This window comes from Eschrichtius robustus, chromosome 2 (genome assembly GCF_028021215.1).
Source record: "Eschrichtius robustus isolate mEscRob2 chromosome 2, mEscRob2.pri, whole genome shotgun sequence".
NCBI classification, from domain to species: domain Eukaryota; kingdom Metazoa; phylum Chordata; class Mammalia; order Artiodactyla; family Eschrichtiidae; genus Eschrichtius; species Eschrichtius robustus.
In genome coordinates, this window is record NC_090825.1 from 109,389,705 (window position 1) to 109,851,280 (window position 461,576).

The 461,576-nt window shown below is 40.8% G+C and overlaps 4 protein-coding genes and 1 non-coding gene across 12 annotated transcripts; 2 read left to right on the top strand and 3 right to left on the bottom strand.

The window, feature by feature from the left end:
• Window positions 1-3,595: 3,595 nt before the first annotated feature.
• Window positions 3,596-130,697, bottom strand: FNIP1 (folliculin interacting protein 1). 2 transcript variants are annotated; one of them, XM_068535824.1, is made up of 18 exons: window positions 130,535-130,697; window positions 81,340-81,466; window positions 71,121-71,255; window positions 67,626-67,726; window positions 67,288-67,362; window positions 66,084-66,175; window positions 60,256-60,339; window positions 58,973-59,044; window positions 55,750-55,885; window positions 52,924-53,125; window positions 49,154-49,239; window positions 31,180-31,326; window positions 30,125-30,294; window positions 25,882-27,295; window positions 24,903-25,071; window positions 19,901-20,098; window positions 9,127-9,242; window positions 3,596-6,375 (listed from the first exon to the last, which is right to left on the bottom strand). In XM_068535824.1, the coding sequence occupies exons 1-18, from the start codon at window positions 130,624-130,626 to the stop codon at window positions 6,297-6,299; spliced, it is 3,495 nt and encodes a 1,164-aa protein (XP_068391925.1). In that variant the 5' UTR covers window positions 130,627-130,697; the 3' UTR covers window positions 3,596-6,296. The 2 variants fall into 2 exon arrangements, with proteins under 2 accessions (XP_068391925.1, XP_068391924.1); XM_068535823.1 differs by lacking the exon at window positions 60,256-60,339.
• Window positions 37,299-37,405, top strand: LOC137760303 (U6 spliceosomal RNA). Its single transcript, XR_011073267.1, has one exon. It is a non-coding gene; the product is annotated as a U6 spliceosomal RNA (small nuclear RNA).
• A 22,586-nt stretch (window positions 130,698-153,283) lies between the features above and the next one.
• MEIKIN (meiotic kinetochore factor) lies at window positions 153,284-280,155 on the bottom strand. Its single transcript, XM_068534869.1, has 14 exons — window positions 280,037-280,155; window positions 279,803-279,883; window positions 279,314-279,401; window positions 277,240-277,300; window positions 269,274-269,411; window positions 262,935-263,054; window positions 246,873-246,912; window positions 239,111-239,175; window positions 230,471-230,541; window positions 216,688-216,768; window positions 206,303-206,422; window positions 189,455-189,462; window positions 188,433-188,607; window positions 153,284-153,328 (listed from the first exon to the last, which is right to left on the bottom strand). The coding sequence occupies exons 1-14, from the start codon at window positions 280,153-280,155 to the stop codon at window positions 153,284-153,286; spliced, it is 1,212 nt and encodes a 403-aa protein (XP_068390970.1).
• Window positions 280,156-287,021: 6,866 nt separating this feature from the next.
• ACSL6 (acyl-CoA synthetase long chain family member 6) lies at window positions 287,022-333,083 on the bottom strand. Of its 7 annotated transcripts, none has more exons than XM_068535827.1 (20): window positions 332,853-333,083; window positions 329,347-329,461; window positions 328,588-328,652; window positions 328,216-328,317; window positions 327,614-327,713; window positions 326,850-327,028; window positions 325,794-325,826; window positions 324,394-324,445; window positions 312,088-312,161; window positions 310,299-310,376; window positions 308,839-308,973; window positions 308,304-308,438; window positions 307,135-307,230; window positions 304,530-304,602; window positions 302,588-302,676; window positions 301,742-301,858; window positions 298,642-298,785; window positions 297,511-297,612; window positions 296,507-296,578; window positions 287,022-287,400 (listed from the first exon to the last, which is right to left on the bottom strand). In XM_068535827.1, exons 1-20 carry the CDS (start codon window positions 333,045-333,047, stop codon window positions 287,263-287,265), a joined length of 2,094 nt encoding a protein of 697 aa, XP_068391928.1. In that variant the 5' UTR covers window positions 333,048-333,083; the 3' UTR covers window positions 287,022-287,262. The 7 variants fall into 7 exon arrangements, with proteins under 7 accessions (XP_068391928.1, XP_068391926.1, XP_068391932.1 ...); XM_068535825.1 differs by lacking the exon at window positions 310,299-310,376 and adding an exon at window positions 310,434-310,511 and having other exon boundaries at window positions 332,853-333,073; XM_068535831.1 differs by having other exon boundaries at window positions 332,958-333,065.
• An 89,031-nt stretch (window positions 333,084-422,114) lies between these two features.
• On the top strand, window positions 422,115-424,170 carry CSF2 (colony stimulating factor 2). The gene is made up of 4 exons (XM_068534401.1): window positions 422,115-422,273; window positions 422,374-422,415; window positions 423,151-423,276; window positions 424,063-424,170. Exons 1-4 carry the CDS (start codon window positions 422,115-422,117, stop codon window positions 424,168-424,170), a joined length of 435 nt encoding a protein of 144 aa, XP_068390502.1.
• The last annotated feature ends 37,406 nt before the right edge of the window (window positions 424,171-461,576 follow it).

The window sequence follows — 461,576 nt, forward strand, 5'->3', positions numbered from 1 at the left end:
CCTGTATTGTACTTTGGTATGCTGAAAAAAGTGAGGAGACAGTGAGAGCTCTAATAGCTATTTTCAGAGAAAAGCCAACCTCTACGATAGGAGTCACCAACATTAACATATATCTGAAACAAAAAAGTAATGGTTCTGAATGCAAGTAATTTACTAAATTATAGGAAAATAAAAAGATGGTTAAGTCTTTAAAAAAAAAGCTTAACTACTTACCCTACCTTAATTTTTGTCATTATACTTACTATAACCTGACAGCATAATATCTTTGTCTATCTCCTCCACCAGCAGGAAATATGTAAACTTCATGAGAAAGTCTGTGTTATTTACTGACTTATCCCTGGCACCCAGACACATGCCCAGCACATAACAGGTGCTCAGTCAATATTTGCTAAATGAACAAATTGATCTATCTAAGGACTAAGTGATTAAGAGGGGATTTTGCTGTTAAAAAGATAAGACACTTGATTGCTTTCCAATGGCAAAGAAAGGTATCTGGCTAGACAACTATTCTATTATGCAAAACTGAATACTCATTAGGCACACACAATCATATGGCCATCTTTGCAGAACAACAGCAAACCATCAAAAGACTGAAGTTAAGAGCACTGGTTTTAATAGCACCTGGAATGGAGTAAGGAATTCAGATTTCGGGTATGCTGGGAAACTGAGTCACTACTAGTTGAAAACTAAGAGCACTTGCTGGCCCAAATCCAGAAGGTTTCTATCACTGAATAAGAATCTTTGAGGGTGGGGTCTAGGAATTAATACTTTCCAAACACTATCTAGGTGTTCCTAATATGCAACCAGGTTTGAAAACTACTTTCAACTAACTCAGGTTTTGGACTAGTCTGACCCATCTTAATTCCAACACAGTGAAGGGTATTGACTTGTGAGTGATGAACCAAATGTATGACACAAAAGTGGCATCACAAGTTTCTTGAGGAAATAGTATCTTCTTTATATTTACATAACACTTCAACAATGTTATTCCCTTTGAGACAATTTAGGTAACACTGCTTTTATCAATAATTTTACTTTGAGTGTTGAGGTGAATATAAAGACATGTTTTGGGACTGTCCTTGTTACAATGGTCACTTGGAAAGGAAGGAGTCTCCAGCCTCTTCAACTTAATACTCTCCTTAAATACAGTTATACCTAGGGGAGGTCTAATCAGATAGTGCTAACCTGGGCAGAGAGCTGTCTGCAACCTGATGAAGGGATAGGTCTAGGCTCATACTTTTATGAAAAGGAGAGTCCCTTTTAAAGGAAACGTTATAAGGGGACCAAATCCTGGGGTGTTGGCAAGAAAGAAGCCCCTGACCTGAGCATATGCTTTAAGACCAGAGTTCTCCTGAAAAAATAATGGATGGAAATTTCATCCATTTAAAAATCTCTTTCTAAAAATTTCTTTTAAAAAATTTAAAAGAAAATTCTTTAAAACTCTCTTTTGGATTGCCTGTATTTTCTTTTCTTTAGGGAAGTTTCAAATCTTAAATCTACAGCAAACATGGCCAAGTCTACAGTCTGCACTATAAAGCAACGACAGGAAGCATTACAGTCTCCAACTTCCCCCTTTTCTATCTGCCTAAGTCCTTCTCACTCAGAGTTACAATTCCCCAGCCCCCAGTGCACCTTCAGCTCATGTTTGGTCCAACTTGCCATCCCACCCCTACACCTCCTACAATGGCAAAGACAAACAAAGAAATCTCAGGTATCTTTACAACACATCTGTCATCACATCCTAGTTGGAAACATTCTGTTCTGAGACAGGAAAGACTATATGACCTCAGATTAAATTCTCTGTATTTCAGTTTCTCATTAGCAGAATCTATGCTTCTCAGAAATGTTGCAAGATTTCTTTAACTTTTTATCAGAGAACAGCACATATAAACACATGTATTATAAACCTCTAAACTATCTGATAAATGCTTCCCAAATACTTGATACTTCCTTTGTGCTTTAAAACAGTGCACTTAGTCTCTTCAGTCAAATGTAAGAGTAATAAATGTAAAATAATATGAAAACAGGCACTGCAAAAAGCCCCTGGCCTAATCCTACCTCCTGGCGTACCTCTGCCCAAATCAACCCAACCTGAGTAAGGCAGCTTCCCAACAGCCTACTCAGGGTTGAATCACTGCTGCAGAGCAGGTGCTAAGGACTGATGGAAGAGGTGACTTCCCTACAATGCAGATGAAGACGACAGACTTGCTCAGAGGGACATGCAAATCCGTGAACAGAACAGGATTAGAACCCAAACCAACAGGCCAATTTTTTGTTTAATTTTAAAGTCAGGGGCTTCCCTAGTGGTGCAGTGGTTAAGAATCTGCCTGCCAATGCAAGGGGCACGGGTTCAAGTCCTGGTCTGGGAAGATCCCACATGCCGCGGAGCAACTAAGCCCGTGAGCCACAACTACTGAGCCTGCGCTCTAGAGCCTACGAGCTACAACTACTGAGCCCACGTGCTACAACTACTGAAGCCTGCACGCCTAGAGCCCATGCTCCGCACAAGAGAAGCCACTTCTCATTGCCTTCTCAAGGCAATGAGAAGCCCACGCACCTCAACGAAGAGTAGCCCCTACTTGCTGCAACTACAGATAGCCCATGCGCATCAACAAAGACCCAATGCAGCCAGAAATAAATAAATAAATAAGTCAGTAGTAATTTTAATTAGGTACAGTGTTCTTGACAAGTTTACATGGCTTCTTCTAGTTTTAAATGATTGATATTCAGTATGTTTTCACAAAAGCATTTAAAGAAAATTTCAATTTGTCATTGTGAAGATTAGGTCAAATGTAAGAATATACCATATTTTTTGGTTACTACATTTTAACTCAAAAGAATATATAATATTAGGACTTCCCTGGTGGCGCAATGGTTAAGAATCCGCCTGTCAATGCAGGGGACACGGGTTTGAGCCCTGGTCCGGGAAGATCCCACATGCTGCGGAGCAACTAAGCCCGTGCGCCGCAACTACTGAGCCTGCACTCTAGAGCCTGCAAGGCACAACTACTGAGCCCACGTGCTGCAACTACTGAAGCCCGCGCACTCTAGGGCCTGCGTGCCACAACTACTGAGCCCGCGTGCTGCAACTACTGAAGCCCGCTCCTAGAACCCATGCTCCACAACAGGAGAAGCCACCGCAATGAGAAGCCCGTGCACCGCAACGAAGAGTAGCCCCCCTCGCCGCAACCAGAGAAAGCCCGCGTGCAGCAATGAAGACCCAACGCAGCCAAAACTAAAAAAAATAAAGAATAAATGTTAAATTTCCCCCAAAATAAAATAGATAGGAGCTGTACAGCAAAGGCTGGACAGACTACCTAGCAACCATAGCACCCCAAAATTATTGAGCATTTGGAGTGTGCCAAGCATTGAGATAAATTCTTGACATTCATTATTTCACTTGACTCTCACAACAACCTCATAAAGTAGATTCTACTAAATTACCAATACAGAAATTTAGTATTAGAGAAGGACATTATGAACAAGGTCACATGCCTAGAAGTGTCACATTTGGGAAAACAATCCAGGTAGGCCGGCACCAGAATCCATGTTACATATACCTTATTAAATGTGAAAGAAAGACCAACATCATCCATCAAATTGACATGTGTATTTATTGCACAAATATCCCCTAGAACTGGGAGGTTATTATAATACAGGCGTACATTTGAGAAATGTATACAGAACAAGGAACAAGTATTTACATTTTACATCTCCCACCATCTAAATAACTTAAAGCATAACAATCTCATAAGACATCTACCAGAAGTAGGCATTGTGTAAAATCTGTTTTTTTTTTAAAGTGATCATCCCCAGTGTATGCCAACTGCAACAAAATGAAATCTGTGCTAGTATGATTATTGCACTTAACATTTTCAAACTCAAAATTAAGACATATTAATAAAAGTCAGGAATATTTAAAATCAAACCAATTAGTTTATATACAGGAAAAATTAGTTTTAAATCTATAATGTAAAAGATCCCTTTTTCATCTCCTGTTGCAACAAACAGGTTTTTAAAATGTGTAACATATATCTGTCTGTACCATAAGAAGTTGAAAAAAATTATCTGGAACAAGCCAAAAATTCCTTTCACATTCATCATAATGATCACACTTTAAAGAAGTAGCAGCTCATTCCTTGGGCTTTGTGTAATGCAAGAATGACTATGACGAAGGAGCAGAAATTACAGAAGGATTGCAAATTATAAAGCTCAGGAATCCTATAAGGATTGATGATTCTATAAGAAACTATAGGCCTTTTCCTTTCAAGCAAAGCTTAGTTTTAAGAATTACAGTAGCATGAGCCATCCATTTATTGAAGAGTAGATTTCCTAAATGGTAATTTATTAGAGATTTCAAATAGAAAGGACTGTGAATAGTTCAATGATTAATTTAAACAATAACACACACAAAAAAGACACTGTCTACCTGCTACATATCCTGAACTACAATTAAAAAAAAAAATGTACAGTGGCCACAGATGATCTTTTCTATATTCTGAATTCTGCTAAAGAGATTGATTCATAAAATTCCAAACAACAGATGAGAGAAGAACTTCATTAATGAATAGACTAAAAAAATTAAGCTAACGAAAATATATCCATAAACACTCTTTGACAGCAAGTCATCCATGGACGACTCTGGTACTAACTGGGACCAGCTGATAGGACACAGGGGCCAAAGTGATTGCAAGCACACCAGTTTCAGGTTTACATTCCATTAAAATAACCAATTCTTCTTAGTCTAGCTGGAGATTAGAGTAAGACAAAATGTGACCCAATGCTATAAATTCAAGGTCAAAGACTAAATAAACCACAGAAATCTTCCTTAATTATTGAAAACTTTAATAGCAAGAACAGATGCATTATAGACAAAATGTACCTAGAAACAGAATGAGCAAGTGGTTTTCTGTTTTAAGCTAATCAACTAATTATGATGAAAATAGTTCATGAAAGCAGAAGCCAGCTTCACTTCTAGCATTAAAAGCATCTTAGACCAGATATGTAAAGGATAAACTATAATGTAGTATTTCAAGTAAACTGAGGTAGTAGAGCATAATGAAAACTTTATCTACCCATCTTTCTATTTACATTACTTACAACAGTTTGGTTCCATATTAGCCTTTCTCACAAGCAACACTCTACGATATATACAAAAACAGTTGACAACTGAAAAGTTGAAATCTTTGAAAAAAAATTAGCTTTTGGAAGAGAGGAGTTATTAGAGAAAAAAAATAATCTTAAGAGTTAATGAGTTCTTTTAGTGTAAATTGAATATTATGAAGCAGTGAAACAAATATTCAGTTCCTATGGGTTCAAGAAGGGCTGATACCGAAACCAAGGGCCTCGGCTACCTGAGCACTTTTAAAGAAAATAGTATTATTTCTGCCAATACTTTGGTGCAATTTTTAATCCTAATTTTAATTTATTAAATTAAATGCAAATACGTAAATATTAACATTTATAAGAATTAGCTTATACTTATAAACAAAACAAATGGTATAAAGTACTATTCTTATTTTGGGAATCTATATTCCTCAGCCTTAAAAAAAGATTGGCTTTACTTATATTTTAGGGTGTGTAAAACAGAAAAATCACCAGAAAGTAATATTTCAACATTATATACAATTAATCCTAGTTGAAAATATATTTTTTAAAAAGACATGTTTACCAATCTTGTATTTCTACCTCTGCTTTTTTAAAAAATAGATACATATGTACACTTGGGTGGATAACATAACACAGATTTATACGCTTTATTCTGTTTATTCTAATTAACAAGCTGTTTAAAATACTTTGAGAAATACCCAGAAATTAGCTATTTTGAATTGAAAAACAAAAAAACACAAATAAAGTTCCATAGATCTTTGTACCTTAGAAATAAAGAATTAAAACTAATGAAACGACTCTTTCTGAGCCATTTAATCATGAAATATCCATTCCTCCTACTTATGGGTTGTGGCAAGACTGTAGTGATCATAATGAAATTCCTCGATGTTATTCATTTTGTAGAAACGTCGAAGTTACACTTTGGCTTCTTCAAATGCTTTCCCCCCAAATGCCGTTTTTAGTTTCACCTGGTTAAAAATCTGCCACCATCCAGAAGTCCAATCAAAATGAAAAAGCCATCCAGTGATGACACAGTATGCACTGCAATGCAGAATACCCACCCAGGTGACTGACTCATTCAGATGAAGGTCTGACAGAGAAAAAAAATTGCCATAAATGCATGTTGTGACTGCTTCCTTTGTTTCTACTTAACTTTCCACCAAAGTTAATTTCCAACAGCCTTTCTGTTAAAGTAGTATCTGAGCAACATATGGAGAGTGAGTGCTTGCTACAGCAGCCAGAAGAGGAAGATCACTGGATTCAATCCTGAAATTAAAAAAAAAAAAAAAATCTCAGTTCAGGTTTACTCCTACAAGGAATGACTGCTATCTATAAAGTCACTATACATCTCCACACAAGGAGCTTGGCCACCCTGGCCAAAAGGAAAAGGGTAAGAGAACTGAAGACAATGAAAATTAGAAATTTTTCAGTAAGTAAAAACCGTAACTAAAGATTTTTAAAAAAGAATGTCTCTGAAACCCAACAGTAACAAAGTCACGAATGCAGGAAACCATCTCACTGATCTGCTGATGGACCATGCATCAGGGCAAGGGATAATGTCTAAGAAATACTATATAGAGACTTCACTGGTGGCACAGTGGTTAAGAAGCCACCTGCCAATGCAGGGGACACAGGTTCGAGCCGTGGTCCGGGAAGATCCCACATACTGCAGAGCAACTAAGCCTGTGCGCCACAACTACTGAGCCCACGTGCCACAACTGCTGAAGCCTGCGTGCCTAGAGCCCGTGCTCCACAACAAAGAGAAGCCACCGTACTGAGAAGCCCGCTCACCACAATGAAGAGTACCCCCGCTTGCTGAAACTAGAGAAAGCCCGTGCCCAGCAACGAAGACCCAATGCAGCCAAAAATAAAATAAATTTATTTTTAAAAAAAGAAATATTATATAGTATAATAACAGAATAATAGTGTGCAGCCATGTTGTTTTGGATACAAATGTTTCTATAATAAGATTTACTGGGAAGACATAATGGAAGCCTCTTAAAAATACAACCTACCACAAATAACTTATAGGAAAAGAAAAATGGCCAATAAATATCAAAATAAGTTATGTAGACACACTCCTGGTTAGAGAATAAATCTGAATAAAATCAGATTTCATTTTTCAGCTAGTAGCTTGGCAAAGATTAAAAAGTTTGGTAATAAATAGCAGTAAGAAGAGTGTGCTTCCCACTGTTTGTGAAAATTTATTCTGGTACTTTCTGGATAGCATTTACTATTACCTGTCAAAATATCAACAATTTAATCACATATGCCCTTTAATTCAAAAACTCTACATCAAAGAATTTATCCTATAAACCTCAAAGGTTTATATTTATTCCAGCATTGATTTGTAACAGCAAAAAACTGAAAATAAATTCCACCATATAATGGAATGCAATACAGCCATTAAAAATGATATAGGGCTTCCCTGGTGGCGCAGTGGTTGAGAATCTGCCTGCTAATGCAGGGGACACGGGTTTGAGCCCTGGTCTGGGAAGATCCCACATGCCACGGAGCAACTAGGTCCGTGAGCCACAACTACTGAGCCTGTGCGTCTGGAGCCTGTGCTCCGCAACGGGAGAGGCCACGACAGTGAGAGGCCCGCGCACCACGATGAAGAGCGGCCCCCACTCGCCGCAACTGGAGAAAGCCCTCGCACAGAAACGAAGACCCAACACAGCCAAAAATAAATAAATAAATAAATTTATGAAAAAAAAAAAATGATATAGATCAGTATGTGTGGTATGTGCTTAAATGAACAAACATTCAAGATACATTAAAAGGCAAGCTGCACAAAGATATATAGAGTACAAACTAATTTATATTTTTAACCCTACACATTTAAAAATTCTGTAAGAAGAAACAATCCATTAACTGTGTTTGACTGAGGACTGGAAGTTGAGGAAAAGACGATACAACTTACTTTTCACTTTATGCCAAAATGCACTGAAACTTTCATTATACGACATTACTTTAAAAATTAGTTTAAATTTTCTAAAAATAAAGGCATTACATGCAGAGAATCATCTATTTCCAATCTGGATAATAAGCAATAATATTAATGAAAGAATTTAATTTGGTTTCAGACATACAGTAGCAACTCGATGTTGGCTCTTGCTCCCTTCATAAAAGCTGAAATTAGACATAAGTTCTAGCTTGTTTTAATTTATTCAACCAGCATTTCAAGAAATAATTTTCACACACACACACACACAAAGTGGACATAGAACATAGGGAAAGTGACCACAGAACATAATGAAAGGGGCTATACTATGCCTCTCACCAATTTCCTGTTTGTCCTTCAGTTAGCATTTTAGATAACTAGCTTCTTCACAGGAATAACTTCAGAGTATAAAGACATAATATATAGATAATGGGGAAGGAGTAATAATATGTAGATAATATACCATCATCCATAGAGTGCCATTACTTCAATCAGATCATTTGGATGGCCGGGCAGATGCTGGGAATGATGAGTTTACAACATATTTAATAAATAAAAATGAATACTTACTTATTTTTTTCTAATGCAAAAATTTAGACTTTAATTCATTTTTATTCAACTATATTCTCAACCTACTGTAACTGCACAAGGGACAGTGCATTTCAGATCAGTGTAGGACAGGGTTCTGCTTTTATATTGTATACAACAGGGGTCCCCAACCCCCGGGCTGTGGACTGGTACTAGTCTGTGGCCTGTCAGGAACCAGGCCGCAGAGCAGGAGGTGAGCGGCAGGCAAGCGAGCAAAGCTTCATGAGCCGCTCCCCATCACTTGCATTACTGCCTAAGTCATTCCCCACACCCCGTTGGTGGAAAAATTGTCTTCCACGAAACCGGTCCCTGGTGCCAAAAAGGTTGGGGACCGCTGGTATAGAACAACCCAGATGATAACAGTATACAGCTTCTAACAAGACAAAAAACTGAAAAAGAAAAAAGGCAATTCTGAGCAATATTCCTTGCCTAAATAAACACAGTGCAACAAGAGAGCAAAGCTGGAAAAGGAATCAGGAACATACCCTAAAACCACGCCCAGCTCCTTGACATGAACACGCATCTGCCCCCTCAGGTACTCAGACAGCATTTTGCTCTTGAAGTATAATTCCTGTAACCGGTCTTCAAGATGCATTACACACTGCAGTTAGGAGGGAAACAAGAATCAAGTCAGAAAATGCACAACTCTTAAGTAATGCAAATTCCAAAGCATCATGTTTTAACAATTCTATTTAGGTATTCCAACATAAATTAAAACTTGGAGCACATTTTTATTTTTATTTTTTGAATTTTATTTATTTTTTATACAGCAGGTTCTTAGTAGTTATCCATATTATACATATTAGTGTATATATGTCAGTCCCAGTCTCCCAGTTCAGCCCACCCCCCCACCCACCGCCCCGCCACGCCGCTGAATCAATTTACACTCCCACCAACACTGCCAGAGGGCTACCTTTTCTCCACACCCTCTCCAGCATTTGTTTGTAGATTTTCTGATGATGCCCATTCTAACTGCTGTGAGGTGATACCTCATTGCAGTGTTAATTTGCATTTCTCTAATAATTAGTGATGTTGAGCAGCTTTTCATGTGCTTCTTGGCCTTCTTTGGAGAAACGTCTATTTAGGTCTTCTGCCCATTTTTGGATTGGGTTGTTTGTTTCTTTAACGTTGAGCTGCATGAGCAGTTTATATATTTTGGAGATTAATCCTTTGTCCGTTGATTTGTCTGCAAATATTTTCTCCCATTCTGAGGGTTGTCTTTTCATCGTTTGTAGTTTCCTTTGCTGTGGAAAACCTTTTAAGCTTAATTAAGTCCCATTTGTTTATTTTTGTTTTCATTTCTTACTCTAGGAGGTGGGTCAAAAAATATCTTGCTGTGGTTTATGTCAAAGAGTGTTCTTCCTATGTTTTACTCTTAAGAGTTTTATAGTGTCCGGTCTTACATTTAGGTCTCAAATCCATTTTGAGTTTATTTTTGTGTATGGTGTTAGGGAGTGTTCTAATTTCACTCTTTTACATGTAGCTGTCCAGTTCTCCCAGCACCACTTACTGAAGAGACTGTCTTTTCTCCGTTGTATGTCCTTGCCTCCTTTGTCATAGATTAGTTGACCATAGGTGCGTGGGTTTATCTCTGGACTTTCTATCCTGTTCCTTGGATCTATATTTCTTTTCTTGTGCCAGTACCATATTGTCTTGATTACTGTAGCTTTGTAGTATAGTCTGAAGTCTGGAAGCCTGATTCCTCCAGCTGCATATTTTTCCCTCAAGACTGCTTCGGCTATTCAGGGTCTTTTGTGTCTCCATACAAATTTTAAGATTTAGTGTTCTAGTTCTATAAAAAACTGCCATTGCTAATTTGATAGGGATTGCACTGAATCTGTAGATTGTTTTGGGTAGTACAGTCATTTTCACAATATTGATTCTTCCAGTCAAAGAACATGGTATATATCTCCATCTGTTTGTATCATCTTTAATTTCTCTCATCAGTGTCTTATAGTTTTCTGCATACAAGTCATTTGTCTCCCTAGGTAGGTTTATTCCTAGGTATTTTATTCTTTTTGTTGCAACGGTAAATGGGAGTGTTTTCTTAACTTCTCTTTCAGATTTTTCATCACTAGCGTATAGGAATGCAAGAGATTTCTGTGCATTAATTTTGTATCCTGCAACTTTACCAAATTCATTGATTAGCTCTAGTAGTTTTCTGGTGTCATCTTTAGGATTCTTTATGTATAGTATCATGTCATCTGCAGTGACAGTTTCACTTCTTCTTTTCCAATTTGTATTCCTTTTATTTCTTTTGCTTCTCTGATTGCCGTGGCTAGGACTTCCAGAACTATGTTGAATAATGGTGGTGAGAGTGGACTTCCTTGTCTTGTTCCTGATCTTAGAGGAAATGCTTTGAGTTTTTCACCATTGAGAATGATGTTGTCTGTGGGTTTGTCGTATATGGCCTTTATTATGTTGAGGTAGGTTCCCTCTATGCTCTTTCTGGAGAGTTTTCGTCATAAATGGGTGTTGAATTTTGTCAAAAGCTTTTTCTGCATCTATTGAGATGATCATACGGTTTGATCATATTCAATTTGTTAATATGGTATATCACATTGACTGATTTGCGTATATTGGAGAATCATTACATTCCTGGGATAAATTCCACTTCCTCATGGTATATGATCCTTTTAAGTTTTGTCTTTTTTTAAAAAAAAAATTTGTTTATTTATTTTTGGCTGTGTTGGGTCTTCGTTTCTGTGCGACGGCTTTCTCTAGTTGCGGCAAGCAGGGGCCACTCTTCATCACAGTGCGTGGGCCTCTCACTATCGTGGCCTCTCTTGTTGTGGAGCACAGGCTCCTAACGCGCAGGCTCAGTAGTTGTGGCTCACAGGCCTAGTTGCTCCACGGCATGTGGGATCTTCCCAGACCAGGGCTCGAACCGCTGTCCCCTGCATTAGCAAGCAGATTCTCAACCACTGTGCCACCAGGGAAGCCCTATATGATACTTCTAATGTGTTGTTGGATTCTGTTTGCTAGTATTTTGTTGAGGATTTTTGCATCTATATTCATCAGTGATATTGGTCTGTAATTTTTTTTTGTAGTATCTTTGTCTGGTTTTGGTGCCAGGGTGATGGTGGCCCCATAGAAAGAGTTTGGGAGTGTTCCTTCCTCTGCAATTTTTTGGAAGAGTTTGAGAAGGATGGGTGTTAGCTCTTCTCCAAATGTTTGATAGAATTCACCTGTGAAGCCATCTGGTACTGGACTTTTGTTTGTTAGAAGATTTTTAATCACAGTTTCAATTTCATTACTTGTGATTGGTCTGTTCATATTTTCTATTTCTTCCTGGTTCAATCTTGGGATGTTATACTTTTCTAAGAATTTGTCCATTTCTTCCAGGTTGTCCATTTTATTGGCATAGAGTTGCTTGTAGTAGTCTCTTAGGATGCTTTGTATTTCTGCAGTGTCTGTTGTAACTTCTCCTTTTTCATTTCTAATTTTATTGATTTCAGTCCTCTCCCTCTTTTTCTTGACGAGTCTGGCTAATGGTTTATCAATTTTGTTTATCTTCTCAAAGAACCAGCTTTTAGTTTTATTGATCTTTGCTATTGTTTTCTTTGTTTCATTTTCATTTATTTCTGCTCTGATCTTTATGATTTCTTTCCTTCTACTAACTTTGGGTTTTGTTTGTTCTTCTTTCTCTAGTTCTTTTAGGTGTAAGTTTAGATTGTTTATTTGAGATTTTTCTTGTTTCTTGAGGTAGGCTTGTATAGCTATAAACTTCCCTCTTAGAACTGCTTCTGCTGCATCCCATAGGTTTTGGATTGTCGTGTTTTCATTGTCATTTGTCTCTAGGTATTCGATTTCCTCTTTGATTTCTTCAGTGATCTCTTGGTTATTTAGTAACGTATTGTTTAGCCTTCCAATGTTTGTGTTTTTTACGTTTTTTTCCCTGTAACTGATTTCTAATCTCATAGCATTGTGGTCAGAAAAGATGCTTGATATGATTTCAATTTTCTTAAATTTACTAAGGCTTGATTTGTGACCCAAGATGTGATCTATCCTGGAGAATGTTCCGTGCGCACTTGAGAAGAAAGTGTGTTCTGTTGTTTTTGGATGGAATGTCCTATAAATATCAATTAAATCTATCTGGTCTACTGTGTCATTTAAAGCTCGTGTTTCCTTATTTTCTGTTTGGATGATCGGTCCATTGGTGTAAGTGAGGTGTTAAAGTCCCCCATTATTACTGTGTTACTGTCGATTACCTCTTTTATAGCTGTTAGCAGTTGCCTTATGTATTGAGGTGCTCCTATGTTGGGTGCATATATATTTATAATTGTTGTATCTTCTTCTTGGATTGATCCCTTGATCATTATGTAGTGTCCTTCCCTGTCTCTTGTAACATTCTTTATTTTAAAGTCTATTTTGTCTCATACAAGTATTGCAACTCAAGCTTTCTTTTGATTTCCATTTGCATGGAATATCTTTTTCCATCCCCTCACTTTCAGCCTGTATGTGTCCCTAGGTCTGAAGTGGGTCCCTTGTAGACAGCACATATATGGGTCTTGTTTTTGTATCCATTCAGCGAGCCTGCATCTTTTGGTTGGAGCATTTAATCCATTCACGTTTAAGGTAATTATTGATATGTATGTTCCTACTACCATTTTCTTAATTGTTTTGGGTTTGTTTTTGTAGGTCCTTTTCTTCTCTTGTGTTTCCCACTTAGAGAAGTTCCTTTAGCATTTGTTGTACAGCTGGTTTGGTGGTGCTGAATTCTCTTAGCTTTTGCTTGTCTGTGAAGCTTTTGATTTCTCCATTAAATCTGAATGAGATCCTTGCCGGGTAGAGTAATCTTGGTTGTAGGTTCTTCCCTTTCATCACTTTAAACATGTCATGTCATGCCACTCCCTTCTGGCTTGTAGAGTTTCTGCTGAGAAATCAGCTCTTAACCTTATGGAAGATCCCTTGTATGTTATTTGTCATTTTTCCCTTGCTGCTTTTAATAAGTTTTCTTTGTCTTTAATTTTTCCCAATTTCATTACTATGTGTCTCAGCGTGTTTCTCCTTGGGTTTATCCTGTGTGGAACTCTCTGTGCTTCCTGGACTTGGGTGGCTCTTTCCTTTCCCATGTTAGGGAAGTTTTCGACTATAATCTCTTCAAATATTTTCTCGGGTCCTTTCTCTCTCTCTTCTCCTTCTGGGACCCCTATAATGCGAATGTTGTTGTGTCTAATGTTGTCCCAGAGGTCTCTTAGGTTGTCTTCATTTCTTTTCATTCTTTTTTCTTTATTCTGTTCTGCAGCAGTGAATTCCACCATTCTGTCTTCCAGGTCACTTATCCGTTCTTCTGCCTCAGTTATTCTGCTATTAATTCCTTCTAGGGTATTTTTCATTTCAGTTACTGTATTGTTCATCTCTGTTTGTTTGTTCAATTCTTCTAGGTCTTTGTTAAACACTTCTTGCATCTTCTAGATCTTTGCCTCCATTCTTTTTCCGAGGTCCTGGATCATCTTCACTATCATTATTCTGAATTCTTTTTCTGGAAGGTGGTCTATCTCCACTTCATTTAGTTGTTTTTCTGGGGTTTTATCTTGTTCCTTCATCTGGTACATAGCCCTCTGACTTTTCATCTTGTCTATCTTTCTGTGAATGTGGCGTTTGTTCCACAGGCTGCAGGACTGTAGTTCTTCTTGCTTCTGCTGTCTGCCCTCTGGAGCACATTTTTAAAGCATGCAATTTTAGCTAAAGGAGTGTAAACCTTCTCTAGCTCATATCAAAGATTTAGATTCTCCAGTTAGTTTTTAATGTGGTAAATTACACATAGCATATAATTTACTATTTTACATATAAAAGTTACCATTTTAAACACTTAAGTGTTCAACTGAGAGGCATTAAGTACATTCAAAATGTTGTGCAAGTATCACCACTACCCATATCCAGAACTTTAAAAAATAAGTTTTTATTCCAAATTTGATAAATAAAACACTCAAATTAATACATCACAAATGTATTTAAATTAGAAAGGCTGCACATTCATGTGCAGAGCAAAAGAAAAAAACTTTGCAACAGCTCACAGAGAGTGCTCTATAGGCCTCACTAGAAATGTTTCTAAGTTGGAATATTAAAAACGAAAACATATACATTTTGTTTATTGTCAATTAACTTGCTCAATTCACTAAAATAGGTGATTTTTCATGTGAATGGATGATATATATGTATGAAGAAAAAGCAAGAGGTGCAGGTTGTAAAACACTACATTCTTGCACAGTATTTCTTCCCAATGAAAACCAGCTGCTGTTAAAGCTTCTAAAAAAAACACATTTTCTTTTTCTTCAGAAAAAATAATTGAATGTTTTTCTTGGCATACATTGTTTGTGGTGCATATTTTGCGGTATAATGCTCACATAGGCTGAAAATACCTTAAGTGAAAAAAATCCTATGAAACATGCTTATAATAAAATTCATCCATATATATATACACACACACACATACACACACACAAAATTTACCACACTACCCATTTTTAGGTATACAATTCAATGGCGTTTAAGTACATTCGTAATGCTGTGCACCATCATCACTATCCACGTCCAGAACTTTTTTTCATTATCACAAGTAGAAACTCTGTACCCAGTATACAGTAACCCTTCATGCCCTCCTTCCCACCACCCCTGGTAACCTCTATCTACTTTCTGTTTCTATGAATGTGCCTATTCTAGATACCTAATGTAAGTGGGACCACACAATATCTGTCCTTTTGTATTCTGCTTATTTCACTTACTGTAACGTTCCATCCATGTTGTATCATGTATCAGAATATCATTCCTCTAGGTCGTCACAAAGCACCGAGCTGATCTCCCTGTGCTATGCAGCAGCTTCCCACTAGCCATCCATTTTACATTTGGTAGTGTATATATGTCAGTGCTACTCTCTCACTTCATCCCAGCTTCCCCTTCCCCCATGCCCCCGTGCCCTCAAGTCCATTCTCTATATCTGTGTCTTTATTCCTGCCCTGCCACTAGCTTCATTGGTACCGCTTTTTAAAATTCCATATATATGCATTAGCATACGGTATTTGTTTTTCTCTTTCTGACGGGATATGGGGATATACGTATACATATAGCTGATTCACTTTGTTGTACAACAGAAACTAACACAACATTGTAAAGCATTTATACTCCAATAAAGATGTGAAGAAAAATAAAATAAAACTAAGACCCACCAGGGACAGGCCTGGTAATATGTATATTAAAAAAAAAAAAAAAAGAATTTCATTCCTCTTTATGGCTGAAGTATTCCATTCTATGTATTACACGTCATTTGTTGATGGACATGAGTTGTTTCCAATTTTGTCTACTGCAAGTTAATACTGCTGTGAACATTACCATACAATTGTCCCAGTCGCTGCTTTCAGTTATTTTGATTATAAACCTAGAAGAAGACTTGTTGGACCACATGACAATGCAATGTTAAACTTTTTGAGGAACTGCCAAACTGTTTTCCACAGCAGCTGCAGCATTTTAGATTCCCATCAGCAACGCACAGGGTTCCAATTTCTCCGCATCCAATACTTGTTATTTTCAGGGTTTGTTTGATCAAATCCATCCTTATCGGTGTGAAGTGGTACCTCACTGTGGTTTTGATTTGCATTTTCCTAATGACTAATGGATGTTGAACACTCTCTCATGTGCTTATTGACTATTCGTATACCTTCTTTAGAGAAATGTCTACTCAAGTCCTCTGCCTATTTTTTGAGTTGTTTCTTTTTAACATCTTTATTGGAGTATAATTGCTTTACAATGGTGTGTTAGTTTCTGCTTTATAACAAAGTGAATCAGCTATACATATACATATATCCCCGTATCTCCTCCCTCTTGCGTCTCCCTCCCACCCTCCCTATCCCACCCCTCTAGGTGGTTACAAACCACTGAGCTGATCTCCCTGTGCTATGCAGCTGCTTCCCACTAGCTATCTATTTTACGTTTGGTAGTGTATATGTGTCCATGCCACTCTCTCACTTTGTCACAGCTTCCCCTTCCCCCTCCCCATATCCTCAAGTCCATTCTCGAGTAGGTCTGTGTCTTTATTCCCGTCTTACCCCTAGGTTCTTCATGACCTTTTTTTTTTTTTTTCTCTTAGATTCCATATATATGTGTTAGCATATGGTATTTGTTTTTCTCTTTCTGACTTACTTCACTCTGTAGGACAGACTCTAGGTCCACCCACCTCACCACAAATAACTCAATTTCGTTTCTTTTTATGGCTGAGTAATATTCCATTGTATATATGTGCCACATCTTCTTTATCCATTCATCTGTTGATGGACACTTAGGTTGCTTCCATGTCCTGCCTATTGTAAATAGAGTTGCAATGAACACTGTGGTACATGACTCTTTTTGAATTATGGTTTTCTCAGGGTATATGCCCAGTAATGGGATTGCTGGGTCGTATGGTAGTTCTATTTGTAGTTTTATAAGGAACCTCCACAGTGGCTGTATCAATTTACATTCCCACCAACAGTGCAAGAGTGTTCCCTTTTCTCCACACCCTCTCCAGCATTTATTGTTTGTAGATTTTTTGATGGTGGCCATTCTGACCAGTGTGAGATGGTATCTCGTAGTTTTGATTTGCATTTCTCTGATGATTACTGATGTTGAGCATTCTTTCATGTGTTTGTTGGCAATCTGTATATCTTCTTTGGAGAAATGTCTACTTAGGTCTTCTGCCCATTTTTGGATTGGGTTGTTTGTTTCTTTGATATTGAGCTGCATGAGCCGCTTGTAAATTTTGGAGATTAATCCTTTGTCAGTTGCTTCATTTGCAAATATTTTCTCCCATTCTGAGGGTTGTCTTTTTGTCTTGTTTATGGTTTCCTTTGCTGTGCAAAAAGCTTTTAGGTTTCATTAGGTCCCATTTGTTTATTTTTGTTTTTATTTCCATTTCTCTAGGAGGTGGGTCAAAAAGGATCTTGCTGTGATGTATGTCATAGTGTTCTGCTTATGTTTTTCTCTAAGAGTTTTATAGTGTCTGGCCTTACATTCTGAGTTTAATCCATTTTGAGTTTATTTTTGTGTATGGTGTTAAGGAGTGTTCTAATTTCATTCTTTTACATGTAGCTATCCAGTTTTCCCAGCACCACTTATTGAAGAGGCTGTCTTTTCTCCATTGTATATTCTTGCCTCCTTTATCAAAGATAAGGTGACCATATGTGCGTGGGTTTATCTCTGGGCTTTCTATCCTGTTCCATTGATCTATATTTCTGTTTTTGTGCCAGTACCATACTGTCTTGATTACTGTAGCTTTGTAGCATAGTCTGAAGTCAGGGAGCCTGATTCCTCCAGCTCCGTTTTTCTTTCTCAAGACTGCTTTGGCTATTGTTGAGTTGTTTCTTCGCTGTTGTTGAATTGTAGGAGCTCTCTATGTATTCTGGATATCAATCTCTTTTCAGATATATGATTAGCAAATATTTTCTCCTGTTCTGTCAATTGTCTTTTCACTCTGTTGATAGTGTCCTTTGATACACAGAAGTTTTTAAGTTTGATGAAGTCCCAATTTATCTATTTTTCCCTTTATTGCCTGTGTTTTTGATGCCACTTCCAAGGAATCACTGCTAAATCCAATATCATGAAAATTATCCCCTATGTTTTCTTTAAAGAGTTTTATAGTTTTAGTACTTAAGCTTAGGTTTAAGTTTAGATTTAAGCTTGAGTTCATTTTTGTATATGGCATAAAGTAAGGGTCCAACTTCATTCTTTTGTATGTATATATCCAGTTTTCTCAGCATGATTTGTTGAAAAGACTCCTTTCCCCTTTGAAAAGTCTTGGCTTCCTTATCAAAAACCAATTGACCATATATGTGAGGGTTTATTTTGGGGATACTATATTCTATTCGTCTTTATGTCTGTCCTTATGCTAGTACCACACTGTTTTGATTACTGTCACTTTGTAGTAAGTTTTAAAATTAGGAGGTGTGAGTCCTCCAACTTCATCTCAGTACTATCATCTTAATAATACTAAGTCTCCCAAACCGTGACTATGAGATGTCTTTCATTTACTTGTGTCTTTAATTTCTTTCAGAGATGTTTTGTAGTTTTCAGTGTACAAGGCTTTTGCCTCCTTGGTTAAATTTATTCCTAAGTAATTTATTCTTTTAATGCTATTGTTAGTGCTTTCTTAATTTCCTCTTCAAGATTGTTCATTCCTAGCTTATGGGAATGCAACTATCTTTGCATGCTGATTTATCTTGCATCTTTGCTGAATTCATCTATTAGCTCTATCAGGGTTTTTCTGGTGGAATCTTTAAGTTTTCTACATATAAGATCATATTTGCAAGCAGAGATAATTTCACTTCTTCCTTTCCAATTTGGATGCCTTTTGTTTCTTTTTCTTGCCTAACAGCTCTTGCTACGACTTTCCAATACTATGTTGAATAAAAGTGGTGAAGGTGAGCATCCATGTCTTGTCCCTGTTCTTAGGGGTAAAACTTTTAGTCTTTTACCACTGAGTATAATGTCAGCTGTGGGTTTGTCATATATGGCCTTTGTCATGTTGATCTACAAAGGTTTTTAACTATGCTATATTATAGTTCTCCTAACAAGAAAAGGAAAGAATCTTGAAAGTTGGAAATGGTGTCTTCAGTAAGAGGTTACCAGTGTTATAAAGAGCGATCATCCAAAGTCCTAACACAACAATGAGGATATAGAATTCACTGGCATTCTGCACAGAGCTTAGGGATGTTGCATGGCCATACCTCACATGATACTAAGTAAGGCACTAAATTCTGGCTGCTGAAATCACAGACTATATACACACGTACACATCCGTTTCTGTCTTAGTCAGCTTGGGCTGCAACAACAAAGTACCAGAGACTCAGTGGCTTAAATAACAGAAAATTATTTTCTCACAGTTCTGGAGACTGGAAGTCTGAGATCAGATCAGGGTGCCAGCATGGCTGAGTGTCAGTGAGAACTCTCTTCCTGGCTGGTAGATGGCTGCCTTCTTCCTGCATCCTCACATGGTAGAGAGAGCACAATCTTTCTCTTCCTCTTCTTTTAAGGCCACTAATCCCATCATGAAGGCCCCACTCTAATGATCTAATCTAACCCTAATTAACTCCCAAAGGCCATCACACTGGGGAGTTATTGCTTCAACATATGGATTTTAGGGGAACACAAACATTCAGTCCATAACACCTTCTTTCAGGAAAACAATGATGAAGCTAACAGTAGTATTCAATGTAGGCACATACATAACAATAGGGTTAAGCTAGCTATCACAGTGCTCACAGTAATTCAAGCCTTACAGATACTTACAAAATTTGGAGACAAGTTATGCTTATAAAGCTGAAGAGTGGAATGAAGCAGATTGGAAACAAGACTGGAAACCAACACTTCCTTTCCCAATTTATTATCTGTCATTCGTCTCTGGCTACTGGCCACTTGAACAGTCCATTTATCCATATCTGCTATAATACAGACAGCTTCTGCTATTGGTTCATCCAATACTGGATGCTGGGGAAAAAAAGAAGACATCATCTTATGATAAATAAAGTTTTCAAAGATAATGTTAATGGGATGGGCAAGGAAAAGATACTAGACAAAAACAGAATAAAAGAATATGAAATTCTGAGAGCTACTGCCAAAGAATTCTTGATAGTGAAGAGTGAAATAGTAAAGTAACTCAATAACAAATACCCTGAGAAATCTTTCAGAAGTCATCATAGATAGAAATTCATTACCAGAACTTTGTATTCTTTAATCCAGAACTTGAATGTCACCAGTATTTTGATCATTCATTCATTCAACAAATTTACTGAGTGCCAACTATGTGCCAGGCAACTGAAAGAAAATGTTTTTACCTTGGAAGAGCTAAATATTTTAAAAATCGGTAGGAAATAAATTCACATGAAGAAGTCAATGATAACGTTCTGTGCTAACTACCCCATCCAGTCAGGCATTAATTTCCTTGAGCACCTCAGAGGCTATCCCTTGATTATCCCTTCCTGGCTACGTATGCCAGGTTTTTTCTGTTTTATAGATGTATATCCAGAGTATGGATATAACAGTTAAAAAGGAGACAAATCAACAGGTACTAACATGTCTTTCCAGGATACATGCTTAAATGGAAAAAAAAAAAAAAAAAAAGTCACTACATACACACACATACACATTATACCCCAATTATGTTTTTAAAAATACAGGGGACTTCCCTAGTGGTCCAGTGGGTAAGACTCTGCGCTCCCAAAGCAGGGGACCTGGGTTTGATCCCTGGTCGGGGAACTAGATGTCGCATGCATGGTGCAGCTAAGAGTCCAAATGCCACAACTAAGACCCACCACAGCCAAAATAAAAAAATAAATATATTTTTAAAAATAATTTAAAAAAAAATTCAGATCTATATCTAAATGCATATGTATAGAAAAAAGAACGAAAATACTCAAATCAAACTATCATAAAGATCTTTGTGAAGAAGTATGGAATATTAAGAGTATGAAGAAGGATTTTTACTTTTTGCTTTGTATATATTGTTTAAATTTCTATCAGAAGCATTCACCTAAAGGATACTTTTCTAATTAGAAAATTTAACACATAGTGAAAAAAAATTTTTTTAACTCACATATACAGATAAAAGGACCACAGGCATATGGCTGTGCCCTTGGTTTCCCACGGTTTACACACAAAGACCAAAAATGACAATTAAGTACACAGCACCACCATAAGAAAGAGATGCTCAATACTTTAATTTTTTTTGTATTTGGAAAGGTAAGGATTTCTTCACCACTGGACAAATGAATTAACAGCAATAAGACTGAAATATAAACTACAATCTTGAACCCAATGGCCTTTTTCCTTTATAACTTTTATTGTTACTAAAATTTCATAGCAAGAATGTTAAGTTTACTCCTGTATAAACCCAAGTTTGGCACCCCCAAAGGATATCCCTTTGCCCAGTTAATAACCACTTTGAATAAAGCTTTTTGCTCAATGCTAAGGAAACAAAGAGAAGGGAGCTCACAGTCTTATGAGGGCGATAAAAAGAAATACATGTGGCTATGAAAATACTTGTGTAATAGACAAAATAGTAACCAAGTGCTGCGGTACCAGAGGAGGGCAAAAGTGGGTTCTGTGTGACTGGGAGTTACACAGTGGAAGGGACATAGGGATATGACACTGAATAGGATGAATAGGATTCCTAGCAAAAAATGGGAGAGGAATATGGATAATTCTGTAAGAGGGAATATCATGAGAAGACTCGAAGATAGAAGTAGATGGATGTAACCAAATTTGTGAAAAATGATACTGAGAAGTGGGGAAGAAGAGAATGGCAAGTAAGAAGCGTGGAAAGATACATTGTGAAGACTTTCCATGGAACTCTAAACTTTATATTTGTTTTTATAAAATCGTACTTAAATATTTCTTATTCAACTCTTAGCAAGGATATAACATTTTTCTATTCATCAACTTCATTACTGAAACATAATTTTGGAAATGGTATATACACCTAAAGATGTAAGGTATATCTTACTTTTTTAAGAAACAATAGTGAATATATATTTAACATAACTACCTCTGTGGTTATAAAAGAAAAATAATACAGGAGATATGATCAAATAATTAAAGTGGGAAACAAACTGTTAAAGGAAGATACTACTTTCAAAAGCAGTGGGCATCTTTAGGAGATGAGAATTATGATGGGTGTTCATCTACTATCCTCACAAGGAAATGTCTAAACCGATAATGGGGAAACTGCTATGAAATATACCTTTTATTTTCAAGGGTTAAAAACCACTTTAGAAATTAACTTTATAGCTCCTCAATCAAAAGTCACGTGGCTAAGATTTTAAAAGCTATTTTTTTGGTAAGAAAAAGGAAAATGAGCCCACATCAGTAGTTTCCCAAGAAAGAAGGGTCTAAATCCCAAGTTTGAGATTAGAAATAATCCAAATCAAACTCATTTTAGGAGTTGTTAAAGAAAAAAGGGGGCAGTGCCAGTCATTCATTCTGAAATTGCTTGTTTTCACACAGTGGGTTATTATAAGCAATGTCCTAACTGGATAAAATTTCAATTTAACGAATTTCAGTCCTTTCGCTTCATCATCAACTTCTGGAAGAAACAGCCTACACCCCATGGGGGCATATTCTCAACTGACATATTATAGTAGTCTCCTCCACAATACTAAGTTTGTATCCAGCCTCAAATACTTCCGAGTCACAAAATAGGAAGTATATGAATGGGAATTCATATGAATCTAAAGTATGTGGATGGGAATTCATATGAATCTAAATTCAGTGAATCTAAAGCTTAATTTTTTTTAAACCTTTTTCTCTGAGTTCCATAACTTCTACAATACGAATGTATCCACAATCCTACCAGCCCTTTTTCTCTGCCAGGCATTTCCAGAATCTCAATACATAAACTCCCAAATCTTTAAGTATCTCCTCTCTAGCAGATACTCCTAGATCTCCACCACATTACAAAACCTGATTTTTTCAGTTGCCTTCTAGGCATTCAAACATGGCCTTGCAGAATGCACTTTTAAACTCAAAATGTACCAAATCAACTTCAGTGTACCTTCCTCAAAACTAGCCAGTCTTCTTCAGTGATCTTCTTTTTAAAAGAAGAGAGCGAACCCCAATGTTGTAAAGGGAACAGGTTTTAGGGACATTACAAACTGCTGTTCAAACTAGTATTGTCTTTTGGAGAAGAAACTACAAAACATGCAACAAGAACATGAAAATACTTCTAAGCTTAAAAACTGGCCAGTAACTTCATTTCTGGGAATCTAGCCTAAAGAAATCATCTTAAATTCATAAAACACAGCAAGAGTATCAGTGTTATTTATAACAATAAAACGAAGAAAAGTTGTTTTAAAAGTTGAGCAACAGAGAATAGAGAACACAGAAGTAAACCCATGTATATATGCTCAATTAACTTATGACAAAGGACCCAAGAATATACAATGGAGGAAGGACAGTTTCTTCAATAAATGGTGCTTAAAAAACTGAACAGCGACTTCCCTTGTGGCACAGTGGTTAAGAAGCTGCCTGCCAATGCAGGGGACACGGGTTTGAGCCCTGGTCTGGGAAGATCCCACATGCCGTGGAGCACCTAAGCCCTTGCACTACAACTACTGAGCCTGCACTCTAGAGCCTGTGAGCCACAACTACTGAGCCTGTGTGCTGCAGCTACTGAAGCCTGCGCGCCTAGAGCCCGTGCTCCGCAACAAGAGAAGCCACTGCAATGAGGAGCCCGTGCACTGCAACAAAGAGTAGCCCCTGCTCGCCACAACTAGAGAAAGCCCGCGCCCAGCAACGAAGATCCAACACAGCCAAAAATAAATAAATTAATTAATAAATTTAAAAAAAAACAAAACTGAACAGCCACATTGCAAAAGAATGAAACTGGACCACTATCTTACACCATACACAGAAGTCAACTCATATGCTATATGAGTACTATATACCATGACCAAGTGGGTTTTTCCCCCCTAGGACTACAAGGATTGGATTAACATCTAAAAATCGATCAATGTAATCTATCACATTAACAGTTTAAAGAAGAAAAACTCACATGATCATTTCAATAGACACAGGAAAAGTATTTGACAAAACCCCACACTCATTCATGATTTAAGGGCGTGGGGGACAGAAAACTCAAAATACTAGGAATAGAAGGGAACTTTATCCACCTGATAAAGAGCATCTTATAAGAATCTAACAGCTAACATCATGCTTAATAATTAAAGGCTCAATGTTTTCCCCCTAAGAAAAGGAACAAGACAAGGATGGCCACTATCAGCACTTCAATGCAACATTGTACTGAAGGTTCTAGCCTGTACGATCAGGCAAGAAAAAGAAAAAGAGGCACCCAGACTGGAAAGGAAGATAACATGAGCCTGTATGTAGAAAATCTTAAAGAATCCACACAAAAAAACTATGAGAACTAATAAAAGAGCTCATCAAAGTGGCAGGATACAACAGCAATATACAAAAATCAACTGTACTATATACCAGCAATGAAAATTAATTCCATTCACATTTAAGCATTTGCAATATTTTGATATTATAAATAACCTAGTGATGAACATCTATGAATACACACAGAATTTTCTGATTTCCAATTTGATGGATTCCTGGAACTCTCTACTTGCTTTCACAATGATAGGTACAAACATGCAGGTTATTACATATAAAGGATTTAGAGAACAACAATTGTATTACACACTGAAGTGTGACCAAAAATAAGGCAATTTTGGGTTTTACTGGTTAACAGAGTTCGTCCTAAATAAATTTAAGAGCAGTGAAGGTCACTTACCTGTACAGCATGAGACAAATCTGACACTAAACACTGACGGAGCCTCTCATCATTCCCAATTCCTTGAAGAACAAAGTCAGGCACATAAGAAGAGCAGTAGCCACCCAGCAAGGACCTCCCAAAGTTGGCAATATTGGGCTGAACAGCACTCACTTCAATTAACTTTGACCTGCAAGAAAAGTTCCAAAAGAAGGCATACCTAATCAGTAATAAATATATTTTACCAACACACACACAAAAAATTGGACTCTACTAGTCCACATTTCCAGTACCACCATTCTTTACAAAATATACTAATAGTAAAATCATCCTTAAATAAAAACTGGCTTAAGGGCTCAATGAGACCACAAAATACTCCTTCCTATCCAAAAAAGGGTCTGATGGACAACTCTGTAATGAGGTGAACATATATCTTTCATAACAGACTTTAGGAATGCTGTCCCTTGTGTATGTAACACATTCTTAATACAATCAAATTATGGAAACCACCATCCAAAACAAAGTATAAATAACTCACAAACCCGAAGCTTGGTATATAACATTTCTCACGTATGAATCTTTTCCTTGTATTCTTGACCAAGAGTATCCATTCTATACTTTCCTCTTATTTCCAAACTTATTTCTAACAGCTATTTCCTACCTTCTCTCAGTGATTACCTCTCCCTAGTTGCCAGGCTCAGCACAGGTCCTTTCTGGGCAGCATAACTCACTGCTAAATGAAAACTCCTAGGCAGTAAGCAATCTCCCACACACCAACATAACTTTTCTCTAATGCCTTCACAAAGCTTTTCTGGGGTACCTGTGGGGCTTAGCCTTTAATCCTTCTTATAAGTAGGAGCACGTGATAATAAAAGAGTATTTGTCCAGAACAATGGTCTCTTCTTTTATATTAGCTACTACCAACTTTCAGAGATGAGCTAAACAGAAGAATGGTACATATCTTTATAGGTTCTATAAAAGGCTAAAACTTCGTACTTACCCAGGAAAAGGTATCTCATCTTCTTCTGCCCAATCTTCTTGCTCTCCTCCATAATAACTGCTTACTTGTCTAGTCACATCATGACCTGTATCTTCACTTTCACTGTCCCCAAGGGCACTATCTGAACTTTCATTTCTTGGAATGTCCCATTCAGCTCCCACAGCAACTTTTTTCTCTGAACTCTCTTTATCCCCATGGGGGACAAGAATGGAGAGTGTATCTCTTTGGTCTTGCTGAGGAAAGCAGGTTTTACATGAATCTTGGTGAACTGTTCCTACACATTTACAAAATTCATTGTTCTGTTTGCTATTTTTTGCATAAAATCTTTTTGAAAACTCTAACATACAGCAGTGTTCTTTACTGTCTGTACTTGTTTTAACTGGAATATCATCAATAGTCCTGGTTTCAATTGAATCATCATTAAAATATTCATCAAATAAGCTCATGCTTTCGGGGTCTGAATGATTCCAGCAGGGAAGTTCACAGGGCTCTCCAGATACCATGTTCGGTACATCAGGCTCTCCAGATTCAGTTGTTTGTGCAGTTTCTTGATGCTGATCAACAGCCCCTCTTTCTTCCTTTGGTGATTTGGTGTGATGCCTGGTAATCTGATCCACTACTGCCTGACTCCGGAGTTCAGTATCTGAGTCGGGTGACATAGAATCCCCAATCAAGAAAGTAACCTTTGTCTGGGTTGCCTCACAAGAAAATGCAGCTGTCACAAGTTTATCTGGAGGTTTTTTTTCCACAACCATTCCTGTGGATCTGAACACTTTACCTGTGTGATTACCTGAATCTAGCAATTCCTCACTCTGCCATGATTCCTCTGCAGGCTCTAAGCTTGACTTTGACAATGCACATCTGTCCACTGGAGCAGATCCTGTGCAAACAACTGTTTCTAACTTGGTGTCAAGGCAAGTTCTTAATTTATCTCTGCACTGTTTAACATCAACAGCATTTTCTTCTTGGCAGTCAGAAGAAGAAATCATTCGGCACTCGTTTGAATTTCCTAGCAGCTCCTTAGAGCTGTTTTGAATACCTTCTCTCTCGTGTCGCAAAACATTCTCTATATTTTGCCCAAGGAGTGGACGACTGCAATATTTACAGTTACAGTTAGGAGTCCTTGTTTCTTCTGACTCTTTGAAGAGCAAACTGTTTTTGTTTCTATGCATTGTGATAAGCACATACTCAGATTCTTCGATTTCACCTTTCTCTAAAGTGGTAGTAATTACTGTGCCTGGCATAACAATGGCTTCATCGTCTCCATTTTCTAAAAGATGGGTTTCTTGAAGTTCAGAGCATCTTATGAAGTAAGTAAGAAAATAAAGCAGCCTCTGGACCATGTCTTGTCGTTTACCAACTACCACAGTCCTTGCTAACCGTACAGGAGAGCCAATAGCGCCATACAAGTCTCCTGAAATGGAAAAATCAGTTAATGGACACATCCTCTACTCATACTAAGCAGGCTATTTTCAATTATCAGAAACCTACTATTATTTTATGAGGGGTAGTTCAGATTTTACTCTTGGTTCCTTAATAGGTGAGTGATTATTCAGGACTAGGATGAGATGAATGGTCTTAACCAAAGAGAAAGGTGAATGGATGGGCTTTCTACCTTCCTCCTTAAGCAGATGCTAATAAGGTGCTGAAACCACAAGCAAACAGTCAGTTGTGAAAGTCACCAAGAACATGCTCTGTGCCAGTCCCCTTGCAGAGCACTTTATATGGGCGGAGAAGTACTGACTGAAGTATTATGTGCAAAAGCACATCTGCTGGGGACCAAGGAGAGGAAAGGAGTAGTAGTGAAATGGAACAGAGCTGAAGTAGTCACATCACACACTTAACCTTCCTTGATTTAAATCATATTCCTGAACTTCACCTGTTGCTGCCCTACCAAGGATCTCACATTAACTCCCGTGTTTTTAAAAACCCATTTTCCTTTCCATTCTATTCCCTAGAGGGTTGGGTACTCAGGATAGACCCAAAAGGGCAACACATTTAGCCTTGTGATTCATTTTCACTTCTGTTATCCATATTACACATGAACAGCCATTACATTTAAAAAAGGAGGAGGGGGATTTAATTCAAGTTTTGCAAGTTGTCAGTATACACATTTAAAGAATCTCTATTTTTACTTTATAAGAACCCCACACTTTTTAAAGGAACAAACATAAATAGGTCTCAAATAATATACTACAGACTGTACTATGATAAATTTTCTCCTCTGGCTAAGAAACTGGCTCTAGTACCATCATGCCACTGTTCAAAACTACTCCCAAGGTTTCCACTAACAACCAAATAAATTGAAACTGCTTTGGTATGGTAAATGAGTCTTTCATGACTGGTTCCACCTCACTTTTCCAGGTTATCTTCTGATAGTTTCCCTATTTCATCTTTATTCACCCAAAGTCCCACTTAATCTGGATCCGTGAATGTGCTCAGCACTTTTAACACCTAGACCCCTTTACTCATGCTATGTACTTTCCCTTCCCTCTGTATCTCTGCCAGTCCAAAGTTTCCCACCCAAGCATCCTCCCTTGGACAAAAGTAAACTTCCCTAAATTGAACTCCCACTGAACTTTTCATTTCTTATAGTTCCTATTTGAATTATCATTACTGTCCACATATACTTTACCTACAGTATAAGACTGTCACTTCTTAAAGGCAAGGACTAGATATCATTCATCTTTATACCCTCCAGGGTTCTTTGCACAGAGCCTTAGATATATTGTGCATTCAATAAATGACTGTAGAATTGAAAACAGATTTGAAATGTTCAAATTAAAAAAAAAAAACTACTGAATTACTCGGTTTGAAAAAAGGTAAGTTAATATTCATACAATGAAATACTACTTAGCATTAAAAAGGAATGAACTATTAATACATACAACATAGGTGAATCTCAAAATAATTATGTTGAATGAAAGAACTCAGACGAAACAAAAGCACTTAGTGTATGATTCCATCTATATATAGGTCTAGAATATGCAAACTAATCTACAGTGACAGAAAGCAGACCAGTGGCTACCTGAGTATAAGGAACAGTGAACAGGCAGAGTAGGGAGGAATAGGAGGGAGGGATTACAAAGGGCATGAGGAAACTTTTGTACTGATGAATATGTTCACCATCTTGATTTTGGTGATGGTTTCAGAGGCATATACATTTTGACATATATATCAAAATATATATGGAAAGCAAAAGGAGGGAGGAAAAGGAGGGAGGGAGAGAAGAAATAGAAAGAGTAGGAATGAGAGAGGGAGGTTGGTTGGTTATATGAATTAATAAGCCACATTACAATCTGCCTGGCAAGCTCACTCACCATAACCACCTAAGGGAAGTTTAAGTTTCTACCAGATCACCAAAATGTTCTCACCATACTCCTCTCCCCATCACCAAATAGCAATAGACTAAGAGTAGGAGTAACAGCAACTACATTTACCAGCCACTGTCCTAAGCACTGTTCTCACAGTATCTCATTTACTTTTCACATTATGAAGTATTTACTATTTATTTTATTTTATTTTTTGGCCACACTGCACGGCTTGTGGGATCTCAGTTCCCCAACCAGGGACTGAACCCGGGCCAAGGCAGTGAAAGCACCCAATGCTAACCACTAAACCACCAGGGAACTCCCTGTACTATTTACTATTATCCCCACTTTATAAATAGGGAAACTGTGATTCAAACATGGTCTGCCTGACTCCACAGCCTATGCTTAAATTTAAGCACCATGCTACACTGACTTCCTAATGACTGTCAGCTCATCAACTGACCCCTCTCTCCTGTTACCCATTTATTTAGTGGGGTACCAAGCACTAAGAGAAAGATTTTCAAAAATTACTCAACAAACAAAGGTGGAACAATGGAAACCTCAATGACTGCTTCTCAGTTAAACATTTATTCTAGCGATCATAGGTGACTTTGTTGATTCATTCTTTCTAGGCAAAGTACCTAACACAAAACACCCTGAAGACCCTGAAGTTACTAATAAACCAGCCATCATCCTGCTCCTTTTGTTCCAGCTGCAGGTCTCTACCTATAAGGAATGATAGTAAACATAAGATGGGGATAAGACAATTTAGCAGTTATGAAATGACAAGTAAGGAAGAAATGCTCTAGAAAGGAAGGGGGAAAAGAGAGCACTTAATTTTTCTCTATTTATTTTTGCCATAAAATAACTCCAGACAGTTACACAAAAGTCTAAGTATAATGCATAAATGTAAGGGTTTTCAGAATACATACCCAGTTGTGCCCAAAGTGGGTTATACGGATGAGTCTTTGCCAACATGTCCACACTCTGAGAGGAATGTTTTTCTAAAAATATTTTTATAGGTGGTTGTCCATTTGGCATGACTGTTGGAACCCAGGCAAGATGATTGGTCAGAACTGCAGTAATGAGTGCTGGCAAGAATCTGAAAACAAAATTCATCCTATCAGATTCTAATCTGCTTTCATAAAACTTCAAGCAAAATGCAGTGACAGAATAAAGCAGAGAGGGTACATGGCCAAACATCATAAAAAAGGAGAGGATGGAAGGAAGGATAGGTATATCACCAGGACGAAAACAAAAGTTAATAAATTTTTTTGGTTGGGTAGAAGTTAAAAGAAAAATCCTTAACCTAAAGACAGCATTCACAAGGAGCTATTTCTACTCATAATTAAAAAACAAAAATGCCATTTTACTTGAGAAACTCTGGATTCTTTTCAGTGTTTAAAATACACATATATTAATGAATCAACCAGGAAGTCTATACATATCCAAATTACTGAAAAGGAAAATGAAGGAAAGTATTACGAAAACTTTGTTTACCATCAAAGAGAATAAAAACACCCAAATTACTCATCTGGATTCTAAGAATTTGATGATTAGAAGAAAACAATATGATAAACTACCACACTAAAAATGTATTGTTGGAATCCTGGCACTTCCCTATATATTTTTAAACTTCTTTTCTATAGAATGAAACCGCATTCATGGATACAATTCACAAAAAATGGGAAGCCTCAGAGAGTTCTGTAAGATGTCAGGAATTTTAATTTAACACACAATTAAAGACATTTTTACTGTTTCTCATTCATAAGGTTCTTTGGTCTTCTTCCATACCCTGTCTTGTAATTATCTTAGTTATCTTTTATAATTCTGTCTTGCTCATTAATAATATGAAATAATTCCAAAGATAATGATTAATTCTTTCACCTTTGTACTTGAACTTGATCACAATCTAGATATCTAGTTATAGTAAACAATAGCTAAGATAGTTAAGGGAAAGAAGGGAGGGAGGGAGGGCAGGCCATACTGATTTTTGGAAGCATTTTCCATTAGAAAAGTGAACTCCTTCATGAAACGATGGCAAAGCTGGTTCTTTTCTGGAGTCCCCGACATCATTGTAAGCCAGACAGGCTCTCCAATTCGTGGCATTGTGTAAAGATTACAAATTGTTGTTCTAAAAAGAGGAAAACACATTATAAAATTCATAGTTCCCAGAATTACATACTCTTAATAATAATGTTGCTGGCTTGGGTCTCACATCTAGATTATTAAAGCTTTTGAGAAAGACAATGAATCAAGTCTTTCTTTGTCATTACCATAGTACCAAGGAAAAGGTTTTATACATGACCTCAAAATGTGTTGGTTCTGGTGCTGGCTCTGCCCTCAAAGGCTGTGTGCCTTTGGGTAAATTATCTCCCTACTTTAAGCATCAGCTTCCCTTACCTGTAAAATGAAAGGAAAGGACTAGGTAATTTCTAGACCCTTTCCAGTTCTACGTTTCCAAGGTTATAAGCTATACCTAAATATATTGCAAATAATCAACAACATAGAAAACAAAAATATTAAGTGGGGTAATAGCTTATGGATAATACCCACTCACAACAATAGTTTATCAGCATCATTTTATTGCCTATGCTGAGACTCCTTAGTAAAGTTCTGAAGAATGACGAGGACAATATATATGCATGCTATATGACTCTCTCTCAATTTTCTGAAGTTTTCCCTTGAATCAACACAAAAGAGGATTATTGCAGTTATCACAGTGCTTTTCTGGCTGTCTCCTGCATTTATTTAGATAATAGCTAGTCTTGTGACTTGCACTCTTTACTAACAGCTTTAGAGGATACCTTTAAGATGTCAATTCTTTTCCTTTTACATTAATATCTGTTCAGCAAAGTCCTATACACTCACCATACTAAGCAACTCCTGCAAAGTTGGGGCTTAAGAAACTAGTCGATCTCTTAGAAGCTACAGAATGGTGTCCTACTTTCTACTCTCTAGAATAGTGCTGTCTAACAGAACTTTTAGCAATGATAGGAATGTTCTGTATCTGTGCTGTCCAACATGGTAGCCACTAGCCATATGTGATTACTGAATACCTGAAATGTGGCCAGTGTGACTGGGGAAATGGATTTAAAATTTTATTTAGTTGTAATTAAATTAATTTAAATAAACACATGTGGCTAATGGCTACTGTATTAGAGAGTACAGCTCTAGAAAGTTCTCTGAGATCTCCACAAAGCTCTGATACCTACCTCAGTATAATTTTCTAATACCCAGAATTCAAAAAAGGAAAAGAATTCTGTTGCTTGTACAAGTTTTATTAAATCTCAACCCAATATGAACATGATACATTACCATAAATAAAAGTGACAAATACAGGTCACATTAATGAATTTTTAGTAGGGCATAAAATAACTGCTGAGAACTTATAAATGAATGGAAAAAAATTACAGGTATCTTACAGAGAAAAGTATGACGAATATAAACTAGCGGTATTGAAAAGGCTTATTTTTTAAAGACTATTAAGGATGTCCAGATAGGATGGAAAACTGAGCACATATGTTTATCCCCTTTCAGTTCTGATGCCCCAAATGAACACTACTTAATGATTTAAAAACAAATGAATCACTACAACAAATAGAACTGAAAAGGAACTTTAGTGAAAATTAAAATTACAGGTTTAATAAAATTCTAGAAGACAAAACACAGAGAAGAATGTTAACTGAAGTACTAGGGTAGAGGAAGATAATGGGTTATGGTGCTCATGGGGTGGTAATGTACAGAGAGGAGCTAATTTACCCCACTGAAGCAAGAAGAGTCTAAGGACTCAAAAGTGCCTGGTAAAAAGGAGGGCAGCAGTTAGACTATAAACTAAGAGACTAATTCAAGGGCCATAAATGGTTGGTGACCCCCTACCCTCCACCCCATCTTCCCACAGAATAACTAAAGATAGGAGAGCAGATGTAGCAACTGACCAGCCCAGAGAAATGACATGCCCAAACCCTCCCTGATATTTGAATCTTTCACAGTACACAAACAGATATACAGTAAATTTTGTGGTATTAAAATTCCATGGCAGAGGCAGCAATTATGGGGAAAAATGTTTAAATATGTTCCTTCAGGCAGTGAAAATGAAAAAAGTTGAGCAACACTGCTCTGAAGTGAGGTTCTCCAATCTGCACCCCAACCTGTATTTTGGTGCCTCACTCTTTTTTTTTTTTTTTAATGTATGTCTGTATTATTTTAAATATTTATTTATTTATTTATTTATTTTTGGCTGTGTTGGGTCTTCGTTTCTGTGCGAGGGCTTTCTCTAGTTGTGGCAAGCGGGGGCCACTCTTCATCGCGGTGCGTGGGCCTCTCACTATCGCGGCCTCTCGTTGCGGAGTACAGGCTCCAGTCGCGCAGGCTCAGTAGTTGTGGCTCACGGGCCTAGCTGCTCCGCGGCATGTGGGATCCTCCCAGAACACGGCTAGAACCCGTGTCCCCTGAATTGGCAGGCAGATTCTCAACCACTGCACCACCAAGGAAGCCCTCACTCTCACTCTTAATGGGCAACCAAAATATTGATATATAGAGAAAGCCTCCAAGGAAAGAGGGACACAAACAGAAAGATAGAAACACACACACACAAAATGACTCTAGAGGAAATAGAAAATAATAAAGTCAGAAAAAGAGAAGAAAAACATGAAAGAAAAGAGACATAGAAGATCAATCCAGGAGTGTCAGTTTCTAACAAAATATATTGGAGAGAAAATAGAGGAAAATAAATTATCAGAGAATACAGATAATTTACCAAAGTTGAAAGACAAGATAGTGCTAAAACTATACTGAAAGGCTAAAAGGACAAAGGATCAGGTATGAATTTATGGCAGGAGATAAATATGTTCTACAATTGATAAATCAAGAAATAGCTACACTAGGTATATTATTTAATAATATGGAGGTAAATAACAAAAGGAATATTTAAGAGTTAAAAGAGAATGTTCTTCAGCAGTAAGAATGGGGATGGGAGAGGTAGGACAGGGCTCATTTATTTTTCATTATTAGAACTGTCAGTATATATATTTTTTGCTTCTTAACCACGTGAATGTACTTTTGAATAAAATAAACTTTTTGATTAAATGAACAAGCTGATCAATTCATTTTCCATGAATTTCTTCAGCATAATATTGTCTACTGCAAGTCTATGTGTCATGGGCCAGAGTCATATTACTAACATTAGTATAATGGGCCACTGAGGACATTAGCTTTATAGTGTTTTGCTGTTTAAAAATATGTACCATGACCTTGGAGTGTATCAAGTGCACAGAAGGCAAAAAAACTAATTACACAATAGTGCTTCTCACTATATACAACTCTGTGTTGTCATTAACAACGTAGAAGTAATGATGCTTGCTCTCTTCCCCCTTTAATGGTTATTCCCTACCCATGAATGGTAAGAAGGGCAAGTATTTTCAGTCATCTGACCCTTTATTTTTCTTGGTCTGTCCCTACAGAATGGAAGACTCCTTCAGTTGGAAGGAAACTGTTGACATGATTTAGTTTTCACTGATATGCATGAAGTCTAAGTAAAAATCCAAGTACTTCACCTCTGCCAGGCAGCAATGCTAACTGAACATACTTCTTACTTCTCTAGGTTTCAGGACTTGTGTCTACATGTCCTTCCTCTTCTCAACTACCCAAAATTCATTAATCACCTGGTTTCAAATAATCACATACTTTAAAAATTACCTAACTGCTAGATATAAATAAACACTTAATTTAAAAATTAAGTATGATAGCCTCTCATCATTTGCAGTAATGTTCTATAAAGTCAACACGAACACTGAATTAGTGAACTGTGAATCACTGTTCCTGAGGGAAATACAGAGTTAGGTTCCTGTGAGTCTCTGGTCACAACATTTTTGTCAATCCATCAATACATAATCTTGTTTTATGTGAGTTTTTGTTTAAAGACACTTCATTTAATATTCTGTTAATTTGTTAATAATGAATTCACATCCAACAGCACTATGACTCATGCCTTAACAAAGCTCACCTAACACATGTATTTTTCTCTGTAAGGCACATCACAACCTTCTTGCACTTAGAAACATCAGACAGAATTTCAACACTATGCTTGTGCACAATTTTTTTTTAATTGAAGTATACTTGATTTACAATGTTGTGTTAGTTTCTAGTATACAGCAAAGTGATTCCATTTTAAATATATATATATTCTTTTCCATTCTGGCACACAATATTGAATACAGATTCCTGGGATATAACAGTAGGCCCTTGTTGTTTACCTATTTTTTATATAGTAGTGTGTATCTACTAATCCCAAACTCCTAATTTTATCCCTCCCCTCCCCCTTTCCCCTTTGGTAACCATAAGTTTGTTTTCTATGTCTGTGTGTTTCTGTTTTGTAAATAAATTCATCTGTGTCATATTTCAGACTCCACATATAAGTGATTATCACATGGTATTTGTCTTTCTCTTTCTGACTTACTTCACTTAGTATGATAATCTCTATTGCATCCATGTTGCTGCAAATGACATTATTTCATTCTTTTTTATGGCTGAGTAGTATTCCATTGTATATATGTACCACGTCTTCTTTATCCGTTCATCTGTCAATGGACATTTAGGTTGTTTCCATGTCTTGGCTATTGTGAATAGTGCAGCTATGAACATTGGGGTACATGTATCTTTTCAAAATTAGAGTTTTCTCTGGATATGTGCCCAGGATTGGGATTCCTGGATCATATGGCAATTCTATTTTGACTTTTTCAAAGAACCTTCATACTGTTTTCCACAGTGGGTGCACCAATTTACATTCCCACCAACAGTGTAGGAGGGTTCCCTTTTCTCCACATCCTCTCCAGCATTTGTTATTTGTAGACTTTTTAATGATGGCCATTCTGACCAGTGTGAGGTAGTACCTCAATGCCCTTTCGATTTGAATTTCTCTAATAATTAGTGGTGTTAAGCATCTTTTCATGTGCTTCTTGTCCATCTGTATGTCTTCACTGGAAAAATGTCTTCAAGGGCCAATTTTCATTGCAAAATCACTAACAAAAAGCAAAAAACACTTAAAAAAAAGTGTTACTACATAGATCATGAAAAGGACACTTGTTTACAGAATGAGAGCTGAAACAAAAATGCAGAGCACTGTCTTGTTTGACCTCATCTGGAAATGTGTGTCAGGGCATTCAAAATTTTCACTTCTCTGCATATGTCCACAAACGATCATAAAATCACTGTAAGTATATTTTAGGTTTATAAATAAATTTTAACAAGCAGGTGAATTCACATATACAGAATCTGTAAACAATGAGGATCAACTGTACATATTAAAGTACTTCTACAAATAGACTTCTTAAATAAAAACTATAAACGTTTATAAAGTACGTTTAAAATATTGCAAGGATGCCTAACTAACTTATATAGTTTTTCAGATTTGCACAGTGACTGAAGTAAAATAAACTAATACAAAAAGGAAGGTATACAATCAGAATATACTTTTACAATGTTTTTTGTTTTTTTTTTTTTTTGGCTGTGCGGCACAGCATGCGGGATCTTTTTACCCTGACCAGGGATCCAACCTGGGCCCTTGTCAGTGAGAGCACAGACTCCTAACCACTGGACCACCAGGGAATTCCCTACAATGATTTTATAACTCATACATGTTGTAAATTTCAGGCAATATTAAAATTTTAAGGCTAGGCCATTCATACTACCTTATATCATAGCAATTACCTCATAGGTATTTAACTCAAAAAATTCATAAATCAAAATGCTGGGTATACCTAAGAGCAAGATCAGTATTCTACCAGGAATGAGTCTCATGACAATGTTTACTATCCTGGTAACCTCAGCTGGATCTATGATGACAGAGTTTCCTCAGAGCTCAAATACAGACTCTTGGCCTTTTGCCACAAAGCTTGTGACCGCAAAAAAGAAACTAATCCAATAATGTATGACACAGCTCACAGTGCAAGGGCAAAGACTCAGTGCCTTGTAATACTGCAAAATGTGAAACTCAAAAAAATGTTGCAGGACTCTTTTAGGCAAATAAGCAAAAAGAATTGTTTGAAACATGTATTTATAATAATTCCAGCCCAAAGTCAACTGAACAACTTGAATTAAACCATGTTCATGCTCACTTCGGCAGCACATATAATAAAATTAGAATGATACAGAGAAGATTAGCATGGCCCCTGCTCAAGCATGACACGTAAATTCATGAAGCATTCCATATTTTAAAAAAAACAACAAAAAAAGCACATTCATACTATCCAAAGCAATCTACAGATTTAATGCAATCCCTAACAAAATTCCAATGGCATTTTTCACAAAAATAGAACAAACAATCCTAAAACTTGTATGGAACCACATAAAACCCTGAATGGTCAAAGCAATCTTGAGAAAGAAGAGGCATCATGCCTCCTGATTTCAAACTATATTACAAAGCTATAATAATCAAAACTGTATGGTATTGGAATAAAAACAGACACGTAAATCAATGGAACAGAATAGAGAGCCCAGAAATAAATGCATGAATACATATGGTCAATTAATTTATGACAGAGGAGCCAAAAACATACAATATAGATAGGATAGCCTCTTCAATAAATGGTTCTAGGAAAACTGGACAACCACATGTAAAAAATGACTGGACCCTTATCTTACACCACAAACAAAAATCAACTCAAAATGGATTAAAGACTTGAATGCAAGACCTGAAACCATAAAGCTCCTAAAACAAAACAAAGGGGCGAGCTCCTTGACATCCATCCTGACAATAATTGAAGGTAACAAACCTTAACACGTATGCACTTAAGAAGAGAGCAATGACATAACGTAAGGTGTCGGGGAGGAGACGGACTTGAATGAAGGCAGTCAAAAGGTACTACAAACTTCCAGTTACAAGATAAATAAGTACTGAAGATGTAACATACAAGACAAATATAATTAACACTGCTGTATGTTATACATTAAAGTGGTTAAGAGAGTAAGTCCTGGGTTCTCATCGCAAGAAAAATATTTTTTAAAATTTCTTTAATTTTGTTATCTACGAGAGATGTTGTTCACTAAACTTACTGTGATACTCATTTCATGATGTATATAAGTCAAATAATTATGCTGTACACCATAAACTTATACAGTGTGCTTTATGCCAATTGTATCTCAATAAAACTGGGAGAAAAAAATACTGACAGGCAAATACACTATTATATTTAGAAACTTCAGCATTCTCTATCAGAAAATGACATATCCAGCAGGAAGAAAATCACTAACATATAGTTGAGTTTTTTTCAGCTTTACTGAGATATAATTGACATTGATATGGTATTACTTTAAGATGTACAACACAATGACTTGATATATGTATACTTTGTGAAATGATTACCACAGTAAGTTTAGTTTTTACATTTAGCACTTCACAGAGTAACAAAAAAAATTTTTTCTCGTGATGAAAACTTTTAAGATCTACAATCTTAACAACTTTCAAATATACAATACAGGACCAGATGGTTTCACAGGCGAATTCTATCAAACATTTAGAGAAGAGGTAACACCTATCCTTCTGAAACTATTCCAAATAATCTCAGAGGAAGGAACACTCCCAAACTCATTCCATGAGGCCACCATCACCCTGATGCCATAAAACAGACAAAGGTAACACCAAGAAAGAAGATTACAGGCCAATATCACTAATGAACATAGACGGAAAAATCCTCAACAAAATACTAGCAAACGAAATCCAACAACACATTAAAAGGATCACACACTATGATCAAGTGGGATTTATCCCAAGGATGCAAGAATTTTTCAATATCCACAAATTAATCAGTGTGATACACCGCATCAACAAATTGAAGAATAAAAACGATATAATCATCTGAATAGATGCAGAAAAAGCTTTTGACAAAACTCAATACCCATTTATGATAAAAACTCTCCAGAAAGTGGGCACAGAGGGAGCATACCTCAACATAATAAAGGCCATATATGACAAACCTACAGCTAACATCATACTCAAGGGTGAAAAGCTGAAAGCATTTCCTCTAAGATCAGGAACAAGACAAGGATGCTGACTGTTGCCACTTTTATTCAACATAGTTTTGGAAGTCCTAGCCATGGCAATCAGAGAAGAAAAAGAAATAAAGGGAATCCAAACTAGAAAAGAAGAAGTAAAACTGTCACTGTCTGCAGATGACGTGATATTATACATAGAAAATCCTAAAGATGCTACCAGAAAACTACCGGAGCTCATCAATGAATTTAGCAAAGCTGCAGGATACAAAATTAATGCACAGAAATCTTTTGCATTCCTATACACTAACAACGAAAGATCAGAAAGAGAAATTAAGGAAACAATCCCATTTACCATTGCATCAAAAAGAATAAAATACCTAGGAATAAACCTACCGGAGAAGACAAAAGACCTGTACTGTGAAAACTATAAGACACTGATGAAAGAAATCGAAGATGACACAAACAGATGGGAAGGTATACCATGTTCTTGGATTGGAAGAATCAATATTTTCAAAATGACTATAGTATCCAAGGCAATCTACAGATTCAATGCAATCCCTATCAAATTACCAGTGACATTTTTCACATAATTAGAAAAAAAATCTTAAAATCTGTATGAAGACACGAAAGATGCTGAATAGGCCAAAGAAAATTTGAGAAAGAAAAACAGAGCTGCAGGAATCAGGCTCCCTGACTTCAGACTATACTACAAAGCTACAGTAATCAAAACAGTATGGTACTGGCACAAAAACAGAAATATAGATCAATGGAACAGAACAGAAAGCCCAGAAATAAACCCATGTACCTATGGTCAATTAATGTATGACAAAGGAGGCAAAACTGTACAATGGAGAAAAGACAGTCTCTTCAATAAATGGTGCCAGGAAAACTGGACAACTACATGTAAAAGAATGAAATTAGAACATTATTTAACACTATACACAAAAATAAACTCAAAATGGATGTAAGACCAGATACTATAAAACTCTTAGAGGAAAATATAGGCAGAACACTCTTTGACATAAATCACAGCGATAACTTTTACAATCTGTCTCCTACTAAGAGAAATAAAAACAAAAATAAACAAATGGAACCTAATCAAACTCAAAAGCTTTTACACAGCAAAGGAAGCCATAAACAAAACACAAAGACAACCCACAGAATGGGAGATAATATTTGCAAATGATGTGACTGACAAAGGATTAATCTCCAAAATTTACAAACAGATCATGCAGCTCAATATCACAAAAAACAAACAACCCAATAAAAAAATGGGCAGAAGGCTTGAACAGACATTTCTCCAAAGAAGACATACAGATGGCCAAGAGGCACATGAAAAGATGCTCAACATCGTTAATTATTAGAGAAATGCAAATCAAAACTACAATGAGGTATAACCTCACACCAGTCAGAATGGCCATCATCAAAAAGTCTACAAACAATAAATGCTGGAGAGGGTGTGGAGAAAAGGGAACCCTCCTACACTGTTGGTGCAAATGTAAATTGGTGCAGCTGCTATGGAGGTTCCTTAAGAAACTAAAAACAGAGCTATCATATGATCCAGCAACCCCACTCCTGGACATATATCTGGAGAAAAACATGGTTCGAAAGGTTACATGCATCCCAATGCCCATTACAGCACTATTTACGATAGTCAAGACATGGAAACAACTTAAATGTCCATCGACAGAGGAATGGATAAAGAAGATGAGGTATATATACACAGTGGAATATTACTCAGTCATAAAAAAGAATGAAATAATGCCATTTGCATCAACATGGATGGACCTGGAGATTATCATACTAAGTGAAGTAAGTCAGACAGAGAAAGACAAGTATCATATGATATCGCTTATATGCGGAATCTAAAAAAAAAATTATATATATATACATATATATATACACACGAGATACAAAACTTATTTACAAAACAGAAACAGACTCACAGACTTAGCGAATGAACTTGTTACCATGGGGTAAGGGTGTGGGGGAAGGACAGAGTGGAAGTTTGGGATTGACATGTACACAGTGCTATATTTAAAACAGATAACCAACAAGGACCTATTCTATAGCACAGGGAACTCTGCTCAACACTCTGTAATAGCCCAAATGGAAAAAGAACCTGAAAAAGAACAGATACATTTATATGTATAACTGAATCACTTTGCTGTTCACCTGAAACTAACACAACATTGTTAATCAACTCTACTCCAATATAAAATAGAAAGTAAAAAAGAAAAAGAGGAAAGATACATGGGAAAGCTCCAAATACTTGGAGATTTTAACAATATATTTCTGCATAACATAAGGGTCAAAGAAGAAATCTCAAGAGAAATTTTAAAATAATTTGAATTAAATTTTCATTCAACTTAACAAAATTTGTGGGATCCAGCAAAAGCAGTGCTTAGAGGGAAATTCATAGCACTGAATGCATCGATTAGGGAAAAAGAAAGATCTGAAAGCAATAATCTAAGCTTTAACTTTAGGAAACTAGAGAAAGATGAGTAACATAAAACTAAAGCAAGTAGGAGAAAAGAAATAAAAATTAAATAAAGAAATCATTGAAATTAAGGACAAAATCAATAGACAAAAAATAAATAAAACAAAATCTGGTTCTTTGAAAAGATCAAAGATTCTTTGAAAATTGATAAATTTCTATCCAAGATAACCAAGCAAAAAAGAGAAATGACAAAAATTACTAATATTAGAAATAAAAGAGGGATCCATCACCACTGATCTATGGACATTAAAAGGATAATTAAGAAGTAATATGAACAACTCTATGCTTGCAAATTTGATGACTTAGATGGACCAGACCAATTCCCTGAAAGACACAAACTACCAAAACTCACACAAGAAGAAATAGATAATCTGAATAGTCCTATACCTATTTTAAAAATTGAATCAATAATTAATAACTCTCAGCAAACCAGGAATAAAGAGGGAACTTCTTTAACTTGATAAAGTGTATCTATAAGAAACCTAACTTCATACTTAATGGTGAGAAACTTGAAGCTTTCTCACTCAGATCTGGTAAAAGGCAAGGATGAACCTTCTCACCATTGCTTTCCTACATCGTACTAGAAGCCCTTGCTAATGCAACAAGGCAGGAAAAAGAAATAAAAGGTATACAGATTAGGAAGGAAGACATAAATCTATCTCTATTCTCAGATGCCATGATTGCTTATGATTGCTTTATTCAGAAAATCTGAAAGAAGTGACCAAAAAACTCCTGGAATAAAGAGGCAGTTATATAAGGTTGCAGGACATAAGGTTAATATACAAAAGTCAATTGCATTCTTATATACCATCAATGAACAGTTCAAGTTTGAAATTATAAACACAGTATCATTAATATTAACCAAAAAAAAAAAAAAGAAAAACCTGAAATATTTAGGTATAAATCTTTTAAAAATGTACAAGATCTATAGGAGGAAAATTACAAAACTCTGATTAAAGAAATCAAAGAAGATATAAATAAACAGCAAGCTATTCCATGTTCATGGACAGGAAGTCTTGCTATTGCTAAGATGTCAATTTTTCCCAGTTTAATCTACAGATTCAATGCAATCTCAATCAAAATCCCATAAGTTATTTTGTGGATATCAACAAACTGATTTTAAAGTTTGGAGAGGCAAATGATCCAGAACAGTCAACACAACACTGAAGGAAAAGAAAAAACTTGGAGGACTCATATTATCTGACTTCAAGAATTATTATAAAGATGGGGGCTTCCCTGGTGGTGCAGTGGTTAAGAATCCGTCTGCCAATGCAGGGGACACAGGTTCGAGCCCTGGTCCAGGAAGATCCCACATTCCGTGGAACAACTAAGCCCGTGTGCCACAACTACCGAGCCTGCGCTCTAGAGCCCGCAAGCCACAACTACTGAGCCTGTGTGCCACAACTACTGAAGTCCATGCACCTAGAGCCTGTGCTCCGCAACAAGAGAAGCCACTGCAATGGGAAGCCTGTGCACTGCAATAAAGAGTAGCCCCCGCTCGCCACAACTAGAGAAAGCCCACGCACAGCAATGAAGACCCAGTGCAGACATAAATGAATAAATAAAATAAATAAATTTGTATAAAAAAAGAATTATTATAAAGATACAGTAATCAAGACAGTGTGGTACTGCTGAAAGAATAGACAAATAGACCAATGAAACAAAACAGAGAGTTCAAAAATAGAGCCCCAGAAATACACTCAACTGATATTTGATAAAGGAGCAAAAGCAATACATGGAGCAAAGATAGTCTTTTCAACAAATGATGCTGGAACAAGTGGACATTCATATGCAAAAATATGCACCTAGACAAAGACTTTACAGCTTTCACCAAAAAAAAAAAAAACAAAATGGATAATAGACCTAAATGTAAATGCAAAATCATAAAACTTCTAGAGCATAACATGCGAAAAACCTTAATGATCTTGTGTTTGGTAATGAGTTTTTAGATAAAACACCAAAGGCACTATTCAGGGAAAAAAAGAAAATTGTTAAGTTGGACTTCATTAAAATTTAAAACTCTGCTCTGTGAAAATATTACAAGAATGAAAAGACAAGCCACAGACTAGGAGAAAGTAATTGCAAAACACGTATCTGATAAAGGATTGATATCCAAAATATACAAAAAAAACTAAAAACTATAAACAATAAGAAAAGCAACAAACCAAGTTAAAAATGGACGAAAGATTGAACAGATATCTCACCCAAAAAGATATATAGATTACAAATAAGTATTTGAAAAGATGCTCAACCTCATATGTCATTAGGAAACTGCAAATTAAAACAATGAAATACTGTTACCCATCTATTAGTACGGCTAAAACAAAACAAAACAAAACCTGACAATATCAAATGCTGACAAGGATATGGAACAACAGTTAACTCTAACTGCTAGTGGGAATGCAAAATGATACAGTCACTTTAGAGACAGTTGGCAGTTTCTTACAAATCCAACACAGTCTTCTGTGAACATCTAGCAATTATGCTCCTAGGTATTGACTCAGTTGAACTGAAAACTTAAGTCCATACAAAACCCCGCACATGAATGTTTAGAGAAGCATTATTCATAATCACCAAAAACTAGCAATCAAGAAGATGTCCTTCAATTGAGGTGAATGGACAAACTGCGGTACATCCGCACAGTGGAATATTACACAGTGAATTTTTTTATATAAATGAGCCATGAGCCGCAAAAAAGACATAAAAGAATCTTAATTGCATATAGCTAAGTCAAAGAACCAGTCTAAAAGGGTTACATACTATATGATTCCCAGAATATAACATTCTGAAACAGGCAAAATTATAGACAGAGATCAGTAGCCAATGGGTTTGGTGGGAAGGGAGAAAGAATAGATAGGTGAAGCACAGGCGACTTTCAGAGTGGTGAAACTATTCTGTCTGATACAGTAATGGTGAAACATGACATTATGTATTTTTCAAAACCCATTCTACTGTACAATACAAAGAATGGAACTCAATGCAGACTATGGATTTTAGTTAATAATAATGTATCAATATTGGTTCATTAGCTGTAACAAATATACCACACTAATAAAATATGGTAATAATCAGTGAAACTATGGGCAGTGGAGAGAGAGCTATATGCAAAAACTTTCTGAACTGTTAGCTCAATTATTCTGTAACTCTGACACTGTTAGAATTAAATCTATTAATTAAATGTGTATATACACATATATATCTACATATGTATATGTACATACACATATATATGTGAAATTAAGCTATTTACACTCTTAATTAACAATACAGAGTGGCCAAGAAATAGAGGATATAACAGATAGCTACGTCTCCAAATCTACCATTTTGTTCATGGTTTGTTTTGTTGTTTTTCATTCCCGTTCCCAACACTCCAGAAGAGCGTTCATTATTCAGCCTGTATTGGGCTTGCTCCAAAGATACAAACATGGATAATTTCAGAAAATGGAAGAGAATCAGACTGAATTTACAGACTAAAAGAGAATTGGGTCTAGATTAGTGGATATAAATCACCAACCCCTAAAACAGAAGTTTAAATTTTAATAATGCTCAGTGGCCAGGAAGCTACAAAATTATACGATATATGGGTTAATACAACTGGCAGAGATAGAGCTTATGGCAAACTAGAGAGAGCTTGCCTGGCTTAAAGGCCTAAATGTTCAAATGTTTGTAAAAAACAAAAGAGGCCAAGTAAAATGTGTGCTGGCTGGAGTTCTCTCACCTACCTAATTAACTTGGTCTCAGTAACTTTATTCAACATAGATAAAATAGAAAAGCACTTATGTTGAGCCTAATGTGCCCCTCTTTTTCTTTAACTGTAGAACACTTACTGAAATATCAAATCTATTGATAGAAAATGTATCTAATGCAGCCTAAATCATTAACATTTGCTTTAAGCAACTCAGTATAATTTACCTCTTGAATCATACAAAAAGTATCTTAAAATTAATTTTTAAAAATACACCGGGCTTCCCTGGTGGTGCAGTGGTTGAGAGTCCGCCTGCCAATGCAGGGGACACGGTTTCGAGCCCTGGTCTGGGAAGATCCCACATGCCACAGAGCAACTGGGCCCGTGAGCCACAACTACTGAGCCTGCGCATCTGGAGCCTGTGCTCCGTAACAAGAGAGGCCGCGATAGTGAGAGGCCCGTGCACGGCAATGAAGAGTGGCCCCTGCTTGCCGCAACTAGAGAAAGCCCTCGCACAGAAACGAAGACCCAACACAGCCAAAAGCAAATAAATAAATTTAAAAATACACCTTGGGACGTCCCTGGCGGTCCAGTGATTAAGACTCCATGCTTCCAATGCAGGGGGCGCGGGTTCGATTCCTGGTCGGGGAACTAAGATCCCACATGCGCAGGGTGCGGCCAAAAAACAAAACACCTCAAAGAAATTCTCATTTTAAGCAAATATCCTGACATAAAATTATTTATATAACCGTATGTTCATAAAATGATCAAATTTTGAGCTTTCACATGAAAGCTTTTAGAAACATACAAAGAGGTCTGTATGAATTGAGAAGTTATGAAGATAATATAGACAGCCAAGTAAAGTCAGCTCATTAAATATGTTTGAAATTCCCTCTAGAAATATTGAGGGAATGTACTTCATTTCCTCTCTACTTCATCTATAAGAAACATTTATGTATATAAAACTTGATTTAATCATGAATGGTACCAGAAATTTAATAACCTGAATTCTTAAGGTATGAACAAATGAAATTATGAATAACTTCACACACAATTCATATATAAAGACTGAAGATGCTGATGAACTAAAGAAACAGACTGATTAAAAATACTGTATTACGAAACTAGTGTTTAGTGTTTATAGTTTTAATGTTGTTAAGATGAAAAAATTATAGAGATTTGTTACACAATGTGAATGTATTTAACACTGCTGAACTGTACACTTAAAAATGGTTAAATGTTAAATTTAATGTTGTTTTACTTTTACCACAATAAAAAAAGATTTTTAAATACTGTATTGTTTGTTAGCATGCTTCATTTGATAACTTAAGAAAGGCCTAAAATGAATATGTTAACAAAAATATATGGCAGAAAATGTTAGCTCTAACATAATTTTCACCAGTACAAATTATTTGCAAGACAAAAAAAGAAATAATAGAGGCTGAAATTTAATTCTCTAATGTGTTTTTCTGTACATTTCCTCTAACCACTGTGTTTACTGCACAAGATTTAAAAACTCACATTTAATGTCTTTTATCCTAAAAATTATGGTGAATAACAGATGACTAGAAAATCTTCTCCTTCTCAGTAACTGAATCCAGCCAATGAATATTATACAACAGTCATAAAGTAAACTTTTTCTTTTTTTTAAATTAAAAAAAAAACTTTTTGGCCATGTCGTGCGACTTGCAGGATCTTAGTTCCCCAACCAGGGATCAAACCCGCACCCTCGGCAGTGAAACCTTAGAGCCCTAACCACTGGACCATAAGGGAATTGCCAAGTAAACTTTTTCAATTGAAATAAATTAAAAACACGATGAAATATTCCATACTAATTTAGGTTATTTTTACCATACAATTTCTATTTAATGGTTACCTATAATTCCATCTCAAAAATCATACAGAACACTTCTATAAAACATACCTTTTATTTAGGAAAATAAGTTATTTTATCATAAATTCAAAGATTCTAGAATATGGCTGAGGCAATAAAATCTCTCCTTTTTTTTTTTTTTTTAAAATTTTAATAAAGGTAAGTTTATTAATTTTTATTTTTATCCAGTTAAAGGGAAAATATGGAAGGGGTAATAATACATCAACTTTCATGAGAGAAATACAAGTAAAGACTACTACTATGAAATGACATACACAAAATATCCTAGTAGGAGCATCCTGGCTAGGGAGATGAATAGATACTTGGAAATGCCCCTGACAGGCTGAGTCTCTGGTGCTTGTGTAAAATCTCTCCTTTTGAGAGAGGTTTAAAAAACCAGATTTACTTTCACTGTGGTTTAACACAAAAAGAGAAAAATGAAGAATAAAAAAGGATCAAAGTTGAAAACAAACATGAGTTCTCTTATTGTCAAATTTACTAAATACACAACTCCTTAGTCATTTCCATTAAAAAAAAAAAAGTATATACATGACATGCCTACAGTTTCACAGTAGCAATCCTGCAATATCACAGGCTAAAATAGGCTTTCACTTCAAAATGTAACAGTTCATATTTAAACAAACAATTCAGAAGACCCCTAACCCAATAAGGGGCCATACAACACGAGCCAATGAACAGAAGTGAGGTACATGGACTACTGGTGATAATAAACCTTAGGTGGTACACAGATACATATTTTAGATTTTAATTATTATGCATTCATTTTTACAGCTTGCTTATTACAGCAAAGAAGGTTGATTCCCCATTTAGGGTAATGATGCACACATTCTGAAATACACTTATTTAGGTATAAAATAGGGTCAATTTAAAGAGAAAACATCAAATTAAAATGGCATAGATGATATGCAGATTTGGCAATACTCTTCGTGAAGGTGAGCTGTGAATGACTTTTAAGAAGCACTGCTGTAGGTTATATTTGTCATAGAAAACAGCGGTCGCATTAATGTTGGGCCTTCTGCTAATTACTTTACATACATTATCTCATTCTATCTTTACAACAATCTATTAGATTATTACTAAATTGAATTCACAGGTATTACATTAGAAAACTAAGGGTCAAAAATGCTAACAAATCTGCCCAAGGTCGTTAGGGGTAGTAAAAGGCAGAGCCAGGGTTAGCCCACAGGTCTGTCTGTCAGATACTAAAGTCTGAGTTCCTGTGCTAAGTGTTATACTATTTCTCCAGTCTAAAGGAGGAAAGACTGAGAGGATGAGAGGATGAAGTAAAACTGAAATGAATCTCTTTGAGACAGAAACACATCAGTCACTTAGCGTGATTCCCAACATAAGTTCATATGTAATATGTTTCCTTGCCATAATCAGAGTGCAGTTACAGCACTTGCTGGAGCTTCAGGCTCCAAGCTTTGTTGTGTCAGAAAATACTGCTAAAGAAAGGATTAAGCAACAGAGTTATATGGAACATCAAGTTCATATTCCCTATATCCATGTATCTTTGTATTCCACGTATCTAAGAACATGTGATTACCATCACTGGTTAAATAACACTTAACCAGTCCCTACATCTAGGAGCCCAACAAAAGACCAAGCACATTTCTGCTAAAACAAGGGTCTCTTCTGGTCATATCTGCTTGTCTAGTGGTCCAGTGCTAGAAACCATACCACTGATCCTCCCAAGTGTGCTTGAATTCCAAGCACTTTTATATTTAATAACAAAGGAGTCAATGGCCCACTGAATTACACCCTCATTTGATATATGGGACAGAGAAATTTAAAGAATTAAATTTTATTAGAATAAGTTAAAAAAAATAAATAAATTTTCCAGTGTACACTACGAAACAATTCTATATTATGAAAAGCTGGAGAATATGTACCTGAATTCATTTAGGGCATCAACTATTCGATTATATGCCAAACTCCTCTGACTGGCATCAGCTGATCTCCGGCTCATTTTCATAGCCTTGAAAGCAATCAAATAGTTAATTCTTATACTGATCATGGGCAAAATATGGGGGAAAAAAAAGTAAAAGACAAAGTCACATATTTCCACAACATTCTACCCATCATTCTTAACTAGATATACATAAAGAAGGCACACATATTTCTAGTGGCTTTCTTTTTTTTTTGCACCTTTGGTCATTTAATGAGTATAATAAAATTCAAATTTTTCCAATAGCAAGCCTCTTACTTAACTGTCAAACCACAGAATGTCAACACACAACGAGGACGATATTGACAGTTTCTGGGTTACATAAAACTTTTTTCTCCCAAACAGATCATAAAATGATAAGTCAGTAACAACAGCTCCTGGGTTTCACTAGTATTTCATAAATAATGGTTCTGTTAACTAAATCCTTTTTAAAATCTAAAATATAAAGATGCTACTGAAAGATGTATCAAGTTATTAGTAATATTTGCTTTCTTAAAAACGTATTTAGCCGAAGTTGAGAAGTCCTGCTTTAGGTAGACAAAAAGTGGATCAGGATTAGAATATGGATATCATAAAGAACTTTGAAATTTTTTAAACTTTTTCAAAAAGAATGTAATTATGCATTACTTATGTAATTACACATTATTTTTAAAATGTTTAAACATATATTTAAGAAAATGTTAGACTACTTCAGGCTAGAATCGTTCACGTTCATCCAAAAGCTTCAATAGGGTAAAAGTGACAGTTAACTTTGTTTTCACTAACTGCTGAGAGACTCCCAATTTATAAAGAAGTAAATAGTCTTTAGCTAGAATTGAGCAGTATTCTTCCTTAATTTTACTAACGATAAAAAATTTTACATTATAGATCTCAAAAGGTAGCGCAGACTTTGAAATAATTCCCACAGTGCTCAGAAACAGAATCCATAGATTTTCATTAAAAAAATAAGTGATAGTTTGAAAACTGGCCCTAGACCATAACTTATTTGGATGGTTCAGTGTTTACTACATTCTGTGATTACTTACCAACTACAGAACGTTCTAACTTAAGTTCTATTCATTTATATGAAAGTATTCACTCAGCTTTATCTTTCAGCTTTATTAAGAAATGAGATGTTAAACTTGAACAAATATCCACACAACGCTAAGTACTGCAATGTGCACTTTAGGTTGTAGAATGAACAAAACATTTAAAAAGTAATGTTTAATGAGTTCTATAGTGCCTGAATATTTCAAGTTTTATACAAAGTTTAAACACTTCTCCCAGTAACTGAAATGTCAGTTCAGCCACAGCTTAATATTCCACGTACTGACTTTGGCAACAACAGACTACAAAAAGAGACAGCAGCGAACTGTAGAAAATGTCACCAGTGCTGAACTTCTGAAAAAGTAAACGAAAATGGACTTTACTCATCTGCTCAGTAAAAAGGTACTGCTAATGATCTATTTGTCTTTTAACAGATTTAATGTAAATAACTAATATAGTGTCTTCTCTAGAGGCAGATGATCCTCAGACACTAATGAGTTACTGAAATGCATCCTCTGCTTTCTAGAACATTCTAATTGGTCTTGCATCTCTAGTCTCTTTTACTAGTCTCTTTTAAACATACTGCCAAAATAACGTTCCTAGAGTACAATTTGAAGACAGCCTAACAAAGTCAAAAATTCTGGCAAGCATTCTAGACTCTCTGTGATCTGGTCACCATTAACTCTGCCAGCCATACCACTCACTACTACTCTTTGTATCTTTTCCTTTCTGCATATTGTCACAGGGATTAAGAACTTTAGTTACACCCACTGACAGTTCAACTTATAGGAATCTCTTATAAAATATAACCTGGAAAATTCACCAAGATGTTAACTGCAGTGTAGCTATAACTGTGAAAAAGCAGAAATGACCTAATAAAAAAGTTACTTAAATGGAGGAAAGCCACTAAAATATATTCAAGAACCATTTAAAATGAGAAATGTGTATGTTAACAATGATGACTTTTTCCAAATGGGCACATAATTAAAACAGCATGAACACAGCACAGTCCCAATCAAGTAAAAGTACAATACGCACAGGAAAGGCCTGGGTAAGACTTTCAGCAAAATGTTAATGAGTTATCTTTGGGCAACAAGGATATCAATTTTTCTTGTTATTCTGCAATATCCATTATTCAAAACTTTATGTTTAAAAAATCCTACACATCCTTTAAGATGCAGTTCAAATGAAACATCTTCCTAGTAGGAAGTCATTTTTCTTCCCTATGAACTCCTAAAAAACTTTGATTTTCCTTCTTTTTTAGTTATCTTTATGTTCTATCGTATATTCACAATTTTCTTACTTTACATCAATTTATTACATGCACTATCAGCAGCATTTGACACAACTGATCACTCCTACCTTCTTAAACTACTTTCTTCACCTGGCTCACCCCAAAAAGCACTCTCTCTTATTTTTCCTCCTACTTGAATGGCCAATCCTCAGTCTCCCCTGCTGGTTCTCAACTCCTCATATTGTAACTACTGAAACGCTCTACAAATCAGGCCTAGGATCTCCTCTCCTCTCTTCTCTCCTCAATCAGTTTTTTGGCTTAAAATACTATCTATACACTGGTGACTGTCCAGCCTGGACCTTTCCCCTAAACTCTAGACTCACAACAACTTGGATGTCCAGGAGGCACTGCAAACAAACTGCTGATCTTCCTCCACCAAACCTGTTCCATTTGTAGTTTTCCCATTTTAGTACTGGCAAGTCCATCCTTCTTACTGCTCAAAAGAAAAATCCCCAGTCAATCTCTATTATTCTTTCTCTTAACCCCAATTTGGTCCATCAGCTAATCTCCTTAGCTCTATTTTCAAAAATATCCAGAATCCAACCACTTGTCACCAATTCCATCACGGAAGTGCTTTAAGTATCCACCATCTCTCACCTGAATTACTTCAACAGCCTTGTAACTGATCCCAAAGCATCCACCTTCGCCTCTAGAAATCTATTCTCCATCAGCAGTAAGAGTGATTCTCATGAATGTCATTTCCCTGCTCAAAACACTCCAATGGTTTCCCATCTTTCTTAAGAGTAAATGCCAATGCTCATAACATGGTATCCTATAAGGTCCTATATGATCTGGTCCTATTTCTAACTTAGCCACTTTGGCCTCCTTATTCCTCCTTACTGACGCTCAAGCATCAGGCTTACTCCTTTGCCCCTCCTGGAGCATTCTTCTCTCAGATGGTTATAGCTGACTTCCTCCGTATCTCTGGACCATATGTCATTTTATCAGGAGCTTTCTTGACTATCCTATAAAAATTTGTAATCCTTCCATCCAGCATTCCTTAAAAACCTTTCTGTTTTATTTTTCTCCATGGCACTTATTACCATCTAAAATCTTATATATTCATTTGTTTATTTTCTATGCCATGAGGTCAGGAGTGTTGCTTTTTTTCACATCTTATCCTCAGTTGCTAGAATAGTGCCTGCCACATTCTAGGCCCTCAAATACTTATTTATTGAATGGATAAATGACCTTACATCTTTTTTTTAGGTAGTAGGCTTCTTAAAAGGAGCTGAAGTCTACTTTGCATCTCTCAGATCACTTTGTAGGGTACCTGCACAGATTCTGTTAATTTTTCTGCCAAATGAATAAACACAATGCTTAAGCAAGAGAATAAGATTCAAAGGAAAATAAAATAAAAAATATAAACAAACCATAAACATGACTATGCTTACCTGTTCTATTGCACTCTTTAATTTGTTCATGTGGCTTTCAAACAGAGGAAAATGTGAAAAAAAGAATTCATTAAATTTGTTACTTTCATCTTCATCTTTGGATAATGAAAAGATTACCCCAATTGCAATCTTCTTTTTCCTCACAATCCCTGGGTTAGGGCCACAGCTCTCCTCTGACAGATTAAAGCTTTCTTCTATAGACCTTAAAAATAAATGGTTTTTCATTTTAAAAAAATATAAAAATAATTAAATTCACAATTCAATCTCCTTGCTAATTAAATGTAGGCAAGCTAAAGGTCTTCCAGTGTTTTATCAAGTAAATCTAAAAATTCATACCAATTGTGTATCTCTTTGAGAAATCTACTGGCTATTCCTTTATACTCATATTTTTGTAAGAAATTTTAATAGAGAGTCAGATTGGAAACATTTTTGTTCAATTAGAAGTCACTAAAAAAGCAGATAATCCCAATGTATAACCAACCTAAAAGAGCCTGAATTTTAAGGTTTATAGACAGAGTCTGATATAATCTCTTCACTGTTCTAGAATCTACTTATCTCCCCTTTAGATTCCAGGAATAAAATCAAAGGTGAAGGAATAAAGGGAGTGAATAAAAAAGGAAACAAGAAGCTTCATCATCTTTAGCTGTACTTAACACAGACTAAAAAAAAATCTTTCAAGAATGAATTAACTTGCCAAAATAGAAAGATGAAAAACTGAAATATCGAAACATGCAGCAGATGGATCAAAGACCAAAACAGAAGAGTTAAAACTATAAAACCCTTAGAAGAAAACATAGGGTAAAAGCCTCATGACAATGGATATGGCAATGATTTCTTGGATATGACACCAAAGGTAAAGGCAACAAAAGAAAAAAATAGATAAATTGGGCTACACAAAAATGAAAAACTGCTGTGTATCAAAAGAAACTATCAACAGAATAAATGGGCAACTAATCAAATGGGACAAAATATTTGCAAAGCATATATCTGATAAGGGATTCATATCCAGAAATATATAAAGAACTCCTACAATTCAACAACAACCACCAAAAAAAACACCTGATTAAAAAATGGGTAAAACACTTGAATAGACTATCTCCAAAGAAAACATACATATGGCCAATAGGAAAATAAAAACAGGGCTTCCCTGGTGGTGCACTGGTTGAGAATCCGCCTGCCAATGCAGGGGACATGGGTTCGAGCCCTGGTCTGGGAAGATCCCACATGCCGCGGAGCAACTGGGCCCGTCAGCCACAACTACTGAGCCTGCGCGTCTGGAGCCTGTGCTCCGCAACAAGAGAGGCCGCGATAGTGAGAGGCCCACGCACCGCAATGAAGCGTGGCCCCCACTTGCCGCAACTAGAGAAAGCCCTCGCACAGAAACGAAGACCCAACACAACCAAAATAATTAATTAATTAATTATTTTTTTAAAAAAAAATTGAAAAAAAAAAAAAACATGCTCAACATCACTAGCCATCAGGTAAGTGCAAATCAAAACTACAAGGAGATATCACTTCACACCCATAAGGATGGTTATTATTAAAAAAAAAAAGGAAATTAACTACTGGTGAGGATGTGGAGAAATTAGAACTCTTGTGCAGTTCTAGTGGGGGGAATTTCCTAGCGGTACAGTTGTTAGTACTCCACGCTTCCAGTGCAGGGGACACGTGTTCAATCCCTGGTCGGGGAACTAAGATATGCAGCGTGGCCAAAAAAAAAAAAAACACCCTGGCCATTTCTAGTGGGAATGAAAGTAAAATGGTACAGCCACTGTGGTGAAGAGTATGGCAGTTCCTCAAAAACTTCAACAGAGAATTATGATATGATCCAGAAATTCCACTTCTGGGCATATAACCAAAAGAATTGAAAGCGGAGACTTGAAAGGTATTTGTAGACTCACGTTCATATCAGCATATTCACCACAGCCAAAAGGTGGAAGCAATCCAAATGTCCAAGGACAGATGAGTGGATAAACAAAATGTATATACAATGGAATGTATATGTATATACAATGGAATACAATGGAATGTTAGTCATCAAAAAAAAATGAAATTCTGATACATGTTACAACATGGATGAACCCTGAAGGCATGCTAAGTGGAATAAGGCAGACATAAAAGGATAAATATTCTATGATTCCACTTATATGAGGTATGTAGAGCAGTCAAATTTACAGAGAAAAAAATAGCATAGTAGTTCCCAGGGGCTAAGGGGAGGGAGGAATGGGGAATTATTGCTTAATGTGTATAAAGGTTCAGTTTGTGGAGATAAAAAGGTTCTGGGGCTTCCCCTGTGGCGCAGTGGTTGAGAATCTGCCTGCTAATGCAGGGGACACGGGTTCGAGCCCTGGTCTGGGAAGATCCCACATGCCGCGGAGCAACTAGGCCCGTGAGCCACAACAACTACTGAGCCTGCACGTCTGGAGCTTGTGCTCCGCAACAAGAGAGGTCGCGATAGTGAGAGGCCCGCGCACCGCGATGAAGAGTGGCCCCCGCTTGCCACAACTAGAGAAAGCCCTCGCACAGAAACGAAGACCCAACACAGCCAAAAATAAATTAAAAAAAAAAAAAGTTCTAGACGTGAATGGCTATGGCTGCACAACAGTGTGAAGGTACTTAATGCCACTGAACTATACAGCTAATAATGGTTAAAATAGTAAACTGTATGTTATGCATAACTTACCACAATTTGTTAAAATGTAGTACACTTTAAAAGTTTCCAGTTCCAGACTTTAAAAATACAAAATACAAGTCCAGGCTCTTAACATACACAATTGTGTTTAAGGAACTATTCAATCTTGTGGTAAATTAAAAGTCCCAACGTACCATCTAGGAAACACCCCATTCTCCAAACTTGTTGTTTGGCTACGTCGCCAGCGTCGCTGGTAGCTGCTGGCACAACTTCGGGTAAGTGAGGAGTTTGGAGAGGGAAATGGTGTAATAAGCAAGCTGCTGAGAGATGCTGTCAAGTCAGAGTAAGAACAAGTATAATGTATAAGTTAATAATTACTAAAAACAAGAACAGATTTCTTTTTAACAAATTTAAGAGTGGTGACTCAAATTTTCCATTTTGCTGAATGAGGCTCTAAAATTTCCATTTAAAAAAATACATCATTGTTGGAGCAAGGTCCCAGAAAAAAATCACATATTAAAAGTGAGTTGGCAAGAGACCCTGATACAATCCCCTTTTGACATCCTTACCTTCCCCACCCCACCCCAGATGAAAATGCTACTTTGAAATAAAGCTTTATTCCTTTGGCCATGACACTGTCTCCTAGCTTAGCTGAATCCTTAGTCCTTAAATTAAATACGATGCAGTCCAATTTCAATGCAGCAGCTGGATTTTAAGAACAAAAGCTATATTTGAAAATAAGTGTTTGAATGCCATTTAAAACGTCATTTAAAAGTACTCATGGAGGGACTTCCGGGGCGGTCCAGTGGTTAAGACTCCACGATTCCAATGCAGGGGGCACAGGTTCGATCCCTGGTCGGGGAACTAAGATGCCACATGCTGCGTAGCGGCCAAAAAAAAAAAAAAAGAAGTACTCATGGATCACTTGTGCATAGGTAGCCACCTCTGAATGCTTGGGTACTTTTACCAAGAGTCATGACTATACCTATCAAGCTCCAAGAAAGAGTAAATCCTATAGATTGCTCTCTGGAACAGACACATCCCAATAGAGTCCATTCTGATTATAAGTGCGGCAATCCCCTAACTGTGGAAATTATTCTCTTCTGAAAACCCTTCTCTGCAACCCAAAAGCTCTGTTTCCTGCCTGGGGTATCAAAAGCTAAAATCCTTTCTTTTTTGGGGGGATTCTCTCCTTCTCCCCACTTAATCTAGAGACAAAAAGACCTCAAGGGCTTGCTTTTGTTTAGAAATATTTTAGATTCCCATTTTCATCATTATAAACACACACTGAAAATTTGTAAAGTAATCAAAAGGGAAGTATTATTATCATCTATAAAAAGATACATGCCAGATGAAATATTATTTTGGACACGGGGACTGAAAACTAAGAGATTATCATTATGAAAATATGTTCATTTGAATTCTCTTGACAAATTCAACGGTAAAGGGGAGAGCTCTACGTGCCATGCAAACATCTGGGCCGCCAATGAATTAATTCTGGACTACTTTCTTGAAAATACCACATTTTATCAATTAGTAGTATAAAACTTTGTAGTCTAAGATTAGGCATGTATAACTAATCTGGGTACGGCTTCTGTGAGAAATCAAATGTTACTCTAAATTTGGAAAAGCTTTGTTTTATCAAATTCTGGTATTAAAAGTAACCCAATCAGAAAAAGGAAGAAAATACACAATTAACTTAAACAGCATATATGAATTCAATGGCTTGAAGAAGCTTTACAGATCAGTCTTGCCAGGCCCTTCAATTTACAGATGAAGAAAATGAAGTACAGAGACATTAATTTATCACTTCTGAAATCTTGGATAAATAATGAAAATTAAATTCCTGCCACAGAAGAGAAAACTAAATCGCTAGATTACATAGATGCAAACAGTATTAAGAGAAATACACTCTAGATTAGTCCCTAAGAACAAAAATAACTCAATTAGAAAAGAAGGGTGAGATTATTTGAAAGATGAGACTTCTCCTGTTAGAGTAGTGGTTCTTAACTCTAGCTGTCCATCAGAATCAGTGGTTGAGTTTTTCATTTTTTGTTCCTCAAATACAGATGCTTAAGCATTTCTCTAGGGTAAATCAAGAATCTTCAAGAGTAGAGTCCAGGTATCTGAAAAATTTTCTTGAAATTTCTCACGCATAACTAGGGATTACGATATATGGGAAGTTTGGAGTCTCCATCTAGACTTAAAACTGACTTGTGAACAATTTAGATAGCAGAGCCGTGCAATGTGACAACACATACAGATAATCACAGTGGATAAAGTTTCTCATACCTAACGATAATTCAAACCTAAGAGTACTCCATCTTTCTCTTATGCTGATCTCTGAGCCCTGACACTTCTCCTTTTAACTGAAATATCCTTCTTTCGTGCCTTTGGCCAGATAACTCCTATTTAAGTATCAACACTCTGTAAAGCTTTACTCACACCCTGCCCCTTACCCAGACTAAGTTAGGTGCCGTTTTTCTGAACCTCTGTACAGGTCTATCACAGAACACCTCAAACAATAAACTATGACAGATGATTTTCCTGGCTATTCTCTCATTAGAAGCTGTGCTCTTTAAAGATAGAATCTGGGGGTTTTTTTGTTTTTTTCTTTTTAATCCTCACAATGTTTCAATAAAACTTTGTCGGGGCTTCCCTGGTGGTGCAGTGGTTGAGAATCTGCCTGCCAATGCAGGGGACACGGGTTCGAGCCCTGGTCTGGGAAGATCCCACATGCCACGGAGCAACTGGGCCCGTGAGCCACAATTACTGAGCCTGTGCGTCTGGAGCCCGTGCTCCGCAACAAGAGAGGCCGCGATGGTGAGAGGCCTGCGCACCGCGATGAAGAGTGGTCCCCACTTGCCGCAACTAGAGAGAGCCCTCGCACAGAGGCGAAGACTCAACACAGTCATAAATAAATAAATAAATAAATAAATAAAAGAACGTGAATTTCTAAAAAAAAAAAAAAAAACTTTGTCAAATTTTGGAAGAGTACGTACTTCAAAGAAATATGTATAACACTGGCTCAAAATGCCTAAGCTTCTCTGGGCAAGAGACAGTCTGACACTTTAAACCCTAGTTAGGAGAAAACAGATATAAGCAAATGTGTTTTTTCTACTATGCTATCTAAGCAGTCTCTTGAACAATATTATTTTTCTTATACTGGCTAAGCCTAAGCCAGCGTGTATTCATCCAGGCCATGCTCCACCAGGCACATTTACTATTAAACATGAAAAATTTTTAATTTAAAATATTTATCTCTGCTGTTTCTACCATCCTCCTGTAAGGCTCATATCAATACTAACAAACTGTGCACATAAAACTGGATGATAAAAGCAAAGATAAAAAAGGAAATCAATGTCAGCTAACAGTGATCTCATCAAAAATTGGATTAATACATGAACCTGTCATTACCAGAGCGTGCTATGCCACTGTCTCTGTCCTCATTCAGCTCTCTTCCAGGCATGTCCATTGGGTTGCTGTGAACTGCGAATCAAGACAAAACTGTGACTTATAAAATACAGTGCTGTTCAGGTTGATGTTCTTCCTTTTATGTAGCAAACTAAATCATGCTCATCTCATTGCATTCCTTTATTTTTTTCAACAGCATGGCACAAACCCAACACCAAGAGCTATTACTCAGTTGAACAAGCTTTGAGATCTCTCTGAAGATTTGACGTATAATATGAAATAATCTATGGTGTAATACCTAAAGAAGCAAGGGATGACTAAAATAAGTATTTTACAAGCATATTCAATGATATATGAATATATTCACAATATACTGCTAAATGAAAAAAAGGCAATCTACTGACCAGTAAGAATGATGGTTGCTGGGGCTAAGTGACTGGTATATGATGGTTGTCTGCTATTCTGCCTATAAAAATGTATGTTTAAAAATTCTCCATAATAAAAATTTTAAGAAAGCTGGACAGTATAACCCCAATTTTGTTTTAAAACAAACAAAAAAACTAAGAAGGTGATTTCCAGTTGACAAGATGACTAATATATTTTTTTGCCTATTTTTCATATTTTCCAAATTTTCTATAATATATATACATTGTTTGTATCTTACATTTGTAAGAAAAATAAATATTAATTAAAACAAGAAGTTGGATACAACTTCCTGGATACAGAAGCATGAACATACTCTATAATCATCTATTTAATGATGTAAACAAACATAGTCATATATGCCTTTTACAGAATATAATGGTGCTTGTTCATCTAAATTTTAGCTCCAAGAGAAATCATTCTTATGGAATAGTGTAGATCCGAAATTTTACAATAATAGTAAGATAGGATATTTTCTGCGATTGATGAACCATGATACAGAAGCTACTCAGCCATGGAAACAAGATAGTGTCACATTAGAAATTCCACTGGTATTATAAGAAATAATGTTCATACTATATTTTGGTTTAGGATTCTAAAGTTAAAATCATTATTATATAACAAAATAAGAAATGACAAACTGAAATTTCATGAAAATGTCAATTCCACTGATAACTTAGTTTCTGGAAACTTTAAGAACATATTCAGTAGAAAGATATTAAGTTCTTAAACTTCCTAAGCAATGTTTTCTCAACTACACCTTCCCCACCTGCATTTCTCTACTCTCTTGTTTCCACAGCTTAACTATGAATTCTAGACGCTGGGGCACACCAACTAGTCTACCCACACAGCACATGGCAAACCTGCAAAGAAAGAGGCGCTCCTGATCAGGCGGAGCGGACCCTGTTCAGAGAATGCCCGCCTGGGGCTGCAGAACTGTGAAAGACCTACATGGCAGAAATGTAAAATACATATGAAAGAGGGCTGTTAGAGAAGCCACAATGCGTCAGGAATAAAAGGTGAGCTAAGGAAGTACAAAAGCAGACCAACAGATATGGATGGAAACCTTTAAACAAGTAAGAATGATTCAAGCTGGCTTCCTATTTTTGAAACAGGATGGTTTCCCTCTGGTCATGGATTATGTCAACATAACAATTCACTAATAAGTCCACATATAATAATAAAAATAAAACATAAATAATAAAAATAAGCTTCCACTATACAAGGTAAAATGTTCAATCCTTTCTCATCTAAAACAATGTTTTTAAAGATTCAAAAAAGCACAGTAATGTTATCTATATAATTTGACATTTGCCAAATAAATTTATCTTTTAAAAAGTCAGTTTTAAGATTACAATATTGTGCAACTACAGTTAAGAAGAAAACCACCTAAGCACTTGGCTGAAAAAACAGAACAGAAAATAAAACAAAGAGCAAATAAAGAAAAGGGGTCTACTGACAAATAAGTATGAAATTGGTTTTTCTAAACTAGTGGTAAATTATAAAGTAACAGAAGAAACCAAAGTTCCTAGAGCAGGGGTCAGCCACTGTGGAAGCAGGAAAGCCAATGCAGCCTGTCAGGACCAGACTCCCAGCTGCCCAAGATAAGTTAGCTGCCACACACTTGACCAAGAGAAGATGAGTCTGAAGACCCAGAGAGGGTAACATTCCAGCCTGGAAGCAAGCAGCTGAGTTACTTGTTAGTTATGCTTCATCAAGATGGCCTAAATAGCCATCTAGGAGATTTATCTAGGCTAGAACTGGGGACTTTTCTGTTTTAAAAAGTGACAAATGTATTTTTCAAATTGCTAATAGGTATTTTTCTATAACAAGAGTTTCTATAATTATAGTGCATGTGCAGCAAACCTTCCATTTTCATTGTTCAGTTCTTTCTTCATTTTTTCCTAGTTACCTCAAAACTTACCTGCTCTCTTTAATCTCCTTCCCTACCACCTCTTCTTACTCTCAGCATATGACTTTGTCTCGTACAGTATGCATATGTATATGTGTGTACACATGAAGAATCACCATATGGGAACTCTCCTTCTCCTACCATGCTATCTCCAAACTTAATCTCCAAACTTAATCTCCAAACTTAATCTCCAAACTTAATCAACTTTCATCCTGCCTCCTTCCTGCCTGAGCAGTAATAACAGGTAACATTATTCAAGTCCCCTTTATGTGCAGGGACTATCTGTGAAAAATCCTGAGAGGTACCTCCCTCCCTCCCTTCCAAAGCTAATTCTTCTAAGTCAGCTAGGCCCTTCCACTTTACCAGTATCACCTCTATCTCCAACCTCATCCTCCTTATAACCTCCTTTTCCATCAACATTTAAATACAGTCAGAACTCTTCTACCTTCTCCCCATATATCTAATCCTATAGTTCAGTAGTTCTTAAAATGTGGTCCAAGGACCCCCTAAGGGGACCCTGCAACCCTTTCAAGGGGTTCTTGAGGACATTCCTTTTTCTAGCTACATATCTATGTGAAACTATATTTTCTTAACACACTTCAACCAAAACAACATATTACAAAAGACTGAATGCAGAAGAAGATATGAGAATCCAGCTGTTTCTATTAAGCCAGACAATAAAAAGTTTTGCAAAAATGTAAAACAATGCCACTCTAAGTTTTCTTGTCTTGGAAAGTATAGTTATTTCAAAACATATGTTATTTATATTAACATAAAAAGGGTTATTAGTGTTATTTTTAATGAGTTACTAAGTAAATATTTTTAAAATTTTCTGAATTTTAATTTCTAATACAGTATATATCAATAAATGTAACCTACACACACAAAAGCTCTCTGTGGTCCTCAATAATTTCTATGTGTGTAAAAGGGTCCTGAAACCAAGAAGTTTGAGGATGTCTGCTTACATCTTAGAAAAGAAGACTAACCTCTGAGTCTTTCCTCAACTTTGGCTTCTATTCTCCCCACTGAAACTACTCACATAGGCCACCACCAAAAGCCTTCCTGTTACTTAATGCACTCCATACTATCTTACACTACCTTACATCATATTTGATGCTGACTACATTACACTTTGAACTTTTTTCCCTCAGTTCTCATGATAACACACACTAAGTTTTTTTTTTCATAGTCTCCTTTATGTGATTCTCTTCCCCTACTCCATCTTTAAAGCCAGCATACCCAGGGTTCTATCCTCAACAATATTTCCTTCTCATTCATTCTTATGCTTTCAATTATCATTTATATGATAATAATTCTCAAATCCATGGTAGAAGCAGCTAACAATCTAAAAAAGGATTGTGTTCTCCCTTTCTTAACATCAAGTAGTCTGTGGGAAGCAGCTGGCCAGCTAGGGACCATATTTCTCAAACCTCCTTATATACAGGTGAAGTTGTATGATTAGTTACCACCAATGGAATGTGAGCAAAAGTGATGTATATCACTGTCAGGTTGAGGTGGTTTTGAAGGGAATGTGCCTTCTCCATACTCAATCTCTTTCCACTGGCTTTGTGTAGGTGAGCACAACCTTGGAGCCCATATTGTAAAGAAGGTAGAACTCCAAGAAGGAAGGAGACTGGACCTCTAAAACACTGCTTTGAGGAAAATTTTGAGAAAAAACCTCTATTGTTTTAAAATTATTATACGTTCATTCTCTTACAGCAGCTACCACCAGAATACATCTCTCTCTCTAACTAACTACAATGGATATCTTCGCTTGGATATCCTACCAATACTTCCAATTCGACATGCCTAAACCTAAAATCATCAACTCCCAATTTCTCATGTTCCTCCCAGTGAATGGAACCAATATCCATGCAATTACACAACCCGATAGCTCAGTGCCATCCCTGACTCCCCCTCTCCCCTCACCTCTTCTACCTAATTACCAAGTCCTGTCTACTCTATTTCTCCCAACAAAGTTCTCAACAACTCTTTATCCTTAAGGACACAATTTTACTCTACGTCCCCATTATCTGTCACTTGGACTATCATAAGCAGCCTTCTAATATGGGTGCTTTCTCAATCCCACTGGCTCATCTGAATCTATTCCTACAGCAATTAGAATATTCTTTTGCAGATACAAATCTGATCTGATCATGTTTCTATATTGTGAAAACTCTTCTGTTGTTGCCTTGAGAATGCACCACAAAACTCTCCAGCTATAAGAACTGCAATTGGCCAAGCACCCCAGCTGCTGTGTTCTTAAATTCACTGCCATGTTTGTGCAGGGCCACATATCCCACAGGCTGTGCCTAGCCAATGACTGAACACAGCAGCTATAGTAAGGCAGGCCCATGTTGGCAAGACATGGGTCACTTCTGACAATCAACTCTGACTCAAAGACTCATCCACAGCCTTATCAAACCTTCCTTGGACTATATGGCAGGCTGGAAGATGTCCACTCAAGCTTTTATTCTTCTCTTTCACTCAAGGTCAAACTTGCACCACAATCTGAGGGCTCTCTGAACCCTTCCCAGCTCCCTCTTCATTTCTCTCACCTAGTAATAATAAAATCCTTGCATGTTTAAACCTGTCTTGGCACCTGTTAAAAACCAGGAGGAAGACCCAAAGTAACACACCCTCACTGGTACCCAACTGCTTACCCAAAGCATAAGTCCAAATTCCTCAGTGTAACCCACAATGCCCTTCATGATCTGGCTCTTGCTCACTTCTTTATTTCCTTTCACTTCCTTTACTTATATCCACACTGTGCTCCACCCACATTGATTTGTTCACATTCTTTCCACACTCAATGATCTCTTGCACTTAGGTCTGTGCACATGCTACTGCTTTTTCCTAGAACATTTCTCTTCCCAACTGTCAGGCTAATTCTTCAAGTTTAGGCTCACTTCTTTAAGAAAGCCTTTTGTGATACTCCAAGACTGAACTGGGTGTTCCTCCTCATTTCTATCACATCATGCTCTTAGTCTTGCCCAAAAATTAACTACAGTATACTGTAATTGTATACTGTATTGTATTGCTTGTCTGACTTTCACTAACTAAAAATCTGTTGAGGCAGGAACTGTGTCTGGTTCACCACTGTATTCTCAGGGCCTAGCAGAGTGCCTGGCATGTAATAAGTGCTTGATAAGTACTTGTTGATTAATTGGAAATTTAAAGAAAATAAGAAATGGTGCTCAAATATCCTTGATTCACAATTAAGAATGTGCAAGAAAAAGCCATTCATAACAAAGTCTGTGCTTTGTTAAATGCATTAATTTCCTATTCCATGTTAAAACAGAGAAGTTGAGTATATCTAGCAACTATAGTGTACTTTATACATGATAATGGATTTGTATTATTAAAATAAACAGCTTTTAATAAGCCCCTTTAGCTCTGAAAAGTGTCAAATTATAAAGAAAAAAAGACTTATTTCTCTGTCACATTTTTACTTTATTAAAATGAATGAACTAATCAAGTTAAGAAAAAGTAGAACTTCTATTTTTCTATAAAATGCACGCTTTCTAAAACACATGTCTGACACTGCAACTAGCCCATAGTAGGTACTTAATAAATAGCTGCTATCTGAATGAACATGAATTATAAAAAATAATAGGATGCTATACTGTTAAAGGTGGGAGAAAAAACTGTTTTCTACTAGTATGTATAACTGATATTTATAAAAATTAATTACAAATAAAAATTTCCACTAAACAGGGAATGAGTGAAACATTCATCCTATTCTTTTTTTTTTTAACATCTTTATTGGAGTATAATTGCTTTACAATGGTGTGTTAGTTTCTGCTTTATAACAAAGTGAATCAGCTATACGTATACATATATCCCCATATCGCCTCCCTCTTGCGTCTCCCTCCCACCCTCCCTATCCCACCCCTCTAGGTGTTCACAAAGCACCGAGCTGATCTCCCTGTGCTATGTGGCTGCTTCCCACTAGCTATCTATTTTACATTTGGTGATGTATATATGTCCATGCCACTCTCTCACTTCATCCCAGTTTACCCATCCCCCTCCCCGCATCCTCAAGTCCATTCTCTACGTCTGCGTCTTTATTCCTGTCCTGCCCCTAGGTTCTTCAGAACCAAATTCCTTTTTTTTTTTTAAGATTCCATATATATGTGTTAGCATACATTCATCCTATTCTAACTGCTATCCACTCTCTAATACGCTACAGTTCGTTATGCACTGGAAATATGGTCAGCAGTAATTTATTTGATCTTTCTAAGAAAAAACAGAGGACCAGAAATTTTAGAAATAGTTTGTCACTTTAAAATGTTGAACTTAAATAACAAACAATAAACTAAACAAATTACTAAATACGCTGCTATTTTAATAAATCTCTTAAGAAACATCAAGTTTGAAAATCTGCTCATCTGAATTACAGGTCAAAAAAACAAGCACCATTTTAAAATTACTCTATGGTTAGGGAAAAGAAAAGGGAGAAAGTATAATACCTGTCTCCCTCAGCTGAAATATTCAAGAGAGCTAGTAAGGGCTTTTTACATCAACAAAAGTACTTTTCAAAGATGCATCGAAATTAAAACCAAAAAACAAATTAGGTATTTCTTCTCTTTTTTCAGGTACAAAATAAACATTATGTTCAAATATATGAAAACTACACTTTTCAAATATTACACATACTTGCAATTTAAATCCCTTTTCCACTTCTAGTATTCGAAATTCTTTGTTCTTCTAACATTATTAAGAACATTATTATCTACACTATTAAGAACATTTTTAAAACGTATAAAACCGTTTTACCTATATTTCCAAGTAGTCCATTAATAACTGTGTTATTATCAGCCTTTAATGTACTGTTGTCCTGATTGATGAATTCAAGACTGTCTTGCAGCCTAAGTGGGAGGAGAAAAAATAAATTCCAAATTCGTTTTATGCTCTTAATGGCAATTCTTTGTATACCTCAAATTTTAAGTGTAAAACATTATTTTTTTTTAAGTTTTAAGTTTCCCTATTAGTACTATAAACCAACTAATCATTTAAATCAGGGGTTGGCAAACTACACCCTGAGGGTTAAATTAAGCCTGCTGCCTGTTTCTCTAAATAAAGTTTTACTGGAATACAGCCACACCCAAGTGTCTGTCAACAGATGAATGGATAAAAAAAGACTGTCATGTATATATATAGACAGTGGATATTATTCAGCCATGAAAAGAAAAAAAGAGGAAGTCCTGCCATTTGCAACAACTTTGGTCCTTCAGGGCATTATTCTAAGTGAAATAAGTCAGACCGAGAAAGGCAAATGCTGTACGATATCACTTATATGTGGAATCTAAAAAAGCCAATTCCCTGGCGGTCCAGTGGTTAGGACTCTGTGCTTCCACTGCAGGGGGCACGGGTTCAATCCCTGATTGGCAAACTAAGATCCTGCAAGCCGCGAAGCACAGCCAAAAAATAAATAAATTAAAAAATTTTTTTAATTTAATTAAAAAAAAATTAAAAAGCCAAACTCAGAGATGCAGAGAGCAGAGTAATGGTTACCAGGGACTGGGAGTAGCGGAAATGGGGATAAAATGGTCAAAGGGTACAAACTTCTAGTTATAAGATTAACAAGTTCTGGGTGTCTAATATACAGCAAGCTAATTATAGCTAATAATACTGCATTATATCTCGAAAGTTGCTAACAGAGTAAATCTTAAATATTCTCACCACAAAAAAGAAATGGTAATTATGTGACAGGATGGTAGCAGCTAAGGCTATGATGGTAATCACTTTGCAATATATAAATGTATCAAATCAACACGCCATATACTTCAAACTTACATAATGATGTATGTCAATCATATCTCAACAAAGCTGGGGGAAAAAATCTGGCCTCCATAAACTTTCAAACTTAAGGGATGGAATAAAATCTGAATTTATGCTGCAATCCTGAAAGCAGCTTATTAGTTTTCATCCTTTGCAAATCTTAAAGAATTCATTTCTCCCTTCATCCATAACTACTTACGTATTGAGACTTCCACAGATGCTGCTGCCAGTCCGTGCAGTAAAAACTTTGCTGAGCATAAGCTGTGGAGGGGAACTAGGAAGAAAAAGAGAGGGATAGAGAGAGATCGAAACTGAAACACAAGGACCTTTCCAATTTATTACAAATAAAAATGTTTAAGTCACAGAGATGTCACTGCATAGTTACAACAGCCACGATGTAGCATTAAACCCATAAAACATCATAAACTTAGTATCTGACATGCTCAATCTGAGTGAAGACTATAAGAAATTCTCCCATCTTTAAAAAACTAAACATTCTAAAATGGATTCATTAAGAAAAATGAGAAAATCCCTCACCGGATCTGATGAATCTTTAAGGTGGAGCCTTTGTAGCTCATTGCTACTGAGCCAAACATCATCTCTCCAAGCATATTGGCATCAGAAGAGCATCGAGAACCCTAAACAGTAAGCATAACATTAATAAAATTGCAGAATTTAAAACCTATTTCAAAAACTGATTTTTATTAAAAATTCCTTTGCTGTATTCTACATAATGTTTTTTTAAATGATTTTACGTTGTATACACTGTTCTGCAGCTTGATTTTCTTCATTTCACAATGTCTTATAGATCTAAGCATACTGTTATACATAGATTCCTTTTAAGAGCTGCATAGTATTCTCCTATATGAAAATATCAGTTTATCAAGCCTGTTCCCCTTACAGACAGGCATTTAAGTTACTTCCTGTTTTTTGCTATTACAAATAACACTCAAATAAACATTCTTAGCCACATCTTATGCATATGCAATGCTTCTCCAGGACAGATAACAAGAAGTAGAATTCACTGAACATGCTGAACAGATTTTACCACTCCTATTGTGCAAAAAGAAGCATTCGCAAAAGGGGTAACTTGGACATATTTTGCATTTTTTTAAAAAAGACTTAAGCATTAGAATGTCTTGTTTGTAAAGAATTCTGATTTTAAAAGTTATTCTTTTCCATTATTCTTTAATTGTCCTCATAGGAGTCAAAAAAATCTAAAAGTTGATTCATCCATTTGGTTACTATTTATATACTGCGGCAAATATAACTAGTTAACCACCAAATATCTTATTCCTTATTTTTTGAAGTCTAATTTGTTTCAAGGAAGCAATGTGCCCAAATGAAAAAAACTGCATTTCAGAGCCTCCCTTGCAGATAGGGGATTTCGAGTTGGTCTCTATATTCAAAGAGTTAAACCAGTGGTTGGAGTGGTAGCTTTCAGAACTATCCATTTACATGCATTCAACACAGTCCTGGTCAATGGAATATAAATGGAAATCACTGAAGATGAAGACACCATAAGAGGATGACAAGGCAACAAGTATGTACACAGTAACTCTGGCTAAGTAGAAAGATAAGGAAGCCTTGGTCTCTGAAGCCATCTTGAAGCCCATACATTATCGTGCCTAGATGGCCTCTCTCCAGACTTGTCATGTGAAGAAACCAATCCCTAATTTGTTTAAGCCACTGTTTCATAGGATATCCCAATGCAATTCCTAACCAATACAATTAACATAATAAAACAACTGATGAGAAAGATGACCAAAAAACTATCTAAGATAGTAAATGAGGATTACGCAAATTTCACTATGCCATTCTACCATGGGAAATCAAGAATTAGGAGTTTTTAAAAATACTTAAAAGATTCTTCTGAAGATAACAATAAAGTGATGAGGACCCCCATTTTACAAGTGAAAGCCAGGGAATACATCTACATACTATTTTTCTTTTTATAATGTGATTCTCTTTTACTCCTTTGCTTGTTTACTATCTGCCTTTGGTTTAAAAAAATCTATATATTTACATTTTGTCACCTTCCTTAAAAACAACATCTTCAAATAGCAATCCATTTCATTATACATACTATATTCATATTAGTTTTTTAATACATTGACATATTGTTTTTTCGTTCTCAGTGCTATAGTCTTAATTTTGTTTTAATAAAGGCACAAAGTTATTTTTTAAGAAAAAATCACTTCTGATATACCTAGGTTACTACAAGAAGCAACTCATTTATTCTTGGGATTTGGTTAAGACAAAATTTTTATTTCCAGAAGTCTAGGTATTACAAACATTTTAGAAACAGAGTAGAATAATTTTCTAAATGATAAAGTAGTTTATTTTTCTTTTAAGATCAACAATACCAATCTTACTTGGCAACCTAAATTGCTTCTGGATAATGACAGAAATGAGAACCTTCTCTTACAAGCTCATTTTTGTTACAATGCATCTAACTCCATTCTTATTTTGACTAAAAATAATATTTCTTATATTAAACAAGCTACACAAATTTAAATATCAAGTCATTTAAACATTTTAATATTATAATTAGAAAAGAATTCTCAGAAGGCAAAATACAGTAAAAATAAATTGGTGTATAAATTTTATGAAACCACATACTTTGCTATTAAAGGTTCTCTCTGCCTGTTCTAATAAATACCAAATAGTTATCATGAATGTCATTGACATGTTATATATTTTAATGTGACATAATCTATAATGAAGAATATAATTAAGAAAATGCTATTGTCTTTAATGCTTTTTTAAAAAGGCTCTTATTTAAAAGTTCAATTCTTTGTAAGTACTCATTGCTGAAAGCAATAATCTGTAATACCCCGTAAATCAAAAATAATGTTCTAGTTACCTGAAATAACACTTTATCAAGTGTAGTGAACTATATACTGTAATAATTCAATGTCTTCTTGCTAAAAAAGCAGATTTCCAAGACCATAATGAACCTACTACCAGAATATCTAGACATATAACCTGGGAACCTGTACTTAAAAAAAACTCTAGGGATTTTTGATGCAAAATGAGAATTATAATCACTCACTGCTTCAGGGTTTCTACAGTCTGGATCCATTTGCTAATACTATTTAACTGCATAATGTTAGGAAGAAAGGCAAGTTTGTACAGTTGATCAAATTGGAAAACTTGTAAATTGGCATAAGTATAATGATCCTACATAGCACAGCACTATTAGGAACTTGTTAGGGTAACATGCTTAAGATTGAAGAGGAATAGACAAGGGCAGGCAGAACTATGTAGATATTAGGACTACATACTATGTAGGTAGTCCTAACATCTGGACTTTTATAACTTCGAAGCTCTTCCACATATACTGTCATGTTGATATGGTATAAGGGTTAGTTTCTATCCAAACACAATTACATAATTATAAATAATTTAAAGGGCCAGGATTCTATTTTGGTACTGCTAAATGTAAAATACCTGTGATTCATTCATGCAAGCTTGAATGACACAAATAAATTCACATTAGATGACATTTGCTTATTTGAAACCAAGTACTGATCCTATGTAAAATATAACAATGTAACAAGTTTATAGAGAAGTTCCTATATAGTCAAATGACTGGTTAATTCCGTATTTTAGAAGAACAGCCACATTAATTTTGAAAAATGAAAATGTACATTTCTGATAACATATACTTCAGCCATATTTTAATTTCATACTACAGCTGACCTGTATTATATTTATCTTCATATTTCAATAATTAAAAAGTATATAAAATAAGAAATTATTCTGGTAGCCTAAAAAATATGAAATGGAAATAAAAAGGAGAAAATGCCCCTGCTACCTGTGCCCAAAGCTCTCTATGCTTCCCCTATTCTAAGATTTATCAAAGTTCATAAACTTACCTATTTAATTATCTGTCTCCCCAGCTATACTGTAAGCTGCAGGAGGGTAAGCACTAGTCCCTGTTACATCCTCAGTCCCTAGGATGGTATACAACACACTGTAGGTACTCAAAAATACTTGTGAATGAATAAAAGACATCAGTGATCTTACCTGGTACTTGGGACACTGGTCTTTTACATCAGAAGATGAAGTCATGGAACTATCTAAAGAGGAAGAACTGTCTCCTCCAGGTTTCAGTTGGCAGCATTTCCCAAAGACTTTAACTTGAGCATCACTACAGAGCTTCTGAAATGGAGACATTATTCCCATTCATATTTTAACAGATTTTCCACCATATATAAATTATAGCATAAAAACCTTTGGAAAAACCAAGGATGAAATAATTCAAAATAACATAACCTTAATATAATGACTATCTGCATTTTACTTTATTTTCTCCAGTACTGTTTTCTATTCTTTGTCTCATAACTATAATAATATTTGTGGCATTTTTTAACTGTACTTTTCTCACCAAAATTATTAAATCATGGGAATTTTCCTATATTACAATGGTCTACACAATGTTCATTGTTGGGACTTAATTATATACTGCAGCAGTTTTCAAATTGTTTGATCTCAAAAACCTATTCATGCTCTTAAAAATTATTTAGGATCCCAAAGGCATTTTGTTTATGTGTGATATACGTATCAATATTTTCCCGTATTAGAAATTAAAATTGAGGAATTTTAAAATATTTATAAATTGATTTAAATATAACAATATACCCATTACAAGCTAATGTAACTAACATATTTTAATGGAAAAAAACGGGGGCTTCCCTGGTGGTGCAGTGGTTGAGAATCTGCCTGCTAATGCAGGAGACACGGGTTCGAGCCCTGGTCTGGGAAGATCCCACATGCCGCGGAGCAACTAGGCCCGTGAGCCACAACTACTGAGCCTGCGCGTCTGGAGCCTGTGCTCCGCAACAAGAGAGGCCACGATAGTGAGAGGCCCGCGCACCGCGATGAAGAGTGGCCCCCGCTTGCCACAACTAGAGAAAGCCCTCGCACAGATACGAAGACCCAACACAGCCAAAAATAAATAAATAAATAAATAAATAAAATTTAAAAAAAAAACGGGAGAGGCAGGAATCGGAAGAGAAATGCAAATGAGACATATTTCAATGTATGTTCATATATATGTAAGTTTAATCTTTTGAAATGAGAATGCATCCATGTATTGGACAGTTACATTTTTAATAATAGCTGAGCTTAGGACCAGAAGGCTGTATTGTCTAGCACGGAAGAAGAATGCATTTCAATTTTTTGCTTTAGAAATAGAGACACAGACAGAGAGAACAAATGTATGGATGTATGGATACCAAGGGGGAAAGGGGTGGGGTGGGAGGAATTGGGAGACTGGGATTGACACATATACACTATTGCACTATTGATACTATGTATAAAATAGACAGCTGATGGGAACATACTGTATAGCACAGGGAACTCTACTTAACGCACTGTGGTATCCTAAATGGGAGGGAAAACCAAAAGGGAGGGGATATATGTATATGCATGGCTGATTCATTTTGCTGTGCAGTAGAAGCTAACACAACATTGTAAAGCAACTATACGCCAATAAAAATTAATTAATAAAAAAAAATTTTTTTTGCTTTATTCCTCTTGTTCTCATCTCTCTCCCAAACAGGTTCTAGAGCTTTCACTGCTCACAACTACCAAAGTTGCAATCCACCAAGTTCTCTGATACTCCTAAAAACATTGCAATGCTTTACCACAGTTACCAGTATGTTCATTCTTTAAAACCCAGCTGGCCTGACTTATCTACTATTGCAAACCACCATTTATCAGTCAACAAAAGTAAATGAGTACTATGTGTACCAAGCACTAGGGAAAAGAAGTGAATAAAACAGTTCTTTTCCTCATGGAACTAACAATCTAACAGGAGAAGGAGATATTTAACAAATAGACAAATTAGTATAATTACATACATTATTTCAAATATGTCTAATAAAAGTAATAATGATAGCAACAGTTAACTCACATAGCACCTAGTATCTGGTCAGGTACTCTTCTGTTTTACATATATATACTCTTTTATTCCTCACAACAACTCTATGAAATAAGTACTATTATTATCCACATTTTACAGATGAAGAGATTAAGGAGCAATGATGTTTATGTGAACTGTCCAAGAAAGAACTTAACTTAGTCTAGGCAGATCAGAAATGATATTTAAACTGGGACTACAAAAAAGCATAGGAGTTAAGTTCACTGTAAGAAGAAGAATGGGAGGGCTAGAAAGACATTCCAGGCTGAGGTAACTATATATGTCCAACCTCTGAAACAAGAAGCAATTTGCTAGAGGGAAGAAAGGGACAAACATATATCAATTCCAGGACTGAAGCATAATTTCTGCTCCTAGAAGGCCAATGTTTACTGTGCCATGTCCCCTCACTAGATCATCTTCCAACAAAGGTGTTGCTGCTTGGTTTCAAAACAGCCGTAACTTAAGAATGGGAAAGAGAAACGACACTGTACAGAGAGAGAGGGGTGTGTGTGTGTGTGTGTGTGTGTGTGTGTGTGTGTGTGTGTGTGTGTGTGTGTGTGTGTGTGTGTGTGTGTGTGTGTGTGTGTGTGTGTGTGTGTGTGTGTGTGTGTGTGTGTGTGTGTGTGTGTGTGTGTGTGTGTGTGTGTGTGTGTTGTGTGTCTCACAGCTTTTATGTACACTTCTATGCACAATGTCTTATAGATCTAAAATCTCTACAACAGGACAATCAAACTAAGTCAGAATTGAAATGCACATAACATGCCTTTCCCAATGTTCAATGTGCATCTGCATTATACATTAACCAGATCCCCTCAAGGTAGGAGGATGTAATCAACTTTGAGAAAAACAGTCTCTTTCTTCTAATGCCAGCATTGTAATTTTTAAAATTAATATTCCATTCCCATCCTGTACAGGGGGTCACACTGACTAAAGGCTCATTCTGTATGTGCATACCTGACTAAAAAAACTCTGATGAACTTTATCTATAATTTTAACTTGTCAATATGATACATGATTCTTTCTCTCAAAAACGTACGCCTCTCTAACTCCTGACCAGTGGAATAATTCTCAGAGCTTCTGAAAATCTGTCTCCCACGTTACATTCCTCAATTTGGCTCAAATAAAAGTATCTTTATTTCTTCTTAGCTTAATTGTTAATTGAATTTTCTTTGACACAAAGAAATCTAGATCCCACTCTTTAACTACCCTTTTCCCCACTCCACACATTGCCAATAAGTAAAATCATTTTTATTGGTTTACTATTATCCTTCCAGTATTTCTGTTTTCAAATATAAGCATATTCCTTTTCCTTTTCTCTTACAGAAAAAGCGATTCAGTTCTGCCGTTGCTTTATTTTCCACTAATATCATAGAGAATCTTTCCATCTATCTTTAGAAATCTTCTTCATTCTTTTTTTAAAAAAAATACAGCTACACAGTATTCCAGTGTGTGAATATACTATAGCTTATTTAACCAGTCATCTGTTAATAACCCTGCCAGTAGAACTGCTGGATCAAAACATAAATACATATAATTTTGGTAGATGCTGCCAGACTACCCCTCCAAGGATGTCACTTCACTCACTCACTTTAACAGCAAAGTACTGTCATGCAACATTTGGGTTTTTGCCAATCTAAAAGGAAAGAACTAAAATCACAACATAGCTTTAATTTTCATTTCCTTATTATGAATGAGACGAAGAATCTTATTAAATGTGTAATGGCCATCTGTATGTGAACTCCCTGGTCTTATCCTTCACCTAATTTTCTACTGAATGGTTCTCCTGTCTTGATTTCTAGGAATTCTTTATATAGAAAGATTACCAGCTGGTTTTATATCCTATAAAAAGGTCTTCCCAGGGTATCATTTATCTTCTAATTTTCTTCATGGTAGTTTTTTTCTTTTTTGTTTGTTTGCTTTTGCTTTGTTTTGCTCACCATCCAAGTTATTTCCGTTTCCTTTTTTATTTGGTTGTCAAATGTGTAAGTCTTTTAACTTTATGGCTTCTGCATTTTGAGCAATAGCTAAAAGGTGTTTTCCACTCCACATATACATAGGAACTCATGTTATCTTTTTGTAATGTCATAGTTTTATTTTTTTTACATTTAAATGTTTGATATACTTGAGATATAAATCTAAGTTTATCTTTCTTATAATTGGCTAATTATCTCAATACCATTTATTAATCTTTACCCTACTGATTTAAGATGATGCCTTTATCATATATTAAATTCCTGTATGTATTTAGATCTACTTCTGATCCTCTATTTCATTCCATTAGTCTATTTATCTATTTATGTTCCAATAATATATTCTTTTAATTATTGAGACTTTAGAGTATATTTTTCAAATCTGGTAGAACTTACTCAACCTCACTACTCTTTCTTTTTCAGTTTTCCAACCTATTATTGCTAATTTCTTTCCATTTGAACTTTAGAATCTGCTATCTAATTCCAGATACCACCACCCACCAAAAATAATAATAATAATAATAATAATAATAACAACAACAATAAGGTTGGCATTTTTATGGAGATAGCATTATTTTACAAAGCAACTTAGAGAGAATGGACAACTTTATGACACTGAGTATTACCCAAAAATATATCTTGCCTTTTCATTTGCTCAAGTAAGCTTTTATGTACCTCAGGAGATTTTTAAAGTTCTAAACATATAGATTTTGTTAAGTTTATGAAAAGGCATTTTTTTTAATTGCTATTTTATTTATTTTTTTAAGGTGCTAAAAAATAAATTAATTTTATTGAGTTCCCAAATGCTTAAAGCACTTGTCCTTTTTTACTTAGAAGCCCCCATGCTTTTTTTTTTTTTTAACATCTTTATTGGAGTATAATTGCTTTACAATGGTGTGTTAGTTTCTGCTTTATAACATAGTGAATCAGCTATACATATACATATATCTCCATATCTCCTCCCTCTTGCGTCTCCCTCCCAACCTCCCTATCCCACAGAATTGCTATTTTAAATGGAGCCTTAGCTTCCTTCATACTTCCAATTGGAAGTTATTTGTATATACTGAGTTTACTGATTTCTGTAGATTAACTTTTATATAGATTCAATTACCTAACCAAATCCTATGTTCCAAATCTGATATCACAATTATGAGTCAACTACTGGCACTTGTACAATGCTTCTGAGTATACAAAACTCTAACACATTAAAATTTATATTCACCTTTCCAAAGTTATTTGAATCTGCTGATGTACAACTTTATTCTTGTATATAACCAATGAAGGCTGAAACATGTGAGTGATGATGTAACTTCACTGGGAACACACGCGCTGGATTATTGTTAATGGATTATTGTTAACACAGAAACAATGTCCAAGATAAAGATAGTATCATATGATCAAATCACACTTGATCCATTTGGCTATATCAGTGTTCAAAGAAACCACATCTCAATAATTTTTACATTTCAACTAGATGATGAATAAGCTCTGAGGATCAAAAGTAAAAAAATAAAAATAAACTTTTACAAAAGAGAGAAGTTTCTTGATTAAAATCACTGAATGTTCAAGAGTCATTTTTCACAGAGTATAACAGAGTTGGAAAATAAATGTTATGAGAAAGCTATACATTGATTAATATAATTTTATTTCAGCATTGTAAGACAATATTCAGGAAACTGCTAATGCCTAAACTATCTCATCATTATGTATGGACCCAAAATATTGTGTAGGAAGTTTAAAATGATCATTTACATCACACAGTCCCTCTTTGCCTATATAGAACTGACATGATTTGATGTTCCAAGGGTATAAGTACAGTAAAGTAGATGAAAAAAATCACTTAGTGATTCCAACAGCTCACAATTTGGGAAAAAACCATGTGTTCTGTAGTGTTCAAAAGGAACATACAAAATCTTCATTAAAGTATTTACAGGATTTTGATAATAAACTTCCTAACTTTTAATTAAAGCTGATAAAAATATGTCCTGAGCATTTACCATGTGTGAGGCAGTGTGCCGTTTAGGAAACAAAGGTGAATAACAGACAAATTTTTTACTTTTTTTTGCAATTTAATAACAAATAAACACACAAATACAGCTCCGATATAGAAGTCTATGAAAGACTATAAACAAAGGACTATGAGAAATACAGCTATGATATAGAAGGTCTATGAAAGACTATAAACAAAGGACTATGAGAATTCTGATGTAGCAGAAAAGAGGAATCAGAGAGGATTCATAAAGTTGTGATACAATAAACCTTGAAAGAAGATAAATCTTCATCTAGGAAGATAGCACATAATATGACGATATATAAAACAACTGAGACTGGAAATATTCAAGGCTGTTTGATTTCTAGTCACTGATGAGTCTAGAGGAAAGTTTGAAAAAGAAGAAGCAGGCTTACAGGAAAATTTCAGAAGACTGAGGAATGAGTGGATGGTATGAGCTTAGAGCTGGTAGACAGATTACTACTGAGAGACTAAGAGACACAGAGAAGAGACTAAGAGATACAAAGGAGAGATTGAGCTGAGACACTGAGGAGAGCTGGAGAGAGAGTGAGGCAGAGAGACTAAGAGACACCAACAAACACTGAGAAGGAAGACTGAGAAGGACAAAAAAGACAGAGACAGAAAAAGACAGAAGGGCATATAAATAAAGGAGAAAGTAAAAGGATAATTATTTTGTTGGTGTTGGGTAAAGAGGCTTTGTGAAGATTTGCAGGCAAAGAAAAAAAGCTAACAGAGGGAAGAAGGAGATATCAGATGGAGAGAAGACAAATGAGACTAATGAAGCATCATTTCAGAAAAGGTAGGCAGAAAGGGTTCAAGAAACAGCATGACACGAGACTCACAAGGCTGTTTAAGACAAAAGGGAAGAATGCTAAAGAAACACAATGAATAGCATCAAGAGAAATAGTAAAGGAGAAGTTATATGCTGCAATTCAATGGAACATCATCAAGCACACAAAAAAACTTCAATAAATATTTGCTAACGAAATAATCAAGAGAGTATTGATTGTCAACCTGTCAGTCTTAGCCAAGTTCTGCTGAGCTATTAGCAGTCTAAATACAAAAAAAACATGCTTATCACATTTGCAGCTAGCCTTAGATTTCAACTGTCTGCTTGACCATCTACAATTCTATGACTCTTAGGCATCTCACCACTCAGCTATTCAAACCAAAACATTGAATTCACCAAAAGCTTCCTTCTCCCTCATCCCCCCACATCCAACCATTCTCTAAGTAACAAGGTGATATTTTCACTATTTTTTAAAAATTGACATATAAGTGACAACAGCATTATATTCATTTCAGATATATGACATAATGATGCAGTATTTGTAATATATATTATGAAATGATCTCCATAATGTCTACTTAACATCCATCACTATGCATAGTTACAAAAAAACTTTTTCCTTGTTATGAGATCTTTTAAGATCTACTCTTTTAGCAGCTTTCAAATATACAATACAGTATTATTAATTATAGTGACCATATGTACATTACATTCCCATGACTTATTTATTTTATAACTGGCAACCTGTATGGAAACCTGTACTTTTTACCCCCTTCACCCATTTTCCCCACCCCCCACACCTGCCTCTGGCAACCACCTATCTGTTCTCTGTATCTATGAGTTCAGTTTTTTTTAGATTCCACGTATAAGTGAGATCATACAGTATTTGTCTTTCTGTGTCTGACTCATTTCACTTAGCATAATGCCCTCAAGGTCTATCCATGTTGTCAAAAACAGCAAGGTTTCCTTCTTTTTTATGGCTGAATTATATGTATTTTTTTTTTTATCCATTCATTCATCAATGGGCACTTAGGTTGCATCCATGTCTTGGCTATTATAAATAATGCTGCAGTGAACACTGGAGTTCATAGATCTTTTCAAGTTAGTGTTTTTATTTTCTCCGGATAAATACCCAGTAGTGGAGCTGCTGGATCATCTCACAATTCTATTTTCAATTTTTTGAGGACTCTCCATACTGTTCTCCATTGTGGCTACATCAATTACATTCCCACAGATAGTGCACAAGGGTTCTCTTTTCTCCACACCCTTACCAACATTCCTCATTTCTTGTCTTTTTGGTAATAGCCATTCTAACAACTGTAAGGTGATACATAATTGCAGTTCTTATTTGCATTTCCCTGATGAGTAGTGATGCTGAGCACCTCTTCATGTACCTGTTGGCCAACTGTATGTCTTCTTTGTAAACTGTCCATTCAGATCTTCTGCCCACTTTTCAATTAGATTGTTTGTTGTTTGCTATTGAGTTGTATGAGTTCTTCATATATTTCAGATATTAACCCCTTACCCAATACATGATTTACAAATATTCTCTCAACTTGGTAGGTTGCCTTTTCATTTTGTTGATGGTTTCCCTTGCTGTGCAGAACTGTTTTAGTTTGATGTAGTCTCACTTGTTAATTTTTTATTTTGTTGCCTTTGCTTCTAGTCTCACATCCAAGAAAATCATTGCAAAGACCAGTGTCAAGTAGTTTACTGCCTATGTTTTATTCTAGGAGTTTTATGGTTTCAGGTCTTATGTTCAAGTCTTTAATCCATTTTGAGTTAGTTTTTGTGTATGGTGTTAAAGAGTGGTCTAGTTTCATTCTTTTGCATGTGGCTGTCCAGTTTTTCCAACATAATTTATTGAAGAGACTGTCCTATCCCATTGCATATTCCTTGGTTCCTTTGTTGTGAGTTAACTGACCACGTATGTGTGAGTTTATTTCTGGACTCTCTACCCAAGTGATTTTTTGAAACATAAACCACATCCCTTCAATGGCTTCCCACTACATTTAGAATATAATCTACACTTCTAACCCAGAGACCTATGAGGCCCTGAATATTCTGGCTCCTGTTCCATCTCTCTCCAATTTCATCTCTAGCTACTTTACATACTACTTTACTATCCTTCCAGCCAAACTGGCCTTCTTTTAGATCCTTTAATTCACTAAGCTCCTAAGTCACCCTGTAGACTGCATTTGCTGGTCCTGCTTAAAGGAATACTCATCCCCTATACCATGCCTTCAATTTCTTGAGATCTCAGGTTGAATGTCACTTCCTCAGTGAGACTTTCCTAATACCCCTACAACCATACTGATAAAAAATGGGTTCCTTCCTGTGGAATCTCATAAGAATTCTGTGTGTTTCTTTCACGGTACCCAATCACAATTTGGAATTATTTATTTATTTATTTGTTTGTTCAATGTTCACCTCCCTAAGAATGTCTAATCGCAGGCACCAAGAGGGTAGAGACTGCTAAATCTCCAAAAGCCTAGTGCTCTGTAGATACTTAGTCATTTGCACAACCAAACAATACTTTAAGAAAATTTTGCAATTTTGTTTTCTTGTCAGATTGAAAAAAGTGTCCAGAGAATGGTTAAGAAATCTAAGCAAAGCACAATCTCCAGAAAATTAAAAAATGTGTTACTAATCAAAGAACATCATAAAACCTGACAATCAAAATAACTCAAAAATTAGGCAAGTACTTATTATATGCCACCTAAGTAGATGATGAGGATGCTATTATAAGTAAGACAACAGACCACATCCAATGTATCAAATTTTTCTAAGAACACAAAATCTCAAGTACAAACTCCCAAGTCCCGAAAAATAGTTTGTCTATTAAAAAATAACTTTTTGTCTATTAAAAGTCAATTCTAGTTGTTTACTGAAATGTTAGTGAAAATTGTCAGTTTAGGGAAGGAGAGAAAACACAATTCCAGGCTTCCATTTCCAGATTATAGATCCAGGCGATGGAGAGTCTTTACATCTGAGAGTTTAATAGAAGCAGCAGCAGCAAAACAACAGCAATCACTTGGGTTTTCTTGGATGACCAAGTGAATGGCCATTTGTTACTGCTAAACTAGTCATAAAATATTTCAAAATATGACGTTCAAAGTCAACAGAATAGATGTTCTTGCTACTGCTGTATAGTATGGGAAAATATGATGAACTAAGGGCTACAGATTTAACTTGCTTTGTACCTTCAGACAAATAATTTCACCTCTCTAGGTCACACTTTCCACAATCATAAGATGAGAGATTTGTACCAGATCCACTTTAACAATCCCTGTAGCTCTAGCCACATCTCATAATACAAGTATATAAGTAAATACATGTTAAACTAAAATTTTCTCTGGTACTAGACCAATGCAAATAAGGCAAATGTTTTTTCCTTTAAAAATTCTCAAAATCAGTGATTTAAATTTTAATAACATGGTAAAAATGTTTTGTACTGACAAATAAAAGTACCATAACTGAAATCTTACTCATTCCTTCTTGAATTAAAATATTTGACATTAAATTTGAACCAAATCAATAATGATGCTCACCGATACTGATATGTCCTCATTTTTTCTCTTAACACTGGAGTCAAACAAGACATTTCTCCCTCGTCTTTCACAGTCTTGATATACAATTAGTCGAATTTGGCTTGGATCAAACTCTGGCAAAGGCCAACTTTAAAGAAAAATAAAGATTCATTAGAATTACTTTAATAAATATTCCACATAAACTTCTAGAAATAAAACCTATATAATGAAACCCAAAGTTGTACTACTGCTCAAGATAACACAGAAGAACTTTATATAAAATACCACCATTTAGTTTCACCATTTAGTTTAGGGCTGAAAATTTACACAGCTATGACATTTTAGATTAAAAAGAAAGAATAAAATCTGTGGCAAGTATCACTTAGTGTATATGAAATATAGTCATCTCACATGAATCTAAAAATAGCTAACAATAAAAATATGTAAGTACATTTAATATAATGAAAATACATATTAATTTCCTGGCATGGACTCAGATGGCATAAGGCTAACCCAGATTTTTAAATACTTTTGTTACTTTAATATCAAAATGAAAAAACAGAAACAGTTTTTAGTTTAAATAACAGTAGCTAATTCCTTATAAAACAAAAACAAGTAAAGTGATGAACAACAAAATGGGGTAGAAATCCTCATATATAGTTGGTGTGAGTGAAAATGGTATAATCTCTTTAGAGAATAGTTTTTTAAATATGTACACTAATTAGACAAATTTAGTAAAAATGAAGCTGACCCAGCAATTCCATTCCAGAAAAGTATGCCATTATACAAGAATGTTCATAGCAGCACTGTTCATAATAGCTGAAAACTGGACACTATTCATATACCTACCAACCAAATGGGTAAATATTCATACTATGAAACACCACACAACGAACATAATGAATGAACTTCAGCTACAGGCAAAAACATAAATGGACTGTGAACAAAAGAAATTAGACAATGACACACAATGACACCCATAAACATAGTTACTGTATTTTGCCATTTATAGGAAGATTTAAATCAGGTAAAGTTTTATCAAGGGATGAATATTTAGTTTTTAAAACTATAAGCAAAACAAAGGAAATGATGGCTTCAAAAGTTTGGAGAGTGGCTATATCTGGGAGTTAGGTGAGGGTGGTGAGGGTTATACCAGGAGGACTGGGGCACTGCGGATGTTCTATTTTTTGACTTGATAATGTTTACACAGATACAGTACCCAGAGGAAAAAAAAAGAAAGTCCACTGCATTTGTTTTGTGTACATTATATTTCACAATTAAAAAGACTAATGGAGTGAGTGAGATGAGGAGGAGAGGGAAAGAGAGAAAACAATGAATTGTATGATGGAGATACTAATCTAGTGAACTGAAGGCACTACAACATGTAGGACAGTTGCCAAGAAAGAAGAGAACTGTCGTTCCAGGAGCTGTCTGTTGTTAGGCTGAATGGTCAATTCCTCACAATTCATCAGTCACAGCATTTGATTGCGTTCCTTCATTTCCTTAAGAGAACCTTAACCCTAACCCTATCGATGCATGTTAAAAAATCCATAACTGGCAACATAACACATCTTCATCCCAAATCTTGACAGCAAATACAATTTTAGTTTTCCTGTATTTAATCCTTAGCAAATGTCTATGAATTGATGAAAAACTTATCCTAGACATTCAAGCTAAACCAGAGATTCATCCTTAGACCACAATGATTTGCATTCCCCTGAACAGCTTTTACTAAACTGTGCTTTGATGTTATGCAAAGGAAACTATAAAAGGACAGACTGATATGGAATTAAAATCAGGAATCTGGTCTCAAAGAAACCAAGAAAGAGGAGGACTTTAGAGAGGAAGAAGAAATACCACAGTTGCTACTAAAAAGCATCCACTAGCTTTAGAAACAAAGAAGTCACTGGTGACCATGACAAGGACAGTTCTAAGGATAGAGTACAGGGGTCAAACTGCAGAGAATTGAGGACTAAATGAGAGTAAATAGTGAGTTTAAGACAAATGTCAAGGAAAGAGAAAAAGAAAAGGAATCATGAAGTAGAGTGACAGCTATTTTGTTATTAAAAAGGACACATCTGAACATGTTTACATATTCATGACAAAGAATGTGAAGTGGAAGGGAGATGGTGGCTGACAAAGTAAGGCGTCTAAGGAAGTGGATGAGGATAGGATACAGAGTACAGATGAAAGGGTTAACCTCAGAAGAAATGATAACCCCTTTGCTAGGACAGAAAGGAAGCAAAGATGGACATGGATACAGAAAGATTTATAAATATGAAGGTAAGGATGAGGGGACTCATGTCTAAGAGTCCTATATTCTTTGTAAAGTAGGTGAAGGAAAATAAAGGATAGGTTGTAAAATGTAGGGACAGTAGAGAGTAAAAAGTGAGCAGTCTCTGTGGCAAAATAAAATATGTTGACTAGGAAACGTAAGATTTCTTGGAAATTCTCCCCTTTCCCCACTGGTAACCACTAGTTTGTTCTCTGTATCTGTGAGTCTGTTTCTTTTTGTTATATTCACTAGTATGTTTTATTTACACATATAAGTGATATCATACAATATTTGTCCTTCTCTGTCTGACTTACTTCATAAGCATGTGGGGTGATGAAATGTTCTGGAATTAGATAGCAGTTATGGCTGCATAACTCTGTGACTATACTAAAAAACCACTGAACTGTATACTATACACAGGTGAATTTTACAGTATGTGAAATTTATCTCAACAATAATAAAAAAGTTAGAATGCTTTGCTCCTGAACTTATCTAAGCATTTGTAAAGTATTCTCTGTTAACTCAAAATAAGATTATATGTAAAAGCTTAAATTATAAAGCTTCTAGAAAGAAACACAGAGTATCTATACAATCAAGGAGTACAAAGAGTTCTTAAAAAAGACACAAAGGTTATTAAGCATAAAAGAAAAATTGATAAATTGGACTTCATTAAAATTTAAAACTTGCACATCAAAAGGCAAAATTTTTTTAAAAGGCAAGTCATAAACTGGAAGAAAATATTTGCAATGTATATAAATGACGAAGGACTTGTAAACAGCCTATACAAAGAACTCCTACAAAGCAATAAGACAAACCATTCGCCCAATTTTAAAATGGGTGAAAGGCTTGGGCATTTCACATAAGGAGATATATAAATGGTGAAGGAACAAAGCACATGGAGAAGATGCTAACAGTATTAATCATCAGATAAATGAAAATTAAAACCCTTCCACAAAAGACTAATAACATTAGTTGTTGGTAAGAATATGAAGCATGTGGAATCTTATACATCGTTGGTAGGAGTATAAAAGGGTACAACCATTTTAGAAAATTATTTGGCAGCTATGACCCAGCAATTCTTTTCATAGATACTTATCCAGTAGAAATGAAAATATATGTTCAAAGACTTTCATAAAAATGCTTCTTGCAGCTTTATTCCTAATAGCAAAAAACCGGGAACACCCAAATGACCATCAATGGGAGAATGGATAAACAAGCTATGATGCATTCTACATTGAAATACTATGCAGAAATAACAAGGAATGAACTACTAGTCATAACATAGGTGAATTCTGAAAGAATGTTGAGTGAAAAAAATCCAGACACAAAAGCATACATATTGGTAATTCCATTTATATGTAGTTCTAGACCAGGTAAAACTAATCTATGGTGATAGAAACCAAAGCAGTGCTTGGGCAGGGGCAGGGTATGAAGGGAATGGACTAGAAAGGTGTATGAAGGAACTTAATGGAGTGACTGAAATGTTCTATATATTTACTGGGGTTTTAGTTAAACAAATGTATACATTTTTCAAAATTAATCAAATTATACACTTAATAATGTGTGCTTTTTGGGCTTCCCTGGTGGCGCAGTGGTTAAGAATCTGCCTGCCAATGCAAGGGACACGAGTTCAAGCCCTGGTCCTGGAAGATCCCACATGCCACAGAGCAACTAAGCCCATGTGCCACAACTACTGAAGCCCGTGCACCTAGAGCCCATGCTCCGCAACAAGAGAAGCCACTGCAATGAGAAGCCCACACACCGCAACGAAGAGTAGCCCCCGCTCACCGCAACTAGAGAAAGCCCGTGCGCAGCAACGAATGCCCAACTCAGCCAAAAATAAAAACAATAATAAAAATAAATAAATAATAAATGGGCAGAAGACCTAAATAGACATTTCTTCAAGGAAGACATACATTGCAGCAACATGGATGGACCTAGAGTTTACCATACTAAGTGATCTAAGTCAGACAAAGAAAGACAAATAACATATGATATCACTCATATGTTGGAATCTGATTTTTAAAAATGATACAAGTGAACTTATTCACAAAATAGAAGCAAATTTACAGATATCAAAAACAAACTTATGGTTACCAAAGGGGAAACATGGGGGGGAGGGAAATATCAGGAGCTTGGGATTAACATACACACACTACTATATACAAGACAGATAAGCAACAAGAACCTACTGTATAGCACAGGGAACTCTACTCAATATTCTGTGATAACCTATATGAGAAAAGAATCTGAAAAATAATGAATACATGTATATGTATAACTGAATCACTTTGCTGTACACCTGAAACTAATATAACATTGTAAATCAACTATACTCCAATAAAATAAAAAAATAAAAATTAAATTAAATAAATTTACAGGGAAAATGTAAAAAAAGAAGACATACAGATGAAAAGATGCTCACCTTCGCTAATTATTAGAGAAATGTAAATCAAACAACAATGAGGTATCACCTCACACAGGTTAGAATGGCTATCATCAAAAAGCCTACAAAAAATAAACACTGGAGAGGGTGTGGAGAAAAGGGAACCTTCCTACCCTGTTGGTGGCAATGTCAACTGGTACAGCCACTATGGAAAACATTTATGGAGGTTCCTTAAAAACCTAAAAATAGAGCTACCATATAATCCAACAATCCCACTCTCCTGGGTATATATCTGGAAAAAACCCCAAAAAACTCTAATTCAAAAAGATACATGCACCCCAATATTCACAGCAGCACTATTTACAACAACTAAGACATGGAAAATCAAAGACTTTAGAATGATCCTTTATTAACTAGAAGCCAAACTCTGACATCTAATTCACCATATTTTCCACTTCATTGCATTTCCTCTTTTTAAAATTTATTTATTTATTTATTTATTTATTTATTTATTTATTTATTTATTTATTTATTTATTTATTTATTTTTGGCTGTGTTGGGTCTTCGTTTCTGTGCGAGGGCTTTCTCTAGTTGCGACAAGCGGGGGCCACTCTTCATCGTGGTGCGCGGGCCTCTCACTATCGCGGCCTCTCTTGTTGCGGAGCACAGGCTCCAGACGCGCAGGCTCAGTAGTTGTGGCTCACGGGCTCAGTTGCTCCGCGGTGTGTGGGATCTTCCCAGACCAGGGCTCGAACCCATGTCCCCTGCATTGGCAGGCAGATTCTCAACCACTGCACCACCAGGGAAGCCCACATTTCCTCTTTTTATCAGAATTTAACTGAAGACATAATTAAGCCTAATCATTAACAGTGGTAAGCACACTATAACCACTCACAAAAGCTGTCTATATACTACAGCAAAGCTATCCTCAGTATTAAGCTATTGTACTGAGCATAATATTAATTTAAACATTAGTAAGAAAACTGTTCAGTGATGAACCACAAATTATTTTAAGACTCTACATGGATGTTATTTATAATTTATGTCAGCTTATCTGCTCTGTATGTCTTTTATCTGACACCTTCAAAGAATGTTAATGAAAAATAAACATGCTGGAATAGACAACTCCCTTTACACAATGACAGAGCAACTCAGAAGACCATATGAATTTCTATAATACATGTTACTGGCTATGAAATTAAAGCTAAATCATGCATTCTCAATGAGAGCAAGATGGCTTCCAAAGAAGCAAATTTGGTTAATGGGGGGAGAAGGGGGAAAGAAGACCAAAACCAAACTTGGGTGTTACAATGGGTGTGGACCTCCAAAAGGCCATAATACGTAAGAAAATACACAATATATCTGTGGTATTAAAAGTTCAAGGGGGGAGGGTGGCAATTAAGGGAAATAATGTCTAAAAAATGCTCTCTAGCAGGATGATAATGTTAAAAAAAAAAAGACTGAGAAACACCAGACTAAACACTAGTTTGTATCTCAACACATTACCTAAATAAGACATTTTCACTTCAACTTGAATAATCTCTTACTAAACAGTATATTCAGCACACCTATGGATTTTAACTTCATTCATTCAATAATTATTTGTACAGTGCCTACTATGTACCTGGCACTATGTTAGTTGTTCTCTCCTGAGCCTTATCCATCACTGGTGTCTCACTGAAATGGAAACATGCAAGATGATGCAGAACAACTCTGAGAAAACATTAACAACCTGTCCTCTTGTGAGAAATGGAGAGAGCAGCCCAGTTTCAAAAGCTATGCATGTATTGATAGATTAATTGCCTCAGTACTGGAAAACATTTTGAATTTGATAAAGGATAAATTACTGAGGAAGGAAGGAAACAATGGTTGGAGGGAGATAGAGAAGGAAGAATGCTAAATTAGGCTACAAGTGACAAGCAAAAAGCTTTCCCAACCTAACACTGACATGCCAAGAACTGGTCACCATCAGAACCTCAAAGCACCAGAGCCAAAAGTACCAGAGCCAACTGGAGAAACATTTTCTGTACATGGGGAAAGTGATCTGAGTTTTTTAAAACCTGCAGACAGATTTTGCTTTAGAAAAATCTGCTGCTAACTAGCCAATGTTTAAATACATCTCCTGAAAGCAAAGTATAGAAGTCTTACAATGCTTTTTTACTTTAGATAACATTTTAATTTTTTGGTCCCATGATGGAGAAATAACATTCACTATTCCCTCTGTAAAACACACTGACCAGCAAAGGACTGGCAAACGAATGCATATTTACATGCTTTAAGCTGAAAATAAAATGTTACAATGTATACAATAAATTCCTCACTTCAACTGACTTTTCCACTAAACTCTAAGTCCCAACTGTATCAGATAAGAGAGCTTCTTATTTTCCTTTTGATATATTTACTGTGCATTTAAAAAAACAATCATTGTGAACATATGGTCTATATCAGCAATTCCCAATCATTCTAGTAAAAGGACACCTTGTTTTTTTTGAGACACACACACACTTTATTTCTTGTAAGGCAAAAACACATTAATCACTTCAGAGCATTTATGTAAAAAGATTTTGTTCTTGAGGACTAGCAAATTTAAATCTGAATGTCTTTGTGTATGAGTGTGTGAGTGAGTATGTGTGTGTGTGTGTGTGTGTGTGTGTATGTGCGCGTGAACAAATATGAATGGAAAGATAGAAGGGACATATAAAGAAAATCACCCAAGATTCTTTGCCCCTTACCTAAGTAGAATTAAAAACTATGTCAAATCACATACTTAAAAGCACAAAGAAAAATTGATTTGTGGTTTTATGGAAGTAGGTCATTTAGTGTGAAGGTTATATTTCACAGTCTCTTAACTATTCTACCTTATTCTCAATCCAGGTCTTTAAAAAGAAAAGAAAAGAAAAAAGCATAATGCTTATCAACACTTAGCTAGGTATGATAAGAGTCTAACAGACAGTAAGTGAACTACATTTTCTGACTCTGTCCAAAATTTGAGAGCTGGTGCAGTCTATCCATGGTGTTAAGGGGGCAATGTGAATATACTGATGGCTACTACTAATAAGTCTGTCATCATTGTGAAATTTTGTATTTGGAGGACATGAAAAAATGAGTCCATCAATGTTGAGCAAATAATATACTGTACATGGCTTCTCTGGATAATCAAGAAACATTAAACTTCAATAAAACTCATCTACTAAGGTAATATCTAATTCTCCTATTGCAAGGAGACTTGTGAACATGAGCAGGGGATTAGCACTGGTTTCATCATCATTTTTTCTATTCATCAATAAAAAACTTAATTTAAAAATTTTTTACTACATAAGAACACATGTTTATTACAGAAGAATTTGAAGATATAGGTAAGTGATAAGAACATAATTAAAAGCATCCATAACCTCCTACCCATTTTAGTAAGATATTCTTTCCTTTTATCTAAGCAAAATATGTATCTATATGTATAAACATAACCTTTAAAAATACAATAGCTATAAAATTAAATGAAAAATCCTCTGGGTAGCTAAACCACTCTGGGTTTTATGGTAACATACGTTGGAGGGTGCAGCCAAGAGCCCCCATGGGTCCTCTGAATCACAGGAGCATGCCCATGATATAGAGTAGATATGGTGACATTTATCAACAACAACGTCTATGTTTTCATGGATCCTAACAATATACATAATACGAAAAGGACATGTTTTTAATGTTAAAAAAATTTTAGCATCCAGTAACTGAGAAAATATGACTGAAAGCTACTACAAATTCAATATAGTATTAATAAAAGAACATATATACACCTGGATTACATATGCATCAGACAACTGCTTACTCAGTTTATAGACAGTACTCAATGTTTTTGTAGAGTTAAGTACTCAATATGATAATTCTACCCCAACTCAAGGGTTGAAAGACCTAATGTCAGAATATATACATAATTAGAGGAACCATATATAGAAAATTATAGGAACCATAAAATACATGTAAACGTTACATTATAGAAAGTTTTTAAAGAATGGAAAATATTGATCACTATTCAGAGTATTACTGCATTTCTACTAGGAATCACACAACTAAAGAAGTGCTTAAAATAATTAATTTTCTTAGGTAGATAGGATCACCAGTGACAAGGTGCTGTTATTGCACCAATTTTGTTTTCAATATAATTTAACTGATTTTGTAAACAGCGGAAATTCCCCCCAGATTAACAACTTGTAATCATTTTAGGTTATATTTTGTTTTGGCTTATCATGTTTCAATATCTTCCTGAATACAATAGTGAGAAGCTGAGAGAGAGAGCAATATAACAGAACTTCAATTAATTCACTGAACAAATGAGTGAATGAGTGACTATTTCAGGAGATACCATTTTAATGCTGGAAGCCTACATTATAGACTTTATGTAATTATTTCTCTATCTAAGGAATTATAATCCTCTAACCTGACTGAAAAATAACCCCATGATTTATTTGTTAATCTCAGTTCCAAAGAATTCAAGGATCAATTTAGGTCTTTTTCTTCTCAGAAAAATCATGATTTTCATATAGGCTGCTAACATCTAATGATTCTTCTCCAACTACATTTTAATAAACTAAATATTATAATAAAACTAGTTAATCTTTATTTTTTTAATTTGTATTTATTTATTTATTTAGGCTGCACTGGGTCTTCGTTGCAGTGCGCGGGCTTCTCTAGTTGTGGCATGCGGGCTTCTCTAGTTGTGGCACCCAGGCTCTAGAGCATGTGGGCTCAGCAGTTGTGGTGCGTGGGCTCTCTAGTTGTGGCATATGGGATTCTTAGTTCCCCAACCAGAGATCGAACCCAGGCCCCCTATATTGGGAACGTGGAGTCTTAACCACTGGACCACCAGGGAAGTCCCAAGACGAGTTAATCTTTAATATGTTTATTTTCAGTCATACTAAGTTCAATTATACCCAGAATATTAATGAAATCCTAATGACTGTCATTTACATTTCTATGACAAGTATAGTCAGCTACTTGGCTATAGGATTACTATCTTCATTTAATCAAATTAGGTAATACATGTGAAAAAATACCGTAAGATAAAAATATAAATTATTACCAGCATTAGGTAAAATCCCCAAATTCATTTATACTTATCCCATAATCTAACATGTATAAAATAATATGCACAAAGTAAAATTTACATAAAGTATTTCAGAGAAGAAAAAGTGACAATCTATAACATGAATTCTTTGTGAAATGGAACCTCAGCAACAGCAAATTTCCATACCATGAGAGGATACCATGTATCATATCTGCTATCATATTTTACTTAGTATTTTTCAGCAACACCTAGGCCCAACTGAAATACACCTGACCTATGTGGTTTTTAACTTTCTGACATTAATTCTACATACCTGAGAACTTAAACTGCAGTGAAACACTGGAAGAATGTTAAAACGAGCTAAAACAATTGAGAGAGCCAGTATCCATTTTGTTCAACTGGGTTACACATATTGAAAAAGTATTTTTAAATATTTTTAATCCTACTTTCATAGTAGGATTTATTTAAAATATAAAATCAATGTACCTTAGTCTAAATTCACTACTAATTCAAATCATTTAATTCTAGTCATAAATGTGTGGGGACACACAATTAAGATGTTTACAAGAGCATCAAAAATACTACCAGATAAATTCAGATCTATATCAGTAAAATTAAAGAATAACATCAACTATAAAATAACTGGATTATGATCAATAAGCTGACTAATACAATGTCAAGTTTTCAATTTAAATTTTATTTATAAATATGTGTATGAGATAAACAAAAGTACACTGCTCTTCAAATAGCTGTAGTGAGCGTTCCTACGTAAACATGAGAAAGAAGAGCAGTAAATGACAGAGAGTAAGACACACATAACGCCAAGGACTAAAATGTAGTATTTATAGAGACTTTAAGATAATGAGTACCACCTGCTCAAAACATTCTCAAGCCCTTCTAATTAGATTTATAACCATAATTTTAATCAATTATTCATAAAATAAGTCTACCTAAAATCGCAGCATTAAAATGGTTACATTACTAAATTTATAACTAGATTTGGGCTGATTTTGACATTAACAACATTTGAAAATAAAATCTTAAGCTGTATGTTAGTAGCATCTCTATTTCTCTTAAGCAATTCTGCTTTTCAAAATCCCTAAAAACTCCAGTTATGTACAAATGCCAACCCAGGTTAATAATAGCAATGAACCATATTCATCTGAAACCACAAGACTGTCAGGTGACATACCAAAAAGCCTGAATTTAACTCAAATAAAAGCCTCTCCATGCTGCAATGCAAAAAGGCTTAATCCTAGCAACAGGACCATGGGACACTGGGAGCTTTTAAGAAATCTACTGCCAATGACAAAATCTATTTTTTGCAAAAGGTCCATCTATCCAGTCCTACCATTTCATAAGTGACATCCTGTTCTTTTGTTTCACCGAAGAATCTGGGATTTTTACAGAAACAAATTATGACTGACTACTTTTCAATTCTTTTATCTCTTCTACTAAAAATATATGATTAAAGAAAATCAACCTGAGTATTCTATAAACCAAGTGCCGTCCTGGCCAGTGGTACAGACTAGGAATGCCAACTTGTTTTAAGGGTTCTTTAACTCCACAAGGGCAGGTCCTAGGCAGAGTACTCAGGCAACCATAGCTAGAACCCAACTCTTCAACAACCCCCATCTATGAGGAACTCAGGTTCATCTAATAAACAAGAAAACAGAATAGCGCCTTTCTCAACTTCCCTGTGTCCCAACTCTGTCATTTCAAACAAGTACACACACACACACATTCTTAAAAGCCACAAGCTTGTGTTCTACCCAGATGACACACAACTAAAAAGCAGGCCCTAATGATCACAGGACCCAGAAAGGTCAATATGAAAATTGGTTCACAAATCTGAACTCTACGTTGAATTCACATAGACAAGTCTAACACAAAATACTACCTTTGAATTTATAAACTTCAATACATCTATCAAGTTACATTACTTGGTTGGTTCATGAAATAGAAACATTTCAGCTTGCTTTAAAAACACTGTCTTTCTCTGGGTATTTGCATTTTAACATATATCAGCATATTCTTCCAGAAAAAACAGAGGGTGCATCTGTGTATTATGCTGATGTGACAAATGCAGTAAGTAACAGAATTGCCTTAATATAATGGGCTATTAAACCAAATCCTAACAGACAATATGCTAAAACCAAGAATCATTCTCCACACCCAACATGACATAAACAGAATGGGCTCTCAATCAGCCAAACTTGGATTTAAATCCCAACTCTGCCACATACTGACTGTGATCTTAGAAAAGTGTCTTAACTTCTCTAGTCCTCAGATTTCTCATCTATAAGACAGGACTATCTCTTTGATTAGTATAGGGAGAGTGTGTTATCTCAACACTTAAAACACTGTCACACAGATCAAGATTTCAATAAACATTTGGTGAATTACTGATACTGTTACTAGAAGTATCTCTTCCAAGTACAATGCTTTCTTGTCCTAGTTATAAAAACTATAACTTTATTTTAATTGTAATACTTTATAATTAATTCTAATAGTCCTGCTACTTGTTAAAGATATATAAAATCTGCCACAGTGGTTCTAGAGCTTCACCACAATTCATTAGGCAGAAACTTTTAAAATCCATCTTTCATGTGTGGGGAGCAGGGGATATATGGGAAATTTCTGTACCTTCCATTCAATTTTGCTGGGACCTAAAATTGCTCTAAAAACTTAAGTTTGTTTTTTTCAGTAATATTTATATATTTTTTCAAATTATTTTCCATTATAGGTTATTATAAGATATTGAATATAGCTCCCTGTGCTATACAGTAAATCCTTGTTGCTTATCTATTTTACAGTAGTGTGTATCTGTTAATTCCATACTCCTAATTTATCCTCCCCACCCTTCCCCTTTGGTAACCATAAGTTTGTTTTTCTATGTCTGTGAGTCTGTTTCTGTTTTGTGAATAGATTCATTTGTATTATTTTTTAGATTCCACCCAGAAATGATATCATACAGTATTTGCCTTTTTCTCTCTGACTTATTTCACTTAAAACGTAAGTCTATTTTTAAAAATCTTTTTTTTTAACATCTTTATTGGAGTATAATTGCTTTACAATGGTGTTAGTTTCTGCTTTATAACAAAGTGAATGAGCTATACATATACATATATCCCCATATCTCTTCCCTCTTGCGTCTCCCTCCCACCCTCCCTATCCCATCCCTCTAGGTGGTCACAAAGCACCAAGTTGATCTCCCTGTGCTATGTGGCTGCTTCCCACTAGCTATCTATTTCACATTTGGTAGTGTATATATGTCCATGCCACTCTCTCACTTCATCCCAGCTTATCCTTCCCCCTCCCTGTGTCCTCAAGTCCATTCTCTACATCTGCGTCTTTATTCCTGTCTTGCCCCTACGTTCTTCAGAACCAAAAAAATCCATCTTTGATTATTTAAGTTAGAAGCCTGCATAAAGACATAAAAGTAAATTGAATAAATTTACAGATCCAACATTTCAGGGCTCATTCATGACAGACTTGTGATACAAATCTGGGTTTAATATAATCAGATATAAGCATGTTTGCTGCAGCACTAAATGTATTAAGGGGAAAAAATAAAAACAACTAAAATGCCCATCAATAAGAGACTTGCAGGAATTGCAGTACCTTCATTCAGTGGAACACTGTGTAAGCCTTTAAAAGTGTAAGACAGAGCTGTATATAAAGATCTCCAAGGTACTTATTACATGAAGAAAACAAGGTTCAAAAGAACATGTACACCATCAGACTCTGCTCCAAGGAATACAAAATAACTTGATAACCTTCATAATCTTATGGCAGAACATGATGTGTTTTTTCACTGAAAAGTTTCAGGATAGAAAAGAACTAGCCAGAGAAAAGTCTGATGTCCACTAGCTCAAAAACTAGCAAAGTACCATAACACTAAGAAACAATGGAAGAAAAAGGACGTGTTCCAAAACAGGAAAAAAAAGAGGAAAGCCAATAGCTGAATTAATTAAAAGTTTACTTCTCTAACGTCAACCTACAAAAGTCTCCATTCACCTAGATACTCAACCAAAAATCCAGAGGTCACCAAGTCCTGTTTATTCTATCTCACTGCTTAAATTAGTCTCCCAGTCTCTCCTGCTTTCCTCCAATTTATTCTCCACAGTGTACCTAAAGTGGGAAAACCTTAACATGTCACTCATTTAACTTAAAAATTCCTGGTTAATACCTCATTGCTCTCTGGATAAAGATCTAACTTCTTAATAGATTTGGCTCTTACCTATTGTCTCCTCCTCCCACCTCCTGTCATATCCACTTCAATCAGTTCTTTAGATGCAACGTTTTCACTTCAAGCTTCTTCATTGTGCTTTTTCTTTGGTCTAGCACACTTTTTTCTGTCCTCCCCTATTAGCCTGGCTCATTTTTCAGGTCTCAGCTCATATGTTACTTCCCACAAGAAGCCTTCCTCGTCATTCCAATCCTCCACCCTACATCTGGAATAGGTTCCCTTCCCATGTGCCTCCATAGCATTCCTCTCTCTACCTCAATGGAGCTCTAAACTGACACTCTGTACATCCTCCATTCTGGCACTGAAGAGACTACTGTCGTAATTGCTTATTTATTGTCTCCATTTCTACTGGACCATAAGCTCTGTGAGGATGGGACCATACTTCTCTTGTGCATAGCTGTATTCTATGGTTGACATTTAGTAGCCTGTCAATAGATCAAAACTAAAAACTAATGTTTGAATGAACTCTCATGAATTTTTTTGTATCTTGAGATCAGTTTAATGTTAACAAAACATGAAATAGGATTTTAGTTTAGTTTTTTTTTTTTTTAATGAGAATGAAAAAATATCTCAGTACCTACTTGTCATTTCAGGGGGATAATGCATTCAGTATTCCCTCCCAACTCTTTATCCTTAAAAGCGAGAATAATTATTCTAAACATAATATAAACTGACTATACTATCCTCTTTTCCTTTTCCAAAATTGGGGGAGAGGGGTCCCAAACATAAATATTAGGGAGATTTTATGTGAAGCTAACAGAACGTTTAACTTTAAATGTCCCTTTTTTTCCTTTAATTTTCCCTTTCAGTGCTGATCAAATTTAAATTCATAAATATTTTTTTAAAGAGTTTTTAAAATATTTGGAACTCACATAACCTGGCCTCCAACTTTTACCAGCTTTGGACATCACTTAAGCTCCTTATTTAAGTTCCTATGTGCTTGTTCCTATGTGCTTGTTCCTTAAGTTCCTATGTACCCATAAATTGGTTAATAAAATTTTTTTCCTCTACTAACCTCAATCAAGAGTTGTGGGGAGAATCAAATAAGATAATATACAAGAAAGCAATTTATAAATTATTACTTCTGGCTTTGCCTACTTGGGGGCATGGCATTCATTCTACAAGAAACCTAGAAAACCAGCATGAATAAAGCCAGAGAAGAGCGTGCAGAAAGGAGTTAACATGGCAAGCCTAAGTCTGCGATCCTGAGAAAGGCCTGCTTGTAAGATTGGCCTTTAGCTGGCATCTGGGAACTTGACTGGTAAACAGTTTTCTACACTGATACGAAACTTCCTCTAAGTGATAAGTGTGGCTTACTATAACTAAACAACTGTACAAAATATGGTTTATGCTGAATACCTGCGTTTCTTCTGGGAGTCTGGATTTTGGTACATGCTGGTCAGAGATTTCTACATGACCAGTATCTAATAAAAACTTTGGGCACTATCTGATCAGTCCCCAATAAATAGCACATCATTGCTGAAGAATTTAAATGCATCCTGTGAGACTCCACTGGGAAGGGGTACTTGGAAGTTTGCACCCGATTCTCTCTGGACCCTGCTCCGTGTGCCTTTTCCTTTGCTGATGTGTATAAGCTTTGTATCCTTTCACTGTAATAAACTTTAGCTCTGAGTTTGACTATATGCTGAGTCCTGTGAGTTCTTCCAGTGAATCAGTGAACCTGGGGTGGTCTTGGGCACCCCCAACACAATAAAGAAAATGTATTCACAAAGTACAATGTCTATCCGTCTGGAATGGGGATACAGCCTGCAGTACAAAGACAGAAGTAGTCCTCTTTTGTCCAGTATCATTAAAAAACAAAAGCAAAAAGTGGGGAATGTAAATTGGTGCAGCCACTATGGAAAACAGTATGGCGGTTCCCAAAAAAACTTCAAAAAAAAAATTTTAAGAAAACTACCATATGATCCAGCAATCCCACTCCTGGGCATATATCCAAAGAAAATGAAAACACTAATTCAAAAAGATACATGTGTCCCAATGTTTATCCCAGAAACATTTACAATAGCCAAAATATGGAAGCAACCTAAGTGTCCGTCAAAAAAGATGAATGGATAAAGATGTGATAGACACACACACACACACACACACACACAAATATTATTCAGCCATAAAAAATAATGGATTTCTGCCATTTGCAACAATGTGGATAGTGAAATAAGTCAGACAGAGAAAGACAAATACTCTGTTACCACTAATATGTGGAACATAAAAAATAAAACAAACAATGAAAATAACAAAATAGAAACACACTCACAGATATAGAGAAAAAACTAGTGGTTACCAGTGGGGAGAGGGAAGGGATGAAGGGCAAGACAAGGATAAGGGATTAAGAGATACAAACTACTATGTATAAAATAAATAAGCAATAAGGATATATTGTACAGCACAGGGAAATATAGCCATTATTTTGTATTAACTTTAAATGCAGTATCATCTATAAAAAATACTGAATCACTGCTCTATACTAAAAACTAAAATATCATGAACCAACTATACTTCAATTAAAAAAAAGACACTGGGACTTCCCTGGTAGTGCAGTGGTTAAGAATCCGCCTGCACAGGCAGGGGACACAGGTTTGATCCCTGGTCCGGGAAGATCCCACATGCTGTGGAGCAACTAAGCCTGTGCACCACAACTACTGAGCCTGCGCTCTAGAGCCCACAAGCCACACTACTGAAGCCTGAGCTCCCTAGAGCCTGCGAGTCAAAACTACTGAGCGCGTGTGCCACAACTACTGAAGCCTGAGTGCCCTAGAGCCTGTGAGCCAAAACTACTGAGCCCTCACGCCACAACTACTGAAGCCTGAGCGCCCTAGAGCCTGCGAGCCAAAACTACTGAGCCTGCGAGCCACAACTACTGAAGCCTGAGCGCCCTAGAGCCTGCGAGCCAAAACTACTGAGCCTGCGAGCCACAACTACTGAAGCCTGCGCACCCTAGAGCCCACGCACCACAACTACTGAGCCCATGTGCTGCAACTACTGAAGCCTGCGCACCTAAAGCCTGTGCTCCACAACAAGAGAAGCCACCGCAATGAGAAGCCCGCACACCACAATGAAGAGTAGCCCCCACTTGCTGCAACTAGAGAAAGCCCGCGCGCAGCAATGAAGACCCAACGCAGCCAAAAAGAAATAAAACTTTTTTAAAAAGACACTAATTAATCCCCCCAAAAATCTTTCTGTTCAGTTGTAGAATAAATAACTGTTTCCATCCTACCCTGTCCCTCCAGTTACTCAAGCTCTCTAGTTCATTCATTCCAGTGCAGAAGACTTCTGGCTAAACCAGACTTTCTGCAGCCTGACACTTCAATGTTCCCTTTACTACCAGCTACATTTTCCTAGATCCCATACCTTCAAGACAACCTCCTGGCTGCGCTTTCCAATCTTGAATCCGTACTTCTACCATATCTCCCCATCATAATTTTGCTTTTTCAACTGAAAAGCCTTTGTATTGGAAAACTGAAACATCACAGAGTGGCCTAATGAACCACTGCTGTTGCCTGGCACACCTCTAATTTACCTCTTACTCATTATCTAGCGAATGCCCCACATTTAGCCCTATCATTGTTATTGGACACTATTAAGGTTTCACCATTATATCCTAAAATCTCTACAGTCATTCATATTGAAAACTTTGAAAACTAAGACTGTAGGTTAAGACTACCAACTGTTCCCTAGGGTTTTGTCCTCCTTTCCTTTTTTCTTTTTTTTAAATTTATTTATCTATTTATTTTTGGCTGTGTTGGGTCTACGTTTCTGTGCGAGGGCTTTCTCTACTTGCGGCGAGTGGGGGCCACTCTTCATCGCGGTGCGGGGGCCTCTCACTGTCGCGGCCTCTCATTGCGGAGCACAGGCTCCAGACGCGCAGGCTCAGTAGTTGTGGCTGATGGGCCCAGTTGCTCCGCGGCATGTGGGATCTTCCCAGACCAGGGCTCGAACCCGTGTCCCCTGCATTGGCAGGCAGATTCTCAACCACTGCGCCACCAGGGAAGCCCCTCTTTTCCTTTTAATAATAGAACTACTAGAGTTTTCAGAGGCACATGGTTACCTAGCTAGAGACTACATTTTCCAGCTTCCCTTGCATCTCAGCATGACCACATTACTAAATTCAAGTTAATGGACTACAAGAGGAACTAGCATGTGCAACTTCTAGGCCATCTCCCTAAATACAAACTGCTTTCCTTCTTCGCTCCTTGCCCCTTCCTGATAGCTGGGAAACAGCAACAATTAGTGCAGCCCCCTTGGACTCAGAAAGGGAAACCACATGATAAACATGGCAGAGCTGTCCTAGCACATCTACTAGTTTGGATCATTAAATGACTTCATGCAACTGCACTGTCTACAGGCCAAGAATTACCTACCTACTTCTTGTTTTTTTTTAATTAATATGTAAGAGAGAGAGATCATTTTATCTTACTTTACTGTACCTTGCAGTCTCTGTTATAAACCTTCGCTTACACCTCAATACACAGTTACATAGTCTGGGTTTGAGCCTCACTTCTTAGGCAAGTTGTTTTCCCTTTCTACGATCAGAATCCCTAGAAGACCACTTCCAATTTTGAAGTTATGATGGGTATACACTGCCCTCTAATTTTTGTGAATTCAGAGTTTTTATTAAGAGTGCAATGTACAGGACAGATCACTATGCTATATTTCAGGACTGTAAATTTACAGAGTAAGCTTCATATTTACGACCATGCACTTAAATATGAGAGTGTCTTAGGATGCCTAACATAAATTTAGAAATCTTAGAAACATAAATTCACATAAACACATTTTATGGGAAGGAGTATAGCAATTAAGTGGTTTTAAAACAGAAAGACCAAGGTACAAGTCCAAATTCAGTCATTTATTAGCTGTATCGTTAAATACTACAACTATTAATGTAAATAACAATACTTATTTCATGCAATTGTTGTAAGGATTTAGAGAAATTTAATATGTATGAAGCATACAGAACAATGCATGGCATATTATAAATATACAATACAAAGTGACTATTAACTGATTAATTAATTGCATTTTACTCATTGAACACACCTAAACTAGGGGCCTATTTTGTGCCAGGCACAACAGTAAGTTTAAGATATAAAAATACATATTTTTATTCTATGCTTCCAGAAATATTAGCATTGCAAGTATCTATCTTTATTATTATTATACATAAAAGCCAAAACTGGCTTTTGTAGAGGTAAAAATGGCCATCCCAGCCCTGGAAAAGCCTATAACCTAAGAAGATAGGGTATGTACTAAAATATTAATTGTTATATGATGAAGTATTACAATATATGATATATCCTAAATTCTTCAGAAATTTCTACACTTGAGGGGGTACTGTGATATGAGGAGGCAGGCACAGCACTGACTAGGCCTTGCAAGATAAGAGTAATATATATGCAGCAGGTTCACTGGCTTACTAAACCCAAAGGTTGTATACAGATTTGGAAAATAAGAATGGAGAGGTAAAATTCACCCAATGAAATTTTCACATACAAGAATTCTAAAACTTTCAGGTATGCGCAAAAAAACAAAACCCCCAAAACCATGAATATCACATATTCTTTAGCAAGGGAGTAACACAGTATAGGTGCTATTGAAAAATAACAGAGGACTTCCCTGGTGGCGCAGTGGTTAAGAATCCTCCTGCCAACGCAGGGGACACAGGTTCTGGCCCTGGTCCGGGAAGATCCCACATGCCGAGGAGCAACTAAGCCCGTGCGCCACAACTACTGAGCCTATGCTCTAGAGCCTATGAGCCACAACTACTGAGCCTGCGTGCTGAAACTACTGAAGCCCACGCTCCTAGAGCCTGTGCTCCGCAAAAAGAGAAGCCACGGCGATGAGAAGCCCGCGCACCGCAACAAAGAGTAGCCCCCGCTCGTCCCAACTACAGAAAGCCCTCGTGCAGCAACGAAGACCCAACGCAGACAAAAGTAAATTCATTGATTAATTAAAAAATAATAATAGTAACAGAGAGAACCAGCCTGAAATTACCAGGACTGGACCAAGGATGATGGTAAGGGCAATGGTCAAAAAAGGATTTGAGAGAGCAAAAATCAAAAACATTCAGTGAATAATTAAATGTGGTACTAAGACAGTGTTAACTATTCCTCAAATAAGTGGTAGAAATAAGAAGCCTAAACAATTTGATTTTGTAATTACCCTAAGGCACTGGCGGGATGTCAAAATGAAGATGTCCTAAAGGAAGCTAAAATGTGTGGCTTCATGTATCTCCGCTAGAAAGTCAGGGACAGAGATACGATTTTGAAAATCAGCAGCAGAGAACTAACAGCTTCTACTGTCAGTAAAAAACAGTAAAGTCTTTTTTTGTTTCTTTCTCTGTCATCCCCTCCACTTCTAAAATGATCTCCACACTAACAGGTTTTTATCTATTTTTAGGTTGAGAAAATCTCAGCATTTTTGAGGATATGAAGAACTGAACAAAATACACAGATAAACCTCGTACCATCCTTTTTTTAGCTAGTAGCTTGTCAGTAAGTTTAACTTCTAAGTTATAGAAGAAACAGAAGTGTTAAAAGCAGCCTGCTGGAATTTTATATATTTAATAATCAACCTGAAGGCCATTGTTCTGAATGGTCTTCTATTTCGCAAAATGCTTCTGGGCTTAGAAACAAGAGGTTATCTAAAAGAGAGCAAACATCACTCAATCATCATATTAAAGTATTATGAATTCTCAAAAAAGAAAAATTAAAAGTATTCATTTTTCCTTATCAGCCTAAAGTTAATCCTTGAAAATTGAGAGGTTGTCTAAAATACAGAAACAGGTCTTAGAGGAGTCACTGTGCTATGGATTATTCACAAATAAGAACTAAAACAAGTTAATTCAGAATCACAGTGGTGATTCTACAGGCACATATAATAAAAGCAAATGCTTGGAAAATTAAGCATCATCTCAATGACACCAATTCCATTAGGGCATTCAATCTTCCTTCAAATAATTTTTTAGCTAATAGTTTAAACTGCTAACAATTCTCAAAATACCCTCTAAACCACACACACAAAAAATTAAATATCTCTAGTATCTACACTTTCATTTCTCATGACAATCCTAGAAGTCCAAGCCCTCAAGATGTCATATGTAGATATAGCCATTTTTTTAACTGTAGGCTCTCCTGTTCCAACTCATTCCAGACTCACCTTCCAGGAGTATAATGATTCATCAGGTCATTCCATTACTACAAAAATATTAATGACTCTTTATTTCCTTTCATATCAATGGTCACAAATTTTCAAAAATAACCATTCCCCCATCATGGTAACAGAGCCCAATCCTATCACTTTCCCTTTTACCTTACTAGGAAAGACGTTCCTCTTCCTCTCCAAGTCTACAGAGTTGATTCCACCCCTTCTGGTCTCTTGTTCAATATTGCCTTTTTCTTATAACTCTAGTTTGTTTCTTCCACCCATTTATCTCTAAAAATCTCCATGTTATGTTACTGCCACATTTCCTTCCCTTCTAAACCAATGTTGAAAAAGTTACCTAAGCACAGCCTCTTTAATGCCCTATTCAACCTCTGAATGTGCACATTTGACACTGTCACCTCCTTGCACTCTATTCCTCGATACTCTCATCTCATCCAGTTTCCAACACATTACCATTTTCTAGCTATCTTTCTGAATTCAGATACAGTATTTGGAGCCCAGGTATACGTGTTTTTTAAAAACCTTCACACACATAGTGCAATACTACTCAGCAACGAAAACAAACCACTACTACATGCAATAACACAAATGAATCACAAGAGCACTTACATTAAGTGAAAGGACCTGATACAAAAGGCTACATAATATATGGTTTCATTTATATGACATTCTGAAAAGAACAAAACTACAGGGACAAAAATCAGATGAATGGCTGGTTGTCAGGAACTGGATGTGGAGATGGGGAGAATAACTACAAAAGGGGTACAAGGGAACTTTTTGATGTGACAGAAATGTTCTATATCTCAATTGTGGTGGTGATTATATGACTATACATTTGTCAAACCTAAAAAAAACTACAGGGGGCTTCCCTGGTGGCTCAGTGGTTGAGAATCTGCCTGCCAATGCAGGGGACACGGGTTCGAGCCCTGGTCTGGGAAGATCCCACATGCCGCGGAGCAACTGGGCCCGTCAGCCACAACTACTGAGCCTGCGCGTCTGAAGCCTGTGCTCCGCAACAAGAGAGGCCGCGACAGTGAGAGGCCCACGCACCGCGATGAAGAGTGGCCCCCGCTCGCCGCAACTAGAGAAAGCCCTCGCACAGAAACGAAGACCCAGCACAGCCATAAATAAATAAACTAAAAAAAAAAAAACTACAAACCTAAAAAACAGAATTTTAATACATGTAAATTGTATCTCAATAAAACAAACCTTAAAAAAAATTAACAGATGATTGTAATGCACTGATTTAAAGATTTCAAAATCTCTATCTCTAGCCCCAACTATCTGCCTGAGAAACCTCTACCTGAATCTCAAGGTAGCTCAACCTTATTAAGTACAGCTAAACTTCCTTATCTTCTCCACCATGCCTACTATTCCCTCTTGTATTCCTTACCTTGGTTAATGGCACTACCATCACCCATGTCCCAGTCTCCCAACAGAGTAGATTTAGCCACAACTTCTCCTTCACATTCCATATCCAAACACTGAATCCTTTTCTCCCAGATATATAGCATCTCCTTTCCCATCCTTCTGCTACTGTTATGACCTACCTTCTCTAACCTGTAACAAATAAAATAGTGCCTTTACTGGCACCTGCTTCCAGTCTCTCTCCATTCTGTCCCATCTGTCTGTCACAATGCCATCTGAGATTACATCCTAAAACACAAAGCTGATCACATTATACACACCACTAGTTCCCAGATGCCTAGTATACACAAAACTCTGCTTATAATGTGAGCTCCAGCATCATCCCAACTTCTCATTTCCTGCCATTCCCTTATACACATATCCCAAAACTCAATAATCACTAAATTTGCCATAGCCTTTCCTTAGGCTATGCCTATGAGCATGCCTCAACTATAAGCACCCCTCCCTTACTTCATTCAACCTGAAAATTCAGGGTATCCCAAATTTAGGATGCAGCTCAGTGCCACCTCCTCTAACAAAAACAGAGGCAATCGCTAAACAGAGGTAACGTTCCCTTATGCATGTTCAGAATTATTTACATAGCTCTATTAGAGCACATTATAGTCATCTGCTTAATTAACACTTACTTGTCATTGTGGGATTATGAAAATACAAAGATGGATGAGACAAAATCCCTGCTCAGATTTCAGCTTTAACTACCTATTCAAGTATCAGTTTCACAGCCTAAACTAAGAGCTCCTAAAGGAGGAGTCTTAAAGTCAAGTTTACTAACCTACAAGGGATCTGTGGTTTGGTGTGCAAAAGGAACTTGGATAGAGGAAAAAATGGCATATTTACTTTCACTAACTCTAACCACAATTTAGCATTTCCTTCCATTAAAACGTAGGCAACAAACCTCAACGGTATTAGTAGTTCCTATAACTTTGATCATCAAGAGGAATCATAGATAGTCCCAACACACTACAGTTGATGCAGATATCGTAGAAAAATTGTTTACCCTCATTATTTCAAAAGTACCATACTTACTAGATCCGATAATAGCTCTCAATATTTAATGAGTTAATATGCAGAATACGTTACTATCTCACAAACTTAACATTTTGACAACTACTTCAATATGAGTTTCCTTTATAATCCTATGTTTTTTGTTTTATGTGTTTATAAACATCTTTCTAAGGAGAGATCTATAAGCCTTCCCAAGCTGCCAAAGGGATACTTGGCAGGAAAAATGATTACGAATCCCTGCCCTAGAGAATCTCATTGTTTTCCATAGGCCCAGCACCATGTCTGGCATTTCAAAAAAAAAAAAGTGCACAAAATGTGCTTACCAGATGAATGAACCAATATATGTTTTTGGTTTTTATTTATTTATTTATTTATTTTTGGCTGTGTTGGGTCTTCGTTGCTGCACACGGGCTTTCTGTAGTTGTGGTGAGCGGGGGCTACTCTTCGTTGCGGTGTGCAGGCTTCTCATTGCGGTGGTTTCTCTTGTTGTGGAGCACAGGCTCTAGGCGCACGGGCTTCAGTAGTTGTGGCACGCAGGCTCAGTTGTTGTGGCTCGCGGGCTCTAGAGCGCAGGCTCAGTAGTTGTGGCGCATGGGCTTAGTTGCTCTGCGGCATGTGGGATCTTCCTGGACCAGGGCTCGAACCCGTGTCCCCTGCATTGGCAGGCGGATTCTTAACCACTGCGCCACCAGGGAAGCCCCAATATATGTTTGAAGTCAATTTTTTAGCTCCTTTGCATTTTTAAAACAAAGTCAAGATAGTCTTTATTTTACAAATAGTGTAAAGGCAGTGTATCAGAGACAACTCATGTTTCCTCTAAAAAAGTAACACTGAACACGTCTTGAGTGATAGATTTTTAAGAGCTCTAACTTCAATATCAACTTTGAAAGCCACGCACCTGATATCTTTTAATTTCACACTTTTCCATTGTTATGTAAAATTATGTTATATAAGAATTTTATGTAAAATTCATTCACACTCTTTTTTTACTGTGAAGGAGTAATGAAGACAACTAATAAACGTCACTCCCAGTATAAAATGAAAGCATCCCAAAGCATAGGTCTGCATGTTGAAGGAAGTAAGCAAAGTCAGATAACAAATACCAAGAAAAGAATAAATGAAAAATTAAAATTATCTAGTGATATGATTTTTAAACAGTTGCAAATTCTTAGAGCTCTAGAAAATTTAATATATACTTGAAAAATTTTAAGAATTACAGCCATCAGATTTGTGATTCCTCCCAACAAAAGCACTTTTTTTTTTTAAACATCTTTATTGGACTGTAATTGCTTTACAATGGTGTGTTAGTTTCTGCTGTATAACAAAGTGAATCAGCTATACATATACATATATCCCCATATCTCCTTCCCCTTGCATCTCCCTCCCACCCTCCCTATCCCACCCCTCTAGGTGTACACAAAGCACCGAGCTGATCTCCCTGTGCTATGTGGCTGCTTCCCACTAGCTATCTATTTTACATTTCGTAGTGTATATATCTCCATGTCATTCTATCACTTCGTCCCAGCTTACCCTTCCCCATCCCCGTGTCCTCAAGTCCATTCTCTATGTCTGCGTCTTTATTCCTGTCCTGCTCCTAGGTTCTTCAGAACCTTTTTTTTTTTTTTTTTTTTTAGATTCCATATATATGTGATAGCATACAGTATTTGTTTTTCTCTGACTTACTTCACTCTGTATGACAGAACCTAGGTCCATCTACCTCACTACAAATAACTCAATTTCATTTCTTCTTATGGCTGATTAATATCCATTGTATATATATGCCACATCTTCTTTAGCCATTTATCTGTCGATGGGGTTGCTTCCATGTCCTGGCTACTATAAATAGATCTGCAGCGAACACTGTGGTTCATGACTCTTTTTGAATTATGGTTTTCTCAGGGTATATGCCCAGTGGTGGGATTGCTGGGTCATATGGTAGTTCTAAGTTTTTTAAGGAACCTCCATACTGTTCTCCATAGTGGCTGTATCAATTTACATTCCCACCAACAGTGCAAGACGGTTCCCTTTTCTCCACACCCTCTCCAGCATTTATTGTTTGTAGATTTTTTGATGATGGCCATTCTGACTGGTGTGAGGTGATACCTCATTGCAGTTTTGATTTGCATTTCTCTAATGATTAGTGACGTTGAGCATCCTTTCATGTGTTTGTTGGCAATCTGTATATCTTCTTTGGAGAAATGTCTATTTAGGTCTTCCGCCCATTTTTTGGATTGGGTTGTTTGTTTTTTTGATATTGAGCTGCATGAGCTGCTTGTATATTTTGGAGATTAATCCTTTGTCAGTTGCCTTGTTTGCAAATATTTCCTCCCATTCTGAGGGGTGTCTCTGAGTCTTTTTTATGGTTTCCTTTGTTGTGCAAAATCTTTTAAGTTTCATTAGGTCCCATTTGTGTATTTTGTTTTTATTTCCATTCTCTAGGAGGTGGGTCAAAAAGGATCTTGCTGTGCTTTATGTCATGGAGTGTTCTGCCTATGTTTTCCTCTAAGCGTTTGATAGTTTCTGGCCTTACATTTAGGTCTTTAATCCATTTTGAGTTTATTTTTGTGTGTGGTGTTAGGGAGTGTTCTAATTTCATTCTTTTACATGTAGCTGTCCAGTTTTCCCAGCACCACTTATTGAAGAGGCTATCTTTTCTCCACTGTATATTCTTGCCTCTTTTATCAAAGATAAGGTGACCATATGTGCATGGGTTTTCTATCCTGTTCCATTGATCTATATTTCTGTTTTTGTGCCAGTACCATACTGTCTTGATTACTGTAGCTTTGTTGTATAGTCTGAAGTCTGGGAGCCTGATTCCTCCTGCTCCATTTTTCTTTCTCAAGATTGCTTTGGCTGTTCGGAATCTTTTGTGTTTCCATACAAATTGTGAAATTCTTTGTTCTAGTTCTGTGAAAAATGCCATTGGTAGTTTGATAGGGATTGCAATGAATCTGTAGATTGCTTTGGGTAGTATATTCATTTTCAGAATCCAACAAAAGCTCTTTTCTTGAGAGGAAGGAGGAGTCTGAGAAGCTTCTACAGCCAGACAAACAGTACTGATAAATGTTTCCTCATGATCTCTCTCAGTTAACTACTGAAGATCATTAAGTATCTTCTATTAATTCATAACTTATTCATAAAATTATAAAGCTTTTATAAATATCATCTAAACAAGTAAGTAAATTTAAATGTGCTACATATTGCTTCTGTATTAAGGTACATAGAAATGGACTGGATTCAAGCAAGTTGTCAGTTTCTCAGAAGTTCCTAGTTTCATAGAAGTATATGCACAAGTAAAAATAATTATGATCAAAGAAAGACTCTAATGCATAGTTAAGCTACAGTGGAACATTAGTGTTTGTTTAGTATTTAGTTCCAGCTCCGAACTACTATAAATACGACATGAGACACCAACCAAACCTACGTAATACCAACTGGTACTAGAAGACAACAGGGCTTTTTCCCCCTCCCCCGGCAAACAGTTATTTTATTGTGCATGCTATGTTTTCAGAAAGCTGAATAATCTTTCCTCTGAGCTTTTAAAATTAACACGTAAAACATATCAGTGTATATTTAACTGAAGATTTGATGGGAAGAAAACAAAATCCCAAGACATCTTTTGTACACAAACAAAACAAAACGGTAAGGATAAGAAACAGTTCACTAAAACAACACAAAAACCTATCTAATCTAATAATTTCATGTTGAATTTATAAAACATTTTAAGATAGCACTCTTTATAGTTAGCTCTGCTCTCTAGGTAACTGCAGAGTTTTATGCTAGTAATTTTTATTTATTCCTCATCATAATTAACAAGTTGGAAAAAGTGAATTTAGTAAACACATAAAAAGTATTTCTAATCTCCGGCTTCTAAAACATTGTCTCTAATTCTAAAAATTTAACTTTTCAGATATCCATTATATACTTAAGGAAAGCCAGACTACATAGTTGAGATATTACTTAGATTTCTTACTGCTATAAATCCACTATCAGTGGTCGCCAACAGTTAGAAGGGAGGGAGGGTCTGACTGCAGGGGAGCAGCACAAGGGAATTCTTTGGGGCACTGGAATTGTTCAGTATCAGTGGTGGTAGTTGCAATAATCTAGTCATGTGTTAGGAATGAAAATAAATACATGTACATGTTCTTACCAGCACTATTCACAATCGCCAAGCAGTGGAAAAAGCCTAAATGTCCATCAACAAGTGAATGGATAAACAAACTGTGGTATGTACATACAATGCAATATTATTCAGCCATAAAAAAGCAATGAAACATGCTATAGCATGGATGAACCTTGAATACATTATGCTAAGTGAAAGAAGCCAGGCATTAAGGGTCATATCATATGATTCTACTGATATGAAATATCCAACATAGATGAATCCACAGAGACAAACAACAGATTGGTGGTTGCCAGGGGTTAAGGGGGAAGGGAAGCAGAAACTGTTTAATGGATAAAGGGTTTGCTTTGGAGTCGTGGAAATGTTTGGAACTACTTAAAAGTAGACAGATAGAGGTGATGATTGCACAATACTATGAATGCACTAAATGCTACTGAATTGTTCACTTTAAAATGGTTAATTTTATGTTATATGAATTTCACCTCAGTAAACTATATACATATACACATATATGAAGCTTCATACAGAAGCAACATGATGACACTAATGATGGTGGTAATGAAAATGATGATGATGATACAGTGGTAGCGATATGTGCTTCCAAAAAACCTGGGAGGGCATAGTATCTGCCTTCAACATACTTAGCATTTACGGTATATGCAGAACACGTGGAACCATTAAACACAATCACTTAAAAAAAAAAAAAAAAAAAAAAAAGAGTTCCATCCCTCTGAAAATACAGTCACAGTAAAAAAGGAAAAACAGATTCTCATTTGACCAGAAAGTCTTGTTTAAATGACAAAGCTTAAAAACAATTTCAGTAAACCTTTGATATCACAGTTACTGACATTTGGCTTTGACAGTTGTCAGTTCATGAAACTCACCAAGAATGTGAAAATATGGTCTTGTCTGGAGACCATAAGCTGTTGGTGATGGTGGGGAGGGAGACCTTGTCATCAACATAGGAAAGAGCAACTCTGATGGGTAACTGCTTCCCAAATGCCAGAACTGAGCTATATGTCATCCAGATCACAGGACATTAGAGCAGAGGGCCAGAACTCATGCCTTCATTCACTCAGCAACTGGCATCTGCTGTGTGTCACTCACTGTGCCAACCAGTGGGTACACAAAAAAGAAGAAAACTCAGGCCCTAAACTTCAAAATATCATAGTTCAAATTTAAGCCTCATGAGAATGTGGAAAAATGGAATTCTCATACATGACTGGTAAAGTAAAAATTAGTACAACCACTTTGGAAAATAATGTGGCAAAATCTAACAAAGCTGAACATATACATACCTTATAACCTATAAATTCAATCCAACATACATATTCAACAAAAATGTGGATATATCTTCCCAAAAAAACCTGTACAAAAATGTTCATAGCAACATTATTCTTTACAGCTTCAAACTGGAAATGATCCAAATATCCATCAACACAGTAGCCTGGGTAAATAAATTGTGGCATACTCAAAGGAATACTGTACTTCAGTAGTTCTCAACCAGACTCTGCCCACCTCCCCAGAGAACATTCAGCAACATCTGGAGACATTTCAGGTTGTCATAACTGGGGGGCGTGCTACTGGCATCTTGTGGTTGGGGTCAGAGATGCTGGGAAACATCCTTAGATGCACAGAAAAGCCTCCCCCATAACAAAGAATGTCAACAGGGCCACATCTGAGAAATCCTGGCCTACAGCAATGAAAACAAACTAGACTACATACACTATATGGATAAACACAAACATAATGTTGAGCAAAAAAGAAGCCAGACAAAGAAAAGAGCATATGTATGGTTCCATTTATATAAAGCTCAACATCAGGCTAAATTAATCCCTGGTGTTTGAAGTCAGGAGAGTGGGGATTGAAAGGGTCATGAGGAGGACTTCAGAAACACAAGCAATGTTCTGTTTCTTGAACTGGGTACCAGTTACCTGGCAACATGTGTAAATTCATTGAGCTGAATGGTTAAAATGTGGACACTTTTTTCTTAAGTATGCTATTCTTCCATAAAAAGTTTGTTTTAAAAAGAATTCATAGGACTTTATACTACAAAAAGGGAACTATATAGTATGTAAATTTTAAAAACAAAAAAAAAATTTTAATGCTTTGCTACTACAAATCAGTTAAAATTCATTATCACATGGGTTAATATTTCTCTGAAAAATTTCTCCTTTGGAGTCTGAGAATTCCAAGTCCTAGCTATGCCACTTGCCAGTTGTATTGATGTTGACCAAGTTACATTTTTCACATTTATATCTTTTTAAAATTACAGAAGCAACACACCTTATTGCCAGGTGAATACAAACAACAAACAGGTATAAAATATGAAAAACCCATCCTACCAATCCTTCTCAGACCTAACCACTCTCAACACTTTTCTGTTTCCATCTAGACTTTTTCCTATAAGTATGCACAAATAGCCACGTTAATAGAATTCAATGTTTAACTCTCATGCATTTATAAAAGCAAGATCACACTGCATACTACCCAGCAACTTTTAAAAATTTAATATATGTGTAAATCTCTACCAGGGAATACAGAATTACCATATTCTATTACATAGCTACCCAGTGTTCCAATGTATATACCATAACTTATTTAATCAATCTCCTAATTATGGTCACAGTAACAACTTAAACTGGAAACAACTTCAAATAATGCTTTAATAAACATCAGAATATGCTTACATGATCACTTTTACACAACTGATGCTCTCCAAAATAGCTGTACCCATATATACTCCACAATCATAAAATAGGGCTTGCTTCACCACTCTTTTACCATAATAATGTATCATTCTTTTTAACCTTTGTTAGACTGACAGCTTAGTGAATTATAGACATGACATCTTGATTTGTATTTTTTAATTACTGAGGTTAGGCATCACTCAAAATGTTTAAAGGTCATTTTTTAAATGTCTTCTGTTAACTTTCTTGTTTATATCCCTTGTGGAGGAAGGTATATAACCACATTAAGCTTCATCTTCCTCATGTGCGAAACTGAGCTAACACTACTTGTCTCACAGGATGACTGAGAGGTCAAATGAGAAAATGGAGCATAATCAGGGATTGATAACTTGGGCTGTACATCAAAATCATGTTGAAGAGCTTCAAAACAATCACCTGCCCAAAATCCTAGAAGATTGAGGATTAATTCCAAGTAGGGCAACGTGAAGGCTTTTTAAAGAAATCCACAGGTGATTCTAAGGTACACATCAGCAAATTAGAAAATAAAGGTCATTCCTTTTCTGACATGTTACCAAATATGTGTTCTCTTTTTAGATATACACAGAATCTCTGCCACTGGATTCAACATTTCTTGGAGTTGGAAATTCTACTAAAAGCAGTCTTCTACTACTTTTCACTCCCTAGACTGCTTAGAAGAGCTGAATAAAAATATTTTCAGTTTTTATGTACAGCTAAGACTAAGGCCCAAAGTAAACATTCTTATTTACGAAGCACATTATGTAAAAGGGCATTGTGCTTTGGCTGATTATTACAATAAAATCTCTTTATTGTAATAATTTATTTATCTTTCTATATTTCAAAAACATGCATAATCTTATACTACACTATTTCAAGTATATGATAGATGGCATTTATTATTGCTTATTGGGAAATTTCTTCTGAACCAGAATGTATCAATACAAGAGAAAAACATGTTAACACATGGTAATTAAGCAAAAATCAAAAGAAAGCTTCTCCACAGATGGTGCTGGATAAGCTAGATACTCGTATGGAAAATACTGAGCTCACCCCATATGTAAAAATTAACTCTAAGTCATAGACCTAAACATAAAACCTCAAAAACTATAAAATTTATAAAAGAAAACAGGAGAAAATCTTCTTGACCTTAGAGTAGGGCAAAAATTGTTTAGAACACACACACAAAAACATATATATAAAATCTTTAAAATATAATAAACTAGAAACTTCACCAAATTTAAGGCTTCTGATCTTTGAAAGATACCACTAAAAAACAGATGCAAACCAGAGATTGGAGAAAATAAGCTAACAAAGAATTTTTATCCAGAATACATAAAAAAGTCTTACAACCCATAATAAGAAGTACTTCAATTTTTAAATGGACAAAATAATTGGACATTTTACAAAAGAATACATATGAACAGCCAATAAACACCAAAATATATGCTCAACATCACCAGGCATAAGGGAAAGGCAAATTAAACTACAGTGAGATGCCACTACACACCCACAAGTGCTGATGATAACTGGAATTATCATACACATTTTTAGTGAGACAGTAAACTGGTGCAAGCACTTTGGAAAACAGTTTGGTGATTTCTTATTAGGTTAAATATACACTTGCTTACAAACCAGCAATTCCACTCCTAGGTATCTACCCAAGAGAAAAAAAAACATGTTCATACAAAGACTTATACATGAATGTTCATAGCAGCTTTATACATAATAGACCCCACAAGCCAGAAGTAATCCAAATATTCATCAACTGGTACATGGATAAACAAATTTTAGTATATTGATATAATGGGATACTGGAGTACTATAATGGAATAAAAAGCAATGAGCTATTGAAATAAGCAGAAACATGGATGAATCTCAAAAACATTCTGCTCAGTGAAAGAAACCAGATACAAAAGAGTACATAGTGTAGGATTTCATTTACATGAAATTTTAGGATATGCAAAATTAATCTGTAGTGACAGAAAGCAGATCAGAAATTGTCTGGGGGCAGGGTGAGCAGGGATTGGTTACTGACTACAAAGGGGTACAAGGGAACTTTTGAGGGTTATACAAAGTTCTACATCTTGACTGTAGTGGCTGTTACACAGCTGTATACATTTGTCCAAACTCATAAAACTATACCGATTTTAAAATGAACCCAGGATTTGTTTTAATCAGGTATGGTAAGACACAGACATGGAAATAACTGCCATGAAGGAAGAAATTTATACTCACAATTCCCTGGAATTAGGAAGAATGCCAGACCACAACAGGCCACATGGGGAAGCACCAGGGTGCGTCAGGAGGCAGAAGGAATGGGAGGAAAATGGGGCAAGAACCTTTATTGTGGTTTTCACAGGAAAGAATGGCAAAGTAAACAAGCTAAGCAGGTTTAGGATTGGCTAGTTTGAATAATTTCAGTGGTCTCCATGGTACAGAAACTGCCCCTAGTTGGCTGGTACCTGGCCCTGGGGTGATTAGAGCAGGGAAGTAGTGGCCCAGGAGGGTAAGAGCTCAACATAGGAGGTAGTTGGAGGGTACAACCAAAGGAGGATTGGTTGGTTTGCACATGAAAGGCACACTTCTGGAGGAGTCCTTTGCTATCTCTAGGAATTAGCTAGCCCTAGAAGGGGCAGTTGAACATTCAACTCATTAAACTTTGAACCTTCCCTCTTATGTAAAAATTATAAATTTACTGTCAGTGAGGTTTTAGCTACTTCCCAAGTTTTGTAATATGGCATTTATTACAATTCACTTCTAATTATTTTAAAATTCCACTTAGGATTTCTTCTCCTTTGATTCATAAGTTGTTTCCATAACTGTTCTATAAATGTTAGAAAAGAATGTGTTACCTCCAACTTCCAATTGCAGATTTCTATATGCCCATTAAATCAAGTAAGTGTTGACTGTGTTTTTAAAATTTTTTATTCTTAATAATTTTTTTTCTACTTGGCCTTCAATAATTAGGACAGGTATGTTAAAACTCACCTACTATAGTAAGTGTATGCATTTCTCCTTGACAATTTCTGCTTTACATATTTTCAAAACATATCAAAACTTCTTGGTAAATTAACCTTTTATTACTGTATTTATCACTAATAATTTCTGTGTCTTAAACTCTATTTTATCTGGTATGACTGGAGCTACACCAGCTTTCTTTTGGTTTTCTAGATATCTTTTTCTATCTTTTTTATTTCAATCTTTCTGTATTGGTGTACTTGGGTATATATCTTAAACAGTAGCATACAGCTGAATTTAATTTTTTTCCAGCCTATCAAATCTTTGTCTTAACTGCATTATTTAGTCTGCCTTCACTTAATACGATCCTTATAATATGCTGGAATTTATTTCCACTAGTACGTTATTCTCTTTTTTTGCACTTGTTCTGTGACTTGTTTCTTTTCCTATCCTTTCATACACTTTTTTCTACGTTCCATTTCTTCTATTAATTTGGAAGTTACATACTTCAATTTACCATGTGACCTTGAAATTTTAACATGCATACTTTATACTTTAATATCTTCATCCTCAAAAGATAAAAGAACCATAGAATGTTTTTTTTTTTAATTAATTTATTTATTTTTGGCTGCGTTGGGTCTTTGTTGCTGCACGCGGGCCCTCTTCAGTTGAGGCGAGCGGGGGATACTCTTCGCCGCGGTGCACGGGCCTCTCATTGCGGTGGCTTGTCCTGCTGCAGAGCACGGGCTCCAGGCACGCGGGCTTCAGCAGCTGTGGCACACAGGCTCAGCAGTTGCGGCTCACAGGCTCCAAAGTGCAGGCTCAGCAGTTATGGCGCACAGGCCCAGGTGCTCAGCGGCATGTGGGATCTTCCCAGACCAGGGCTCAAACCCATGTTCCCTGCATTGGCAGGTGGATTCCTAACCCCTGTGCCACCAGGGAAGCCCCCTAGAACCACAAAATGTTTTAATTCTACTTCATTTTCTCCATCTCAACTACCCTCTCGCATAGTACTATTTTCCAATATTTAAGCTCTGTTTGACATGTCTGTTGTTTTTATACTACCAATATCTGTGTAGATTTACCCACGTGTCTCATTTTATACTGTCCATTTCTTTTTCCTTACCATTTATTTTTTTAATTCAAGTACAGTTGATTTACAATGTTGTGCCAATCTCTGCTGTACAGCAAAGTGACTCAGCTTTACACATATATACATTCTTTTTTTAATGTTCTTTTCCATTATGGTTTATCCCAGTAGGCTGGATATAGTTCCTTGTGCTATACAGTAGGACCTTGTTGTTTATCCTAGCCATTTATTCTTGCATTGCAAACATTTTTCTATTAGTGGTATTCCCTCACCTTTTGTTTGTCACATATAAATATATATGTTAGACTCTCAAACAAGTCTCACTAGATATCAATTCTAGGTTGATATTTTGTCTCAGCAGTACAAAGCTATGTCAGTGGATTCTTTGGAAAACAGAATGGCAGTTCTTCAAAATTTTACACATGGAGTTACCGTATGACCCAACAATTCCATTCCTAATACATGCCCAAGAGAAATGAAAACACGTTCACACGAAAACTTGTACACAGAAGTTCACAGCAGAATTATTCATAATAGCCAGCCAAAAAGTGGAAACAACCCATATGTCTATTAACTGATGAACGGACAAATACGATATACCCATACAGTGAGGTATTATTCATCAAATATAAAGGACTGAAGTACTGATACATGCTATAACATGAATGAACTTTAAAAACATATGCTAAGTAAAAGAACCCAGTCACAAAAGACCATATACTGTACACTTTCATTTATATGAAATGTCCAGAACAGGCAAATCTACAGAGACAGAAAGTAGATTAGTGGTTGTCTAAGGCTGGGGGAATGTGGGTGGTAGTGGGTAGGGTAATTGAGAATTACTGCTAATGGGTACAGGGTTTCTTTTCCAGTGATAAAAATGTTCTAATATTGGGAAGTCCCTGGCAGTCCAGTGGTTGGGACTCCGCTCTTCCACTACAGGAGGCCCGGGTTTGATCACTGGTCAGGGAACTAAGATCTCACAAGCCATGCAGCATAGCCAAAAAAAAAAAAATTCTAATATTGATTGTGGTGATGGTGGCATAACTTTGTGAATACACTAAAAACAACTGAATTACACACTTTAAGTTTGATCGCTGGTCGGGGAACTAAGATCCCACAAGCCATGCAGCACGGCCAAAAAAAAAATCTAATACTGATTGTGGTGATGGTGGCATAACTTTGTGAATAAACTAAAAACAACTGAATTACACACTTTAAGCGGGTCAATTATAAATTTATAATTTATATAAAGTGTAAATTATATCTAATGAAGCTGTTATATATTTTTTTAAAAATAGCAGACACATTTGCTAGATACAAGCACAAGAAATGAGTGATACAGCCTATATTAACTAGCTTTATTAGAAGCTTCTAAAACTGAAGGTCACAGCTACAGTTGTGGTACAAAGAATCACTTCAGCACTCAAACATCAACATCAGTCCTCAAATTTCCAAGGACCATCTATTGTTTACAAAAATTTCACTGGCTCTCCAAGAGATTCTGATGCATACTAAACTTTGAGAATCACTGAAATAATCTAATAATCAGCATAAATAGAAGCTAAATCCATTAGGTGAACAGTTGATGGGCAACTTTAAAATGGAGGAATCAGGCCACACCACCTGAACCTGATCAACCTTAGCACCACTTAAAGTGGGACAACCAGAGGTTATGTGGTTCCTGATAAAATGCAGTAAGAAGTACACAGCGCACCTACGAAGTAGTCTCAGGAAACAATACAAAACAAACAGGAAACAGAAACAAAACAAAACCTTGCACCTAAATCCAATCAAGTCTGAGATCTAACTCCCAATTTAAAGAAAATAAGGTGGAGAGAGGAACAAGGTAAAGGACACAGTGAAGATGAAATCAGATCCAAATCCAAATATGCAATATTCTACAGACAAATTAGAATCCAACTTCAAACTCTAAAAAGACATTTCTGAGACAATCAGGGGAAACTGAACACGGACTGAGTATTAAATATTAAGGAATCACTGTTCATTTTCAGGGATAACAGTAATCGTTTAGAGATTCATACTCAACTATTCATGAGTGAAATGACAGGATTTTTGGAGTTTACTTTAAAATATTCTAACAACAAATAATAGTATTAATATCTAAAATAAGTTGGGGGAAGAGAGAATGAAACAAACAAAAAGAAACAAAATGTTGATAACTGTTAAAGATGGGTACTGTTATAACATTCTCTTTACTTTTTGGTTTGAAATATTTCATAAGTTTAAAATTTTTTAGGAAATCCAGGTTAAGCACTGGTGCACTGATACATTCAAATCCCATTCAAATGACAGAAAATGAAGTGTGTGTGTGTGTGTGTGTGTGTATACATATATATACACACACGCACACAAATATATACATATATACTTAAGACAAAGAGAATATGAGAGGAAAAATTTCAAGCATAAAGAGACCTCAATAAACATTTGAAAGATGAAAAGTAGCAACTAACTTTTCAAAAACATAAGCAGCTACAACCTAAATGTCAATAAATGTCTAGGAGCAACCAAAGGATTCATCTCCTCAGAGCCCCTGAGAAGCAGAGGCCTTGGAAGCGTAAGGCCCTTTGGAAGGTAGAGGAGAGACAAAGGAACAAAAAGCATATCCTCCACAGGATGTCAAAATGGCCTTCATCCTCTCTCTTAACCCACCCCTTATACATAACAAATATTTATTTTCTTGGGAAACTTGTCAGAGTTGCACCAGCCTCAGGGCGTCTCCAGATTGAAAGTCCCATCAAGTATAAACCAATGAATTTTTTTAAAAAACAAAGGTACAGGTACATCACTGTGAAATTTCAGAACAAAGAGAAAACAGAAAATTCCAAAAGCTTCCTGGGGGCTGAGAGTTACAGCTCCAGCCTTTTCAGTAGCAATATTGGAAGACAGAAGACAAGGGAGCAATACCTTCAAATTTCTGAGTTAAAATGATTCTCAACATAGAATTCTGTATCTACTAGATTGCCAACCAAACATAAAAATAGAATGAACACTTTTTCACACGTGCTAAGTCTCAAAAAATTTACCTCAAGCAATCATTCTCAGGAAGCTCCAAGAGGGATAGGCAGCACCAAAACAAGGGAACAATCCAAAAATGAAGAAGTCATGGAAGCCAGTCTACAGGAGATCCTAACTTTTAAAGGTCAAAGGAATTTCCAGGAGGAAGGCAAAGGAAGGCTCATCACGTTGCTGTGGAGCAGACCTACAGGGCAAGCAGTCCAAACTAGAGCCAGAGGAGGGCAGATGGTTCCAAGATGGACATATCCAGGAGGAAAAAATATTAATTATCAATTATCTAGGGACTTCCCTTGCGGTCCAGTGGTTAAGACTGCACACTCCCAATGCAGGGGGCCCAGGTTCGCCCCGGTCAGGGAACTAGATCCCACATGCCGCAACTAAGAGTGCGCATGCCACAACTTAGGATCCTGCATGCCACAACTGAAGATCCCCAAAGACCCCACAGACCACAACTAAGACATGGCACAGTCAAATAAATAAATATTTAAAAAAAAAATCAATTATCGACTAGGTTTAGCTAAGAGAGACAAGTTGTTTTGAGAGGTATTTTATGGAGCTGTAATACTTAGCTAAAGATTTCAAAGAAAACAGGGCAAACCAAAAAAAGAAAAAGAAAAAAAGGCAATTAACTCCAAGAGATAAGTAAAAAAAAGAACAATAAAACATAAAATATATTTAGCTCAGCAGTAAACATTTATAATACAATAATATAGTTAACCTTGATTATCTAAACTAACCAAAAATTGTAATATTGGAAGAATGAAGAAGAAAGGGAAGGGTATGCATGAGTGTGTGTATATGTGTGCATGTTTACGACCTAAATCTTTACCAATACAAGAAATTGATGTCTAAGATGAATACATTTTTTATAAAACAGTCTATTCATATTATTTATAAATATAAAAGCAAATACTTAAACACCAAACAATTAAAAAAGCAGTTGCATCTAGGTTCAGGACTGGGTTGGAGGAACTTACTCTAAGTAAATTCCTGCCATAATGTTGTTGGGCTGGGGGCAAAAAATTCAACACATAAATTTAGAGTCAGATTCACAAGTAAAAAACTTGTCTAGCTAGCCAGTCAGAAGTTCCAAGGGTCCAGGAGCCACTTACGTCATAGAGGGTGCATTAACATGGGGTTTTACTGTCTAATGTTTAAACTATGTTCAGGTATTTCTTTGATTATTCACAAATAATATTTATTATATTTCTGCATTCTATAAATGTATAGTATATATGTTTTATATTCTAAAGTAATTAGGAATTTATAGAAATTAATATAAAACTTAATACAAAATCCCTATTTGTGGGAATCATATCACTACTCGATTTCATTCACCTTCTCATTAACGTCACAATCTGTAGTTTCTTGATATAAATGGAAAACTTTAAAAATTATATAAAAGACCACAACAGGGTGGGAAAGCAGGCCAAAAAGCTGCAAAGAGCCTGACAGCTGCATCCTACAAATGGGATCATAACAGTATAAACTGAAACCCACATGCCCTTGAAACCAACTCTGCCACTCTATTAGGATTACACTACAGTGTAATCTCTCTGGGGTGACTTGGGATAAAATGCCGTTGTGTCAAGGGATACTATATACTGGGCAATGTGAGTACAAGGAAGCAGATCCCTAGAGCTCTGGCTGTGTCCCCAAAGAGCCAGGTTAAATTGTTGCTCCATTTCCCCATAAGGTCTGCTTAACAATCAGAAGGTCTAAGGACCTAGTATGCTCAAATGGAAAAGAAATTCCATGGTACCTCAAAACCTCTTGTGTTCTTGAAATAAACTCCCACTACCAAAAAGAATACATTACTCAATGGATAAAAGAATGAGTTCATTTACTCATTCTTTTATCCATTCAGCATATACTGAGTATGTCAGAGAAGACTGTGTACACACACATACACAAACACATATTCTGAACGTGAAAAATGGTAGGAAGGGGAAGTATGAGGTGTTACAAGAGATATAAATAGAGAATCTAACCTATTTCTGGAAAATCAGACCATTCTCGCTATCTTAAAAAGATCAAAATAACAATGAAATTTTCCTTTAAATTGGTAAACATTAATGTCAAAGAAAAATGTGCTCCAAGTACAGAGAAATAACTACTTTAGACAAATAACCCAAAACAGAAACATCCTGGGTTAAAGGAATTAAAATTTTTTCAATCAGTGACTATTTTTATTCATTCACTCATTCATCAACTATTTACTGAATGCCTTCTGTGAGTCAAACACCAGGAATACAGCACTAAACAAGTTAGACCGTGGTTGTGCCCTATGGAACCTACAGTCTAGTGAAGTATATAGGTCCATAAAGAAGCAATTACAACCCAAGAAAATAACTGCCTTGATGGGAAAACATGGTTTCTATTGTAGCCTTAAGATGTGTTGTAGCCATGTAATTTCAAGCAGTGCACAAACATGAACCAGAATATTCTCAAGAAACATCAAGTAGTCTGATTCAGAGCCCACAGCTAGAGGAAAAATTAGAAGGAAGACTGGAAAGAATAAACTGAGGGATGAGGGAGTGTGGGAAGGAATTTTATCATTTGAGAGACTACCATGCCATTTAATCCTCAAAACAACTCTAAGATGGTAGGTACAATGGACAATCTCTTCAGCATCCACTCCTCCACTGTGACATGCATACACCACAGCAGCTTTAATGATGACATGATACTGCTTCCCAAGGTTATATATACAGGAACCACTGGGGCAGGGATCTGAACCCAGGTCCATTACAGTAAGCTACAACTCTAGAGGAGGCTGACATGACAAGCTGAGGAGTTTGGACTTTGCTTAAAAAAAGGCTCTGGAACTCAAATGTCTGAATTTATATCTTAACCATATCACTTACTAAATGTGTGACCTGGGACAAGGTCCTTAACTTCTCTGTGCCTCTATTCTCTCATCTATAAAATAGGGATAATCAGACCTACTTTATAATAAAGCTATTGTGAGAATTAAATGAATATGTGTAGAGCACTTAGAGCAGTGCTTGGCACAGAGCAATCCTCTATTAAGCAACAGGGAGTCAAAGGAGATTTCTGAGTGAATTGATCAGAATTATGGTTTAAGAAAGTCAATTTAGCAGGATAGTGTAGAGGGGAACACACACGAAGTGGGAAAGTTATGGCAAATTTTTATGAAAAGCATTAAAGGTCTAAATGAGATGATGGCAGTGGAAAATGAAAAAGAACTAAGATGTTGCAGAATTTGAATCAATAGGACTTAACAAATGACCAAATGAGGCAATTAGAGGAAAGAGTAAAAGATGATTCTCTGACTTTCAACTTGGTAGACTAAGAGAATGGTAGTGCCAGGAACAGAAATAAGATTGTGTAAGACTAGTTTAGGACTCCTTTTAATAAAGAAGATTCTACACAGGGAGGGGGAAGGATAAGCTGGGACAAAGTGAAAGAGTGGTAGTGTATATATGGACATATATACACTACCAAATGTAAAATGGCTAGCTAGTGGAAAGCAGTTGCATAGCATACATAGCACAGGGAGATCAGCTCGGTGCTTTGAGACCAGCTAGAAGGGTGGGATAGGGAGGGTGGGAGGGAGGGAGACGCAAGAGGGAAGAGATATGGGGATATATGTATATGTATAACTGATTCACTTTGTTATAAAGCAGAAACTAACACACCATTGTAAAGCAATTATACTCCAATAAAAATGTTAAAAAAATAAAAATAAAAATAAAAAATAAAAATTAAAAAATATAATAAAAAAAATAAAGAAGATACTGTTATGTTTTACATGGGGGAGTTTTTTTTTTAAACAAGTCTCTCCTAAAAGATAACTTAAACTCATCAAGATTTAAGACAATAGTTATTATATTAGTAAGAAATGAGGTCCAAGTTTTATAAGTTGAATATTAAAGCTGCATTTTTTACTAAGCTATTTTCTTTCAATAAACATGGTTCCAAAAAACAAATCTAATACCACTACTTAGAGATGGAAAAGCAAATCAAATTAACAATAAAAAGCTGGGACGAAGTGAGAGAGTGGCATGGACATACATACACTACCAAATGTAAAACAGATAGCTAGTGGGAAGCAGCCACATAGCACAGGGAGATCAGCTCAGTGCTTTGTGACCACCTAGAGGGGTGGGATAGGGAGGATGGGAGGGAGACGCAAGAGGGAGGAGATATGGGGATACACTTATATGTATAGCTGATTCACTCTGTTACAAAGCAGAAACTAACACACCATTGCAAAGCAATTATACTCCAATAAAGATGTTTTTAAAAAAACCAAAATATTTGCATTTCTTATTGCAAAATTAGACTCTTAGAACCAAATATTGATTTCATTAACATGAAATTAACTTAAAATTCTCAGCTTCTCACTTTAATAAGAAAGATACGCTCTCACAGGATTCTCTGTAAAGAATATTATAACTTCTATCTCTAATATAAGATTAAAAGGTACAATTTATGAAGGGGTTTTTTTTAATAAAAAAAAAAACTTGTGAATGAACAAATGTTTAAAAATCACATTAAAAAAAACTTCTTAAGTATGATTCTTACAAACATTGATAATATTGAGAAGCTAGCCTTTAAGAACTTCAGAAGCTCAAAATGTGACATAAAATCAGAATACTGAAAGTGAAAAGATAACGCAGCACTACAGATTGCTTCCCCTACAGAAACAGAAAGCTTTAGCAGTGAAGCCATTTCCTCCCTTTTCATTTAATACACATCTCACTCTTTCCCCCAAACATGCCCCCTCAAAAAAAAAAAAACAAAACAAAACCATTAAGATCACCAGTTATCTCCAACTTGACAACTCCAACTATACTTTTCTGTTTTTGATCTCATAAGACCTGTCAGCAACCAGCATACAAAACAATTTATCACTCCATCATTTTTTAAACACTTCCCTTTCTGAGCTTTCCTAACGCCACACACCACTGGCCTTCCCCCTAACTCTCTGGCCATTATTTCTTTGTAGACTTTCCTCCCCCACATCTGTACATTTTAGATTTCCTCGGGACAAAACCTGTTCTTTCCAATTCTCTACCTATATACACCCTTTTCCTAGATTATCTCACCCATTCCCTTAGTTTTAATATTGACCATTGACCATAAGCCCAAGTTCATTATCTCGAGGCCCAAGCTCTACTGTGAACTCCAGATTTACTTTATTAAACTGACAAATAAATATCTCATTAGCAATTAACACTAGACCAGATGTCCAAGACAGAACCTCTGACTCTTTCTGCTCTTAAAATTATTTAATATATTCATTCTACAAATATTTACTGAGCACAGGCTCAGGCACTGTGCTGTATACACTGACTCAACAATGTGAACTTGAGGGAGAGAGATGATAAGTTGTAAAAAGACCTATGAAGGATATAAACAGTGTGCTCTGACAGAGAATAGGGGAGACAGCTGCTACTTTTGATGAGGTGTTCAAGATAGGCCTCCACAGTATCATAGTCTCTCCTTCAAAAACAGCGTCTACCTAGCTGCTCCAGACGGAAACCTACGCATTTGTTCCCCACAAACAACCCATCATGTGGCTTACAAGGTTCTAACTCCAAAATACACCTTGAAGTTGAAGAGGGCTCTCAAGCAAGCAAAGAATAGAGGTGTGGACAAGTAATGACAGCTGTGATAGATGTCACAGAAGGAAATACAGAAACCTATGGAAGAAAATTACAGTGAAACCAAACTCAGGGAGATATCAGAAATGGCTTCCTGGAGAAAGAATAATTAGGATAAGCCCAGACGATTACTACAAAAAGCTGAACAAAAAGGTATATAAAACTATGCCAAAAACAAAGAACAGCACAGCATGGCACATCCCAAAACCTAAAACAAATCCAAGGTGATAAAATCATAGAAAAGGGAGGGGATTAGATTAAGACAAGGCCAGAAGAAAGCAACAAGTTATCAAAGATTAATGAGATCAGATCATGTCAAAGGGCACAGAAGTCAACTTGAAAAGTCTTCCACTGGCTAAATATGGGACAATTTGACTGTAATAGATTAAAACACATTAAAATCCAAGAGGTGATGGCAATACTAAAAAATGATAATTAAAATGAAAACCTTCACTGAACTCATCATAAATTATTCTGAAAAGTGATAAACTTGGATGCTGACTTTCCTGTAGCAAATAACCAAATAAGTAGTAAGAGAAAGTTCTTCCAGGAAATAAATGCAGAAAGAATTAAAGAATCAGAATATTACCATTTGCATCCCCTAACAAGATAATGGATTCAGGCAATAATCAACAAAAAACGCTAAAACCATTAGTGAAGGGTGAACTTTATAATGGAAGAATAAAGCTGATACCACCTGAAACCACTAATCAATCTTAGCAGCACTAAAAAATGGGACAACCAGACATTACGTATGGATACGAAGTATACTGCAAAATCTGTGGAATATTTTAATTAAAAAAAAAACTGAACCTGAATCTAGTAAAGTATCTAACCACCAGTTTTCAGGAAAGAGAGAATAAGTTATAGCAGTGGTTCTCAAACTTGAGCATTCAGAATCACCTGGAGGGTCTTGTTAAAACAGAGATTGCTGGGAACCAGTGAATTAAAGGAAACCATTAGAGAGCAAACAGGCAAATAGACAATGTGGGAAATTTCATAGGAAAAATGACCCAGTTTAAAAACAACAAATGCTATTTTTAAAAGGGAGCAGGAGAGGCCGTTGTAGAATAAAAATTACTTAAGACACATAACGGCAAATTCAATATGCAGACTGATTCAAACAAACCTACTGTAAAAAGACATCCTGAGACAACTGAGAAAATTTGAATATAGACTAGTAAATAATAGATATATTAACTAATTATATATATATATATATATATATATATTTTGGCTGCATTGGGTCTTCGTTGCTACACACAGGCTTTCTCTAGTTGCAGCAAGCAGGGGCTACTCTTTGTTGTGGTGCGCTGGCTTCTCATTGCAGTGGCTTCTCTTGTTGCAGAGCACAGGCTCCAGGCACGTGGGTTTCAGTAGTTGTGGTACGCGGGCTCAGTAGTTGTGACTCGCAGGCTCTAGAGCGCAGGCTCAGTAGTTGTGACTCGCGGGCTCTAGAGCACAGGCTCAGTAGTTGTGGCACACGGGCTTAGTTGCTCCGCGGCACGTGGGATCTTCCCGGACCAGGGATCGAACCCGTGTCCCCTGCATTGGCAGGCGGATTTTTAACCACTGTGCCACCAGGGAAGTCCCTAGATACATAATATTAATAGATAATATAAGAGATAATAATAGATTAATGGCTATGTTAAAAAATGACCTTATTAAAAAAAATTAAAAGGTCAAGACTAGAGACTTCACAGAAGCTACACCACCACAGGCTATGTTAAGGAGTTTGGTCCTAAACTGAATGGTTTTATACATAAGCATGAGATCATCACAGTAACAACAACTTCTGGTTGTGAAAGCCATGCACTATAAAGCACTGCATTAACTGCTCAACATGACTTATCTCTTTGAATCCTTAAAATACCTCTGCGTTGTGGAGATTTTAAATTCTATACCATTTTGCCTGCTGATCATGATCAGAATTAGCATTTTAAAAAAGGATTTTAAAATCATTTTAGAAAAAGGATGAAGTGTTGAGAATAGTTTGGAGAAAGGCAAGAGTGATGACAGAAAGACTAGTTAAGAGGTTGTTAACTGATACAAAAAGAGCAAACGTTCATGTATTAGGAATAAAATAAAAAGACAGAAATTGTTTTTTGAACAAAACATGAATTATGTCCTACAGACATATAACTCTAAAACAATCTTCTTCGTCAAATTAGGCTTCTTTCAAGAACTTTTTTTTTGAGACTTAGTTTATTTATTAACACAATGCAGTTTAGTGTTACCTTCACTAATATACCTCATGATAACCTTGCACAGTTGCCATTATTAACATCATTTTTAGATGAAGAGAATTTTATTTTTAAAGCAATCATTGTATATGCACTGCAGTTATTAGACTTACACTTAATTCTTACTTCCCCTGGAAAAGTGGCCTGATGGAGAAAACATAAAGCAGTATCTTCCCCGTCTTTCCCAAATTCTTTAAAAGATTAAAACAAATTACTGTTTTAGTTCTATATATGATTAAAATAATATTCTCCCTGTGATACCCTACACACTCACCTCCAGCTCAAGAAGCTTAGATAGTACAAAGCACCAGAAACCTATACGGTAAGGGACTTCAGACTGAATGGAAGGGGGTAATCCCTGACCATCTTTTTCAGTGGAGTAACCATGAAAAACAATATTGAAAAGCTCCTAAGGCTTCTCTATTTCAGGTCTTTCCTACCCAAGAGCCCTATTATGGCTTATGACTACTGGGCCTCGTATATTGTTTACTCTAGGAACTGACTCTTACAAGCTGAGCTATAGTTAGTTGCCAACGGCTGTGTCCAAGCCTTATTTAACAACTTACACTGACTAAAACAAAACAAAACCAAAAAAGTATTCTAGGAAGGAAACCATGGTATACTGGAATAAAAACTAAATTTTAGGGCTTCCCTGGTGGTGCAGTGGTCGAGAGTCTGCCTGCTAATGCGGGGGACGCGGGTTCGTGCCCTGGTCTGGGAGGATCCCACGTGCCGCGGAGCAACTGGGCCCGTGAGCCACAACTACTGAGCCTGCGCGTCTGGAGCCTGTGCTCCGCAACAAGAGAGGCCGCGACGGTGAGAGGCCCGCGCACCGCGATGAAGAGTGGCCCCCGCTTGCCGCAACTAGAGAAAGCCCTAGCACAGAAACGAAGACCCAACATAGCAATCAATCAATCAATAAATCTTTAAAAAAAAAAAAAAAAAATTGCTATACAGAACATCTTTAAAAAGAAAAAAAAAAAAAACTAAATTTTAGTCTACTCAAAAACATGAGTTACATAAAAAGATGCTAAACACCGTTTATTATTTGGGAAATGCAAATTAAAACCACACAAGATACCACTATACCCATTAGTATGGGAAAAGAATCTAAAAAAGAGTGGATATATGTATTAATATATGTATAACAGATTCACTTTGCTGTACACCTGAAACTAACACAACATTGTAAATCAACTATACTTCAATAAAAATTTTTTTAAATAAATAAATGAAGATAAAAATAAATTTTTAAAGAGACTCCAATATGGTTAACATAGTATATTTTATGTTAGGTGTTTTTTACAATACAAAAAAAAATTTTAATTTAAAAAATCAGACTAACAATATCTGGATTTGGAGAGAATCTGGAGCAACTGTAACTTCATACACTACTAGTGGGAATACAAATGGTACAACTACTTTAGAAAAGTTTGGCAATTTTTTTAAAAAGTTAAGCATACACTTAGCATATGACCCAGCAATCCCACTCCAAGAGAAATGAAAATGTATTTCCGCATAAAGATTTGCTCACAAATGTTCACAGCAGCATTGTTATTACAGCCCAAATCTGAAAACAACCCAAAAGTCTGCCAACCAGTGAATGGATAAACTGTGGTATACCCATACAATGGAACACTATTCAGCAAAAAAATGGAACGAACTACAGATAAATGTAACAACATGGATGAATCTCAAAATCATCACTCTGAGTTAAAATAGCCAGACACAAAAGACTATAAACAGTATGATTACATTTATATGAAATTCTAGAAAAGTCAAAGCTTCTGTCATTAGACAAAAGCAAATCAGTGATTGCCCTGGGTGAGAAGGCATTAAGAAATGATAGCAAAGGGGCATGAGGGAATTTTTTGGATGATGGAGTGTTCTAAAACTTCACTGGGGTGGTGGGTACACAACTGTATACATGTAACAAAATTCATATAACTATAGACTTCAAATGGCTCAATTTTATTGTATGTAAATTATAGCTCAATGAAGGTGTTAAAAAAAAAAGATTGGGTTGATTAAATTTGCAAGTTACTAAATGTGTGACATTACCCAGTTTTCATTTCCTCACATGTACACTTCTATGCATTTTTCCATATTGTACTGCAGTTATTGTGCTTACACATAATTCTTACACATAAAAAGAATCATGTAGTTATCTATACTGCTACTTGCCCTATCTCACAAGGTTGTTGTGAAACATCACATGAGATAACTGATGAGAAAGTATTTGGCAACTCTAAAGTAGTATTACACAAACATACAGTAGAGTTTACATTTTAAAAAAATAAACTTTTTTTCACAAGAATAACTTGAGATGCTTGGAAACTTGGGTACCCCAAAGTAAATCTTTACCCAGAAATAGAAAACCTATTCAAATGTCACCTTTTTAATATCCCTCCTGAACTTGCTTTCTACTAACCCTTGATTTACTGGATGGCTCAATGTAGTACTATCTAGACTGCACTTTCATTTTTCAAAAGAAAAACACTAAAGAAATCTTTAAAGTCATTAGATAAGCATGGCAAGACATTTATTTCCCAGTAGTAAAGACCAAAAGCTAGATAACTTTTACTAAGTACTGTTCCAAGATGTTCACCACTGAGAATTTTCTTCCTCTAAAAGTCAAATTTCTTTCCATTTAGTACTTCAATTCCACAAGTTACTGAATGTTTACTAATGGGACCTGCATTAGCGAGACAGAGTGAATAATTTTAAGATTATCAAAACCTTTTCAACCAGTGTGGTACACTCATTTCAGACTCTGGCTATTGCAAAATTTAACAGATACTCATCTCTTCCTACTACTACTGTACAACTGGGCTCTACGCTATCCTACCAGGTTTGAGTGATATTTGACATTTAGCCTAGTTACATTTACAAGTTTCCACACGGCAACAAGTATGAAGGCTGTTTGAAAGACATAATCCCTTCTTCAAATGCAGTTTCGAAACTAAATTTTACCTAGAATTCAGGTTTATATTCTATTGTCTTACAATTTTTAAGTTTTTCTATCAGCAACAGGTACTGTAACCAAAAATTAACAAAGCCTGTAATACCACAAAATATGTTGCTATCGTTCTCAATTTTTAAAAACTCGTTTTTAGTAACAGTTCCAAGGGGATGGTCAATTCTACGACCATGCTTCATTTGATTCAGCGCAGCTTCATTCTGGTCAGTAATAACCACAACCTCTTAGGTTTCACATTTCTCCTTCGGCAACATTAAGGCCACTGGGTCCGGTATCTGCACACCTCCAATTTAGGTTTACAAAAAACCTGAAAGAACAGCAGCTTGCCTACACGCTCCTCCAGCGTTCTCTACTCCGAAGGTTGGCCAAAACGTGCGGCTCTCTCCACAACAGCAACCAAGTTGGAATGGAGCACCCAGAGGACGACTGGCCGCGGGGAGGAGGGGAGAACTTTTCGGCCCGGAGGACGGCGGTAGAGGTCCAATCCAGCCCGCGCCCAACTCTACGCGTCGCCAGGAAGGCGTGTGGACCCTAAGCTCAGGCCGCGATGCTGGGTCCGGAGGGGCAGAGCAGCGCGTGGCTGCCGAGCAGGACGTAAACAAACAGACCCGGACTAGGGGGAAGGGGCAACTGTGGGAGATGGGGGTGGGCGAGAGAGGACCTCGCTCGAACCCTCCAGCGCAGGTCTGCAGCTGCCCGGCCCCTCCCGACCGCGGCCCTGATCCCTGTCCCGGGGCGACGCTGCTGCTCAAGCGTAAGCACCGAAAGCCCCAGCGCCTCTGGAAGCCGAAGCCCACTAGGCCATCGGCTCCGCGCCCCTCGCCGCTCGCCCCTACCCCTGCAGCGACCTACCTGAACGCGCAATCCGGGTCCCTCGCGTCCCGACCGGGCGCGCCCAGACCGCTCCTCTTGCTGAAGAGCTTCTGGAACAGCGTAGGGGCCATGATGGCCACGGCCAGGCCGGGGTCGCTCCACAGGGCACTCGCCAGGCCCCCGCTCCTAGAGCTGCCCCGCCACCCCCATAGGCGCCTCAGTCATATGACAGAAATTAGTCACTTCAAACGGCCACGGCGCGCGGGGCGGGGCGCGAGGCAAGGCCGGCGTCCATTGGCTGGCGGTGAGCCGCATCACGTGGCGGCGCGCGGAGCAGGGTGCAAGGCGGGGCCGTGGGGCGGAGCTGGCGCCCATAGGCTGGCCAGTGGATGTCCTCACGTGGCAGCTCACGGGGCGGGGCATGAGCGGAGGGGAGGGGCGGGAAACTGGGGTGGCTGGGGACCTGAAGGAGGAATGTGCTCCGGTCCCGGTCCTTCTCCGTGACGCTGTTAGTTGCTACCTGAGGTTACAGCAGGGTGCTGTGGGGACGACGCCAGGGACTTTGGAGTGTAGAAGCCTTCCGCTTCCCGCACCCACGACAAAGAGAGAAGTTCAGGGCCCCACTAGCAATCGCCCCTCCCCCGCCGTCCCCCCCTCAGTCTCTGCGGCTTCGCGCCCCCGTCCGCGCCTGGCGGAGTCCGGCGGCCCCCGGAGCAGACCAGGTGCGCGAGCATACCCGTGGGGCCGCGGCACGGGCTGGACTTTAAGCCCCGGACCACAGGCCCGCCCACGCTGGGCCGCGAGAGGTTTGGGCTCAGAGCTTGACTGAGCGGGGCTGGCTCACGGGTCTGGTGGAGGACCTACCAAGACACTCCCCGCAGCCATGCCTCCCGGCAGAGACGGCCTCGTCCAGGCACTGCGGGCAGTGGCCCTCGGTGTTTCCCACTTGCGCCTCGAACCCTGACACACCGGGAATTAGCCCCTTGGAAGAGCTAGCCATAGGAGGCTCAGGATTTACACTCAATGTCTAGGTATGGAGAGAGGAACTGTGGAATTGTGAACAAATGAGTTTAATAGGCGGAAAACCCTTTCCAAAGAAAAACATTGCTCATAAATGACCGTACAGTCTACTTAAACCCAGGGAACCAAAATTTATCAGGGTTTGGATCAAATTGGTCTTACAGATCTTCAGTTCCCCTACTCATTCACCTACTGCCCCTCCAGCAGGAGGAATTTTGTACCATGGGACGCAATTCTCTGACAGATATGAATGTCTGGAAATCACTGGTATGTGGTTTGGAAGGTTAGATGAAAATACTTTTTTGAGCATTTCACTTAATAAGGCATACAAATCAAATTGTCTCTAAGTGGCTACCAGCTCCCACTGATTTGCAGCTAGAGTTTACGCTATAAAATAAGTGGTCTTATATAGAAAAAAGAAAAGTAATAGGCAGAGTATATATCTCGGAGAATTTCAGTGGTCATGTAACAACGTGTTGTTGAGTTTCAATGTTACAAGAATTTTTAAAGCACTATTTATAGGTGATTAAGAATTTATTCCTTCCACAATGTTTAAGTGTCCCTGATCTAGGCACTGGGGATCCAAAACAAAAAAGGGCTAACTTTTTATATGAGGAAACAGTAAATATGTTTAAAAAAAGGTAATTTGAAACTACCAGTGTTGTGAATGAGAAACAATGAAATGAGTGGGGGAGGTCTCTCTGAGGAGGTGACATTTGAGGTGCTCAGGTTAAGTAAGTCATTCAGAGTTGCTCCGTACATTGCCCAAGCTCCAGAATTACTGAGCAATACAAGGTCAAAATAGCAAGACTGTATCCCCTATAAACTTAAGATAATTCTCTGGCGCCAAACGCTGAAAGATTTCTAATGAGGCAATATAGCTATGTATATTTTTCTCACAAAATATGAATGCAGAATGGAATTTTGTAAACAAAAAATGAAGTCTGAAATTTCTTAAAGTGAGAAAACGCACATCCTATAAGTCAATTAATGAAGCGACCATTTGGGGAAGTTTTGTTTTGACACTAGCAAGTACCACTAAATGAGTGCAAGTGGAAACGGGCTCAAGCCTGTCTATATTGGACCAAAGACACAAGGAGGAATCATGGCCGCTCCATGGCTGGCACAGAGAAGAGTAGTTCCAGGTCCCCTCAGAATGAAGTTTCTAAATACAGTAATCTTGAGTGCTTTCATCTTGGCAAAAAGTTACTTCATGGATAATTATAGATATTAATAGTAAGGGAAAGAACATTAGGACTTGCATAAGAGATACTTTGTATTAGTGTTCTCTAATCATGTAAAGGTTTCATTTCTGTGGTCTCATTTTATCTTATACTTGAAAGGTACACAAAAAAACAAAATGTACTTGCTATCATTCATCACATTTCCTTTATGTTGTTGTGTAATACTCAAATTATAGACTCAGCACTGAAATGATACAAGTTTGTCATAAAAGAGGACATATAACTATACCTAATTATGCAGATTAAAATGAAAGTATTTTCAAGTTCAATACAGTGTATATTATCTTTTTTTCCCCTTTTACTTAACACTACCTCTTCCCACAAAGAAGCTGAGGTGTCTTAAAGTAGCCTCTTTAAGTTTAGGAGCAAGGAGGAAATGTGAGAAAGAAAATAATTATTCATTAATGTTATATGAATGTGGAACTGTTGGGTTAGAAAATTAGACATAAGGCCTACACTTTCACTCAGGAGTAGAAGATTCAGCCTCCCCACAAACCCCAACAGCCTTTGGGGCTCTGTCCAACTGATTCCAATAACATAGAAGACAGAGGCACTTCTCACTACAGCCATTTTCCAGTTATCAAATATAGCAAAAGGTGGCAATAAAACTGGAATCTTGCTCCCTTAACCACCATGCTAGTAAGCACAACCTCAATTGTGCTAAATTTTCCTGAAACAAATTAAATTTTCATTGATAACATCTCAGAACAAGATAGTCAGAATCAAGATGATAAAGTAAAACTTCCTGAATGGCACTTAGATGGACTCATGACGGTACCTCAGTTTTAAAAACTCTTAAGCCAACCGATGATTTACCGCTATATAATAAGGGAATGGCAGTGGTTTGAGGCAACAGAAAATAAACAATCATTTATTCAACAAATATTTCTTGAGTCCCTCAAAGGTCTCAGACTCTGTTCTGGTAGTCTATTCCTACTCTCAGAAACTTAGTTCTTAGTGGGAAGAGGCAAAGTAAACAAGATGTTTGCAAGTAGTCCTAAAAGCTAGGAAAGAAAGAGTTAATAGTACAACTGGTGGGGCCAAATTTAGATAGAGTGGTCAGGAAAGTCCTCTCCAAAGATGCGGGATTTGAACTGAGGTCTAAAGAATGAAAAGGAACCCGTGACGGGAAGATGATGGTAAAGAACATTCTAGCAGAGAGAAGAAAAAGTACAAAGACTGAGGCAGGAATGGGTTTCTCCTGTTTGAAGAAGAAAAAGGAGGCCAAAACAGCTGAACACACTGTGGGAGGGGGAAGATGTTTGAGATGTGGCTAGAAAGGTACAAGGAGCCAGATTATGTAGAACCTTGTAAATCATGGGAAGGAGGTTACATTGTGATGGGAACTATTGTAGGAGTTTAAAACAGGAGAGGGACATGATAGAATTTATGATTTTAGAAGATCGGTTGCTCTGTGGAGAAGGGATTATAAAAGAAAAAGAATGGAAGGAGAGAAACCATATAGGAGTCTACCATGTATTTTAGGCAAGAGCTGATGTTGGCTAACTATTTTGAAGATAGAACTAACACGATTTGTAGTAGGAGTGAAAGAAAGGAAAACTAAGGATTGACTCCTACATTTTTGCCTTGAGCAACCAAATGGAAGTCATTTCCTGATGGAAAGACCAGGGAAAGCACAGGTTTGAAGAGGAAAATCAAGCATGTTAAGTTTGGATATATTAAGTTTGAATTGGCTATTAGATATCCACGTGGAGATTCTGAGTAGAATATATGAGGAGAAGCCAGGGTTGAAGAGAAATTCAGTAGGCATCAGCTAACACACAGAATTTAAAATAATAGAATGAGTGAGTTTACCTAGAAAGAATGTGTATGGGACTTCCCTGGAGGCGCAGTGGTTAAGAATCTGCCTGCCACTGCAGGGGACACGGGTTTGAGCCCTGGTCCGGGAAGATCCCACATGCCGCAGAGCAACTAAGCCCGTGCGCCACAACTACTGAGCCTGTGCTCTAGAGCCTGCAAGCCACAACTACTGAGCCCATGTGCCACAACTACTGAAGCCACTGTGCCTAGAGCCCATGCTCTGCAGCAAGAGAAGCCACTGCAATGAGAAGCCCACGCACCGCAACGAAGAGTAGCCCCCGCTCTCCGCAACTAGAGAAAGCCCGCGCACAGCAATGAAGACCCAACGCAGCCAAAAATAATTAATTTTTTAAAAAAATTTTTTAAATGAAAGAATGTGTATAATACAGAAGAGAGTCCAGCACTAATATTCAAAGAAGGCAACACTTACAAGTCTTGAAGAGAAGGATCCAGGAAAGAAGGATGAGCATGAGCAGTAGTAGCAAGACAAGAGAAGAAAATAACCCAAAAAGGAGGAAGGGGTCAACTGTGTTGAATGTTACTGAAAATCTAAGTGTCCATTAGATTTGTCAACATGGACATCTTGACAAGAACAGTTTCAATGGAAGGGTGAGCAAAAGCCTGAATGGAGTGGATTAAAAAAGAAAGAGTAGGGAGGGAGTGGTAAAGCAAGTATAGACAACTACTCCGTTTTGCTGAGATAAGGAGCAGAAAAATGAGGATTGAGAGGAGACGGGAGGAGGGAAAATTGTCCTCTCCCCCCCCTTTTTTTTTTTGAGATGGAAGATATTAGAGAATTTCATATGCTAAGAGAAATAATCTAATAGAGATGCTGAAATCAAATACCTGCTATGTTCCAGAATGCAATAACGTACAAGACAGGTACAGCCCTCGCCCTTAAGAAACCAACAAGTAAACAAGTTATTACAGATTGTGATAAGTGCTTTTAAAGAATCAAACTTTTATCTTCAGTATAAAATTGGCTTGAAATCCTCATCTTGAATTCTATTAGAAGTATGCAAGAATAATGGCACACTTCTATGACAAACATTCTTTCAACAAATATTTTTCAAACACTTAATATGTTTACTATGTGTCTGGGAACTGTGCTAGAACCTGGAAATACAATGATGGACAAGATGTAGTTCCTGCACTCAAGGACCTTACAGCCTAGAGAGAAAAAACAATTTGACAGGGAATTACATGGTGTTACATTATGATAAATGCTATGATGTGGCAAGTACAGGATGCCAGGGGAAAACAAGGAAAAGCAACTAACCTTTGGGGGAATTACGGGGAGTTTTCTGAAGGGTGAAATAAATAGGAATTAAAATGGGATATGCTAAAGAAAAGAGGATGTGGGCATAGAAAGTGTGTTTCAGGCAGATGGAGCAGCACATTCCATCTGCCTGATGGAGGCAAAAGAGAATATAAAAATTCAGTGACCTACAATATAATCTAATGGTAAAATTGAACTGGATTAAGAAAACTATGTAAGGGACTTCCCTGGTGGTCCAGTGGTAAAGAATCCGCCTTACAATGCAGGGGATGCGGGTTTGATCCCTGGTCAGGGAACTAAGATTCCACATGCTGTGGGGCAACCAAGCCTGCACACCACAACTACTGAGCTTGCGCGCCTCAACTAGAGAGCTTGCGTGCCTCAAACTACAGAGCCCACGCGCTCTGGAGCCTGCACACCACAACTACAGAGAGAAAACCCCCACGCCACAACTGGAGAGAAGCCTGTGCACCACAACGAAGAGCCCACATGCTGCAACTAAGACCCAATGCAGCCAAAAATAAATAAATAATAAAATAAATCTTTAAAAAAAAAAAGAAAACTGTAAAAATCACTTAAAAGATAAGACTTTATCCAGAGGATATGGGGAGCTATTGAGGGATTTTAAGCAGGAAACATGATCAGATGAGCATTTTAGAAAGCTCTCTGGATATATTGTGGAAAGCTGACTATAAGGTACAAGAATAATGATTGAGAAACTAGTGAAGAGGCTTTCATTCTAAGCCAGGCAAGAAAGTACTGACATGAACTCAGAGAATAGCCATGGGAATGGAGGGGTATGGAAAATACTGAGGGCTTTTAGGATTCAAAATCAACAGGACTTCATGACTGACTGACTGTGGGAAAGTAAGAGAAAGAGAGGAGTCATGGGTGACAGCAAATTTCTGGCTCAGGTAACTTGGCTAGATGAAGATATATAACACTGAAACAGATGATAGGAGAAAGAACTGCTTCAAGGGGGAGGTAAGTTGAGTCTGGGATATGTTGAATATGAGATACCATGAGAATCCCTGTAGTGATGACAAGTAAGCATTTGGCTACACAGACTTAGAACTCTAGAAAGGTCTTGTGTGAGTCCATCAATCAGGATGTTCTGTGTTGCACATGATAGAAAACCCAAATTAAACTAGCCTAAGCAAAAAAAAAAAAAAAAAAATTGATTGGCTCGCATAAGTGGAGCTCAAGTAGAGCGCAGTTCAGGTACAGCTGCATCCAGAGACTGCAACAATGATATCAAGAATCCAGTTTCTCTATCCCAGCTCTAATTTCTCTGTATGAACTCCATTCCCAGGCAGGGCCTCCATTTGTGGACACAAGATGGCTGCCAGAAGCTCTCCTTTCAGGTAAAATCCTTTCAGATAAAAATCCAAGAGGAAAAGTAAAATGTCTGTATCCCAGCATTCCCAGAAAAAGCTCTGAGATTTAATCCAATAGATTATTTTAGGCCTTGCACCCATTCCTGAACCAGTCACCATGCCTGAGTTAGGAGGGCCATGTTAATTGACTTAAACCATTAAAGGCCCACCCCTGGAACTAAGGGTGGGATCAATCCCACCTAAACCATGTAACCTGGAAACCCAAAATCCAATTACAATGGAGGTAGAGGGGAACAGAAATACAGTGATGAACAAGATGTAGTTCCTGCACTCAAGAAGCTTACAATCTAAGGGAGAAAAAGTAGAATTTGAAAGGCAATTACAGTACATTGTGATAAATGCTATGACGTGGGCAAGTACAGGATGCTGTGGGAATACAAGGAAAGACAGCAAACCTTCTGGGGGACAGATACAGGGCCAGTCACCACACATCTCCACTACCAATATCTATGGCAGTTACTGACAAAGATTTGGGGTCAACTGAACAGAGATGATAACTGATGGCAGTGGTAGATGACATCACCCAGGGAGACTGTGTAATATAAGAAGAAGCCCTAGAATAGAACCCAAAGAAACAACAAAATTTAAAGACTATACAGAGGAAAATGAGCCTTCAGGAGAAATGGAAGAGGAAGAGCTATAGATGAGATGAAAGACTGGAGAATAATGTTTCAGAGAGGTCATTCCTTACTGGATGCTTTCAAGAGGAGAGTAATAGTCTACAACATCATTAGCTGGGAAAGGTTGGGTAAGACAAGAACTGAAAAATACTCCTTAGATTAGCATCAAAGTAGTTGCTTGTAGCCTTGAAGGGACCAGTGTCAGTGAAGGATCAGAGCTGAAACCAGACTTTATGTGTGTTGGGGCAGGGGAAGGAAGAGGAGAAAGGGCTGAGTAGTGAGGGAGTCAGTGAGAAAGCAGAAAGCACTCTTTTTAGGAAGCGTGGATGTAAACAGGTAAAGAATTATTGGGTAGGTAGAAGAACATATGGAATCAAGGGAGTATTTAAGATATAAGATTATTCAACATTTTAAAATGCAGGTTAGAAAGCAACAGTAGAGCAGGAGAGGTTGAAGATAACATCTGTCTGGAAAGTCTGGGCACCACACCCTTCATATAAACACATATGCTGTATACACAATATGAGATAAAGAGGCTATTCATAACCGAACAAATCATGATGAATTACACCTGGGAAAAGTGAAAAAAAACTCCAGTTAAAATTTTTTAAATGGAAACGGCATCATGCCTGGCCTGTCGTGAATTTTTAACTGGATTTTCACACTTATGACCTGAGATTTTTTTTCACGAAGTGTAATTTGAAAATATAATTTTAAGTGCTTAAAAATGAAATGTAATTAGTTATATGCTAAAGTAAAGGGATCCAGTCCCATTAACTTTTTAAAAATCACAGACCACTTTGAAAATATGATGAAAACTATGGAGACCCTCTCCCCAGAAAGAGATGGTCCTTTCTGATGGTCTTCCAGGCAGGTTCACTGAAAGACGTCTGAGGCCTACCCACCAATGTAAAGTTAAGAGTATAACCTTCTTCTAGGATTTGCCAACAGGAATCCTCTTGGAACTTCTAACGTCCACCAGACAGCAAGCAGGCTTATTCTACTTTCCTTCCTCTTAATCATAATCGAAGTTATGTCCTCTACCACTAAGCCTTGAACTCCAGTTGCAACTCCTTCCTCCCTCCCACCTTTCCCTGTGCTCCAGCTGATAAAAATATGGGACTCACATAGTCCTACTTTCACATCCTGGCTCTCTCGCTTTCTAAATCACATCAGCCTGGCCAAGTATTTATCTTTCTAAGACAGCTATATTTTTCTTATAAGCAATATGGAACTATCAAATGTTATTTCCTCCAGCCCCACTAGGCCCAGTCTAAGAATCAGGTATCATTTTTTCTCACAAGAACCTACCACCTGTTTAGAAACTATCAAATACTTCGTTCTCATTCTCACTCCTCCCCCTTGGATTATAAACTCCTTGAAGGCAGGTAATAGGCCTTCTATTCCATTTCTTCTTCCCCCACTGCTTATCACACTTCTGCTTTAAAACTACCACAGGAGTTGCTGACTTAGCTGAGTACTGATTTAGAATTCAGGTCTAAATTTGGTTCTAACATCCATCATTAATGATCTCTTCTACATTTCCTAACAACTTTCCCATATTTCACCTCTAGATTAAAATGTGGAACTGAAATCACAAATAGTTTTGTTAGTGGCTTAAGACCTTGTCAAATCGTTTACAAGAATATTTTCATGGGTCTCCTATTTAAAAATGAGTACTATATGGGTTATGTAACCTCAGTTAATTCTTCAATTTTACAATTTTCTTTCATATTGAAGGAGCTTTGAAAATTTGCCTCATTTACTTTTATGTCTAATAACATTAGTAAAACCAACAGAGTTAAAATCTCACCGTTATACACTGTGTTCACTGACAACAGGATTGTTCCTTTTTAGGAAGGGCATTTCCAAGATGCCACAATAAGCTATATTACCCCCCCCCCAAAAAAAAATCCTACAGATAGGTAGTATTAGCTAAAGAAGGTTGTTTGGGGATGAGGTAATGTATTAAATACTTAGTGTGTGATTGAGTGTACGTATTATACATTCCCTGCTTCAGCAAACCTTAAGTATAGAGTTTCTTTCAGTCAGACCTGGAATTAGGTCTCTCACTCATGTGGTTTCAATTAAGTTCTGTTAAAAATAGCTCGTAATATAAGCAACAACAATTTTACTACCTTTAATCCATACAAAGGATAAACTTGGGAAAAAACCATCAAATGAAGTTACCTAGTATCCTGGTGTTGGGTCTTTATAAATAGCTGAAGTCATCTATTTAGTGTACAGTCTTCTAATATAAGCTATTTGTTATTTTATAATACAAATACATATATTTAAGAAGCAGGCAGAAGATTCTTTCTCAGCTCATTAAAAGTAGTTTATAAGACAACAGAATTTCGACATCAGGATATATCACAAATAATCAGAGAATTTTGATTTTTGAATTTCATGTAATTTTAGGCAGACATTCTGCTTCACAGACTTTGACTTCACATTCAAGTCTTCAAAGTAGTGAAAATTCAGCCACAGCTGCTACATCCTGCCACTTGTTTTTATTATAATATCTGGAGAAAAAAATAACAATAGATTATTTCATATGCATCACAAGCAGGTGTTCAATAGTTATTAATAACTAGTCCCTGGGGGAGAGAACGCTTGATGTCCAAGCAACTCTAGTTTCACTCCATCGAGCCTTAGGAAACAAATCCAGAGGTCACTAAAAAAAAAAAAAAAAAATGGAGTAGCTGGCTCACTCCTTCCTGGACATGCTGAAGACGCTTCTCTTCTCTTTGGAGACACAAAGAGACCTGCTCAATAACATTCCAATGGAAAGCCCAGCAAAGACAGCTGTTAGTGGCCATCACAGGTCGCTAACTCCAGCCTTGTAACCTGGTGGAATGGATCCAGTTGTGCTTCTCATCCCAGTCCTCCTCAGCCACCACCTAGTCAGAACCTCCTCACATTTTCCTACCCATCTCTTCTTTTCATTCTCTTATCCTTTGTTGTAGGTGAACCCAGGTTCTTTCCAATACAGGATTCTGGGGCCTTCCCCCCTCCCCCAATATCTTGTACCACAAGATCCAGAGTGGAGTCAGCTTTACCTATTCCCATTGCCACTTTCATACTACGATATACCTCACCCGCTAGCCTAATCAGCCTATATCAATAGGTTCTCAAACTCTGCTGCACCATAGAGTTATCCGAGCTTTTAAAAATCCTGATATCCAGGCTATACTCCATACCAATTAGAACAGAACCTCTGGACAAGGGACTCAAATATCCAGGAAAGTCTGATGTGCGGCTGTTGGAACACCAGAGACCTATATCTTTGGTATTCAAAGTGTGGTCCATGGACCAGTAACTTCAATGTCACCTAGGAATTGATTAGAAATGTAGAATCTTGGGCTCCATTCCAGACCTAATGAATCAAAATCTCCATTTTTAACAAGATCCTCAAGCAGTTCACAAGTAAATTAAAGTTTGGGAAGTTTTGGCTATTCTACCCTCTACTCCTCCTTATTGTTGTCTTCACTGACCTCAGATACTATCTGCTCATTTATTAAAGACTTTGGAAACTGGGCCACAGTCACCTTCTCCATACCAATTTTTGAGTAACTTTCCAAGTGGCAATCAACCCACCCAACTATGTAGTCTCCCCTATCCCTCCTCTGCCTTCATATATACATCCAGGGCCATGCCCTATATTTTCCCCTGACATCACCTAGAGAACATCATTTCTAAAACTTTACAATACTAGAGACCTAGGAGTCATCCTCTAACTGTCCTTCTCTCTCACTACCCTGTACCAGTACCTCAGCAGTCACTAAACCCTGGCAATTATACCAATAAACATTTTTAGGTTACACTGGTTCTCAATCCCCAGAAATCCTGAATCAGACTGCTGAAGCAATGACCCTGGAATTTGCATTATTTATAAATTCCCCATGTGGTATGAGCACCACACTTTATCATATTTCTCTGTGATACTTCTGCCTGCTATTATTATCTAAAAACTCAAACTCTCACTAAAGATATATATGTACCCAGGTAAAGGCTGTTATTCTACTAGCTTAAGATATGAATTTATAACACACCACTTATCATCTCTTCTGGAGATGAAAATAAAAATCTTACTATAAGGATAGCTACAGGTTTTGTCTGATTTTCCAGAATGTACTGTTAGCTTGGAAGTCTTCTCTGACACTTCAAAGTTAAAAGCATCCTCTCCTGGGCATCTAGAGTGCTTTGCTCCACTTCTAACTTATCACCTTATAGAGAAGACTGTGAGGTCTACCTCATCACTAATCTGTGAGCCCCAGAGAGCAAAGGCTATACTCCTATCCCTAGTTAATAATGCAGTGCCTAATGCATGCTTGTTGGCTGAATTAAAGTACCAATAAATTAGACATCCATTGCTGTAACTGTAAGAGGTACAGGAGCAATGATTGTCCAACCCTCTTCTTGGCAAAAAAAAAAAAAAAATTAAGTCTCTGTTTAAATAGAATATAGAAGTCCAATGTGTAAAGCAAAGAGAATCAAAACTGCTCTGTCTGGATGAGCTGAGAAACTCAGAGCCCTATCTACTCTACCCCACATTCCCTATTTGACAGCTACCCAGTCAAACTTAGAACCAGGAAAACTAAGTTCTAGTTCTGATTCTACCAGTAATTAGCTTTGTGAACTTGGGCAAGTCACTTATCAATATGGCCAGGTCATTTTTGTTATATGCAAAATGAGCAAAATAAACTAGATTATTATATGGTTCTCAAATTTTAGTGCTTACTGGGATCACTCTGAAAGCTCATCAAATTGTAGATTCTTGTGCCATATCTCTAGAGATTGTAATTTACCAGGTCTGCAGTGATTCTGGTACAGGTGGTCAGAGAACCACACAATGAGAAACCTTGGACTGGATGTTTTCTAAGGCCTCTTCTATCTGTCTGTCTGTCACCATTCTCAGATCTCTACTTACCCACATCACCTCCTCTACCACATCTCTTTTGGACTCCTCTAGTGGTTTACTTTCACCAATTTTTTTCTTTAATCAGCATAGTGCCAGTTTTTAATAAACAAGCAGCATACTGAACAGGGGTCCTAGACCATCAAAAGTGAGCTTCACTCTGTAGTCCTGATTAGATTACTGCCAAACTAGCTAAACTGTTAAATGCCAGGACTAAAAATAGCCTGCTACATGTTTAAAATAACATGCTCACAGTTAGCTTGGGGCTTTGCTATTTTTACTGAAGGAAAGACAGAGACAAGTGCCCAGAGGTTGAAAGGGAATTACTTAAATAAGGAGGCTGCTATACGAGGTGAGAGCCTAGGAAGAAGACAGGAGGTGGCACAACTAGTTCAACAGGCATCAGGGGGCTCTCTGTGAATTAAACTAAAAATTTTGATCTGATTTCTCCATAAGGGAAAAACGCGCTCATCGAAATTTTACCAGCAATGACAGAGATGAGAATAGGAAAAGTTAGGCAACATCTGGGATTTGATTTGGAAAGTGTCCAAGTCATTGTCAAAGGCCATCTGAGAGCCAGTGACCATACAGAGAGTCTCAGGAGACCTCATCTGAGAGCGTGAAGACCTCCTGTGAGGGGAGGAATTGTTACAATGCCAGCGTCTTTTTCCTCCCTTTTTTTTTTCCCCAGAATTGTGTAAAAATGCAAAGAAAATTGGGTGGTACTTGAGAATTGGGGGTGAGGATTACCGCAGATGAGAAACATACTTCTATATTTCAGTTCCACGCCACAAATCCACACAATGCCGTTTTTCAACTGTACCAAAGAATCTGCTTATGAATTTGACATGGTCTTAGTGGTAGCATGAAAGGCTGAATTTTTCACGTGTTAATATTTTTTCCACATTTATCCTTGAATCTGAAGAACTTCATACAGTACTGTAAATTTAACTTACATTAAGTTTGATGTCAGTTCTTGTGAAGAGCTTCTGCATGTAACAGACACACAGTTAAAGAACACAGCAGAGTACAACATTTGCAGGACCAATTTTGGAACCAACAGATGTCACCTCTCATTTGCCATCTTATGTATCAGTTTTACCAGCTCCTTCTAAATGTGTGTATTATTTGTAAGGAAAAGAAGGAAAACCCTAAGACTTGTCTAATAACTTAGTGGAGAATGTGTGTGTTGGGTTTAGGATGGATAGCAAAGTCTTTTTGAGCTGTGTTATCTAACTTGTATATAAAACTGTAATTAAAAGTTTGGATTCACCTGTTTCTCGCGGTTTACAATGATGAATCATTTGAAAACTCTGGAAATGTGACTAGGATATGATTTAAGACTGTAGACGTGAAGAAGCTCTTCAAGTGCTAAAACTAAAGACTTCTAGTTTTTGGCTCAAATTCAGTAAGTACTGTTTGTATGCCAGGATATGTGAGATGTAAATGTAATAGGTCACTTTTCACCCTTGTAGCTATAAAATAAAAATTCTGTAGAACAGAAATAGATTGTACTACTGAATTAACAAAAGTTATACTAAAGTATCATGTTTAAAAAAAAAAATATATATATATATATACACACACACACACACACAGAGTTAAGCTGTTGCTGTTACCCTGTCTGGATTTGAAAAGTGTGCTGATATATATATATATACACACACACACATCCACATATATATATGTGTATATATATGAAATACACACACACATATATATATTATATACCCGCACACATCTAAAATGGCCTAAAGCAGACATCCATGTAATTACAGCTGCAAAATGAAGACATTTTGGAGAGAACATTGTATCATAGTTCATTCATTTGCAGTGGATCTTTGTTCCTTTTTACTGTGGTAATTTTAGAAATGAGTGTCAAGTTTGAAATTAGATCTGCTAAGTTGGGGTTTTGCTGCTTGAACTCTGCACTGGGTCCTCAAATAAACTGATGTGAATGTAGTATTTTCCCCTGTGTGAAGAAGCAGCCACACCCCAACAGAATAGGAGGAAAAATCTAGAACTATTTCAAGTTTTATCTTTTTGTATATGAAAATAATATAATAATAATAATAATAATTTTGGTCTGAACACTCAAAAGAACTTCCTAGATACAACTTAGTTTTGATTTGTTGAATAATTAAACCCAGAATTGTGACATTACCTGCTGTCATAAATTAATATGATAGGCCAAAAAGGTCAAATTAAGAGAAGTTTATTTTTATTTTTATCATTTTACTGAAGTATAACATACACACAGAAAAGTACACATATGTGTACTATACAGCTTGTTGGGTCTTCAGAAACTTAACACACCCATGTAACCAGCATCCAGATAATAAAACCGAACACTACCAGTACCCTAGAATTCCCTCTTATAACGCTTTCCAGTTAATACCCGCTCCCCAACAAGGACATCCACTGTGGTGATTTCCATCATAGTTTAGTTTGCCTAGTTTTGTACTAAATACAGGTAATATTAAATGTACTCTATTGTGTTTGGCTTCTTATGTGGGACTCATCAATATTGTTGCAAGTAACTATATACTGTTGATTCTCACTGCTATATAGCACCCTAATGAATGAATATACCACAGTTTATTTGTCCATTCTACTACTGTTGATGGGCATATTTGGATAGTTTCCAGTTTGAAGCTATTACCAACAGTGCTGCTATGAACATGCTAGTATATATCTTATGATCAACATATGTACCCAATACAGTGGATATACTGTATATATGTATATACAGTGTCATATATATGTTAGCCACCCCTGTCATCACCCAATAAGCCAATGAACAAAGTGGCCATGATGGTAGGGATGGAGGTTATGCATGGTCTCAGCAAAACAGACTGGAAGTGGAATTGCTGGGTCTTTAGGGTCCAGGGAAATGGAATTGCTGGGTCTCTTTCCATCTCAGTGAAACTTCTAGGGTTCCAGTGGTATGAGAGATATGCCTTATAAGGTAAAGGATAAGTTGTTGCATCTGGCCCCTCTTACAACCAAAAAGGAGACAACATCTAGTGGGCCATTTTAGATTTTGGAGTCAACATATTTCCTCATTTGTGTGTACTACTCCAGCCCACTTACTAAGTGACCTAAAAAGTTGCTGGTTTTGAGGGAGTCTCAGAACAAAGAGAAGGCTCTGCAAAAGGTCCAGGCTACCGTGCCACTTGTACCATATAATCCAGCAGATCCAATGGTGCTTGAAATGTCAGTGGCAGAAAGAGATGCTGCTTGGAGCTTGTAGGTGAATAATCACAGTACAGGCCCTGAGGATTTTGGAGCAAAGCGCTGCCATCCTCTCTGGGTAATTACTCTCTTTTTGAGAAATAGCTTTTGCTCTGCTACTAGGTCTTAGTAGAGATTGAATATTTAACCATGGGCCACGAAGTTACAATGAGAGCTGAGATACCCATCGTGAATTGTGTGTTGTCTGATGCACCAAGCCATAAAGTTGGCTGTGAAGAGCAGCACTCTGTTACCAAATGGAAACAGTATATATGAGACTGAGCTCAAGCAGGCCCTGAAGGCACAAGTAAGTTATATGAGGAAGTGGCCCAAATGCCCGTGGGCCCCTACTCCCGGTACATTATCTTCTCTCTCCCTGCCTGCTTTAATGGCATCATGGGGAGTTCTCTATGGTCAGGTGACTGAGGAAAAGAAAGCTAAGGCTTCGTTTACAGATGGTTCTGCAAGATATGCAGACACCACCTGAAAGTGGACAGCTACAGCACCTACAGCTTCTTTCTGGGACATCCCTGAAGGAAACTGGTGAAGGGATATACTTCAAGTGGGCAGAACTTCAAGCAGTACATTTGGTTGTTCACTTTGCTGGAAGGAGAAATGGCCAGATGTGTGATTATATACTGATTCATGGGCTGTGACCAATAGTCTGGCTAGATGGTCAGGGACTCAGAAGGCACATGATTTGAAAACTGGTAACAAGAAAATATGGGAAGAGGCATGTGGATAGAACTCTCTGAATGTGCAAAAAACATGATGATATATGTGTCCCACATGAACGCTCACCAAAGGGTTATCTAAGCAGAGGAAAATTTTCATAATCAAGTGGATAAGATGACCTGTTATGTGGATACCAGTTAGCTTCTTTCCCCAGCCACCCCTGTCATCACCCAATAAGCCAATGAACAAAGTGGCCATAGTGGCAGGGATGGAGGTTATGCATGGTCTCAGCAAAACAGACTTCCACTCACCAAAGTCAACCTGGCTACAGCCACTGCTGAGTACCCAATATGTCAGCAGCAGAGACCAACATCTAGTTGTTCTCTGATATGGCACCATTCCCTGGAGTCGTCAGCCAGCTACCTGGTGGCAAGAGGTTGATTACACTGGTCCGCTTCCATCGTGATCAGGGCAGCATTTTATTCTTACTGAAATAGACAATTACTCTGGATATGGATTTGCCTTCCCTGCACATAATGCTTCTGCTAAAAATCACCAACCAAAGATTTATGGAATGCCCTATCCACCATCATGGTATCCCATAACATTGTTTCTGATTACGGAACTCACTTCACAGCAAAAGTAGTTTGGCAATAGACCCAAGCTCATGGAATTCACTGGTCTTACCATGTTCCCCACCATTCTGAAACAGCTGGCTTGACAGAATGGTGGAAAGGCCTTTGGAATACTCAGTTACAGCACCAATTAGGTGGCAATACTTTGCAGGGCTGAGGCAAGGTTCTGCAGAAGGTTGTGTATGCTCTGAATCAGCATCCAATACATGGTACTGTTTCTCCCATAGCCAGGATTCACAGGCCCAGGAGTCAAGCGGTAGAAATGGAAGTGAGACTATTCAATACTACCCCTGGTGACCCACTAGCAAAATTTTTGCCTCCTTTTGCCATGACTTTATGCTCTGCAGGTCTAGAGGTCTTAGTTCCAAAGGGAGTAATGCAGGAGTCACAACAATAATTCCATTGAACTAGAAATTAAGACAGCCACCTGGCCACTTTGAGCTTCTCATGCCTCTGAGTCAACAGGCAAAGAAGGAACTTACTGTGCTGGCTGGGGTGATTGACCCTGACTACCAAGGGGAAACTGGACTACTACTCCGTGATGGAGGTAAGGAAGAGTATGTCTGGAACACAGGAGATCATTTAGAGCATCTCTTAGTACTACCATGCCCCGTGATTAAGGTCAAAGGAAAACTACAATAACCCAATCTAAGCAGGACTACTAACAGCACAGGCCCTTCAGAAATGAGGGTTGTGTCACCTGACCAGTTAAAGAACCACAACCAGCTGAGGTGCTTACTGAGGGGAGAGGGAATATGGAATGGGTAGTGGAGGAAGGTAGTTATAAATACCCGTTATGATCACATGACTAGTCAAGCAAATATCTTTGTTTTCTTCCCTCTCTCATGCCCATATCATATAACACAAGTTGTATTAATATCAGTTAACTTTATATCATAGTATATAAGTTATATGATATTAAGGAGAAGAACAAACATCACCCATCCTCTTCTGGGGAAGGAGTTAGCACATTTTCAGTTTTATGTACAGCAGTTGTATTATGTTAGGCAGAAGTATGACTTTGTTATTGTCTTTATTTGGAGATTAAATATGGTTTAAGGAAATGTGTATGAATGCATAGTTGACATGGAGTGGACTGTGATGGTTAGTTGTATGCGTCAACTTGGCTAGGCAACATTACCCAATTAAATTAAATACTAATCTTGGTGTTGCTGTGAAGGTATTTTGTAGGTTCGGCTAACATATGTAATAACTAACTTTAAGTAAAGGAAATTATCCTTGATAATGTAGGTAGGCCTCATCCAATCAACTGAAAAACCTTAAGAGCAAAACTGAGGTTTCTCTGAAGAAGAAAAATTCCTCCTGAGGACTGACTGTATCATTAGCTCCTGCCCAAGAGTTTCCAGCCTGCCCTAGAGTTTTCAGCCAGACCCTCCAATTGCATAAGTCAATTCTCTGAAATAAATCTCTTTGTATACATATACATATATTGTGGCTATATATGTCCTACTAGTTCTGTTTCTTCAGTAGAATCCTGACTGATACAGCATCTACTATTCCCTACCACTATGCTAAAAAAGCTATCAGAGATAGACATAGAAAGAAGTCTAGTATGTGGTTTCTGTTCTTTAAAATTTCATAACCTAAAGAATATGAAAAGTCAGCATTGTAAATTATGTCAGGTAGTAGTATATTATCAAATGTCAAATGAGTGTCATTGAATTAAGTAGTCAAGGAACTTAGAGGAAAATAAAAAGATCTCTGTGGACTTCAGGAGTGCTCAGGGCACATTCTGTGGAGGAAATGGGGACAAGGATCAAGTTATACATAACCTATTAAGTTTCAATTGCTTCACTGCCTGCTTACCTTTCGAAGGTGCCCAAGCTCCATTGAGTAATTAGACATTCTGCCTGATATGCAGTGAGAGAAGTACAGAAAAACCTAAACTTGGCATTTAGAAGCCTTTAAAGATTGAATTCCTCTCCACCACTTGGAAGCAGTGTGATCTTAGACAAATTTCATACTATAATACTTTAAGCCTCAGATTCTTAATATATTAAATGAGGACAGAATATACATCCTGTCATCATAAAGTAATAGTGAGAAATAAAGAAGTTATAATAAGGTGCCTTTCACAGAGGAAGTGCTCAACCAATGTTAAGTGAATGCAAAAATATCTCCATTATCTTTAAAAATGAAATATCTACTAAATATGAAACCCAACAACACTAAATTTCAGATAGTTATAAGAGGAAGTATCCTAGATAAACACACTTTAAACCAATGGCATAACCTAATTTTTCAAGGGATGAAGTATCTGACTTTCAAAAAACTATTTTGCTCAGGTTCTGAAACCTGACCAAGTTTTTAATAATTTTACCATTTCCACTTTATGCCAGAACTCTCAGAGTACAATCTATAATTGAACTTCCTGTATACATAAGGAATTTACAATTAAAAAATGTTTGGTATCTTCCAAAAAGTAGGTTCTGCATTCATACTACAGTACCTTGAGGAGTATCTTTAGGAGGAGAATATTTCTTCTTCCTTACAATAACAGCTTTACTTTCCACTTGTCTAGTTCCTGGTGATGCTTTAATAATACAACATATTTCTGATGTATTTGAAGGAAACTGCAAAAGAAAACAGATATTGCATAATTTTTCCAGGTACTATATCTACAGATTGCTTTATTTTATTTCAAAGGCAAATAGTCTCAATATCCATATATTTCATAGATATTAACAATAGAAAGCATCTATGAAATGCTTATTTCACTCCAGACACTAGGTAATTGGTTTTAAAACATTTGCTTATTTAATATTCACAAGAACCAGCAAAGCAGATTATATTACTCCCATTTGTAAAACAAGGAAACTTATGTTCAGAGAGGTTGGATAACTTATTTAAAAACAGAGAGAAAGTAATGAGTTGAGATTCAAGCACTCCAAAGTGGGAGAGAAAGTTTACAGGATTTACTGAGTTAAAACATATATATAAATTTAAGTCAAACACTAGATTTCCTTGATTTCCCAACTCAGTTAATTTTTTTTGAAATTTTATGAGGAATATTTATTTCTTCTATAATTGACAGATTAAATCACCTTTTTATACCACTTTACATCCCTTCCCCCATAGCACTAACGTTTAGTCTTTCTAGTGGTTACCTTTCTAACTTTTTTTTACATTGAAGTATAGCTGATTTACAATATTGTGTTAGTTTCAGGTATACAGTGCAGTGATGATTCAATTATATATATCTTTTCAGATTCTTTTCCCTTATAGGTTATTATAAAACACTGAGTATAGTTCCCTGTACTATTCAGTAGGTCCTTGCTGGTTATCTATTTTATATATAGTAGTGTGCATATATTAATCCCAACCTCCTAATTTATCCCTCCCCCCACCCCACTTTACCCTTTGGTAACCATAAGTTTGTTTTCTACACCTGTGAGTCTCTTTCTGTTTTGTAAATAAGTTCATTTATATTGGTTTTTTTAGATTCCACATATAAGCGATATCATATATTTGTCTTCGGCTTACTTCACTTAGTATGATAATCTCTAGGTCCATCCATATTGCTGCAAATGGCATTATTTCATTCTTTTTTATGGCTGAGTAATATTCCATTGTATAAATATACCACATCTTCTTTATTCATCTGTCGATGGACATTTAAGTTGCTTCCATGTCTTGGCTACTGTAAATAGTGCTGCAATGAGCACTGGGGTGCATGTACATTTTCGAATTATAGTTTTCTCTAGATATATGCCCAGGAGTAGAATTGTAGCATCATATGGTAGCTCTATTTTTAGTTTTTAAAGGAAACTCCATAATGTTCTCCATAGTGGCTGTACCAATTTACATTCCCAGCAACAGTGTAGGAGGGTTCCATTGTAGTTTAGATTTGCATTTCTCTAATTAGCAATGTTGAGCATCTTTTCATGTGGTTTTTGGCCATCTGTATGTCTTCTTTGGAGAAATGTTTATTTAGGTATTCTGCCCATTTTTTGTTTGTTTGTTTTCTTTTGGTTTTTTTTGTTTTTTTTTTTTTGCCCTTTGTGACTGGCTTCTTTTATTTAGCATAATGTTTCCAAGTTCATTCATGTTGTTATATTTTGTTTTTACAGTCCGTTTCATATTCAGCACAGTAGTTGACACATAATAGGCTTTTTAAAATTTTTATTTTTATTTTTTAAAACTTTATTTATTTTTGGCCTCGTTGGGTCTTCGTTGCTGTGCATGGGCTTTCTCTAGTTGTGGCGAGCAGGGGCTACTCTTCGTTGCGGTGTGCGGGCTTCTCGTTGTGGTGACTTCTCTTGTTGTGGAGCACAGGCTCTAACACGTGGGCTCAGTAGTTGCAGCGCATGTCTGCCCATTTTTTGATTGGGTTGTTTGGTTTTTTGATACTAAGCTGCATGAGCTGTTTGTATATTTTGGAGATTAATCCCTTGTCAGTTGCATTGTTTGCAAATACTTTCTCCCATTCTGTAGGGTGTCTCTTCGTTTTGTTTATGGTTTCCTTTGCTGTGCAAAAGCTTTTAAGTTTAATTAGATACCATTTGTTTATTTTTGTTCTTATTTCCATTACTCTAGGAGATGGATCCAAAAAGATATTACTGCGACTACGTCAAAAAGTATCCTGCTTATGTTTTACTCTAGGAATTTTATACTATCTGGTCTTACATTTAGGTCTTTAATCCATTTTGAGTCTATTTTTGTGCATGGTGTTAGAGAATGTTCTAATTTCATTCTTTTACATGTAGCTGTGCAGTTTTCCCAGCACCACTGATAATACTTCTGAGCACCAACAAGGTCACAAGACCCAGCCTAGCCAATCAATGTATTCCATGCCAGTAGACACAGTGACTGGCTCAGAACAGGACACGTAAATGGGTCAACAGGAAGAAAGGAATGCTGAACCTGAGATTGTGACACAAAACCAGAATTGTTAATGGGGGCCAAAATGGTCCCAGGTTGATACTCAACCCTAGCTACACTTGTAGTAGAAACAGATACAAATCTTAGGAGGATGAGATCCCCAATTTAGGTCCATAGGATTCTCATCAAATAAGAGCAACAAAGTAAATGATCAGGGTCAAGGTCAGTGTCAGAGTTGTTCTTCAAGATTCAGCTCAGAATAGTTTTAAGCAGAAATGATGGACAAAATACATCTCACATCCTCATATAATTTCATTATAACAACAAGAAAGTAAGTACCAAAGGGGCTGTGAAAAACGCTATTGGTAATTTGATAGGGATTGTCAGTTAATTTAGACAATATCCCGGCAAGCAGACCGTCTCTAGAATAAAGAAATACCATATCTTTCAAACATGACATATCTTGTCACTTAGAACTCAGAAGTAGAGATACATATTTATGAAGGGCTCCTCCTATTTTAAATAAAGATTATATAGAAACCTCTTCAAATGTAAAATTCATATCATCCTCTGAAGTGGACATCTGCAATTTTCCTGCCCAGCATTCATTTTACATCCTTCTGATACTGAACAGTACCAGAGTTTTCTTGGGAGAATCTACTCATTCAGCCCTTTGGCTGGTTGGAGAACCACTGGGAGAGACAGAAAGGTTGAAGAAACCTGGACTTCACTCATGAGGAGTGCACAGGTACTGGCTTGCCCCCAGGCAGGGAAGACAGAGGTCTGCCCCAGCAGCTGCTGGGTTTCCAGCAACCACCTCACAGCACTCCCCAACATGAGTGAAGTGAACGCCCCGGCACAGCTCACTCCATGCCACAGCGTGGCACTGAATCTAGGGCAGCACCTCAGGGGAAAAGACTCGACCTTGGGATGCAGAGGTGACCTGGTTCTGGGGCAGAGCCAAGGTACAGCAGCCGTGGTGACTGCTGGTGTTTACTCAAGCAGTGCCCCAGAAGCAGCCCAGACTTCTGACAACAGCACAGCCACTGGGTTTCCCCGTGACCACCACGCTGTGTACCCCAGCCCAAGCTGAGTGTGGCTCACTCCATGCCACACCACAGGTCTATATCTGGAGCAGCCACGACCTGGGAAAAAATGTGACGAACACAGGCAGAGCATTGGACTTCTGTAGGCACACAAGCCCTCCTTTGGGGCAAAGGTCCTGGTGCAGGGAGAAGGAAAAACAATTAAAAACAGAGCCAGAATGAGCCCAACCCAAACCTCAGGGCTTCTACTCCAGCAGCTTGGGATCAGAACCCGCTGTGACTGGGTTGTGACAGCCATGCAGCAGAGAGGAAATCCTGCGTCACAGCCTGTGCAAGTTCTAGCCCCTCCATCTCCAGCCCCACCTCCTCCAAGGTGATAGCTGCCAGCAACACTGGAGAAAGGCGTGACTGGTGTCCACATCAAATCCATACCTCCCACCAAAGGCATTGAGCACATACAGTCTACAAAGGGAAACTCCCATGTAAGAACACCCCTTCAAGACCATAACAGGTAACTGTTTGATTTAAATTCAAAGAGGCAGAGAAAGTTAAGTAAAACAAAAAGGCAGAGAAACTGCCCTCAATTGAAAGAGCAAGGGAAAAAACCCTGAAAAACAAACAAACAAACAAAAATAAGCAATTTACCAGATAAAGAATTCAAATCATTGGTAATAAAAATGTTAACTGAACTAGGAAAAATAATTGATCTAAACACTGATCATTTTAACAAGGAAAGAGAAAATATAAAAAAGACCTCATCAGAAATGAAAAATTCAATAGTTGAAATAAAAAAACACACTAGAAGGAATGAATAGCAGACTAAGTGATACAGAAGAATGCATAAGTGACCTGGAAGATAAAATAATGTAAATCATCCAATCAGAACAGCAGAAAGAAACACAAATGAAAAAAAAAGCAATCTATGAGATCTTTAGGATAATATTAAGTGTGACAACATTCACATTATAGGGTTTCCAGAAGAAGAGAGAGAAAAGGGGACTGAAAATGTATTTGAAGAAATTAAGGCTGAAAACTTCGCAAATCTAGAGAAGGAAACATATATCCAGGTACAGGAAGCACAGAGGGTTCCAAACAAGATGAACCCAAACAGACCCATAGCAGGACACGTCATACTTAAAATGGCAAAAGTTAAAGATAAAGAGAGAATTCCAAAGGCAGCCAGAGAAAAACAAAGAGTCATATACAAGGGAATCCCCTTTTCGCTATCCCCTGATTTTTCTGCAGAAACTTTGCAGGCCAGAAGGGAGCAGCATTATATTTTCAAAGTCCTAAAAGGGAAAAACCTACAACCAAGGGTACTCTATGCAGTAAGATTATCATTTAGAATAGAAGGAGAGATAAAGAGCTTCTCAAACAAGGAAAAACTATAAGAATTCATCAATATTAAACCTACCCTAAAAGAAATGTTGAAAGGTCTCTAAATGGAAAAGAAGTAAGAATCTAGAGGAAAGAGAAAATTCCACTAGGAAAGGCAGGTATATAGTAAGGATTGAAGATTACTTAAGTAAACCACTGTGCAGATTAAAAGACAAAATATTGTAAGAGCAACTACAACTACAATTACCAGCAAAAGGATAAGCATGAAGATGTAAAATATGACATCAAAAACACAAAATGTTGGGTAGGGGAGTAAAAAATGGAGATCTTTTAGAATGTGTTTGAACTTAAATGAATACAAGTTTAAAACAAGTAGATATAATCATGGGTCAGTATTATTTCTATGGTAACCACAAATCAGAAACCTACAGTAGGTAAAGAAAAATCAAAAAGAAATGTACCCAAGTACACTACTAAAGAAAATCATCAAACCACAATGGTAGAAACAAAAAGAAGTAGAAATCAACAGAGAACAACTACAAAAAACAACTGGAAAAAAGTAATAAAATGGCATAAGTACATACCTACAATAATTACTTTATGTGTCAATGGACTAAAGGCTCCAACCAAAAGACATAGCATGGATGACTGGATTAAAAAAGACTCTTCAATATGCTGCCTACCTGAGGCTCACTTCAGGGCTAAAGACACACACAAACTGAAAGTGAGGGGATAGAAAATATATTTCATGTAAACAAAAACAACAAGAATGTGGGGGTAGCAATACTCATATCAAACAAAATAGATTTTAAAACAAAGGCTATAACAAAGATGAAGATTAATTATCATTCACAATGATAAAGGAATCAATACAAGAAGAGGATATTATACTCATTAACATATATGCACCCATACAGGAGCAACTACATATACAGAGCAAATATTAACAGACATAAAGAGAGAAATTAGCAATAATACAATAATAGTAGGGTACATTAACACCCCACTGGCATCAACGGACAGATCATCCAGACAGAAAATCAATAAAGAAACAGTCATCTTAAAGAACCCAATGGACTGGTTGTACTTAATACATATCTATAGGACATTAAATCCAAAAACAGCAGAATACACATTCTTTTCAAGTGCACATAGAAAGTGCTCCAGGATAAATCACATACTGGGCCACAAAACAAGCCTCAACAAATTTAAGGGGATAGGAATTATATCATGCATTTTTTTCCAACCACAATGGTATGTAAATAGAAATCAACTACAGAAGGAAAAATGGGAAAAGAACAAACGTGTGGAGACTAAACAACATGATACTAAAAAACCAATGGGTCTATGATGAAATCAAAGAGTAAACCAAAAAATACCTCAAGACAAATGAAATGGAAAAAAAAGTTCCCCAAATCTATGAGATGCAGCAAAAACATTTCTAAGAGGGAAGTTTACAGCAATACAGCCTTCTTCAAGAAACAAGAAAAATCTCAAATAAACAACCTAACATTCCACTGAAAAGAATTAGACAAAGAAGAACAAACAAAGCCCAAAGTCAGCAGAAGGAAGGATAAAGATTAGAGAGGAAATAAGTAAAATAGAGATAAAAAACAATAGAAAAGATCAATAAAACCAAGAACTGTTTTTTTAAAAAAGATTTAAAAAATTGATAGACTTTTAGCCAGGTTCATCAAGAAGAAAAAAGAGAGGACTCAAAGTAATTAATGAATGAAAAAAATAATAATAATAATAATTAATGAAAGAGGAGAAATAACAACTGACAACAAAGAAATACCCCCCCAAAATCATAAGATAATACTATGAACAGTTAGCATGCCCACAAATTGGACAACCTGGAAGAAACTGACAAATTTATAGAAGCATACAACCTGCCAAGACTGAACCAAAAAGCTACAAATAATTTAAACAGACCAATCACTAGAAGTGAAATAGAATCTGTAATTTAAAAAAAAACTCCCAGCAAACAAAAGTCCAGGACCAGAGAGCTTCACAAGGGAATTCTACCAAACATATAAAAAAGAATTAATACCTATCCTTCTCAAACTATTCCAAAAATTGAAGAGGAAAGAACACTCTCAATTCATTCTATAAGGCCACCATTGCCCTGATACCAAAAGCAGACAAAGACACTACAAAAAAAAGAAAATTACAGGCCAATATCTTTGATGAATATAGATGCAAAAATCCTCAACAAAATATCAGCAAGCCAAATCCAGCAATATATAAAAAGGTTCATATACATGATCAAGTTGGATTTATTCTAGGGTCACAAGGACAGTTCAACATTCGTAAATCAATCAGTGTGATACACCACACTAACAAAAGGAAAGATAAAAATCACATGATCATCTCAATAGACGCAGAAAAAGCATTTGACAAAATTCAACATCCATTCGTGATAAAACTTTCATCAAAGTGGGTACAGAGGGAACATATCTTAACTTAATAAAAGCCATTTACAACAAGCCCACAGCTAATATCATACTCAATGGTGAAAAGCTGAAAGTCTTTCCTCTAAAATCAGAAACGACATGAAGATGCCCACTCCCACCAATTCTATTTAACATAGTAATGGAAGGCCTAGCCACAGCAATAAGGTAAGAAAAACAAAGAAAATGTATCCAAATTGGAAGAGAAGAGGTAATACGATACTTTGTATAGAAAATCCTGAGGCCTCCACACCAAAATTATTAGCAATAATAAATGAATTTAGTAAAGTTGCATGACATGAGATTAATATACAGAAATCTGTTGCATTTCTATACACTAATAATGAAATAATGGAAAGAAAGTAAAAAAAAAAACAAAAACAATCCTGTTTAAGCACACATAGAAGAGAATAAAATAACTAGGAACAAAATTAACCAAGGAGGTGAAAGACCTATACTCTAAAAACTATAAAACACTGATGAAAGAAACTGAAGATGATACAAAGAAATAAAAAGATATCCTGTGCTCTTGGATTGGAAGAATTAATATTTTTAAAATGGCCATACTACCCAAATCAATCTACAGATTTAATGCAATTCCTATCAAAATAAGCATGACATTTTTCACATAACTAGAACAAATAGTCCTAAAAGTTATATGGAACAACAAAAAGACCCTGAGTTGCCAAAATAATCTTGAGAAAAAAGAACAAAGCTGGAGGTATAACCCTTCCAGACTTCAGACTATACTACAAAGTTACAGTAATCAAAAGAGCAGAGTAGTGGCACAAAAACAGACACATAGATCAATGGAACAGAATAAAAAGCCCAGAAATAAACCTACACAACTATGGTCAATTAATCTATGACAAAGGACACAAGAATATACAGTGGAGAAAAGACAATCTCTTCAACAAGTGGTTCTGGGAGAAAATGAACAGCTACAAGTAAAAGAATGAAATTAGAACATTTTCTAACACCGTTTACAAAAATACAAAATTACGAAATGGATTAAAGACCTAAATACAAGACCAGAAACCATAAAACTCCTAGAAGAAAACAAAGGTAGAACACTCTTTTACATAAATAGTGGCAATATTTTTTGAATCTGTCTCCTAAGGCAAAGAAATAGAAGCAAAAATAAACTAATGGGGCCTAAGTAAACTTAAAAGCTTTTGCATAGTAAAGGAAACCATAAACAAAATGAAAATACAACCTACAGAATGGGAGAAAATATTTGCAAATGATATGACCAACAAGGGGTTAATATCCAAAATATATAAACAGCTCATAAAACTCAATATCAATAAAAACAAACAACCCAATCAAAAAATGGCTAGAAGACCTAAATAGACATTTTTCCAAAGAAGACATACAGATGGCTAACATGCATATGAAAAGATGCTCATCCTCGCTAATTATTAAAGAAATGTAAATTGAAACAACAACGAGATATCACCTCACATCTGTCAGAATGGCTATCATCAAAAAGTCTACAAAAAACAAATGTTGGAGAGGATGTGGAGAAAAGGGAACCCTTGTGCACTGTTGGTGGGAATGTAAATTGGTGCGGCCATTATGGAAAACAGTATGGAGGTTCCTCAAAAAAAAAAATTAACTACCATTTGATCCAGCAATTCCATTCCTGGGTATATGTGCAGAAAAAATGAAAACACTAATTTGAAAAGATACATGCACCACAATGTTCACAGCAGCACTATTTACAATACCTAAGACATGTAAGCAACCCAAGTGTCCATCGACAGATAAATGGATAAAGAAGATGCAATATATATATATATATGTGTGTATATGTATATGTATATATATATATATGTGTATATGTATATGTATATATATATATACATATACATATACACATATATATATAAAATGAACCATTAGCCATAAAAAAGAATGAAATTCTGTCATTTGCAGCAATATGGATGGACCTAGAGAATATTATACTTCATGAAATACGTCAAAGACAAATACTTTATGACATCTCTTATATGTGGAATCTAAAAAAATAATAATGCAAATAAATATATATACAAAACAGAAATAGACTCACAGATATAGAAAACAAACTTGTGGTTATCAAAGTGGAGATGGCAGGGGAGAGGGACAAATTAGGGGGACTGGAGTAACAGATAAAAACTACTATGTATAAAATAGATTAGCAACAAGGATATATCGTAGAGCACAGGGATTATAGCCATTATTTTACAATAACTTATAATGGGGTACAGTCTGCAAAAATACTGAATCACTATCTATACAACTGAAAATAGTATAATATTTTAAATCAACTCTACTTCAATACAATTAATTACTTTTAAAAATTAAAATAAGATAAAATCAGCAAAAGGAAAAGGCACATAGGGTGGAGTCCAGAGGAAAAGGCATACAGAACTGAATTCAGGAGGATAAGCTTCCAGTTGTCCACTCCTAGTTGAAGTCACATGGAGAACACTTGTTTCTCCCATGTGCAAAGTACTGCCAACCAGGGAAGCTCAGTGAGCCTTGGCATCAGGGTTTCTATTTGGAGTCAGTCACATAAGCATGCAGTGCCTGCATGACTGACCTCAGCTACTCAGACCCCAGTCCCCCAGAGGTCAAACTGATACAAGGTGGCCCAAAGCCTCAGGCAACAAAAACAGGTGTTTACCATAAATAACTTGTTAGCATAAACTATCTGGCCTGGCTCAGAACATACAAAAACACTGTTATCAGGATACTCCAAGGGCTCAGAGGTCATCCCTCAGGAGCCTCACCACCGGATAGGCCTGAGGACCTTGGGAAAGTGCAGGCCTGATGATCTAACCCTTTCCTGCATACATATAATATACAAGGAAATGACAATTAGGCTAATAGAAGAGTCCCAACAGCAGTATGTAAGAGAGAAGACAGTGGAATGATAGCATCAAAGAGCAGAGAGAAAAATCGCTCTCAACACAGAAGTATGTACCCAATAGATGCAGAAAAAAATTTTAATAAAAATCATATTCACATCATAGCAAACTAGAAATAAGGGGAAGTTCTCAACCTAGTAAAGGATGTTGGTAGTCCTGAGTATTGTTTCTCAAAGACTTTTTATTTTTCATGGAAAAGATGCACCTCCTATTCCCCTTCTGATTCAGTAAGGACATGTGAGTATTTCTGGCCAATGAGTTTTGAGCAGAAGTAATGAATGTCATTTCCAGGCCAGAATATTTAATTGCCAATGTAAGAAGACATTCCAGAGTTTTCTTTTTTTTTTTACTGGCATAATTTCTAGCAATATTCAAGATGCAGGCTGCTCTATGAGCAAGGCCCTAAGTCAACCCAATGGACATATAGCATGATCAAGAAATGAATCTTTATTCTTTCAGCTGCTAAAATGTTTTTACTTGTTTCTTACCACAGGTTATCCAGCTTAGTACAAGTTATCTATAAAATAAGTTGCACAAGCTTTAAGCTTAACAGTGAAACTTTTTTTTTTTACATCTTTATTGGAGTATAATTGCTTTACAGTGTTGTGTTAGTTACTGCTGTATAACAAACTGATTCAGCTATATGCATACATATATCACCATATCCCCTCCCTCTTGTGTCTCCCTCCCACCCTCCTTATCCCACCCCTCTAGGTGGTTGCAGAGCACCGAGCTGATCTCCCTGTGCCATGAAGCTACTTCCCTAGCTATTTTACATTTGGTAGTGTATATATGTCAGTGCTACTCTCTCACTTCATCCCAGCTTAACTTATCTCCTCCTGTGTCCTCAAGTCAATTCACTATGTCTGTGTCTTTATTCCTGTCCTGCCCCTAGGTCCATCAGAACCATTTTTTTTTAAGATTCCATATATATGTCTTAGCATATGGTATTTGTTTTTCTCTTTCTGACTAACTTCACTCTGTATGACAGAACCTAGGTCCATCTACCTCACTACAAATAACTCAATTTCATTTCTTATTGTGGCTGAGTAATATTCCATTGTATATATGTGCCACATCTTCTTTATCCATTCATCTGTCGTTGGACACTTAGGTTGCTTCCATGTCCTGGCTATTGTAAATAGTGCTGCAATGAACATTGTGGCACATGACTCTTTCTGAATTATGGTTTCCTCAGGGTATATACCCAGTAGTGGGATTGGTGGGTTATATGGTAGTTCTATTTTTAGTTTTTTAAGGAACCTCCATACTGTTCTCCATAGTGGCTGTATCAATTTACATTCCCACCAACAGTGCAACAGGGTTCCCTTTTCTCCACACCCTCTCCAGCATTTATTGTTTGTAGATATTTTGATGATGGCCATTCTGACTGATGTGAGGTGATACCTCATTGTAGTTTTGATTTGCATTTCTCTAATGATTAGTGATGTTGAGCATCTTTTCATACCTTTGTTGGAAATCTGTATATCTGCTTTGGAGAAATGACTATTTAGGTCTTCGGCCCATTTTTGGATTGGGTTGTTTGTTTTTTTGATATTGAGCTGCATGAGCTGCTTGTATATTTTGGAAATTAATCCTTTGTCAGTTGCTTCGTTTGCAAATATTTTCTCCCATTCTGAGGGTTCCCTTTCATCTTGTTAATGGTTTCCTTTACTGTGCAAAAGCATTTAAGTTTCATTAGGTCCCATTTGTTTATTTTTCTTTTTATTTCCATTTCTCCAGGAGGTGGATCAAAAAGGATCTTGCTGTGCTTTATGTCATAGAGTGTTCTGCCTATGTTTTCCTCTAAGAGTTTGATAGTGTCTGGCCTTACATTTAGGTCTTTAATCCATTTTGAGTTTATTTTTGTGTATGGTGTTAGGAAGTGTTCTAATTTCATTCTTTTACATGTAGCTGTCCAGTTTTCCCAGCACCACTTATTGCAGAGGCTGTCTTTCTCCACTGTATACTCTTGCCTCCTTTATCAAAGATAAGGTGATCATACGTGCGTGGGTTTATCTCTGGACTTTCTATCCTGTTCCATTGATCTATATTTCTGTTTTTGTGCCAGTACCATACTGTCTTGATTACTGTAGCTTTGTAGTATAGTCTGAAGTCTGGGAGCCTGATTCGTCCAGCTCTGTTTTTCTTTCTCAAGATTGTTTTGGCTATTCGGGGTCTTTTGTGTTTCCATACAAATTGTGAAATTTTTTGCTCTAGTTCTGTGAAAAATGCCATTGGTGGTTTGATGGGGATTGCACTGAATCTGTATGCTTTGGGTAGTATAGTCATTTTCACAGTGTTGATTCTTCCAATCCAAGAACATAGTATATCTCTCCATCTGTTTGTATCATCTTTAATTTCTTTCCTCAGTGTCTTATAGTTTTTTGCATACAGGTCTTTTTTTCCTTAGGTAGGTTTATTCCCAGGTATTTTATTCTTTTTGTTGCAATGGTAAATGGGAGTGTTTCCTTAATTTCTCTTTCAGATTTTTCATCATTAGTGTATAGGAATGCAAGAGATTTCTGTGCATTAATTTTGCATCCTGCTACTTTACCAAATTGATTGATTAGCTCTAGCAGTTTTCTGGTAGCATCTTTAGGCTTCTCTATGTATAGTATCATGTCATCTGCAAACAGTGACAGTTTTACTTCTTCTTTTCCAATTCGGATTCCCTTTATTTCTTTTTCTTCTCTGATTGCTGTGGGTAAAACTTCCAAAACTCTGTTGAATAATAGTGGTGAGAGTGGGCAGCCTTGTCTTGTTCCTGATCTTCAAGGAAATGGTTTCAGTTTTTCACCACTGAGAACAAAGTCGACTGTGCGGTTGTCATATACGGCCTTTACTATGTTGAGGTAGGTTCCCTCTATGCCTACTTTCTGGAGAGTTTTTATCATAAATTGACGTTGAATTTTTTCAAAAGCTTTTTCTGCATCTATTGAGATGATCATATGGTTTTTATCCTTCTGTTTGTTAATATGGTGTATCACAATGATTGATTTGCGTATATTGAAGAATCTTTGCATTCCTGGGATAAATCCCACTTGATCATGGTGTATGATCCTTTTAATGTGCTGTTGGATTGTTTGCTAGTATTTTGTTGAGGATTTTTGCATCTATGTTCATCAGTGATACTGGCCTGTAGTTTTCTTTCTCTGTGACATCTTCGTCTGGTTTTGGTATCAGGGTGATGGTGGTCTCGTAGAATGAGTTTGGGATAAATTTTGGAAGAGTTTAAGAAGGATAGGTGTTAGGGTTCTCTAAATCTTTAATAGAATTTGCCTGTGAAGCCATCTGGTCCTAGGCTTTTGTTTGTTGGAATATTTTTAATCACAGTTTCAATTTCAGTGCTTGTGATTGATCTGCTTATATTTTCTATTTCCTCCTGGTTCAGTCTTGGAAGGTTGTGCTTTTCTAAGAATTTGGCCATTTCTTCCAGGTTGTCCATTTTATTGGCATATAGTTGCTGGTAGTATTCTCTCATGATCCTTTGTATTTCTGCAGTGTCAGTTGTTACTTCTACTTTTTCATTTCTAATTCTGTTGATTTGAGTCTTCCCCCTTTTTTTCTTGGTGAGTCTGGCTAATGGTTAATCAATTTCGTTTATCTTCTCAAAGACCCAGCTTTTAGTTTTATTGATCTTTGCTACTGTTACCTTCATTTCTTTTTCATTTATTTCTGATCTGATCTTTATGATTTCTTTCCTTCTACTAACTTTGGGGTTTTTTTGTTCTTCTTTCTCTAACTGCTTTAGGTGTAAGGTTAGGTTGTTTGAGATTTTTCTTGTTTCTTGAGGTAGGACTGTATTGCTATAAACTTTCCTCTTAGAATTGCTTTTGCTGCATCCCATAGGTTTTGGGTCGTCGTGTTTTCATTGTCATTTGTTTCTAGGTATTTTTTGATTTCTCCTTTGATTTCTTCAGTGATCTCTTGGTTACTTAGTAGTTTATTGTTTAGCTTCTGTGTGTTTGTATTTTTTACAGATTTTTTCCTGTAATAGATATGTAGTCTCATAGCATTGTGGTCGGAAAAGATACTTGATACAATTTCAGTTTTCTTCAATTTACCAAGGCTTGATTTGTGACCCAAGATATGATCTATCCTGAAGAATGTTCCATGAGCACTTGAGAAGAAAGTGTATTCTGTTGTGTTTGGATGGAATGTCCTATAAATATCAATTACATCCATCTTGTTTAATGTATCATTTAAAGCTTGTGTTTCCTTATTTATTTTCATTTTGGATAACCTGTCCATTGGTGAGAGTGGCGTGTTAAAGTCCCCTACTGATTGTGTTACTGTCGATTTCCCCTTTTATGGCTGTTAGCATCTGCCTTATGTATTGAGGTGTTCCTATGTTGGGTGCATAAATATTTACAATTGTTATATCTTCTTCTGGGATTGATCCCTTGATCACTATGTAGTGTCATTCTTTGTCTCTTGTAATAGTCTTTATTTTCAAGTGTATTCTGTCTGATATGAGTATCGCTACTCCAGCTTTCTTTTGATTTCTATGTGTATGGAATATCTTTTTCCATCCCCTCACTTTCAGTCTGTATGTGTCCCTAGGTCTGAAGTGGGTCTCTTGTAGACAGCATATGTACAGGTCTTGCTTTTGTATCCATTCAGCCAGTCTATGTCTTTTGGTTGGAGCATTTAATCCATTTACATGTAAGGTAATTATCGATACATATGTTCCTATTACCATTTTCTTAATTGTTTTTGGTTTGTTATTGTAGGTCTTTTCCTTCTCTTGTGTTTCCTGCCTAGAGAAGTTCCTTTAGCATTTGTTGTAAAGCTGGTTTGGTGGTGATGAATTCTCTTAGCTTTTGCTTATCTGTAAAGGTTTTAATTTCTCCCTCGACTCTGAATGAGATCCTTGCTGGGTAGAGTAATCTTGTTTGTAGGTTTTTCCCTTTCATCACTTTAAATATGTCCTGCCACTCCCTTCTGGCTTGCAGAGTTTCTGCTGAAAAATCAGCTGTTAACCTTATGGGGATTCCTTTGTATGTTATTTGTTCCTTTTCCCTTGTTGCTTTTAATATTTTTTCTTTGTATTTAATTTTGGATAGTTTGATTAATATGTGTCTTGGCATGTTTCTCTCTGGGTTTCTCCTGTATGGTACTCTCTGTGCTTCCTGGACTTGATTGACTATTTCCTTTCCCAGGTTAGGGACGTTTTCTACTATAATCTCTTCAAATATTTTCTCAGACCCTTCCTTTTTCCCTTCCTCTTCTGGGACCCTTATAATTCAAATGCTGGTGCGATTAATGTTGTCCCAGAGGTCTCTGAGACTGTCCTCAATTCTTTTCATTCTTTTTTCTTTATTTTGCTCCCTGGGAGTTATTTCTGCCATTTTATCTTCCAGCTCACTTATCAGTTCTTCTGCCTCAGTTATTCTGTTATTGATTCCTTCTAGAGTATTTTTAATTTCAGTAATTTTGTTGTTCATCACTGTTTGTTTGCTCTTTAGTTCTTCTAGATCCTTGTTAAATGTTCCTTGTATTTTCTTCATTCTGTTTCCGAGATTTTAGATCATCTTTACTATCATTACTCTGAATTCTTTTTCAGGTAGTTTGCCTATTTCGCCTTCATTTATTTGGTCTTGTAGGTTTTTACCTTGCTCCTTCGACTGTAACATAGTTTTTTGTTGTTTCAATTTTTTTTTTTAATGGGTGGTGCTGTATGCCTGTCTTACTGGTTGTTTGGCCTGTGACATCCAGCACTGGAGTTTGCAGGCAGTTAGACAGAGCTGGGTCTTGGTGCTGAGATGAGGACCTCCAGGAGGCCTCACTCCGACTGATATTCTGGAGTCTGAGGTTCCCTGTTAGTCCAGGAGTTTGGACTCAGAGCTCCCACCACAGGAGCTTGGGCCCAACCTCCGCCCTGGGAACCAAGATCCTGCAAGGTTCGTGGCACAGTAAAAAAAAAAAAAGAAGAAAGAAAGAAAAAATGGAGCAGTAAAATATCAAAGAATAAAAAACAAAATAAAATTAGAAAGATAAAGAATATATTAGGAAAAATAAAACTGTAATTGAAACAACTGCAACAAGGTAAAATAAAACCACAGCAAGAAAAAGAAAAAAAGGGGAGGGGGCAACAAACCAAAAGGAGAGATCACTAACAAAGTATAAAGATAAAATAAAATTAGAAAAATAAAAGATTTATTATGAAAAATAAAAATATAAAGAATCAACAACAATGAATCAACAAGGTAAAACAGGGCTTCCGTGGTGGCGCAGTGGTTAAGAATCCACCTGCCAATGCAGGAGACATGGGTTTGATCCCTGGTCCGGGAAGATCCCACATGCCGTGGAACAACTAAGCCCCTGCCCCACAACTACTGAGCCTGCGCTCTAGAGTCCATGAGCCACAACTACTGAGCCTGTGCACCGCAACGACTGAGGCCCACATACCTAGAGCCCACGCTCCACAACAAGAGAAGCCACCACAATGAGAAGCTCACACACCACAACAAAGAGTAGCCCCCACTCGCCGCAACTAGAGAAAGCCCACTCACAGCAACGAAGACCCAATGCAGCCATAAATAAATAAATAAATTTATTAAAAAAAAAAAAAAAGAGAAAACACCAAAATAGAACAAGGTAAAACAGCACCCCAAACAATAAAACAAGGTAAAAGAGCACCCCAAACTAAAAGAGGAAAAAAGAAAAGGAAAAAGAAAAAAGAGCCTTGGCTATGGGGGCAGAGTTTAGGCAGGGGGTGGAACTTAGGCAGGGGCGGGGTTTAGTGTGGGGCAGGACCTAGGTGGGTAGGGTGGTGACGTTTGAGCCTGGGGCGGGGCCTAGGCAGGTGATGTTCAAGTGTGCGGCGGTCCTCTGCTTAGGAGCTGTGCGGAAGGGGAGAGGCAGCATGTCCAAAGGAGGGCCTCTGGAGTGTGGCGTTCCGGAGTTTGGAGGTAGGGCTCTGGGTGGGGGTGTAGGGGTGGGGCTTGGGCTCTGCTCAGCAGGAGGGAGGCTCTGAGGGCAGAGGATTAGGCCTGGGAGTCCAACAGGCTTCTCAGACAGGGAAAGCACTGGCCCTGTTCCCTTCCGTTCCTTCGCACCCCTCTCCCACTGTCTCCCCAGGGTCTCCCCCATTGCTGCTGGACCCCAACAGTGGGTGGGTACTGCTGGGTGTAGGGACTCCTTCCCTCCCCCAGCCACCCCTCAGGGGTGCCATCCTGGAGGTCTGGCCTTTACTTTTGCTCTGCCTTCCCTCCCTCCCACTCCCTCAGGACCCCTGCAGCTGGAGGGGGCCTAGGTGGGCAGAGGATCAGGCCCAGGATCTCAGCAGGTTCTTGGGGGTCCACGTGGAACCATGGCCACGCTCCCTTTTGATCCTCTGCCCCCCCAGTGGTTCCCAAATTTCCCCCTTCGGGCATGGGATCCCTTCCCCTCCCCCAGCCACCCCTCAGGGATGCCAGTACTGCCCCACCTCCACTTCTCCTCCCCCTTCACTCCCCCCAGGCCCCACATCCTACCCGGTCACTGGGGTTTCCTCCTGTCCCTTTAGGTGTCTGTGGTCCCCCACGGGTGCCTGGTAGGTGCCCTAGTTGTGAGGAGATGCGAATTCCGCGTCCTCCTAGTATGCCATCTTGACTCCGCCCCAACAGTGAAACCTTTTAAACAATTTCCCTTAAGATCTCAAATAAGAAATACGTTGTACTGGAGGTCTTATCCAGGACAATAAGGGACAATTCTCATGGAAAAAACAAAACTGTTATTATTTACAGATGATATGATTGTCTACATAGAAATCCAAAAGAATCCATATACATATATTAGCATTAATAAGATTTAACAGGGTTCTGGCTCTGCTAAATATATACAAGTCATTTGTATTTCTATACTCTATAAACAAAAAGTTAAAAATGAAATTATAAAAAGACATAATTTACCACAACATCAAATAATATAATGTACATAGGAATATGTTTAACAAAAAAAATACAAGGTCATCCTGGTTAAAATAATAAAACTTTATTGAAAAATATTGAGGAACACTTAAATAAATCAGGAAATATATAACGCTCATGGAATGAAAGATTTAGTAAAGATGTTAGTAATAAAAATAAAAGTAGAGGAATGAATGGCACAAATCTCAGGACAGTCATTACTTATGGGAGAGGGTTAATGGAATCATAGTGAGACTCCTCGGGTTTCAGGGGGGGCAATATTTGTAATGTTCTATTTAATTGTCTGCATGGTAGGAGAGCACAGGGGTGTTCATCTATTTTTTTCATACACGGACTCTTTTATGAATGCTATATTTACATAAAGAGAAGGCAGTCGAATTCCCAGACCTACTCTCCTACTTCTTGTAACTGCTCTTCTCCAACTCAATCAAAAGACTGTAGGATTTGTCTATGAAAAAGGTATAACGGATGGTTTCCTCTCTAAGGAATTTCCAGAAGTTGAAGTGGGAGGTACTGTACTAAAATAAGAGGTGCTGGGCTTCCCTGGTGATGCAGTGGTTAAAAATCCACCTGCCAATGCACGGGACGTGGGTTCGAGCCCTGGTCCATGAAGATCCCACATGCTGCGGAGCAACTAACCCCATGTGCCACAACTACTGAGCCTGCGCTCTAGAGCCCATGAGCCACAACTACTGAGCCCGTGTGCCACAACACTGAAGCCCACGCACCTAGAGCCCATGCTCCACAAGAGAAGCCACTGCAATGAGAAGCCTGCGCACTGCAAAGAAGAGTAGCCCCTGCTTGCCACAACTAGAGAAAAGCCCACACACAGCAACAAAGACCCAACTCAGCCAAACATAAAAAAATATATAAAATAATGTATTTATTTATTTAAAAAAAAAGAAATTTGAGACAAGAAAGAAAGTAGATTACCAGCTTAATCTAATCTTTCAGATTGCTTCTATTTTTCTGTCTTTTTTCTTTGAATTTTATTTTATTTATTTTTTTAGACAGCAGGTTCTTATTAGTTATCCATTTTATACATATTAGTGTATATATGTCAATCCCAATCTCCCAATTCATCACAAAAGTGGTGCTGAGACTCCCAACCCTAAGAGGCTTTTATCCTCCAGGCAAGAGATTGAAAGACTTTGCTCTCTGCAGTCCAAAAGGAAAGAGCTAATGTTGCTGATACAAGTAAAAGGCTCAGCAAAATCACCCTACAATGAATTTCACAGTTGACAAGCTCCACCCAGGAACTAGGGTGTCCAATCAGCTTTTTAGATCCACAATCTTAAATATGAGTAGAGAGAGACAGAGAGAAAGAAAGAAAGAAAGAGAGAGAGAGAGAAAGAAGGATGGAAGGAAGAAGGGGAGGGAGGGGGGAAAGGAGGGAGAGAAGGAGGGAGGGAGAAGAGAAGAACAGAGGGGAGGGGAGGAAAGAAGAGGGGAAAAGAGGGAAAAAGAAGAAAATTAAAGAAAAGAAGGAAGGATACCTCTTGGAGGAAACAGAGACTACAGTAGTAAAAGAAAACATCAACATTAGCTAATTAACACTACAAGATATGGCAACCATGAAACAAGTATGATATTATAAAGTGACATCCAGAGAACAAAAAGGAGCTCTTGTACATTACAGATATTATAGTATTAATGCAAAATCTTCAATATAAGATGTGGAAGATAAAACTGAGGGAATCTCCCAGAAAGTAGAACAAAAGGATAAAGAGATTATTTTAAAGATAAGAAATTGAGAGGGAGGATTAACCAAGATGGCGGAGTAGAAGGACGTGCTCTCACTCCCTCTTGCGAGAGCACCAGAATCACAACTGGCTGCTGGACAATCATTGGCAGGAAGACCCTGGACTTCACCAAGGAGGATACCCCACGTCCAAGGACAGAGGAGAAGCCACAGTGAGACGGTAGGAGGGGCAAAATCAGAGTAAAATCTAATCCCATAACTGCTGGGTGGGTGACTCACAGACTGGCACACTTATACCACAGAAGTCCACCCACTGGAGTGAAGGTTCTGAGCCCCACATCAGGCTTCCCAACCTGGGGGTCTGGCAACAGGAGGAGGAATTCCTAGAGAATCAGACTTTGAAGCCTAGTGGGAATTGATTGCAGGACTTCAACAGGACTGGGGGAAACAGAGACCCCACTCTTGGAGGGCACACACAAAGTAGTGTGCGCATCGGGACCCAGGGGAAGGAGCAGTGACCCTGGGGGAGACTGAACCAGACCTACCTGCTGGTGTTGGGGGGTCTCCTTCAGAGGCAGGGGGTGGCTCTGTTTCACTGTGGGGACAAGGACTCTGGCAGCAGAGGTTCTGGGAGGTGCTCCTTGGCATGAGCCCTCCCAGAGTCTACCATTAACCCCACCAAAGAGCCCAGGTAGGCTCCAGTGTTGGGTTGCCTCAGGTAAAACAACCAACAGGGAGGGAACCCAGCCCCACCCATCAACAGTCAAGTGGATTAAAGTTTTACTGAGCTCTGACCGCCACAGCAACAGTCAGCTCTACCCACCACCAGAGCCTCCCATCAAGCCTCTTAGATAGCCTCAACCACCAGAGGGCAGACAGCAGAAGCAAGAAAAACTACAATCCTGCAGCCTGTGGACCAAAAACCACAGTTACAGAAAGATAGACAAGATGAAAAGGCAGAGGGCTATGTACCAGATGAAGGAACAAGAAAAAACCCCAGAAAAACAACTAAATGAAGTGGAGATAGGCAACCTTCCAGAAAAAGAATTCAGAATAATGATAGTGAAGATGATCCAGGACCTTGGAATAAGAATGGAGGCAAAGATTGAGAAGATGCAAGAAATGTTTAACAAAGACCTAGAAGAATTAAAGAACAAACAAACAGAGATGACCAATACAATAACTGAAATGAAAACTACACTAGAAGGAATCAATAGCAGAATAACTGAGGCAGAAGAACGGATAACTGACCTGGAAGACAGAATGGTGGAATTCACTGCTGCGGAACAGACTAAAGAAAAAAGAATGAAAAGAAATGAAGACAGCTTAAGAGACCTCTGGGACAACATTAAACGCAACAACATTCGCATTATAGGGGTCCCAGAAGGTGAAGAGAGAGAGAAAGGACCAGAGAAAATATTTGAAGAGATTATAGTCGAAAACTTCCCTAACATGGGAAAGGAAATAGCCACCCAAGTCCAGGAAGCGCAGAGAATCCCATACAGGATAAACCCAAGGAGAAACACGCCGAGACACATAGTAATCAAAGTGGCAAAAATTAAACACAAAGAAAAATTATTGAAAGCAGCAAGGGAAAAACGACAAATAACATACAAGGGAACTCCCATAAGGTTAACAGCTGATTTCTCAGCAGAAACTCTGCAAGCCAGAAGGGAGTGGCATGATATACTTAAAGTGATGAAAGGGAAGAACCTACAACCAAGATTACTCTACCCGGCAAGGATCTCATTTAGATTTGATGGAGAAATCAAAAGCTTTACAGACAAGCAAAAGCTAAGAGAATTCAGCACCACCAAACCAGCTCTACAACAAATGCTAAAGGAACTTCTCTAAGTGGGAAACACAAGAGAACTAAAGGACCTACAAAAACAAACCCAAAACAATTAAGAAAATGGTCATAGGAACATACATATCGATAATTACCTTAAACGTGAATGGATTAAATGCCCCAACCAAAAGACATAGACTGGCTGAATGGATACAAAAACAAGACCCATATATATGCTGTCTACAAGAGACCCACTTTAGACCTAGGGACACATACAGACTGAAAGTGAGGGGATGGAAAAAGATATTCCATGCAAATGGAAATCAAAAGAAAGCTGGAGTAGCTATACTCATAACACATAAAATAGACTTTAAAATAAAGAATGTTACAAGAGACAAGGAAGGACACTACATAATGATCAAGGGATCAATCCAAGAAGAAGATACAACAATTATAAATATATATGCACCCAACATAGGAGCACCTCAATACATAAGGCAACTGCTAACAGCTATAAAAGAGGAAATTGACAGTAACACAATCATAGTGGGGGACTTTAACACCTCACTTACACCAATGGACAGATCATCCAAAATGAAAATAAATAAGGAAACAGAAGCTTTAAATGACACAATAGACCAGATAGATTTAATTGATATATATAGGACATTCCATCCAAAAACAGCAGATTACACGTTCTTCTCAAGTGCGCACGGAACATTCTCCAGGATAGATCACATCTTGGGTCACAAATCAAGCCTCAGTAAATTTAAGAAAATTGAAATCATATCAAGCATGTTTTCTGACCACAATTCTATGAGATTAGAAATGAATTACAGGGAAAAAAACGTAAAAAACACAAACACATGGAGGCTAAACAATACGTTACTAAATAACCAAGAGATCACTGAAGAAATCAAAGAGGAAATCAAAAAATACCTAGAGACAAATGACAATGAAAGCACGATGACCCAAAACCTATGGGATGCAGCAAAAGCAGTTCTAAGAGGGAAGTTTATAGCTATACAAGCCTACCTAAAGAAACAAGAAAAATCTCAAGTAAACAATCTAACCTTACACCTAAAGAAACTAGAGAAAGAAGAACAAACAAAACCCAAAGTTAGCAGAAGGAAAGAAATCATAAAGATCAGAGCAGAAATAAATGAAATAGAAACAAAACAATAGCAAAGATCAATAAAACTAAAAGTTGGTTCTTTGAGAAGATAAACAAAATTGATAAGCCATTAGCCACACTCATCAAGAAAAAGAGGGAGAGGACTCAAATCAATAAAATCAGAAATGAAAAAGGAGAAGTTACAACAGACACCGCAGAAATACAAAGCATCCTAAGAGACTACTACAAGCAACTTTATGCCAATAAAATGGACAACCCTGAAGAAAGGGACAAATTTTTAGAAAGGTATAACCTTTCAAGACTGAACCAGGAAGAAACAGAAAATATGAACAGACCAATCACAAGTAATGAAATTGAAACTGTGATTAAAAATCTTCCAACAAACAAAAGTCCAGGACCAGATGGCTTCACAGGTGAATTCTATCAAACATTTAGAGAAGAGCTAACACCTATCCTTCTCAAACTCTTGCAAAAAATTGCAGAGGAAGGCACACTCCCAAACTCATTCTATGAGGCCACCATCACCCTGATACCAAAACCAGACAAAGACACTACAAAAAAAGAAAATTACAGACCAATATCACTGATGAATATAGATGCAAAAATCCTCAACAAAATACTAGCAAACAGAATCCAACAACACATTAAAAGGATCATACACCACGATCAAGTGGGATTTATCCCAGGGATGCAAGGATTCTTCAATATACGCAAATCAATCAATGTGATACACCATATTAACAAATTGAAGAATAAAAACCATATGATCATCTCAATAGATGCAGAAAAAGCTTTTGACAAAATTCAACACCCATTTATGATAAAAACTCTCCAGAAAGTGGGCATAGAGGGAACCTACCTCAACATAATAAAGGCCATATATGACAAACCCACAGCAAACATCATTCTCAATGGTGAAAAACTGAAAGCATTTCCTCTAAGATCAGGAACGAGACAAGGATGTCCACTCTCACCACTATTATTCAACATAGTTCTGGAAGTCCTAGCCACGGCAATCAGAGAAGAAAAAGAAATAAAAGGAATACAAATTGGAAAAGAAGAAGTAAAACTGTCACTGTTTGCGGATGACATGATACTATACATAGAGAATCCTAAAACTGCCACCAGAAAACCTCTAGAGCTAATTAATGAATATGGTAAAGTTGCAGGATACAAAACTAATGCACAGAAATCTCTTGCATTCCTATACACTAATGATGAAAAATCTGAAAGAGAAATTATGGAAACACTCCCATTTACCATTGCAACAAAAAGAATAAAATACCTAGGAATAAACCTACCTAGGGAGACAAAATACCTGTATGCAGAAAACTATAAGACACTGATGAAAGAAATTAAAGATGATACCAACAGATGGAGAGATATACCATGTTCTTGGATTGGAAGAATCAACATTGTGAAAATGAGTATACTACCCAAAGCAATCTACAGATTCAATGCAATCCCTATCAAATTACCAATGGCATTTTTTACAGAGCTAGAACAAATCATCTTAAAATTTGTATGGAGACACAAAAGACCCCGAATAGCCAAAGCAGTCTTGAGGCAAAAAAATGGAGCTGGAGGAATCAGACTCCCGGACTTCAGACTATACTACAAAGCTACAGTAATCAAGACAATATGGTACTGGCACAAAAACAGAAACATAGATCAATGGAACAAGATAGAAAGCCCAGAGATTAACCCACGCACCTATGGTCAACTAATCTATGACAAAGGAGGCAAAGATATACAATGGAGAAAAGACAGTCTCTTCAATAAGTGGTGCTGGGAAAACTGGACAGCTACATGTAAAAGAATGAAATTAGAACACTCCCTAACACCATACACAAAAATAAACTCAAAATGGATTAGAGACCTAAATATAAGACTGGACACTATAAAACTCTTAGAGGAAAACATAGGAAGAACACTCTTTGACATAAATCACAGCAAGATCTTTTTTGATCCACCTCCTAGAGTAATGGAAATAAAAACAAAAATAAACAAATGGGACCTAAGGAAACTTCAAAGCTTTTGCACAGCAAAGGAAACCATAAACAAGACGAAAAGACAACCCTCAGAATGGGAGAAAATATTTGCAAACGAATCAACGGACAAAGGATTAATCTCCAAAATATATAAACAGCTCATTCAGCTCAATATTAAAGAAACAAACACCCCAATCCAAAAATGGGCAGAAGACCTAAATAGACATTTCTCCAAAGAAGACATACAGACGGCCACGAAGCACATGAAAAGATGCTCAACATCACTAATTATTAGAGAAATGCAAATCAAAACTACAATGAGGTATCACCTCACTCCTGTTAGAATGGGCATCATCAGAAAATCTACAAACAACAAATGCTGGAGAGGGTGTGGAGAAAAGGGAACCCTGTTGCACTGTTGGTGGGAATGTAAATTGATACAGCCACTATGGAGAACAATATGGAGGTTCCTTAAAAAACTAAAAATAGAATTACCATATGACCCAGCAATCCCACTACTGGGCATATACCCAGAGAAAACCGTAATTCAAAAAGACACATGCACCCGAATGTTCATTGCAGCACTATTTACAATAGCCAGGTCATGGAAGCAACCTAAATGCCCATCGACAGACGAATGGATAAAGAAGTAGTGGTACATATATACAATGGAATATTACTCAGCCATAAAAAGGAACGAAATTGAGTCATTTGTTGAGAAGTGGATGGATCTAGAGACTGTCATACAGAGTGAAGTAAGTCAGAAAGAGAAAAACAAATATCGTATATTAATGCATGTATGTGGAACCTAGAAAAATGGTACAGATGAGCCGGTTTGCAGGGCAGAAGTTGAGACACAGATGTAGAGAATGGACATATGGACACCAAGGGGGGAAAACTGCGGTAGGGTGGGGATGGTGGTGTGCTGAATTGGGCAATTGGGATTGACATGTATACACTGATGTGTATAAAATTGATGCCTAATAAGAACCTGCAGTATAAAAAAACAAACAAAACAACTAATACTAAACTTTCATTGGGTTATTTGTATGGAAATATGTTAATATAAATGTTTCAGACATTACACGAAATTTCTAAAAATCTTATATTTGTATTTGTATGGAAATATGTATGGAAATATGTTAATATAAATGTTTCAGACATTATATGAAATTTCTAAAAATCTTATATTTGTATTTATATGGAAATATGTATAGAAATATGTTAATATAAATGTTTCAGACATTACATGAAATTTCTAAAAATCTTATATGTTCTGGTATAATGTTATAAGTAATAATCCTAGTTATTACTTTAAAATGTATATCTCAGAAATAACTAATTTTCTTGTCAACTGCATTATTATGAACTTTCATCAAATCTTTAACAGTGGTCATTTTTAAGTCTTTTGTCATTTACAGACAGTTCTGGGTGTACTCTGATGCTTTTGCAAATATGTTCCTATAAAAGGCTTTCATCTTCAAGAAATTCATGGAAAAGACTCTGACAAGTACAGGTTTCTGGTAACTGACTGTACTGCTGAACTGAATGAATAAGCATTTTCAGAACTCTAATGAAAAACTGATGAACTCATAAAAGTGCTAACAAAAGATCAAGATGAAAAAAAGAATTAATTACATGGGACTGAGTGAACTGATGAGGATGAGTATAATTTTTGTGACTTTCTGTCTGAATTAAAAAAAAAAAATCCCACAAGGACTCAGAGACAAAGAATATACAAATCAATTTTCACTGCAAAGTAAAGGAGCTGTTACAGTGGAGGATTACTGGACTGAATGTCAATATTATGACATAGTATGAGTGTGTTTCATGTTTAGTAATTGCAATTATTGTTGCTTTTGTTGTGGTCATCCATGTACAATGCTTGGTGTCAGTCTATTTATCTCTTGTAAAAATAAAATACAGTGTGTGTGTATGAAAAAAATAAATAAATAAAATTAAAAAAAATTTTTAAAAATGGGCAGAAGACCTAAATAGACATTTCTCCAAAGGAAAAAAAAAAAAAAAGAAATTGAGAGGGCTGGTACAGGAAGTCCAGTATGCAAATAATAGATGTTCCAGAAAAAAGAGAAAGAACAGAGAGAAGATTATCAATGAGATAATATGAAAAAAAGTCCCCAAACCAAAGTGTTTATGCTTCCAGTTTAAAAGAATCCACCATGTTCTAGCATAATACATGGACAAAAACCTACACTAAGGAACATGATCATGAAATTTCAAGACACTGAGGATAAGCAGAAGATCCTTCTAACCTCCACAGAGGAAAAACTGTTCATTAATAAAAGGCTAGGAACAAGAATGATTCTCAAAATAATACTGAAAACCAGAACTATAATAGAATTATGCTAGAAAAGAAAATTATTTCCAACCTAGAATTCCCCAACCAGCTTAAACTAACAATCATATGTGGGGATGGAATAACAAGATTTTCAATCTCTAACAATTTCTATACCATGTTCACTTTCTCAGGAGGCTAATGGATGATCACTTCCACCAAAATAAGGCAGAAAGAGAAAGCTACAGGATAGAAGAAACAGGAGAGAGGCAAAGTAAATTCTTAGGATCATTGTATAGGGAGATCCTAAGAAGATAACTATGCCCCAGGCATAATGGCAACATGGCATAGTTGAAATTCATAGAAAACTTGATGAAACTGAAAATCTTGAGGGGCCACATGGATAACTGGCAAAGAGTTTAGGATTGATTAGACAGAAAAACAAGAAAACAAGTTATGGGTTGAATTGTGGCCTCCCAAACAAAGATATGTTGAAGTCCTAACCCTCAATACTTGTGAAGGTGACCTAATTTGAAAATAGGGTCTTTGCAGATTTAATCAAGATAAGGTCATTAGAAGTGGGCCTTAATCCAGTATGACTGCTATCCTTCAAAGAAGAGGAAAATTTGGACACAAAACACACATGGAGAATGCCACAAGAAGACACAGAAGCACATAGACAGCCATATAAAGATAGAGGCAGAGATTGGAGATATGCTGCCACAAACCAATAAATACCTGGGGCTAAGAGAAGCCAGAAGAGGGAAGGAAGGATCCTCCCCTAGAGGCTTCAAAGGGAATATGGCCCTGCCAACACCTTGATTTGAGACTACTAGCTTCCAGAACTGTGAAAGAATAAATTTCCGTTCTTTCAAGAAGCCACCTAGCTTATGGTACTTTTTTACTGGAGCTCTAGGGAACTAATACAACAAGTAAACAAGATAAGTATTTACTCCAGAAAAAACAAGGAAAAGTGGTCATAGTTTACCAAATACCATAAATAGGGTAGAACCTCCATTGATTTTAAGATTTACGAAACTGAATTGGAGAAAAACTTATTAAGTCTCAGTCTCATAAAACGTCCATTTTCAGAGTACCTGGGGAGAAAAAAAGGAAAATCTTTTCTCCGTCATCCACCATCTGACTCCAGGGCTGACATTCACCTGAGGTTCCTATCTGTATTAGTTGTTTATAGTCTAAGGTTGATTGATTGGGCCAACATCCATTTTGATAGATTGGTGCTCTGTACCGCTGCTTGAACCATTAAGTATTTTGAAGATAAACCTTTTCCCAACTCAAAGACTCAGTGCATTTCCAGAATGAAAATCTTCTATATATGTAACTGATATTTGAGGTTGCTTTGATTTCCAGTATTTTTTTTAATATCTGTTTATTTATTTTGGCTACACCAGGTCTTAGTTGCATCACGTGGGATCTTTGTTGCAGCATGCTGGATGTTTTAGTTGTAGCATGCAGACTTCTTCTTAGTTGTGGCATGTGGACTTCTTAGTTGCGGCACGTGGACTCTTAGTTGCGGCATGCAGACTCTTAGTTGTGGCATGCATGTGGGATCTAGTTCCCTGACCAGGGATCAAACCTGGGCCCCCTGCATTGGGAGCGCGGAGTCTTACCCACTGGACCACCAGGGAAGTCCCTGATTTCCAGTATTTTGAAGGAAAAACTTGGAAAGTGCTATCAAAATATCGAGGAAAAGGACCAAAAGAGGCAAACAATGAGAGAAAAGATAGATCAATACAGAAAACAACAAAAAAGTTAAAATAAAGATTATTTGTATTAGAACAGAGAATAAATGAAATTAAGCCATAATCAGAGATACACTAGAAAATGTTTGAGCTAAAAAAGAAATTAAACGAGAGGAATGAAAGGGTTCAACATATTCCTAAAGTTCCTCTCCCCGTTTTTTCCTTCCACTTTTAATGAGATATAGTTGCCATATAACACTGTATGAGTTTAAAGTGTACAGCATAATGACTTGACATATGTATATATTGTGAATTGATTATCACAGTAAGTTTAGTTATTATCCATCACCTCATGTATTTGCAAAAAAGCTGTTTTTCCCTTGGAATGAGATCTTTTACAATCTACTCTCTTAGCAACTCTCAAATATACCATACAGAATTGTTCCCTCCTCCCATCAAAGAGAATGACATTAAAGTACATCTTCCAAAGAAAGATGTTTTCTGGGCTTGCCTGGTGGCACAGTGGTTAAGAATCCACCTGCCAATGCAGGGGACATGGGTTCGAGCCCGGAGCCGGGAAGATCCCACATGCCACAGAGAAACTAAGCCCGTGTGCCACAACTACTGAGCCTGCGCTCTAGAGCCCGCGAACCACAACTACTGAAGCCTGCATGCCACAACTACTGAAGCCCATGCGCCTAGAGCCCACGCTCTGCAACAAGAGAAGCCACCGCAGTGAGAAGCCTGCACACCACAATAAAGAGTGGCCCCTGCTCGCCACAACTAGAGAAAGCCCATGCGCAGCAACAAGGACTCAACACAGCCAAAAATAAATAAATAAATAAACAAATCTACGAAAAGAAAAAAAAGAAGAAAAGAAAGATGTTTTCTGCTAACAAGTTACCAGGTAGAAAAATAAACAAGTTGTCTGTAAAGGAAAATAAACTAGGCTGGTCTTCTCAACACTAAAGAAACAAAAAATAATTATAGTGGGCTCTGATAGCTATTGTTTTGTCTGCTCAGCAAGCTTCTCATCCTCTTTGGGGTTATAACCTTGCTTTCTGACTAAAAATGTGGGCAAGTGACCTAGGGTTGGCCAATTATAATTTGACATTTCCCTGGCAATGACAATTGGTCCATGAAGCAGGCATGTGATCCAAGCAAAGCTAACTAGAGTCCTTACCTAGGAGGTAAATACATATACACAGAGAAATAAACCTCTCCTCTTCAATCCAGGCAATGAGGAAGAAACACCCGCCTTAAATGACAATTTATACCAGAGGGACTTTGTGTGTGTGTGTGTGTGTGTGTGTGTGTGTGTGTGTGTGTGTGTGTGTGTGTATATATATATATGTAGAACACTTCATCCAAGAGCAGCACAATACAGTCTTTTGAAGAGCACATGCAACATTCTTCAGGATAGACCACATGCTAGGCCACAAAACAAGCCTCTGTAAATTTAAGAAAATTGAAACAATATAAATTATCTTTTCTGAGCACAATGGTATGAGACTAGAAATCAACTGCAAGAAAAGAAAACTGCAAAAAACACAAACACGTTGAGGATAACAATATGCTATAAAACAACCAATGGATCACTGAAGAAATCAAAGAGTAAATTAGAACAATACCTAGAAACAAATGAAAAAAACCACAATGATCCAAAATCTGTGGGATGCAGCAAAAGCATCCCACAGATTTTCCCTAAGAGAGAAATTTATAGCAATACAAGCTTATCTCAGGAAACAAGAAAAATCTCGAATAAATAACCTAAACTTAAACCTAAAGGAACTAGAAAAAGAAGAACAAACAAAACTCAAAGTTAGTAGAAGGAAATAAATCATAAAGATCAGAGCAGAAATAAATGAACTAGAGAAAAAGAAAACAATAGAAAAGATCAATGAAACTAATGGCTAGTTCTTTGAAAATATACACAAAATTGATAAACCTTTAGCCAGACTCATCAAGAAAAAATGAGAGGGCCCAAATCAATAAAATCAGAAATGAAAGAGAAGTTATAACTGATACCACAGAAATACAAAGGATCCTAAGAGACAACTAAGTACAATTATATGCCAATAAAATGGACAATATAGAAGAAATGGACAAATTCTTAGAAATGTACAATCTCCCAAGACTGAACCAGGAAGAAATGGAAAATATGAACATACCAATTGCCAGTAATCAAGTTGAATCAGTAATTTTAAAGCTCCCAACAAACAAAAGTCCAAGACCAGATGGCTTCACAGGTGAGTTCTACCAAACATGTACAGAAGAATTAACACCTATCCTTAACAAACTATTACAAAAAATTGCAGAGGAAGGAATGCTGCCAAACTCATTCAAGGCCAGCATCACGCTGATACTAAAACCAGACAAAGATACCACACACACACACACAAACAATTACAAGCCAATATCACTGATGAGCATAGATGCAAATATCTTCAACAAAATATTAGCAAATTGAATACCAACAATACAATAAAAGGAACATACACCATTATCAAGCAGAATTTATCCCAGGGAATGCAAGAATTTTTCAATATCCACAAGTCAATCAATGTGATACACCACATTAACAACTAAAGAATAAAAAACATATGACCATCTCAATAGATGCAGAAAAAGATTTTGACAAAATTCAACGTCAATTTATGATAAAAACTCTCCAGAAAGTAAGCATAGACAGAACACACCTCAACTTAAGATATATGACAAACACACAGCTAACATCATACTTAACAGTGAAAACCTGAAAGCATTTCCTCTAAGATCAGGAACAACACAAAGATGCCCACTCTCGCCAATTTTATTTAACATAGTATTGGAAGTCCTAGCCACAGCACTCAGACAAGAAGAAGAAATAGAAGGAATCCAAATTGGAAAGGAAGAAATAAAACTGCCACTGTTTGCAAATGACATGATACTATACATAGAAAATCCTAAAGATGACACCAAAAAACTACTAGAGCTCATCAATGAATTTGGTAAAGGTGCAGGATACAATATTAAAATACAGAAATCTGCTGCATTTCTACATACTAACAACAAACTATCAGAAACAGGACATTTACCATTGCATCAAAAAGAATAAAATACCTAGGAATAAACCTACCTAAGGAGGTAAAAAACCTATACCCAAAAAACTATAAGAAATGATGAAAGAAACTGAAGACAACAGAAACAGATGGAGAGAGATACCATGTTCGTGAATTAGAAGAATTAGTGTTGTTAAAATGACCATGCTGCCCAGGGTAATCTACAGATTCAATGCAATCCCTATCAAAGTACCAACGGCATTTTTCACAGAACCAGAAGAAATAATTTTAAAATTTGTATGTAATCATAAAAGACCCCAAACTGCCAAAATAATCTTGAGAAAGAACAGAGCTGGAGAAGCCACACCCCCCGACTTCAGACTATAGTACAAAGCTACAGTAATCAAAACAGCATAGTAGTGGCACAAAAACAGACACACAGATCAATGGAACTGAATAGAGAGCCCAGAAATAAACCCATGCACTTATGGTCAATTAATCTACAACAAAGGACACAAGAATATACAATGAAGAAAAAAGTCTCTTCAACAAAAAAGAGTAAACTGGGAAAACTGGACAGCTACATGTAGAAGAATGAGGTTAGAACATTCTCTAACACCATACACAAAATAAACTCAAAATGGATTAAAGACCTAAATGTAAGACTGGAAACCATAAAAATCCTAGAAGAAAACATAGGTGGAACACTCTTTGACATAAATCTTAGAAATTTTTTTTTTACTCTGTCTCCTAAAATAAAGGAAATAGAAGCAAAAATAAACAAACAGGACCTAATTAAACTTAAAAGCTTTTGCATAGCAAAGGATTTTTATACCTAACTCATCCTTCCTTCATATGGATAAAGAGATTTTCAAATAATAAAAACTCTAAAAATGTGTCACTGTATTCTTCACAAAAATCTTGTCTTTAGACACACCTCACCTAAGAAATAAATGAAACCTAAGAACTCAAAAAAGGGAGGCTCCTAATATAAGACAAGGGGTGCCAAATACTGAAACATGATACCTGTTAATAACTGTAAATTTAGCTACAAAACTGAATGCAAATATTTTAGTTAGGAAGGAAAGGTATACTAAAATCATCATTTTAAATGCAGCGACTCAAATGATAGTGTTTTACCCTGAGAACGAATAACATGTTAAAGTAGACTCCTGAAAAGTTTAAAGGTGAAGCTTCTGGATCAAGATAGTTTATTGATTATATATTAAAAGAATGAAACTACATATATATATATATATATATATATATATATATATATATATATATATATATATATATATATACACACACACACACACACACACACACACACACACACATACACACAATGGAATACTATTCAGCCATAAAAAGAAGGAAATTCTGCCATTTGTAACAATATACATAAGCCTCAAGAGCATAATGCTAAGTGCAGTAAGACAGCGAAAGACAAAAACTGTATGAACTCACCTATATGTGGAATCTAAAAACATCAAACTCAGAAACAGAGTAGAATGATGGTTGCCAGGAGCTGAGGGGTGGAGGAAATGGGGAGATGATGGTCAAGGGATCCAAACTTTTAGTTATAAGATGAATAAATCCCAGGGATCTAAGTAAGGTACAGCATGATAACTATAGTATACTTGAACTTTGGTATGAGAACATAGTTTTAATGTTCTCACCATAACAACAACAAAAAAATAAATGGTAACTGTGTGAGGGGAAGGATATGTTAATTAACCTTATTGTGGGGTATGTATACACACACACACACATAATAGCAATATATACATGTATGAAATTATCACATTGTAACCTTAAATTACACAATATTTTATGTCAATTATATCTCAACAAGACCAAAAAAGAAAAATCAGAGGTAAGTTTGTGTTGTTCTTCCCAAAAGCACCCCAGGAAAACTCCAAACCTAGAATTAATGGCATGAACAAATTGAGCAGCAGTAGGCTATGGGATACACACCAAGATAATTTTAAAATTTATATGAAAACATCTAGACCAGTTGAATTTCATCATGAACAGCACTTCTGCAGGTTTTGTCTCCTAGCTCCCCACTTCCTCCAAATTACTCTCTAAAGCACTGATCTCAAAGTTTATTCCATACGATCTTATTTGTTTTGTCATATCTACACAGCAATTTTACTATTAATATTTTCTTTAAATTAACTAACTTTTTATTTAATTTTAAAAGGAAACTATTTTATATACCTCATATAAGTGGAATCAAGAAGTATTTGTCCTTGTGACTTCCCTGGTGGTCCAGTGTTAAAGAATCTGCCTTCCAATGCAGGGGAAGGTAGGTTCGATCCCTGGTCAGGGAACTAAGATCCCACACGCTGCAGGGCAACTAAGCCCATGCACCACAGCTACTGAGCTCGCACACCTCAACGAGAGAGCCCGCGTGCCACAAACTACAGAGCCCACACACTCTGGAGCCTGTGCACCACAACTACAGAGCTCACGTGCCCTGGAGCCCATGCACCACAACTAGAGAGAGAAAACCTGCACGCCACAACCAGAGAGAAGCCTGTGCGCCACAATGAAGAGACTGAGCCCCACAACGAAAGATCCTGCATGCTGCAACTAAGACCCGACACAGCCAAAAAAAACAATTAAAGAAAATAAATAATAATAAATTTAAAAAATAAGAAGTATTTGTCCTTCTGTGAATGGCTTATTTCACTTAGCATAATGTTCTCTAGGTTTATTCACGTTATCCTGTATCTCAGGATTTCCTTCTTTTTTAAATGCTGAATAATGTTCCACTGTACACCACATTTAAAAAAAAAAATCTATCCATCTGTCAATGGGAGATTTAGGCTGTTTCCACATTTTGGCTATTGTGAATAGTGCTGCAATGAACCTGGAGTGCTAACAGTTCTTTGATATACTGATTTCAATTCTTTGGATAAATACCCGTAAGTGGGATTGCTGGATCATACAGTAGTTCTATTTTTAATTTTTAAAGAAACCTCCACGCTGCTTTCCATAGCAACTGCACCATTTCTGCATTTCCACCAACAGTGTACAAGGGTTCCAATATCTCCGCAACTTCGTTAACATTTGTTGCCCTTTTTAAAAAAATAGCAAAGAACAGAATTGTGCTTGCCAGAAGCTGGGGCGGGGTGGGGGGGGGGGAAGGAGTTGCTAATCAATGGATATAAAATTTCAGTGATGCAAAATGAATAAGTTCCAGAGACCTGCTGTATAATATTGTGCCTATAGACAATAATCTTTAAAAATCTGTTAAAAGGGTAGATCTCACGTAAGCGTTCTTATCACAATAAAACTAAAATAAATATAAACAAACAAACAAGAGGAAAATGTGCATTATTTTCATGAATGGACAATTATTAATACTTGTCATAAATAAAAGGTAATCCTAAAAACAAATACAATAAAAGGCTTCCCTGGTGGTGCAGTGGTTAAGAATCCGCTTGCCGATGCAGGGGACATGGGTTCGAGCCCTGGTCCAGGAAGATCCCACATGCCGCAGAGCAGCTAAGCTCATGCGCCACCACTACTGAGCCCACGTGCCACAACTACTGAAGCCCGCGTGCCTAGAGCCTGAGCTCCGCAACAAGAGAAGCCACCGCAGTGAGAAGCCCGCGCACTGCAACAAAGAGTAGCCCCCGCTCGCTACAACTAGAGAAAGCCACGTGCAGCAATGTGAGAAGACCCAATGCGGCCAAAAATAAATAATAAATGAATAAATAAATTTATAAAAAACACAAATACAATAAAAACACAGCAAAGTTACTGAATTTTTGAATTTTGAGACATATATTTTTATTGACAATTTATTAGTAGATCAAATTTGACTCTAAATGACAAATTTAAAAGAAAGTTTGAGTTACTAAATTTCAATTATAACAAAATCATAAAGATCAAAATCAATAAACTGGTATTCAAAATTCTAAATTGACCAGCTTCTTCTCACCATTCAGCCTTATCTTGTATCATCCTCCCACTTGTTTTCACCACTCCAGTCATGACAGCATTCCCTCAGGCCCTTATAGTCTTGATATAAGGATTTAGGGCTTTACACCAAGTCGTCTTGAAACACCCTTCCTAACCTTCCTTGCCTAGACTACTCTTACTTATCATTAAGACTTAACATCAACTTTTAGTTCCTTAGAAAAGCTTTCCATTACCTTCTCAACCAGGCCAAGTGCCCCTCTCGTAGGTTCTCATAGTACCATGTACCGCTCCCTTTGTAGTACTTGTCAGAGTTGTAATTTTCCTCTTGTGTCTCTCTTCCCCACCAGACAGAAAGGAAGCTACCTTGTCTGCATTTTCGGGTTTTTTTTTTAAAGATTTTTTTGATGTGGATATTTTCAAAGTCTTTATTGAATTTGTTACAATACTGCTTCTGTTTTTTGGGGTTTTTTTTATGTTTTGTTTTTTTGGCCCCGAGGCATGTGGGATCTTAGCACCCTGACCAGGGATTGAACCCGCAACCCCTGCATTGGAAGGCGAAGTCTTAACCACTGGACTGCCAGGGAAGTCCCTGCATTTTCTAATGAAGAATGCCTTTGATGGACTCATTATTAGACTAGACACAGCTGAGGAAAGAATATTTGAGTGTGAAGATAGTAAAATAGAAACTTCCCAAACTGAAAAGCTAAGAGAAAAAAGACTGAAAAAACCATAATAGAATGCTAAGAATTGTGGGACAACTACAAAAGGAGTGACATATACATAATTGGAATTCCAGAAGTAGAAGGAACAGAAACAACATTTGAAGCAATGATAACTAAGAATTTTCTTAAATTAATGTCAGACATCAAATCACAGATCCAGGAATCTAAGAGAATACAAAGCAGGATAAATGCTCAAAAAACTACATATAAGCATATCAGATGTGAACATGAGAAAATCAAACAGAAAGATCTTGAAAGAAACCAGAGGGGAAAACACCTTACCTATAGAAGAGCTAAGATAAGATTTACAGACCTCTCCTCAGAAATCATTCAGGAAAGAGAAGAATGAAGTGAAATATTTAAAGTGTTGACAGAAAAACAAACAAACCTAGAATTCAGTACTCTGTGAAATTATCCTTCAAAAAGTGAAGGAGAAATACAGACTTTCTCAGACAAACAAAAATTGAGGGAATTTGTTGCCAGTAGGCCTGCTTTGAAAGAAATATTAATACAATTTCCTCAGGAAGAAGGAAAATGATATAGATCAGAAACTTGGATCTACATAAAGAAAGAAAGAGCAATGGAGAATAAATAAGTGAAGATAAATTAAAACTTTTATCTTTTTAATTGAAAAATCAATTGTCAAAATAAACAATTAAAAATCAATTATTAATTGATCTAACAGATAAGTTTGTTCAAAATAATAATAGCAATAATATATTCAATTATGAACACTTATGTAAATATCTCAGGTGTAAATGTATAATGAAATGAATGACAACAATGATATAAGGGATGGGGAAAATGAATTAGGATTATTTTGTTATTATAAGGTACTTGCACTACCTGTGAAGTGGATAGTGTTATTTAAAAGTGAACTTGGATCAGCTGTAAATGTATACTGAAAACACTAGGGTAACCACTAAAAAAAGTAAAAAAGAAGTATAACTAATGCGCTAAGAAAGAAGAGAAAACAGAATCATGCAATATGCTCAATTAAAACTGCAAAAGGCAGAAAAAATGAGGAAGACAAAAATAGGAACAAAGAACAGGGCAACAAATAGAAAAACAGTAGCAAATATGCTAGATATTTATCCAATTATATCACTAATCACTTTGAATGTCAATGGCCTAAATGCACCAATTTAAAGACAGAGATGGTCAGAGTGCATCAAAAACCACAACACAACTATATGTTGGCTACAAGACAAACACTTTAAATATAAAGACACACATAAATTAAAAGTAAATGGAGAGATGTGATGAGGTAAATATGGCAGAACAGGAGGACCTGGAGTTCACCTCTCCCCACAAATACATCAAGAATACATCTACAAATGGAACAATTAGCATAGAGAACCTGCTGAACACTAGCAAAGGACCTCGGACACCTAAAAGGACAAGAAAAGATCCCCAAATAACCAGGTAGGACAAAAGAGAGTAAAGGAAGAAAAAGAAAAGAGGAAACAGGGTGGAACCCACACCACTGCGGGGGAGCTGAAGGAGAGGAGAAGTTCCCACACCTGGAGAAGCCCCCTCACCAGCAGGGAGATCAGCTGAGATAGAAGGGGAGCTTCAGGGACTACTGGAGGAAAGTGCAGCAACTGGTCTGTGGCAGGCAGAACAGAGCAAGACTTACACAAATGGCCTGTGCCACAGCTCTGCATGCCCCAGCCTAAGATGGGTGTCCACCAGTGCTGACAGGGGTTGGGTGCTGGAATATGGGGTTTGGAGAGTGGACCTGGGGAGAGGACTGCTGTTGACTGCATGGAGACAGCCTGAGGGGATGGCAGTGAGGAGCTCTGCAACCAAGAATGCTCCTGGAAGAAGCTCGGACTGCCATAGAAATGAGGTGCCATTTTGAGTGATGTGTGAAGGGTGGAGCTGCCATCACAGCCTCTCCTCACACACCAGCCCCTGCCTCCACAGGCACTAGGAGCAGATCCCGCTGGAGCAAGCGCACTTGCTGCTGACCCAGTTGGTCACCGCCTCCTGCCCCTCCCACCTAAGTGAGCGAGCATGCCCCAGTCAGTTGCTGCCCCACCCCCTCCCACTGAAACAGGCCAGAGCACCCTCAGTTGCTGCCTTCGCCCCCTCTTGCCTGGGCAGGGAGCAGACGCCTGAGAGTGGCCCATAAGCAGAGGTGGGGCCAAAACCAAAGCTGAGCCCCAGGGGCTGTGTGACTAACGAATAACTGAAATCTCTCCTTGCAGCTGCACAAGCTGTGGATTAAACCCCTGCAATCAGCTGGTAAACCCAGTACCTGTAGAACATCTGAATGAACAATGAGTGCTCCCACAACTGAGACGGGTCTAGCTTCAGCAGCTGTGGACTTTGGGGGCAAGTACACATGGGAGTTGGGGCAGGTCAGAGTCTGAGCTGCCCCCACAGTGCCCACAGCAGGTCCGTAGACCTTCCTCAAGGTCTTGAAGGGTCTCCTGGGGAGGCAGGAGTTGGCTGTAGCTCACCATGGGGGCAAGAACACTGGTAGCAGAGACCCCAGGGAAATTTTGTTGTTGTTTTATTTTTTATTTTTATTGTTCTTAAATTTTTTAAAAGCATTTTTTATTTTTCTATTATTTTATTCTTTTTATTTCTTGTATGTTTTTGTTTTGATTTTGGGGGGGGTCTATTTTTTTGGTTGTTTTTGTTTTCTTTGTTTTTTGATTTTTGGTTTTTTTTAGTTGTGTTTTTGGGTTTTTGTTTGGTTGGTTGTTTTCTTGTTTTTTGTTTTCTTCGGGTTTTTTTGTTTTGTTTTTATGGTTTGTTTTGGGTTTTGTTTGTCTGTCTTGTTTTGTGGTCTCTCTCTTTTTTTTTTTTTTTTGGCCATGCCGCACAGCTTGGGGTCTTGGTTCCCGGCTGGGGGTCGAACCTGAGCCCCTGCGATGGGAGCACCAAGTCCTGGCCATGGACTGCCAGGGAATTCCCAGCCCCAGGGAATATTAATTGGTGTGAGCTCTCCTGAAGGTCCCCATCTCGGCACCAAGACCCAGCCCCGCCTAACAGCCTGTGAGCTCCAATGCTGGAACGCCTCAGGCAAACAACCAGCAAGAGAGGAATACAGCCCCACCTATCCCATCAGCAGACAGGCTGCCTAAAGTCATACTAAGCTCACAGACACCCCAATATACACCCTTTGACATGGCCCTGCCCACCAGAGGGACAAGACCCAGCTCCACCCACCAGAAGGCAGGCACCAGTCCCTCCCACCAGGAAGCCTACAAAAGCCCCTGGACTAACCTCACCCAGCAGGGGGCAGGCAATGGAAGCAAGAGGAACTATTACCCTGCAGCCTGCGGAAAGCAGACCACAGACACAGAAAGTTAAACAAAGTGAGACAGAGAAATATGCTGCAGATGAAGGAACAAGGTAAAAACCTATAAGACAAACTAAATGAAGAGGAGATAGGCAATCTACCTCAAAAAGAATTCACAGTAACAATAGTAAAGATGATCCAAGATCTTGGAAAAGGAAAGGAGGCACAGATCAAGAAGATACAAGAAATGTTTAACAAGGACCTAGAAGAACTAAAGAACAAAGAAACAGTGATGAACAATATCATAACTGAAATGAAAAATAAACTAGAAGGAATCAATAGCAGAATAACTGAGGCAGAAGAACAGATAAGTGAGCTGGAAGATAGAATGGTGAAATCACTGCCACAGAACAGAATAAAGAAAAAAAAGAATGAAAAGAAATGAGGACAGTCTCAGAGACCTCTGGGACAACATTAAATGCATCAACATTCAAATGATAGGGGTCCCAGAAGAAGAAGAGAAAGAGAAGGGACTGAGAAAATATTTGAAGAGATTATAATTGAAAACTTCCCTAACATGGGAAAGGAAATAGTAACCCAAGGCCAGGAAGCACAGAGAGTCCCATTCAGGAGAAACCCAAGGAGAAACACACAGAGACGCTTATTAATCTAACTTAAACAAAAATTAAATACAAGGAAAAAATATTAAAAGCAGCAAGAAAAAAGCAACAAATAACATACCAGGGAATCCCCATAAGGTTATCAGCTGATTTTCCAGCAGAAACTCAGCAGGCCAAAAGGGAGTGGCATGATATATTTAAAGTGATAAAAGGGAAAAACCTACAACAAGAATACTCTACCCAGCAAAACTCTCATTCAGATTCAACAGAGAAATTAAGAGCTTTACAGACAAGCAAAAGTTAAGAGAATTCAGCATCACCAAACCAGCAGTACAACAAATGCTAAAGGACCTTCTCTAAGCAGGAAACACAAGAAAAGACAACAAAAGAGGAAAGGAAGAAAAAAGACCTACAGAAACAAACCCAAAACAATTAAGAAAATGGCAATAGGAACATACATATGGATAGTTACCTTAAATGTAAATGGATTAAATGTTCCAACCAAAAGACGCAACTGGCTAAATGGATACAAAAATAAGACCCACTGTTTACAAGAGACCCACATACAGACTGAAAGTGAGGGGATGGAAAAAGATATTCCATGTAAGTGGAAATCAAAAGAAAGGTGGAGTAGCAATACTCATATCAGACAAAATACACTTTAAAGACTATTACAAGAGACAAGGAAGGACACTACACAATGATCAAGGGACCAATCCGAGAAGAAGATACAATAATTGTAAATATATATGTACCCAACATAGGAGCACCTCAATATATAAGGGACATGCTCAATATATAAGGGACATGCTAACAGCCATAAAAGGGGAAATCGATAGTAGCACAATAATAGTGGGGGAATTTAACACCCCACTTACACCAACGGACAGATCATTCAGACAGAAAATTAGTAAGGAAACACAAGCCTTAAATGACAGATTAGACCTGACAGACTTAATTGATATTTATAGGACATTCCATCCGAAAGCAGCAGAATATACGTTCTTCTCAATTGCACACAGAACATTCTCCAGGATAGATCTAACGTTGGGCCACAAATCAAGCCTTGGTAAATTGAAGAAAACTGAAGTCATATCAACACATCTCACAATGCTGTGAGATTAGAAATCAATTACAGGAAAAAAACTGTAAAAAACACAAACATGTGGAGGCTAAAAAGTATGTTACTAAATAATCAATGGATCACTGAAGAAATCAAAGAGGAAATCAAAAAATACCTAGAGACAAATGACAATGAGCACATGACAATCCAAAACCTATGGGATGCAGCAAAAGCAGTTCTAAGAGGGAACTTTATAGTAATACATCTTACCTCAAAAAACAAGAAAAATCTCAAATAAGCAACCTATCCTTACACCTAAAGTAACTAAAGAAACAAGAACAAACAAAACCCAGATTAGCAGAAGGAAAGAAATCATAACTATCAGAGCAGAAATAAATAAAATACAGGCAAAGAAAATAATAACAAAGATCACTGAAACTAAAAGCTGCTTCTTTGAGAAGATAAACAAAATTGATAAACCTTTAGCTAGACTCATCAAGAAAAAAAAGGGAGAGGAAATCAATAAAATTAGAAATGAAAAAGGAGAAGTTACAACAGACACCACAGAAATATAAAGGATCATAAAAGACTACTGCAAGCAACTATATACCAATAAAACGGACAACCTTGAAGAAATGGACAAATTCTTAGAAAGATACAACCTTCCAAGACTAAACCAGGAAGAAATAGAAAATATGAACAGACCAATCACAAGTACTGAATTTGAAACTGCGACTAAAAAACTTCCAACAAACAAAAGCCCAGGACCAGATGGCTTCACAGGTGAATTCTATCAAACATTTAGAGAAGAGTTAACACCTACCCTTCTGAAACTCTTCCAAAAAGTTGTAGAGGAAGGAACACTCCCAAGCTCATTCTACGAGGTCACCACCACCCTGGTACCAAAACCAGACAAAGGTATCACAAAAAAGAAAATTACAGGCCTATATCACTGATGAACATAGATGCAAAAATCCTCAACAAAATACTAGCAAACAGATTCCAACAACACATTAAAAGGATCATACACCATGATCAAGTGGGATTTATCCCAGGGATGCAAGAATTTTTCAATATCTGCAAATCAATCAGTGTGATGCACCACATCAACAAACTGAAGAATAAAAATGATATGATCATCTCAATAGATGTGGAAAAAGCTTTTGACGAAATTCAACACCCATTTATGATAAAAATTCTCCAGAAAGTGGGCATAGATACTTCAACATAATAAAGGCCATATACGACAAACCCACAGCAAACATCATTCTCAGTGGTGAAAAGCTGAAAGAATTTCCTCTAAGATCAGGAACAAGACAAGGATGTCCACTCTCACCACTATTATTCAACATAGTTTTGGAGGTCCTAGCCACGGCAATCAGAGAAGAAAAAGAAATAAAAGGAATACAAATCGGAAAAGAAGAAGTAAAACTGTCACTGTTTGCAGATGACATGATACTATACATAGAAAACCTTAAAGATGCTACCCTAAAACTACTAGAGCTCATCAATGAATTTGGTAAAGTTGCAGGATACAAAATTAATACACAGAAATCTCTTGCATTCCTATACACCTACAACGAAAGATCAGAAAGAGAAATCAAGGAAACAATCCCATTTACCATTGCATCAAAAAGAATAAAATACCTAGGAATTAACCTACCTAAGGAAGCAAAAGACCTGTACTCAAAAAACTATAAGATACTGATGAAAGAAATCAAAGATAACATAAACAGATGAAGAGATGTACCATGTTCTTGGATTGGAAGAATCAATATTGTGAAAATGACTATACTATCCAAAGCAATCTACAGTTTCAGTGCAATCCCTATGAAATTACCAATGGCATTTTTCACAGAATTAGAAAAAAATTTTTATGATCTGTATGGAAACACAAAAGGGCACGAATAGCCAAAGCAATCCTGAGAAAGAAAAACAGAGCTGGAGGAAGTCCCTGAATTAAGACTATACTATAATACAAAGCTACAGTAACCAAAACAGTATGGAACTGGCACAAAAACAGACATATAGATCAACAGAATAGGATAGAAAGTCCAGAGAAAAACCCATGCACCTATGGCTACCTAATCTATGACAAAGGAGGCAAGAATATACAATGGAGAAGAGACAGTCTCTTCAATAAGTGGTGCTAGGAAAACTGGACAGCTACATGTAAAAGAATGAAATTAGAACACTCCCTAACACCATACACAAAAATAAACTCAAAATGGATTAAAGACCTAAATATTAAGGCTGAATACTATAAAGCTCTTAGAGGAAAACTTAGGCAGAACACTCTCTGATATAAATTGCAGCAAGATCTTTTTCAATCCACCTCCTAGAGTAATGAAAATAAAAACAAAAATAAACAAATGGGATCTTATTAAACTTAAAAGCTTTTGCACAGCAAAAAAAAAAAAAACCATCAACAAAATGAAAAGACAACCCTGAGAATGGACGAAAATATTTGCAAACAAAGTGACCGACAAGGGATTAATCTCCAAAATATACAAACAGCTCATGCAGCTCAGTATCAAAAAAAACCAAACAATCCAATCAAAAAATGGGTGGAAGATCTAAATAGACATTTCTCCAAAGAAGACGAACAGATGGTTAAAAATCACATGAAAAGATGCTCGTCACTAATTATTAGAGAAATGCAAATCAAAACTACAATGAAGTATCACCTCACACCAGTCAGAATGGCCATCATCAAAAAATCTACAAACCATAAATGCTGGAGAGGCTGTGGAGAAAAGGGAACCCTCCTACACTGTTGGTGGGAATGTAAACTGGTACAGCCACTATGGAGAACAGTATGGAGGTTCCTTAAAAAACTGAAAATAGTGCTAATATATGATTCAGCAATCCCACTCCTGGACATATACCCAGAGAAAACCATCATTTGAAAAGATACATGCACCCCAGTGTTCATTGCAGCATTACTTACAATAGCCAGGACATGGAAGCAACCTAAACGTCCATCAGCAGCAGAATGGATAAAGAAGTTGTGGTACATATATACAATGGAATATTACTTAGCCATAAAAGAATGAAATACTGTAATGCCATTTGCAGCAACAAGATGAACCTAGAGATTGTCATACTGAGTGAAGTAAGTCAGAGAAAGACAAATATCATATGATATCGCTTATATGTGGAATCTTAAAAAAAAAGGGTACAAATGAACTTATCTACAAAACAGAAATATAGTTACAGATGTAGGAAATAAAAACTTATGGTTACCAGAAGTTATGGGGGGGAGGGATAAATTGGAAGATTGGGATTGACATATACACAGTAATATATATAAAATAGATAACTATTAAGGACCTACTGTATAGCCCAGGGAACTCTACTCAGTATTCTGTAATGGCCTATATAGGAAAAAAATCTAAAAACGAGTGGATATACGTATACGTATAACAGATTCACTTTGTTGTACACCTGAAACTATTGAATAACAACTTGTAAATCAACTATATTCCAACAAAAATTTAAAAGAAAAAGTAAATGGAGAAAGATATAACATGCTAACACTAATCAAAAGAAAGTGGGAGTAGCTATATTAATATTAGATAGAGCAGACTCCAAAGTAAGGAAAGTTATAAGGGGTAGAGCAGGGCATTACGTAATGATAAGTAAGTCAATTCTTCATGAAGACATAAAAATTCTACCTAATGTATGTACCTAACAACAGATCAACTATATGAGGCAAAAATGGATAGAACAGAAAGGAGAAATGGATAAATCCACTGTAGTACCTGGAGACTTTAAAACCCTCTCTCTCTGAAGTAGATCCAGCAGGCAGAAAACAAGTGGAGACATAGTCGAACTCAACAGCACCATCAATTAACTGGATACATTGGACATCTACAGACTATTTCATCCAACAACAGCAGATTACACATTTTTATCAGGCTCACATGGAATGTTCACCAAGAAAAATCACATTCTAGGCAACAAAACATATCTTAACAAGTTTAAAGTAATAGAAATCATACAGTATGTGCTAACAGGTCACAATGGAATGAAACTAGAAATCAGTAACAGAAAGACAGCTGGAAAATCCCCAAATACTTAGAGATTAATACTTAGAGATAAATAACACATGGGTCAAAGAAGAAATCTCAAGATATATTTTAAACCATTTTGAACTAAATGAAAATGAAAACACAACCTATGAAACTTTGTGGGATACAGCCAAAGCAGTGCTTAGAGGGAAATTGATAGCATTGAATATTCATATCAGAAAAGAAGAAAGACCTAAAATAAAGAATCTATGTTTGCATCTAGGAAAACAGAAAAAAAAGAGAGCAAATTAAATCCAAAGTAAGCAGAAGAAAAGAAATAATAAGAATTAGAGCAAAAACCAATGAAATTCAAAAGAGAAAACCAATACAGAAAACGAACAAAAACAAAAGCTGGTTCTTTGAAGAGGTCAATAAAATTGACAAGACTCTATACAGGCTAACTAGGAAAAAAAGGAGAAATGATCCAAATTATTACTATCAGAAATGAAAGAGAAGACAATACTACAATAGAGCCCACAAAATTTTAAAGGGTGATAAAAGAATACTATGAACAACTTTATGCCTACACCTTTGATAACTTACATGAAATGGACCAGTTCCTTGAAAGGCACAATCTTCCAGACTGCACTCAAGAAAAAGACAACATGGATAGCCCTATATCTATTAAAGATATTGAATCAACAATGAATAACCTTCCAAAACAGAAAGCACCAGGCCCAGATGAGTTCAATGGTGAATTCCACCAAACATTTAAGGAATGAATTACACCAATTCTCTACAATCTTTTATCAGAGGACAGAAGCAGAGGGGACACTTCCTAACTTATTCTCCAAGGCCAGCATAATCCTAATACTAACACTAAAAAAAGACATTACAAGTAAGAAAACTATAGACCAATATCTCTCATGAACATAGATGTAAAATCCTCAGCAAAATATTAACAAATCAAATGCAACAATGTATGAAAAAGAATTATACACCAAGACCAAGTGGGATTTAACCCAGGTATGCAAGGCTGGCTCATCATTTAAAAATCAATTAATGCAATCTATCACATTAACAGGCTAAGGAAGAGAAACCACATGATCATATCAACAGATGCAGAAAAAGCATTGACAAAATACAATACTCATTTATGATTAAAAACTCTCAGAAAACTAGGAATAGAGGGGAACTTCTTCAACTTGCTAAAGAACATCTATTAAAAATCACCTACAGCTAACATCATATTTAATGGTGAAAAATTTGAAACTTTCCCACTAAGATCCGGTGTAAGGCAAGGATGTCCCCTCTCACCACTGTTTTTCAACATTGTACTGGAAGTCTTTGCTAATTCAAGAAGGCAAGAAAGGAAATAAAGATATACACAGTGTAAAGAAGGCATAAAGCTGTTGTTATTTGCAGATGACATGATTGTCTATGCAGAAAATCCAAAAGGGTCAACAACAACAAAAAAAACTCCTGGAGCTAGTAAGCAATTATAGCAAGGATGCAGGATACAAGGTTAATATACAAAAGTCAATTGCTTTCCTATATACCAACAACGGACAATTGGAATTTGAAATTAAAAACACATTACCATTTATATTAGCACCCCCCAAAATGAATTATTTAGGTATAAATCTAACAAAATATGCATAAGATCTATATGAGAAAAACGTAAAACTCTGATTAAAGACATCAAAAAAGGATGAAATAAATGGAGATATATTTCATGGTCATAGATAAGACAACTCAATATTGTCAAAATGGCAGTTCATCCCAACTTAATCTATAGATTCAGTGCAATCCCAATAAAAATCTCACCAAGTAATTTTGTGGATATTGAAAAACTGATTCTAAAGTTTATATGGAAAGGCAAAAGACCCAGATTAGAGAACACAATATTGAAGGAGAAGAACAAAGTCAGAGGACAGACACTATCCAACTTTAAGACTTATTATAAAGATAAAGTAATCAAGAGAGTGTGATATTGGCAAAAAAGTGGACAAATAGATCAATGGAACAGAAGAGAGAACCCAGAAATAGACCCTCATATATACTCAACTGATCTTTGACAAAGGAGCAAAGGAAATACAATGAAGCAAAATACTCTATTCAACAAATGGTGCTGGAACAATGGACATCCACATACAAAAAAAATGAATTTATACACAGACCTTACAACCTTCACCAAAATTAACTCAAAATGGATCACAGGTCTAAACGTAAAATGCAAAACTATGAAACTCCTAAAAGTTAACATAGGAGAAAACCTAGATGAACTTGGGTATGGTGATGCTTTTTTAGATATGACATCAAAGACATGATCCATGAAAGAAATAATTGATAAGCCAGATTTACTTAAAATTTAAAACTTCTGCTTTGCAAAAGGGAGTATCAAGAGAATTAGAAGAAAAGCCACAAATTGGGAGAAAATATTTGTAAAAGGTACATCTGATAAAGGACTGTTATTCAAAATATACAAAGAGGGACTTCCCTGATGGTCCAGTGGTTAAGAATCCACCTTCCAATGCAGGGGACTAATGATCCCTGGTTGGAGAACTAAGATCCCACATGCCACGGGGCAACTAAGCCTGCATGCTCTAGAGCCCATGCACTGCAACTACTGAGCCTGTGCACTCTGGAGCCCGTGCCAAACAACTGGAGAGCCCGTGTGCTGCAACTACTGAGCCCGTGTGCTCTAGAGCCTACGCACCACAACTAGAGAGAAGCCCACATGCCGCAACGAAGAGCTCACATGCCTCAACTAAGACCAGACACAGCCAAATAAATAAATAAATAAATAAATAAATAAATAAATAAATAAAAAACAAACAAACCAAAACAAAAATCCCCCAAATATACAAAGAGCTGTTAACTCAACAATAAGAAAACAAACAACACAATTAAAAAATGGGCCAAACAGCTTAACAGACACCTCACCAAAGAAGATATACAGCTGGCAAGTAAGCATAGGAAAGGATGCTCCATATCATATTTTCACATCAGGGATATGCAAATTAAAACAACAATGAGATGCCACTACACACCTACTAGAATGGCCAAACCCCAAAACACTGAAAACAGTAAATGTTGGTGAAGATGTGGAGTAAGATGAACTCTCATTCTTTGCTGGTGGGCCTGCAAAATGGTATAGCCGTTTTGTAGGATAGTTTGGTGGTTTCTTACAAAACTAAACATACTCTTACCACTTGATCTAGCGATTTCACTCCGTGGTATTTATCCAAATCAGTTGAAAACTTATGTCTACACAAAAATCTGCACATGGATATTTACAGCAGCTTTTATTCATAATTACTAAAACCTGGAAGCAACCAAGATGTCTTTCTGTAGGTGAGTAGATAAACATCCAGACAATGGAATATCATTCAGTGCTAAAAAGAAATGAGCTATTAAGTCTTGAAAAGACATGGAGGAACCTAAAATGCACATTACTAAGTGAAAGGAGCCAAACTGAAAAAGCTACATACTGTATGTTTCCAACTATATGACATTTTGGAAAAGGCAAAACTATGGAGATAATTAAATTAAAAGATCAATGATTGTCAGGGGTAGGTGAGGGGAGATGAATAGGTAGAGCATAGAGGATACTTAGGGCAGTGAAAATACTCTATACAATATTATAAGTATAGGCATACCTTGTTTTATTGCTCTCTGCTTTATTGCACTTTGCACATACTGTATTTTTTTACAAATTGAAGTTTTGTGGCAACCCTGTGTTCAGCAAGTCTACTGGTGCCATTTTTCCAACAGCATTTGCTCACTTCATGTTTCTGTGTCACATTTTCGTAATTCACACATATTTCAAATGTTTTCATTATTATATTTGTTATGGTCATTAGCGATCAGTGAACTTTGATGTTACTATTGTAATTGTTTTGGCATTTTTTAGCAATAAAGTATTTTTTAATTAAGATTTTTTTTTGATTTAATGCTACTACACACTTAACTACAGTATAGTATAAATATAATTTTATATGCATATAATTTTATATGCAAGTTTTTTGAAACCAAAATACTTGTGTAACTCACTTTATTATGATATTCACTTTATTGCTGTGGTCTGGAACTGAACCTGCAATATCTCTGAGGTATGCCTGTAATATCATTATACTTTTGCCCAAACCCACAGAATGTACAACACCAAGATTGAAGTCTAATTTAAACTATGGATTTGGGTGATTATGATATGTCAATGTAGGCTTATTCTTGGTAAAAAAAAAATGTACCATTCTGGTGAATTATGTTGATAATGGTTATGGCTATGCATGTGTGGGAGTAGTGAGTATATGAGAGATCACTGAACCTTCCTCTCAATTTTGCTATAAAACTAAGACTTCTCTACAAATTTTTTTTAAAGTAAAAAGATGCAAAAATATACACCATGCTAACAACAGTCAAAAGAAAGCTGGAGTAGCTATATTAATATCAGACAAAGGAGATTTCTATGCAAAGAATATTACCAGGGATAAATAAGGTCTTTCATGATAAAGGGGTGAATTAATCAAGAAGACAAAACAATCCTAAACACTGTAAATGTTTATACACCTAGTAACAGAGCTTCAAAATATGTGAAACAAAAAAGAATAGGACTAAAAGGAGAAAGAGAGAAATCTACCATTATAGTACGAGATTTCAATACCTCTTAATAATCAAGAGACCAAGTAGGCAAAAAATTAGCAAGGATATAGTCAACTTGAACATCATTACCAATCAATCTGACATAGACCACTTTACCCAACAAAAGCAGAATACCCATTATGCTAAAGTACACACAGAACATTCACCAAAATAAACCATATTGGTTATAAAACATGTCTCAACAAATTTAAAAGGATTCTAGGCATATAAAGTATGGTCTCAGACCACAATGGAATGAAATTAGAAATCTGTAACAGAAATATCTCTGGAAATTTTTCAGATATTTGGGTAATAGCACACTTCTAAACAGCCCATGGATCAAAGAATAAATAAGTAGGGAAAGTGGAAAGTATTTGAAGTGCATGAAAATGAAAACGCAGCATGTCAAAACTTGTGGGTTGCTGCTAAAGCAGTAGTTGAAGGAAATCTGTAGCATTAAAACCTATATTAGAAAAGAAGAAAGGTCTCATATCAATGACCTCAGCTTCCATCTTAAGAAAGTAAAAAAAGAAGAGCTAATTAAACCCAAAGTAAGCAGACTAAAGAAAATATTAGAGCAGAAACCAGATTGTTCAGGGAAAAAGAAAAAGAGAGAAGACACAAATTATCAATATCAGGAATGAGAAAGATTACATTACTACAGATGCCAATATATTAAAGAATAATAAGAAAATATTATAAATATTTGATAATAAATGAATAAGTCTACAGAAAATGGACAAATTCCTTGAAATACACAAACTACCAAAGTTCACTCAAGAAGAAAGAGATAAGTTGAATAGCTCTAAAGAGGTTGTAACTATAGTTTATTTCCTTCCAACAAAGAAAATTCCAGGCCTAGATGGCTTAAATAGTGAATTCCACCCAACATTTAAGGCAATCTTTTCCAGAAAATCGAAGAGGAAGGAATACTTCCCGACTTGTTCTATGAGGTTATCATTACTCTGATACCAAAACCAGACATACACATCAAAAGAAAATAAAAGTACAGACCCTCATGAACAATGATGCAAAAATTTAAGCAAATCAAATCCAAAAATATATAAAAAGAAAAATACACCACAACCAAGTAGGGTTTATCCTAGGAGGCAGAGTTGATTTAACATAACATCAATCAATATATTATATTCAATTATATTATATTCAATTCACAATCATCATCAATTCACCATATTAACAAACTGAAAAAGAAAAACCCTATGATCACCTTAAGAGACACAAGAAGTACCTTTGGCAAAAATCCAACATCCATTCCAGATAAACTCTCTCAAGCATATTAGGAATAGAAGGAAACTTCCTCAACCTAAGAAAAACCTACAGATAATATCATACTTAATAGTGAACTACTGCAAGGGTGTCTGCTCTCCCTACTGCTCTCTCTCAACATTGTACAGGAGGATGGAGCCAATGCAATTATGCAAGGAAAAAAAGGCATCCATATTGGAAAGGAAGAAGTAAAACTGTTTTTTATTCACAGATGACATAATCGCTTATGGTCTAATGGAACCTTTAGGGGAAGAAACTACTAGAGCTAATAATTAAGACTAGCAAGTTTACAGTACCTTTGTTATGAACTGAGTGTTTGTGTCCCTACAAAATTCATATGTTGAAGTCATAACCCTCAACGAGACTGTATTTGGAGATAGGGTCTATGAGCGGGTGATATGAGTTCATAAGGGTGAGGCCCAAATCTGAGAGGTCTGGTGCCCTCATAAGAAAAGGAAGAAACTCCAGAGCCCTCTCTTTCTTTGTGCAAAGAGAGGAAAGACCATGTGAAGTCATAGCAAGATGGTGGCCATCTACAAGCGAGGAAAAGAGCCCTATCAGGAACTGAATAGGCCAGCACTTTGGGCTTGGGCTTCCTGGCCTCCAGAACTGGGAAAAAATAAACTTCTGTTGTTTAATACCCCCCAGTCTATGGTATTTTGTTATGGCAGCCCAAGAAGACTAATATAATAATCAAATTTTAAAAATGTGTATTTCTATATGCTAGCAATGAATAGGGAGAAATTGAAATTAATAGCATCAAAAATATGAAATATTGAAATCAGGTGAGAAATAATAACATCAGGTGGGAATAATGACCTGTACAATAAAAATTACAAAATATTTCAGAGAGATGTTGAAGAACACCTAAAAAACGGACAGATACACCTTTTTCTTAAGATGGGAAACTCAATCTTGTTATGATGTCAATTACCCGCAAATTAATCTACAGATTCAATGCAATCTTAATCAAAATCCTGTCAGGGTTTTGTTTTGGTTTTTTTTTTTGTAGAAATTGACAAGCTGATCCTAAAATTCATATAGAAATGCAAAGGACCTAGAATAGCCAAAACAACTGAAAAAGAATAACAAAGTTAGAGGGGTAACACTGTCTGATTTCAAGAATTACTATAGTGCCACATTATTCAATACTGCATGGTATTGGCATAAAGGCAGACAAGTAGATGAATGGAACAATACAGAGAATCCAGACACAAACCCATACATATATAGGGATAACTGTTTTTCAGCAAAGATGCAAAGGCAATACAGTGAAGAAAGGATAGCATTTCCACAAATGGTGCTAGAATAACTGAATGTCAATATGCAAAAAAATGAACTTGAATCCATACCTTACCTCATATAATAAAATTAATTCATAGGCATAAGTGTAAAACTTTAAACTATAAAACTTCTAGAAGAAAACATAGATCGGACTTCCCTGGTGGTGCAGTGGTTAAGAATCTGCCTGCCAATGCAGGGGACATGGGTTCGATCCCTGGTCTGGGAAGATCCCACATGCTGCAGAGCACCTGGGCCTGTGCACCACAACTACTGAGCCTGCGCTCTAGAGCCCACAAGCCACAACTACTGAAGCCCGCGCGCCTAGAGCCCGTACTCCACAACAAGAGAAGCCACCACAGTGAGAAGCCCGTGCACTGCAACGAAGAGTAGCTCCCACTCGCCGCAACTAGAGAAAGCCTGCGTGTAGCAATGAAGACCCAACGCAGCCAAAAATAAATAAATAAATAAATAAATTTATTTAAAAAAAAAGAAAACATAGACTATCTTTGTGACCTTGGGTTAGGCAAAGATTTCTTAGATATGACAACAAAGGCACACCCTATTAAAAAACTGACAAGTTGGACTTCATTGAAGTTAAAAATTTATGTTCTTCAAACGACACTGTTTCACAAGCAACTACATGTTTCAAACACTGCTAGTGGAAATGTAAGATATGGTATAACCACTTTGGAAAACAGCTTGGCAATTTCCACTCTTAGATATCTACCCAAGAGGAAAGAAAATATACATCCATCCCGTAAAAGAAAGTATATTCTGATACTTGTTAAAACAATAAGGAAGACTTTATTCAAAACTATTGTAATAGGGGTACTGCAACAGCAGAGAGAGATTGGGTCCAACTCCAAATACAGCAAAGACAGCTGGGGATTTATAGCCAATGAAGGGAGTGAAGGCATCAGAGGATGGAAAACTGCTATGAGGAGACATCAAGGGTAGAGGGATTCCTGCTAAACTGATCTGTGATACTATGATTTATGATAGGAAATATATATTTGATCTTTGCCCCCATTTCTGGCATAGAGCTCCTAAAACCCTTGGAATTTTCTAAGTGGTGAGAGCAATGAGGTATCTTTTGTTACATTAATAAAGTGACTTTTGAACTGCACTTAAGGATGAGGGACTTCCCTGGTGGCGCAGTGGTTAAGAATCCGCCTGCCAATGCAGGGGACACGGGTTCCAGCCCTGTCTGGGAAGATCCCACGTGCCGTTGAGCAACTAAGCCTGTGTGCCACAACTACTGAGCCTGCGCTCTAAAGCCTGTGAGCCACAACTACTGAGCCCACGTGCCACAACTACTGAAGCCCGCGCACCTAGAGCCCATGCTCTGCAACAAGAGAAGCCACCACAATGAGAAGCCCACGCACCGCAACGAAGAGTAGCCCCCGCTCACCACAACTAGAGAAAGCCCGCGTGCAGCAACAAAGACCCAACGCAGCCAAAAAATAAATAAATAAGTTAATTAATTTAAAAAGAAAAAAAAGGATGGGGCTGGTTGCCAGGGAAACCAGCTATGCGATTACAGGGTTGGAAATTTCAGGCCCACATCATAACCTCTCCTCATAAGGGAAGAGAGAGGAGCTAGAGGTTGAATGAATCACCAATGACCATTGATTTAATCAACCATGCCTGTGCAATGAAGCCTCCATAAAACTCCAAAAGTACAGGGTTCAAACAGCTTCTGGGTTGGTGAGATTTGGGGAGAATGGCACTCCAAGAAAAAGCATGGAAGCTCTGCACCCTTTCCTCATACCTTGCCCTATGCATGTCTTCTATCTGGCTGTTCCTGAATTATATCCTTTTATAATAAACCAGTAATTTAGTAAGTAAAATGTTTTTCTGAGTTCTGTGAGCTGCTCTAGAAAATTAATCAAACCCAAGGAGAGGGTTGTGAGAACCTCTGATTTATAGCCAGTAAGTCAGAAGTAAATGTAACAATCTGGACTTGTGACTGGAGTCTGAAGTCCAAGAACGGGGTCACAGGAACCTCCAATTTGTAGCCAGTCTGTCAGAAACACAGGTAATAACCTGGGCTTGCAATTGGTGTCTGAAGTGGAAGGTGTTCCTGTGGGACGGAGTCCTTTACCTGCGGAATCTGATGCTATCTCTGGGTAGATAGTGTCAGAATTGGGTTGAAATCTATGATACCCAGCTGGTGCCTGGAGCATCGCTTGTTGGAGGTGTGGGAAAACCTTCCCCATCACACACTCGTTGAAATTGGGTCCAGGAACCGAATTAGACTTAATAGGCCAGGCTGCTAAAGGCAGCCAGGGTGATCAGGTATCAGGGGTGGGGGACTCTCTCTAAACTGACGTAGCAGAATTCTTGCTAAAACTGTATTCAAGGATGGACGTGGAAGCCCAAGGTCAAGGCCAAGTTGAGAAGAGGGCTCAGAGTAGCTTAACTCAAGTTTGATCAAGGAGAGATTCTTTGTCAATACAAATACTTGTACACAAATGTTCCCAGCAGTTAAACAATCTGAATGTCCATAAATAGGTGAATGGTTAAATAAATTATGGTATACCATGCAATGGAATACTACTTAGCAATAAAAAGGAACAAACTATTGATACACTCAACAACATGGCTGAATCTCAAAATAATTATGCTGAGTAAAAGAAGCCAGACCAAAAAACTCTCTCTCTCTCTCTCCCTCTCTCCCTTTCTCCCTCTCTCCCCCTCTCCCTCTCCCCCCTCCCCTTCCCCCTCCCCCCCCCTCTCGTGACTCCAAAATCCAATCTATAATGACAGTAACTAGATCAGTAGTTGCTTAGGGAGCAGAGGGTGGGGCAGAAAGAAAGAAATTATAAAATGGTAGGAGGAAATTTTGGTGATGGATATTTTCACTATCTTGATTGTGGTGGTTGTTTCAAAGGTGCTTACATACGTGAAAACTTTTAAATTGCACACTTTAAATATGTGCAGTTTATTGCATGTCATTTATATTATACCTCAATAAAGAATGTTTTTTTAAAAAGCAATAGTTCTCAGTTTCAACTGGGATCTCAACAATGGGCTATAATCTTGGTTTCCCTAATTCTTTCATTCCCCCAAACTCCTATTTCAAACTATTTTTACTATCCTTAAGCCTCTTACCCTATATTCTTTCTTTCTCTTACTCTCTTTCTCTGGAGATTATCCCTCAAGTTGCCTCTAGTCTCAGCCTTTTACAATCTGTTCTCCACCCCTGGAGCCAAAATAAACTTTATACAAGAACATTTGATATCTCCTGTTTACAATCCCTTACCAGCCCCCCCTCAAGAAAAAATCCAAATTCCTTAACATAGATTATAAGATGCTCTTTGATACTGGCCCCTGTTGATCTCTACAATCTCATCTCCAGCTTTCTCCTCACCACCTGCATCCCAACCTTCACTCCAGGGTCACAGTGAAAAGGTCTAGCTGCAATGAACCACTACCCATCCCTATGTTCTGCCTTTTAATTTCTTTTTCTCTCTGCCTCTTTCTTGTCTTATTCTTTATCTCTCTCTTGTCTGCCCTCTCTCCCCTTCTTTCTGTCTCTTTCTCTCTCTTCTGTTCTTCTCTCTTTTTCTGGTCATCCTCTTTCTTTACTCCCACCCCACCCCCCATGGCCCTTAGAGTTATGAGTTTTATTAGTGGATCATAGTACTTCCATATATTCATTTTAACACAACTAGGTTGATGTCTACAATTTATATGCACAGACAAAAACTGAGTTTTGGATTCAAGTAGGATAATACTATTTCCTCTAGTTGTTTAATATCCCTAGGTCCTGATGATGCAAAGTGTTTTGGCTGTGGCAGCCTAATATCCTTTATTTGGAATTATATCTGATAGCTGACTCCACATGTAGATGATGTTAGCCTCAACTGAGTTACAGATCTCTTAAAGTATCTCATATACAAAGTATCCAATATAACAGTAATTATTTCTTTTAGTAAATGAAGGAAAATTTGAAAATACTACCTCATTTGAAGAATTTTCTTGCAAAGTTGACACAGGAACAATTTCATTTGAATTAACATAATTGCTGACATTTGGAAACAGTTCTTCAAAAGATGTTTTTTGCACTGAGGACAAATCAATCTATAAAAGAATATATTACTCTTTTGTAGAAGCTCAATGTTGCAAAAACAATATTTTTAATTAAAGGAAAGTAGAACTACTCTCTCAATAGAATGATTTTCTTGTGAACTTGACATATGAATAATTTTATCTGAATTAATATAATTGCTGATATTTACAAATACTTCTTCAAAAGATGCATGTTTAACTGGGAACAAGTGAATCTATAAAGAAGAATACAAGGCTCTTTAGCTTTAAAATTATTTTTTAAATAGGAATTTTCATTTGCTAAAGTACAATTTAATTTATATATATTAAGTGCCTACTAAATGAAATTCACCTACCCAGCAACTACACCTCATGGAATAATTTCTCCTGCTCTTCCCTTAACTGTCAGCCTTCCCCAGTGTTCTACCCTTGCCTTCTTTTTGCCTACCAATTGTACACTAGAGATTTTTAAATCTCTATCTCTTCCCTGAGCACCATAACCATATCATTATCAGGTTACTTAAATCACCACATATTTCTACATCAAATTCAAAATATTTAAAACCAAAGTCATGATCCATACTCTTTAGTTCGGGATTCCAAGAAGCTGTGCCATGTTGACTATCCAGATCAGACTAGATCTGGCCTGAATCTAGGCTACAACACATGTATGTGTGCCCAAAATGAATTATCAACTGTGCTGGGTAGGGAGTGGGGGGCGTCTACCCTTGCCTAGCTCCTCTTCCTTGTAGGAGGACAGACGACTTCAGGCCTATCAATGTGTATCTTGAAACAGTGTTAGGAAGGTCACATTAAAGTGAGGCCCTAGAAAATGAAAATCTCCAGAAGTCCTTGAGTCAACTGGCCTCCTTTCAGTGTAGTCAGCCAAGGAATGACAGCTTGGAATTGAGGGGAATCTATATGCCTCATTTGGTGTAGAAGAACCAAAGGGCAATTAGTCTCAGACTCATTTGGTAACAAAATGTAGACCTTAAAATGTTAAGCCATTAAGTGATGTCAAAAGTATTTTTATTTATTAAAAGACACTGGTATTTACCTACAGAATGGGAGAAAATATTTGAAAATCATTTATCTGATAAGGGTCTAGTATCTAGAACATATAAAGAACACTTACAACTCAACAATAAAAAGACAAATAACCTAACTTTTAAATGAGCAAAGGATCTGAGTAGACATTTCTCCAAAGAAGATATACAAAGGGCCAATAAGCTCCATTACAAAATCACAATGAGATACAACTTCACACCCCAAAAGATGGATGATAGTAAGTGTTGGTAAGAATATAGACAAATCAGAACACTCATACACTGCTGCTGGGAATGTAAAACTATTCAACCACTTTGGAAAACAGTCTATCAATTCCTCTAATGATCAACCATAGAGTTACCATATAACCCTTCAATTTTACTTCTAGGTATATACTCAAGAGAAATGAAAACATATATCCACACAAAAGCTTGTACCTGAATGTTTATGGCAGCTTTATTCATAATAGTCCAAAGGCAGAAATAACCCAAATGGCCATGAACACAATAGAATATTGTTTGGCCATGAAAAGGAAAGAAGTATTGATACCTTGAAAACATTATGCTAAGTAAAAGAAGTTAGTCACAAAAGACTACATATTATATGATTTTATTCATATAAAATGTCCAGGAAATCTACTGAGATGGAAAGTGGATTAGTGGTTGCTTGGGGCCAGATAGTGGGATGGAGGAATAAGGGGATAATAGTAATGGTTAAAGGGTACAGGGTTTGTTTCTGAGGTGATAAAAATGTTCTAAAATTGACTGGGGTGATAATGGCACATATTTGTGAATATACTAAAAAATGCTTAAATTTATACTCTAAATAGGTGAACTGTACCTCAATAAAGCTGTTTTTAAAAGTCCACCACAAAAAAAGTATTAAAAATACAGGTACCATGTAACCGATTAATTCTTCTTCCACTTATAGGAAAACATATATCCATACAAAGACTTGTACACGAACACTCATAGCACTATTATTCATCCAAATGCCCATAAACTGATGAATTAGAAAATAAAATGTGGTATATCCTTATAATGGGATATTATTCAGCCATAAATAAGGAACAAGGTACTGATAAATGCTGTAACATGGATGAATCTTGAAAATATTATAAGTGAAAGCAGCTAGACACAAAAGGCCACGTACTGTATGATACAATTTATATGAAATGGCCACTTATTAATAAGCAAACCTAAAGACACAGAAAGTAGATTAGTAATTTCCAGGAGCTGAAGCGTGAGATGGGGGGAATGGTAAGTGACTGCTAAGGGGGTGATAAAAAATGTTGCTAAAAATGTTCCTAAATGTTCCTAAATTAGGGGGTAATGGCTGCACAACCTTCTGAGTATACTAAAAGTCACTGAATTCACACTTTAGTAAGGTGAATTTTATAAAATGTGAATTATAGCTTAATTTTAAAAAGATGTTGGTATTTACAAAATAGTCAATAGATTAGTTTTGTAGGGGAAAAAACTCATTTTTAAACACATTTCTCATATATACATTTTAACCCAAAATATAAAACAAAAATGAATAAAAAGTGGAAGTCATTTTCTAGAAAAAGTATTAATCTTTAGAACACTGGAAAGATTATGAGCAGAGTGTTCACAGACACCTTTTTCCCATCTTGAAAAAGTGACCTTTGGTTAACTCTCCAGCTCTGTTCCACTAGGATAAAGGTAAGAATGTCAACTGTATTACTAGGTAACATTGCTTAGGGTAAAAATGGTATCTGATTGAGAAATTGCATCTGGACTGGGAGGAACTATACGTGCACTATAAGTAAATAAATACTAGAAAAGGTACCATATTTTGGTCTTCCCTGACTCTTGTAATTAGGCATATCCCTTGTGGGGACCCTGGAAGCTACACCTATGTGTTATTACAAAAGATACTGGATCTCATCTCCTTATATCTGAGCTGTCCCCAGACTGCTACGTAAGCTACTACATGGACTTCTGTGAGGACTGCTCCTGCTAAAGAGGAACATCTGATCCTGCTCTGCTTGCAAGCTGTATACCTGCTGTTTAGTTGAACCTAAGAAGAACCCTGGCTGAGTAAGAGCTAAATTATAGATTCTTAGAAGAAAACACAGGGAGAAACCTTCATGACACTGCATTTAATAATGAATTCTTGGATATGACACAAAAGCAAAGGCAACAAAAACAACAACAAAAGATAAACTGGACTACATAAAAATTTAAAATTTTTCTGCATCAAAGGACACTATCAACAGAATGAAAAGGTAACCCACAAAATGGGAGAAAATATTTGCAAACCATATATCTGATAAGGGGTTAATATCTAGAATACATAAAGAACTCCTACAATTGAACAACAAAAAAATAAACAACCTGATTTTTTAAATGGGCAAAGAACTTGAAAAGACATTTCTCAAAAGAAGATATAAAAATGGCCAATAAGCATATGAAAAGATGCTCAACATCACAAGCCATTAGGGAAATACAAATCAAAACCACAAGGAGAGAGAGGAGCTTCAAGAAGGCAGAGGAGTAAGACGTGGAGATCACCTTCCTCCCCACAAATACATCAGAAATACATCTACATGTGGAACAACTCCTACAGAACACCTACTGAATGCTGGCAGAAGAACTCAGACCTCCCAAAAGGCAAGAAACTCCCCACGTACCTGGTTTGAGCTGTGTGTATGACAGGCTCTTGGTGCTCCAGCCAGGTGTCAGGGCTGTGCCTCTGAGGTGGGAGAGCCAAGATCAGGACACTGGTCCACAAGAGATCTCCCAGCTCCACGTAATATCAAACGGTGAAAATCTCCCAGAGATCTCCATCTCAACGGCAAGACCCAGCTCCACTCAACGACCAGCAAGCTACAGTGCTGGACACCCTATGTCAAACAACTAACAAGACAGGAACACAACCCCACCCATTAGCAGAGAGGCTGCCTCAAATCATAATAAGGCCACAGACACCCCAAAACACACCACTAGACGTGTACCTGCCCACCAGAAAGACAAGATCCAGCCTCATCCACCAGAACACAGGCACTAGTCCCCTCAACCAGGAAGCTTACACAACCCACTGAACCAACCGTGGCCACTGGGGGCAGACACCAAAAACAACGGGAACTACGAGCCTGCAGCCTGCGAAAACGAGACCCCAAACACAGTAAGTTAAGCAAAATGAGAAGACAGAGAAACACACAGCAGATGAAGGAGCAAGGTAAAAACCCACCAGACCTAACAAATGAAGAGGAAATAGGCAGTCTACCTGAAAAAGAATTCAGAATAATGAAAGTAAAGATGATCCAAAATCTTGGAAATAGAATGGAGAAAATACAAGAAACGTTTAACAAGGACCTAGAAGAACTAAAGAACAAACAAACAGTGATGAACAGCACAATAAATGAAATTAAAAATTCTCTAGAAGGGATCAATAGCAGAATAACTGAGGCAGAAGAACAGATAAGTGACCTGGAAGATAAAATAGTGGAAATAACTACTGCAGAGCAGAATAAAGAAAAAAGAATGAAAAGAATTGAGGACAGTCTCAGAGACCTCTGGGACAACATTAAATGCACCAGCATTCGAATTATAGGGGTCCCAGCAGAAGAAGAGAAAAAGAAAGGGACTGAAAAAATATGTGAAGAGATTATAGTTGAAAACTTCCCTAATATGGGAAAGGAAGTAGTTAATCAAGTCCAGGAAGCACAGAGAGTCCCATACAGGATAAATCCAAGGAAAAACATGCCAAGACACATATTAATCAAGCTATCAAAAATTAAATACAAAGAAAAAATATTAAAAGCAGCAAGAGAAAAACAACAAATAATGCACAAGGGAATCCCCATAAGGTTAACAGCTGATCTTTCAGCAGAAACTCTGCAAGCCAGAAGGGAGTGGCAGGACATATTTAAAGTGATGAAGGGGAAAAACCTACAACATAGATTACTCTACCCAGCAAGTATCTCATTTAGATTTGATGGAGAAACCAAAACCTTTACAGACAAGCAAAAGCTAAGAGAATTCAGCACCACCAAACCAGCTTTACAACAAATGTTAAAGGAACTTCTCTAGGCAGGAAACACAAGGGAAGAAAAACACCTACAATAACAAACCCAAAACAACGTAGAAAATGGTAATAGGAACATACATATCAATAACTACCTTAAATGTAAATGGATTAAAGGCTCCAATCAAAAGTCATAGACTGGCTGAATGGATACAGAAACAAGACCCATATATATGCTGTCTACAACAGACCCACTTCAGACCTAGGGACACATACAGAGTGAAAGTGAGGGGAGGGCAAAAGATATTCCATGCAAATGGAAATCAAAAGAAAGCTGGAGTAGCAATTCTCATATCAGACAAAATAGACTTTAAAATCAAGACTATTACAAGAGACAAAGAAGGACACTACATAACAATCACGGGATCAATCCAAGAAGAAGATATAACAATTGTAAATACTTATACACCCAACATAGGAGCACCTCAATACATAAGGCAAATACTAACAGCCATAAAAGGGGAAATCGACAGTAACACAATCATAGTAGGGGACTTTAACACCCCACTTTCACTAATGGATAGATCATCCAAAACGAAAACAAATATGGAAACACAAGCTTTAAATGATACATTAAACAAGACGGACTTAATTGATATTTATAGGACATTCCATCCAAGCACAACAGAATACATTTTCTTCTCAAGTGCTCATGGAACCTTCTCCAGGATAGATCATATCTTGGGTCACAAATCAAGCCTTGGTAAACTTAAGAAAATTGAAATTGTATCAAGTATCTTTTCTGACTACAACGCTATAAGACTAGATATCAATTACAGGAAAAAATCTGTAAAAAATACAAACACATGGAAGCTAAACAATACACTACTTAATAACCAAGAGATCACTGAAGAAATCAAAGAGGAAATCAAAAACTACCTAGAAACAAATGACAATGAAAACACGATGACACAAAACCTATGCGATGCCGCAAAAGCAGTTCTAAGAGGGAAGTTTATAGCAATACAATCCTACCTTAAGAAACAAGAAACATCGTAAATAAACAACCTAACCTTACACCTAAAGCAATAAGAGAAAGAAGAACAAAAAACCCCCAAAGTTAGCAGAAGGAAAGAAATCATAAAGATCAGATCAGAAATAAATGGAAAAGAAATGAAGGAAACAATAGCAAAGATCAATAAAACTAAAAGCTGGTTCTTTCAGAAGATAAACAAAATTGATAAACCATTAGCCAGGCTCATCAAGAAAAAAAGGGAGAAGACGCAAATCAATAGAATTAGAAATGAAAAAGAAGTAACAACTGACACTGCAGAAATACAAAGGATCATGAGAGATTACTACAAGCAACTATATGCCAATAAAATGGAAAACCTGGAAGAAAGGGACAAATTCTTAGAAATGCACAACCTTCCGAGACTGAACCAGGAAGAAATAGGAAATATGAACAGACCAATCACAAACACTGAAAGTGAAACTGTGATTAAAAATCTTCCAACAAAAAAGAGCTCAGGACCAGATGGCTTCACAGGTGAATTCTATCAAACATTTAGAGAAGAGCTAACATCTGTCCTTCTGAAACTCTTCCAAAATATAGCAGAGGGAGGAACACTCCCAAACTCATTCTATGAGGCCACCATCACCCTGATACCAAAACCAGACAAAGATGTCACAAAGAAAGAAAACTACAGGCCAATATCACTGATGAACATAGATGCAAAAATCCTCAAGAAAATACTAGCAAACAGAATCCAACAGCACATTAAAAGGATCATACACCATGATCAAGTGTGTTTATCCCAGGAATGCAAGGATTCTTCAATATATGCAAATCAATCAATGTGATACAACATATTAACAAATTGAAGGAGAAAAACCATATGATCATCTCAATAGATGCAGAAAAAGCTTTCGACAAACTTCAATACCCATTTATGATAAAAACCCTCCAGAAAGTAGGCATAGAGGGAAATTACCTCAACATAATAAAGGCCATATATGACAAACCCACAGCCAACATTGTCCTCAATGGTGAAAAACTGAAACCATTTCCACTAAGATCAGGAACAAGACAGGGTTGCCCACTCTCACCATTACTATTCAACATAGTTTTGGACGTTTTAGCCATAGCAATCAGAGAAGAAAAAGAAATAAAAGGAATCCGAATTGGAAAAGAAGAAGTAAAACTGTCACTGTTTGCAGATGACATGATACTATACATAGAGAATCCTAAAGATGCTACCAGAAAACTACTAGAGCTAATCAATGAATTTCATAAAGTAGCAGGATACAAAATTAATGCACAGAAATCTCTTGCATTCCTATACACCCATGATGAAAAATCTGAAAGTGAAATTAAGAAAACACTCCCATTAACCATTGCAACAAAAAGAATAAAATATCTAGGAATAAACCTACCTAAGGAGACAAAAGACCTGCATGCAGAAAATTATAAGACACTGATGAAAGAAATTAAAGATGATACAAACAGACGGAGAGGTATACTATGTTCTTGGATTGGAAGAATCAACATTGTGAAAATGACTCTACTACCCAAAGCAATCTACAGATTCAGTGCAATCCCTATCAAATTACCACTGGCATTTTTCACAGAACTAGAACAAAAAATTGCACAATTTGTATGGAAACACAAAAGACTCCAAATAGCCAAAGCAATCTTGAGAAAGAAAAACAGGAGCTGGAGGAATCAGGCTCCCTGACTTCAGACTATACTACAAAGCTACAGTAATCAAGACAGTATGGTACTGGCACAAAAACAGAAATATAGATCAATGGAACAGGATGGAAAGCCCAGAGATAAACCCACGCACATATGGTCATCTTATCTTCGATAAAGGAGGCAAGAATATACAGTGGAGAAAAGATAGCCTCTTCAATAAGTGGTGCTGGGAAAACTGGACAGCTACATGTAAAAGAATGAAATTAGAACACTCCCTAACACCACACACAAAAATAAACTCAAGATGGATTAAAGACCTAAATCTAAGGCCAGACACGATCAAACTCTTAGAGGAAAACATAGGCAGAACACTCTATGACATACATCACAGGAAGATCCTTTTTGACCCACCTCCTAGAGAAATGGAAATAAAAACAAAAAATAAACAAATGGGACCTAATGAAACTTAAATGCTTTTGCACAGAAAAGGAAACCATAAAGAAGACGAAAAGACAACCCTCAGAATGGGAGAAAATATTTGCAAATGAAGCAACTGACAAAGGATTAATCTCTAAAATTTACAAGCAGCTCATGCAGCTCAGTATTAAAAAAACATCAACCCAATCCAAAAATGGGCAGAAGACCAAAATAGACATTTCTCCAAAGAAGATATACAGATTGCCAACAAACACATGAAAGAATGCTCAACATCATTAATCATTAGAGAAATGCAAATCAAAACTACAATGGAGATATCATCTCACACCGGTCAGAATGCCCATCACAAAAAATCTACAAACAATAAATGCTGGAAAGGGTGTGGAGAAAAGGGAACCCTGTTGCACTGTTGGTGGGAATGTAAATTGATACAGCCACTATGGAGGACAGTATGGAGGTTCCTTAAAAAACTAAAAATAGCACTACCATACAACCCAGCAATCCCACTACTGGGCATATACCCTGAGAAAACCATAATTCAAAAAGAGTCATGTACCACAATGGTCATTGCAGTTCTATTCACAATAGCCAGGACATGGAAGCAACCTAAGTGTCCATCAACAGATGAATGGATAAAGAAGATGTGGCACATATATACAATGGAATATTACTCAGCCATAAAAAGAAACGAAATTGAGTTATTTGGAGTGAGGTGGATGGACCTAGAGTCTGCCATACAGAGTGAAGTAAGTCAGAAAGAGAAAAACAAATACCGTATGCTAACACATATATATGGAATCTAAAAAAAAAAAAAAAAAAAAAACTTGTCATGAAGAACCTAGGGGCAAGACGGGAATAAAGATGCAGACCTACTAGAGAATGGACTTGAGCATATGGGGAGGGGGAAGCATAAGCTGGCACAAAGTGAGAGAGTGGCACGGACATATATACACTACCAAATGTAAAACCTATAGCTAGTGGGAAGCAGCTGCATAGCACAGGGAGATCAGCTCGGTGCTTTGTGACCACCTAGAGGGGTGGGATTGAGAAGGTGGGAGGGAGGGAGATTCAAGAGGGAAGAGATATGGAGATGTGTGTATATGTATGGCTGATTCACTTTGTTGTAGAGCAGAGGCTAGCACACCATTGTAAAGCAATTATACTCCAATAAAGATGTTTAAAAAAAAACACAAGGAGATACCATCTCACATCTATTAGTTTTTAAAAAACACAGAAAATAACAAGTGTTAGCAAGGATGTAGAGAAATTGGAACCTTTGTAAATTGTGGTGGGAATGTAAAATAGTGAAACCGACATGGAAAACAGTATGGTGGCTCCTCAAAAAGGTAAAAAGAGAATTACTATAGAATCTAGCAATTCCACTTCAAGTAATATACCCAAAAGAATTGAAAGCAGGGTCACAAAGAGATATTTTTACACCCATGTTCATAGCAGCATTATTCACAATAGCCAAAAGATGGAAGCAACTAAATGCCCATAGACAGAAGAATGGATAAACAAAATGTGGTATATTCAAACAATGTAATATTATTTAGCCTTTAAAAAGGAAGTAAATTCTGACACATGCTACAACATGGATAATCCTTGAAGACATCCTGCTAAGTGAAATAAGTCAGTCACAAAAAAGACAAATACTGTATGATTCCATTTATATGAAGTACCTAGAACAGTCAGATTCATAGAGACAGAAAGTAGAATGGTGGTAACAAGGGACTGGGGGAGGAAGGAATGGGGAGTTATTGTTTAATGGGTATGAAATTTCAGTTTTGCAAGATGAAAAATTTCTCAGTATGGTTGGTGGTGATGGTTGCACAACAATGTGAATGTACTTGAACTGTATATTTAAAAATGGTTAAAATGGTAAATTTTATGTTATATATATTTTGCCACAATAAAAAAAATTTTTTTAAAAAGAAAGAAATCTTTCTTTCATGTATAGCAGTATATAGAGTACTTCCAGTGAAAGTATGTTTATGCAACAGAAATTACAGTCATTATTGTCTATGTGCGATATTCCCCTGGTCTAAGAGAAATAGAATAATGGGAAGAACAGGGAGCCAGAAAATAGATACTACAAGTGCCAAATGCTAATAACACTTACCATTAAACCAGCTGTTTGTGAAGACGGAGTACTTGTTAACAGGCCTCTGCTTTTCTTATCAGAAGTACTGGAAGTTGTGTTCTATCAGTATTTTGTGAAACAGGGAATTGAATAGCAGAAAGAAATAAAATACCTTAATACAGTACAAACAAAATTTTAATAGTATACTAGATCATATGTCATAGTAATAAAATTTTAATATGCTAATTAAATTTTAAAACACTAGACAGGAAACTAAAGAATTTTTTGTCTTGAGCTAGGTCAAACAACTTACAAAAGAACTCTTTGTGGTAAAAATGATATATCTCTGAATAGGTGTCATTATACGCTGCCAAGCCTGGAACCCAAACTCATAAAACCTGAACATCACAGGGAAGTTGTGTTAGGTTTCTTTTTTCTTTCTTTCATCTTTTCTTTCTTGAACTCTTTCTTTCTGGCTTAAAATCTCTTAAACTAGTTGTTCAAGACATAATCTGGAATATTTATTAGGAAGATTTTATCAAAAAAATTATAGGTATATTTACCTAGTACACTAAATATGTTAGTTCTCTAATTTATTACCTATATAATCTTTTAATTTGTTCATCTGAACAATAGGGATTATTCTACCCTAGGAATTGCCATGCAAAGGTTACAAATAATACATGCTGTTCCACTGCAGGGAGTGCAGTTAGCTGATAGTGCCCAGCTGCAACACCTTTAGAATCTGCTTCAGCTTTTAGGTTGAGGCCATCATCTTCTTGGGCGAGCCTCAGCCAACATCTAAGCATAGCAGCCCAACATAATATTCCTGTAATGGACAATCCTTGCTCCAGACCTCTCCACTGGGAGAGCCTTTGTCAGATCTGCATTGAAGACTGAGGCTATTCCAGCCCAATCTTCCTTCTTCCCTGCTTTCCTTTCTCAGGTATTACCCCCTCCAATATGCCACTTGAACTCTTAATTCTGCCGGAATAATCTCTTCCCAGTGGTCTCAAGTGACACAATTGTCAACAGTCAATCCATTTAAAAAACATCTGCCTGTATAAAGCTGTAAGTATATAGATTCTCTGCATTTTTTCCTAGATTTGCTAAGACATTAATGCATACCTAAATTTTCCTAATAAGTACATATTCTTTTTATAGTCTTTTCAAGAATTAGTCAATAAGAGGCCAGTGCTTACCAACGCAGGTTTGAGGGGCTGAGGCAGCAGAACTTTAGCAACTGATCTACCTGCACTGCTCTCTACAAAAGACCACTGGTGAGATGATGAAACCTTGATATTTAGGTGATGAGAGCTTAATGTTGTTTGAAAATTTGTATCTCTAGGTTCAGGATCTTTTTCAGGCTGAAACAAATTCAGAATCATAAAACACATTTCACAATGCTATAAAAACATTTGTATCATCTCTCAGATGTCCTATTTTTATTGTTTTATATTTATGTGTGTTATAATTGTTATAATTAAAATGGGATATATATTTCTATCTATAATTCCCTCAACTTGAAAGAAAGTTTTAAACTTAAAGATAAAAGTTTTTTTTAAAAAAGTAAGGATTTTAATATATTTAAGGAAAAAAAATCTGTTGAAAGACAAAATAGTCTGAAATTTACTCAGCTCAAAAAATTGTCCTACCACATTTAAGGTAACATCTCCCAAACAGTATTCTGTGAAAAGAATAATGATAATAAGATCTATTTATTTGTCACTATTTAAAACTAAATTTTAGAGAAAACATTAAATATATTTATATAAATATCTTTATTATGCAATAATCTTCATTTAAGAAACAAAAAGTCCTTTCTAAGACATCAGGAAGCTGCAACTACAAGAAAGTGTATTGCTTTACCAACTAGTCCCTGCACTGAAAACTGTTCAGTGACTGCTTGTCCTAAGTTATGTGACTTGTCTTATGCTTTCAAGATGTGTTTATAATAATATTCAGGGACTTCCCTGGTGGTTAAGAATCCACTTGCCAATGCAGGGGACATGGGTTCGAGCCTTGGTCCAGGAAGATCCCACATGCCGTGGAGCAGCTAAGCCCATGCGCTACAACTACTGAGCCTGTGCTCTAGAACCCGCGAGCCACAAATACTGAGTCCGTGTGCCACAACTACTGAAGCCCACGTGCCTAGAGCCCATGCTACGCAACAAAGACAAGCCACCACAATGAGAAGCCTGCGCACTGCAACGAAGAGTAGCCCCTGCTCACTGCAACTAGAGAAAGCCCGTGCGCAGCAACGAAGCCCCAACACAGCCAAAAATAAATAAATAAATTAATTAAAATAAATAAATAAAGTATAATAATATTCAAAGTTTAAATATATGCAACATAACTGAGGAGAATGCAATTTGAGAATGACAAGATTTTGAGTTGAGGGTAAGGGGATAAAGAGGATGATAAAGAAAGGGGAGGGGAGGGAAGTAGAAGAGGTATAAGGTATTGATATAGTCCAAGCAAAGAAAGAACAAAGGTATGGAGCAAAGAGTGAGGTACTTACTGTCATCTATTAACTCCTGTCTTTCACTGAAGATTTCACACCTTGCATACAGCCTTTTCTCTCACTCCTGTCATCATTCTCAGCAATTTCATCATCCAAGGGGATAACCCAGCCAACCAACTGGTCTCTAAGTTGCTTGATCTCTGCATTTCCAATAACCTTTTCCCCTCATGGCATTTCATTCACTCTATGATCAAACTTAGCCCTTGCCATCAATAGAAACTACAGAATCAATCAATTCAAATAGCTTCCTATATTTGTCCCACCCCCGCACAATTATCTTCAGGAAATAAACTTCCCTGTCATTGAAATCTCCAATTTACTGATCCTACAATGTTATCTCCTCCATGATCTTTCTCCTGTCTTATTCCTTCCTTATCTACCACCAACCATCATCATAACTACTTTCTTATCGCTTTCTCCTCCTATCACAGATGCCTGACAAATCCCCAGCCTGATGAACCCTAACATCAATATCCACTGTACCGCCAGTGCAATTAAGTGTTGGAGAAAATTATACAATGTGGCATACCAACAGCACCACAAACTCAAAAGGAGTAGCCACAGATTGTCACCTCTTCTACACTTCTCTAGTTTCTCATGACTATTTCAAAATCACCCAATTTTCCTTAAACCTCTAGCCTCCTTCCTTCTACCATCTGCAACTGACATCTTTGGCTCACCCTTCCCTGCAACAATAAAAGACATCAAACAGCATCCAACTACTCACTCGAGACTCATAATTTTGGGGGCCCAGTGCAAAATAAAATTGTGGGGCCCCAATGTTTAAAAGCTATTTAAAATGTCAAGATGGTGAAAACAGAGCATTAAATGAAGCGTGGGGTCCTTCTAAGCACAATACCCGCCCTGCTACCACTATATCTACAAGTATACCACAATAGAAATCTCCCTCCTCTTTTAAATGCCAGTTCCTCCACTGGTATTCTGGATCTCATCCTTCCTCATCTTTTCAAGGACTTCTCTCCTCCATATAATAGTATAGGGAAGCTGTTTGTTTGTTTTTTTTAATAGCTTTATTGAGATATAACTCACCATAAAATTCACCCATTTAAAGGGTAAAATTCAATGGTTTTTAATACATTCACAGGGTTGTGCAATCATCACCACAGCCTATTTTAGAACATTTTTGTCCCCACTAAAAGAAACCCCATAACCACTAGCAGTCAATCTCCATTCCATCCCCATCAGCCCTAAGTAACTACTAATCTATGGCTGTTTTTATATATTTGCCTATCCTGGACACTTCCTATAAATGGAGTCATATAATATGCGGCCTTTTGTGACTGGCTTATTTCACAGTGCACAGTTTTTTCAAGGTTCATCCAAGTTGTAGCATGTATCAGTGCTTCATTGGTTTTTATTGCCAAATAATATTCTATTGTATGGATATACCACATTTTATTTACCCATTCATCAGGAGATGGACACTGCGGTTGTTTCCACTTTTTGCCTGTTGTGAATAAATGCTGTCAAGAACATTCATGTTTAAGTTTTCGTAAGGATGTATGCTTTTATTTCTCCTGCGTATAAACCTAAGAGTAGAATTGCTGAGTCCTATGGTAACTCCACGTTTAAAATTTTGAAGAACTGCCAAATTATTTTACAAATCAGCTGTACTATTTTACATTCACACCACAATGTTTGAAGGTTCTCATTTCTCCACATCATCACCAACATTTATTATTGTCTGTCTTGCTTTTTTTTTTTTGGCCGTACTGTGCAGCTTGCAGAATTGTAGCTCCCCGACCAGGGAATGAACCCGGGCCACAGCAGTGAAAGTGCCGAGTCCTGACCACTGGACCACCATGGAATTCCCTTATCTGTCTTTTTGATTATAGTCATCCTAGTGGATATGAAGTCATACCTCATTGTGGTTTTGATTTGCATTTCCCTAATGACTAAGGATATTGAACATCTTTTCATGTACTTATTGGCCATCTGTATATCTTCTTCAAAATAATATAAGGAAGTTCTCATAGACCAGCATCCCAGAAATGGTAAAGCTATAGTCAGGAAGAGAAACTTAGGAACACAGCTTTTGAGAAGGGGCAGAACATGCAAGAGCATAAGAAATGGCATTTAATGTAACATGTGACACACAAATTATAAGATGCTTGATTTGTATAGAAAGGTGTGCGTGTGTGTGTGTGAGAGAGAGAGAGAGAGATGATGGAGTATGAAACTGAGACAGCATGCATGGAAACAGGAAAGGGAAATGTAACCAGGAGGAAGCAAAGAAGCATGGAAAAGAAAACATAGAATTATGTGGAAGATTCTTCATTGCTTTAGGTTAAAAAAGTGAAATTCAGGTCAACTTCAACTAGATCTCTAGGTCACAGGGAGCTCCAGTTGCCTACTGAGTTACATTCAGCTATTCCTTCTTCTTTCCTTCTATTATTCCCATTAGCCCTCAGAAATGACCCCACATATCCCATCTTTAAAACAAAACAGAATAAATTTCCTCTGACCCTGCCTCTCCCTCTAGTTACTGTTCTTTTCCCCTATTTCCCATCAGAGTTAATCTCTATAGATAATCATTACTTCCTTACTTTATTTTTTTCTCTTTTTCCCACCTTTATTGAGGAATAATTGACAAATATAATAATATATATATTTAAAGCATACAAGTGATAATTTGATATACATATACATTGTGGAATGATTACCAAGATCAAGATAATTAACATATCCATCACCTCACATAGTTAACATTTGTGGAGTGTGCATTGTGAGAAAGCTTAAAATATATTTTCAGCAACTTTTAAAATATACAATACCATATTATTAACTATTGTCACCATGCTAATGTCAGACCCTCAGAACTTATTTTTCTTATAACTGAAAGTTTGTACTGTTTAACCTACATCTCACCATTTCCTCATCCCCCAGACCCTGGCAACCACTGTTCTATTCTCTGTAATGAAATTGGCTTTTTTTCCCCACATATAAGCAATACCATACAGTATTTACCTTTCTCTGGTTTATTTCACTTAGCATAATGCCCTACAGGTTCATACAGATTGTCGCAAATGGCAAGATTTCCTTCTTTTTATGGCTGAATAATATGCCATTTTCTACATCTATATCACATTTTCTTTATCCATTCATCCAATGAAGGACATTTAGGTTGTTTCCATATCTTCGTTATTGTGAATAATGCTGCAATGAACATGGGAGTGCAGATAACTCCTCGAGATACTTATTTCACTTCCTTTGGATACATACCTGGGAGTGAGATTGCTGGATTACATGGTAGTTCTATTTTTAATTTTTTGAGGAACTGTTATATGGTTGTCCATAATGGTTGTACCAATTTACATTCCTGCCAACAGTGTATAAGTGTTCCCTTTTCTCCACATCGTTGTCAACATTTGTTAGCTTTGGCTTTTTGATAACAGCCATCCTAACAGGTTCAAGGTGATATCTCATTGTGGTTTTGATTTGCATTTCCCTTATGATTAGTGATATTGAGCACATTTTCATGTACCTATCAACCACCTGTATATGCTCTTTGGGAAAATGTCTATTCAGGTACTTTGTCCATTTAAAAATTGAATTTTTTGCTTTTTGCTGTTGAGTTATATAGGTTCTTTATATATTTTGGATATTAACCCCTTAGAAGATATGTGATTTACAAATATTTTCACTCGTTCTGTCGGTTACCTTTTAAATTTACTGACTGTTCCTTTTCTGTGCAGAAGTTCTTTAGTTTGATGTAGTCCCACTTGTTTATTTTAGCTTTTGTTGTGTGTTCCTTTGGTGTCTTATCAAAGAAATCATTGCCAAGACCCATGTCAAGCTTTTTCCCTACGTTTTCTTCTTGGAGTTTTAGGGTTGCAGGTCTTATATGTAAGTCTTGAATCCATTTCGAGTTAATTTTTGTGACTAATGTAAGATGGGGTTCCAGTTTCATTCCTTTGCATGTGGATATCCAGTTTCCCTATTACCAGTTATCGAAGATACTATCCTTTCCCCATTTTATGTTCTTGGCACCCTTGTCAAAAATCAATTGGCTATATGTGTGTAGGTTTATGTGTGTGCTCTCTACTGGTCTATGTGCCTCTTTTTATGCCAGTACCATACTGTTTTCATTTCTATAGTTTTGTAATATAAATTGAAAACAAGAAATGTGATGTCTCCAGCTATTTTCTTTCTCAAGATTGCTTTAGCTATTTCAGTTCTATTATGGTTCGATACAAATTTTAGAATAGTTTTTCTATTTCTGTGAAAAATGCCATTGGAATTTTGATAGGGATTGCACTGAATCTGTTGATCACTTTGGATAGTATGGACATTTTCACAACACTAATTCTTCCAATCCAAGAATACGGGTTATCTTTCCATTTATTTCTGTCTTTTTCAAATACTTCCATCAATGTCTTACAGTTTTCAGTGTACAGGTCTTTTACTTTCTTGGTTAAAGTTATCTCTAAGTATTTTATTGTTTTTGATGCTATTGTAAATGGGATTTTAAAAGGAAAAACCTGTTTTACCTCTTATGAGTCTTTCTCCTGTGAGTCTACTTTACTACTCACACAAAACCCGCACAGTCTGGTCACCAAATGTGTGTGGGGGTTTCCCCACAACAAGTAATTCTCTACAACGCCAGCTAGGCAGCCTACAGTTCAACTCAATTCTAACACTATCCTCCTGTCAGATCCCACAGGTTAAGGGCTCAGTCTCACAAGACTGCTCCCATCCTACTTCAGATGACAATTGTGAATAGTAGGTTACCCACAACTTCTGTCTGATTTGGATACAAATCAGAGGTTCCCGTCACCCCCAACTCAGGTTTGATTAATTTGCTAGGGCAGCTCACAGAACTGAGGGAAACACTTACTTACATTTACCAATTTATTAAAGGATATATATGAACAGCCAGATAAAAAAACACATAAGGTGAGGTCTGGGAGAGTTCCAAGTGCAGGAGCTTCTGTGCTCCACCTGGAAGCTCTCCGTACCCTCTACTATTGGAACTTTTATGAAGTTTCCTCACATAGTCATGATCAATTAATAACTTCATTTCCAGCCCCTCACCCCTCTCTGGAGAAGGGGAGGCTGTGGGCTGAAAATTCCAAGCTTCTAATCATGGCTTCGTCTTTCTGGTGACCAGTCCCTATACCGGAGCCATCCAGAAGCCCATCCAGATTTGCTTCATTAAAACAAAATATCCACTAGTACTCTTATCACTTAGGAATTTACAAGGTTGTAGGAGTCCTGTGTCAGGAATGAGGTCAAAGACCAAATATTAAAACAAAGAGATGCTCCTAGCATTCTTACACTTAGGAAATTACAAGGGTTTAGGAGTTCTGTGCCAGAAACTGGGGGCAGAGACCAGTATATATATTTTTTCTATTACCTCACAGGATTGCCTTCTAATTTCTCTTTCAGATAGTTTTTTGTTAGTGTATAGAAATGAAACAGATTTTTGTATGTTGATTTTGTATCCTACAATTTTATTGAATTTGTTTATTAGTTCTAAAGGTTTTTGGTGGAGTCTTTATGGTTTTCAATATAGGATCAAGTCATCTGTAAACAGAGATAATTTCACTTCTTCCTTTCTTAATTGGATGCCTTTTATTTCTTTTTCTTGCCTAATTGCTCTGGCTAGGACTTCCAATACTATGTTGAATAGAAGTGGCAAGAGTGGGCATCCTTTTCTTATTCTTGATCTTAGAGGAAGGGCTTTGAACTTTTCACCACTGACTATGATGTTAGCTATGTGCTTGTCATATATGGCCTTTATTATGATGAGGTACATTCCTTCTATACCTAATTTAATGAGAGTTTTCATCATGAAAGGATGTTGAATTTTGTCAAATGCTTTTTCAACATCTATTGAAATGATCATATGGTTTTTACCCTTCATTCTGTTAATGTGGTGTATCACATGAATTGATTTCCCTATGTTGAACCATCCTTGAGTCCCAGGGATAAATCTCACTTGATAATGGTATATGGTCTTTTTAATGTATCCTTCAATTTGGTTTGATGGCATTTTGGTGAGGATTTTTACATCTATGTTCAGCGGGGATATTGGCCTGTAATTTTCTTTCAGTGCCCTGATCTGAATTTAGTAACCATGGTAATGCTGGCCTCAGAAATGAGTTTGGAAGTGTTCCTCTTCAACTTTTTGGAAGAGTTTGAGAAAGACTCATATTAATTCTTCTTTAAATGTTTGGTAGAATGCACCAGTGAAGCTAGCTGGTTCCTTTTATTTGCTGGGAAATTTTTAATTACTGATTTAATCTCCTTGGCCATTATTGGTCTGTTCAGATTCCCTCTTACTTTGTGATTCGGTCTTGGTAAGTTGTACATTTCTAGGAATTTATCCATATCTTCTAAATTATCAAATTTGTTGATATATAATTATTCATAGAAGTCTGTTACGACCCTCTGCATTTCTGTGGTATCAGTTGTAATGTCTCCTCTTTCATTTATAATTTATTAATTTGAGTCACCTCTCTTTTTTTCTTAGTCTAGATAGAAGTTTCTCAATTGTTTATCTTTTAATGAAACCAACTCTTAGCTTAGTTAATCATTTTTTTGTCTCTCTAGTTTCTATTTCATTTATTTCTGCTCTAATATTTTAATTTTCTTCCTTCTGCTAACTTTGGACTTAGTTTGTTCTTCTTTTTCTAGTTCCCTGAAGTATAAGATTAGGCTGTTACTTGAGGTCTTAATTTTTCTTAATGTAGGTGTTTATCACTATAAACTTCTCTTGTAAAGATGCTTTTGATGTATCCCATAAGTTTTGGTATGTTGTGTTTCCATTTTCATTTGTCTCAAGATATTTTTAATAGCTCTTTTGATTTATTCTTTGACTCATCGGTTTTTCATAAGTATGTTGTTTAATTTCCAAATATTTGAGTTTTTCGGCTTTGCTCTTATTGTTGAGTTTTAGTTTTATACCATTGCAGCCAGAATATATACTTGATATAATTTCAATCTTATTAAGTTTGTTAAAGACTTGTTTTGTGACCTAACATATGATCTATTCTGGAGCATGTTTCCTGTGCACTTGAGAAGAATGTGGATTCTACCGTTGTTGGGTGGAATGTTCTATATATGTCTGTTAGGTGCATTTAGTCTGAAGTGTAGTTCAAGCCCATTATTTCCTCATTGATTTTCAGTCTGGATAATTTATCCATTTTTGAAAGTCAGGTATTGAAGTCCCTTACTCTTATTGCACTGCTGCCTATTTCTGCTTTTAGATCTGTTAATAATTGTTTAATATACTTCAGTGCTTCAAAATTCAGTGAGTATATACTTACAATTGTTATATCCTCTTGATGAACTGACCCCTTTATCATTATATAATGGCATTCTTTGTCTCTTATTACAGCTTTTGACTTAAAAATCTATTTTGTCTCATATAAGTATAGCTACCCTTGTTCTATTTGGGTTTCTATTTGTATGGAATAACTTTGTCCATCCCTTCACTTTCAGCCTTAGTGTCCTTAAAGCTTAAGTGGGTCTCTAGTAGACAGCATATTGTTATTTTTTTTTTTCATTTAGCTGCTCTATATCTTTTAAATGAAGAATTTAAAACATTTACATTTAGAATAATTACTGAGAGGTGCAGACTTATTGATAGTAAGGACTATCACCATTTTGTTAATTGCTTTCTGATTATCTTATAGTTCCTTTGTTCCTTTCTTCCTCTATTGCTGTCTTTCTTTGTGAATTGATGTTTTTTTTCTAGTGGTATGCTTTGATTCTTTTCTCTTTATCACTGTGTATCTCTCACAGATTTTTGCTTTTTGATTACCTAAGGCATTCATAATACATCTTATAATAGTCTACTTTAAGCTGAAAACAAATTAACTTCAATTGCATTAAAAAGTTTTACACATTTACTTTCCCCTCCACACACACATTGTATATTGTTTCTGTCCCAATTTGCTTCTTTATATATTTTATACTTCCTCAATTTCTATAACTCTTTAACCTATTCCAATCTAGTTTCCTTATCCACTAAAATTATTTTGCCAAAGTCATCAATTTCCTTCTTGATCCTAAATGCAATTGACTTTTAAAAAATTAACAAACTTCATATTTTACAGCAGTTTGAGGTTCATAGCAAAACTCAGCTGAATGTACAGAGTTCCCATATACCCCTTTGTGCCCAATCATGCACAACCTCCCCTACTATTGACACACTACACCACAGTGGTACATTTGTTAAGATAGATAAACCTATACTGACATGTTATTTTCCTTCTCCCTGAAGAACTTTAAATAGTTCTTACAAGGCAGGCCTACTGGCAACAAATTCCCTCAATTTTTGTTTGTCTGAGAAAGTCTGTATTTCTCCTCCACTTTTGAAGGATAACTTCACAGGGTACTGAATTCTAGTTGGTGGTTGTCTTCTCTCAATACTTTAAATATTTCACTTCACTCTCTTCTTGCTTGAATGGTTTCTGAGGAGAGGTCTGTAAATCTTATCTTTGCTCTTCTATAGGTAAGGTGTTTTTCCTTCTGGCTTCTTTCAAGATATTTTGTTTGATTTTCTGATGTTCAAATCTGATATTTCTATATGTAGTTTTGGGGGCATTTATCCTGCTTTGTATTCTCTTAATTTCCTGGATCTGTGGTTTAATGTCTGACATTTTAATTTGGGAAAATTTTTAGTCATTATTGTTTCAAATGTTGCTTCTGTTCCTTTCTCTGTTTCTTTCCATCTGGAATTCTAATTATGTATATGTCACACCTTTTGTAGTTGTCCCACAGTTCTTTTTTTTTTTTTTTTTTTTAGTCCTTTTTTCTCTTTGCTTTTCAGTTTGGGAAGTTTCTATTGTCATGTCCTCAAACTCAGATATTCTTTCCTCAGCTATGTCTATTCTACTACTGAGTCCATCGAAGGCATTCTTCATTCCTGCTATAGTGTTTTTGATCTCTAGCACTCCTTTGATTATTTCTTAGAATTTCCATCTCTCTGCTTATATTGCATGTTGTCTACTTTTTCCTATAACTGCCTTAGCATATTAATCATATTTATTTTACATTTCTGGTCTGATCATTCTAACACTACCACCACATCTGACTCTGGCTCTGATGCTTATCCAGCCTCTTTAAACAGTAATTTTTGCCCTTTAGTTAATGGCTTGTGATTTTTTGCTAAAATGTGGACATGATGTACTGGGTAATAGCAACTGTGGTGAATACGTCTTTAGTAATGCACTGATAAATTGTAGGGATGGGGAAGCATTCTACAGTTCTATGATTAGGTCTCAGTCTTTTATTGAGCCTGTGACCCTGGACTGCAAACATCACTGGTTCTTCTCAGTTTTTTCCCCCCTTGAGTTGAGACAGGATGGCTAGAAAGGACCATCTTGTAGTAATTGGGTACTTCCATTCGCCCATGTGGAAGGCTAGAGGGAGCTGGAATTGAATAATTTCCTTCCTCCACTTGGAAGGGGAGAGCTGGCTGGAATCAGGTACTTCCCCTCCCCAGGTAGGTTAGGCTCTGATAAAACCCCAGCAAGTTAGGCTATTGTAAAACACTTTCTGTTGAGGGCAGGCTTTGTTAAGAAGAACAGAATATTTTGATGTATTTCAAAATGGTTCCTTTTCCCTTTCCACTACCAGAAGCATGAGGGTATTCTTCTCTGATATTCACGGTGAGGATCTGGTAGAGTTTCTGCAGGTAAAACTCACAAAAGTGTGGAGGTTCCTCTGATGACTGGGTCCCTCTTGAGTTTTTAACTTTCAGAGTTGTCCACACTGAGCCTTCAGCAATTCATCAATCACACTTTTGGGTTTCCCACCCCAGCACTGGTTCACAGGGAGGTTTCTGTTCATGTGTTTCTGCTCTGGTAAGTCATTATTCTCTGTATCCACCTGTCTGTCTTTCCATATTTTGGTGTAGCAGTTTACTAGGTGACCTTACTTACTTCTTTGACAGATCTATAAAGAGTTGCTTATTTTTAAGTTTGTTCAGGTTTCTACTTGTTGCTAGGACAGAGTAGTGACTTCTAAGTTCCTTTCATGTTGGACCAGAAACTGGAAGTCCTCCAATTTTTCAAAATTCTTTATAACACTGGACCTCCAAGCAGCACTCAGCATAGTTGGCCACTCTCCCTTTTAGGAGCAAAAGCTCTCCTCCTTTACCTTCTATGATACCATATGCTGTTTATTTTCCCCGTTCTCTCTGCCCACTTTTCCTTTTCCATGTGACTGTAGAGTTTTTCAAGAATTGATCCTGGACCCCCTTTTCTTCCTTACTCTCTAGATACTCTTTCCCAGGTGATTTCACCCATTACCATGAATTTTAAAATATCTATAATATTGTATACTCCTGTTCTGTTTTCCTGACCTGGAAACTTACAGCCAATGACCCTTCCAACATTTTCATCTTTATGTGCCTTCAGATCTCCTGCCTTTCCTATCACATTATATAGCACCTTTATCCATCAAAGCTGCTTAAGACACAAACCTAGAAGCTTTTATTGACACCTCTCACTCTTTCATCCTCTATGTCCAATCCATAAACTCTATAGGCAAAATTATCTTCAATCCACGCATATTTTTCCATCTCTCCTACAAAACATCCTAGTTAAAGCCACCACAGTCTCCCAACAAAAATCTTTGCAACTTTCTATTAATGAATCTTCCTGCTGACACTCTTGCCCTCTTTCAATTTGCTCCCCAAAGTATATAGTGACCATACGGTATAGTGGAAAAAGTACAGGTTTTAGATTGAGAAAGACTTGTCACAAGCTCCTCAAACATATTGGTTAATATCTAAACCTCATTTTTCTCAGCTATAAAATAGCTAAAAAATAAAACAAATGAAAAACTTACCTGATAGGAATGCTATAAAAAACATATAATTAATGAAAAGCGCTTAGAATAATACTTTACACTGAGTAGCCACTCAGATAGTAGCTCCTGTTATATACAAAATCAAGTCTGAATTCCTCCCCAAAGACCTCTAGATTCCAGGCCTAATGTACTGATTTACAGTTCCTTAGCATAGAACACTGTTCTGGCTACAAAGCAAATGTGATATTTTCACTTTATATTAATTATTAATAGACATCCAATTTAAGGAAATTGGAAAAATTTTTAAGTTTTAATCCTCTTTCATTAACTTTATATAGAGTATATATTCATGCAACAATAATGCAATCTAATTGCTAAGCTCCATAAATGTTTTCCATTATTGGCTTAAATAACTGAAAAATAATTCCTATAAAAGTGTTGTTTAAAAGAAAATAGCGTGTCCCATATTAATGAAATTTATGGTTTATAAGGTTATTCTGCTTCAATACTTGCTTTTTTCTTTGTTTTTTGAGGGGTTGAAGGGTAATTTTTCTCAGCAAGTAAAACTCCACAAGATGCATTATCTATAATAAAAATATACTTTAGTATTTTAATTATTTAACCTGTCATTAACTCTAAGTACAGAAAAGAGAACTCAAATTTGAGGAAAAAATGGATTTTAATGACTATGATTTTGTAATAGTTTTAGAAGAAAAACTTAATGTATGTTGAACAACCTGACTTGCTACAGATAGGAGAAAGAATTCTTAAAAATACCTTTATCTCAAGAGCTCCAGGTTTCACAGGAGTAAATAAACTGTATATAAAATATTTACTTTTCAATTAGTAGAGAAAGTTGCATGTGATTAGAATTCTTCATTAATTATCCTTCCATTTCTACTATCCTGTATTTTCAGTCTATCCCTTTCTACTCCAACTTTTCTACCAGCATTTAAAACATACTCAGGCCTCTTTCATCTTACCAAAAACTTTATTTGTACCCCAAACCCTTTCCTGCTACATAGATCCCAATAGCCTTCCAAATCACCTCCCCTTGCAGTCCACTAGCCACACTGTATACCTAAAATACAAATCTAATATCATCTGCTTAACACTCTTTAAAGGCTTTCCACTGCCCTCAAGTTAAAACTTAAGCTCCTTAAATTGGCATACAAAATCCTATTTTTATAATCCCTGTATCGCTTACATATTTCCAGCCTCATTGCTGAGATTAAACATAGGATGCCCACTTAAATGTGAATTTCAGATGAATTACAAATTCTTTTTAGTTTAAGTATTTTCTGTGTAATAGTACAGCCTAGGCAATGTTTATGACATAATTATATTAAAAAATTATTTGCTGCTTTTCTGAATTCTAATTTCACTGGGCATTGTGTATCTTTATTTGTTAAATCTGGCAAACTTTGAGGCTAATCATTCCTCTCATCTTCATCTCCCAATGTAGAGAGAAGCTGTAGGTTTGAGAGTTCTGCAAAAGATAAAATTAGTACTAAGATTTGGTAATAGATTAGAGACAGAAATGACAAACAGGAAGGTGTTGAGGATGATCCCATGCTTTGGTTTATTAACCTACATTTGTTGAGATGGAGGACACTGGAGGAGGAAGACTAGGTTAGGTCTTGGTTGTAACAATTCTCAGTCATCAACCCTTCTTTTATTTGATCTCTTGGAAACTTTTGTTATAGCTGTTTCTAAATGTTGAAGTGTTCCATTTACATTCTTTTTATATGTCTCTTTTCTATTTCTTTTCCCTTCCTAAGTGACTCACCTACTCTAACGGCTTCAAAACATCTATACCTGACTCTAAATATTTATCTGCAGCCCCAGTCTCTGCCCTGAACTCTGGACTCTTGTGTCACAAACTGCTTTCATGACATCTCCAGCTGAAGGTTAAAAAGCCTCTTAATGTTTTAATATTTTCTTAAGGTACTCCATATGTACAGTAATGGGAACAAATCTTATATTTACATGTATTCGTCCATATAATTATCACCCAGATCAAGACATAAAATATTTCCAACATCCCAGAAATTTCCTATATGTTTTTTCCCAGTCAGCACCCCCTTTTTAAAGATTACCACTATTCTGACTTCTGTCGGCCAGAATAAGTCTTGTCTGTTCTTGAACTTCATATATATGTATAAAATAAATGAGTATATACCTGTTTGTGTTTGCATTCTTTCATGTAACATTATGTACATGAGCTGACAGATCAAATTTAATATGCGCAAACCAAAGACTCTTATTTTCCTAACTTGCTCTGACCTACAATGTTCCTATCTCAAGAAATGATACCACCATTCATCTAGTTGCTCAAACCAATAATTTAAGAGTCATTCTTGACTTTTCTCTTACCCAACAACCAGCCTAATCAGAAAATCCTGGCCCATCGCCTTTAAAATATATTCCAAATCAGACCACTGTTATCAATTTGGTCTCAAACACCATTATCTGACCATTGCAATAGTTTATTTGACAAGGTTTTCTTGCTTCCACTCTTACCCCTTAGTCTATTATCCACATAGTAGCCAGAGTGTTAATTCTAAAATATGTACCTGATCATGTCATTCCTCTGCTCTAAGATGCACTTATCAACACATTTAGAAAAAAATCCCTACTCTTTGAGATGGCATATGAGACTACATTATACCACTTGTTCACCAACTACAATTTCAACCATGCATTTTTATTTCCTCATCTTGCTCCAGTCACACTAACCTCTTTTCTCTTCTTCCAACATGCTAAATATTCCCATCTCATGGCCTTTTCACTTGTGATTCCCTTATGCTTGGCATGCTCTGCCATCAGATTTTCACATGGCCCACTCTCTCACTTCATTCAAGCTCTGTCCGGATGTGAACTCCTCAGAGAGGCCTATCCTGATTAGCCTGTCTAAAACAGCATTCCTAGTCACACACTCTGTTTTTACCCTTCTTTATTTTCCCTCATTACTCTTACTTTTGGCATTGTGATATATGTATTTGTTTATCTGTTTTTATCTGTTTATTTTCTTTCTTTCTCCACTATAACATAAACTCTGTTAGGGCAAGAAATTTTTCATGTTCCCCAGCAACTAAAACAGTTTGTGTTACACTGTAGGTGCTTAATAAATATTCATTGAATGAGTGGAATTAACGAATGATGAGATAAGGTGTCTCTGAAACATCCAAGCGGAGATGTCCGGAAGGCAGCTACATATAAGGGTTTTACCTCAGAGGAGAGTCTAGAATGGAAAATCTGGAAGCCCTGCCTTTTTATAGGACACTTATACATATCAGGGGGTAGACTGAACAGAGATTAAAATCTAGGAATCAGCCTTTAAGAACTCTCACATTTAATAGCTAATAGCAGTAGATAAGATTGCAAAGAAGACTGAACAGGAGATGTCTGAAAAGTAATTTCTTGTTTGTTTGTTTTTATTACTAGGCTATGAACCCTTGAGGGCAGGAATATAGCCATTTCTTGGTTTCCTAACACTTAGTAAAGAGCCTGACAAACAACTGGAACAAACTTGGATTTGCTGAATTAAGGAATGTGTAAAAAATAACGCTAGAGCAAGATGTAATTTATTTAATTTGAAATTTTAAGTCAATCAACCACATAAAAGTAAGAATACACAAGCATACATAATTACAGAATCAATATTCTGCCTTACTACAAGGCTTTATAAATAATATTTTCCACAGCCAAAATCTGGCAAGAACTAGATAAAATCATGATTGTTTTTGATACCCTTACCAACTTTCCCTTTCATATCTTTCTTCCCTTGTACACAAGTTCCTTAATTGTGATCTATAAAGCAAATCTTCCTTCTAATGCTCACCCTCCAAGGTAGTAGGTGCCACTCTTTCCAAGGATGTGTCCTTTTACAAGTTTAGTTTTTACCACTAGATTCATTTCCCTTACAACAGAAACCATCTTAAGCATTTTTATACCCACACTTCCTAACATAATACCTGGCATTTTCTAAATGCTCATTAAGACAACTGCTTAAAGTGAAGACAACACCAAAAAACTCCTTTTTTCAGTTCATACAAACATTTATATCCATCAGGAGCAAAGCAAGCAATTCTTTAAATTAATCCCCAGATTCTATAAAACTTGTTGCAGGAAAAAAGAAAATAGAAATCTGAAATACAATAGATGTTAATAAGGTTGTAAAGGTCTTGCTAAGTTTATTCTAATAGTAAACTAAATAACAGAGGGCCCAAAATGCAAGGCACTTTGTTGATTCTTTTATTTTTCAACCATCACACATAACTCCAGTGCATCTGTTTACTGATTATCTTCCTCTCCTACGACTGAAATTTACAAGGTTAGGGAAAATACATCACTCCCTATCGGTATATATAGTAATGCCTAGTACAGAATACATACTCAGTAAATATTTATTCAATGAATTAATGATGGGTGCTGTGGGAATAGTTAAGACCTAACCTCACATATCTTCATTTCTTAAATACAACCACACTAAAAAGCACTCAATTTCTTGGGCTACCAGTTTTCTTAACATACACTGCAGCACTCTGACAAAAATAAACAGAGGGAGTCAGGGTCAAGATGGTGTACTAGGAGGAAACAAAATTTGCAGCTCCTCACAACTAGGGTACCTAGCAGGCACCGGTGGGGGACCACGGACACCTAAGGGGATGGAGGAATCCCCAGCGACTCATGATCTCTCCTTCTGGCTTGTTCCCCCACCCCACCCCACCCTTTTTTTTTTCTTTTTTCTGTTGTGGTTTTATTTTACCTTGTTGCAGATGTTTCAATTATAGTTTTATTTTTCCTAATATATTTTTCATCTTTCTAATTTTATTTTGTTTTTTTATTCTTTGATATTGTACTGCTCCTTTTTTTCTCTTTTTCTTCTTCTTATTTTTTTTTTTTACCATGCCACGAAGCTTGTGGGATCTTGGTTCCCAAGCTGGAGGTCAGGCCCGAGCTCCTGTGGTGGGAGTTCCAAGTCGAAACCACTGGACTAACAGAGAAACCTCAAATCCCAGGGAATATCAATCAGAGTGAGGCCTCCCGGAGATCCTCATCTCAGCACCAAGACCCAGCTCTATCCAACTGCCTGCAAACTCCAGTTCTGGACGTCTCAGGCCAAACAACAAGTAAGACAGGAATACAGCACCACACATCAAAAAAAAAAAAAAATGAAGCAACAAAAAAATATGTTACAGACAAAGGAGCAAGGTAAAAACCTACAAGGCCAAATAAATGAAGGCGAAATAGGCAACCTACCAGAAAAAGAATTCAGAGTAATGACAGTAAAGATGACCCAAAATCTCGGACACAGAATGGAGAAAATACAAGAAACATTTAACAAGGATCTAGAAGAACTAAAGAGCAAACAAACAGTGATAAAGAACACAATTACTGAAATTAAAAATACTCTAGAAGGAATCAATAACAGAGTAACTGAGGGAGAAGAACAGATAAGTGAGCTGGAAGATAATATGGTGGAAATAACTGCCAGGGAGCAGAATAAAGAAAAAAGAATGAAAAGAATTGAGGACAGTCTCAGAGACCTCTGGGACAACATTAAACACACCAACATTCGAATTATAGGGGTCCCAAAGAAGAAGAGAAAAAAAGGGGCCTGAGAAAATATTTGAAGAGATTATAGTCGAAAACTTCCCTAACATGAGAAAGGAAATAGTTAATCAATTCCAGGAAGTGCACAGAGTCCCATACAGGATAAATCCAAGGAGAAACACGCCAAGACACATATTAATCAAACTATCAAAAATTAAATACAAAGAAAAAATATTAAAAGCAGCAAGGGAAAAACAACAAATAACATACAAGGGAATCCCCATAAAGTTAACAGCTGCTCTTTCAGCGAAACTCTGCAAGCCAGAAGGGAGTGGCAGGACATATTTAAAGTGATGAAAGGGAAAACACTACAACCAAGATTACTCTACCCAGCAAGGATCTCATTCAGATTTGATGGAGAAATTAAAACCTTTACAGATAAGTGAAAGTTAAGAGAATTCAGCATCACCAAACCAGCTTTACAACAAATGCTGAAGGAACTTCTCTAGGCAGGAAACACAAGAGAAGGAAAAGACCTACAAAAACAAACCCAAAACAATTAACAAAATGGTAATAGGAACATACATTTCGATAATCACCATAAATGCAAATGGATTAAATGCTCCAACCAAAAGACATAGACTGGCTGAATGGATACAGAAACAAGACCGGTATATATGCTGTCTACAAGACCCTCACTTCAGACCTAGGGACACATACAGACTGAACGTGAGGGGATGGAAAAAGATGTTCCATGCAAATGGAAATTACCAGAAAGCTGGAGTAGCAATTCTCATATCAGACAGAGGAGACCTTAAAATAAAGACTATTACAAGAGACAAAGGAGGACACTACATAATGATCAAGGGATCAATCCAAGAGAAAGATATAACAATTGTAAATATTTATGCACCCAACATAGGAGCACCTCAATACATAAGGCAAATGCTAACAGCCATAAAAGGGGAAATTGAGAATAATACAATCATAGTAGGGGACTTTAACACCCCACTTTCACCAATGGACAGATCATCCAAAACGAAAACAAATAAGGAAACACAAGCTTTAAATGATACATTAAACAAGATGGACATAATTGATATTTATAGGACATTCCATCCAAGCACAACAGAATACACTTTCTTCTCAAGTGCGCATGGAACATTCTCCAGGATAGATCATATCTTGGGTCACAAATCAAGCCTTGGTAAACTAAAGAAAATTGAAATTGTATCAAGTATCTTTTCCGACCACAATGCTATGAGACTACATATCTATTACAGGAAAAAACCTGTAAAAAATACAAACACATGGAGGTTAAACAATACACTACTAAATAACCAAGAGATCACTGAAGAAATCAAAGGGGAAATCAAAAAATACCTAGAAACAAATGACAATGAAAACACGATGACCCAAAACCTATGGGATGCAGCAAAAGCAATTCTAAGAGGGAAGTTCATAGCAATAAAATCCTACCTCAAAAAACAAGAAAAATCTCAAACAACCTAACCTTACACCTAAAGCAGTTAGAGAAAGAAGAACAAAAAACCCCCAAAGTTAGCAAAAGGAAAGAAATCATAAAGATCAGATCAGAAATAAATGAAAAAGAAATGAAGGAAACAATAGCAAAGATCATTTACCATTGCAACAAAAAGAATAAAATACCTAGGAATAAACCCACCTAAGGAGAAAAAAGACCTGTATGCAGAAAACTATAAGACACTGATGAAAGAAATTAAAGATGATACAAACAGATGGAGAGATAGAGCATGTTCTTGGATTGGAAGAATCAACATTGTGACAATGACTATACTACCCAAAGCAATCTACAGATTCAGTGCAATCCCTATCAAACTACCACTGGCATTTTTCACAGAACTAGAACAAAAAATTGCACAATTTGTATGGAAACACAAAAGACCCCGAATAGCCAAAGCAATCTTGAGAAAGAAAAACAGAGCTGGACGAATCAGGCTCCCAGACTTCAGACTATACTACAAAGCTACAGTAATCAAGACCGTATGGTACAGGCACAAAAACAGAAATAAAGATCAATGGAACAAGATAGAAAGCCCAGAGATAAACCCACGCACATACGATCACCTTATCTTTGATAAAGGAGGCATGAGTATACAATGGACAAAAGACAGCCTCTTCAATAAGTGGTGCTGGGAAAACTGGACAGCTACATGTAAAAGAATGAAACTAGAACACTCCCTAACACCATACACAAAAATAAACTCAAAATGGATTAAAGACCTAAATGTAAGGCCAGACACTATCAAACTCTTAGAGGAAAACATAGGCAGAACACTCTATGACATAAATCACAACAAGATCCTTTTTGACCCACCTCCTAGAGAAATGCAAATAAAAACAAAAATAAACAAATGGGACCTAATGAAACTTAAAAGCTTTTGCACAGTAAAGGAAACCATAAACATGACTCAAAGACAACGCTCAGATGGGAGAAAATATTTGCAAACGAAGCAACTGACAAAGGATTAATCTCAAAATACACAACAGCTCATGCAGCTCAATACCAAAAACAAAAGAACCCAATCCAAAAATGGGCAGAAGACCTAAACAGACATTTCTCTAAAGCAGATATACAGATTGCCAACAAACATATGAAAAGATGCTCAACATCACCAATCATTAGAGAAATGCAAATCAAAACTACAATGAGGTATCACCTCACACCAGTCAGAATGGCCATCAACAAAAAATCTACAAACAATAAATGCTAGAGAGGGTGTGGAGAAAAGGGAACCCTCCTGCACTGTTGGTGGGAATGTAAATTGATACAGCCACTATGGAGAACAGTATGGAGGTTCCTTAAAAAGCTAAAAATAGAACTACCATATGACCCAGCAATCCCACTACTGGGCATATACCCTGAGAAAACCATAATTCAGAAAGAGTCATGTACCACAATGCTCATTGCAGCTGTATTTACAATAATAGCCAGGACATGGAAGCAACCTAAGTGTCCATCAACAGATGAATGGATAAAGAAGATATGGCACATATATACACTGGAATATTACTCAGCCATAAAAAGAAATGAAATTGAGTTATTTGTAGTGAGGTGGATGGACCTAGAGTCTGTCATACAGAGTGAAGTAAGTCAGAGAGAGAAAAACAAATACCGTATGCTAACACATATATATGGATTCTAAAAAAAAATGGTTCTGATGAACCTAGGGGCAGGACAGGCATAAAGACACAGACGTAGAGAATGGACTTGAGGAATGGGGAGGGGGAAGGGTAAGCAGGGACGAAGTGAGACAGTAGCATTGACATATATACACTACCAAATGTAAAATAGATAGCTACTGGGAAGCAGCTGCATGGCACAGGGAGATCAGCTCGGTGCTTTGCCACCACCTAGAGGGGTCAGATAAGGAGGGTGGGAGGGAGACGCAAGAGGGAGGGGATGTGGCAATACATGTATGCATATAGCTGATTCAGTTTGTTATACAGCAGAAACTAACACAACACTGTAAAGCAATTATACTCCAATAAAGATGTTAAAAATAAATAAATAAATAGAGGATTATAAAAATGATTAGTTTCATTACTAATTACCTGATTCTGAATTTGAAGCACTCTTCGGCTTTGGAGAAATACTTTGGTCTGCTAACATCATCATGCTAGAATAAGAACAAATTAATGGGATTCTTTTACTCTTTCAGTAACTTTTGAGAATACTCAAATAATACTTAAAGACATTTCTATGCAATCAATTATCCTATAGAAAAAATAAAGCTAGTTAGAAAAAATGCTAACATATCTATATGAACAAATAGTTTCATAATAAAGGGCAATATACTTATACATTCATCAGTGTGAGACAATATGTGTAGAGGACAAAGCATAGTATTTAGAATCAGACAGACCTTGATTTAAAGCTCAGTTCTGCTACTTACACTTCAGTGGCCTTGGGAAAGTTACTTTACCTGTCTTGAGTCTTAATTATCTCATTTATGGAAAAGGAATAGCAATCTTGTTTTCCAGGATTCTTTTTTTTTTTTTTAAGAAATGATATCTCATTACCTTTTTAAAGAAAATATTTTTAAATTTATTTATTTATTTTGGCTGTGCTGGGTTTTAGTTGCGGCATGCAGGATCTTCTTTGTGGCATGCAGGATCTTTTTTTTTAGTTGCAGCATGTGGACTTCTTAGTTGAGGCATGCGGACTCTTAGTTGCAGCATGACTCCTAGTTGTGGCATACATGTGGGATCTAGTTCCCCAACCAGGTATTGAACCTGGGCCCCCTGTACTGGGAGCATGGAGTCTTACCCACTGGACCACCTGGGAAGTCCCTTGTTTTCCAGGATTCTTGTGGTAAGGATCTCAAGTAACATTAGAGATAATACTTAAAAAAAATTAATATTCTTGTCTATTTTATACTTTCACAAATGAGACTGCCCCCAATCCTATCCAAACGTGTAAAAGAGGATTAGCTATTACAAGAGGAATACAAAAGAATCAAAGCTCAGCCTCTGACCACCAAAGTGGAATTTCTGAGTCCCCAGCAAGAGAGTGGAGTTGAAAACTAAATGTGAGAAGATGATTTTTAAATTCCTATTACTGCTTTAGTGAAAAGTTGAACTCAGTAAGCAAAAAAGTATTTTATTCCTTCACATTTCCCCTTTAAATTCAACCTGTTAAAAACTATAATTCAGAAAGACACATGCACCCCCATGTTCATAGCAGCACTATTCACAACAGCCAAGACATGGAAACAACCTAAATGTCCATCAGTAGATGAACAGATAAATAAGATGTGGTACATATATACAATGGAATACTACTCAGTCATAAAAAAGAACAAAATAATGCTATTTGCAGCAACATGGATGCAACTAGAGATTATCATACTAAGTGAAGTAAGTCAGAAAGAGAAAGACAAATACCATATTATATCACTTATACATGGAATCTAAAATATGACACAAATGAACCTATCTATGAAACAGAAACAGAATGACAGACATAGAGAACAGACTGCTGGTTGCCAAGGGGGAGAGGATTGGGGGAGGGATGGAGTGGGAGGTTGGGGTTAGCAGACGTAAGCTTTTATATATAGAATGTATAAACAACAAGGTCCTACTGTATAGCACAGAGAACTATATTCAATATCCGTAATGGAAGAGAATATTTTAAAAAGAATGTATATATATGTATAACAGAATCACTTTGCTGCACAGCAGAAATTAACACAACATTGTAAATCAACTATACTTCAATAAAAAATATTGGAAAAAAAGAATCAGATACAAAAAAATAAATTCATCCTGTCAAAATAGTGCTTTCTTGCCCCTTTCAGGTGTATTCTGTTGCTTTTGTGGTATTCTCTGGCCAATAAATAGTCATTTTTAGGTAATAAAAAGCCCAGCATAATATCACAACACTAAACTCTTATTATCCAACTTAAACCTCTTCCTTTTCCCAACTTAGGTCTGATTTAGACTCATAACCTGCAGTGAGGAAAGCAACCATCGCTGTTTTTTTTCTCTGTTTCTTGCTCTTTTTCCTTCCCCATTTGTTAACTACTCTTTAGGATCCTTTGGCATTGGAGTAGCAGGAAGGAACTGTGGGAAAGGTCTTTCCTGATTTTAACTGATACTATTATAATATGTCCTTGGTGCCCTTTGGGCATGACAGATAACCAAATGCTGACTCTTTCAAACCTGAAGTAGTTTTTTTTAAATAAATTTATTTATTTTATTTTTGGCTGCGTTGGGTCTTTGTTGCTGTGCGTGGGCTTTCTCTAGCTGCAGCGAGTGGGGGCTACTCTTTGTTGCGGTGCGTGGGCCTCTCACTGCGGTGGCTTCTCTTGTTGTGGAGCACAGGCTCTAGGCGCACAGGCTTCAGTAGTTGTGGCTCGCAGGCTCTAGAGCGCGGGCTCAGTAATTGTGGCACACGGGCCTAGTTGCTCCGCGGCATGAGGGATCTTCCTGGACCAGGGCTCAAACCTGTGTCCCCTGCATTGGCAGGTGGATTCGTAACCATTGTGCCACCAGGGAAGCCCAAACCTGAAGTATTTTGAAGGGTTTGGTGATAAGATTTCCCTATCTCCGGGGCTCTCTCACTTGCTCTTTATGATGTCCTCAGCTTTTGCATTTGATGGTAGAATTTCCAGTCTCTTTCAGTCAAGTTTATTTTGTCCTTTCCAGGAAGTCGTATTGGGCATGATCCCTTTCGTGGGATCTATGTCTGACGTCTGGGCAATATGCACAAATCTTTGCTGTGCCAAACTCTGAAAGTATTTCTAGTGTCCTCTTTATCAGCCATTCCAAAGCATCTAACAGGCCTTCTTGCTTTTAGCTTTACCAGGTGTGAGTCAGAAACCAAATTCCAGGGAACATATGTTGAACTTTCCAAATGGATCTCTGGGAGCTTCTCTCTTGTGTTGAGGTGAGGGAGAAGTTTCCCCCTCTCCTTGCATATGACACCAATAACTCTTATCAAAGAAATAAACATTCTTGATCATTTCATCCTCTCAGTGCATTCTTTGTCTTTTCTTAAATAGCTTAGAGATTGGTGATGGTCTAATGTTGAAAGAATTAGGTTTTGATCTCACTTATTACAAATTCTACATAGATGGTTCTACACAGAATAGGGGATGGGGTAGTTGTCATTTTTATTTTGTTCTCATCTATTAAGGTCACTGTCCAAACTCTAAGACTACATGAAAGCACATTTAACATCCTGCTACATTCTTCAAGGTCCTATTAACATATATAGATTAAGGCTTGTGGACAGAACCACAGAGTTTTACATGAACTACAGAGTTTTACTATAAGAACTCATGTGACCTAAGATAGATCCCCCCTCTACGCCTTCCAGCCTAAAGGTTTATTGGAAAGATAAAGGGGACAGAGGCTTAGGAAACAAGCAGTTAAACAATGGGGGCTGACTTCTCTCCTTCAAGCCCAAAATCTGGAGGTGGGGGTAATAGGTGTGATGATAACATTAGAAGAGGTGAAGAGAAAGCCCGAAGTAGAGGGCATGTGCCAAACTCCCTGTTTAGAACTCTAGGAGAAAACATCCACACAAGGTGGAAACTCAACATAAAAATAAGAGCTTGGGATACTCAGGCAGAGAGGAGGCCTCAGCCCTCCTAAGAGTCCCTCAACTCCTGTATACTGTAAACTAGTTCTCAAGGTTCCACATCCCAAAGGCAATGCAGAGAAGGTGGTCAAATTTAGAACCAAAATACCTGGCATAGGGCTGTCGTGTCTAGGTGAGTTTACCACAAAGGTTGTAGAAAGGCAACTAAGTCAAAGTCTGGATGGAGGACTTCAATGAGACTTAAGGGGTTTGGGGCGGCAATAAAGCTAAGGTGAGGAAAAATCAGCAATGGAGGACTTCAGGCCCAAAATACGGCTGTAAGTTCATCAATGACTTTATCAGTAGAGTCCAGTCCAGGTATGAACTAGTCTTGAAACCTGCAGCACAAATTAGTAAAAATTCAGAGACAACCTGTGGATCCCAGACACCCTCAAGACCCAACTTCACCCCTCCCCCACCTCTGGCCTATACACCTATATTTAGGGTGACGATTTGTCCAAACTGGGACCTTTCTGAGAGTAAAAGGGAGCTCTATAAAAGATTATGTGAGAACAGCAGGCACATACTGGGACTGTCCCAGGCAAATCAAGAGGTATGATCATCCTCAGGAATATGGAGTGCGAGAAAATCTGAAAGACTCAGCTTCTACCCGAAAGAGACTTTTACCTGGAAGTAACTGGATGGCATTAATAACTTTAACTCATCATTTCCCTGCTAAACAGGGAAGAAAGGTGATCGAAGCCCGTGAGAAGTTTATATCAGTTATTTAAAAAAATAAATCAATAAAGCTATATTTTCTTAATAATTTAGCCTTAGAATTTTCGCTGTTGCTCACCAAGGAAGAATAATTCACCCAAGAATAATAGTCATTGATTTTCTTTTCTTCAGAAATGTCTCATCATTTAGATGCAAGCATAACTATAAGGAGCCCATCACACTAAAACTATTCTTTTCTCACTCTACACACTTTCCCAAGGGAACAACTATGCTTTCAGCCCAGAACCTTTCCCTTGCTTTCCAGGCTGGGACATACAAATGCCTGCTAGATATCTCCACTTCAAAGTGCTGTAGGTATTTCAGTGTTTTCCAGACCTGTCACTCCAACACACTCTTGCTTTTCTATTTGTGTTCCTTCACATAGTGAATGAGTCATCATTCATCCTATTTCCTAAGTCAGAGGGCTGAGGGTCATCACGGACTCTATCTTCCTCTCTTAAACAACCAATCATTAACAACAGTGGATTATCACTCTTGAATTTTTCTCAAGTTTTCCTTCTAAGCAATCCTTGCCACTAAAGTTCAGGTCCTAATCATGCCTCACTTGGAATGCCACAATAGTCATCCCTTCAATCTAATCACTCCTAATCCATCTTCTTCTTTGCTGCAAGAGTGATTGCACAAGACAGAAATATGATGCATATGTTTGTGAAGAGGTAGGATGATTGGCAAGAATTTTGGTTGGGTAATTAAAAATTCCACAGAAATTTTCACTCAGCAGTTTATCAGTCCTTGCAACACAAAGTACCAATACTATAGATCCTCATCAAAGAAGACCACATTGTACTGTCTACCATTTAATTCTGGTAAAAAAAAAATCTGGTTATATCTATATCGCCTATTAAAAATTATATCTCCTTGGTTTCCTTGGTCCTAACTTTGTCTTTTTTAACAGATTTATTGATATAATTCACATACCATATAATTTACCAATTTAGAGTGTGTAATTCAATGGTTTTTAGTATATTCAGAGAGTTGTGCAACCACCATCACAGTCAATTTTAGAACATTTTCATCACCCCAAAAAGAAACCCTGTACCCACTAGCAGTCAATTCTCATTTCTTCCCAAACCTCCCAGTCTTAGGCAATCATTAATCTGCTTTCTGTCTCTATAGATTTGTCTATTCTTGCTATCTTATATGAATGAAACCATAAAATACGTGGTCTTGTATGACTGGCTTCTTTCAGTTAGCATAATATTTACAGGGTTCACCCATGTTGTAGTGCATATCAGAATTTCACTTCTTTGTGCTGTTGAATAACATCCCATTACGGATATACCATATTTTATTTATCTATTCATCAGTAGATGGATATTTGGATTGTTTCTACTTTTTGGCTGTTACGAATAAACTTGCTGTGAACATTCATGTACAAGTTTTTGTGTACACATAGTTTTCATTTCTCTTAGGTATGCAAAGCTAGGACTGAATTGCTGGGTCACATGTAACATTTGGAGGAACTGCCAAACTATTTTCCAAAGCACCTTCACTATTTAAAATTCTCATCAGCCATGTATGAGAGTTCCAACTTCTCCACATCCAAGACAATACTTGTTATCTGTCTCTTTGATTATAACCATCCCAGGGCGTGTGAAGTGGTATCTCAATGAAGTTGATTTGCATTTCCCGAATGGATAATGATATTCAGTATCTTTTCATGTGCTTATTGGCCATCTGTTTATCTTCTATGGAGAAATACCTGTTCAGATGCTTTGTCCATTTTTAAATCAGATTATTTGTCCTTTTATGGTTGAGTTGTAAGAGTTCTTTACATACTCTGCATACAATTCCCTTATTAGATATATGATTTGCAAATATTTTCTCCCATTGTGTATACTGTCTTTCCACTTTCTTGATGGTGTCTCCTGACTTTGTTTTTAAATTTGTATGAATTTTGTGTAAGTTCTTTCAACCTTTGAAGATTAGGTGTTAAAAAAATCATTATATGGGGCTTTCCTGGTGGTTCACCGGTTGGGAATCTGCCTGCCAATGCAGGGGACACGGGTTCGAGCCCTGGTCTGGGAAGATCCCACATGCCACGGAGCAACTAAGCCCGTGTGCCATAACTACTGAGCCTGCGCTCTAGAGCCCGTGAGCCACAACTACTGAGCCCAGATGCCACAACTACTGAAGCCCACGCGCCTAGAGCCCGTGCTCTGCAACAAGAGAAGCCACTGCAATGAGAAGCCTGCGCACCGCAAGGAGGAGTAGCCCCCACTCACCGCAACTAGAGAAAGCCTGCGCGCAGCGACGAAGACCCAACGCAGCCAAAAATAAATAAATAAATTTTTAAAAAAATCATTATATTTTACAGTCCTACTGAAAATCTTTCATAGGCTCTCATCATATTCAGGAAAAAATAAAAATACCAGCTCTTAAGGTATTCATGATCCAGAATGTGACCACCTCCTTAAACATCTCTCTCACATACCTTACCCTTCAGTCTACATGCCCTAAGCCCAACTCATCTGCCCCTGGTAATATGTTTCTCCTCAGTCTTCCCCATCTTAATAAATGACAACTCCATCCTTCCAGTTGCTCAAGTCAAAACCATGGTGTTAGCCTTGACTGCTTTCATACTTCACCACTCAGTCCTTCAGTGGATCCTCTTAGTTCTGCTTTCAAAATATATCCAAAATCCTACCTCTCACTATCTCCCCTCTTGCCACTCTGGTCCATACTCCCAATATTTCTTGCCCAGATTAGGGCAGTAGTCTCCTAACTATAATTTCCCTAATTCTTTGCCTCATCATAGTCTATTCTCAACACAGCAGCTAGCATGATTCTTTTAAAACATAAGTCGTATCATATCATCCTTCTAAACCCTTCAAAGGCCTTCCAATTCACTTATATTTGACTAAAATGCCTTATATGATCTGGCCTCTTGCTTCTTCTCTCACTTTATCTCTTACCTCACTCCTCCTCCTTCACTTCACACCAGGAGCCCAGGCCTTCTTGCTTCAGGGCATGGCTTCAGCTATTCCCTCTACCTGGAATGCTCTTTTCTCCAATGAGTTACACAGCTTGCTCTGTCTCCTTCTTTAGGTCTCTGCTCAAATGCTGCCTTTTCAATGGTGAGTCTCAGACCACACTACTTAAAAGAGCAAATCTCTATCCCAATACTCTCTAGTCCCCTATTTTGTTTTATTTTTCTCCATAGCATTCATTACCATATAGCATGGTATAAATTTACTTGCTTATTTATTTATTGTCCATCTCCTCCAACTAGAATGTGGACTCAAAGAAGGCAGAGATTTTGTTTTTAATCAATTTTGTTCACTACAGCAATTAGATAGATAGACAGACAGACAGATGGATAGATAGCAAATACACCTCCAGCAATCAGAACAGTTCTCGTATACAGTGAGTCCTCAACAAATACTGAATAAACAAACACCTGAATTTGTGGGTTACCAATCATACTTGCTGTATAACTATTAGTACACAAACTTTTAAAAGCACAACAACTTTCAAAATGTTAGTTCTTACACTTTTCTATGGCATTTCTGATAGTCTTCTGAAGAGGTACCTAAGAAAGGAAAAAAACAATCTATTAGGAATATAATTCAGGGGAGGGTAACCAAGATGGCAGAATAGGAGAATGTGGAACTCACCTCCCACAGCAAACACATCAAAAATACATATACATGTAGAATAATTCTCATGGAAAACTAACTGGAAACTGGCAGAAAAATTCCTATACAACCAAAGCTGTGAGACAGATCTCCACATAACCAGGTGAGATGGAAAAAAAAGGCATTGGATCAGGACCTGTGCCCCTGGGAGAGATCTGTAAGGAAGAAAAGGTCTACATGGGTGGACACTCGCCCTGGGGAGCAAGCAAGTCAAGCCCAACCTGGGCATCACAGTCCTTGGGTCCTGTGCACAGGAGACAAGCACCCTGGCCTGCTGGGAAATCTGCTGAGACAGACAGAAGGGCTGGAAAAGCCTAGACTCTACCTTAAGGAGTACACACACATTCTGGCTTGCTAACAATCAGGGCAAAGAGAACCTCATGGCACTTCCCAACCCAAAGGGGCAAGTACCCGAGCCCCACTCACTCCACACTATAGCCTGGCGTAGGTTCTGGGCAAAGACTTGATCTAGCTACCCAGAGACAGACCAGGGTGCCTGGGGTGTGATCCGGGTGGAGCTGTGGTGGGTACTGTCAGCGTGCACATAGGGTGGCATCAAAAGAGTGTGCAGGGCTTCCCTGGTGGTGCAGTGGTTGAGAATCTGCCTGCCAATGCAGGGGACACGGGTTCGAGCCCTGGTCTGGGAAGATCCCACATGCCGCGGAGCAACTGGGCCCGTGAGCCACAATTATTGAGCCTGTGCTCCGCAACAAGAGAGGCCGCGATAGTGAGAGGCCTGCGCACCGTGATGAAGAGTGGCCCCCGCTTGCCACAACTAGAGAAAGCCCTCGCACAAGAAACGAAGACCCAACAGAGCCATAAATAAATAAATAAATAAAAATTTTTTTTAAAAAAAGAGTGTGCAGTGGTTAAGCCCTGAACTTTGAGCACATAGGCTCTGGGAAAGGGCTCCATCTAGCTACGCAGAGACCACCCAGAGGGCCTGGAGTGTGATCTGGGTGGAGCCGTGGAGGCCATTGTCAGCACGCTCAGGAATAGGTGGTGGTTTGGCTCTCAGTGAGAGTGCCCCGGCTCCACCTATTCCACACCACACCTTAGTGGTAGATCTGGAGCAGGCAGGTCTTGGGAGACGTCTGCCACAGAGGCAGCCCAGATCTCAGGAGCAAGCACAGCCACCTCAGTTCCTATATCCACAATGCCCTGACCACCAGCCCCAGCCTATGTCACACCACAGCCTTGCACTATATCTGGGACAAACACAACAGAGAAAGGGACGCGAACTTAAGCAGCTTCTGAGCAGAATCACAGATGCCTACTCAGGTGGCACACAGGTCCTCTGTGACCGAACAAGCCTCACTTGCTTTGGGGCAGGGGACAGACTCAAGGGCAACAGAGCCTGATCAGACCCAACCCTCAGAGCTTCTAATCCAACAACTGGGGAGCAGACCTGCCTCTGACAAAGTGGTGACAGCCACAGAGCAGAGAGGAAGCCCTGCCTCACATTCTGCATAGGCTCTAGATACTCTAGCATGAACCACACCCCCTATCAAGGGGATAACAGCCAGCAAAACCTGAGGAAAGATATGGCTGGTGTCTATACCAAAACCAGCCTTTGCACCAAAACATTGGACACACACAGCCTGCACCAGGATGCTCCCACATAAAACCACCCTTTCAAGACCATAGTAGATAACTGTTTCTCTTAAATTAACAGAGACAAAGTTAAGTAAATGAAAAGTCAGAGGAACTACTCCGAATTAAAAGAACAAAGATCCTCTGTAAGAAAAAAACAACGAAACAGAGCTCACCAGTCTACTAGACCTTGAACTCAAAAAGGTGGTAATAAAAAGGCTAACATAATTAAGAAAGATTATTGATAGAAATGCAGATCACCGTAACAAGGAACTAGAAATTATAAAAATGAACCAATCAAAAATGGACAATTCAATTACCAAGATAAAAACCAATCTAGAAGCAATGAATAGCAAACTAAATGACACAGTAGAACAAATAAGTGATCTGGAAGATAGAATAATAGAAATCATCCAATCAGAACAGCAGATCGGAAGACAAATGAATAAAAAAAAATGAAAGCAACATATGAGATGTATGGGATATTATAAAACGTGCCAACCTGCACATAATATGGGTTATAGAGGGAGAAAAAGAGAGATGGATGGAAAATGTATTTGAAGAAATTATGGCTGAAAACTTCCCAAACCTAAAGAAGGAAACAGATATCCAGGTACAGGAAGCACAGAGGGTGCCAAACAAGATGAACCCAAACAGAGCTACACCAAGATATATCATAATTAAAATGGCAAAAGTTAAAGAGAGGATTCTAAAGGCAGCAAGAGAAAAACAGAGTCAGTTACAAGGGAACCCCCATAAAGCTATCAGCTGATTTATCTGCAGAAACTTTGCAGGCCATAATGGAGTGGCATGGTATATTCAAAGTCCTGAAAGAGAAAAACCAGCAACCTAGGATACCCTATCAGCAAGATTACCATTTAGAATAGAAGGAAAGATAAAGAATTTCTCAGACAAGCAATACCTAAAAGAATTCAACAGTACTACACTTACCCTAAAAGAAATATTGAAAGGTCTTTTCTAAATAGAGAAGAAGTGGGACTTCCCTGGTGGTGCAGTGGTTAAGAATCTGTCTGCCAATGCAGGGGACACTGGTTAGATCCCTGGTCTGGGAAGATCCCGCATGTCGCTGAGCAACTAAGCCCATGCACCACAACTACTGAGCCTGCGCTCTAGAGCCCACGAGCCACAACTCCTGAAGCCTGCGTGCCTAGAGCCCACACTCCAGAACAAGAGAAGCCACTGCAATGAGAAGCCCGTGCACCATAATGAAGAATAGCCCCCACTTGCCGCAACTAGAGAAAGCCCGCACACAGCAACGAAGACCCAACGCAGCCAAACATAAATAAATAAATAAATAAATTTATCTCAAAAAATAAAATAAAAATAAATAGAGAAGAAGCAAGGTCTATAGGAATGGGAAAAATCACAATAGGAAAGGCAAATATATAAAAGGATTGATGATCACTTAAATAAGCCAGTACATAGAGTAAACAATCAAAAAAATTGTAAAAATGATTATAACTACAATTAACAGCAAAAGGATAAGCATGAAGATGTAAAATAGGACATCAAAGTCACAAAATGTGGGGGAGGGTAGTATAAAATGTAGAGCTTTTAGTATGTTCTTGAACTTCTACAACTATCAGTCTAAAGCAAGCACATATAATTATCGGTCAACATACTTGTAATCCAGGGTAACCACAAATCTAAAACACACAAAAGATACACAAAAACCAAAAAGAAAGGAACTCAAGCATACTGCAAAAGAAAACCATCAAACCACAAAAGGAAAAACCAAAAGAAGAAATAAACATAGAAGAACTACAAAAACAACTGGAAAACAAAACTTAAAATGGCAGTAAGTACATACCTATCAATACTTACTTTAAAGGTCAATGAGATTTTTTTTGGAAGGGAGGAACCAAGATGGCAGAGTAGAAGGACATGCTCTCACTCCCTCTTACGAGAACACCAGAATCACAACTAGCTGCTGGACAAGCATCGACAGGAAGACACTGGAACTCACCAAAAAAGATACCCCACGTCCAAAGACAAAGGAGAAGCCACAGTGAGACGGTAGGAGGGGCGCAATCACAGTAAAATCAAATCCCATAACTGCTGGGTGGGTGACTCACAGACTGGAGAACACTTACACCACAGAAGTCCACCCACTGGAGTGAAGGTTCTGAGCCCCACGTCAGGCTTCCCAACCTGGGGGTCGGGCAACGGGATGAGGAATTCCTAGAGAATCAGACTTTGAAGGCTAGTGGGATTTGATTGCAGGACTTCGACAGGATTGGGGGAAACAGAGACTCCACTCTTGGAGGGCACACACAATGTAGTGTGTGCATTGGGACCCAGGGGAAGGAGCAGTGACCCCGGGGAAGACTGAACCAGACCTACCTGCTAGTGTTAGAGGGTCTCCTGCAGAGAGGGTGGTGGCTGTGGCTCACCATGTGGACAAGGACACTGGCAGCAGAAGTTCTGGGAAGTACTCCTTGGTGTAAGCCTTCCCAGAGTCTGACATTAGCCCCAGCAAAGAGCCCAGGTAGGCTCCAGTGTTGGGTTGCCTCAGGCCAAACAACCAACCGGGAGGGAACCCAGCCCCACCCATCAACAGTCAAGTGGATTACAGATTTACTGAGCTCTGCCCACCAGAGCAACACCCAGCTCTACCCACCACCAGTCCCTCCCATCAAGCCTCTCAGATAGCCTCATCCACCAGAGGGCAGAGAGCAGAAGCAAGAAGAACTACAATCCTGCAGCCTGTGGAACAAAAACCACATTCACAGAAAGATAGACAAGATGAAAAGGCAGAGGGCTATGTACCAGATGAAGGAACAAGATAAAACCCCAGAAAAACAACTAAATGAAGTGGAGATAGGCAACCTTCCAGAAAAAGAATTCAGAATAATGATAGTGAAGATGATCCAGGACCTCGGAAAAAGAATGGAGGCAAAGATTGAGAAGATGCAAGAAATGTTTAACAAAGACCTAGAAGAATTAAAGAACAAACAAACAGAGATGAACAATACAATGACTTAAATGAAAACTACACTAGAAGGAATCAATAGCAGAATAACTGAGGCAGAAGAACGGATAAGTGACCTGGAGGACAGAATGGTGGGATTCACTGCTGCAGAACAGAATAAAGAAAAAAGAATGAAGAGAAATGAAGACAGCCTAAGAGACCTCTGGGACAACATTAAATGCACCAACATTCGCATTATAGGGGTCCCAGAAGGAGAAGAGAGAGAGAAAGGACCAGACTCAAAATATTTGAAGAGATTATAGTTGAAAACTTCCCTAACATGGGAAAGGAAAGAGCCACCCAAGTCCAGGAAGCGCAGCGAGTCCCATAAAGGATAAACCCAAGGAGAAACAGGCCGAGACACATAGTAATGAAATTGGGAAAAATTAAAGACAAAGAAAAATTATTAAAAGCAGCAAGGGAAAAACGACAAATAACACACAAGGGAACTCCCATAGGGTTAACAGCTGATTTCCCAGCAGAAACTCTACAAGCCAGAAGGGAGTAGCATGATATACTTAAAGTGGTGAAAGGGAAGAACCTACAACCAAGATTACTCTACCCAGCAAGGATCTCATTCAGATTCGATGGATAAATCAAAAGCTTCACAGACAAGCAAAAGCTAAGAGAATTGAGCACCACCAAACCAGCTCTACAGCAAATGCTAACGGAACTTCTCTAAGTGGGAAACACAAGAGAAGAAAAGGACCTACAAAAACAAACCCAAAACAATTAAGAAAATGGTAGTAGAACATACATATGAATAATTACCTTAAACGTGAATGGATTAAATGCTCCAACCAAAAGACACAGGCTCGCTGAATGGATACAAAAACAAGACCCATATATATGCTGTCTACAAGAGACCCACTTCAGACCTAGGGACACATACAGACTGAAAGTGAGGGGATGGAAAAAGATATTCCATGCAAATGGAAATCAAAAGAATGCTGGAGTAGCTATACGCATATCACATAAAATAGACTTTAAAATAAAGAATGTTACAAGAGACAAAGAAGGACACTACATAATGATCAAGGGATCAATCCAAGAAGAAGAGATAACAATTATAAATATATATGCACCCAACATAGGAGCACTTCAATACATAAGGCAACTGCTAACAGCTATAAAAGAGGAAATCGACAGTAACACAGTAATAGTGGGGGACTTTAACACCTCACTTACACCAATGGACAGATCATCCAAAATTAAAATAAATAAGGAAACAGAAGCTTTAAATGACACAATAGACCAGATAGATTTAATTGATATTTATAGGACATTCCATCCAAAAACAGCAGATTACACTTTCTTCTCAAGTGCGCACGGAACATTCTCCAGGATAGATCACATCTTGGGTCACAAATCAAGCCTCAGTAAATTTAAGAAAATTGAAATCATATCAAGCATCTTTTCTGACCACAATTCTATGAGATTAGAAATGAATTACAGGGAAAAAAACGTAAAAAACACAAACACATGGAGGCTAAACAATACGTTACTAAATAACCAAGAGATCACTGAAGAAATCAAAGAAGATATCAAAAAATACCTAGAGACAGATGACAATGAAAACAGGACGATCCAAAACCTGCGGGATGCAGCAAAAGCAGTTCTAAGAGGGAAGTTTATATCTATACGAGCCTACATCAAGAAACAAGAAAAATCTCAAATAATCTAACGTTACACCTAAAGGAACTAGAGAAAGAAGAACAAACAAAACCCAAAGTTAGCAGAAGGAAAGAAATCATAAAGATCAGAGCAGAAGTAAATGAAATAGAAACAAAGAAAACAATAGCAAAGATCAATAAAACTAAAAGCTGGTTCTTTGAGAAGATAAACAATATTGATAAACCATTAGCCAGACTCATGAAGAAAAAGAGGGAGAGGACTCAAATCAATAAAATTAGAAATGAAAAAGGAGAAGTTAACAACAGACACCACAGAAATACAAAGCACCCTAAGAGACTACTACAAGCAACTCTATGCCAATAAAATGGACAACCTCGAAGAAATGGACAAATTCTTAGAAAGGTATAACCTTCCAAGACTGAACCAGGAAGAAGCAGAAAATATGAACAGACCAATCACAAGTAATGAAATTGAAACTGTGATTAAAAATCTTCCAACAAACAAAAGTCCAGGACCAGATGGCTTCACAGGTGAATTCTATCAAACATTTAGAGAAGAGCTAACACCCATCCTTCTCAAACTCCTCCAAAAAATTGCAGAGGAAGGAACACTCCCAAACTCATTCTATGAGGTCACCATCACCCTGATACCAAAACCAGACAAAGGTACTACAAAAAAAGAAAATTACAGACCAACATCACTGATGAATATAGATGCAAAAATCCTCAACAAAATACTAGCAAATAGAATCCAACAACACATTAAAAGGATCATACACCATGATCAAGTGGGATTTATCCCAGGGATGCAAGGATTCTTCAATATACGCAAATCAATCAATGTGATACACCATATTAACAAATTGAAGAATAAAAACCATATGATCATCTCAATAGATGCAGAAAAAGCTTTTGACAAAATTCAACACCCATTTATGATAAAAACTCTCCAGAAAGTGGGCATAGAGGAAACCTGCCTCAACATAATAAAGGCCATATACGACAAACCCACAGCAAACATCATTCTCAATGGTGAAAAACTGAAAGCATCTCCTCTGAGATCAGGAACAAGACAAGGATGTCCACTCTCACCACTATTATTCAACACTGTTTTGGAATTCCTAGCCACGGCAATCAGAGAAGAAAAAGAAATAAAAGGAATACAAATTGGAAAAGAAGAAGTAAAACTGTCACTGTTTGCAGATGACATGATACTATACATAGAGAATCCTAAAAATGCCACCAGAAAACTACTAGAGCTAATCAATGAATTTGGTAAAGTTGCAGGACACAAGATTAATGCACAGAAATCTCTTGCATTCCTATACACTAATGATGAAAAATCTGAAAGAGAAATTATGGTAACACTCCCATTTACCACTGCAACAAAAAGAATAAAATAACTAGGAATAAACCTACCTAGGGAGACAAAAGACCTGTATGCAGAAAACTTTAGGACACTGATGAAAGAAATTAAAGATGATACCAACAGATGGAGAGATATACCATGTTCTTGGATTGGAAGAATCAACATTGTGAAAATGACTCTACTACCCAAAGCAATCTACAGATTCAATGCAACCCCTATCAAATTACCAATGGCATTTCTTACGGAACTAGAACAAATAATCTTAAAATTTGTATGGAGACACAAAAGACCCCGAATAGCCAAAGCAGTCTAGAGGGAAAAAAACGGAGCTGGAGGAATCAGACTCCCTGACTTCAGACTATACTACAAAGCTACAGTAATCAAGACAATATGGTACTGGCACAAAAACAGAAACATAGATCAGTGGAGCAAGATAGAAACCCAGAGATAAACCCACACACCTATGGTCAACTAATCTATGACAAAGGAGTACAATGGATAAAAGACAGTCTCTTCAATAAGTGGTGCTGGGAAAACCGGACAACTACATGTAAAAGAATGAAATTAGAACACTCCCTAACACCATACACAAAAATAAACTCAAAATGGATTAGAGATCTCAATGTAAGACTGGACACTATAGAACTCTCAGAGGAAAACATAGGAAGACCACTCTTTGACATAAATCACAGCAAGACCTTTTTTGATCCACTTCCTAGAGTAATGGAAATAAAAACAAAAATAAACAAATGGGACCTAATGAGACTTCAAAGCTTTTGCACAGCAAAGGAAACCATGAACAAGACGAAAAGACAACCCTCAGAATGGGAGAAAATATTTGCAAATGAATCAACAGACAAAGGATTAATCTCCAAAATATATAAACAGCTCATGCAGCTCAATATTAAAGAAACAAACAACCCAATCCAAAAATGGGCAGAAGACCTAAACAGACATTTCTCCAAAGAAGACATACAGATGGCCAAGAAGCACATGAAAAGCTGCTCAACATCACTAATTATTAGAGAAATGCAAATCAAAACTACAATGAGGTATCACCTCACACCAGTTAGAATGGGCATCATCAGAAAATCTACAAACAACAAATGTTGGAGAGGGTGTGGAGAAAAGGGAACCCTCTTGCACTGTTGGTGGAAATGTAAATTGATACAGCCACTATGGAGAACAGTATGGAGGTTCCTTAAAAAACTAAAAATAGAATTACCATATGTTCCAGCAATCCCACTACTGGGCATATACCCAGAGAAAACCATAATTCAAAGACACATGCACCCCAGTGTTCATTGCAGCACTATTTACAATAGCCAGGTCATGGAAGTAACCTAAATGCCCATCGACAGATGAATGGATCAAGAAGATGTGGTATAGTGAGAGGCCCGTGCACCGTGATGAAGAGTGGCCCCCACTTGCCACAACTAGAGAAAGTCCTCGCACAGAAACGAAGACCCAACACAGCCAAAAATAAATTAATTAATTAAAAAAAAAAAAAGAAGATGTGGTACATATATACAATGGAATATTACTTAGCCATAAAAAGGAACGAAACTGAGTCATTTGTTGAGACGTGGATGGATCTAAAGACTGTCATACAGAGTGAAGTAAGTCAGAAAGAGAAAAACAAATATTGTATATTAACGCATGTATGTGGAATCTAGAAAAATGGTACAGATGAGCCGGTTTGCATGGCAGAAGTTGAGACACAGATGTAGAGAACAAACGTTATGGACACCAAGTGGGGAGAACCGCGGGGGGTGTGGGGATTGTGGTGTGCTGAACTGGGCGATTGGAATTGACATGTATACACTGATGTGTATAAAATTGATGACTAATAAGAACCTGCTGTATAAAGCAACAACAACAACAAAAAAAATAACTAAAAAAAAAAAAAAAGGTCAATGTACTGAATGCTCCTATCAAAAGACACAGGGTGGCAGATTGGATAAAAAACAAGAACCTACAATATGCTGCCTAAAAGAGTCTCAGTTCAGGGCAAAAGAAACACATAGACTGAAAGTGAGGGGATGGAAAAAGATATTTCATGCAAACACAAATGACTAGAAAGTGGGGGTAGCAATACTCAGACAAAAAAGACTTTAAAACAAAAGACATAAGGAAAGACAAAGAAGGGCATTATATAATGATAAAGGGATCCATACAAGAAGAAGATATTACACTCATTTACATATATGTATCCAATATAGGGGAACCTAAATATATAAAGCAAATACTAACTGACATAAAGGGAGAAATGGATAATAATACAGTAATAGTAGGAGACTTTAACACCCCAGTAACATCAATGGAGAGATCACCCAGACAGAATATCAAAAAGTCAACAGAGGTCCTAAATGACACAATAGACCAATTGAACTTAATTGATATCTATAGGACACCACATCCAAAAAAACCCAAAATATACATTCTTCCCAAGTGTGCATGGAATGGTCTCCAGAATAGACCACATAATAGGTCACAAAACAAGCCCTAACAAATTTAAGAGGACAGAAATTATTTCAAGCATCTTTTCTGACCACAATGGTATGAAACTAGAAATCAACCACAGAAGGAAAAACAGGAAAAGAACAAAAACACATGGAGACTAAACAACATGCTACTAAAAAAACCAATGGGTCAATGTTGAAATCAAAGAAGAAATCAGAAAATACCTTGAAACAAAGAAAATGAAAACACAACCATACAAAATCTATGGGACACAGCAAAAGCAATTCTAAGGATGTTCACAGCAATACAGGCCTTCCTCAAGAAACAGGAAAAATCTCAAACAACCTAACCTACTACTTAAAAGAATTAGAAAAAGAAGAACAAATAAAACCCAAAGTCAGGAGAAGAAAGGAAATTATAAGGATCAGAGGGGAAATAAATAAGACATCAAAAAAAATAGAAAAGATCAGTAAAACCAAAAGCTTTTTTTTTGAAAACATAAACAAAATCAGCAAACCTCTAGCCAGTCTTACCAAGAAGAAAAGAGAGAGGATCCAAATAAACAAGAAAAGAAATGAAAGAGGAGAAATAACAACTGATGCCATAGAATTTTTTTAAAAAAAGCATACTATGAACAGATATAAGCCAACATACTGCACAACCAAGAAGAAATGGACAAGTTTCTAGAAACAAACAGCCTGCTAAAACTGAGTTAAGGAGAAACAGATCATTTGAACAGATCAATCACTAGAAATGAACTAGAATCTGTAATTTAAAAAATTCCTTGCAAACAAAAGTTCAGGACTGGACGGCTTCCCTGGGGAATTCTACCAAACATACAAATAACTAATACCAGTCCTTCTCAAACTATTCCAAAAAATTGAAGAGGAGGGAATACTCCCAAATTCATTCTATGAGACCACCGTCACCCTGATAAAAAAAAAACAAACCAATAAAGATATTACAAAAAAAAGAAAATCACGGGCCAATATCGTTGATGAATATAGATGCAGAAATCCTCAATAAAATATGAGCAAGCCAAAACCAACAGTACAATAAAAGGATCATATACTATGATTAAGCTGGATTCAATCCAGGGTCGCAAGGATGGTTTGACATATGCATATCAATCAATGTGATACATCACGTTAACAAAAGGAAAGACAAAAACCATGTGATCATCTCAATAGATGCAGAAAAAGCATTTGATAAAATTCAACATCCACTCATGATAAAAACCTTCACCAAAGTGGGTATACAGGGAACATTTCTCAACATAATAAAAGCCAGTTGTGACAAGCCCACAGACAACATAATACTCAACAGTGCAAAGCTGAAAGCCTTCCCACTAAATTCAGGAATAAGACAAGGATGCCCACTCTTGGCACTTCTACTCAACATAGCACTGGAAGTCTGAGTCACATCCATCAGACAAGAAAAAGAAATAAAAGGTATCCAAATGGAAAAGGGAACCCTCCTACACTGTTGGTGGGAACGTAAGTTGGTGCAGCCATTATGGAAAACAGTATGGCTGCTCCTCAGAAAACTAAAAACAGAATTACCATATGATCTACCAATCCCACTCCTGGGCATATACTTGGACAAAACCATAATTCAAAAAGATACATGTACCCCTATGTTCAGAGCAGCACTATTCCCAATAGCCAAAACATGGAAACAACCTAAATGTCCATAGACAGATGAATGCATAAAGAAAATGTGGTACATATATACAATGGAATACTACTCAGCCATAAAAAAGAACAAAATAATGCCATTTGCAGCAACGTGGATGGACCTAGAGATTATCATACTAAGCGAAGTAAGTCAGAAAGAGAAAGACAAATACCATATGATAGCACTTATATGTGGAATCTAAAATATGGCACAAATGAACCTATCTACAAAACAGAGAAAGACTCAGACTTGTGGTTGCCAAGGGGGAAGGGAGGAGGGAGAGGGATAGACTGGGAATCTGGGGTTGGTAGATGCAAACTCTTACACTTAGAATCGATAAACAACAAGGTCCTACTGTATAGGACAGGGAATTATATCCAATCTCCTGGGATAAACCATAATGGAAAAGAATGTATCAATATATATGTGTGTAACTGAGTCACTTGGTTGTACAGCAGAGATTGGCACAACACTGTAAATCAGCTGTACTTCAATAAAAAAAAATTCTTCAAAAAGATATCCAAATGGAAGGGAAGAGGTAAAATTGTCATTATTTGCAGATGACATGATACTCTATATAAGAACCCTAGAGTCTCCACACAAAAACTATCAGAACTAATAAATGAATTCAGCAAGGTAGCAGGATACAAGATTAATATACACAAATCTGTTGCATTTCTTTACACTAATAATGAAATATCTGAAAGAGAAAGTAAAAAATAATCCTGTTTAAAATCACATCAAAAAATAAAATACCTAAGAATAAACTTAAGCAAGGAGATGAAAGACCTATTTGCTGAAAACTATAAAACACTGATTAAGGAAACTGAAGGTGATTCAAAGAAATGGAAAGATATTCCATGCTTTTGGATTGGAAGAATTAATATTGTTAAAATAGCCATACGACCCAAAGAAATCTATAGATTTAATGCAATCCCTATGGAAATATCTATGACATATTTCACAGAACAAGAACGAATAATTTGAAAATTCATATGGAACCACAAAAGACCCAGACTGCCAAAGCAGTACTGAGAAAAAAGAACAAAGCAGGAGGCATAACCCTTCCAGACTTCAGACAATACTACAGTAATCCAAACAGCATGGTATTGACACAAAAACAGACATATAGATCAATGGAAGAGAACAGAGAGCCCAGAAATAAACCCACGCACCTATGGTCAATTAATCTACAATAAAGCAGGCAAGAATATATACAATGGAGAAAAGGCAGTCTCTTCAGCAAATGGTGCTGGGAAAGCTGGATAGCTACACGTAAATCAGTGAAATTAGAACACTCCTTCACACCATATACAAAAATAAACTCAAAATGGTTTAAGACCTAAATAAGACATGACACCATAAAGCTCCTAGAAGAGAACACAGGAAAAACATTCTTGGACATAAATCATAGCAGTATCTTCGAAGATCAGTCTCCCAAAGCAAAAGAAATCAAAGCAAAAATAAACAAATAGGACCTAATTAAACTTAAAAGCTTTTGCACAGCAAAGGAAACCATCAATAAAATGAAAAGACAACCTACAGAATGGAAGAAAATACTAGCAAATGATGCAACTGACAAGGGGTTAATATCCAATATAGACAAACAGGTCATGCAACTCAATACTGAAAAGCAAACAACTCAATCAAAAAATGGGCAGAAGACCTAAATAGACATTTCTGCAAAGAAGACATACAGATGGCTAACAGGCAAATGAAAAGATGCTCAACACTGCTAATTATTAGAGAAATGCAAATCAAAACCAAATGAGGTATTACCTCACACCTGTCAGAATGGCTATCATGAAAAAGTATACCAAAAAAAAATAAAAATGCTGGAGAGGCTGTGGAGAAAATGAACCCTCCTACACTGTTGGTGGGAATGTAAACTGGCACAGCCACTAGGGAAAACAGTATGGAGGGTCCTCAAAAAACTTAGAATTGAGCTACCATATGATCCTGCAATCCCACTCCTGGGTATACATCCAGAAAAGATGAAAACTCTAATTCAAAAAGATACATGCACCCCAATGTTCACAGCACAACTATTTACAACAGTCAAGACGTGGAAACAACCCAAGTGCCCATCAATACAGGACTAGCTTAAGAAGATGTGATATGTATATCACATATATATATAATGGAATATTAGCCATAAAAAGAATGGAATATTGCCATGTGCAGCAACATGGATGGACCTAGAGAATATTATATTTAGTGAAGTAAGTCAGACAGAGAAAGACAAATATATGATATCACTTACATGTGGTATCTAAAAAATAATACAAATGAATCTATATACAAAACAGAAACAGACCCACAGACATAGAAAACAAACATGTTTACAAAAGGGTAAAGGGAAGGGGGGAGGGACAAATTAGGAGTATGGGATTAACAGATACAAACTACTATACATAAAATAGATAAGTATCGATAACAAGGATTTACTGTATAGCACAGGGAATTAATTATATTCAACATCTTGCAGTAATATAAAATGGAAAATAATCTGAAAAATACATATATATATATATAACTGAATCACCTTGCTGTATACCTGAAACTAACACAATACTGTAAATCAACTACACCTCAATTTAAAAAAGAAAGAAAATACATAGGGCTTTGTTCATTTGTGTAAAAGAAACACAAGAAAGATAAAGCATAAACTAAAGAGACTGCTTACCTATAAGGGGTGGGTGGAAACCGGGTAGAAAGAAGAGGGGAAAGGGATCACAGAAGCAGCAGAAGAAAGAGAAAGCAATACTTTTCTGAGAATATTTTTTTGTATAGCAATCACTCTTAGAACCATAGTAATATTTCACATACCTTCACACAGTCCCCCTCCTTGAATAAATAAACAAAATCAAACAGGAAAGGGGGATCAAAAACTGAATCCAATACTACCAAAGGAATCTAACTATATAACAAGTGAATAACAATTTCACTGAAAGGGGAGAGGAAAAGAACTAACCTACCTAACTTTGGAAAAGAGTATGTTGATTGGATGCTGTAATGCTGAAGACAAACAGAACTGTACATAAATGCTGTAGTAATCTACTTAGTAAATGTATTTCTCACAGGGATCTGGGTTAACAATTCTGAAGCTTCTTTGTGTGTATAGTAGAATAAAGGAAGGAAGAAAGGGAGGGAGGGAGGGAGGAATGGATTTTAACCCATAAAATAAAATAAATATGCATGAGTCCATACTGATAGAAATAATTGAATAAATAAATGGCAGAAAATAGGCAGTTATTTTACAACAAAATTCCAACTAATAAATGTAACAGGAAAGAGTGAAGTAGAAAATCACCATGAGATGAACACCACAGTAAGAACTGTGGCAATCAAGTTCTTCTGATGAATGGTAATATCAGTGAATGAAAGTTTGAGGAGAAACAGGACCTATGGAGTCTCAAACTATCTTTTTCTAGGTATTTATTAACTACAGAGGGAAACTAGTAACTTTACAGTGGAGAAAACCAGCGGATACCACCTTAATCAAGTGAAGTTTAACATCACCAGTAATAAGATATATGTACTGACATTAAGAATTCCTTAATACAACATCATTTCTGTGGTGTTCTTATCAAAAATTGCATAATCTCTTTCCAATCATAAGAAAACACTAGACAAATTCAAACTGAGGGACATTCTACAAAATAACTGATCAGTAATCTTCAAAAGTATCAAGCTTATGAAAGACAAACACTGAGGATCTGTCACAGACCTCAGTAGACTAGGGGAGAAATAACAATCTAATGCAATGTAGGATCCTAGATAGGATCCTGAAACAGAAGAAAAGACGTTAGTGGAAAAACTGGTGAAACATGAATAAGGTCTGTAGTTTAGTTAACAGTCTAATACCAATGTTAATTTCCTGATTATCACCATTGTATTACAGTTGTATAAGATAATATTTCAGAAAGCTGGATGGGAGGTATATGGGAACCCTTAGTATTACTTTTGCAACTTTTCTGCAAGTCTAAAATTCAAAATAAATGTTTTTAAAAAGTAAACCCATATGTATTTAAGCTACTTACTATTAGTCAGGTATGATGTGTAGCCAAAGGTCATCCTAATCAATGAATTTAGCTTAGAAATCATTCAAAAGAAAAAATACTTCGCTTTTCCAATATAGACAAGGGTTTCCCCTTGTGACATGAGGAAAAAGAATGTGAAACTTACCTAAAATTGCAGAGAGGTTTGAAAACTGTACTGCCTTCTCTATCGGTACTGCTTTACTGGTGTCCAAAAGAGTGGAATTCTTACATAGCATGTTTTCTTCCAACATGGGACACTCCCAATCTAAAAAAGCAGGGAGAAATGGCACAAAATTTTGAACAACAGCACACAAGTGGCAGATTACCTTTTCCTCCTCAACTTAGGACCCCAGCCCATACCAAGCTACGGTAACTGAAGAAAGTTTGGGTGAGACAGAGAAAAAAAGACAAGCCTTGACGGCATCAGGATATTAAATAATCTTTGGGCTATCGCAGTGCCCTAATACTCTTATTTCCTTTTCCCCACTTTTCCCATTGTCCTCATATTATTATATCACATATTTAGTTAGGCCAATATTCAATGTAGACATTATGATGATAAATTGCCATAAAAATCCTAGTTTTTACTCTTGTGGTATACCATGACCACCTTTTGTTTTTCCTGGAGTCAATAAAAGTCTTGTTTGTTTAGTTTTCTCCATATTTTTCATCTATTTAATCCTAAACTCTACCAAATTGTATAAATCCATTCTGTTTATTCCATCCTCAGATGTTCTGAAATTTCATAATGTTTAGTCTTGGTGTTTTTCATCTATTGTGCTAGGCACAGTACGGCCCTTTTAACCCAGAAATCATATTCTTTAGCTCTAGAAAGTGTTCTGGAATTGTATCTTTGATAATTTTCTTCCTTCTGTTTATTTCATTATCTTTTTCTGGAACTCCTATTATTTGATATTAGATTTCATATATTGCTTCTCTAACTTACCTTTTTTCTCCATTTTTTGTGTTTTCCTCCTGACTTTTTTTTTTTTCTGGGAAATCTCCTCAACTTATCTTCTAATCCTTCTATTGAGTTTTCCATTCTGCTACTGCATTTAATTTGTTCTCTGAATATTCACCCCCTCTTTTTTTTTCACAGCATCCTATTCCTATTCAATGGATGCAATATACATTTTTTTATCTCAGTGAAGTTTTTTTTTTCCAGTATCTTCCTTGTATTCCTATTTCTGCTTGGTTTCTTCTCTTATTTTTAATTTTATTATGGTGGGAACACTTAACATGAGACATACTCTCAAATTTGTAAGAGTGCAATAGAGTATTGTTGACTGTAGGCACAGTGCTGTGCAGATTTCTAGAACCTATTCATCTTGCATAACTGAAACTATACCTGTTGAATAGCAGCTCCCCACATCCCTTTCTTCCAGGGCCCTGGCAACCAACATTCTACTCTCTACTTCTATGAATTTGACTTCTTTAGATATCTCATACAGGTGGAATCATATAGTATTTTTCTTCCTGTGACTGGCTTATTTCACTTACCATAGTGTCCTCAAAGTTCTTCTATAGTGTTGCATATAGCAGGATATCCTTTTTTTTTTTTAACATCTGTATTGGAGTATAATTGCTTTACAATGGTGTGTTAGTTTCTGCTTTATAACAAAGTGAATCAGCTATACATATACATATACCCCAATACTCCTTCTTTTTTAAGGCTGAATAATATTCCATTGTATGAATATACTGTATTTTCTTTCTCCATTCATCCCTCAATGGTCACTTAGGTTGTTTCCACACTGGGTTATTGTGAAAAAGGCTGCAATGAACACGGGAGTGCAAATATATCTTCTAGATCCTGACTGCAATTAGTTTGAATAAATACCCAGAAGTGGGATTGCTGGATCATATATGGTAGTTCTACTTCTAATTTTTTGAGTAACTGCCATACGGTGTTCCATTGCAGCTTCACTATTTTACATTCCCATCAACAGTGTACAAGGGCGTCCAATTTCTCCATATCCTTGCCAACACTTTTTTTTTTTTTTAAATAATAACCATCCTAAGAGTTGTGAGGTGATATCTCACTATGGTCTTGATTTGCATTTCCCTAATGGTTAGTGATCTTTTCATATACCTGTTGGCAATGCAAATGTCTTCTTTGGGGGAAATGTCTATTCAAGTTCTTTGTCATTTTTTAATCAGGTTATTTGGATTTCTTTTCCTTTTGAATTGTGGGAGTTTCCAATATATTTTGGATATTAATCCCTTATCAGATATGTGGTTTGCAAATATTTTCTCCCTTTTTATAGGTTGCCTTTTCACCCTGTTGTTTCTTCTTCTGTGCAGAAGCTTTTTAGTTTTATCAAGCCCCACTTGTCTAATTTTGCTTTTGTTGCCTGTGCTTTTGGTGTCACATAAAGAAAGAACTGCCAAGACCAATTGTCATGAAGATTTTCCCTTATGTTTTCTTCTAGGAGTTTTACAGTTGCTGTTCTCACGTTTAAGTCCTTACTACATTTTGAGTTGACTTTTCTGTATGATATAAGGTATGGGTCCAATTTCATTCTTTTGTATGTGGATACCCAGTTTTGCCAACATCATTTGTTGACGAGACTATTTCTCCCACATTGTGTATTCTTGGCACTCTTGTCAAAGATCAGGTGACCATATATTTATGGATTTAGTTCTGGGCCCTCTATTCTGTCCTACTGATCTATATGTCTGTATTGCCAGTACTATAATGTTATATTTACTGTAGCTTTGCAATATATTGATACTTTGAAATCAGTTAAGTGTTGATTTTCTGTCCAAATGTTCTATCCATTATTACAAGTGAGGGTACTGAAGTCTCCTACTATGATTGTATTGATGCCTATTCCTACCTTCATTTCCGTCAGTGTTTGCCTCATATGCTATGGGCTCTGATGTTGGGTGAATATTTATTCATAATTGTTACGTGTTCCTGATGAATTGCCCCTTATATAATTGTATAATGTCCTTCTTTGTCTCTTATAATAGTTATTGACTTAAAGTTTATTTTTATCTGATATAAGTATAGCCCCTCCTGCTCTCTTTTGGTCACCATTTGCATGGAGTATCTTTCCCCACCCATTTACTTTCAGTCCATGTGTGTCCTTAAATCTAAAATGAGTCTTTTGTAGACAGCATATGGCTGGATTTTTTTTCAATCTATTCAGCCACTCTTTGTCTTTTGATTGGGTTTAATCCATTTATACTTACAGTATTACTGATAGAGAAGGACTATTACAATTTTAATTGTTTTCTGTTTTGTAGTTCTTTTGCCTCTCTTTCCTCTCTTGCCATGTTCCTTTGTCTTTCACTGATTCTTTTATGTTGATATGCTTTGACTCCTTTCTATTTTTCTTTTGTTTCCTCTATAGGCATTTTTTGTGTGTGTAGTTACCATGGGGCTTACACAAAACATAGTTTAAACGGTCTACTTTAAGCTGATAACAATTTAACAAAAACTCTACACTTTTACTTCACCCCTCAAACACACTTCGCAATACTGATGTTACAATCTACATCCTTTTATATGGTGTACCATTAACATATTTTTATAGTTATATTTAATACTTTTGTCATTTAACTTTTATACTAGAATTAAAAGTGATTTATATGTCACTGTTATAGTATTAGTATATTTGTCTATATACTTACCAGTGAGTTTTATACTTTCATATGCTTTTATGTTGCTGTTTTAGAGTCCTTTGTTTCAACTTGAAAAACTCCCTCTAGCATTTCTTGTAAGGCAGGTCTAGTGATGATTAACTCCTTCAGCTTTTGTTTGTCTGGAAAATTCCTTATCTTCTCTTCATTTCTTAAGGACAGCTTTGCTGGTTAGAGTATTGTTGGTTGACAATTTTTTTCTTTCAGCACTTTGTCTATAAAATTCCACTCCCTTCTTGCCTGCAAGGTTTCTCCTGAGAAATCCACTGATAGTCTAATGGGGTCCCCTTGTACATATCAAGTCGCTTTTTTAGTTGCTGCTTTCAAAATTCTCTTTTTGTCTTTGACTTTTGACAATTTGATTATATGCACCCATGTGAATTTCTTTGGTTCATCTTATTTGAGGTTTGTTGGGGTTCCTAGGTCTGGATGTACATTTCCTTCCCCAGACTTAGGAAGTTTACAGCCACCATTTCTGTGAAAAAGCCTTCTGGTCCTTTCTCTTTCCCTCCCTTCCTACCTCCCTTTTCCCTATGGGACTCCCACAATCCATATACTGATCTGTTTTCTTAACAGAAATCTCAAACTTTCTTCATTCTTTTATATTCTTTTTCCTTTTTGCTCCTCTGACTGGATAATTTCAAATGACTTATCTTTGAGTTTGCCAATTCTTTCTTCTGCTTGATCTAGTCCAATCTCTTTTACTGGGTTTTTTAAATTCATTTACTGTTTTTCTCAGCTCTAAGATTTTTTTTTGGTTAACTTTTTTCCTATCTCTTTCTTAAAATTCTCACTTTTTCCGTGCATTGTTCTCCTGAGCTCTTTATGAACATTTGTGGAACATCTTTATGACAATTATTTTGAATTCTCTGTCAGGTAGTTCATATATTTCCATTTAATTAGGGTCAGTTTCTAGAGCTTTATCTTATTCCCATTTTTAGGACCATGTTTCCCTGTTTCTTTTTCTTTAATGATTTGTGTTGGTATCTGCACATTAGAAAAAACAGCCACCTCTCCCAGTCTTCACAGATAGGCCTCGTACAGAAGACCTTCACCAATCTTCCCAACCAGAGATTCTGGGATCCTCTCAAACCTTCTTTCCAGTTCAAACCATAGTCTTTGTTCTTAGTGCCCATGAGGAATCTAGAATACACCAAGTCCCATCAGTGTTCCAAGACAGATGAGACAAAAACTATTCCTTTGAGCAGCCCCCGGAAATGTTGGAATGTTGGACACAGTCCAACTCTTTCCCACCCCAGAGAGAAGCTGGGATCTAGTGAATGTTTTTATGCTGGGACAAAATACTATCTTTGCTTCAGCACTCATCAGGCTTCTAGAGTATGTCAGGTCCCATCAGCCCTCTGAGGCAGATAAGATAGTAGGCAATTCTTTGACCATTCCCAGAAAATTGAGAACTTTTGACACATGCTTCAGTCCTTTCCCTCCCTCCCTAGGGAGAAGCTGGGAGCTGAAGGTTTCCTGCCAACCTGTGCTGGGGGTGTGAATTATGGTGAAAGGGTGTCTTGAATTTTCCTACTGGCTTCTCTGGGTGGGGGGGGGCTGCGTTGGGTCTTCGTTGCTGTGTGCAGGCTTTCTCTAGTTGCGTTGAGTGGGGGCTACTCTTCTTTGTTGTGGTGCACGGGCTTCTCATTGTGGTGGCTTCTCTTGTTGCTGAGCATGGGTTCTAGGTGTGCAGGCTTCAGTAGTTGTGGCTTGCGGGCTCTAGAGCATAGGCTCAGTACTTGTGGCACATGGGCTTAGTTGCTCCATGGCATGTGGGATCTTCCCGGACCAGGGATCAAACCCGTGTCCCCTGCATTGGCAAGTGGATTCTTAACTACTGTGCCAGCAGGGAAGCCCTTCCTACTGCCTTTGATGTGACTGGTCTCAAGCTTGCCTGGGGTACAGGAGCCCCTCAACTAGTTTTTAGATTTCTCACAAAGGGAATTAGTCCAGGTATTGTTGAATTGGTGTGTCCCTGGGGGAAGGCAGGTCTAGGGTTTCCTATTCCAACACCTTACTGACTCACTACCATATTTTGCTTTGTTCTGATCTCTATGTTTTATGTTAGAGGGTTTTCTCAGAAGTCTAGTAGTCCTTGGCTCTCTGCTCATATTTAAGAGGGGGCCCTAAATGGCTAAGTGGGATCTCTATGGCTTAGAAGTATTTTACAAGCCACATTGAAAACTTTTCTGGGATACTATGGTATTGTACAAACTAACTTGTCTCTGGGGTATTCCCATTGTTGATTTAGGACTCAGTTTTTTCAATTCTGCTTTATCAGACCATTTGCTCTCTAGCTTTCCAAACTTTATGCTATATTCTTTCCCATTCTCTTTACTCTTATGTGCTTATGTCTTTTTTAAAAAGCCATTGCACAAAGTTGTGGAGGAAGGCATGTGTTCAATCTGCATCATTAACCAAAGGCTCTTAATTTTACATATAGTAAATGTAAATAACTCTTAATTTGTAGAAAAAATTCAGACAGGGAGATGGTCTAGTCAACCTTTTAGTTATTGAAAAGTAAGAGAAGTACAGGAAATAAAAGATAGCCCATAGTTCAAGAGAACAAGTATACATATGTTATGTGCAAAACTGCTTACTAACTGGATATGTATTACATGTAAATGCTAATCTCTTCATCCTTCCTGATCTGAGGGCTTTTGATCTATAGTCCTATGTGACTGAGAATGGAACACAATGGATAGCAGGCAGAAGAAGGTTTTGGTGGAAGATAAGTATACCTCCTGAAAAGGAACGTTATTCATTGCAGGATTTGTGGACAAAGGAGCAATTTCTATAGTGGAGCAAATTAAGGTTGAAATTATTTTCTCACCTAAATAATCTGATCCTCTGAAGAGTTCAGGCGATGGGAAGCTACTTAAACTCTCTTCAAAACTCTTGTATTCTGTATAAGAGTCTGTGATTGAGTAACTTAGAAGAGAGCTAGAAATATCATGCTGTAAACTTAGTCCTGTAGAATAAACAAACAAACAAAAAGGGTAAAATGTTTCAATAGTAAACAGATTCAAAATCCTAAGAATTCAAAGTTGTAGAAATGTACATGCAGTTGTATACTAATAATGTAAAATTACACATACAACTGAAAAGGCATATTATTGTACACAATCTTAAATTGTACTTTAATCTGAGAAAATAATTCTGTATTTGATATGGAGAAAATGTACTATAAACCTTTTCCATTGTTTTTCAAAGTTTTATAATTTATTCCTTCCCTACTTTGGTTCAGTTATAATTCTTGGCTCAAAAATGCAAGTTTTATCAACTATACTTCAATAAAAAATAAATATAAATAAATAAAATGTATATCTAATTTTTTAAATGCAAGTTTTATATAAAAGTAACCCAATAACTGTAAGCTAACTAGCTGAGAAGAAGAAACAGTGATTCTAGTTATTCCATTTAAAAAACAATGAGCATGGGCTTCCCTGGTGGCGCAGTGGTTGGGAGTCTGCCTGTCAATGCAGAGGACGCGGGTTCGAGCCCTGGTCTGGGAGGATCCCGCGTGCCGCGGAGCGGCTGGGCCCGTGAGCCACGGTTGCTGAGCCTGCGCGTCTGGAGCCTGTGTTCCGCAACAACAGAGGCCGCGATAGTGAGAGGCCTGCGCACCGTGATGAAGAGTGGCCCTCGCTTGACACAACTGGAGGGAGCCCTCGCACAGAAACGAAGACCCAACACAGCCATAAATAAAATAAATAAATAAATAATTTTTTAAAAAAACAAAAAACAATGAGCATAAACATAGACTCAAAGGAACATAGATCAAAGAAACTGAACAGAGAGCCCAGAAATAGACTCACACATATAAGAGTAACTGATTTTTGACCAAGATGCAAAGGCAAGTCAGTGGAGAAAGCATATTCTTTTAAACAAATTATGTTGGAACTGGATATCCATATGCAAAAGCAAAACAAAACAACTTGCATTCATACCTTCCATCATATAAAAAATTAACTCTAAATGCATCATGATTCTAAATGCAAATCCTAAAACTACAAAACTTCTAGAAAAAAACACAGGAGAAAATCTTCATGACAATGAGTTAGGCAAAGATTTCTTTGATATAACACTAAAAGGATGATTCATAAAACAACAGCAGTGATAAACTGGACTTCATCAAATTTTAAACCTTTTATTTGAAAGAGATGGTTAAGGTGAGAAGACAAGCCATAGATTAAGAGAAAACATTTGTAAATGGACTGGAATCCAAAATATAAAGAACTCCGAAAACTCAGTAATAAGAAAACAAACATCTCAGTAGGAAATTGGGGTAAATATCTGAACAGAAAATCTCCCAGAATCGGAGGTCTTAAAGTCATCCCTGTGAGAGTAGACTAGAATAAAAACCTTTCCAATAAATGGGATAGAACTTAGTATTTATTTGAAGAACCAGAAGATTTAGTAAGGAAAGGGAAAATATACTCTGCTATAGTCAGCCAGCATTTATCAAACACTTCCAACATGATAAAACAGAGGTCAACGATAATAGAAACTGTGTGGGGTAAGGGATGAAAGGAGAGCATTACTCTGAAAACCCATTATCTTCTGCCCTGCCCTATCTATACCTATCTCTGCTCATCCATTACCTACCTGAGACAACTAACTCTTTATCCTTCCCATTTTGACCTTACCACACCCTTCTCTTCCACTCCAATCCCCTCCTTAAAGTTGACAATTGTTTCCTACCTGGCCACCTCCTCCAGCCACCAGTGCAACACTTAAATTGACTGACTCAAGCTACCATCCTTCTTCACCTCTTCAGACGTCAGAGGTAAGTTATGCCTCTAAGTATCTTTTGCTTCCCCTATTTCAGCTGCCCTAGAGTGTCCTTCCCTGTCCTTGCTACTTTTTACTTTTCTCACTCTGTCTTCATCTTTCTCACCGACATGTTGCTACATCTCTCGTGCCTTCCACCTCTCAAAATTCCATGAATACCACTCGCAGGAGAGCTAACCCTTCCACCAAACCCAGAACTCAAGCCAGGCTTGGAAATTAGGAAAGCCCTGTACTCACCATCTAGGTAGTTTGGTAGAGAAAAGAATAAACAAATGTTCCTGATTATAACAGTAGAAAGTTGTTTCTGGTGTCACAAGTTAGAAATGTAAATGCACTTAAAATTACATTTATATCAAATTATACCATACATTTTAAAAAGTCAAATAGTTCTACAAGGCTTTTATCAAAAACCTCTTGTTTCATAACCCCCATCATAATGAAACAACTGTTTTCAACCCTATTAACTCTATTGTTTCTTTTAATATCTTCCTCTATATTTTTAAATTAAATGTATTCAATGATTCTATCATTATGACTGCTTAAATATATTTAGAGCTGAGCCATGTACTATGAGCTATATTATTTATATCACCTTTTTGCTACAAGTTTTTGTTTTTCCTTTGAGTTATTGATAACCTAATTTTTAATTAGTTTTCTAAGTACCCATTTCATCCCAACTTTTTGCAAAAGTGTAAATTTCCTCTCAACAATTTTTTTTAAATGCCAGGTTATCTATCAGTTCTTTTTCTTTTCTTTTCTTTCCTTCCTTCCTCCTTCCCTGCCTCTCTCTCTCTCCTCCTCTTTCCTTCTTTTTTTTCTCTTTTTTAAAAAAATATTGCTACTGGAGATCTCAATACACTTGCTCAAATTTGGACTGGTTATCCTCTAGACATGCTGCACACATGTCTTCCCGGGATTTCCCTTTACCATGATCCTAAGAAATTCTTTCACATATTTTATGTATTAGAGCCTCTGACTTCTGGATCTCATGATTTCTTCTTTATTGATTTACTTTCTGGTTTTGCTGGACTATCTTCTTCATTTCTTGAGAAAAGGTGCATGGAAGACCTGTCTAAAAAATTTCTTTATACTATCTTCACACTTGAGTGATTGTTTAGCTGAGTACAGAATTCTAGACCAGTATATTTTAAAAACTGATTGCATTTTTTAGTGTTTGACAGATTTAAACCTCACTGCTCCATGTTCCCCTTCTGCCCCATATCTGTACAAGCTGATAAGCCCTGGTGCTCCATCTTCTGGCAACACCAGCAAGTTAAAACCTCACCCCAGCCCCACCCTCTAACCACCTAAAAACCCCAACACAGTCTCCTTTCCCTGCTCTCTCATTTTCAGTCCTGCTCAGGAGACACCCTCCTCTCTAGAAGGCTTCATTATATCAGTAATAAACCTTTCCATACCCTCCTGGTATGTGAGTGGCATCATTAACCTTGAAATTGGAAACAAATTTTGAGTGGGAATCTATCCTGTCTCTGGAAAACTGAAGGATTTCTCTCTTTATCCTGAGGATTTTTAAATTACATAACGTTGTGCCTTGGTGTGGGTCTTTTTCATTCATTGTGATGGGCAGTGGGTGCGCTCTTTCAATATGTACACTCATAACCATTTTTAATTCCAGAAAAATTTCTAGTTTTATGTGTTTAATAATTCCCTTTCCGTTTACTTTATAATATCTGGAACTACTATTTTTCAGATGTTAGAATGCCTAGACTTAGCTTATAATTATTTTTCTTTTTAAAATAGCAGCTTTATTGAAAACAATTCATATTCCATAAATCCCAATCTTTTAAAGTATACAATTCGGTGGTTTTTTAGTATACTCATAGAGTTGGGTCACCACTATTTCTATCTTTTATCTTCTCTTTAATGTCTGTTCAACTTTTGGAATATTTCCTTAAATTCATCACCCAATCCTTCATAGAATGTTTTCCTAATTCCATGTTACTATTTTTTAAGAATTCTTTTTGTTCTCTGAATGCTCCTTTTTATAGTAGCCTGCACTTGTTTCATGGACACACTTTTTCATCATCCTGAGGATAATAATGAAAATATAGCTTAGAAGTTTTTTTCTTTGCATTGTCTGTGTCCTTCAAGTTTCTTTTTATTTGGTATCTAACTTTTATTTTAAATATTTTCTTTAAATGCCTGGTAATTCTTGAATGTTTAAGAATGAGGCACTAGGACTCCCCTGGTGGCACAGTGGTTAAGAATCTGCCTGCCAATGCAGGGGACATGGGTTTGAGCCCTGGTCCGGGAAGGTCCCACATGCCGCGTAGTAATTAAGCCTGTGCGCCACAACTACTGAGCCTGCGCTCTAGAGCCTGCGAGCCACAACAACTGAGCCTGCATGCCACAACTACTGAAGCCCGCATGCCTAGAGCCAGTGCTCCGCAACGAGAAGCTACCAGAATGAGAAGCTCGCGCACCGCAAGGAAAAGTAGCCCCCGCTCGCCGCCAAGTAGAGAAAGCCCGTGCGCAGCCACAAAGACCCAATGCAGCCAAAAATAAATAAATAAATAAATATTTAAAAAAAAAAAAAAAGAATGAGGCAACTAAATAGCAGTTGGAAACTCTGGATTCATAAGTGGGGTTTAGGAAGTAGTGGGCTTTACTGAAGGGTATTTGGACACGGACCAGGTCATTACTGCCAGAAAATAGGTCTTTTCCAAAAGAGGAATCCTCCAGTCCCTTAAATGGGGTGTATTTTCCTGAGTGGGGTAAGGAGTCTGGGGTAAGTAAACAGACTTTAGTTATTTCCCTTCCCTCCTCCTCCCACCACCTCCCACTGCTAGTTTTCAATACAGCACCCCTGCCCTCAGCAGTACTGAGCATCCCTGTGTCCAGACCCTTTGCTTCAATGTCTCTGGACTGCCATGGTGGGAAAAAGAGTAGCTGCCTGGCTACATAGTGTTGGGGAAGGGATCACAGCATCTAATTGCTACTTTTAAAGATTTCCAAAAATCCTATTTTCAACATTAACTCTACCTATTCCTTCAGGAGTATGTGATGCCTCTAATTTCTGAAACTTCAGCCTGCCTCAGTTTGCTTCTTGGTTTGTTCTAGGTATCTAGGTTTCAGCCTTTTTTTTTTTTTGTCTGTCTGTTAGGCCTATTATAATTTATTCATCTACCTTCCAGATTCCAAACTTTTGCTGATTATCTCTTGTCAGCTGAGGTCTCTTTTTCTCTATGTTGTGGATTCATGCCTTTTTTAATGCCTTTATTGGTATTTTAGTGAGGTTTCAGAAGGGAGAAGTAAACGTATATGTTCAATCCTCCATATTAAATACGAAATCCTGAGTTAATTTTAATCATATTGCAAAATTACTAGATTCCAAGACAGAATTAAAACAATTAATTATATGTTAAATAGAATTCTGTGGGCTGCTCAAAACCTAACCATTTATATTTTATTATAGTATAAAGTATTCTAGGTCTCAAATATCAATCAACAAATGAACTCAGAATACAACCAGTTTGTTAATTAGAGACAGTCTATTTTCTATTTCCGCATACCTTTCACACGTCAATTTGATAAAGCTAGTAACCAAGGACATTTATCATATATTTAAACTACAATTTTAAAAAATACTGATTATGGTAAAATTGTTTATTTCCTCTAAACAGAGTAGAAAACTCATTCAACAAGCATTTCAAACTATTTTCTGTCCCAAGAGTGGAATAGGAAGATAAAAGGTAGTGCTTATTTTCAATAGCTTTAGGGCCTAGAGGAACAAAAACAATTATACTGCTGTCCTGAGTCCTATGGCAGTGCCATAGAATTACCGGGATAGAACAACTCATCTAAAAAGAGAGAACAGCAGTCAGGAGAGGCTTCCCAGTAGAGACAGCACCTGAATCTATTTTTGAAGAACTAGCAGAAGTTAACCAGGCAAAGAGGGGAGAAGAAGGAGGGAAAAGCATTTGCTGAGTACCTCCCATGTTCTTTTGCACTATATTTTAAGAAAATTCCTCTATTCTATTTTCTAGCTAGCTAATTTAATCTTCAGCTGAATACATCTCAATATTAGGTTAATTTATTGTTCTAAAATTTGATGATATTTTTAGTTTCCAGGGACTAAAATTTTTTTTTATAGCAGCCTGTTATATTATGGATTCAACGGCCTCTTGTCTCTAAAGAGATATTTAAAGTTTTCTACCATTTCCCTCAGGTGTTAATTCTTTTGTTTGTTGCATTTGTGGCCTCTCTTCCATGGCACTGATTTTCTTCAAAGATTTGACTGTTTCTGATTGTCTGTTCATATCTCTATTTGAGAATCTGTTTGTATGGCACAGAGTATAAATTCTGAAACAACAACCTACCTCTGGAGATTTTAGAAGAGTGATGAGACTTTCTTGGAACTTACAGTCTAGGCGGGGATGTCCTCCTGTATTTTCCAGGTATTGTAGGTTACATGGGGACACTGCCCTATTTGGCTAGTATCCACATTGGAAGTCTCTTATATCAGAATTCCCACTTCAGAGAGCCATAATGTATCTTTTTCCTGGGCTTAACAACCATAAGCATAATCTATATTTTTAACTTTTTTGCCCCTCTGCTCTGTGTGTGGCAATCTGGAGTTACTTCAGACTCCCTTCTGCTTCTCACTCCAGCTCCAACATTGACCCTAAGGAGCCAAAGTGAAGACTTAGTTCACTTTGCTTGGCAGTAATTCCTAGGGTTTTGACCTGGCAGCAGGCACTGGGAGCTGCCAGTGTTTCCAATGTAAGAAGGGGATGAGAAGGGAGACAGGTCACACAGTGCCAGAATGTAGTGCTTAACCCACCACCTTGACAACTCCTTCAGGGTCCCATCTATTACAGTGTTTTGCATTTATTGACCAAGTGTTTTGAGTTAAGTGTGTCTCCAGAGCTATTCTTACCTCTGCAGTGGTTTTTCTCTGCTCTTCATATATTCATCAGCCGGATCTCATCTGTTTTTAAGAATTCCTCAGTATTTCTGGTGTGGTAATGGCATCCTTTCTTGTTTTCAAAAATAACTTCAATTACACCAAACTTCTATCAGTAGCCCTCCATATCCAACTGCCTATTTGACATTACTACTACTAAGATGTCTATCTTAAACACACCCATAACTTAATATATTAAAAAGAGAATTTATGATCTTTCCCTCAAACAAGGTTTTTTCAGTGAATGCTACCACCTTATACTCAGTTATGCAAGCCAGAAACACGTGTCATCCATCCATCCACGTGTCATACCTCCATCTTCTTCACTCTTCATTTGCCAAATTCTGTCAATTTCATTTCCTACAACAGCCATAAGATACGCCCACTTCCTTCCATTTCCAATGTCATCCCATAGTACAAAGAGCCATCATTCCTCCCCTTAACTACTGCAATAGCCTCCCAACTGGTCTATTTACATCTACTCCTACTTTTTTCATTACTGTAGCTAATACGTTCATATCATTCCCTATTTAAAAAACTTCAGCGGCTTCTGCTGCTCCAAAGGTAAACATCAGTATCTTTGGCATGGCCTATAAGGCTATGCAAAGCCTCAGTCTGTCCAACCTTGTCTTATTATCACACTTCCTCGTCTCTACTTTAGCTACACTGGCCTTCCTTCAGTTCACTGAACACAAAATGCTCAGTCCCACGTTAGGGTCTTTGCACATGCTGTTCCCTCTGCCTGGATTTCTCTTTATTCACCTCTCTTTATAGTTAAGCTCTTTTCTTCAGATCTCAATTAAATTGCCATTCCCTCATGGAAGTTTTCCCTAATCTCTTCAACTAAATTCAGTTACACTCAAGTTAACCTCACTTTTGTAGCACTTATCGCAATTATAATTTACTGGTGTGTGCTTGAAGGCTTTGAGGATGAAGTCTACAGCACAGGCCAAAGGATTCAACTTGGACCAGGAGAAAGACATCTCTTCCACTGAGATGGGAAGATAAGGCAGAGATACAAATGGATGCTTATGTTTGTAAGAAAGCAAGTTGAAGAAGTTCACATTGCCAGTCTTACCTGATACTCGTTCACTATTTGATAAACTACTATCAACCTGGAGGTCATCTGTCACTGACTCCTATATGAAATAAGAATTAAAGATATAACACAAATTATGAGATGGAATATTTTTATATTATAATATTATAACACATTGATTTGGTTATTTTGAAAATGCAAAACTAATATCAACTTTGTATATCAGTTTCATATGTAATACATTCTTTCAGCTTATTGATACAGATGTAGTTTGATATTTAATATTAAATCTTAAAATATAATATTATGGACATATCTAGGGAGTCAACAATATACTAGTCAACTAACTATTGTGGGATAAACCAGCAACTAGAAAATGAAGATGAATATTTTCTGATACCCTAAGTAGGAAAGAATTTTTTCCCTCTAAATATGAAAGCAAAATAGATCAAAAGAAAATGATTGATAAATAAGTCTAAAATACCAAAAATAAAATTAAAGGCAAACAAATGTGGAAATATTTGTAACATGTGTGTGTAAAACTATCTTCAATATATAATGAATAAGTATTTCACCAAAAAATCACACAGATGGCCAATAAAATGAGAAAAAATATCAACTTTACTAGCATTCAAAGAAATGGAAAGTAAAACAACATGCTACTTGTCATCTATCAAATATCTATCTACCTATCGATAGGTAGATAGATAGATATTTTAAGTTTCAGATAAGATGGTGCCAACTGGCCAACATGAATCAAAACTTTAAATATAATCCAACCCTTGACCCACTGCAACGTATTTGTCTTAGGATAACAATCTGAGGTACACACAAAAAATTTCTGTGGTAGGATATCTACTGATATCTAAAACAGCAAAACCTTAGAAACAATCTCAATCCCCCAACCACAGAAAAATAGTTATACAAATTACAGTATACCTATGTATAAGACAAAGCACTATGCAGACACTAAAAACCATATTTTTGAAGATTACTTAATGTTAGAGGAATTTACACAATAAGATAATTTGTAAAATAATTTTTTAAAGGCACAGAAAAAAAGGAATGGAAGGAAAAATACAAAACTTAAAAGAAACTGCTTAAACGTTTTTTTGCATAGTCTGAATAATCTATTAGGGACACAACACTGTTAAAATCTCGGGAAAAGCCTTTTTAAAAAAAATGCCTTTAGGGCTTCCCTGGTGGCGCAGTGGTTGAGAATCTGCCTGCCAATGCAGGGGGCACGGGTTCGAGCCCTGGTCTGGGAAGATCCCACATGCCGCGGAGCAACTGGGCCCATGAGCCACAACTACTGAGCCTGCGCGTCTGGAGCCTGTGCTCCACAACGAGAGGCCGCGATGGTGAGAGGCCCGCGCACCACGATGAAGAGTGGCCCCCACTTGCCGCAACTAGAGAAAGCCCTCGCACAGAAACGAAGACCCAACACAGCCATAAATAAATAAAATTTTAAAAACAAACAAACAAAAAACAAAAAAACAAAAACTTAAAAAAAAATGCCTTTTATTAAAACTGCCCTCCCCCAAAAAACATGTCAAAGAGAAATATGCAAGCCAAAATGCTGGATTGTGACTATCCAATTTAATGCTAATGTCAGATGAGTCACAAGCAATTTTTAAAATCTGAGTTTCTCCAAACTACTGCTACACATCTTTAAAATACTGTACAGAATCCACATTAAATACAGTAGATCAGGAAGTTATATAATATTCTAATGATGATGAATCCTCTAACTGTTAATGCAAAGTCAGATGAGGAAACATGAAAATGGCTTTGAAATGTTTAAGTGCTACCAAACATTAGAGAATTACTAAGAAACACTTTATATCTGTCACACAGAAAATTAGCCGGTAATGAATATTTCTTAAATTTTTGTCAAAGGAAAGAAAAAACAAAAATGCATGGCTATGAGTCTACCAGAATCATTAATTCAAGGCCCTGTCTAAAGATACATCATCAATGTTTATAAAAACACTAGAAAGCTATGTAGTCTCTATAGAACAAAGACCATATTATACTTTCATCCGGAGGTACATCAGGTACCACTGGTCTCTACCTTAAGCTTATCCAAGGACCATAGGAGAAACATACATACACTCAATGGAGCAATCTTCTCATCCTGGGCTTCTTCACTAGTGCTATTTTCATGCAGGCTTTTCTCTCCTGTACCTCTTAACTGAGTGCTAACAAACAAACAACACAATTAGTTTGCACCGTCTGGACTTGGCTCTCCACGTCCCTGATCACTATTCACACTGTTATAATCTGAAAAGCTCTGTGGGGACATAATTAACAAGAAGTAAGGAACACAGCAGGTGAATTGTATCAATAACCAATTGATGCCACGAATGCTTTCCCGGAGGTTTTCTCTCACTTGCTTTTAGGCAACTTGGTAAAACTTCCTTTTTTTTTTTTACTATATCTCTTTCCTAAGTCAAATTTCTGGCTCTGTGTTCGGAGAACAGTGAAATCAGAACACACTATTTTCTTCACTGACTCTTAGAATGAGAGACTATTAGGAGAAAATCAGGATTGAAATTTTGAGGTGGCCAGAGGCATGGGGCTGTTACTCGTGGATACGCACCTCCGTGGCCCAGAGCTGCTACCTCCCAGCCGACTCCGCTCTGATTTCTCCGTGATTCTCTGCAAACCGCGCGTTTTGCCACTTCTTTTCAGGCCTAAGAGAGGGTGACACGCTTCAGGGCAAAAGCCTTGGAGGCCTGCCCGCGGGCCTCGGAGCTCCCTGGGGCTGAGGCCCAGCCCACCCCGCGTCCCACTCCGTAGGCCAGCCCCGCGGCGCTTACAGTGGGCAGAGAGCTTCCGCCCGGGCCCTAACGGGTCCTCCGCCTTAGCCGGGGCACCTAGATCTGGCGTTGGGGTTAGGTTGAGCCTATGGCCAGCCCGCTTTTTGCGGGTATAGACCCGTAGTGACCACATTGCCACCCCACCGCCAGGCCTCGGAGGGCTCTTGGCCCTCGATGGCCTGTCTCGTCTTCTTCCTGAGGAACCGAGCTGCGCCGGAGGGAACCAGCGTCCAGGCCTGGCCGGCGGGGCAGTCCAAGAGGAATGAAAGAGGTGAGAAGAAAACAACAAGCCCACAGCGCCGACCCCCACGCTGGTCTGGAAACCGCCTCACTCCCGCCTTTTTATCTCCGAGGAGTCGCGCGGTGGCTTCTGGGAAGACACAGTGAAGTGGCGGCGCCCCGCCCTCCTGAGGCGCAGCGCCAGGGAACTTGGTGGTGGACGGGGGGCCTGGACCTCCCTCGCCTCGTGTTGAAGGGAAAATTAATGGAAAAAGACTTTTCCTCGTCCAGGAGGTTGTTCTTTTGCTTTTCATTTTCTCATTAGTCTGATGGGCCCAACACCTGGTACTGATGCCTGTGGGCCGCTCTCCTTAGCAACGTTACCAGGAAGGCCATGGTAATGGAGTTTGAAGTCTCTAAGCACATGGAGTCTAGCTGGGGGTCAGCTTGACTCAGTGCAGGAAGGTCAGAGAGGAATGAAAGCACGTTATGGTAACGGGGAGTGTCCTGAGCAATCAACTTCAGTCCGTGGGGCCGCCAATTTACTCGGGGCGGGGGCGGGGCATGGTACTTGAGAGTCTAACCAGGCATTAGAAGAGCTTAGGTTCCAGGAGGTTTCTTCTCAGGGACAAGCAGAATCCCTTAGCCCCTGCCTAGAAGCTACCTCCTGGACATCTCTGGGCAGCCTTGTGGTTAAGGTAGTGAGTTCCACAAGGGATGCCCTCCTAGTGCCCTGAGGCTCAGCTCTTTTGCTCTGCCCAAAGGGAGTAACATAGGAATGACCATTCATTCTCTCCATACACCCAGGTTGAACCATCTGGCTGCATCTGATAAACATATTGTGCATATCATAACCATCTTCTTATTTTAAAAAATGTCATTTCACAACATTAAAAAATGCTGTTTGTACAGATGAAATTAGAAAAACACAAAGACTTTTTCTGTGATGCTCCAATATTGTGTGTAAATATAGCACACATATAGCCACAATATTTTCATAATAAAATCACTGAATTTTTTATTCAAAATCTGCTCATAGAAAGTCATTTATTAATAATTAAAACTTAATCACTAATTAATCATTAAACTTAACTTTGTAAAGAACAGAGGGGTAGGCATTCTTACCTGATTAGATATAGTGCTTTGAGTCACTGAATCACTACTTACTTAGCACCTTACTCTGTGTTAGGCATTGTGGTAGGTCCTGGGGATACAGAAGTGAATTAGAAATGGTTCTTCAATCAAGGATCTCACAATTTTGTTGCAGTATAAAGCAATTATCATATTTCAACATCTTCTCTTTAGTCACATCCATAATATGCTGACAGGCAGTCTCTAGTTTACAAGCCAGGTCTCCAGGCTCCCTTCTCGCCCTTTGGAGAATGTTGTGAAAAAAAAACTTGGAGTTCTTAAATGACCTTTGGGAGGTATAGATCCTGGGATGCCCTAGACTTAGAAATGGAAGAAACACTGAAAAAGGAAAACAGCTTAAAGCAAAAGTTGATCTGCCCTTTGGTGGCCCTATTCTCTAGAACTGTCTCTATACTGAATTACATTCACTGAAGTGCCATCAAGTAAAGGTCTATGGGAGTTAATGCCTAGGGTTTCAAAACTGGAAATAACCTTTGGTGTGATTTCTTGAGCCAAAAGAGTCCTTAGAGATGATCTTGCTGTCCCCTCAATTCGAAGCTGAGCAAACCACAACGTAGGAGGCTCCTTATGACAGGTGGTTGACCTACGTGGCATGGATCTCCTGACATTTGGCTAGTGTGCTTGCCATGCTCCCATTCCTCCTAACACATGGCTGGGAAAGGGATGGGGGGAACAAGGAAAAGAGCTCGAGGCCCTAAGTAGCAAGGGGAGGGGAAGGGACTACATACAGACTTGCAATTTAAAGTTTCACATACCCAGCCTATAAAAGGGGAATGAAATGTGTCCCCTACAAAAGGGTGAGGTAGGGCAGAGATATCTCAACTCAATCATCTGTCTCCCTCCACTCCGTCCTCAAATACACAAATGCCAGTGCAAGCATTCAGCCATGAGTGTTAAATTGAACATCTTCCATTTCCCTGTTGTATTGCTTCCATATCTACACTCAGAATTCTGCTTTCAATGTTTCAGTTCAGTCGTGTGATGGTTTTGACTAGATTGGAACAGTCATGGAGATGCTAACTTCCATGGGAAAAGAAAATCCAAATTTTTAAGAGATTTCTGAAGAAAGCTTTTGGGAAAACAGCCAGTTCATGGGTTTAGGATTCCCTGGAGCCCAGAGGAAATCTTTCTGAATACCGTTTTCTTATCGAGTGACTCCCCCACCCCCCAGCCCCAAGAGGCTTCATTTGTGGTACCATCCATAGGCTTTAGGGTCCAACTGAAAATCGGCTTATTTTTGCTTAGTTGACAGGATTGGAAAAAAAATAACAGTGATAGATGAAAAGTATCTTTAGGTACTGCAGTCCTAATGCTATGCAACATATGTAAAAGGGCCAAGGGGATTTTCATTCAATAGACATTTCTTGAGCATCCACTATGGGCCAGACCTTCTGCAACCCCAGGCAACTCACAGTCTTAGTGAGAGTGGGGCAAAGGGACAATCAACCATGCAACCATGTGGGAAGCTTCTTAGAGAAAAGCATAGTTGAACTGAGTTTTAAGATATGAATGATAGGAATTAGGGCGATTAAAGGAAAGGGTATTCTATGAAAAGGGGACCTAAAAGCATGATGCTTTTAGGGCACTGCAAAAAGTAGTTGGTATGATTGGAGCCAAGACTCTATGGAGGAAGGGCCGGAGAAGAGATGCTGGGCCTTGTGTGCTGAACCAGGGAGTCTGAACTTTATCCTAGAAACTGTGGAGTATTAAGCAGGAGAGTGGCAAGACCAGATTTTCAATTTAGAAAGATCCCCCTGACTGAAATGTGGATGGTGAAATTTGAGGAAGCTGGGGTGGAAACAGGAAGACTAATTTTAAAAGCAGTGTAATATTCCAGACAAGAGACGAGAGTGGCCCCAACTACACTAAAAGCTGTGAAAATAGAGAGGAGTAGATGGTAGCAAATATATGGCAGAATCTGCACAATTTAGACATGGCAGAATGTGCAATGTTAAGAAAGTGTACCGCTGTGTATGGGTAAAAGACATTATGGAAATACTGTTTAAGGACCATCATGATGGAAAATTTGAATACAATTTTTTGTTCTTTTAAAAATATAAAAATGAAGTAAATCCAGGACACATTTGGTAATAGCATATGTGCAAGGAAAAGGATAGCTTCTCTGGGGGGGCCATAAGTCTTTAGAGTTTGGGGACCCTTATAGAGGACGTAGAGTATGCTGACTAGTGATATAGCTTGATACAGTGTTTACCATAAGCACTATGATCTATGATCACCAAATATACTAACATCAGGGGGTTATGCTAAACAAATATTATAAAATAGTAATTATAAGCAACTTTGAGAAACAAAAAATCTTTATTTTTTACAAATGTTTTCATAAATGCATTTTATATTTGATATGCATGCTACTATAACAAAGCAACTAAAAATATAATTACAGTTAAAATACTTTTATGCATATTTAAAAGGTAATTTTTTAATCTCAATTTTTAAAAACTGAAAGTAGAATAAGCAGTTCTTGAAAAAATATCCATTGCCCTCCATGCAATTTTTGCAATGACTTAACAAGGAAAATAAAAATAACCAGTCAAATGAATGTTTAAAAGCCACTGTCACCTCATGAAAACCTTTTGTTTGGGACCAAGTTTAGAAATGCTTGTGTTCCAGGTAGTATATATCTATTGCCTCTGGGTTATAACCATTCATGTGTTCTAACTGAAGAGTTTCTCATTAGGGCTTTGTCCTCACTTGAATGCTAATTCCATTCTTACTGCAGTTAACTGTAGATTCACAGAAAGGACTGTGTAGCATACTTGAGAGAAAATTCAGACTACCAGGATCATTTTTTCTTTTCATGTATATGCTTCCTTAAAATAGAAATAGGCAAGAAAATACAGCAACTTAGCTCATATAGTTTATCAATTTTATATATGATTTTTCATTCTTTTTTTCCTGAGATATGAAGCAAGTTTGTAAGTGGTCTGTTTTCATGCAAAAATACATTTTTCCATTCTTTACATTCATTTCATAGTATTTTGTATTCTAAGTAACTATATCACATTTGTGCTTTATACATTTGGAAACTAAAGAATAATTCATTCCCTTTACTGCAGAAAAATAAAAGATCAGAGGTTCTTTGATGGGTAATATAATCAAATTAAGTGCTGACTTCAAGTTGCTAAAACATTACCTGACTATAAAAATTGCAGTGAAAAATCCTATTTTTTCTCATGCTGCACAGTTTTACCTAAATTTAGAACGAAAGGTTGACTTGCTCATGTGAGGGAGACTAGGTATGTTTATTCCTTAGACTCCTGAGTTCGTGAGTTCCTAATATGTGAAGCTAGGCCTGCACATACCTGGTCAGTTTCCTCTCTCAACTGGAGGAGAATCACAATACAAAGATGTCTTTTATGGCAAAAGGAAAAAAAAATTGGTGTATACTCTATTTTATATCTTTATAGACAAAAAGATTAGTTTGTAAAATGTAAGAATTACTAACACATTTAAATGAGAGATAAAAGGCCAAACATTTAAGAACATGTTTATGTTAAGTAATTGATCTCCGTTGTACCTCTAGACTTAAATCGGATCTGATGTCCACTATGAATGTAAATGTCTTAAGTATATAGCCTTTTTCTACATTGGTTAAAGAGAAATACAAACTTTTCCTCCTCAAAATAAAGTTGGGAAATCTGAAGCAAGGATTTTTTTCCGTTAACACATATTGTTTCATTTCTCCTTTATTAAAGAATTCAGTAGAGTTAAACAGAGGAAAAAATAAATGTACATGCAATATATTTAGGGCCCACTGTTTACTTTTCTCAGCACATCTGCCAGAACCTATTTATATGCCCAAGTGTGATGATTTTCACACGGATCAGGAAGGCGAATAGAAACATAAGATCTTTAAAGTGAGAAAGAGAAGAAATCTTAACTTATCCATAATCAGTTATCTCTAACTATTATTAGGTATAAATGTAATCAAAATAAATTTTAAATTATTTGCTTATAATTTCATTGTCTAAAATCCTTTGGAAACAAAGACAAATATGAAATTTAGTTGAGCGGAAGGACGATGGGAAAGAGGTTCATTTTCCTCAAGATGTGAAGCTACTTGCCTTTAAAATAGTACGAATATCCAATTCAGGTAATGATTTTCTCTTTTAATTAGTCAAATATATATTAAATATACAAAAATTAATGCTATGTATAATAGATGTGGCCTTGGACATTTTTAGTATTTGTTTATTTAGAAATGCCTTTAAAAATTAATGTGCACAGAACTAGGTCATCTACTAAAAGTCAAATCTATAAGTGCAAGTAGTGGGACTGCAGAGAGAATCCAGCAAAGGAATATGTAAAAGATTGGATAAATACATCAAATGAAGCTGTGGTCGTCCACTTTTGTGAAGACTGAAATATAAGTGTATAATCACTGGTGCAGATTCATCTAGTAAGCCTGTGTGATTATGCAGTTTCTAACCGACAGCATTTATTGACAGTTTGGATTTGCTCCAGGGGAAAGGAGCTTCTGGACTGTGAATACTGCCCCCATCTCTGCTTTCAGAGTCCTGTCTCTACAGAAGAAAACACTTTCCTAGGGACAGTTTCTTCTGTAGATGCAGTCTGTAGCTTGGAACTTAATTGCTGTCCATGCTGGGCTTTAATTATATGACATTGTTGGCACCCAGGTGCAAGAAGTATTTAAACACATAATGCCAAGAAAGGAGGTTTTCATGGGTAAGCTTAGAAGGGTTTAGAGATTCTATGCATGAAATTATTTCCCAAGGAGATATTTATCTATGATGGACGTAAATAGTTTTCTAGGGGTATTTTGAAGAGGTTCTTCAAACTTATGTCATTGAAAAATTATTTCATTTGGAAATAACATCCCCCCCGCTCCCTACATTCTGCCTTGATAATCTCTTACTGGAAGAAAGTGAAGCTGTTCAGAATTATTGCCATATGGGTTTCCCAGGCCTGGCAATGGACACATTGAGGATGGTAAGACTGGAAGAACCCAGCAAGGAACATCAGTACATTAATTGCTGCCCACCCTGAGCAATAATTCTGGGTTTCTTCTCCCAAGTCTTCCCTAAAGGTCCATTCATTGCAGAGTCAAACAGACATCTTTTATAATTCATGTGGTAAGACATCCATGAATATACACATACTATCCCTGAAGTAGTTGTACATTACATTTTTTCTAGGTAGCTCCTTAATATTTGAATGAGCTTAATAAATACGAAAATGTATTGAAAGATCTTTGTAAAATGTTATGTAAATACATTTGTTTTAAGAATACTTGAATTTGCATTCTTCATAAATAAAAGTAAAAATTGGAGAGAATTTTTTCACGTCAATGAGGATTGTTATGTTTAAAGAATCTGAAGTTATGTAGAATGTGAGCTATCATGTTTTGTTTCAGAATGATTCTGTATTAGTTTTAATTTTTTAAGTCTGATTTAATTGTGATTTTCACCATCAGTTATTGAATGAGGTAGTCCACATTGCCTAGATATTTGCTGTACCTGGTTACTATTGCACAAATAATTAAGTACAATATATCAGTTATGTTTTTCCTTTATGTTTAATAGAAGTTCTGTGAACACTGAGAATATATTACTTTTAGTGGTACACAGTTCTTGAGAAAAGTCTTCATTTTTACAATGCCATTTGTGGTATTTTTAGCAGCTTACTACAATATCATTGTAATAAAAATAAAGTGTACTCGGTGATGAGAGAGAAAATATTGTTAAAGACCTCTTGGGACAGGAAGAGGCTCAGTCATAAGGTCACGTGCTTTTCATTTTCAGCTGCATCATTCTGACACGTTACTTTCAAAAAATAACTATAATATTGCTACATTGTCCATTATACTGAGAAGAACTTCCCTTGAACTTCACATGGAGATTGAGTAAAGCTCTTCTATTTGTTTTTTGAAGTACTCTCTCAGCTCAGGTCTCTTAGCCTTTAGTGTTGGTGTCAGCAAGCCATTTTGAACTGAGAACATATCAGAGTGGATGTGAATGGCTTTAACCTAAAAACCAAATGCAGAATACATCTTTATCAGGAATATAACACAGCATTCATAGCATACATGATAAAAGTAGACAGGCATATGGGAATAGAAATATTGATATAAAACACTATGCCTATTTAAAAGTCAGAGTTATCCTAATAACATTTCAGCCTATTTGATATGTCTGAAAGCCACCTTTTTTCCTTCTTACTCCTCCATTTAGCCAGTCAACAGAAATGAGATAGTTCCTTACTCTGTGCCAGGCACTGAGGACACAAAGAGGGATCATGAGTGCCCCTGCCCTCGGGGAGTGCACACTGGCATCCAGTAGAGCAGACACACTGGGCAATTATTAGACAATGTGGTATACACAGGATGAAGGGCACCTAACTCAGTTATGGTAGGGAAGAGAGAGGAGCAGTCAGGGAAGCCTTCTCAAGTCAGGTGAGTGTTAAAGAACGAGTAAGAGTTAACCAGCAAAGGAGGAGAGGTGGGTGGAGAAGGGCATTCCAGGCAGAGGCAACCCTATGAACAAAGCTATGGGAGTGAGAAATGGCAGAGTATGAAAAAGGAAATCCAAGTGATTTCTGTTGTAGTTACATAAAGTAGGAGGCAAAGCGGGTGAGAGATGAAGCTGAAGTGGTAGATGGGGCAGTTTATAGAGGAAGACAGTAGGAGATTTTTATACAGGCCAATGACATGGCTGAATATACAATTTATAAAGATCTCTCCAAGAGAAATGTGAAGATGGCTTTTAAGAATGTTAAGACTAGAAGCAGGGAAACCAATCAGAAGGACCTGACCAATCCACAGGAGAGAAGAAGATAAGGGCCTTATCTTCAGAAGTGGCAGAGAGAGAGACAAGTAAGCAGTTCTAAGAGCGATTCAGAGATAAATGGGCAGGATGTAATAAAGAAGGAGGCAGGCAGCCTTGAGGACTTCCAGGTTTCTGGCTTGGAGGGCTACATGGACAGTGGTGCCATTCACAGGAGAAATACAAAGTCTAGGGGGTGGGGCATGACGAGTCTGCGTTAAAAAAAAAAGTTCTGCCAGAAAATGTGATCACATTATTGGAAGGAGGAATGGAGGGATCAGACTTCGTGTTCGTGTTGCCTATTTCCATGAGGCAGATTCCAGGCTTCCTCATGCAAAGTCTCTTTGCAAGGCTGAATGGGGGACCAGAGAGATAGATGAACTAACCTGGGAGGGCCTGGGCAGTCTCCTCCCACGTGGGATTCCAGCTGAAAGAGTGACTGACAGTTCAACCAGAATTTTATGATCTGGGCTTGAGCTGAATCCTGGAGTGACAGTGTCTCTAAGAAATTGTATCCTGACTGACAACTGGGTCTACATTCGATTATTTTGTTGAGACAACAGATCCATATTATTAAATAGCAAATGAATTGCTATACATAGACTTTAAAAAATTAACTCAAGGGCTTCCCTGGTGGTGCAGTGGTTGAGAATCCGCCTGCCAATGCAGGGGACACGGGTTCGAGCCCTGGTCTGGGAAGATCCCACATGCTGCGGAGCAACTGGGCCCATGAGCCACAACTACTGGGCCTGCGCGTCTGGAGCCTATGCTCCGCAACAAGAGAGGCCGCGATAGTGAGAGGCCCGCGCACCGCGATGAAGAGTGGCCCCCACTTGCCGCCACTAGAGAAAGCCCTCGAACAGAAACGAAGACCCAACACAGCCAAAAATTAATTAATTAATTAAAAAAAAATTAACTCAAAATATATGTGCTAAATACATATATATTTTCACTTGTTGTTTTGCTTAATTGGCATTTATTGAGCAACTGCCATGTGTCAAGTATAGTGTAAGGCACCAGGGATACAAAGAAGAACAAGCACAATCTCTGCACACATGGAGCTTACAATCTAATGAAGGATGCTGCAGTATGATACTACTACGATAGGGACGAGCAGTTGTCAGTTGCTTTCCCAGTATCACTCCCCATCTTCCATGCTAATAAAACCCAGGTTTTGTTTGGGGCCATAATGGTCTATGTAAACTATGACAATCCTATGTCCTGATTTCCCAGGCTCCCTTGTGGCTAAGGGGTAGTCATAAGACCCATCTGTGGCTAGTGAGAAGGGAAAGTTTTTGCTTTCCTAATAAAAGGTTCAGACATACCTATTTCTACCCACTTTCTTTTTTTCCTTTCTTGAATATGGACAATGTCCAAAGCTGTAGCAGCCACATAAAGTGATAAGCCAACATACTAAGAAGGGAGAGTGGAAAGATAGGCAGAGCCTAGGTCTTTGAGGACCTGTACCTGCCTTGGACTGCCTATCTTTGGACTTCTTATGTGAGAACACCACAAAAACACACCCTATGTGTTTAAGACCCTGAGGGTTTTCTTTTAGAGCTGAATGCCTTTCTGATATAGCACCTAACCCAGTCTCTGGAGCAGGATTCATTGAAAAGGGATGCTTGAGTTGAACTCTGGAGGATAAGTAGGCTTTGGCCAGATGAAGATAGCAAGGGGAAGGGAGAGGCTGTTATATGGCTCTAGGCAGAGGCAACGTGTGCCAAAACACACTTGGGACATCACAAGTATAGGCTGCAGCAGGTGATACAAATAAAGACGAAGAAAGAGATGGGGCTGGGGAGATAGGCTGGGGCCAAATTACAAAGGATCAATATGCCAAGGTAGGGATTTTGGACATAAATCTTTAAACAATTTTTAATCAGTGAGAGACAGTACTAGAATGCATCCGTGGAAAGATTACCCTGTTAAGAGAGGATTGAAATGAGGTAAAAGTGGAAGCTGGAAGATCAGCCAAAAGGCAAGACTGATGGTGATTTAGGCTATAAAGTTGGCTGTGGAGATGGAAATAGATTTGGGGAGTAGAAAGGACAGGACTTACAATTGGTTTGGGTAATTGGCAGAGAAAGAAATTTTAAGACTGGCTCTAGATTTCTGCTTGAGCAGAAAAACTGTAGGAGGAGCAGAAAGATTCTTTGGAGGCAGGAAGATCAAGTATTCATGTCAAGTTTGAAATGCTTCTGAGGCATCCAAGTGGTTTTTGGACATTGGATATATTAGTATTAGTATGTAGGACACAGCTTCAGCCTGGGCTTGAGACAGAGAAGGAGTTTCTTGAGGAGTAGAAAGGAACTGGGGTGTGGGTTACAGAAGCCAGGAGAACAAGAGTGAAAGGTTACTGTGTCATATGCTACTGTCATATGAGAATTGTTAATTAAAATCAATGGATACAATCAGGAAATGACTTATTTCAAAAATCAGTCTATGTACCACCTCACACCCATTAGGCTGGCTATTATCCAAAAAACAGAAAATAACAAGTGTTGGTGAGGATATAGAGAAACTGGAATATATACCCAAAAGAATTGAAAGCAGGATCTCAAAGAGATATTTGTACATCCATGTTCATAGCAGCATTATTCACAATAGCTAAAACAGGGAAGCAACCCAAATGTCCATCAGCAGATGAATGGATAGGCAAAATGTGGCACAGATATACAATGGAATATTATTTATATAAAGTAAGGAAATTCTGACACATGCTACAACATGGATGAACTTTGAGGGCGTTAGGCTAAGTGAAATAAGCCAGTCACAAAAACACAAGTACTTAGAGTAGTCGAAGTCATAGAGACGGAAAGTAAAATGGTGGTTTCTGGAGGCTGAGGGGAGGGAGGGAATTGGGAGTTATTGTTCAAGGGGTACAGAGTTTCATTCTACAAAATGAAAAGAGTTACAGAGATGGATGGTGGTGATGGTTGTACAACATTATGAATGTATTAATGCCACTGAACTGCACACGTAAAAAATGGTTAAGATGGTAAATTTTATGTTATGTGTATTTAACTACCAAAAATTAATAAATTGGAAAAAATCCATGTATGCAAATAGTTGCAAAAAATTCAACATATCAGTGATTGTTTTCCAAATCTCTGATGCTAACAGTCTAGTGTCCTGGCAGGTGGGTATTGTGATATGACAAAGAAGTCTTTCCTCAGAAAATTCTCCATTGCATTCACTGATTTTTCAGATCAAAGACTCAATATACAAAGAAGACTCCTAAAACAGCTACACTTTCTACTTCTTAAAAAGTTTTTAAGAAAAATTCTAACAAATTCTGGCATTTTTTAAACCCATGCTTATAATTTTAAAATGTGATAATTTTCAATTGAGCACAGCATTAATAAATGAGATTCATCTTTGTCTCTTAGAAATTTGTTCAAATGAAGGATTCACTTTTGCTATAAAAAGAATAGCATTTTAAGGGATTCGTGTGTGGTGGGAAGGGGAGGACTGGACTTTAGGCTAAAATTAAAGCTAGCATTATAGGTAGCCGCCTCAACTTTACCTTACATACTGAAAGGATTTCTACTTGGATATCCAGTATAAATAACTGGAAATCTGAGGCTCTTGGCTAAAAAGAGGCATTATCGAATGTTTCAAAATTTGTTAAGGTTCTTGTAAAAAGTGTTTTGTTTGAAAATTCTCTCAACTCCAATATAAAATAAAATTTTTCTGAATTTTTTTCATGGCAAAATAATAAAAAAAAAAAAAAAAAAGAAAATTATCTCAGTGTTTTTGATGTTCAAAGAAGCAAGGATTTGGTAAGGAATAGGGCTGCCAGTTTTTGTACCCTCTGGAATATACTTTTTTCCTAATTTGTTTTGATCAAACATAAATCATCCTAGGGGATCCAAAATTCACTGGAAACAGGTCCCAAGGGAGACGTTTTCAGACCATAGTGCACTGAGAGCTAGGGGTTCTGCAGTGGCCTCTGCTGGGGGTGGGTGTGGAGGTGGAGATGGGCGTGAAGGTGGAGTGTAGACAGACACGGGTGGGATGAGGTGGGGGAGAGGCAGAAGTGCATTGGAGGCGGGGTGGGGGAGGGATGAGTGAGGGGGCTGGGTTGAGGGGTGGGAGGTGGAAGACAGGCTCTGGCTCAAGCCCCAAACCTACTAGAGCAGCACTGCTCTTATGTTTTGTACATCCTCGTAAGGTGCATATAAGATGTCATCTAGGTTCTGCTACTCAAGTTCAGAAATCACCATTTGATAACAAAACTAGCTAGCTTGAAGAACATATGAACAAAATCCAAATCAAACTTAATCCTAGATACAGTGATTTAACTTAGTAACTCATGTTTACCTCCATGAAATGAAAAGCTGAAAAATTGGCAGTGCTAATATCCTTAATTTTTTTTTTTAAAGTTCCTTTCTGATAGAAACAGTATCACATAAAGACTTCTGGCAAGTGTAAACAATCTATCCACCTTCTTCTGTAAATGAAATTAATCATATAATTTTATAGGAGATGCTAATGCCAAGATACAATTTCTACAAGTGTCCTGGCAGCCTGGGTTTCAGCTCATCTGCATTCCTAACAGCATGTGGAGAACATGTGTAATTGAGACAAGAGTCTATGTTCAGTACAGGGACTTGGGAGAACACCTTTGAAAATCTAGCAGTGACAGGCAGAAGCTTCAAACAACACAGTACAGGGAAGATGACTCTCATAGGGAGAGCTACATACACTATTTAGGTGGTAAGTAGAATGTAAAAGAAAACACTATGATCTGAGGAAGAAAGAACTGCATCAGCTGGTAGATTCTGAGTATCTGTCAAACCAGCAACCTGTAGCAAGCCTAAAGTGCTGACTGGGGCATCTGCAGTTCAATGTGGCTCTCTACAACATAGTCTCTGCCTGAGGAGAGGAAACACAATTAAATACAACCTTGCGGGAAGCCAAGCAATATGGCACTCAGCTCACCTTTCAGCCACTTAGTGAGCAGATCAGAGCGGCACTACTGCCAGTCCCTGCTCCAGTCTGACCTACAGCCCTGGGTCTATTTAAATTCTTCCATGAAAATACCTATACAAATTTCTCCAGTGACTAAAAGTCTAATCAGTAAGTGGGAAAAAAATGAGTCAAAACAGTTCTTTAACTGACCTTAACTGTGGGCCCCAAACCTATAGTTAGTTTTTTTTTCAGACGTAAACCAATGGTAAAACCAATTTTCATTTTTTATAAATAATTACATATTTTCTAATAAAACCAAACTGTTGAATTATGGGGAAAAAAAGGAACGAGAGTCTTTAGTTTCCCTTTATGCCTAACACAACATAAAACTTGTTTTCCAGTTTGCAATAAGCGAAGTTTTTGTTGAGGAAAGCAGGAAGGAGATGCTTAATGTTACCTCCCTCTCTGAAACTACACTCTTGTCACCGAAAAGTGATTCTATAGTTTGTTTTTTTTTTAATTTAAAGATACTATAACATTTAAATATTATATTGGAATATAATGCCTCAAAAGTGTCAATGTGTGCCAACTCATTAAAGCACAGAAATTTTCATCATTCTGAAAAAAAAAACAGAGTATTTAAAATCTTTCAATGGTATTACTCAGTGAAACACTTTAACACACAATATTGCTTGCAGATAATAAACACAGAGTGAATAATTTAGGACAAGAGAAGTTTTAAAATTTTAAATTAATTAGGGAAATGCTCAATTCATCTCTGATTTAAAGGTAAATTGATTAGGTAAGTATTCATTTCAATGACAAGAAATACAGTAAAATATATTTAGCAAGGGCTTTGCAGTCAGAATTTGAAAACTATCAGGTTTCAAAGTTCACTTTGTATTTTATATGCCTATGCAAACTAATAAGGCATAGAAATGTCAAAAAAATGGTTAAATCACAGTTAAGTATGCTCAGATACTTCCCAAGAACCCACATATTTTAATTATTGATAACCATTATTTTAAATGCTTCTTATCTACTCATTAAATCTCCGTAAATTGATAATGGTTGGCCCAGTTCTAGGAATTGTCTGTTTCTGGAAATTAAATTACATTAATTTTTCATCTAATTCAAAGTTTCATTCAGATCAACGCTGCCCAGGAAGTCTGAACTCCTAAAGCTTCTGTTGAATGATTTAAGCCTTGGGCTTGGATATCTATTTGGCGGGGGGTGGGGGTGGGTAAAAAATTAGCATTAAGCCTTAACTGATCATTCCTTTTTGAGGAAAAGGGAAAAGGACTAGCTGACAATAGATTATGGATTAACTCAAGTAATTTATGTTGAGCTTTGGAACACAACTAGGAGCACACACCAACAAAGAGGAGAATGAGAACAGAGAAAATGAAGAGGTAACAGCCTTGGCAATAAAACTCAGGCCTTTGGGATGCCACATGACTTCTCTGTATTTGAGGTTACCATGGCGAGGGCCGATTATTAGAGCAGAAACTTTGCTTAAGGTGTATGGAAAGTCAAGAATACGTCTCCTCTCACTAAAAGCTCTAACTTGAGCAATGGTTAACACTGGAACCTTAACCAAAGGTTTCTCTTAAACATAAGCTTAAGAGTGGTAGTCTTTTCCAAGGAGAGGAATCTGTTACAATTCTCCACCTGCTCGGAGGCAGGTCACGCAGCCCACATCCAGCAGGGGGCATGCAAGCCTTGGGAATCACAAGGGTATCCGCAGGATCCCCAGGGCGTCCCCAGCGCCCTTACAGCCAACCATTCAGGTAATAGGGAGCCCAGATCAACCAGGTCTCCAACCACTCATTTGTGGTGCCTGCTCTACAGGATCACATCTACAGTCACACAGCTCCCCGTAATGGAAGAGCAGTGAAGTCAGTTTTAGCAAATTTAGAAATTTAATTGTCATGCCAGAACTGACCTTGCATTCAGGAAGATAAATATGACTTGCCTGAATGCCTCAGATTTTACAATTTTTTTAAATAAGGATTTATTCATCCAGGCCTTATTTGCCCTAAAACACACTGACAGATGAGGGTAAAGCAGTTTCTCTCAAGCTAGATTAACGTAAAGATCCATTTCAAAAGAAAAACAATTCCCACAAACCCTGAAACTATATTTAGATTTCCTCAGTTTGAAACTTAAGAAATTAAAGTCTTAATCTGTGGAAATGTTTTCTAATTGTCAAACAACTGCTGTAAGAATTTATATTTAAAACCGGTTTAAGAATGTTTTTAGGTTAACATCAAAATGAACATATATAAAGGGGCTTCCCTGGTAGCGCAGTAGTTGAGAATCTGCCTGCCAATGCAGGAGACACGGGTTCAAGCCCTGGTCCGGGAAGATCCCACATGCCGCGGAGCAACTAAGCCTGCGAGCCGCAACTACTGAGCCCATGTGCCACAACTACTGAAGCCCAAGTGCCCTAGAGCCCGTGCTCCGCAACAAGAGAAGCCACCACAGTGAGAAGCCCGTGCACCACAACCAAGAGTAGCCCCCGCTCACCGCAACTAGAGAAAGCCCGTGCGCAGCAATGAAGACCCAACGCAGCCAAAAGTAAATAAATAAATAAATTTATATATATATAAAAAAGAACATATAAAATTTAAAATTCTCATAAACCTCGCAGGTCCTTAATACTATATTTGGGGACACGGTTGGAGAGCCATTTTATGAAAAACAATTATATTAAATACATAATAGGAAATTTTTAAAAATCAGCATATTAATATTTTTCTGTTTGAAGAATTTTTCTTTTTGAATTTGTGACTAAAGAGGATTATAAATGGCATGTGTAAGTAGGACCAAGTATGCTTATGAACTCAGTTACAAAAAAGAACCCCAACCTTGCAAAGACAGAAAGTCTTAGAGATCTGCTGTGTCCACTCCCAACACACTCTTTGTTTCCTCCTCTTTGTTCAGGGCATGCTGGGCTGACAGATCACTGGCCCCAGGAGTGCAATCTTTCTGATGTCCTAGCAAGTAAGCTTGCCTGCTGCAGCCAATAAGACAGTCCCCATAAAAATAAAAATAAGACAGGACTCTGGTCTTGAGTACTGTACGCAGCTTGGAGACACACCATGTAGACATGCTCTACCAGTTACGGCTAGGGTAATATTTCAGCTTTATGAACATCTGTGATTATGAGGACAATGAGCACAGTCTCACTCAGCCTACGACCGATTTTAGTCAGGATGCAGGCTGTTGCAAAGGCAGCTTAGAACAGGCCTTCAGGGGTCCGTTGGTACACAGCCTGCCTGCAGGCCACAGCGTGGAGGATAGGGAATCTAGGTCAGGGTCACTGTTGGTTACTTTAATTCTCATCCCTGCATAAAGGGCAGTAACAGGTATGGAGAAGGTAACAGTTACCTGTTCAAAAGAATGGAGTCCACTTTCTTTTCCTAACCTCACCATATCTTCCAAAATGGCTTTCTTCAGCTCCTGAATTGAACCATATAGGTAAAATTACAAGGCAGAAACACATTTCAAAATGGAGATAGAAGAATCAATGAGTTGTGAGCAAAGTACAACTGGCAATCATACCAACACTCCCCCCACCCTTCAAACCCCCAACTGGGGCTGACGCTCCCTGGCAGCAAGCCAATCACCACCACCCATCATCTGGCAAGTAAGTGCCCACATGGCCTAAGGAGTGTCCAACAACAGGCTAAGGGACCACTCAATTTTGTTTTTTAAAGCAGACCTCTGGTCAGCCTAGTGAGTCTCAGGGGCCCTGTCACCTCCAGAAGAGCCCAGGGCCTGGTGGGAGCTCTAGGGTTCATGGCTGCTGCTAAGAAACAGATCATGTGACTGAGGGGCCGACGCTGAGTCAGGGCACAGAGGTCATCTTCCATAGGACTGTACATGTGCCAGGAGAAGGCTTCTGGAAGGTGTCAGCGGCAAATGTTCTAAGCAGGGAGAACTGTGCTCCTTTTTCAATTCCATGACTGTCTCTCTAAGCCCAGTAGATACAAAAGCTACCTCACATTAGGAGAGAGCAGGGCCAGTGAGTCAGAAGGCCTATTCTCACATCTGACACTGCTGTTAACCAGCTGTGTGGCTTTGGGCAAGCCGCCTCCCTCTCTGGACTCTCCTGCAAGCTTCAAAACAACAGGGCTGGACAAGCTTTCTCTGATGTCTCCTGGCTGGAAAATTCAATAGTTTATCAAGTGTTCTAAGAAGAGATATGAGCTCCTTCTACAACAATGACAAAAGACAAACCTCTGGTTTAGGATTCCCACCATTTATAAAATAGTTAGAAATTTCCCTATAGGTTCAAATTTCACTTGGGCTACTGTTTTTGTATGTCCTCTCATTATGCAGTATCACAGAAGGTCCAGCAGTCTTTTGGGAAACAGCCCCAAGGTACAGACCTTATTTGTGCAGAGCTCTGCATACGTCCCTTCAATTCCTCTCTTCTGGGCCCAAGAGGGCATGACTTCCGGGTCGGGCACGACAATGCCCACCAAAAAGGCCTGCGATCCCACCAAAGGAAAACACAGTTATGACAAAAGCTTTTAAAGTGGTTATTTGTGGTCCAGCGTTAATACTAATCTCTTGGTATTCTCAGACTCCACTCTTTTCTAAAAATATGTATATGTTTATGTTATGAAACATTTCCACCAACATATCACACATTCTTGACAGAAATATTCTTGAATATTTCTGATATATTTCCCTAACTTCGTAAAAAATTAATTAATAAAAAATAAGCTTAAGAAGATTAGGAGTCAGTAAGGTTAGTCCTGTATGTACCTTTGATTCTCATGCCAATCTTAAATGAGTACATCTTTAGGATACTAATCAACCAACTCTATAATCCAAAACACATACATTTCTAAGGATTTCCAGACCATTTTGAAACTGATTCATTAGTATGGTCCTCATTCTTTAAGAACACCACTTTAATTTTTAAAGCATTTTCTTAAAAAATAATTTAATAGTCTTTAATTACATATATCCAATGATAGCACAGAATATATTCACAGTGATCTTTCTGACTTCAGATCTAAATGATACCAGAAAGCAGAATAAATATAAATCCTCTTCAAATAATTTAATCCTGTACTATATTAGCACATTAGCTTAATATATTAAGATATATCATCAGTATCATTATTTGCAATACTGTACCTATTTATCTGTAAAGTTCTTATGTGTATTTCAAAATCAAAACAGCAGAAACCCTGAATCTTGCTTCAGCATACTACCTCAAAATTCCTCTTGGAAGTAGACGGAGCATAAGTTAAAAGTACTGGGAATGTTATTACTACTACTTTAAGCAACTTATTTACCTAACTGCAATTTACCAAACTATAAGCAATTAAGATTTCTCCCTTAGAAAGGCATTTTCTCTCATGATCCTATACGCCGGAGAATACCAGTATCTGATTGGAAATTAGTGTTCATCACTTTAATCAAATACCAGTTACTTAGGAAATCATTCCCAAAGTACTCATCAGGCCCAAAGTACGTGTGGGAGGGCTGAGGCCTAGGGGACTCACCTTTAAGCTGTCCCCATGGACATACACTTGTGCAACAGGCTCGCCCCGGATGTAGATGTTCTCAATCATCTCGGGTGCAATATATTCTCCCTGAGCAAGTTTAAATATGTGCTTCTTCCGATCAATAATTTTAAGAGTTCCAGCCTGTGGAATTGGACAAGCGGCTTCATAAAATGGCGGCATTCCCAAGCCTGAGCCCCTCACTCATTAGTGCCATAGCCCCTCACCTCCCCAACCCCTGGTCTCACCCTGCAAGCCCCACCGGATCTGCTCGTGCACCTGACATCTCTGCTCTCATGGAGCCACTGCACGGCTGGAGAGGGACGCCGTGAACAAGGGTGGATGGCTCCCAAGCTCTGCTGGGCCCTGAGTGCCCACTGTCCTGTCCCCTCACCATGTGCCCTACTCCCCCTCCCACCCCTGACACCCTGGTGCCCAGCAACAGGTGCCCTCCTCCTCAGAAGGACACCCACCTTCCCATCAGGGCTCCTCTCACCCAGGCCCTCGCTCCAGCTGTCCCTTTTCTCAGCAGCATCTTCAGATTCTCCCCCTTGAACCATGCTTAGGCCACCACTCCCAAAGAGCAGCCTCTCCATCCTTCAGCACATAGCACAGCTCTGGCAGAGGACCCCAGGTGGCATTAGGAGCCCTCTCCCTCCAGGACCTCTGCAGCAGGCAGGCCACCCCTTGGGCAGTGAGTGCTTGTGCCCCTGGCCTCCAGGACCCCCACTCACCTCCCTGACTCCCTTCAATCTTTTTGAATTTCCAAGGTGAATAGGTGGGTCTCTCTCCTTTGGCTCTCTCCTTGAACGTTGCAACTTCCTCACCTTCACTGACGATGCTCCTTGAGGTGACCACCATTTATCTCCTAAGTGGCCACTCCTGCATATGTCTGAGCTTCCAGCCAGAGCTCTTCACTGAGCCCCAGACCCAGAACCTCACTATCCTCCAAACACTACAAAAACCAGGCCTTTTCCCTGCACAATGCAACATGCCCTAAAGGAAGCTCATCCTTCTCCTCCTCAAGCCTGTCCCATTCCCCAAGCCCCAAACCTGGAGATGGCCTTGCCACTGGCCTCTCCTGGGACTTCCAGCAGTCAGGCTCATCTGTCCTCACTCATAAATCCTTCTCACAGCCACCTCCTCCTCAATCAAAACCACTTCCTTACTGAACGTGTGCACACACTCTGGCCCTGCTCTATCTGTTCAAGCATCAGAACTAGGGTAGTCTCGCCAGAAGAGGAAAACAAACAGGCCTTGTTTTGCTCAAAATCCAGGCTGGACATCAGGGCCTTTCCCTACACTGGCTTCTTTGGTCCTCGTGGCACCCCATGAGCTGGGTGTCATCACCTCCATTTCATAAATGGTGAAGGTGAGTATTAGAGAGGTCAGTTAACTCCTCCAAGGCCACACAGCTAGGAGGTGGGAGAACCAGGACTTAAATCAGGTCTTTCTGGATCAGAAACTTAGACCTTTTCCTTGATCTATCTAATACTATTTCAAAATAGTAATAATTTAAAAAACTGACTCCCACAGACTGCCTGCCTACTGCCTCGGGCTCTGAGTTCAGGCACAGCACTAGGTGCTTCACATGAATCAATTTACTTGCTTCTCACAACACCCTGCAAGGTGGGTGGTTTCATCCAAGTTACAGAGCATCAGTGGCAGATCCAGAGTTTTGTGGGACTTCAAGTTTTTTCCAGTTTTGAGACCCCCACCTTTAAGAAAAATAATATACAATGAAGTGCAGAGCCTTGAAAGGGGCCTATGCAAGTGAAGGCTGAAGCCTAGGCTTCGTTAGCTGATGGGACAATCTACCCTCTGCCAGTGTCCAGGGTCCTGCTGCTTCTCCAACCTCCCTCCTCCACACCTGCGGGCCCTCAGAATTCCTTGCCTCACACCTCTAGTGTCTCTCTACTTAGCACATGCTATTACTCCTGCCCTGACTGTCCTTCCCACTCTCCCCTCTCCTCTTGGAACACGACTTAAATCCTGAGACTCAGAGCCAGTAGGCGCTCGTCCTTCTCCGCTAGGTGAGCATGGCCCTCATCTCATGCCCATCACACTGGGCTGGGAACTGTCTAAAGATGTGTCTCTCCCCTGAGCGTAGTCCCTGGCCCAGGGATACATCCATGTCTGCTGCAAGAGTGAGGGTTTCTCAAAGTAAAACGCGCAGTTCCAAACAGGGGCAAGTCAGCTCACCAGCCCAGAGGGCCCCTGGAGGGCTCAACATCATTCACCTGTCTGATAAATTCAACATCTCAGAACTCCACCCAAAATCATAGCAATTTCCCAGAGACACAGGAAAGGTTTCCTGGGGTGGGCTGCTACAGGTGGAGGCTCTCGGTTTCAGTGACATAGTTTTTTTCTGGTCATAGTTTCCATCTAAGCATCTCCTGTGTGCCAGGTATTATGCTAAGGGCTTTACAGGTATAATCTCATTTGTTCCTTACAACAATGACCATAGAGGTAAGCAATGTTATTACCTCCATTTTACAAATGACAGAATGAGGCACCATTACTGATTTTGGCTAAAAGATGGGGGCCACCGCTAAAGAATGCCATGTAGCCTTACTTTCTTATTCTATAACTGAGTCAATACGGAGCCCCAGAGAGGGATGAAGCTTTGCTCAAGGTCCCAAGAGCAGCTGCTAGCAGAGACAAAGGAACGCCAGCATCCTCCTGCCCAGCTCCAAGCTCTTCACACTGCTCAGTGCCGCCTCTCAGCTGGCGGCCAGTGTCCATGGGCTCCCAGGCCCTGCCTTTCTCAGATCTCCCAGAGTTACGAGCCCCATGATCCTTGTACTTCATCCATCGGATTCCAGAACACTGTCAGATCTCTTCCTGGAAACCTCTTAAGGGTAGGGGGTAGGCCTCAAACTCCAGTTCTACGCTCCCCAAAGATCCCTGTCACCTTCATCAGGAGGATGCAGGAGGAGGCTCTGGGGGCGAGGTAAGGAAGAACCTCCCATTTCCCAGAGGTATTCTGGAATGATTACTTGTCAGGGTGGATATAAAGACTCCTGCCTCAGAGTGAATCAGATTATACACACCCCCACCACCAACATGTGTGGAGGCCTACGGTTCCAAACATACGTACTGGCAGCCACTTCCCAATGTCTCCAGTGTGAAGCCAGCCGTCGTCATCCAGGGCCTCCTTTGTCCTCTCTGGATCTTTCAAGTAACCTTTGAACACATTTGGTCCTCTCACACATATCTGTAGGGACAAACACCCGGTTTCTCTCAGCCCACAGCATAAGGAATCCTGATATGAGGCTGTCACGAGGCATGTGTAGAAAAATGTACACTATCCCTCAGGAAATCCACTGTGGAAACTACAGTGATGGAAACAGAGGACAGGAATAGCCGCCAGCGTTCTCAACTGTCTCCTGCCTTCTCTCAAGCAGTGCCCTCTCCCACTACCTCTCTGCCGTCCCTTCTTCCTCAGGAACACTGCGGCCTTTGGTATGCGCTGCTATGTGACACTGGATGGGGTCTCATCAGATACTGAAAGCTGGCTGATTCTATCAGAGATGCTTGAGCCCCCTGCTTCATGACCAGACACTCAGCTTTCCTATCTACTCCCACGGAATGAACAAGCACAGGCCAGCTCCATCTACCCCGTCTGGCCTATTTGCAAATGGTCATGTTTCTGCCTGCACAGATACACAGCAACAAGCTGTGCCAGTTAAGAAAAAAACGGGTTTTTAAAATAGTCTGCGAATTCCAAATCTTGTTTTGGACCAGCCCAGTCCCAGCCTTGAGGGTTGGTTACTTCATAAACAGGAGAGAAAATGCTCAATTCAGTTGAGTCAAATTAATCAATAATATAAAGTGACTTTACACATAGGGTGGAAGGAAAACAATTCCATTTCCATTTTTTTTTTCTTTTACTCGCTACATGTAGAGCATCCACAAACATGAATGGCTAAACGCTCAAGTTTACCTCTCCTTCTCCTTTGCTGGTCCAATAGTTCAGTTCCTTGACATCGACGAGCTTGATATGATTGCAGGGCAGAGGTGCTCCTACGTGTCCTAGAACACCAGCACAATGTGCATTTGTCAGTGTTCAGATCAATTTCAGCACTGAAGATGCTCCACGCCATGTGAAACCCCTCAAGTGGTCAAAGTGGGGAATCGTGGATGGAAAGCAATACACCTTTAGATGGGCGTTTGTCACAAGCAAGCACTGATGATGAAACAAAGTTCTGGAGAAAGGAGAGGCCAACCTCAGCTGGGCCTTTGTTTTACATCTGATTCTTAAACAGCCGGTCAGGCTTACATGGCCCAGAGTCAACCTGTACAGGGTCTCTGGGGAGGCTCATACCCACACCAACCACATAGTCAGGATTTTTTATATTAAGACACTTTCCCCATCATTAGATCATATGTTTTGGTTTGGGGATCATAAAATATAGTCATTATTGCTTTTTCTTCCAGTCACCAGACTGTTGAAATGGAAAACAAGGATGAGGCAACTCGCCACCCCGCCCCCCCAGATAAGACTTCAAATTTTCTTGGTCTTATATACTCCAGCCACAAAACTACATCTAAGTCATTTTCTAGTAATTGTGGTTGTTACACAATTCACTGGCAAGGCGCAGGATTTTTAAGCAGGTGCTGGCCAAGGTCCTGAAATAAAGTGAGCCACGTAAACAAAAAGCAGGCTGTGACACTTTCATTTCTCTTTTAAATGAGAGACCGCCAAATCTTTTACAATATCGTACAAAGATACCGATCCTCTCATACTCAATAACCTTTGCAAGTTTTTATGGTAAGGATGCATAAAAAAGGTAAAACCTCAAAAGCCTCACATAGGAAAATGTGGGACATCATAAGAGGGAAGAAACTGTCCAAAGGAAGGGTATACATGTAAATGATCAGTAAATATGGTCGTGGTAACAAGAAAAAAGTTAATGAGCCAGGACCTCAGAAAATGGTCCGTGTAGTAAAGTTGCCAGTGGTAGGGAGATCAAAAACTTCACATACAAGATAGGCTTTATTCAGCTAGAGTTTAAGGAGATAAAACTTGTGTACCTGACTTCGCCAAATGTGATTTCAATTTAGAATCCACCTATCATGTTTCTGCTGACTACCTCAAGGTGCTCTGAAAATAGTATTGCACTACTAAGCATATTTCTTTTCTGTGCACATCATCCCAAGTTTTCTAGTTTGTAGTTGAGCAAACTTAAGCGTGAAGGGTGGCTCCAGGCTCACAGAGGAAGTTGGTATCCTGAAGAATTCTTTTGCTGAGTGTTTTTCAGACGATTGTATTTGGTCTAAATTTAGTGACAGCCAATACATGGGCTACCTACTGCTTCCTCCTTGCCCTGAAAGATAGGTCCCTTCAGAATGAGGCTGTGGATAGTAGCTGCTCCTTTCTGAGGCTGCCACTGCCTTTTAGATGTTGCTATCACAGGAGACCAAAGTTCCAAAGAGCCTCTGACATGGCTCTTCAAGAAACAGTGCACTGGCTGCTATAAACTTGCCTCTCCTTCCTAAATCATATCCAATTCACAGCCTGCTTCCTTCATTCTGAAATGATTGTAAGCAAGACTCTGTGATATTTAGAAACTATAAAATCCAATATATTGATATCATAGGCATTTTTCTACCTGGAGCTGTATTTTGTGATCTATTACTTTTTTTTAACATGACTTCTATTTATTTATAAAAGAAATAGGAAAATACAAAAAATAGTAGGAAATACAAAAATATGTAACAAAAAAAAAACAGATCCATAATGCCACAACACAGACAAAACCACCATCATTGTTTTTCTTCTGTTTCTTCTGCTGTTTCCTAAGTGCCCATGTAAATATACTTTCCATGAGGAAGTTTTAGAACCTGCTGTTCTAACTCATTCCCACATCTCCAGCCAATCCTACCTGATGTCCAGTCCCCGGGTGTAGTGAAGGTACATCCAGCTGTGCACTCAGTTTGGCCATAACCTTCATAAACCTTCAAGCAAAACACAGAAACCATACTGTAGGCGCACACCTGCCTGCAGATAGCTGGCTGCCCTTTTCAGCCAGCTAACCTCTCATGGAGCATCTGGCTGCTCCATGCTGGGGACAGTGGGAGGGGAGGTGCTCTGGAAGTAGGTACCTTCAGGAGAAACTGAACACAGACAACAGCTACACAGGTGTAGCTACTCTGCTTGGAAGAAATGTTATTTTATTTATTTATTTATTTTTATTTTTTTTTTTCCAAGACCCATTTATTCTCTAGTTCTGCGCACATGGAGACACCCTCCTTGAAAAGGGGTTGAATCCTTCCGTTCACTTTAACACCCTGTGCTGAAAACATGTCTTCCGAGGTTTCAGCTCCGAGATCCACAGTCTTAAAGCACTGATTCTTAAACCTCGTCTAGATTTCTCCCCTTGGATGGGGGGAAATGCCCCAAACACAGAGAAGAACAGCTCAGGACTGTGGGCTCTGCTCGCCCAGAAGACCTTGCAGCTCCCCTGACCAGCCGGCTGGAGCCAGGATTAGGGCCCTGAGACGAAGGGCGCCTGCTGGGCTGCCGCCCCCGCCCCCAACTCCTGTCCTCTTCACTAGGCTGGCTGTCACCTCTAGCTTCCCTGGAGTCTGGGGCTTCCAGACGGTCTCTGCTCACACTTCTGTATCCCGCCTGTTGCCTCAGCACTGCTGATTCACACCAGGGGGGAAAAGCACACAGAACTGCTTTTCAGCACACCAACATTCCACGCCAAAGTTATTTGATAAGCCTGCAGGTTCTTTTTCATCACAGGACACTCCCAAGGCCATGACTTGCCCTGGCTCCCCACTGCCCTTGCCAGCAGACTGGACGTGTGTGGCCACCGTGCTGAGTCGGGCACACCCCCTGGCTCCACTCCGGCGCACTCCTGGAGAACTGAGGGCGGTGCCCTGGGCGCATTAGCAGGATCTGTCCTGAAGCCAGTCCTAGAGTGACAAGAGCCACACCTGCAGGTCTATTCCACTGACCAGACGCACAGGACCGAGCTGGGCCCACGGACCTTGGTCTGGACTGTGTCGGCTGGTCATTCTTGCCTAGCTTCACAGGCCAACAGCCACTGTCCTTCCTGTACTTTCTTGCTCATCACTGCACCAGCGGGTCACTCCTACCTGCTGCCGTCACACACCTGGCAACCTCGTGTTCCGGGGCCAGCCAAGAACTGAGACCCCAGCAGGCCCCTAGTTCCCAGCAGGCAAACTCCCCATTAAACTACTGCTGCCTAGCCGTGTTCTCGAGGCTTCAGAGCCGGGAAAGTGCGGAGAGCATAGCAATCCGCGGCGCCCACAGCCCCAGACCCACGATGCTCCGCGGAGGCGCCGGAGCCTCGCCGCACCCACCCGCGCCAATACAAGGGACCTCTGCGCCCGCCTGTCCCGCGGACCCGGGCGCACACCCGACCATCGCGACCCACGATGGAGACGCGGGGGGCGGGGCTCGGCCGGCGGCAGGCACTGGGGCGGGCGGGGACCCGGGCTCCGGCCCCAAGGCCGCACGGACCCAGCAGGCCGCCCGCCGCCCGGAAGAAAAGTGAAATGTTATTTTTAACCACAGACACTTAATAGATAAGGTTATATGGTTTGGGATAAAGACTTCTAACTTATTTTCAACCACTGACTCTATTTCTAATTTGAATAATATGTATTAAAGACAAACATTTTAAAATCCAATAAAGGTTTTGTCTCTGTAAGATATTCCCCTTCAGAGCCCCATGTGCTCGCATGAATAGACCATGTGGGAGAGCTGCCTTTAGGAGCGGTCAGCTCATGTTGGTGTAGAACAGGAGGTCAATGTAAGAAGCCCATGGCTTCTTTTCTCCTTCCTTGTTTTTTTTTTTTTTTTTTTTGGTGGCTTGCAGGATCTTAGTTCCCCAACCAGGGATTGAGCCCATGGCAGTGAAAGCACTGAGTCCTAACCACTGGACCGCCAGGGAATTCCCAAGAAGCTCATGGCTTCTAAAGCATAAAATTTTAAGCATGCACATTTATGAAACAGATGTGCTTACTTTACTTAAAACCCACCAGTCACAACTATGTTACTATAGTCTGCATAAGTAGGAATCTGACAAACATTAATTGAATGGATAAAGGAATAAATTATTTTAGCAAAGACAAAACCTACTGAATCAAATAAAAACACACAAATGAACTTTTATCCCCCTCCCTCGTGCTCCTTCTCTGGGCTGGGAAATAGTCTGCAGGCTGGAGAATGCACAGATGCTGGTACAGGTGTGGGACAGGTTCTCCAGCACACTGATGATCCATATACAGTTTTCTCCCGGAGTGGATACACACCTGGGCTTTCCACAGTGTCACAAGGCTATCTTGGCTTTCAGTGACCCTGGGCTTTTTTACATCTTCAGAGAAGGAAGATTTTATCCCACAAAGATCTTGCCCCCAGAATATTTATCTGTACAGTAGAGGGTATAATGAGTTTCCTGCCCTGTCCTAACACTCACCCCACTGCCCCCAGGGAAGGCCACATAAAGGAAATACCTGGCACCCCAGAGCCGCCCGGAGGAATCCCAGGACCGTTGGTGATGCGGGGGCCGCTCCAGTAACAATCATCCGCACACTCCCACCAAGACCGGCCTGTGGGAAGAGAGAAGAACCTGCCAGAGTCTGTGCTGCGGCAAGTGGAGTGTAGCTCACCTGGGCCTCACCTAACATCAACGTTCAACAGCTGTACCCTACCTGGACCCTAGGGTTGGGATCAGAGGGGCAGCCTGAGGCTGTACAACACATGAGCTGAGGAAGCCCCCTTCTCCTTCCAAATGAATCAGCCCAATCAGCTTTGCAATCCAACCCACAATATGGCCAACTCTTTTATGTGTTTTGAGATAAGGGCCATTAATCTGTGTGGCATTCTATAATTTTGGTTCTCCCTTTCTTCAAATACACAGCTATTCCCTCACTCTCCCATCATTTGCAAGCATCCAAAACAATTACTGAGGACAATTTCTTCCCACTTCCACCTTAATGGCATGGCCTTTTTTCATTTCTAAATCAATGCCATGGGCTATTTACTATGCACTGCAGAGGTAAAAGAATTTTTTAAACACTTTGTTTCTGTAAGTTGAGCCAAGAGATTTTAAATATTAATTTTCATAGCTAAAAATAGAGTAGTAAGGAAAAATGAGTACTGGTACAAATTAACTACAAATTCTTTGAGTAATGCAGAGCTTTAAAACTTTAGTGAGGAGACAGGAATGAGTAATTCATAAACAGCTTGGTTTAGGAGAGGCTGAAGAGATGGGAAACACAGAGGGAAAGGAAGATTCTTGGTCATCTGGCTAGAAGCTTGTGCTACTGGAAAGCCACTGTGGCCAAGGCTACAGGGAGGGGCAAGAGAATATTCGAGCCCCAAGAGCTCCTTGGTGAACCTGACTACCCAAGGGCAAAGCTGCCCTACTGCCTATAGAGGTCAGGGAACTTACTTTCCAGGAGTCCTTCTTGCTGGTTGCCTTTGGCAAATATAACACATCTCCAATGAACAAAACTAGGTCCTTTAAAATTTCAGTGGTAGCTTAAGCTTTGATTTCATTAGCAAAAAGTTACTATTTTATAAGATTACACACCACTGGGATGAACTTCTCTAATTCTTCTGTAAGGTCACCCATTGGACACTTGGGTGCCACTCTATCATCACTTGTTCATTTTCTTACCTGAATCTTATGAAAGAAGAGTTCATCCCAGATACTATCATTCCTGATGATTCCACTCCGGACCTCAGCCTGTTTACGCTTTGCTGCAAATTCCAGGAGCCAGCGCTTTAATGATGTGTCTGCCTGGCTGAAGATCTGAGGAACAGAAATTGGAAACAGCTGTAAAGACTGCAGGTCCCACCTCTAGACACACCCCCAGGAAGAAGGCCTAGATTGGCCAGCAGAGAAGCCACACTCTATTTCTGCCCCTGCAGGAGGTCACTGAATGTGTGACATCCAGCTAAAGGTTAACGCTACCAAGGCCCAGGCACGTTGTTGGGAAAGAAGCCCTCCGCCCAAAATCTCCCAACCAGGGTTTTGGAGAATAGGAAGAAAACAGGAGAAGGAGGGGTGAGAGTCAGGGAATACAAGAGAAGAGGCAACTTCCAGGACCTGGGGCTGGAGGTGTAGAAAGCCTGCCTGGGGCTCCAGCCTCTGTCCAAACAAGCAGATATGCAGCTGCTCAGCCTGGCCAGAGACTCCCCGCGGGGCTCACCTTGTCGTACATGCGGTTCAGTAGTCGTGGGACCACAGGGAAGATGGTGGGACACAGAGCCTTCATGTCGTCTGAGAGGAGGCGGATGTCTCCCTGGAAGAAGCCGACGCGCCCTCCGTGGCAGTAGACGACAGACTGGAAGAAGTGGACAGGAAGGGAGGAGTCCCTCAGGGCGGTCACTCCTGGCTGTAATCCAGAGCTGTCCAAAGCTCTGCCCCACACCGAGGGTGCCTGTGACCCACTCACCCAGCTCTGGCTGCTGCCTTGGGACACTGAAGAAAGCCATCAGAGGTGACACCCCCCCCACACACACACACCCTCCCCACCAAGTCCCACTCAGACATGGAGAGAAGAAGCAGGAGACAGGGTGGAATCCTGAGCCTTTGGGAGATGCCAGAGCAGCCAGCCTCACTGGTGCCTGCCCCTTCATGCTTACTCCCAAAGCCTGGACAGGGGCCTCCCTGGGGACTCAGTCTCTGAGCTGTACAACACCCTATCGGTGTGTCCGCTCCAGGTCTCAGAGCACCTGTGGTCTTCCCCAGGGATACCTCAGCAACTCTGGAAGGGTATGCAGTGCCCACAAGTAATGGAGGTGCTGCTAATGTTGGCGGTGGGAGGCCAAGGCAGAGCCTGGCTGGTTGCTAATGGGACTAAGATTATGCCAGGGACTCCTTTCTGTCATGCTCAGAGCAATTCTATACGGGAAACAGAATTTCTAATCTCTGTTTTACAGATGAGGAATGCAAAGGTCACAGAGCTAAAGAAAGGGATTTGCCTAGAGTCCCAAAACTAGTTCACAGTAATTGCTGGCATTTGAATCCAAGTCTGGAAAGCTTGAAAGCAGGCCCTAGTATACCAGACCTCCCGCAAGGCAAAACGGGAGAGGCTTAGGAGATAGTTTATGCACAGGCTGGTCCCTTAAGTGACACACACGGATAATTCTTTGTCCCCACAACCTCATAAGGACTCCTCCATTCTCTCTGTGTCCCCACAAGGCCTGTCCTAGGTCCAACCATAACACCAGTCCCATCCACAGCCTGAGGGGCCATGATAGTTTGACTCCCCTTTCAACTTTACTGTCTTGTTTTCTTTTTTAGGAGTTTAGTGAGTGATGAAAGTTACAGAATATAGGTGTTTGGGCCATAAATGGAGCCATACTGTACAGAGCTTGAATGGTAAAGCACTTCTGCAGAGCTGCAATGTTCTCTGAGCAGCTGGGGCCTTTCTCAGCCAAGGTGTGTCCACAGGTAAGACAAGCAGGCCTGGGTCCTCCCTGGAGCAGTGCTCACAGGAGGGACAGATCAGGGGGTCCAAGGTCCTCTGACCCCTCTGACCCCTGTGGCACCTTCTGAGGACAGGCCAGTTTAGTTCTACTTCATGCTGCCAGTGACAAGTGTGACACCCTGCTAGGGTTCTGGGTTCTGGGCTCAGACTGTGCCTCCCTGAAGCCAGGGCCTTACCTGCACCATTCGCTCAAACATGTGTGCTAAAGGCAAATAGGAAATGTGCACATCCGCACAAGTGGGAGCCCACTGACTCTGTAAGAAAACAGAAGGAGCCCAGGCAAGGCCCGGTCAGTCAGGCGGGCGTCTTACCTGGATGACTCTCTCAAACATGTGAGCCAGAGGCAGGAAGGAGATGAGCACATCGTCCTGTCTCGGAAAGATCACTTTCTGCAGGTGCCGGGCATGGGAGACAGAAAGGAAAGAAACACTGACAGGAAGACGACAAGAGAGTCATAAAACAATAAAGAGAAAATGACCTGGAGGGGCAAACATGAAGAGGGGAAGGGCAGTGGGGAAGGGGGGACAGAGAGAGCGGTGAGATGACAGCGAGAGAAAAGTGAGAGAGAGAGGAGAGAGAGGAAGATGGGAGGCGCAGAAAGAAAAGCGAGAGAGAGACAGAGAGACAGGGCAGTGTAGGAAGCGGAGTGTTAGGTAGAAGCGCCAGTGGGTCTAGGTTATCTGCAGAAGCAAAGAGCCAACTGAAGCACACATAAACCAGCAGAGTCGAGCTCCGCAGGGAAGTCTCCTCTGGGAGGGCCTGCACCTCGTTCAGTCTTCGCGCCAGACCGGCATGCCTCTCCCTCCCCACAGCTGCAGGATCTGCCTCAGGCCCCATTTCACCAGCTTTCCTGGGCCACCCGGACAGCGATTCAGAGGGTCTCAGCCAGTTGGCACTTTCTGGTCCTCCTTCGAGAGAAAGGGGCCAAGAGAACCCTAGGTCTATGCCTACTGGGGCTGGGGTACGTGCCCCGGACAGAGGCGTGGTGGGTGGAACCAGGCCTCATAAGCTACAGCCTGGGAACATGGCCTTAAAGCGGATGGCCAAGAGGGACCCCACTCTCCAGGATGGGTCTGACCTCAGGGACATGGGCTGCCCTGGCCAGGGGGCCCCATTCAGGGATGAGCTCTCCTTGGCTGACTTCCCTGCTCTCCGCCCTTCTACAGAGGTCTTCAGTCTCCTGGGCTGGCTTTTGGATGAGTTTGGACAAGCCCAGGGAACCTTGCTCATGGCTCCTGGTCTGGGCTCAGCTACCAACAGTGTCTCACAGTTTTCCACCAAAATATATAACAAATGGGCATATGCTCCATAATGCCACCAGGCATAAATGTGGATAGCGATTTTCTCCACAGTAGAGACAAAGCTTAATTTATAGGAAAAGGTACATTCCTTTCTCCTTAAGGAAAGTGTAGGACATTCAGATACTCACCACTTGTGGAAAAAGGTCCTTCTTTCTTAGCCAGTTAAAAAGTGCTAACATGCTTTTGTCAGGCCAAGTTATCAAGCTTTTTTGATTTTAGATTTACCATTTTTAGGTACAGCCTTAAAAATTAGCAGTTGCCATTGTTTCTCAGACTCTAGTAGTCCTTAAACACAAAATGACTGAATTAAACCCTGACCTACTTGGAAAAACAAGTTATTAAGGATTACTTTTAAATAAAGGTATACATAAAACCACAGGTATCTTAATTTTTGAAGTTAAAAATGAAAAATAGGTTTCCACGTTTTTCTTTCTGGGATCTGAGCACTCTCAGAAATCAACTGAATATTTACCAGGTATGGATCATTTCAGTGTTTGGGGTTAAAAGTATCTGTGAAAGTGAGGTTGCTCTAATGAGAACAGAAACTCCTGCCTGTGAAAGGCAGCCCGGATTGTATCAGGGAAAAAAAAGAAAACCCAAAAAACCTCTGAGGCTTGAGGGTGTCCTTGAGAGACACCTGCATTGGTGAGTCTACTTTATTCACCTCTGTCACTTTCAGAAAGCCTGAGAAATCAGCCACCACGTTCCCATGGGTGAGCATCGCACCTTTTGGGTTCCCTGAAAGGAGAGAGCAAGAAGGAGAATTAGTGGGAAGCTCAAGGGCCACTCCTTGAGAACAGCACTGGAGTCACCAGTCCCAGACACCCAGAGCTGTCCACGCAAACCTCTGGCCTTCGTCCACAGCCGCCTTCAGAGTCCCAGGCAGATGAACGCTGTGTCAGGGACCTTCATTCTGTAGACACTTGAAGCCCATCTTGAGGCTCCCAGGTGCTTGAGACCAGAAGGCAGGTGACACAGCTTGGAGTCACCTCAAGTGCCTCAAGGAGTGCCTCAGGCCTGATGGGTTGGCCTGCACCTTCCCTTCTGCCTTCCTCAAGGAGCACAGGCTCTTGGCCTCCAGTCTCCTTATATATATACCCAGTAACCTATGCCACTCTCTGGGCCTGAGCAGTTCTAGTGTCCAGAATCCAGCAGTCAACTGTGCTGGCAGAGGACTTCCTTGCTGCATCCAGCACCTGGAAAGGCCCCAGCTCAGGCCAGGCTGGAGGTCCAGACTGCTGGGGCAGCCCTCCTGCCTGCTCACTGGCAGAGATGGGACATGGATTTCTTGCTTTGTCTTGACACGACCTTTCACTGCTGCTCATGAGGAAGCTCGGGGCTGCTAGGATGGCTCAGAGGACAGAGACCAGGTGGGGACAGAAGGCACAGCAGACTGTGGAGGGAGGCTGTTGGCCATCATTTCATGTCAACGTGGATACAACACTGTCGCTGCTGCTGGACAGATCTGAGCAGGCTCAAATCCTGGCCTTGCCCCTCATTGCCAGTGTAACACTGGCAAGCCGTTTTTCCTCTCTCAGTTTCCTAACCTATAAAATAGGGACAATGACACCCACCTCATAGGGCTCTATAAGGTCTAAGGACACAGACATGTACAAAAGACATTAAATTAGAAGTTTCCACTGAGGCAGAAGATACAACAGCTGTGAAACTCCAAAAGTGAGGGGCCAGACCATGTGCAGAATTTACCCAAGAAATATCAAATAAACCAAAATGTTAACTTTGCAACCCTCACCCAGAAAGAGGTTAATAAAAGGGTTGAGTTGAGGTTAAGAGAGTATTATAGTAAATGCTACTGAATTTTTCACTTTAAAATGGTTAATTTTATGCCACGTGAATTTCACCTCCTTAAGAATATGAATGAATGAGGAAGAATTTGTGAGAAGTATTTCTTCGGAGAGAGAGCTATGCTGAGTGCTACAGCCCATCAAAAGGGGAGAAATGAGGGGTCCTCTCTCCCATCTCCAATCTGAAACCCAAGCTAACTCAGCTGCTAATGAGATTGCTTCAAAACCCCAATCGTGTTCCCTACAGCTTGGGCTGGGGGGTTGGGTTGGGGAGGGGGTCCCAAAAAGAAAGGTGAAGAAGGCCGTGGCTGCAAAAAAAATAATAAATCCCAGAAACTGGATATGGAGTCCGCAGAAGGAACATTAGGTGGTGGTGGGAATGGTGTGTTAAAAAGAAATCTTGAAGGAAACAATAGCAAAGATCAATAAAACTAAAAGCTGGTTCTTTGCGAATATAAACAAAATTGATAAACCATTAGCCAGACTCATCAAGAAAGAAAGGGAGAAGACTCAAATCAATAGAATTAGAAATGAAAAAGGAGAAGTAACAACCGACACTGCAGAAATACAAAGGATCATGAGAGATTACTACAAGCAACTCTATGCCAATAAAATGGACAACCTGGAAGAAAGGGACAAATTCTTAGAAAAGCACAACCTTCCAAGACTGAACCAGGAAGAAACAGAAAATATGAACAGACCAATCACAAGCACGGAAATTGAAACTGTGATTAAAAATCTTCCAACAAACAAAAGCCCAGGACCAGATGGCCTCATAGGCGAAATCTATCAAACATTTAGAAAAGAGCTAACACCTATCCTTCTCAAACTCTTCCACAATATAGCAGAGGGAGGAACACTCCCAAACTCATTCTATGAGGCCACCATCACCCTGACACCAAAACCAGACAAAGACGTCACAAAGAAAGAAAACTACAGGCCAATATCACTGATGAACACAGATGCAAAAATCCTCAACAAAATACTAGCAAACAGAATCCAACAGCGCATTAAAAGGATCATACACCACGAACAAGTAGGGTTTATCCCAGGAATGCAAGGATTCTTCAATATACGCAAATCAATCAATGTGATACACCATATTAACAAATTGAAGGAGAAAAACCATATGATCATCTCAATAGATGCAGAAAAATCTTTCGACAAAATTCAACACCCATTTATGATAAAAACCCTATAGAAAGTAGGCATAGAGGGAACCTACCTCAACATAATAAAGGTCATATATGACAAACCCATGGTCAACATTGTCCTCAATGGTGAAAAACTGAAACCATTTCCACTAAGATCAGGAACAAGACAAGGCTGCCCACTCTCACAACTATTATTCAACATTGTTTTGGAAGTTTTAGCCACAACAGACAGAGAAGAAAAAGAAATAAAAGGAATCCAATCAGAAAAGAAGAAGTAAAGCTGTCACTGTTTGCAGATGACATGATACTATACATAGAGAATCCTAAAGATGCTACCAGAAAACTACTAGAGCTAAACAATGAATGTGGTAAAGTAGCAGGATACAAAATAAATGCACAGAAATCTCTTGCATTTCTATACACTAATGACGAAAAATCTGAAAGTGAAATTAAGAAAACACTCCCATTTACCATTGCAACAAAAAGAATAAAATATCTAGGAATAAACCTACCTAAGGAGACAAAAGACCTGTATGCAGAAAATTATAAGACACTGATGAAAGAAATTAAAGATGATACAAATAGATGGAGAGATATACCATGTTCCTGGATTGGAAGAATCAACATTGTGAAAATGACTCTACTACCCAAAGCAATCTACAGATTCAATGCAATCCCTATCAAACTACCACTGGCATTTTTCACAGAACTAGAACAAAGAATTTCACAATTTGTATGGAAACACAAAAGACCCTGAATAGCCAAAGCAATCTCGAGAAAGAAAAATAGAGCTGGACGAATCAGGCTCCCAGACTTCAGACTATACTACAAAGCTACAGTAATCAAGACAGTATGGTACAGGCACAAAAACAGAAATATAGATAAATGGAACGAGATAGAAAGCCCAGAGATAAACCCACACACATATGGTCACCTTATATTTGATAAAGGAGGCAAGAATATACAGTGGAGAAAAGACAGCCTCTTCAATAAGTGGTGCTGGGAAAACTGGACAGCTACACGTAAAAGAATGAAACTAGAACACTCCCTAACACCATACACAAAAATAAACTCAAAATGGATTAAAGACCTAAATGTAAGGCCAGACACTATCAAACTCTTAGAGGAAAACATAGGCAGAACACTCTATGACATACATCACAGCAAGATCCTTTTGACCCACCTCCTAGAGAAATGCAAATAATAACAAAAATAAACAAATGGGGGCTTCCCTGGTGGCACAGTGGTTGAGAATCTGTCTGCCAATGCAGGGGACACGGGTTCGAGCCCTGGTCTGGGAAGATCCCACATGCCGCAGAGCAACTAGGCCCGTGAGCCACAACTACTGAGCCTGCGCGTCTGGAGCCTGTGCTCCGCAACAAGAGAGGCCGCGATAGTGAGAGGCCCGCGCACCGCAATGAAGAGTGGCCCCCGCTCGCCACAACTAGAGAAAGCCCTTGCACAGAAACGAAGACCCAACACAGCCATAAAAAAATAAATAAATAAATAAATAAATAAATAAATAAATAAACAAACAAATGGGACCTAATGAAACTTAAAAGCTTTTTCACAGCAAGGACACCATAAACAAGACAAAAAGACAACCCTCAGAATGGGAGAAAATATTTGCAAATGAAGCAACGGACAAAGAATTAATCTCCAAAATTCACAAGCAGCTCACGCAGCTCAATATCAAAAAAACAAACAACCCAATCCAAAAATGGGCAGAAGACCTAAACAGACATTTTTCCAAAGAAGATATACAGAATGCCAACAAACATATGAAAGAATGCTCAACATCATTAATCATTAGAGAAATGCAAATCAAAACTACAATGAGCTATCACCTCACACTAGTCCGAATGGCCATCATCAAAAAATCTACAAACAGTAAATGCTAGAGAGGGTGTGGAGAAAAGGGAACCCTCCTGCACTGTTGGTGGGAATGTAAATTGATACAGCCACTATGGAGAACAGTATGGAGGTTCCTTAAAAAACTAAAAGTAGCACTACCATACGACCCAGCAATCCCACTACTGGGCATATACCCTGAGAAAATCATAATTCAAAAAGAGTCATGAACCACAATGTTCACTGAAGCACTATTTACAATAACCAGGACATGGAAGCAACCTAAGTGTCCATCAACAGATGAATGGATAAAGAAGATGTGGCACATATATACAATGGAATATTACTCAGCCATAAAAAGAAACGAAATTGAGTTATTTGGAGTGAGGTGGATGGACCTAGAGTCTGTCATACAGAGTGAAGTAAGTTCAAAAGAGAAAAACAAATACCGTATGCTAACACATATATATGGAATCTAAAAAAAAAAAAAAAAAAAAAAAGTCATGAAGAACCTAGCAGCAGCACAGGAATAAAGACACAGACCTATTAGAGAATGGACTTGAAGACACGGGGGGTGAGAAGGGTAAGCTGGGACAAAGTGAGAGAGTGGCATGGACATATATACACTACCAAATGTAAAACCGATAGCTAGTGGGAAGCAGCCGCATAGCACAGGGAGATCAGCTCGGTGCTTTGTGACCACCTAGAGGGGTGGGATAGGGAGAGGGTGGGAGGGAGGGAGATGCACGAGGGAAGAGATATGGGAACATATGTATAAGTATAACTGATTCACTTTGTTATAAAGCAGAAACTAACACACCATTGTAAAGCAGTTATACTCCAATAGAGACGTTAAAAAAAAAAAAAGGAATCTTATCTGCAGGCTGGTTTTCCCCCAAAATCAGGGGGGAGCGATACAGTGTATACCAGAGACAGAAGCTGATGTGAAGTGGGGAGCAGACAACCAAAGGAAGGGCACTGCCTGCCTCTGGAGAAGAACTCCTCGAAGTGTCCATGAAACGGAGACTGAATTGTAAACTTCTGCCCAAAATCATTCTCCCTCCCTACTTCCATCTGGTGGGAGAGGGCAGAAACCTTCACTAGCATGCTGGAGGAGGAGGAGGAGGAGGAGGAACACCGGACAGGAAGAGAGGAAGGCATGATCTCATGCCTTCCCCACCAAGCCTGCAGCCAGCCCTGGCTGAGGAGGGAGGTCTCAGTGAAGTGGACAGACTCATATTTTGGACCAACACTTGGAATTCTGAATTAAGATTGTGTTTGTGACTTACAATCCCCATGGGACTCACCTGAGAGGGACGAGATAAGGCATGAGATACCTAAGTTTTATCCAGGGGCAGACAAAGAGCTATCCCCACCAAGCAAGTTTAAAAGATGTGGACAAAAATAAAGTTGCTCTCATAATTATCCCCCATGAGGCCTTTATGCTCAACCTACTGGTGAACTATTTGTCAGAAAGAAGCATCAGTAATGGCACCATCTCTGTCTGACCAAGGTGTGTGGTAGGCAGGGTTTTAACATGTGTTCAGGCACCTACACCCATACTGCAAATCGCAGAGGCGATTCTGGGGACACAGAAAGTTACAGGATTTTAAAAATTATATTTTCTAATACGTAGCTATTAAAATATCCTCCTTTTGAAAAGAAGATCCATGCACTTTATTTCACTGCTTGTCCTTCTTTCATCCCAGCATCTTTCCTAAAACCCAGGCCCATGTTAGGAAATATCCCTGAATTGTCTCCTATGTACAAATCCCACAGAGTCCCTGGGCCCACAAACTATTCTGAGAGTATCACCCAGAAATTTTCACCCATGGATTCCCAAATTCTGGAATTTTCTAAGGAACACCCCCAAAATACTAAGTATGAAATCAGAACTGTCACAAAATATGGTCCTGTGCTATACAGCTTTAGATCTGCTCGGTTGGCCGACTTACACCTAATATAATCTCAGGGGGGATGGTTTGAGAATTTCTAGAGAAACTTGTCTTCATTGATGAAAAATTTCTAAAGCCTCCACTCAGTTCAGGCCAGAACACACACAATGGTAGTAGTTATTCAATTCTGCTTAGTTAGACAAGCCCTTTTCCTCTCCAACATGATGAGAAAAGCTTACACCTTTTAGAAACAAATGTTTTCTTGTGGATATAAATGAAATTCTATAAACTTCTAGTGAGTTACAGAATTTTTAAATATTCCCAGAAATGTTCAAATTATTTCCTCAAGTCATCTCTAGATGTGGTCCCAAAGGATAAAGGAGAGGTGCACGTTGACAACAAATCCTGGGAGAAGACTTCAAGGTCCGAGTTGAGAGGTGAGAGATGAGCCTTCAGAAAGGTTCTGCCTACTTCTCTGATTCAGGACAAGAACATACCTCTGGTAGCATTTGTTTTAAACATGATATGGTAATTTTTCCAAGCTGCTCATGTGGAAGAACAGACTAAGCATTCCTAGCTAGACCTACGTGCCATCAAAGTTGCAGAACTGACGTGTCCTCTGGTTCTCTCCTATTCTGGTGCAACGTCAGTGAGAGGTGCTGCTAGCCAGGCCCTGATGTCTCAGCAGAATGAGACCTATGGTCCATTTCCCAACTTGCACTCGTAAACTCACCATCCTTGCACTTCACTTTCTCTTCAGCTACCGAAAGAAAAAAACTCCCCTAGTTTCAGATTCTGCAAACAGCATTTTGGCTTCAGCCAGTGTTCCTGGGTGGGGCACCCATGGCTGATATGCAGGAGGGCATTTCACTGGGTGAAGATCTGCCCTGGATGGATGTTGGTTCCAAGTAGGAGCAGATGTGGGGTGAAGCTGAGCTCAAGGTCTCTCCTGTAGGAGGGGGTGGGAGGGGGGCTGGGAGCAGTGTTGGGTCCTCTGGCTGAGGGCTCCCTGGCTGCTTGTTTCCGCTTTCACACAAAGGTGGGTTATAAAAGACACGAGTGACAGAAATGCTTTGGAAGTTGTATAATGCAGATAGAGTGTTCATGTCCCTGCTAGGGGTTCCCAAATCTTTTTTAGGATTGAGTGTTACTTTCATCAATGCCATATCCACCATTTTTTTAAACATCAAACTTGAGGACTAGCAAGAATACAAATAATAGCTATCACAGCAGCCAATTACTGAACACCAATGTGGGCACTGTGCTAGGCATTTCATACATGGCAGCTCAGTTATTTCTTGGAACAACCCTATGCTATAGTTATTAGGTGTATTCATTTAATATCCAAGGAAACTGAGGCTTGAGAGACGTTAAGAAATTCTCCTAAAGGTGCATAGCAGGAGTGCCACGATGTAGTTTTATGTATGTGATCACACAAGTCTTGAACGGAATGGTGTAAAATGCATAGGTCACGGTAAGCATTTTCCCAGAAAGCCCACCTGAGCAGCCACAGCTGTAGGGCTGATGGGCATTTACATACTCAGCTAAATGACTGGGCTTCCCTGGGCATCCTCAACTGGAACAGAAGAGATGCCCTGGTTCCAGTGGCCTCCACCTCCTCCTCAGCCTCCCAGCCCCACTGCCACCACTAAGAACTGACCCGGCCAGCTCCCTCATGCTGAGACCCTTTCATATGACTCCAGACACCTGATCCTCCCTCACCTCCCCTCCCTCTCATCCCTCCCTCCCAAGCTGGACTCCCGTGTCCCTCACCCCAGCCGCTCTCCTGCCGAGTGCTTCAGCCCCCAGGCTTCCTCTGGAACACCCCACTCTAATAACCCCACCAAGCCAATCCAGCTGCCCACCTTTTCCACTCCTCTCACAATGTGACCCCTGAGGCTCACAGTCTCCAGCCCAGGAGAGGCGCTCCTCACAGAAACTGTCACACGGCGCCCCCTGAGACTCTGGTCCATTCATGAGGCCTCTCACCCTCAGGCCAGGACCCTGACTCCATCTCCACAGAGGAGGTCCCCCATCCTCCTGGCCTCCCAGAATCCTTTCTTCCTCCCTTCTTCTCCCAGGTAGGCATCTCTTCATGGTACTTGGAAGCCTCCTCTCTCCCCCAACCCAAACCAAAGCTTTGCGGGCTTTGCTCCATTGAGTTTCACCTCCCTTTCTCCATCAGTGGCTCTCTCTCAAACTATGAGAAACACTTTCAGGTATTTCCAGGAAAACAACAGAATCCCCACCCTCCCTCAACCCCACGGCCTCCACCGGCGGCCAGTCTTGCTCTCTGTCATCCCTTCACAGCTAATCTTTTTTTTTTTTTTAATAAACTCTCTCTTACAGTATAACATACATACGGAAAAGTGCCCAAATAAGTATACAGCTCAACAGATTTTTTTTCAAAGTGAACTTACCTGGGCAACTAGTACCCAGAGCAAGAAACAGAACATCATCAGCATTCCAGGACACCAATATCCTGGAAGGCAACCATGGTCCTGACTTCTAAAACCAGAGAATCCTTTATCGTGTTTTGTAATTTTATATAAAAGAAATCGTTCAATATTTTGTGCCTTTTTTCTTTCGCTCAGCATTAAGGTACATAATTTTCTATTTGTAGATATACCATTCTATTGCTGAAGGGGCATTTGAGTTGTTTCCAGACTTTGACTTTTCAGATCGCATTGCTGGGAACATTATGCAGCATGCCTTTTGGCGACACAGCCAAGCTTCTTGAAGGAATTGTCCACACTTGCTGAGTTGACATCCTTACCTCTCATCCACTCCTCAGTCCACCATAATCAGTTTCTGCTTCCAACCTCCCCTGTCCCAGGAGCACCAGCAGGTGTTTCTGTGGCAGCATCCTATGGGTCCAGCTTAGCCATCGACAATGCTGACAGGTTCTATTCTCCTCTAGCCTTTCTGGCTGCTCCTGCTCAGCCTTTATTTGGAACTCGTACCCCCATCATTCCTCTCCTGTCAGGGTTCCCAGGCCCTGCAACCAGAGGTCTCTTTTCCTCAGTTGACTCCCTCAAAGAAACATTTTCTTTCTTGCTGCTGGTCCTCTGCACATGCTGTTCCCTCTGCTGAGAATGCCCTTCCTCCTCCTCTCCTCCAGCTGCCAATCCTTCAAGACTCTGCTTAGATTTGGAATCCTTTCTGTCCCGCTGTCCTGACCTCTTGGTGGCCTAGCACTCCATGCACCCTGGGATGCAGACCCTCGAGGCAGTGAACTGCCTCATGACATGAGCTGTGTGCTCATGAGGGCAGGGCCATGTCTTGTCCATCCCTGTGTCCTCAGCCTCCAACACTAGGTCTGACGCATAGTGGATGCTCAATAAATGAGCTGAATGAATTAATCTACATAAATTAGAAAGAGAATGCTAAAAACCCATAGACTAAGAAGGATATGTTTTAAAAGACCACTGTAGGGACCTCCCTGGTGGTCCAGTGGTAAAGAATCTGCCTTACAATGCAGGGGATGTGGGTTCAATCCCACATGCCGTGGGGCAACTAAGCCCACTTGCCACAACTACTGAGCTCGCTCACGCGCCTCAACTAGAGAGCCCAAGTGCCGCAAACTCCAGAGCCCACGTGCCCTGGAGCCTGCGCGCCACAACTAGAGAAGAGAAAACCCGCACGCCACAACTAAAGAGGAGACTGCGCACCACAACGAAAGATCCCGCACGCCTCAACTAAGACCCAATGCAGCCAAAAATATATTAAATAAATAAATAAGTAAATAAATAAATAAATAAATAAATAAATAAATAATAAAATAAAAGACCACTGTATTTTCTTCTCTGGGAAGGGAAGGTAGCACATGAACGCATAAAGATACATCTGAACTATCATTCATGGGGCCCAAGTCCCCAAACTGGGCTATGTTATACCCACAAATTATCTTTTATTTGCAGAGGGCAGTTCGATTTCAGTCCAGCTGATGGTTATTCTGAAACGAACAACCAACCACGCATCCACCCATTAGCCATCCCTGAGTACAGACAAACCCCAAGCTCTCACCTCCTCCAGGGCCTTCTTGGCCTGACTAAGTGGCTCCAAAGCACTGGCTTATTCTGGGAATTTCCACAGATGTTTCCATCACACATCAAGAGAAAAATCTTCCCAGAATGATTCCACCAGAATCATGATTCAAATGTCAGATTCAGATCATATTTTCCACCTTCCCTCATTGAAAGAACGATGTGGCTCTTGATGAAGCTGAGGCCAGGACACTTATCATGGAAGGGAAGCTGTATCCGCAGCTGTGATGTGCTGGACAAGAGGATGGCTACCAGAGGCACAGCACAGGCTTAGGCTAATGCCAAGGAAATCCACACGTGTAGCCAGGCAGGGTAACATCAGGGAAGAGGCCTGCTCACTCCCCCAGCTCTGCCCTGGCACCAGCCACACCTCTGGAGTGGGAGGTGTGGGCACCAAATCACAACCTGTTTTCTAGCCTCCCTACATTCTGCTTCCACCATATAGAGCCTGGGAAGGATGGCTCAGCTTCCAATTGTGACTCCATGGTCTGAAAAAGCACTGGACATGAGGCCTGCCCTCTGCAGCTAGGCAACAACACATTTCTGCATCATCAAGTTCTTTTCCAGATACAGGGGCAGTAGCTGTAACTAACTGACTCAGTTAAAACCCAGGGGGCACTCTTGAACAGCAAGGGTCCAAAGCGAAAGGCCACAGTAGTGACCTGCCCCCAAACCCAGGGTGGAGGGACATGTCACCAAAATTTCACATTGTGAAACTCCTGACAAAAAGCAACATAAACCTGAAGGGCATTTTTGAATCCTGGGCTGGCTCTGGATGTCAGCTCCTGAAGAGCAAAGGCTGTGTTATTTCTCTTCTGACAGGGTTTAGCAGTCAGGTGGAAATAATTCTCAGACCCACTTGAGTTAATGGCAAAAACCCACTTTGATTCAATAACGTCATGTTTATCGTGATCTACCCACAAGGATTATCCTGCCTGCGGGGCTGGTCAAGGATCTGCCAACCGCTTTGCAGGCTCCATCTGTGGAAGGCGTGGGGAGCCCCAGGTCACTGCCCATCAAGAGCTATCATCAAGGTAGTCCAGCCCTAGGTCTGGAAAAGAGGCTGGAACCTTCTTGCCCCTTCAGGCCAAGGGCAAGTGACTTCCCGAGTCATAAGATGAGATGGAGAGGCAGCAGTGGGGAGAGCACTGGGCTGTGAAATGGGAGAATAGGGCACAAGCCCTCTGCCTCCAATTGCTGCTGGTGCCCCCTTGGACAGTCCCCATCCCGCCTGCCTCACAGGTCGTGCTGAGGCCCCAGTGACACAGTGATAGGGTGGACGGGCCACTGCAGGCTGCAAAGTACTGTGCCTGTAACCATGGTCCTCAGGTGCGTTCTGCCTCCCCCAGGAAGCTTTCCTTGGCTGTTCGCACTGACACCGATGCACGTGTTCCTCTGTCAGCACCGGGCATGGACTGCGTCATTTCCTCTCCCTGACAGCCTTGCCCACGGCATAGATCATCTGTGCAGATGATCTTGCCCCAGATCATCTGCACTGCCCTTTCACACACTTTCCCACCTCCAACTTGGCACCTTTAACCACCCAGGTAAGAAATTGGGGACAGGGACTTCCCTGGTGGTCCAGCAGTTAAGACTCCGTGCTCCCAATGCAGGGGGCCCGGGTTCTATCCCTGGTCAGGGAACTAGATCCCTCATGCTGCAACTAAAGATCCCTCGTGTGCTGCAACTAAGATCCAGCACAGTCAAATAAATAAACATTAAAAAAAGAAAGAAAGAAAGAAAGAAAGAAACTGGGGACAGTGGTGGCAGGGAGGTTAAGGGACCGGCTCATGGCCCCCCAGCAAGTGGTGGAGGTGGGACTCAAAACCAGGCTCTCAGACACCAAATCCCACACTCCCTCCCCAGTCCCTGACACAAAGTCCAGGCAGGGGCAGGAAAGCAGAGGAGCAAGAGCCCCTCCTCAGAGTAATGACATGACCCAGCTGCCCAGCCCACCTCTGGCCCCAGCTCCAGGAAGTCTGTAGCACCCACCGCCCCTAGACACCCCCAGTCCACACCGTCCATTCACGTCCAGCCGCCCCATGCTGCCTCGCGTTGGCCACTGGGAGCAGCAGGAAGGACCCAGCATCTGGAGCCAGGCACAGGACAAGGCTCAGCCCATCCCACAGAGGGCGCCGGAGATGTCTCAGTCACCCTGCCAAAGCTGCCAGGGAAGGGAGCAGGTGGCCCTGGCTGGTGGGCTAGGAGCCTCTGCTTACCTGTCGTGCCGCTTGTGAAACACACAATGGAGAGGTCACTGGGTTTCGGGGGCTGCAGAGGTGAGAAGAGGAGTGTGTTAAAGAGACCCAGTGTGCCCAGCCTGGGCCCCTCCCCAGCCAGCCCCTCTGTGCACACCCCCATGTGTGCACTGTGTGAGGGTGCCGGCATGTGTCGGCACGTGTGCATGGCCCTGCATGCTGTCATTGGAAAGGTGAGCAGGCAAGTCCCCAGGAAAGAGAAAGAAAAACCAAGGAAACCTAACCGGACATGGACGTCGATCTGTCCCACCAACCTCACACCTGCTCCTGCTGCCTCGCCTACTTGAGTCTGAGCTAAATTCTAATGGGATTGGGTTGCAGTGGCCATACCTAGGCCTCTATCAAAGATCTCACCATTCTAGGGAATGTGACCCACTTCCTCCTTCCTTCCCACTTTCTCCCAAGTGTCTGGGTTTAGGCTTGGGAACAGAAAACGTAACCCAAGAACTGAGCTGCCCACTCTGTCACTAAGATTGCTCTGCATCAGGCCCTTGCCCTGGCACTGTGCACATAGTCCTGGGGTCACCAGGAGGAGCCCACCATGACCACTTGCATGTAGAGGATGGCTTCCCGGAGGATGTGACATGAGTTGAGACTGAAGGACAAGCAAGATCTCTCCAGATGAAGTGACGGTGGGCATTCTGGGAGAGGAACCAGCCTGGGCACTGTCAGAGGCACAAGAGACGGCATGCTGCGGGGCCAGAGAGCAGCTCTCTAAGGCTGGGGCACAGTGTGTGGAGGTGGGGACACACCAGGGGCTCCTCATGGTGAAGGGCCCTGGGAAGCAGGGATTGACCTGCTGAGGCCTCTGGGTGCGAAAGCTCACAGGCTGGTGAAGGGAGCGGGAAGAGCTGAGCTGCAGAGGGAGCTGGAGGCGAGAGGCCTGGTTAGAAAGCTCACAGCCCCTACAAGGCCCTCCCAGGGGCTGTGACCCTCCCTGGTGACTCAAGCCCAGGGAGGATCACTCGGGGACGACACACAGAAAAGTTCAGAGAGCAAAGATGCACAAAGACAGCAGACGCCACAAGGGGTCCACTTCCGAGTCTGTTGCTGCTCCTGTCCATCCCATCCTCGGGAGAGATTGCTACATCGAAAGGGAAAACATAAGACCTCCCAAGGAAAAAGTTACTGGAGACCCAAGGGTGTCCAGGGTTGGCTGCCCCTTTTTTCTCCCTCCCAAATGTCTGCCTCCCGTTCCAGGTCGTCCTGGGTGCCCCAAGGGGACATTTCCTGAGTTGCTTATTAACATGGGGCTGCTACTCTGGCCCCTCTACCAAGCCTTGTGCACAGCGAGGGAGTCTGTGAGGACGTGCCCTGGACACCACAGTGCTCAGTCAAAACCTGCTGGCAGATGAGCTTACCACAGGAACGTGGTGATTCCGCTGACCACAGTCCTGGAAGAGGAAAACACTGTTTTTAAATGCTTGAAAGTTCTAATCAATCAAAATAAACTCAGCACAGTATGCCTCGTTCCCGCACCAAGCCCAGAGTCCCAGACTCCCTGCCCAGACGTGGCCCGCGCAGAGACACCACCTCAGCGGTCTCTCCTCAGATACACATCCAGGCCTTGGCCACCCACACATCACAGACAGCGGCCTGGGGCCTAGGAAGAGGCTAAGCACTGTGCACAGGCACAAGGGGGAGACAGCCTGAGGGGCCCATGGTACGTCTAGATGCATGCTCAAGATACAGTGGCTAGGTGGCCCGGGCTGGCAACTAAGTGGTCAGGGCTGGAGGGGCAGATGGGGGCTGCCAGCTTAGGTGTGGCCCCTAAAGCCATGGAGGGGCACAGGCCCTCCATGGCTTTGTGGGTACATTTAAGAGCAGACAGGGAGACAGGAGGAGAAATGGAGGGCCCACAGGCCTAGATCCAGGAAGGCACAGTGGGGGTCAGCTGCTACTGAGCAAAAGGCCTGAGGCCCCGGAGGATGTCCTGGGTCACTCCAGCAGGCCATAAGCTGCCACCAGCCTAATGTCTCTGGGGAGGCCATGCAAAGGAAAATTGGTTCTGCTGGCTGCTGGGGGTCTGGGACACAACCGCAAGAACCTCTCCAAGACTTCTGGACCTCAAGTTTACTACAGTCCTCAGGCTCAGACAGGCTGGCTGTTAGCTGGAAATGAGGAGGCTGCGGAGGCTGTGGGGGTAGCTCTGGGGCAGGCTGGCACCACCATCTACCTGTTGGTGCCCGAGTCACTAACTGTGCCAAATACCTGAGCCCATCTCGAAGAGGATGCCTGTGGGTACCAACCCCACTACCCACCACCAGCCCTTGTGAAGCCTGCCCTCTTTGAACCCTGACACACCCTGATGGCCCAAGACATAACATCCTAGGGCATAAGACGGGCAGATAACCGGCAGCTCGGGCTCAGTGGCTAACCAGCTGTGGCCAGGAAACAGCCCAGAAGCAGACCCTCACCTCCACAGCCTGCATGGACTTAATGACCACCCCGCAGTCTTGCCCTCTGTCTTTCAAAGCTTCCTCGAATGGTTCCATGAGGATGATCAGCTTGAGCCCCGGTGTCTCCTTCCTCTCCACATGCTCCAGCAGAACCACGGCTTTCTGAGGTTTATCCACGATCACAGTGCTGATGTCGGCTGCAGGGACCACCAAGGAGAGTCAGGCTGTGCGGGCACAGGCTGTGACCGTGGGCAGCACATGCCAGGCAGTGGAACCATGGGCTGCGTGTGCCACATGATAAGCTTGTGTGTAAATAAATACGTACGACAGGACATGTGGGACATGTATTGTGTCCAGAGGAAAGTGCACAGAGCCTGGATGGAGCCAAGGGCAGAAGACCAGGGAATCTCCTGGGGTAGATTCCAAGCATTCCTTTTCTTCAGGCTCAGCCCCCATTGTCCCTGGTCTGCTTGAGATATTCACCAACCCCCAGCATCTTCCTCAAGCTGAAGTGAACTCAGAGGGTTGGCAGCCTACGTGGAGGCTGGTACAGAGGCTCCTTCTTGGCAGCCCTACCCTGTGGAAGGAGCCTTTGGGTGAAGTCCAACTGGGGACAGCTGGACTCAGGAAGCCAACTCAAGGGCCAAAGTGGAAGCCCCCAGCGTTCTCTGAGAGCGGAAGCAAAGTACCTATTAGTGTCAAACAATCAGCATAAGCTGAAAAGGTCTGGGAGGAGGAGGTGGGGCTGGCTGCCAGGGGCAGGAGGGGGCAGCTGGGCTCACCTGTGTCAATGATGTAGCGGATTGCCCCCGGGCCCAGGGTGTCATAGAGCGGGATCACCACCATAGAGTATGTGTAGCAGGCAAGCTCCGCAATGATCCACTGTGGAGACACACAGGTTGGGGGGAAGGGGGAGCACAGAGCAGACAGCAGGGCTGCACTGCCCTCAGGCCTTAGGCACAGGGCTCCCTGATCGGGGTCCTGTGCCGAGAGCCCTCCGCACAAGGCAAGGGATCCATAAAGCTGACCCGTTGAGCCTGCTCCCCCAACGGTCTTCTAGACCTGTTTGCCCCAGGGAATTACGGGACTCCAAATAACCCCAGGCCCACCTCCGGGGTTTGCATGGCCTTCTTCCCCAGGTCCTTCTTCCCCCATGGCTCAGGGAGCCACTGTTTGGACAGCTAGGTAGGGTGTAGATGGAACTTGGCTGGAATGTCCACCCCTGATGAGGGACAGAGCCAAGGGAGTGGGGGATGGCATGGACCAAGGATCTCCAGTTTTCCTCTTGTCCCAGGCCCTACAGACAGCGGGAGCAGGGCTGTTCTACGGTACCCAAGCTTGTGTTCCACTGATGCCTCTAAAACCAGTTAAGGGAGGTGCTCACCTCTGGTCGATTTTGTGCAAAAACGCCGATAAACTGATCTGTACATGGTTTACAATTGTGCTGGAGAAGTCCAGACCCTAGAAATTCAGCCCTGTCGGCCACCTGCACACAAACATGGGGCAGTAATGGGAAAGCAAGGACTCTTCAGCAGGGAAGGGAGATCCCCAGGTGGGATTTCTATGGTCTGAGGGAGCTCCCCAACTCCCTACCCAGTGATGCTGGAAGTCCTGAGAGGTTGCTGCCAGGAGTTTGGCAGACAGTCCAGGCAAGGAAAAAAAATGACCCTCTGAGAGCCTCCGGGATGCCCACAAGCCCCCCCAAGTGCCAGGTCTGTGTGGGTAGACAGGGTGGGGCCTGTCTTCTATTACTCACCTCCTGGTAGGACAGCCACTGATAAGGCTGCTTGGGATTCCTGAAGCCAAGACAGGGTCCATTCCCTACACAGAGATAAGCAGGCCTTGTGCCAGGGAGGAGGGCAGGGTGTGGGAGCCACTGAACCTGCCCATCAGACACCTGGATGAATATCCCATCCTGGGAGGTGGTCCATGGGCCAAGTGAACTGCTCCCCAGCTGCCTGTCTAAACTGCTGAAGTCCAAGAAGGTCTAAAGTACACAAGCATGGCATCTCCCCAGGGAGATCAGGAAGGCCCAGGAATGGGAACTGACACAGCGCTAGTTTCCACAATGACCTGTGTGATGCAGCCCCAAGAGGACATGGAGACCTGGGGGCCACTGGGCAGAGGTGGCAGTTTGCCTCTCTGTGACAACTCCCTTCACCCCACGCCACGGGTCACCCAGACATCTCGGAGGCTCAGGTTCAGAACCATGCCAGCTAGCAGCCTGCGAGTTCAAGGCTCACGAGGGGCTGCCAATAGGAGATATAGAATATGAGCAAAGAGACAGCTTAAGGTCAGCAGTTCTCAGGGCTGTAATAAAGCTGAGGTCAGCCCTTTGGCCTCATAATGCAGCTACTCGTCTGACTGGGTGGCAGGAGGGCCAAGAATGGCTTCTCTCCTCTGGACCTGGGCGTGACTCACCTGCCATACCCCTGGAACCATGCTTGCTCACCCACACCCTTGCACCTGCTCAACCCCTGCCACAGCCCTTCCACACCCCCATGGCCCCTCTCACCTGAGATGCTAAGTCCGCGGCGGAACACCTCGTACATGGTCCTGGCATCGTCATAGTAGTGGGTGAGCAGTTGAGGGCCATCCCCTATCACGGATCGCCGGGCCCCACCACTGTCCTATGAGCCAAGCACAGGCCAGAGAAGCTGGCTGATGCAGGCAGGCAGGGGTATCAGGAGAGGGCACCAGCATGCACCTGGCTTGGATACACACCCGGGCCACATAGTTGGAGCTGGGACACACTCTGTGTGCACTCACACACATGGCCTACACACACCTGGGCTGTACACACACAAACTCTACACACATTCATGTACACGTGGCTTGTACACACTGGACCTGTATGCATCCACACTCAAACACAGGTGGCTCATGCCCAGGGGCCCAGTACACTGGTCTCCCACACACATACACACACACAGCACCCACACACCAGGCAGCATACACTAAATGCCCAGAATCTTCAGTTACTGTTCATACACACCCGTGGTTCACTCATACAGCAGAATGGGGAGTACTGGCTAGAGTCAGGCTGCCCCTTGCATCAGGACCAACCTGCCAAGGTGTTGCTGCTATGCACATAGGTTAAGAATCATTTGGGAGCCGTCTTTAGCTAAGAAGGCTGCCATCCATCATTCACATAACAGTGTGATGAGTTTGAGGACTGGCTGGGAAAAGAGGCCTAGAAGGCAGTGGAGGGAATGGCATAGTAGATGCCCAGGCCCTCGGTGGTATGGATCCAGAGTGGGACTGTAGCAAACACCATCTGTGCTGGGGGCGGGGGAAAGGAGCTGGGCTTCTCCTGCCTCTTTCCCTTCCACATGCCACCCCTCCTCAGGCTCCCGAAACCCAGAACTCTCCAGTATCACGGCTCCACCTCTTCTCTGAGCACTATTTGGGCTGCACTGGGCTGGCCCATGGTCCACTACCTCTTGGAACATCAGGTCTGAGGAAAAATGTGACAGCCACAGAGCCAACAGCCAACACAGCTGTTCAACAGCACTCAGCTGTTCTGCAGTGGAAAGTTCTGTTTGGCCAGTGCTTCCTGAGCACCAGGCCCATGCAGGACCTGTGTGCGAATCTGGGGACAGATACACTCAGACCTGGTTAGCACCCAGGGGGACAGAAATGAGACAGCAAGAGACTGTGTGCCAGGGACAGAAGGGGCTCAGTGGGCAGGTATGTCAGAGGGTGGCCGCTGAGCTGGGTTTTGAAGGATACAAAGAGGGGGCTTCCCTGATGGCGCAGTGGTTAAGAATCCGCCTGCCAATGCAGGGGACACGGGTTCGAGCCCTGGGCCAGGAAGATCCCACATGCCGCTGAGCAACTAAGCTTGTGCGCCACAACTACTGAGCCTGCACTCTAGAGCCCGCAAGCCACAACTACTGAGCCTGTGCACCACAACTACTGAAGCCCGCGCGCCTAGAGCCTGTGCTCCGCAACAAGAGCAGCCACCGCAATGAGAAGCCCGTGCACCGCAACGAAGAGTGGCCCCCGCTCGCCACAACTAGAGAAAGCCCGCGTGCAGCAACAAAGACCCAACACAGCCAAAATAAATTAATTAATTAAAGAAAGAAAGAAATAGAAAAAAAATTTAAAAAAAAACAAAAGGGTTTACTGGGAAGAATGAGGAACAAGGAATGGCGGTTTCACCAGAGGCAACAGGGAGTGCAAACACATGGGGCAGGAGGCACCTGGGAGACTGTAGGCAATTCATGCCACTCCAAGTGGTAAATGGAGGAGGCCAGAGAGGCTGCATATCAAGGTGAGGAGTCTGAGCTTTAGGTTGAGGACAACGGGGAGCAGGGAAGGATTTTAAGCCAGGGTGAGTGACATGATATGAATTGTTTCCTACCGTGTAGCACACAGGGTAAATGCTACCAGGCCCTCTATGATCTGGGCCCCTCTTACCTCTCTCATCTCATTTCCTACCACTCTCTCCTTTCCTCCTTCACTACAGTCACTCCAGATTCCTACACTCCTGGGGGATGAAGTAAGGGAGGGCTCCATCCTCCCCAGGAAGGGAGGCCTTGGCTGTGTCCATGCCCTGTCCTCCCAGCCAGACCCATGAGGCAACTCACTCTGTGGCGCTCAACCTGACCCCATCCAGACCACTGTCACCTCCAGCCCAGAAGCCCCCATTGCCTCCTCATGCCTGCCCCTGCCAAAGCCACAGCAAAAACTGGCCCTGTCTCTCCTACTACTGAAAGCCTCAAATAAATCCAGGCTGTCCATCCCCAAGGGTCCCTGCCCAGTTAATGGGGCTTTGTCCTTGCTGGCCTCTCCAGATGAGTTGTAACTGTAAGCTTACCAAAAATAATACATCTTAGTGCTTTCTCTGCATCATCTCACCAAATCCTTACCATAACTTTAGGAAGCAGATACTCTTTTTATTGCCCACTTGACACATGAGGAAACTGAGGCTCAGAGAGCTAAGAAACTGCTGAGGACCATCAGGCTAGTAAGAGGCATGGCCAGCCTGCAAACCCACGGCTGCTGGTAACCACAGGCTACTGACGCATCCGCAGCCCCTCTCCACCTCCCAGCCACACCACATGAATCGCCATTTCCCAAAGCCACCAGGTGTGTTATCACACACTCTCACCTCTGCACACATCATTCCCTCTGCTGGAAAAATGCCCTAAAGATCCCAGCCCTATCTCGACCTGAGCCCTCTCCCACCAGGCCAAACTCTGTCATGCTTTTGATCGGTACCTGCACGACATACCATCGAGAGCAAAAGCAAGGTGCTGCACAGTGTATGTGGCATGTTATCATTTTAAAAGGTGGGCAGACATCTATACATTTGCTTGTGGACAACTGCTAACACAGTTCTCAGGGGAAGAGAACTTAGAGGCAAGGGGAAGAAGGTGGAAGCTTTTCAGTCTATGTCCTTTGGTTGCTTTTGAACTGTGTGACTATATTATCTATTCAAAATAAATAGAATTAAAGTTTTTTAAAAAGGCAAAATAAACTCCATAAACTTGAGAAAGAAATCTTACTGGTCCTTCTAGACAGAGCCTGGAACACCCTTGTCCAGGCTGGGCCACCATCCCTTCTCCCCTCAGTGGCTCTACCTGTGAGTCCGTGTGCTCTGGGAGGGCAGGGCCCTGGGTGGGCTCAGCTCTGGGTCCCAGCTCCAGACCAGGGTTGGGCACAGGGAGAATCTGGGAGGGAATTTACCTGGCAGCCCCTTGAGCACATGCTTAGACCGCCTACTGAGGCAACTGTAAGCCAAGGCACCCTACCCAAGAAGCAGGCAAACCAGAGGCCCAGGGCAAAGCCAAGGTCAGTCTCTGCCCAGGCTTCAGTTACTGGGAGAGGCAGAAGGAGCATCGAGTAGGAGAGCCTGCCCAGGGCCACTTCTGGGCTTTCTGGCTGGCTGCCGGGAGAAAGGGAGATTCTCTGGGCCATTTGAGGTCAAATAAGCCACAAGTTTGGCTTCTTCCTTCAAGATGCCTGTCCCCCGCCTACTACTTCCCACAGCCCAACTGCTCACACCCTGCTCACCTCCACCTCCTCTGACTGCATCAGGAGATTGCACGGCGGTTGCAAGGCCTTTGGCCGGTGAGTGAACCAGTAGGCGAGGATGGCAGCCAGCGCACCCACACTCACGAGGGTGGTGGCTGAGAGGCTGCGGAAAAACTGGCCCAAGTCGCCCAGCTCGGGCAGCCGCAGCACCCTCAGGATCTCCTGAGTCTGCATCTTCTCCAGAAGCGAGAGGATGTACTCTGCGGGAAACAAGAGGCAGGTGAAGGAGGAGCCCTGACAGGAGGCAAGAGAGCAGTCCTGGGCCTCTCCTCCCACTTGTCTTGCGTCACAGGCAACACACTAATCTTGGCCAGGCCTCGAGCGAGTTGGGGTATACAGCCTCCTGGTGCAACACAAGTCACAAGTGTATCCTGAAAGCTGGGCGCCTGGAAGGGCCTTTCCCGGTGACAGGCCAGAGAGCCCTTAGCAGTCATACCTGACAGTCAGACATCCGGCCCAGTTTTCCTGAGAAACATACACTCAGGCCCTGGGCCCTGCCTGACACGTACTTCCCCATCTTTGAGGAGTAGAGCGTGCTCTGACAGCTCTGGAGTGAACACCTCCTGAGCCCTAGGGCCCGGGTGTACTGCCTCTCCGGTGTGGTCATAGCATTTTGCTTATCCTTGCTCCTGAGACGTGGACTGGACAGAGGGGCGGCAGGTGTGCCTAGCACAGTGCCCAGAACGACTGGGGGTGAAGGGATGCAAACTCCTTCCACTCCACCTCAAAGCTGCCAGCACCAGGCTCTCACCCTAAGGGACCCAGAGAAAGCGAGGTGGCAGAGCCCACAGACCAGCCCTGACAGACACTTCCTGCCCTCAAGATCTGAGGACAATGACCTACCTGATAAGGGTCCAGGGGATGACACACAGCAGAGTCCCCTTAGGCCCACATCCTGGCCCACCATGGGGTCTCCTTGAAGAAAAGTTGTAGCCAAAGGCCTGCCAGCGCCAGAGGTGATGCTGGGGCCATCTTTCTGAGGAATAGCAGAGTTCCCAAGAGCAGCCAGGGTGAGGTCCGGGCACTGCTCTCTGACCCCAGACTGCACTGCAGCTCTGCACCACCACAGACCAAGACCCAAGAAGAAGAGCTGGCCCCACCATTAACTAGGCCTGTGCCGTCCTCCCTGGGATCCCATTTGCTAATGTCCAGAGGAAAAAGGAGGTGCCAGAGGGGAGCAGGAGTTAAGCTGGTGGGAAGGGAAAAGAATGAAGGCTCGGAGAGAAAGGGCTCAGCAAAGTGCTGTGTGCACTCCTAGGGGTAACGAGAATCCCTCGTGACATTGCATATGGTGGTCTGGGTGCCACGCTCACCCACTGCAGTCCAAGTGGACACAGTGGGCCTACAGCGGCACATGGAGGATGCCCGGAGGTGGGCAGGGGGAGCTTTTCTGTGAGAAGCACTGGTGACTGAATTTGGTTCAAAGAGGGAAGTCCCCAAGTGCTACCATGTCCTCCTGTTAGCTGCTAAGAACAGACATATGGCCAGCTGGGCTCAAGGGTCTGCACTTCGCCTAGGACTGAGGAAGGTAGCCAGGGAGGGCCCGTTGGATACTTTATCCCCACTGGGACCTTCTTGGTGTTACTGTCCACCTGAAGGGCCTAAAGCTGGAAGTGCTGTACGACACCTATAGGTCTGCCAGCGCAATGAGGATTGTGTGGGCTCCAGGCTGACAGTCACTGGCCTTCCACCCCCCACCTTTGGGTGCATGGCTGTTGTTTCCCTTCTTGGGAAAGAATGAGAAACCCAACAACAGCTACTCTGCAGCCACGGGATATGAGCCAAACAGCAATTGCTTGACCCCTAAGGGAAGAGAGATCTGCTGAACTCCCAATAAGTGGCATTTGTGCTGAACTGTAACATCACCACACCAAAAATAAGGTCGATGCTGTGCAAAGCCATTGTAGAGAAAGCAGGCAAAGCTCCAGAGTTCAAGTCCCTTCTCCTTCACTTATGAGCTATGCTAGGTTGAGCATACCCCACTTCTTTAGACCTCTTCTTCCCCATCTTTAAAATGGGGACATTATCACTCAGGCATGTAAAGCTCCTCATGCTGGATCTGGCATAGCTGGAGGCACGCTGGGACTAAAGAGATGGCTAGAGGTATGCTTGTCAGACCAAGGAGGCTGCTCAGCCCAGGCAGGAATAACCACTGGACAGAGATGGCCGAACCCAGGTAGTACGGACCCACAGGAGTTTATGCTCTACGGATGGCATGACAGGCTGTCTGAGTCCGGGGAACGCTCATCAACCATCTACAGGCTCTGGGTGAGAGAAGTGAGCCCCCAGCCAGCCAGAGCATTCTCACTGAGTCCCTGAGCCGGAAATCCAGTTTTACCAGCAGCCTCCTTGAACTGGATCAGTTTTGAGGCCATCCCACAGGAACAAACCACTCCTGGCATACTGGTCAAATTAAGGTTCTGCATCAGCAGAGGGCAGGCTACGGACCGCGGTGAATTTACCAAGGAAAACTGCTCTGGGGAGGACCCTTGGCAGGAGGCCAGCTGGCTTTCCTGGGAGATTTACTTCCTTAAGCTGCAAATGGCAGACTAAGTCACAGCCAGGCGCATCAGATAAATGACTCACTACATAGTGGAAAATCTAGATATGCCCACCAGCTCCTGGTGTGAGCTCTGAGAGCTGAATGAGGTTTCCTCTAATGGACTGAACTGACTCCATGGGCTAGGAAGTCAAGGCCCAGGAAGTCCCGGCTCAGCTCTGAGGCTCAAGTATGTGGTCCCAAAAGTTTTAGAGAAAACCCCGGAAGGATGCCTTACTACCACCAGTCCCTGGCCCTTGGCAGTTGCTCACAGGCCCTAAGCTACAGCCAAAAGTGGGCACTGGTTGCAGTGCTGGGGTTGTCACAGAGCACAGACAAGAATGGCCAAGCCATCCACCCACCCACCCACCCATCCACCTACCCATTCACCTAGCAGACCCTCATATGGCCTCTGCTCTGAGCTAGCTCGGTGCTGGGCACTGGGACAAGCCAGATGTGGGCCTGCCCGCAATCTTATAGGGGAAATACATGAGGCAGTGGGCAGTGCCGTGAGTGCAGTTTGGGCTGTGATCAGGCATGGGGAACCAGAGAAGATGCCCAACTCAGGTACGGAGAGTCAGGGCAGGCTTCTGGCAGGAAGTGGTATTGATGCTGAGACTGAAGGAGATAGAGGAAAGGGTGTCCCAAGCAGAGGGAAGCAAATATGCAAAGGCTGGAGCTGAGGGAGACCATGGGCACTTAGCAAACTAAATATTCTCTCAGGAAATAAAGTCTTGAGCCCATGAAATCGTGTACGAGGGTCAGTGCCACAAGTCTGAGGCTGGTTTCCCAGATGTGCAGAGCTTTCGGCCATCACCAAAGTATCACAGTTTCCAAGAGAGGGAAGAAGAGAACTTGCCTAAACTTCCTGAATTGCTAGTATGTGGGAGCCCATGCCTACACACTGCACTGCTCAATCCTCATGACAGCTCCATGTACTCATTATAAGGTGAGGACATAGAGACTCCACTGAAGAAGTTACCTGCCATTCACAGGGGCACAGTGAGCGAGCAGGGGAGCCAGGACTCGAGCCCCAGATGACTACGGCTTCTCAAACCACTGCCTTGTGTTGCATCGTCACCCTAACTCTTGCCTACATTGTACCATCCATACCCAAACCCATGCTCTCCTCTGCAGTAGTGCTGAACCCACAGAAAACCACCTTCAGGCCTGCTCAGAAGAGCCCAGGCAGGTTGCAGGGGGTAGGGGCCACCAGAGCCCGTAAGCAGGGATCAGCCAGTCAGGCCAGTCACTTGCTCTTCAGCACGCACACACCACAGGTGGGCTCCCTCCTGGCCTCACATTATGAACTTGCCATCTTCCCATGGCTGGGTTCTCTTCCAGGAAGCCCACTCGCCTAGGACACTGGAGGGTGGTGGGAAAAGGGCTTGGCCACCCACTCCTCCTCAGGCTTCTATTTAGGTGCCCACTCCTAAGGAGGCGTCTAAAGTGACTGCAGCTCCTCTAGTCCTAAGGCTGAGCCTGTGCCCCTTCCTGGCTGGGCAGCAACCAGAGGGTGTCATTCTTACAGGCTTGCCAACCTCAGACAGTCACGGGTGCTTGCACATACCATGAGATGCCCTTCAGACCGCCGGGAGCCACTGGAGTGGAGAGCTGCAAATTCAGGTCCTCTGAGGACATGGACCTCAGAGCCAGCCTGTGCCACCAGGCCTTTGGCTTGGGAGTCTGGTCTTATCTCATTATTTCACAGGGCCTTGGCCTCTTCTGACCTCCTCTCTTTCTCTGTCCCTGGGGTCCCAGCCATGGCTGCCTCCTTCCATGCCCCCAGGAGGCTCTCTTGGTTGCAGCAGCATGGGGCACGGGGGGCAGGGGGGAGGGGGACAGCACCCAAGGGAATCAGTGGTGCTGGTGTTGCCAAGGGAGCGGCTGTGAGTGTTTGTAAATATTCACCTGGCACGGGGACCCAGCCCTCAGCATCAACTAGCCTCCTCTCCTCTAGCACATCCTATGCCTTCTCCTTGGGCATAGACCAGTTCAGAATACCAAGTGGTGGCACAGGCTGGGGGGAGTGGGACTTCCCCACCTTGCCCTGTCTTCTGCTGATTCAGGGCACATGGAAGGTGGGTAGTGAGAGGCATAGCTGTCAAAACCCAGGAAGGGAGAGAATGGGAGGAAGGGGGCCCTGGTCAGAGGTATTTTGACTTCAAGGGGGCAGAAGCAGAGCACCAGGGCACATTTCCAGTGGAGATGGCCCTGAGACCCATGGCTCCACTCCAAGAGCTCTCTGCTGGTCCAGCTTCCTGACTCTAGACCTTCACGATCTAGCAAGATGGTTCTATCAGGACTACTTCCTAAACACCTTCCAAACCTGACCACTCCTCTCCACCCCCCTGGCCTGGCCTGGTCCAGCCACCACCAAGTGCTGTCCAGACTCCCACACCAGTCTCCTCACAGGTCTCCTTGCTCTAACCAGTGTTTACACTGATACCAAAGTTATGTTCCTGATACACAGACATAACCATATCATGCCGCTGCTCAAAAACCTTACCTGGCTCCCTCCTACCTTAGGACAAAAATTCAAACTCATCATGCTGGCACTGAGACCCTCCATGATCCTCAGATTCTTCCCTCCCTTTAGAATCACACCAGCTTCGCTCTGTATCAGCCTGGAGGCAGGTGGGGGGTCCTTGCAATGGGGTTCTGGGTCTATGCAAACTTCTGAGGGCTTCAGAAATGGGGGAGCACAAGGCAAGCCAGCAGATCATTAAAGAACCTCCTTAACTCCCAATGAAGAGCTCTGAGATGAAATCATAACCTCCCAGGGGCCAGGGGCCCCAGCAAACAAGCCAGGGAAAGGGCCCAAAGGGGAGTTCTGGTGCTGGACTGACCCGGGTCCAAATCCTGACTCATACTCTTGACAGCTGTATGACCTTGGACAAGTCACTTTACCCCTCTGGCCTCATCTCAAAACTCTCATGGACAGAGAATAAGGTACCAGGCACGCAGTAAGGGAGACATTCAGTAGATAGAAGTTAGCTGAAGCAGTTACTCTGTCTCTGCCAGCCAAAAGGGCTCAAAGACAACGTGCAAAATTACATGCATTCACACCCTACCTTTCCAGCAGGCTCCTGGCACTGGGGAGGCAGCTGAGCTGGTCCCACTAGTACCAGCCTCCCTTTATAAAGGATGTGTGGGGCTTAGGGAGAGAGCTTACCACATCTTGATCAAAGCTCAATCAAAAGTGGCGAAGGCCCTGCCCCAAGTCTGCCCTCCTGGGGACAGCCGATGGCAACGAATGCCTGCTCTGAGAAGCCGGCTGGTGGTAGAGGCTCTAGCAGTGGTGGCAGAGGCTCCCTGGCAGCTGTGGCAGCAGGTCTGGCTGGGACCCGGGCACAGAACAGCTCTATGGGGAGCTGCTGGCCCCTCCAGGCCCCTCGCTGCCCCTCCCCTGCATCTGCACACGGGGCAGTGCTGGCTCAGATCAGCTCAGAGGCAAGCAACCCAGCCTTAACCCCAACTCTGCCAGGTTGCAAGAGCCTCAGTTCACACCCCTCTGCTTCTCCCCACCCCTACCCTGTCTTCAGTCCTGGAGAGGAGTTCGTCAGAGGGTTGCTTAAGGACAAAGTCTTCTTACACATCTTTCTGTGGCACTGATTAAGGGCCAGGCCCGCAGCCATGGGCTGGGGACCTGCAGGCTGCACGAGCGGTAGGGGTGGTGGGAATGGTGGAAGTGGGCGTGGAGAGGCCAGATCCCCGGTGCCGAGGGCGACCTGCACCGCGCGGCCTGCACCTTTGCCCAGGAATCTCCTCCAGCACCTTCCAAGGGCTGCCTCCACCCCCACCCCACAAGGTCACAACCAGTCTACTGGGGAGAGGAAGGAGATTAGGCACAGTCCCGGATAAAACATCTGCTCAGAGATGCTCTGGGCAGTGGGGACACTCCAGACCAAACACCAGGGTCAGCAGGTAGAAGATAATGGCTTAGCTCCCCCACAAGACCCCAGGGCAGCACACCAGCCCCTCCTTAAAGCCTGCCCTGAGAGGCGCTCAGGAATGGCCATCCTGGAGCCAGAATCCACACCCAGGCCTGTTGGAACCAAAGTTGAGCCCCAAACTCCCTCAACGCCTCTGGCAGACAGACTGGGACAGTGAGGTCCCAGGACACCCAGGGTCTCACTCCTGCAAGATTTCTCCACTGGGTGAGGAGTTGGGGTGGTGATCGCGTATGGCCTTTTTTGACTCCTACTTCCACAGCCAGGGTGTGGCTGGGCTCACAGCAGGCACATGGAGAGTAAAAGGCAGGTCCAGCCCGCAGGAACCAGCTCACCACTCCCAGGCCCTACTCACAACTGGTGCTTCCAGGACAGGGCCGCTGTCTGCCCAACGCCATCCTCCTCTACAGCAAGACCGCCCCAGGTCTCGGCCTAGCACTCTGAGTTCCCTCTCAAGAGCTGTGTTCATAACCTGCCTGGAAACTCTAGAGCCCGCAGGCCTTGCAACACTTTCCCTGGGGCTGATAGGGCTTCCACTGCCCACCCCACCACCTGGGGCGGGCGGGCTGCGCAGAGAGCTTCCTACCTCAGCAGCCCTAACCTGGAACTTGGCAAAAGCTTGCCTGGGCCCCCAGGCCCCAGCCTCCGGCAACACACCTGGAGGAAGCTTTAAAATGCACAAATGCCTGAGGACCAACCCTCAGCCCCCAAAGCCCCTTTTCCTTCCTTCTTGGCAGGACCCTTACTTTTCTCTGTACATTTTCAGAGATGTTGTTAACTAAGACGAAAGCCTCCTTTAATGCTTCTCAGGGCAGCTTCTGGGGCAGAAAATCCAGTGGACACAACCAAGGTCCTGGCTGACGGAAAACCACACAGGGTGCCAGAGGCAGAGAGTCACGGCCCAGCAGTGCTGCCCCAGGACGTTTGTGGCCCAGGCACTAGGTTAGGAAAAGCACAAATCTCACCATCACACCTGTGTGACCCTGATCTGTAGAGACACAAACACAACAGCCCACACTCAGCTGGCCCCCACCCCGTCCACACAGGGATTCACGCTTGTCTGTGCTGTGAGAGGGGCTTTCTCTCCACCTTCCTCCTGGGTTTTAATTAGAGTCACAGAACCACAGACGACTGGGGCAGACATGGGGTCAAGGGCCTCCCCGAGCTGGGGATTGCCAGGTGAGACCCACCGCATGTTCCCCCAAGAGAGACGGGCCCAGGATTCAGGGTTGCTGGGTTACAGGGTGGCTCGCCTGCCGAACCTCCCTGAGGAGGCTGATTATAGCTCTGAAGGTTTACTTAGGCCTCTTGAATGTAGAAAGGCCTAACTAAAGTTGGCTGTGCCTGACCACTGCACAGGGCCCCTGTCTCAATAGCCCGAACCCACCGTGAACATGCCTCCCTTCAGCAATTCACTGGGGGTGGGAAGCAGCCCCCAGCACCGTCCGCCCCCATCCTCAGGCCAGCACCTCTCAAGAATCTCACTCACCCTAAGCCCTGGTCAGGGAACATAGGCCCACAGTCCTGACAACAGCACCAGGAAGCCAGGCTCAGACAATACTTTCAGACACTTAAAAATACAAATAGCCTTGAGAACAGAGGAGCGAAGAGAAACACAGTGTCTTTCACGAGCTTTGAGATAAAAGTTGTCCTTACCACGAATCAGGCCTGACAAAATTCTCAGAACGAGGAGGGACAGCACAGGTTATGACAGTGGCAACGCTCCCTTTAGAAATATTTCCAGGGGACGAAGACTAGGACTGATGGTGTGGATGAGCCTCGGCCTCATCGTCCTTCCTTCCACACCAAGCCCTGGGATGGCAGGCAGAACCCTAGGGACAGTGGCAAGGGCCAATGAGCGCTACACAAGCAGAGGACACCCCCTGGCCAGGCCCCACTGTGCAGGAAGCCAAATCCTGTGGCTGCAACATGATCCTTTCCCCTCCCAGCCCGTCTAGGTTAGGGCGACCAGTGTCCTGGCCTCAGGAGCAGTAATCCATTTCCATCACTGGCCCAAACTGAGGACACAATGCAAACCTTACAGGCTCAAGCTCAGAAAGAGAATATGGGCTGCTCCAGGCAGGGACATGCTGTCAGAGCTCAACCGCAGGTGGCCAGGGGTACAGGGGAAAGAGGATGTAACCACCTCCAACGAGGGGGAAGCACCTTGCAGGAGGGAGGAGGTTCTGTTGAGATGCGGTTCTTTGAGGTGGGGGGAGCAACAGAGGGATTTGCTTTTGCCCACTTGTTCCCTCAGGAGCAACTGGGGACATCCTGCTGGGGAGTGGGCGGAGGGGAGATTCACAAGACAGAACAGAACCTAAGACATATCCTCAGTCAGGGAGGGGGAGCAAGGAGATCAGGAACAGGGCGGGAAGGAGGGTTCTGAGAAGGGGACAGAGTCCTAGAAAGAGCCTACTAGATGCTGGGGCTCCTGGGAAGGAGGCAGCGAGGCTGGGAAGATAGCATTTAGCTGCAGAGGGAAAAAGATGGTGATTTGTACTATATATAGCCTCATGCTTTTGAAGTCCCAGCCACAAGCTAACAGGGCCCACCCACTCACTCACCTGACCTAGCACCTTGGGGTTTTAGGATGCCAAAGTGTCCCGGGCAAGCTGTCCTTCCAGATCCCAGCCAAAAGGACCCCTGCTGCAGCCAGGAGCCAATAAGGCGCCTATACCCACCATTCCAGGGGTCACTCTTATTTTGCAGGAATGACAATGAGCAGAGAAAAGGGAGTTTTGCTTTGGTTAAAGGCAAATTTTCTGGGACTCTGATAAACAGCTTAATTTTCTGGCTTCCTCATACTTTGACCAAGTTCCTCTTCTGAATGGCACAAGGAGAAACAAATCTGACCCTCACTCCGCTCAGCAGAAGTCTGTGCTGGTCAGTGGGACCCTGCCACCTCCTGAATCATCCCTCTGGAGGCCAGGGCCACACAGCAGCTGCTGCCTTTCACCACCCTCCAGCCACCAAGACCTGCTGTTGGCCGGTGAGAGCCGGTGGCATCCACAGAGTTAAAACCAGGCTCAAGCAGCCCAGCCCTCAGCTGGTCCGGAGGACTGAGAACGCAGGCCTCCTTTTCAAGGCTAGGATGAATGGGGAATATGCAAATCACCGCCTCCCGAGGAGCAGCGGCAGGGGAGGGCCCACTGCTGGCAGGCCCACACCTCTCCACCCGGGTCTGTCACATGAAAGTGTTTGTATTCCTGCCGCTGCCTCTGGCACCCGGCCAGGCTGGGGCTGTTCTCACCGGAAAACAAAAATCTCTTTCAGACCAAAGCAAAACGAGGCCCTGGCTGGCCCGGGAAGGTTGCTGGACGTTGTTCACACCGACCCACTGAGAGCACCCATCGCTGGGATTCTCACTGAACCCACCACCTTTCCAGAGGGAGCTGGAGGGAGGCCTCTGCAGCCGCTGCGGAAAGAAAGCACTGCGTCAGGTCAGGGTGGGCGGGACCAAGAAATGGGATCGGCGCGTTCTGAGGCTCTGTTGTTTTGTCCTTTTCAGAAATAGTAATGACTGGGCCTCAGGTAGCAACCTTTTTGAATGAGGGAACTTCCGGCAATTCTCATGGTGTTGATGGTAAATGTGGACAAAGAAATGGGAAGAAAAATGTGACAGTAAACAAAAGCCCTTGCAGTGCACTGACAGGACTTTGAAGAATGGAGGTCACATGTCTTCTCCGCCTGCTGCCCAGAGTGCTGCTGCCACAGGTGCCCGCGAGCTGTGGGTGGGGTTTGTGACCCAGAGCACAATGTGCACAATCACGCTCCAGAGCTTGGACTCCATCCCCCACGGAGGCTCCAAGAAAAGGTCAGACTTCAATCTTGTTCAGACTTTCAGAGGCCAGAAATGCTGCTCTTCTGACACCCTAGGGTCACCAGGAGCTGTCCATTAACCATGGCACAAATATATAAATGTCTGTATCTATATCTATCTACTTATTTTTTAAACAAATGTATCAATAACAAAACAAAAACCCAACCAAACTGCCAGCATATTTTATTGCAAGATAGATGGAAGAACATGATCTCAGAATAAAGGAGAGTCATTTGACTTGAACAACTCACAGTGTTGCCTTCATTTTCCATATTTTTTTGGAATGTATTGTTGCAAATTTCCTCATTACACATAGCACCGTGGATGATACTGAGTGAAGAAACCAGGCACAAAACAGTGCACACTCTAGGCACTATTCTCCCACATAGAGACAGGACAAACACAGGTGAGGCACAAAGCTTATAACCTATGAAGCATGGCTGCTACTCAGACTCCCATTAACAGGAGACAATGACACAGCAAGATCTCAATCACACATATGATCATTTAGCCTGAGAGGAAATCTAGGACAAAACCACCTGGGAGCTGATTCTGAACCAATAGGAGGGTTTGTAGATGCTCCACAGATCTCCTGCAATCCAAATGAAACAGGCCCTGTCAGCCTCTCAGCCCAGAGAAAATGCCCATCTTTGATGACCATGCTCTGCTGCCTCCCTCCTCAGGTCCTCCTACTGTCAGCTGGGGCCACACAATATGCCCATGAAGCCCAGAGGCCAGGCATATCTCTGGGAGGGTTCATGGGGCTGCCCCAGGGAGGAGAATCAGGAGGTAGAGGAGAAAGAGAAAAGAAATGTCAGTCCAGATGGAAAAGGGGTCTTCACAGGTCACAGCTTTCCCTGCTGTCTGACCTGTGGCAAGGAGATCAGGGACACATGTACCCAAATCTCCCAACAGCCCACTGGCCAGGGGAAGGGCACCCTCCCTTTCTCTCCACCACCCCAGGCAGAGCCAGGCTGAGGGGGAGGCAGTCTGCAGGCAGGGTGGGGGCTGAGTATGGGTGAGTCGAAGGTGTCCCCCAGAGAAGCACATCCAATCCATCTGCGGGAAGGTACATTCTCCACCACTAAGCAGGGTCCTGGCGTCTAGGTGGCTTCATGCAGCTAGGGGACACAGAAGAAGGGCCAGAAACACTGCTCCTTCCAAAGTCAAGAGGGGGACTTCCCTGGTGATGCAGTGGTTAAGAATCCACCTGCCAATGCAGGGGTCACAGGTTCGATCCCTGGTCCGGGAAGATCCCACATGCCGCGGAGCAACTAAGCCCATGCGCCACAACTACTGAGCCTCCACTCTAGAGCCCATGAGCCACAACTACTGAAGCCTGCATGCCTAGAGCCCCTGCTCTGCAACAAGAGAAGCCACCACAATGAGAAGCCCGCGCACTGCAACAAAGAGTAGCCCGCCACTCTCCGCAACTAGAGAAAGCCTGCGCAGCAAGGAAGACCCAACGCAGCCAAAAATAAATAAATTAAATAAATAAATTAAACAAACAAAGTCAAGGGGTCACTGCAGGCCTAGATGGGTCCTCCCTGAGGCCCCCTTCTCCATGCTGATACCTGCTTTCCTCTTATTGGTCTCTAGGGCCTCACCATCAGCCTCTGGCCAACCTCCCTGTCCCATCTCACTGGCGGGCCCACATCCCATCTTGCTGCCCACTTTGTCCCAGCTCTGGCTACCTTCCCATCCCCGTCTCTGTCCTTGCTGTGTGGCCTCCAGTTGGCCTTGCTGTCTACTCTCTGGTTGACCTTACTGTCCCTCCCAGTAGCCCTCCTGTCTATGTGGCAGGACCTACAGTCAGTGCCCAGAATGGTTTATAGCCAAGGCTGGGGCAAGGGTGTGTGGTCAGAAGGAACCCCACTGGGGACTCTTCAGCCACCAGAACAATCTAGAGAAACAAACAAACAGGGAAAACACACTAGTGGTAAAAACAGGGCTCTGCAGCAGGACAAGTCCTGCTCAGTCCCCGATTATCTACCTCCTGTGCTGGTAGGTCAAGCTGTGGTACCCTGGGAGTAGGGCAGTGTTGCCAGTGTTGATTAGTGGGCTCTGTCCCAGAGCTGCCCACTCAACCTAGGTCTGTTCCTGGCCCTAACAGGTGCCAATCCAGATTTGCTTACCCCAGGGTCTGGGAACAGATGCTGATTGTTACCTCACTGGCACCATCCAGGCCTGGCTTCCCATTCTAAAGCTCCAGGAGACAGTTACCTCACAATGCAGGCCTGAATGAGCAGATGACAAATCAGAAGCTAGCCACCCCCAACTCTCCATGGACACCCCCAGGCACCCCTACTCCCCGGAGTAGCTGTCGGGAGAGGAAAGTTTTCCAGGAAGAGCTGGTAAACAGGCACAGATGGGACTTCTTGGGATTTGAAATCTTTCAGGCTCTGAGATTACAGATTGGGCTTCTGAACAGATAGCTCAGCTTGGCTCAGAATCTGTCCAAGCCCATTTCCCATCCTCCTACTTCTGCCTGTCACAGATCCCAAGCCTCACATGAATCAGGAGCCACGCAAAGTAACTGGGTCTGAGAATGACCACACCAACTATGGGCTCCTGGAGCAGCTGAGCAATTAATTATGTGGGACCACCCCTGGGCCTCACCTGAAGGCCAACCCCAAGGGCCCAAAGTAGCATCTCACTAACAGTGCTTCCCTCCTGGGGCCCAATGGGTGGTTAGTGGGGACTCTGGCCAGGCCAACGCAGGAATGGGGCCATCACACCAGATCATCCAGTGAGCTGAGGACCTTGACTAGGGCCTCCTTTCAGCTCTGCTTGGCCAGAGTTCCCAGCCTACTAGGAGACTGGAAACTTGGAGCTCTAAGGAAATAACAGAATCTCATCCTCAGAGAAGACTATCTTCTATGAAACCAGTCACACCACAGCTGCGAGTGTGGTCATTCACTCACTTGTTAATTCAGCAAACACTTCTGGAGCACCTCCTTCTGTTCCGGGTTCTCCACTGAAGGCTGATCTGGCTCTGCCTGCAAGGAGTTCACACCTGCTTTCCCCTACAGCTTCTACCATATTGGTGATATCCCCCAGCTAGGCATAGAGCCTGGCACCCAGTAGGAGAACACTCAAGGTCTGTTGTCAGCCAATGGACTTGTAGTGAGAAAACACCTCATTATTAAGATAAATTATTCTCAGGGAATTCTTCATATCATTCATTTATGCAATCAGCACTGATGTACACTGTGTGCCAGCCCTGGCTTGGGCGCAGGAAGGAGACACCCTGGCTCTGCCCTCAAGGAGATCATAGGGCTAGTAGAGGAGGCAAAAGACTGTAGTTCAGTGGCACGTGTGCCACCAGGAGATGCATGCGGCTTGAGGGGTGCAGGGACAGTGTCACCTTGGCCATCCACATGCCCAGTTTGGGCCGTATGTCCTTGATGCAGCTACCACACAGAATGAAGCCTGTGCTGCCTGGCCTGGCCTTCTAGTGCCCGCAGAGGCCAGCCCTGGAGACCTCGCTGGCTGAGCAGAGTCTGTCCCTAACTCTCATTGATCCATCTTCCCAATCTTTTCTCACACGGATCCCTCTGCCTGGAACGCCTTTTCTTTCCCTACCCCCTTTCTGCACGTCCGAATCCTGCACCTCCTCTGAGGAAGGCTTAGCTCAAGGTGTTATAACTTTAGCTAACATTCAGTAAGCCCTTTCCTATGTGCCAGCCCCCGCTCTTTGCTCTTTACACCTGTCTTCTCTTTAAACCCTCCCCGTCCAAGGACTGCTCCCTTGTCTGTGCCCACTGACTAGCCTGCTGGAGGGGCTCAGGCCCTGCCTGATCCTGCCTGATCCTCCGGGTCCCTCCTTGGCCTGGAGTCTGAGCATGTGGTCTGACTCACAGCTCTCAGGAGTTGCTTCACCACTGAACCTCCTTGTGTCTTTGTGCCGCATCTATTAAATGGGCTAACAGCACCACAGTGTTGTGGGTAAGATTAAAGGAAAGCTTGGGGAACTGTAGAACATGGTGCTAGACACGTGATGGGTGCTCAGGGCAACAGCAGTCAAGTCAGCATGTTTGCAACAACACTTCCCCCATGAAAACACTGCTCCCCCCCAAAAAGTACTTCATTCAACGAATATCTGAGTGCCTACTATGTGCCAGGCACTGGCTAGTTACACACTGCAGCTTCTGTTACACCAATGCCTGTAACTTCGGCCTCTTTTTGCAAACTCCTCATGCTCACTTATCCTGCATGCTGTGTGTGGGGGACAGTCCTGGGTCCCATCTGGGGCTGTAGCTGAGCCAAGTTCGCCCTTCTGAAGGTCAACCCAAGAGCCCCTGTAATCACAAAGGACAGAAAACCAGCCAGAGAGCAGAATGGCTGGCTTCTGCTGCCCCCTGGTGTCACCGTGCTCTCACTGGGAGCACCCCTGTATCCTACCACGGGCCGGGGAGGAAGAGAAGGCACTGAGGTACGAATTCTCCCACACAGTGGTGCACCATGTGCAAATCCAGGCCTTCTTTTGTGAGGCGTGCCCTCAGATGTTCTGCCTGGTGCCCCACCATCTGTCAGGGCCCTGGCTGCCTTCTTGGGCCCCCTGGGATGGCCCCAGACCTCACACCAGTCCTCCACCCTAATGGGAGCAGGGGTGTGGGGAGAATCTGATGGGGTTGGGCTGAGCTAGGCTGTGCAAGTCTGCACCTGCCCTGGACACCTACAGCCAGGTTGCTGCCACACCAATCTCTGCCACCAGGGCCAGCCCCCATTCCCCCAAGGGTCACAACTAGGGCCTCCTACCTTCCCCTTCCTGGAACCCAGCCTCAACTGGGCCATCCTTGGGCCACAGTTATTCTCATCCATAACATCACAACAGCCTCCCACTGCTCTCCCAGCCTCCACCTTCCTCCTTCCGGCTCAGCCTGGCCACTGCAGCTAAATGGAGGGCTCCTCTGCCCCCCTAAATAAAACCCTCTTCTCTAGAATCCCCTCCCATCCAGACTCCATCCCGACTCCATCCTCTCCTACAAGCTAGGCTCCTGAGGCACAAGACCCTAAAGATCCACCTCCCACCACAGTTCTTCCTGCACACTTTTGCTGGCCTGATTTTCTCTACCTGGGGTTTGGCCTACCTGACTCTGACAAAACACCCCTATATGCTGCAAAAGCCCACTCAGACATCACCGATGGTCGGGTATATGGTTGCACAGACTGGACACCGCAGAAGGACACAGGGCTGCAACAGCCTAGAAATTCATCCACCAGGAGGGGAGCCTCTTTCTACTTTGTACAAGGGTGCCATATGGGCAGGCAGAAGTGCCAATCCATTGCTCCCATAGTCCTCTGAGTGCTCACAGCACTGAGACCGTGTTTTCCTGGGCCAGGCACAGCATCTGACTCACCACACTGGATCTATTTGTTTCCTTGTTTATTACTCAACACACAGGTGGGATCTGGGCTGGCCTCAGCGGGGAACAGGACAAATACAGCCCTAGCTCTCCTAAGGCTCAGAGCACATGGCTGCTTCCCCCATATAATCAGTTCCTCCTCCAGGTGGCTCCCCTCTACCCTTCCCTTGTCTCCCTAGGGCTGGATTGGGTGGCAAACGGCACATAAATCTACAAAGAGTAATATCACTTCAGGGTGCCTCTCCTATTTCTAACTGAGCCAGAGAGATTTGGCAGCTGCCATGGGACCCTGGCGATTACAAGGTAGAATGTGTTCTCAGTGTTAGCCTAGGTGTCCTCTCTGCCCTCAAAGAAAGGCTGGGGTCCAGGCAAAGTCCCAAGCAAGGTGGACATGATCTGGGAATGCCACAATGTGTCTGAAGTGGGTACCACACACCAGCCTCAGTGTCTCACTCTTACAGCAAGTATGGCATCTTTGAGGAATTTCCTGTACCCACTGAGAAACTTGGTCTCCAGGGAAGAAGCTGTCACCTGTACCAAGAGTCACCCCGCTTGACCATTCTGAGGCCCCTGAACAGTCTATCACTGAGGCAGTTTCCCCATTCTAGGAGGCGCCTGACCGCTTTGGGAAACACTCCACGCCGAAGCAGGACAGAAGACCAGTCTGAGTTGGCATCTGCTGAATCCCACTTTCAGACAAGCATCCCGCACTGCAAGGACTTTTTTTCTCAGAGGCTGATGACTCCTGCCACGTGTGGCTCTGTAGCCCCCAGGCACTTCCCTGTAGCCACAGAAGACCAAGGCTCCAGAGAGCTACCCTTGGCTACCATGGCTACCATGGCTGGGTGGGGGCCTCCTAAGGGTAGGGCAAAGGGGTCCTGGCACAGGGAAAAGGCTCTGAGACCATCATCCAAGCAATAAATGGTGGCTGTTACTAGCATCATCATCATCATTACCATTATTTTGATAACTTCTGCCCTTTATCCTTAACCCTAGCTCTAGCTCCAACCCTGCCTGTTGGATGAGCACATCAGGCCCAGAGTGCCCCTGCACGGCTTGTCCTCAGACACGGCAGACAGAAGGAGCTTAGGGAGCTGAGGGGATTAGGGAGGCCTCACTCTCTCCCCAGCTCAGGGGAGGTGTCCCTGTGGCCTGACTCAGGGCAATGGTGTCAGGGGATGCCCACCATCACCTGGCCTACCGACACTCTAGGTTCAAGCTTGATACCAGGAAGCACTTAGCAATGATGAATCAATTAAAACTCAGATCAAATCCTAATCTGTCAGATATTATCCGTGTGACATTGGGCAAGTCAATTAACCTATGAACCTCAGTAAAAAAAGAGCACCACCAACCTCCTAGGATTTGCTGTGAATATTAAATAACACAGGCAAAGTTTCAGTTAAGGATTTCAAAAGGGTCGCCTTCCTCCCCTTCTTCGGCTCAGAAAGAACCTTACTACCTCCTCTGGTGATGCTGTTTGAGCATGAAATAATAATAAAACTAACATTCATAAAGCACTTGCTCTGGGCCAGGTCCAGCTTAAAGCCAGTTTAAGGTTCGAGCACTTCACATACATTATGAGACTGAATTTGCACATGGGGGTATGGGTGGGTGTGGGTGGAGGCCCTTTAGTGGTATCATAACCTAGAGGAACCCAACATTCACAGAGGGGAGTGGCTGGTGTAGGCAGCAAAACTGGTGAATGACTGCTTCTGGGGTGAGAGCCCAGGTTCTGTGTGGGGAGGGGGTAAGAGCGTTGGGCAGGGATTCAGAGGGGGTCCTCAAGGTTTCTTGAGAGGATGCAGGGGTGAGAGGCTGACTCCTGTGAGGCGGAGAGGTGGGCGCTGGCAGGGTGGGGACACAAGCCATGGGCATAGCTAAGGAGCCAGGTGAACCCTGCTTTACAGAAATCGTGTACTCCGGCTGAAGGGTGGGCAGGAGGGGTTGTGAGGAGGCCCTCTCACCAGGATCAGGAAGCCCCAGGTCAGTCCCGGTCATGTCCTTGACCTGCTGTGGGACCTCGGAGTCCAACATCCTCAGGGTCTGCATCCTGGAGATGGACAAGGATGAACTGTCTGTCCCTGGACTTGGCCTTGGGGGACGAGTGGGCTCAGGGCCTAGTCTGCTCAGCGGATGGTCCTCACCATAAGGGGCGGGGGGAGTCGAGAACCGGAGGGAAGTTGTTGTGAGGTCGCGGAGAGCAAGGCCCCTCATTTTCACTGACACAGGCACTTCCCAAACGCGGCCCGGAGCCCGCCAGAATTTGGAAGAGGGAGACCTGGGTGGCCCAGGGTAGTCCTGAAAGGATGGCTCGGCAGCCGGGGCTGGGGGATCACCCCCTGCCCGGGACCAAGACCCCACAGCGTGCCAGGGATGAGGGTCACAGAAGAGGACGGGGAGAGGGGGGAGACTTACCCGAGAACAGCCAGAGGGAGCCCCCCGACACGAGGAAGAAGGTCAGCATGTCGGTCAGCGGGACCCAGATGGGCCCGGCACGGCCTCCCCGGCCCACAGCCCCGCAGCCCCAGCAGAAGCCGCGCAGCCGCTGCCGCCGGGTATTTTTAGCCCCCGCCCCCCCCCCACCCGGCTCCGCAGCGCCCCGCCTCCGCGCGCGGCTGCGGAGTCTTGGCTGGAGGGGGAGGGCGCCACGCGCCCGCTCTGCACCGGAGCCCCCTTCCAGCCCCCTTCCAGCCCCGCCGCTGTCCAGGTCCGGGCGCTCCGCACGCTCACAGCCGCGTGGGAACCGCCGAGGCCCCGGGCGGGGGAGGGGCCAGGCTGCAGAGCCGACCGGCCCTCTCCGCCCCGCCTAACGTCACGACCCGGAGTTCTGGGGAAACCGGCAGGAGAGGGCCGCACGGGCGACGAGCGCAGGAGCGCGACGCCGCGCGCACCCCACCAACGCGCGACCCTTACCCCTACCCAGCGCGACGCTGGCTTTTATGGCTGGGCGGGCTCGGGTGGCAGAGAGGTCGCGGTCACCTGTTCTAGGAGGCACACTTGTCGGTGGGTCGGTTCCCGCTGACGCTAACGCCCCCTAGGACCCCAGTTTGCAGACACCAGGAGCCTCTGGGTGTCAGGTCTGCAAGCCAAAGAGGAGAGAGGGCGGTGAGGGTCTATTTAGGATCTGGAAAAGGGGCAGCTACGCCGGATAGTGCCCATATTCTCTGGGGACCTCAGATCTCTCCTTCTGGGAAGATTGGATCTGAGGCCACCCAAGGTCACAGGAGGCTCCATGTGGTAACAGGCTGCCACACAGGGTCACATGAAGTCACAGGAAGCCACATGGAATCACAGGTGTTTCACCAGAACACAGGCAATCCTGGTCTTCACACACAATCTTATGTGGCACATGAGGTCTCAAGAGGCCCCTAGTAGCTAAAATGAATGGCCACATAGGCACCCACGGTCACAGATCGCCACACTGCTAGCTGAGCGGTTGTGTTACCAAACTGAACTCATCCCGCCTGAGGCACAGCAAAGCTAACCTACTGACACCAGGTTTTGGTGAAGGAAAGTAGTGTTTATCACAGTGCTCCAAGCAAGGGAGTGGAAGATAAACCTCAGATACACTTGGTCTTTGAGTTAGGATTTTTTTAAAGAATAAACAGGCTGGAATTAATCATCTTGTGACATTTCTTCATTGTAGTTTTGAAAGTCAGGATGTCCCTGGTTTATGATGCTCTGGCCAGGTGGTCCATGGCTTGCAGTCTGTTAGCTCATCTTGCCCTGGAGAAACAACCTGAGTTTGTATATTAATGATGATATCTCTAATAGCTTTTAGTACGTTAATAATGTTATCAACAACAGCAATTTTAGTCATCTGATTCTGGTTGATTACTGTTTAGTTAGCAGAGGATTGAGGTCAGAGGGGACAAGAAAGGGGATAAAGTTTTGGGTAGAGAGATTAATCATAAACTCAGTAAAGGAACTCAATTTTAGGGAGACTTGGCTTCAATCCTGAAACTGAGCAGGGCCCTGTGGGGCTCCCAGGCACAGAGGTTTCTTTTTGTCCCCCATTTCTTGTAGGCAAGACTCCAGCCTCCGTGACCTTCCCGGAGTTCCAAAGGGCAGATTCGAATAGTTGCTAATCAAGGGAGGAGCAGCCAGGAAACCACCTGAGTCAAGATTAGGAGACCTGGCCATCTGAGACAGCACACACCCTAATCTTGTCAGCAACCCCACCCTTGGGAAGTATTGTCATAAAACTCCTCATCAAATCATCCTGGGTTGGGACACACAGTTTTTTGAGGCAGGAGCCCACTGCGTCCCCCTTTGCCTGGCAAAGTAACAAAGCTATCCTTTTCTACGTCACCAAAAACTCTGTCTCTCAGATTCGATTTGGCACTGGTGTACAGAGAAGTTGAGCTTTCGGCATCAATCCCCACTCCTGTTTTAACTTCCCCCCAAATCTTTGAGGGAACAGAGTGATGACTATTCTATTTCCTGCTGAAATGGGGCATAGTCCTGCCTCAGTTTGGGGAATGGAAACATTGCATACCAAGTTGGACATGTTTCCGAGTTCCAGGTCTTAGACCTGAGACTTATGTGATTAAATTTTAGTCCCCTGGTCCACCATTTTGGTGCAACAGCTTATAGCACATTTTATTTATTTATTTTTAAAAGCATCTTTATTGGAGTATAATTGCTTTACAATGGTGTGTTAGTTTCTGCTTTATAACAAAGTGAATCAGCTATATATATACATATATCTCCATATCTCCTCCCTCTTGTGTCTCCCTCCCATCCTCCCTATCCCACCCCTCTAGGTGGTCACAAAACACCGAGCTGATCTCCCTGTATAGCACATTTTATAATCAGCTAACCAATTAGAAGTAAGAGGAGGAGTGACAACCCAAACTTTAATAAACCTTGGAAAATAGATCTCATGCCCTGAGGAATTCAGGAGAATAAGCCTGAAAACCAGCCTGGACCCTGGACCTGGTACTAATGGGGAGACTTGTAGCCAGGTAGCCAGTTTCCTAATTCTGTGTAAGTAGGTTTTAACTTCTGATGTGGTATTAACATATACATAACAGGAGCTATTAACTACTACACATATGTTTCCTTTTTCTGCTAAAATCTATTCTAAAGCAATTTTATTGTCTAGTACTAGTCTGGCTAAAGAATCTAATGCCTTCTGCTGGGAGGCTAAAGCTGTCTCATTTGTTACTAATATTCCTAAAGTAAGATCAAGATTTCATAGTCACCTTGCGACCATAAGGTTTCAGTTGAGGGCTGCTAGCAGATATTGAGAACAGCTGGTGGTGTTCTTGAGTCTGATACAGTTCAGAAAATTCAAGTCCTCAGTAATATAGGAACAAGTCTGAAACCATGGCCATCCAGCTTTATTTGGGATGTCTGAACCACAGTTACTCTATTTTGATTTCTAAATGCAATTTTTTCCTTAATGGCTAAAGCAGATGTAATACAATGTATGTTCAATAAGCCACAGAATAGGCTGTTCCAGTCTAATTTAAATGATGTATAAGCCAGAATGATTTTCCTAGACCTCAATATGTGAAAATTTCTTTGATCATTTACCCTTTTGTTTGCAAATCTTTCGATAGATCAAAATATTTGTCCTGTGATGCCAAGATGATTGCTGCCTCCCTGAATCCATCATGTCCCTCAGTGCTAGACCTCCTTTCTGTTTATACACATCTATACCTATATCTATATAGATATCTATATCTACTATATCTATCTATCTATCTATCTCTATATATGCGTAGAGAGAGAGATATGCCTAGTTATCTACATTGGGTGAAAACTAATCAGACATAGTGAACAAGTTCAGAGGTCTGATTATGGGGAAACGTTTTATAGGATATACATTTTATCCATTACACCAAATTGTCACACAAATATTGTACATGTGCTTTTAGCCAAAGACTTAAAGCAAGCAGTGATACATGTCATGAGCAGTTATACTCTGATAACTTCACTAGAGAATTTTCCTCCTATCCTGAACATTGGGGCAACAGTATGGTTAGAAGTAAAACAATAACTTTCAATTTTGATAGGAGACAAACATTTGGTAAACAGTTCAATTGAATTAGTAAGATGGGTCTTACAGACCTGGTCTAGATTCTTGGGCCAACAGTCTACCACTGCTGTCATCTTCTTCTCCTTCTCGTCTTGATGTGGGTGTCATTTGCGGTCAGTAGTCCTTTCTATAGGCCAGTCCAGTGAAGACACCCTTCTTAAGTGGGAAATCTGAATTCAAGAGTCAATTCCGTTCAGTTTTGCTGTGCAAGAGCTACTTAAGAGTACCTAATAAGGCTCTTTTTATCTAGGTTAGAGACAGTCCTTTAACTGATGCCTTTTCCAGGATGAATAATTTCCTGGTTGCAGGTCATGGGGCATCTGATCTTCATCCAAAGATAGACTGCTGTGATAAGCTTCAGAAACAAATTTAGAGTGTCCTTTTAATAATTCAATTAAACTTTACAATAATGTAGTATAATAACAAAGAGTTATCTGGGAAGTGAGTCTTAGGCAGTAAATACAGTTCTCAACTAACAAAACTAGAATTTAATATCCACTGGAACATAATCTTTTTCCCTCTAAAATTACCCTCATTTCTACCAAATATAGCCAAATTAAGACTAATTTGTCGGGCTTCCCTGGTGGCGCACTGGTTAAGAATCCGCCTGCCAGTGCAGGGGACACAGGTTCGTGCCCTGGTCCGGGAAGATCCCACATGCTGTGGAGCAACTAAGCCCATGCGCCACAACTACTGAGCCTGTGCTCTAGAGCCCACAAGCCACAACTACTGAGCCTGCGTGCTGCAACTACTGAAGCCTGCGCCCCTAGAGCCCGTGCTCCTACAACCAGAGAAGCCATTGCAATGAGAAGCCCGCGCACAACAACGAAGAGTAGCCCCCGCTCGCCCGCCGCAACTAGAGAAAGCCCGCGTGCAGCAACGAAGACCCAACACAGCCCAAAAAGGTAATAAATAAATAAATTAAAGAAATAGAAAAAAAAAAAGACTAATTTGTTTGCAAAATAAGTCTGGTTTTAGTAAACTTGGCCTGATTATTTACAAAAAGTGTAATTGATCATATAGGCTCTTTTAAATCAGCTGTGCTGGAACTTTTCATAAGGAATCTCAGATTGAACTTTTTAAAAGGACTCTCAAGCCCAGGAAAGCCATGCCAGCCAAGGGCTTATCACAGATTCTGCTTGCGATATCTATAGATTTGGGTGAATTCTTCTCTTCTCGAGGCCCCCCAAATACCTTGAGATTCCTGCACCTGTCAGGAGATAATCTTCCTTATTCACCTGATAAGGCTGCTGGAAACCTAAGAGTTTATAATTTCTGGAGGGATAAGGTAGAGAGAAAAGATAAATGTTTCAGTTCTGCTTATGAAGGTGTAATTTATCAAGCTGCTGGAAGTCATAATTAGCTTAAGCGGAAAGTTTTACTTATGTCTGGAAAACACAGATTAAAAGTCAGTAATATTTCAGATAAAAACCATTTTAAAAAACCATATTCTCCAGTTCACTCAGTCCTATGTAACGAATCCTTTTTCTTAACAGTTTTATGCAGCCATCAGGATTCTTTTTTCTTACCCAGTTCAGTGGCATAACCTGCAAGATATCAGAAACCTGTACTTTCTATGAATCTTCTTGAAGATGAGGCATTTTTTGCAAAAGCATCATAGTACAATAATAACTATCTATAAATGACAAAAAACTTCAAAAGGCATCATTAAAGTCTTATTACAATGCAACTGACAAAGAAACTTGGTTACTGCTATGACAGACAACATCGTAAGATAATAACTAGAATTATGACTGATAGCGTTTTATTAGGGCATACCAGATTTTTTAGGAATTCCATATAATTTCTAACATATCTATATTAACAATATTTACCCATACAGTATAACCTGAGATTGTTTATCACTCTTTGGCAATGCTTCCCATGTAATTTAAAATACCAAATAATCCTAGTTAGTTTAATATTTCTCTCTGAGGTTCTTCAGGGGCCCTTTGGAAAACTCAAAGTTAGCTAGAGGTCAAATGAACTTTAGTTAGAATTTGCTCTTTGGGAAATTTGTCAAAAATATCAAAAAGTTTCAAAACACTTGGTCAAATAGGGTCATAGGTCACTGTGAAACAGTACTTATTCACTTAACCAAACTGACAATAAAAGATATCAAAAGCAAATACAAAAAGTTACAACAAATTTCTTAAAAGCTTGTAAAGAAACTTATAATCTGTTACCAAAAGCAGCTCAATATTAAAAAAAAAAAGAACAAAAACCCTTTGTTCTCTTGACAGAGAGAAACCAAATTCAGGTTTTTCACCATCTTACCTTTAATATTAACATTGATTTACTCAAATTCATTCTGATTTTAGTTACACCTGACCACATACAGAATTCCTTTCTTTTTTTTTTTTCTAGGAATTTCCTTTATATTTCCACTCAACTTTTATGTATTTTTTTTTTCTTATTAGTCATCCATTTTATACACATCAGTGTATACATGTCAATCCCAATCTCCCAGTTCATCACACCACCACCCCCCCACCACTTTCCCCCCTTGGTTTCCATAGGTTTGTTCTCTACATCTGTGTCTCTAATTCTGCCCTGCAAACGGGTTCGTCTGTACCATTTTTCTAGGTTCCACATATATGCATTAATATACGATATTTGTTTTTCTCTTTCTGACTTACTTCACTCCGTATGACAGTCTCTAGATGCATCCACGTCTCTACAAATGACCCAATTTCGTTCCTTTTTGTAGCTGAGTAATATTCCATTGTATATATGTACCACAACTTCTTCATCCATTCGTCTGTCAATGGGCATTTAGGTTGCTTCCATGACCTGGCTATTGTAAATAGTGCAGCAATGAACATTGGGGTGCATGTGTCTTTTTGAATTATGGTTTTCTCTGGGTATATGCCCAGTAGTGGGATGGCTGGGTCATATGGTAGTGCTATTTTTAGTTCTTTAAGGAACCGCCATACTGTTCTCCATAGTGGCTGTATCAATTTACAGTCCCCAAAACAGTGCAAGAGGGTTCCCTTTTCTCCACACCCTCTCCAACATTTGTTGTTTGTAGATTTTCTGATGATGCCCATTCTAACTGGTGTGAGGTGATACCTCATTGTAGTTTTGATTTGCATTTCTCTAATAATTAGTGATGTTGAGCAGCTTCTCATGTGCTTCTTGGCCATCTGTATGTCTTTGTTGGAGAAATGTCTATTTAGGTCTTCTATCCATTTTTGGATTGAGTTGTTTGTTTTTTTAATATTGAGCTGCATGATCGGTTTATATATTTTGGAGATTAATCCTTTGTCTCATGATTCATTTGCAAATATTTTCTCCCATTCTGAGGGTTGTCTTTTCATCTTGTTTATGGTTTCCTTTGCTGTGCAAAAGCTTTTAAGTTTCATTAGGCCCCATTTGTCTATTTGTGTTTTTATTTCCATTACCTTAGGAGGTAGATCAAAAAATATCTTGCTGTGATTTATGTCAAAGAGTGTTCTTCCTATGTTTTCCTCTAAGAGTTTTATAGTGCCCGGTCTTATATTTAGGTCTCTAATCCATTTTGAGTTTATTTTTCTGTATGGTGTTAGGGAGTGTTCTAATTTCATTCTTTTACATGTAGCTGTCCAGTTTTCCCAGCACCACTTATTGAAGAGACTGTCTCTTCTCCATTGTATATCCTTGCCTCCTTTGTCATAGATTAGTTGACCATAGGTGCGTGGGTTTATCTCTGGGCTTTCTATCCTGTTCCATTGATCTATATTTCTGCTTTTGTGCCAGTACCATATTGTCTTGATTACTGAAGCTTTGCAGTATAGTCTGAAGTCAGGGATCCTGATTCCTCCAGCTCCGTTTTTTCCCCCCAAGACTGCTTTGGCTATTCGGGGTCTTTTGTGTCTCCATACAAATTTTAAGACTTTTTGTTCTAGTTCTGTAAAACATGCCGTTGGTAATTTGATGGGGATTGCATTGAACCTGTAGATTGCTTTGTGTAGTATAGTCATTTTCACAATATTGATTCTTCCAATCCAAAAACATGGTATATCTCTCCATCTGTTGGTATCATCTTTAATTTCTTTCATCAGTGTCTTATAGTTTTCTGCATACAGGTCTTTTGTCTCCCTAGGTAGGTTTATTCCTAGGTATTTTATGCTTTTTGTTGCAATGGTAAATGGGAGTGTTTCCATAATTTCCCTTTCATATTTTTCATCATTAGTGTATAGGAATGCAAGAGATTTCTGTGCATTAATTTTGTATCCTGCAACCTTACCAAATTCATTGATTAGCTCTAGTAGTTTTCTGGTGGCATCTTTAGGATTCTCTATGTATAGTATCATGTCATCTGCAAACAATGACAGTTTTACTTCTTCTTTTCCAATTTGGATTCCTTTTATTTCTTTTTCTTCTCTGATTGCCATGGCTAGGACTTCCAAAACTGTGTTGAATAATAGTGGTGAGAGTGGACATCCTTGTCTTGTTCCTGATCTTAGAGGAAGTGCCTTCAGTTTTTCACGATTGAGAATGATGTTTGCTGTGGGTATGTCATATATGGCCTTTATTATGTTGAGGTAGTTTCCCTCTATGCCCACATTCTGGAGAGTTTTTATCATAAATGGGTGTTGAATTTTGTCAAAAGCTTTTTCTGCATCTATTGAGATGATCATATGGTTTTTATTCTTCAATATGTTAATATGGTGTATCACATTGATTGATTTGCATATATTGAAGAATCCTTGCATCCCTGGGATAAATCCCACTTGATCATGGTGTATGATCCTTTTAATGTGCTGTTGGATTCTGTTTGCTAGTATTTTGTTGAGGATTTTTGCAACTATATTCATCAGTGAGATTGTTCTGTAATTTTCTTTTTTTGTAGTATCTTTGTCTGGTTTTGGTATCAGGGTGATGGTGGCCTCATAGAATGAGTTTGGGAGTGTTCCTTCCTCTGCTGTATTGTGGAAGAGTTTGAGAAGGATGGGTGTTAGCTCTTCTCTAAATGTTTGATAGAATTCACCTGTGAAGCTATCTGGTACTGGACTTTTGTTTGTTGGAAGATTTTTAATCACAGTTTCAATTCCATTACTTGTGATTGGTCTGTTCATATTTTCTATTTCTTCCTGGTTCAGTCTTGGAAGCCTATGCCTTTCTGAGAATTTGCCCATTTCTTCCAGGTTGTCCATTTTATTGGCGTAGAATTGCTTGTAGTACTCTTAGGATGCTTTGTATCTCTGTGGTGTCCATTGTAACTTCTCCTTTTTCATTTCTAATTTTATTGATTTGAGTCCTCTCCCTCTTTTTCTTGATGAGTCTGGCTAATGGTTTATCAATTTTGTTTATCTTCTCAAAGAACCAGCTTTTAGTTTTATTGATCTTTGCTATTGTATTCTTTGTTTCTATTTCATTTATTTCTGCTCTGATCTTTATGATTTCTGTCCTTTTGCTAACTTTGGGTTTTGTTTTTTCTTCTTTCTCTAGTTCCTTTAGGTGTAACATTAGATTGTTTATTTGATATTTTTCTTGTTTCTTGAGGTAGGCTTGTATAGCTATAAACTTTCCTCTTAGAACTGCTTTTGCTGCATCCCATAGGTTTTGGATCGTCATGTTTTCATTGTCATCTGTCTCTAGGTATTTTTTGATTTCCTCTTTGATTTCTTCAGTGATCTCTTGGTTATTTAGTAACGTATTGTTTAGCCTCCACGTGTTTGTGTTTTTTATGTTTTTTTTCCCTGTAATTCATTTCTAATCTCATAGCACTGTGGTCAGAAAAGATGCCTGATATGATTTCAATTTTCTTAAATTTACTGAGGCTTGATTTGGAACCCAAGATATGATCTATCCTGGAGAATGTTCCGTGCGCACTTGAGAAGAAAGTGTAATCTGCTGTTTTTGGATGGAATGTCCTATAAATATCAATTAAATCTATTTGGTCTATTGTGTCATTTAAAGCTTGTGTTTCCTTATTAATTTTCTGTTTGGATGATCTGTCCATTGCTGTAAGTGAGGTGTTACACTCCCCCACTATTATTCTGTTACTGTCGACTTCCTCTTTTAGAGCTGTTAGCAGTTGACTTATGTATTAAGGTGCTCCTGTGTTGGGTGCATAAGCATTTATAATTGTTATATCTTCTCCTTGGATTGATCCCTTGATCATTACATAGTGTCCTTCCTTGTCTCTTGTCACATTCTTTATTTTAAAGTCTATTTTATGTGATATGATTATTGCTACTCCAGCTTTCTTTTGATTTCCATTTGCATGGAATATCTTTTTCCATCCCCTCACTTTCTGTCTGTATGTGTCCCTAGGTCTGAAGTGGGTCTCTTGTAGACAGCATATATATGGGTCTTGTTTTTGTATCCATTCAGCAAGCCTGTGTCTTTTGGTTGGAGCATTTAATCCATTCACATTTAAGGTAATTATTGATATGTACATCCCTACTACCATTTTCTTAATTGTTTTGGGTTTGTTTTTGCAGGTCCTTTTCTTCTCTTTTGTTTCCCATTTAGAGAAGTTCCTTTAGCAGTTGCTGTAGAGCTGGTTTGGTGGTGCTGAATTCTCTCAGCTTTTGCTTGTCTGTAAAGCTTTTAATTTCTCCATCGAATCTGAATGAGATCCTTGCCGGGTAGAGTAATTTTGGTTGTAGTTTCTTCCCTTTCATGACTTTAAGTATATCATGCCACTCCCTTCTGGCTTGTAGAGTTTCTGCTGAGAAATCAGCTGTTAACCTTATGGGAGGTCCCTTGTATGTTATTTGTCGTTTTTCCCTTGCTGCTTTCAACAATTTTCTTCGTCTTTAATTTTTGCCAATTTGATTACTCTGTGTCTCAGCATGTTTCTCCTTGGGTTTATCCTGTATGGGACTCTCTGCACTTCCTGGACTTGCGTGACTATTTCTTTTCCCATGTTAGGGAAGTTTTCGACTATAATCTCTTCAAAGATTTTCTCGGGTCCTTTCTCTCTCTCTCCTCCTTCTGGGACCCCTATAATGCGAATGTTGTTGCATCTAATGTTGTCCCAGAGGTCTCTTAGGCTGTTTTCATTTCTTTTCATTCTTTTTTCTTTATTCTGTTCTGCAGCAGTGAATCCCACCATTCTGTCTTCCAGGTCACTTATCCGTTCTTCTTCCTCAGTTATTCTGCTATTGATTCCTTCTAGTGTATTTTTCATTCAGTTATTGTATTGTTCATCTCTGTTTGTTTGTTCTTTAATTCTTCTAGATCTTTGTTAAACATTTCTTGCATCTTCTCGATCTTTGCCCCCACTCTTTTTCTGAGGTCCTGGATCATCTTCACTATCATTATTCTGAATTCTTTTTCTGGAAGATTGCCTATCTCCATTTCCTTTAGTTGCTTTCCTGGGGTTTTATCTTGTTCCTTCATCTGGTACATAGCCCTCTGCCTTTTCATCTTGTTTATCTTTCTGTGTATGGTTTTTGGTCCACAGGCCGCAGGATTGTAGTTCTTCTTACTTCTGCTGTCTGCCCTCTGGTGGATGAGGCTATCTAAGAGGCTTGTGTAAGTTTCCTGATGGGAGGGACTCGAATTCCTTTCTAAAGATTTTTTTTCCTCTTGCAAATCTTCTACAACTTTCTATATCTATATTAATTTGTCCTTTATTTTCTCTCCTGTTTAGAAATAACCAGATTTCAGACGAAATTATTTTCCCTTAACAAGATGCCTTTCCATTCCTCATACCTTTTTCCTTGCATACAAAGATGTTTTCCTTATTAATTTTTAGTTTTAATTACATATATAGTTAGAATTCTCAACTCTTAAAAACCTTAATTTCTAGTGAAAACTAAGAAGTAAGCAATTATGAACTGTCTTACATTAGCATTCTGTAGATTGGCAAACTTATAAATATTATTTGTAATTTCTAAATACATGTGCTTACTTTCCAAAAATGTCTTGGTGTGACACTAAACATATTTATTAATAGTTCTAAATATCTTTATTGTCTCTGTAAAAGGAAGCCTATGTTCAGCAATTAATGTTCCAGTATCTTATTTTATTTGGGAATGACCTAGATATTTTGAAAACTTTCATCACTTAATTTAGCAAAACTTTAGAGTTTCAAGCAGCCAAAAGCTGGAGAGACTGTTTTTAAGCAGACATTCCTAAAACATAATTATCCTTGAAGAGTTTACCTAAAAGCTTTTATCTCATTTATATTTAATTGACTTATAAAAATTTCATCATACCAAGTTATTATTTTTTTTGCTGACAAATTTTGTAACAGATATAATAAGATCTTATTTGACATCTAGTAAACCTAGGTACGATAAAAGTATTATACTTAATGTTGATGGCTCTAAAGACATGTCTGTGTTTTCTTTTAATATTTATGTATTTATTTGGCTATGCCAGGTCTTAATTGCAGTACATGGGATCTTCGTTGCTGCGTGCAGGATCTTCCTGGCAGCATGTGGGATCTTTAGTTGCTGCATGAGAACTCTTAGTTGCGGCATGTGGGATATAGTTCCCTACCCAGGGATCGAACTCGAGTCCCCTGCATTGGGAGCGTGGAGTCTTAGCCACTGGACCACCAGGGAAGTCCCGACATGTCTGAATTAATTAAACCAGTACACTTAAACTAACTTTAATACCAAATATTAATTTAATATGAAATATTTCCCAGTTCATGTAAACCTGAAATTCACTGGCATTAGTTACTTTTATATTTCTGGGAATTATGTATGCACTCAACTTCCTTTAAGCCGATTAAATAGAGCTATTTAGAAATTAATTTTGGTAAGACTGAGACCTTCAAGATGGCAGAGGAGTAAGACTTGGAGATCACCTTCCTCCCCACAAATACATCAGAAATACATCTACATGTGGCACAACTCCTGTAGAACACCTACTGAATGCTGGCAGAAGACCTCAGACCTCCCAAAAGGCAAGAAACTCCCCATGTACCTGGGTAGGGCAAAACAAAAAAGAAAAAACAGAGACAAAAGAATAGGGACGGGACCTGCACCTCTGGGAGGGAGCTGTGAAGGAGGAAAAGTTTCCACACACTAGGAAGCCCCTTCGGGTCGAGATGAGGGCTGGGCAGGAGGGGGAAGCTTCAGAGCCACAGAGGAGATCGCAGCCACAGGGGTGCAGAGGGCAAAGCGGAGAGATTCCCGCACGGAGGATCAGTGCCACCCAGCACTCACCAGCCCAAGAGGCTTGTCTGTTCACCCGCCAGGGCGGGTGGGGGCTGGGAGCTGAGGCTCCGGCTTCAGAGGTCAGATCCCAGGGAGAGGACTGGAGTTGGTGGTGTGAACACAGCCTGAAGGGGGCTAGTGTGCTACAGCTAGCCGGGAGGGAGTCCGGGAAAAAGTCTGGAGCTGCCTAAGAGGCAAGAGACCATTGTTTCAGGCTGAGCGAGGAGGGGGGATTCAGAGCATCACCTAAACGAGCTCCAGAGACAGGCGCGAGCCGCAGCTATCAGCTTGGACACCAGAGATGGGCAGGAGACACTAAGGCTGCTGCTGCAGCCACCAGGAAGCCTGTGTGCAAGCACAGGTCACTATCCACACCTCCCCTCCCAGGAGCCTGTGCAGCCTACCACTGCCAGGGTCCCGTGATCCAGGGACAACTTCCTTGGGGTGTGCCTCAGGCTGTTGCAACGTCATGCTGGCCTCTGCCGCCGAAGTCTTGCCCCGCATTCTGTACCCCTCCCTCCCCCCGGCCCGAGTGAGCCAGAGCCCCGGAATCAGCTGCTACTTTAACCCCATCCTGTCCAGGCAGGAACAGACGCCCTAAGGCGACCTACATGCAGAGACGGGGCCAAATCCAAAGCTGAACCCCAGGAGCTGTGTGAACAAAGAAGAGAAAGGGAAATTTCTCCCATCAGCCTCAGGAGCAGCGGATTAACTCTCCACAATCAACTTGATGTACCCTGCATCTCTGGGATACCTGAATAGACAACAAATCATCCCAAAATTGAGGTGGTGGAGTTTGGGAGCAACTGTAGACTTGGGGTGTGCTTTCTGCATCTAATTAGTTTCTGGTCTCATGTTTATCTTAGTTTAGTATTTAGAATTTATTATCATTGGTAGATTTGTTTATTGATTTGGTTGCTCTCTTGCATTTTTTTTTAATATATAGATATATATATTTTTTTCCTTTTTCTCTTTTTGTGTGTATGTGTGTGCTTCTTTGTGTGATTTTGTCTGTATAGCTTTGCTTTTACCATTTGTCCTAGGGTTCTGTCTGTCCATATATACATATATTTTTTTAGTATAGTTTTTAGCGCTTGTTATCAATGGTGGATTTGTGTTTTGGTTTGGTTGCTCTCTTCTTTCTTACTTTCTTTCTTTTTTCTTTTTTTATTACTTAAAAATTTTTTTTAAATATTTTATTTATTTATTTATTTATTTTTCTTTCTTTCTTTCTTTTTTTCTCCATTTTCTTCTGAGCCGTTTGGCTGGCAGGGTCTTCGTGCTCTGGCCGGGTGTCAGGCCTGCGCCTCTGAGGTGGGAGAGCTGAGTTCAGGACATTGGTCTACCAGAGACCTCCCAGCTCCACATAATATCAAATGGTGAAATCTCTCCCAGAGATCTCCATCTCAATGCTAAGACCCAGCTCCACTCAACCACCAGCAAGCTACAGTGCTGGACACCCTATGCCAAACAGCTAGCAAGACAGGAACACAACCCCAACCATTAACAGAGAGGCTGCCTAAAATCATAATAAGGTCACAGATACCCCAAAACACACCACCGGACACGGTCCTACCACCAGAAACACAAGATCCAGCCTCATCCACCAGAACACAGGCACCAGTCCCCTCCACCAGGAAGCCTACACAACGCACTGAACCAAACTTAGCCACTAGGGGCAGACACCAAAAACAACGGGAACTATGAACCTGCAGCCTGCAAAAAGGAAAGCCCAAACACAGTAAGTTAAGCAAAATGAGAAGACAGACAAACACACAGCAGATGAAGAAGCAAGGTAAAAACCCACCATACCAAACAAATGAAGAGGAAATAGGCAGTCTACTTGAAAAAGAATTCAGAGTAATGATAGTAAAGGTGATCCAAAATCTTGGAAATAGAATGGAGAAAATACAAGAAACATTTAACAAGGACCTAGAAGAACTAAAGAGAAAACAAACAATGATGAACAACACAATAAATGAAATTTAAAACTCTCTAGAAGGAATCAATAGCAGAATAATTGAGGGAGAAGAACGGATAAGCGACCTGGAAGATAAAATACTGGAAATAACTACCACAGAGCAGAATAAAAAAAAGAATGAAAATAATTGAGGACAGTCTCAGAGACCCCTGGGACAACATTAAACGCACCAACATTCGAATGATAGGGGTCCCAGAAGAAGAAGAGAAAAAGAAAGGGACTGAGAATATAATTGAAGAGATTATAGTTGAAAACTTCCCTAATATGGGAAAGGAAATAGTCAATCAAGTCCAGGAAGCGCAGAGAGTCCCATACAGGATAAATCCAAGGAGAAACATGCCAAGACACATATTAATCAAACTATCAAAAATTAAATACAAAGAAAAAATATTAAAAGCATCAAGGGAAAAACAACAAATAACATACAAGGGAATCCCCATAAGGTTAACAGCTGCTCTTTCAGCAGAAACTCTGCAGGCCAGAAGGGAGTGGCAGGACGTATTTAAATTGATGAAAGGGAAAAACCTACAACCAAGATTACTATACCCAGCAAGGATCTCATTCAGATTCGACAGAGAAATTAAAACCTTTACAGACAAGCAAAAGCTAACAGAATTCAGCATCACCAAACCAGCTTTACAACAAATGCTAAAGGAACTTCTCTAGGCAGGAAACACAAGAGTAGGCTAAGACCTACAATAACAATCCCCAAACAATTAAGAAAATGGTAATAGGAACATACATATTGATAACTACCTTAAATGTAAATGGATTAAATGCTCCAACCAAAAGACACAGACTGGCTGAATGGATACAAAAACAAGACCCGTATATATGCTGTCTACAAGAGACCCACTTCAGACTGAGGGACACATACAGACTGAAAGTGAGGGGATGGAAAAAGTTATACCATGCAAATGGAAATCAAAAGAAAGCTGGAGTAGCAATTCTCATATCAGACAAAATACACTTTAAAATCAAGATTATTACAAGAGACAAAGAAGGACACTACATAATGATCAGTCCAAGAAGAAGATATAACAATTGTAAATTTTTATGCTCCCAACATAGGAGCACCTCAATACATAAGGCAAATGCTAACAGCCATAAAAGGGGAAATCGACAATAACACAATCATTGTAGGAGACTTTAACACCCCACTTTCACCGATGGACAGATCATGCAAAAGGAAAATAAATAAGGAAACACAAGCTTTAAATGATACATTAAACAAGATGGACTTAATTGATATTTATAGGACATTCCATCCAAAAACAACAGGATACACTTTCTTCTCAAGTGCTCATGGAACATTCTCCAGGATAGATTATATCTTGGGTCACAAATCAAGCCTTGGTAAATTTAAGAAAATTGAAATCATATCAAGAATCTTTTCCAACCACAATGCTATGACACTAGATATCAATTACAGGAAAAAATCTGTAAAAAATACAAATACATAGGGGCTGAACAATACACTACTAAATAACCAAGAGATCACTGAAGAAATCAAAGAGGAAATGAAAAAATACCCAGAAACAAATGACAATGAAAACATGATGACCCAAAACCTATGGGATGCAGCAAAAGCAGTTCTAAGAGGGAAGTTTAAAGCAATACAATCCTACCTCAAGAAGCAAGAAACATCTCAAATAAACAACGTAACCTTACACCTAAGGCAATTAGAGAAAGAACAAAAAAAACCCAAAGTTATCAGAAGGAAAGAAATCATAAAGATCAGATCAGAAATAAATGAAAAAGAAATGAAGGAAACAATAGCAAAGATCAATGAAACTAAAAGCTAGTTCTTTGAGAAGATAAACAAAATTGATAAACCATTAGCCAGACTCATCAAGAAAAAAAGGGAGAAGACTCAAATCAATAGAATTAGAAATGAAAAAGGAGAAGTAACAACTGACACTGCAGAAATACAAACGATCATGAGAGACTACTACAAGCAACTATATGCCGGGGCTTCCCTGGTGGCGCAGTGGTTGAGAATCTGCCTGCCAATGCAGGAGACACGGGTTCGAGCCCTGGTCTGGGAAGATCCCACATGCCGCGGAGCAACTGAGCCCATGAGCCACAATTACTGAGCCTGCGCATCTGGAGCCTGTGCCCCGCAACAAGAGAGGCCACGATAGTGAGAGGCCCACGCACCGCGATGAAGAGTGGCCCCCGCTTGCCACAACTAGAGAAAGCCCTCGCACAGAAACGAAGACCCAACACAGCCATAAATAAAATAAATAAATAAAATTTAAAAAAAAAGAGAAAGAAAGCAACTATATGCCAATAAAATGGACAACCTGGAAGAATTGGACAAATTCTTAGAAAAGCACAACCTTCCGAGACTGAACCAGGAAGAAATAGAAAATATAAACAGACAATCACAAGCACTGAAATTTAGACTGTGATTAAAAATCTTCCAACAAACAAAAGCCCAGGACCAGATGGCTTCACAGGTGAATTCTATCAAACATTTAGAGAAGAGCTAACACCCATCCTTCTCAAACTCTTCCACAATACAGCAGAGGGAGGAACACTCCCAAAATCATTCTACGAGGTCACCATCACCCTGATACCAAAACCAGAGAAAGATGTCACAAAGAAAGAAAACTACAGGCCAGTATCACTGATGAACATAGATGCAAAAATCCTCAACAAAATACTAGCAAACAGAATCCAACAACGCATTAAAAGGATAATACACCATGATCAAGTGGGGTTTATCCCAGGAGTGCAAGGATTCTTCAATATACACAAATCAATCAATGTGATACACCATATTAACAAATTGAAGGAGAAAAACCATATGGTCATCTCTATAGATGCAGAAAAAGCTTTTGACAAAATTTAACACCCATTAATGATAAAAACCCTCCAGAAAGTAGGCATAAAGGGAATTTACCTCAACATAATAAAGGCCATATATGACAAACCCACAGCTGGTGAAAAACCGAAACCATTTCCACTAAGATCAGGAACAAGACAAGGCTGCCCACTCTCACCACTATTATTCAACATAGTTCTGGAAGTTTTAGCCACAGCAATCAGAGAAGAAAAAGAAATAAAAGGAATCCAAATCAGAAAAGAAGTAAAGCTGTCACTGTTTGCAGATAACATGATACTATACGTAGAGAATCCTAAAGATGCTACCAGAAAACTACTAGAGCTAATCAATCAATTTGGTAAAGTAGCAGGATACAAAATTAATGTACAGAAATCTCTTGCATTCCTATACACCAATGACGAAAAACCTGAAAGAGAAATTAAGAAAACACTCCCATTTACCATTGCAACAAAAAGAATAAAATACCTAGGAATAAACCTACCTAAGGAGAAAAAAGACCTGTATGCAGAAAACTATAAGACACTGATGAAAGAAATTAAAGATGATGGAAACAGATGGAGAGATATACCATGTTCTTGGATTGGGAGAATCAATATTGTGAAAATGACTATACTACCCAAAGCAATCTACAGATTCAATGAAATCCCTATCAAACTACCAGTGGCATTTTTCACAGAACTAGAACAAAGAATTTCACAATTTTTATGGAAACACAAAAGACCCCGAATAGCCAAAGCAATCTTGAGAGAGAAAAACAGAGCTGGAGGAATCAGACTCCCTGACTTCAGACTATACTACAAAGCTACAGTAATCAAGACAGTATGGTACTGGCACAAAAACAGAAACATAGATCAATGGAACAGGATAGAAAGCCCAGAGATAAACCCATGCACATATGGTCACTTTATCTTTGGTAAAGGAGGCAAGAATATACAATGGAGAAAAGAAAGCCTCTTCAATAAGTGGTGCTGGGAAAACTGGACAGCTACATGTAAAAGAATGGAATTAGAACACTCCCTAACACCATACACAAAAATAAACTCAAAATGTATTAAAGACCTAAATGTAAGGCCAGACACTATCAAACTCTTAGAGGAAAACATAGGCAGAACACTCTATGACATCAAACACAGCAAGATCCTTTTTCACCCACCTTCTAGAGAAATGGAAATAAAAACAAAAATAAACAAATGGGACGTAATGAAACTTAAAAGCTTTTGCACAGCAAAGGAAAACATAAACAAGACCAAAAGACAACCCTCAGAATGGGAGAAAATATTTGCAAATGAAGCAACTGACAAAGGATTAATCTCCAAAATTTACAAGCAGCTCGTGCAGCTCAATATCAAAAAAACAAGCAACCCAATCCCAAAATGGGCAGAAGACCTAAACAGACATTTCTCCAAAGAAGATATACAGACTGCCAACAAACACATGAAAGGCTGCTCAACATCACCAATCATTAGAGAAATGCAAATCAAAACTACAATGAGGTATCACCTCACACCAGTCAGAGTGGCCATCATCAAAAAATCTACAAACAATAAATGCTGGAGAGGGTGTGGAGAAAAGGGAACTGTCTTGCACTGTTGGTGGGAATGTAAATTGATACAGCCACTATGGAGAACAGTATGGAGGTTCCTTATAAAGCTAAAAATAGAACTACCATACGACCCAGTAATCCCACTACTGGGCATATACCCTGAGAGAACCATAATTCAGAAAGGGTCATGTTCCACAATGTTCATTGCAGCTCTATTTACAATAGCCTCTAGGACATGGAAGCAACCTAAGTGTCCATCGTCGGATGAATGGATAAAGAAGATGTGGCACATATATACAATGGAATATTACTCAGCCATAAAAAGAAATGAAATTTGAGTTATTTGTAGTGAGGTGGATGGACCTAGAGACTGTCATACAGAGTGAAGTAAGCCAGAAAGAGAAAAACAAATACCGTATGCTAACACATATATATGGAATCCAAAATAAAAAAAAAGGTTCTGAAGAACCTAGCGGCAGGACAGGATTAAAGACGCAGACATAGAGAATGGACTTGAGGACACGGGGAAGGGGAAGGAGAAGCTGGAACAAAGTGAGAGAGTGGCATGGACATATATACATCACCAAATGTAAAATAGATAGCTAGTGGGAAGCAGCTGCATAGCACAGGGAGATCAGCTCCGTGCTTTGTACCCACCTAGAAGGGTGGGATAGGGAGGGTGGGAGGGAGACGCAAGAAGGAGGAGACATGGGGATATATGTATACATATAGCTGATTCGCTTTGTTACAAAGCAGAAACTAACAAACCATTGTAAAGCAATTATACTTCAATAAAGATGTTAAAAAATTTTTTTTTGGTAAGACCATCCAAATATAAAGACATATATTTATAATGCACACATAAACATATAGACAGACACAACTAGAGATTTCATCGCTTCATTTTAAAACTTAGTAATGAATCAGGTATTACAATATAAAACTCACTAGTTTATAAATAACAGTTGGAATAAGTTTTAAAAGGCCTCTTTTCCCTTTTTTTCTTCAGTCTCAAGAATTGGAGATGGTCTAGATAAGATAAAGGTGAGTTCCTGAGAGCCTGTTAGAGCATTTACATCTCAAAGCCACAGGGAGAGAAAAGCAATTTCCCCCTAGAAGGACTTGTTCCCTTAGGGTAAAAGTTCTGAAAAGATGTTTTATCAAGCCAGCAAAACCAGTTTTGGATTGTTAAATGAGCCTTGTCTTGGTCATTTATCTCCAGAGCCTAAAGAATATTGTGACCATGTGGTGTTACCAATATAAGTTTGACTTTAGTCACAGAACCATAAATAAAGGTGATCCAATTTCATAGGATGCGTCATAAAGGGCTATTTTTAGGAACTGAACTTTTGTTGCCCATGTCTGCCAACTAAAATAGTGCACACTCACACACGTACATAAGATAAGTCAAACCAGTTCCGAAAGGCTCAAATCCAAACCAGTTCCCAAAGGCTCACTTCAATACAATAGCATAAAAGCCTACACATAAGGAATTTCATCACATTTTCCTTCCCTTTTACAAAACAGTTCTAGGTGATAGACGGCATTATAATTTAGAGAGCCACTGGGGCCATTGTTCTCCCGATTTTAAGGAGTACTGAAGTCAAGCAGTGTTACAATAAAATACAATTTTTTTCTTTTCATAGATGCATAACTAAAATTTCCCAATTCTGTAAAATACACCCTAGGGGGCTACAAGATGGAAAAGAGCTCTGATTACCTATTATTAGCTGTTCACAGCCAGCATTGTCAAATATCAAGCAAACAAACCAATGCAAAGCGGTCTCTCGGGGTCACATTTCCCTAATTCAAAAGGGAAAATCTCAACCAATGCCCTGCCAAAGATGAAGACAAATGCAACAGAGAAGAATACCCTGCTGTTGTCACATATGAGCTCTGCTACTTGCCAGAGACCTCGTATCAAGCCAGTGACTTGTGTCTTTCACCACATAATTGAGAGCTCCATCAGCCAACAATGCCCAGTCAGCAGAAAGCCCTCGGGGCTCTCCATGAGACAGAAGCATTCAGGCAGCTGCTAGACAGGATCTGAGAGCCACCACTGGCCAGGGGCCAATGTGCCGTGGGTGAGATGTCTACATGGGATGGTGGTCCTTTTGTGGTTGTAAAAACTGTAACTTAACTAAACTCTGGGCTACTCGCCTAATGCTCAGCAAAACCAATCTACTGACACCAGGTTGTGGTAAAGGAAAGTACAGCATTTATTGCACAGTGCTAAGCAAGTGAGTGTAAAATAAGCCTCAAATCCACTCCAACCTGGTCTTTGAGTTAGGTTTTTTTTTTTAAAGGGGAAGGACCAAGAGGCTGGAATTAATCATCATCTTGTGACATTTCTTAATCCTAGTTTCATGAGTCAGGATGCCTCTGATTTATGATTCTCTTGCCAGGTGGTCCATGACTCAGGGTCTGTTAGCTCATCTTGCCCCGGAGAAACAACCTGTGTTTGTACATTAGTGATGGTATCTATAATAGCAATTTTAGTACATTAATGACGTTATTGACATCATAGTCATCTGACTGGTTGATTACTGTTCAGTTAGCAGAGGATTGAGATCAGAGGGGACAAGAAAGGGGATAAAGTTTTGGATAGAGAGATAATCATAAACTCAGTAAGGGAACTCAGTTTCAGGCAGACTTGGTTTCAGCTGGACACCTTCTGTTTCAGTGTCTGGGATTGAAAGGAGGAAGCCCAGTTGCACATTCTTCTGGGAGAATGAGTGTAGTTATTTTGGTGGGTTCCAGTGGACACGTACACCTGGATTTCAAGGTCACCTCCTCCAATACTCTTTCTTGTTCTCAAATATGCATGTGCCACCAGGTCTCCAGCACCAAGGACAGTGCTCAGGCAGCCTAACCCTGTCTATAAGCAGCCCTCCCAGGCCAGGCATTAGCTGACCCAGGAAGAAAAGGGTAGGAAATCAGAGAGCAGAGGTCAGGCAGTGGAGGGTGGAAGGGCCAGAGGTCTCTTCAGACCCAGCAGAGGCCACCTTCCCTGTGTGCATGTGCGCTCACAGCTCAGCAGCTAGGGTGTGAGTTTGTGTAGGGGCCTGTGCCTGTAGTACCAATACATGACATGTGTGCCCAGCCTCTCTATGTACACCTTGTGGATGCAAGTGTGCAGGTATATACCTCTGAGACACTTCTTGTGTTTATAATAGGCACTTCCACCTTCTTCCCCATCGTAGAATCTGGACTCCTAGGAGAGCTGCTCCTGCTGAACTCAGAGAGCCTGGCAGGGACTTTGGAATCTCTCATGCTCCAAGCTTGGCAGGGATCCTCCAAGAGAGTGTCATATGGCTGTCAGAATCCCATCCCTTTACTCCCACTAGCAGCAGATTAACTAAAGACCTTCTGGTACTCAGGAGGAAACTCAGGGGAAACCAGAAGGCTGGGCAGAAAGAAGGTATGTCCCCATATCAGATTATCTTAGAGAGGTGGACAGATAACTTCTCCTAGGTCAGGGAGCCAACAAAGCATTTCTTCGCATAGCAAGTGGCCCAGGAGCCATGCCTCAAGCCCCAGGCCCAGCCTTCCTCTGCAGCACTCAGCTGCAGAAGTGCTCCAGGTCCTTGTGTGACTCCTGGCAGCCTCCTCTCCAGAGTGATGTCATGGGACACATTTAGTGTGGCCTCCTGCAGGATGTCGCATCCAGTTACTACTCCTACAGCTATCTCTGCTACTTGTGAACATTTTAATTCAAAAACCTGTACTGAAGCTGTGACACATTACAGCTTAACGTATTATTTTCCTTTTTTTTCACTGAGCGTGGCTTGGTACCTCCCCGAGGAATGGGGAAGGAAGACCAGGAAGACCTCTCCTCTCTAGGCCTGTTCCTATCACTAGGTAAGGGGTTTTGTTATTTCCTATCCTGGGCTTCAGAGATCTCCCTCCTGCTCTGTGGTTTTCCATCTATGCACCATTTGTGAGCCTGGGCAGTTGTGACCCTGCATGGGTGTGGCAGCCATGGAACCCAACAGGAGGGAATCCAGGGCCCAGAGATACCTAGGCCAGGCTGGAGGACCCTTGGATTTCTCTTTTTTAGCAAGGTCACCCACAGTAGTGGTCAGCACTGTTCATGCCATCTCTTCCCAGATCAGCATCTCTGAGAGGGCAGGCAAGCATGATCCTGATCATGTTTTCAGCCCTGGCACAGGGCCTGATCCAAAGAATGCAGAGAACATTATCCCACTCAACAGAGCAGGAGACTGAAGTCTAGAAGTGAGAGCATCTGCCTCAGGTCACACAGCACTTCTGGCCTCCAGACTCTTATTTGTTCATTCATTCATTCAGCTCATGTTTACTAATAATGTGCCTGGCCCCCTCCTGGGCACTGCAGGGGCAGGAGAGACAAATAGGAAGCAGCAGTAACAGCAGTCCAGGGTGGTGAACGTGATGACACACATTCAACCCAGGGGAGACCTCCTGGAGGAGGAAAATATTTGAGTTGGGCTCTAAATCTTGCCAGGCATCAAAGTGGGGCATAGGACAGCACTCCCAGTCCTGGCTCTGATGTTGTCATGCTGTGCAGCCCTGAGCAAGTTTGTCCCTCTCTGTGTTCACTGGTACAACTGGGGGCGGATCTAGAGGTTTCTGGGCATCAGGACTAACTAGTGATAAATCTGCTGCCTCTTTATCATCACAAGTGGCAACTTTCTGTTCTGCAAGGCCTCATGTCCACTCTATGTCCAACCTGCTAGTGACCCTAAGAGCCAGTCAAGGATGGACTCAGTCACATTGGGCCCAGGTTTTCCTGCAGCTAGGACATCTGGGCCATGCTTCTCTGATAGTGATGGACCCTCTGTTATTTGAGCTCGCCAACATTTTTGAACACTCTCCTATATTTTGATATTTTGATTGTATACACATTGTAAGTACCTCCTTCCCAAGGTAGAATCCAGAAAACTTTCTTTTCCAGCCTCCCTTGCAGGAACAGGTAGATAAGTGACTTAGACTGTACCGGTGAGATGAACCCTCATGAGCCTTTGATTCAAAAGCCAACAATGAGTGGGAGAGAGTCCTACATGTGGGCTCCATCTTGCTGAAACAAGGCAGAAGCAAGAATCCGCCTGCCAATGCAGGGGACACGGGTTTGAGCCCTGGTCCGGAAGATCCCACATGCCGTGGAGCGACTAAGCCCATGAACCACAACTACTGAGCCTGCGCTCTAGAGTCCGCGAGCCACAACTACTGAGCCTGCGTGCCACGACTATGGAAGCCTGCGTGCCTAGAGCCCATGCTCCACAACAAGAGAAGCCACGGCGATGAGAAGCCCACACACCACAACGAAGAGTAGCCCCCGCTCACCACAACTAGAGAAAGCCCCCATGCAGCAATGAAAACCCAACGCAGCCAAAAATAAATAAATAAATAAAATTTTAAGATAATAAATAAATAAAATAAAATACATTATTAAAAAAAATGATGATGCAGAAGACTGCACAATAACACAGAGAGATGTTTGCAGCATGTGGCCAGTTGAAAAATGCAGGTTATAAAACAATATATTCAGTATGATTCCAATTATGTTTAAAAGCATTTATACATTCATGGGAAAAAATGGAAGAAAGGTTAATAGTGATTATCACTGAGTGGTCAGATTATAAGGGTTTTTTCTTTTCTCTTCTTTGAATTTACCTGTATTTTCCAAATTTGCTACAATGAATAGCCATTTCTGCAACAAGAAAAAAATCTATTATAAAAAGAAGTATTTCCAGAGCTCTCTCTTGGTTCAGAAAGGGTTGGGGTGTTTGAGAGGGAGAAGCATGTCATGGGAAGATCATGACAGAAATCAGAATGATGTCCCCTCCTACATGGCATGAATTACAAGGTGTGAGTAGAGGGTCAGTGTTACTGGACTCCTCACATCCTGACCTGTGGTCTCTTGGCATCTGCCCCAGTCCTCCCCTTCTCTGGTGGCCATTAGAAGTCCCACATGGTCAGGACTGGAGGTGGCCATGAAGACCTTAAGAGTGACTCATGGCAGCCCAGGAAGATGTTATAGAGGGTAGGAGGTGGACAGAGGCAGATATTTTTAGAGGTGGTGGAAGGAGGAGCTCTCGAGGAGGGGCCAGTGCTGGGAAGTCAAAGGAGAAGTGAATTTTCAGAACAGGATGGTACATCTCCTGGAGGGAGTCAGGCTGCTTCCCAGTCTCAGAGCTTATAACAGGGAACCAAAAAATCAATGCCCAAGACATTGCCCACATGGGCTCAGACCCACAGATAACAAAAAACAGTGCTTTGAGAGGGCACCCTCTGGGCCAGGAGAGAAACAAGAGCACAACACAAAGCACTTCAAAGATTAGGACTGACATATATACACTACCGTGTGTAAAACAGATAGCTAGTGGGAACCTGCTGTACAGCACAGGGAGCTCAGCTCAGTGCTCTGTGATGACCTAGCTGGGTGGGATGGGGATGGGGGGGTGGGAGGGAGGTCCAAGTGGGAGGGGATATAGGTATGCATATAGCTGATTCACTTTGTTGTACAGCGGAAACAAACACACCATTGTAAAGCAATTATACGCCAATTAAAAAAAAAAAAAAGGTGGGGAAAAAACTACTGGCTAGAAATCTGCTAGAAGGCACCAGAAAGGTGCAGAAGGGGCCTGCCAAAAGAAACAACCCCAAGGACCAGTGGCTGACTCCCCAGAAGAACCACCTAAGTGGGAGCTCAACACATCTGAGCCAGCTGTCCCATCCTCCCTAATCCCACAGAGGCCCAGGGAGGGGCAGGGACTTGCTCGAGGTCACACAGAAAATTAAGACAAAGACCAAAACATGGACAGTCTGACTCCCAGTCTAATGTGCTATCCATTACCCCCTAAGGAGAATTTTATTTAATTTGAAGACATAAATAATCACTATATTATATAAAGTATCTGAAACCATATAAAAACATTATTTGTCATCTAATTCAATTTATGAAGTAAATACAGACAGAATTCCAAAAGTTGATGTGACATCAAACTTTTAAACAATTAAAAACAGATAGGCCTCTAGTGAATATCACAAAACAGAAGCAGACTCACAGATATAGAGAACAAACTAGTGGTTATTAGTGGGGAGAGGGAAGGGGGAGGGGAAATACAGGGGTAAGGGATTAAGAGGTACAAACTACTAGCTATAAAATAAGCTACAAGAATATATTGTACAACATGGGGAATATAGCCAATATTTTGTAATAACTATAAATGGAGTATAAACTTTAAAAATTGTGAATTACTATATTGTACACATTTTACTTTATAATATTGTACATCAACTATACTTCAATTAAAAAATAATAATAAATTAAAAAAAAAAAAAGATAGGCCAGGGACTTCCCTGGTGGTCCAGTGGGTAAGACTCTGTGCTCCCAATGCAGGGGGCCTGGGTTTGGTCCCTGGTCGGGGAACTAGATCACACATGCATGCCGCAACTAAAGATCCCGCATGCTGCAACGAAGATCCCGCGTGCTGCAGCAAAGACCTGGCGAAGCCAAAATAAATAAAAATAAATAAATAAATAAATATTTTAAAAAAATAGGCCAATATCAGATATAAATATGGGCACCAAAAAAATCCTAAATAAAATTTTAACTGATGATTAAATATGTAACTTGAATTTCCACTAACATAAAATAGAATCTATCTCCAATGTGCCAGGCTGATATGGAACAAGCAGTCATGGCAGTACCTAAAGATTTGTTGAGCATCATCCAGGTGTAATTACACAATGAGCTCATATTCTACCCTCAGCAACTCTAAGATATAAGGATGCTAGGATTATCTCTGCAGCAGCTTCTTTAGGAAATGTTGCTCTCACTATGACCTTCAATCCATCCATAGCTTTACAATGGGGGCTGTCATGTTCACACATGTGACTCTGTACCCTGGTCACTAATGACTGGTCAAAATGACCAATAACTGGAACAATAGCTGGACCCATTGTAGTTCTTCCCTGGGAATTTGGAATTGGAATTTTAGTCCTTTTCTGCAGAGAGTGCACATCTGCAGAAAACATGAAAAATGAAGCAAATACACCCAAAGAAGCAGAGATGAGAAACAGAGAGAAATTCATTGTTGAGTTCTCTACGGGCCAGTGAGGGGTGAGGGAAGTCAGTGCGAAAAACAAGACCAGAAGAGGGCTCAGGCTCAACTATGTTGCATCTCAAAACAAATCCCCAGGGAAAGATTTTTTTAGCCAGTCCATGCTAGATTCTGAACTTCTGGTGACCTGCATTTCCAACTGTGGCTGCATCCTTGATTCCAGTGTGCCCTGGAGGCCCAGCTGCATTCCTGTGTTTGGAGCATGTGAGGTACTTCCCAGTGACCTCTAATCAATCTTTAGTGACCTCTAATCAATCTTTAGATGGCTTGGGTAGGTTATTACTGCTTGCTATCATTTGTACTAAAATACCTCATTTTGCAGATGAGGATATTGAGGCTTAGAGAGCTGAAGTAACTTGCCTAAGATCCCACAGCTAGCCTGAGATTTGTCCAAAGCCATCCAACTCCCAAGCCCATGTTCTTTCCTTTATACCTATTAACAGGAAAATTGGCAAAAATCATATTAAAGAGGAATCCACAACAATTCAACATCTTTTCTCAATAAAATCTCTCAAAATTAGGAATAGAGGATTTCCTATGTAAAAAAGAAAAGCAAGAGTTAATTTCTGGGCTTCCCTGGTGGCGCAGTGGTTGAGAATCTGCCTGCCAACGCAGGGGACGTGGGTTCGAGCCCTGGTCTGGGAAGATCCCACATGCCGCGGTGCAACTGGGCCCGTGAGCCACAATTACTGAGCCTGTGTGTCTGGAGCCTGTGCTCCGCGATGAGAGGCCACGATAGTGAGAGGTCCGCGCACCGCGATGAAGAGTGGCCCCCACTTGCCACAACTAGAGAGAGCCCTTGCACAGAAACGAAGACCCAACACAGCCATAAAGAAAGAAAGAAAGAAAGAAAGAAAGAAAGAAAGAAAGAAAGAAAGAAAGAAAGAAAGAAAGAAAGAAAGAAAGAAAGAAAGAAAGAAAGAGAGAAAGAAAGACTTTCTCTCTATTTCACTGTCTTTATAAAAAAAAAAAAAAGAGTTAATTTCTTGGGAAGAGGAGACTTGAATTCAGGAGCCAATCTACTTTCTAGTGGGAAAAGATGGCAAGTATAACCCTAGTAACCCAAGTCTTTGCTGTCATCTCTAAAGCTATTAAAGCCTCACTGTGGTTTGTGTGGGGAATACCCCAGAGAGAAGGAAAGAGAATATCCTGTGCATTCATAGAAACACTGGGGGGAACCACAAGCTCTCAGTGATGACATACAGCAGGGAATCCACCCAAAATACCAGTTCACCCTGCATACATGTGCTGTACAACTCCAACCTCACTCAAAATAATTTCCAAAAAATCTTTTTAATCTGTAGAATGAAAGCTCCCAAACAAGGAAAAGGTAATGGAACGTAAAACACCCAGGATGGACATGCTGGGCCCAAGCGTATACTGAAGAGAGGACAGTTTCACAAGGTGAATTCCCAGAGAACGTGGGGTAAAGAGTGAGGGAGGTGATGCTCACCTGTGGGAGCATCAGACTGAAACCCACAAGGCCACCCTCTCCACCCAAGAGAGGCCTGCCACCTGCCACCTCCTCCACTCAGTACTTATGCTGGTATGTGCTCAGTCACCTGGCATTCAGGAGACACTCAATACAAGCCGGGTGTTGCAGGATTTCAGAATGAAAGAGAAATCATGAAGCAGTTGTAAATACCAACAGGACCTGTTCAGGCGGAGAATTAGAAACAATTCGCCCTAGGGGCAGCATTTTTTTGTGCCAAAGTTAGCATGGGCCTTATGGGAGTGGGGAGGATGGACCTCTAAACTATGACCTTGGAAAGGCTCAGGAAGGATGTCCTCAGGTGGTGAGAGCAGGCATTGGCACTTGAAGGAAGAAGGAGATTGGCAGACTGGTCCTCCTTCCAGGCACCTCTGCTCCCTCTGGCCCCCTTCCATGGACCTGCCCAACAACATATACACATTCAGCTCCTCTTCTTCCTTGGGCTCTCCCATTCCCTTCACCATGTTCCTCAAGGGCAGGTCATCCTGCCAGAGCAGGAATTCAGGGCCTCCAGCTAGCTCCAAATGACCGTAACCAGATTCTACTGAACCTCCAGCTGTATTACCCACAACTCCCCACCATGCACTCTCTGCTTCACCTGGTTTTTGCTCCTCCCAGGAGACCTGATTCCGTGGTTCCTTGGCTGGGCAAACCGTGTCCGTCCTGTCTCACCCTAGACATCTATCCAGATCAGCCTCATCTTTCCAAGGCAAGCACAAATGATCCCCTTGGGGGAAGATCATCCATATTTCTCTGAGGACAGGAGTCCATGTTGATCTGTCCTCTGGTTTGAGGTACTCAAACTTAGGTTCTTCCTCCACCTGTAGATGGAAGAGAGAAGGAGGAAAGACCAAAAGTGAGCACCTAGAGGGTAGAAACTCTAAAAGAAGCAACTAAAAACTTTGGTACTACCCAGGAGTGTTTGTAAGGTGATTGAATATTTATTAAATAAGAAAACAAATGTAACAGAAAATATACAGGGAAATATTTCCTTTACAAAAGCAACAAAGAAAAAAATAGAAAATGGGAGTAAACAAGACATGTTCAGGACCTAGATGAAGAGCAAGAAGACTCCAATGAATGAAGAGATGAATGATATTCCTGGATTAAAATACTAAATATTACAAAGATATCAATTCTCCCCAAAGATTTATTTACATTTAATGCAATCTCATTTAATTAATCTCTTTTGTTAATTTTTAAACTTAACAAAATGGGTTTAAATTTAATTTGAAGAATGTTCATGTACAATACTGGCTGAGACATTTTTTAAAGTAGAATAATACTAAAAATTAGGGACAGGTGGTGGTGGGATGAATTGGGAGATTGGGATTGACATATATACACTAATATGTATAAAATAGATTACTAATAAAAAAAAATAAAGAAAAAAAAATTAGGGACTTCCCTGGTGGCGCAGTGGATAAAACTCCATGCTCCCAAAGCAGGGAGCCTGGGTTCGATCCCTGGTGAGGGAACTAGATCCCAGATGCATGCCGCAACTAAGAGTTCACATGCCACAGCTAAGGAGCCTGCCTGCTGCAACTAAGGAGTCCATGTGCTGCAACTAAGACCTGGTGCAACCAAAAAAAAAAAAAAAATACTGCCACAATAATAAATGCCACAATAAATAATATAATGAATCACACAAAAATTAAATCTGTGGCACAGAAATAGATCAATTCACTAGAAAGCTCAAACACTAAACAAAAATACTACATGAAATTTTTAAATTTTGCAACTCAAAAATATTTATTATATGAGGAGCTCTTACAAATCAATTAGAAAAAACACACCCTGAAAAGAATAAGGGGCAAGAAGATGACTAAGCAATACAGAAAAGAAAAAAAATACAAATAGCTTGTAAACGTAAAAATTAGCCAATCTCACAAGTAATCAAAGAAAAATTCAGTAAAAATAAGGTACATCTTTACTATTAATTATCAAAGTTTAAAACATGGTAATAGATTCCACTGAAAAGGGTTGAGGACATGTGTTTGGATCAGCCTTTTGGGGTGGCAAGGCAATCAGACAAATGTATAGAAGTTTTAAGTAAGCACATTCAATCCAGCAATTGCACTTCTAGGAATCTATCTTCTGAAAGTAATGTGTAGCAATAGCTATATATGAATAGTCAAAGATGTTCAGCCTGATATTACCTATAGCATAAAATATTTGAGGCAACTTCAATATTTACCAACAGTGGGTTATATTTTAAAAATTATTATATACACATAGGATAAAATACCATGCAGCCATTAAAAATAAGGGCGTAAGAGAATACATAATAATGCCAGAAAATGGTCACATGGCATTAAGTGAAAACAAGCTGTAAAATCCACTCTTCTGACAAATATTTATTGAGCGACTCCCAGGTGCCACTGAACAGCAATGAACAAGATAACGTTCTTACTCTCATGAAAGCTTCCATTCCATTATAAAATTTATAAACCGGACTCTAAGCATGGTTCCAACTAAAAAAAAAAAAAAAAGGAAGATGTGGTTTATAACCACATCTCCCTTTATATAAGGGAGTCAAAAAAGACACAAAATGATGTGTCAAGAGAGAAAGTTTGGGATTGAGGGTGGTTTTTGTACTCTTTTTGATACTTTTCTGAGTTTTCCAAATTGTTTGTCATGAACATATATTACATTTGTAGCCAGAATGAAAATCAAAAAATGTCATCTCTTTTCAAAGAATGTGAGTGGGACCTATGCAGGCGGTGGCTGTAGAGAAGACAGGCTGGGTAGGCGTGGGCTGGCTGCTCTGGGGATGGAGTGAGGGGATGCAGGGGAAGGACCACACGAGTGGAAGTGGGTGTGGGTTCCAAATAACACAGGGTGAACAGTGGGAGGAAAGAAAAGTCCAGGCAAAGGAACATCTTATAGGTGTTTATCTAATATCCTCCCCCACAAAATCACATTGATCCTGATTACGGTGTCTTTCCCATGAGTCAGTGTCCTCTCATGCCCAGGCATGGCTGAGGCCCAAGCCTCCCCTGAGGACAGAGAGGTTGCTCACTGATTTGACTCAATCCTTCCTAACCCGGCTTTTTCTTTTTTGAATCTCTGCTGCCTTTTTGGAAATTGGGTTTCAGAGTTGATCACTCATTTGATCACTTGTTCACTTTCATTTACCAAATGTTGTCACTTTGGGGCTCCTTCTAGTGTCCAGGCAATGGTGGCCAAGATTCTTGCCCACACCCTGAGCTGTTATAGATGTCCCCCCTGTCATTCCAATGACAATCAGTCCAGCCACGTCCAAGCCAAGTCTCTCTTCCCAAGAGACCTGAGGTCCCAGAGTCAGCCATGGATAGATCTTGCCCCTGGGAATTAGAGTGATGGTCTTTGCATGCTGACCATCCCTCACGTGGCTTCTTTCACTGGTGTGCATGAAGCTCTGCGGTGGAGTTTGGTATTTCCTCTTTGCAGCATGAGCTAAGAAACAAAGCTCAGAAGGAGGTTAATACTTCAAAACATTATCATGGCACATGCGACAGCCTAGACTAGTTTATAGGGCTTCTCCCAGGCCAGGTACCACCATCATCTTAGGGCAGCCTCCAGGATGACCTGGACTTTTAGGACTCTGCTCCTGCCCTCCCCCTCCAGTCAATAACTTCTGCGACCCTGGTTCTCCCCTTTCATCGCCCTTACCCTTATACATCCCACACAAACAGGGCCTCATGACTTTCCAGCACTCATGCTGTTCTTCCCAGCATGCTGGCCATTGGACCTCTACTGTCCCTCATCCTTCACTTTCATTTCTGTCCAGTCCCAGCTGCACTGCTGCCCACCCCTCCCAACTCCCTATCAGTCATTTTTGTCAGAACCCAGGACTTTCCTCCTGTGCTGTTGCCACAGTGAATAGGGCTTAGTCCTTTACTTCACTCTGCTCACCCCTGGGCAAGCCTGGTGTGTTGAGAGGAGGTGGATGTGGGTAGTCACAATATGGTAGGCTGCATGCTCTAACACCAAGTGGTCTGAGGGGCAAGGAGGGGCTCCTAGCCCAGGGCTGCTCTGAGTCCAAGTTCATCCCAGAAGAGAGAAGAAAATGACTGTCCTGTGGTCAGGCTGCTCCCTTTGGACCACAGCTCCGTGGACCACGTGGGCACTGAATCCAGTCACGATGACCTAAGTTTTACTTGATTTCATGACCCTCCCAGATGTCATACCTTTTTTCTTCCCCATTGACAGCCAAACTCCTTGAAAGAGTCATCTATATTCATTATTCCACTTCCTCACCTCATAGTCTGTCCCTGAGGTGTCACTTGTCAAGGTCATTGATGAGCACCATATTGGAGCCATGTCTCTGTTCTCGTCTTGCTTTTTTGCTCAGCAGCTTTCAACTCAGCTGAAGGAAAACATTCTCCTGAATATTTTCCTCTTTAAGTCCATGATTACACATTCAGGCTTTGCTTCTATCTCACTGGCTGCTCCTTTGTTCTCCCTTTGCTGGCTTCTCTTTAGAAGAGTCCTTCCTCTAAATGTTGGCATGCCCCAGGGATGAACTCTCAGATTTGCATTTATACTCCTCAGGTATCCTCTTCTAGGCTCATGCTGTAAGTACTATCTATACACCAATGACAAGTGTTTATTTCTCACTCTGACCTCTCTCCTGAGCTTCGGACTCCTACATCCAGCTTTCCCCTTGGTAGTTCCTGTTGTACATCTAAGTGGCATCTCTAATGAACCATGGCTCTGTGGACCTTAGGGCTGCTTTCCCAGCATCCATTCTGTTCCTCCCCCTTTTGTAAGCAGATATTCCTGTCCACACCTCCAGGGATGGTCTCTGATTGGTGAAGACAATTAATATAACCCCATTCCCATTTGCCACAGTGATTGGTGATCTAAATTGATCCAATCAAATAGAACAAAAGTTTAGAAATTTTGTTTAATGGTTAGGCAGTAGAAGCTTCTTCTTCTGGTGGGTGTTGAGACTGAAACAATACAGTCATTTTATCCCACTGAGGGAAGCCAGATTGAGGACAAAGCCAGGTTAAGGATCCATGGATGAAAACATGCTTGAATTCTGGACTTTTCAGTTATCAGAGTCAATGCATTCCACTTGATGTTTAGGCCAGTTTGACTTGTACTTTGTTACTCTCCAATTGGAGCATCATGAACATATGAGAGTAAATACAGAACTCTCATGTCCCTACCACCCTATCAACCTACTTTTCTGTGGTCTTCCCCATTTCAGTTCATGGCACCCCAATCCATTCAATGGTTCAGCCCAAATCTTCCAACTCATCCCTGACTCCTTTTATACTCTCACACCCTGTGTCTGTCTGTCAGCAACTCTTCCAGTTCTGCTTTCAAAATATATGGAGAATCCATTCTCTCCTACTCTTGTCCCACTGCTGTCTACTCTCTCACAGCAGCCAGGTGAATCTTTCAAAAACCTAAAATTAGATTACATCATGAGCCTGCTTTAAAATCCTCCAACTTGGAATAGAATTCAGAGTCCTTACCAGGCCTAACGACTGTATGCAATCTAGCCCTGCCTACCTTATTGACTCATCCCCTTCCACTGCCCCCTCCCCAACTACACTGGTTTCCTCTTCCTCAAAGTCTCCCTGTACTCCCATGGAAGGCCTTGGCACTGCTCTTCTATATCCCCACTTCTTCCTGTGGTTGCTTCTCTCTTGTCACTCAGGTGTGGACTCGGATGTCCCCTCCTCAGGAGGCCTTGCCTGAGGACGCCACCTCATGGTGCTCACCCAGTCAGACTCTATCACAGTGCCTTGTTTTATTTTATTAATGACACTTACCACTGTCTGAAATTGTCTTTTTTTGTGCATGTGTTCACTTCTTTATTGTCTGTCTCTCTCCCTCTCCTGGTAGCTCCTTGATGGCTGGCCCAGTCTTCTTCATTATTGTGTCCTAAGACCTAACATTCATTGCATTTGGACAGATTGTGAATCTCAGCAATGTTTGTGGCCGTCAAAGAAGCAGCAGATTGTTGAGGCCTTGCTAATGTAGGACGCTGTGTCCCACTGCAGTGGAAGCCCCGAGTCTTCCACCAGGCTTCTGGGCAGAGCGGGGGTGTGGAGGCAGATGACAGGGCCCAGGGGAGAATCCGTGAGGCTTTCAGAGACCTGGGCTCCAGATGGTGGTTCACATTAGTTCCTAGCTGGTCTATGGAAAAAGCGTCAGAGAAAAGGGGCCCAAGAAACCTCTGCGGCTGCAGTCACAGGAAGCCCCAGCCCAGAGAGGCCTTGGGGCGGGGTGTGTGTGGGGAGGTCTCCAGTCACCCTGAGGCCTTTGGTCACAGATTCCACTACTGCTGGGGCCCAGAGTCCCTGGTGTCAGGGACCACCTTGACCATTGCCGTTCCGAGGGCAGGCAGTGCTATCTAGGAGGGAGTGGGCACTGCTGCCATCACAAGGCCTTGGGTCACATCCAGGACTCAGCCGGACTGAGGCCACTCAGGCCCAGGCCAAGGAGGGGCTGCTGCACACGTTTCCTGGCACATACTTCCTTTCTCCTTTTAGAGAAGCAAATGTCACTGGGGCCTCGGCCACAGCTTCCTGCCTCCTTCTGAGATCAGAAGCCACAGCTGCAGTCTCAGTGGCTGCCCTGCCAGACTAGCTACAGAGACCCAGGGCCAGGCACACTGCCCCCACCCCCACCTTTCCCAAAGTGGGTGCTCTAAGAGCAGGGCGTGCCTAGTGACAGCCCGTTTGATAACTCCGGGAGCGGTAGCTCTGGCTCTGAGGGACCAGAGAGCTCTGGGCAGATCTGCACTCAGCACAGGTGCGGCAGAGCTCCCCACCACTCCAGCTCCATGCTCTGGAAAAAATCACCGATCCACTAAGCAGTGGGCGCAGACGCACATACTGAGGGGCTGCCTGTGGTCTGCCACCGTGGGCTGACAGCTTCACTCAAGCCCCCACTGGCTCCAAGATGGACACCTCTCCCTCATCCGACCCTGCCCTCCAGCTAGAGCATGTCTGTGGTGCTCCACTGGGCCACTCTCTCTGTCACTGTTGCCCATGCTGCTTCCTCCTTTCCCTGCCATCTTCCCTCCTGTCGGCTGACTTCCCATCTTATCCTTCAAGAATCAGTTCACAGGGCCTTCTTCCTGGAAGCCCTCCATCAACCCCACCAGCTGTGTGGAGGCACTTCTCTTTGCTCCCACGACCTCAGCACCACATTGTGTTCTCAAGGAGGCTGCCACCAAGTTCCCCAAGGGCCGCCTTGGCCACCGTATTTTAATTCATTATCCCTCCCTCCTCTTCTCACCCATTCCCAGATCCCTTAATCTGCTCTACTTTTTCCAAAGCATTTATCACCTTCTAATGTACCATATACTTTTTATTAGGACCTTATTGTTGTATTGTCTTTCTCCCTGCCAAGATTCACAAGGGCAGGGATCTTTCACTTATGTATCCTAGGCCCTCAGAAGAATGTCTGGCATTTAGCTGGTGATCAAAATATATTAGTGGAATGAATGAAGGAAGGAAGGAACCATAGTTGTCTGTTTACTTGTTGGTGAGCTCCTCGAGGGCAGGGCCTAAAGATAAGAAATCTCTATATCCTCAGCACTCAGCCAAGGATTGTGTGCAGAGCAGGAATCAGTAAATTAAAGCCTTCAGGCTGGCATTCAAGGCACCCATCATCTACAACCAAGATTCTTACCAGCCTCATTCTGCAAAGTAAAGCAGGAAGGAAGTGGTTATGGCTAAAAGGGTGGCCACATGGGTTGGCTTTGCCATCCTCACCGTGGCTCACTCCTGTCTGCCCACTCTGTCAATGTCTGGATCACTGCATGAATGGGACAGATGCTCAAATCTCCTGCCAATCATCAGTGGAGAGTTGAACCTGGGTGTGAATGATTCTAATATCTGAGCAAGTGTGTGAACTTCATCAGCGTGCGTTTTGTGACCATAAGATATGCTCTGGGGATACTCAGAAATAACTGAGGGATATTGTAGGGGACTGGATGTGTGTGGGAAAGGGCATTTCCTGCAACTGTCCCAATTCCTGTAATTACAGTGGGGAGGGGAATTACATATTATAAATCAAGGAGGAAGGAATCAATTCTTCATTAAATGGTGATGGACAAAATGGCTATTTGGGGGGAAAAAAAGCCTGTTAAAATCCCTACCTCACACTACCCAACAAAATTAATTCCAGCTGCTTAAAATGAAATGTTAAAAAAAAATAGAAGAAAAAATATATATCCTCTCATTTGGTGGGAGAGGATTTTCTAAGAACAAAAAGCAATGAAAGAATTCATCCAAGAGAAATCAAAGTATATATCCACATAAGGACTTGTACTTGAATGATAGCAGTTTATGCGTAGTAGCTCCCAAACTGGAAACAACCCACGTTTTCATGGCTAGATAAATGTTTAAACAAATTATGGACCAGCCACACAATGAAGCACTACTCAGCAATAAAAAGGAAGGTACTCTACATTTGCAGCAACATGGATGGACCTAGAGATTATCATATTAAGTGAAGTAAGTCAGACAAAGACAAATATCATATGATATCATTTATACGTAGAATCTTAAAAAATGATACAAATGAACTTATTTACAAAACAGAAATAGACTCACAGACATAGAAAACAAATATATGGTTACCAAAGGAGGTAGCAGGGAGTAGGGCAGAGATAAATTAGGAGTTTGAGATTAACATATACACCCTACTATATATAAAATAGGTAAACAGCAAAGACCTCCTGTTTAGCACAGGGAACTATAGTCAATATCTTGTAATAACCTATAATGGAAAAGAATCTGAAAAAGAGCCACATAAAACTGAATCACTTTGCTGTATGCTTTAAACTAAAACAACCTTGTAAATTAGCTATACTTCAATAAAAAATCATTAAAAAAAGGAAGGTACTATTGATACATGCAACTGCACAGGTGACTCTCAAAATAATTATGCTGACTAAAAGAAGCCAGACAAAAACAACAACATACTGTATGATTCCATTTACATAAAATTCTAGAAAATGTAAAGCATATAGTGGTGAATGGGTAGGAGGAAGAGATTACAAAGGAGTATGAGGAAACTTTTTGGAGTGATGCATATGTTCATGATCTTAATTGTGGTTATGCTTTTACACTTGTCTTCATATGTTAAAACTTATCAAATTGTACAATTTTAAAATGTGCAGTTTATTGTATGTCAGTTGTATCTAAATAAAACTGCTTTCAAAAAAGTCAGTGAAAAAAATCACAAAATGGTAAATGGATTTTTAAACTTCTGAGTTATACCTTACATGTAATAATATGTACAGGTATTATGTGTACAATTCAGTGAATTTTTATATATGTATACACTTCTGTAAGCAACACTCAGATCAGGATCTGGGACATTTCCAGTACTCCAGAAGGCTCCCTCATGTCACCCACTACACAATATTCCCCCAAAAGTAACCCAAAAAAGGCCAGTTGATTTGCTAGCAGACAAATTTAAAACTTCTATGTGTGAAAAATCACCCTGAATTACATTAATGAGTACTTAACATTCTGGAGAAAATATTTTCCACAAATATTACATACAAAGTGTTGCTAATATGGAAAGCTCTTACAAGGAAAATACTTGAGATGTCAGTGGAAAAATGGGCAAAAGACATGAATGAACAAGTCATGAAGGAAGAAAGGAGGGAGAGAGAGAGAAAGAGAACAGAGAGAAAGGAAAGAAGACATTTAACCAGTCAGTCAACAAGAATTTATGATAGGACTGCTGTCATCTAGGCACTGAGCTAGGTGCTGAGACTGTAAGAGGAAAGAAGACACGGTCTTCATAGTGTACTGAGAAAGGTGGACAAATGGCCATTAAAAGAGGTGGTCCAGTGGTTAGGACTCCGCGATTTCACGGCCAAGGGCGCAGGTTTGATCCCTGGTCAGGGAAATAAGATCCCACAAGCTGCGCGGAGTGGCAAAAAAAAAGAAAAGGAGAATAAAGTCTTTAATCCACTGAGGAAGCACAGGGGCTTTCTGAGCCTAGAGTAGGTGTCTGACCCAGCGGTGGAGGTTCCCTGGAGGAAGAAGTGTCTGAGCTGAACCCTGAGAGAGCAAGAGGAGGGAGGTGTGGGAAGGTAGTGGTGGGGGACGGAAGGACACCAGCATTTGTTCCTGAGTGCAAGAACAAGTGAGTACAGGCCTGGACGGGAGGGAAAGGAGCATGAGCTGCAGGGGCAAGGGGAGTGATGGGAGAGGAGGCTGAAGGAACGAGAAGCCATGGCCTTGGGCACCAGGCAACAGAGAAACTCTGAAGCATTTTGAGGAGCACGAGAGTGAAATCACTAGACCTGAATGCCCATGTGCTTCAGAGGGAGCAAGGCCTCCAGCAGTGCTCTCTTTAGGGTAGCCTTATTGGGTAGTGGGCTCACAGCACACACTGGAGCAGAAAAAAAGGAGAGATGAGGCTGGGGAGAGAACAGAACTGCCACCCAGACCTCAGTCCCCCTCCTTGTCACTTGTGGTCCCTAGGCTCTTGCTTTCCTTATTAACTTCCCGTATTTCCCAAGAAATCAAGGAAGGAAGACTTGATGACAATTACATAAAAGGAGAACACTGGCAAATATTAAGCTAGTTGTGTTTTCCCAGTAAATTATGTTGCCCCACAAGGCTTCCCCAATTCCTGCAGATGGAGTATGAAGCACATAGGACTTCCAAGGATGGATGTTACCTCAGAAACAGAGAAAAGGCTTTAAACTTTCAAAAGCTCAGACTCTTAAGGGATTCAGGACACAGGGAACAACTGCAAGATGATTTAGTGCCAGGTCTCTTGCCCAACCTGATAAAGGTTTCCTGGGCTGGTGGAGGGGAGTGTTCGGGGTAGGGGGAGCCAAAGTCCTGTCCCTTCCTTAAGTTTGGCCAGAGGGATTTAAGGGATCTCAGTGTAGAAGGGTACTCCCTTGTTTGGTTTAGCTAGAGGTTTTCCAAACTAGTAGAGGTGAAAAAAATGATCAAAAAAAAAAACAAAAAACACCAAACCCAAAAAAACTAATCCAAAAGAACAAAAGTAAATAACTAGAACAGGCAGGAAAAATGAAAGTCACTATGTAAGATGATAAAATTTATCCAAAATATGACAGTAATATTACATTCAAATTAAAAACAATGAAACATTCCAAGTAAAAGATAAAGGCTGTCTGACTAAATTAAAAAGCAAAAGGAGTGGGACTTCCCTGCGGGTCCAGTGGTTGAGACTACAAGCTCCCACTGCAGGGGGCATGGGTTTTATCCCTGGTCAGGGAACTTGGATCCCACATGCCACATGGCGTGGCCAAAAAAAAAAAACCAAAAGGAGAGACATATCTAAAGTGTAAGAGAAGTTGAAAGCAAAAGACTGAAGAAAGATATACCATGCAAGCAATAACAAAAGAAAGTGAAGTAAGACAAAATTGACTTTAAGACAAACATCCTTTTAGAAACAAAAGGATTTAAAAATTCATTGTCACTTTATAACAATGAACTACTCAACTCAAGAGTATACAATTTAAATATTATATGCATAACTTCAAAATACGTAAACAGAACTATAAGGATGATTAGACAAATTCACAATCATGGTGGAAGATTTTCTCTGTGATTGACAGAATAACAACCAAAAATTCCAAAAATTCAGTAAGGATACAAAGACTTGAACAACCCAGTAAGAAAATGTCCCAACCAATTTTGATGAATGCACTTTGTATAAAATGCTTTATTCATTAACTAAAGAATACAGAATCTTTTCAAATACACATGGAACATTTATAAAAATTGACTATATACTAAACCATAAAGTAAGTCTTAACAGATTTCCAAGGGTGACATCATCTAGAGCTACACTATCCAATATGGTAACCACTAGGCACATGCTAAGGACTTGAAATGTGGCTAGTCCTAATTATGATGTGCTGTATGTGTAACATATACACTGTATTTTGAAGACTTAGTATGAAAAAAAATCTAAAATATGGCATTAATTATTTTTATATTGATTACATGTTGATACTATTTTGGATATATGAGGTTAGATAAAACACATTATTAAAATTAATTTCCACCTGCTTCTTTTTACTTTTTTAAATGTGGCTACTAGAAAATTTTTAATTACATATGTAGCTTGCATTATATTTCTATTGAGCAGCACTAATATAGAGCATATTCTCTGACCACAAAACAAGTAAGAAGAAATTAGTAGGAAAAAAAAGAAAGAAAACTAGAAATCCCCAAATACTTGGATATTAAGAAATATACTTCAAAAATAGCCCACATGTCAAAGAAGAATTCAAAATGGAAATTAGAAAATATTTGAACTGGATAATGAAATACAAAATACAACTTACCAAAATCCGTGAGATGTTGCTAAAGCAGTAAATAGGGCAAATTTTAGAGCAGAGTTTGGCAAAATCCAGCCAATGAACCAAATCCAGGCCACAGCCTTATTCTGTAAATAAAATTTTATTGGAACTCAGTTACTTCCATTTGTTTATTTATTGCCTGTTGCTGACTTCGTGCTATTATGGCAGAACTGAGTAGTTTTGACAGAGATCTGTCAAGCTAAAATATATTTACTGGGACTTCCCTGGTGGCACAGTGGTTAAGAATCTGCCTGCCAATGCAGGCGACACGGGTTTGAGCCCTGGTCTGGTAAGATCCCACATGCCGTAGAGCAACTAAGCCCATGCGCCACAACTACTGAGCCTACACTCTAGAGGCTGTGAGCCACAACTACTGAGCCTGTGTGCCGCAACTACTGAAGCCTGCGTGCCTAGAGCCCGTGCTCCGCAATGAGAAGCCACCACAATGAGAAGCCCACGCACCACAGCGAAGAGTAGCCCCTGCTCGCCACAACTACAGAAACCCTGCAACCAGCAATGAAGACCCAATGCAGCCCAAAAAAAAAAAAAAAAAAAAAAATATATATATATATATATATATACTATTTGGTCTTTTACAGAAAAATTATTTGGTTTAGAGCCTTAGGTACATATATTAGAAATAAGTAAAGAGTGAAAAGCAACAAGTTAAGCATCCACATCAAGAAATGTGATGAAGAACAAAAAAATAAACCCAAAGAAAATGTATGAAAGGAAATAATAAAGAGCAAACAGTAATGAAATAGAAAATGAGCATATGCTAGAAAGGATCAACAAAGCTCAAAGCTGGCTTTTTGAAAAACCTAAAACAATTAACAAACCTCTAGTGAAATAATAAAAAAAAAAAGTAGAGAGAAGAATTAATAACCAATATCAGGACAATCATTGCTAATGTTGCAGACATTAAAAAGATAGTAGCATAATTTGAAAAGCCATATGCTAACAAAATTTAGAAAAAAATCAACAAATTAGGATAAAATTATAACCTCAAAATTGACTCAAGGAGAAATAGAAAACATGAATAATTCTACAACCTATAAAATAATGGATTCAGTAAGGAAACTCTGACCCCAAACGGGTTCAAAAGTGAATTCTTCCAAAATATTCAAGGAATACATAGTTCCAATCTTATACAACCTCCTCCAGAGACTGTAAAATGAGGAAACACTGCTGTGATACCAAAACTGGACAGACAATATGAGAAGGCATTCTCACTAGAATAATGATATGCTTTATCATCCAAACCAGGGCACTTTTGAGAGTGAAAGAAACTGCTATTAATCATGATATCAGGATGACAAGTATTAACTGGGGTTGTCACAAGCAAAACAGGACATATGTTCCCCTCAATCTCACTCATAAACATAGATGCAAAAATCCTAAAAAATATTAGGACACACAAACTGGCAATACATAAAAATGGTAATAATATATGATAACCATGTTGGGCTTTTTCAGAATACAGATTATTTTAACTCTAAAAATAATGTGATTCACCACATTAACAGATTAAAGAAGAAAACACAGGATCATCTCAATATATGTGGAAAAAATTTTGGTACAATTAACATCCATTCATGATTAAAAAAAAAAACTCTCAGCAAGCCTAGGAATAGAGGGAACTTCCTTAATCTGATAAGGGATATGTGCAATAAACTTAGAAGAAACATACTTAATAGTAAAGCGATTGAATCTTTCCCTTTGAGATCTGTAACAAGACAATGATGCATGATACCACTACTTCTATTTAACTCTGCACAGGATGTCCTAGCCTGTATAGTAAAGCAAGAAAAATAAATAAAAGATATAAAAATAAGAAAAGTAGGAGCAAAATGCTGTTATTCACAGATGGTTTACTTGTATATGTATAAAGTTCAAAAATATCTATAGGTAAAGTTTTAATAATGATAAGAGAGTTTATAAATTTGCTGGATACAAAATCAATCTATATAAATTATATTTCTCTATACCAGAAAAAACTTATTCATGTGAATTTTAAAAAAGATATCATTATTAATATTACACCAAAATACCAACTTCCTGAGAATAAATCTAACAAAAGATGTAAAAGTTCTCTACTGAGAAAATTTTAAACTTTATTGAGAGACGTTAAAGAAATAAAAAAAGGATATACTATGTCCATGGATTATGTCTTAATATTTTAAAGGATACCATTTTACTTAAATTGATATATAGAATCAATGCAATCCCAAACTCCCAGCATTTTGGGGGGTGGGGTGGGGTGAGGGGAGAAACTGACAGGCTGATTTAAAATTGACGTGGATAAAGAATAGCCAAGACACTCGTTTTTTTTTTTTAAGATTTTTTAAAAATTTATTTTATTTATTTATTTTTGGCTGTGTTGGGTCTTCGTTGCCACGCATGGGCTTTCTCTAGCTGCAGCGAGCGGGGGCTACTCTTTGTTGCGGTGTGCAGGCTTCTCATTGCAGTGGTTTCTCTTGTTGCAGAGCACAGGCTCTAGGCACGTGGGCTTCAGTAGTTGTGGCTTGAGGGCTCTAGAGCGCAGGCTCAGTAGTTGTGGCGCACAGGCTTAGTTGCTCCGCGGCATGTGGGATCTTCTTGGACCAGGGTTCAAACCCGTGTCCCCTGCATCAGCAGGCGGATTCTTAACCACTGCGCCATGAGGGAAGCCCCTAGCCAAGACACTCTTGAAGAAAAAGGACAGGTGGGAAAATTTGCTCTACCAGATATATTATACATTATAATAAAGATGAATTATAAAATTTAAGACAGTGTGATATTGGTTCAAAAAGAGACAAACAGACCAATGGAAGAGAAAAGAGAGCCCAGAAAGAGACCCATACCCACATATAAATGAACCCTTGAAATACGATTGTGATAGTAACGCAATTCAACAGGGAAAGGACAGCCTTCTCAAAATGGTGCTGGGAAAAATGAGTATTAATATGGAAACAAACCAGAGCCCTACCTTATACTATCCTGGGTCAATTAAACACATCAATATGAAAAGCAAAACTATAAAGTTTTTATGTAGTATATGAGAAAACCTCATGGCCTTGAGGTAGGGAAGTAAGAAATTACTAAAGAACTTCGTTTCCTCAAAAGAGACCATGGAGTGACAAGAAACAGAGTGGGAGAAGATATATGCAGCATATGCAATCCACAGAGCGTTAGTATATAGAATATTTAAAGAAATCCTACAAATAAGAAAGTTGCAGACAATCCCAGAGCAAAAGGTTGGACAGATGCTTCACATTAGAGGAAATCCAAATGGTTGATAAACCTATGAAAAAGTTCTCAATCTCATTAGTAGCCAAGACAAGGCAGATTTAAAGCACAATGAGATATTATTTATGTCTACCAGATGGTAAAAAATTTTCAAGTCTGGAAAACCAAAGAGAGTTAGAAAAACTTTTAGAATGAAGAGAGTTTGGCAAGATGGTAGAACAATTCATTGCCTTTTCCACCAGCCTCTCTTCCTCCACCCTGAGCAAACTCCATGGCAGATCTAAATCTACTTAGCAGACATTCCCAAACATCAAAGTATACAGCCTGGGGCTGTGCCAGATCCTGCCATAAGCAATAGGTTTCCAGCCACTAGAGCCATCTTCACATGGTGCTTCCACCTGCTTGCTACCCTGACTGCCTGGTGTTCAAGCCCAGAATGTTTATTCTCACAGGACTCCCAGACTAGTCCCCTATCCCCCACCCAGGGCTCCTAGGGCACAGGAGGAAGCCGATGTGGCTCACCACGGAAACCTCTGCGCCTAGTACACATGCTCTCATCAACAGAGAGAACTGTAGGTAAAACTGAGCCATACAGGAGGGCAGACATTGCTCTCTGGGTGGGTGAGGAAGCTGGGAGGGCCACACAGAGGTGACCATGAATTGAGTCTCAAGATGAAGAGGCATTCACCAGAGGGTGAGGAGCCAAGGACCCCCAGCTGAAGAAGGTCCAGGGATCAGGGTGGAGAGAACCCTGGGATTGGTGCTCTGAGGGCCCTGTCGCTACACTGAGAGATCTGAGCAATAGGAAACCTCAAGAAGAGTCCCAGGTCAACTGAGAAAACATCTAGACTAGATTTTTTTTTAGGAGTAAAATATACATAACATAAAATTTACCATTTAAATCATTTTTAAGTGTACAGTTCAGTAGCATTAAGTGCATTCATATTGTTGTGCAACCATCACCACCATCCATCTCCTCTTCCATCTCCCCAAACTGAAACTCTGTACCTATTAAAGGATAATTCCTCATTTCCCCCTCCCCTCAGCCCCTGGCAACCACCATTCTACATTCTGTCTCTATGAATTTGACTACTTGAAGTGCCTCACATAAGCAGAGTGCAATATTTGTCCTTTTGTGTCTGGCTTATTTCACTTAGCACAGTGTCTTCAAGCTTCATCCATGTTGTAGCATGTATCAGAATTCCCTCCCTTTATTAAGGCTGAATAATATTCCATTGTATGTATTTGCCATATTTTGTTTATCCATTCATCTATTGATGGACACTTGGCTTGTTTCCACTTTTGGCTATTGTGAATACAGCTGCTACTGTAGACTGAAGGTTTTTGTCCCTCCAAAATTCATATGTTGAAATCTAATCCCCAAAGTGATGGTATTTGGAGGTGGGGCCTTTGAAGGTGATTAGGCCATGAGGACAGAGACTACATGAATGGGATTCGTGCCCTTATAAAAGAAACCACGGAGAGCTCCCTTGCCTCTTCTTCCATGTGAGGTTATAGCGAAAAAACAGCCATCTATAAAGCAAGAAACAGCCCCTCATCAGACACCAAATCTGCCAGCATCTTGATCTTGGACTTTCCAGCCTCCAGAACTGTGAGAAATAAATTTCTGTCGTTTATTAGCTACCCTGTCTATGGTATTTTGTTAAAGCAGCCCATACAGATTAACATAGCTGCTGTGAATATTGATATATAACTAAAGACTAGATGTTTCAAAGTGAGGAATTAATGACATTTCAATTAAGAAAACAACCATTAGGGAATTCCCTGGTGGTCCAGTGGTTAGGACTTCGTGCTTCCACTACTGGGGTCCCTGGCTTGATCCCTAGTCGTGGAACTGAGATCCTGTATGCTGCGTGGCATGGCCAAAAAAAAAAAAAAAAAAACAACCATTAGAGAGGCCAGTACAATTATTGGGTGGGCCAAAGGGTTCATTCGATTTTTTCCATAAGATGGCTCTAGTAGCACTTAGTTGTCTTTAACTTCATTCGATACAATTTTGTTAGATTGTATGTGACAGCTGTCATATCAGTGTGCATTTAAAAAAAGACTTATCAAAATTGGTGAATTTTTGTGTAGCCATTTTAATATTGAAGATGGAAGAGAAAAGCAACATTTTCGGCATATTATGCTTTATTATTTCAAGAAAGGTAAAAACGCAACTGAAACACACAAAAAGATTTGTTCAGTGTATGGAGAAGGTGCTGTGACTGATCGAACGTGTCAAAAGTGGTTTGCAAAGTTTCATGCTGGAGATTTCTTGCTGGACAATGCTCCACGGTCGGGTAGACCAGTTGAAGTTGATAGCGATCACATCGAAACAATAATTGAGAACAATCAACGTCATATCACTTTGGAGATAGCCCACATACTCAAAATATCCAAATCAAGCACTGAAAATCATTTGCACCAGCTTGGTTATGTGAATCGCTTTGATGTTTGGGTTCCACGTAAGTTAAGCGGAAAAAAACCTTCTTGACCATATTTCTGCATGTGATTCTCTACTGAAACGTAATGAAAATGTTCCATTTTTAAAACAAATTTTGACGGGTGACGAAAAGTGGATACTGTACAATAATGTGGAACAGAAGAAATCATGGGCAAGTGAAATGAACCACCACCAACTACACCAAAGGGTCGGTCTTCATCCAAAGAAGGTGATGTATATATGGTGGGATTGGAAGGGAGTCCTCTCTTATGAGCTCCTTCTGGAAAACCAAACAATTAATTCCAAGTACTGCTCCCACTTAGAGCAACTGAAAGCGGCACTCGACGAAAAGCGTCCAGAATTAGTCAACAGAAAACGCATAATCTTCCATCAGGATAACGCAAGACCGCATGTTTCTTTGATGACCAGGCAAAAACTGTTACAGCTTGGCTGGGAAGTTCTGATTCATCCACTGTATTCACCAGACATTGTACCTTCGATTTCCAGTTATTTCGGTCTTTACAAAATTCTTGTAATGGAAAAAATCTCCATTCCTTGGAAGACTGTAAAAGGCACCTGGAACACTTCTTTGCTCAAAAAGATAAAAAGTTTTGGGAAGATGGAATTATGAAATTGCCTGAAAAATGGCAGAATGTAGTGGAACAAAAGGGTGAATACATTGTTCAATAAAGTTCTTGGTGAAAATGAAAAATGTGTCTTATTTTTACTTAAAAAACTGAAGACACTTTTTGGCCCACCCAATAAAAAACAAGCACATTTCATATTGTGTGGTGTGGGCTATACTCTTCTTATCCTGTAGACCCCCGGGTATGGCTCCCAGGAGGTGGAGGATGGCAAGAGGGGTGAGGGAGAATCGAAGGCCTATTTAAATAGAGGTGAGGGGAATTTAGGGGGCCAGGATCCCAAATTGACAAGGACCACTTGTTTCCTGGTCTGGAAGGAGCCCTGTGGATCCTCAGTGGGGATTTCCTTAGGACGAAAACTAGGCTATGTTTCTCTTGGGGCCTGGTCCAAGTAGGTTGACCACTGGAGGACAAAGCAGGGGTGATATGAGCAGAGAGGTGTCCAGAAAGGCCGCTCTGACAGCTGTGGGAAATAGGGTTGGAGGCCAGCCTGGGAGCTGTGGTGGGAACTCAGGTAGCCAGGCCTGGGTCAGGATGTGGGTGCCCATGGGAATGATGAGAAGTGGACGGAGCAGGGAGGTACTGGGAAGCAGATGCAGGCAGTGGGGAGAGAGTGATGAGCAGGAGGGTGAGGCCGATGGTGGCGACCAAGCCATGGAGAAGGAGCTGGGTCTGGGTGAGCCTGCTCAGGGCATAGGACAGGGAAATACTAGGGAAACACTCAAAGATAGAATCCCAAGAGGAATCAACCCCGCAGCATTAATGAAATTAACTGCAGAGTGTGGGAATCATGATCCAGACTCAAGTCAGATGAAGAAACCTCTAGAAATGCAACACTGGGCACAAAGTGACTCTTTACAAAGCAATTATTTTTCCCAGAGGAGAAGGAACCCCTTTGAAATCTGAGATACAAATGAAAATGGTGTCTCACCTCTTGTGAGCTCTGCTCAGAGGCTCCATTATTAAGATAAATAACTCCACAATAGGGTAGATAAAAAATAAATAAACTGCTACATAAACTTATGACACAATTGTTGGTAACCCTGAGACCAAACTTGAGCAGCCTGGTTCAGAAGCCAGATGTTCAGCAGCTGAGATCCGGGACAGAGCAGAGCAGTAACCGGAATATCAAGGAGTCAGACTGAGACCCGGGACCTAAGCCCAGCTCTGCTCCCTGGGAGGGCAAAGGCCTGGACTCGGGGACTCTACATAAGGTTGTGAGAGTTAGTGGGCAGCTCGGTAAGGACTCCAGGGCATCATCCAGGGTTTTCAGGAAGATACTCAACTTCCTCAAGAACTCGTTAAAATCTCTTGCTAGGATGTGTTCTACTCCCTTTGCGGAAATCACAAATTTGGGTCAGGTGTGGGAAAGGTGGAAGGTGTATGGCAGGTGCCATGCTCAGTCGGGGCAGTGGGCGCCCCAGCCTGGTTGGCAGCTTACCTGGGATGTGGTCTTGGGGATGGTCAGGGTTTGCAGGAGTTTCTGTGGACCACAGACAAGAGAAGCCAGTCAGCCTTTGGGGGAAGCCAGGAAGGCAGTGGGGGGCCTCTGTGACTAAGCAGGTATTGGGTGGCAGCTCTACTCCCAGCCCCGGCAGGGTTGGTCGCAGAGGAGGGGGTAGGAACTGGGAAACGGGGGCAGAAAATCTGCTCCTGTTTGGGAAAGGGCAAGACAATGTCACTCACTCTGACCTGGAGTGGACTCTTCTGGGGACATGGAGACCCTGGTGCCGGAGTGACCCTCCCCAGCCTCACATACCTCATGCTACTTCAGATTTTTACTGATGGTTAAAGACACATTAAAGATACTGACAAACTTCTCTAAGGCATTCCAGAAGGGAGCCAAGTTAGACTTCAGATGGGCTTTTCTCTGCAGGGACCAAGAGTGTGTGAGGCAGGGCTGGGGAGGGGCTGTCCTCCTCGTGGCCTTGTCTGTCATCCCTGATGCCTCCTTTCTGGAGAGGTCTTCAGCAGAGCCCTCCACCCTCTCCCGCAGCCCGCCAGCTCACCAGCTCTGTCTTGACTCCAACCCCAGGAAGAACCCAGCTGCCCTAAGGGCACACACCTGAGGTGGTCACAGCATGTTCTGGCAAAGGCCAGTCAAGGCAGGGCCCATCCCACCTCCTGGCTCCAGATGGCCTGGGGAAGGGGCTTGGGTGAATGGAGAACCCTTCTTGAACCAGCTGCCAGAGAAGAATCCAAAGGGAAGGAAGCCAGCTTGGCTAAAACAAAATTCTAGAACTCCCACACTTGGGAAAACACATCTACGACACAACCCCACATGAGACAAAGAATAGGGTGATGGACGTATCTGCCATTAAGATGCCAGGTAAAGATTAAGACTCAGGCGAGACCCATTAATATGCCAGGTAAAGAGTTAAGACTCAGAGGAGACCATCCAGGTGCGCCTGACCCCAGTGCACCCAAGCCTAGAGCAGTGACCAGCAACACGATGGCAGTCACCAGCAAGGAGACAGTGGGCCCTCAGCTTCAGTGCTCACCTTCAGCATGTGCCACTGATCAAAGTGTTTAGATTCCTGCAGGGGAGAAGGGAGAAGCCATGAGTGCCACTGGCCTGAGGTTGAGCCAGGCTGTCCCTGTCCCATGCCCAGCATGGCCCCAGCTACTCACAGAGGTGATCGTCAGGTTATTCTGGATTTCAGAGAGGATGTACCAGTAGCAGCAGGCCTGGGGCTGGTTTCAGGGGGTCCCTAAGGGCCGGGGGTTTGGGAGACTGAAGGGAAGGAAGATGAGGAAGCAGGAGGCAGAGGGATCCCCACATCTCTGGGCTGCTGGGATCGACTGTGGTCCTCCCTGATCCTATGGAAATCTGAAAAGGCCTGGCTTCCCTTAAAGGCCCAGGGGAGTTGGGGGGAGGTTGGGAGATGGGGTGATGGTGGGGTGTGTGAAGAAGCCCCAGACGGGCTGATACCCTTTTCTGATATAGAACCTCCATGACAAACAAGTCAACCTATGCATCATTTTCTGGTACTCAATATCAGTAAAACTTGAAAAACTGTTCTCAAAGCATTTCTTTCTTTCTTTTCTTTTCTTTTCTTTTCTTTTTTTTTTTGGCTGCAAGTCTTGCAGGATCTTAGTTCCCTGACCAGTGATCAAATCTGTGCCCTCGGTAGTAAAAGCGCGGAGGCCTAACCACTGGACCACCAGGGAATTCCCTCAAAGGTTTTCACTTCACCTTACCAAGGAAGATAAGAGCCACTGCCCACCGGACAGAGTGGGCACAGGTGAGAGGGCAGCCTGGCTCTGAGCTCGCCCAGGCCTATCTGTGCCTCTTCCCGGCTGGGATCTGGTCCTGTTGCCCTCTGACAGCTCCGACTCTCTGCCCCCATCCTCATAGGCCTCCCACTCTCTGCCTGAGAGGTAGACAAGATTCTGCCTGGGAACATCTTCTATGTGGTTAACAATCTGTGTGAAGCCTCAAACACGTAGAAGGGTACACTTGACCCTTGACCAACACAGGAATTAAGGGCACCGACATCCCCCCAGTTGAAAATCCACATGTAACTTTTGACTCCTCAAAAACTTTACTACTAATAGGCTACTGCTGACCAGAAGCCTTACTGATAACATAAACAGTCAGTTAACACTTATTTTGTATGTGTACTATATACTGTATTCTTACAATGAAGTAACCTAGAGAAAAAAATGTTAAGAAAATCATAAGGAAGAGAAAATACATTTACAGTACTGTACTGTATTTATGGATTCCACAAGTTTATGTTGTGTTTCTAAGATGAATTGTCTGCCTGTCAGTACCTACAACAATGCTGTCTTATGTGATACCAAACACTGTCGATGTTACGTATATTACTAACAGTAGACATCAAAAATGAAAAGATAATATGAAAAAGAAATTCATACTTTTTTACAGGCATAAAGATTCATGCATTGATAATGAAGAAGCAGCAAAATGATTGCTTTATTGTAGCCCAGCGTAATCAACAGGATTGCTTCATGGTAGCCTAGCCTATACACTAATGAATAAATCGTTATACAACTGTCATGGCACACTGTATTACAGTCATATTCATAATACAGTATTGGAAACACTGTTACATTTTTTAAAAACCACCAATCTGTGACGATATGCTGATACGAAATTTCTCCAATTACGAGAGGCATACTGTAGCATAATGCGATTCTTTGAAAGCAAAGTTATAAAACAGTAAGAAAACTAACACATTATTAATTTTATATTAAATGTCACTCACTTTATGCCTACATAAGGATAGACTAGTATCCACATATATTTTATGCATTCATGACATACCTTTTCCTTAATTTCTTCAATATTTCTAGGCTCCACAGCTCATCTGTCAATTTTTTCAAATTGTTGCAAATCTCCAAAATTTTTTCTGATATATTTATTAAAAAAAAAATCCACGTATAAGTGGAACCACACAGTTCAAACCCATGTTGTTCAAGGGTCAACTATATTTTTAAAGAGCCTGGAACACTGTGTTACTAGCATTTAAGTCCCAACATTGTCACCTCACAGTTTTGGGGCAGCTTCTTTGAGAATGGGGACTGTGGGGCTGAGGGCCTTATATGCCTGTCCCTCCCCTGGCTCCTGGTTTTGTCTGAGATAAATATAATGAACACAGTAGGAATGAATGCATGTCCCAAGTCTTTGTGTTCCAGGTGAGCAACAAGAGAGTGACAGGCACCAAATGCCTATACATTAATAACAAGAATGACATGGCCACCCCCAGTTCCCCGGATACTGAAGCAGTGGCTAGTAGGGTTGAGGTCAACAGACAGAACATCTGCATCCCCAAACCCAGATCTACTTGGGAGCACTTCCTCTGCGACTTGCCTGGCTCCAGACCATCCCTGAGATGTTAGGTGTCCCTTCTTCCAGTCCTCCCCCACAGTTCAGATGGCAGAAGCTGCCCCACTTCTGGGCTTCCCTTTCCTACCCCACCCCAGACCCCACCAGGCTTATCATCCTAAACTGTGCTTCTCCATCTGTCTTCTCTATTAGACTGAGCTTGGGGAGGAGGTCCACTCGGCACAGATGTGCCCCAAGGAGGCCGCATCCCTGCAGCATGGGATAGAATGCTGAGGGTGCAGAGGTTGAGGCTGTACAGGCCCCAGGGAAGGAGTACAGAGCTGGGTGGGACAGGAAGTCGGTCCTCTCCATCTGAGCCCACCCAGAAGGCTCCTTCCTGCACTCTCTGCTCAGGTGGACACGTGAAACTGATGACACTGCTTGGCCAGCCAGGAGCCCTGAGCTGCCTCCTGTATTGACAAAACCAGGCGGTGTGGTCAGGGCCACCAGCGGAAGTGCAAGTGAGGTCATGGGGAAACTAAATCTGACACATGATGCAATGGAGAGGGTGACAGAGGAGCTAGTCATGATGACAGAGTCCTGGGTCCCTGCCAGCGGTAGGCACCCAGAAACTCCACCAGGCCTATGGGGGTGAGTGACAGGAAGCAGCAGGAGTGAACCTCTGGATGAATGGGCCCCAGCGGCCAGGACCTTGGACACTGTGCCCCACTTTGAATGTATCTGGGCAACAGGCGGGACCAAGCCAGGCCTGCAGGGGTCTGTAGGACGGGGCCCAAGGACCCACTCTGAAACCCACAGGGTCTCATCCTACAGACCCCAGGCAGCAGTTCTGGGCTGGCTCTCCTGCCCCAGCTCTAGCAGGGCTTCCCTTGTGCACGCCCAGGGCGGGGCACCCTTAGCTCATTTCCCTTCGTGATCACAATCAGCCAGCCTGTGGAGGAAGCTTTCCCTGGGCTGGGTTGATGCAGGTGCCTGGGGTGAGATCACTTTCTTACAGGGGGCCAGGCCTCTCCCAAGGGGTCAGGCAGGACTGTGCCTGCAGGCAAGGAAAGGAGGGTTCCTGTGATTTCACCTGAAGCAGCTTCTTTAGAGTCAAGGCAAACCTCAAAGCAGACTCCTGGAGGAGGCCCAGGCTCCGCCTGCTTCCCCTGAGAAGCTGCAGAAGCTCTGTGGAAGGTTCCCACCTGTCCTCCACAGGGGCAGCTGGGCAGCCCTTCTGAACCACATTTGCTTGGAGGAATGCGACTCTGTTCCTCGCACAAATGCGCCATCCTTGCTCCCTTCCCAGCCCTTCATGGCCTCCTCTCGTGGCCCCTTCACCCTGCCTCAGGGGCCTGCCTTTCTACACTCTAGCCCAGCGAAGCCTTGTATTGTCCCAACCTCTTCACCCTCTGACCCCTGGATGCCAGCCCTCAAGGTCATCCCTGGCAGTCAGCTCACATTCCCCGACCATGCCACCCTCCATTCTTCAGTGGCTGACTTGGCCTCCTATTTCCCAGGGAACACAGAAGCCATTGTCCCCTCCTGCCACCAAACCCACTGCACCTTCCCAGACTGGGCCCACCCAGGCAGCCCTCCCCTGAGCTCTCTGCTCAGGTGGGCGTGTGATACCTGATGTCGGGAGCCCTCCCTGTGACCATCCCCCTCAGGCACTCACTGCACTGGCCCAACATCCAGGTCTCTCACCTAGTCCCAGCTCATCTCCAGCAGAGAGATACTCGAGTTTCCCTGCCTGGAAAGATCCTTCTCTGACCCCTTGACTCTTCTAGCTGCCTTTCTCTCCTTCTCTTCAGAATAGATCTTCGAAGAGCTGCCTGCCCTCTCTGTCTCACCCTCCTTCACTCCTCAGCCCACTGCCACCGGCTTCTGCCCCCACCATACACTAAAACTGCTCTCCCAGAGGCTCCAGTGGCCTCCTTGTCAATAATCCCAGTGGCCACATCTTATCCTTACCCTATTGTCCCCCTCCCGCCACCCGGCATCACCTCCTAATTTGTCACTTTCCAGTGCTGTCATGGTGGGTGCTCAGCCTCTGGGGTCAGACAGACTTGCTTGCATTCAGCCCTGGGCGATGTTGCTTCCTAGCTGCATGAACTCAACCTCTCTGAGCCTCAGTTTCCTCTTCTGTAAAATGGGGATGATAATCGTCCCTGCCTCAGGCTCATTGTGAGGATTAAATGAATTAACCCATGATAAGAACTGTGTGCCCGGCAGTGGAAGTTAGCTGATAAGAGTCTTTACCTGCATCTGGTTTTCTCCATCCCCACCAGAATCAACCAGCTCCAGCCTTCCCACTATCTGTGGTCCAGAGAACTTCCCCGCCTCCTCACTGGCCAACCTGCTGTCCTGATTCTTCCTAGCCATTCTCCCCACAGTAGCTAGACTGGGCTTCCTGGGACCCAAACCTTCCAGGGACCACACCTGTCCCTGGCTGAAAACCCCACAATGCTTCCAGTGCTCCTAGCATGAAGCCTAAGCCTCCTCCTTTCATAGACTTTATAACTATTTTTAAAACAAGAGGCAAACTACAAAGGTCAAGATTTACAATAACACTACTCAGAATTTTTCTTTGCTACAATACAACGTGAAGTCAGGACTGTTTAAGAAGGCTTGCAGGAATGTTCAGCCTCCATAGCTTTAAAATTCCCTCAAAAAGCTCATTTACATAAAAAAGAGGTTTTTCTCTACAAGAAATCACATTTTTTGTGTGTGTGCACAGGTCCCAAAACTCTTATATAGAATGTAATACCAAACCACAGTTGAGTATTTAAGCAGCCCTGGGTCTCTGGGACACGAACCCCCGCCCCTGCCTGAGCTGAATACTTTAAATCGGAACTTTTTTTTTTAATTCTTATTTTTCTTCCACACTTTAAAGTTGAAATATAGTTAATGTACAATATTATATAAGTTATAGGTGTACAGTACAGTGATTCACAAAATTTAAAAGTTATACTCATTTATCGTTATTATAAAATATTGGCTATATTCCCCATATTGTACAACATATCCTTGTAGCTTATTTTATACCTCATAGTTTGTACCTCTTACTCCCTTACTTCTATATTGCCCCTCCCCCCTTTTCTCTCCTCACGGGTAACCACTACTTTGTTCTCTGTATTTGTTAGTCTGCTTCCTTTTTGTTATATTCACTAGTTTGTTGTATTTTTTTAGATTCCACATGTGAGTAATATGATACAGTATATCTTTCTCTGTTTGACTTATTTCATGTAGCGTAATGCCCTCCATGTCCATCCATGCTGTTGCAAGTGGCAAAATGTCATTATTTTTCGTGGCTGAGTAACATTCCACTGGGTATATACATGTACCACATTTTCTTTATCCATTTATCTGTTGATGGACACTTAGGTTGCTTCTATATCTTGGCAATTAAATCAGAGCTTCTTAAATGTCATGTGAATCACCTGAGGACCTGGTCAAAAGGCAATTTTTGAATCAGAAAGTCTGGGGTGAAGTCTGAGGGTCTGCACTTCACACAAGCCCCCAGCTGATGCTGAAGCTGCAGGTCCGAGGTCCAAGCTGAGTAGGAAGGGCTTTATGTCTGTCTCTGCCCACAAGATGGTGCATCTCTTAAGGAGAGGAACTGTGTCTGCTTTATTCACAGTGCCTGCACAAAGCAAGTGCTTCGTAAAAGTTTGTTGAATTAATCGTTCCTAGTGGGTACCCAGTCCTAAGGCTCCCTACTTGTTTCTGTTGCCTCTTTTCACTCATGCCTTTGAGACACTCCCCTTGCTTTTTGAGGATGCTCTGGGCCCAGACCCAAGGGCTGAGCTAGGAGCCACGTATATCGGCCACAGGCATTATTCTCATGACATTTCCCTGCACCACAGCCTCTTCACCTGCCTCTGCTGCAACCACATCTTGGTCCTTGTCTTCACCAGATCTCCTTCTGCTCAGAAGCCTGAAACACCCAAATTCCCCCGCCTCAGCATAACCTCCTATCCTTCATCTCCCCACACGGATCACATCACACTGCACCCCAGCCCCTGGCATTTCCATCCTGTCTCTCTTCTCCCCCACCACCACAGCCCCAATCATCTCAAAGAACTCTTCCCCATGTCCCTGTTACACTTATCCCTTTACCAACACCCCCTGCCCTGGGCCTGTGTCAGGGCCTGACATGCCCCATGGGGCAGCAGTTTATCTCTTCCTTCAGGGGCTGCCCTCTAGGGCCCCCCACCCTCCTAGTTTGCCTGCTTCCCACCTGGCTGCTGCTTCTCTGGTCCTTTGTGGACACCCCCATGGTCTATTCCTGCCCTCTGCCCTGTTCAGCAAACCCTTCCTTCTGGCCTGCATCTGCCAAATCACACTTCAGCACAGACTGGGATCCAGACCCCTGAGACACAACTCTCTCCTTTGGTCACTGGACCCTATCACCAGAGGCCCAGCATGAAACCTCTCTTCCTTTCCCTCGCCCTTCAGACCATGTCAATCCCACCACCTAAACCTCCCCAGGCCAGCCCCCTCCTCCTACTTCCCAGTGACATCTTCCTCAAGGGCCCCCATCAACGGGCCCCTGAGCCCAGCTCCTCTGTACTACCAGAGGCACTGCTCAGGGCCTGCAGCCAGGCCTCCACCAGGGGTTAACATCCCACAGCACAGGGTAGAGTTGGGCTGTGCTGTTACCACACCAATAAGAGAATGGGCGTCTGGTGCCTGAGCTCCATCTGCCACCTGCCAGGAACAGAGAGTGTAGAGGAGAAGCTGCCCAAAGCCCGGGAGGCAAACCACTGGGGGCTTTAACACCAGTAATTCAGCGTTAGGAGTGGGTATCAAGAGATGTGCTCTCAGTGGACGAGCCCACAGGTGGATTGTTAGCCGTGTGACCGGCTGCCAGACAAACTCTTGCCTGTTCCATTGGGCCTTCACCTGCCACCCATGCAGAAAAAGGCAGTGCCAGGTGGGGCGGGCAGCAGAGGGTCAGGGCTGTCCAGGGGATGGCAGGACCAGGTCCCACTGGGCAGGAGGCTCAAGGGAGCTCAGAGTCAGGGGGCCGCTCCCCTGTCAGAGAGGTCCTGTTACTGTCCCCACTCTGCCCAGTGAACTGCCTGTCTCTTAGCCTCCTTGACAAGATGAGGAGATACCCTGTAATTTTTTTTTCCAAGTTTCACTGATTTTGAGTACTAAAAAGTGATGAATAAGTCTGTGGTTTGCTATGGAGGTTCCATGTCAGATAAAGATTCTTCCGAAGCCCGCCCGCCACACCCCCGCGGCATGGGCACGCTGCATAAAAGACGGCTGCTGTCTCAGACACTTCAGAACGCCACGAAGGGCCCGGACAAGACAGAATCCATCCTGGCAGCCCAAACATGAGCAGCCTCCCCATCCTGCATCGGCTCCTGTTCCTGCTCGCACTCCAAGCCCCTCAAGCACAAGGGGCAACACTCAAGACACCAGGAACTCAACAATGCTATGAACTCAACCTGATCCGGGAAATTACAAATGATCTAGACAAGCTACCTGTGGCTTCAGAAGTGAGTAGCTGGGATAAGGTTGGCAAGGGGCAGGGAAGGGCTGGCAGGTGCCTCAGGCCAACAGGACTCATGGGCTCTCTCCCTCTGCCCCTACAGGACTCCTTGAACTCAAACGAGAAGAGGAAGCTGATGGTAAGAGTTCAGCCCCACACATGGGTGCACTTGGGTGGGTCCCCATTCACCTCCTGCCTGGGTGACCTCAGGCATGTCACTCCACCTTGACTAGCTTCGGTGTTTTCATCTGTAAATAGGGTTAACAGCACCTATCTCAGTGGGGTTGTTGTGAGGATTAAATGCACACTGTGCGTCAAGTTCCCAGACCAGTGTCTGGTGCTTAGCAGCTGCTCAATACATCTCCCCAGTCATGGCTATAATAATGAAAATGATTTTTTTAAATTACAAAATAAAAAGGCAGTTCTAGGTGAACAATATCAAAGGCCTTAAGCTCAGTTTTCAGTGGAGCATCCTCTGGGCTGGCAGACTAAAATTTCCCTCAGGATCGTGCTTGTTTCCCTCCTTTTCCTTGAATAATTGTCATATTTTCAACTCTGACCAGCCCTAGTTATCATCATTTATAGTTATTTTTCCTAAAGTGGTTATCTCACCTTTGCTTGCATGGCATTTCTTGGGTCAAACAAGAGGTGGAATCTCTCCTGAGTTTATCGGCCATTTGTATTCCCCCTCTCTTAGGCACTCACTGTTCACACACTGCACCTCTTTCCATGCTGGAGCCTCTGTGACTGTCTTCCTGATTTCTAGGAGCCCTTAATTCAGTCAAGGCCTCTTGCTGCAAATATTTCCCTTGGCCAACCCTCTGCCTTTTTAGAGCCTGCTTTGGGAAATTTTTTCTCCCCAAGTGCAGAAAGATCCACCCAGGCCCTTCATGCAGCTCACAGAAGCCAGGGGCTCGGGATGTGGGTGACATAAGGCTTGCCTGGGGTGTGCACTCACCTCTAGGCCTGTGCCCTTCGGAGCAGTTCAGGGACCCACCTGGGGCAAGAAGGGGACAAGGAGCGGATTGTCCAGGGATGTCCCTGAAAGCAGGCTTGGAAAACTGTGGGGATGACTTCAGCCCAGCCATGGGAAGGACACTCTCCAACCTTTCCCCGTTTACATGAATTCTTTGTCCCCTTAGAAAACAAGCCTCCGGAGGCCAAACCTAGAAGAATTCCTGACATTTGCCACAAATTCCCTTGGAGAGGATTCGAAAATCACGAAAAATCTTAAGGTAGGTGAAGCTGTCAAGGGTTTTGGGATCCCTGCCTTGGTCCTGCCCTGCCTCTGGGGAGGAGGGTAGCAGGTCCTGCTCCTTTTCCAGGCAAGTCTCTGACTGTCTGCTTCGGTCTCTTCCCACAGGAAATCCAGCCAATCCTGCCCACAGCCATGTCCACGGTAAGTTGCCCCCTAGATGTCCCTGCAGGTGATGCCCTCAGCCATGACCTGACCCCAGCCTGTCATCCACCTTCCAACCTGGCTCCATCTAATGCCACCTTCTTGGTTTCTTCACAGGAAGAGCCAATCCTTACTGAGAAGGATAACTTGGGTGATTTCCGGGTGAAATTGAAGGAATATCTGTCTGCCATTAGAGACTCTCTGAATTGTAAGAACACATAGAGCCCTAACGTCTGAAGTCCGAAGCTCAGCTCCCTCTCTGGAGCCTCGGAACATCAGTAACAGCAGATTGTCCTAAGTTTCTTGGATGTCTCTCGCATAGTCCGGGACTGGAAGAATTTCATTTTCTCCTGTGGAGTCAGATTAATTGTTAATTATCTAATTCCTGGAATGTGCAGCCCCCATTTGTCCTTCTGTGATTATTCTCATTTTTATTCTATTGAGACTATTTATTTATGTATTTATTTATTACCTTGTGCCATGTGAAGGGTATTTATTTTAGCAGAGGAGCCATGTCCTGCTCCTTCTGAACAAGACTCAAGATGGGGACTTGGGGGCATGTTCATTTGTATCTCAGGTTTTAAACTGGTTTCTATACATCTGTGAAAATAAACCACACTCTCTGAACAAATGCTTTGTTGCTAGTGTCTCAATTTTACTCAGGTCTTAGTAACTCTCTTGCCTGATGATTTAACACACCTCCCTACCACCAGATGGGCCTGGAACCCACACCCTGGCAATCTGTGGTCCACTGGGGAGCCAGAATGAGTTTTAGAAAATGCAGATATGACCAGGTTGGTTTATACTTAATTTTCCAGTCCTCAGGGTCTTCTGGACCTTGTCCAGATCATTAGGGTAGCATAAAAGGCCTGGTTCCACCCAGTGCTTCTATTTCCTTTCTCCCACAGCTACCCACCTCCTCGATGCTCCAGGTAACAGAAGCGCTGTGGCTTCCTAGAGGAACCACACACCTTGCTTCCTACCTCTAAACCTTTACCCACACTGTAACCTCAGCCTCTCATGCCCTGATCCTGACTCAACACGCCCAGGTTCATTTAAAGAAGCTGTTAACTACCTGAAGTAACAAGTAACACTCTGATTATTTAAAGAGCCCTTTTCCAGCACATTTTCTAATGCCTAGTCATTAAAGGGATGAATGAAGGTAGAGAAAGAGAAGGTGCAATGTAGATTTTGAATTAGATCAGACTGAAATCTTTCTTATTAAAGTAGACCAGGAATAACATAATAAAGACAAGTCAGACAGAAACAGTCTCCTGTATATTATAAAGGATGAGAAAATGTGTGCAGTAATTCTTTTTTTTTTTTTTAATTTACTATAAAGTGTCTGTGCTTAGGGGGATTTGGAATCCTATTGAAAAAGAAAAAATGAATACATGGAGGAAAAGAAGACCAGCTCAAATGTTGCATACCTCTGGGTTATCCACACTACTCCAGGACAGAGCTCTTCTCTGAAACAGGTGGGTAGGCAGGGACCCACTGGAAGGACAGCCAGTGTGGCCCTGAGGTGGCACAGACTGACCTGAATGATGGAGACTGGGGCATCACTGAATGTGGCTTCAGTCTGCCACCTGACCGTTGGGGTCCCACTGACCCTTTAGCTCTGAGTGCCTCCCTCTCTGGTTCCCCTGCACCCTGCCCAGGTGCACTTCCTCCTGTCTGGGGGTTCAGGGGAGAAGAGGCAGAGCAAACTTTCCTCTGTCACCATGCTAAGGAGTAATGTCATCCTCTCTGACTCCTCAGAAGTCCCATAAGAGCTTTGGGTGTTGAACACCTATGTGTCAGGCCCTCTACTGGACACTGGGAATATGGCAGTGACTAGACAGATGGAAGGTGTCCAGGGAGCTTGCTTTAGATTGAATGGCCTGGGAAGGTCTTTCTGAGGAGGGGACATATAGGTTGAAACCTGAATGACAAGAAAGTGCCAGCCATGCAGCAATCAGGGAGGAAAGAACTCTGGACAGAGGGAATAACAGCCAGCGCCTGGAGACTGAAATGTGCTGACAGCACTTATGGAACAGAAGGAAGAGCCCACAATTCTCCCTCAGTTTCTCTCCCTTCCCTCCTCAGGCTTTATAAAAATTCAGAACCTATATTGGTGTGTATATATTTTTTCCTGAGAAAAAAATACCCATGAAATTGTCATAGTGTACACATTTTTTCTTTTTTTCTTATTGTCTACATACCAGAGTTTTTTAAATGCTGTATTTTAATTGTTCACATTTTATTTTAAAAATATTACTTAGAATTACCTTGTGTTTAAAAATGAATATACTGTAGAAAAGAGACATTCTCATTTATTCTTGATGAAAGTGTAAATTTTTCAAACTCTTTGAAAGGTAAGCTATTATCTACTTAAACGTGATAGGCATACCTTGTGATTATTTGTTATATACATACGTGTGTATATATAAGAATTATTACTCTATTGATATATGTTTTATAATAACAATCTATATGTCCTTTAATAGATAATTTGTTAAATAACATAGTTATGAAGTGGATGCTATCTGGTTTCTGACTATAGGCACATTTATGTATTTGTCTAGCTATCTACCTCCCTCACTTTATATCTGTATATTTTGTTATAAAATTAACTACTTCATGGTTAAGAATGGGAAAAAAGAAAGATGTAAAACAGTGTGAAACTATCTACCATTTGTGTTAATAAAAAAATAAAAAATAAAAAAAAAACCCCAAAAAACCAAAACCGCAACCTGTGTTAGTGGCGAATGACTGCAGGAGGTGGGGGTCAGCGGTCAGGTCAGACAACACAGACTTGGTGCAGAAAGATCAGAGGACATGGAGTGTGAAGTCAGCATAGGCAGGACCTGGGTGGAGGTGACATGCTTGAGAAGGGGGCGGGCCTTTTCAGATTTCCTGGGGGCTCTTCCTCGCCCTTCTTGTACAGCAGTCCAGGCTGCTTCAGGTTGAAGTGGGACGAACATGAGCCCAGCACACTCAGGCTCATCCTTGACCCCAAACCTCAGACCCTGCCTGGGTCTAACACAACCAGGCCCAAAGCCCAGCCCTTGTCCTGGGGCCCAGAACCAACAGGTGGTCAGTTCCCAGTCAAATTAGGGTATTTTCACATCATGTCCATCTGCCTTCAGGGAGAGGGCTGATGACTCCATGACCCAACGGGAGGCCCTGGGGTGCTTGAGTCTCTCCTGCAGGTCTTTTCTCAGAGCCTGCCCAGACTGTCCTTAGTGCCAGGTCTATAGGTTCAGTTGCCACAAGGGGGCACCAAAGCCCCATCATAAGTCCCACAATGTCCAAGTGAAGGCCAAAGTTCCCACCTTCCCAAATCCAAGGTGCTTCTTCAGCAGGAAAGTAGATAACCTCAACCAGGAATTTTATTTTTTAATTTTAAAAATATTATAGAAAAGAATCTGAAGAAGAAAAAAAAAAATATATATATATATAAAACTAAAACTGAATAACTTTGCTGTCATCTGAAACACTGTAAATCAACTATACTTCAATTTTTTTAAATTATAGTTTTTTTTTTACTGCAAGGGCAATATGAGAGAGCATAGATGAGCTTTACTGATAAACTTTGAAATACAGAAAAATAAAGCAAAGGGAAATTGCCAGGAAGCCAAACGCCTGAGGAGAGAACTCAGAGAGGTATTGCCCACCTCCCTCCATGGTGTGAATCCTCTTGCTCCAGGAAGGGGTTCTGCTCCTCCCACCCTGGCCTTGAATCTGCACTTGACTGAGTTCAGCAAACACCCTGAGGACCCTCCACGGCTTACCCGGGCTGGGGAAGGGGACTGGGGAGACACTGAGTCAGGCCTCCGGGGGCCTCTTGGCCATGCCCAGTCGGCCCAGGATGGTGTGGTAGGGGTTATTACATACAGAGCGATGGATGGATGGGTGTGGATCTCATCAGAGGTGCTTCTCTCAGGAGGTAATGCACAGGGAGCTTGATAGAGGAGTAGGAGTTCATCAGGCAGCCAGAGGTGCAGAGAAGGATGTCAGGCAGATGGCACCAGGGAGTAAGGGTGTGGAGGTCTAAGAGCATAGGGTGAGTTGGGGGTCACAGGAGAGTTTAGGCAGTTTATAGGGCCACAGTGTGGGTGCCGGGTGGCCAGATAGAGACAAGTCTCCCAGAGCTCCCTTGGTCAGGGAGCCCCACGCACCTCTGGGTCTCAGCCTGGTCCCTCGCGATTCCTCCCTCTCTTTGCCTAGCTTAGCCCAGCCTGGCCTGGACACTGTGGAGACAGCAAGACTAGACAACCATGCCTGAGGAGTCGGGGGTGTATGGAGGGGGAGGGATAGGACGGGGCCACATCACTGTTTTTAATGCCAAAAGGAAAAAGCCAGGGCAGAGGGAGAGAAGCTGGAGGAAAGAGGGGCCAGCCAAGCAGAGCGGGATCCCTGGGGCCATGGTGGGAGGGAGGGAGGGAGGGAGGGAGAGGCAGAGGTTGTGTGGGCCAGAGTGGAAGGTTGAGTGAGTTCTCACCATGGGCTGGGGCCTCAATTTTCTCCTTGAAAACCTCAGGTCAGGCTCATGGAGGGGATGATGGATCAGGCAAAGGGACTCAGAATCCCCTCAATGACCAGATGAAGTCTATGCCTGCCTTCATTTTACATATGAAAAAAAAATGAGGCCCAGAGAATATGACTCCAGAGCCTCTGAATCCGTAAGCCACAGTGCTTTGGCCAATGCCCACTGAAGCACAGGAGCCCTTTAAGTCTGGTTTAGGGCCCACCTGGGGTCTCCTCCTTGACTGGACCCAGGCCTCCAGAGGTACCTACTGTCTCCAAGACCTCCTGGTTTCAGCTCCAGGGGCGCACAGCACAGCCGTGGTGCCTCAGCTCCATCCTCCATTCATTGAACCACCACATGTTTATCGCCAAAATCCTCTATATGCACATTTGTCACTTCTCCTACCCAGCACCCGCCACATACGCACACACACTGGGCTTAGATCCAGGCTCGTTCCCATCCCCACGCCTCATGGAGTTTCTGAGAGAGAGACCACTGGCTCACAGCCACCCCCTGCCTTGACTGGTAGTCAAGGTTTCCTCTCTCCTACCCAGCTCCTCAGAGATCCCAGACTCAACTTCCACCTCCAGCCTTGGCTCATGCTGTGGCCCTCCAGGAGCCCTCCCTACTCCCCAGGGTCCACAGAATCCTGGCCCGAGGCCTTCTCGCCTCCTACTCAGACAGGCGCCCTTGACCATGGCACCCTTGACCATGCCGCCCCTGGGACTTCCTTCAGCAGACAGTGGGCGAGTGTCTCCACTCACCCTGCCCTGGAGGGCACCACATGGGCCATGCCAGAGATGAAGTGGTGCAGCCAGGGACAGCAGACTGTGACAGTGAAGATGTGTACCTCTGAGGGGAGCTGTGCCAGGAAAGGAGTGTGGCTGTGCCCGTACCCATGCCCAGGTGGGAAGCACGGGGTTGTAAGAGCACCTGGTAGTGGGGCACTGGTGGCAGAGTGCTGGCAGTGAGGGTCCACATCCGGGGGTGATGGTGGTAGGGTGCTCCTTCTCCTTCTGCTGCATCTGTCTTGACCCCTATGGGGAAAAGGACCAGGGCTCCCTTGAGCACGGTAATAAAACAATGGATCCCTCAGAGGGGCTCTGAGCCTTGAATGGGGGTGGGGGAAACACTTTGGCCAAGCCCACCCCACATCAGTGAGCATCCAATAAATGTGACTCTGTTCTCCCCAGGCTGAGGGCCGGACTCAATGGCTGCTTTTTCCTACAAGGCAAGGCCCTGGGCCCTTGGCAGGGCCACCTCCTCCTACCCAGGACAGGCGGCAGGACTAGGGAGGAAAGTGCTCTGTAGCCGTGTTGTCAGCTGGCTCTTTCCAGGAAAATCCGTTTGACTGAGTCATTTCCAGTCTGCTGACCTTGAATACCCAGACTGCCTGGCAGAGTATGCCTCCTGGGGCTGGGTGTGGGGCAGTGTTGGGGTACTGGGGAAAGGTCTGCACAGGAAACCTAAATCCACCCTTACCAGAAGCCTCTACAGCTAAGCTTGTGGCCAGGGAGGCAGAGAGCTGGTGTGGCCTCTCTGAGATGGAAGGTGACTTTCCTCCTGGAAATGAGTTGTCACAGCTCAGACAATTAGTCAACAAACTTTTCCTATCTGCACCAAGCCCTGTGCTGGGGAGGAGGAGGATGGGACCCTCCCACTGGCCCTCCATCTGGTCCTGAAGGCTTTCAGTCTTGTAGGGGAGCAGTGGACCCTCCCATTGTATGGTCCAGGCTGGGATGGGGGGTATTCAGAGCTGAGGAATCTCAAGGAACCACTTGTCCCAGCTTGGTGGTCCCAGGGGCCAGATTCCTTTCCTGGGAGATGCTGCCTCCCAGTGCTTGCTGAAAGGGCAAGTAGAGTCAGGTGGGCAAGTCAGGCTGTCGGAGGGAGGAGGAGGATAGGACAGGGGGAGAATGTTTGGGGCACAGACAGGCAGAGAGTTTTAGGAACAGGTATGGTGAAGAGGAGGCAGGTTACAAAGTGTGCTGTGGAGTGTAAGCGAGAAGAGTTGGAACTACTGTCCATGTGTCCAAGGTGAGGACCCAGGGGATGAAAAAGCAGGTCTGCAGGGTCTAAGGGCCCACAGGAGGGTTCGACGGTTCAGAGGCTACGTGTGTAGGAGACAGACTGGGAGCAGTCCCTGTTCACGTGATGGCTAAGGCCACAGAGTGTTATTCGGGAAGAAGAGCTGAAGGCCAGGACAGCAGTGTTGAGGGGCCAGAGGCATGATAGCTGGGCGAGAGACTGGCCAGTGGCCAGTGGTCCTGGGAGAGTAGGAAAGGAGCAGGAGCCACAAGGAGAGGTCCACACCAGCAGGGTGGCCTATGGGCATTGAAGTTGGCACGTGAAGGACAGGAGTCCATGGGTTTGGCAGTGAGGTTTTTGGGGAGCCACACATCTTTCTTCTGGAAAGATGACATCAGGGCTGAGGCCATGACATGGGCAGGCATTCCTAGATTGCATGGCATGGAAAGTGACAGCGATAACATTGAGCGGGTGCGCTAAGGCGGGGGGGGGGGGTGGTGAGGACCTAGATGGGCAGTGTGACTCCTTTTTGGCACGTTTCCCACAGGGTCAGGAGAAAACCCTCTGGAAGGGGTTTCCTATGGGTGTCCCTCCCACAGACTCCGGGGGAAATTAGGGGCTTGTGGCTTCCCTGGAATCTTTTTCACAGGGGAAGTTATGAAGGGGAAGGAAATGGGCCTTACAGTTGCTCACATCCCATGGGACCTCTGCACAGGCATCTCAGCTGATCTCACCCTCCCTGGGCCTGCCACCCCTTGTCTTCCCTGGGGACCTGAGGACCAGGAGACCAGTGGCCCACCCAGTCCACACTATCACTGATGACATAGATGGGATTTGAACCCGTATCTGTTCCTGCTCCCCTGATGTCTTCTATCTCAGGGATCAGAAAGCCAGGAAATGCTGGTCACCTGGGTAGACCAGCAGAGGGATGTCCCCCTCAGGGCAGCTGTAAAGGGAGACTCCTCCAGGTGTGCGCAGGGAAGCTAGAGTGTCCTGTTACTGTCCCCGGGAAGTCCTGGGAGCCAAAGGCACAATTTCCCCAGCAGAGCCTGCCATCCAGGCATCTCTCTGTCTCAGGCATGGACTCTCCACCACTGATCCCTGGGTAGCCCAAGAAAGTTCCTTCTCCCTGATCCTCAACTCCCTCATCTGTACAATGGGTTTAATTATCGCTGCCTCACAGAGGAAATTGTTGCTTGTCCCAGGAAACTTTGTGGGGGAATCCTCCCAGGGAGGAGGTAGTGCTTCAACCTTTCTTCTCCTCTCCCCCCCACTTTGGGAGATTTCTAAAGCCCAAACTGGGCAGAGGACTCAGCCTTACTGGAATTTTCAGGGATAGCCACCCTTTGCCCAGCTGCAGCCCTAGATTGCATCTTTCTGGACAGATGTGGTGAGGTGGAGAGCCCAACCACCACCCAGATTCAGGGCTCATGGGGTCCTGCATCACCCTCAGGAACACCCAGTGAATGGCTCGTCCTTCCTGAGAGGGGTTTCTGGTCACCTCAGGCCATACCATACACACAAAGCTACATCTTTGACCTTTGTGGTTGCAGCTCCAGTTGGAGCCTTCCTGCATCTCCTCTAAGTCTCCAGAGATGCACCTCAAAAAGGCCAGGCTGATCAGAAGAGCAATTCTTGTTCTGCTCTCTGGGTATCCCCAGACCCCTGGCACTGGTGAATCCTGATTGGTCTGGGAGGACCTGAGGGTGGTTAACCCCCAACCATGTGTGTGTGGATTCTACATCCATATAGCCCAGCTTCCAGGGAGCTGGAGGTGTGGCCGACCCCACAGCCCCCTGCACTCAGGTCTCACTTCTGGTGCTCATGTTGGGTAGTGGGTAGGGAGGACAAGGCCCAGACTCATGGGCACAGTGTTAAGGGTACCAACCAAGATGTGCACAGAGAATGAACAGCCAGGAGGGGGCGGTCATGAAATGAGAGTGAAGCAAGTTAAGAGAAGGCCTTGAGGGGACTCACTGGGTGTGTGGGTTGGGGGTAGGAGGTGAATGAGGAACCTCTGACATCGGGGTTCTGGTTCAGGCAGCTGGGCGGACAGCAAGGTCATTTGCTGTGATGGGGGAGACCCAAGGTATCAGAGAGGTTTGGGGAGCCAGTCCAGACTGGACTGGATGTGACAAGTTTGAGAGGCCAGGGGAACTTCAGAAGACTCAGTTGTGGCCACATGGGCCCAAAGGTCAGAGAGAAGTCATGGCACAAGACATATGGAAGTCATTGGTGAAGAGGAAGTTCCCAGCACCAGAGCACTGCACAGAGCGAGCCAGGCCTCGGGTAGTGCCCAGGGATGCCAACTTTAAGGTGGGGCCAAGGATAATGAGATGTCCTTTTTCACTTCACTCCTTGGTTCTTGGAGCTTCCTTGCTGTTTCCCAAGATACAACAACTGTACACTCAGGAAATGACACTCCAAGGGTGGGTGTGCACCAGCCTGCCTCCCCCAACCTATGCCTCCCACCCGCCCAGAGGACTTCCTCCAGGGCTGGAAATAGCATTCCCCACCTGTGAATCTCTGTTCCTTAAGCTCATCCCCAGCTAGGAGTGTCATCAAATAGCTAGAAGGGGCTGCTGCCTTTATCTGCCTCCTTGGGACAAAAAAAACCCACTGGAGGCTTCATTAAAAATTAAAAGGAAGAGAAATCATTACCAGAAGCCTTTACTACTTCCAAAGTCCTGAGGATGCCCCTCACTGCTCTCTCTGTTTGGGGCTGGAGTCCAGGCAAAGGTGCTGGGTGGGAGCCTGGGGAACCTGGCCCAGCTCCCTCACCAGTCCCTCTGGAGCTGATGGGCCAGTCAAGGTTGCAGATGCAAGCTTTCTATTCTGGGCAAGATGGTTTGTTCTGGAACAACCTTCCTTCAGGACTTTTCTGAAGTGTCAGGGCTCCCTCGGACTCTCCCTGCAGCCCTGTTTGGGCAGGTGTGTCTCTTGTTTCCAGTTCTGTTCTTCAGGTCCCAGAGGGCCCTGGCCTTGAGCCCCGAGCTCCCTGTTATGTACCTCGAGAGAGCCCCCTACCTCCTTCCAGCACCTCCCCCAAAGGCCCCCCAGCCCCTCACAAGGGTGACAGTCCCCCTCCCAGGACTCAGACTGAGGGCCCAGCAGGAGTAGTGATAAAGGGGTCAGTGAACTGTGGGGAAGGGGAGGGAGGTGGCCCACAAAGTCTCTGGGATGACCGGGAGGGGTCCTTGGGGATCTCTCCTCCCAGCCCTGGGGCCATCAACTCACAACTCCCTCTCCCTAAACACACACTCATCCTACTCCCTCAGGCCACGTCTTAGCGAGGGTGTGCCAAGTCCCCTGTGCAGTGCTGGGGGCACAGCAGCTGCCTTTGTGTTGGATGCAGGGCTGGAGCCTGCCTTCAAGCTTTGCCACTTCTCACTGCATGACTGTGGATTGTTACCTCCACCTCTGGGTCCCAGTTAGTTTATGTGCGCAAGGAGGTGAAGGCCCGCTTTGCAGGTAACAACTCCCTAACAAGGGAGTTCTGGGCTGCATAAGGGGATATTTTCTGTTTTGGCTGACAGGGTGCCTCCCTCTTCCCACCTCTGTCTCCCTGTTGGAAAGAAAGGATGAGAGGGGAGTGATGGCCAGTGTCTGGGCCAGTCTCCATATAGCCTGTGGCCCCCATCCTCTACCACACAGCCTCCAGGGCACTGTCTGACACAGACCTCCACTCTGTGTGGCATCTTCACCCAGTATCCTTGACCCTCTGTTCCCCCCTGAGTGCTTCCTGGTAGGGGCTGAGCAGAGGTTTCATGGAAAAGGTAGAGGAAGGGCCAGGGCCTTGACACGCCACACTCTCACCCCCAGCCTGGCCACCTAGGAACGTCCCATCAGGTTCAGAAGGGTAGGGCTGGCCTCGCGGTGTGCCCCAGATCCTGGCAGGGACTCCAGTGGGGTCTGGAGGACTAAGGCCTGGCTTCTCTGTACAAGGGCAACAACCCTCCTGCTATGCAGTGAAACTTGCCAGGGCTGCAAGCTCGGGCCACAGTACTCAGACCATGAGCTCTACCTGCTTCCCAGGGCTGTCCACTTGAGCTCAGCAGCATGTCCTCGCTTATGTCTGACTCCATCAATTTAGGTTAAATCACCCTCTGGGGCCCAGAATCTCCCAGTGTGGGGAGCTTCTCCTGTATCAGAAGGGCACCTGCAGAGGCATGGGGGCTCACACAGATGCACCTCATGTAAAACATCCTCCCCTCCTGACACATCTCTAAGTACAGACATCAACCACCCTGGCACACAGACACTCAGAAACGTTAAGTGTGTGGACCCATACCCCTTCGACCACAAAACTCATGGCATGGGGAAGTAAACACCAACTCGTGCTGTGCTCTCCAAAGTCCATTGTGAAAATCAAACACTTGTCAGCCCCTCAAGAGCCTGTGACTTTTCCAGAAGCAGTTCCTGTTCCAGAGGGAGGCCTCTGGAACTGGAGGTGGGCTGGGGCAGGGGCCACGTAGGAAGCTAAGCCCAGAAGACCTTGGTTGAAAAGCCATTGTCCCCTGTACCTCCTGTGGATGCAGCCATGACCCTGTTGGTGCCTAATGCCTGCCAGAGGCTGTAGCTAGCAGCACAGTGCCCACCTCAGAGGGGACAGTCTGCCCTGCAGAGGGAAGCGAGGTTCACGTAACTCAAGGGAGAGTCACTCAGCAAGGTGGAGTTGGAGGCAGGATTTGAACTCAGAACCCTGACCCACCCCCACTGAGAGCCCCAACTCACCTCTGCAGCTTGGGAGCTGAATACGGCTGTGTAAACCAGGATTGTTGCTGTTAGATGAGATCTTACCATGGAGTAACGTTCTGGAATCTTGCTGGCTGGACTTGCACATGGTTGTCATTCCCTCAGCTCACAGGGGCTGTGGGGCAGAGGTTCCTGGCTGGGAACAGCTTGCCGACTGCTCTGGGTCCTTGGTGGGAGATGAGGTGAGCTGTCACAGGACTATGTCATTTGGCTGGAATCTGCCTAGGTGGACAGTGGGGCAGGCCTGTGAGAGTCCTCCTCACACTCATATCTCACTGTGGCCACAGCTACGGGCTCTAGGAAGAGAAGGGGAGGCTGGAGTTGGAATGGGCCCCAGTGTGGCACAGCCGGCCCAAAGGCCTCTTGGGATAACAGGCAGGATGGGAAGCCGGGGAGGGGGGCGGGAGTAGAAGCTCGATTCAATGTCTCCCAGACCCCGCCCCCCAGCCACTTCAGGCCAGGAAGTCCAAGCTGTGCCCAGAGGCCCCTCAGAGGGAGGGGGAAGACTTGGCAGGTCAGACTGCCCAGGAGGGCTGGAGAAGCTCAAGAAGGTGGGCAGGTGGGCTGCCAATTCTTGGAAAGACTCATTAATGAAAACCCCCAAGGCTGACCACCTGGGGGAAAGGCTCACCTTTCCATGTGTAGCTGATAAGGGCCAGGAGATTCCACAGTTCAGGTAGTTCCCCCACCTCCCTGGTGTTTTGTGGTCACCATTAATCATTTCCTCTAACTGTGTATATAAGAGCTCTTTTGCCAGTGAGCCCAGTGCTCAGAGAGAAAGGCTAAAGTCCTAAGGAGGATGTGGCTGCAGAACCTGCTTCTCCTGAGCACTGTGGTCTGCAGCACCTCCGCACCCACCCACCCACCCAGCCCTGCCACCCGGCCCTGGCAGCATGTGGATGCCATCAAGGAGGCCCTGAGCATTCTGAACCACAGTAAAGACTCTGCTGCTGTGATGGTGAGTGAGGGAGGGAGCACAGGCCACGCCTGGGTCACCTCGCTGGCCTGGACCTGCCATGCCTGTCAGCTTGATAACACAACATTTTCCTTTTCTACAGAATGAAACAACAGAAGTCATCTCTGAACTGTTTGACTCCCAGGTAAGACACCTCTCTGACACAACTTCTCAAAGGCCTCGGCCCTGGGGAGTGACTCCATTTTAGATGGACCGTCACAGGGTTGTCCACTTTCTCTCCAGTCAGCTGGCTGCCGGAAGGAGGGTTGCACAGGAGGCCACTGGCTTTGCCCCTGTGGCAGTCACGTGAGCTCCTTTATTAGCTGACAAGCCATGGACAGACCTAGCATTCAAGGGGCTAGGGGTCACCAGGGGACAGGTGGGTAAGTGGGGGTTATGTCATGAGACAGGGGATGTGGGCTTGGGGCACTCACTGTGGCCCGAGACCAAGCCCTGTGGACACGGTGCTGGCTACTGACGGGCACAGAAGGGTTTCAGGAACAAACTTTGCTCACACAGCAGGTCTGGGTGAGGCCCCCCTCCTCCTTCCCCCTGAATGCTGGGAGGACAGTGATCTCTTTTTTCTGGGGACTGGGACCCTCTTGAGATGCCAGGCCAAGGGAATGTGGCTGTGCTGGCTGGGAATGGCCTGAGCTGAGTGGTGAGGACGAGTGAGACTCGTGCCTGCAGTGGACAGGGGGACAGGGCAGTGTGTATAACCGGGTCCAGCCTGAGGTTAGTCAGGAATAATCCTGCGCCCCTCCCAGGCCCTGCTCTTGGGAGATAGGGATGAGAACAGGAAGGAGTGATGGGGAGGATATCCTGTGCCTACCAGAGCACACTTGGCCACTGCTCACCAAAGAATGGACATTTCCCCCAGGAGCCGACATGCCTGCAGACTCGCCTGGAGCTGTACAAGCAGGGCCTGCGGGGCAGCCTCACTAGCCTCGATGGCCCCTTGACCATGATGGCCAGCCACTACAAGCAGCACTGCCCCCCCACCCAGGTGAGTGCCCACATCAGGTCCCCAAGCGGAAAGGTCTCATTCTAGGAGGGTGGAGGAATGGCTGGGGAGAGACCTTTGGCTGTGGCTGTTCACGACCCCAAAGGGTTTCTGAGTCAACAGATTTGTAATGACTAGCCCCTCCTGAGAGGGAGCAACTCTAGGAGTTAAAGCCCTGGACTCGAGAGCCTATGGCACTCCCTAGCAGGAGCTGCTACTATCTTTATTATTACCATTAATGAGGTCAGAGGTGAGGCAAGTACAAGGAAACTCAAGACCTGCCTAAGGCCCAGAGGAAGTTCTGGGGCCCAAGTGCCACCTCCTAAAAGGACTTTCCCCTGGCCCCTCCTGGGATGCCTGGATTGCATGGGAGCAAGGAGGAAAGCTTACCGGAAATGGAAAAAGGCCCCAAACATTCCTTTCCTGTGGGAAAACGGTGAGGCCTGTGGCCTTGACTCCTGCCCCTTCTGGGCTCCTAGAGACGGCCTGGGCCCAACTGCTGTGCCCTGGCCTGGGACCAAAGAGGCAGTGGCCCAGCTGCCCAGCAGACCAGCCTCCGGCTTGCACTTTATCAGGCCCCTGGCCCCGGCTGCCATTGGCAGAGCTGTGCGCCTTTTGGGTGACACATGGGTGGCAGCATGTCGCCTGACCCAGGTCAGCAGGTGGGCCCCAGAGAGGCCTTCTGGCCTCTGAGTTCTAAGAGACAGCACAGAAACATGCTGATGCTTCCCCCATATTACCCACTCATGCCTGGACTCAAGTTTTTTTTTTTTTCTTTTCTTTCTTAAGGAAAATTCCTGTGAAACCCAGATTATCACCTTTAAAAGTTTCAAAGAGAATCTGAAGGGTTTTCTTTTTACCATCCCCTTTGACTGCTGGGAGGCAGTCCAGAAGTGAAGCAGGCCAGACCAGCCAGAAGCCAGCCTGGGAGCTTACCTCACAGATCACTGCCCTCCCATCCACAAAGAGCCAAACAAAACCCAGGATCTTCACCCTGGAGGGACCACAGGGTGGGCCAGGGCTGTAGGGAACACAGACTTGCTCTGGGCCATGTTGACCCTGATACGGGTGTGGTAGGGGAAACAGGAGATGTTTTACACTGGCAGGGATCAGTAATATTTATTTATATATTTATGTATTTTAATTAATTAATTTATTTATTTAATTTCATACCCCATATTTATTCAAGATGTTTTACCATAATAATAAATTATTAAAAATCTGTTCTTATTTGTGCAGTTTTTCAGTTTGTTTTCTACCATGAGCGAATGCTCAAGGTGCTCTCCTCTACCCAGGTCAGGGAGGGCAGGAAGCTGGGAGTTGGGGCAGGGAACAGGGGCCTGCAGCAGATCAGGCACAACTGGATAGGCAGTGCTGTCAGAGCACAGGGGAGGTGACAGCCCTCCTGGGTGTAACATTCTGCACATCTGGACATGCTTCCCTGGATGCTCAAAGGTTCCCACCCCAGAGAGAGGTTTCCAGGTTCACTTGGAAGTCCAAGTAACCCAGACAGTGGGAATCTTTCTCCAGAAAAGGGGCATCATCCTTCCTGGGCAGACGGGGGGTTCCTGGGCGTGGCTGGTCACTGGTTGAATGGGCAAAACACCTGTGCCCTTCAGAGGCCTGGACCCTGTGGCCATGCCCTGTCCCTCACACTCAGGGCTTCAGCCACTCCCAAGTTGAACCAGCAGATAGACTGGTTCAGGGAAAAAGAAACCAAGCCACAGGGGTCAGAGCTCAGTATATTTACCAAACTTTCCCCAAGAAGAGTGATCTTAATCTTTGAGAGTCAGAATGTAAGTTCATAATTTATGGTACATGGCTCTAGTGTGGCATTTTTGGGAGCTAGTTTTTGTTTTTACATGAAGTTTTGCATGTAATTAGGCATTTCCCCCCCGAAATCCACGGCCTTCAGGCTGAGAAAATAGTAGCTCTCCTTCCTCTCCTTGCTTTGCCAATGGGGCTGGAGGACTTGTTCCTGAACCTCTTCTCCTGTGTCCCTCCTGGGGTCTGTGAGGAAGAGGGTGTGTCCCCAAGTGTCAAGTGGGCAGCAGGGCCAGCCTTTACCTTGATGGGTGGGCCCGGGGAAGCTCGTTTGGTGCAGTTCTAGCTCCTGCCTGGCTCTTTCTCCACCCTACTTGCTCCCTCTGCTCTGGCTATCTCACCTGCAGACAGCGCCAGTCCTGGCCAAAGACCTGCCCCACACACAGGCGGAAAGGTCATGACTTCAGATGTGATCATGAATAAAAATTCTTAGACAAAGCCTGAATTTCAGCAAAGACAAGAATCCACTAAGTATGCTGTAGTCATAGAAAATGCATGAAAAACACATCTTGCCCAGAGATAAGGTAGGTCCTCTCTGTCTTCCATATAAACTGGTAAGAGATTTAGCATTTCCTTAGACTCCTGTATATAGGTACCTCTCCCCACAGAAATGCTATCAAGCCCAGGGCTCAGATTAGCTTGGAGCCACCCTCAAGTCATACCATGTACCTGTACGTGCTCCTGGGGCTTGGAAAGCCATTCCACCCCAATGAAGATAGCCAGCGTGTCTCTCCAGGACAATCACACAGCAGTCTGTGCCGAGATTCAGGAAGAACTCATGGCTGACAACATAACGTACAACGTAAGTCTGGGTCTTCATCAAATATCACTTTGCTCTCAGTGGCCCTTTGGGTTTCTAACCAACTTTTCCCACTTCTAGGGTTCTTCAAAAGGCCCCAGAACACCAGTGAGGTAAGAAGCAGTCACCCCATGGTCATTTCTGACCACATTTGAAAGGGATCACCCAGGGCAGAGACAAGAACAAAAGTTGTTGGGTCAAGAAATCTGGGGAGAAAGCTGGGAGTTTGAAGATCAAGTCTCTGGCTCAGCCAGCAGATGAACCAGCGGCCAGGTTTTGCCGGGCTCTCTGATCACTGTCCCAGAGCAGCCCTGTGCCTGGGGGGAGACCAGATACCCGCTGCAAAGCTCACAGGGCCCATGGGTCTCCTGTGGGAGAATCAGGGTAGGGCCTGAATTTGAGTCCAGGGCTCCATCTGGCCAGGGTAACCAGGGATGGATGAGGTTGAGGGTCAGCCGATGGTTTGCTGGGCACCACCACCAACTCAATGCCCCCAACCCTGTTTTAGGAGCTCTGCTATGGGAAGTTTAGAGAGGGCTTCATCTCCACCCTGAATGAAATCTCTATGAAATATAACAACGATTACCACGTAGAAAAGGACATGCAAGAACTCACCAAAATCTGCCCAAAGCTGAAAGTAAGTAGCTGTTTGCTCTTAGGGGAACCTGAGACGTCTTTTCCCTTGCTACCACAGCCAGAGGCCCAGTGGGGCAAAGGGCTTCTTATGGCCCCCACCTGTCACATGTGAGGCTTCAGGTACTACTTTCTGATCCAAAAGAAGTTCACTCACTGACAGGGGCTGAGGCTTAGGGGAGTGGGGATTCAGGTGTCGTTCTAGAGGTTTCCGTCATGCTCTCTACCAAGCCCCTATGCACAGGGGTCAGTGTGCAACAGGTCAGAGCAGGGCTGGTTGTGGACTCAGCCTGGGGAAAGGGAAAGGCCAACCCCAGTTGGGTGGCCAGTCTAAACTGGCTCCGGTTTGCCCTGCCCTTGGGGCCCCTTCTGGGCTAAGGAGCTCCACTGGGAGCCCACAATGTGGCGATGGGCAGTGCCTCAGGGGGACCTGTTGCGGGGAAACAACTGAGGTGCCCTGCTTTCTTTGCCCACCTTGCTCTTTGTCTGCTGTGTCCTCCCGCCCTGTGTGTCCTCATGTCCCTGTCCTGGGAAGCCATGAGACCTCCCCACGCCCTGCTGGGTCTCTCCCCAGAGCTATGGATGGTCCTCAGACCTGGGGCTCCACTACCACCAGATGGTCCCCAGTGCCCTCCCTAAGACAGATGGGGAGGGCCTGCCCAAGTTATCTCCTAGGGGGATGAGGGGGGGGTCTTACAGGGCCCTTATGGCTGGGAGAACAGAATTTGCTTTTATTTTTTTCTGCTAAGAAGATAAATATGTATTTCTTATTTCGTCAACAGAACCACACAAGAACTGTACTACTGAGACAAGTAATTTCTCAAAGTTCAAAGAAGGCTTACAGAGCGTTGTCGTATCTATAGAGGGATGGAAATCTTGTAAAAGGACCAAGGGCATCCTCTGAGACCTCATCCTCTCACGTCCTGGTGCCCTAGAGTTTCAGGAAATGGGACTGGAGGAGCCTCAGGAACAATTTACAGCCAGGGTGGGGTAAGAGTTTGCTGGCCCTGGGTCAGCAGATGAGGCTGAGGGTGGGTAATGATGGGGGTGTGCTTGAGGAAATATTTCTGTAACTGATACATCAGCACTGGCTGCTTTAATAAAGCTAGGGTGTGGAAATGCTGGTAAGAGTCATGATAGTGTCCACTCTCTCTGGGGCCTTGATACACTGGAAGGGGCAGGGGGCTGGGGTTGATGGCCCCATACCAGGGCTCCTGACCTAGAGGGCCAGGGGTCTCTCAGGAAGGGACGCTCAAGAAGGCGAGTGGGAACCCCACCTCATCTGCCCTTCCACTGTACTTCCAGTGCCAGTGGACACACAGTAGGGGCCCCATCAATGCCAATGCCAGATCGTTATTGCTCCCCTTCTCCCTGTGTCCGTCGAAACTCAAGTCAGATCCTTTCCCAGACACCCCTCCCCAGCCTCACTCAGCACCCATCCATGCCTGATCCAAAGGTCCAAGGCCCTCCCTCCTTTGGTCTCTACTACAGCTCCTGGGGAGCTCGAAGTCTAGTTCATCCCCACCGCCACCCGCCAAGGACTCACTGTGGCCACAGAATGGTCAGCCCTAGTAAATGGCTCAGGAGAATGGGAGAGTTCAGGCTACTCACAGAGCACTTGGCACAGTGGGGGACCTGGACCAGGTGGGGGGGCCCATGGGGGCCAGGGACATTTCCAAACCCCCAGCTTCATCTAAACCGGCAAAGAACTCTGACTTCAAAGCCCCTCCCCTGGCCCGCTAAGCCCCTCACAACAGCCTCCAGTGTCTCGTTGCCTTAATAGCTCCTCCCTGACTACTAACACCCTCACACCCCCAAAGCACGGGGCCCTGCCTGTGGGAAATCCGCTAGTCACTCGGGTCCTGAAAGGCTGCCACACTGGGCTACCAAGCTCTGACCCCCACCCTCAATTCGAACCCTAACCCTAATCATTTGCACAGTTTATTAGAGGTGACTGGGATTACCCCATGATCTAAACAGCTTCCTACAATCCAAACCTTCAGTGGAAGGCAGGGGCTGCATGGACCAGGCACATACTGTGCCAACCTGGGCTTCTGAGCAAGCTGCTATTTGTGTTGAATGCACAAGGATGGTTGTTGTAGATCCAGAAGCTCCTCCTCTGGACCCTCCCACCTTGTTACATGGGCTTCACAAATAAGAAATCTGGCATGTAGGTCTCTTGGGTCTCAGTTTTCCTATCTGTGAAATGGGGTTGTGGCAGGGGCAGAGAGGCCCCAGCCCCAGATCGGCCTGACACAAGGAGGCCCAGACAGATGCAGGGCCCTGCTGCCCGAGGCCTAGGTCAGAGCTCTGCTGAGAGCACCCTGATACTGGCCCTATTCCTCTGAGGAGAGGGGAGGCCAGAATGCTCATGGCATCGAGATCTGCAGAGCAGGGCCAGCCCACAAGATGGGAGCTGGGTATGAGGAAGGGCCATCTCACCTACTGTCAGTGCTGGCAGCTCTCTGCCCCAATGCCCAGAGAGGCCCAGGACTTCCTCAGGACAGTAAGGTGAGCCAGACAGAATCCTCAGAACTGGTTCCACAGAAGCCCCCTTTCTAGGCCCTCAGAAGGGCTGCTGGGCACAGATCTTGCCCTCGGAAAAGACTGACCAATTTCCCTCCTATGAGGAGACCCCGAGTTATGGCTGCCAGTAAAGATGCAGCTTCACAAGTTATTTTTCATTGTGGTTTGAGATAACAACAGTGAAACAGTTTCATGTTGCTGCCACTGATGTTATCTCTGGCCCAGACCTGTTCTTTCAACCTGGAAATGATTAATCAAAATTTTATCTCCCTTTTCTTTTTCTCAAATTCAAAGAAAGATGAGTACAAACTCCCTAAGTTCTGCCCTCAAACACAGCTCCTGGGTCCTCACCCAAGGCGAAGGCTGGCATTTCCTTCAAGATCCTGCAGTTCTTCTAGAGGCAGAAAAAAACCTTTTAAAATTATTTTACTTTTTAAAAATTGAGTTATTGTACAATAAAGTACACAAATCTTAAGTGTACAGTTCAGTGAACTTTTATGTATGTGTATGCTGATATAACCAGCATCCAGAGCAAGATACAGAACATTTTCCAGCACCCCAAAGGCTTCCTGTGCTCTCTCGCTCCTAGTCAGTATCCACTCCCCCAAGTATAGCCACCTTTCCAACCTCTTATCACCATAAAGTAGTTTTGCCCATTCTTGAACTTCATTTAAGTGGGATCATAGGCTGTGCTCTCTTTTATGTCTGACTTTTGTTCAGTATTACATCTGTGCAATTCTTTCTGGTTGTTGCATGTAGCTGTAGTCTGTTCCTTTCTGTTTCTGTACAGTATTCCATTGCACCCCAAATACATTTTCTCATTCTACTGCTGATGGATATTTTGGCTGTTTCTGCTTCCCGGCTAATATTTAAAAAGCTACTATGAACACTCTTGTACTCATATTTTGGTGAGCATATGTATGCATTTCTGTTGGAAATGCTGGGAATGGTGTGGAATTACTGGGTCATAGGATATACATATTTTAGCTTAGTTGGTACTGCCAAACTTTTTTGCAAGGAAGTCTTTTATAAACAACATTGTTGTGGATTTTCCTGCCTTCTGTAGATACTGCTTGTCCATCAGACACTGGATCTCTCCTCTTCCTTCTCACGGTCTGAAGCTATTTCCCAAACATTCTCATCATTATTGGAAATTCTCCTCTACATTGTTCAGTCTCGCCCAACCATCAACATTCTGAGAAGCCAATTGTTGGGAAACAAAACCCAAATCCGACTAAGCCTGGTCCGAGGTCAGCCCTTGCTCATAGGGTTGTGGGGCCTGTCCTTGGGGGGCTTGGCTTGGGCAGGCTGCAGTGAAGCACGTGCACTGAGGAGAGCAGAAGTTATCCAGTTAATTGCTCTCCAGTTGCCCATGCTGTCATGGCTGTGGGTGGGCTGCCTCTACTTCCAGCATCTCCAGTGTCTCCTTGGGGCAGTTAGCTCAAGAAGAGCCCAATCTGACGTGGGTGTGGATGTTGTCTTGCCAGTGCACTGTGGAGCACAGCCCTCATCCACAAGTCTCTGGCCCCACAGCCTCTGGGAGGCCTGAAGAAACTGTTATGTACCACTGTCCTAGGAGAGAGACCAGGCCGAGGAGCTCAGCTTGGGGTCCTCTCGGGGTCTCAGTTCCCTAGTCAGTCTCCAGTCTCCTGCCATGTCCTGGTGCTTTCACCTTCCTTGCCCCTTTCAAATCTTTCCACTTCTCTCTATCCTACAGCCTTGCCTGGCCCACCCCACCTCTCCCACACAGCCGTCTACCATGATTGTCCCATGGGCACTCGTCTCTAGGACAGGTCCCTCCTGCTTCGCTCCCCAGGCAGCCAGTTGGATTCATGCACCTATTAATTCACTCAACAAATATTTACTGAGTCCTACAAAGTGTCAAGAACTATGCCAGGCTCCGCAAAGAACCCAACACTTGAGGTGCTTACATTTTAGTGCATTAGTCTGGCTGTGTCCCATATGGGCTGCCTGCTGGCTCAGTATGAGCTCCAAGCCCTTTGGTCTGGTCGAAGACCCTGCTCTGCCATTCTGGCCCCACAGTCCCGGAGACCCCTCCAGCCTCACTGCTCGTAGCTCTCTGTTTCCCGCACCACAGCCCTGGGCTCCAGGAACAGGAACCAGCTGCAGCTCTCCTACCATCCCCAGGCCCCTGTGCCTGGAATGCATCCCAGTCAAATGGCTGACATTTTCCTCCCAGTGGGACAGACCAGTGTCCAGTGGGAGGTGGACACATCCTCTACTGGGGCATCCTCCTCCTCAACATTTATTCTGGGGCTTGCCTGGCTACCTTCTAGGCCTTAGGGGAGCACTGTCATCTGCTGGGGGACTGTGATGTCTCTGCTCTGAACTACAGCTCTATCCCCCAGGTCTGCGGAGGACCACTCACTGCATAGGTGCCAGCAGTGACTGTGTTCCAGAGTCTGAGGAAAGTGAGCCTCTTCTTACCTCTGATTAATAGAAATACTTACAGGTTTTATGGAAGTCAGGATGGAAAGGCAGCATGAATTTCCCAAAGTTTAGAAAATGCTCTGTGGGGCAAAGATCAGCACCAGGCTATAAGGTACTCCGTACACAACCAGGGATGTTGTTATCATTATCCTCATCAACAACAGCATCTGAGAGATGAGCCAAGAGGATGACCTTGGGTCACCCAGGAGGCAGTGGAGCTGAGAACCCAACATCAGCATAGCTGCCTGCTCCCTCTCCCACTTAACGGATTTAGAAACTATCTCAAAGGAAGCAAGAGAAGGGAGGGAAGCCCAGCTCCCTGGCAATGTGTCATACTTCCTCCTGCCCAGAGCCTGGGGCAGCCCCGAGTTGTCCCGGTGGAGGCCCTGACTCCCGCCCAGGCCTATTGCGCCAGCAGGGCTGGATAAGTGTGTGGTCATTTCATGTGCCGGGAGTGGAGGCCAGGGAAACAGCAACTGTTGCTGGAGCCACAGCTTCGACTCAGAAACTACATGATAACTCATAGTCTTGCCCATCCCCCCACACCCAGGATGGTCTTCCCGACTGACCCCCACAACCCTTAGGCCCCTTCTCCTACTGGGATCTCCGTGGGGAAGCTGCTGTAGGTCCTCCCAGGTCTTCAACTGAAACAGAAGCTCTAGCCCTCCTCAAAGCCAGAGGCGGGGCTGTGCCCAGCCTAGATTCATAGAAGACCTGTGACTCAGACCCTAACACCTCCTCTCACAGGTCCAACCCCTGGAAATGCATACCAACCAGTTTTGGAACCCAGGCAGAAATCAAAGGAAGCTGCAAGAGTCTCAGGCCATGCCCTGAGCCACAGTCACACCAAAGGCTCCCACACCTTTGATGCTTAGGGACAGAGAGAGACAGGCTTGGGCTCCAGACCAAACAAAAACACTAGGCATGGCTGTGGGCCTGGGTCCCCTAGTTATCACGAACCTCCGTGGTAGGAAGGAGCATCTTTCCTTGGTGTCGGCCAGTTGGAAAGTCCAGGAGTCACAGGCAGACAGAACGGGCCCATGACAGTGACAGACAAACAGAGAGACACAGACTGAAGTTCCTGACAATAAGAGATGGACAGACCCTGATTCTAACAGATTCAGGCAAAGCTTGGAAGGGACAGATGGAAAGACCACCTGGCGACAGTTGCAGTGACAGACTGACAGACATACAGGCAGATGAACAGACTTAGAGTCCCAGCAGGTACAGACAAAGACAGCTGCTGCTGTGGTCAGGGTGAGAGGTGGCAGTTCTGCCCTGAGCTCAGCCCTAGAGGTTCTTGGAGTTTCTCTCTCTTGGCACTGCAATCAGAGACTTCGAGGGACTCTTTCCAGGGCCACAATTCCCCCTGATCCTCAGGAATGGAGCAAGCTGTGGCCCTCACTGTCCCTGGAACTGTAACCGAGCAGGACCCTATGAGGCCTTCCCAGAATAGACCCCCACCCATGTCCTCCACCTGCCTTTTGTCTGTAGAAAAACTTTAGTCAAAGAATAAATTTTATCAGAGAAGTCAGAAAATACAGAAAGAAAGGAAAACAGTCAAGCAAGACAAAATAATAATACTTTAGCCATTAAACAAAGTCAAGGACCTTTAGTTCCTCCTCAAGGGCTATAGATAATATTCTGAGCCATGTCCTTTGAGCTGTTTTGCAGATCCTGAAACCCCCACCAGGTGGAAGAAGTTAACTGTGTGCTGCCCACAAGCACGTAGACCCCAGACCACTTGGAACCAGAAGGCTGATGATGCTGACTCCCGATTACCTCACCACCAACCAATCAGAAGAATGCCCACGAGCTGATCACGCCCTGCTCCTTGAACACTGTAAGACTCCTCACTACCCGTTCCAGGGCGGGACACACAGTTTTGAGGGCATTAGCCCACTGTGGTCCCCTTTGCCTGGCAAAGCAATAAAACTATTCTTTTCTACTTCACCCAAAAATCTGTCTCCACGTTTCTATTTGGCGTCGGTGAACAGACTCAGCAACAGGGCCAGACTCAAGAATCAATTCATACCCCTGTCACATGCCCCCTTCCAAACCTTGTGGGGCAGGAAAAGCTCCCCCATATCCCTCCTGAGGCCTCCTACTCACAGCACAGTGGAACTGCTTGTCCTGGAAAAGGTCTTATTAGGAGCCACTGTGAGTCCAGACTCTGTGGGCACAGTGGACAGTACCAGGTAGAGGCTGCAGTCCAGTGCTCCTGTGGTTATCAGAGGATGCTTAGCTCCACTGGCCAACTTCTCTTCACCTCCATGACCTCCAGGGCCCAGAGACCTGAGGACCTAAAAGGTCTTGGCCAAGGGGAGAGACTCCAGGCCAGACAAGAATGGGAAGATTAGCCTCTTTCATAGTTAGAGAGACTGAGGCTGACTTGGACACACTCAGCTCTGTGTCTGTAGAGTCCAAGAACCCCTGGGAAGGGGTAAGACTTTCCTACGTTGAAGGGACCTTTGTGCTGAAACCATGACCTGGCTGCCTGCCTCAGGTTGGGTCCCTGGGATGAAGACTCTGAGACAGAGATTGGCATGTAGGATTGTTCATGGAAGAGGAGGGGAGGGGAGGGGAGGGGAGGGGAGTGGAGGGGAGGGGGCAGGATTGAACAGAGGGAGAAGCTGGATCCAATGCAGTCACAAGAAAAGTCTCAGCTGAGCCAAAGGAGAGTTCTAGAGCTGGGATGATCCCTCAAAGAGTTTTCCTAATTTGGGGTGAGGAGGTTAAGCCTTATTCCTTGATATTGATCAGTAATTAGATGTAGGCTGTCCCTGGAAGGGGGCATGACTTCAGGCATGGCAATGTTTTTCACCCAAGGAAATCCCCAAAGAGAAGGGATGCCTGCCAAGAGGTGCCTTCCAGCAGAACTCCTAAGCGGGGGGAATAAGCCTTTGACTCCTGAAGGGTGTTCTGGATAGCACACCATTACATCTACCACAGTCCACCCCTTGAACTGTTTGGATCCACTTCTTCATATAACCACTTCCCATAGGTTCTGTGAGCAGCTCCTCCAGGACTTTAGTGCTGTGTGTGCCGTTACATATTTAACAACTGGCTCTTAAAAAAGAAAAGGCCAAACCTTGATTTGAACGTTTGTAAATTGTCATTGTGTAAATACTCCCACTAAGGCAATCTGAAGTTTGTAATGGCTTGAAAACTGGTTGGCAAAAACTTAGCAATGGGCTCTCTCAAGCCAGGCTGAGTCACCAATGATTCTGATGTGCTTCTCTTCTTGAAGGAAGCTTAGAAGAGAAAGATTAGCGAGATGAACTACAGCCCCTGCTGTTGTAGTTGATCTCAGGGCCACAGTTAGCACTCATTTCCTCCTCTTCTATCTATCGCAGATTCCCTCAGTTAGCACTGAGCATATACTCATCTTGATGGCTTCCCCAGTGGCATAACCCAGTCCCTCATCCCTGAGGATCTAATTCCTGATCTGATTCGATTTTAGCCTGGGGTTTCTGCACTTGCCCCTTTACTGTCAAAATTGGGGGAAGGAGTACGAGAGAGGCACTCAAGTGGATCCCACTGTGTAGCACTGTGCAGCGGTACCCTTTCCTCCTCCTGAAGACCAGGCTTAGGTACACCTTCCAAGAGTACTTCTTTTCTGTTGGTCTCTGGAAAAATGGAGGCAAAATTCCCTGGCAACAGTCTTGGCTTATAGTTTAATGGGACTCTTGCTGTGGTCTCAGGTGGAAGTGTTCCTTACTGGGGAAGCAGGATCTCTAAACCTACAGAGTCCAGAGTTGCAGGGATGGAAAGCACAAATTTCCCAAGTGGGTCACTGGGTGATGGTAAAATGGGCCATTCCTGCTTCTGTCTCTTGGTTCTCAGACCTTTGTATTATATCTATTGGGACTTGAATCCATATAAGGGTCTTTCACTCATAGTGAGAACTGTGTCTTGGAGGATGGCTTATCATCCTTGTAAAGTACCACTCCTAAGCTGGCGCTTCAACTATGCCTCCAACAAGCTGTTGCACAACACTCTATCGGGTCGGCAGCTGCTAGATGGTGCAGTATGTGATATGATCAGTGGTCTCTACAGTCATGGACTTACTCCTTCTTTGCCATAAAGTGGATCTCTTGGTTTGACATACTATATGAGATCCTATGCTAGTGGATCAAATACTCTGAAAGCCCTTGAATAGTGATTTGGCTAAGGCCCTGTAGATAGGAAAGGCAAACCCATTCCTGGAATGTGTATTTATTTTTGTCAAAAAGAATCACTTGCCCTTCCAGGGTTCTAGAGGGCCATGTAGTCAATTAGCAACCAAGTGGCCTGTTGATCTCTCTGACTCATGGTACTGTATCTGCAGCTCAAAGTTGGTCTTTGTTGCTGGCAGGCTAGACATCTGACAATGGCGACAGCTAAATCAACTGTGGTAAGAGCTCATGGTATTGGGTTTATGTATAGCCTGCATCCCTGTCCCCATGGCTACTCCATTCCTGTACCCACTGAGCCAGCACTGGGGTACAATGACAGAAGCTGGATGATATTAGCTGGTAGAGTCATTGTGTTTACCCGATTATTGTACCTCTTACATTGTGGTATGCTTCCTGGTGGGCATTAACGTGCAACATGAAGTTCTTCATACTTCACGCCACTAACATCCCTCCATTGCCTGCCTCTGTACTAGACTTCCTTGTCCCAGATCTTCTAGTCTTTCTCATTCCAGGTCTCTGAGCAGCCAGCCAAGCCATTTGCCACTGCCCTTGAGTCCATATATATTTTAATTTCAGACAACCTTTCTACACAAAGTCAATGGCCAGGTATACCACCTGAAGCTCTCGCCCATCGGATTTTTTCTCAATATTGTCTTTCAAGGTCACCCCTGAGTGGAGCTGTAATATAGTAACTAACCATTTCTGGCTTGACTCACATACTGATCTATTTGTAAACCAAGTTTGGGCTTTTACCTCCTCCATCAGCTGGCCCTAGGGGATCACTCATGTATCCATAGGTGTGAGCCCGGGGAGAGGCTCTGGTGCCACAGAAGCAGACACATGAAGTCCTGGCTTTCTTGTTTGTGAAGCTTACTTGTGCCCACCAATCCTGCTCATACTTGATTCCCAATGTACAACTTCCATTTTATGATGGGTTGTTGCTAGGCTTGCCTGACTTTCTCAGTCAGGCCCTCCAGATCCATCAGGGCTCAGGAGAATAACAGGAGCTGTTTTTCAAAAGGTGTATAATTCCTCAAGGAAAATGCTATGGCTTTGTTCCATAACCTCAGGGACACAATGTATTCTCTCACTACTGATATCTTTAAAAACCACAGGATCTGATGATTCATATGGTCCAAATAGCAGGGTTACTTGTACTATAGCCTGAAAACACTGCAGAGCCCTTTCCTACCTGGGGCCCCACTCAAAGGTGGCAGGCCTTTGTGTTACTGCCAGGTATATGGGTCACAGTAATATTCCCAGGTGCGCAATAGGTTACATCCATAACCCTAAGAGGCCTACCAAACATGGTGCTTCCTTCTTCATGGTGAGAAGTACAACATGTAGTCATTTGTCCTATCCTTCAGAGGAAATTTCCTGACACGCTCTAGACCACTGGATCCCTAAAAACTTTACTGATGTGGCAGGCTCTGAATCTTCACAGGAGTCATCTTCTGGAGTACGTGTATCTTGTCATGGCCATCCATGTGTTAATCACTTCTTGATCATCGTGTCTGATCAGCATAACATTATTATTTTTTAACATCTTTATTGGAGTATAACTGCTTTACAGTGTTGTGTTAGTTTCTGCTGTATAACAAAGTGAATCAGCTATATGCATACATATATCCCCATATCCCCTCCCTCTTGTGTCTCCCTCCCACTCTCCTTATCCCACCCCTCTAGGTGGTCACAAAGCACCGAGCTGATCTCCCTGTGCCATGCAGCTGCTTCCCACTAGCTATCTACTTTACATTTGGTAGTGTATATATGTCAATGCTACTCTCTCACTTCGTCCCAGCTTACCATTCCCCCTCCCCGTGTCCTCAAGTCCATTCTCTATGTCTGTGTCTTTATTCCTGTCCTGCCCCTATGTTCATCAGAACCATTTTTTTTTTTTTAGATTCCATACATATGTGTTAGCATAGTGTATTTGTTTTTCTCTTTCTGACTTACTTCATTCCGTATGACAGACTCTAGGTCCATCCACCTCACTACAAATAACTCAATTTCATTTCTCTTTATGGCTGAGTAATATTCCATTGTATATATAGCATAACATTATCGATAGAGTAGACCAGTGTGATGTTCTGCAGGAAGGAGCGATAACCTAACCCTGGAAATTTATACTGTTGTTTGTTCCAAGTAAATGCAAACTATTCCTAATAGGGGTAGAAAAGAATGGAGTCACCAGATCAGTGTCCACACACTGTATGCCTGAGGTCATGTTAATCTACTGCAGCAAAGATAGAACACCTGGCAGGCACAGTGGCTGCAACTGTGGCTACTATTTGCTGAATTGGTAGTAGCCCACTGCCATCTTCTAGGGTGTATCTGAGTTTTATTGGTAAATTAAAGAAGATACAATGGACTTCCTTTAGGTCTTTAATGGTGGCACTAATTTCTGCCATCACCTCTGGAATGTGATATTGTTTTTGATTTACTATTTTGGCTGGAATAGGGAGAAGTTTTTAAGGTTTCCACTTGGCTTTCCTCACTATGATAGCTCTTACCACATAGGCCAAGGACCCAATATAGAAGATTATGCTAGCCATGAAGTATGTTTATCTGATTATATCACCCGGTGAGTGTGTGGACCTAGAGGGCCTGCTATGAGCAGGATTCAGACCAAGAATCTATTTATTATCTGAACTACATATGCCCCCAACTCTAACAAGAGGGTGCTATTTCAGGTCTCTAGAGAATAATTTCAACTCAAATCCTGTGTTTCATAGTCCTTGAAATGCTTGTGTATTCTTTTCCCGGTATCTACAGTTATCCAAATAAATGGCCACAGGTTCCCTTGGGGAAGGGCTAGGGAAATAATTATCATGCACACTTGCTGTGGTATTATGGGATCCTTCCTTCTGGAGATCTGGCTTCTTCTTCAATCAATGCATTCTGAGTCTGAAAACTGGTTCTGGTCTGGAAACTTAGCAAGGGACTTGTGACTGGGATGACTAGGCTCGTCATCCTTGATTGATTTCTTTTGATTGTACAGAATGAGCAGTACTACTCTCAGTGAGCTCAGTTCTGTGACAATATCTCCTACTGTCAGTCCTGACCTATTGAGGACAACCACTGCTTTACTTCTTAGTGAGGCTGGTGCCTTTCTTTCCAGCACACTCTTTACTGTTTTGGTATCTTTGGGGTCCTTGGGTGGGTTTTCCAATCGTACTTAGTACCTCACTCCTGTACACCCACTTCCACCACAGTCTGCCACAGCAATTCTAACATGCCTATCTCACTTATTTTTCCATGTTTCTAGGAACCATTCTAATGGTGTATTTGCATCATCTCCTGGGGTCCCTGCCACAGTTTTAAATACTGCATCCTTGGACAGTGATCTCAAATCCATAAACTTTTATCCAAATTTGCTCTAAGCTTTTCATTATCTTTTCCTGAGAATCAGTTAAACTTAGCAATAGTTACCCAATTCCATTATCCTTGGAGTAACTAATTCCCCTGTGTTTCTCAAACAGCTGATAAATTGCACCAGCTAATGCACTCTCTTCCAACAGGAGTAGAAGTATTAACAGCTGCACTATTACCTTGTGCCAGAGACTGTCTGTGCTTCACAGACAACTGTGAAGGGGCGGGTCCTCACTGGCAGCCAGGGAGTACTCACTGCGCCTCAGCCTTCAGGTACCAGGGACACCCATCAGGCAATGAGCAGATTCAGCCCCATCTGGGTCAGGGAGCTGGGGAGTTGGATATAGTTTCTTGGGCAGGTAGTCCCAGGGCAGTCTTTGAAGGGAGGAGGAGGAGTCATCTGCCAGGTGGCAAAGGGGTAGGAAAGAACATGCCTGTGACGGGATGTGTAAGAGAGAGCCTTTCCTTCATGGCAGAAGTCCTGGTGAGAAGCATGGCAGGGATTAGCTAATACTAGGGTGGAGGCTGAAGCCAGACAGGAGAATTCTGGGCCCAGTAGCTCACAGTTAGTGCAGTTCCAAAATGGTGGAATTTCTCCCCAGAGAAGGGCATGCAGAAGTATGTCTGGGGAATACCATGAGTCCGAGGTGCTGTTTAGGGGTAGTATATTAAGAAAAGATAGGGGCCCTAGTTGGAGGGTACAGGTCCTCATTTAGCCCTTAGATCGAAGTTTGAGACACTTATGTAGCCAAGGAGAGAGAGGACCAAGCCCCAAGTAACTTGCAAACCTAGAATGTAGGCAGAGGAGGAGGCAACTGCAGAAGAGCTGCTAGGGACTGAAAAGAGAGGAGGGAGGGAGCCAGGAGTGGTGGCATCATGGAGGCAGCGAAGACCAAGAGGTCAGAAAACTTCCCTGACCCTGGAGAGAGCAGGTCAGTGCAGGGTGAGGTGGCATCTACTGGCAGGGCCTTGGGGCAGCTGGGGTGAGGGGGCGATGGGGAATGAGGAGGTGATGTGAGTGGAAGAGGCCTAGATAGTTCAGGCCCTTGAGGCTGGGCTCTTTTAACAGGTTGGATGTTGAGCAGGATTCAGGTAGAGCAGCCCTCGGCCTGTGGGTCACCCCAGCTTCCTTTCTCAAGCTTCCCCCAGAGCCTTGCTGGAGCAGGATGGACAGGAACTGCACTCAGGTCCAGGTGCCAGCTCATCCCTGGGTTTCCCCAGGAGGTGGGTCCAACTGGTCCACCTGTCCATTCCGAGCTCTTCTTAGGCAGGGCTATATCCAGCAGTTTTGAGGGCCTTCCAGTGAGATACAGTGCTTCTGTCCCACGGAACCTACAGGGAAAGCCCAGCTCTGGCCCCCACCCCTTGACTAAGGCCTCCAGAATCTGGGCCAGAGGTCAGGGTGGAGCAAGCCACTGAGTCAGGACAGCGGTTTTCTGTCCACACATTCCCCTACCATCTGCACCCCAGAAGATGACTCTGTAGGAGTGGGGAGCTGAAGTCCATAGAGTCACTGGAATGAGTTACATCATTTCTTTAAGACTCACCACAATCATGTGAGACCATGACACCCCTCTTTCACAGATGGCGTAACTGAAGCTGCAAGCAGAGAAATAATTTGTTGAGAGCTGTAAAGCCCCAGAGTAGCAAAGACAAGACTTGGACCCTAGTCTCCGAGACTCCTTCAGGTGTTCTTCCATTACCCTCTCTGCCACTCAGCATGAACCAGTCAGGATAAGATACTGAGAGGGATGGCAGGTCTTGGCTATGTAGCATCAGGATGCCAGCTGGACCTGGGTCCTCTAAGTGTCTGCCCCCTGCGTGCTTCAGGACCCTCAGCGTGAGCCTTATGGCCCATCTAGCACCCCGAGCTCCCACTTATACCTCACATCTCAGCCTTCCACAGCCTCACTCCTCCTTGAGCCTTCAGCCCCCACTACCCACCGAGAACTTCCTCCTAGATGACCCAGACTCTTCACAACCACCAGTGTGGTGGAACCATTTTACCAACAGAGAAACTAAAACACAGAGGAGCCCATGGAGCCAGGGCAGTTGAGAGCACACGGGTCCAACACCTGCCCTAGGGCAGGCCCCCAAGTGTCCATGAATGGCAGATATGAGGGATAGCAGCCTTGTATCTCAGCCACCTCAGTAAGACAAGGGTGAGGCACCTGGGGCAGCCCCAGCTCCAGGGCCTTCAGAGGGGATCTCCTCTCCTTGTTCCCCACAGGAAATGTGTGGTGCTGGCCGGCCAGCCGCAGAGGCCTGGGCATCCCCACGGAGCAGCCTTACCTCTCTGCTCTCTGGCCCTCTCCCCACCTTTATCACACTGGCAGTCACGCTTCTTATTTCAGAGCCTGGCTTCCTGCTGCTTTTAAAGAGACATGTGGCCTACCACTGGCTGACTGCCACCCTGCTAAGAGGTCCTTGCCTCATCTCCTGGAGTCATAGCAGGCTCGTGCCTTGCTCGCCACCAAGGAGAGGCTCTCTCCTCTCCACTCAGCACCCAGGTCACTCTAAGGACTATCAAACAACCTAGTGACTGGAATGTGAGTTCTTCTGAAGGATGGATAGAATGATGAATGGACTGATTGATTCATTCAACAAATAAATACTTATTGAGTACCTACCTGCTGCATATGCACTGTCCTGGGCATTGGGGACAAGTGGGAAATAAGACAGATTGTCTGCTCTCTTGGTACTTACATTCTGGTGGGGGAGATAGTATAGCAGTAAACAAAAGAATTCCCCAGATAATGTCAGAGATAAGAGCAACGAAGATAATAAAAGAGATGATGGCATGGAATCTTTGGAGTGATCAATGGGAGCCTTTCTGAGGAGACATTTGGCTGAGACCTGACAAAAAGGAGCTGGATTTACATTTTTAAAGGATCACTCATGCTACTGTACTGGCCAAAAGCATTGGAAGGGGGATCAGTGAGGAGGTTGCCAGAGATGATGAACTGATCTGGACAGTGGGGGTAACAAGGGGGAAGACGGGTCAGGAAAGGGGTCGTAGGGAATAGGGAACAGAAGACAGAGCACAGGAGGGAGGCAGGGTGCAGTGCTCAGTGGCTTGGCCTGGCAGGTGGATACCACTTGCCTCAACTTTCCCGCCCTCTGCTCCTCAACTGGCCTGGCCTCTTGGAGGCCTCTGCTGAATGCCCTTGGACAGAGCCAGAGTATCCAGAAGGAGGTAGGGACAGATTGTGAGGGCATGTGGGGCCTGACCCAGCAGGCTCTGTCCTCACTCTCAGGGCACCCTGATTCTGGTCACATGAGAAATTGGACTTGAAATGTAGCAAGTACCCTTCTTCCTGATGTTCCTGTACCTCAAACTGCTGGAACTTTCAAGCATGGATGTCACAGCTGCTGCCTATTGACTGCCCGCCACTCAGCACTTTGGCCACGATCCAGGCTGACACCCAGAGAGTGATGCCCACTGAAGCTCTAGCATGTTGGTCATCAGGCATCTCAGCTGGCATCCTCCCCATCTGGAGCAGCTTCTGACCTCCTGGCCATGGGAGAGCAGAGAGGAGTGTAAGACAGAGGTTAGCAACACAGGGCCAGGGGAGGATGGCTGCCATAGGAAGAATAGTCAGCGGTCAGCAGAGGCTTGTTGCTTACTACCTGCTCACACTGTTGCTCACCACCAAGGAGAGGATATCTACTCAGCATCCAAGTGCCAAAGATCCCAAAGCAGGAGGGCTGGGGTGTCGAGGTGAAGGGGGCAGAAACAGAGACAGCTGCAGCATAAATGGCAATCAGGTTTGAGGCAGAGGCCCCATGGGGGCATTCAGTGTTGGGGCAAAAGTGGTCACTGAAGTCACTCCCATCAGCACACCTCAGCGCGGGGCAGGCACGGGGAGGCGGAGGTCGGGTATCTGTGACCCGTTCGGTGATATTCCCCCTCACCAGTTTGGCACTCTGCAGTGGGATTCCAAAGGTCAGAGAGTATGAGAATTGAGTCATTTTCAGGAACTGGACTACTCTGGACTCTAAGAATGAGCTTAGGGAAACACTGTTGGATATGGGCTTCCAATCTAGAGGACCCCAAGTCTCCAAAGGCAGGTACTCAAACACTCTGCTTCTGCACTATTTGATAGCTTTCTTGAGAAACCATATGGGAACTTAGCCTGTCCCTTGAACTATTTTACAGGCCAAAGAAGCCTGTATATTGGGGATTCACTTGCCAACACCAAGTGGCAACACTGGCAGGTGCCCACAAACCAAATATCCAGAATTTAAAGAGAATAAGAATAAGATCATTGTTCTCATATATGCCAGTCCTATCAGTGGCCCTCAAATAGAACTTCTGGACGTGAAGATTTTGTTATTCTGAAGCTGTCAAAGATGTTTCATATGTACCTGGAGCCCTCACATTATCAACCAGTGTACAGTTGTTCATACATTTCTGCCTGGAGCAAAGGCTCTCTCCAAGTGTGTAGGTGAGTGAGAGTGAGCATGGATCTGGGTCTGGGCAGTCACCAACCTCAATGGAAGACGGAAGTTTGGGCACTTCTGGGGAAGGTTATCTCTCTTCCTAAGCTGTCGCCATCTCATGTGCCCTTGCTTGGCCAGTCCCACTGCGTTACAGCAGGGTCAGGCTGTCCCTCAGACGAAGCAAATGTCACCACTGAAAACACCTCATGAGAAAGCCTATCCATCACATGGGTACCACACAAATCTTACTTGAACATTTCACAAACTTCTTAAAAATTACTCTATTGTCTTAATAATGATATAAATTTATTGTTAAAAATCCAAACAAGGGGGCTTCCCCGGTGGCACAGTGGTTAAGAATCTGCCTGCCAATGCAGGGGACATGGGTTCAAGCCCTGGTCCAGGAAGATCACAAATGCCGTGGAGCAACTAAAGCCCGTACGCCACAACTACTGAGCCTGTGCTCCAGAGCCTGTGAACCACAACTCCTGAAGCCTGGGCACCTAGAGCCCATGCTCTGCAACAAGAGAAGCCACCGCAATGAGAAGCCCGCGCACCGCAGCGAAGAGTAGCCCCTGCTCACCGCAACTAGAGGAAGCCCGCGCACAGCAACAAAGACCCAACGCAGCCAAAAAAAAAAAAAAAATACTGTCACACACACACACACAAAAATCCAAACAAGTAAAGCAAAAAGCATCCCATATCCAGAGATGGCTCTTTGATTAACATCCTTCAACCTCTCTTTCCTTATTCATAGAGTCAAGTACACATTCATACCCTTTGTGAAAAAAATGTCTTACAATACATGTTATAACCTTTTTGTTTTGTTCATTCAGCAACTGCAATGTGCCACATGCCAGCAACTTTATTCAGAGACAAATGATTCAAAGAGCTAAGAGAAAGTTGTGACCTAATGTTATGTCAGCTAACTCTCTTTTGATAATAAAAAGTGTAGCTTCTGGAGAAACTGCTTCCCTGTGATGAGAAGGTCTTGCCTCTTGCTCAACTGACACCTGCAGAGTGACTGACATGGAAATGATGAGCACACAGATGAGAGGCTGCCAGGGCACCAAGGTGCCACTGATGCAGAAGCTCATCATCACGTTGGTGTGTCAACATTGCCAAGAAACCTTTGACAAATTGAAAGACCCTGTTAGCAACAGTGAAAGTTTTCTGAAGGGTGAGAAAACCACTGGGGAGGAGACTGTTTTGACATCTGCTCATTATTTCTACAGAAAGGCAATTAGTCAAATTGGCTTAGAGGACCCCTAATTGCTCATGCTTCACCCACCTGTATGAGAAAGGAAAAGGGAAAGTGACATTTACTGAGAGTTAGCTATGTGTGAGTGCTAAGAACTTTCACATATTATCTTATTTAATCCTCACTACAGCCCTGTGAAGTGGATAACATTATCCCACTTTACATGTTTGAAACTGAACTCCTGATCTTCCCCTTCAAACCTGCCCTACTGTAGCGTTCCTTATCTCAGGCAATGTCAAGTCCTTCTTTCCACCTGCCCAGAGTAAAACCCTTGAAGTCAACATTGACTCTGCTCTCTCTCTTATATTCTACATCTAATCCATCAGCAAATCCTGATGGCTCTCCTTTCAAAATACATTGAGAGTCCAACATTTCTTACCATCTCCACTGCACCCATGATGGTTCAAGCCACTATTATCTTCTGCCTAAAATATACCTCAGTAAACGCCTGGCTAATTTCCCTGCTTCTACCTGCGCTCTGCCTTATAGTCTATTCTCAACTCAGCAGCCAGAGTGATCATGTTACAATCTAGGTTAGATTGTGGGAGTCTTCAAAACTCTCTAGTGGCTCTGCGTTTTATCAGAGCAAAAGCCAAAGTTCCCACAATGGCCTACAAAGCCCAACGTCATCTGCCCCTTCATCTTTCCATTACCTCTCTGACTCTTCCCCAGTGCCCCACCCCCTCACTCATGCTGCTCCTGCCCTGCCAGCTCCCTTGCTGTTCCTTGAACACAACAGCCTCAGGGCCTTTGCACTGGTTCTTCTCTCTGTCTGGAATAGCCAAACTCCTTCAACCACTTTCAAGTCTTTGCTCAGATGTTATTTTCTCAAAGATGTTATTTTCTCAAAGAGATCTGCCCTGCCCACCCTATTTGAGACTGCAGGCCCTTCTACCAGCACTCCCAGCACCCCAAATTCCCCTTATCTTGCTCTATTTTTTTTTTCCCTGTAGCACTTATCACCTTCTAACATGTTATCAAGCTTGTTGTTTATTTTCTGCCTCTCACGCTATGATACACATTTCTAAAGGCAGGAATACTTCTCTGTTTCCTCTATTGATGACTCCCAAGTACCTAAACGAGTACCTGGTACACAGAAGATGCTCAAGCAATATATGCTGAATGAATGAATAATGAACCGGGGCAAAATGAAGAGTTAGTAAACTGCCTAAGGTCTGGCAACTAGTAGGTGGCTGAGTTAGGAGTTGGAGCCAGGTCCCTTGGACTCTAAAAGTCAGGCTTTTTCTACCAAATGTCTCTCAGAAAGGAGGAGGTAAAGGATCCAAAAGCAAACTGACTATGGGACTTTTGTTTACAGGACAATCTGGGGACTTTTTAGGGGTTGGTGCCCATTCAGAGCTGGGCCCACCTCCAGCTGTAACTGTACCCTCGCCTAGATTCAACACACAATGGCCAGCCTGAGCAGTGGCCCTGAGTCACCCCAAAAGGCATCAGTTGATTACGGTGGAATATAAGAAACACTGTGAAAAGGATGTCTGTGAAAGGTTAGAGTAATGTCTGGGGCTGGCCCACCTGTGTATTTAAAAGAGTCACTTCCTTATGAACTTGGACTCCTGTTTTTCTGAGGGCAGAGTGACCACCTCACTTCTACCCACTTGTCCTCTCGATTTGTTGTCTGTAGTTTGTACGTGAACCACCATTTGCCTGACAAGCCTCCCTCTAAACCTGCCCAGGATGTGGCAGCTTGTTTGCTGCTCCCACTTCCCATGTATAGCAAGCCATCCTCTTCCTGAATTCTCTCCCCCAAGAAGACTGTACACTCTAAGAAGGCAGTCCAAAGCTTGGAGGCTAAGTTATTTCTCGGTCCCCTCCTCTAACCTACATCAGCACCAGGAGCCTGGGTAAGGTGGGTAGATGGGTTGTGTCACTTCACAGGCATGTAAAAGGGCCTTGGAGGCTTCCAAACATCTGGGACACTGGGCCAATCCTTGGTCCCAGCAGAACTGAGGCAGCAGCCAAGACTTCCAAAAAAGAAGGGTACTTTCAAACAAGCAAGCAAGCAAACAAACCAACAAACAAATTACTTTTGCCACATTAAGACTATTTCTGATAGAAATAAGACCAGGAAAAGCCTAGTTCCTCCAGCCGCATCCCACTCTGCCTGCCTCAAAGGCAGCAACTCCTGCTTCCCTGTGTTCCTATCCACCACACACATGTCCCGACTGAGAGATCATCACAGAGGACAAGCTGGAGCCAGCTGTAAGCTCGAGGAGGAGAGGCCTGCCTAGAGGCCAGAGGGGACCCCCACTCCACCCCTTTCTACTTGGAAAATGCCACCAGCTGGCAACCGAGATGCAAGACTATCCCCATGGCTTTGGGGGCAAGGTTCAGGGGCCAGCTCTCCTCAGCCCTCAGCCTGGCAGTGCTCCACCAACTCCAGGAGCAGAAATGCCCCTCAGAGGCACATGGTGGAGTCCAGGAGCTGTGATGAGGCAACCCAGTAGTTTCGAAGAAGGGGCTGAGTAGGCAAAACTCCCACAGAGGGGTAGCCTTCGCCTAATTCTGTCTCCCTGAGTGAGGTCCACCCTGGGGATCCAAGTGTGAACACCACACAGCCCCATCTTTCTAATGGGCAAGGAGCTCTGAACACTATATAGTTTCCTGAAAGTGTTTTATGAAAGCCTCCATTAATGTATTCCTTGGCTTAAGACTTTCTCTTTTCTTAAAATGAAAATGCCCCAGAAAGGTCATAGATTGGGCCCTCACAGTTACTGATACCACAGAGTACAAGGGTCTTCCTCTGAGTGGATTTTCTGGGATCTACTCTCTACCCACATCCCTTCATTGAGATCGTAAAGGATTTCTTGCCCAAACTAAATCTCCTGAGGAGGACAAAATGTTCAAGAAGTTGGCTGTGCAGAAGCTCCACAAACAAGGCACACAGACGGTCCAACCTCAGTGCTCAAGGCCTCCAGGGCTCCTGGCCTGCCGCTGAGGCCTAACCTGAGGAGGCAGGGCTGCCACACTGGAGCGCCATCCCTGTCAGCCTCTCACAGAGGAGCAGGAGCCAGGAGCTGGGGCAAGGATTATCTTGGTGACTAATAAGCTAATTGTGGAAAATTACAACTTCCTGAGCTTGGTCTATCAGAGGTGGCCACAAAACTCTTTATGATGTGGCCAAAAATTCCTCCTGCCACCACAGCCCTTGAAAATAGGTCAAAGACACCTTCTATGGAACTCTCAAAGCAGGCCTTAGCTCATACCATCAAACTGTGTCAATACGCTGCAAACACTGGAGCTTTTGTGAGAATACTCTCATCATCTCTAGGTCTGAGCCCAGCCCTGGCTCTGGGCTGGTCGTCAGTCCTGCCCTCCTTGATCCTCCTCAGGGGACTGACTGACTATGGAGGCCAAAGAGAAGGCTTCCTGCTCTTTGCCCCCAGAAAGCCTGTCTACAGGCCTCTCTGGGGCAAGAGTGTCTCCTCTTGTGTACCCACCAAGGCCTAAAGGCCTGGCCCCATCTCCCAGGCTACACCTCACACAAAAGCAGGGCAACGGGTAGATTAGGCACTGGCAGAGACTTTAATTATGCTTCCTTCAGCTTTCGAGAGGCCCCAGGTTTGTGGCAGGGGCTCATGGCTGGCTGCTGCCTGGATCAGACATGCAGCGCTCCCTCCCTGAATGCCAATGGGCATCCCATTGGCAGTATGGTGCAAGGGTCAGCACATAACCTGGCTCTGATGCCACCCACACTAACTGTGTAACCCTGGGCCATCTCTCTTAGCACAGTGAAGCCCGTCTTCTTTTAGAATGGGGGCAGCATTCTCTGCTACAGGGGTTGCTGTGGAAGCCCTAGGGTACACGACAGCAGATGAAAATGGGCTTTGTAGACCCTTGTGGAGGTAAGCATACAGCCCCTGTCTCCTATTTCCTGTGTTCAGGCCTTGGCAGAGACGGAAACCATTCAGCTCTGAGGGTGCCAACCAGTGGGGCTTTAGCTCTAAGAAGACAGGACTCTCTGAAAGTTCTGTGCCTATTCTTCTGCTTTTGTGTCTGTTGCTACTAGCAGGAGTCCCAACCTCCAGGTGTGAAGCAGTGATGGAATCTCTAGTGTAGCTTTCATGGGTCCGAGTGTCCTCCCTTCTAGGAAGCTCGAGAAAGTGCTGACCTGGAGAAGATGCCCCACTACATGCCTGCCATCCAAGATGACACTTCTCTTGGCCCAAAAGCCTCATCTCATCACTGGCCCATGCCTCAGCCTGGATGGGAGTCCTGTCCTGACAGGACCCTCAGAGCCTCCAGGCAGTTCTTGCCAGGGATAAAAGGCCCTGTGTCAGCCTGGCCTAGAGCCAGCCTATGCTGAGTCTGCCTTGAGGTCAAGGCCAAAAACAATGACTCAGGCAGGCTGGAATCCAGGGAAAACCAGCCCTGGCTTTCCACCCAAGAGTGCTGACCAGCTGGGCATGAGCTCACGCAGCTAGACAATGACAATGACAGTGGGAAACTGCCAGCCCCTCGTAGATGAGAGGAGCTGGAGGCTGAGCCTTGAGCCTGAAACCACCCCTGAAACATTCTTTGAAAACCCCATATCAACTCATCTAAAATTAGCTTTCAGCATCTAAATCACTTCCTGTTACAGAAACCACAGTTCTGATGCTTCAGTCATCACCCTGACTGCCTCTAGGGGGTGGGGCAGGTGAAATAAGGGTACTGTACACAGAAAACTATGACAATCCAAAAGAGATACAGCAGTCAGGAGCCCCTCTCCCTCTACTGCAGAAACGATGGCTAAGCAGGGCCCATGAGGCTGCAGGAACCAGGACCAGCATGAGCATGCATGTGCACCCATGCACACAGGTACATACCCCCCATATGTCTTGTATACACAGGCCAGAGCCTTCATTATTGCTACAGACAGACTACTACATGCACAGCCCAAGCATATCTCCATCATGCCCCTTCTAAGCATGGGACTCTCCAACAGAGGAAGGCGGGTGTCTGGCCTGCTTTAAGCATCTGCAGCCTTGTCTCCTCTTCTCTTGTAGCCCTGGGTACTTTATGCCTAATAGGCTGCGAGCAAGGTCGGCCTAATGCTCAGGGCTTGGCCTTCACTCACTGCTTCAGCCAATTCTTCGTATACTAGGACCACCAGGAAGCATCCTTAATAAGACCAAGGATTATACCAGAAATCTATAGCAAATATATTTTAATAGTGAAACATTAGAAGAAATTCCATTAAAGTCAGGAACAAGACAACAATACCTGATACCCATGCTACTATGCAATACTGTATTGAAGTCCTAGCCAGTGCATTAAGATAAGAAAAACACGTATGAGGATTAAAAAAACAACAGATAAACTTGTTATTTTAAAATAAATGATGATGATTATTATCACGGCTTGCTTTATATTAAATGTTTTATGTATCTCATTTAACTCTTAATCCTAACAACCACCTTATGAGGTAGGTATTAGTATAGAAGCCATTTTTACAGATGAGGAAACTAACAGATGCTGAGGTACTTGGCTGGTAAACGGCAGAGCCAGAATTTAAACCCAGAAAGTCTGACTTCAGACTCTGTACTCTCAATCGCTATACTATATTACCTCTTGATGATGTGAGACTTTACACAGAAAGCCCAGGAGTTGAACAATGTGGCCAGATATAAGATCAATAAACAAAAAATTAGCAGCTTTCCCAAATACCACAAAAGTGAGTTCTCCTCCAATTAGTCTATAAATTCCATCCTAATTCTATTAAAATCAAAATCCCTACATAAAGTCTCATGGATCCTGACAGATTGATTCTAAAATTCACAAGGGAGAATATTTGAGATCATTCTGTAGAAGAACTATGGTGGAAGATTTGCAGTATATAATTTCAAAATATGTCATAAAGCAAAAGGAATTAAGACTGTGTGGTACTGGTACCTAAATGAATAAACAAATCAGTAACTCAGAATTAAGGGTCCAGAAAACAGACCCACATATTTATGGGATTTATGGAGACAAGATGAAGTCTAGATTCAGAGATGAGTGATAATACTGACTTGGACCCTCTTTAAGGTTGGTTTTATTTTGGTTAACTCCTGAAGTAGTTACTAATTAGTAGTACAAAGGATATTAGTGAGATGAGGATGCATGTGGAGGTTTCTTGCTTTCTCACAAAAGCAACCCCCAAGTTCATGGTCTTGGCAGACTGCAGAGAATGACATATCCACCAGGTCAGAAGAGCCCAGAAGAGCACTTACTGCCTTTTGCAATCCCTCCAGCTCATACTACCAAATAAAGCAATAATTCTGCTCTTCAGTAAGCCACATCACAGAGTCCTAATATGTATACTCTAGGCCTTGAAAATTCTTGTTGCCAGTTTTTCGGGCAACCTATCCTTACCTAGCTATAGAGTCTTGGAGTTTTCTTTTAAATTAATTAATTAATTACTTTTTGGCTGCGCTGGGTCTTTGTTGCTGTGTGCGGGCTTTCTCTAGTTGCGGCGAGCAGGGGCTACTCTTCGTTGCAGTGTGTGGGCTTCTCACTGTGGTGGCTTCTCTTGTTGTGGAGTACGGTCTCTAGGTGTGCGGGCTTCAGTAGCTGTGGCACACGTGCTCAGTAGTTGTGGCACACAGGCCCAGTTGCTCCACGGCATGTGGGATCTTCGCGGACCAGGGCTCGAACCCGTGTCCCCTGCATTGGCAGGTGGATTCTTAACCACTGCACCACCAGGGAAGTCCCAAGTCTTTGAGCTTTCTGTTCATGTATACTCTTGGTCTTTCAGTAAGCAAACCTGAGTCTACCACAAGTGGTCTTTCATGTAAGTGTGAAACAGATGAATCTTTCAATGAACAGTATTGAGACAACTGTGACTAAATAGGTTAGAAATACTTCTAGTTTAAAGTAAAACTTAACTCGAACTGGCTTAAATAATAAAGAAAATGTACTGGCTCATGTAAAAGAAATGTCCAGAGGTAGGCTGGACTTCAGAACAGGATTGGTCCAGCAGATCAATGATGTCATCAAGAACCTGATTTCTCTTCTTTGTCTTCTACTGTATTGGTTCATCCTAAGATTAGCTTCCCTTGTGGGAGTAAGATAATTGTCAGTGGCAACTGAGCCAATACAGAAGAAAAGCCTCTTTCTCAGAAGCTCCCAACAAATATTATTTCGTGTATCTTGGCGCCCAAAGGGTCATTAACCCACCTGAACCATTCATGCCCTGTAGCCAGGGGGATGGGATGCACTGATTGCCTTACGCCACTTTAAGAGGTGAGGGTGAGATCAATCCCACACAAACTAAGAGGTGAAGGTGAGATCAATCCCACACAAACTACATTATCTGGGAAATTCAAAATGCTGTTAGCAGGGGAGGAGGGCAGGATAAGTACTGGGAAGACAATCAACAAAGCTTCTACAAAATTATCACCTACGAGGAAAAATTAAGCTATTGATAGAGTCCTCCTCATACTATTCACAGAATAAATTCAGAGATATTAAAGACCTAAATATAAAGAATAGACATAGGAGAAAAATATATAATAATATGTTTATGACCTTGAGGGGAGAAGAAGCCTTTTTAAATAAAACCACACAAAATATCAAGTCCCTTTAATAATCGATCATCTTACTCCATCAAAATCAAAGACTTTAGTATAATAAAAGATACTATAAAATGAAAGACAAGTGAAACACTGAGAGGAAACATTTGTAACACTTATAATAGACAAAGAATTAATATCTAGAGTATAAAAGGAGTATCAAAAAGTTAACAAGTAAAATCTTAACTCTGGGCTTCCCTGGTGGCACAGTGGTTAAGAATCTGCCTGCCCATACAGGGGACACGGGTTTGAGCCCTGGTCCAGGAAGATCCCACGTGCCGCAGAGCAGCTGAGCCCATGCGCCACAACTACTGAGCCTGTGCTCTAGAACCCGTGAGCCACAACTACTGAAGCCTGTGCACCTAGAGCCCGTGCTCCGCAACAAGAGAAGCCACCGCAATGAGAAGCCCACACACCGCAACTAGAGAAAGCCTGCATGCAGCAACGAAGAACCAACACAGACAAAAATAAAATAAATAAAATAAATTTATTAAAAAAAAATCTTAACTTAATAGGAAAAGGATATGAACAGGTAACTAAGAGAAGACGAAACAGAAATGCCCACTAAATATATAAAGAGATGTTTAGCATCACTAAGGAACTTAAGAAATAAACAGTCAGAAATTCTGTATGTGACATTTGATACTATGAAGACAATGGTTTTAACAGGCTTCGTAGGTATGTAATGTTAGTGGATCTAACTTGTCCCTAGAGAACAAGTTGACAGACTCTACTAAATGTAAATATATATATTCCCATGAGTCTGTAATTTCTTACGTTGTATCTACCAGAAAAGATGCTTGCTTGTGTGCTTAATGAAGCATATACAAGAATATTCATTGCAGCCTGTGTGTAATAGTGAAATTCTGCAGATGCATAAAATTTCCGTCAACCAGAGATGAATAAATAAACTGAGGTATGTTCATGCTAGAGAATACTGTGCAGCAATTCCAAAATGCACATTCTCTCTTTGAACCAACCCAGGAGTGATCTCTAATGTATCACTGACTGATAACTGCAGAGTGATAGGTATAGTACATCATTTATGAAAGAGAGAAGTAAAGAAAAGCAGAAAACCACAAAAGAACCCTATCTATTTTTTTTATAGATATACAGGGTCAGTAAATAAATGTATAATAAAAGATCTGGAAGGATATACACCTAACTGAGAACTGTGGTTACTTGTGGGAACTGGGAGAGGGGATTAGGATCAGGTGAGGCAGTCAAAGAGCACTTTATTTAGCTTTACAATTTTATAATTGTCAGGCTGAACTGCTTTCTTTTTTTTACAGGAAGATAATAGTCTCCTCTAGATGTTACAAGAGGAGAATGTATTCGTACATCACTTGGGTAATTAAAAGACAAAACTATTTTTTATAAAATCATTAGGAGTTGGCCAAGCAAAGGCTAAAGTTTGGAGCCTGATTTTTCTGCAGGGGTCCCTGCGGTCCATGAGTGACTAGACTCCAGATGTCTCTGTTCACCTGCCATGTCTCTGCCTAGGCCTCATTGCCAGGCTCATGGATCTCCCTGGCCCCTGAAGGTGGGGGCATGGGCCACCTCTCTCCTGCAGCACAGTTGAATGTCCTCAAGTAGGGAATGGGGGGCAGGTATAAAGTACTGGATAGCCAGGGGGCCAGAAGATAAAGGTTCCTCTTATGAAAGAAGTTCAAAGACAGACAGCGAGGAAGGCCATGGAAGATCCAGCCCTGTCAGGCAAATACCAGCATTCAGATTATGTGTGCCTCTCCTCATGTCCTCACTGTGCATCCCAGCAGCACCCCACCCCCAAAGATCTTTGCCCAGATTTTGAGAGACTGTTCCCCTCAACTGACCTTGAGTCCAGGGCAGTGGCTAGAACTGGGGCAAGAGAAGGGACAGAAAAAAAAGGTCTAGGATGGCATCAGGGTTAGAAAAAGGGTGAGTAGAAAGTCAAAATAGTATAGGAGTGGGAAAGGGCCAATGGAAGAGGCAGGGTTCTGCATCAGGAGGAGGTTCTAGTCACATCCATGGGCAGTAGTGGCAGATGAAACCACTACCTACCTCTTTCTCCAACATGCAAAATGTCTTTTACCCACAGAGGCAGTAATCCTAATTCCCACTTTGGTTAACCAAGAGGAAAGAGCCTTCCTACCAGGTCAGGGCAAAGAAAGTCATTGTTTCCACTGGAGAGGTACAAATGGAGCTCAATGCAGAGGGTAGAGCCCTCCCAAGGAATGGTCCAAAGGCCTGGGCCAAGATAACTAGAGGTGCTGATGCCACATGTGCAGGAAATGGAATCCTGGGGGTGGTGTGGTAAAGGAAAAAACCCTCTGGTTTTAACAGATCCACTCCTAAGGTTACTCAAAAAGTTCAGACCAAAGCATCGCCTTCATCTCCCTCCACCCACTCTACAGTGACTTCAGAGAAGAGTTGTGGGAACTAAAGTGCTCCATCCCAGGAAAAAGGGCTTCCTTTGAGGTTAAGGTGTGAAATGACAAAAGACTATAGCATCTAAGAAGACCTTCCCAATGCTGAGACTCCCGGTCTCTACCTCCAGAGCCTCAGCAGAGACTGGGAGGTAGAGAGCACTTCATCAGGCTCTTAAAAAGGAATGAATAAGAAGAGCTTCTATTGCATCCTTTTAGAGCCGAGTGGCCTGACACTAAAGGAGAGAAGTTCAAAAATGGGCTTATTTTCTTCCTCATGACAGGCCCAAAGGGGCACACGGTGAAAAAGAAGGACTTCTTTGCATAATAACATGAGGTATTAACCATATCGTGGGTAAGAAAAATTATGGAGCAATTTGGAAAATGCTTCTCTTCTTTCTTATGGGTTTAGAATATCCAGTCTGTAAGAATTAATGAGTGAGAGAGAGTGTGTGTGTGTGTGTGTCTAATCTAATAGTTACCAGATGGACAACTGGAATAATGAAGAGGTAGGTACATCTGCTTCACATAGTGGCAATGAAGAACTTGAACCTGCCTTGGAGTACCTACATCTACCTGGACAGTCCTGCTGGAATTTGGCTATATTATTCTAGACCAGCGTTCCAACAGAATGTTCTGTGATGATGAGAATTATGTATCTGCACTGTCCAATATAGGAGCCACAAGCCATATGTGACCATCAAACACTTGAAATATGGTTAAGGCAATTGATAATTTTTTATATTATTTAATTTAATTTTTTATTTTTAAAAATTATTTATTTATTTATTTATTTATTTTTGGCTGTATTGGGTCTTTGTTGCTGCGTGCGGGCTTTCTCTAGTTGTGGCGAGCAGGGGCTACGGGGGCTACTCTTCATTGCATGCATGAGCTTCTCATTGCGGTGGCTTCTCTTGTTGCGGAGCACGGGTCTAGATGCAGGGGGTTCAGTAGTTTTGGCACGTGGGCTCAGTAGTTGTGGCTCACAGGCTCTAGAGTGCAGGCTCAGTAGTTGTGGTGCACGGGATTAGTTGCTCCACGGCATGTGGGATCTTCCCGGACCAGGGCTTGAACCTGTGTACCTTGCATTGGCAGGCGGATTCTTAGCTACTGCGCCACCAGGGAAGTCCATATATTATTTAATTTTAATTAATTAGCTACATTCAATTAAATAGCCATATATGGCTAGTAGCTATTGTACTGGACAGCACAGTTCTAGGCTGAATCTGTCCTATTTGTTTGGCACAGAGTTTGCCAAAGGGTAGGAGATGCACAGTGGAGATTGGTACAGAAAACACTATGAAACACATGAGACACAAAGCCCTTATGATGGATGAAGCTCGGAGCAAGTGCCATGACAGCAAAGAACAGCTGCAGTACCTCAAATCTTCTCAAGCATCTGCTGCTCACACAAAAAAACCTTGACCAAGTGATGTTTTCAGAAAAACCCTAGGAAAGGGAGTATATTAGTAAAATTGAGAGATGTGGAACAGGCGTAACAAACTCAGAATGGTAGAACAGTGTAATCCTAATGATATCTGGGTGAAATCTTCATCTCCATTCCCATTAGTGAGAAGCCCACTTTGGCAAGTGGCCAAAGGAAGCACCAGGTTGGACACAGTGCTGGGACTGGACTTCCCTGTCATCCATAGGGAGTGACACAGGAGGCAGAGTGATGGGTTGAGAGATGCGTCAACTTTCTAACCATTAGACTATATAGTCTCCTGGGCCTTTTAGGCAAGGCAGTTCTTCAGATGTGCAAAAACTCTTAGAAGCTCAGACAATTGGTGAACCCAGTACTCCCTCCTCCCCATCCATCCCCAAGCCACGGAGTGACAATAACTTCCTTCCATTTGTTATTTCTTTTCTTAAGGCCAATTTTCATAAGCCATATGACAAGAATATAACATCCATTTTGTATGCTCCCAGCTCAGCGTTCAGGATGCAGAACTTCCCTCTGGAAAACTCTAACATCTCTGCCATATCTGGCATACTACCCGCAGCCCTGATTGCAGCAGCTACTAGCAAGTAAAGAGTGTGGTGCTGATCTTGTTACTGTTTTGGAGATGGTAGGAATCAGAAGTCACTCCAGGGAATATCCCAGGAGACTGATGCAGGTTGGAGAAAGAAAAGAAACAGAGAAGAGACAGATGAGGTGAAAGGAGGAAAAACACAAGAGGAGACATCTTACATCCTGTCCATCTCACACCAATGGAAATGTACCGACGGAGCTTCCTCAAGCAGTTCTAGCCATAGTTCTTTCTTCCTGGCTCAAGGCCTCTAACACCTTCCAGCAGCCACAAGGTAAAGGCTAAAATCCTACACTTAGCAATCAAGGCTCAGGCTCATGGGGCCAGGGCCTATTTACTCTATACCCACATCTTGTCTGTTCCAGACGAATTGATCCTTTTACTTCTCCCATGCACATCATGCTGATTAAGGCCTCTATATCACCTTTATATCAGCTACTCCCACAAGCCAGTTCACCCTAACCACATCCTTCCTTTTTCCAACCACTTTAAGACCCAGCTAATATTGCCCCATTCTGGAAGACTTATGCAACTAACCAGTTCAAAGGGACCTCTCCCTTCTTTTAACACACCTATATTTACTGAGAAATTTCTTCCTTTGTTTTTTAACTCTTCAAATGGCTATTAATTCCTACCAGATAAAGCCCACTGCAGGAATGGGATTATCGTCTCTGAATTTCCCACAGCACCCAGCACAGAGCCAGGCATACAGCAATCACTCAGTGTGCTCTGGTTCATTTCAACAAACATATTCTGAGTATTAACTGTGTGCCAGGAGCCATGCTAGATGTTTCTGCCAGAGTCAATACAGATAACTGAGAGGTGGTTCTATTTTATTCGTACATTTATCCCATCTTCACATACAGCTAAACCAGTTCCCAATTCCTCTGATTCTCCAAGGCTACAGAGTCTCCCTTTGATGAAAAAGACTATTCCCCATATCAGACCTGACTCTTCCCTTTACCACAACTTCACTGCCCATAATGCTCTTGCTCATCTCAGAAGCCTGAAAGCATTCAAGGAGGATAGATACAATCTAAGGCAAAGTCATCTCAACTCCTAGTACTGGGCAAACTCAGGTCTCCCTCCGTAATGAAAAGTAAACAAATAAATCAAAATGTGAGACAAACAAAAAAAATTTAGATCCACCAGAGGGCAGACAGCAGAAGCAAGAAGAACTACAATCCTGCAGCTGCGGAACAGAAACCACACTCACAGAAAGACAGACAAGATGAAAAGGCAGAGGGCTATGTACCAGATGAAGAAACAAGATAAAACCCCAGAAAAACAACTAAATGAAGTGGAGATGGGCAACCTTCCAAAAAAGAATTCAGAATAATGACAGTGAAGATGATCCAGGACGTCGGTAAAGAATGGAGGCAAGGATCGAGAAGATGCAAGAAATGTTTAACAAAGACCTAGGAGAATTAAAGAACAAACACCTCAAAGAATTAAAGAAGAAACAAACAGAGATGAACAATACAATAACTGAAATGAAAAATACCCTAGAAGGAATCAATAGCAGAATAACTGAGGCAGAAGAATGGATAAGTGAACTGGAAGACAGAATGGTGGAATTCACTGCCACGGAACAGAATAAAGAAAAAAGAATGAAAAGAAATGAAGACAGCCTAAGAGACCTCTGGGACAACATTAAATGCAACAACATTCACATTATAGGGGTCCCAGAAGGAGAAGAGAGAGAGAAAGGACCAGAGAAAATATATGAAGAGATTATAGTCAAAAACTTCCCTAACATGGGAAAGGAAATAGCCACCCAAGTCCAGGAAGTGCAGAGAGTCCCAGGCAGGATAAACCCAAGGAGAAACACATCGAGACAAACAATAATCAAATTGACAAAAATTAAAGACAAAGAAAAATTATTGAAAGCAACAAGGGAAAAATGACAAATAACATACAAGTGAACTCCCATAAAGTTAAGAGCTGATTTCTCAGCAGAAACTCTACAAGCCAGAAGGGAGTGGCATGACATATTTAAAGTGATAAAAGGGAAGAACCTACAACCAAGATTACTCTACCTGGCAAGGATCTCATTCAGATTCGATGGAGAAATCAAACGCTCTACAGACAAGCAAAAGCTAAGCGAATTCAGCACCACCAAACCAGCTCTACAACAAATGCTAAAGGAACTTCTCTAAGTGGTAAACACAAGAGAAGAAAAGGACCTACAAAAACAAACCCATTACAATTAAGAAAATGGTAATAGGAACACACATATCGATAATTACCTTAAACGCGAATGGATTAAATCTCCAACCAAGAGACACAGGCTTGCTGAATGGATACAAAAACAAGACCCATATATATGCTGTCTACAAGAGACCCACTTCAGACCTAGGGACACATACAGACTGAAAGTGAGGGGATGGAAAAAGATATTCCATGCAAATGGAAAGCAAAAGAAAGCTGGAGTAGCAATACTCATATCACATAAAGTAGACTTTAAAATCAAGACTATTAAAAGAGACAAGGAAGGACACTACATAATGATCAAGGGATCAATCCAAGAAGAAGATATAACAATTATAAATATATATGCACCCAACATAGGCACACCTCAATACATAAGGCAACGGCTAACAGCTATAAAACAGGAAATCTACAGTAACACAATAATAGTGGGAGACTTTAACACCTAACTTACACCAATGGACAGATCATCCAAAACAAAAATAAATAATGGAACAGAAGCTTTAAATGACAAAAAAGACTAGATAGATTTAGTTGATATTTATAAGACATTCCATCCAAAAACAGCAGATTACACTTTCTTCTCAAGTGCACATGGAACATTCTCCAGGACAGATCACATCTTGGGTCACAAATCAAGCCTCAGTAAATTTAAGAAAATTGAAATCATATCAAGCATCTTTTCTGACCACGACGCTATGAGATAAGAAATGAATTACAGGGAAAAAAACGTAAAAAACACAAACAAATGGAGGCTAAACAATATGTTACTAAATAACCAAGAGATCACTGAAGAAATCAAAGAGGAAATCCAAAAATACCTAGAGACAGATGACAATGAAAACACGACGATCCAAAACCTAGGGGATGCAGCAAAAACAGTTCTAAGACGGAAGTTTATAGCTATACAAGCCTACATCAAGGAACAAGAAAAATCTCAAATAAACAATCTAACCTTACACCTAAAAGAACTAGAGAAAGAAGAAAAAACAAAGCCCAAAGTTAGCAGAAGGAAAGAAATCATAAAGATCAGAGCAGAAATAAATGAAATGGAAACAAAGAAAACAATAGCAAAGATCAATAAAACTAAAAGCTGGTTCTTTGGGAACATAAACAAAATTGGTAAACCATTAGCCAGACTGATCAAGAAAAAGAGGAAGAGGACTCAAAACAATAAAATTAGAAATGAAAAAGGAGAAGTTACAACAGACACCACAGAAATACAAAGCATCCTAAGAGACTACTACAAGCAACTCTATGCCAATAAAATGGACAACCTCGAAGAAATGGACAAATTCTTATAAAGGTATAACCTTCCAAGACTGAACCAGGAAGAAATAGAAAATATGAACAGACCAATCACAAGTAATGAAATTGAAACTGTGATTAAAAATCTTCCAACAAACAAAAGTCCAGGACCAGATGGCTTCACAGGTGATTTCTATCAAACATTTAGAGAAGAGCTAACACCCATCTTTCTCAAACTCTTCCAAAAAACTGCAGAGGAAGGAACACTCCCAAACTCATTCTATGAGGCCACCATCACCCTGATACCAAAACCAGAAAAAGATACTACAAAAAAAGAAAATTACAGACCAATATCACTGATGAATATAGATGCAAAAATCCTCAACAAAATACTAGCAAACAGAATCCAACAACACATTAAAAGGATCATACACCATGATCAAGTGGGATTTATCCCAGGGATGCAAGGATTCTTCAATATACGCCAAATCAATCAATGTGATACACCATATTAACAAATTGAAGAATAAAAACCATATGATCATCTCAATAGATGCAGAAAAAGCTTTTGACAAAATTCAACACCCATTTATGATAAAAACTCTTCAGAAAGTGGGCATAGAGGGAACCTACCTCAACATAATAAAGGCCATATACAACCAACCCACAGCAAACATCATTCTCAATGGTGAAAAACTGAGAGCACTTCCTCTAAGATCAGGAACAAGACAAAGATGTCCACTCTCACCGCTAGTATTCAACATAGTTTTGGAAGTCCTAGCCACAGCAATCAGAGAAGAAAAAGAAATAAAAGGAATACAATTTGGAAAAGAAGAAGAAAAACTGTCACTGTTTGCACATGACATGATACTATACATAGAGAATCCTAAAGATGCCACCAGAAAACTACTAGAGCTAATCACTGAATTTGGTAAAGTTGCAGGATACAAAAGTAATGCACAGAAATCTCTTGCATTCCTATACACTAATGATGAAAAATCTGAAAGAGAAATTAAGGAAACACTCCCATTTACCATTGCAACAAAAAGAATAAAATACCTAGGAATAAACCTACCTAGGGAGACAAAAGAACTGTATGCAGGAAACTAAAAGACACTGATAAAAGAAATTAAAGATGATACCAACAGATGGAGAGATATACCATGTTCTTGGATTGGAAAACTCAATATTGTGATAATGATTATACTACCCAAAGCAATCTACAGATTCAATGCAATCCCTATCAAATTACCAATGGCATTTTTTACAGAACTAGAACAAAAAATCTTAAAATTTGTATGGAGACACAAAAGATCCCGAAGAGCCAAAGCAGTCTTGAGGGAAAAAAACGGAGCTGGAGGAATCA

What these genes read in the sequence shown, in the direction of transcription:
- ACSL6 (XM_068535827.1), bottom strand. Translation starts at nt 333,047, where the DNA reads ATGCAGACTCAGGAGATCCTGAGGGTGCTGCGGCTGCCCGAGCTGGGC. An exon ending in CCGCTACATCATTGACACAG is followed by an intron (nt 327,029 to 327,613) that starts GTGAGCCCAGCT and finishes TGGTCCCTGCAG; the next exon opens with CCGACATCAGCACTGTGATC. An exon ending in ACATTGGGAAGTGGCTGCCA is followed by an intron (nt 298,786 to 301,741) that starts GTACGTATGTTT and finishes CCAATTCCACAG; the next exon opens with GCTGGAACTCTTAAAATTAT.
- FNIP1 (XM_068535824.1), bottom strand. Translation starts at nt 130,626, where the DNA reads ATGGCCCCTACGCTGTTCCAGAAGCTCTTCAGCAAGAGGAGCGGTCTG. An exon ending in ATCTGTGGAAGTCTCAATAC is followed by an intron (nt 66,176 to 67,287) that starts GTAAGTAGTTAT and finishes CCTCCCACTTAG; the next exon opens with GCTGCAAGACAGTCTTGAAT. An exon ending in CAGTGGCATAGCACGCTCTG is followed by an intron (nt 55,886 to 58,972) that starts GTAATGACAGGT and finishes CTGACTTGACAG; the next exon opens with CATCTCTCAGCAGCTTGCTT.
- CSF2 (XM_068534401.1), top strand. Translation starts at nt 422,115, where the DNA reads ATGTGGCTGCAGAACCTGCTTCTCCTGAGCACTGTGGTCTGCAGCACC. An exon ending in CTGAACTGTTTGACTCCCAG is followed by an intron (nt 422,416 to 423,150) that starts GTAAGACACCTC and finishes CATTTCCCCCAG; the next exon opens with GAGCCGACATGCCTGCAGAC. An exon ending in AGCACTGCCCCCCCACCCAG is followed by an intron (nt 423,277 to 424,062) that starts GTGAGTGCCCAC and finishes TTCTTTCTTAAG; the next exon opens with GAAAATTCCTGTGAAACCCA.
- MEIKIN (XM_068534869.1), bottom strand. Translation starts at nt 280,155, where the DNA reads ATGTGGTCACTACGGGTCTATACCCGCAAAAAGCGGGCTGGCCATAGG. An exon ending in AAACCTCTCTGCAATTTTAG is followed by an intron (nt 246,913 to 262,934) that starts GTAAGTTTCACA and finishes TTCCTTTCTTAG; the next exon opens with GTACCTCTTCAGAAGACTAT. An exon ending in CTCAAAAAACAAAGAAAAAA is followed by an intron (nt 216,769 to 230,470) that starts GCAAGTATTGAA and finishes AAATACTGATAG; the next exon opens with AACACAACTTCCAGTACTTC.